This window comes from Lissotriton helveticus, chromosome 10 (genome assembly GCF_964261635.1).
Source record: "Lissotriton helveticus chromosome 10, aLisHel1.1, whole genome shotgun sequence".
Classification (NCBI taxonomy): domain Eukaryota; kingdom Metazoa; phylum Chordata; class Amphibia; order Caudata; family Salamandridae; genus Lissotriton; species Lissotriton helveticus.
Genome location: NC_136071.1, coordinates 442,346,893 through 442,923,608, shown reverse-complemented (window position 1 = coordinate 442,923,608; position 576,716 = coordinate 442,346,893). Strand labels below are relative to the sequence as shown.

General features: G+C 46.4%; 2 protein-coding genes across 5 annotated transcripts; one reads left to right on the top strand and one right to left on the bottom strand.

The window, feature by feature from the left end:
• Positions 1–224,454: 224,454 nt before the first annotated feature.
• LOC144784263 (E3 ubiquitin-protein ligase CHIP-like) lies at positions 224,455–412,800 on the bottom strand. Its single transcript, XM_078662930.1, has 7 exons — positions 412,520–412,800; positions 321,559–321,757; positions 293,909–294,074; positions 260,486–260,576; positions 229,406–229,462; positions 228,475–228,591; positions 224,455–227,043 (listed from the first exon to the last, which is right to left on the bottom strand). Exons 1-7 carry the CDS (start codon positions 412,784–412,786, stop codon positions 226,918–226,920), a joined length of 1,023 nt encoding a protein of 340 aa, XP_078519056.1. The 5' UTR covers positions 412,787–412,800; the 3' UTR covers positions 224,455–226,917.
• Positions 412,801–412,943: 143 nt separating this feature from the next.
• Positions 412,944–528,396, top strand: LOC144784264 (uncharacterized). Of its 4 annotated transcripts, none has more exons than XM_078662933.1 (6): positions 412,944–413,253; positions 478,981–479,111; positions 482,832–482,925; positions 509,901–510,060; positions 512,408–512,560; positions 527,651–528,396. In XM_078662933.1, the coding sequence occupies exons 2-6, from the start codon at positions 478,981–478,983 to the stop codon at positions 527,821–527,823; spliced, it is 711 nt and encodes a 236-aa protein (XP_078519059.1). In that variant the 5' UTR covers positions 412,944–413,253; the 3' UTR covers positions 527,824–528,396. The 4 variants fall into 4 exon arrangements, with proteins under 4 accessions (XP_078519059.1, XP_078519058.1, XP_078519057.1 ...); XM_078662932.1 differs by lacking the exon at positions 412,944–413,253 and adding an exon at positions 413,296–413,519 and having other exon boundaries at positions 527,654–528,396; XM_078662931.1 differs by lacking the exon at positions 412,944–413,253 and adding an exon at positions 413,296–413,519.
• The last annotated feature ends 48,320 nt before the right edge of the window (positions 528,397–576,716 follow it).

Below are 576,716 nucleotides of genomic sequence, written 5' to 3'. Positions count from 1 at the left end.
AGGACCTGCGGATGAGTGCGGCGCAATGGGACATAGTTAAAAGCCTGACAGACATGCTTCGTCCTTTTGAGTTCTTCACGCGTGCAGTCAGCCAGGAGGACTGTAATTTGGGAAAAGCTATCCCATTGTTGTGCATGCTGGGACACCAACTGATGGCGGTGTCTTCTGAGTTTGAAAAAGAAGATGAAGAAAAAAAAAAACATTTCATTTTGTCAGAGAAATTATTAGAGCGCCTACGTGGTGATGAACGTCTTCAAAAGATCAAGTCAGATCAGCATTACATTTGTGCTACTATTCTGGATCCACGCTACAAAAAGGCGCTGGCAGGCGAAGCATTCTTTCCTTTTGATGATGCAGATGTTCAAAAGTACAAACATTGGTTAGCCTTGTCAGCCAAGAGGTTTGAAAAAGAACGGCAGGTTATTGAAGGAGAAGCCAGTACATCAGCATCAGCAGGCCATCCCCAGTCACAAGAATCCACTTCTGCACCTGTGGCTGGGGCACAAGTGACCTCTCAGCCGTTAAAGACACCGGCAACTGGATCATCTGCACCACACACAACAAAAACAGTGGCTGTTGTAGAGGATTGGCTAAGTTTGCTTGGGTATGGTTCTCGAAAAAATGTCACAGCCACAGCAAAAAGTAAGCAAAGTGGAGGAACCGTTGATGACCTTGAGTCGATGGTGCAGGACTATATGAATGACTCAACAGTGGTCTTTCTTAATGAGGAGCCATTGCAGTATTGGCATGGCAAAAAACAATTGTGGCCACAGCTCTACAACCTGGCTATAAACTATTTGTTTTGCCCACTCGCAAGTGTGTCTTCTGAACGTGTTTTCAGTGCTGCTGGTGGCATTGTAACTCCCAAACGGAGCCGCCTCTCGCCCAAAAATGTGGAGCGGCTGACAATGATCAAGATGAATCAGCACCTCATACCACCAGATTACAAAGTACGAGAAAGCACGCCGCATGAAGACGAGGAGGACGGCAACGTAGATGAGGGGATTTTTTCTCTGTTCGGTGGCACTGACCTCATCCAGCCTGAATTCGCAGAGTATGATGACGAAATCTTGTTCTTATTCCCTGACACCGAGCCCTGAAAATGAGACAATCAATCAAGAACTTTCTTTTTCGTCCTTATTCACTTTTATTCCTGTGTGCTTTGTGTCTCTCTTTCTTTGTTTTGCACAGTTAATTAAATTCAAACTTTAATCACCTAATCCCAAAAACAGGACCATCATCAGAACTGTCTTCACTTGTTTGCTTATTGCTTTGAAGGTGCTGCAGTCTACATTCCTCAGGTTCACAAGTTCCGAAGAACATGCTCCTCTATCCTCCTCCTCCAGACTGCGATTTCCCTCCAAGCAGAGTGCTGGATTACGCCCAATGAAGAAAGACTCAGCACTTGTGGGGGTGTTGTACTTCTTTGCGGGTGAGTTGACGGATTTGGGCCCATTGCTGTGAAGCTCTAATAATGGACAAAAGTGTTTTGGACCAAATATGAGGTGGAAATTTCTTGCCGTTTTTGCTGACTTGCTTGCCTTTGAGGTGCTCTTTGGCGGGGTTCCGGGGGTTTGTGGGTAATTTTTGGTGTCTGTCGAAGCACTGCTGCGACAGTCTAATCTTGATTGCATTTGCTTTTCAGGAAATCCGTGGTGGAAAACAGGAGTTATGATGATTGATGATGATGACCTAGCTGAACAGCGCCGCATTTGGACCGAAGGCCGAGAGATATTGTAAGTATGAGATTTAGCTTTTTCGCTGTTTGGGGGTGTTGTCGGGTGGTTTTTTGCGGGTGGGTTGGCGCCGGCGGGTCTTGCCTGGGGCATTCCTGGGAAGGTCTAATACCGGATAGAAGTGTTTTGGACAAAATCCATAAGGAACAGCCTTTTTTTTGCTATTTCTTCTGACATCTTGCTCAATGTAGCGTTTTGGGGAGCTTCCTGCTGTTCGTGGGTGGGTTGCGGCCGGGGTCTCTGTCGAAGCACTGCTGCGACAGTCTAATCTTGATTGCATTTGCTTTTCAGGAAATCCGTGGTGGAAAACAGGAGTTATGATGATTGATGATGATGACCTAGCTGAACAGCGCCGCATTTGGACCGAAGGCCGAGAGATATTGTAAGTATGAGATTTAGCTTTTTCGCTGTTTGGGGGTGTTGTCGGGTGGTTTTTTGCGGGTGGGTTGGCGCCGGCGGGTCTTGCCTGGGGCATTCCTGGGAAGGTCTAATACCGGATAGAAGTGTTTTGGACAAAATCCATAAGGAACAGCCTTTTTTTTGCTATTTCTTCTGACATCTTGCTCAATGTAGCGTTTTGGGGGGCTTCCTGCTGTTCGTGGGTGGGTTGCGGCCGGGGTCTCTGTCGAAGCACTGCTGCGACAGTCTAATCTTGATTGCATTTGCTTTTCAGGAAATCCGTGGTGGAAAACAGGAGTTATGATGATTGATGATGATGACCTAGCTGAACAGCGCCGCATTTGGACAGAAGGCCGAGAGATATTGTAAGTATGAGATTTAGCTTTTTCGCTGTTTGGGGGTGTTGTCGGGTGGTTTTTTGCGGGTGGGTTGGCGGGTCTTGCCTGGGGCATTCCTGGGAAGGTCTAATACCGGATAGAAGTGTTTTGGACAAAATCCATAAGGAACAGCCTTTTTTTCAAGGTCAAATTTTGTTCTAAAACACAGTAGTACACCTACCTTGAGGGGAAAGATCCGCTATAATATTTTGGCCATACTTATTGATCCTTAAAAAGGTGACTCAGACAGAGCACGCAATTTCAAAAATATTGTACTGTCTATTAGGGAAATCAAAGTGTGACTTTTTGCACCACACAGCGTACATACCTTTTATTTATTTATCAGTGGTATTGTAATAGCACTTCCTGTTTTCCGTTCAATAATTACAGGCCGGGTTTCAGTCAACATCCGCCAGGCAGGCAGTGGACAGGGTGTCTTCTGTCAGTGGTCACCACATTGATGGACGAAGCGTCAGCTGGAATGGAGGAGTGCCGCCAATAAGAGGAATTGTTTGCTGCATGCTTATTACTTACCAAATTCAACAGGACAACTCCAACAACATACGCAATACAGATACAGTATCCATTGTTGTCTTTTATTCTATGAGTGTGACTGCATGTGCTTACCTTTAGTTTGTAACCAAAGATTGTCTGTATCTTCAATTATTGTTTGTCCATGCTCTGCTTTTTTTTTCTTCTCTCAACAAAACCTACCCAAAAAGAAACCCCCATTCCCATCCATTTTACAAACCCTAACCCTCTTCCCCCGGGCTGTGTTGTTTTGCTTGATGTCTGATTAAAATGACATCAATAATTCCACACACTTGCTGGGGAGGATAAGGTCATAGCAGCAACAGGCTGGTGAAGGAATACGAGGATATCTTCTAGACTTACTCAGCTTCAGTACTATATCTTCTAGTAGTAGTAGCCAATGTCAAATAAATTCAACGCAAGTACTAGTTATACTTGCAAGCAAATACTTTACCATTTGTTAGGCTACATTATGGCACTGTTCTAGTGTACTGTCACCTGCTATTTTCTCGATCGTACCGTAACCGTTGTAATGCTACAGTAAGGAGGACAAACAAGGTTTCGTTTTCTTTTTTTCCATAGGCATGCAACTGCCACTGTGTCACACCACTAGTACCACCGCAATGAGGAAATGTCACCCGCCCAGGATTGACAACGTTAATCCCCATTTCACCTGGAGCCAGCCCTGGGCCTAGCCCTAATTTCTAACACAAATTACAGGTAAGATAAGCGTTTGGTGGGAGGTAGTATAATGGAGTATTATTTCGGAGTAGACAAGAGATTGACGGTTGTACTACTAAAGTCCTACGACTGTTCAGGAAAACAAAGTTACTGTTACACCCCCGCCCCCCACCCACCAGACTGAAAAGCAGTAAAAAACAGGTATGGTCAGATAAAGTTGAAAAATATATTTATTTAGCCCTAACAAAATAATCTCCCTCACCCACCCTAACCCCAACGATTGTCTCTGAAACGTCCCAAAACGATCCCAACTCCCAAATCCCACCCCCCAAAAGTCTATAAAAAAAGGGCAAGGGACACTCCACTACTGGAGGGTGCTGGTGCTGGTGCATGATGCGGCATGGGCATCATACTCCTTGCGGAGGGTGGCAAGCTCGGAGCGGAGGCCCTTAACCAAGTTCTTATACCTCAGGACCTCCTGCTCCAGGTTGGACATGCGGACTCGTAGGCGGCGTTGGCGGTCCTTGCAGCTCCTGTGGGGGGCAGCTGGTATTTCGGTTGCTTGGCGGTGGCGGTCGTCTTTCTTAGCCCGGCTCGGTCCCGCTGGCTTAGTCACGGAGGAGGATGCAGTGGTCACAGTCGAGGATGTCGTTGTTGCACCCCCGCTCGACTGCGTTTCCTCCTCCTCCTCCAGGGCCACCAGCCGCCGATATTCGGCGACTGTGGCCTCCAGCCTCCGTTGCCGGGCCAATCTAGCCTGCTCCCTCCTTGTTGTTGATTTGGAAGGAGCAACTATATGAAGAAAGAAAGACATAGTCTGTAACCAATGCTCCTTATTAATAACACAAAGTGATTGAGCCGAAAGTTGGGTCACAGAGTACAAGTAGCAAATTGAAAGCACAGTACATAACTATTGAGGACAGTATCTATGTAACCTCCCACTTCTGCATCCTTGCTCTAACAGTAGTGGTAGTTTAATGAACTAATTCTACGACCACTATGGACTTCCATTACAGTCGACTATGACAGTACACCAGTCTTATTCTTCTTCTTCTCTCTTGTTTAGGGAAATGGGTACGTTATCTTATGCAAGCCGGCAGAATGACATGGACAGCACAGTGAACTTGCACCCGAGAAAAAAAGTTGCACACCATGATGAGTGAGAGAGACTTGCGTTACTGTACCGGTCCAGTACATGCAGGTGGTGAAGCTATTACTTTTCTATTACGGGTGGCACTGAGAATACTCTGTTACAAGGGCTACTGCTTAATTAATTTACCTTTCACCCTACAGTGCAAATGAGTACTAGAAAAGGAAAATGAAGAAGCTAACTAATTTGATTATCTATCACTTCACATGGGACGTATTTAATGACAGATGAGATGACTTTAGGTGCTTTGCTTAATATTGAGTGAACAGTGATATACCCACACATGAATGACGTACTACAAGTAAACTAAAGTTATTAAGAGAGGTACGGAGTGTCCACCGTAATAACCAGATATATGCTGTGAATGCAAACGCAATACAAAGTACTGCTACTATTAATGGTAGTATTGGACACATTTACAATTTCTTTTCCTTGCCTTCCCTGCACTGGAACGGACGTGCGGGTGCGGTGGTACATGCTCTTCAAGGTAACACTTACTTCACCTGGCGACCATCTACTCTCTCTAGATACACATGTGCTATCTAAGAGTCAGAGAATACCATGCTCCAGGCATCCATTCAGTCAAAGTATACGCACACATACAGTTTCTGTTTCACCCACCCAGGCTGCTGTCCTTCCACCCATCCTTGCTTCATCATTGACCCAGCCATGCACCATACCATATTCTTTCCTTCCCAGCCACCTCGGGGGCCAAGCAAACACATATCGTTCTTCTTTGCCAGCCATCATACAAGTTCGCGTCCCACTTACTTACACCCTTCTTTCGCTTTTCGTTCATCCCATCCATCACGTTCGTCTAAGAACTTATTGGGATTCTTCTCACCAAAAACTTCACAGCTAAGTCGAAGTACATTTCGAGGAGGCTACTACCTGGTTGATTTGTAATTGTAATACACCCGTGCAGAAAGCACACTATGCAGTCTTCAATCTCAATAAGTAAGGAATATATAGCTTACCTGTTTCCGCCACCACCGTTTGATCCCCCACAGGAACGTCCGCCGGCTCTTGTACCGCCTCCTCCCCAGAGGCCTCCGAGTCCTGGTCCAACACAGCCACCTCCGCGCTGGCCCCGTCACCAGATGTTACACCTACAAAGTACATTTAAGAATGTTAGAATACACCACTCACTACTATATAATATTTGGTCTAGGAGAAATGTTAAAAAAACAGAATACAATGTAATAATTTGTGACTGTCTACTCCATAGTAAAAATGTCCCATTTTCCAGGGAAGGCTGTTGTCTTGCTGCACTTTTATGCACAACTGATGAATGCTTGCTTTTGATTTTTAACACGCACCACTTTTTCTCCTAACAGACAGAAGCTTGACTCCTGAGTCCTAAGAACACGACCAGGATCAAGTTCAAACCAGGTGAGAGCTCGGCTCGACCACAAGAAATGTGTCCAATTAATCGTCAGCACTAACCACTTTTCCGTTTTCAGTTAAATAGTTTTATGACAAAGTAGATTTTAATAAATGTGTTTACTTTTAATAAAGCTTTTAAACTTAAATAGACTCTGTGGTTTTTGTTCCTCCAGACTAGAGTGGATGAGCTAAAGGTTTTGGAATTTTTGCAAGCATGAGTGCCTCTGACACTTCTTGACTGTGCTGTGACTCCGTACTACTCTCTTGTCCTGCGTACGATAATCTAGAGATCATTGGGGATCTATAATCGGTGACTTCGGGAGCTGAATGACTCTGCCACACTATCTAGTCAGTAAGGAGACAGTGCATAGAGGTATTGCTGAATATAATGGGAGTCCAATGGAATTGCCAAATGTCCAATCTTAGTTAGCTACACAGACAGACTAATAAGAATAGTCTCGTAATACCACAGGGAGTCATATTCGAGGCAGGATAAGAATTTATATCCAGTCTACAAGAAGATCAAAGACGATTTAGAAAAAATCGAATGAGGAACGCTAGGAAAAAATAGGTACTGTTTATTAAAATGTAAACTTACTGGGGCCAGCAAAGGAGCCCTCGCCTGCCCGATCCTGGCCTGCATCCTCAGCACCCTCCTCCTGTGTCCTCTTGCCCTTGGGGGGAGCTGATGTACAACATGAAAGAAAGAAAAACCAGAAAACATGGATGAGATTTTTCAACCAAATCAAACATTTCAAAAGAACAATAACAACATATTTTGGAAAAATAGGAAATAGATAGACAACTATTCCACGGGATCTATCTCATGTGGTATACTACGTTATTCGTATTGCCTGATTTGCGGAACGTTGACTTAGAAAGTTCCTATGTAACTCAATAAACAGACTACTAAAGAGGTTTGCCTAGGCCTGGCACTGCAGGCAGCAGTGCGCAACACGTGACAGACAAAGTCCATCCTGCTTGCAGATCAGTGAATACTCAAACTATCAATCCACCCGCCACCACCGCCACTATTTCTTCTTATAGCCATGTGTCTAAAGGAAGGACTGGACGTCAGTCTGTTGGGGCTGATAGAAGTCCCTTGCGGAAGTTGCGGCTCATTTTCCTCCATTGTTGCGTGCCTTTTCTGACGCAGCGGCAGCAAAAGACTCGCCATGGTGTTGGTGCGGCGTATATATTAAAAAAAAACACATATGGGCATATGGGCGATGCATCACGTTGTAAAGCCCTGCGCCATCAGGGGGCGTTCCGGCGCAAGGGAGGGCGTACCTGCGCAGGAACGAATCCTAAAAGTGGCTGAGGGAAATCTACAAGATGTCAATCAGTCACTTTTAGGACAATGATGCATGACTCAAACCCTGCGCGCTTGAAGCCGACGTACGGCTTGATGCAGCATTGGGGAGATAGGGTACCCCAGAGCATTGCTGGAGCTGCGCCATCGTTGGCACGCAACTCCAGCAATGCGCTGCCTTTACGGCACAGATGCGTAAGGCTTCTGTGACGTTTTGGGCCAATGGGTGGTGGTGGCATGGCACACAATTACTGCCGCATCCCTGCTACTTTGCAGGGATGCGCCGGTAATTGAAAATATGACCCTTACTGTCTAGCATTACGCAGTTCTTTTCTTTACACTACACTCATACATAATTTCTCAGGCCAATGAAATGCTTCTGAACACAACATACAAAACAAAGAAGCATAGTAGCAAGCAAGGCTACTGAGAAGGAGAGCAGTGCACCTGAAATGCATAGAAGATTTTGAAATATAATTTACCTCAATGTAATCGGCAGCATTATTGCTCTTGGTAAAGAACAAAGATTTGCAAATAACAGAGCAGGATAAAACAGAGTAGTAAATGTACTACTACTACTACTCACCAAGCCCGGGGACCTCTACGCCGAGCGCGTCCAGCAAGTCCCGCTCCCGGTCCATGACATCGGTCCAGCGGTGGGTGGCCTGGTTATATGTGCGCCGGACCCCAGAGATCTTGTACATGGCCCGGCACACCTTCTCCCACCGCTTGCGACGCTCCCGGATGCCATAGCCGGTCGCGATCTTGCCGCCTCCCAGGATCGTCTTGGGGAGGCGGCGCTGGACATGGAAGATCAGTGCCGCCACTTCCTCCGCGCTGAAGATCTCCCTCGGGACCACTTGCTCCCCCCTTAAACGCCCGCACGGGAGCCGGGCACGGGGTGCGGGACCCTTCCCCTTCTCAGGGTGCTTCCCGGCTCCCTTTACCATGGTCTGGGCAGAAATAGAGTTAAATGATAAACAAGAAATAGAATAGTGAAGAAGAAAAGAAAAGAGTTTAAAAAAGTAGTTTAAAAGTAACTAAAAGCTGCATAAAACACAAAAATATAGAGCTAGAAAAATAGAGGGATAGATAATAAGTAAAATTAGATCAAAAAAACTTCAAACAAGCAAAGGATGGCAGAGATTGAGAGAGGATAGAGAAAGCATGCCCAGAACCATAGCAATGAATGAGAAACAAGATGGCCGCGCCCGTTCACGACAGCGTGGGTAAGTTCGCGCGAGATTTTCCTTGCGAGTACGCGCGAAATTGTACTAGCGAGCAGCACACTTTGCGAGATTACACATAGCGGGCGGAAACGGAATTACGTCACGCCAACAAGATGGCCGCGCCCGTGTACGACCGATAGGGTAACTTGGCAAACGTATAGCTAGAAGCGCTTCGCGAACACGCGCAAGATCACGCGAACATACATGTCGCAAAAAAAACAATTTTGTATTCGCACGTATTCGCGGCTTCCGAAATCGATCTCGCACGGATTCGCGCCCCAAAAAACGCGCGAAATTGCAGAAAAAAACGATTTTAGCTAAACTGAAAGCAATGAGCAGGTGCAAAAGTTCAAACTTAACATTAGTAACATTCAAGGTAGTGTTTCCTGATGGGCCCCTCCAAAGTTTGCAACTATTCTATGACCCTGCTATGACCCAAACAGCAGGCTCATAGAATAGCTACAAGTAGACCATAAAGGTCCTGTGAAAAAAAAATTTCACTGCAACAAAAAGCAAATTACAGATAAGGAAGGAAGCAGGTGCCAGCCAGACTGGAACTTTCTAAATAACTGACACATTAATGAAACACAAATTAATTGATGGCAGTTGAAGAAGGGCAGGTGTGCTTGCTTTTTTCAACCACCATAATCTACAGTGATAAATAAACCTAATGGGTGGCAGTGAGGATGTACCAGAGGGTGGCATGGGTGTCCCAGAGGGTGGCAGTGGTGAAACAGAGGGTGCTGTGAACCTGTGATGATAAACCAGACGTTGAAACAACATAGTCGCGGCCGTTGCGAGCCGAAAAGTAAGTTCGCAATTGCGAACTTGTCCCAAAATCGGCGCGAACGCGCGCCAACACAAAAAACGGGAAAATCCGCAAATCCGCTAGAGTTCGCGGATCTTCGCGGATTGCGAATCCGTAAATCCGCAAGTTCGCGTACGCGAGATCCGCTAGATCCGCCCATGCTTACTTAGAAGTCTTTGTGCAGGCAGTGTGAGAACCAGCTAGAACTGGTTATAGGGAAGTCCTGTCAGAATCAGGGACAGAGGTGACAGTCGCCCAGCGGGGTGGTGGAGCCAGCATTGTGGTCAGGCAGGCACAGCCCTTCACTATCAGGTGCTATCTCCTCCCACTTCCCTGGCAGCAGATGCTGCCTTTCAACCACGGGCTGACTCAGACAACCTCCTGGGGGCTCTGCAGCCCCTGTCACACTCAAACCAGACAGTCAATCCACAAGCAGGCCCAGGCACTCCTGGGTCAGGCTCACCAGCCAATCACGTGCCAGCAGACTCACTACACAAATATGCCAACTTCTAAAAGTGGCATTTCTAGACTAGACACAACCATGCCGCATACACCATTACGCAGCATTCAATCTCACGAGTTCACACATATCAAACTCGACCCTGCACTCCCCACACATCAGGAACTACCATGGGCATACATATTCCCCATTCATTCCTATGGGAGGGCAGGTCACTCACCACACATACACAGAGAGCACACACACTTTACACGGTACCACAGTGAAAAAGTGCGCAGAGGCCTAAAATCACCAACCCAGGTTCCAGAAACAGGCTAGGAAAAAGCAAAAAGTCTCGGGGTGAACCTGCCAAAAGGGCCAGGTCCAACACAACCCCCTTCCAGCCAAATCGCAGGGTAGACCAATCACTCCACTGATGGGCTTCCTTGCTTTGGGCGACAAAACACGGACACGGGCCCGCACGGCAGGGACACCCTCCTGTTTTTCGCCACTCTGAACCCACATAGATTTCCCTCAACAAAAGCTCTCTGGCACAACTAGAATACCCCACTGGCACTCTCTAGTCATCCACGGCCAAGACCAGGCCCTAGGCCATCCAAATACCACAGGTCCTAACCAATCCACAGTGCGGGGGGCAGTAACCCCTGGCACACAATAGCCATTCTCCACTCTCCCTCTCAGTGTAGCTACAACTACCACTGAATCTTCAACCTAGGGAACACCCCCTCAGGCTGACCAGAGGTCATGGGCAAGCATGCCCCACCCTACCTCTCCTTCTGGGTTTCCGCCCCCTCACAGGGAAGCACCCAACAGAACACAATTCTCCTACCAGATCAGGACCTCACTCCATCACTGGTCTACCACCTGGAAACTATTTCACTCCTGAGGTACAAAGCACACAGCACAGTTCCTCTTCAAGCAGGTGGGGGGACACAGCAAAATCCCCTTTCCTCTACCTTAGTGGAAACAACAAACTGCAGGTGGGCCCCAGAACACACAGCAAGGGCAGCTCACTCAGTCTCTTCAGCTGATCCACTTTGGTAGAGATTCCTCTTGACCTGGAAGCTTCCCAATCTCCTAACCTAGGATCTAAACCCTCAGGTTGCACCAGGGTCAGAAGTAAGGACACTGTCCCTCTGCACCCCCTTCCAGAGTTCTGTACCCTCCCACCTTGGAGCGGTACCCCTGAAAGCCAAAAACCAGGTCAGGACACTGATTACAGATGCCCTTCCCTCCAGGTCAGGCTGAACCTGAACCTGGCCTCCCCCCTCCTCGGGGAACGACCTCCAGAGGCCCCAAAAATGGTCAAGCACTCTAGACGGTCAAATGCCCAGCGAACCAGGACTTCTGCACCCTCCACTTAGGAGCGGTACAGCCCAACACCAGGACCGCCGGAGTTCTGATTACAGACACTCCCCGTCCTCTAGACACAGGAAGATCCTCCTCAAATGACCTGTAAGAACAGCCTAGGCCCCTGACCTGACGCTCCCTTAAGGAACCCTCCAGGCCCTGAGATAGGGTTTCGGGCCAACGTGGGACACACCGTCCCACACTCACTCCGCCTCCACTGAGACAGGGCGTGAGCCCCTACACCCCTACCATCCTAATGGGACCTAGCTGGGCTACACATGAACCTCTTCACCTACACAGGATCATCAGATACACAAGCCACTACTTTTAGAATCACTCCCTAATGCATCTGCAAGACATCTAGCACATCGCCAGACATCCACCTTCTTGTCCAGTGCCTCTGCAGGACCTCCTGCACACCACCAGAGGTACACCTCCTGTGCAAGCTCCTTTAAAAAAAAAACTAACACCAACTCCTCCAGTTCAACACACCACTCATCCACACACTCCCCTCCAGACTGGTGAGACAGTTCCTCACTGCCCCTGACTCTCAACCTGTACCCCTCTTACTGAGCACCAGGCACCATACTCTGGGAACTGGGAATGGGACTTCACGCACTGGACACATTTAAGCTGCCACCACTGGATCCTACCATACTGGGGAATCCAGACACACACACTACACTCAGGGGATAACCACCCTCCTGAGCAAGCCATTTCTCCTCCACACTCCCTTTCTTCCATCTACCCACACAGGGACAGGAACAGGATTGGCCACTGGACCCAGCAAGGGATTCCTAATCTATGGGAACCTCCCCTCTCTACTGGCGTCCCGCCCTGTCATTTTCTCTCATCTGCCACTAAACATAAAGCGCAGGAACACCATCTGAAAATGACACTCTTGAGAAAAAACAAAATCAAAAACAATAATCCCAAACATGTGACTATCTGAAAAAATTGCAGAGTTTTGTAAGCCAGTTGTCGCTGTGGCACTGCGCAAACACACGTCCAAATCCGCACCGCTGACCAACAATGTTAGAACTGGCTATTTCTGGTAGGCTAAGGCTGACGCCAAAGCCAGGCAGAAACCACCATTCTAGTCAGTTCAAGGAAGTCACACGCCAAGATAACCCCTGCTCACCCCCTTGGTAGCTTGGCACAAGCAGTAAGGCTAAACTCGGAGGCAATGTGTAAAGCATTTGCGCCAGCACACAACAGCAACAACATACTAGGCACACCACAAAAGGGACTCAACACAAGGTTATATTAAAATAACTTTTGTATTGTAAACACACATCAGATAAAAATCACACATGTACATTGTGCCAACTGGCACGGGCAACATTCATAAGGGATTATTATTTACAAGACAGGGCCACATGGGCCACTGTCAGAATCAACACTTTTAGAAATAGAAATACTGTCAGAAATTTAGAATAAAAAGATATAAAATCACTGTAGCACAAAGTAACAGTTATAAATCACAACCAGTATCTACTGGTAACAGGTAAGTACCACCTACGCAACCCTAACCACCTTAGGAGAATGTCACGCAGGGGACCAGGACCTCACTAGGACCACCTGTACTAAAAAGAACAATCACATAAGAATAAAATACATTTAGGGGTATAAGCAAGAACACATTACCCATGATGCATGAAACACATTCAGAGGAGTAGTAAAGGAAAACCACCTAAGTATCCCACAGCGTTTAGGGGTCTAGGAAAGAACACATTACCCATGATGCATAAGTATACATTCAGAGGAGTAATAAAGGGAAACACATGATGCATAAACCTACACATTCAGCGGTGTTAAGAACAAAGCACATGATGCAATAAAATACATTCAGAGGTACCAGAACAATACAATAGTGCAAAAGTCACATGATGTCTAAAAACATTCAGAGGTGCAGGAATAACACAGGGTGCAAGAAAGCACATTCAGAGGTGCAATAACCATACAATTGCGCAAAACTTACATAAGCCACCACCTGTGGCAGTCACTAGGCCAACTGGCCTTGTTGGGGCTAAGACGCCCTGTGTCTCAATGTCAGGGGCCTAAACGGTGCAGGTGCCCACTACTTGCTGGGCACCTGGGAACATCCCAGACCTAAACGGTGCAGCTGCCCACTAATTGCTGGGCAGCTGGGAACTTCAAAACTGCGGCAAGGGCTCTCACTGGCCCTAGACAAACTGCGCCGCAGGGGTTGGAGCCACACAGGTTCTCCAAACACATACGTCCACGTTGGAGCCACATAGGCTCTAAAAACACTGGTCAAACCTTGGAGCCACACAGGCTCTAAAAACAATAGGCCCCGTGGAGCCCTCAGGCTCTGAAAACAATGGTGCCCCCTAGAGCCTCACTGGACTCTCCAAACGTTGGGGCGACCCACTGCCAACCGGGGCCGCCCTTGGTTGGAGTCCCCCCCTCTGGGGGACTCGAGATACTGCAAATGCCCCTCGAGCCTCTCAGGCTCGCAAAACAAGTGGGGCGCCTGGAGCCTTCTTGGGGCTCCAAATAATCCAAACTGGCAAAATGAAATGCCCCCTGAAGCCCTCGTGGCTTCATACTAGCAACGAGCGCGAGATCGCGCTTCTGCGGGGGGGGGGGGCGCGGACACCGACAATGTGTCCCGGCGCCCCTCCCTTCTCCTCTTCCCCACTCACTCACCGGTTCAGAGGACTCCTGTGCCGGCGGACAGCGCGGCACCTGCGGGGCTCCCTCCTTCCTTATGGGAGCTCCGCGCTGCTACCAGCGGCTGCAGCCTCTCTTCCCGGGGCTCCCTCCTCCTCACGGGACCCCCAGCAGCAGGTCATGCTTCTCCATTCACCCGGTCCCCCATCTCGGGACCGGGCCTTTGCTGGCTCACGAGCGCTGGACCAATCCCAGCGCGGGCCGACAACGAGCCCCCGACCACGTGACTCTTCCCTTGGCCGAGCCCCAATCGGTGCGCGGCTCCTCTGTTGAGCCCTCGGTGATGCACAAATCACAGCGCGGCTCGCTGAGGGGGGCTCGTCTCTCTGAGCCAATCAGGGCTCAACTCCTTCGGTTTCTTCTCTCCGCGGCAATTACACACAGCTCGGGCCGCGGCGGTGAACAAAGGGGCATAACGAGGGGTGGGCACCCTCGGTCACAAAAATAAACGTAGAAACGGGGTGAGCACCCGTTATTTAATTAAATAAATGGGGTGGCACCCATAAATAAAAATACAACGATATCGGGCACAGAGCAGGGTGGCACCTGCAATTCCCAATGCAAAATGCGGGGCGGAGAAACGCCAACCAAGCTGCCATCAAATTCAAACAATGGATCACCCACAGTGCTGACGAATTAGCACCCTTGAAAAACCATCAAACCAAACAAGACAGCAAAAAGGCCCCCTGGTTCAACGATGACCTTAAGAAATCCAAAAAGCTATGCCGCACTCTCGAGAAAACATGGAGAAAAAACCCAACCACCGATAACATGACCACTTTCAAAGCAGCCACCCGTAAACATCACCAGATGATCCGATCCACCAAGAAATCAGCATTCAAGAATCGACTCGACAACAACGCCCATAACAGCAAGGAACTATTCAACATCGTCAAAGAATTCACCAACCCCACCGCAGCCTCAAACGACATTACTCCCTCCCAAGACCTCTGCGACTCGTTATCCTCCTTCTTCTACAACAAAATCACCGACATACATAACAGCTTCGAAAACAGTTCCAACGAACTATCCTCTCCACCCCCCTCAGAACCTAAACCGCCCCCTAACAACCTCAACGTCTGGAATCCAATCACCACTGAAGACACCATCCACCTAATGAATTCCATCCACTCTGGCTCGCCAACTGACCCATGTCCCCACCACATCTTCAACAAAGCAGACTCCATCATCGCACCCCATCTCCGTGATGTCATCAACTGCTCCTTCACCTCTGCTACCTTCCCAGAAAACTGGAAACACGCCGAAGTCAACGCCCTCCTGAAGAAACCCACAGCAGACCCTTCTGAACTTAAAAACTACCGCCCCATATCCCTCCTCCCTTTCCCAGCCAAAGTCATCGAGAAAGCCGTCAATAGCCAACTCGCCGCCTTCCTCGAATCCAACAACTCCCTCGATCCCTCTCAGTCCGGCTTCCGAGCCAAACACAGCACCGAAACCGCCCTCATCGCAGCAACAGACGACATCCGAACACTACTGGACAGCGGAGAAACAGTGGCCCTCATTCTACTCGACCTCTCCGCCGCCTTCGACACTGTCTGTCACAACACCCTCATACAACGCCTCAGCAACATCGGCATAAAAGGAAAAGCCCTGGACTGGATCATCTCGTTCCTAGCCGGAAGAACTCAGAGAGTCCGACTTCCCCCATTCAAATCAGAGGCCACCGAAGTCATTTGCGGCGTACCACAAGGTTCATCACTCAGTCCCACCCTCTTCAACGTTTACATGAGTCCACTCGCCTCCATCGCGCGTCAACACAACCTTAACATCATTTCCTACGCTGACGACACCCAGCTGATCCTTTCCCTCACCAAAGACCCCAACACCGCCAAAACCAATCTTCACGAAGGCATGAAAGAAGTAGCCGTTTGGATGAAAAACAGCCGCCTTAAACTCAACTCAGACAAAACGGAAGTGCTCATTCTAGGATCATCCCCCTCTGCCTGGGATGACTCATGGTGGCCCTCGGATCTGGGCTCAGCACCCATACCCACAGACCACGCACGTAACCTTGGCTTCATCTTAGACTCCTCACTCTCGATGACCAAACAAGTCAACGCCGTCTCATCCTCCTGCTTCAACGTACTTCGCATGCTCAAAAAAATCTTCCATTGGATCCCCACCGAAACAAGAAAGACCGTCACCCACGCACTGGTTACGAGTCGACTAGACTACGGAAGCACCCTCTACGCCGGAATCACAGCCAAACTACAGAAAAAACTCCAACGCATCCAAAACGCATCAGCGAGACTCATTCTGGACATCCCTCGCCAAGATCACATTACCGGCCACCTGAAAAACCTCCACTGGCTTCCCGTCAACAAGAGAATAACTTTCCGCCTCCTCACCCACGCACACAAAGCCCTCCACAAAATAGGGCCCGAATGCCTCAATACTCGACTATCCTTCTACACACCCACCCGCCAACTTAGATCCTCCAATCAAGGCCTCGCCGCAGTCCCACGTTTCCAAAGATCCACCATGGGAAGGGAGATCCTTTTCCTACTTGGCGGCCAAGACTTGGAACTCACTCCCCACTCACCTCCGCCTTACACAAAACCACATCTCCTTCAGAAAAGAACTTAAAACCTGGCTTTTCGATAAATAATGTACCCCTCCCCAAGCGCCTTGAGACCCTCTGGGTGAGTAGTGCGCTATACAAATTCTTGAACTTGAACTTGAACTCCCACAAAGCACAAAGCGCTCCCAAGCGCTAGGAAGGACAAATCAAGCGCTCCCAAGCGCCACAACAAAGAAAAAGCACTTCCAGGTGCCCAGGGGAGCAGAAAGTCCAGCAAAGTCCTTCAGGGGTCCAGGACCTCAGCAGTCCAGGACATAAGGTGGAGCACAACAGCTCCCAGCGAAGGAAAGTCCATCTGGTGTCCAGGGGCTGGGCAGGGCCCAGGGATTCCCCTGAGCCCAAGCAGCAGCACGCCCCTGGAAGATTCAAGTTAGAAACAAGAACATTTTGGAAGGGGACACAGCCCCTTCTTATACAGAAAAAAGTCTTTGAAGTCTTTGTGCAGGCAGTGTGAGAACCAGCTAGAACTGGTTATAGGGAAGTCCTGTCAGTATCAGGGACAGAGGTGACAGTCGCCCAGCGGGGAGGTGGAGCCAGCATTGTGGTCAGGCAGGCACAGCCCTTCACTATCAGGTGCTATCTCCTCCCACTTCCCTGGCAGCAGATGCTGCCTTTCATCCACGGGCTGACTCAGACAACCTCCTGGGGGCTCTGCAGCCCCTGTCACACTCAAACCAGACAGTCAATCCACAAGCAGGCCCAGGCACTCCTGTGTCAGGCTCACCAGCCAATCACGTGCCAGCAGACTCACTACACAAATATGCCAACTTCTAAAAGTGGCATTTCTAGACTAGACACAACCATGCCGCATACACCATTACGCAGCATTCAATCTCACGAGTTCACACATATCAAACTCGACCCTGCACTCCCCATACATCAGGAACTACCATGGGCATACATATTCCCCATTCATTCCTATGGGAGGGCAGGTCACTCACCACACATACACAGAGAGCACACGCACTTTACACTGTACCACAGTGAAAAAGTGCGCAGAGGCCTAAAATCACCAACCCAGGTTCCAGAAACAGGCTAGGAAAAAGCAAAAAGTCTCAGGGTGAACCTGCCAAAAGGGCCAGGTCCAACAACGTTATTATGTCCGACTTTACGTCAAACTAGGCACCTTCAAGGTATAAATATACCTACACTTGCCCTAGCAAACACACAGTAGTTCGGAGCAGCTGGACTATCTACTTGCCCGACGCAGCTCGCTACAGCAAGTGCTGAAGGAAGCCGACCCTCCAGCTGAGGCACTGACAGAGAAGCTGTCTTTTCTCTCGCTGAGAATCCAGCTCCAGTGTTTCCAAGCTCCCCTTGCGGGGTGTTGGGAAATCAAGTCCCGAGACAGAGATACCAGACCTTCTTCATTCTAAAACCAAGGTATGGTGCTGATTAGACCCTAAGAGAACTCTTGTTTAGATTCTTGGCAAAGACAAACTAAACCTATGCTACACCTCACTTACTTCTTCCCTCGTACTAGACTTAGGTTAGGTACATTGGGGTAGTCATATTTTATAAGCACCAGTTGAGTACTTTTAGGCTTTGTTATTTATGTATGTATTTATCTATGGTCTAGGAACGATACAATGCTTTTACAGTATTGTTTTATAATACTCTTCTTACTGTACACATTATACTTTGCAACCGGTATTACGATTGTACCAGTTCATTTCTTTTGCATGAGAAAGAAGACTGTTCAATAAATCCTTTTTATTGGAAACGCCCATCTCTCTATTTCTCTGCACTTCTGATGAAACGAAGCATGCACGAATGACTGAGTAAAATATTTATCTATTGTTTCCACGACTCTGAAGATTAGTTTTATCTTGGGGAAACAAAGTTGTCACGTTTATGCGGTTGTCATAAACGAATCCCTTCTTGTGTATTCGAGAAAGTTTCTAGAGACTTCTGAGCTAGCTGGGACTCACAATTAAGTCTAATATATTCCATAGAGACCTAGTCGACCCAAGTCCTACGTCAAATCTATAGGATATATTATTCCAATACGCAGAGCCTATTGGGAATATAGGAACTACACTACAATTGTATTTGTCTTCGGCCTCACACTTAGTATGAAAGCATGCTCCCAGATCTGAGGTATTCGTTTCCACTATGTGAGCCCGTTTGGCCATGCTCTACGAGGAACTGGCTTTGTAGACCCCAGCCTGGAGTTAAATACTTTGGACACTTAATAAAGAAGGCCTCCCTTCTGGTCTGACTAACTCAGAGGAGACACACCCCCAAGGAGATAAGGTCTCCCCATACATAATTAAGGTCAAGTGTATGCCTCTTCCGATGGGTGGGCCCAGGCACAAGGTGCTGTACTCCCAGGCTTTCACAGAAACCCTGTAGGTCCTTCAAGTATTGCACTGTCTCAGCCGCCTAAATATTAAAATCAAAAGAATTAAAAAGTTGGGAGCGTGAGAGGACCACATTTGATATATAGACAGAGTAGGTTTGCACAAAAGAAAAAAAGAAACCACAGAGCCTGGAGGACAGGAGCACAGTATTCCAGAAAGAGAGCTGTCCTTCTGCTCCCTCAAGAGAAACCTAGGACCTCAGCTCTCTCAAAGTTATCTGGATGCATGATAACGAAGTCTCAACAGTCCTTTAAGATTATGGCTTCTTCCCCCGCCCTCTCTAAAGACGATGTAAGACCTCGCAGCTCATAGGGGGGATATGCCAAAATGAGTATTCGCGATACCCCGGAGTGACCTGTTAGTATGGATGTGTATGTGCAAGTTGTGACAATCAGCCTTATGTCACCGCCTTCCCAGCAGCACCAGCAGAAGAATCCTGTGAGTGGAACCCCTGTGACGTGCAAGGCCCTCCATTGTGATGTCACGAGGTCCGCGATGGCACCAGCAGCAGAATCCTGTGAAAGGAACACCTGTGACAAGCCAGGCCCTCCAATGTGATGTCACGAGGTCCACGCTAGCACCAGCTGCAGAATCCTGTGAATGGAACCCATGTGATGTGCAAGGCCCTCCAATGTGATGTCACGAGGTCTGCACTAGCACCAACTGCAGAATCCTGTGAATGGAATCCCTGTGAAGTGCAAGGCCCTCTAATGTGATGTCACAAGGTCCGCACCAGCACCAGCTGCAGAATCCTGTGAATGCAACACATGTGACAGACCATGCTCTCCAATGTGATGTCACAAGGTCCGCGCTAAGTGAAGAGGGGAGGCCTCCACTGCAGCAGAAACAAGCAGAGGCCACTGATGGGGAAGAATGTCTTGTAGGATGGGATTGTCTCGTCTTTGAGGTTCATCGCAGGATCATTTTTGTGACTGAATAGGTTTTTGCTTTTTTTAGGAAATGTAATTAAAACCGTCTCGCCTACTCACTCACCTTACACTGCATTACACAAACACCCATAAACCAGTGATGTATGATGACACATTGAAAAGTCTCTATTGTGACGTGTCCTTGGTATTAAAGGCTGGTAACCAGGCAGCCGCAGCATTGCACTCATGAGCACCAGACAGAGAGGACCACTGCTGGCAGCTGGAGCTGAGGCCTGTGAGAGGCGGAAGCAGCAGGGGGCCTATCAGGCTCCAAAAAAGAAGTGGGTGGGGATGGGTCTAAAGGGACACAGTGAGTATATAAACCAAACGAAAACAGAACTGAAAACCGAACCTGAAACCAAATTTGAAGCCAAACTGAAACAAAAAAAGAAACCAACCTTGAAACTGATTTGAAACTGGCTTGAAATTCAATTTCCCTTCCCTTTTCTCCCTTCCCTTCCTTACAATTTCCGTTCCCATTCCCTTCGCTTCTATCCCTATTCCCTTCCCTCCCCGATCTTCTCCCCTGCCCATCCCTTCTCACCTCTCCCTCCTCATCTTCCATCCCTTCTCCCATCCCAGCTCTCCCTATCCTCCACGTCGCTTCCCTCTCCCTTCTTCCCTTCACTCTTTGCTCCCTTTACTTCCCCTCTCCCTTCTTGCCCTCACCATTCCCTTACCCCACCCTTTGGTTCCCTCTCTCCCCCTTCCCTCTTTACTCATACTGTGTACCCTCACCCTCCTCGTTCCCCTCTCCGTCCACCCTCCCATCTCCCATCTCCCTCTACCTTCCCCTCTCCCTTCCCCTCCCTCAGTCTTACCCTTTACCTATTACTCTTACTCTCCCTCCCCTTAACCCTCAACCTCTCCCCATCCCTTCCCTTCCACTCTCCCTTCCCCTCTGCTTCTCCCTCACCCTTACCCTCTCCCATTCCCTGACCCTCTCCCTTCCCCTCTCCCTCACCCTCTAACCCTCCCTCTCTCTTTTCCTCATCCACTCCCTTCCCCTCTCCCTCTACCTCTCCCATTCTTCACCCACTCTCCCATCCCTTTTTCCCCTTCCGTGCTCCCTTTCCACTACCCTTCTCCCTTTCCCATTCCCATCCCCTCCCCACTCCCTCTCTTTGTGCATCCCCCTTCCCCCTCGCCCTTCCCTCGCTTCCCCTTGCCTCTCTACCCTCACTTTCTATCTTCACCCTCCATCTTCCCCTCTTCCTCCATCCTCCCCGTTCTCCTTCCACCTTCACCTCTCCCTTCCCTCCTCCCTCCCCTTGCCCTTCCCCTCACCCTCCCCTCACCCCTCCCTCTCCCTTCCCTCTCTTCAACTGCAACTTTCCCCTCACCCATGCCCTCTTCCTTCCTCTCACCTTCTCCCCTACCCTCCCCACTCCCCTCTCCTCTTACCCTCTTCCTCTCTCTCTTCATCCTTTTCTTTCACTTTCCCTCTTCCTCTCTGTCACCCTCTCCCTCTTCCTCTCCCTTACCTTCCCCTCACCCTCACTCTCAGCCTTTTCCTCTCCCTCACCCTTCCCTTCACCCAACCCCTCTCTCTTCCTCTCACCCTCTTCCTTTCCCTCCTTATCTCTCCCTTTCCCTCCTGTTCCCCTCACTCTTCCCCTCTCTTCACCTTCACCCGCACCTTCCCCATACCCACACCCTCTCCCTTCCCCTCACCCTTTTCTTTCCATCTTCCTTTCCCCTTTCCCTTCCCCTCAACCTCTCCCTTCCTCTCTCCATTTTCCTTCCTCTCTCCCTTTCACTCACCCTCTGTCGTTCCCTCCACATCTCCCTCTCCCCCTCTTCCTCTCCCTTCCCCTTTTTCTCATCCTTCCCCTCTCCCTACCCCTTCCCCTCCCTTTCACCTTTCCCACCCCACTCTCCTCTTACCCTCTCTACCTCACTCTTTTCTTCTCCTTTCCCCTCTCCCTTGACCTCTCCCTTCTCCTCTTGTCACGCTTTCCCTCTCCCTCTACCTTGCCCTTCCTCTCCCCCTCTCCCTCCCCCCTCCCTTTTCCTACCCCTCCTCCACACTCTCTCCCATTCCCTCACCCTCTCTCTTCCCCTCACCCTCTCCGTTTACCTCTCAAATTCCCCTCTCCCTCTCCCCATCCTCTCCCTTCCACTACCCCTCACCATTTCCCTCTCTCCTCCCTTTCCCTCTCCCTTGCCCTCACCCTCTCCCTTTCCCACACTCTTCCCCTCTCCACCTTTCCCTCCCTCTCCCTCCCCCTCTTCCTTCTCCTCTGCCTTTCCTCTTTCCATTCCCCTCTTAAATTCCCTCTCCTTTCCCTTCCCTCTCACTGCACCTCTCCCTCCCCATCTCCCTGTCACTCTCCATTCCCCTCCCCTGCTGCCTTTCCCCTACCCCTCTACCTTTCAATTTCCTTTTCCACTACCTTCCCATCTCCCTCCCCTTCTCCAAACCCCTCTAACTCTCCCGTCCCCTTCCCCTCACCCTCTTTATCTCTGTTGGACTTGGCCCTCTTGGCAGGGCCATCCCTGAACTTTTTGCCTTCCTCCAATATTCTCTCTGACCTGTTTTTGTTGGTTTAATGACTCTGGGCACTTTACCACTGCTGACCAGTGCTAAAGTGCATATGCTCTCCCTGTATAAAATGTATATGTGATTGATTTCCATGATTGACTTATTTAGTTTACTGTCAGTCCCCAGTAAAGTGCACCAGGAGTGCCAGGGCTTGTAAATACAAATGCTGCTGGTGGGCTTGCGGTACAAAAGGGGGTGGTGATGGACGGAGCATGTGAATCAATCAAACACTCACACCCAGTCAAAAGATCTGGGTTTAATCCATCACCGTTCTTTAGCCCCTCTGCCACCCCAGTTCAGACATGGCTATATGCAAATCAGTCTGACCCTGTGCCTCATGGGAACAGTCCAGCCCGAACTGCCAAGCCATGTCTTCCCTGGACCGGAAACAAGCTTCTGAGGACCGGTTTCTGGCATTCCAGCCGTCTTCAGCCCGGCTTGCTTGAATCCAGTGGCAAAGTGAGCAAGGGACTCACGTCTGAGCATACCCTGCCACACTTATGGCGGCCAAAAGCGGTACAAAAGGGGGTGGTGATGGACGGAGCATCTGAATCAATCAAACACTCACACCCAGTCAAAAGATCTGGGTTTAATCCATCACCGTTCTTTAGCCCACTCTGCCACCCCAGTTCAGACATGGCTATATGCAAATCAGTCTGACCCTGTGCCTCATGGGAACAGTCCAGCCCGAACTGCCAAGCCATGTCTTCCCTGGACCGGAAACAAGCTTCCGAGGACCGGTTTCTGCATCCCAGCCGTCTTCAGCCCGGCTTGCTTGAATTCAGTGGCAAAGTGAGCAAGGGACTCACATCTGAGCATACCCTGCCACACTTATGGCGGCCAAAAGCGGTACAAAAAGGGGTGGTGATGGACGGAGCATCTGAATCAATCAAACACTCACACCCAGTCAAAAGACCTGGGTTTAATCCATCACCGTTCTTTAGCCCACTCTGCCACCCCAGTTCAGACATGGCTATATGCAAATCAGTCGGACCCTGTGCCTCATGGGAACAGTCCAGCCCGAACTGCCAAGCCATGTCTTCCCTGGACCGGAAACAAGCTTCCGAGGACCGGTTTCTGGCATTCCAGCCGTCTTCAGCCCGGCTTGCTTGAATCCAGTGGCAAAGTGAGCAAGGGACTCACATTTGAGCATGCCCTGCCACACTTATGGCGGCCAAAAGCGGTACAAAAGGGGGTGGTGATGGACGGAGCATCTGAATCAATCAACCACTCACACCCAGTCAAAAGATCTGGGTTTAATCCATCACCGTTCTTTAGCCCACTCTGCCACCCCATTTCAGACATGGCTATATGCAAATCAGTCTGACCCTGTGCCTCATGGGAACAGTCCAGCCCGAACTGCCAAGCCACGTCTTCCCTGGACTGGAAAACAAGCTTCTGAGGACCGGTTTCTGCAATTCCAGCCGTCTTCAGCCGGCTTGCTTGAATCCAGTGGCAAAGTGAGCAAGGGACTCACGTCTGAGCATACCCTGCCACACTTATGGCAGCCAAAAGCGGTACAAAAGGGGGTGGTGATGGACGGAGCATCTGAATCAATCAAACACTCACACCCAGTCAAAAGATCTGGGTTTAATCCATCACCGTTCTTTAGCCCACTCTGCCACCCCAGTTCAGACATGGCTATATGCAAAGCAGTCTGACCCTGTGCCTCATGGGAACAGACCAGCCCGAACTGCCAAGCCATGTCTTCCCTGGACTGGAAACAAGCTTCCGAGGACTGGTTTCTGGCATTCCAGCCGTCTTCAGCCTGGCTTGCTTGAATCCAGTGGCAAAGTGAGCAAGGGACTCACGTCTGAGCATACCCTGACACACTTATGGTGGCCAAAAGCGGTACAAAAGGGGGTGGTGATGGACGGAGCATCTGAATCAATCAAACACTCACACCCAGTCAAAAGATCTGGGTTTAATCCATCACTGTTCTTTAGCCCACTCTGCCACCCCAGTTCAGACATGGCTATATGCAAATCAGTCTGACCCTGTGCCTCATGGGAACAGTCCAGCCCGAACTGCCAAGCCATGTCTTCCCTGGACCGGAAACAAGCTTCTGAGGACCGGTTTCTGGCATTCCAGCCGCCTTCAGCCCGGCTTGCTTGAATCCAGTGGCAAAGGGAGCAAGGGACTCACGTCTGAGCATATCCTGCCACACTTATGGCGGCCAAAAGCGGTACAAAAGGGGGTGGTGATGGACGGAGCATCTGAATCAATCAAACACTCACACCCAGTCAAAAGATCTGGGTTTAATCCATCACCGTTCTTTAGCCCACTCTGCCACCCCAGTTCAGACATGGCTATATGCAAATCAGTCGGACCCTGTGCCTCATGGGAACAGTCCAGCCCGAACTGCCAAGCCATGTCTTCCCTGGACCGGAAACAAGCTTCAGAGGACCAGTTTCTGGCATTCCAGCCGTCTTCAGCCCGGCTTGCTTGAATCCAGAGGCAAAGTGAGCAAGGGACTCACATCTGAGCATACCCTGCCACACTTATGGCGGCCAAAAGCGGTACAAAAGGGGGTGGTGATGGACGGAGCATCTGAATCAATCAAACACTCACACCCAGTCTAAAGATCTGGGTTTAATCCATCACCGTTCTTTAGCCCACTCTGCCACCCCAGTTCAGACATGGCTATATGCAAATCAGTCTGACCCTGTGCCTCATGGGAACAGTCCAGCCCGAACTGCCAAGCCATGTCTTCCCTGGACCGGAAACAAGCTTCTGAGGACCGGTTTCTGGCATTCCAGCCTTCTTCAGCCTGGCTTGCTTGAATCCAGTGGCAAAGTGAGCAAGGGACTCACGTCTGAGCATACCCTGCCACACTTATGGCGGCCAAAACCTGCAGCACTGGTTGTGCCACCCACAGAAGCGGCCTAGTAAAATGTGCCTAAGGTCTGCCATTGCAGAACCTGCGTGCAGTCTGGTACTGTCATGCTGGCTGGGCAAGTGCACACACTTGCCAGCCCCTAAACCTTCCCTTTACTACATATTAGTCACCCCTATGGTAGGCCCAAGGGCAGAGTGCATTGTAAGCATAAGGTAGGACATGCCCTGATGTGTGTGGCATGTCCTAATAGTGAATTACAGCCATTTTCGTTTTTCACTATTGTAAGGCTACCTGTTCTCATAGGCCAGAATGGGCTGCTGGTATTATTACACTCTATAATCCCAGCAGGCTCAGGGAACATGGTAGAAAGTCAAGTTTAGAATGCCTGAACTCAGAATAATAAAATACTTCTTTTAGTAAAGTTTATTTTAATATCCTGTGTTTGCAAATACTACTTTTAGAAAGTTAGTATTTGCTTGCCTAACCATTTCTGCTCTGATGTGTATCTGCCGTCTGGTTTCTGTGTGTACAGGGCTGGGGAATTCCAGTAGACAGGCTGGGGTTGACTGGTGGTAAATAGAGAGATTACACCCAGATGGGTGGGGGGAGTACCCCTTGACTCGGGCTGTGCTCTGCCACCACAATGCTGGCTCCGCCCCCTGGGGAGCGACTGATGACTGCCCTGCACCTGGTCCAGGAAGAGGGAAGACTGTCAACAGAGTGCTCCTGACTGTACTTGTCGTGACAATGCTGGCTCCACCTCCTGCGGAGCGTCTGATGTCCCTGCCCTACACACTGAAAGAAGACACCAGAGCCTGAAAAACAAAGTGCTCAGAGACTGACTGGATTAGGCAAAGGCCCCCCTGGCCTGCGAGAACAAAATAAATGTCCTATAAAAGTAGGAGCCCTGCTCCTAACAAATCAGATCCTGTTTACACCAAGAAGAAACTCTGCCTGAAGAGAAGGACCTGGGAAAGCTGCATGGAGGACTACTGTCTCTAATCCTGAGAGACTGGCCTGTGGTGGGTCCCTTGCTGCAAGAAGGAGAGAAGAGAAAAGACTGAAAGACTTTTATTTCAACTTGTGCATTTGAAACAATCTCCAAGGGCTTGCTGGTGAACTTGCCCCTGAACTGCGCCCCTGGACCAGTGGGCGCTAACCCTCCTGAAGGAAGAACTACCAGTTGTACTACTTATCCCTGCAGCCCTGATCGTCAAGGAGCGAAGTGCGCAGTGAATCTGCACCGCGCACACTGAGACCCTGTCCTCCCATGCACCGTGATCTACTGGTCCGCGCCGTAGCGCACACAGCAACGTTGGACTCTGCTTTTGTTCCCTAAAGCCCCTGATCAGTGCCCCGCTTGTACCGCCGTAAAACCCAGCTGGCCGCTCCCCCTTCAGGGTAGAAGCGTATGCCGCGGGCTAATCGACCCCCCCACAATGCATCGCCAACCCCGGAGCCCGAGCCGCCGCTCGCATCGCCCCGGGACGGCACCGTGATGTCAGAGGATCGACCGCCCGCAGTCGTTCGCTTCGCACTGACCCCAAGACCCAGGTACTGCACGTGTGCGCGGTGCGAGTCGCATTGAAGCTACGGCTCGCACCGCCCTTTGTGCCTCTTGAGCCCTGAACTGAGTGCCGTGCGAGTCTCACCCCCATCACGACTCGCTCTGCCTCTCTGCCTCAACCTTGCCCGGAGTCCGTGGAGACCGTACACCACGCTCCGGACTGCAGTGTCCACGGGGCGTGTGCATTTGGAAGCGCACCGCGATACGAGCCGCACCAGCCTGGTACGACTCGTACCCTTGGTTCGCCTGGCCTACGGAGTATGCGTCTCACGCGGGATGCATGAGCTTCAGTAGGCTCCTGTCCCGGTAATCGTACGTGGCGCCCGGAAGCGCTACGAGGCATTCAGGCTGCCACAAACAGCGCGTTCAAGTAATACACAGTGCCTGGAGAGTCAGAAGTTGTCCTAAGAAGTAATTTAACCTTTTAAAAGAGACTGAACATTGAGAGGGTGTTTTGAGGAGTATTCAAACCTTTCTCAAGAGACTGTCCAGTGTGTCATTAAGAACTGTGGCATTTTAAAAGTAACTGGAACCATTTTGAAGTCCTAAAACTGTATCTAAAGCTGCTTAAGAGGTTTTAGATAAAGAACTATATTTTTACTCACAAACAGCCTTGTGTCTCTGTGTGGTAGGTTGGTGATTGCTGGGTGGAACATTACAAATGCTTAACCACATGTGCTCCTGAGATTAGCCTTGACTGCTTTGTGGTAAATAAATAATTAATTACCGGTACTATTTTTGAATACATTAATAAAACAGATAGCTCAATAAATAAGAGGCAGGATCCGGGGAATCTGAGTCTAACAGGCTTTAATCAGGCACAAGGGAAGGGACAGGATCAGAACAGCCTGAAATAGAATGGCATAGAAGGCAGCTGCAACGTCTCATTAACAGTACAAGGTATATATAGAAAAACATCACAATTACAGTGCATACAGTAGGCGTAACTAGTGACAAGCGTAAGATAAGAACACATGAGCGTGAAAAGAAGGCGTGCACAAAGACATGTGATGTAGACGTCACAGAAGTGTCATAAATGGGTGGATACATGGAGGGGGCTACCTGGGCAGCTGGAACCTTTAACCTAGTGGTGCGCGCAAACGGGCTATGACGTGTGTCTGGGAGAACTGGGGGCTCTGACTTCTGCACTAGAAGAGGAGACTAAAGTCTGCGATGTCAGGACGACATGTACCTATAGCATATCTGGTATCTGGTGTTTGGAGTACATGTTGATAGAATCTAAAAGTTATCAGAGCAAAGGCTACTGGACACTAAGGCTGGTGCATGCATATATTCTTCGTGTATTGCGTGTTCTATGAATCTTCTATGGATATTAATTCAGTAATTCTCTTACATGGAGACAGAAAGACTAGACTATAACTGAAGCTGTTTATGCGGTTCGTTAGCTTAGGAATGTGAAGACGGAGAGCTGAACTGATAACTAGAGGCATAACATATTCTTGGCAGACAGGCAGGCAGAGCCAGGCCGGGCACCGCGCTGCGCGGCAGGAAGTAAGTGAAGGGTCAGGGATGCAGGTGGGGGCTGCATCGCTCCTCGGAGTGGGTTCAGGAGACTGGAGCTTGAATCTGGTGTCCGGGCCCTTTTGAGGCCTAGAAACGGGGACAATTCAATAAATTAACGTGCATAATGTAAAACGTGGGCAACATAGGCCTAATACTCGTTGCTTTCACGAGAACTGGAAACTGGCATACTAAAGTTGGACACAACTATAATTGCGTCTTTAATCGATCATAGGGGGATATATGCATATCGATCATGCACATATAACATAGGATGGGGAACACGTAGGCACACATGACAAGGCAAAATTCAATTTTCCTCATTCCCTCCTTGTGCCCTACGTTTCCATCAGGAAACATCAATATTCATGATACCATCTATCTGTTCATATAGCATCATTTGCTCGTCTCGAATTTTCTTGGAACGGGACTTAGGACTAGGAATACAAGATGTAGCACACAAGCCGCAAATCGCAGGGCCACATTGTAAACATAGGCAGCAACTGAATATGATCATTACTACTATACCCAGGAATGACAATACTTTCCATCCCCAGGCAGATATTATACTCCAGAGCCAACCGGACCATGTCCAGGTGCCTGGATTCTGGTGTAACTGATGGGCAATTTTATGAAGTCTGGTTATAGCTGAATAAACAGATGGTGCGTTATTAGGAATGAAAATGCAGCAACTAGATCCGATGACTCTACAAGCTCCTCCCCTATCGGCCAGTATGACGTCAAGGACGAGACGATTTTGGAGCACAACAAATCTCATAGCAGATTGCTCTTCAGTTAAGTTACCTAGAGCGGAAGTAGTCTCATTCACTACTGCTTCAAGGGTTCTGGTTAGCCTACGTATTAACTTACTATTCTGAACAGGACCTATGAAGAAAAAGAAACCTTTATTGAAATCTTGATACTGTTCTAAGGCAGTTTCAGTCTGATCGACAATTGGGGACTCAGTCTCCCTTCTATGCCTGACGTGTACTAGATGTGTGTTTCTGTGATAATCGGATGGGGCTAGGAAAACTGGTGGCAGTAGGAAGGCAATGTAACATGTTCCATCCCAATCGAGGGGCAGACGTACATATGCGGTCTGGCCACATACAAAATAAGAATGACGTGAGGCTTTGAAAGTAGATTTCCCACTGTCACTATACTCGACCACAGTAGTACAATCACTGTGTCCTACGTGTACGGAACCATTCTTTCTGACACAGAATTCACCTTTCACTGGTAGAACTGTAAGAGCAGGCAAATCTGGAGTAGTTTCGGACTGAACATTCAAAACCATGAAATTCGAGGAATAATTACCTAGATCATATACTTCATTTTCTAGATCTAACCCTGTTCTATGGGAAAGCCCTTCCTTGTCTGGGAAACATGTTCTATTCAGAAGGGACATATCATTTGAGGATGACGTTAACGTGGACCATGCTCCACACGAACCATTATGTGAAAACGGATAGGGAAAGAGTGGCAGAACTCCCTTCGGTGTCTGGAAAGGGGGGAGTCGACCACACACCCAACAATTAGTGGCATTGCTGGTCTGGTGTGAATAGTGTAACATTCGGATAAACGTATTATTGCGCATGGCAAGACGATAAGATAACTCGTGAGGAGGCAGGTCACTTAAAGTGTGCTCTACTGTAGTATTAGAAAACATATGTACATGTGAATTAATAGGAAAACATAAATGTAAAGCATAACTTATGCAGGTAACCATAAGACTCAGAAATAGCATGAAGAATAAAGTAACAATACATCGACTTCGAAGATTCTTTTGATAACGTATTCTCTTAGAGTTTTGACTAACTCTCTCACTGTGTGGGTCTATCTCATACATGTCAGGAACCTGTCTAACCGTTTCACCCGAGAGGGACTTAGACAATTAAACTGGCTGACTTACTAGACCTTAACTTTTCTTTATACTCCTGCTGCGGAGTTTTCTCTAACAGGGGAAGTTTAGAGTCAGTATCTGGGCAGTCCTTGAGAACGGGGCAGTCTTTGAAAACAGTCTTTGGTCGAAGTCCATGGAATCTTTTCACATGACTGGAGTGCAACCACCCCTTCCTGCCTTCCAGCTTCACGGCAGTCCTTGTTGTTAGCAACACAAGTTTGGGCTCCTTCCAGCGGGGCTCCAGCGGACTTGAACGATCAAAATTCCTCACGAGGACCAGGTCGCCTGGTATGACCTCGTGCGGTTTCACTTGAGTGTTGTCTGGAAAAGCAGCGGCAACCTGTGAACGACAAGAGTAGTGCAGACATCAAGGAAGCCAGGTAATCTGTCAGCATGTTACTGTCAACATCAGTTATTTTACGTGGTCTAGGTGTACCCCACATGTTTGGGGGACGACCGAAAACTACCTCGAAAGGAGACAGACCTGAACGGGAGTGTGCAACCATTCTCATATAAAAAAGGGCGACTGGCAGTGCTACCATCCAATCTACGCCTTTCTCTGCGCATACTTTAGCAATGCGGATTTTCAGAGTCTGATTATGTCTCTCTACGAGACCAGCTGCTTCAGGATGTCGTACACAGTGGAACTTCCACTGGTACCCTAACAGAAGGGATACTTGTTTCATAAGTTCAGAGGAGAATGGCTGACCGTTATCTGAATACACGACCCTCGGTAATCCATAGCGAGGGAAAAATTCACGAACCAACTGCCTAGCAGTGGTCGCGGCTGTGTAATCTGGGACTGGATAGGCTTCTGTCCATCTGGACAAAGCGCATACAACTACGAGGACATACTTGAAACCTCGACATCGATCCATCTGAATATAATCCATCTGGAGGACTTGAAAAGGGTGGTCAGGAGGATGGAATCCACCTTGTTCCACCGGGACACCTTTACCTGGATTGAACTGACAACAGATCATGCAGGTACGCACTTTCTGCTTGGCTGCTGCTCGTAAATGCTTGTTGAACCAAAGGTTCTGAATACTGTCTAGCATGGCCTTTTCTCCTAAGTGTACTGGACTATGTGCGGTGTTAATAATGACTTGAACCATAGAGTCGGGGAGAAACCATGTGGCTTTTCCCTTTGTCAACCATCCTTGATCTGTCTGGACCCCTCCTTGTTCGGACCATTTCTTGATTTCATCAGGAGTAGCATGTGACTGTATATCTAGTACGTCTTGTGTAGGGTCCTTAACTGTCATACAAGTCGTCTGAACTGGAACGTCTGTCTGTGTCGGGTTAACTGGAATGTCTGGAGTCTGGGCTGTAAGTTTGGCTGTTCGATCTGCTAGATCGTTACCCTGGGTAATGATGTCCGTGACTTTCGTATGTGCTTTGCACTTCATGATAGCGATAGCTGCCGGTAAATGTATTGCATCTAACAGAGCTTGAATGAGGGGGCCATGCTGAATCTTGGTTCCATGAGAAGTCATAAAACCTCTTTCTTGCCAGAGTACTCCGAAGTCGTGTACGACTCCGAATGCATAACGTGAATCTGTGTATATGTTTACTTTCAGGTTCTTGGCTCGTATGCAGGCTTGGGTCAGAGCGACGAGCTCTGCTGCTTGGGCAGACAGGGTGTCAATACGATGTGTTTCTATAACTTCAGTTTCAGTAGTCACTGCATACGCGGCTACTAGTTCTCCTGTACTCGTCCTCATAAATGAACCATCCACATAAAGTGTCAGGTCGGGATCAGGTAATGCAATGTCTGTCAAGTCTTGTCTTGGCTTTGTCATGGTGTTAACAACTTCCATACAGTCATGTGTGGCAGGATTTGAAGTAACTGAGGGTAACAGTGTAGCAGGATTTAAAATGTTGCAGCGTCTGATTTCTATGTGTGGCTGAAACAATGTCAGTTCATATCCTGTTAAACGTGCAATAGTCAAGTGCTGGGTCTGTGTTCGGTTTAAAAGAACTTCCACGGAGTGTGGAACTTGTACTGTCAGGGAGTGTCCTAACACTATGGAATCACTTTGTCGGATAGCTAGAGCTGTGGCTGCAACTGACTTGAGGCACGCAGGCAGCGCCTGGGCCACTGGATCTAATGTGCTAGAGAAATAAGCACAGGGCTTGTATTGTCCTGCTTGATCTTGTGTGAGAACAGATAATGCAGTACCATCACGTTCAGTGACAAAAAGTGTAAAAGGCTTACTGTAGTTTGGTGTTGCTAGAACAGGTGCTTGGCATAAAGCTTTCTTTAACTCATTGAAAACAAGTGTATGTTCCTGGGTCCAAGGGAGGACAGTCGATACGGCTGCCTCCTGTGTCGTTAACTGTATCAGTGGCTTGGCTAGAAATGCGTACTGAGGAATCCATTGTCTACAGTAAGAAGTGAGGCCGATAAAAGCTCGTACCTCCTTTTGAGTCCTGGGCTGTGGAAGATGTGCTATTAACTGGATACGGTCAGGTGTCAACTGCCTACCCCTCTTGGACAGTAAGTGTCCTAGGTAGACCACTTGCTGGACACAGAATTGCAATTTGGAAGGGGACACCTTGTGCCCCATCTCGGCCAGGAAATACAGGACTGTAAGTGACGCACGTTCGCAGTCACGTTCAGAACGGGCTGTGACCAATAGATCATCGACATACTGGAGCAGGGCAGTGTCAGTTGGCATGTGAATATTGTCTAGTTGTCTTTTAAGTGCTTGACTGTAAATACTAGGACTTTCTGTGAAACCTTGAGGAGCTCGTGTGAATTTATAGCTTCTTCCATTTAAACAGAATCCGAAAAGGAATTGGCTGTCTGGATGAATGGGGACACTAAAGAATGCGTTCTTGAGATCGATAACAGTGAAGAACATAGCTTCGGAATCAATGGCTGTCAATAGGGAAGAAATATCTGGAACCACTGGGTACTGGGGTATGATACATTTATTAAGTTCTCGAAGGTCAATCACTAATCGATCAACTGGAGGTGCATTGGGATCAGTACGTTTCAGAATCGGAATGATAGGAGAATTACATACATTGGAGTCAGTTTCTACAACTACTCCTTGAGCAATAAGCTTGTCAATAATTTTGGATAAGGCTGCTACAGCCTCAGGTGGCAATTTGTACTGTCGGATTCGTGGTAATACAACACCTTTCTTCAGAGTGACACGATAGGGTGTAATGTGCATACAACCTACATCAGTTGGACCTTGCGCCCATAAATGCTGTGGTACATTCAATAATCTTGGATCAAAATCACGTAATACATAATGACCTTTAAAATCTCTCAAAAACAATCGCACCCCTTCTGGGGAACAGCATATAACTGCTCCTAATTCTTTCAGGGTCTTAATGTCTAGTAAATTCTCTGGACATGATTTCGTAAGTAAAAAGTCTGTAGTTCGGGACAATGGACCAACTTCTAGAGTAACTGGTTTCGATATTTCATTAACAATAGGCTTTCCTGAAAATCCAAGGGAAACATTTCTAGAGCCTGAGAGCGGAGCCCCTGGAACCTCGTCATGACTGATGGTAGTCCTACTTGCCCCTGTATCAATCAGAAACTTTCTGTCTTTCCCTAATACTTGACTATGTACATAGGGACCCTCTTGATCTACAGGAATCTCGATGAGAGGCAAGCCAACCTCCCTCTCTAGGCTGTTTCATGAATACGGCTGATAATCTGGATACTCTGACTGTGCATACTGGTACATCTGCTGTGTAACGTGTTGTGTTGCAGCTATAGGCTGCGGTACTGTAACTGTCTGTTGTGCGTTCTGCGGTGACTGAGAATTCTGTGAAACCTGTTCTTGCCTAGGCGGACGTGGTCTCTCTTTCGTTTTACCAGTAGCTATGTTGTGTTTCAGAACTGCACATTCGTTTATATAATGACCTGGCTGTTTACAGTAATTGCATGTCCCTTTAACGGGAGCTGTAGGATGACTGACTTGATTCGTACCCCTCTTCTGACTGTCTTGCGGAACAGACTGCGCAACTAGTACTTTCATTTTCGTGTCTTTCATACGTCTCCTTTCGTGTTCTTGCTCTTCCCTGATTCTGTTCTGGTGGTACTGTAGCATCTGGAGCATCTGTGACGGAGTATTAGCTTGCCAGGTACTTTCGACTTTCAATACTCGATTTTTAACTTGTGGTGAAGAATTCTCAACTAGTTTGGTAACAAAAAGGTGAGGATACGATTCACTACTTGTTTTTAGACCACTATTAATAATGAAACATTTCTCAAATCTAGAATAGAAATCACTAGTGTCTTCGTCTTGTTTCTGTTTACAGGCTGAGATGGCATCCCAGTCTTCCTTTTTCGTGGCTAGTAATCTTGGCAAGACTTGTATCAGTAACTCGGGCAATGCTTTAGCTTTATCCCCAAGACCAGTACCTGGAACTCGTGTATTATCTTCAGTTTCTAATGCGGTCCAATCTATCTTTTTCTCTCCCACCTCCCATTCTTTTTCTTTGAGTTTTTCATATATGCCCGCAGGCAACAGGACCTTTAACATTTTAATGATATCAGGATACGTGTATTCTCCCATACGGAGCATGTCCTTTAATTCACGGTTGAACCCTGCTGGATCTTTATCGTGACAGGGTATTAACTTTTTCATTTCGAGAAGTTCTATTTTCGTGATAGGGGTATAAACAAATACTCGTTCTAGATCACCCCCCTCTCCCTTAACTGGATGTACTTCTCATAACGGATTCTGTCTATCTATGTAAAATGATTTCCTTACTGGGGGTGGAACAGGAACAAAATGTGGATTCAGGAACGTTCTGTATTTGTGGCGCTGTTCTAAAATGACACTAATTAAATCGGTACCTAGACCTTTCCATCTGTTTAGGAGTAACTCGTTCAGTACATCATGTAAAGGACCTGGATCAGAATGCTGATCCTCATACAGTGTAATGAGGTGCTGGATCATATACGTACCCACCAGACGTTGCTCGGCTGGGGGCAGTTTCAGAAACGTTTGGGCCACTATTTCGTCTGGAAATGTGGTAGAATCACTAGTCCATCGGACTGCTGATCGGGCTAGTTCTTGTTCATGCATTGTACTAAGCTCGCTATAACCTATTCGTGATTTCAGAATTTTATCGGTGGCCTGGAATACTTGTTCAAGAGAACACTGTTCTGGTACTGGAGGAGGAAAAACTTTCTTGTAATCTAGACGTGAATGTCGGTCGGAAAGTCTAGTTCTACCTACATACGCTATTCTGGCGGGATTCTCGCTATCTACCTCTTCACTTGAAGAGTCATTCTCTTTCTCGGTTGCTCTTTTTGCTTCCTCCTTCTGGTGTATACTTATAATTTCCTTACGTATTTTCTTGTACATACTTTCTACACTACCTTGTGACTTGTGTTTTCCCTCGGCTATATTGTCACTCCACCTAGTCAGACCTTTCATCTCGTCTTGGTCTTTATCTGGATAATCTTGCTCTCTTATTAAACAGTTAATCAAGAACTGTAAAATCATATGTTGAATCTCGACTTTCCTGTGTGCCATAGCTTCGTGAATACTTCCTGGATTCTCCCCTGTACGGACAAAACGATATATTCTGTCTAGATGATCCTTCATGTCGGGCAGGGTGACCAAAAAGTTGGCAACCCGTCTTAAACGTACTGAATATAATACCATGTGATCTTCGCCTGGAACTGGATCATATATACAGTCAGTAAGAAGTCGCTTGAGGTCTGTGTATGTAGCCACCTTTGGCGTACGCTGTAACGCTGCGTCTCGCGGCGTCAGTCGTCTTACTTGAGGCGGGGTGATAGGAGCACCTCCCCCCGCACCTCCTGAACTGGAATCGTCAGTTAATACTGTACGTGCTGGTAGAGTGACTGGCAAAACGGGCACACTTACTGTGGGCTGGTCCGGGGGTACTGGCACATTAACTTGGTCCCCGGGACCAGTGGCTGGAGGAACAGGAATTACATTATTTACAGGATGCTGAGCGTGAGCAGGCGGAATATGATTTGCATATTCTGGGACTGTGTCGTCCAAGTAGGACGAAAGAAAAATTTCAGCTGCGGTCGGTTTATGACGTAGCTTAATCGGGACCAATGGTGGCGGTAAATTACAGGGTGCTTCCGGGGTTGCTTTCGGCAAGCCCTCGTCAAGAAGAGGATACATACCTTTTATAAGGGCATTTCTCTGTCTGTCTGACTGTTCTGCTCTAACTCGTTCACCTTCTTCGATTAATTCCCTTTCTTGGGCTTTGGCTGAAGATTCCCTACTTAATTCTGCTTTCCTGAATTCTTTTTCGGTTCTTTTATGAGATTCTTTGCGCCATAACTCGATGGCATCTTTCTGAGACTGTCTAGCTTTATTTTTCCATAATGCTTCTTCTACTCGCATGATCCACTCGGCATCCCATGTACCTGTTACAGGCCATCTATATTTCTCTTCAAGATCCTTTGTGTAATCCACCCATAAATCTAGATATAATATGGCATTTAAACCATGCTTGTGATACATAAAGTGTCCAGGACTGTCCCTAGGAGGGACAGGAACTGATTCTTTGAGTAACCCTTTTCTGGTTTTGATCTGACGTAATTTCGAGAATAGAGGCATGATCGAGTCTTACTTGAACTAAACACAATACACAATAATCACAGTAATGGAATGGCAAACAAATCACTCATACCACGACATAAAAATACATTAATAACAGTTCGAACAGAATACTACCTGATACACTGAAAACATAACACTTGAATTTCTCGAGAACGGACTTACTAGAATTACTGGATGCACTGCTAAAACAGTACAGAACATACCGGTCTCATAAAAGAGACACGTCATACTGTACCCACCTAGATGGACACGTCGGACTGGATCTGTGTACCCAAACCCATCGGACCGGAGACAAACTAATGACCCCGTCTAGATACTCCCCCAGCAACGGTACTCACCGGGAAGCAGAACTTGAAGGCCTCGGACTGGACTGGACAGCTACGACGTCTGGTTACTACGCATGCGCTTCGAACTTTGGACTTCGGATTTCGGTTACAGGTGGGCCTCCGGATACCTCGGACCTTGCTCTCTCGGCTTGGGCTCTGGTCGGGACGAACCGCATTCCTCACCGCCTCGTCTGGATGCCGGACCGCAGTCTCCGTCTCCTCCGTGGGCCTGAGGGAGACTTGATGAAGCAGAAATATCTGCACGTGCACGGTAAAGTTCCGTCACGGCTGTAGAAGGGTCAGGGGGCCTGCGTTACATCGCCGGCGCGTGGGGAAGGGGCTCGTCCCTATTCGGGCGCCATTATGTGGTAAATAAATAATTAATTACCGGTACTATTTTTGAATACATTAATAAAACAGATAGCTCAATAAATAAGAGGCAGGATCCGGGGAATCTGAGTCTAACAGGCTTTAATCAGGCACAAGGGAAGGGACAGGATCAGAACAGCCTGAAATAGAATGGCATAGAAGGCAGCTGCAACGTCTCATTAACAGTACAAGGTATATATAGTAAAACATCACAATTACAGTGCATACAGTAGGCGTAACTAGTGACAAGCGTAAGATAAGAACACATGAGCGTGAAAAGAAGGCGTGCACAAAGACATGTGATGTAGACGTCACAGAAGTGTCATAAATGGGTGGATACATGGAGGGGGCTACCTGGGCAGCTGGAACCTTTAACCTAGTGGTGCGCGCAAACGGGCTATGACGTGTGTCTGGGAGAACTGGGGGCTCTGACTTCTGCACTAGAAGAGGAGACTAAAGTCTGCGATGTCAGGACGACATGTACCTATAGCATATCTGGTATCTGGTGTTTGGAGTACATGTTGATAGAATCTAAAAGTTATCAGAGCAAAGGCTACTGGACACTAAGGCTGGTGCATGCATATATTCTTCGTGTATTGCGTGTGCTATGAATCTTCTATGGATATTAATTCAGTAATTCTCTTACATGGAGACAGAAAGACTAGACTATAACTGAAGCTGTTTATGCGGTTCGTTAGCTTAGGAATGTGAAGACGGAGAGCTGAACTGATAACTAGAGGCATAACATATTCTTGGCAGACAGGCAGGCAGAGCCAGGCCGGGCACCGCACTGCGCGGCAGGAAGTAAGTGAAGGGTCAGGGATGCAGGTGGGGGCTGCATCGCTCCTCGGAGTGGGTTCAGGAGACTGGAGCTTGAATCTGGTGTCCGGGCCCTTTTGAGGCCTAGAAACGGGGACAATTCAATAAATTAACGTGCATAATGTAAAACGTGGGCAACATAGGCCTAATACTCGTTGCTTTCACGAGAACTGGAAACTGGCATACTAAAGTTGGACACAACTATAATTGCGTCTTTAATCGATCATAGGGGGATATATGCATATCGATCATGCACATATAACATAGGATGGGGAACACGTAGGCACACATGACAAGGCAAAATTCAATTTTCCTCAGCTTGCGCCACACTACCTAGAGGGTGAGCAGGGGTTATTTCTGGAGAGTAATCCTTTGCCCTGACTTAGAGGAGAGGGTCCCTGCTTGTCGCAAGTACATACCTGCACCAACCAGAGACCCCCAAATCTAACATTTCTGGCAGCGGTGAGGATCACGAATTTGCATTTGTAGTGTCTGCACAAGTGATTGTTGACCATTGCACAGTGATTACAGTCCAGTAACTTAGCCACAGACTTTTTAATTGTTGCTTTGCTGGAAGAGATCCATGTTTTTGTGAAAATACATGCCTGGTTCAGTGAGAATGGAAAAAGCAGCACCCACTTCATCTAGTGACTGTGATTGGGAGAAACTAGAAAGCTACACCAAGAAACAGCTCAGGAGCTTCTGCAAAAATATGAAAATTTCCATGACCTGACTCTCCAGAAGGGAGCAGTTCCAAAAGGTGCTGAGGGCCTGGGTCAAGGCAAGCAATGCCCCTGGAAAGGATAGTGAATTTGAGGATGCAGAACAGCAGCTGGAGGGACCCCTGACTCCAGAGTGGAGGGGTGCAACCTCCCCGTTGGGTAGCAGTGTTTCTGCCCGATGTCTGTCGCCAGAGGAGCTAGCAGACAGACAGGCCACAAAGGATCATGAAATGAAGTTGGCAGAGCTGAAATTTAATGGCCAATTGGAATTAGAGAGCAAGAAGTTGGCTCTGGAAGAAATGAAAATGCAGCTTGCGCATGACTTGAGAATGAGGAAACTTGACTTGGAGCTCGAGGGGCTTGAGGCCAGGAGGGCTTCAGCCCAGCAACAAGAAAGATGTGTAGCTCAGAGATTGAGCTGTGCTGAGTTGGAGGTGGAGTCCAGCTCAGATGGTGGCAGCAACATTCAGGTATCTAGTGCTGGGAGAGTAGTACACACACCCAGAGATGTGGCGTCTGACTTGGAGGGGGTTAACATACACCAAGAGGTTCAAGGACATGAGGTAGCTCCAGTAGTGCGCAGCGTCCCTGAAGGGAATAGGGTAGCTGGCATAGGGGTTTGTGGTCCTAGTAGTGGGAGGGACACTCTAATGACTCTAGATGAGAGGTACAGGGAGAGGGGATCCCCAAAGTTGAGGTCCTGGAATGTGGGTATGGAGACCGCCCAGAAGAGTGTGGGTTGTGGGACAGAGACAGTCGGATACTGTCTTGCCAATCTCAGGAGAGTGGTGTGGAGTTTGTGTGTGACGCACTGGATGGTGAGGTGAAGGATAGTTTGGTTGACCCTTGTAGGGGGCTGTGTGATCCAATTCTAGGAGAGCATATTTTAAGTCCCTTTTTTCAAGAGCTATGCCAACACCTGCTTAAGAGCGAGTTCTCTGACCCCAGGGAGCTCACATTGGAGGCTGACCCTTTGGTGGATTCCAGAGGGTCTGAAGCAGCATTGGGGAGTGATTCCAACAAGAGTGGCTTAGGTAACTTCCAGTCCTGTGTGATGGAAGAGGTTCTGTGTAGCCCAGCTAGGTCTCAGTGTAGTGGGAAGGGTGTAGGGGCTCGCCCCCTGCCTCAGAGGAGGAGGAGTGAGTGTGGGTTCTGTCCCAGGGTACCCGAAACCCAGTCTCTGGGCCTGGATGATTTCTTAAGGGAACATCAGGTCGGGGGCCTAGGCTGTACTTGTAGGCCATTTGAGGAGGATCTCCCAGTGGCTAGAGAACGTGGAGACTCTGTAAGCAGAGCTCCAGTAGTTCTGGTGTCTGGTAGTACCACTCTAGTTGGGAGGGTGCAGAAGTCCAGGCGGAGGGGTGAGAGGGGGAAGGAGTCCCCAGTGGGAGAACCAGTGGGTCAGAGGCCAGCCAGGGGATGCGTCCCCAGGAAATGACCATGGTGACACCACTTCTGTCCAGGGGGATCTTCGCGCACTGTCGGATAGACAGGGGACGGGAGATCTGCGCCAGGCAGACTGTCACACAACACAGGAGTTATGTGTTACCCTCGGGGGGGCATGTGTGCTCCCAAGGAAGTCCTGGTGCGCCAGGCAAGTGTTCAACTGCAGGGTTGGGTCCCTGAGTTAGGAAGCCAGGTTCAGAGGCTGTCTGACCTGGAGGGTGGGACCACTGTAATCAGTGTCCTGACCCCTTTCACTTCTAGGGGTACCACTCAAGTTGGGAGTGGGCAGTACTCTGGAAGGGGGTGCAGAGGGAGGGAGTCCTCACCTCTGACCCCGGTTCAACTAGTGGGTTTAGACCCTAGGTTTAAGGGCCAGGTGCAGGATGTCCCCCCTGACCTGGTGCCCCAGTTGCAGGATAGCACCCCTGAACTGGTGGGCGAATTGTGCGGGTCCGCTGCCACAGGTGCCCTGACAATTCTGGAAGGGGGTATCACTCCAGGTGGGAGGGTACAGAGCCCCAAGGAGGAGGACCGGGTGTGGGAGAGCCCACCCCAGTCTTTGGTCCAGCTGCCGGGTACAGGCCTGGGGCTGGTGGGTCAGTGCCAGGATGTTATACCTGACCTGACAGGAGGGAGAGTGGACAAGGGGTGCCAAGCACCTGGGGCTACTGCCCCCCGCTCTCTAACGCCACAGAGGTTTGAGAGCCCTGAGAGGTATAAGGCCTGGGTCTCATCCCTGACTACTGTCAGTGACCACTGTGACTTGATGTCTGTCTGTTGGGACACACCTGTGAGCAAGTTAACCCCTTCGATGCTGATGACGGAGCGCTTCCATCATCAGCATAGGTTGGGCTGTGCTGATGGCGGAACCGCTCCGTCATCAGCACAGCCCTCAGGGGGAGCGCTGTCGCTCCCCCCCCCCCCCCCCGGGCATTGATCTTAGTCTTTTAAGCAGGGGTGGCAGCGGAAGACTTTCCGCTGCCACCCTCGGGCCCCCCATGCTTCCTGGTGACGTCAGCGCGCTCAGCGCGCGCCAACGTCATCAGGAAGTGCTGGACGCGCTGGAAGCCATTTTTTCCAGCGCGTCCAGTGAACAGGTAAGGTTTCTGCTCTCCGGTGGGGGGGGGGTTCTCGGTGCCTTGAGGCATCGGGGGGGAGGAAACACTGTTTCCTCTCCCCTGATGTCCCAATGCAGGGCATTCCTGGTTCAGGATCGCGCACAGCGTCGTGATCCTGCACCAGGAATGCCCCCACTAGACACCAGGGAAGTTTTTTTGAAAAAAGGAAGCGACCCCTTGGGCAAGGGTCGCTTTCAGGATGATATTTTAATTCTTTAGACTTTTCTGCCCCCCCTGGGGGCAGATTGTGTGTTTTTTCGCCGAATCTGGACCAGGGGGGGCAGAAAAGCCCACTAGACACCAGGGATTATTCTTTTTTCATGAAAAGGAAGTGACCCCTTGGGCACAGGTCGTTTCCTGGGGGCAAAATTATAATTTTAGACTTTTCTGCCCCCCCTGGGGGCAGATCGCCCGTTTTTTTGGCCGAATCTGGACCCAGGGGGGTAGAAAAGCCCACTAGACACCAGGGATTGTCTTTTTTTTGCAAAGGAAGCGACCCCTTGGGCAAGGGTCGCTTCCTGGGGGCAAAATAATTGTTTTAGACTTTGGGCAGATTGGGCGTTTTTTTGCCGAATCTGGACCCAGGGGGGGGCAGAAAAGCCCACTAGACACCAGGGATTGTTTTTTTCTTGAAAAGGAAGCGACCCCTTGGGCAAGGGTTGCTTTCTGGGGGCAAAATAATTATTTTAGATTTTTCTGCCCCCCCCCCCGGGGGCAGATCGGCCCCTTTTTTTGCCAAATCTGGCCCGGGGGGGGGGGGGTAGAAAAGCCCCAAGACACCAGGGATTGTTGTTTTTTTTGCAAAGGAACGACCCCTTGGGCAAGGGTCTCTTCCTTGGGCCCATAGTTTTTATTGAATATATTCTGCCCCAGAATTTTGCCTTTCTGCCCTCAGGAGGGAGCGAAAAACCCTACTAGACACCAGGGAATTTTTTTTTTTTTAAATGGAAGCGACCCCTTGGGCAAGGGTTGCTTCCAGGGGTCCAAATTTAAAAAAAGATTTATATTCTGTCCCCTATTGGGACAGACACCCCCATTTGTGACATACCTGTGACATAGCCTGTTGTAACGTGTGTTGTTTTTGTTCTCTAAAGTGTAATGTTTTCTTTTCTCTTTAGACTGTTGCAGTGTGAGGTTCCGTTACTGGTGGTTCTGCTGTTTGTGTAGTTGCATGTGCTTGGTAAGAGACCTTTTTTGTTCAATTTTAATGTAAATGCTGTAAAAAGTGTGTAATAATACGAGTATGTTTGGTTTCTGTGTTTTGTGATTGTAGAACATGTTTTGCATTTGTGCTTGATGTGTACTTTGCTTTCTGTAGATGTAAGTTTTTTTTTCTTCTTTCTAGTGGGATATCGTTGCCTATTTGCTGCGTCTTTGCAGAGTAGGTGCTGGTGAGTGTAGCTGTCTCTTGTAAGTGAATTGTATATTTTTTCAGTATATAGATCTTTGTGATAAAGGCTTACATTTTGTTACTTACTTTGCACAGTGTTGGTTGTTGAGTTGTTTGTGGAGACTCCTTTCTTGGTAAGGTTAATGGCTAGCCGCCGGATTACTGCTCAGAAAGTTGGTGGAATGTTTTTTGACTCTTCTTCTGACCATGGTCCAGAGACTGACTCTGATTCTGAGGCAGAGGTGGGAGGTAAAGATTCAGGTAGTGAGTTTTCTCTACACATGGCTTCATCTGATGATGAAGATACTCTGAGTGCGGATGAAGCTACTTTTGGTGTGAATGAAGTGCCTGTGGTTGCGGAGGACATTGCTGTGCCGATAGTGCAGCAAGAGGCATCTAGGCTGCAGCCTGGGGCTGGTAGACTTCCAGTTGGTGTAGTGAGACAAGAGGCAGCTGGGCGGCAGCCTGAGGCTGCAAGACTTGTCGTTGAAAGTTCTGACCTCTGGGTTGCCCTAGGCATGGTGCAGCCGGCATTGCCTGAATTTACTGGTGTTCCAGGGTGTAGGGTGAACACTGAAAACTTTTTGCCAATTGATTTTTTCAAGTTGTTTATGGATGATGTGTTTTTGGCAGGGATTGTAGAGCAGACTAATTTGTATGCAGAACAGTTTTTGAGGGAGAACAGTGCCAGCCTTAAGCCCCACGCTAGAGCTACCCGGTGGACTCCCACAAATTTGGAGGAGATGAAAAAGTTTTTGGGTTTAACTTTTTGATGGGCTTGCTTAGGAAACCATCAATGGCTTCATATTGGTCTACTAGTCCCTTGATTGCAACAGCTATATTTCCGGCAGTCATGAGTCGTGATAGGTATTTGCTTCTGCTTCGGATGATGCATTTTGTTGACAATGGTTTAGCTTTGCCACAAGATCACCCTGATTGTGACCGTCTTTTCAAGATTCGGCCTGTCATTGATCATTTTGTTGATCGATTTCCTGAGATCTTTGCTCCTGGGAAAGAAATTGCAGTGGATGAGTCTTTGGTGTTGTTCAAGGGCCACTTGGTATTTAGGCAATACATTCCTAGTAAGAGGGCACGCTATGGAATTAAGCTTTATATGCTGTGTGACAGTCAGACTGGATATGTCTCTAATTTCAGGGTGTACACCGGTAAAGAATCCAGGATTAACTCCCCTGGTTGTCCGTCCACTTTTGGAGTGACTGAGAAAATTGTGTGGGAACTTGGTAGAGAATTTTTTAACAAAGGCCATCATTTATATCTAGATAACTTCTACACTGGTGTGCGGTTGTTCAGGGAATTGGCCAAAGTGGACGCTGTTGCTTGTGGCACAATCCGCTTTAACTGTAGAGGTTTCCCATAAGAACTTGTTTGTCAAAAGCTTGCTCGGGGACAGTGCAGTGCATTGCGTTGTGAGGAGCTTCTAGCTGTGAAGTTTTCAGACAGGAGAGATGTCTACATGTTGACTTCCATACATGATGAAAGCACTGAACCGGTGACTGTTTGGGGTCAGGTTGCAGAAGCACGCAAACCAGTGTGCATTTTAGACTATAATAGGCACATGGGTGGTGTTGACAGAGTAGATCAGAGGTTGGAACCGTATGCTGCTCTTCGTAAGGCTTACATTTGGTACAAGAAGTTGGCTATCCATCTTTTCCACTTGGCAACCTTTAATGCTTTTGTTGTGTTACAGCAATCTTGTCCTCAGTCAAAGATGACTTTTGTAAAGTTTCAGGAGTCTGTAATAGGCAGCCTTGTTTTAGTGGAACAGGCAAGTGTTCCTAGAGTTGGAGTGGTGGAGGATGTTGCCAGATTGAAAGATCGCCACTTTCCTGATCAAATTCCTCCTACAACCTCAAAAGACTTTCCCAGTCGGAGATGTAGAGTCTGTTGGCGAAGAGGTTTGCGGAAGGAGGTTCGAATGTACTGCCCCGACTGTCCTTCTAACCCTGGGCTGTGTGTACCTGCTTGTTTTAGAATGTACCACACGCAAAATAATTTTTGGGAGCATCCATGAGTGGTAAAGTGAACTGGCTGGTCTCTATTCTTTAAAACTTATTGTTCAGTTTCAAAGTTGGCATTTGTGTAGTGTATTTAGTTTTAGTTGTTGTGTTAGTAGATTTGTATCAATTTGCAATTTGTTTTTGTTTTTTATTTATATTGAAAAAAAACTAAAGTATGATGTTGGTTTGTGTGTAGTGTCGATTGTCTGACGGTGTGCATGGTTTGGCGCTTGGCTGGCGGTGTCTGTGGACTGGTGCTTGGCTGGCGGGGTCTGTGGACTGGTGCTTGGTTGGCGGTGTGCATGGTCTTGCGCTTGCCTGGTGGTGTGTTGGGATTGGCGCTTGGCTTGTGGTGTGCCTGGGCTGGTGCTTGGCTGGCGGTGTGTGTGGAGTGGCACTTGCCTGGTGGTGTGTGTGGACTGGTGCTCGGCTGGTGGTGTGCGTGGTCTTGTGTTTGGTTGGCGGTGTGCGTGGTCTTGTGCTTGCCTGGTGGTCTGTTTAGATTGGTGCTTGGCTGGTGGTGTGCCTGGACTGGTGCTTGGCTGGCGGTGTCTGTGGACTGGTGCTTGGCTGGCTGTGTGTGTGGACTGGTGTTTGGCTGGCGGTCTGCGTGGTCTGGTGTTTGGTTGGCGGTGTGCGTGGTCTTGCGCTTGCCTGGTGGTGTGTTTGGATTGGTGCTTGGCTGGTGGCGTGCCTGGACTGATGCTTTGCTGGCGGTGTCTGTGAACTGGTGCTTGGCTGGCTGTGTGTGTGGACTGGTGTTTGGCTGGCGGTGTGCGTGGTCTGGTGTTTGGTTGGCGGTGTGCGTGGTCTTGCGCTTGCCTGGTGGTGTGTTTGGATTGGTGCTTGTCTGGTGGTGTGCCTGGACTGGTGCTTGGCTGGCGGTGTGTGTTGAGTGGTGCTTTCCTGGCGGTGTGTGTGGACTGGTGCTTGGCTGGCAGTGTGCGTGGTCTGGTGCTTGGCTGGTGGTGTGCGTGGACTGGTGCTCGGCTGGCGGTGTGTGGGAAGTGACTTAATGCTGGTTACTACACACAGTGTGCGCCACTCCATGCAATCCATGAGTTTGTGTAGTTGCTGTGTCAGGAATGTGGACGTGTGAAAGTGATGGGCCCTTGATTGGCGTTGTCTGCTGGTGGAAGTGTAGTAATGTGATGGGACCGCGGCTGGCGATTTGAATGTTTTATATGTGTCACATGTATGAAAGGTGTATGAATGGCCTGTAAAGAGGTTGGTGCCTTGTCGCGGCTTTACAGCTCACGAGCTGTGAGTCAATGGTTCAGTTTCTCGTCCTTTCCATTATTAACGGTGTATTTCATTTTTTGTGAAATCCTTCGCTAATACAATGGTATATACTGAACCATCACTCACCCTAGTGCCAAATCCAACCAGTATGTGTGTGTGTTTGAGGATTTGATGTCTGTGTAGTTATTTTTTTTTTTAAGCAGGACGCACCTTGTCACTTTTTTGTAAATGTTGTGATGTGTTGCTTTTGTGCCTGGTGGTGTGAATGGTCTTCTGTGTGTCAGGTATGAAAGGTGTGTGAATGGCCTGTAAAGCGGTTGGTGCCTTGAAGTGGCTTTACAGCTCATGAGCTGCGAGTCATTGGTTCAGTTTTTTTGTCCATGTAATTGACAGTGCATTTCATTTTTGTGAAATCTCTTGTTAATAAAATTATATATACTGAACCATCACTCACCCTCGTGCCAAATCCAACCAGTATGTGTGTGTGTTTGAGGAATAGATGGCTGTGCAGGGATCTTGTTTTTTTTGTCTCTCTGTCAAGGTGTACATTCCGCCTACGAATAACCTACCAATTATAGATATTGTTGAAAACCCATGGGACTACATGGTGATGTCTCTCTGGTGAAATCTGACAATTAATTTTATCCACAATATCCTGCAAAACTCACAATGTCCGTCATATTTTCCTTGCAATATTGCGCCCAAATTTTCAGGCTGCACAAGTAAACAACTAATTTTGTCAAAACTAATTGGTTTAGCTAGGGGGGCACATGGGTTTTTCACTCCTTCCTCGGTTGCCATCTAGGGAAACCTAGCAGACCCACACATTTCTGGAAAGTAGACAACCGGGGGCTTTCAAGGGGGTATGGCTTGCGTGGATCCTCCAATGTTCTTTTTTCCCAGAATCCCTAGCAAACTTTAAATGTAGCTGAAATAAATTAGTTTTTTCAAACATTTTGTGTGTAAAAGTGTGGCATCACTGGGCTCACACAAATTTCCACCCACCCAGCGTTCCCCCAGGTCTCCTGATAAAAATGGTACCTCACTTGAGTGGGTGATTCAAGAACCCGCAACAGGCAAGGGCCCAAAACCTAATGAGGCAACATCAAAATTACCTATCACAAAGCAATCTGGTTTTGCAAGGGGGTTCCCATGAGTTTTTGGCCTGGGGCTCGGCGGCCATGTAGGGAAACCTACCTAAACCATACATTTCTGGAAACTAGACACCCGGGGGACTCCTGCGAGGTATGGCTTGCGTGGGTCCCTCATCATTCTCCTACCCAGAATCCACTGCAAAGCTACAATTTCGCAAAAAAAAGCTTTTTTCTCACATTTGTGAGTGGTAAAGTTGTGGAATCTGTGTGAATCCTCCAATTTCCTCCCACCCAGCGTTCCCCCAGGTCTCCCGATAAAAATGGTACCTCACCTGTGTGGGTAGGCATAGTGCCTGCAACAGGAAAAGGCCCAAATTGTACGGTGGAGACTTAAATATTACCTATAGCAAAACTACCTTATTTTGGGAGGGGGGGGCACCTGAGTTTTTGGCCCGGGGCTCGGCGGGCAACTTGGGAAACTACCAATCACAAACAGTTCTGAAAACTAGACACCCTGGGGGGGGGGTCCAGGGAGGTATGGCATGCGTGGGTCCCCCAACGTTTTCCTACCCAGAATTCACTGCAAACCTTAGAAAAAAACACTTTTCCATAAATGTTTGCGTAGGTTCTCTGTGCTGGCAAAAATGTCCTACCTCCCAGCGTTCCCCTTGTTCTCCCGAGTAAAATGATACGTCACTTGTGTGGGTGGGCCAAAGCAGAACAGGCCAAAAATGTATTTTTTAAAAATTGTAGCGTTCAGTATTTACAAGAAAGCACCGAGAATTCTACTGTTTTGGGGTCATCCTAGTCACAGGGCTTTGGCCCACCCACACATGTGAGGTATTATTTTACTCGGGAGAACAAGGGGAACGCTGGGTGGTAGGACATTTGTGCCGGCACGGAGAACCCACGCAAAAATGTATGGAAAAGTTTTTTTTAACCTAGTTTTAAGGTTTGCAGTGAATTCTGGGTAGGAAAACGTTGGGCGACCCACGCATGCCATACCTCGCTGGACTCCCCGGGTGTCTAGTTTTCAGAACTGTTTGGGTTTGGTAGTTTCCCAAGTTGGCCGCCGAGCCCCGGGCCAAAAACTCAGCCCCCCCCCCAAAAAATGAGGTAGTTTTGCTATAGGTTATTTTTAAGTATCCACTGTACGATTTGGGCCTTTTCCTGTTGCAGCCACTATGCCTACCCACGCAAGTGAGGTACCATTTTTTCGGGAGACCTGGCGGAATGCTGGGTGGGAGGAAATTTGTGTGAGCCCAGTGATGCCATGCTTTCCCACACAGAAATGTGTGAAAAAGCAGATTTTTTTCAGCTAAAATTGAGGTTTGCAAGGGATTCTGGGTAAAGGAACATTGGAGGATCCACGCAAGCCATACCTCTTTGGAAGCCTCCGGGTGTCTGCTTTGCAGAAATGTGTGGGTTTGGTAGGTTTCCCTAGATGGCCGTCTAGCACGGGGCCAAAAACCCAGGTAACCCCCCTTGCAAAAGAGGTATCATTTTACTCGGGAGAACAAGGGGAACGCTGGGTGGTAGGACATTTGTGCTGGCACGGAGAACCCACGCAAAAATGTATGGAAAAGTGTTTCTTGTAACCTAATTTTCAGGTTTGCAGTGAATTCCGGGTAGGAAAACGTTGGGCGACCCACGCATGCCATACCTCGCTGGACTCCCCCGGGTGTCTAGTTTTCAGAACTGTTTGGGTTTGGTAGTTTCCCAAGTTGGCCGCCGAGCCCCGGGCCAAAAACTCAGGTGCCCCTCCCAAAATAGGGTAGTTTTGCTATAGGTAATATTTAAGTCTCCACCGTACAATTTGGGCCTTTTCCTGTTGCAGCCACTATGCCTACCCATGCAAGTGAGGTACCATTTTTATCGGGAGACCTGGAGGAACGCTAGGTGGGAGGAAATTTGAGGATCCACGCAGATTCCAGAACTTTCCACCACAGAAATGTGAGGAAAATGTGTTTTGTTTTCATTTTTTTAGGTTTGCAAGGGATTCTGGGTAACAGAACCTGGTGAGAGGCAGTGGAGTCACCCCATCCTGAATTACCCTGGGTGTCCAGTTTTCAAAAATGTATAGGTTTGCTAGGTTTCCTAAGGTGCCTGCAGAGCTAGGGTTCAAAAACGACAGGTAGGCACTTTGCCAAAAAAGGGCCAGTTTTCACTGCGAAATTGAGGTGCGACCACGTTGCGTTTTGCGCCGTTTCCTGTCGCAGGCACTAGGCAGACCCAGGCAAGTGAGGTACCATTTTTCTCATAAGACTTTGGGGAACGCAGGGTGGGTGGAAATTTGTTGATCCACGCAGTTTTCAGAACTTTTCACCACAGAAATGTGAGGAAAATGCATTTTTCCCAATTCTTTAGGTTTGCAAGGGATTCTGGGTAACAGAACCTGGTGGAAGGCAGTGGAGTCACCCCATCCTGAATTCCCCTGGGTGTCTAGTTTTCAAAAATGTATAGGTTTGCTAGGTTTCCCTATGTGCCTGCAGAGCTAGGGTTCAAAATGTACAGGTAGGCACTTTGCCAGAAAAGGGCTATTTTTCATTGCGAAATTGAAGTGCGACCACGTTGCGTTTTGCACTGTTTCCTGTCGCAGGCACTAGGCAGACCCAGGCAAGTGAGGTACCATTTTTCTCATAAGACTTTTGGGAACGCGGGGTGGGTGGAAATTTGTTGATCCACGCAGATTCCAGAACTCTCCACCACAGAAATGCGAGGAAAATGCGTTTTCCCCCCAATATTTTAGGTTTGCAAGGGATTCTGGGTAACAGAACCTGGTGGGAGGCAGTGGAGTCACCCCATCCTGAATTCCCCTGGGTGTCTAGTTTTAAAAAATGTATAGGTTTGCTAGGTTTCCCAAGGTGCCTGCAGAGCTAGGGTTTAAAAACTGCAGGTAGGCACTTTGCCAAAAAAGGGCCAGTTTTCACTGCGAAATTCAGGTGCGACCACGTTGCATTTTGCACCGTTTCCTGTCGCAGGCACTAGGCAGACCCAAGCAAGTGAGGTACCATTTTTCTCATACGACTTTGGGGAACGCGGGGTGGGTGGAAATTTGTTGATTCACGCAGATTCCAGAACTTTATACCACAGAAATGTGAGGAAAATGCATTTATTTTCCCAATATTTTAGGTTTGCAAGGGATTCTGGGTAATAGAACCTGGTGGGAGGCAGTGGAGTCACCCCATCCTGAATTCCCCTGGGTGTCTAGTTTTCAAAAATGTATAGGTTTGCTAGGTTTCCCAAGGTGCCTGCAGAGCTAGGGTTCAAAGACTGCAGGTAGGCACTTTGCCGAAAAAGGGCCAGTTTTCACTGCGAAATTGAGGTGCGACCACGTTGCGTTTTGCGCCGTTTCCTGTCGCAGGCACTAGGCAGACCCAGGCAAGTAAGGTACCATTTTTCTCATAAGACTTTGGGAAACGCGGGGTGGGTGGAAATTTGTTGCTCCACGGAGATTCCAGAACTTTACACCACAGAAATATGAGGAAAATGCATTTTTTCCCCAAATTGTTTAGGTTTGCAAGGGATTCTGGGTAACAGAACCTGGTGGGAGGCAGTAGCGTCACCCCATCCTGAATTCCTCTGGGTGTCTAGTTTTCAAAAATGTATAGGTTTGCTAGGTTTCCCTAGGTGCCGGCAGAGCTAGGGTTAAAAAACTACAGGTAGGCACTTTGCCAAAAAGGGCCAGTTTTCACTGTGAAATTGAGGTGCAACCACGTTGCGTTTTGTGCCGTTTACTGTCGCAGGCACTAGGCAGACCTAGGCAAGTGAGGTACCATTTCTCTCACAAGACTTTGGGGAAGGCGGGGTGGGTGGAACTTTGTTGATCCACGCAGATTCCAGAACTTTCCACCACAGAAATGTGAGGAAAATGCGTTTTTTTCCAATTTGTTAGTTTTGCAAGGGATTCTGGGTAACAGAACCTGGTGGGAGGCAGTGGAGTCACCCCATCCTGAATTCCCCTGGATGTCTAGTTTTTATAAATGTATAGGTTTGCTAGGTTTCCCTAGGTGCCTGCAGAGCTGGGGTTCAAAGACTGCAGGTAGGCACTTTGCCGAAAAAGCGCCAGGTTTCACTGCGAAATTGAGGTGCGACCACGTTGCGTTTTGTGCAGTTTCCTGTCGCAGGCACTAGGCAGACCCAGGCAAGTAAGGTACCATTTTTCTCATAAGTCTTTGGGGAACGCGGGGTGGGTGGAAATTTGTTGTTCCACGCAGATTCCAGAACTTTACACCACAGAAATGTGAGGAAAATGCTTTTTTTTCCAATTTGTTAGGTTTGCAAGGGATTCTGGGTAACAGAACCTGTTGGGAGGCAGTGGAGTCACCCCATCCTGAATTCCCCTGGATGTCTAGTTTTGATAAATGTATAGGTTTGCTAGGTTTCCCTCTAGGGTTCAAAAACTACAGGTAGGCACTTTGCCAAGAAAGGGCCAGTTTTCACAGCGAAATTGAGGTGCAACCACATTGCGCTTTGCGCCGTTTCCTGTCGCAGACATTAGGCAGACCCAGGCAAGTGACGTACCATTTTTCTCATAAAACTTTGGGGAACGCGGGGTGGGTGGAAATTTGTTGATACACGCAGATTCCAGAACTTTCCACCACAGAAATGTGAGAAAAATGCGTTTGTTTTTCCAACTTTTTTGGTTTGCAAGGGATTCTGGGTAACAGAACCTGGTGGGAGGCAGTGGAGTTACCCCATCTTGCATTCTCCTAGGTGTCTAGTTTTCAAAAATGTATAGGTTTGCTAGGTTTCCCTAGGTGCCGGCAGAGCTAGGGTTCAAAAACTACAGGTAGGAACTTTGCCAAAAAAGGGCTAGTTTTCTCTGCGAAATTGAGGTGCGACCACGTTGCGTTTTGCGCTGTTTCCTGTCGCAGGCACTAGGCAGACCCAAGCAAATGAGGTACCATATTTCTCATAAGACTTTGGGGAACACGGGGAGGGTGGAAATTTTATTGATCCACACAGATTCCAGAACTTTCCACCACAGAAATGTGAGGAAAATGCGTTTTCCCCCCCCAATTCCTTAGGTTTGCAAGGGATTCTGGGTAATAGATCCTGGTGGGAGGCAGTGGAGTCACACCATACTGAATTTCCCTGGGTGTCTAGTTTTAAAAAATGTATAGGTTTGCTAGGTTTCCCTAGGTGCCGGCAGAGCGAGAATTCAAAAACTGCAGCTAGTCACTTTGCCAAAACATGGTCATTTGTCCATGCGAAATTGAGGTGTGACCACGTTGCGTTTTGCACCGTTTCCTGTCGCAGGCACTAGGCCGACCCACACAAGTGGGGTACCATTTTTCTCGGAAGACTTTGTGGAACGCAAGATGGAAGGAAATTTGTGGATCCACACAGATTCCTTAACTTTCCACCACAGAAATGTGGGGAAAATGTGTTTTTTGTACACTTTTTAGATTTGCAAGGAATTCTGGGTAACAGAACCTGGTGGGAAGCAGTCAAGTCACCCCATAATGAATTCCCCAGGGTGTCTACTTTTCAAAAATGTATAGGTTTGCTAGGTTTCCCTAGGTGCCGGCAGAGCTAGGGTGCAAAAACTACAGGTAGGCACTTTGCCAAAAAAGGGTCAATTTTTAACTGCGAAATTGAGGTATGACCACGTTGCATTTTGCCCCGTTTCCTGTCGCAGGCACAAGGCCGACCCACACAAGTGAGGTACCGTTTTTATCGGGAGACTTAGGGTAATTCAGATTTGTAAATCAACTGTTATTACCTATTGAGTTTTCATGCATTTCTCCCTTCAAAATGAAAGACATTGTGTAAAAAAATAAAAAATCATTTTGAAAAATGACCAATAATTCTCATGCTAGTATGAGTATTCCCAATTTTGAAAATGTGGAAATATATACTGTTTCTAAACTCTATAATTTGTACCCAATTCAGAAATACATAGGTGTCTTTCATAGTGATTTTTCCATGTATACATTTTCCCAGAATAATTGCTCTATACCCGGTACATAATAAAAAACCATTGCAAGTTGCTGCTCAGTTTTTGGCTCTGGGTTCGTCGGGTTCTTGGCGAAACTACAAGTCCTGTATATCCCCACAATCAGGAAGGTCTAACAGATGTAACGGTGTATTGCTTTAAAAGAGTTGTCAAAATTACAAGAAGTTACAGGTGAAAACGATGAGACAAAAGGCTGTTTTTTTTAACTAATTTTCAATTTTTCCAATATTTAATTGTTAGTTTCTATAACGAAACCTTCATGGCTTTAGACAAATGACCCCTTTCTAAATTCAGAATTGTGTCTACTTTTCTAAAATATATAGCTTTCCAGGATCCATTATTCCTTTTGAACTCATTTTTTCCATTAACTAGAAGGAGGTTGGAAGCACCAAAAATAGCAAAAATAGGCTATGTCCCAGAAAAATGCCAAAACTGTGTGAAAAATGTTGGTTCTCTGACAAAAGACTGTCATTTCCTAAAAGCTGAGAAAATGCTGATTTCAGCCCCAGAAACCCCTTTTTGATAACATACCTTATGTGGTCAAGAAGTTACAGGGGCCTAAGCGCACACTGACCCAAATCGCCAAAAAATGGCTTAGCACAGGAGGGGAAAAGGCCTAGCAGCGAAGGGGTTAAGGTTAGGTGCTACACAGGTGGTGTCCACAGGTGTAGAGAAGGGTTACCCAGGGATTGGCTTGGTGGACCCTGAGAGTATGGACAGAGGATTTGAAATAGGTTCAGATTGGCGTAGAACTGGAATGTGCCCCTGCTGTTGCGGGCCAGGTCCATGTTCTATCGCCCTAAGCAGGGAAGCCCATCACTGTAGTGAATGGTCTACCCTTCGTTTTGGCTGGAAGGGGGTTGTGTTGGACTTGGCCTTCTTGGCAGGGTCATCCCTGAACTTTTTGCCTTCCTCCAATATTCTCTCTTACCTGTTTTTGTTGGTTTAATGATGCTGGGCACTTTACCACACCTGACCAGTGCTAAAGTGCATATGCTCTCCCTGTATAAAATGTATATGTGATTGATTTCCATGATTGACTTATTTGGTTTACTGTCAGTCCCCAGTAAAGTGCACCAGGAGTACCAGGGCTTGTAAATACAAATGCTTCTTGTGGGCTAGCGGCACTGGTTGTGCCACCCACAGAAGCGGACTAGTAAAACGTGCCTAAGGTGTGTCATTGCAGAACCTGCGTGCAGTCTGGTACTGTCATGCTGGCTGGGCAAGTGCACACACTTGCCAGCCCCTAAACCTTCCCTTTACTTCAAATTAGTCACCCCTATGGTAGGCCCAAGGGCAGAGTGCATTGTAAGCATAAGGTAGGACATGCCCTGATGTGTGTGGCATGTCCTAATAGTGAATTACAGCCATTTTCGTTTTTCACTATTGTAAGGCTACCTGTTCTCATAGGCCAGAATGGGCTGCTGGAATTATTACACTCCATAATCCCAGCAGGCTCAGGGAACATGGTAGAAAGTCAAGTTTAGTATACCTGAACTCAGAATAATAAAATACTTATTTTAGTAAAGTTTATTTTAATATCCTGTGTTTGCAAATACTACTTTTAGAAAGTTAGTATTTGCTTGCCTAACCATTTCATCCCGCCTCTGCTCTGATGTGTATCTGCCGTCTGGTTTCTGTGTGTGACAGGGCTTGGGAATTCCAGGAGACAGGCTGGGGTTGACAGGTGGTGAATAGAGAGATTACACCAGGATGGGTGGGGGGAGTGCCCCTTGACTCTGAATAGGGCTGTGCTCTGCCACCACAATGCTGGCTCCGCCCCCTGGGGAGCGACTGATGACTCTGCCCTGCACCTGGTCCAGGATGAGGGAAGACTGTCAACAGAGTGCTCCTGACTGTACTTGTCGTGACAATGCTGGCTCCACCTCCTGCGGAGCGTCTGATGTCCCTGCCCTGCACACTGAAAGAAGACACCAGAGCCTGAAAAACAAAGTGCTCAGAGACTGACTGGATTAGGCAAAGGCCCCCCTGGCCTGCGAGAACAAAAGAAATGTCCTATAAAAGTAGGAGCCCTGCTCCTAACAAATCAGATCCTGTTTACGCCAAGAAGAAACTCTGCCCGAAGAGAAGGACCTGGAAAAGCTGCATGGAGGACTACTGTCTCTAATCCTGAGAGACTGGCCTGTGGTGGGTGCCTTGCTGCAAGAAGGAGAGAAGAGAAAAGACTGAAAGACTTTTATTTCAACTTGTGCATTTGAAACAATCTCCAAGGGCTTGCTGGCAAACTTGCCCCCTGAACTGCGCCCCAAGACCAGTGGGCGCTACCCCTCCTGAAGGAAGAACTACCAGCTGTACTGCTTATCCCTGCAGCCTTGATCGTCAAGGAGCGAAGTGCACAGTGAATCTGCACAGCGCACACTGAGAACCTGTCCTCCCAAGCACCGTGATCTACTGGCCCGTGCCGTAGTGCACACAGCAATGTTGGACTCTGCTTTGGTTCCCTAAAGCCCCTGATCAGTGCCCCGCTTGTACCGCCGTAAAACCCAGCTGGCCGCTCCCCCTTCAGGGTAGAAGCATACGTCGCGGGCTCATCGACCCCCCACAATGCATCGCCAACCCCGGAGACCGAGCCGCCGCTTGCATCGCCCCGGGACGGCACCGTGATGTCAGAGGATCGACTCCCCGCAGTCGTTCGCTTCGCACTGAACCCAAGACCCAGGTACTGTACGTGTGTGCGGTGCGAGTCGCATTGAAGCTACGGCTCGCACCACCTTTTGTGCCTCTTGAGCCCTGAACTGAGTGCCGTGCGAGTCTCACCCCATCACGACTCGCACTGCCTCTCTGCCTCAACCTTGCCCGGAGTCCATGGAGACCGTACACCACGCTCCGGACTGCAGTGTCCACGGGGCGTGTGCATTTGGAAGCGCACCGCGATAGGAGCCACACCAGCCTGGTACGACTCGTACCCTTGGTTCGCCTGGCCTACGGAGTACGCGTCTCACGCGGGATGCGTGAGCTTCAGTAGGCTCCTGTCCCGGTAATCGTATGTGGCGCCCGGAAGCACGAGGCGTTCAGGCTGCCACAAACAGCGCGTTCAAGTATTTCACAGTGCCTGGAGAGTCAGAAGTTGTCCTAAGAAGTAATTTAACCTTTTAAAAGAGACTGCACATTGAGAGGGTGTTTTGAGGAGTATTCAAACCTTTCTCAAGAGACTGTCCAGTGTGTCATTAAGAACTGTGGCGTTTTAAAAGTAACTGGAATGATTTCGAAGTCCTAAAAACTGTATCTAAAGCTGCTTAAGAGTTTGTATATAAAGAACTATATTTTTACTTACAAACAACCTTGTTGTTCTGTGTGGTGGGTTGGTGATTGCTGGGTGGGACATTACAAATGATTAACCACATGTGCTCCTGAGATTAGCCTTGACTGCTTGCGCCACACTACCTAGAGGGTGAGCAGGGGTTATTTCTGGAGAGTAATCCTTTGCCCTGACTTAGAGGAGAGGGTCACTGCTTGTCGCAAATACATACCTGCGCCAACCAGAGACCCCCAATTCTACCAATCTCGATTACCCTCTCTTCACTCTTCTATCCCCCTCCCTTCCTTTCTCCCTTCCCCGCTCCCTCAGCCATTCCCTCTTCCTCTCCCTCCTTCTCCCTTGCCTTTCCCTCACCCTCTCCCTTCCCCTCACTCTTTCCTTTTTCCTTCCCTCTCTCCTTCCCTCACCCTTTCCTCTTCTCTCACCCTCTCGCTCTTTCCCTCTCCCTCACCCTCTACCTCTCCCTCTCCCTCTCCCTTCCACTTCCTCTCCCTTTCCCTCACCCTCTCCCCTTCTCTCACCCTCCCTCTCTCCCTCACCCCCTCCCTTCCACTTCCCCTTCTCCACTGATTTCTCTCTCCCTTTCATCTCCCTTCCCCTCTCCAATCCCCTCTACCTCTCCCTTCCCTTCCCCTCACCCTTCCAGTCTTGCTTCCCCTCTCTTCACCCTTCTCCTATCACCCTCCCTTTACCTCTCCCTTCATTTCTCAATTCAGCACTTCCTCACCCTTTTCATCTTCCTCTCCCTCCTTCTCCCTTCCTTCCCCTCCCCCTTCCCCTCACTCTCCCTTTTTCCTCACCCTCTCCCTTTCCCTCACCCTCTCTCTTCCCTTCTCCCTCTTCTTGTCCCTTTCCCCCTCTCCCCCTCTCCCTTACTCACTCCCTCTCCTCCCTTCCCCTACCCTCTTTGCACCCGTATCCTTCCCCCACCCTTTCTCTTCTACTCACCATTTTCTTTTCCTCTCCCCCTTCCCTCTCTCCCTTCCCCTCTCCCATCCTCTCTCCCTCTCCCTTCCCCTCTCTTCAACCTTCCCCTCTCCCTCTTCCTCTCCCTTCTCCCTTTCCTCTCTCCCTTCCCCCTTTCCTCTCTCCCTTCCCTTCTCCCTCTTCCTCTTCCTCCCCCTCCCCTCCCTCTCCCTTTCCATCCTTTCCTTTCCCCTCATCCTCACCCTCTTCCTTTCCCTTTCCTTCACCCTCTCCCTTACACTCACCCTCTCTTTTACCCTTCCCCTTCCCTTCTCTCTCACCCTCTTCCTCTCCTCTCCACTTCCTCTTTCCCTCTCCACTTCCCTCACCCTTTCACTCCCTCACTGTTCATCCTTTCTCCTCTCCTTCCCCCTCTCCTTTCCACTCTCCCTGTCCCTTCCCCTCTAACTTTCCCTCGCTCTCATCCTTTCACTTTCACTCAATCTCACCCTTTCCCCACTCCCTCTACCTCTCCCACCACCCCTTTCCCTATCTGATTCCCCTCTCTCCTTCCCCTTACTGTCTCCTTCTTCCCCTCTCCCTTCCACTCCCTCGCCCTCTCCTTTCCCCTTGTCTCCTTTCTCCACTCACTCTCCCCCTCACTCCTTTTCTGCCACCCTCTCTTTCCCTAACCCTTCCCTTCTCCCTCCAACTCATCCCTTATGCTTTCCATTTCCCTCACCCTCTCACTTTCCCTCACCCTAATCCATACCCCTTGCCCTCTTCCTTTCCACTCTCCCTCCACCGCTACCTCTCCTTCCACCTCCACCTCCCCCTCCCCCTCGCCTCTTCCCTTCATCCGCTCCCTTCCCTTCACCCTCACCCTCTCCCTTTCCCTCTCCCCTCTCCCTTCCCATTTCCTCTCCCTTTCCCTCACCCTTCCATTCCACCCTTCTCTTACCCTTTCCTTCTTCCTCTCCCTTCCCTTCTCTTCCCTTCCCTTCCCCTCTCCCTCCTCCCTTCCCCTCACCCTCACTCTTTCCCTCACCTTCTCACTCTCCCTTACCTTCCCTTCTCTTTCCCCTCATCATTCCTGTCACCCTCTCTATTCCCCTCACCTTTTCTTTCCCTTCCCCTCTCCTTTTCCCCTCTTACTCCACCGTTCCCTCCCACTTCCCATCTCCTTTTCCCCTCCCTTCCCACCTCTCCCTTTCCCTCTTCCTCTCAGTTTCTTGCTCCCTTCCTTTCTCCTGCCCCCATCCCCTCTCCCTCCTTTTCCCTTCCCCTCACCCTCACTCTCTCCCTTTCCCTAACCCTCCTCCTTTCCCTCAACCTCTCAATCTTCCCCTTTCCCTTCCTGTTCCCCTCACCCTCTCCCTCTTCCTTCCACTTCGCCTCTCCCTCTCTTTTGGACTTGGCCCTTCTGGCAGGTTCACCCCTAAACTTTTTTCTTTTAATAGTGACCTGGTGATAGTGAATTTTTGGTTTCTGCGCACTTTCACTGTGTCCCAGTGGAAAGTGTGTGCGCACTCTGAGTGCGTGGGGTGAGATAGGCCTGCCCTTCCATAGGAATGCATGGGGAATGAATGTGTCCCTGGTAGTTCCTGATGCATGGGATGTGCAGGCTCGAGTCTGGTATGTGCGAACTCGTGTGATTGAATGCTGCGAAATGATGTATGCGGCGTGTATGTGTCTAGTGTGGAAGTGCCACTTCTAGAAATGGCTGTGCGTGTGCTGTAAAGGTGCTGGCGTGTGATTGGCTGGGGCTGGCTGGTGAGCCTGGCTCCAGGAGTCTGGAGGGGTCTGCCCGGTGGTGAGTGTGTAGATTAGCATGCTGATGGCTAGGGAGGAGTACACCTGGGCCTTAATAGGGCCGGGCTTTCCCCATACAATGCTGGCTCCGCCCCCTGTGGTGCGTCTAACGACCCTAGCCCTGCCAGTGAATAGAGTGAGGGGCTGAGCACATCAAGAGTGCTCATAAACCAGCTGCGACTGGTTTTTCCCCTCACCCTGAAGCCAGACAAAGGATTTTACAGTATAAGAAGGGGCTTTGTCCCCTTACAATTTGTTCTCTTCCAGGATCCTTTTGCTGAGGGGGGCTTTTGCTGCTGGGCGCCAGGAGGACTGCCACTTGGAAACTACTTCTGAACCATAAGAAGCAACGCAGAGCGTAGCGCGCTCACAGGAGCCATCACAAGCTAATTTTAAACTATCCCGTTTTTTCTATCTTAGTTGAAGTTATTTTGCTGTTTTACCTTGTTTTTAACAAACGTCCACTTACTTGCATCATAATTGTGGTTTTCACCGTGTTTGGTGCGGGTCCCTTTTCCTTTCGAGGCAGCACTGCGGCGGACATCTTGGGTTGGGGGTGTAGCACCGAGATGCTGCGCATGGTCTAGTCGTCACAAGGACGCTAGACCAGTATTTAAACGGGCCATGTTGACGCGCAGCGGTCACGCGCTGCGGGCTCGCCGGAGCATCGCCGGAGTCACGCCAGAGTCCAGCCCGTCTGCGCCCGTCCGCGCGCAGACGGGCACCGGGGCCAGGACATCTGAACAACGACTATTCTATTCGTCGGAAGAGCTGTTTCAGCTTGACAAAGGTGAGCAGCCATTAGACCCCGTAGTACTAGCGAAGCTGCATAAATATGCCATTACACGTCCTGGTATCAACAAATCGACTACTAAGTCTTCCTTGTTAAAACTAGCTAGCCTAAATACGAGGTCTCTCCATAAACATCATGTGGAGATTTTCACCTTGCTTCAGGACAATGATATTGATGTCCTGACTTTATCAGAGACCTGGATGAATGACAATTCCATGCCAGATATAATTGCGGCTCTCCCAACTAACTATGACGCGATATGGCAAAACCGTGCAGGAGGCGCACGAGGAGGGGGGGTTGCGATCTTGTACAAAAAGAATCTGTCAGTAGTAAGACTATTGTCAGAAACAGTGGATTTATCTGATCTATTAGGGGTAAAGATCACTCTGAATGACTCTTGTTTGGTAGTTCTGTCGGTTTACCGTCCACCGAACTCCACTCCGTTATTCAATGATCTATTCGCACCCATCATATCTGACCTCTGCACGAGATATAAAAGAATCGTGGTAGTTGGAGATTTTAATTTACATTGGGAAAACCCTCACAAGGACCTGGCTTCACGTCAATTGAATACTATAATGTCTTCATTGAGCCTCAAACAACTTGTGGAAGTACCCACGCATATTAAGGGTCACACCCTTGACCTTGCTTGGACTTCAGATCCAAACGTTACCCTCAGTGGGGTTCTACCATGCATATGGACTGATCACTATTTAGTGAATTGTGAGGTTCATATTAATGGACCTTTAAGGAATTGTCTCGGGGAGTCAGGAAAACCCGTAAATGGGATAAGGTTGATTTAATAACCCTGACCGAGATTCTTCCTGAAGTGGCTCGACCTTTTGTTGCCGGATGCAATCTGGACCGAGAACACACGGACCTAATGTGGAGCCTGCGTCAGGCCATCGACCAAATAGCACCTGAAAGGATTAAGCCCACTAAAGGTTCAGGGAAAGGTGCTCCTTGGTTCACTCCGCTCCTGAGAGAGCACAAACGGAAACTCAGGACCATGGAGAGATCCTGGAGGAAAACTAAATGTGATACAGCCAGGGATCAGTACAAAGCCTCCCTCCATACCTATAAAAAACTTATATTGCAGGCAAAGGCAGAATACTATGAGGCCCATCTAAATAAAGCTGGGAATGTCCAGAAAGAGACTTTTAAAATTCTATCTGAGCTGAGCAAAAAACCAGAATGCTCAGGCACCACGATAGATTGCAATACTTTTCAGGGGTATTTCCTAGAAAAGGTGGAGAATATCATCTTGGAAATAAAAAACAATATGTTAAATGGATCTATTCTATATCCTGATTTCCATAATTCCACAGATTGCACTATCACGGAGTTCCCTGAGGTTGATGCATTGAGCTTGGAGCAACTGATGGGTAGAACTAAGTCTGGCTCCCCAGCAGACCCATGCCCCCCTAGTGTATTCTGTATGGCCCACCCTATTCTGGAGGAGCGTCTTATCTCTCTCCTTAATAGATCTTTAGAAATGGGGTATCTACCAGCCGAATTTAAAGAAGCGCGAGTTAGGCCCTTGTTGAAGAAACCTGGCGCGGACCCTGCGGTCTTGAAGAACTTTAGACCGATTTCTCAGCTGCCCTTTCTCGCAAAAATTTTAGAACAGCACGTCTTGAAGTTCTTATCTCTTCATGTGGAGTCCTATTGTTTACTCCACGAGCGGCAGGCAGGGTTTTGAGCACACCACAGTACCGAGATGGTGATGCTATCGGTGCTGGACGAGTTAAGAGGCATGGCTGACACTAAGAAACCGAGCGCCCTGATTCTTTTAGATCTGTCGGCGGCCTTTCGATACTGTCAGCCATGCCCTGCTCCTGGAAAGACTAGACAACATCGGGGTCAAAGGCAAGGCTTTTGACTGGTTGAAATCTTTTCTTCTGGGAAGAACTCAGAGGATACAACTGGGGGATCTGATATCAGACGTGGGGACTCTAGAATGTGGGGTGCCTCAAGGCTCCGCATTGTCCCCACTACTGTTTAATTTATATCTTCAACCCCTGATTGCATCTTTGGCCAGTATGGGCTGTAGAGTCTTTAACTACGCTGACGATACTCAGCTTGTAATGAGTATCGATAATACTGAGGCCGCGCAGCAGCAAGCACAGAATATCCTGAGGCATACGGTCGGCTGGATGACGAGAAATTTGCTAAAGATCAATCCAGACAAGACTGAGGTTTTGGTAATTCCATCAGCCACCTCACCTTGGAGCGATCTCTACTGGCCACAGGAGTTAGGCCCAACCCCGAATCCAAAGGCAAATGTAAAGAGTTTGGGGATCAAGCTGGATTGCGACCTGTCTATGGGCAGCCAAATCTCTGCCGTTGTTGGGAGCTGTACGAACATTATCAGGCAGCTGCGTAAATTAGTACCCGTTCTCTCCCAGTCTATGTTGCGAACAGTTGTGGCAGCAACAATCATGTCAAGAATAAACTATGGGAATGTTCTTTATTTAGGTCTCCCTAAAATCCTCATGAACAGATTACAGGTCGTGATGAACGACGCGGCGCGACTGATCTTTAGACTCCCCAGAAGGACTAGAGCCTCCCCTCTGCTACGGAGCCTACATTGGCTCCCTATAAAGGAGAGGGTAGAGTTCAAGAGTCTTTGCACTGCCCATAAGGCAATTCATGGCCATGCTCCTGCATATATCAGAGACCGGCTGGAAATGTATTGTCCAAAAAGAAATCTTAGATCTTCTGATTCTCAGCTGCTGACCTGCCCTCGGTTTAAGCTGGTAACCAAGGGAGGGAGAACATTCTCTGTGTTGGCCCCCCGATTATGGAATAAGCTGCCTGAGGAATTGCGCAGAGAGGCGAATCTCCTGCGATTCAGAAAGTGTCTAAAGACATTATTGTTTGGAAGGGCTTTGATTACAATATAGGCTGGCTGCTGTATTACCTTCTTGTGGGACACATAGTTATTGTACGAATTCCATCGATTTCCGAGCGCCTAGAGACCTGTAGGTGATTGGCGCGATACAAATCCAATATAACAATAACAATAACTTGTACTGCCTCCCTGCCTGGAGGCCCAGTGAGCTGGCTCTGGGCCCAGCCTTGCCCCCCTGCCTTGCTCTGCTAGGAGGACTTTCTTTCTGGACTTGTGGGCCTAGAAGCGCCTGGAAGCGCTTTATTTATCCACTAGTGCTTGGGAGCGCTTTATTTTACTTCTAGTGCCTGGGAGCGCTTGTATCTGGTCCTGAAGCGCTTGGGAGCGCTAACTTCAGCTCTAGCGCCTGGGAGCGCGTTCTTTTTCTCAAACGAGCGCTGGGAGCGCTTTATTTGTAAAGGCCGGTGCCCACCCGGCATTGTCCACGTCCGAGGGTGCCCACCCCTCGTTTTTGCCCGGATCGCCGAGAAGTGCCCTGTGGGCTGCCGTTCTGCCTGTGGCGACCCGGAAGCCCCGAAAACCGGAAGTGGACGGGCGCCCACCCCGCGCTACGGAGTGGCAGGGAGAAGTGCATGTCGAGGAGAGGCGGCCGGGACTGAGCAGGTGAGGTCCGCGGGCTCCCGTGCCCGGTAGAGCCCCACCTACTGCCCAGTCCAGCCTGACGCCGCCAGACAAGCAGAAGGAGCGCAGCGGAGAGGAGCCCCCACCGAAGAACGCCGGTGAGTGAAAGCCGGCTGGAGGGGGTAGAGTGAGGCCACGCACCCCGCCGGTGCATCTCCCCAGAGCGGCCCCACTGAGCAACTGAAAATGCCGGCGGGGCTCCGGTGTTAAAGGAGAGCCCCGCGCTGCCTGAAGAGGGACACCGGCCGTGTTTCCCGCCCCCGCCCGACACTGGTGAGTGGAGCCGGGGGCGATTGTCCTCAAGTCCCCCAGAGAGGGGGGGCACCAGTGAAGAGGGCATTTGGCATTACGAGCCCTGAGAGGCCCTTGGGTATATTTGGTTTAGAGCCCGAGAGGCTCCAGGCGATATCATTATTTTGAGCCTACGAGAGGCTCAGGGCCCATTGATTGACCTCGAGTCCCCCGGGAGGGACTCCAACGCGGGGGCCATTTCATTCTGTTGCAGAGCGGCCCCGGGAGGCAGCGGGCCGATCCCACATTTAAGCCTACATTTTCTGGGGGCCCAGTTGGTTGTTTCAGAGCCAGAGAGGCTCCCACAAGGCGGCAATTGTTTTTGAGAGCCCACGAGGGGCTCAGTTGCCCCACAGTGTTGTTCAGAGCCACGGAGGCTCTAGGGGGCATTTCTCATTTGTCTTGAGTCCAGCGAGGCTCCCAGGGGGCAAGCTATGCTCAGAGCCTGCGAGGCTCCAACGTGTTGGCCCCATCATTATCTCTACAACTGCCCAGCACTTCGTGGGCAGCTGCTACGTTTAGGCCCCCCCTGACTTTGGGACACAGGGCATCCTAGCCCCAAAAAGGCCAGTTGGCCTAGGGACAGTCACAGGTGGTGACTTATGTGATTTCTGCGCAATTGTGTTTTCCTGCACCTCTGAATGTGTTTTTTTTTTTCACAACAAATTTTTTATTGGTTGATTAGGCAAAGCAAGGACGTGGCTCTCCACAGCCGGAGATCACCACCACACATCATGGCACATTTCAGTATTATTGCATTGCACAATCAATGAAAGAAGAAAGCACAAACCTCCCGCCCCTACCACCACCCCCTCACCCCCACCCCCCAACATCCCTTCAACCCACCCCTTATCCCTCCCTAACCCTTTGCACGTGATCACAATTAGCCATCAGCGTTCTACTGTAGTGTGCTTAACAAGGCGCACCTCCCTAGACCCGAGGGTCCTTCCTCCACCTGCATATCATTCTCTCGGTCCACCGGGGGGTCCAGAAGTAACCCCCTATACTCCGCCCACCGTTTCCAGATCTTATAATATTTACGAGGGCATCCTCTGGCCTCAAATACTGGGAGCTCCAACCCCATGAAGTAGTCCAAACCCGCCTTCCATGCACACAGAGGGGGGGCTCTCACTCCCTTGCTAGGTCTCTCTTTGCGACCACCAAACCCAGGAGCAGCAGGTGGCGCTTGTATACATTCCCCCCTATCCCTTCCAGTACATGAAGGAGCCCTAATCGGGGGGTGCGGGGTAGATCCCATCCCAGCACTTCCGACAAACATCCCCAAACACCACTCCAGAATCTGTGCAGGCCAGTACAAGACCATACGGTATGCAGCAGCGTACCCCTCTCAACTCCACAGCGCAGACATTCCGGAGACACGATCAGACCCGCCTTCCACAATCGTTCCCTGGAATAATATGCCCTGTGTATGTATTTAAATTGAATAAGCCTAAGTCTTATCGCTATGGCCGTCCCTCTCGGGGACTCTAGCGCTTCCCTCCAATCATCCTCATCCAATGGTCCAACGTCTTTCTCCCAAGCCGCCTTCAAGGGGAGCAGGGAGAAAGAACAATGCGTCACCAGCGTCTGGTAGATTTTGGACACTTTCTTATCACCAAGGTCGCCCATGAAGACCTTCGCCTCCACTGGGCTGAATTCCGGCAGCGACTCCAATCCTACAATGCTAGGCTCCAGTGCATGGCGAAGCTGCAAATATCGAAAGAATTGGGTCTTGGGCATGTGGAACTCCGTACTGAGCTCCTGGAAGGACTTGAGGGTGACTCCGGTCAGCACATGTCCCAGTGACGAGATCCCGATTGCGTCCCATCCACCAAACCCCTGTAGCGAGGCCAGCTCGGGGAATCTCCCGTTTTTCCACAACGGAGTCTCTGCAGTCAGCCTGCCCCACCAGCCCATACGACGCAGTGCCTGCCGCCAGACAACAAATACCACTTGCGCAGTACACGGCAGCTCGCGCCGCAACTTGGCTGAATATAGGATTGTGTGCAGCGAATTGTCGCCCATCAGTGCGCGCTCCAGGGCGTACGCCTGGTCTCCTCTGTTCCCATACCACCATTCGTTAAGTACTAACAGGTGGGAGGCCTGATAATAAGACAACAGATCTGACGTAGCCAGGCCACCACAGTAAGTGGACAGAAAGCACGTCCGCAAAGCCACCCTAGCTGCTCCTTCAGCCCAGAGAAAGCGGCTCAGGACAGAATTAGCCTGACAAAACCATTGGGGCACAACGATGTGAGGGTGATTCTGTAATTGATACAAGAGGCGCGGAAGCGCGACCATCTTGAAGATCGCAGATCTACCAAAGATGGTAAGGGGCATCCGAGACCAGGTTTTGATATCCGACTGGACTTTTTCCCACACCGGTACCACGTTGCGTTCCCACGCGACGTCCGCGGACTCGGTGAGGAACACTCCCAGGTATTTCAATCCTCCAGCCGCCACCTGCAGCGTCGCCGCCCATGGGTCTGTCACTACCCCTCCCCCCAATACCCACAGAGTGGACTTACGCTGGTTCAGACAAAGGCCGAGACTTCCCCGAAGATACGCATGATTTCTAACACTCGGGGGCCCGATCTGCGCAGATCCGTTAGAAAGAAAAGGACATCGTCCGCATACAGTGCAATTCTGTCAGTGAGGCCTCCCCCCCCATTCAAAGCCCCTCATTTGCGCGTCTATTCGAACCCAAGAGGCCAAAGGCTCCATTGCTAATGCAAATAAATAGGGGGAGAGCGGACAACCCTGTCGGGTCCCAGGGCCTATTGGAAACTTCTCGGAAACCGCCCCGGAGACTCTCACAGACGCAGTGATATCGGTATAGAGCAGTCTAACGTAGGAGGTAAACACTGGGCCCAAATTCAGGTGCGGTAGGAGCACAAACAGGTAAGTCCAACTGACCGAGTCAAAGGCTCTATCGATGTCTGCCAACAGTAATGCCGCGCGGTCGTCCCTGGCCCCCATAGCAGCGATCGCCGCCTGCGCCCGCCTGATATTATGCCTCGTCGCCCTGCGTGGCATAAAACCAGCCTGATCCGGGTGGACCAGGGCAGTCGCGTACGGAAGGAGTCGGTTCGCCAGGGCCTTAGCCAGCAGCTTGGCCTCAATATCAAGTAAGGAGATTGGGCGATAGGAGTCAGGCTGGTCAGGGGGCCTGCCGGGCTTTTGAAAGACCACTACTTCTGCGTGTCGCCAGTCAGCTGGCAATCTACCCTGCGCCCTCGCCGCCTCCAGCGCAGCACGATAGTGGGACCCCAGTTGGAGATGGAATGTTTTATAAAACTCACATGGGAAGCCGCTCGGTCCAGGTGCCTTCCCCGTGTTAAGCTGTCCCAGCGCTTCGCCCAGTTCCTCCGCCGTTAGGGGAAGGTCCAGTGCTTTTCTGGTTTCGTCCGATACTGCCCTCGGCGGCAAGTCCCCAATGAATCTATCAATCTCATCTGCCGAGAGACAGTCCCGCGGAGCGTATAGCTCCCTATAGTAGTGGGCGAACCTCGCTGCCAATACCGCTGGGTCCGTGATCACCATGCCATATCCGTCTGTGAGGCCCGGAAGTGTAATTGGCTGGAGGGTACGCTGACATAGCTTATGAAGCATAGAACAGGACTTATCTCCCCATTGATAGATTCTGCTCCGCGTGGCTAGCCACGCTTGTCTAGCCTCGTCCATTAACACAGAGGCATATGACTGTTGTGCCTGCAGGAGCAGCCTCACCGCCACCTCATCTCCGCCTTCCCGACACTGCCGTTCTAGATTATCTACCCGTTCTGCTGCCTCAGTGATAGCCTCCCGACGCTGACGGCGCGCCGCCACGCACCATGCTATATCCACCCCTCTTAAGGTGGGCTTCATGGCTTCCCAAACTACAACTGCATTCACCCCCTCTACCAAATTCTCCTGCCAATAATGCGCAATCGTACCTCGCAGATGTTGGATGTAGTCGGCCCGTTGAAGGTGCCATGAGGACATTCTCCAGCGGAAAGGCTGACGTGCCCTCTGTAGTCCCACCTTAACAGCCACCGGGGAGTGATCCGACAACCCTCTAGGCTGTATTTCCGCCTCACACACCCTCGTCAGAAACGCATGGGGCACAAAAACATAATCCAGTCGCGAGAACGACCCATGCACTGCCGATACGTACGTAAAGTCACGCGCCTTGGGATGCATATGGCGCCACACATCCACCCAACCCATCCCCTCCCCACCATAGCATTCAACCGGGTAGGGGCAGCTGCCGTCAACATACCTTGCAATCTCCGACGGTCCATACATGCGTCCATCATGTCATTCCAATCACCCCCCAGCACAGCCAAGGACTCCGGGAAGTCCGCCCACACCGCATACAATTTCTCGGACAGGGACCATTGCAACGGGGGAGGGGCATACACACTGCCAAAGATCACCGGTTCAGTACCTATCTTCCCTTTAATAAAAATGTATCGACCCTGCGGGTCAGACCACTGTTTCTCATGGACGTATGCCAGCCTGCGGTGCACCAATAAAGCAACACCTCTGGACCCCCTTGAGAATCCAGCATGATAGGCTTGCTGGTAGACAAACCTCTGCAGGCTAAGCACTTTCGTCCCCATCATATGAGTTTCTTGCAATAGCAGTACATCCGCAGCCTCCCTCTTCCCCCATCGCAGGATTGCCCCCTGTTTGATCTTATCGAGCATCCCCCTCACATTCCATGTTATCACTCGCATGGACTCCCTAGGGAGCCCTGACGGCGGTGTGTCAGCCATAATCTACAGGTATGGACCTCTCCGGCCCCCAGCACCCCGCCTGAGCACACATCACAATTATTGGCAAAGCATCAGAAATCACGTGCATTCCCCCCAACCGCACTCGCGCCCCTTAACAACCACAACTCCCCCCCCACACCATCCCCAACCCGCCCCTCCCAGACCCACTCCTCTGTCCTCCTGTGCCCCCCACCCCTATACCTCATAGAACTCTGAAGTATCTGTCGCGGCATGGGTAACCTCGGGCCCAAAACAGAGCGCCCAAGGCTAACCATACCAATGGATCCCAAATCTCCCTCCAACAACAGGAACCCCCCCTTCCCTAACAACTCCCACTAACGTAGGAGGCAAGTAGCCCCTATTCCGGAGCACCCCGGACCCCTCCCCCCACCCCGCAAGCAATAATCGATAAGCATATATGCCACAGCGATAGGTGCAGCAGTCAAACAACTATACAGTACAGTATAAAGGCATAGCTCCGCTCCAGTTGGAGTCCGCGGCATCCACAGCAGAACACACAGCTCCAATGTATCTCATCAGCCCTTTCCAGACTGATCGGCGGCCCCTGGCGCAACCGTGGGAGACCCACTCCTCGAAGCAGAACGTTTCCTAGAGCGGGACCTTCTGTTTCTTTTGGCCCGGGCCGGCTGATCCCTTTGATCTTGCGAAGAGTCCCTCGAGCGTCCCGGGTTCAGTCCAGGCTGAGCATGTGGCCTGACGCTCACTGTTTCGTCGGTCCATTTGAAGTCCTCCTCCGGTGTGTCAAAAAAGTGTATGCGGGATTGAAAGACCACCCGAAGGCGAGCTGGATAGAGCAGGGAGTATTGAATTTTTAGGCCTCGAAGTTTCGCCTTGGCGGCAATGAAGGAGTGCCGCTGCTGTTGCACAAGCCTGGTTTAGTCGGGGAAAATCATTATCCTCTGATTCTCAAAGAGAAGGGAGTCTTTGGCCCTGGCTTCCCGCAATATCGTGTCCCTGTCGTGAAAGTTTAGAAGTCTAGCTATCACTGGTCTGGGCCTCTCTCCCGCCGGCGGCTTCTGCGTCAGGGCCCTATGGGCGCGTTCAATCACGAAGCAACGGGATAGGACATCCGGGGGGAGCCAGCTCTCCAGCCACTGGGACAGAAATTGTTCCATGTGTTCCTTCTCGCAGCCCTCCGGAAAGCCTACAAAGCGAAGGTTATTTCTGCGCGCCTGCCCTTCCGCATCTTCCACCCGGAGAGCCAGGCCCCGTTGAATGTTTTCCATCGCTGCCATTTTCCTCCACGACCGAAATCCGGGATTCCGTCTCTGTTATCCGTGCTACTGCGTTGCGCAGGTCTTGGCGCAATAGGGTCACGTCTGCCCGACCGCCCCAATCTTGGCATCCAGCATGTCTCTAGACTGGGTTATGGCCGCCATGAGCGCCGCGTTGTCAGGGCCCGACCCCATACCTCCTGCAGCCCCGGAACCTCCACTTGGACCAGTAAATTTGTCTATGGCTCCCTGCTTGGCAGGCCCACCCCCCCCTCGGGTCATGATCCGGCACGATACGGGGCTCCTGCCTTCGTATCTGTCACGGGCCTCTCAGCGATGGGCCACGCGCCACCAATGTCCACCACACAAACAGTCCAAGCCAGTCATCCTCGCCACCACCACTATTGCCGACCACGTCAGGCCACCACGCCGGTATGATTCAGTGGGGTACTCCACACAACACAGGTGCACCGCTCCCAAATGGCTCCGCGGCCCCCAGGCAGATGGCGTGGGCCCGTACGCAGCTCCGGCCAGGAATCGACTCACCCGGTGCAAGCGGTTCCTGCCTCGAACGTCTCCTGTCAAGGCACTCACAGCGGATGACTGGAGGTCCCTCACCCCTCGGTTCGACACTCCAGGGCAGTTAATTGGGGCTCCCCGACAGCACCAGCTCCACCACCTTCCAGTCGGGTTCCTCCTTCGCCGCAGTCCGCTCGGGGCCCCTAAAGATGGCGCGCGCACCCCTCTCCACTCTCTCGCACCAGGGGGCAGGCACACCCTCTCGGGGGATCAGTCACTGGAGGGCTTCAAAACCCCAGATACTAGACCAGTTCACACCCCCCCGGGTCAGCGTGTGCAGGGTCCCTCTTCCAGTGGCCGTCTTCACCAATAGTCCCGCTGCCGCCCTGCCCCGGCCTCAGTCGCGCAGTACCTTCAGTGGAGGGGGTCGCCAAACTCGAGTCCCCGGCTTCTGGAGGCCGGTGCAGGCCACAGACCCCTCACTGCGCCCCGGTGGCACTGGCACACTCTCCACCACAGGGGGGCTCCGTTACGCCCCTTGCCGCCGCACAGCTGACTCCACTGACCCGGGATCATTGGTCTCGCCGCCACGCCAACCAGCCGTCACCAGTGGCTACCGGCCGGGGACCGCCGAAATCGAGGCCCCGGCTGTCCACGATGTATGTAGGCCCTGGGATGCCGCCGCCGCTATCTTCACCTCCACGGAACCAGGAGCCCAGATTCTCGTACCGGATGACACCTCTCGCTAGCCGCTACCTCCGCCGCTGGTGTGGGGTAAGATTTGGGTCCGGAGGCCAGGATAAACACTCGGATAAATAACGGGCTGGCGGGAGCTCTAACAAGCCACGCCGCCATCTTCGCCCTCGTAGCCACGCCCCCACCTCTGAATGTGTTTTGATGCGTCATGTGCCATGTACTTACACCGCTGAATGTATGTTATGCATTATGTGTTTTCCTTCCCTACACCTCTGAATGTTTAAAAACCCAGCAATATCAGCCTTGGACACAAACAAAATAGTCACACCACTATTTTCATTAAACAGAACATTGCTCAAAGAAAACAAATCCAACAGAGAAAGTCAAGACAGCCCACACTCCACCCCAGGGGTCCAGTTCACATCAGTGATGTAACATCGTCCTAGGCCCTTGATGTAAAGCAGAATGATAGGAACATCTCACATTGCGCCAGGGGAATAAGGGGAGAAAGGAGTAGAAACCAGTCGAAACCACCTCAGCCCACACCCTCTCTCCTGGGTCCCCTACGGGGCATCGCCAGTTCCACCGTCGGAGAATCACAGAGGTCGCCACGGAAAGCATTCCAGTGTCCCCACTTCTGGTCCTACACCCTGGGGCAGCCCCTCAGCTTGTATACGGTTTTCTCGGCTATCATGCATTGGTCCATTGCGGCCACCCATCTCACCACCAGTGGCCTGTCCGGGGAGCCCCATCCCATCGCTATGGAGCGTTTGATCAGCAGGAACCCCAGTGCCGCCCAACGCAGTTCAGAGGCAGTGAGGTCGTTCGGCCCCCAAACATTGAGGACACATTCCTTGGGTGATGTGGAAAGTGGTTTGCCCAAGGAGCTGCTCATTTTACGCAACGCAGCCGACCAGAACTGTTGTATCACGGGGCAGTCCCACAGGGTATGGTAGAAGGTCCCAGGGAGACCGCAGCCCCGCAGGCACAATGTGTCGGGTCGCCGACCGATTCTGGCCAGGGTGAGGGCGGACATGTATGCTCGGTGTAGCACTTTAAGCTGGATTAATCTAAACCTGTGGCATATGGCCGACTCCCTCAGGGACATTAGCGCCAAGCGCCACTCATCGTCCCCCAAAGGACCCAGGTCAGCTTCCCACTTGGCCCGCAGTGGCAAGAAGGAGTCAGGAAGGTTATTGCAGAGTTTACGGTAGGTCAGGGATATGGCCTTTTCAGGGAGAGGTTCCGACAACAGCCTATCCTCCAAAGGGGAGGTTGCAGGCATGGAGGTGAAGTCCGGAAAGGCGGCCTGTAGGGCATGCGTGATCTGTAGGTACCGAAAGTACTCAGTGGGAGCTAGGTCTTATTGAGCTTGTAAGTCACTAAAGGTCAGCAATTTACCCTTGCATACCAGATCTCCAACCTCAGAAATCCCTATCGCATCCCACCGGTCAAAGCCACGGGAGAAACAAAGGGAGCCCAGATGTTGCGCGGACCACAGAGGCGAGGTTTTGGTAAGTTTGTCAGCCCAGCACAACTTTGCATTGGCCCTGTGCCAGACGGCCACCGTATGTGCCATAGGCCCAGCATACCTAGCCTTCGTGGGTTTGCTATACAAGGCCCCCAGGTAGCCCTCTCGTCCCGTCTGGTCCCTGTCCAATAAAAAGGCTGGGTTTTGGGGTGAGCCATGTATCCAGTGGTTAACCACCACAAGCTGGGAGGCCCAATAGTAAAGAAGGAGATTAGGGAGGGCTATTCCCCCGTCGTACCATCCCTGGAATAGCTTATTGAGAGCAATACGAGCCGCACCACCATCCCAGAGCAGCAGACGGAGCTCACTCTCCACTGTCCTGAAGTATGAATCTGGAACGGAGAAGGGGCAGTTCTGTAGGACATAGAGGAAGCGGGGGAGCGCTAGCATTTTAAACAGTGCCGCCCATCCCAGGAGAGAAAGCGGGAGGGAGCGCCAATGAGCAACGTCGCTACCTGGCCTGCGAAGTGGGCCCAGCAAATTCCGATCATAGAATTGCTGGAAGTCAGGGGTGATGAAGATACCGAGATAAGTAAAGCCTTCAAAGGCTAACGTGATAGAAAACCCTCTGGGCAGGCGAGGCGGCAGACCATGCAACATGTACAGCACCGGTTTGGTCCAATTTATTGCATAGCCCGAGTATTTCCCAAAGTTGGTAAGAACGTGGAATAGGCTGTTGATGGAGGATTGAGTGGACGACACGTATATTAGGATGTCGTCGGCGTAGAGAGAGATCTTGTCAACAGTCTCTTCGCTCCATTGTAAGCCTCTGATTGAGGCATCTGTACGAACCCAATGAGCCACAGGCTCCAGGGTGAGGGCAAACAGCAAGGGGGAAAGGGGACAGCCCTGTCTGGTGCCCCGATGTAGAGGAAATCTCCGGGATAGAAAGTTGTTGACCCGGACTTGGCCAAAGAGGTCAGTATATAAGAGACGCACCCATCCGATAAATTTGGGTCCGAAGCCAAAGCGATGGAGGACCTCAAATAGGTAGGGCCACTCAATCGAGTCGAATGCCATCGCTGCGTCAAGGGATAATATAGCAGCGTCCTGGGACATGGTGGGCTGACGGCTCAACACGCTTTGCACCCTGCGGAGATTCAGCGCCGTGTTACGGCCCGGGAGGAAACCGGACTGGTCATCATGAATGAGGGAGGGGAGGACCAAAAGGAGTCGAGTCGGAAGTAGTTTAGCCAGGACTTTGGCCCCAGCGCTAATCAGGGAAATCGGTCGGTAGGAGCTACATGCCGTAGGGGGCTTGCCAGGTTTGAGAATGACCGCTGTAGAGGCCAGTCTTTGTTCGAGAGGGAGCACTCCAAGTTCCAGGCTCCCCGTAAACATATTCAAAAGGTGGGGAACAATGTCAGGGACCATCCCCTTCAGAAATTCGACCGGGACTCCGTCAGGACCCATAGCTTTGCCGGAGTTTACTGCAAAAAGTGCCATGGTGAGCTCATCAGCTGAGAGGTCGGCGTCCAGGGCAAGCCGGTCAGAGTCTGAGATGGTTGGGAGGCGCATCTCCTCCAACAGTTGTCTAGATTCGGCAGACGAGTAGCCACTACCAGCGGTGTATACAGTTTCAAGGTGGTCAGCGAACACCTCCGCAATGTCCTGGGGGTCCACTACCACCGAACCATCAGGCCTAGTGATGAATGACACCCATCTGGACCCTTGGTCACGACGCTCCAACCATGCAAGCATCTTGCCTGCACTGTCCCCTAATTCGTAGACCCGATGACGCGTGTGGAGCAGGTGCGCCTGTGCCTTTTCTTGGGTCAGCGCTTTGTAGACCAGTTGTTGGGCCTGAAGGCGTTCAGCTGCAGAATCCGATGGTGCTGCGTTGTAGGACGCCTCAAGGCCGATGAGAGTGGTCTCCGCCTGCGTAATGTGCTCGGCGTGTTTACGCAAATGATTTGTCCTAAGGGCTAGTGCTTCACCTTTTACAACTGCCACGTAGGCCTCCCAAAGTGTAACAGCCGAATCCACCGAGCCCAGATTTTCCGCAAAGTAGAGTTCGGTACGCTCCCGCAACGCCTCTCTAATATCAGGAACCTGCATGAGCCAGGGATTAATAACAATGGGTCCCCTCACCAACTGGCGATTGTAAGTTAGGTCCACCATGAGCGGCGAATGGTCGGAGATACCGCGAGGGAGACCTCTCGGGCAGACAAAGCAACCTATGTCAGCGATGGGGCAGAAGAAATAGTCAATTCTTGATGTACTGTGGTGTGCGTTAGAGTAGTGTGTGAAGTATGGGGTATCTGGGAAATGAGTACGCCAAATGTCTTTCAAGCCTAAAGCCTGAGCGAAGTCAGCCAAGTCAGAGCACTGAGGATGTGAGCCCCTCTTGGGCCTTCGGTCCAGGTCATCGCACATCGTGGCGTTAAAGTCCCCGCCAATTATGAGTGTGCCCGGGGGGGAGGCCCAACAGTTGAGTGCCCAGTTCTTTGAGGGAGTCTCGTACCAAGGTTGGCGGGAGGTATGCAGAGATGACATTCAAGGGGCGCCCCTCCCAGGAGGCCTCAACAATGGCAAACCGGCCCAGAGGGTCGGCCCAGCAGCATGAGTAGGTGAGTGGGAGTGATTTCCTGACCAAGATCCCAGTGCCTCGGGACCCAGGAGTAAACCCAGCATGGACCAAGAACTTGTAGCCCCCACGCTGCAGCGCCCGACAGGTGTTGCCAACCAAGTGGGTCTCCTGCAAGAGGACCATGTCAGGGGAGTGGCGCTGGAGGAACTGTAAGACTACACCTCTTTTTATTTTGTGACCTAGACCATTGACGTTCCATGTGAGGATAGTAAGGGACCTAGAGAGTAGTTGAGTCATGACTGCGAGATTGAAGGGTCGCGTATTCTGGGCGCCCCAGGAAAAGCCACCAGCGGCGGCGAGGCCAAGGGACTGCTCGAGTCACGGGGCACCTCAGGACACGCAGTATCCAGAGACCAAGGAGCAGCCAGGACAACAGGCCGGGCACCACGGGACCCTGGACGGACAGGAAGGCTAAACTAAAGACAGCTCCGCTGGAAATAAAAGGATAGGTGAGCAATAAGAAACTAACTGTAAAGACCCTGCTAAGGACAAAAATTAGCAAAATAACAGCAACAAAACATTGCCAACCCCTCCCACCCCCCTCCCCCACCCTGCTTCCCTGCCCGCGGATTCAAAACTATCCACACCCCAACTAGGCAGAGCGCCTGTCGCCCACCCACTCATAAACGGGGTACTGAGGGTCCGACAGTACCGGGGTACTGAGGGTCCGACAGTACCTCTTGCACGACCAAAAGGCATTATAAATTTACTACACATTGGAAGGTTGAACCATAAGACTTAAACAGTATTCACACTATAGGAAAGTTACTTATCAGGCAGCTGGCGCAGCTCGATCTCGGCCAAAGGAAACAGGTCCCAGAAATAGAGGTCAGCGCAAGGAAGAAAGTGGGCCGCCCCCGGCGGACCCATCGGTCAGGCGGCAGCCGCATGGAGGAGAGCTCAGTGTTCCATGACGGGGGCAGTCTACAAGGGAATGTCATTCCACTCCGTCAAGAGGGCCAGTGAAGAGGTCCTGACTCCCAGGCAGACAGTCTTCTCGCAGGGTCGCTTCCGGTGTAGATCGGTGCCTTGGAGAGCCTCCCACTCTACTCCAACCTTCCAGCCAGTCCCACACCTCCTCCGGCGAGAAAAAGAACAAAGTTTTTCCATCCTTTTCGATCCGCAGCTTCGCCGGGAAGAGCATGGAGTATTTAACGCCCTTGTCGCGCAGGGCCCTCTTGACCTCCAGAAAGCTGCGACGCCTCGCCTGCACCTTGACTGTGAAGTCCGGGAATATGGAGATGCGGGTGTTCTCCAGGAGAAGAGGCGGACCCGATCTGGCAGCCTGTAAGATAGCGTCACGGTCCCTAAAGTTAAAGACCCTCGCAATGATGGGACGTGGGGGGGCCCCGGGCTTAGGTTGGCCTCCAGGGACCCTATGCGCTCTCTCAATAGAGAAGTAATTCGAAAGCTGTTTCGGTTTGAGGTGCGTTGTGACCAGAGACTCCACAAAAAGGTCGGCCGAGGGCTCGTCCATTCGTTCCGGGACCCCCAAAATTCGGATGTTGTTCCGTCTCGCCCTCCCTTCATAGTCGTCCAGCTGGTCACTCATTAACTTCTGCTGTTTCTGAAGCTGGGCAACTTGTTGCTGAAGGGTCGAGGTGTCGTCTATTAAAGCTGCCATCTTGACCTCCACGTCTTTCACCTTCGTGTCCATTTTACGCAGGTCAGCACGCAGGAGAGTCACCTCAATGTTCACGGAGTCGATTCGAGTCTCCAAGGAGGAGCGGACTCCAGCGATGGCAGCCATCACGTCCTCAAGGGTAGTCGCCCTTGCTCCCTGCGTGGGGGAAGCGAGCTTTGGATCGCCCGGGGGAGCAGGCTCTCTGTTGTCCCCACTGGCGCCCCAGGAATTCTTATTAATCTGTCTCTGAGTTGGGGGCCGTGACCCCTTGCCGGACGCCATCTCGGCTAACTAATAGGGGCCAAACACCAGTCGGGCAGGGCGGCACCAAGGTGAAGAATGAAGGCCGGCACATCCCCACGGCGTAGGAGCGGAGCAGGACCCACGGAACCGCCCAACACAGCACACCTCGCGTGGGCCAAGGGGCGCAGGAATCCAGGTGCTGCGAGCAAGGAGACGGGCCAAGGAGTAAGCGGGGAGATAGGAAGGAATGCAGTTCCCACTCGCGTTATGGCGCTGCTGCGTGTACCTGGTCTCCTCAGTTCAGCAGTGTGAGCTCTAGGGAGGAGGGACGCACTCCAGAGCAGGTCGGAAGAGCCGAGTCCGTGGGCTACGGGGGGCAACACAGCCAGTAGCGCCCTCACCACGTCAAACCAGGGTCGGGTGGCGGATCAGGAGTGGCGTGTCCGGCAGTCGGGTGGCAAGAGTATCCCCGGGCGGCAGATCTCCAATATGGCCGCCTATGGGTGCTCAGATCCAGGTGTAGCCCCACTCAGGAGGCAAAGAGTCAGGCCGGGTAATGCAAGGACCCACCAGGTCCCCCGGGGCACGCCCCCCGTGATCGCTAAGGAGGCGCCGCCCGGAGGGCAAGGCAAAGGGGGGGCCACAGGCCCGCAGTTGAAAAGCACCTGGAGGGAGAGGGAGCCAGAGTCGGGGCCTCGCCCGGGATGTTCCTCGGCAAAACTATAAGGCCTCTCCGCTCCCCCTCGCGCGGGCCAGAGGGGCAAATGCGTGGCGCAGTCCAAACTCCGACTCCCTCGTAGGCGGAATGAGGGCGGCGTTATAGCGAGGCAGGCTCCGACTCCAATGCGGGTCCGGCTAGGCGTCTGTGAGTGGACGGAGCTCCGCAGTCAGCAGGCCTAGAATCCGGGGATTCGAGTAGGGAACTCCCCGGCACGGAGGGGGCCCTCACAGCGTCGCCCCCTGCAGGTCGCCGGCAGCTCCGGAAGTCGTTGTTTGGGGACCCACCTCGCTCCGGTCAGACAGGGAGCAGGTCCGGGTGGCGGCTCAGGGGGCAGATACCTCCCGAGACCGAGACGAGAGCAGCCGCGCCCAGTCAAGGCCGTTTCAGAAGGCCGGCCGGGAGTCCGACATGGCCGCCATCTTGTGGGCCCCGGGGGAGACTTCCACTCCGAGCGTCACCGTCACCAGGGAGCCTCGAACGGGGCCAGCACCACACCGCCTGGGGAGCAATGAGTTCCTGACGCGGTTCCCCTCAGCAGCAGAGGAAACCCCGATGTGCAAGCGGATATTTTGGGCGGATGGTCGGGCAAGGATCGGGAGTCGCACTAGCAAGCGACCATTCCCGTCGGCTGTCGGCCACGCCCCCCTCAGGAATCTATCTTGACAGCTATTTGTGTCTGTGGGCCAGATTAACCATTTTTTCCATTCAGGATTTGTTCTGTTTAGTAGTAAAATATCATTTACGTTTACATCCTCACTTGAAGTTAAATTCCTATCAGGTGAGGGCTTAGGTAGGTTTGTTTAAATCTTTTATCCTAGCCAGGCCAAGACAAGATGTCTGTTGAACAGTGTCATTTAAGAACATCATTTGTTCTGGGATGATGCAGGCTCTGAACAATGCTTCTAAACCTTGTAACTGCCAGTCTTTTGTGCCCCAAAAAGTTTTTGTCTCACTGTTGTCTTTCCAAAATGTCAAAGCCTAAGGTGGACAATTGAGCATAAAAGGCCGCAGAATAAATTTGTTTAGTATTTGTCAACATACTTTTCATGCCTATTTTATTCACTTTTTAAAGTAAACACTTTCTGGGGTTGTAACATTGAAACCTGTAAAATATGGAAATGTTCTAAGAAATGTTTTAAAACTACCTTTTGGAGGTGTTTTGACAATGTTCCCATTGATTATGAGTTAAAACATTTCTAGGGTTTGCAGATGTATGCAAGAAATGATGGCCACAATGATAAAAACAATACATTTCTTCATAATTTGATGAACCTTCTAAGTATTCATGTTTTGTAAATTTTGCTGACATTTCTAAGTCTACCATCATGTTATTAACAGTTTCAAAGTCCCAATCATCAGAAAATGTGCTGGGTGAAACAAAATCACTCAAGGAAATCTTAAATTGGTGTGGAATTTTCAGCAACTCAACAGGGCCATAAATGTCATAATCAGTTGTATCCAAGCTATTCCACCAGGTAGAGGAACTGCTGTGATTTTCACTGATGACAGGTCGAGTTGTTCACGATGAGATGATTTGTGTGGTTTCAGGAGCAAGTTGATGTTCTTACTTGCTGTGTCCATTTTACTATATTTTCCATTTATCAGCATCCCCAAAGTTAATACCAGGATTAACCAACGTAGCAGAAAAAGTATGCCAAGCACAATCCAAAGTTCAACCCATGGTGAAACTTGCTGTGTCCATTTTAATGTGTTTTCCATCTATCAGCTTTCCCAAACTTAAAACAAGAATGAGCCATAGGAGGAGATAAAATACACCTAACCCAATCCAAAATTCAACCCATGGTGAAACCAGATATGTTTTTGCAAGCTCTTTACCAAGTTCCGTTAATTTTTCCTTGAAAGTTTTATTTGCTTGTGTAGTTCCAGGTTCACTGGGATCCTCAGAAAAGTTATCAAAGTTGATAAAATAGCCAGAGGCAGTTCTGTCAATAGTTGGTATTGCATCCGGATTGTTTGAAATCGCAGGAGCTGCTTGTTCCCTTGACATGTTTGTATAGTCAGATGCTACTTCATTGTGGACGGGAGTTTCTTGACGAACTGTTATTTGGGTTTCAAGAGGCACAAGTTCCATGGCTTTGTTGCATAGTCCTTCTTTTCTTATTTTAGAATCTTCAAAGGTGATGAGTCTTTCAGTTTGAACCTCTTGGATAGTAGCAAGATTTGGTCGTCTGCTACATCTTGGGAGCCGACTGGGCCTACTACTTATTATCGGCCACATGTTGTGGTTTTACCAGGTGAATTGATAAAGACCGGTTCTCCTTTCTTCCATCAAGGGGCGGCAGTAACACTATTCTTGATCCGTGGATTGCTAGTACAGGTACTGGTTTTCTGTAGGAAGGCCCAAATTCCTTCTTTCCGCTATTTTCTCCCTGACCAGATCCCCAATCTTTGGAATCCAGACAGGTCTTGCTGGGACAGATGTTTTTTCTTCAGTGGTCGTTGGCTTTTTGCTGGTATTGCTTAGACTTCTTCTTGTTCATTTAAGTCCTGTAAAACAGCCAAACGATCTTTGATATCAAAGGGTTTTTGTTCCACCACTAAGGTGTGACGATCGAGATCTTCAACCAACATTCTAGTACCAAAAAGGATTTTATATGGAGAGATTCCACCCAGAGAATTTCTCGGCAGGTTATTAAGACTTCGTTGGACATTTATTAGATGTTTGACCCACCCATCACCCGAACCTAATACCCTAGCTGTTATAGATTGCTTTATGTCACGTTTTTTCTCTCCACAACCAAATTTCCCTCAGGATGGAATGGACTAGAAAATCGCAATGCAACGCCCAAGTTGGCCATGGCCTCCCTGTAAGCCCTAGAGCTAAAAGCAGGACCCTGGTCAGAATGTAGCGTGCCGATTGCGTATGTGCCGATAAAGACTCGCAAATCTTCTATAACAGTTCGGGCGTTAGCCGAGCGCTGAGGCCACATCCAAATGAATCTTTTCTTAATATTTGTGGGACTGCATCAGTCCATTCAGACGTCCGCATGTAGATAGCCTTATGCTGTCTAACAGGGGTGTCTGTACTGGGCTGGCTACACTGTAGTCAGGAATCTGGTGGCTTCCCTGCTTCGATCTCTATTGCAGTTGTGGCAATTTTATGCAAATGTGTGAATGTGACCATTCATCCCTGGCCACCAGTATTCTTCTCTTAATAATTCTAGTATAGATTTAGAGATCTCCTGATGTATCAGACCATTTCCCAAATGTGCTTCTCTTATCAAAGCACTTCTCCGATTCCTGTTTGGGATTACTCTCTCCCCCACTCCAGGGATTCGAGCAAAAGGAATGGACTTTGCATCAATTATGTATGAGTACTTGAGTGGAAAGCCCTTTTGTAGTGTTTTACCACTGTCTTTTACTGAAGCAGTGACTGCTTGCATTATTTTGCTGTCTATTTTAGTTTTTGAACGAGTAATTGCAGCTACGGAAGCTGTTTGCACAGCTGCCTTCGCGGCTTCATCAGTCAATGAATTCCCTTCAACGTGAACGCCATCACGCTGATGACTCAGTGTATGGATCACATGAGTCTTTTGTAGTTCTTTCTGTAAAAGAACTACTTGTTCCCAAAGCATTTTATGCTTGATTGTGCCACCTTTTGCGTCTTTAAATCCATTTTGAACCCAGTTCTGCAGATATTCATTGTAAGACTGGACGCAATAATATGAATCGCACACTATGAGTGTGGGGAATTCGCGATCGGTATTTTCAAGCGCCATCTTGAAAGCCTGAATTTCAGCTCGCTGAGCTGTACAGTCTCCGAGAGATTGAGTTTTTGTGACCATAGGTCTGAATTTACCATCGCGCCAGTGACCTTTAACAATCGCGCATGCAGCACTATAAGCTTGTTTACCCCCAATTGCGGGCTGTGCTGATCCGTCTGTATATATTATACAGCCGTAATGTTCTAGAGGCAGAATTTCAGTAGGCAGAGGACATTCTTGTTCGTATTGGAGAAATTCTTGTATCTTCAAGTAAGGGTCAAAAACGTATTCAACGTCTGTAGCAGCAAGAGAATTAACCCATTGTATCCATCTTGGATGTAGAGCTTTTGCATTTGGAATGCTTGCCTTCGTAACTGCCTCTAAGGCAGGTACAGGTGTAACGATTTTAATGCGTTTACCCTGTGCGAGGGCTCTCTCCTTTGCTACCGCAGTTTGAACCGCTGTCAGAATTTTTTCTGTTGAAGTGAATTTAATTTCAGCTTGTGTGTACAAGTGTGATTTGCAAGCTGTTGGTACCTTTTCACCTTCATTAAAGGTTAGGTATGTGAATCCGCATCTCCCTGGGATGATTCGGATTACAAGGTTGCGTACATTGTCGCGTGTTTGTAAGTGTGTTGTTGCCAACATGTCTGTTTGCACTGAACGCAAAATTTCTGTGTGTTTTTGAGTCCAATTAGTAGGTTTGAAATCAGGTTTGATTAGTTCAGAGAGGTTTAACCCTTTCTGCGTAATTCAGAATGTAAGTTCTTCCGAAGTTTAGGAAACCTAGAATTGACTGTAACTTTTTCAGCGTTTTTGGAGGTTGGAGCAGCGCACATTTTTCTAAAAAGTTTGCTGTCAGGCTTTTGCCTTCACTTGAAAGTTCGTATCCCAAGAATAGGACGTTGAGGTGGGCAATTCTTAATTTTTTAAAGTTGAATTTGTACCCTTCAGAGGCAAATCCAAGTATTATGGTGTTCACCCTGGTGAAGTGCCTGTCCAAATCATCATCTGTAAGCTAGATGTTATCGACATAAGATAATGCCTCATCCTCATACGTTTGTAGTAACTCTGTTACTCTGGCTGAAAACAGTCCAGGACTGTTCTTTAATCCCTGGGGGAGACAACAAAAGTGTTGTTGTGTCCCCATTATTGAGAAAGCGGTCAAGTACCTGCTTTCAGGTGCAATGTTTTGACAGAAGAAACCGTTTGAAATATCTAATGTAGTTTTATATTTTTTGAGAACGATGTTATTCATCAGTGCTGCACTGTGTGAATTTTGTACTGCAAAAGTTTTGCAACAAGAGTTTAAATGTCTGTAATCCAAAACTAGACGATATGTTTTGTCTGGTTTGGAGACAGGAAACAAAGGATTGTCCATGGATGAGGTGCATGTTTCAATCACCCCTTGGTATTCAAGTTGATCTAAGATCTCCCTGACTTGTTTTTTAGCTTCCTGCTTTACTGGATACTGCCTCTGAGCAGTAGGTTGAATTTTTAACTGGATTTTATGGTGAGGAGAGTCCTCATCCCATCCCAGATGATTTTTATATAATGCTGGAGCCTGGGCCACAGCCCATTTTCTGGCATAGGTGTTTTTATGAATAGGAATATGATTAGAGAAGGCTGGCATAATGATTTCATCGCCATGTGGGCACTCCCTGACAAATTCTGGTGGCCAGTCTTTTTCAGCCAGAAGGATGTCATAACCCTTAGATATTTTTTGCCAAAAGAGTGCTTTTATTTTTCTAGTTATGTCCCCCTCTATCCAGAGTGTTACTTCATATAACTTATGGGGTACACTAAGCCTGGTGTCTGCAGTTTCAACCTGAATGCATTCATTCAGATCCACTGTCTCCAAATGATCTTTCAGGATCCTGCGAGCTATGGTGACCTCTGCTGCGCTGTCCAGCATTGTCTGGGCTCACTCCCCGTTCTTAAGTTGTGTCCTCAAGATCCTCGGCATGTTTGATTTTAATACTTGCTACCTTCTTTTTGGAGAATTGAGTTTTCTTACTTTTTGGAACGTGTTGATTGTCTTTGGACTTCACGCGTTCTTTGTGTTCGGATTGTCCTCTCTTGGATTTCTGCGAGGAAGTCTGAAAGGTACGAGAGGATCGTGTATCAGTATCTTGATATCTATCCGGTTTTCTTATATTATCCCTATTTCTAAGGTTATATCTCTTTTTAGAGTGCTCCTTTTGAAGAGATCTACCTCTGGACCGAGAGCGCTTCTCTTTAGGAAGTGACTGTCTACTATTTTCCCATTTCTTTTTAGGAGTAGTTAGATTATTTTTGCTAAAAAATTTTTCAGGATTTCCTGTAAGTTCGGGCTTTACAGGTTTCCCTCCCAAACTATCTTTTCCTAGTTCTTCATAGGATTTTTCAATAATTCTGGCAAGTTCATACGGTTGCTCAGTAATATCGAGTTCTTTTAATTTTTGTCGGATTGCCACTGATGCTGCTTCACCTTTAATGTTAGCTAATAAAATAGCTGAGACCTGTTTTAAATCTTTCAGTAATTTCAAACCAAGATTCAAGGCCGGTTCTGGACCGTATTCATTTTGAATCTGTCTCAGAACATCTGGTATTACCGCCATAGACGGGACCATGTGTTTTTGTGTAGATTGAAGAAAAAACTGTACCCCAAGTGTCACAGTCCTCCACGTGTGGTGCAATCCCCATTGGTAAACAGATTGTTAGAATCCTGTGTTTCTCATGAGGTGTACTATCGGGAAATATTGCCTCTATTTGAGTATCTTTCTGGGCTAACCAGAATGGGATTTGCTCCCTTTTTGCGGGCAACTTACCAATTACTGACTGGATAGTCTGTGGTGTGATTTTGTTTGTGTTCCCCTGATGAGGGGAGTGCTGTGGAATTCTAATATCAGGTTGGACTGTTAAGGTCCGCATGACATATTGTACCAATTGTCTATGTATTTTAATTAATTGTTTTAGCTAAGCTAATAATTCTACATCTGACATTCTTTCAATGTTAGGATATGGTATATAGCTGGCTAGTACCGGCCATGTAGCTCCTGGTCTACCTAGTGGACCGAGCCTGGTAATGTGATTTTAATGTTGTATGGCGCCTTTAAACCAGAGCTGATGCTCTTGGTAAGTTAGTGGAATTTCAATGTCCTCGAAAGGAACGTATTCCGCTGGATGTTCCTCTATCTTATAGAAGTGGAACACATGTGTTGTTGGATTCTGTCTGCCGATATTCATGTGCCTCTATAACAAATATAACCCTACCTCCTCTCGGTGATAGGCCATTTTCTATAAGCTTTATAGCTATGGTTTTTCTTACGTTTTCCGGGATGATTATAGCATCCGCATCTTCTTCATGTGGTGTCTAAACCCGGTTGGTTTGTAGTTCTTGCAGCTCCACTGTCCCCAGGATTGTCATTGTCTGACATTTTGTTAAGAAGTTTTGCAGAGCAAGTTACAAGGAAATGAAGATAAGGTGCACAATATTTTGGAACACTGTATCCTTCAACATTGAAAAAACCCAAAAACTAATACATGGGATTTTCGTCCTACTCAGTTTAAGGCGGATATTTTATCCTTTAACCCACTCCAGACGTCTATTGGAGTTTTTACCGGATAAAGGGGTTTCTGTGAAAAGCACGACTGAGTTACTCTAGTATCTAGCGTTAAATTAGTGCCTTACCAAGCGTTGGGCGCCATGTAGTGTAGTTCATATTTTTCCAATAGGCTCTGCGCATTGGAATAATATATCCTATAGATTAGACGTAGGACGGAGGTCTACTAGGTCTCTATCGAATATATTAGACTTAATTGTGAGTGCCAGCTAGCTCAGAGGTCACTAGAAACTTTCTTGAATAAACAAGAAGGGATTAGTTTCTGAAAATCGCATAAACATGACAACTTTGTTTCCCCAAGATAAAACTGATCATCAGAGTCGTGGAAACAATAGATAGATATTTCACTCAGTCAATAGTGCATGCTTCGTTTCACCAGAGGTGCAGAGAAACAGATAGACGGGCGTTTTCAATAAAAAGGTTTTATTGAACAGTCTTCGTTTTCAAGCATAAGAAATGAACTGCTACAATCGTAAAACTGGTTGTAAAATATAATGCATACAGTAGAATAAAATAATACTGTAAGAGCATTGTACGGTTCCTAAACCATAGATAAATACATACATCAATAACAGAGGCTAAAAGTACTCAACTGGTGCTTCTAAAATACGCCTACTACGATATACCTAACCTATGCTTTATTACGAGGGAAGAAGTAAGTGAGGTGTAACATAAATGTAGTATTCTTTTGCCAAGAATCTGTCCAAGATTTCTCTTAGGGTCTAATCAGCTCCGTACCTTAGTTTAGAATGAAGAAGGTCAGTCTCAGGATTCGATTTCCTAGCAACCTGCAAGGGAAGCTTGGAAACACTGGAGCTGGATTTCTCGGCAGGAGAAAAGACAGCGTCTCTCTCAGTGTGTCTGCTGGAGGGTCGGCTTCCTTCGGCACTTGCTGTAGCAGGATGCGTCGGGCAAGTAGATAGTCGAACTTCTCCAAACCACCGTGTGTTTGCTAAGGCAAGTGTGGGCATATTTATACCTTGAAATTGCCGAGTTAAAGGTGGACATAATTACGTCATTAAAGACTCTCAGTTCTTGGACAAGTCAGTTCTCGAGCAAGGGAAAGTCCCTAGCTGCTGAAGCAGAGTTTTTCAAGAAATCGTTGTAGATTTTCAGAGCTAGTGGAAGTAGCCCTGCCGTATTTGGACTGCATGAGCTATGACTAAATAAGGTTATATACCTATATAAGGACATAGTGATTTATACCTATATAAGGGCATGAATCGTGACATTTACAATAGTGTCCTAAAATGGTTTACAACATTGTAGAAAACATATTTTGTTACTTCCATGCTTATAATAGGTACAGGCTATGTTAATTATAAAGTCACACAGTATAGATGCTGGTCAGCGAACGGCTGGTTCTATTTCCACAACGGTATTAAATTCATTGAGGGACAAGAATATTGGTGACTGTTAGTTGAGGGTAGTGACATAACTACTCCATTCGTCCGCTGTGTTAAGACCCTCATCAATGGAGTTAGCCTTATCTATCCAACGGCACTCGTTGCGTTCGAGTATCTGCAGGATGTCGCCTCCTCTTGGTGGTAAGGTGGCAATCTCAGTCACTTGCCACTTGATTTCATCTACAGTATAATTCTTTTCATTGAAGTGAGATACATTTAGGTCATTGATAACAGACCTATGTATGCGGCTGCGGTGTTGGCCAATCCGCGCCTTGACTGGTTGCTGTGTTTGTCCAATATAGGTGAGGCCAAATGGACATCAAATACAATATATAACATTCTTCGTGTTGCAGTTCAAAAATGATTCTAAGTTGTGTTTTAATTATTCCATGTTCGAATGTGTTTGTATTAAATGTGAAGTCACAGCAGACACAGTTTCCACACTTATGGTGCCCTTTCATTTTTGGTAGACCCCAGGCAGTGATCAGTGTGTTACTCCTGTTGGTAGGTATGTCTGTTGCTGATTTGACTAAATGATCTTTTAAATTCTTCCCTTGTTTGTAGGCAAATAGAGATGTATCAATGGTGGGGTCAATACTTTGGATTATGTTCCAATTTTTCATTATCAATTTGCGGACTTGATAGGTATGTGTGTCAAAGGTAGTGACACATACAATCTTGTTGAGGTTGGGTTTGTCTCTGCTTTTAAGAAGTTCTTCTCTGGGACAGTTCCAGGCGCGTATAAGGGACTTTTTAACAAGCCTATTAGGATACCCTCTTGTGAGAAGTTTGGCCCCAAGTACCTCAGTCTCTTGCATATAATCTGCCTTGAATGTGCAGGTTTGGCGCACCCTAAGGAATTGGCCAAAAAGGAGACCATCTTTAAAAGCACGCGGATGTTGACTCAGAGAGGAGAGGAGAGGAGAGTATTCTTTTCCGTAGGTTTTCTATGGAGTGAGGTGTATAACATGCCATTGTCATGATTGATATTAAGATCAAGAAACGCAATGGAAGATTTGTGTACTGTCGACGTAAATGTAAGATAAGTCTGGATGGAGTTTAGGTATGTGACAAAGCTGTGGAAGTCAATAACATTCCCTGTCCAAATCAGAAAGATGTCCTCAATGTACTGCTTCCAACATTTAATGTTGGAGCGGTACATGTTGTCTGTATTGAGAGCAAACGTTTGCTCGATATAGTCCATATAGATATTCGCTAGATTGGGAGCGAAAATTACTCCCATTCTAGACCCGGAGCACTGCTGGTAATAGTTGCCACCAGATAAAAAGTAGTTACTTTGTAGGGCAATGCGTAATAGTGTAATAATGAAAGCTGTGGGTACTTGAACAGGTCTGGGTCTGCTATCTAATAGTTTTTCAATTACCATTATACTGTCGTTTTGAGGCATGTTGGTTTACAGCGAGCTAATATCTAAGGTCGCTAACAAGTCTCTTTCTATATTATAAGGCATTCCCTCTACAAGGTTAATCATAAACATGGTGTCTTTGACGTATGTTTCTTGCAGTGGGACAAAATCCTTGATAAAATGGTCTATGTATTGTCCTAAGGGTTCTAGAATGGACCCACAGCCCGATAGTATAGGGCGGCCAGGGGGGCTTGTGGTGCTTTTGTGTACTTTGGGGAGGGTGTATAGCACTCGGGTCGTGGGATTCTTAGCATATAGGAATTCAAACTCTTTTTTAGAGATATACCCTTTGTCTCTGTCCTTAGTGGTAACTTGCACAATTTCATTGTGAATATCATTAAGGGGGTGTTTATTCAGTGTCCTATAATGCTTTCTCTCACTGATTTGTTTATTGATTTCCATCTCGTAGTCCTTGCGGTCTTGTACCACAATACCACCTCCTTTGTCAGCAAGTTTCAGTATTTTTCAAAGCTGTCAGCACCTGTCTTACAAATAATGTGATGTTATAGGGAATAAATGCTTTTGTTGTTTTCAGTTTGTCAATGCCCTGTAATACCAGCCTCTCAAAAGTCAATAATTCAGGTGGCATCATGCCATTTGGGGGGTAAAGAGTGGACGGTGGTCGTAATCCTGTGGGCGATTCTTGAATCATAGGTTCTTTGTCTTTGAAAAATTGTCTAAGTCTTATTTTTCTGAAGAACTGAAAAATGTCTGCTTTAAGTGTGAAAAAGTTAGTTCTCTCTGTGACAACAAAAGACAACCCCTTACTTAGGAGAGAGATGTCAGCCGAAGACATAACATGGTGAGATAGATTAAAGATGGGTATAGTATCTAGTTGGTTCATTTATTTTTTTTTTGTTTTTTTTTTTAAGACCTTTATTATTCAACATGTATGTTACACAGCATTCAGCTTACAACCCAGCTGGGCCAGCCGCGAGTAATGAGTGTTGCATCAAGCGTATCAAAGGGACACAGCCTTAAGGCCGACAACCCTGGGGTTCGGCGGCGTATATTGATCTGCTACAATACTGCACAATCATACAAGCATTCAGTACTGTAAAAGTATGGGTCTATGGGGTTTTTCTCATTTTGTATGCGAGCACATAGTCACAGAGCTATGCTAACACTCATCAACGTCTTCAGGTGAGGTAGAGCCCACTATGACACGTGTGAATCGCAAGGAAGAGTGTCGGTTGAGTTCGTCTTTCAAGCGGGCGTGGTGCAGTATTATTGAAAGATGAGGCTGCTCATCATCTCAAGTGTGTCGGTGAGTGCGTATCTATGTAGCTTATCCACCCTGATGAGAGTGTCTGATGGTAGTGTTGGCATTCAGGTGAGAACACCTTGGCCATGGCTGCTATTTCCGAAGGCCTCATGGTGTAGTGAGTGCAATAGTCAACTTTCAAGGGCTTGGTCCAAAAGGAGGTAGGACCAGTATATCAGTAAACTTCAAAACAGTAACACAGGAAATACAAGGTAAGGGTAGGTGGAATGGGGGTAGAGATAGCCATGTGTTCAAGGAGGGAAGTGCGGTGTCAATGTGTCGTTAGCGGTCCAGTGGATGGGTGGGCGGGAGATTATAGAGGGCGGCTCGCCTGTAAGTCAAGCGCACAAGGGGGGATTACCACCATAAGGGCGCGTCGGGTGTAGTAATATAGTATCGCGCGGGAGGCAGCCGGTGGCAGGACCCCCTGCAACAGTGATGTGTGCGGGGATGTAGGCGCGGGAGGGGCAAAACACCCGCCATTGCGGAGCAGCCAGATATGTAGCACGTGTCGGGCAAGACATGGTAGCCGTGCAGGCAGCGATCGGAGTAGCATGTATGCCTCGTAGTGTTCATTGCGGGGAGGGGAAGGGGGGCAGCATATATCTCTTCACGTGATCCCTTGTTCCACACATTTCTGCTGAAAGGATTGTAGGATGTCATCCCAGTGTTGTGCAATTGGAAATTTCGTAAGGCCCGCTGTCTCTTCTCGCCGCAGGACACTGCTCTCCACTCGCGCCCAGTTTGCAAGCGACAGGCTCCAGTGTCGGATGTGCGGGGGTGTGTCGGCCTTACACCGCTTGGTAAGCAGTCTCTTGGCCGTGATCAGCCCGAGATCCCAGTAACGGGCCTGGACCTTATTCAGCCGTGTGCGTTTGTATAGTCCCAGTACGCAGGCCTCCCAAGTTCTCGGCACTTGTTCTTTGGTGCAATGCTTAAGCAGCGTTGTCACCCCATCCCAGCACTGTTGAAGGGCAGGACAGAGCCAGAGCATGTGGAGGAGGTCCGCTCCTAGTAAGGAGCAGCGGCTACAGGCAGTATCCGTGACTGAAAAATATCTGTTTATCTTATCCGGGGTGAGGTATGCGCGGTGTAGTATGTAGAGCTGTATAATTTTGAAGCGAGGGTTACGTGGGATGTTAACTGGGCCAGCCAGGATCATTGCCCACTCCTTGTCCGTCCAATCCCTTCCTCTGTCCGTCGCCCATTTCTCTCTCAGTTGCACGGTGGTGGGAGGAGTATGAAGAAGAAGGGCTTGTGCTAGTCAGTGAATTATGTGCGTGCCATTACTCATGACATAAAGGTATTGTATAAAATGGTGAGTGGGCAACTCGTCAGATATGTCCCCCCAGGCAGCAGTCAGCGTATGGATGAGGGATGCGTGAAATAGGAACTGTCCAGCTGGAAGGGATGTGTCTTCCACGAGATTGGCGAAGGGGAGGAGGGCGCCATCAGAGTATAGATCCCCCAGTGATTCCACTCCCGCAGTGGTCCAGTTGTCCAGTTTTACAGCCGTTAAAGTCCCCGCCGCAGTCAGGGTGCCCAATAGCGGGAGTATCGGGGCATAAGGTACTGTCGCCCGGGTCAGACGCAAGCAGCGGAGGAAGCATCTGCGCGCCACTGCAAGCAGCAGTTGTGACGGACGGGGAGTCCGGGTCAGTGGATGAAACACATGGATCTGCAACTGGGACCAGACAGCGGTGTCCGTGGCTGTGTCTCCCAAGTTTTTACCACCTAGCCATCCTGACACCCACTGCATTTGCGCCGCCAGATAATATAACTCCATGTTGGGAACAGCTAGTCCTCCCGCTTCAGGGGGCATATAAAGTTTCGTCAGCGCAACGCGCGGCCGGCCCTTATTCCAGATCAGGTCACGCAGCAGGATCTCAAGGTCTCGAAACACCCGTGTAGGGACATAGGATGGAATATTTGCAAAGTAGTATAGTAGCCGCGGCAGGACTATCATTTTCGTCAGGGCTATGCGGCTAGGAACGTTCAGTGGCAGCGTTTTCCAGAACCCAGCCTGCGATCGGGTGGATGCGATCGCTCGCATCAGGTTCCCCTCCAATATATCCGCAGGGTCACGGTAAATGTGGATCCCAAGATATCTGAATGTCATGCGATACCACTGTAATCTCTCGCCCCCGATGCGTATCTCACTCTCGGGAACATTCGGGTCAAAGGAGTAGGCCCCTGATTTGGTCCATTCACCTTCAATCCCGACATTTCCTCAAAGGTGCAGAAAATGTCAGTCAGGGACACCGGAACATCACTTAGGTCTTTGACATATAAGAGGAGGTCGTCAGCATATAATGACACCACATGAAGTCCATCTGCCATCGGTATACCCCACTCTGCCCCTCGGGACCTGAGTATCGCAGCCAGGGGTTCCATAGCTAAGGAGAACAGCAAGGGCGATAGGGGGCAGCCTTGTCTGGTGCCCCTCTGCACACGGATAGGGTCAGAGCGCAGCGCACCAGTGCGGACGCGAACCGTGGGTCTGCGGTATAAGAGGGCAACCATAGTCTGATAGTCGTCTCCCAGCTCAAATTTGTCCATGACTGCTCGCAGGTAAGGCCATTCCACCGAGTCAAACGCCTTCTCCAGGTCCAGTACCAGGCACCCAGCGCGTGGCCACTGTCGTGTGGCGTACTCTTGTATGCGGAATAGGCAGCGGATGTTATGGGACGTGTGTCTCGTCGGTACAAACCCGTTTTGGTCATGGTGTACCAGCGCGGGAACCATAGGGGCTAGTCTGCGGGCAAGCGGGGAGGCGAGGATTTTATAGTCTGTGTTGAGGAGGGCTAAAGGGCGGTAGGATCCCATCCGTTCGCTATCCCTGTCGGGTTTGAGTAAAGATACGAGGGTAGCCTCATTAAGTGTCGGGGGCAGAGAGAAGTCGTCCATAGCCGCAGTGTACATCTTCACCAGGTGGGTAATAAGGATGTCCGAGGCGGCCTTGTAGAATTCGGCTGGCAAGCCATCCGGTCCCGGAGACTTGCCATTCGAGAGATTAAAAATGGTGTCGCGGAGCTCCTCGGAGTCCAGCGGTGCTCCGAGGTCATCCTGCTGCTCAGTCGTTAGGGTGGGCAGTTGTACGGTCGAGAGATATTCGGTTATGGCAGTCAGTGGGACACGCAGCCGGGAACGATACAGCCCTGAGTAGTGATCTGTGAACGCCTCATGTATTTGACGCTGGGTGTAGAGTAGACTACCACCTTCCGCCTGTATTGCTGAGATGGGGGACGAGCGATCCTCCCGTGCAATCAGCCAGGTTAACAGCTTGCCAGGCCTATCACCCTGTCTGTGGATGCGGGCAGAGTGTGCCGCAAAGTTGACGTTGCGCAATCGGTCCAGCAGGCGGTCATGTTCCGCCGTGGCCTCCGTCAGTCGAACGCCCGCATCCCTCCCCGCAGCGTGTTCAAGATCTAGTAGTTCGGTCTCCAGTCGCGTCAGGTCGTGTTCAAGCTGTCGCCGTATGTGTCCCTGTGTTCCCAAGCAGAGTCCCCGGGTCACTACCTTGAATGCGTCCCATTCGGTTTGGGGAGAGGACGCCGTACCAGCGTTGAGTTCAAAGTATTGAGCCGTCTGTGTGAGTAGGGAGTCACGGAAGGTCGCGTCAAGTAAGAGGTCTGGCTGGAGGCGCCAGGTGGGGATAGGTGGGTGTGGGTTTTCCCAAGCAATGACCAGCGTGTGGGGATTATGATCCGAGTGTGTGCGGCCCATATATTGCGTGTCATTGACCAACGGGAGAAGATCAGTGGTGACCATGTATCGATCTAAGCGTACATGTAGCGCATGCGCACCTGACCAGTAGGAATATGTTCGTGTTGCGGGGTTGCGTGTCCTCCATGCGTCGTGGAGATCCCATTGCAAGGCCCAATTGAGGAGGGTTTTCGTGGTGGTGTGAGTCTGGGCATTGGCCGGGGGTGCGGTAGATCTGTCTAGATTTACATCCAGGACGCAATTGTAGTCGCCTCCAAGAATCCACGGGATTCCATGCCAGGACGCCAATGTCGTGGAGAGGCCATCAAAGAAACCGCCCTGGTCGGTGTTTGGGGAATATAAAGAGGCAAGTACCACAGGGCGCCCATCAAGTCTGCCACGGGCTATCACATATCTACCCTCAGAGTCTATCTGTGTGTCTATGACCGCCCACTGTGTGCCCGGCCGGATCCACATGAGTGCCCCGCGAGCATAGGAGGAGTACTCCGTGGCGTAAAGCTGTCCGCGCCATCTGCGGTGCAGTGCGTGTACCTCTGTTCTATTTAAGTGTGTTTCCTGTAGCAATGCTACGTGAAATTTGTGACGTTTTAAGTAAGAATAAATTTGGTAACGTCTCGACGGTGTGTGCATGCCTCTCACATTCCATGTGCATATCTTGATCTCAGCCATACTCACTGTTGCGGTAAGAAACACCCGCCCCACCCACCTCCCATCCCCCAGACGAGAGCTTCCACAGGACCCCCGGCTCCCCTCTCCCACTCAGATCAGACACAGGCATCGGCACATTAAGGGAAGGTGTAGGCAATCCTCCGAGGGCAAGGGTGGGAAAAAAGCCAGAATGTCCAAACAGTGCAAAACAGTAATAGATACCAAAAGGTCGGCTTCGCAACACGTCACCGTCCAAACACACCAAAGAGGCAGAAGAACAATATTCAAGTCTAGGGGGTACGAGTGCTAGTTACAGTTTTGGCGGTCTACTTATTCAAATAAGGAAAGGGGATCGTTGGCCCTCCCCTGGGCCAGATGTCGTGTGCACCATGTGGTCAAAGTCAGTGTTCGGGAAGACAGCGCTGCCCCTCGTTATGGGGCTTGTTTGGCTAATCACGCAAAGGGAAGGAAAGCATGTCCCACTCCCCAAGTTTCCGGCATAGGAAGGTCCCTAGGCGGTAGGGGCAGCGGGTATGGAGGAGTGAAGAGGAAGAGCTGCAGTATGTTCCCACTACCGTTTCACCCTCTCAGTGTCTACATGGCTGGGTGGTACTCACTGCGTCGAATTCACTCCCTCCATCATCAGGGCGGTGGGAGACATCTCGGGCAACGGCCCGTATTCACAGCGTCTCAGCGTCCATCTGGTCCCCAGTTCCGTCCCCGCCGCCCCGGCAGGGTCTGTTAGGATTACGTGCTTGGCTTCAGTGGAGCAGGTCAGCCGTCTGTGGCGTGATATCTGGCAGATCTACGGATAACTGGGAGTCTGGTATCCCGTAGATAGCTTCATCATCGCTTGGAACCATTCGCGGGCTGGTGTCTTGAATGACGTCCGAAGTTGGTGAGGTGCTCAATTGGGAGTGCATCTTGTTGTTCCTGGATTATTTGGTCCGCTGGTGGGGAGTGGCGCGCCGCTTCCTCCGGTCGGCTGGTCTGCTGGTCTCTGTTCCTGCGACGACGGCGCGGCCCACGTGTCCGTGGTCTCGTCTCATAACTCTGTGTCTGCCTGGGTGCCGTGTCCGTACCGCTGTCGAGCCATTCGCTGACCTCTTCAGGAGTGCTAAAGAAGAAGGTCTTGTCCCGGGCCACCACTCACAGCTTTGCAGGAAAGAGCAGGGAATACTTGAGGCCTGCAGTGCGGAGTCGCCGTTTTACATCCAATAAATTGTGTCTCTTACGTTGCACCTGGATGGTGTAGTCTGGGAAGAACATCACGGTAGTATTGTCTATGCGAATTTCCCCGAGCCGTCTAGTTTCTCTCAGGATCGCGTCCCTGTCTCGGTAGTTCAGTATCTTGAAGAGTAGCGGCCTCGGGTTAGAGCCCGTGGTGTGAGGCCTCGTGGGTACGCGATGCGCCCGTTCCACTACAAAATGGGGCGATAGTGTGCCTTCGGGTAGCATGTCTCTTAGCCAGTCCTCAACGTGCTGGGCAGGATGATTGCCTTCCCATTTTTCCGGGACCCCCACTAGCCTGATGTTGTTGCGTCTCGCCCTCCCTTCCGCGTCCTCAGCGCGGTCTTCCAGGAACTCCACTCTGTTCAGAAGGTCCTGCACTTGTTTATCTGTCTGTGTGACTCTGGGTTCGAGTACCGTCACAGTTCCCTCCAGTGTTTTGGTCCGATCAGCCAGCTTCCGGTGGTCGTCTCGTAGGTGGGTGAGGTCTATGGTGACGCTGTCTATTTTGGATTCCAAGGATGTTCTGGTCAATTGGAGCGACTGCTCCATGCGTTCCATCGCGGCTAGTACGCTGTCTAACCTCGTGGTTACCTGATCAGCAGCCATCTTGTGTAGCGATTTGTCAGTTTTTCCCTTCGGCGGTGCACCTCCAGACCCAGTGCGAGTCCTCACCCCCCCCGGACATGTGCAAGGCGACCCGGCCAACATTTCAGCCTAATTAGCAGGAGGATGATGCGTTTCTGGTGTGCGATTCTGGCAATGCCAGCGGTCCGCGGTGTGCCGTCGCTTGCGTCGGTTTCCGTGCGGCTGGTCAGCCGGCCTCCCACGTATCGCCTGTGGCGGCCCGCGGAGCAGGTCGGCGTAATAGGACGTCGGGGCAGATGCCAGGTAACAGTACCAAGTGGTCTTGTACACACTGCAGGCAGCCGATCGCGTGGCAGCAAAGTGTCTTACGCCAGCGAGATCCGCAAAGTTCCCGGGGCAGGTAGGGCAGGCCGAACGTCGTTGTGTGTATGTTGGAGGGTCCAGAAACACTTGACTGCAGCCTCAATGCACCTCCACGTGTTGTAGTGAAGCTAGGTCTGTGCGGTTGTGGATGCCTGCAGCGTAATGTCGCTCAGTTTGCGCGTGGCACTTCCCTTCTCACTAGGCCCAAAGCCTTCGCACAGCGCCACACGTGTCCCCGATGGTGTCAGTCTCTTGGCAGAAGCGCAGCCGGCCAGCTGCCGCCGGGGCCCCGCAGGCCAGCCGATCGTAAGGGGCCCAGGGGGGAGTCCGTAGCACTCGGAGCCATGCAACGTCCCCAACAGCGGAGCGCTTGCCTCTCAATGGGTGGGGGGCTTCAGTGGGGTTTCAGCGCTGTCTTCACGTGGGCTTCGTTGTCTATTTCAGGCCTTCTGTAGCATCTGCCTCTCACAGTAGCACCGCATATGCGCAGGGAGGGGGCCCCGTCTGGTGGCCACGGCGGTCCGGCAAGGCCCGGAGGGCGGGGTCCGCTCACCTGGCTCTCCAGTTCCACCCGTGCTTCGCTGGCAGCACCTCAGGGGTCGCGCCGCCTCCGGACGCAGGAACAGGTAATCAAGCAGTTGCGCCCTCGACTCGGGCCGCCGCCAGTACAACGGCTGAGTCCCGCCGGCCAGGTCCCCGCACTCCTCCAGCTCAGGTCTCGTGCAGTCTCCCGGGAGCCATGGGGAGCTAGGGTCGGAGCAATGAGATAGCTCCCAGGTCTCGGTTCCGGTGTGCAGGGAGGCCGTGCAGGTCAGGTCGTGGGCCGCATGGTGAGGCCTAGATGTCAGGCCCAAGCCGTGGCCTCCCGTGGATTCCCTCGCCATCCGGGTGGGTGCGAGTCCCGCCAGAGGCCCACAGGAAAGTCCGGTGCTGACAGGTCGGGTCTTCAGTTAAAAAATCGGCTAGAATGCCGAGAATGGCTCCGTGGTGGTCCGCCTGCAATTTCAGGCGGCTGCGAAGAAAATTGACGGAGAATCGGCCCAGGGAAGGGGAGCTCGCCTCGGAGCTCTACCCGGCTGCGACCTCCGCCATTGCGCGCCTAGCCACGCCCCCACCTAGTATCTAGTTGGTTCATATTGCAATTTAGTAGGGTTGGGGTCCCCACTGGTAATGTTTTCTGCGTGTTTGTCTCTCTCTTGGGTATTGATACCAAGGTTTGGTTTTGGCCCTACCGCCCCGATCTAAAAAAGACTGGCCTGGATAACTGTCTACTCTGCTGGGGCCTGGTTGGGCGTCTGAGTCGTCCAACCCTCCGGAGGATTCTGAAAATGTTATTGGTTGATTCCTCCTGAATCTCCCCCAGGTGTTTTGCCTATTTTGATTTTGAGTACCCACAGTAGTGTAGTAATCCTCTCAGATATGGGTAGGCTCTTTCCTTCATGAAGTTTTTTACATCTTTGGAGACTTTGTCTACTTTCTTTTTTAATTTGAAAGAGTCAAAATCCTCAATAGTTTTATTCAATTTCTCTAGTAGGCTTTTTGCTTCCACTACTGCGTCACCCCCCAGGAGTCCCTTTTCTAGCTCTTCTATCTCTTTTAATTCAGCCTTAGCGTGTTCTGTCGCTGTTTCCATGCCGAACACTATCCAATGGCGGGAACAGGTGGTTGAGATATTGCTGAACTTGCCTTTAAACTTGGGGCCCTCTCTAAAGATGCCTGGAACTTTCCTAATTTGTAATCCCTGCGGTATGATGCCTGCCCTTAAATACTCAGTCAGCATCCGAGCATGAAGCTTGGTTCTGACGTGCTTCTTTTTGTTTTCTAATTTTTCAAAGAATTGTTGCCTGGGGATAGCGCTTCTATTTGATTGTGTTGTGAAAAGGGAAGGTTCACTCATAATTTTATCAATATACTCATCTGTGTAAAGTGGAGCTTCGTCGTCTGTCATTGTGATCCTCAGGGAAGAAGTTAATTGAATTGAAAGGGTACTTGTATAGCGCATGGCTACCTGGAGGCCTCCCAGCGCTGGGCATGCCTAATTAGGTGAAGATGTGGAGGCTTAGGGGAACAGACTAGTTTTTAATTGTCTTCGGAAGACTAAGTGGTTGGATTCCCTCCGGAGCTGGGATGGTAGTGTGTTCCATAGTTTGGCAGCATTAAGAGAAAAGAGACGACCCCTACTTCTGGCCCTCTTGACTCTGGGGACTGCCACAAGGTGGAGGTCGTCCGACTGGAGTTTCCTGTTAGTTTTGTATGGGTAGAATATGGACGCAAATAATGGGGGCCCTTTCCCTTGAAGGGTCTTATCAACGATACAGAGGGCTTTAAAATTTACTCTTTCCTGCACTGGCAGCCAGTGAAGGGAGTGGATGGCAGGTTTGGCTGTGGTACGATTGGGTACACCCAGCAGCAGTCTGGCTTCGCAGTTTTGGACCGTTTGCAGTTTGTTTGTGACTGCCGTCGGGGCTCCCAGGTAAAGTGCATTGCCATAGTCGATCCTTGAGAGTATTAATGATTGATGTAGGACTTTCTTAGCTTGTGGAGGAAGGAGGGGAAGCACTTTCCTAGCCATTCTGAGCCGGCCAAAACAGGTGGCAACTGTCTTTCTAGCCTGCGCCTTGAATGTCAGGTTCTGATCAAGCCAGATGCCCAAGGCTCTTTATTTCAGTTTTGGGAGCTGGGGCTGGGCCCATGCATGCTGGCCACAGGGACTCTAGTGTCAGTGGGGTGGGGCTGCCCAAGATCATGACCTCTGTCTTATCCCTGTTGAGCTTCAACTGGGAAGCGCCCATCCACTTAGAGACTTCCGTTAGGCATGAATGAAGGGCCTTAGTCTGACGTGTTGCTTTTTTGAGACCCACAACCAATTGAGTGTCATCGGCATAGGTTACCATTTGGATTCTGAATGGGGCAATGATTGCCGCCAGAGGGGCCATACATACATTAAAAAGAGTCGGGCTCAGTGATGAGCCCTGGGGGACTCCACATACCAGAGGCAGGGGTAGTGAGCTCACATCTCCTTCAAAGACCTGAAAGGACAACTCTCTAGTTAATTCTTGTGTAGCCGGGCTATTGTCTAAATGCGAGAAAATTGATATGCTCCTCAAGCAGCACACAAGGGATAAGGGGTGCTGCACTCAGTCTCAAGCCCCTACTATAACTAGACATATGGCGGATAATGTGCCAACTGGCCAGAAACCCTGTATGCTTGCTAAGGTGACCGGAGAGGAGGGTAAAGGAGGGCAGGGTCCTAATGGGGGTGGACCCGTAGGTCCCTTTCCCGGAGCAAATACTATGCGTAATCAGGCACAAGAGACCACTAGGCGGAGCCTACATCAGGGTAGATCCCTAGAGTTGCCCCCGGAGGCCGCACCTCTGGTCGCTGTCTTCACTGGGTTTCCCCCGTTGAAAGGGAGCACTAGGGAGACTACCCATGATCTTATGGACCTAGCTAGGCAGTGGTGCCCAGAGTTTAGTACTGGAGGAAACGACATAATACACTCTGTTATTATGGCAAGAAGGGTCAGCTGGGTAGTGCGCGGCCCAAAAAACATCCTGGGAGACTGTGTGGTGGTGAATTTTAATAATCGGGATAGTGCCGAGAGAGTACTATGGGATGCCTCAGATTTGGATAAGCAGGGCATCAGACCTTTACCCCTTGGGTATTTTTATCCCCCAGCTAGGCCTCATAGCTACCAACAGAGAGCCAAACGGGAACACTCTTACCCTACTACTAAGTACATGTTTTCACAAAGAAATACTTGTTAATTAATTTACATAATTCCAAGGAAGGCGCAAATCAGACGGAGCATGTTAAATCCTTGGATCAATTTTTGTCAGTTGCTATGTTAGATCAGATGTGTGCACCAGAAATTTTTCTTCTTGGAGATTTTAATATACATCCATGTCCTTGGGACTGTTACGGAGAGGATCAGGAGTAGACAATGAACGGGGGGGGCTCCTCATTTTGAGCACAGTAAACAGGGGGAAGCTCTTGAGGAAGCCCTCTCCAACATGAATTTAATAGAACCAGGTTGGGGGGAGGGACTTGAAAGGGCCCCCACTTTTATAGCCCGTGGAGCCAATTCAGTGATTGACTATATTTTTGTATCCCCGATAGTTCTGGCTAAGACCTTGGGCTATAGAGTTGTGATATCAACTTTCAGTGACCACAACCCAGTCTTATTGGAAATTGAGGCGGGGGAGTTGTTTGTCACTTCTGAAGGGAGACAGGCAATAAAGGGTCTATCTACAAAAGATCAAGGCAGACGCATTAAATGGGAATTTGTGGTGCCAGAAGGTTTCTTTGAAGATCTTGCTTTTAAAACTGAGGCCAACCTTGCTATCTGCCTGGATGGATCTGCTCCACCGACTGAAACAATAATAGCCTATGAAGCAGTCTGTAAACAGATTGCCGAGAAACTACAGGTAGAATGTAGAGCACGCACTAGGAAGACCCATAAATGGTTTGATAACTGTTGCTCTAAGGCCCATGGGGCTCTTCCTAAAGCTCTTAAGAAAACACCAAGGGATAGGGGTCTAGTCGCCTCCCTCCGTAAGGAGTATAAAGCGGCCATTAGTATCCGCAAAAGTAAAATCAAAGAGGAGGCGTGGGATACCCTTCAATCTACAGACATATTAAGGGATAGCAGGAAGTTCTGGGCTATAATAAATCAGCCGTTTTTTACTGATAATGATAATTTAGATACGGACTGCGTAATCCCCGATGTTACTTGGTTCCAACATTTCAAGGAGAACTATGATGATAAGGAGCATTGGGAATCACTGCCCCGGAACCCCATTCCCACTAGCCTTATTCATCCAGTGGTATTTACAGTACCCGATGTAGAGAGGGCAATTAGAGATACATCTAAACATAAGGCGCCAGGACCGGACGGGGTACCTGCAGATCTCTATATTATGTATCCCAATTTCTGGGCAAAAATGTTGACAAATGTTTTTAACGCCTCATCTGTAGCTGGTTTTCCACCCTCGTGGTCCACCTCGGTCCTAGTCCCTATTTTTAAAAAGGGGAAATGGGGGGACCCTGCTTGCTATAGGCCAATCTCCCTGTTATACTCTGCTGTAAAAATTATGGGTAGAGTGATTCTGCAGAAACTGGGAGATTGGCTTTCGGGCAGGGGGGTGCTCTCTAACCTCCAATATGGTTTTAGAGAACACAGAAGCACCATGGACCAATGTCTAAATCTGTACCTCCTCATAGGTAAATATTCAATAGCAAAGGATGGTCTTTTATACTTGGGTTTCATGGACTTATCATCGGCATTCGATCTGGTCAATCGATTGAAACTGAGGCAGATACTGCGGGAAATGGGGATAGAGGCCCCCTTGATTAATTTCCTTAGTAATCTTCATCAGGATCTTTCGGCCTCTGTGAGGGTCACGCAGGAAGGTCGGTGCACAGGCCAGTTCAGCTCTAGGAGGGGGGTCAGACAAGGCTGCATACTGGCCCCTCTCCTTTTTATGATTTATATTAATGCCCTTGAAGATTCCCTCACCAAGGCCACAATAGACACTCCGCGTATAGGCGGATCGGGAATCCCGGTTCTCCTATACGCGGATGACGCTGTTTTAATTGCACGTACAGGAACGGGTCTGCAGAGGCTGTTGGATCATTTTGGCAGCTTCATGCAGTCCCTTGAACTTAAAGTGGACATCAAAAAATCCCATGTTATGGTGGTGGGGGTAAAAAGGAAGTCCAGTAAGGTTAAAGGTTTTACCTGCATGGGTGCGGAAGTAACGAGGGTCCCGGTTTTTAGTTACTTGGGAGTGCTTTTCAATGAGAAAGGCAACTGGGGTCCCCAGTTGAGACAGAAGTGCAATGTTGTTACCAGATCCACTTCAGCCCTACTTAGTTTTTCTAAAAGGTTGGGAGCTAGGCCCATGGAGGCCATGCTCAAGATATATAAATCTAAGTCTTTAGCAATTGCCTCCTACGGGGCAGCCATCTGGGGATATGTTCCTGTAAGTAATTTACAACTGGTAGAAAACAGGTTTCTTAGATCCTTACTGTCGGTTCCCCAGTCATCTCCGACATTCTCCTTACATGCTGAACTAGGCCTAAGTTATATCTCAGATCATTTAAAAATGGCCCCGCTGATCTGTTGGGTGAAGACATGGCTTAATGAGGAGAGCACTCTTAATCATCGAATCCTAAAAGACTGTTTAGCCCTTGATAAGGCACATAAGATCCGATGGCTGGCATACGTTAGAGCGGCGTGTGCCAGACTGGGGCGACCTGAATTGTATACTGCCCCGGAGGCAATACAGAAAAAGGATTTAGGATGGATCAAAAAGAGTTTTTTGAACTTGTTGGAGCAAGAATGGGAGGAGCAGGAACTTAGAAAACCAGGAGTAAGAAACATCTATGTACTACAGACCTGTCTTACCATTGAACCTTATTTGAAGATAGTGACTAATCCGTTCCATCGTTTTTTGCTGGTCAGATTCAGGTTCAACCTAATACATTTTACTCTGGGTGTATTCCCACAATGGGGGAAACCGGAGGATACTGCACCATGCTCATGTGACAGGTTCTCGATACAAGACACCCTCCACCTTGTAATGTTTTGCGAGAAATTTGCAAAAGCACGTAAAAAATTCTTAAATCCAATTCTTCGTGAAGCGGGTTTTGTGCAAGTGAGGCCTGCCCTTTTGCATTTGCAAATATTAAGTAATGTGCGTGTTATTTTTAGTAAAGTAAAAGTCCACATTTGTAAAGCGCACAATCACCCGTAAGGGTCTCTAGGCGCTGGGGGCCGTCGGGAAGATTAAGCGAGCTATTGCCCAGAGTCACATGGTGCTGGGCTAACCTGCCGCTGGAGCCGGGGATCGAACCCTGATCCCCAGATTCCAGCGTCAGTCGCCCTGGCCGCAGCTTAGTGTCGCGAGTTTCCTGGTGGCTGCGGCTCGGGTAAACAATAGTAAAAAAAACGCTACCATGTAATTGTACATTAGGATTAAAAAGGGGACTGTGGCCTTTTGGATTAAGAGAAAGTTACCGATGCACTTTAAATGTAAGATACCCCGTGAGGCACCTCATATTGTAAATACTGTATATAACATAGGTAGATTACATGTTTGATCTCTGTGTCTTTTAACCACTGTTTATATATGAATTTTATTCAATCGAATGCCTTTTTATCTAATGTTTTTAATTATTTTATGTACAAGGTGTATGCACTGTTTTTCTTTCTGTGATTTTAATTAAACGAAATAAAGATTGTTTGACTGACTGACTAACTCTCTAGGAAGGAACAAAGTCATTTCAGGGCCGTGGCAGCTAATCCTATTTTTTTGAGACGGTGAATAAGGATACGATGGTTTACCGTATCAAATGGTGCGCTCAGGTGGAGAATGATGATGGCCACCGAACCTCCGGTGTCCAGGATCTTTCTACTTTCCTCTACCACGGCTAATAGAGCGGTTTCCGTTCTCTAGCGTGGGCAGAATCCGGTTTGGGAGGGGTGCAGAATGCTATGAGATTCCATTAAGTTGGAAAGAGTATGATTAACACTTTGGCGATCCCAGGAAGGAGGGAGATGGGGCGGTAGTTGCCCAAGTCCACCAGATCCAAATTGGGCTTTTTCAATAGTGTCTTTACCATGCCCTTTTCCAGTTTGGGGGTACTACTCCTGTATTGAGGGAAGTTTTAATCAAATTTGCAACAGTGGGGGCAACTACGTGTGCTACCTTTTCCAAAATGTTCATGGGTGCAAGGTCCCTAAGTGAGCCACTTTTCACCAGGGAGACCAGAGTCCGAAGGGTTTCTTGGGAGAGGGGGGGAGGACTCCAGCAGGTGACTAGGGAGAGTGGAGCATTGATCGTTATGTTTGTCCTCGACTTGGGGCAGCAGTTTCAGAATGTTGTGAATTTTAGTACTAAAAAACTCTGCCTGTTTATTGCATCATTGGCCTGACATATCAGGGGCAACAGTTGGGGCCAGGGTTTTAATAAGTTTCTTAATAATGAGGAAGGTCTGTCTTGGGGAGTTCGATGCCAGAAGGATTTTTTCCTCAAAGAAATCTGCTTGTGCCTTTTTAATTTCTGCTCTATATTTGCAGACGGCTCTTCTATAATCGCTCTTCTTACTGGGTGAGAAGTCTTGCCTCCAACTCCTCTCATGTACTTTGCAGCATTGCTTGAGAGCGTGCAATGCCGCGGAGTACCAAGGGGATTTATAAGGACCATTCTTTTTCTTGATATTTTAGGCAGGACCTTATTTAGTGAGTCCTCGATCCAGCTGCAGAAATCCTTGTTAGCTGCAACTGGAAAGGGATCCGGTGCAGGTATGGTCTTTTCCAGTTCTTGAGTCCGTTTGTCTAAATGAAGCTTAGACCAAGGCAGACTCCAAATCAGTAAAGGTTGGGCATGGGGTTGGGGATCCTGGGGCACCATGAAAGGGGAATGAGGAAGTGATCAGACCAGGGATGGGGTCATCTCCTGTGAAAACACAGGGTCCAGGCATTGTCCTTTGATGTGGGTGGCGCGCAGAACCTTTTGCGACAGCTGCAGAGTCGTACGGTCTTGTGCTAGTTCGACGGCTGTTGCTGCTTTGGATTGTCGAAGTGCAGGTTAAAATCGCCGAGGAGGGTGAAGTTGGCAGAGGTGCTGGCTAGGTTAATGGCAGTTTCTACCAATGCTTTACAAAAAGAGCCTTCTGCTCCTGGGGGACGATAGATCAGGATGCCATAGAGCAAGAGGAGAGGGGAAATTCTATTGAGAAATGCATATTCTCACAATCTGTGAGAGTGTTTCTAAGTAGGCAGCAGGTAAGGTGGTCTCCATAGAGGATCGCAATTCCCCCACCCTTGCCTGTTGCTCTGTCCAACCTCTGTATTAGGAATCTCTGAGGAAGTGTTTCCACAATGTCTGGCTCTGAGCAGGAGTTGAGCCAAGTTTCTGTGTTTAGGGATGGATCTGCAATTAAGTAGGAACAGTTTGCAGAGTCCAGTACCTGTGATGGGAGTGGCGGTCAGGGGAGAGAGTGTGAAAGGGCAGTATGAGCAGCCCTTCACCAGTATGTCACTGTGAATCTGGTGATGGCATCTAGCTGTGGGTGCCCTGTAAAGCTGGTGGAGCTGTGCGCTTGTGTAATGGATGAGGTCTGGAATGGGAGGTGCAGGGCTCCTGGCCCCTGGACCCAGTCGGGCATGGACAGGCTCAGACGGGCTTGCCTTAGGTGCGCCTTTGGCACGCCATCGGCATGCCGCTGCGCGTTTGTGACATCTAGTGTTAAATACCTTTCTTCCAGGTGGGTGGAGACTAGCCCGCAACCCTGCCCACTCCCAAGATGGCGGCCGCGCCCAACAGCTGCAGGCCCCCGGGAGTTCCCCAGACACCCTCCTGGTTGATTAGGTGAGTGCAAATGCGCTGGAAGTATTTCAAGAACTGTGCAAATACGCAATAAAAGCAATACAGATGATTTTTAAATGCGGCGGATCAGATAGTGAAACAGGTCTACTCCCGGCTTAAGCCTCAGGAGGATTAAGTGACCCTATCGTTGTAGGGTGTGAAGGAAAATCCTGGTTAATGGATATCTCCCTCACAGTGCAGCCACTGCACTAAAAGTCAAGGAAGGAAAACAGGGGAACCCTACTCACTATAGAACCAGGGTAATAGTTATATAAGGAAAAACAACGGTTCCTGTGGATTGACAAGTTACCTTTGTAATAAAGGAGGTAAAATTGATATAATTTAGAGGATACCTCAATGACAGAGGGCGAAAGAAACACTAACACAGGAGAATCCATGTAACATTTTTATACATTTTTAGACCAAAAGCAATATGAACATAATTTGTATATCAAAAAACATTAGTGCATTGTGTCCCAGTGAGAACGGGAACCCAAAGTTATGTGACGTTGTGAACATCTATATACAAGGTTTCCACAATTTTTTAAGTCGGCCATTAACAAGAATAATCTCTATGTAGACAGCAGCAATAGGCAATGACATGCGCTGCATAATGGTTCGCTTCTGTGTGTCGACGGCGTTTCAACCCTATAGTCAGTGTAGGGTCTCTTCAGGAGAAGCGATGAAGGGACATCTAATGATGAAAATACAAGTCATTAGGCCCATATACCGGCACAATTGCGAGAAATATGTGAAAAGGTCATGTAATAAGAAGGACCCTGAAGATGTAACTGGGCAGTCTCGATGAATTGTGTGCCACATGTGGAAAAATAGAAGAAAAGAAGTTACTCACATGAGAACCCGTCCGGGTACTGATATGTGAGGAGGAAGAATAATGAGGTTAGAAAACTCACTCAAAATACAGCAAGACTCAATCGGATGTGATGTTTTAAATTAAGGATCTTACCTCAATATGAGGAAAACTGCCAGTAAAATGATTGGAATGCAGCTAGATGGGCTCAGGGCGTACTTCGCTACTGCCATAGCAGGGAAAATCCCTTTGGTAAATGTTAGCCAGTGACAATGCACTGTAACCTGTGGGGATGGGTAAACACAGAAACCATTGTTTTTCCTTATACCACTCTTACTGTGGAATTTGATCTGGAGGAGGGACACAGTCCCCCTTACTCAAAATCTAATAACTATTTTAAAGTCAGATAACCACAGCAGGAATAGGTGGATAAAATATGTGGAGGCAGAACTACTTGCACTCAGTTTAAGTTGCCTTTTTAGCAATACCTCTACCTGTCAATCCCTATCCAAGCGAAAAGTAACTGAGACCTTTATTAAGAGAGCCCAATATTTAAGAAGGGAAAAAAACTTCCACACTCAGTCGGCACGACTGTATGATCTAACATCAGTATTGGTGGAGAATAATTATTATTATCTGGCAGATGTTACATTTCCACAGCACAAATATATATTGCTTAGATTTCGTTTAAATCTGTTTCCTCTGATGGTGGGATAGCCAGGGAAGAAATATAACCATTCAGAACTTTCCCTATGCCCGTGTGAGAACTTATCTACACAGGATGATCTTCATGTTTTATTTTTTGTGGCTTCTACCATCAGGAAAGGCATAATTTTATCTTACCAATTTGCAAGCGCTACAATTTTAAATATTGTCGGGTAGAACAGTTTTTTCTTAAATCTTTGCAGAATTCCATTTTTGTGCTTTGCGTTAGCATCATTTTTATGGGCATGTATTAAAAAGAGGAAGCAGGTTGGCACATAAAACTTAACAAGCACTGGCGTTGCCAATAGGTCTCGCAGTAGGAAAGTTGGAGCTATTGGTTTTGTAAATGACAAAGCCCTTTATGTTTTTTAAATGAAAACAAAAATAAAAGGCATTGTTATTTGCAATTGTAATAGCTCCAACTTTCCTACTGCGAGACCTATTGGCAACGCCAGTGCTTGTTTAAACCAAATCAGTTGTCCCTTGAAAATGTTAATTGTCAGGCATTAATGTAGAAATTGTGTTAAGCACTGAATACACTGGGGCACCTCCTTTTATCTTATTCCCTCCAGGACTTCGCATCACTGCCGCCTATGGACTTACAGTAGCATGTACACAGAACAGGTTCACTCTCCTTACCGAGAGCTTTTCTCCAGTGATTCAGTCACACCTTTCACGTGCTCAGTTGGTGCGTAGAAGAGTACAAGACTTGCACAACACAGCATTTCAAGGTGTGGATTGTGCGCTCACATATATAAGAAAACCTTGCTGTTGTGATATGTATATTTTTTTTAATGTTATGGTGTTGTTGTTCAATTATTTTGTATATAGGATGGCCGTTGTGAGGTAATTGTAAGTAGTTGACTGGCATGTCCAAATGGTAACACCGTACTAAGGAATGATTAGAATGTGGTGAGGTAGGATGGAATATAGCACGAGGGCGGCATGCGTAGGGGGCGGTTGATGGATGGATGCTGGGCTAATATTACAATAAACTTCACTTCAAGTGCACTGAAGTGGGGTGATTTACTACACTTGCTCAGAGACAACGATAGCCCAGTCACCTGGTATCTCTGTACCACACTACGTTTGAAACTCCAAACTATCCTGCGACGGCGTTATGCCTCACACCTGGCCCCGAGTTTCGTAAAACCGAATGTTACACTAGAAACGTTTGACAAAACATCCGCTCTTTAAATCTGCTTTTCAGCAGTTTCTTTTATTTCCTGCGCTCGTGTCTGAGCTCATCTCCCTGATTTAGAAGTGTAGAAAGAAATGCAGAAAGACAAAAAGCGAAGCTAACTTCTCACTGCTGCTCGGCGGATAACATGATTCAGACGCATTTTTATATGCTGAACTGTCGTTCCTTTGAAGTGCACAAAGGTTTTAGAATGAGACTGTGCTTGTGGCTTGTATGGTTTAATGCCACGTTGTAGCTGTGGGCACTTCATTCAGTGCACACACAGCCACATGTAATCGGCGGAAGTGGGTGGGTAGTTGCGAGGAAAGTCTGACTAAAGGATCAGAAGAAAGGATGTCAAATGTGCAGGAATGGAATGCGTGCAGTGGAGAGGACTCTGGCCTACGAATAGTAGGCGACAGCCACTCTCTCTGGTTCAAAATCAGAATGCCCTGATGAAAACGAAATAGCGTGTGGTACGAAACTGATAAGTGTCTCTCTAGCTTTAATGCAGCTGATTATGAAATGTCTAGCCTGCCTCCCGTTACCATTGAGGAGAGGCTGGCTGTCACTTCAAAGCAGCGAGATTTGTGGGGGGAAGCCTGCACCGAAGCTCCCATTTGTCCACATGGTATTTGTTTTCCCCTACGCTGTGTGTTGTCTGTCGGTGGCAGATTGTTGGTGTCTGTTGCATTGCATCTCCTGGTGTGACAGACGGGTCTTTCTGGTGGCGGTGGGGTAGTCTTGTGTGTGATGCGTGTATTTCTACGAAGCTCCCATTTGTCCACATGGTATTTGTTTTCTCCTATGCTGTGTGTTGTCTGTCGGTGGCAGATTGTTGGTGTCTGTTGCATTGCATCTCCTGGTGTGACAGACGGGTCTTTCTGGTGGCGGTGGGGTAGTCTTGTGTGTGATGCGTGTATTTCTAATTTTGATTGACACCGATATCGAAACGACATTTTTTTGCGCCTGATCTGCCATAGCTACAAATGTGTTTTTTGACCTAATGCAGCTGGGAAGGAAGGTAGCTGGGAGCTGGAAACACAGCGAGAGACAGGCAGAGATGTAACTGAAAGTACGGCCGGCCAGCGGCCAGCCATGAATAATTAGGGGAGGAGAAGCCGCACAGCACACGCTGGGAGAAGCCCTTTGATGTGCTGTGCGGCCGTGAAAAAAATGCAATTAGGAGGGAGGGAGGCCGGTGCGCGTGCTTGTTTGGTCACGTGATTGACGTGAACTTCAAGAAAACCGCAGCAAAAAGCCCTTGGTTTGACGAGGATTTTGAGGACATGAATTCTCGCTCCGCTTGCGCGCATTGATAGGTCGCGAGACCTAAAAATGACTCATAATTTTTGTGGTATTCTGTGTATAGATTAAATGAATTTTTATATAGATTGTATGGTAGCACATTTTTAAGATTCAGGTTTTAAGCTATTTTTGATTTTCTTAAAATGTGACTGTAAACATTTTTCTGTGTAAGATCGAATAAAGGATTTGATTGATTGATTAATTGACATGCTAATGTACCTTCAGCAGCAGCCCTACTGAGTTCAGTATGTCCAGGGGCTTCCTTTCCCCAAAAAGTGGTAATGTTGTTATTGCTGCTTGAAGATTCGACCCACAATTTGTGGGGGGGGGGGGGGGGGGGGTTCTCTGTGTGCGCTACTTTATAGCAGACTTTCCACCATGGCTAATGAAGAATGTGGATTTTCAGTTCTTTCAGAACACTTTGGCATCACTGTCCCCAACCATGCTCAGAAGGGGAAAATCTTTATATCTCCTCGCTGACAGAACACTTTTGCTTAGGCATTGCTCTGGTAGGTCGATAGGTAGGTAGATAGCTAGCCTTTCTGCTATTGAATGTAGGCAAAAGTCATGTAACTATTGTTGCAGGGATTTTGCACGTACAAGAACTATGCGCATTATTATGGGACCTCGATGTATAGGGGCTAAACCTTCCCACCACCTTAGTTCCGAACGAGACCAGGACTGACTAGCTGTAGTGTCTCACTTGCTCTCCTACACACTCACGAAGAAGCAAATGATTAGACACCCCAGAACACAACACTCCCAGATCTCTCAGGAATCACAGTAGGAAGACACACCTTTTTGCTTGCTCTCTCGTATCTGTCCACAATAAGATATGACCGAGACACGAATATATTTTAAAAAAGGTTATTTCAACAATTGTGCTCTAACATGCAGTATATGAGCCACAAAAAGCAGGAAAATGCTTAACACTAACATAGTTAACATTACAGCTAGGCCATACAACATAAAGGGAGGTGTCTTCATATAAAGACAATGGAGAAAGGATTATAATCCCTAACCTCACTCCCCTTGTTAAGAAGTATTATTATGATCTCTGGGCTTTGTCAGCAGACCCCATACCTTAGTGCCTAGAGGGTATATCTACATCATAGGAACAGCATTTCTCTTCTCCATGGAAATCTCCCTCTCCAAGTGTGTCCCAATAATAATGCATCAATGTAATATCAACGTACGAGCTTCCAGAAGTAGCTGTATTACTATGTTTTGAATTGGTGCTAGGGCCTGATCAGAACAGAATAACAAGGGGCATTGTTTATCGACCTTGCTCGCAATGTTCAGACTTAACTCCAGGAAGAGGCAGAGAAAAAACACAACAGACAGTTCTCATGTGAAAGGCATAAACAGTCTTGCAAAAATAAAACCATGTAGTAACCTGCACAAAAGCTTCATCATGGCTGCAGGGCTCATGCTAACTTAGTGATGTTGACAATGTCCCTTTCAGCCACGTGACAACCTCTCCGTGGGCAGGTATTGTAGCATATAGAAAAACAGAATGCAACAGTAAGTAGAGTCAAAAGATGCTTGTAAAAAGGCCAAATCATAAAAATTTAAAAACCTAGTTTAAAAGATTTTTTGGGGGAAATCTGGAAAATTCACAGGATTAAGTGAACCGTGGAATGCACGCTGTTCCAAAAGGTCATCCCTGTTGCTCATAGCAAAGAGGGACGCCATCCAGTTGAGCAGTTTGAATGAAGATACATGCTCTTCAAAATCCAATGCCTCTAGGAGCATATCCAAGCAATTTGCATGATGTTCGATGAAACTCCGTTGTAAGAGGTGCTGTGCAGTCTCATGGGTAGTCCAGCCTGCAAACACTCCAAGTGCTGCCGCACACATCAAATGACCGTCCGCAGAACAGGCCTGGTCATGACCCAGCAATGGAACCACCAAAAGATCATAATCCAGGTCGGCACATGATGTATTGGTGAAGCAGACATCCAAGGCCCAACAGAAAGGGTACCATTAGAAATAGAATACAGGTTGCACGCAAGTGAAGTAGGCGAAGTGAAAGGTAACTCACTCCAAGCATCGCCAGTGGCAAGCATCAAGACATGTGTTGCATTTGGTCAAGGTACAGTTGCAATTGGCTGGGTCTGTGTAATACCACATGATGGGCAGCCATTGCATAACAGGAGCATAAGTACCGGTACGCTGCACGCCAGCAATAGGATCAATGGAAACATTCCGAAGGTGCTGGAAAAAAATTGAATGAATAAAGGCCGGTATTACTCCAAACATCATCTGAAAAGAGGAGACCAGGCCTGATCCCACAAGTTAAAAAAATGTGCAAGGCCTTCAGTATCAGATGCATTAAATATTTGGTGTATTAATTCTCCAAAATGGAGTGGAATATTTGTGTTAGATAGCGAGTGTTTCTCACTTATTGTTCTCGCCACCTGCAATTCGAAGGTCTCTCGTGCTGATGTGAGAGCCACTTCTTGTTGAAACAATAGCACTTTAAGCCTGCTTAGATTATTGAAATCGGTTTTCAAAGTTGGAATGGAAGGCCAAAGCTATCTATCTACAATCCCATGTGGGGTGGAAAAAGGACAGTGCTACAACAAGTAACACGTTGTGAAACTGTTACTATATATTAGATGTAAGCCACAGCATTCATGGTTATTCAAAATAAGAGAACTCCCAATAGGGAGCAAAAATAGTGCAGGAATAATCAAGGGGACAGGCGTACCTTTTAAAAAACAAGCCAGATTAGGTGCCGACAGGTTACATGCCCCTTGCAATTTCACTCGTTTGCAGACTAGGGAATGTCCTACTGTGGAATTGCAATCCTCCCCTGTTAGGAAAACTTCCATATCTGCTCGCTGACATCTGTAGGTGAAAGGTAATGACCACGATTCATGAATAACTGTACTTCCCAGGGGCTCAAAGCATCCCATAAGAAAGTGTTTCATGGAAGATGTAAACTGAAATAATGAAAAGGGCAGTGAAATAACACAATGTATTAACCACACAGCTGAATCTGTCTCTGCTATAGATATCAATTTTTGTTTATCAGTCAAATTAAATGGTAAAAACAGCTCAGAAGGATTCAAATAATTCCATAGAACTTTCATGTTTTTGAGCATTTGTAATGTCCAGGCAAATTGCATTACAGAGCGCAATTGATTTTGACCATGATACAACACAGATGCATAATTCTGTACAATATCAATAACAGAGGTACAAATATTATCCAAGGTGTATATAGGGTAAGATAATGTATTAGTGCTATTATCGACCACTCCAAGAACTTTTTCCAAATTAGCTTGGTCAATTTGGCGCAGGTGCACTGCAGCTACCATCAGCGACAGTTTCCACAATTCATTATATGCTTCAGAAATAAATCGTTTTGATCTAGGTGATTTTGGACCTAAAACAAAGTCAGCCAAATTGATGTCACTCGACAAAAGGGACAGGTTTTGTTTCACTGATGACAGTGTGCAGTGTCCCAACCATTGCTGATACAATTTCCCCAAAGAATACGTGGTGACTGAATGAGAATGTGGGAAATGTGGATCAGGTCTGCTTTGCGTGAAACCTGTTCCATCATGAAAATGCAGTTGGCACGCATTAGAACTTATTGGCCACTAGAGGGGGTCAATATCAAAAGAATTTATGCTACCATTTTTAAACAGGACAATCAATACATCAATTGTATGATTGGTGTGCATATGCAAGGCCAATGAGGCAAAATCACTATAGGAGTACCCTTCAATCCAAGAATTAAGACAGGTGCACGATAAGAGGGACCAAATCCATTTTTGCTTTCCAGCTTTTATCGTACCAGGTCACCAACTTTAGGAAGCCAGCCAGTAACAGGAATTAGCACCACTGCTTCAATGGGCGAGGGCAAATGATCTTTAGCTAGTGTGTTACTGGTCTTTTGTAGTTCCTGTGGCATAGTAGAATGATTATCTAGATTGAATGTTGCAGCAGCTGCCATAACATCTATACCATAAAGGTCGGGCACAGACATTTTAGTGCCAAAGCGCATTTCGTATGGGGTCCTCCCACCCAGAGATCCTCTTGGAAGATTATTAAGTACATGCTGAGCCCCATACAAATGTATGAGTTAGCCAACCCTTGCCAGTGCCTAAAACTCTAGCTGTCAAAGATTGCTTTAAGTCACAGTTCATTCCCTCCACTATTGAATTGGCCTCAGACCTGTACGCAGACAAAAACTGCATCAGCACCCACAGAGACCTCATTGGATCCTTGTAAGCCTTAGAGGCAAACACCGGACCTTGGTCAGAATGGAAGGTGCTGCAGGTAAAAGTCCTGACAAAGACACGCAAATCTCTAATGACCTTTCAAGCATCAGCACTGCGTTGCGGGCAAACCCAAAGGAATCGAGTGCACGAACCCACTGCAATTAGAATATTTTTATATGCAGTGTTAGATGTCAAAGGACCGCAGTAATCAAGATAAATATAACCAAAATGTTTCATTAGAAATGTATAGTTGTATATATGGTGGACGTGCAACCTTAGAGGGTTTAATCTGTTGACAAATGTCACAAGAAAATACATAATTATGTGTTTGCTTATATACGCCTCACCACCAATAACGTTCCTGTAAAATGGAAGCAGTTGCAGAAACCCTGGCACTGCAGAAGCCATGCCTTCTTGTACGGCTGTAATCAAAAGAAGTCTGAGGTCCTCATTGGGAATCAGCCGATCCCCAACAGAGTGTATCGTAGCAAATGGGACTTGCTCAGGTGACAAATGATAAGAATACTTCAAAGGGAAACCTTGCGGGAACTCCATCCTACCCTTCATACCAGCTATTGCTGTAAGAATATAATTATTGATTTTAGTCATAGATCTAGTCACTGCTGCTACTGCACATGTGGCTATTGCAGATTTAGCTGCTTCGTCAGCCAAAGAATTACATGTGTACATTACATGTGTTCCCACACGCTGATGGCGAAGAGTATGGATAACATTTATGATTGGCAAACGTTCCTTAAGTTCCGCCACATGGACCCAAAGCGTTTTATGCTTTATTGAGCTACCTTCAGAGTCTTGATAATCATTCAGAGACAAAAAAATACATTGTCATTGAAAGCCTGTACACAGTAGAAGGAATCACACACAACAAGAGTGTTTATATCAGGATCAGCGAATTCTAGAGCTAAAATCAAAGCACGCAGCTCCGCCAATTGACCTGTACAGTCCCCAAGTGCTTGTGTTTGGACTATGGAATACTTAAATTCACCATTTACAATTGAGCCAGCCACTATAGCACAAGCCGCCGAATAAGTATGCCTTGACCCAACGACTTGCTGAGCAGAAGCGTTGGCATAGATGACACATTTGTAACACTCTAGAGGAAGCAAAGACAAAGGAAGAGGATGAATATGTTCATATTGTAAAAGCTCCTGAGTCATACAGGAATCAAGGAAATTGCCCATTGTATACAACGTGGATGTAAAGCTTTAGAATTCAGAACACTTGCCTTTGTCACTGCTTCTAAAGCAGTTACAGACGAGAGCATAAGAATGTGTTTTCCGTGCACCAGAGACATTCTTACAGAATCGTCATCTGTACTGCTGTCAAAATGTTTTCAACTGTGAAAAAGCGCTTTCCCGCCGATGTGTACAAATGCAATTTATAAGCTATTGGTACTGTGTCACCTTCATTGAACGTCAAGTAAGTGAAACCTACAGTCCCTGGCACAATTCTTATGACCAGGTTTGTAGAATTGCCACGTGTTAACAAGAAGTTGGTCGCAAGCAGATTAGACTGCAAAGACTGAAAGATTGTGGTATGTTCTGAAAGCCAGTTCGAAGACGAAAAAGAGGGTTGTGTGAAAGTATAATGCGGTTTGATACGCTGGGCATAGTCAGGAATCATAATTCAGTCCTCCCGAAGTTTAAAAATCCCAGCAAGGATTGCCGTTTTTTCAATGAAGATGGAGGTTGCAATTGTGCACATTTCTCCAGAAAGTAGGGGGCCAACCCCCTACCTTCATTCTTGAGCTCGTATCCCAAGAAGAGTACCGCTAAATTGGCGATGTGACTTTGAAAATTTAATTTGTACCCCAAGTCAGCAAAAGACAGAAGGATGCAATCCACAAGCACAAGATGCGGTATTAATTTGTCATCTGCCAAATAAATGTCATTGACATATGAGACAGCATCATGGTTGTGTAAAAGAGACCCGACACGCGCAGGAAAAGCCCCAGTTCTGTTTTTACAGCCTCATAGGCAAATGAGTAAATGGCTTCTGATTGCCAACTGTGTTAAATGCGGTCAAGTCACAGCTATCGGGAGCTAAATTGTGGCTATAAAATCCATTGGAAATATCCAGTGTTGTTTTGTACCTTTTGTGAACTATGTTATTCACTAACGCAGAGCTGTGTGTGTTTGTACTGCAAATGTACGAATGTGACTGTTTAAATGTCTGTAATCCAAAATGATTCGATATGAGCCATCTGGTTTTGATATCGGAAAAAGAGGATTATTCATGAATGAGACACTGGGTTCAATGACACCCTGATATTCCAACTGGGACAAAATTTCACTTACAGAAGCTTTGTCTCTCGCTTGATTGGATATTGTGCTTGTGGCTGCGGCATAGATCTTATAGGAATTTTATGTGCTGGTGAATCTCTATCCCAGCCCACCTGATTACGATACACAGCCTGTGCTAAGGCTAATGCCCATTCTGATGTGTAATCTTGTTTAGCTTCTTTAGAGACGTAACAGGAAAAACTTGGGAGTATCACGTCCTCCCCTCGGGAAGACGCCAAAATGAATGGAGGAGGCCAATCTACCTCTGCAAACAAAATGTCATAAGAAGACGCAAGGTTGTCCCAAAAGACTGCCTGAATTGTCCGTTTTATATCCATTTCAATTTGGAGAACCATCTCATAAAGCCTATCAGGGGTGCAACTCGTGTATCTGCTGTTTTCACTGTAATGAAAGTATCAGTTGGTCTCGCCTCCAGACAAGGATAGAGTGCCTACCTCACGGTGGTAACTTCCACCGTGCTGTCGAAGAGTGTCATCGGCCATCTCCAATCGAGGAGAAGGGTTCTCACAGTCTGAGGCATACTTCACTGTAAAAGCAGCAACATTCTTTTTCTGAAACAGGACACAAAAGGGAGGTTATCCCTCTGGTTTGGCTTTTACGTCAAACTGGCATGGTGGATAACGTCTGCGATCCTGTCGCTCTCCCCCACCGAACTGTAGATCTGATAATTCCTGAAAGGAAAGAGGAGAGCCCAGATCAGGAACCTGAAACCTCTCTAGTGTCTTAATTTTTGAGCGGTCACGCAAATCATATCTACGCTTAGAAGCATCAGGTGTTGGTGAACCTGCAGGCTAACCTTGCTTCTGCTGTTGCTGCCACTGATTTCTATTCCAAGCCTTTTTTGGAAAGACCAGATGCCCCTCCTTTTCAGGTGGGGGCTTAATCTGTGTCTGAGTAAAAGGTCTAATACCAAGTATATTGTGCCCCAAGGACTTATATATGTTCACAATAATCTTTGGCAACTCACGTTGTTTATCTATATCAGCTACTGCCTCCAGGTTCTGACTAACCTGTAAACTTATTACTTCCCCCTTGACGTTAGCAAGAGTTGTGTCGGAGACAATAGGGAACATGCCAACTAATCTCATCCCTACTCTAGGGCAGCCTCTGCCTATGTTAATCTTGAACCTTTTTAAGGACCGTTCAAAGTCATGGAGGGGGTGCCAAAACATAGCAAATAAACCACTATAAACACCTTCCCCCAAGTGGTGCAATCAGCCAGATTGGGAATCAGGCCTTTAGGTAAGCTCATCGTAAACATCCTGCGTTTATCCACAGGAGAAGTGTGCGTAAAAATAGCTTGTTGCACCAATTATTCGGCCAACCAAAAAGGAAAATCAGCCCTATTCTGAGGACGCTTCCAAATCACTGAATTAATCATGATTGGACTTATAACCACACCACTACTATGCCCTGGTGGCTGAGTGGCACCAGCCGAAGCCATCGGTACATTACAAGATAGATACTGAGTGACACTTCTGTGTATGTGAATTAAAAACATATGTAATATGCGCAGCTCTGCGTGTGAAACACCAAGATAATTTGGATGTCGTGTAAATCCCGCCAAAATGGGCCATGTGGCCCCATCAACTCATAAGGGGCCGAGACGGACCACTGAAACAGGGTGAGGAAGGGCACCATATGATGTGCTCCAAATCTGACAACGAAACTTCAAGTAGACAAAATGGATGGTAAACCTGTGAAATCGCACCACTCTCATATTCATGAAACAAGTGATAATTTCCCTCAACAGCTAGAAACTTAGCCCAAGAGTAAAAAACTTGAAAGCGGACAGCTGCATCTTCCTCTATCACAAATATAAAATCTGCTCCCTCAACCGGAACTCCATGTTGAGTCAAATGCACAGTAACTGCAGCATGGTTAGGTGCAGCAATGTTAATCGCCATAATAGAATTTTAAGCAAGGAAAACGGTAGAGCAATACTGGGTCTAATATATTAAGCTTTTAAAATTCAAGCTTGAAAAACCTATACAAGCTCTAATATAGGAGGTACACCCCACGCACCATGCACATCTCCGAAACTGGTGAGGGGCAGTGTGGACAAGCACAAGCGCTAACCAAGGTTTTCATGAATAAGTACCAGACCAAACATTGATGGCGCCATGTTGCAGGGATTCTGCACATACACAGAACTATGCACAAGATTAAGGGTTCTTGGTGTATAGGGGCTAAGCCTTTCCACCACCTTAGTTCCCACGAGCCCTGGACTGACTAACTATAGTGTCACACTAACTCTCCAACACACTCACGAAGAAGCAAATGATTTGACAATCCAAAACACAGCACTCCCGGATCTCTCAGGAATCGAGGTAAAAAGGCACACCTTTTCACTCACACTCTCATACCTGTCCAGAATAAGATATGACCGAGACACGAATATAGTTTAAAACTTTTATTTTATCTATTATACTCTAACATGCAGTTTAATAGCTACAACTAGCAGGAACATGCTTAACACTAATATAGTTAGCATTGCAGCTAGGCCATACAACATAAAGGGAGATGTCATCAAATAAAGACAATGGAGAAAGGACTATAATACCTAACCTCCCTCCCCTTCGTAGGAAGAAGTATTATTTCATAATAGAAGATGAGTAAATGCACATAACCCATAAAAACAGGTAAGCAAATTTAACAGTTAAACATAAACGCTAATAATGTTCAATAGTCCTGATTATCTCGGAAAAAGTATCTGAACTCAATACGATAGGCACCCCAGGGAAAATGGTCTATGATGTTAAGTGGATGCAAGTAGCCACTGTGGGAACAAACAGCAATTAACCAATAGCCTCCATAGAATGCAAAAGCACTAATTTATCTATAAGAACTATCTGGGCTCAATAGGTAGACACCCCTGGGAAGATGGACTATTATGATACAAATGGAAGCCATGTCGAAATGGCTCTGATTGTCAGAAAAAGGGGGCACTATATTTGAATGGCCATGAATAGCGCGTACTGTTTCACGTTAGCTCCATATAAAAAAAATTGTAAATATTGAATATTATAAGTAGTCAACAAATATGCATTGGGTTTCATTAATTGCAAGTTCATTGATGATCTTTTCTTTAGCTTCTGTCTTGCCATTGTAAGACAAAATATTTTGTTCAAAACCCCCGTAACAAGCACTTTCAGTGTTTTACTTGTGGAGTACAGTTGCTCCAAAAAGGTAAACAAAGTGGCGTTCAGTTCAGTAAAAAGAACAGAATGCCGTGATTGGAGCCCAATTATATAGTATCTATTGACACTCACACCTGTCCGTTGTACAGATCAAAAAAGGACAACTGAGGTGGAGCCAAACGCCATGTTGGAGTAGCTATAACTGCCTAGAGTCATGAGCTTAGGAATTTAATAGATACAGCTAACCCGTGTGGAAACAAGTTAACGGTAGTAAAAATCAACCCTTAGCACCCATGATGCACAGTAGCACTAAAATCCGAAATGCATGTATAAGACCAATAAGGTGGTCACACCTATCAAAACCAACTGTATGGATAAAAAAGGACTCCATATCAGAATGACCCTAAATAAAAAAATTAGCGCCATATTTAAATAGCCACAGTCATGTTCCTTGATGTTAAATTAATACATCAAAAGAAATTCACATGCAATGTTAATTTATAGTTTACAGGTATACACTGGTTCCCATTCAGTGCTTTGCATTAATGGTCCTTTAGAAGGCACCTATCTTTGGTGTAAGTGATCTTGCTAGCAAAGGAGAGGATATTGCAATCAATACAGGTGCCATATTTGAATTATCTCACATTTTCTCAAACCACATATAGTCTGAATGATGAACATAATGTATTGATCTCTCAATGGAAACTACTGTACAAAAATTGTATCCAGATTTTTGGGGGGTGATTAACAGCATTAAGGTTGTCATATTTATAGACAATTGTGAGACAAGATCTGCAAATGAATTAACATAATAAAGGCCAAGTACCATTCTGAATGTATTATAATTTGAAGAAGTGCAAAAAACCTTTGCTCCTAGCGTTATAATTGAGGATAAAAGTCATGGTTAATATTGGGCCAAATGCAGTAGCAAAGAGTGGATTACCTAAGTTCAAACCAGGTACCAGATCAAATACAATACAATGTCCACCAATATAGGAGTGGAGGTTGTCTTCTGGAATCACAGAAAGTGATGGAGTTCATTGTTGATGTTTAAACCAAATTCCACGTTGCGGAGGTGACCGATCCATATGGTCTCTGCTTGTCTAAGGCTAGTAGACCCATGATCACACCTGTCACAGCCTTTCACCTTTTCTACTTCATGGAAATTAATTTTAGTGTCATCTGGATGGGTTGTGTGTATATGAGTGGCCACAGGATATCTGTAATCTTTGTTCTTAATTGCTCTAACATGTTTTTGTATGCAGAGTTTGAAACTATGTGCACTACTACTACTGATGTCTATTTTCTTGCACTCACACCTAATCAAATTTACTGTACAAGTGGGATTACAGTTAATAAAGGAATTGATACTAAATTCTTTTGAGTTGTTACACTGGAAGTGCATCTGCTTGTTGTTGCCTAAACTGCACACAAATCAGTTGCTGCATGTTAAAAAAATCCATGGGGTCTTTCTGGTATCCATGTTCTGGTTGCGACATTTGCCTCCTTAACATAAGTAGGGCATAACAGATTCTTTAAAATTTTGCCTCTTCAATATGTTACTTTAGGGTTGACTGATACAATGCCAGTTGGCATTGTATTAAATTTTAAAAAATGCAATATTTTTTCTCAGGATACTGTAGATGTGGCCACTATATGTCTTGTATTCCGTTATAAATGCTACTTCTGTTTGATGCATGGTATTGCATTTTCTATTGGTAGGGGTTACAAGTGTTTGTTTACTGTCCAGTTTGGCTTTCTTTTTCTCAGCATTGTTTAGACAAGTGGCCTTGTATCCCCTCTCACTAAAATCATTCCTTATTTTTTTTAATGTTTTTTCTATAGTTGTGGTCTTGACTGCAGTTGCGTCTGACCCTTACTATTTCGCCAAATGGTATGACCTCAGTTGTGGGTTTCAGTTGGCAACTAGCAGCATGGAGTACACTGTTACATGATGTTTGCTTCCTACAGATGTCACTCTGTTGTATATTGGCATTAATATAAAGTCTAAGATCTAGGAACTATACATCATGTTTCGAGTGATTAACAGTCAATTTGACAATAAATTTGTTGTTGGTAAGATACATAGGAAATTTCTTCAGCTCATCAGTACTGCCATTCCAAATCATAAGTATATAGTCGATATGTCGACCATAAAAAATTATATTCTCGACCCAATCCTTTGCGCCAGAGCCCCAGGCATGTTCCATCTCAAACACACCCATAAAGAGGTTGGATGGAGCAAACCTGGAGCCCATGGCAGTCCCCTGCCTCTGCAGATACCAATCATTGTTGTGCAAAAAGACATTTTGTGTGAGGATCATCTCGGACATCTCAAGAAGCTTATGTGTATGCTCTAGGTGTTTAGCATTACATTTGTACAGAAAGTGTGTTTGAGCTCGGAGACCACACCTTTTCTGGATGCAAGTGTAAAGAATCTCTATGTCCATAGTGACAAAAGTAAGATTGTCACTATCCAAGTTAAAATCTTCCAACTTGCATAGTAGATCTCTACTGTCCTAAGGATATGAGGGAAGATTCTGGACGAACAGTTGTAAGAATGTATCTACATACTCAGCAATGCGTCCAGTTGTTCCTCCATTTTCAAATATTATCGGTCTCCCTGGTGGAAAAGGGCCCACCCCTTGTGTATTTTTGGTAGTAAATAAATACACAGATATCTAGAATGCCGAGCCAAAAGATATCTGTATTCTAAATCTGTAATCAGACATGACTCATGCCAGTCTGTCAATTTGGCATTGATGTTTTTTCCAATCATGGCTATTGGGTTAGTTCTTAGTCTCTCATAACATGTTGTGTCACCGAGTTGGTAATTTATTTTCATCAAGTAATCATTGAAGTCCATTAGCGCGATGTTACCACTTTGTCCGCTTCACCGGCTACCATCCTGGGATCATCCCTCATAGCCTGTAGAAAATTTCTGTCCCTCTTAGTCATCTTGGATTGATGTCTAAAGTCTTTATTTGCATGTGTATCTTCTAGGTGATATACCTCATATCTGCTGTAGAGTAATATATGTCCAAACATGACACTGATTCATTTTTATGCCTAGTACCATTGTTTGCTTTATTCAACTGAACAATTAAAACCACTTATAATTATAATGCGTCCCGTAAAAGTCTTTGACCGCAGTAGCGCGTCATTATTCATGCACAGGTTAGAGTGCACTTATAGACTCCTTTTTACGCCAGGGTTCGCAATCTGATATATTAAAATGTCATTATTCTGATGTGGCGCAACATCATGGTAAAACCTCTATCTCTGTTCTTTACAGAGATAACCCAAACACTATCTTCCTTTGTTCTAAACCACAATATGAAGAATATGCAAGATGAACGCTTGCATATTGAGGTGTGTTAGTGTACTCTCATTTGATGAGTAAATGAATCAGCTGCTGTGCATTTATGAACAATTCAAAGTACAAGTAGTCTCACCATTAATTGACCTTATTTGTTATATGTATAATTACTTAGCACTTTTTGTGACCTGGAATAGGTCAATCAGCTTTTGCACAACTATAAACAATACAGGAGTCTCTCCACAAATTGACTTGATTTCTTACATTTATGATTACCTCTCTTTTTGTATGGCCTAGAGTCTCCCTAGTGACCGATGTGAATTATCTTGGGTGTTATTGTTTCTCTCCCGGTTTAAAAATGAACAAATGTGTACAATTTGTGTAGGTTATTATTAGATAAACTCAAACAGATTCTCCGGTGAACAAATGGCAGACTAAGTGATTAAATGAAGTCTAGGTATATGACTGACATATTATGTAGAATCGGGTTTAATGTTTAGTGTAAATGGACTTTTAATGCTTGTAAATATATTGAAAATAAGTTTGTGTTTTTTATATATTTTGTAGCCCTGAAGAAGTCCCAGGTGGACTAAATGTGTTGGCTACTGATCGTATGCTGTGATTTTAAGAAAAGATGAAGAATAAAGATTTTTGTGGAAGAAGGAACAACTTTCACTTTTGTTCACTGAGATGACCATGTCTTACCATTCCTAAATGTGTATTATGGACTGAAAATGTTTGGTGTGTATATATATATAATTGATCTTTGAGATGAGTGCCTAACCACTCTTGTGGATAAATTGTAGAGCTGCAGCCCAATGATAAAAGTGTATGTCCGGCATTGCCCATTCCCCCCCCCCCCCTCTTGTGCCATACATCTCAATGCTCTCCTGGTCTTCCTGTGGGCCCAATTAACATCTTAAACATATTTTGCAGCCCCTTGAACCATTGTTTTTTTTATATTCCAGGGGTATAGCCCAAAAAGATAAAGAACTTTGGGCAGGAACATCACCTTGATTATGTTGCACCGGCCAACAATAGAGAGATGGGGATTATGCATAGTATCATAGTCTGTCTTTCCTTTCTGGATAACTGGAGCTGTATTTATCTCCACCATTTGCCTCATCTTTGAGGTTTTATTTATTCCTAGATAAGTGGATACCTCTGTCACTCGAGAATCCTCCAGGTACACTACTCTATTTATGACTATCCGTGCTTTCTCCTGATCAATTAAATACCTTGATCTCCTTCCAAATGCCATGATTTCCTCCTCTATTACCACAAGTACTGATTGGGGATTAGATGTTACCAGGATATTAGTTTTCCGCCATTGAAACCTCATTGATATAATACTCCTATTGACGTCAATCTTCCGAATCAAGGGTTCAATATATTATGCCAAAAGGGGCGGGTGCACGGGCTTCCCTGCTGCGTCCCTCATGTGATCCGTATTGGACTTGTGTATACCCATTCAATCTTAATCTGACTACCAGTGTCCTATATAATTCCTGTATTGCATTGATAAAGCCTTTTTCAATGCCAAACCACTTGAGTACACCCCAGGAGACCCTATAAAACGCCTTCTCAGCATCAAATTAGATAAGAGCCATATGGTCCCCTGAGACTTCCACCGCATCAAACAGTGTTATCACCCTGCGGATGTGATCAGTGCTGCCTCTGCCAAGTATAAACCTGTGCTGCCGGGGGTGGGTCACCTTGCCAATGAGATTTAATTGTTACGCTAGTACCTTAAAGAATATTTTTGCGTCGCTATTCATAAGGGTAAGGGGTGTAAAGGAACCAGCTTTCCTGGGGGGCTTACCCTTTTAAAAAATATATATATAATTGAGGCACAAGCCCATGACTCTGGAACGGAAACCCCTATCTGCACCTGGCAGAGTATTTTTAGCAGGTCTGATCCTAGAGTGGTAAGAGGTTTTATAAAACTCAAGGAGGATCCTATCAGGTCCCTGAGTGCTCTCTAAACTTCTTCCTTTGTTAATCGGGTTTCCAAAAATGATGTATCTTCAAATGTTAATTGTTGTAGTTAGGTACCAGTAAGATACTGTCTAATTAAATTCTCTTCTGTTCTTCATGAGTTTCCCATAATATTTGCGGAATTCATCTAGTATAGTGAAGAGCCCATTACTAAGTTTCCCTCTTCACCTTGAATCTCCAATATCTCTCCCATCTCACTATTTTGTCTTGAGCGTACTGCCACCATATGTCCCATGTTTTCATTAAACTCATGGCAGCCGTGTCCCCATGTAAAGAATTTCTCTTCTGCCTTTGCTGTTTTAGCTTTTGTAAGGGCGACTTTGAGCAGTATATTCTCTAGGGGTATCCCTGAGGCTATAGCGCTAACAAGTTCCTCTTCAGTGTTAACCAATGCCTTGTACAATATTCTTAAATGTTAGATTTCATTCTTTTGGCGTTGAATGCTATAGCTAAGCACTTCCCCCCCTTACCCTTGCCTTGAATGCATCCCAGACCGCCGCTACTTGCACTATGTCTGTTGTTTTCCATAAATTCCTTAATCCATTGTATAATGTATCTTTGGTCCTTCAATAACCCTCTTTTAAATGTCCAGGTTAACTCTATTCTTTCTACCCATGTAGGGGTGACTACGAAAACTAAGGGATTATGATCCAACATGACTCGAGGGTATTTTTTTATGCTACACATTGGGACCAATTGGTGCAAAACAAAAAATAATCTAACGTGCTAATGATTTATGAGGGGTGGAGAAATAGGTGCTTCCAGGGTCTGAGGGCATCAGATATGGCCATACATTTACTAACCCGTTATCTAGAGTTAAAAGTGTAACAGCCTTGTAAACCTTGCTCTTTTGGCCTCTATACTTGCCAGTACTATCCCCCCAGAGCCCACCCAAACTGCTGATATCCAGGTCCCCACAGAGAATGACTTAAGGTGGCAACAGATGTAGCTCGGCATTAAGAAAATCCAAAACATTAGGGTCATCCCTGGTAGACCCGGATACTGAACATATAGTACAGGCATGTTCGTGATAACATTTTTCTACCACCCACCGTCCCAACGTATCCAACAGTACTATCATACTATTCCTCATTGTATAGCGCCACACTACTTACCATGCAGTACCTAATGGGTAATGGGGTCAACTGACTAAATGGCTAACACATGGAATTCGAGCTGAGAGAGCAATCTCACTACAGCCGCTTCGGGACAAATGGGAGGAGGACATAGGTCAGACATTTACGGCCAAAGAATGGGACACTATATTGGGGTTCACCAAGAAGGTCTCCCGCAATCCCTAGTTTAAATGTATCCAGTTGATGTTGCTACACAGGGCATATTTAACGCCACACAGGCTGAGCGCTATGTTTCAAGGGACGAATGGTGACTGACCGCGCTGCCACGCGCCGACACGGGATTGGTGCACATGATATGGGCTTGCCCTAGACTGGGACATTACTGGGCGGCAGCGTGCAAGATATTGACAGCAGTGGCCCCGGTACGCCAGCACGACACCTTGGAAAACTGTATATTGGGTTTGGGACCCCATGTAAAGAAGGGCAAACCTGCCCCATGTTTTGCGAACCTAGCGCTCCTTTTGGCCAAGAGAGCCATAACCACACATTGGAAAGCCACTAGAGCCCAGTCCTTACTAGAATGGCACAACGAAAGATTGAAATGGGGTAGAGCGGAAGGGGTGGAATTGAAAAGGGAGGAATTTAGGGGCCTAAGAAAAACATCGATTTCGCTAGGCTGGTATGCAATGCTGGAAGAATACGTTGCGATAGATATTTTGTCCTACTAAGCTACGTTGGGGTCGTAGCAGGGGGGTCTGAGCTGTGAATATGGGACGTTTGTGCTCCTCATGTTGTATGTGTGCTGTGACAGGTGAATTTGCAAGACTGTACAGCTCCATTCAAACGGACTTTGAAGCCGAAATGCACACACATGCGGTGATGGATGAAGTGCAACTACCATTGTTGCCTGATAAAGGCCGTGCATGCAGGGAGGGAGGGGAAGTGGGGCGGTTGTTGTAGTTTTTTGTTAAGATGTCTTTAATTATATTATATCCTGTAGGCTTACACAATCAGCCATTTGCTCTGCCAAAATTCTGGTACTTATCAGGAAACTGAGAAGGACCTGTATCGACATGCCATTTAAAGAGCTTATTTAAGGGTGTTGGATTCTTGCATGTTGCCATTTGAAGACACGTTTGGATGTTTACCATTGTTAAAGAGTATTATCCTGTGTTGATGGTGACTAGGTCATGTTATATCACATTACTATATGTCCTTATACATTGCAGTACGATGCCTGACTCATTGTTTTGTAAAATCAATAAAAACAAATAAAATAAAAAAAAGTGGTGTAAGTGCTTTTATTTGAGGGAAATATCTGGGCTTCATCTCCCATCTGAGGACTATGGAAGTGCTGTTCGTCTCTCACATGTCCCTTCAAAGAGACCGATGACACACTCACTCAGCAAACATTTACACATTGACACTTTCATCGTGCTATTTACCTTCTAAAAATGTCCCCCTGCCGCACAAATACAGGCAAGCCATTCTTCATTACTCATTCACTCTGTAGGCCCTGCAAGACCAACATGAACAAGAGGTATTTCAGCTAGCAGAAGAAAAGCCATGGTGTGCTATTATGTTCATACTGCTGCCCACTAGTGACGCCACATGGCAAATGCAGCATTATAATTGGACTATGCTCCCCCAAAACCTCTTTTACACCTTGCTGACCCCACCCAGTCTTCCTCAGCTCCTAATACACCCCTCCACCTCACTCAACACCTGTTACCCTGTCACACTCTTTCCACTCCTTGCTCTGGCCATACCCACCAACTCCCAACCACTCTGAAATCCACTATTTGGCAGGCATCACTCCACTCTTATGCAACACACACGCTTTACTTACCAATTGGCCAACCTGTAACTTACTTCTGATGTGCCACCATCAATCACCTGCTGCCAAACCTGGGATTTGAACCCTGGTCGTTTGAGTGGAAGTCAGGAACTTACCCACTGGACCACACTGGTTTCCATAGCCTATCAAATCATCCCTTTTTCATGGTCACCCTTTACATGTGCAATAGAAGCCACAGGCAACGACTCCCGGGCCTGTATGTTGCTTATAGTTACTACTGCAATGTCCTTAATCAGCAAGGAGCTATAGCTCAACGGTAATGCTTGTGACTCTGGTGGTGAAGGCCCTCACAGGACAGGGGTTTGAATCCTGCCAATGCTGTCATAGTATCCTAATGTGCTACATTTCTTCCAAACAGTGCTTTTTTTTCCATTTGCTAACTTTCTTTTTTTCACATGGAAAAACTGAATGAATAAATGGCAAACCTTTTCAGCATGTGTGCCCCAAAATTACAAATCTTTTCCCTCATGAACTACCAACTCCCCTTCTTCTCAAGTAGGTGCGTTAGGGGCAAAGTCTTATCTTCCTTTATCAATGTATAATTCTTTTTCCTTTAAAATCGGTATATTGTAGACCCAAATGCGGCCTCCAAGGTTATAACTGAGCACAATAATGCAAGAAAAGTGCTGCACTGATAGTAAAATAGGTTGTACGGTGATAATTTTTCATCTTGGTGTGAGCTGATCTCTCAAATCTGGGGTTAGGTGCCTGTGAGGTTGGTTAGGAATAAAGGTCAATTATGAGCTCTGGATAATAAAATGATGGGCAAAGTTTGAGGCAAGTGAAAGTCTCTTTATTAGGTGCAATAAGAAGCTAGAAAGGTTGTTTTCTTCAAAAGGCAAAAAAGGGCAGAAACAGGCATTTACTTATGCAGGTCTGCATCATGCATGCTACAGCAGCAGGTGAAGGCATGGCGCATCACATCCCTGCGCTGGGACTTTAAACACCCCCTTCCTTCCTTTGAAGAACGCCCACAAACGCCCAGTTTCTGTATAGAGGATGTCTGCAGGCAATTTAGGACCCTGCTAAATGAGGGTGACACTACCATGTGCGGACTTCGAGTGGCAAACCATTTGCCTAAGATAAATAGGTTGCTTTTGAATTTGGCTGACGAACCATGTGTCGGGGGCGGTATCACGGCGCAAAGCCGGCAACCGTCTCAAAAGAAAGTAAGCCTGGAAGGACATTATTTGCATAGGACAGCCCTCTTTCCAGTCCAATTATTATGCTTCGGTTGCCATGTGGCGTCACTAGAGGGCAGCAGTGTGAAGATAATAGCACACCAAGGCTTTTCTTCTGCTATCTAACATACCTCTTGTTCGTGTTGGTCTTGCAGAGCCTACAGAGTGAAGAACTGCAATGACTGAGTGAGTGAGTAATGAAGAATGGCGTGCCTGTATTTGTGCTGCAGGGGGAAATTTTGAGAAGGTAGACAGCATAATGAAAGTGTCAATGTTTGCTGAGTAATTGAGTGAGTGTGTCATCTGTCTCTTTGAAGGGACATGTGGGAGAGGAACAGCGCTCCATGGTCCTCAGATGGGAGAGGAAGCAAAGATGAATATTTCCCTTATATAAAAACACTTACACCACTTTAAAGCCGACAAGTTTGATATGAGGCTTTGCAGGTGTAAGGATTTGCAATGCTTGGTGCATAAATATGCATGGCTAGTGAGGTTTTTCCCAGAATGTCAGTAGCACACCTTCTGGAGTATCCTGAGGCCCGAAATGTCAGCCACTCCTTTGGGGGAATGAGGCCAATAAAAGCTTTAGGAAGCTTGCTCCAGCCAACTGCAGGATAGAAAGATACTGGGCAAGGTTACAGAGGGAGCCAGGCTGCACAACATTTGGTCACCGTTGGACAGAAATCTTTAGCAGGAACTTTTGACCACCCTCTCACTGTGGGACCAGGATTCCTATACCTCTGTGTCTTACACCTTTTTTGACCTCTGGTTAGCACCATCTCATTACCACTCAAATGTTCCCTCATGGTACCCCAGCTTTGGTAGTGCACCAACCACGTTTCATTCCTTTGAGTGACAACAAACACCCTTCCTATGTGCCCTCCATTTACATACCGTCAGTAACCCAGCTGCTTCTCTCACTGTTCAGTCTCAAATATCCTGTTGGATGCACATTGCTCGGGTATACAGGCATTTACCGTTCTGTACAGTTACTCGAAATCTCACTCAGACTATACTTCTTTAAATCATAAATATATATTTTGCCTTACAGTTAGGCCTGGCCTTGCCTCTGTGGATCATACCAAACATAAGGAGGACAAATTAATTGAAGAACATGCCAAACTTTCTACAGATATTGCCAGTCTATGGACTGCTGCCTATTTGAATCCAATCTTTATTCTCTATGGCCCATACAACCAATTGCCACAGGTATCCTTTCCCTGTCCCATTCATCTGCTCCATTGCCACTCTTCAGTTAGCAAATGTTAGTGCTCTCAGATTTCATAGCAGGAATCTCTATACCATCTATGTCGATCGAAATTTCCCAAGGGTACCTATAACATTCCACACAGGGGAGGGGAGGCAGTAAACTCTTGGGAAGCCCACTCCCCTGCAAAAAATACCAAAACATGCTCCTTGTTGTACCTTCCAATACCATAACCGCCGTAGGATACTATGGTGCCCCCCCTGTGGCTAGTAATAGAAACTGTCATAAACCCCCTCATCCCCTAGCCCCCTTGTTTGCCCTATTCTGTTGGGGTACACCCCATAATGGAGGATTAAAAACGGTGGTTAGCCCCAGAAACAATTACCCAGAAGTCATTTCCTCTGTGCCCTACACACTTAATAATGCACCCCAAGCCCCTTGTAATACTGCCCCCTCCCAAAATCAAGAAAAAAATGTGGGTTCCCCACCATAAAGCCCATCCTATGTAATTGAGCCATCTGTGAGTAACCACTGAAAGTGTTCTCACGGTTAGCCCTCCTCTTGATGAGTGCCCCAGGATCCTACTCCATCTAGGAATGCCTTTTTAGTCACTGGGACCCCACCCATCTATCTATGCTCCCCCTAACACCTCTTTTACTCCTTGCTGACCCACCCAATCTGCCTCAGCTCCTACTACACCCCTTCCTCGCTCTACCCTACACCTCACTCAACACCTGTTACCCTGTCACACTCTATCCACCCCTTGCTCTGGCCGCACCCACCAACTCCCAACCACTCTGAAATCGACTATTTGGCAGGCATCACTCCACTCTTATGGAACACACACTCGTGCATATATACACACACACTGCCATTGCAGGCTATGTGTTTTGGTGCAGAACAAAGTGAAGAGCTCACATGGCACATATCCCCGTGTGCCATAGCTACAGCCCACTGCCCTCGCATAGGTCAGTCATGCCTCTAGCTGGGTTCAGTATACCAGTGGTGAGGGTACAGCTGCATAAGCCCTGGACCCCTACCGCATCTAAGCCAATTCTTAAACAATGTAAGTGCAGTAATGCCATTAAGAGTATATGGTGCTGGGAGTTTGAACTCCACAGTACCATAATGGCTTTACTGAAAACTGGGAAGTTTCTTATCACACTTCTCAGCACCTTAAACACACACTGATGCCAGTGTGGGATTTAATGAAAAATGGACTCAGAGACCATCTTAGAGATGCCCCCTGAAAAATGGCCATAATCTATTGTCCTGGCTGAGTGGCTACTCGCCAGCTGCCACCACCAGACATGTTTCTGGACCATTTGGTTTAGAGCCTGCTGCTCTCGGGGTCTGAAACAATGCACATCCTGGGACGAGGTGCCAAGCCACCTTTCCCATGATGGGCAGGGTCCACGAAGGGGAAGCTCCAAGGGCTTGCCGCCTTTGTGAGCTACCCCAGCCCTTTGCTGCTTCCAGCAACTGGCTCCCACCAGTGCCGACCCCCACTTTGGGTGAGAGAATCGGCAGGAAAACCAAGTGAGGAAGGGAGGTGTGCCTACCTTTTCAAACTCCACCCATCAGGTGGGAGAGGCGAGGTGAAGCAAAACTCTCAGTCCCCTCCATCTTGCAGATGGGGACCCAGCCAACCAGAGAGAGGCATATGCCCCCCTCCCACTGGAGGGTGGTATAATAGGGAGTGTACCCACCCCAAGCGAGGGACCCATTGATCTCAACCGTTACCTACCTCTTTACGCCACAAAATCTAGTATTTACGGGCAACCCTGAAACTTGACTCCTCAGACAAGAACTGACCAGAAGAAAAGAAGGACCAAAGAAGCAGTGCTGAAACTAATAAGAGGAGGATGCCCACTGACATGGCCCCAGCCCTAGCGGCCTGTCCCCACCTCGAACCTGCTCCAGCCAATTCCTGTCCAGCAGCCTCAAGAACCTGAAGGACCTGCCCTGCCTTTCAAACCCAAGACTTTCTCTCCTGTGAGCACCGGATTTGCTCACCAACAGACTCTGGTCCCAGCCAAAAAAGTGAGTATGCACCACTATGCTCCCAAAACCCATGGCCTGAGTGGCCCAACACCACGAGGAGATCTCCCTTGCGATCCTGACCTGAGATCTGGTGATCTCTGACCTGCCTCGACTCTCCAAAGGACCACTGCAGTCTCTTTCTGGAGCACCCTCACAATCGTGACTAGAGTTGGTAAGAGAACCCGACGCCTGAAGACATCCCTGCACAGCCTTGGATGGCCCAAATGACGATGTCCCAGCATCCTGACTTACCGCTCCAACTGGTGGTCACCTCCAGAAGCTCTTCGTACCTGAACCTGCAGTTGTTGTTGCAACTGGAGAATCCCCATTTAAAACAACAGGGCACCCAACACCAAAACAGCACCCTGTACCCAGCTGCCCCCACGCCGCTGAGGGGGTACTTTGGGTGCTAACTCGTATCCCCCTTTGCCCTGAGTGTAACACTAGGAGCCTTGCTCTAACAACCTTGTAGCCTGCTCGTGAGCAGCCACCAACAGGAGGACCCCAACCTCAAATGGATAACAACGGGCCTCTGCACCCTGCACCCAACCGCCCTTGTGCGCTGAGGGAGTTTCGAGAGTGCATCCTTGACCCTGGGGGAACCCTGGTTCTAACCTCAGAATACCAACTCCCACAAACAAGTACTTGTCTGCTGCAAACAGTTAACTTAATTTTTCTCTATAGGAATACATTGACTGTTTTTCCTTGAAAATTGTATTGTGTTGAGTTGGTTTGTATGAAATACAAAAAAACTGCAAATGTACAAAAACTGACTTAGTTACCTTTTCTCTTCGAAATGTCTCAGTGTGATATCTAAGCATATCAGACGGAGTATAAAAAGTAACTTAAAAAGTAATCTAAAAAGTAACATACACAGTAATCTGTACAGTAACTGAAAAGTAATGTTGAAATATTGATTTCCCTGTAATTCAGCCAGCTGCATTTGAACCTGCATTCAACTGTTAAACATTGCATAAGATTTAGCAAAGTATTATTTCACTTACCTGTACCAGGCTTTACTTGGTTCTAGAAGTAAAATAACATAATATTTTTGATACAAATAAATTGGTCTGAGTTCAGTCAGAGTGTGAGACATCATTTTCTGCCTGAGTGTGTACAAAGAATGCTTAACACTACCCTCTGATAAAGCCTTACTGCTTGCCCACACTACCACGAATAGAGACTAAGCTGCCATCTACTTTTAATTCGGCCTACCTTTGGGGTTCCACTGGACTCTGTGCACACTATACCTCATTTTGGTATAGTATATACAGAGCCAACATTAGTGGATCAGCAGTGGTATATATAACTTTGCATTTGTTGGACTGACTTGTCCAACAGCTGATCACACAACAGAACAGAGTTTTAAATTCAACACAATTTTTGAAATTACTAAAAGTCTTGTTAGGGCTTTGGTTAGGTCCTTTATAATTTTTGAAAAATAAAAGCTTTCTTTAGTTAGGGGTAAGAGGGGTTAAACGTTTTCTTTTACAATATCTTTTAACAAGAATGCAGCCGTTAGTGAAGATATCAACAATGACATAGAGAACCAGGTTTAGGAGCTCGACTTCACACCTTATCTCCACTTAGAATTTAGGGAGTTAAGTTCTATATGTAAACTTGAAAATATTACCATGGGGTCCCATCCCTCCAAACAAAAGCTCAGAAGAGGGGGGGAGGGTATGAGGTTAACTACCAACCCCCCCCTGCCCCCCCCCCCCACTTCATAGGGAGAGAAGGGCCCCAGTGGCCCTGACTCCAAGAATAAACCTCTCAGACTACACAGGTGGATCAAGGGCTTCTGAGGACATTGAGGACAGCCTCATTGAGGAGACCAACCTATTAGTACGGTTGACAAAGAGATTGGATCTGGAGAACAGACTCCTGGCTCTAGAAAACAAGAGAGCAGAGATGGGCTTAGCTCTCATAAATGGTGGCATCAACTTAATTAATAGGGATAAAGAGCAATCTTATGATCCTAAAATCCCCAAAGGGATTGTCCCTAAATTTGAGGAGGCTGATGACATTGCAAAATGTTTCACCGCTTTTGAGAGAGTTTGTGAAATGAGAAAACTGAGGCAGTCACATTGAGGGGCACTCCTTTGGGAACTGTTCACTGGTAACTGTCAGGACAAACTCCTTACCCTTACAATGGCAGATGCTGGGTCTTATGTCCTCATGAAAAATATTCTGATTGAGGGCTTTGAACTCACAACTGAGGAATATTGAATTAGATTCAGGGTGGCTGACAAAACCCAAAATCAGTCCTGGATTGACTTTGTGGACTACTCAGTTAAGACACTAGATGGATGGTTAACTGGAAATAATGTGCATGATTTCATTTGACTTTACAATTTGTGTATGAAGGAATATATTTTAAGTAATTTCACTAATTAAAAGTTACATCAGCATTTGTTAGACCTACATCTTATTTCTCCCCAAATATTTGGAAAGAAGGCGGACCACTGGGTCAAAACTAGGGTAACAAAAACAGCCACTTGTTGTGACCAAAAGAAAGGGGTTACAAAACCTCCCCAGGGGAAAGAGGGTGAGAACCCTAAAGATAAAAATCCTGAGTCTTCAAAAGGGCCCCACAAATCTACTTGGGGGGGCTCCTTCCTAGTCCAGTAATAGATACAAAGGGAAGAACTTTGATCCCCTAAAGGCCTGGTGTTTCAACTGTAGGAAGTGGGGACACTTAACTGGAGATGCTACTTGTCCTAGCAAGAAGTCCTCCTCCAGCTACTTCTGGTGTAGTCAGTCTCCAGATGGGATCAACAGTGTGCCCAGAGAAAATCAAGGTTCACGCTGAAGCCGTTCTGGTCACTGAGGGTGAAGTTGAGTTTTTCCACTGTAGCTGTCTGGTTTCCCAACGTAAAGAAGTATTTGCAATACCCCTGGATCAACAGGACTAATTCAATTTCAATGTCAAAATACTTAATTCGGTTTTACAAGTGTGAAAACCACAAAAGCAACAATACCACAGTTAATATAAAACACAGTTAAAACATGTACTATAGCCATGATCACAGTCCTTATAAAATTCATTCCATTAAAAGATAAAAAAGTATAAAATGTAAAAAATCACCCATAGGATACATGAAAAGAAACTACAGATACGGTGGCAATAGTTTGTAGAACTGTTAGTTCTCCCTACAGTTTCTGGATTTTAGGGCTGATTTCAAGAAACCGATCATAAATAAAGTGCTTTCGGGCTTTAACATTTGTAAATAGCAAAGGGCTGGGCGGACCTGGGTAAAGTTCAGTTTTTTTAAAAGGGGCTTTAAAAAGAACCTCCGGGGGGGCGTGGCCAAGATGGCGGCGTGAGCGGACGTGTCCTCCCGAGCTCCCGCCGCCGGCCTTTTTCAGCATGGGCTTTCGCTATCCGGAGCCCTTTATTAGCCACCTCAACAGATCGGCCGGCACCCCCAGTGGCCCCTGGCATGGGTGGGGGCCGGCAGCGAGCTGCGGGGGCCTTTCTGCTGCGACGGCCATGCGGCCTACTGTGTGGCCTACAATTGCGGAACAGCGAGGGGGAGTTAAGCCGGAGCCGGAGTTAGGCCCGGGAACAGCCGGGTCCGGAGGCGGCGGCCTGGGGAAGCTCTACGCAAGGCCCGGTGAGGCCACGGTTGGTCAGGCCCGCGCGTGCATGTAGCGCGAGGCGCCGGGTGTGGCACTAACTGGTATCTACTGCGGACCCACTGACCGCCGGGAAGCCTGATCGGCGTGAGCCCCCGCCAACGGAGGTGAGGAGGCAAGTGCGGCAGCGGACTGGGCGCGGCCTTCCCCGGCCCCCACGGGGGGTCAGCGTGGAGAGTGGAGCGAGGGCCAGCCGACACCCAAATCGCAGCAGAGAGTGGAGGGAGACGCCTTGGACGCCAAACAGCAGACCGGAGGTGTGGGGCGGCGTGTCAGCCTAAGAGGGCAGACTTTGGCGGCGCAGCCCACAGCGTGGGAGGCGTATGATGGCCACGGCTGGCTGGGGGAGAAAACACTGCGAGCCACCTGACACTGTGGGCGGCGAACTGTGGTGTGACTGGTGACCATAGGAGGCCAGCGCGGAGACTAACTGCGACCCTGCGTCCCGACGCTTGGAGCCCGAGGGTTCCTTACGGTGAGCGGCCGCAGCCAGGGACAGAGTTGAGCAGACAGTGGGCGCAGGGGACAACTTACGGAAGCCTACTACCAGGGGGCCGGACATCCACTTCCAGGCTCAGAGGCAGAGGGGCACAGCGGCCGGGCTGTAGGCCCCAATAGTGTGGAGCCTGCTTCAGGGGCCTGAACGCACCCCAGGGGGACAGTTACGTGGGTATAGTTGGGGGCATTTATCCGCAGCGGCGAGCAACTTGGGGGCCTGGTCTGGTGAGGGCAATACACGGAGGAGCGACGGATATTTTGAAACGCCCAGTACTGCAGGGAGGTCCCATACGTCCGGTGCTTGCGGGACAGGCCGGACACCGAGGTTGCCCACCCAGCACGGAGCACGGCCGGCAGAGACGCGCCCCCCACCATAGCACACTAAGGCCCAACTAACTGCCAAGCTCCCCGCGTGGCCAGGATTGCACTCTCGAAGTAGGCCCGCCGGGAAACCCGGGCCCAGGGGCACCCCAGAGCTGAGAGGATTTCTCCGGGACGGTGCTCCCAGGTCTGCGACGCGGACGTCATGTCGGGGGCGAGGGTCCGCAAAGATAAAACAGTGAAAGAGATGTTTGCTAAAGCCCAACCGTCCCCGCCATCTAAAGACAAGTCGACGGCTGAGGCACGCCCAGCTGAGACCACGACAGTTGGTACGGAACCCATCACAAAAGCCTTCCTGGAATCTCTTTTTACAGCCCTGAGAGAGGACATCCACACTCTCAAGGAGGAGTTTTCGGAAGAGATCCGGGAAGTGCGTAGAGACATGGATGGCATTGGGGAACGGGTAATGGAGCTCGAAACCAAACAGGAGGGTCGAGACGCCGAGATTGAGGCAATGCAGCAAGAGATAATAAGAATTCATGATGAACAGGTGGACTTGCAAACCCACCTCGAGGACCTAGAAAACCACTCTCGGCAGCACAATATACGAATCCAAGGGGTGGTGTTGTCGAAGGACACCAAGGACCTGTTTAAATTCTCTAGAGAACTTTTCAACCATGTCCTGGAACGGCTCTTGGAGGCAGAACTGAGGCTAGACAGGGCACATAGGGTGGGACCCCAGCGAGCCGTGACGCCCCCCCCATCGGACATCTTAGTCTGTATACAGGACTTCCGAACAAAAGAGGAAATTCTCCAGAAAGCGCAACAACTGCACCCTATCTCTTTCACAAATCAATCGCCGACCCTTTTTCAGGACCTGTCAGCACTTACGTTGCAGAAACGCCGAATCTTCAAGCCCGTCACAAGTTATCTCCAGCAGCATAACATTCCCTACAGCTGGGCCCATCTCTTCCGTATTGTGTTTAAATTGGAAAACAAGCTCTACCAGCTCTTCTCCCTGAAGGAAGCATGTCACCTGTTGGGTATTGACCCACCGATGGAGGAGGAAGAATCGACAACCCGCCCTGGGGGTCCAGGGGGCCCGACATCCCAATGGCGTCAACAAGGCAGAAGACGTCACGTCAAGAAACCCCCCAAAATCGAGATCGAGGACGGCCAGCGGGCAGCAGTGGAAGCTGTGGCGTCGGACTTCGCCTCTTCACATCCAAGTTGAATACTCCGCCCGCATCCCTTGAGACGGAGAGTTGCTAGTTGCTCCTACACGGTCAGCGGCGGGAGGGGGAGAGGGATTGATTAACTTGCATTTCCCCATGCTATATTACTGCCAATCACCTATGAAGATGATGGACTATGGCTTGGTTAGCTTTATTTTTCTTTTTGTTGTTGGGGGGTTTCAGGTTGGGGGGTTGGGGGTCAGGGGAGGGAGGGGATGGGGGTGGTTCCACGTCTTCCTGATACGATGGGGGACCTAGGCCGCACTTAGATCTCTAGCAACATCTGGCACCCCGAGGTTCTTGTTCACACTTTGTTTCTGCGGGGCTCCTGCCCCGAGACTTTCCCTCACGATGGTCACTGCATGGAGTCAGCATTTTTCTGTCCTGATTTAACACTGAGTATGCCGACCTCCACAATTAGGATTGTGACCCTAAATGTACGGGGTCTTAATAACCCAGTAAAGCGCAGAGCGGTCCTGTCATGCCTAGAAAATACACAGGCGGATATTTGCCTCTTACAAGAAATGCACCTATTAGCGAGAGACTGCCAGCGGCTGCGCTCCCCGAAATTTCCCTCTCAATTTTTTTTCTCTGACCCCACTAAGGGTCTATCGTTTTGCTACGAATGGCATGACTTTTACCATTGGTGTCATATATGCACCCAACGAAGGCCAAGAAAGATTTCTACACGAAGCCCTAACGAAGGCCACAGACACCACAGAGAGGCACATCATTCTGGGGGGGACCTGAACCTGGTCTTTGATAATCATAGAGATAGGTCGAGTCAACGCTCGCACCAAAGGGGCGCTATTTCTAGGGATGGAATCACCCGCATTAGGGAGTTGGGCCTATGGGATCTCTGGCGCGACCTTCACCCACAAGAGCGGGAGTATTCATATTACTCCAACGCATTCAAGACTTATACGAGATTAGACCAGTTTTTAGCGTCCACACCGGTCCGCGCACTCACAGCTGGGGTTGAGATAGGGACAGCCTCTCTGTCGGATCATTCGCCGGTCATTGCTACCATCACCCTTGCACCTAGAACTCTACCCTCTAGAGTGTGGTGCCTTCGAGACACACTCCTTCATCGGGCAGATGTGGTTAAGCGTATACAGGCTTCCATTACTGAGTACCTCTTCTATAAGGCTAATCCGACACCACCCTGGCAACACAGTGGGCAGCGTTAAAAGCAGTGGTGAGGGGGGAGTTTATTGCCGTTGCGGTGGCAGACAATGTCGAGCGCAAACGTAAGAGGGATGAACTGACGCAACAAACTAGGGAACTAGAGAGGATACACCAGAGGACGGGAGCTCCGAGGGTATGGAAACAGCTGAAAGCTGCGCGCGGTCAGTTAGCAGCGCTGGATCAGGACAGGGTAGAGTTCGCTGCGCTGCACCTGAGACACTCCTATTATATGGGTGGAGATAGATGTGGACACCTGTTGGCTCATCGGTTGAGAGAGACGCGCCAAAAACAGAGGGTCCTAGAAATCCGTAGAGCAGACGGTTTGTGCGTTACCAAGGATGTGGCGATAGCTGGAGCATTTCGTGACTTCGACGCCACACTTTACACTGGCACCCCACTAAATAGCACGGACGGGACTGCCTTTTTAGATTCAGTCACTCTGCGGACTCTCACCCAAGCGCAGGCCGATCACCTGGATCGGGACATACACCCGGAAGAGGTCATCTCGGCCATCTCACGTCTAAAACCGGCTAAGGCACCAGGACCGGATGGCTTTACTGCTATATACTATAAGACGTTTTGTGCAACTTTGGCACCCTTGCTCACTAAGCTGTTCAACTCGTTCGCTGTCCCCGGGGTAATCCCGAGCGATCTCTTAGAGGCGTCAATCACAGTCATTCCCAAACCGGGGAAAGGTAAAACGGAGTTCGGAGCTTACCGGCCGATATCTCTCCTCAATATAGATCTAAAACTATACACTAGCATTCTCGTGGCTCGCCTTGGCCACCTCAGCCCCCTCATGCCAGGGCTTATAGATCCAGATCAGGCGGGATTTTTTCCCGAACGCCAGACATCGGATAATACTAAGCGGGTTCTCCACCTCATCGAGAAGACCACACGAATCCCGGGTGAATATATGATGCTCACTATCGACGCTGAGAAAGCGTTCGACCGGGTTCACTGGCGATACCTAGCGCAAGTATTGGAGCGCTTGGGGATGGGTGAGAAGTTCCGTACCTATATTCTTAATTGTTATAAGTATCCTACAGTGGTAGTGCGAGTGAACGGACATACATCAGCGTGGTTTCCCATTGAGAGAGGCACGAGGCAGGGGTGCCCCCTGTCGCCCCTCCTCTTTGCCCTTTATATGGAGCCGCTGGCGGCGAGACTGCGGGAAAATCCAGCCGTTACGGGCGTAAAGTTCGGCGGTTATGTGCACACAATCTGCCTCTACGCGGACGATGTCCTGATCACCCTCACCAACCAGGAGACGGCGCTGCCAGCCTGTATGGAAGACTTGGCTGCATTTCCCCGCGCGGCAGGTTTTAAGGTGAACACATAAGTCGGTCGCCATTGACCTCTCATTGTCAAAATCTACACGGTAGGGCCTGCAGGCCCGGCTCCCTCTACACTGGGCCAAGACTATGACGCCATACTTGGGGATCCTACTGGCTACTTCACTCCCGGAGGTGGTCAACACTAATTATTCCCTTTTGAGTCAAAAGATTCGACGAGAACTCGGTAGGTGAAAACATTACCATATATCATGGCTTGGTAAAATCGCGGCGGTCAAAATGACCATTCTGCCCCAAATATTATATCTCTTCCGGGCCATTCCTCTCCGGCCCCCGGTAAGATGGATACCCCAGACGCAGGCTGAACTCGCGCAATTCATCTGGAACGGACAGAAACCTCGAATGTAACGGGAGTTGTCGATGCTTGCCCCCGAGGTAGATGGACTGGGAATCCCAAATCTCCATCTGTATTTTCAAGCTGGTAGAGTGGAGCCGGTGGGAATCGGAGAAACATTGGATCTTTCAAGACCAAGCGGTAACGGCGCAACCCCTACAGAGCGTCCCATTCCTCCGTAAAGTGCATAGACCCCCTAATCTATGCGCCTCGTATATTACACGGGTCCCCTTGGTGGTGTGGGACGCTACTAACATCAAGCATGAACTTACGTCCTTTCCCTCCCCACTTACACCACTACAGGATAACCCGGACTTTACCCCTGGCACAGATCCGGTGGCCTTTGCAAGATGGGGACAGGCTGGATGTCGCGTCCTATATCAGTTCTACAGTGCAGAAGAAGCCCTTCCTTTTACCCAGATGAAGCAGGCTTATGGTCTCTCAGAGGCAGACAGATTTCAATACCTACAAGTAAGGCACTGGGCGCTTCAGCCTAGCGTCTGTACCCATGCCAATAGACTCCTACTTCCTTACGAAAGATGGCTAATCACCCGCACATCCAACAAGAAGCTCATCTCTGATTTGTATAAGATGCTACAGGGGCGCCTAACACATACCTACAATCCTAGCAAGACAAGGTGGGAGAGGGAGATCGGTAGAGTCCTCAGCCAGAGTGGGATAGCATCTACTACAGGGCTCGACACTCCGCATACCATATGGGGCTCGCCGACACGCTCACGAAGATAGCCACATACTGGTACTACACTCCGGAGCGGCTGCATACGATGGATAAAACACAAGAGGCACTGTGTTGGAGAGGCTGTGGCAAGATAGGTACTTTAGTACATGTATTGTGGGAATGTGAGCACGTGCAGGCATACTGGACACTGGTCTTAGATGAAGTGGATAAGCACTTTGAGATAGAGCTCCCGCGCTTCCCAGCGTATGTGTTGCTTGGCCTCCCCAACCGCTTGATGTACCCGCTACGCTCCCGTAGAGGTAGGCAGATAGCAATAGCGTAAGGATCTGCGACACAAAACATTCTCACGCATTGGCGTACCTCCAATGTCCCCACATTCACTGGATGGTTGCATCGTCTATGGCACGTCCTCGGTATGGAAAAATTGTCACTCACTCTGGCCGGGGAGGAAAATAAATACAATGAATTGTGGCAACCCTTCCTGTCACTTCTGGCCACAGAACTTAGGGAAATAACGTGCCCCAGATACTTGAGACTACTGCGTCTCACTGACCCACAGGAGACAATCTGAAGAGGAAAGAGAATTGCAGAAGAAAACGGAAATATTTGACAGGAGACGTGGAACCGGAGGGAGGGGCGGGAGGCCGGTTGGGGGGAGGGAGGGTTTATGGGGGTTGTTTCCTTGGTTGCATATGTAATTGGTGGCGGCACTATTTGAAGATGTACCAATAGTTGAGCTATGCCCCTTAGACTCGTAGACTGTGAACGACTATTCTGGAGCACTAACTATTAGTGTTGCTATGTATATGTGCTGTGCCTTAAACCTTCAATAAAGATATTTAAACATAAAAAGAACCTCCGGGGTACATCATAGAGGGAACAAACAAATAAAAAGTGCACCAGGTCCTGTGGAGACACATTGTCGCAGCCGCTGGGAGATAACACTTGACCTCTATGAGATCCCCTCGAAACAGCTAATAGTAGATGAAAATAATCCAGCCGAAACCTTGTTAACAGAAACCGCTTGTGGCTTGATATGGACCATGAGAAGTATGGCTCCAGTAATGGCGTGGTTTTGAGCATCACGAATGCTGGGTTTTGCCAATTCCACCCCATCTCGATTAAGTAGTATAAAAGATTTTTTTACAATCTCCACGTCTGCGGTGACACTCGAGTCGGGATTCAAAAAGAGGTCCGGGCGCCCCAGCTCAATAAAGCAACCTTTTAGGTATTTTAACCATGGGATGTCAAGCATATGGTCCAAGGACAAGACTTCTTTTAGTAACTGATGGTTGAGGACCAGATCTTTATTTAGCCAGCACTTCAGCCAGAATAATAGGGGCCGTAGTGCTATGGTATCGCCAATGAAGGGTAAACCAGTTTCCTCATGAACTATTAAGTTAGCTTCTGGGGGTACCCAAAGGAACCTCTGTTTTAAAAAGTTGTTCTCAACCACCCCAATGCCCTCGGCTGCTACATACCACCATAGTTCGCTGCCAAAGCTACCTAATGCAACACTTTTCGCCTGATAGATCTTCAACAGTGCAGCAACTGGACGCTTGCACATTTTCGTCGCAAAGTTGAAGATGGCAGTATTTGCCCGAATTATCTCCCCTCTTTTCCTTTGCACCAACGGTCCCCATTTTAACTGGTCATCAAATAGGACTCCCAAGTAAGAAAATGTTGTAGCCAGGGGAACCTTCTCTGCATTCACCACAAACTAGTACTATTTCTTGGGACGCGACCCCACCTGCATGATATAGGATTTGGTATTATTAATGGCTAGGTCGCGAGCAGCCATGAAACTACGAAAAGCGTTCAATAGAGACTGCAGTCCTCTTGCAGTTCTGGCCAAGAGGACGGCATCGTCTGCGTATAGCAGAGCAGGCAAACCCCTGCGCCCAACATATGGGAAGTCAACTCCAGTTTTAACCAGGTACTCATCCAACTGATTGATATATTAATTAAAAAGGAAAGGGTCCAAAATACAGCCCTGCCTTACTTCCCTGTCAACATTAAAATCCCTGGATACCCTAAGGTCCTGCGAGAATCTAACGTTGGCCTTTGTGTCCCTATGCAGATCCCTCAGGAAGTTGACCAAGGTGGCCTCCACCCCCATGGCGCCCATGGACGCCCACAATTTCCCCTGGTTGACACAATGAAACGCAGAGGAAAGATCCATGAACGCCATGTAGATGGTGCCCCGCTGGGCTACGATGTACTTCCCGAGGACCATGTACAGATTAAGGCATTGTGCTAAAGTAGAGTGACCTGGGCGAAACCCGTATTGAATATCGGAAATAACCCTGTTCTCTTCAGCCCAGGATGTCAATCTATTCAGCACTACTCCTCCCACAACCTTGACCACGGAGTCAATAAGGGAGATCGGTCTATAACAGGTAGTGCTATTGCGGTCTCCCTTCTTGAATACCGGCACAATTGTGGAGGTACCCCATGACCTTGGACAGCCAGACTCTGCTGCTGCATTAAGCACAGCCGTAAGGACCGGTACCCATAGTGACATTTTTGATTTAAAAAGATCCGGGGGCATACCATCTGGGCCCGGTGCTTTATTGCTCGTCAGTCCTGAGATTCCTTTCTCAACCTCTCTCAGAGTAAAGTGGGGTAGAATTGCACCTTGCCCTCCACGATATAATTCTAGCTGGGTGGTGTTGCTCTTAAATATGTAGCTAAAATGTGACACCCAATCGTCTTCAGTAATATTGGTACTAACTTCATGCTCCCCTTCCCTATCGAACAATGGTCTGTTTATTATGCCCCAAAATCTCTCGCTGTTGCTCAATATATTAGGGTCTAGGAGTTCTTTCCAAGTCATCTCCTTTAATAAGGATTTTCGTTTTGCCAAAGCCTTTTTATAAGTTAGAGGTAGAGACCGAATCTGTGAATGATCTCTTGGGTTGGATTTCAATGCAGCCTTTAACTCTCTAGCAGCTTTTGAACATGTATAGTCAAACCATTTAGGGTCCCTAAGCAGTGGGCCAGTTATAGGGACAGTTAATAAAGTCCCCACTTTAGAGACAATCCCCTCAAAAGCTTTGAGGATATCCAAAGGGAGGGAAGCGGGGGACACACAGGATATTAATTCAGGGGCACATGATTTGTGAATACTATCGTAAAGTGAATCAGAGTTCACCTTTGACTACTTAAGTCGACGCCTTCTGTCCATGAGTTTCATCACGCCGGAGGTTATCGACTTATCCTGTAAGTTCAGTAGATTACCGCCCAGATGGACACAAACAGGATTATGATTGCTATAAATACTTTCCAGAATTTTAAAGCCCGATATGATGTTTTGTAGACTATTCGAGATCAAAATGTGGTAAAGGACCCCCCAGTATGGCCCTTAAATGTGGGAACGGGCTGTTTACTACAAACATCCACCACAGACATGGTGGAAACCAAATCATATTCGTTAAGTAGATAATTCAGCGCATCGCCCCGAAGAGTGTTCAAAGTGAAGGCCCCCCATCCTATCAGATCCCATGTCTCCCATAGCAGTTTTTGTTGGATTACCACGCGGATGCACATTAAAATTCCCTGTTAGCATAATACAGTGGGAGGTACTTCCACAGTGCTGTTTTACAAAATCTCCCAACTGAACAATCTTGCATACCCCTGTGGTATTCACTGAGTTATAGAAGTTAATCAAACACAGCTTTACGTTCCCTCTCTTTAGAGTGACTGTTTGAATATCAATGTTAGTAGAGGGTATTGATTTGATTACACATTTCAAAGCTAGGGCAGTATATATAACCAAACCTCCTTTAGCTTTGCCACTCGATGATGGTGTAGACGGGACAAAAAAGGCTTTATATCCCTCTAAGAATAAGTTGCAATCCGCCATCCAGGTCTCTTGTAGGCAGATCACGGGAAATCGCCTTATAAACTCTACCCACTACGGATCTTGAAACTTCCCTGCCAACCCGGCAGTATTCCAGGAGATGACATTATGGGCCACTTGCCTTGTGGGATCCACAGAGGGGGGCCACTTTTAGACCCTCTGTAGAATCAGCAGGGCACCCCCTGACCAGGGTCTGTCCAGGAATGCCCACTCTTATATGCTGAAAATGGGGAGATGGCAAGGGCTCGTTAGAATCTAGGGGCACTTTCAGTCAATCGCAGTCCTCTAACGTTGAGAGAGCTGCGAATATGTTTGGCACTTGCGGGATAGGTAGAGGATGGCAATCCCCCAGGGTACTATGTTTTGCCACGTGGGGAATCAGATGACTGGATCTAGTATCTGCTTCAAGTCTGTGTGTCTGCCAGCTAGTGTTTGAGATAAAGTTATTACTATTTAATAGCTCAGGTTGGTAAAAAAAAGCCCAAGGGGAGGATCTGGATTCCAGAGCCCTTATTAAACAAGCCTCTCTGGTTTCTCTGAATATCCTCTCGATGATCATGCCGTCAATGAAGTTCACAATTATACAGTCACTCCCTCCTGACTTTCTTGAGTTACCCACCCATCTCACTCGGCGAGCCATTATGATATTGTGACCTAGTACTGGGCCTGCTGAAGTGTTGCTAGAAAGCCAGTGAATCACCTTATTCTTAAGCTGATAAAAAACTTCAGTGGAGCCGTGGGGAAGAGGTGGCACATTCCCAAGAATGAGTAGAAGATGTGGTCACATGATCACAAAGGATGCGCTCATTTAACATGAAACCTGTCTGGTTTCTCCTTGCATTGAATGGTTTTTCAATCTTATTTACATGAAAAAGGCTTTGTCAAAGCAATAGGTTCTTGAAAATCGTTTTTATTAATTAGAAAAGTTGTTTTTTGATGATGAAAATCAGTTCCATTGGGTTATTCATTAAATTCATGAAAACTCCACAATATTCCAACATGCCCAATGCATTTCGGGTTATACAGGGAACCCTTCGTCGGGGGCCTATTGCAAAAGGAAACATACAAGACCTTAGCATTCAACAAAGAAACCTTAGCATTCAAAGAAAAATGGTTCGTGGATTACATCAATACATATACTGCATTGTGCTCAATGGTAAACGTAAATCGATACCCTTCTGTTACATTATACTACAACGAATATGCGAATACCCACAAAAAGTTCTAATGTGATATGAAAATAGGTTGTAGAACAGCTAAAGGGACCAGGAGTCTGAGTATGAAATTAATGGGCAGGGAAAGGAAACTTACTGTTGGTCACAAGCGTGAGATGTAAAGCCGGCGTTCCGAACGCGGAAGCCAAGGAATAATTTGTCGGCCTATCCGGTGAATTCTTATTGAACTGTGACGTGGTCACGTGTTAGCTGATAAAAGGGTGATTAATATAAAAAATATGGATGTGCACGATATGGGGCGTATTCATAGACTAAACATCGCATATCGAGTAATGGTATGAAAACGAAGCTTTACAGTGTATTATTTACCAAAGACGTGATGAAACGGAGTTCCGATCACGTGGTGCAGTTAAACATGTTCGGATTGGTTAATAGTTCCGATCACGTGGTGGAACTGAACAAAGGGGTTACTCGGTTCAACAGTGACCTAAGTCATCGTAAAATAGTTAGTACAAAGAATTATGGATGGTATAACGCAAACAGAGGAACGTGTTTCTAGTGTAAACGAAATATTAACGTGATGAAGTGAATGAGTTATGCCGTTCTAATACGTGGTAAGGGATAGAAATAGAAAAGGTATATCTGGATTACCATAATCATATTGAAAGTGCAGAGTGTGTATGCTGAAGAAAGACTCTAAACATGATCTACAAAAACCATTGAAAAAAGCAGTATTATGTGGTATAACAGCTTAGATGTTTGACGAACAACAAAAAAATCCACATCAGAGAAATTTAAGGACTATTTACATATAAAAATAACTACACAATTCAATCGAGGGTCGAGTCAGCCACATTAAACATAATGTTGTGCACTATGAATAGCAGTCTATAAGAAACATGACATTTCAATTCTGTCATTAATCCCAGTCGGTTGCATGGTATTGAGGTTCTTGATCCAAAAAAATTCAGCTTGCAAACGTTGTTTGGTTGGATCCATATCGCAGCTTTGTGAGAGTATCTCAAGTATAGTAAATTTTAATTGAGCAATTTGATGGTTACAGTCCAGCCAGTGATTGGCTATTGCTGATTTTGTGTTTTTAGTGCGAATGTTGCTTTTGTGTTCCGATATTCTTATCTTGATTTTTCGCTCTGTTTGCCCAACATATATTTTGCCACATGGGCATTTGATGGCGTAGATAACATTTTTTGAATCACAGGTACCTGTATATTGTAAGTTGATTTTGTGCCTGCAATTTTGGCATTTGACCATTCCTTTGTGTTGTAGGTTATTCAAAATTGGATCCAACCAAACAACGTTTGCAAGCTGAATTATTTTGGATCAAGAACCTCAATACCATGCAACCGACTGGGATTAATGACAGAATTGAAATGTCATGTTTCTTATAGACTGCTATTCATAGTGCACAACATTATGTTTAATGTGGCTGACTCGACCCTCGATTGAATTGTGTAGTTATTTTTATATGTAAATAGTCCTTAAATTTCTCTGATGTGGATTTTTTTGTTGTTCGTCAAACATCTAAGCTGTTATACCACATAATACTGCTTTTTTCAATGGTTTTTGTAGATCATGTTTAGTGTCTTTCTTCGGCATACACACTCTGCACTTTCAGGTATGATTATGGTAATCCAGATATACCTTTTCTATTTCTATCCCCTACCACATGTTAGAACGGCATAACTCATTCACTTCATCACGTTAATATTTCGTTTACACTAGAAACACGTTCCTCTGTTTGCGTTATACCATCCATAATTCTTTGTACTAACTATTTTACGATGACTTAGGTCACTGGTGAACCGAGTAACCCCTTTGTTCAGTTCCACCACGTGATCGGAACTATTAATCAATCCGAACATGTTTAACTGCACCACGTGATCGGAACTCCGTTTCATCACATCTTTGGTAAATAATACACTGTAAAGCTTCGTTTTCACACCATTACCCGATATGCGATGTTTAGTCTATGAATACGCCCCATATCGTGCACATCCATATTTTTTATATTAATCACCCTTTTATCAGCTAACACGTGACCACGTTGACCATACCCAACTCATAGTCCCGCTAGAGGAGAATTCTACAACAGCCGAACAAAATTTAAAAAACTGCCTCAAAAACGTCTTTCTGTGGATGGAAACAAATCACCTCAAGTGCAACACTAGTAAGACAGAAATCCTCCCCATGGGGAAAAATGTCAACTTCTGTCCTCATCTCTGGTGGCCAGAGGATTCCACAGCCCCTCCCCAGACCGTTACAACAGCAAGAAACCTTGGAGTCACTTTCGATACTGACCTATCCTTTGACCATCATGTAAGGAAGGTGGCAGGAAGTTGCTTCGGAATCATTAAATCTCTCAAAAAATTTTTTGACTTCCTACCAACGGATGCCAGAAAGGCCGTAGCCGTGGCGTTAATCCTCTCGCGCCTGGATTACTGCAACGGTCTAATGGCAGGTGTGAAAAAAGTCACACTCAAAAAACTGCAGAGCGTCCAACATTCTGCCGCCAGACTGGTGCTCAAACTCCCTAGGAGGTCTTCAGCATCCACTGCTCTGAGTACCCTTCATTGGCTGCCTTTGCACAAAAGGATTCTTTTCAAAATCCTAATCGTTGCATTCCGGGCATTTAACCGCATTGGCCCCAAATATCTAATTAGACGCTACCCCCACTACAATCCTCAGAGGACTCTGAGATCCTCCAACAACAACCTACTAAAACCAGCCAACTTCAACCTAAAAACCAAAGGGGGTAAAACCCTCACCCACCTATCTTCTAGAGCCTGGAATTCCATGCCTCAGCACCTGAGGTCCCTGACCAAGGAAATCCATTTTAGGAAACAATTAAAAACCTGGATTTTCAGTCTATCAGACGAGTACGTGCTGGACGCCATCTGAGCCCACCTACCTTCAACCTCATATATACTTTCCAGTTAGCGCCAGGATGCTCCCTCCGGAGCGACAGTCGCGCTCTACAAATACCAATACCAATACCACGTCACAGTTCAATAAGAATTCACCGGATAGGCCGACAAATTATTCCTTGGCTTCCGCGTTCGGAACGCCGGCTTTACATCTCATGCTTGTGACCAACAGTAAGTTTCCTTTCCCTGCCCGTTAATTTCGTACTCAGACTCCAGGTCCCTTTAGCTGTTCTACAACCTATTTTCATATCACATTAGAACTTTTTGTGGGTATTCGCATATTCGTTGTAGTATAATGTAACAGAAGGGTATCGATTTACGTTTACCATTGAGCACAATGCAGTATATGTATTGATGTAATCCACGAACCATTTTTCTTTGAATGCTAAGGTTTCTTTGTTGAATGCTAAGGTCTTGTATGTTTCCTTTTGCAATAGGCCCCCGACGAAGGGTTCCCTGTATAACCCGAAATGCATTGGGCATGTTGGAATATTGAAGAGTTTTCATGAATTTAATGAATAACCCAATGGAACTGATTTTCATCATCAAAAACAACTTTTCTAATGAATAAAAACGATTTTCAAGAACCTATTGCTTTGACAAAGCCGTTTTCATGTAAATAAGATTGAAAAACCATTCAATGCAAGGAGAAACCAGACAGGTTTCATGTTAAATGAGCGCATCCTTGGTGATCATGTGACCACATCTTCTACTCATATTACCAAGGCATTGACAGACACAGTGCTACAAGGACTGCGCCAACCCGAGAAACTTTAAACCTGAACATTTAAAACTAAGGAGTGCACGGAGATACAATCTAATTACATTCCCAAGAATGACCACCGATGGTGTAGATTGGGGATGTAAGTCTATAACTGTAGAGTTCGAGGTGGTAGTAATAGATTCTCCCTGACACCTATCGCTATTGTTCCCCAAACCCTGGGGTGTATGGTTATATTGTGTCATTGGGAGTAGCCTGTTCGATATCATACCCTCGGTGGTACCCCCCACCTACTTCTCTGATGGTCTGTTGCCTGGGCAGCTTCCGTGGGGCACGCTAGTGCTAGGTGGAATATCGCGATTAGGTCCACCTGTTGGTTGTGCAGGGCCTGCTGGGGGGGCAGGGTTAGTTGGCATGCTACTTATAGTGGCAGGAGAACAGGATGAAGCCTGATTCTTAGATAGGGCAGCAAGGCTATGCTCTATGTCAGACAACTTAGACATAATGGGTGCCAGTCTTTCCAACACAGAGCTCAACATTGATTTAAAAGTTTCCAACATAAATTTATCAACGCCAGGGGACCACCCCCTAGTACTGAAGTTGATATTAGTGGTTTGTTAGATTTAGTTTTTTTTGCTTGACACACAATGGCTTTACACTTTCTCTTGAGGCTGCCAGCGGGGCGACCAACCACCCTTGAAAGTGAAGGTGGACTGGGGCCTTGGTGGGCCTCTAATGAGGCAATGATGTTCTTCCCACCAGGCCCCCCTCCCCCATGGTGGCAAGATTTACAGGACCTTTTCTATTTACAATTGTTATCACAGGGGACAAGGGCTTAGGCAGTACCTCACCCGTGTCTTCTGATATATTAGGGAGCAAGTCCGTAGCCAATATTTCACAGTCTATTCCCATGCAATGTCGGGTACCCTCTAGTTCGTCCATCGAATCATTATGGCTGTTGTTAGGGCCTTCCCGGGTATGGTAAAGAGAACCTACTGGTGATCTAGAAAGGCGCCTATTCACCAATTCGATCTCCTTATCAATGACTGAGGCTGCCCTCGATACTAATGCTTCCATAGTTGTCACTGTAGATTTTGTGGCAACTATAGGCCCTACAGGTGCGCCTGTAACTTCCTTCTAAACATGATTACTGCCCTATAGGATAATGAGATAGCCTCACTAAGAGACAACTAACAACCTAAGTGTGACAACCAATTGTTTTAAACAGTAAAAATAACAATCAGCATGTAGAATTAAAATTCAATACACAGATAATTAACCAACCATATAGGAACTCTTGGCAGAAAGGTAAATAACGTGGCCCAGCCCGGCCTCTTTCAGCCCCTGACAGGCATGGACGGGCCGCCCATGGCCTGGGCTTCGCCCGCGCTGCGGGAGTCCCAGGAGGATTTTAAGCACCTGCCGGCGCTTGCATATGACACCGTTAGCAGGCGCCAATGGTGGATGCTGGGTAGTGTTGTTCTTGCGGGTCACAGCACCCGTGGCAGCCCAGCAGTCCAGTGGCGAAGAAATGGCGGTCCTCCCGACTTGAGATCAGGTCAGTCACCCAACGCAGGGGCTCAGCAGTGTTAGTCTGACCCACTATCCAGGTATAGTTCCTCAAACGTCCCGCTCTGCGGGAGTCCCAGGAGGATTTTAAGCGCCTACCGGCGCTTGCAAATGATGTCGTTAGCAGCCGCCAATGGTGGATGCTGGGTAGTGTAGTTCTTGCGGGTCACAGCAACCGTGGCAGCCCAGCAGTGAAGAAATGGTGGTCCTCCTGACTTGAGATCAGGTCAGTCACCCAACGCAGGGGCTCAGCAGCATTAATCTGACCAGCTACCCAGGTATAGTTCCACAAACGTCAACAGGACTAGAATAGAGGCCCTGAGGGATACCCTGCCAGTGTCACTATGGTGAGAGATACACTGGTTTCCCCAGAGCAATACCTGTTTGGGAAAACTTACTCAGTCACCAACACTGACAGTGTTACTACTAACCATGCCATGGCTATGGTGACATTAGAAGGGGTGTTACTGGCCTGAAACAGGTTGTGGTCTCGCCAAAGCTCTCAGCTGCCTGTTTGCTTGACAATGACCTGGAGAACTCAGCATGGGCTGAGGTAGAACTGAAAACCTATGCAGCCATGCTGGACATCCCTGAAATTGTGTGTGTCAAGACTAGAGCACAGAGCTGAAAGCAGGGTGAAAAAGAAGTGTTGGAGCCTGAAAGAATTGTCCAACCTTTCAAGAGGAAAGGTAAGAAGACTTGGAAACCAGCTTCTGAACAGCAAAATAATCAGGATCCCTCTCTTCAGGGTGAGGACTTGGAAGCCCCAGAGGGAACTGAGCCCATGGAAATTGACCCTTACCAGGTAGAGCTCTTAGGCCCAGGGCAACCCACTAGGGAAGAGCTGTGCCTTGGACAGCAGATCTGTCCCACTCTTGAAAGCCTGAGGCAGCGTGCTGCTGCACAGGAAAAGGGAGAGGTCAGTGGCACCCACATAGTCTATTGAGAGGAGGGACTACTGTACACTGAGGCCAATGACCCTAACTATGGAGCCACTAGGAGAGTGGTAGTGTCTCTGAAGTAGAGGGAGTTCTTACTCACCTTAGTTCATGATATGCCCCTAGCTGGACATCTGGGCCAAACAAAAACCTGGGAAAGGCTAGTAAGCCACTTTTACTGACCCCAGATGTCTCAAAAGGTAAAGGAGTTTGTCAGCTCCTGTGTAACCTGTCAAGCTAGTGGCAAAACAGGTGGGCACCCAAAGGCCCTCTTAATTCCACTACCAGTGGTTGGGTATCCCTTTGAAAGGGTAGGTGGGACATGGTGGGTCCATTTGAACCCCCTACAACACCGGGAAGAAAATCCCTACTTGTGGTTGTAGATCATGCCACCAGGTATCCTGAGGCAATTCCCCTTAGGACTACTACAGCTCCTGCAGTAGCCAAGGCCCTCATTAGTGTCTTCACCAGGGTAGAGTTTCCTAAGGAGGTGGTGTCAGACAGAGGGTCAAACTTAATGTCTGCTTACTTAAAAGACATGTGGAAAGAGTGTGGAATGCAGTACAAGTTTACCACACCCTATCACCCACAAACGAATGTTCTTGTTGAGAGGTTCAACAAGACATTGAAAGGCATGATTATGGGGCTCCCTGAAAAGCTCAAAAGGAGAAGGGATGCCTTCTTACCATGCTTGCATTTTGCCTCGAGAGGTGGCGCAGAATGGAGTAGGGGTTCCCCCTTTGAAATTCTGTTTGGCCATCCTGTTAGGGGACCACTCTGTCTTGTAAAGAAGGATGGGAGAAGCCACGCCAAGAACCTAAATGAGATATGGTGGACTATGTACTAGGCCTAAGGTCCAGAATGGCAGAGTACCTTGAAAAAGCTTCCAAACATCTAGAGGCCAGCCAGGAGCTCCAGAAGCACCGGTAAGACCAAAAACCTGCACTGGTGGAGTTACAACCAGGGCAAAAGGTGTGGGTTTTGGAGCTTGTGGCACCAAGAGCTCGCATGGATAAATGGAGTGGCCCTTACCCCTTTTTAGAGAAGAAAAGTGAGGTCACCTACTTGGTAGACCTGGGCACAAGCAGGACATCCAAAAGGGTGATCCATGTGAACCGCCTTAAGCTTTTCCAATACAGGGCTGACATTACCATGATGATGATGGTGACTGATGAGGATCAGGAGACAGAGAGTGAACCTCTCCCTTACCTCTTCTCTTACTGCCCCAAAGATGGGTCAGTGGATGGAGTTGTCTAGTCAGATACCCTCTCTGCACAACAGCAGGCTGACTGCAAGCAAGTTTTGCAGCAGTATGCTAAGCTCTTTTCCTTAACCTCTGGTCAGACAAACTAGTGTACCCATGATGTGGACACTGGGGACAGTGTACCCGTCAAAAAATAAAATCTATTGAGTTAAGGAGACCATCAGAGCTGAAGTCGGCAAGATGCTGGAACTAGGGGTTATTGAACCCTCTGCGAGCCCCTGGGCCAGCCCAGTGGTTCTAATCTACAAATCTCATCCACAGGGAGGAAAGAGATAAAATAGATTCTGTGTGGACTATAGAGGGCTCACCTCTTACCAAGACAGATGCTCACCCTAGTCTTAGAGCTGATGAATTGATAGATATGTTAGGTGCAGCCAAATGTCGAAATACATTTGATTTAACTGAAGGGTACGGGCAGATTGACATGGCACTGGGATCAAAAGAAAAGACAGCAGTCTCCACACCTGATGGGCATTTTTAGTTTACAGTTATGCCATTTGGTTCAAAGAATGCCCATGCCATCTTCCAAAGGTTGGTGAATCAAGTCCTTGCTGGATTGGAAGCGTTTAGTGCAGCATATCTAGATGATATTGTTGTCTTTAGCTCCACCTGATTCACCTGGGGAAGGTTTTAAAAGCCCTGCAAACTGCGGGCCTTCCTATAAAGGCATCTAAATGCCAGATAGGGCAGGGACCAGTGGTATATTTGGGCCACCTTGTTGGTGAAGCCTAAGTGCAACCCTTACAACCCAAGATACAGGCCATCCTGGACTGGGTAGCTCCAACAATCCAGACACAAGTCAGGGCATTCCTTGGCTTGACTGGGTACTAAAGGAGGTCTGTGAAGGGATATGGGTCCATTGTGACTCCCCTCACAGAACTCACTTCCAAGAAGATGCCCAAAAAGGTAACCTAGACAGTTAGCTTTCAAAGGATTTTGACAACCAGAAAGAAGCTGTCAGGCTGTCAGTAGCACAAGAATATTGTAAACGTCACAAACCTTTTTCTCGTAGCCAGCAGGGACGATGATAGATGCTAATCCCCCCAATTCCCGTTAACGCAACCCCCAGCAGAGGAAGAAAACCCTGCTGTGTGAGATTGTGCCCAGGGGAAAAGGGAAGTGGATAAAATAATAAACTCGTTGCAAGTGTTCTGGTCTTTCCAGGGTCTGGTCTAGGAGACTGCACGGCACCCATAGGAATGAGAACCTGCAGGACAAGGAGACAATATAACAAACATGAGAAGCTCACTCTCAAACAGGGGTATCTTGATAACCATCTCTCTATACCCACTCACCAGCAGTCCTGCAGCAAAAGTACAAAAATGTAGCACGTCACTCAATGAACAACAGGTGAAAACACACTACTGATAGGAATCCAAAAAAAGAATACCCTTGGAAATATAAAAGTCTCAAATCATATGCAGTAAAGAGAACAAAAGGATCTGTTGAATTCACAGTTACTCCAATTGTTAAAAAATACCCCTTACTCAGCGTCATTAATACACAATGTCCAAGTTGAAGATAATAAAAGATGTAAGTCTCTTGTTGAAGAAAAAATAAAGGTTGACTAGGTATCAAGTAATTATTTTAGGCAGTTCGAGGATCAGCTACAGACCAAGCCTCAGTATATTGTGAACGGAAAGCATAATTCAAATAGAAAGCCTAGTTGAAAACTCCGTAGAAGTATCTTTCAGAAATGCGGAAAAATAGAAACATAAAGGGTGTGGGCTGACACACGAATTTATCTGAACTGAAAGCCATGGTTTCTTAAGATGCAAAAAAGAAAGCGCGCCGGCGTTTCTTTCACATCTGCCAGGAATAGCGAGTTCAATTAGTGCTCTGTTAACGAATCGCGGTAACCATAAAGATCTCCAGAGCGCCCTGAGGTACCGCTGCTCTGATGGTCAGAAAACACAAACACGTTCAAACGAAGGAGGCGAGCCCGCGCTCCTTCTGAATACCTAAAACCACGTAGGCAGGTTCCTGGGGGATTTGGGAAACTGGAATTAAGCGCGGGTCACTGGAAACAGGATCAAAACGCTGCAATTCTTCTTGCTGAAATCCGGCGGGGAAACACCATCTGCCATTCCACGTCAACAAAGTGATTTTCAAGCACCTTCCCCCTGCGAGGGAGGTGCTTATATGTGGCCCGCCCTGTGCCTTAGTTTGCCTCGGCCCACTGCCTGCTGGGAGCTGTAGTTGCAAGGGCCTTCACGAGCTCTAAGCCTGGGAGCTGCTTTAGGAATGTTACTGTGACTAGCCTGTTTGGTGTTACTTGGGCAGGAAATCGCTACAGAAGCATTGTGATCAGCACCAATTCTCAAGGCTCCAGACTATACCAAGCAGTTTATTGTGCAGACTGATGCCTCTGAGCTAGGGATAGGAGCATTCCTATCCCAGACCAATGATGAAGGCCAAGACCAACCTGTTGATTTTATAAGCAGGAGGTTACTCCCCAGGGATCAGTGTTGGGAGTGCCATTGAGAGAGAGAGGCCGTTGCTGTGGTTTGGTCCCTGAAGAAGCTGAGACCATACTGGTTTGGTACTCACTTCCTAGTTCAAACTGACCACAGACCTCTCAAATGGCTAATGCAAATGAAAGGTGAAAATCCTAAACTTTTGATGTGGTCCATCTCCCTATGAGGAATGGTCTTTATAGTGGAACACAGACCTCGGACTGCCCATGCCAATGCAAATTGACTTTCCAGGTTCTTCCACTTAGACAATGAAGACTCTCTAGGGAAAGGTTAGTCCCATCCTCTTTCGTTTGGGGGGGGGGGTTGTGCAAGTAAGTGCCCTCTTTTTGCATTTTTGCATGGTTGCCCCCACTTTTTGCCATACTGCGGATGTACTTTTACTGTGTGCCCTGGGTCCTTGCAAAACAGGTACCCTGGGCCAATGTTCTTTCCCTAAAACTGCATTAAGACAAAACTCAATTGCCACTCTTTGACTACTGGTTAGTCCCTTGTAAATGGTACCAGAGGTACCAAGGGCTCTGTGGCCAGGGAAGGCCTCCAGGGGCTGCAGCACTTATTGTGCCACTCTTAAAGGCCACACACAGACACCCCCCCCCCCACCCATTGCAGGCTGCGTGTTATGGTAAAGAACAAAGAGAAGAGTTGACATGGCACACATCCCTGTGGACCATGCCTACAACCCAATGCCCTGGCATATGTCAGCCACCGCTCTAGCTGGGTGCACAATACCTGTGGTGAGGGTACAGGTACATGAGCCCTGAACCCCTACAGTGTCTAAGTCAATTCTTAGACATTAAGTACAGTAATGCCATTAAGAGTATATGGCGCTGGGAGTTTCTCATTACGAACTCCAAAGTACCATCATGGCTTTACTGAAAACTGGGAAGTTTGGTAGAAAACTTCTCAGCACATTGAACCCACACTGATGCTAGTGTGGGATTTAATGAAAAATGCACTCAGAGGGCATCTTAGAGATGCCCCCTGAAAAATGACCTAACTCTAGTGTCCTGGCTGAGTGGCTGCTTGCTAGCTGCCAACACCAGACATGTTTCTGGACCCCTGGGTCGAGAGCCTGCTGATCTCGGAGGTCTGAAACAATTCACATCCTGGGACAATGTGCCAAACCTCATCCTCCAGGAATGGCAGGGTCCACAAAGGGGAAGCTTCAAAGGCTAGCCGCCTTTGTAAGCTACTGCAGCCCTTTGCTGCTTCCAGCAACTAGCTCCCACTGGTGCTGGCCCCCACTGTGGGTGAGAGAATTGGCATGAAAATCAAGTGAGAAAGGGAGGTGTGCCCACCTTTGCCAACACCACGGCTCAGGTGGGGGAGATGAGGTGAAGCACAACTTTCCGTTCCCGCCATCTTGCAGTTGGGTGGACCCAGCCAACCAGAGAGAGGCATATACACTCCTCCCACTGGAGGGTGGTATAATAGGGGGTGTACCCACCCCAAGGAAGCGACTCATTGGTCCCAAACTTTACCTACCTGTAACACCACAAAACCTAGTATTTATGCGCAACCCTGAACCTTGCATCCTCAGAAAAGAACCGACCAGAAGAAAAGAACAAGGATCAAAGAAGCCCTGCTCACACTAAGAAGAGGAGGAGGCCCACTGACTTGACCATAAACTTCTCGATGGGGAAAACTTTTTAAATTTGTTGTATAAAATGTACTTGTATGCTTTTATGATTTCTGCAGATAAATCGAATAAAGCTAAATTTGATTTGATTTGATTTGAACAGCCCTGCTGGCCTGTCCCCACCTCGAACATGCTCCAGCGAAATCCCAGTGTGCCCTGCAGCCAGCAGCCTCAAGAACCCGAAGGACCTGTTCCAAACCCAAGTCTTTGTCTCCCATGAGCACCGGATTTGCTCAATAACAGCCTCTGGCCCCAGACAAAATTGTGAGTCTGCACCAGGCGGCTAAGGCACGAGTTTGAATGGCCCAACACCACGAGGAGGTCTCCCCAGCTATCCTGACCTGAGATCTGGTGATCTCGGACATGCCTCGACTCTCCAAACGACAGCTGCAGTCTCTTTCTGGATGACCCTTTGACCGTGACCAGAGCTGGTAAGAAACCCTGCACCCGACGTTCCATGGCCTTGGTTGGCCCAACGGATGGTGTCTCCACATCCCCAGGCTTTCCAACATGCCTTTCCAACTGGTGGTCACCCCAAGAAGATCTTCATCCCCGAGTCTGCAGTCGCTGTTGCAACAACAGAATCCACAATGAAAACAACAGGGCACCTGACGTCAAAGCAGAACCCTGCACTCAGCCACCCCTGTGGGTGTACTTTGGGTGCTAACTCGGACCCCCCTTTGCCCTGAGCCTAACACCAGGAGCTTTGCTCCCACAACCTTGTGCCTGCTTGTGAGCAGCCACCAACCAGAAGCCCCCTATTCCCCGTTGGATAACATTGGGCCTCAGCAATCTGCACCCGGCTGCCCTAGTGCCGCTTGAGTGTTTCAAGAGTGCAACCTTAACCCGGCGGGAAGTCTGGTTCTAACCCAGAATACCAACTTCTACACACAAGTACTTACCTGCAAACCGTTAACCTCATTTTTCTCCATGGGAATACATGGACTGTTTTTCCTTGAAAATTGTTGTTAAGTGTGGAGTTGGCCTGTATGAAACACTGAAAAACTGCAAATGTACAAACATGATTTACTTACCTTTTCGCTAGGAAATGTCCCAGTGTGATATCTAGGCATATCACACCAAGTAGAAAAAGTAGCTGAAAAAATAATCTAAAAAAGTGACGTACAAAGTAATCTGTAAAGTAACTGAAAAGTAATTTCGAAATATTGACTTACCTGTAATTCAACCAACTGCATTTTAACCTGCATTCACCTGTAAAACATTGCATAAGATTTTGCAAAGTATTATTCCACTTACCTGTACCAGGCTTGGCTTGGTTCTAGAAGGATAAGGATGTTACTGACCCGGGAGACAGGCCGTGGGACCGAAATGTATGGGGAATTGTTGGGGGGTAACGGAGTATTGCAGAAATATGTATTGTGAAAAGTGGGTAGATAATGTGGAATTGATGCTCATGAGTTTGTTCTTATGGATGGTGGGTGGGGGAGGGCGGAGGGGGGAGAGTGCCTGGGTGCGAGGTTAACTACCTGTGACTTGCCAGTTGTGCTTATGTTGGTTGAAAATACAAATACAAATATTTTTTTTAAAGGATGTTACTGACCCAGTAAGCATTCTGTTCTTGGCATGTAGAGCTGTAGATTCACAAGCTTTATATACTGCCATCTAGTGTTGGGTCTGGATTTTTGCTTGTTGTTTTTCTTCAAAGAAGTCTTTCCTAGTCACGAGGTAAGATGACTCCTCCTTTCGGTGAAAGTGCGCATGGTCATCGAGTCCATTGTTAGATTGTTTTCCCACAAGAGGGTGAGAATAAATAAATAAATCTGTATTTGTATAGCGTGAACTACTCACCCTTACAGGTCTCAAGGCGCTGGGGGCTGTCGTGGAAATTAAGTGAGTTATTGCCCAGAGTCACATGGTGCTGAGCTGAGCTGCCACCGGAGTCGAGATCGAACCCTGAACCCTGTGCTCCGAAGTCAGCTGCCCTGGCCGCTGCACCACACTTATGGAGTAAGTAAGTGTAGTATAGAGATACCCATGCGCATAAATGTATAATGAGGAGCTACAACAACTATAGGTAATTATAGGCGGGTGGGTGCATGTTAATCTACAGCTCTATATACCAAGAACAGATGCTTACTGGGTAAGTAAAATTATCCATTTGAGGCATGTGTGCTGTAGATACACATGCTTTGCGTAGACTTGAAAGCCGTATACTTCCATAGCGGTGGCTAACCTGTAGATGTGCCAGTTGTTGAAATAGTGTTTTAAGTACTGCTTGGCCTACATTAGCTTGTTGTCGGGCTAACACATCTACACAATAGTGTTTGGTAAATGTGTACGGTGTAGACCATGTAGCTGCCTTACACATGTCAGCTAGAGGAATGTTGCCAAAAAAGGCCACAGAAGCCCCTATTTTGTGAGTGGAATGCCCTCTAGAGCGTTTGGATAAAGTTTTTTTTTTAGCTTTAGCGTAGCATGTTTGAATGCATTTAACAATCTATCTTGCAATACCAGATTTATAGATGGGATTGCCTTTGTGAGGCACAACAAAGGGCAACAAACAATTGTTTTTTGAAAATCTTTTGTTCTATCTATGTAGTACAATAAAGCTCTTTTAACGTCAAACATGTGAAGAGTGTGTTTTGCTAAGGAATCATGCTGAGGAAAAAAACTGGTAACTCAACTGATGGGTTTATATGAAACACAGAAATCACTTTAGAGAGGAATTTAGAGTTGATGCATAGAACTGCCCTGTCTTTGTGCAGCTGAAAGAATGGTTGTTCTAAGGTTAATGCCTGTAGCTCACCATCTCTCCTCAGTGATGTGATCGCAATGAGGAAAGCAACCTTCCATGAGAGGAAGTGCAAGGGCACTTGTGCAATAGTTTAAAAAGTAGACCCATGAGTCTTGTGAGAACAATGTTGAGATTCCAAACTGGGGCAGGAGGAATCCTTGGTGGTATTACTCTCTTCAACCCCTCCATGAAAGCTTTGATTACTGGAGCTCTGAATAGTGATAGGTGTTGCCTGTTCTGCAAATACACAGCTACTGCTGGAAGGTGCAAACTAATAGATGTATAAGCTAGTGCAGATTGCTGGAAATGTAACAAGAAAGAGATAATGTTCTGTATAGAAGAATCTAAAGGATTGATTGTGTGGTTCTTGCAGTATACAATAAATCTTTTCCACTTTGCTGCATAGCTAGCTCTGGTGGTAGGCCTTCTTGCTTCTTTTAGAATATTCATACAGTATGGTGGTAAATTTAAATAACCAAACTAGGACTTCAGGAGCCAGATCGCTAGGTTCAGTTCTTTGGGATTTGGATGTCTGATTTCCCCATGGTTCCGTGTGAGAAGACTGGAGGTGAGGTGTAGATTTTGATGTGGATTAGTGACAGCTCCAACAGGGTGGTGTACCATGGCTGACGGGCCCATGTGGGAGCTACTAGAATTCGTGTGAGGGATGTTTGCCTGAGCTTCCGAACCAGACACGGAATGAGCGGAAGAGGTGGAAAAGCGTAGGTAAATATCCCTGACCAGTTCATCCATAGGGCATTGCCCTTTGAGAGTGGGTGTGGGAACCTGGAGCCGGAGCTTGGCCATTTTGCGTTTTCTGCTGTGGTGAACAACTCTTTTTGTGGTAATCCCCATTGTTGAATGTAGGGAAGGAGAACTTGGGGATGAAGTTCCCACTCGTGAATTTGCTGTCTCTTTCTTCTGAGAAAGTCAGTAATTTTATAATTTTATTTGATTGTTTACTCTTGTGAGGTGTTCCGCCAGAAGATAAATCCTGTGATGGATTGCCCAATTCTGATGGCTTGAGCAAGTCTTGACAGTTGGAGAGTGTGTGTCCCCCCACCCCTGCTTTTGCACATAATACATTGCGGCCATGTTGTCTGTTCGGACTAGGACAGTTTTGCCTATGAGGAGAGTTTGAAAAGCTCTGAGTGCTAGAAAAACTGCTAGAAGTTCTAGAATGTTGATGTGGAGGCTTTTGTGTATGTTGCTCCACAGGCCTTGTATTGTGTAATCTTGGAGATGAGCACCCCAAACTGTCAGAGATGCGTCTGCTGTGAGCACGATCTGTGGAATAGAGTCGATGAAAGGCCATCCTGTTGATATGTTTTGTTGGTTCCACCACTGCAGAGAGCGATGGGTACGGCCGTCTACCAACACTAGAACGGTTAATTGATCCAACAACTAATTCCACTGATGTGCTAAGCACTCTTGCAGTGGATGCATATGAAGTCTTGCATGGGGTACAATTCCGATGCAAGGTGCCATCATTCCCAGCAGTTGCATGAACACTGTGCATGGTAAGGCTTGGTTGGCCTGAAATTGTTAATTCTGGCTACATTGGGAGGGGCAAGAGCTTTGACTGTGTCTAGAGTGGCTCCTAGGTAAGACTGCATCTGTGACAGATGAAGGTGAGATTTTTGTGCATTGACCACGAAGCCTAGTTGATGCAGTAGGTCTATTGTGATCTGTGTGTGTTGTAGACAGTTTGGTAAGTGCTCGCTTTGATGAGCCAGTCCTCTAGATAGGGGAAGATGAGAATATGTTGATGAGCCGCGATTACTGCCAGACATTTGGTAAATACTCTGGGCGCTGTAGTCACTCCAAAGGGAAGCACTTTGAATTGGCAATGCTTGCCTATCACCACAAATCTATGGTATTTGTGATGAGACGGATGAATTGAAACATGAAAATATGCGTCTTAAGTCTAGAGTAGACATAAAATCTGCCTTCTGTAAAAGTGGAAGTACCTGTTGAAGGGTCACCATGTGAAAATGTTCAGGCAGTTTATAATGGTTTAACTCTCTAAGATCCAGAATAGATTTTAGGGAACCATCCTTTTTGGTAATGAAAAAATACAGAGAGTAGACCCCTGAGCCCTGGTAGTGTTGGAACCGGCTCTATAGTTCCTTTCAGTAATAGAGATTGCACTTCATGTTCGAGCTCTTGTAGGTGTTCCGGCGACAATTTGTGAAGTCAAGGTGGAATGTTTGGAGGATTGCTGGTAAGTTCCAGGCAATAACCATGTTGGATAATTATAATCACCCATTTGTCTGTTGTTATATATTGCCAAATTAAGAGAAATTGTTGAAGTCTTCCAACAAGTGTGGTATAGTTGGGAGGAAGGCGTGGGCAAGTCACTGCTTATATGGGGAAGTGGAGTTTACGGGTGTGTTGCCCTTAACACCCTACCTTTAAAGTTGTTCCTTCTATATACTCCTCGAAAAAAGCCTGGTTGTTACTTTTGTAGGTGGAGGTGGAGGTATTCTAGTCTGAGGATGTGGTTTTGTACCTCCCTCGGTAAAAGTAACAATGAAAGAAGCGTCTGTTTGACGGAGACTGCAGTGCTCCCTTGGACTTGGCCATTTCAGTGTCCTATTTCATTTTTTCCAATGCCTGATCTACTTCGAGACTAAAAAGATTGGAAAGAAGAGGTGTGTAGAATGGATTGTTGGACCTCTGGTTTAAACCCAGAGATTCTTAACCAAGCATGTCTCCTAAGCAAAAGGCTAGTTTTGACCTCTCTAGCCGCAATTTCAGCAGCACCTAAAGCACATCTTATGGAGGAATTTGAAATTAGCTTACCCTCATTTACTAAATCCTGTGCTTTGGCAGCATGCTCGTCTGGGAGATATTGAAGCAATTGCTCCATTTCATCCCATTGTGCCCTGTCATACCGGGCTAGAAGGCCTTGTGCATTTGCAATGTGCCTTTGATTTGCAGCTTGAACAGCTATTAGCTTGCTAGAAGCATCTATTAACTTAGACTCCTTATCTGGTGGAGGAGCATCTCTTGATGTTTGGGAATTAGCCCGCTTACGAGCATTAGACACTATCAGTGAGTCTAGTGGCAGCTAGCCATTAAACTATTGGGTCTTTTGGGAGGCTTTATACTTTTTGTCAACCTTAGGAGTCAAGATACGTGCTCGTACTGGGTCTTTAAAAATGTCATCAGCGTGTCTCATCATGCCCTTAGCATAGGAAGTGTTTGTGACAACCTATGTGTGGATGCTAAGGTCTCAAACTAAAAAATCTTCTTCTAATGATTCTTTGTGTAATGCCACCCCATGATATCGTGCAACCCTGGCAATGATTTCCTGGTGGGATACATTGTCGTCTGGAGGGGATGGCTTGGCTGGGTAAAGGTCTGGGTCATTATCTGCTTCTGATCTATTGTATAATCTGTCCACGGACCTACTGGTAAATGTGCCCACCCCCCCCCCCCAATCGTGAAATTGTGAAGAATCCAGAGGTGTAATTTACAAAGGATTTGAAGGTGGAGAAGGAGGTGGTAGAGGGTATGAGGAAGGTGGATGAAAAGGACTGGTAGCCACATATTTCTTCTTTAAAGGAATCGTGTAAAGAGTTCTCTCATCGGAAAGTTTATTTTTTTTGAGGCAGCTCAGTATGAATATGACCAGTGTCAGGGTTAATATACAGTCTCTTTTGCTTAGAATCCGTTTTCGATGGAAGAATGTCTAAATGTGGATCTGAACAAGATTCTTTGGATTTCTGCGCCGGTACTTCCGGTGCCGGTGTGTGCTGGCCTTTGGTACAGAGGGTTTCGGCTTCTGGATGATTTCGGCTAAGAGACTGATTTCTGTTTGGAATCAGAGGGATTCGGTTCCGATGAAGGCTTCTGCCAGCTCGGCACAGAGTTGGAAGGCTTGATTGGCTGTTTCGGAGCCGAGGATGGGCGTCGGAAACGTTGTCTCGGTGCCAACCTTGGCCAGAAGGCAGAGGTGGTACTGGAGCCTTATGCTTTTTGGGGGCAATTTGAGGGGATAAAGGATCTTCTGTACTCACGTCACCTTGTCCCTGCGGTAGCTCTTTGGCGTTGAGGTCTATCTCGAGCCCTGAGTCAGAGTCCGGTGTGGACGAGGCTTCCTAGTCCTCCTCCGCTGCTGATGCCGCCACGTCTTCTTGACCAGAATCTTCACGGAAAATGTCCGGTGTGTGTTCATGCTTTGACGCTGCATTTCTTGAGGTCGAGCACGACGATTGTAAAACGTTTTCTCCGATTGAAACAACCTGCAAGCGTCGCAGTCTTCTTCCTTGTGCTCCGGTGAGAACAACAAGTTACACACCTTGTGCTAATCAGTGTGCAGATACTTCACGTGTCACTGAGGGCAGAATTTAAATGGTGTCCGATCCTTCAACGCTGATCTGATGAGGAAAGGCCCGAAGGCCATCTACAAAGCTTTTTGATCGAAAACATGAATTCAGTTGACCGATACGATAGGCGGAGAAGAAACAGGTACGAAACCGTCGAGGGTAGAGAGGATTGCGCATAGAGGAGAACCCGAAGAACTGTTTCGAACCGGAGCGCAGCAATACACTGCCGATTCCGATGGCAAAAAAAAACAATTTAACTATGGAGTAGATAACCATGCACACTATCACCGAAAGGAGTAGTCACCTTACCTCGTGACTAGGAAAGACTTCCTTGAAGAAAAACAACTTGCAAACATCCGGACCCAACACTAGATGGCAGCAGTATGCAAAGCATGTGTATCTACAGCACACATACCTCAAACATAAAATAACGTAATATTTGTGATACAAACAAATTTGTCGGAGCTCAGTCTTTGATGCCCGAGTGTGTACAACAAATGCTTAACACTACTCTCTGATAAAGTCTTACTGCTAGCCCACACTACCACTAATAGAGAGTAAGGAGCTATCTACTTTTACCTCTGCCTACATTTGGGATTCCACTGGACTCTGTACATACTATACCTCAATTTGGTATTGTATATACAGAGCCAGTTTCCTGCACTGCTTTACACATTTCAGCAATTGAAATGTTCCCTACAAATGCCATAGAAGCTCCAATGTTTCTAGTGGAGAGGGCTTTAGGGATAACCATGTTGTCTTTTAGCTTAAGCATAACATGTTGGAATATATTTAACTATCCATCTTTATACAGTAATTTTATGTAATTGGCCAAACTTTATATAGATTATATTTAATGATGTTTTAAATCTGTTTTAATTTAATGTTCAAACACATGGCCCTATAAAGATAAGCTACGGCGCGATCCTCTTTTCTTTCTTCTACATTTTCGGGACACGCTTGTTTCCCCTTACAATTTATGAAAGACAGGCGTGAACATAGGAGGGATCTGCGGTCTACAATATACGTCAATTAGACTGCGGCCGAAACATGCGCCCCAACCCAGCCTTCTCGCGCATTTAAACCAATAATATCCCGTAACAGGTCTATATGCCAACCCAACAATACCCACAACCTTATATGAATTCAATTCATTTGCGGACCCGGGAGTAAATTCAGAAAGCGGGCTTTAAAACTCATTGACGGGCAGGGGCAGTCAGAGATGAAGTTTAGACGCCGTACTTCTGCGAGATCCTTGTTATTGGGTATCCGAAGAAGTCCGCCCCGACAGAGATGGCCCAACCCACGCTAACCCTAACTTCCAATGCTGGAAGCACCGGAAAAGCCATTTATTTATTTAATGCGATGTTATTTAGCGCAAACTTTACCCAAAGGTGTCAGAGCGCTTTACATAAGAACCAGTTGCAAAACATAAGGACTTAGGATTACATGCGTTACATAAAAGATACAAACAGAAAAAATTGCAAATGTACTAGATGTAAAGTCACACATGGAAGAGATACAAACAGAAAGAAAAAATGCAAATGTACAAAGAGTAAAGTCACTCAAGGAAGAGATACAAATGGATATACTCTAAGAGTCACATAGGAATGGTAGAGAGTAAAGGTCTACTGCATATACTAGTGATTAGAGTTATCTCTATATACATAAGGAAGGGATACGAATGGATATGCTGTAAGAGTCACATAGGAATGGTAGAGAGTAAAAAGGTCTACTGCATATACTAGTGATTAGAGTTATCGCTATATACATATATACACATAGTAGATTTTCTCAGGTCAAGACCCCAAACCCCCCCCCCCCCCCCCAAAAAAAAAAATCAGAGTTCCATTAAGTGGGGTTGGAGGGGGGACACAGTTACAGCACCAAGGGAGGGGTGGGAGGGATACAAGGGTATGGAGAAAAGGCATATCAGAAAAGGGAAGAAACATTCGAGGATCGTCAAGGGCGAAACGAGGGAAAAGTGTTAAAGGACGAGGGAATGGACACGATGGCGGGTCAGGGTCCAGAGAAAAGCGGCAGAGAGCAGCAGCAAAATGGCGGCCAGGACAAAAGAAAAAGTAAAGAACTCTAGGAGAGTCTGTGGCGTAGTTTCTTTCATTCAAATGTGACTGCAGAGCTGGTGCCTGCATCTGGTGTTTTCATAGCGCCACTGCTGCTTTGTTTTGCAGAGGGGTGTGTGTGCCCCGAGGGCCACTCCTGCTGGCCCAGAATTGCGGGGGCTGCTTCAGACGTGGGGCAGCTGGGGAGCGCAGCCAGGGCTCACCTTTCTCGGCGGCGGCTGCATGGTGATCCTGCAGGTCCGGGAGAACCATAAATCCCTGGTGTGGCGAGGAGCCTCCGGCGCTGTTCTGGCCTCTCGGGGTTGCGTGGAGCCCGGGCTCCGCTTCAGAGCGGGCCGGGGGAGCCGCTGTTGTTGGGTGGTGGGTTGGACGCCAGGCTGATGGGCTTCTCGCTCCCCACATTCGTGCCTCCTAGGGGCTGGGCGGGCGCCTCGGACACATCGATCCCCATCCCCGCGCTGCTCCACCTAGGCTCCTGGGGAGATCCCCGGCAGCATGGCAGAGCCCGCCTCTCGCTTCCTGCAGCGGGAAGAGCATTGTTCCTCCCTCATCACTTGAGAGTCGGGGGCCACAGCCGGTGATGAGAATGGAGTGGCCCCATCACTTGTACACATTCAGTTGTATTTTTAGGCAACTTAAACGCGTGATGAGCCCATAATATATGGTAAACGCAGAACTACAATGCACCGGAATCATGAGGACTAAAACATCTCATACCGTCGAAGGAGGTACACGCAATAGGAATGGTCATTGGCTGCAACAGCCTCTACCAAAAAACAAAAACAAATCGGAGTTCCATTAAGTGGGGTCGGAGGGGGGATGCAGTCACAGCACCAAGGGAGGATGGGAGGGATACAAGGGTATGGAGAAAAGGCAAAATCAGAAAAGGGAATAAACATTTGAGGATCGTCAAGGGGGAAACGAGGGAAAAGGGTTAAACATGGTTCAATCGCAGCAGAGCCGGCCCCACTCCAGCATACAAAGCAACATAGGCCAGCGAGACAAGTGATGAAGCTGTCACGCATGCCGTGGCCCTTCAGCATTGAGGTACACGGCAGGCGGATCGTCCATTGGGGCGTAGGCCCACTAAGCCTGGACGCACCGTGACAAGAGCATAATTGCTGCCTGCAATTATAATTCACAAATAATAAAGCGCCGCAGCGCAGCGCTTCAATTCCGGGACACACCCGAGCGCGCAGGGGATGGGGCTGGCTGTCTGCAGCAGGCCAGCAGCAGAGTACAGTACTGTCTGCGCATGAGGATTTTTGGGCTGCATCTAGCCTGAGCATGCGCGTTAGTGGCTACAGTGTGAAGTTCACATTAGAGAGGGACCAAAGGGGCCGGGGGTGCTGCTTTAGCCGGGCCCCGGGGTTTGAAAGCGCCAGGGCGAGCAGTCAGTGTGCCCCCCTAGCCAATCCTGGCGCTGCATGCAGCTCCAGGATTGGCTGGTCCACCGCGCAGAAGGGCAGGCAATCCATTATTGGATGCCGCGCGTGGGTGGTGGCACACTGCCTCAGCCCTGCATATCATGGCCAATCACTGTGTGACTTCAGCAGGTGAAGCCATGCAGTGATTGGCCATTTGGGACGCGCGCCGTGACGTTTTTCAGTAGTTTAGTTTTTTACTGTACTTGTGATTTCTAGTGTGTAGGGGCTCTAGTCGTCGCCACGTGTGCGCAGGCAGCAGCAGACGTCCGTTGGCAATGGCATCCGACACAGCACTTCACTCGAGTCGTTTGTCTACGCTGTCACCACCTGGGGTAAGAGGCCTTTTCTGGAAAACAAAAGCGTCGCTAAATTTGTAAGGCCTGATAAGCCATTCGAAATATGTGTGGAGGCAGGGGAGGAAAACATCAGAAAAGGGAGGGGGCGTTTTAATTTTAGAAACACTGGTGTCATATTTTCGCCCATTGTGTGCATGGGGAAGTGTGGCACCCTATCTCCAGAAAACAAAGGGGTTTATTTACTACCATTTACCTGGGCTCCTGTGTGTGCAGAACAATCGTGCACTGCGCTCGTGGTGTGTAAATGAGTTATCTTTGTGTTGTGTCACATAAGTGTCCTGTCCAAAAAGCCTCACCACAGCGCGCTTCCGGCTCCAGCGTTAGGCGGAGATGTTTTCTAAATGTATTAACATGCTTAAAGTAAACCAAGTATGTAAGACGGAGGGATAAGTTACAGAGGGCGACAGCTTTGCATTCTGGTCTGTACGGTGGTCTTCCTTCCTGACCATGAGAGACGTCCCGTGGATCACGAGCGAGGCGAACAGAGCCCTTAAACAAGCATTGGCCAAGAGGCACTTCTCACCTCTGGCTCCACTAAGAGATGAAGGGGGCGGGAGATCTAAAGATTGGAAACCGGTGCGTCAGAGATCGCCTCCAAAGTGTTGGCTCCTTGTGGGAAAGGGGCAGGTAGTTTCGGGAGGCCGAACTTGGGCGCCTGGTGGTTTGGTGAGGCGAGAAGAGTCTGGTTGCACCCAAGGGAGTTTGGCGCCTCCACCCTGATCCGCGAACCAGATCCACCATCTGTCCGCCTCATTGATTTTTTATTAAAATCTCTAAGCGCTTGGAGGCTGTGGAAGCCCATGTTGGCACATTATATTTTGTAGAACATCTGGCAGACAAGCCTCGCGCCTTCCTGCCTGGGCCAAGCCCAGCTTTCTGCAGCCTGCATATGACAAAACTCCAACGAAGGGGTGGCCTCCAGAACCGTTAAAAAAAGCCTGAAGGGAGATGGCAGAGGTTGGACCTGACTGAGACCGGACGTCCATATAGTGTCATTGGTACAAACACAGACAGCAGTTGGTGCACTTGTTTGTGGACTTAGTTATTATGTATTCACACGTGTGTTTTGTGGCGAGGTGCTGCCATTTCTGTCAGGATACAGAGTCTCACGCACATTTTTAATGTGGGGCACGGACGTTACTGACTCAGGCCTTGACATTCATTCGGGGTCAGGGTGACTGAGTGAATGTATTTCCCCCCCCCCCCCCCGAACTTCCCTTATGACTGTCGAGTTTGCTTGCTGCGCTCACTCCCCCACAGGACACTTTGTACTTTTACGCCTCACCACTTTCAAATGTCACCAGCCGGGCCTGATCGCTTACCGGTATCACCAATGATGATGTACTTGAACAGGCATGCGTAAGACATGGTGCCGCCACTAATGCTGGGCCCTGCCTCCTCCCGATCCTTTCGCAGAACCGGGGAACCTCGTACCACCTCAGGGAGTGTCTACCACAAGTTAATTCTCAGATAGGTACGCACTATATTGCCTTCGCTGAAACGCTCCCCCTCTAGCGGAAAAGACCTACTGCTCCAAAGCAGCTCCTACCACGGCTCGCAAATCAGATCCTTTGCTGCCTTACAGCAACCACCACTGCCCACTTTACCAAGGGAACCCTGGAAAAGGAAGGACAACTGCCATTCACTCGATTACAATGCAAGGAAATCTTTTAAACATCACCGGCGCCAACCCTCTCCGCACCGACCCACCGTGCAGGACTATGCCTGCACCACCCAGTTCTCTTTATCTTGGAAAGAACAAAATTCCTTCACCTGGCTGAATAAATGTGTGTTATAAACAATCGCGGGCCACCGCATTGCAATGTTGTAACCATTCACGAGCTGCATCCAACCTTTCTAGACGCGGACTGGTGCGGCGTCCTAACTCCCCTGCCTGGCCTTCCCCCATGCATTGCTCTGGGCCCACAACTGTGCCTCGCCCAACCTAACTGCAGGTATTCCTATTGAAGTCGTATAGAAATGAATGGTAGCATTGAAAACAAACCGAAAATTACGAGTTTTTTTAACAGCAGCAACAATTGTGAAATGCAAGACAGTCAGCATCCCCCATGGCAGGAAAGCCTCTGGTTTGTTACCGTAGCGGCCAACCTTCCACGGTTCCCATGAGGTATGCCGCGCACCCGTCAGGTTCTGATGGCGCCGTGGGAAACCTCATTGCACTTGCGTTCCATCCTTAAGCATTCAAGGAATCAGGCTATTTCCAAATGGCGCCAAAACCTTTCGTCCTGGGTGGTGCCCCCTGTATTGCCTGGGGGCCCTACCCCCACACAGCCCAGCTTTGCCGGACCACCCAACTGGTCATCACCCGCACGCCCTGATATCTTTCTCTGAGACAGTCCTTCTCCTGGACGACCTCATCCCCCCCAACCCAGTCCCCTCCCTCCTTTACCCTGGAATCAGACCCTTTGCTATCTCTACCTCAGCTACGTAAACTGCTGCCCCTGGCGCGCTTTTGCCACCTTCTAACCCTAGACAGCGTGTATGTGTTTGCTACTTTGATTTACCAGCCCAGCCCAGAAGGCTTGTACCCTCCACTGAGACCCTGCCCACTGTTACCTGCTTCTTCCACCCCTACGTGCTCCCAACCCCCCCCCGCGCCCCGCCAGCATTCCTATACCGCCATTGAACCTCCTGCCGTCTGGGACACAATCCCCTTACAGGCGCCCCCCTGCTCCCGAGCCATGCGACCCTCCCTCACTCATCCAAATTGGAGCCACAAACCCCTCCGCCCCGTGAAACCGTACACCCTCTGCTCGGCTAACCCAGGTCACTTCATCCATGTCACCTCTAAAGGCGACAATCTGCTCGGCACCACCTGCACCCATCACCCTCAGCCATCCCTGCATCCTCCCTTGCAACACCCCCTTCACCCCTCCTAGACAGTGCCTGCATGTGTCCCGAGAGCCCGCAGACACTGTACCCAACCCAAGCCTCTGAAGGATAAAGCACATCTTCCTTGGGAAAGCATCACACTTCAGAACCCTCCTTGACTCAGCCAAAAATAGACCCAAAAAACTATTCGATCTCATCAAGAATATTCACTGCTCTCCCCCAACCGCCAAGTTGGAGGATTCTACAAAGAAAGCTGCTGATTTCGCTGTATTCTTTGACAAAAAAGTGAAATCACTTGTGGATCAGGTCGATCATACTACCCCTCCAGAGGAGCGCAAATCACTAGCCATTTGGCAGAACTTTGACCCCATTTCTGAAGATGTCCTCCTCAAGTGCATCCTCGAAACAAAGCCCTCCAACCATTCTCTTGACCCCATCCCTAGTGCCATTGCCATTGACTTCTCTACCCATTCTCTTCCCTATTGGACTACCCTGGTCAACCTCTCCCTCTGTCAAGGCTCCCTTCCTGTTCCCTTCAAAACTGGGCAGGTCACCCCTCTGCTTAAAAAACCCACTGCGGATGCGAATGACCTCAACAACTTCCACCCCATCACTAACCTACCCTTTCTTGCGAAGATCACAGAAAGATGTGTTGCGAAACAACTCTCTCGTCATATCAAGGACAATGATCTTCTTGACAATTTTCAGTCCGGCTTCATCCAAAACTGCAGCACTGAAACAGCCCTGCTGCAAGTGATTGATGAGGCGCTGCGGATACTCGATTCGGGGGCGGGGTCTTGTCTTCTAATTCTCCTTGACCTTTCTGCAGCCTTTGACACTGTCAATCACAGCACCCTCCTCAACAGAGAATGGGCATGGAGGGCACTGTGCTCAAATGGTTTGCTTCCTTCCTCTCTGATAGATCCCAAATGATCAAAATAGCGGACAGTCTTTCATCTCCTTTGGCGGTGGGTCAAGGTGTTCCTCAAGGCTCTATACTTGCACCCACATTGTTCAATCTCTATTTGGAACCACTGGGAAATCTCCTAAGTAAATCTGGGGTACACTATCATCTCTACGCAGACGACACTCAAATCTACCTCAAGGTTGCCTCCTCTCATGATCTCTCCGTCCTAAGCTCTACTTTGGACTCCATTCAAAACTGGATGTCTACACATCAACTGATTCTAAATCCCTCCAAAACTGAATTCCTCCTCCTCTCCTTCTCCTCCGCTGGTTCAATCATGGATGGACCAGATGAATCTACTGAACAATAAACCCATCATTGTCGACAGCGCAAAATCCCTTGGTGTCATCCTCGACACAAAACTCAATCTACTCTCCCACATTAATTCAATTGCAAAGTCTGCTCGATACCAACTGCACCTTCTTTGGGGGATTCGTCGCTTCTTCCCGGAGCATGACCGTAAAACTCTGGTCCAATCGCTGGTCCTCTCCAGGCTGGACTATTGCAATTCTCTTCTTACTGGCCTCCCCAAATCCCACCTGTCCCCCCTCAAGTCTGTTCTCCATTCAGCAGCTCGTTTTATTTATGGGGCCAAAAGAAGCGAGCACATCTCACCCAGGTTATCCACCCTCCGCTGGCTTCCCATCGAGGCAAGATCTATCTACAAAACTGCCTGCATTACCCACAAAGCCTTGCACTCCTCCTCCTCTCTACCTGGCGAATAAACTGAAACTCTCGGGAGGCTCTAGACCATCATGAAATGCGGAAAATCCACTGCTTGAACCGCCCACTTTCAAGAAGGAAAGATCGATGGCCCAATCCTTTTCAGGCAGCGCAGTGAGAACCTGGAACTCACTTCCGCCCCAGCTCCTGACCACCACCTCCTGCCAGGCCTTCAAAACTGACCTCAAAGTTCTCCTCCTTCAAAGACACTTCCAAACTTAATTCACGCCCTCTCTTTTACCTGAAGGAAGACCTTCCATTATAGAAAGTTCTTCTTTCCATGACTATGGAAGTGCCTTCCCAGTGTCTTCTTGTGGTGTGAGAGTCTGCCATTTATTGCAGTATTATCCTTCGGCCTATGTTTGGCACTCGTTTATAACATGCACACGTCACTTTTCTCTTGTATCACACCGTTTGCTACCTCTTACATTTTGTTTACTTTCAATTCTTGCACAAGTGCCACCATTGCCTACGTAATGTTTGTTTTTGTGTTTGAGTGTCCTCCATTTATTGACGCTTTTGTAACCTGCACACGTCACTTTTTTTCTCCTGTAATGCACCGTTTGCTACCTCTTGTATTTTGTTGGCTCACGATTGGCACTTTTGCCTCATGTAATGTAACGTTTGCTTTTGTAATTTGCTCACTTGTAATGTTCCCATGTATCAGTTCTGTTCCTATTGTGAAGCGCTCTGACATCTTCGGGTAAAGTCCGCGCTATATAAAAATGCATAAATAAATAAATAAATTGGCATGATGACTAACCCCCGGCCGCAATGCCCCCCCCCTGGCTACGGCATCGCCTCCTCATCTGTCCTGCCTGCGTCCCAACCCCCAATCCGTCTCCTCCATCCGGACCACGAACCTCTAGTGGCCAAAACAGCAGAAATGCAGCTCTCCCAGCGCTACCCCTAACTCAGCAATGAAAACTCCTCGCTGTAGGCATTCTTTCATTTACTTGAAGTGCCAGCTAAGAAGTATGGATTACATGAAATGGAGAGTCATGGTTGATCAATTAAATACACATTTGTCAATTTTACTCACTTAAAAAAAGCTCACCTTTGGAATGAGGTTTGAGGTATTTAATTCTTAAGAAAACATTTTATCGTCAGTAAGGGATACAATCTTCCCCATTCAAAACCTTAGATGCAGCTTTGCACAGAGGTTTTTAATTCTAGTATTTAGCTTGGGACAGCATGTGGCGGGACGGGTGCTTGAAAGCATGGACTGGAGGCGCTGGACACGGGCATTTCCCCCCTCTCCCCCTCCCCGTGAGTGCATTTCTTCCGGGGTTGATGGAGGGCTCTGTAGCGGGCGCGGGCTTGCGCCGCGCAGGAGGGAGAGGCAACAGACGTGTTTTAGTTAAAGAGGGTTTTAATGTCTCCAACAAGAAATCGGTACAAGTCTTCCTATGGGGGACAGGTCTTCTTGGGGAGCGGCTCCGGGTGCTTTTCCGGCTTCGGGGTGTGGCAGTCTCTGTCCGACGATAGCCGTCCGGGCTTCGGCGGGGTCGGCAATCCAAGGGGTCCGTCTTTGCTCTCTGCCCTCGGCACTCCGGACCCAATAAGGAGAAACAAGAAAAAGAAAGCAGCACGTGAGTTCAGCGTCCTTGGCAGAACCACTTCGGGAAAGGGAGTGAGGAGGTGCACCAACCAGTGAAGCAGCCTACAGGTAGTTGAGACGTGACGGGGTGTGATCGAGTGATAAGGGGAGGGGGGGGGGGTTAAGACTAAAGTATATCAGCTACACATTCAGGGGGTCGCCCCTCCTTCCAACCCAGCCCCGGAGTTTGTTACGCACCTGGGCTAGCCACACACCTCCCCCAGGTGAGTGGCTGGGCGGCTCGAGGTGACGTGGCCCTCCCGGCGTCTCCTCTTCCCTCGGTCTCTCGCCTTCGGGCTTTGGCTCCTCCGGTCCTCGCTGTTTCGTCCTTCCTCCGCTCTCTCCTTTCCGCTCTCCTTCACCCTCGGTGTACAAGCACCCCGGATCCACCATCGCTTCCGTATTTGAAGGGAACGCCTCTTCCGGGTCTCCCGCCCACTCCGACTCCGGGACTGAGTTAAAGGGCCAGTCATCCTCACTCTCCATGCGTGGGATCATCCCTCCTTCGTACTCCAGATAGTCCGACCGCTGTGGGAGACAAGATGAGGAGGGGGGAGTGACAGATAGGTCGCATTGTGTCCCATTGTCCGTCACAGTGTCCTCCATGGTAACGGGCCGAGGCGGCCGGGCCGCCCCGTTACATTCCTCCCCGTTACATTCCTCCCCCCTGGACGCTCACGTTCGGGGAGCGGATGCCTCGAGAGGAAGTCGGCCCCTACGTTCTCAGAGCCCCTCCTATGCTTCACTGAAAAGGTATACGGCTGCAGGGAGAGGAACCACCGCATCACCCGAGCATTGTTGGATTTGTTCCGTGCCATCCATAACAAGGAGGCGTGGTCCGTGTACAGGGTAAACGGGTGCCCCTCCAGGTAGTAGGCCAGCTTCTCAACGGCCCACTTGACGGCCAAGCATTCCTTCTCTATTGTGGCATATTTCAATTCTCGGGGGAACAACTTACGGCTTACATACAAGATAGGGTGATCGTGTCCGTCGGTTCCCGTCTGGGACAGAACAGCCCGATGCCATAGTCAGAGGCGTCAGTATGCAGCGTGAAAGGCTGGGTAAAATTAGGAGAGGTAAGAACCGGGGCAGATGTGATGGCGCGCTTGAGGTTTTGAAAGGCCCTATACATGTCTCCTGTGGGATCAATGGGCGTACTAGACTTCCCCGGGTGTCGCAATGCGTCCGAGAGGGGGGCGGCGCTGTTAGCAAATTGTGGGATGAAGCGCCGGTAATACCCCACCAGCCCCAGGAACGCTCTCATCTCTTTGTGGTTCACAGGGAATGGTGTGTCGGCTATAGCCCTTATCTTCTCTATCTGTGGCTCTATGAGCCCATGGCCCAGGACGTATCCAAGATATTTAACCTTCTGAAAGGCGACCGTAGACTTTTTGGCGTTTACCTTTAAGCCGGCCTTTTCCAGGGCTTTAAATACCTTGTGTAGATAGTTAAAGTGAGCGGGCATGATGGACTATGGACGACGATGTCGTCCAAGTACGCGGAAGCAAAAGGCGACACCTCCTTCAACACAGTGTTCATAAGGCGTTGAAAGGTGGCAGGGGCACCGTGGAGGCCAAAAGGGAGGACCGTGAACTGGAAGTGTCCCTCGCTTGTGCTGAACGCTGTTTTTCTCCTATCGGCCTCCCGTAGTGGCACCTGCCAGTAGCCCTTGGTGAGGTCCAGGGTGGTGATGTATTGGGCATCCCCTAATCTCTCTATCAATTCATCCACGCGCGGGATGGGATACGCGTCGAAGGTAGATATTTCATTCAGGGTCCTTAAGTCCATACAGAACCGTCGGGACCCGTCAGGTTTAGGGATCATGACTATGGGGCTGGACCAATTGCTTTGGGAAGGGCGGATGACTCCAAGTCCCAACATGTCTTCCACTTCCTTTTTGATGGCCAGTCGTCGGGAGGCCGGTACTCGGTAAGGTTTGATCTTGACTGTTTTACCGGGGATAGTATCGATACAATGCTCCGCTAAGGTGGTTCTCCCGGGGCTGTTGGAAAAAAGGGCTTCGTGATGTTGGAGAACTTTCTGTAAGTCCTTTTGTTGTTGGAGGGACAACTCATCGTTGACCACTAGGAGCTCTCGGGTGGAGGGGTCTGGTACCACCGCGGCCAACTGTACTCCGGTGGGGGGTGGACCCAGCCATTTCTTCAGCAGGTTAATGTGGTACACCTGCGTTTTGTTGGGTCCTAACCCGAGCCGGTAACTGGTTTTTCCTATAGTTTCGATGAGGTACACCTGCGTTTTGTTGGGTCCTAACCTGAGCCGGTAACTGGTTTTTCCTATAGTTTCGATGACTTTATGTGGACCCACCCATTCGGCTCGAAACTTCTGAGTTGAAGACGGAAGAAGTATCAGCGCCCAGTCGTCTATCATTAGCTGTCTCCAATTCTTGCCTCTATCGTAGGATGTTTTCTGTCTCCGCTGGCTTTCGGCGAGGTGGACAAAAGCCAGATCCCGTAGCTTGCCCAGTCGAGATTTCAAGCTCTGGTCATATTCAAGGGTGTGCGCGGTTTCCTCCGGTATTTCGTTTTCCCACGCGTCTTTGGTCATTTCGATCAGAGACCGTGGCTGCCTGCCGTAGAGAAGTTCAAACGCCGACACTCCCATGCTGCTTTGTCATTGTCCTCTGATAACATAGAGAGCGAGTGGCAGGATGTGATCCCACTCAGACCCACTGACCTCTAACATTTTCCGTAGGGTCGTTTTGAGGGTGCGGTTATACCACTCGACGAGCAGGTGGCTGTGGGCAAAGAATAAGACCTGGTTGCGAAAGGACACAGGCACCAGGAGCTGGTTTTCTTCCTCAGGGCTGCCTTGTCTATACAGGAGGTCGCGGATGATTATGAACCGCGGATATCGGTCGGGGTTCTGTCCTTGTCCCTGGTGGGCTTGCTCCCAGGCGTTTAACAGGGTGGGGTCGTTGGATTGGGCAAAGCGGAAGCTTCTGTAATACCCACGGGTCAGGCGAAAGCATGGCAGGGCAGGTGTCTCGGGATAGGGCCTTCTCGGGTGTGTCTCTCCCTGTCTGCTCTATGCTTTTCTTGAACATGGACAGAAAGTGCGGGTTATCCGTTCCTATGATAAGGTCTTCTGGCAACGTAGACAACACCCCCACCCTTACCGTCTGGGTTTCTCCTGTCCTGAGTCCTAAGGGGATGTTCGCTAAAGGGTAGGGCCGTACGTCGCCATGCACACATCGGATGTTGACCATCTGCTTGGGCACGTACTGGGACAGGGTAACGTGTTTAGCCTGCACCACTGACTGTCTGCACCCCGAGTCCAACAAGGCAGGTAACAAGGCCCCGTTCACCCTGACACTCTGTAGGAGCCCCCCCATCTCGGCTGAGAAGCGGACGGATCTCGGGAGGTATCCCACCTCCATAGGCTCTTCGGGTGTTCTTCGTTTGGGACAGTGTCGTGCGATGTGCCCCCAGTTGCCGCAATCGAAACATTGTGGTCCTGCTCCTCCGGGGCTCGGCCGAGGGGGTTCCAAAGGACGTTGTGGCTTCTTCTCAGGTTTGGGTGCCGGTTTGTTTGGTTTTTCGGGCTCCCAGCCGGGGTATCTGGGCTGAGCCCGGGCAAAGGTGGCGGCCATGTCAATGGCCTGGGCGGTCGTCAAATTGTGGTGCTGACGCAGCCACCTTTGGGTGGCATAGGGAAGGGCTTCCAGGTATTGTTCGAGATATATGCGGTCCATTATTTCTTCCTTTGTGCTACTCGAGGGGGTTAGCCATTTATCCGCAGCCATTCGCAAGCGGACGAACAAAGTCTTGGGATTTTCTCCGGGGGCGCCTCTCTCTTTACGGAACCTCAGCCGATAGGCCTCGGCATCGAGTCCGAGGTGATCCAGTATTATTCGCTTCACTTCTGCATACGGGGTATCTCCGGTGGGGTTGGCTACCTGATAGGCCGCTTGGGCCTCTCCCACCAGTAGAGGGGCTAGGAAGAACGGCCATTTACCCAAGGGCCACCCACAGGCTCTAGCTGCCCTCTCGAAGTTGAGCAGGAAGGAATCCGGGTCCTCTCCTGGTTGATACTTCTGTAGTGCTATGGCGGCGGATCCATGGGGTATGATCCTGTCCACGCTGCCATCCCTTGAGGGAGGGTCCACCCAGGGCTGCGGTATTCTGCTAGCCAGCGCTTCCTTTAACAGGTTCTGGTTGGCTTGGGCTGAGCTGAGCTGCAGTTCGGCTATCCACTCGAGCCTCTCCTGCCCCTTGGCCAGTTGCTCTATCACGGTTTCCATCTTCCAACTGCAGACGGTGCCTATGCCCGCATTCTCCACCACTGTAGCGGGCGCGGGCTTGCGCGGCGCAGGAGGGAGAGGCAACAGACGTGTTTTAGTTAAAGGGGGTTTTAATGTCTCCAACAAGAAATCGGTACAAGTCTTCCTATGGGGGACAGGTCTTCTTGGGGAACGGCTCCGGGTGCTTTTCCGGCTTCGGGGTGTGGCAGTCTCTGTCCGACGATAGCCGTCCGGGCTTCGGCGGGGTCGGCAATCCAAGGGGTCCGTCTTTGCTCTCTGCCCTCGGCACTCCGGACCCAATAAGGATAAACAAGAAAAAGAAAGCAGCACGTGAGTTCAGCGTCCTTGGCAGAACCACTTCGGGAAAGGGAGTGAGGAGGTGCACCAACCTGTGAAGCAGCCTACAGGTAGTTGAGACGTGACGGGGTGTGATCGAGTGATAAGGGGGGGGTTTTAAGACTAAAGGATATCAGCTACACATTCAGGGGGTCGCCCCTCCTTCCAACCCAGCCCCGGAGTTTGTTACGCACCTGGGCTAGCCACACACCTCCCCCAGGTGAGTGGCTGGGCGGCTCGTGGTGACGTGGCCCTCCCGGCGTCTCCTCTTCCCTCGGTCTCTCGCCTTCGGGCTCTGGCTCCTCCGGTCCTCGCTGTTTCATCCTTCCTCCGCTCTCTCCTTTCCGCTCTCCTTCACTCTCGGTGTACAAGCACCCCGGATCCACCATCGCTTCCGTATTTGAAGGGAACGCCTCTTCCGGGTCTCCCGCCCACTCCGACTCCGGGACTGAGTTAAAGGGCCAGTCATCCTCACTCTCCATGCGTGGGATCATCCCTCCTTCGTACTCCAGATAGTCCGACCCCTGTGGGAGACAAGATGAGGAGGGGGAAGTGACAGATAGGTCGCATTGTGTCCCATTGTCCGTCACAGTGTCCTCCATGGTAACGGGCCGAGGCGGCCGGCCCGCCCCGTTACAGGCTCCCAGAGTGTTTTTTTTTTTTCTGAAGTGCGCACGAGTGTTTCTTGGCACAGTAGAACATATGTTTCTTACACCACCATCACTAATTGCTGGTGTGTGCCTACATTGGCTAAATAGTACAATCATGCCATGATTTATCTCTCCCAAACCACCATTAGAGTGCCTGAAAGAGTCCAGTTTGAAAACAAACCTGGTACTGTTTCATCACTTCCAAATCCCCTGTGCAGTTGCAGGAATTTACCGAAGCATCTCTGCTGTGAAAGGTCATTCAGGGGTCCTTAAAGCAGTGGTTAACTACGTGTCCGGTGCCCAAATGTTTACACTACACAATGTTGGGGATTACAAATAGCAAAGTTCGCTGGTCTTGATTTTGCCTCATGGTTCTTCCATCCACAACTCCCTTTCCCTTTGGTCTTTTTCCTCCGTTTTTTGACTTAGTCATTGAGTTTCCAAATTTCTCTTCCTCCCCTTTTTGTGTTTTCTTTGCTCTTGCTCGAAGATGGAGAAGATGGATGAGCAATAACAAGTGCCGGTCCAGAAAAAAAAACATTGAAAATGCAATAGGTCTCGGCTTTGATCAAGTTAAAGCCATTTGCTTTGCTAATGGTATTGTTTAGCAAAGCAAATGGCTTCAACTTAATAAAAGAAGAGACCTATTGCATATTTAATGCTTGTTCTTCTCAGTTGCTCAAACATTTCAATAAAATATATCTATATATATATATTTTTTATATTTCTTTTTATTATCAAATAAACAAACAGACCAGGCAATAAAAGTCAGTACAGATGGATAAGCGCTCAGCGAGGAAGGAAGTGCATTACAATTTGATACAAATCATCAGTGCAGGAGGGAGAGGGAGCAGGGGGGGAATTCAGAGTCATAAAACATTAAAGCTGAAACATCATTAGGAATGTCGGGTCAGGGGGAAGACGGAACATCCGGGGCATCCGCAAGGGGAGGTGCACATATATCACCCCGGTAGGAATTCCATCTGCCCCAGATTTTGCCCCACTTTTTAGGTCTGCCACGCGCCACATACACTGTCTTCTCTCTAAACATGCACCAGTCCATATTCTCCTTCCATGCTAGGACCGTGGTCTCTGGGAGCCCCACAACTGTGCGATATCTCTCTTGGCAACCATATTCACGAGGGTCCCCAATGAGTCTGCGCCACATCATAATCAGTCGGTTCCCAAACATTCAGCAAGCAACGCCTTGCTTCAGGCAACAGCGCGATACCCGTGACCTCCTCCATCACAGCATGCACTCGACTCCAGAACCGCACCACTTCCGGACATTCCCAAATTATGTGGAGGAAAGTACCGGTTAAACCGCATCCACGCTTCCACAACCCATCCACAGAATATCCCACACGAATCAGGCGAGGGCCAGTCACATAAATCCGGTGCAGGATCTTAAGCTGTACGAGTCGGAGACGAGCCGGAATCGCAACCTCCTTCGGTGAGGATATCGCCGACTGCCAGTCCTCGTCATCCAACTCCAGACCATCACTAGTCCAAACCTCTCTAAGTTGGGCCAACAAATCAACTCGATCGTTAATCAATTTCTTATATATTAAGGAAATAGTGCTGTCGGGAACGTATCCATCAAGCACCCGATCTTCAAGTGGGGATGATTCTGGGATAACAATACCTGCAGGAAAAACCGAACTCAGCGCGTGACGAATCTGCGCATAACGGAAGAATTCCTTATCACTCAACTCATATTCTACTTTCAACTCCTCAAAGGTCTTAACCCTATCTTTGGCCCAAATATCACTCACCCTGCAGATACCAATCATATCCCACTTCTCGAAACCTTTAGTCTTCCACAATCTGCCCAATCTTTCAGATGCATAGAGCGGAGTCGCTCGAGTCAGTCGATCCCTCCATCCCATTGCCGCATTAGCACATTGCCACACCCGCACCGCTATCTTAGTGGGTCCCGAAAGTTTCTTCCCAGCAGATTTGGTATAAAGCGCCCTGTTGTAATCGCCACCCGGCAGCAGCCACTTATCCATTTCAAACGCAGGATCGTACATTCCGTGATTAATCGCTCCCAGCTGGGAAGCCCAATAGTATCGCCTTATATCCGAAAGTGCAATACCACCATCATACCAGGGAATCGTCAGCTTGGCGAGGGCGATACGCGAACGCCCCATATCAATTGTCTCTGCAAACTCTCCACTTCCCGAAAATAGCTCGCCAGGATGACATCAAGTGTGTTCTGCAGCGCGTATAAAAACCGCGGCAAAGACATCATTTTGAAAAGAGCTGCACGCCCGAGGGGGGACAATGGCAGTCTGCACCAGGCCACAACATCGGATTTTAATCGTTGGAGCGGGGGAAGTAAATTATGATCATAACGGACCACGCGGTCCAAGACGATAAAGACCCCCAGATATTTAAATCCCGTCTGAACCACTTGTATGGGACAACCGCGCGGCAAAGAAGGAGAGTCACCCGAGAGTACATAGATACAGGACTTGGACCAGTTAATCACAAGACCGGAGTTTCTCCCGAACGAGTTCAGCACATCAAACAATACAATCAGCGACTTTCGAGGCGACGTAAGATACAACAAGATATCGTCTGCATATAGTGATATTCGGTCCTCAAAATCCGGGGTCCACCGAATACCCCTCATCGATGGCTCCCACCACAGCCAAGCAGCCAGGGGTTCTAAAGCGAGGACAAAAAGAAGCGGGGACAGCGGACACCCCTGCCGCGTGCCCCTTCCAAGAAGAAAAGACTTAGAAACCCGACCATTCACCACAATCTGAGCCAATGGTTCCTCGCACAAAAGTTTCACCCAGCCGATAAACCCAGGACCAAAACCGAATTTTGCAAGAGCGGCCCAGATATACGGCCATTCCAACGTGTCAAAGGCCATCGTAGCATCTAAGGAAGCCAAGATGGCCGGTTCACGCAGAGACGCTGCTCTCGCAAGAACGCCATGCACGCGCCGCAAGTTCAATGCTGTATTACGATGTGGAATGAAACCGGACTGATCCGGAAGGATCAGGTCGCTAATCACCTTTATCAAACGGTTTGCCAGCAACTTTGCGAGGATCTTGGGCTCCGCATTCAGAAGCGAAATAGGCCTATAAGATGCGCAGCAATCCCGCGGCTTCCCCTCCTTATGGATCACCACAATGGTCGCAAGTCGCTGATCACGAGGGAGGGAGCCGATGTCTTGCGACTCCAGGAACATAGAACGAAGATACGGCGCCATTTTGTCAGGACGCAGCTTGTAAAGCTCTATGGGGAGACCATTAGGGCCCATAGCTTTTCCCGAGCGTACGGAGCGAATAGCAGTTGCCACCTCGTCAACGGAAAGTGGTGCGTCCATCAGTTCCCTGTCTAAGTCCGACAGGCAAGGCAATGCAATGTCTCGTAACAGCAGATGTGAGTCTTCCTCTGGTCTGTCGGATACTGGGGAATACACTTTTTGAAAATATTCCGCAAAACACTCCACAATCTCGGCAGGATCAGTCACTCTCACTCCATCCACTCTCTCAACCACAGGGACCACGCGACTCGTCCTCTCCTTTCTATCCAACCAAGCAATCAATTTCCCCACCTTATCTCCCACATCATATAAACGTCCCTGCTGCTCTCTACTCATAACTTTAGCGGCATCCGTTACCAACGCCCTATAGTCAAGTTGTTTGAGACTGAGGAGATGAATCTTGTCGTGAGCGATACCCAATTCCAAATCCCTTTCCAACTTAGCTATTTCGGTCTCAAGGCGGACTACCGCCTCGTTTTTGCTTGGCGCCAGCTATCAACGACAGCACCCGGCCACGGATAACCGTCTTGAAAGCCTACCACAGTGAAACAGAAGAGTACACAGATCCCACATTCTCAGCAAAATAATGGTCCAGAGACCTGATCAACTCCGCCCGGGTCTGGGGGTCACGGAGATACCAAGGATTGATCGGGGCCACTCGACCCTCGGTCCCCATCTTCATATCCATCATAAGCCACAGTGGGGAGTGATCTGAGATACCCCTAGCCAAATGTCTGACTTCCCTGACTGAAGAGGCCTGCGCTGCCGGCATCAGGACATAATCAAGTCTAGAGAGACTGCCGTGGGCACCAGAGTGGAAGGTGTATTGCGACTGTCCCGGATGTAGCAGCCTCCAACAATCTACCAGTCCCAGCGTTTCCAAGAAGCCACCCAACCAAGGCTGTGATCTCGTGAGATCCCGGGGGGGGTAACGGTCCTCTCTACCGGAAACAACAGAATTAAAATCTCCACCCATCACCAGGATGCCTTCCGGGAGCCCCAGAATAACTCTCCCCAAATCAGCGAAGGTCGTAGTCTGCAGGCCAGGAGGAACATAAACTGAAAGCAGAGAGACAGTCTTCCCCTCCCATCTACCAGTGAGAGCAGCGTAGCGCCCCCCCAGTCGTCAAGGATTATATCGTCGACCTCCAGGGGGAGGGAACCCCTGACCAGGATACCCACCCCCCTAGAACCAGTAGTGAATCCAGAATGTGCCAGGAGACGATAACCTCGCCTATTCATGGCGTGGCATGTATTTCCGATCAGATGTGTCTCTTGCAGTAATACTACATCAGGGGAGAGGCGTCTCAGTAGCTGCAGCACTACACCACGTTTTATCCTATCCCCCAACCCGTTAACATTCCAGCACAATAACTTCAGCCCCCTACCCCCCATCCCAGGAAATAAATGCAGAATCCACCCCACAGCGAGCATAATACCCAGGTCCAAAAGTTAAACAATGCGTTGCCTTGAAACAAAGTGAAACACACACAAACCCCCCCACCCCCCAACAAGTACCCAAAACACCCCCCCCACCCTGCACCCCAGCATTAGACTCAAAAGCCACCCCAACTTGTAGTGTGCCTGTCGCCCTAACATTAAAGTAGTCTACAAAAAGAAACCTGGAGGAGGAAAGAGTCTCACCCCCCGCCACCTCTGGGTATCCCACCAAAAATATTGCAAGTGTAAAAGTAATCGAACCACAGCTGCCAGTTGTGTACAATGTCCAGAAATCCAAAATCACTGCTCACTCCTGTTCCAACGGGCCGCCTTCGGAATGTTCAGGGAGATCCCGCTGCATGGGCAACGTATCGAGCGAGTCACTCACATTCTCAGGGTGGTCAAAGAAAAACGTCTGATCTTCGTATTCTACACGCAGCCGAGATGGAAAGAGCATCGCATATTTCATACCCATGTCTCTCAATTGTCGCTTCACCCCCTGAAACCCCATCCTTTGTTTCTGAATGAACTGGGTGAAATCTGGGTAGAAGCTCACCGTAGTGTTTTCGAACTTCGTAGGGCCGCCCACTCGCGATGCTTGCAGGATAGCGTCTCTATCTCTTAAGTTAAAAATTCTGGCGATGATGGGACGCGGAGGGGTGCCCAGCTTTGGCTTCCCGCCAGGCACTCTGTGTGCGCATTGCACCGCAAAGAAGTTGCTCAAGCCTTTGGGGGCAAGATGATTCAGGATGAGGTCCACGACAAGGAGATCCACGGCTGGGTCTTCCGGTTTTTCAGGGACCCCAATAATACGTACGTTATTGCGTCTGGCCCGACTTTCAAAAATCCTCTAGCCGGCGAGAAAAGAGATCATTGGAGGATTGTAGATTGCGAACCTCCGTCTGTAAATCGGACACATCAGTCGTAAGGCTGGAGGTCTTCAAATCTAAGGATTTGACTTTTTCGTTGGTCTTTGATAAATCCGCCCTGATCAAGTTGACATCGATTGCCACAGTGTCAAGCTTTAGGGCCAGAGCTTCATATTGTTGGCCGATAGAGGTCTTCATACTAGCAATGGCGCCCATGACATCATGCAGGATCAAGTCGTTCAAGTCGTCCAACGCGTTGAGTCGTCTCCCGCATCTCCCAGGAACCTACTCGTACCACCGGGGGACCCCTTAGGATGAGTGTAACAATCCATGATATTCGATTGAATAGTGCCCCCCCCCCGGTGAACGGTCTTGGTCTTCCGTTTCTCGTTTTCGGGTTTGCCCGCCATATTGGGTGTTGCGCCCCTGAGGGGCCTTCGAGACCTGGTAAAAACGGCTCCTCTCGATTCACCCACCGGGATCCCCAAAAACAAGTTACAGCACGATGTCACACAACCAGAGACACTCGATGGCAATCAAACAGTGGAGTTGCGGGGTCAGATAGCATCCCGGGTTGCCAGAGCGGTCTCGAGGCAGGAGAAGGCAGAGGAGCCAAAAACGAAACCGAAAGTTAACTCCGGGGTTGTGAGCAGGGTCCCGTAGGCCGTTGTTGTTGTTCAATTACTACCTGGGCACCACATTGACTCGAGCCCCGGGCAGTGCCATGGAGCAGGCCACAAAAGTTCGAAGTGCCGTAGTTACGGTTCCCGGAGTCCAAATCTGAAAGCAGCTATTTTATCAGCTGGGTTGTGTCTTCAATAACCCGTCGTCATAATCAGGATAATGTTCAGGATAGATGCGGGAAGTGGCGAAGGTCTCGGGAGCCCTGTGCTCACGCGGCCATCTCGGTTGCGCGCAAAGCTCCTCCCTCAATCAATAAAATATTTTGAATTAAAAAAGAAAATCACCATAATTACATGGAGATGAAGAGCATTCAAAAGACAAACCCACAGAGAGCAGGGTTAGGAATAGTACAAGTAGCAATAGGAAGTAATCTCAACCAGAGAGAAATAAAAATCCCCATGGGTGGAGACTTTCCAACAAGGGGCTATTTACAAGGTTATGACAAATTAATTGGAAAGAGCAAAACAGTTATGTAGGGAACAGATTAGAATAAATTGTGCGTGCATATGATCAATGAAACCATTATGCTATGTTTTTACTAGCACACCAGAGGGCGGGATGGAGAAGCACTAAAAACAATGTGTGGAAAAACAATGATTGATTATAAACCTGAAGAAAACAGGTTACTTACCTGTAACTTTGGTTATCCAGTATTGGAACCTTGCATAGATTCACATGCGTGAATCATTCCCCGCCGTCGAGAAGGGAGTCCCCGGTGTGTGTGTGTATATATATATATATATATATATATATATATATATATATAATAGCAATGCAAAGCCATTACAAACTAGAAACCAGCCTAGCCCATTCCACTTTTGTAACATATCCACCTCATTTTGTAAAAGAGACGAAATAAAATCAACAACCAATCAGATTAGCCTCACCCTCTAGAACCCTCCTGCGAGAACCTCAGACCTTCAGATTTTCGTAGCCACAGTATAACCATAAAGATGACGAAGGTCGAGCTTGCCCAGGGGAGGAGGGTGGGTCGCATGTGAATCTATGAAAGTTTCCAATACTGGAGAACTAAAGTTACAGGTAACTTGTTTTCTTACTCCAGTATTGGAACTGTCATACATTCACATGCTTGAATCAGAGTAGCTAGCAGTCATGAGCACAATTTTTGATTTTGATATCTTAAACAATTATTAACAATGCCCAAACCAGATTTGGGAAATAAAATCATCATCAACATTATATGCAAGTAACATATTTAAGTATGCATACCAAATAGTCAAAAGCAATAAACAGTATCAAAGAATGTGCAAGGAACTAATGAAGAAAAAGGAAGGAGGGATGAAAGGGAAAGCTCACTGCTTACTGAAACAGGTTCCTCAGGACTCCTTGGCCCACTGCAGCGTCGCTGCGTGTCGAAGAATCCAAGCAGTAATGTCTGGTGAAGGTATGGATACTTTTCCAGGTCGCTGCCCTGCAGATGTCTCGGATAGGTACCCCAGCAAAGAGGGCTATAGAAGAAGAGATTGCCCTCGTGGAGTGAGCATGGACTTTCCCTAGAGGGGCTTTCCAGCTAACTGATGACAAATTGAATAGAGCTGGAAATCCAACGTGCAAACTTTTCAAGGAGCGCTGTAAGCCACAAAGAACTGAGGTGACTTCCTGAAATCTTTAGTTCTTTGATGATAGAATTTCAGGCAACGCTGAATGTAAGTGAGTGAATTGATCTCTCAGCCGGAGTCTTAAGTTAAGGGGAAACAAGTCTTCAGGACCACAGGTTCATTTAAGTGAAAATCCGAAGGTACCTTCAGGATGAACTTAGGGTTGGTACGAAGTACTACGGTCTCATTTTTTTAAAATGAAGAAAATGCTCCTGGATAGTGAGTGCCTCCAATTTGCTAACCCTTCTCGATGATATAAAAGCAAGAAGGGCCAACTTCCACAACAGGAATTTTAGGTCCGCTTTATGTATCGTCTCAAAGGAATGTTTCATGAGCTGAGGAAATACCATATTAAGATGCCACGGCGGTGGAGGAGGCTTCACCGGCGGGTGTCAGAGCCCCACAAGTCTTACCTCTGCTTGTGAGGCGATTACGCAGAGACGACAGGAGCCACCGCCCCTGTACCCAGCTGATCCGCACAGAATGTAAAACACGGTAAGGATGAGATGGGAACAGGGAAGGGAGCCAGAAAAGAACAAAGGGCCTGGGCTGTGTGGAGTTCGGGTAGGGTCTTGACGCCAACTGGCAGACAGCTGCAAGACAAAGGAGACTAAATTAGGGAAAGACTTCACAACCCCCCTTTCATTACAGACTTCTAGGCACACACAGAAAGCCCGTTCACTCACAAACTCACCAACGTAATGCAGTCTGCCGTACCCAAGGATGGTTTGATGCTCCAAAGGAAAGAAAAACAACAAATAGCGCTCCTGCGCGTAATGTGCAAACAAAAGGTACTGCGCTCCTGCGCATTGAACAACCCCTAAGCAATGTGCTCCTGCACGTGTCCAAAACCCAAGGATAGCGCTTCCTGCGCGTTCGTACATCCCTGGCCAAAGGCAACCAACATGTGGTATTCCAACTGGCAAAGTAAATCAGTTAAAGTGCTCCTGCGCTGTGAACAGGCTTGAGGAAACAAAGGAAAAGAAAGTCAAGTGCGCTGTAGCGCGGGAAACCATAAGGAAATTGCCGCTCCCTCAGTGCGGCAGATGAGGATCACAACGACAGCGCTCCTGCGCGGCGTAGAGTCTAAGGCAAGGGCACTCTCAGCCAGGGGATGCGGAGATAACCTGCAGCGCTCCGGCGCAGCAGAAACGCAGCGAAACAAGGAACCAAGTCTTAGCGCTCCTGCGCTCTGATGCTGTAATGATACAGCAGGCGGGGACTGGCGTTCAGGAACTCGCCAGAATCCAAAGCGCAGATCCGGCGGGAGAACGCGGTATTAAGCGTTTTTTCCCCCGGAAGCGCTTGCCTGGTTTGTGTAGCGAAAGACTGGACCGGGACTCAACTTCCGCCGGAAGCGAGTATCCCGGTCTAGCGTATGTGCCCAGCAGGCTCCAATGAACAGTAAAACGCCGCAACACGACAGTGGGAAGGCCCGAAAAAGTCCTTTAATGAATTGCTTAACAGTTCTTGCTGACCAGAGGGAAGGTCCTGCAGATTTCTTTCTGAAGCGAGAGATGGCCGCGAAATTAACTTTAATAGATGAGTGAGCGAGGCCAGCCTTAGCCAAGGAAAGGATGTAAGGTAGGATTTCATGTGCACCAGAGACAAAACCTCTTCCAGTTCATCCTGTAGATTTTGTTAGTACTTTGCGCACGAGCCTGAGAAAGGATTTCTCAACATTCCGTGGAGAGCTTTAAGTTGAGAACTTCTCTGTGCTCAGGAGTCACGCTGATAATTGCAGGGATCGGGGATCCGGAAGCAGTACTTGGCTCTGGGACATAGTAAGGACGGAATAGAATTCAAGGGAACCAGTTGCTCCAAGGATAGGAGAAGAAGCTCCGTGTACCAGTACTGGCAAGGTCAGGATGGTGCCATTAGGATCAACTTGCAGGTTTCTGTTCTCAGCTTCCCGAGAAGCCTCTGGTTCAGAGGAATGGAGGGAAAAGCATAAACAAAGGCGCCTGAATATGCCATCGAAAACGCATTCCCCAAGGATCCCAAATGGTGCTGCCAGCTTGTAAAGAACCGGCATTTCTTGTTGTCCGGTGTAGCGAAGAGATCCATGGACAGTTTTCCCCATAGATGGAAAATTTCCTTCAGTGTCTTCTGGTCCAACTCCCACTCGTGGCTGACTGACTTCAGTCTGCTTAGTGTCCCCCCCCAACTCGTTGAGATTCCCTGGGAGATGCTCCGCCTTCAGCGAGACCCCCTGTAAGATCGTCCATTTCCAGATAGCTTGAGCTTCCGCCGACAGCAGATGGAACCTTGTGCCGCCTTGCTTGTTGATATCATGCATGGCCGTAGCATTGTCTGTCCTAACTAGAACCGACAAAACCTTTATCCTTGGGAGAAACGTTTGTAAGGCCTGGCGAATCGCTCTGAGTTCCAGCAGATTGATGTGCTAAAGATGATGATGGTGCAGCCATCAACCACTTATTTGGAGGTCCTGCAAAACTGCTCCCCAGCCCTCCAGAGATGCATCTGTTGTAATTATCTGAGGAGCTGGGCTCACCATGAAGGAGACCCCCTGGGAAATGTTCTCCTTGTGAATCAACCATGAAGCGGTGTCTTTCATGGGCACAGTGATCTTGATCATGTCCTTGAACGATCCTTCCACTTGATGCCACTGTAAGTCCAGCTGCTCCTGAAGAAGACGCATACGTAGCCTGCAGTGAGGGATTAGAGGAATGCAGGATGAAATGGATCCCTGAAGTGACTTGTAGAGGCAAACTGAAAGTGACCTTTTTAGAAGTAGATGGGACATCGACATCAGTTTGGTTTGTTTACGGACGTGTCCAGTATGGTTCCCTGAAATTTTGAGTTTTTGGACAGGCACAAATTTGACTTTTCTCTGTTGAGGGTAAGGAACAGTGTTGTTCAAACGTCCACTGACTTTTCAGTTCCCGACTTGGTAGGAGCCTTTAACAGGCAGTTGTCCAGGTAGGTGAAAATCTGGTGCTGCTGTTTTCTTAGGAACGCCGCTATCGGAGCTAGCATCTTCGTAAAGACCCTTGGTGCCGACCTGAGGCAGAAGGGGAGAATCTTGAATTGAAAGTGGCTCTTGCTACTGTGAAGCGAAGGAACTTCTTGCGCGATGTATGGATGGGAACATGAAAATATGCGTCCTCCAGGTTCAAAGAGCCCATGAAATCTCCTGAATTTAAAAGTCGAAGTATGTCCTGCAAGGAGATTATTCTGAACGACTTTTTGATGAGACCGGTATTGAGCTCCCTCAGATCTAGAATAGGGCGTAATTTTGACAGTTTTTCGAACTAGAAAGAACCAGGAGTAAAAACCCTCTTATATTTGGGAGAAAGGGAGCGTTCCATCACCCCTTTCTTCAGCATGTGTCCGACTTCTAGGCGCAGGAGAGGAAGATGTTTTGTTGAGCTGGAGCTGATTTGGTTGGGGCAGGATGAACAAACTCCAACGTGTGGTCGAATTGGACTATAATGAGAACCCAACGATCGATGTTATTCGATGCCAATTTTTGAAGTATAGGGATATCCTGCCCCAGACAGGTGTTTGATGAGGGGGAGCAACAGTAGTCAGAGCCAGCAGGCCGCTATTGACGCCTAGAGGAATCCTTCCCCTGACATCCTGCTCTTCCTCTGGGTGCCGATTTTGAATATGTTGTGGACTGACCATGTCGCTGGTTGTATTTGGACGGTAAGACTTAGGTAGGTGTATAAGAGAAGTACAGATATTGCTGGTAGCCTCCTCTGTATGAAGGAAAACCTCTACCCCATGCTCCCTGAAATGGGACCTTGCAGTATTGAAGCGTCCCTAAAGACCTCGCTGTGTCCGTGTCTTTCTTGATGTCTTGGAGTGCATCATCTATGTGCTTACCAAAGAGCGCCTTCTCCCTCAAATGGAAGGTCCAAAATGTTGTTCTGAAACGCAGGTCTAAACGAGGTTGCTCAAAGCCATCCCTGGCGATGAAGGACCGCTGCTCCAGCCAGGGAACGTAACACAGTTGTTGCAATATCCAATATCCATTGCGCAATCAATCACCTCAGAGGAGGCCCTCTCTCCTTCCTGGAGGACCTTTTTCGCTTCCACCTTGCCGTCTTCATGCAGTTGGTCTAAGTAGGGAGAGAGGTCACACCACATCTGGCGGCCGTAGCACCCCAAAATGGCTAAAGCGTTAGCCGCTTTGACGAGTAGGCTTGACATAGATGAACATCTTGTACCAGCATTGTCCAAGCTTCTGCCTTCTTTATCAGGAGACGTTGGTAAGAGGAGCTGCTGGATTTTTTTACTTCCTCTGCGCAGCCTGTGAAATAATAGAGTCCGGTTTTGGCTGACTCACAAGGCAAGCCAGGGTATCCTACGGGGCTTTATATTTTTTTTCTCCAAACAAGGAAGCACCAGGACCACCGTGGCCGAGGTCTTCATGACTTTCAGCCCCTCTTCCCATACATGACTGACCATGGGAATTGTTCTTACCAACTTCTTAAAGGGCTCCTTAAAGTTGTATAAGAAGCACTCGGATTGCACAGAAGGCATAGGCAGATCGAACATTTTGGCTGCCCTTTCTAGCAGATTGTGGAAACCACCCATGTCCCCAGGTGGAGAATTCACTGGAACCGGTGAAGGGGAAGCCGGAGTAGGAATAATATAATCATCCGATTCCCTATGTGGGTCCGGGAGATCCGTGTCTCTGTGGTCGTCATCAGAGGTATCATCCTGGATAAGGGGAACAGCCAGTGGTGGATCCACTATCAATTGCAGTGGCGTTGGTGGCAGCAGAGTAGTGAAAGGCCCTGCAGATGGACCAGCGGGAACTGATGCATGTTCCTGAGCAGAAGATGGTGTCGGAAGTCTCCTTTTATAGTCGGAAAGCATGAATTGCAAGTCTGAAATCAAGGAGGAAGGTATGCAGACCATGTCCTCCTGATAACCTCTATGATAGTCCTGGGGAGGATCATATTCTTGTTCTTCACCATATCCGTCTTCAGAATCCAGATCTTGGCACTTAACGTGCAATTCTGAAGAGCTATGTGCGTACCCAAAAGGACTTTCTTCCTCTGAATCTTCCTCCTCTAGGAGGTGAGTAGGTAACAGAGGTGTCACTTTGCTAGGAGAAGTGAGCTCAGGAGTTATGCGACACTTCCTGATAATCTTCCCAGGAATGTTTTTCTCTAGTCGACTCTGTCGTTGACAATGTAGATGTTGCCATCGTCGGTGACGTCACTGATACCATCGTCATTACCATCAACACTGTTGCCGTTGTTGTAGTCGCCGTAGTCACCATGGCCGTCGTCATTCACGTCGACATCTTCGCCGTCACTGTTAACCCCCTATCCGTCGTCATCGATGGCTGCTGCACGGTGGTCGATGAATGCAAGGAATAGGAGCCGGAGCAGACTGAGGAGACTGTACCTTCTCACTGCACGTCGACGATGATAGTTTCTTCATCGACAGCTTTGCCGATGGTGGGACGTTTTTTGCACGTTTTCCCTAAGAAGGAACAGAGGAGGACTTTTTGAAGGCTTTACTTCCCCCAGGAGGAGAAGACTGAGGTACAGAGCTCGATTTCCTCACTGTAGTCTCTCCTGCAGCCAGTCCTTCCCTCGCCTTTACACCTCGGTGAGATTTCCTTGGACATGGCCTGTCAGACCCATGAGATTTATTTTTATAGGCCTTCCCAGAACAGTCTTCTGAAGAGGGGTGAGTGGGTGGGGGGGTGTCAGATCTACCCCTTTTCATTGATCTCCTTGAAGATGAATCTGATGAGGCCTCATTACTATTGTCACTGGAGACGGTCTCTCTCCTGGACTTTAGCTTCTGGAGCCAGGTCAGGAGGCATCCCTCGCGTTCTCTCAAGGTTTCGGTGGAAAAGGTAAGGCATACCGTGCAATCTTTGGCCTTATGTTCTGGATACAGACAATAGATGCAGTCCTTGTGAGGGTCATCCACGTCAAGACTCTTTTCAGAGCAAATGGCACAAGCCCTAAAAAGGCCTTTCTTCTCTTTATCAGTCATGTTGAATTCGAAGTTGAAGAAGTTGTGGAAGAAAACAGTTGAAAAACTCTCAAGAGTAATGTAACAAGTAAAAAACTGAGCAGAGCTCAGGGAAGACTCCCTAGCACAACCTGCGGTAGAAAATCTGAAGGTCTGAAGTTCTCTAAGGAAGGTTCCAGAGGGTGAGGCTAATCTGATTGGTTGTTGATTTATTGGGTCTCTTTTACAAAAAGAGGTGGATATGTTACAAAACTGGAATAGGCCTAGGCTGAATCACTGGAAATTAAGAGGGCGTTGTTGCACATGTTACTTACCTTCGGTAACGATATATCTGTAAGAAACATTAGTAGTGATAGATTCCTTACCTTAGAACTACCCCCAGGTGTCAGACTGGATCCGGAAAGTTTTTCGTCAGCAGAACCCCTGTGCATCGGTAGGCCCCGCGTGCGTCGTTGGCACCGAGATGATGACGTCGCCGGAGCTACTTCGACGTGCTCTGATGTCAGTTCTGTACACGGCTTTCCCCGCCAGGAACGCAGAGCCATGCAAGAAACTGACCACTGGTGCCATGAAACAAGGGCCCGGAAAGGGATAACCTTAACCCCAGAAATCGGTTCGCAGAACAGGAAGGATGGGTGGGGCGGTAAGGAATCTATCACTACTGATGTTTCTTACAGATATATCGTTACCGAAGGTAAGTAACTTGAGCATCTGAAAGAAACACTTAGTGATAGATTCCTTACCTTAGAATAGATACCCCAGCAATACCAACCCCGGTGGTGGGTCTGCGAACCAAGATCACACCAGAAAGTCCTGGAGAACAGAACGGCGAAAGAAGCAGTCTCTCCGGACTTGGCTGTCCAGGCAGTAGTGCTTGGTAAAAGTGTCCAGCGAGGCCCACGTAGCTACCTGACAGATGTAATGCAAGGGAACTCCCCGCCCCAGAGCAGTAGTGGCTGTCATCGCCCTGGTAGAGTAGGCGCGCAACCGCCCCGGAGGCTCCTTTATAGCCAAGGAGTAACAAGCCTTTTTGTACATAAAGACCCACCGAAAGATGGTCCACTTGTGCACAGCCTGACCTTTCTTGGCACTCACGTAGCCAACAAAGAGCTTGTCATCCACCCGGAACTGATGTGTGCGGTCCAGATAGAGAGCGCACATTTTGGGTCCAGACGTGGAGCCTCTCTTCCTCTTTTGAGGGATGCGGAGGCGGAAAGAAAGTGGGTAAAGTGATGGTATGCCTGATGCGAAAGGCAGTGACAACCTTTGGCAGGAAAGAAGGACGAGTCCTTAGAACAACTTTGTACGGATGGACAGAGAGAAAAGGAGGCATAGAAGAGAGAGCCTGCAGATCACTGACGCTTCTGGCAGAGGTGATGGCAACCAGGAAAGCAGTCTTTAGAATGAAGAGACTAAGAGGGCAATTGTGAAGTGGCTCAAAGGGAGCACACATCAGAAAAGTAAGAACTAGATTCAAGTCCCACTGAGGCATCACGAAAGGAACAGGAGGAAACATGAGCGTGATGCCATTCAAGAATCTATTTACCAGAGGGGACATGAATAGGGAAGGCTGGTCTGGAAGCCTTAAAAAGGCGAAAATGGCAGAGAGATAGCCCTTGATAGTGCCCAGAGCATAGAGCCCTGCTGGGCCAAAGAGAGAAGAAAAAGAAGAACCTCTGAAAGAGGGGCAGAAAGGGGATCCACAGCCTTTGCTGTGCACTATGCCACAAACGTTTTCCACCTGCAGACGTATACCGTCTTAGTGGAGGGACGCCTGGCTGACAAGATAACATTACAGACATCGGGAGGCAGGTCGAAAGACGTCAACTGCCGCCGCTCAATCTCCACGCGAGGAGGTGGAGACTGGACAGGTTTGGGTGGAAGACCGTCCCCTGAAGCTGCGTCAGAAGATCCTCCTGAAGAGGCAGACGGGTCGGGGGATCGATGCTTATACTGAGTAGCTAGGGATACCATACTCTTAGAGCCCAGTCCGGAGCCACAAGGATGACTTGGGCCCGTCACGCCTGATCTTCTTCAGCACTCTGGGCAGAAGTGGTATAGGCGGAAAGGCGTACAACAGACTGCAACTCCATTTGTGACGAAAAGCATCACGAGCGAGTGCCCCCTTGGAAATTCCAACATGCAGAAGTGATGACATTGCGCGTTCTCTTCGGTGGCGAATAGATCTAACCAAGACTCTCCGCATTGCTGAAAGAGACTTTGCGCTATGTCCGAGTTCAGACGCCATTTGTGATCCATCATTCACCGGTGGCTGAGTTAATCCGACCTGGCGTTCAGAGAACCTGCCAGGTGTTGAACCATCAGGGAGATGCCCTGATGTTTCAGCCAAGCCCAGAGGCGCAGAGCCTCTTGGCGAAGGGTCCACAACCCCACCCCGCCCTGTTTGTTGCAGTACCACATGGCGGTGGTGTTGTCGGTGAACACCTGCACTACTCTCCCCATAACAGAAGGAAGGAATGCCTTCAGTGTAAGTCGGATCGCCCGAAGCTCTATAAGGTTGATGTGGCCACCCCATCCCAGAAGGGACGCGTCTGTCACAACAGTGTGTTCCGGTTGGGGAAGAGAGAGGGATCTGCCATTGATCCAATCGCGATTCGTGAGCCACCACTGCCATTGCCGTGCCCTCCGAGATCTGGACGTGATCGGACAGGTTGCCCTGGTGCTGTGCCCACTGGAACTTTAAGTCCCACTGCAGAGCCCACATATGCCATCTGGCATGATCCACCAACAGGATGCAGGAGGCCATCAGACCCAGTAGTCGATAGGTCATCCTGAACGAAACCCGGGACAGAGGCCGAAAGATCGGAATCGTAGCCTGAATGTCCCGGACTCGCTGCTTGGGAGGATAAACCCAAAACTGCGCCGAGTCCAGAACCGCTCTGATGAAAAGGAGCTTCTGTGAGGGAATCAGGTGTGACTTCGGCACGCTGATGGAGAACCCCAGCAAATGCAGGAGCTCGGCCGTAGTCTGGAGGTGGGAGACAACTGCCTTGGGCGAGCCCGCCTTCAACAGCCAGTGGTCGAGATAGCGGAAGGCTGAAACCCCTGATCTGCGCAGATGAGCTGCGACCACTGACATCACTTTCGTGAACACCCGAGGGGCGCTGGTAAGGCCAAAGGGGAGCACGGTGAACTGTAAGTGCTCGTGGCTTACCGTGAATCGCAGGTATCACATGTGGGCAGGCAGGACGGGAATATGGAAATAGGCATCCTGCAAGTCCAACGCCACCATTCAGTCTTGCGGATCTAGGGCAGGCCGGAGCAAGTGTGAGCATCTTGAACTTCTCCTTTCAGAGGAAGTGATTGACGTTCCGAAGGTCTAAGACAGGAAGCAGACCCTTTTCCTTCTTTGGAACCAGAAAGTAATGGGAATACCAACCATGAACTACTTCCGGCATCGGAACACACTCGATGGCCCCCTTGGCCAAGAGGGCCGCAACTTCCTGCTGGAGAAGCGGCAAGTGATCCCTGACATGCGGTGCTACTGAGGTGGCATGGCTGGAGGAGTTGTCTCGAAGGGGAAGGAGTAGCCATTTCGGACAATTTGCAGCACCCACTTGTCCGAAGTGATGTTGCGCCCGTGGTGGAGAGGATGGCGTATTCGTCCACCCACTGGCGTCTGATGGGCCTGAATGGTCGGACTAGGAAGGCTTGGAAGTGGATGCTGCGGGTGAAGGTGAACTGACCCGCCCGCTGGCCCTCTGAACCGCCTCGGCGGTTCCCATGTCCACGCTGAGGTTGTTGCTGCTGTGGTCTGTGGCTCTGTGAACACTGTGGGACGCCCCTTCCGTGGCCACGAAAAAAACCGAAAAGCAGAAGGCGGAGGAGGCCGAACGGCCGACAGGCCCAAGGACTGGGCCGTAGCCCGGGAGTCCTTGAAGCGCTCCAATGCACTATCTGCCTTATGGCCAAAAAGGCGAATGCCATCAAAGGGCATGTCCATCAGAGTGTTCTTGACATCCCCAGAGAAGCCAGTTGTCCTCAACCAGGCATGGTGCCGAAGCGCCACAGTCGTGGAAATCGACCTGCCCAGTGAGTCGGCGTTGTCCAGCCCACACCGTATGGTGAACTTTGCTGCGTCTCTCTCGGCCGTAATCGCAAGGGAAGGAAGTACCTGGGCCTCCTCCGGGCAGTTAGGCAGCACCTGCGCAACAGTGTCCCACAGAGAGTGGGTATAATGGCCCAAGAGGCATGCGGTGTTCCGCAGCCCTAAACTGGCAGATGAAAACTGTTTCTTACCAAACTGATCCAGCTTCTTAGATTCCCTATCCGGAGGTGCGTTAGGGAACACGCTCTGGGATGTAGAGGCTTGGACAACCAAGCTCTCCGGGGTGGGGTGTTAGGTAAGGAAGAGGGGGTCGCCTGGAGCCGGGAAATGGCGTCGGGCCACGTTCCTATCCACTGTGTTGGGCCTGGACCAGGTGTCCATAAGAACGTCAGATAGTTAAAGGGCAGCAAAGGCTCTGAAGAGGTAGCCGCCGGTTGGAGCACCTCTGTCAGGAGGTTAGTCCTGATGGCCACCGTAGGGAGTTTGAGGTGGAGAGCCTCGGCCGCCCTACGACACACCACTGCGTAACTGGCTCCCTCCTCCATAGCCACGGTGGGAGGAGACAGCATGCCAATGTCAGGTGAGGTGTCAAGACCACTGGCCTCCCCCAAATCCTCTGCCCGGTCCTGATCATAAGCACAGTCCTGTGCCAGAGAGTCCTCGGACCCCTCCCAGTCCTCCCCTTCCTCCGAAGTTTGTGGAACAGGCTCAAAATAAGGAGGAGGGACATAGGGAACAAAAGGGCCCATCGGCGTCAGTATCGGCGTTGGGCGATGTTGATCCAGCACAGTGTCTAGGTCGGGGCTGAACCTGGGGACCATGTTGTCCCGAGGAGCGGGCAAAGTCATGAGCGGTGCCAAGGAGATCAGCACCGGTGGAGGTGTCACTAGGTCACCCAGCGTCGATCGGGATCCGTTCCCGGATCCTTGGGGGCCCTGCAGTGCCAGAGCCACAAGAGATGGCAAGGCAAGACCCCCAGTCGGGCCAGCGGGGCCAGACTGCCCAAAGAGTTGGGCCTTGGCAGCAAGAAACTCTTGCACCTGAGCAGGCGTCGCCCGCGCACCCAGGAAGGGGGGTAGACTGGGGGAGACGTCGCAGGCTCCGCCAGAGCCACGGGGGTGGCACCGCCCACACCCTCAGCTGCGACGGGGAAGGGGAAGTCTAAGAGCGACGATGCTTCTTCGACTTCTTCCTGGAATGCTTCGACTTACCTGTCCCAGAGTGCGAAGACTTAGATCCAGAAGAATGATGGGGACGACTCTGCGACCGGTTCCTCGACCTCCTAAGGGACCAGGACCTCGAGCGGCGCGGAGCAGACTTCAAGCTACTTTCGGGACCGCTCCCACAAAGTCTTCGGGGCCATGGCCCGGCAGTCGGGGCACGACTTGGGGTCATGATCAAGCCCCAGGCCGTAGAGACACACACGATGTGGGTCAGTCACCGACATCATGAGGGGACAGTCTCCACAGTTCTTGAACCCGGGCATCCCTACGACACCAGGAGTCGATCAACTCGAAGAGATGAGGTAAAAGGCCTAAATAAAAACAGTCAAAAAGTACTTGCTCTTCCTGGATCTGCGCTTGCTGGTGCGGAAAAAAAACTGACGTCAGCGTGCATGGGCGCGTCTAAGTAGCTCCGGAGACGTCATCCCGGCGCCACGACGTACACGGAGCCACACGACGATGCCTACCGACGCGCAGGGGTACTGCTGACGAAAAAAATTCCTGATCCAGTCTGACGCCTGGGGTAATTCTAAGGTAAGGAATCTATCACTAAGTGGTTCTTTGGTGCCACTCGCCGCAGAGGTTTTGCCAGCGTTACTGAGCCCTGACCTGCCTTTACAACAGGAGTTGTCTTCATTTCAAAACCCATCGTGATCCAGAGGAGGGAGACGCGAGGCCGCAAAGGAGGTGAGAGGCGCGGCCCCGGGACTGCGAGGTACAGCGTCATCAACACCAGCTGTTTCCTCTTCCCGTGGGCGCCGCGCCCCCTCCCAGTGCCACGCCCCCAACAAGGTGTACTTAACCTCTTGCGGCCCCCGCTTCGCGGGTGCCACTCGCCGCAGAGGTTTTGCCAGCGTTACTGAGCCCTGACCTGCCTTTACAACAGGAGTTGTCTTCATTTCAAAACCCATCGTGATCCAGAGGAGGGAGACGCGAGGCCGCAGAGGAGGTGAGAGGCGCGGCCCCGGGACTGCGAGGTACAGCGTCATCAACACCAGCTGTTTCCTCTTCCCGTGGGCGCCGCGCCCCCTCCCAGTGCCACGCCCCCAACAAGGTGTACTTAACCTCTTGCGGCCCCCGCTTCGCGGGTGCCACTCGCCGCAGAGGTTTTGCCAGCGTTACTGAGCCCTGACCTGCCTTTACAACAGGAGTTGTCTTCATTTCAAAACCCATCGTGATCCAGAGGAGGGAGACGCGAGGCCGCAGAGGAGGTGAGAGGCGCGGCCCCGGGACTGCGAGGTACAGCGTCATCAACACTAGCTGTTTCCTCTTCCCGTGGGCGCCGCGCCCCCTCCCAGTGCCACGCCCCCAACAAGGTGTACTTAACCTCTTGCGGCCCCCGCTTCGCGGGAGCCACTCGCCGCAGAGGTTTTGCCAGCGTTACTGAGCCCTGACCTGCCTTCACAACAGGAGTTGTCTTCATTTCAAAACCCATCGTGATCCAGAGGAGGGAGACACGAGGCCGCAGAGGAGGTGAGAGGCGCGGCCCCGGGACTGCGAGGTACAGCGTCATCAACACCAGCTGTTTCCTCTTCCCGTGGGCGCCGCGCCCCCTCCCAGTGCCACGCCCCCTTTTACCTCTTAGTGATTTAAGCAAGATCTGTAACGCGCATCGCGGGACGCGCGCGGGTCGAAGCCCGGGGCAAAGACCGGGCCAAGGGCGGGCCCGTTTTTGCCCGTTAGTGCCCGATAGAGACCGGACCGGGCCACCTCCCCTTCATTATAGACCTCCCAGCCAGACAAACACCATGCGACCAAAAACTAGGAGCACCACAAAGACCAAATCCAAAAATGCTCAGGAGGTAGCCCAAATAACGGGCCCTATTGACCTTTTTATCTCACGGACCCACGAGGCAATAAATCAGAGTATTGCCTTGATGGAAAAGAGAGTCTCACTAGACCTTATGAACGCGAATGCAAAGCGTTCCTCTCTAGGCGCCATAGCAAACGCTACTTCTCCCATCCATCTTAACTCACAAAACTGTTCCCTCCCTGTGACTCTGACAGCACCAGACACAAATACAGTACCATCGATAGTAAACCTCTCCGTAACTCAGACTGAGTCTGACCTTTCATTAATGTCTGACGACCTGGAAGCCACCCCCGACTTGGCGATTTGTCAAACCCAGGAGGACGCCCAGACACACCTTAACCCCCTCCAACAAGGCGAAAGGGAAGGAGCAATTACAAAACGAAACCTAACCGCCAAAAAAGCAGTAACCATGGCTCCGTGTCCAGATCATGCGATTATCCATTCAAATTCCACACAGCCGCAAAGTATAATACTCCCTTCTGCGACCAATCTACCTCACATGGCAATATCAAATGAATTCTCTGATAACCAATGCCGAACATGTAAAGTCACTTCCCAAGTTCTTACCACATTAAAAGATTTGTTATTTCAACATTTGAAGCCCATTCAACTTAGTATCAGGAACCTAGAAGCTCAGCTAACTATCATTTCTGCTACCCTTCTCGATACCAACACTCGTATAGATATAAAGGGTCAGCGGAATTCTTCGCAACCACCCAAAAAACAACTCCAAATACAACCACAGAAAGTAGTTCAACATTCAAATTCAACCATCCCGGTCCACATAAGTCACAAACAAAACACCACACAGCACAAGCCACCGCTCACAACGCCCCAATTACAGCAGAACAAAATCCCGACTGCACCTAATCAACAAACGGAAAACCCGGTCCCAGTTATTGTGGATACTCCAGGTTCAGCGATAAATATAGACACCAGTAGAGCCCCCCCGGGGAAAAAGCCTGCATCCCTCCCATTTAAATCAGCGGCCACCCAGCTGTCTCCCAAAAACATCACTAAAAAACCACTAACAGTTAGACGCCCTGCTCACTTGCCCCCAGAAGCCACTCCCTACACGATAGTCCTTACAGGTGTACCAGAATTAACCGATGATACACCCGAAACTGCATGGTCACTTAACAAGCATTTACAATGCAATGGTTTCGCCTTTGGAAAAGTTAGAGTTATTGGCATTGTATATGCCAAAATTTGTATTTATGTTTTTGTTTCGAAAACAGATAAGTAAATGGCATTGTCATTTACATTGCCATTACCTTTTTTGCAGTCACTTGGCACTCTCTAGCACTCCCTAGTACTCTTTATGCACTCTGCATTTCAAATGCACTCCCTGTGCACTCTGCACTCCCTATGCAGCACTCTGTATGCACTCTGTACTCTATATGCACCCTGCACGCTCCACTTCCTATGCACTCCCTATGCACTGTGCACTTTTTATGCAGCACTCTGTATGCACTGTGCACTTTGTATGCACTCCACACTTCCTATGCACTCTGCACTCCCTATGCACTCTGCACTTATCATGCACTCCCTATGCACTCCCTATGCACTCTGCACTCCCTATGCAGCACTTTGCATAGAGAGTGCAGAGTGCCTAAAGAGTGCAGAGTGCACTCCCTATGCACTCTGCACTGTCTATGCACTCTGCACTCCCTATGCACTCCCTATGCACTCTGCACTCCCTATGCACTCTGCACTCCCTATGCACTCTGTATGCATTCTGCATTACCTATGCACTGTGCACTGTCTATGCACTGTGCACTCTGCACTTCTTATGCACTCTGCACTTCTTATGCACTCTGCACTTCCTATGCACTCTGCACTCCCTATGTACTCTCTCTGCACTTTGCACTGTCTATGCACTCCCTATGCACTCTGCATTACCTATGCACTCTCTATGCACTTTGCACTCCTTATGCACTCTGCACTCTCTCTGCACTCTTTATACATTCTGCACTTTTTATGCACTCTCTCTCTGCACTCTCTATGCACTCTGCACTCCTTATGCACTCTGCACTGTGTATGCACTCCCTATGCACTCTGCATTCCCTATGCACTCTGCACTTTGTATACATTCCCTATGCACTTTGTATGCACTCTTTATGCACTCTCTCTGGACTCTGCATTCCCTATGTACTCTGCACTGCCTATGCACTTTGCACCCTCTATGCACTCTGCACGCACTCTGCACGCACTCTGCACTCTATGCACTCTGCACTCCCCCTGCTCTATGCACTCCCTACTCTGCACTCCCTTTGTTAAAGTTTGAGCTTTTGATAAATGGTGTTTTGTATCTTCATTGAATTATGTGTAAAACGTTGATGTGTTTTACTTTACACAGAAATCTGGAGTGCATTTATAATGCAATTATTTGCAGAGAGAGGGAAGGGATGAAAGAGGCCAGGAGTAAGAAAGCTCAAAAGGAAGCGAGTGCAGGATAGAGAGGGAGGGCAGGAGGGAAGGAATAGACGCAGGAGAGAGGGAGGGCATAAAGGAGTGTGAGGGCATGAGGGAAGGTAGGAAAGTGTGAGAAAGGCAGAAAGGAGAGGGCGGCAGGTAAGAGAGGGAGGGCGGAAAGGAGAAGGAGGGCTAGAGGAGGAGAGAGAGGGAGAGTGGGCAGGAGAGGGTAAAGAAAGCACACGGGCAACAGAGGGTGGGCAGAAGAGGGTAGGGAGAGCACGTGGACAACGGAGGGTGGGCAGGAGATGGAGGGGAGAGCACATGGACAACGAAGGGTGGGCAGGAGAGGATAAAGAAAGCACACTGGCAACAGGGTGGGCAGAAGAGGGCAGGGAGAGCACAAGGACAACGGAGGGTGGGCAGGGGAGGGTAAAGAAAGCACACTGGCAACAGAGGGTAAGGAGAGCACATGGACAACGGAGGGTGGGCAGGAGATGGAGGGGAGAGCACATGGACAACGAAGGGTGGGCAGGAGAGGGTAAAGAAAGCACACTGGCAACAGGGTGGGCAGAAGAGGGCAGGGAGAGCACAAGGACAACGGAGGGTGGGCAGGGGAGGGTAAAGAAAGCACACTGGCAACAGAGGGTGGGCAGGAGAGGGTAAGGAGAGCACATCGACAACGAAGGGTGGGCAGGAGAGGGTGAGGAGAGCACATGGAAAATGAAGAGTGGGCAGGAGAGGGTAAAGAAAGCACACTGGCAACAGGGTGGGCAGAAGAGGGCAGGGAGAGCACAAGGACAACGGGGGGTGGGCAGGGGAGGGTAAAGAAAGCACACTGGCAACAGAGGGTTGGCATGAGAGGGTAGGGAGAGCACATGGACAACGGAGGGTGGGCAGGAGAGGGTAAAGAAAGCACACGGGCAACAGAGGGTTGGCATGAGAGGGCGGGGAGAGCACACGGAAAATGGAGGGTGGGCAGGAGAGGGTAGGGAGAGCACAGGTCAACAGAGGGTGGGCAGGAGAGGGTATGGAGAGCACATGGACAATGGAGGGTGGGCAGGAGAGGGTAAAGAAAGCACACGGGCAATAGAGGGTGGTCAGGAGAGAGTGGGGAGAGCACACGGACATCGGAGGGTGGGCAGGAGAGGGTAAAAAAAGCACACGTCAACAGAGGGTGGGCAGGAGAGGGTGGGGAGAGCACACGGACATCGGAGGGTGGGCAGGAGAGGGTAAAGAAAGCACACGGGCAATAGAGGGTGGGCAGAGCACACGTCAACAAAGGGTAGGCAGGAGAGGGTATGGAGAGCACATGGACAATGGAGGGTGGGCAGGAGAGGGTAGGGAGAGCACACTGACAACGAAGGATGGGTAGGAGATGCTGGGTCAAGCAAAATGACAAAGGATGAAAGGCAGGAACAGAATGAGTGAGAAACACAGAGGGGGAGAAGTACACAAGGGAGCCAGCTGGAGGAAACACGCACTCTCATAAAGTGGTGCTTAAATTAAAAGAAAAAAGTACCACCTGAAATAGTGAGCCGTGGATGGACAGCAGTGCGTCCATAACGCTAAAGAAGAAAAAAAAAAAAGAAATAAAGTAGAGGGAGGAAAACCTACCGAAGCTAAGAATTCCAAGCAAGCAAAGGAGAGTGACAATGAACCGAAGTAGAAATGGGCGGGCGCTAAGTCCACTGTAAAGTACCAAAACGTCTGGCAACAGACAGAGGTGAGACATAATAAAAATAAAATGATGTACACAGTGGGCTTTGGATCCAGTCAGAGGAGTATTGGTCACTCACCTCCTGGTACAGGACAGCGAGGGGGGGGGAGGGCGGGAACGGGGCACAGGACAGCGAGGGGGGGAGGGCGGGAACGGGGCACAGGACAGCGAGGGGGGGGCGGGAACAGCACACGGTGTTCAATTATTCTCCTGGCGATGTGATTACTGCCAAAAGAGTCCACTTCAACATAAGAAATTCAAGGCATAGTGCATTTAATCAAAAGTTTGCTAATCCTCCTAATAGCACCATGCCCTGCTCCCAATTAGATAAAAGCCATACAGAAGAAACCATTTAAACCTTTGCGTTTTCAGTGGCAATGTAAACCGAGTGCATTCCAGATGATTTCTTGTTAACTGCAGTCAAATAGTAAGCCTAAACTTGCTCTAAATAGTATGGCAACCACGTGCTTGGGCGATACAAGTCTGAATGCAACCCCCTGGGCACCAAAAACAAACAAGCAACGGAGAGTGAAAGGGGAGGGGGGGCGGAACGGACAGCGGGAGGGGGCGGGAACGGGGCACAGGACAGCGAGGGGGGGGGGAGGGCCACGTCAACCGTGCTGAAGGCCAACGTTCACAACCAGAAAAACACACCCTAGTAAAACCATAGGTTGAAAACCAGTCCGGTCTCAGAGTCCATTTCCGTTTAATGAGGTATGAAAGGAACCCGGTCCTCTCCAGATGTTTTCCGGCAGTACATCAATAACAACCTGGCCAGGGGAGGATGTAAAGCAACACACAAAAAACCCATGACAAGGGAAGCACAAACCACGTCACAGGAACATTTGACCCGGCTTTGGTGACGAAAGAAACGATTATTTTCTAAACTGGTTACAAAGCGGACACGCTCACACCTTCCTGTGCCTAAAACACATATTTAAGGAGGCTAGCAGCCCTTTTAGCAAGTTTAAATCACTTTGCAACAGTGATGGGCAGAATTGTGGGAGACAGCACAGAAAACATCACAACCTCAGTGCCCACAATTATACATAATCCTACAAGTAACTGGTGCTGACCGTCAAGAAATGTGGTGAGACGACTCGAGCTGGCATAGGGAGTCCAACTTGTGAGGAGTTCTGCTCTGGACACCGTCTGCGGCCGCTCGGAGAACACAGGCGTCCGGGGGCCCTGGCTGGCGAAACCGAAACTGTAGCCGCGGGCGGTGGTGAGCGCTGCTGCCGTGACGCAAGTCACGCAAGGTGGAGGAAAGTAGCGGTTCGGGCCGGTGGGCTCCCCCTATGGTGCCGAAGAAACGCATGCAATTCAGGGCAGATGCTGGTCCCGGCTGAGGAGGCTGCGGCTCGGTGTGTGGGCGCAGAGAGACTCGCATGGAGCCGGTGGGAATCAAGTTTTTGAACTGCCGGTTGCGTGGGGCATCGGACGCGGCAGGAGTGAGAGCGGTCAGGGTGTCGGGAGCGGCAGGGGTGAGGAGACTTCTGGCGCGTACACCCGTGAACAGCAGGGCTGAGCGGCGCTTACCGGAGTGCGGCACAAGCAGTGCTGGGGGGGCCGCTCTCTTATCCCGGGACCGCCTATGGGCATTGAGATGCGCTGCAGGGCTGAGCGGCGCTTACCGGAGTGCGGCACAAGCAGTGCTGGGGGGGCCGCTCTCTTATCCCGGGACCGCCTATGGGCATTGAGATGCGCTGCCGTTTTTGAATCTCCTCGAGAAGAGGCGTGATTGCGGCGGTATTCAGAGGAGCGTCTTTCCGGGTCCGATTTCGTTTGTCAATATACACTTTACAGACAGAGAAAGACAGGCTCACGGAGAGCGGGAGGGGGACAGCGGGAGGAGGGACACAGAGTAAGGCAGGACAGCAGCAAGCACGGCCCGGCCGGACCAAATTCGGGGGCGTTCCCGGCTTTTGGCTGACGTATCATGACGTCGGCAAAAGCCAAAGATTCTCGGGAACGCCCCCGAATCTGGTCCGGCATTGACGGACAGGCCCCTCGTCCAATGGCTATGCTCCATTTATGGAGCCAGCCAATGAATGACGAGGGCCGACCCAAACCCACACTACAGTTCTCATTAGATTTCTCCTGCGCAAAAGCTGCTTGCGCAGCTTTTTGCAGTCGAAACCTAAAAACAAGGTAATGCAGTGGTTAAGCATTAACAGACCTCTTGAATCCCATCTATCTGGAGGGATTACCACAGCCCGCAGGGTAGCCTGGATAGGCAAAACAACAAAATCAATCCGCGGAGACTGCATTATAGTGACATGCAGAGACCCCTCCGCAGTGGACTATATTTGTGCTTGGCCCTTGCTCGAAAAAAAAAGGAGAGATCGATGCGTGTCATCTTTCCTTTTTCTACCCCCCAGTAAAACATCATCGTAATACCGCACCCTGGTCATGGCACCAGTTCCCTAAAGAACAATGGAACCAGGAGCCCTGGAACCAAGACCCATGGAACCAGTTGGAATACACATATGATCATACAGGTAGGAATGGCCCGAGAGAAAGGCCAAGAGAACGGCCGAGGCACTATTGGCAAGAAAGACCCTACCAAACCTGTGGAAAAGTAAATTTTGCCATGTTCTGTGTCCCTACGCCTCATCCATCATATGTTATGTGTGCATGACCAATATGCATATGTTATCCCCCATGCCTGATTAATGACGCAATTCCAGTTGTGTCCACCACTAGTATGTTAGTTTCCAGTCCTCGTGAATACTACGAATATTAGGCCTATGTAAAGTAATGTTGCCACGTTTCTCAGTGTGCACGTTATTCCATTATAAAGTCCCCGTTTCCAGGCCTCAAAAAGGGCCCGGATCCTGGATTCAGCTCCTGTCTCCTGAAAGCCTCGCTGAGGAGCGATACAGCCCCCACCTGTATCCTCGACCCTTCACTTACTTCTTGCCTCGCAGTGCCCGGTGCAGCTTGGCTCTGCCTCTGAGTCTGCCAAAAGTATGTTATAGTTCCAGTTATCAGTTCAGTCCTCCTCTTCTGCATTCCTAAGCTACTGAACTGCATCAATAGTTTCCGTCATTGTCTAGCCTACTCGGCTCCACGTTAGAGAAATACTGTATTAATGGTCATTTAATATTCTTCATCACGCACTTCATGTAGAATAATGCATGGTCCAGTCTTAGAATCAAGTTAGCTTTTCCCCTCATGACTTCTAGTTTATATCAACATGTTCCCTAAACATCAGATACCAGATAGGGTTTAGGTACATGTCGCTCCGACCCTTCAGACTCTAGTCTCTGCTCCTAGCACAGAGTTCATAGCCCCCAGCTTCTCCTAGTACCACGTCATTGCCAGTTTTCGCGCACCATTAGGTTAGAGGTCCCGGCTCCTTAGGTAGCCCCCTCCAAAGTTTCCGCCCATTCATGACATATTCTGTTACGTTTGCATCACATGTCTATGTATACTCCCAGTTACACCTCTTTTTACTGTTATCTCTCGCGACTGCTACGCGTCACGCCTTCTGCTCCACCCACTGCTACGTCTACTGCAATGTAATGCTATGTGTTTGCGCTATGTATATAAGTCAATGTTTTGTTATTGAATGTTAGCGCGCTCATCCCAGACCCAGCCCCGGCAGCTGCCGGGCCTTATTGTCCTATTCCCATGCAGGTTGTCCTGATCCTGTCCTTATGCTGTAATAAACCTGCAGAAACTCCTACTACCTCGAATCTTGACTCTTATTTTATTGAGCTATCTGTTATACTATAAGTCTAGTCAAAAATAGGGTATTATTTATTTATTTACCACATAATGGCGCCCGAATAGGGACTTGCCCTTTCCCCACGCGTCGGTGAAGCCACGCCGACCCCCTGACCCTCTGCAGTCGTGACGGAACCATACCGTGCACTGGCAGATATTTCTGCTCCAAGTATCCCTCAGGCCCACGGAGGAGACGGAGGAGGCGGTCCAGCATCCAAACGAGACGGTGGAGGAACGCGGCGAGTCCCGACCAGAGCCCAAGCCGAGAGTCCAAGGTCCGAGGTATCCGGAGGCCCACCCGTAACCGAAGTCCGAAGTCCGTCGTAGTCCAGTCCCGTCCGAGGCCTTCCGTTCCGTGCTGCCCGGTGAGTACCATTGCTGGGGTAGTATCTAGACAGGACCAATCTAAATTGACTCCTGGTCCGTGGGTTGGTGGTACCCAAGCCCACAAACGAAGTGTTCACCTAGGTGGATACGGGTCTTGATGCGTTCCTTTATGGGACCGGTATGTTCCGTACTGTTACAGCAGTGCATCCAGTAACTCTAGTCTGTTCCGTTCTCGAGAATTCTGTTCTGTTTCTGTTTTCAGTATTTTCAGGTAGTATTCTGTTCGAACTGTTATGTTATGATATTGTTTAATGTATTTCCAATGTCGTGGTATGCCTGAATTGTTTTCCCAATTGTTATTGTTTTTCGTGTATTGTATTGTGTTCCGATTCAAGTTTAGAATGCCGCTCTTTTCCAAGTTACGTCAGTTAAAAACTAGAAAGGGTCTGTTAGAGGAAGCAGTTCCTGTCCCGCCTAGGGACAGTCCAGGTCATTTTATGTATCAGAAACATGGCATAAGCGCCATAATGTATCTAGATTTATGGGTAGAGTATACCAAACAGTTAGAAGAAAAGTATAGATGGCCCGTATCGGGTACATGGGATGCCGAATGTATCATGCGAGTAGAAGAAGCATTATGGAAAAAGAAAGCCAGACAGTCACAGAAAGATGCCATCGAGTTATGGCGCAAGGAAGCTCATAAAAGAACGGAAAAGGAAGTCAGAAAGTCAGAGTTAAGTAGAGAATCCCAAGAACGAGCCCAAGAAAGAGAATTAATCGAGATAGGTGAACAAGTCAAAGCCGAACAGTCAGACAGACAGAGGCATGCCCTTATTAAGGGTATGTATCCTCTTCTTGCCGAAGGAGTGCCAAAAGCGACCCCAGAGGCATCCAGTAATTTCCCGCCACCATTAATTCCGACCAAGCTACGTCACAAACCGACCGCCGCTGATATTTTTATTTCGTCCTATCTGGACGACACAGTCCCCGAATATGCAAATCCTGTCCGCGCTCCGCCAGTCCCTGTAAACCAGGTAATTCATGCTCCTCCAGACACCGGAGTACCTGTTACGGTACCCCCGGTCCAGCCTACAGTTCCATTTCCCACTCTGCCAGGACGTAGAGCCTCAGTCGACGATTCTAGTCTAGGGGCCGCAGGGGGAGGTCTTCCTCAAACCCCGCCGCCACACAAGCGTTTATCAGCACTCGAATTACATGCTCAAGCATCACAGCGTACTCCTAAAAGTAATAAGTCTGTCACAGAAATCAGACAAGCCCTTAACGAATGTGTCTATGACGCAGTCCCAGGCGAGTATAATATGGTTTTATATTCCGTACGTGTAAGGAGGGTGACCGAGTATCTAGTCACCTTACCGAATATGAAAGAAGATCTAGACAGAATATATCGTTTCATCCGTACAGGGGATGATCCAGAAAGTATTGGCGAAATTATGTCTCAAAGGAAAGCCGAGATTCAGCTCATGATATTAAAGTTCCTGATCAATTGTTTAATAAGAGAACAAGATTACCCGTCTAAAGATCCCGCCGAAATGAGAATCCTGACAAGGTGGAGTGATAATATAGCCGAGGGTAAGCACAAGACCGTCAGTGCCATGGAGAGTATGTACAAGAAAATTCGTAAAGAAATAATAAGGTTACACGAACAGCGTAAAGCAGCACAAGTAAGCGAGAAAGAAAGTATCTCTGATCCTGAAGAGGAAGAGAACGAGAATCCCGCCAGAATAGCGTATGTAGGAAAATCCAGATTTCCAGATCGCCATTTACGTCTAGAACCCAAGTCTATTTTTCAACATCTAGCACCAGAACAAGGTTCCCTAGAACAAGTATTTCAAGCTACCGATCACATTCTGAAATCACGAGTCGGTTACAGTGAACTAAGTACTATGCATGAACAAGAACTAGCCCGATCAGCAGTCCGATGGATTACTGATTCTACCACTTTTCCAGACGAAATAGTGGCACAAATGTTTCTGAAATTGCCCCCAGCCGAGCAACGACTGGTGGGTATGTATATGATCCAGCACCTCATTACTCTGTATGAGGGTCAACATTCTGATCCAGGCCCGTTGCACGATATCCTGAACGAGTTACTCCAGTATAGATGGAGAGGTCTAGGTACCGATTTAATAAGTGTCATTCTAGAACAGCGTCACAAGTATAGAACGTTCCTGAACCCGCATTTTGTTCATGTCTCACCCCCAGAAAGTAAATCATTCTATATAGACAGACAGAATCCGTTACGAGAAGTCCACCCAGTCCAAGGGGCGGGTGGCGTAATGCAACGAGTGTTTGTATACACTCCAATATCAAAGATGGAACTTCTTGAAATGAAGAAATTAATTCCCTGTCATGACAAAGATCCAGCAGGGTTCCATAGAGAATTAAAAGACATGCTCCGTATGGGAGAATACACTTACCCAGATATCATTAAAATGTTAAAGGTCCTGTTACCCGCAGGGGTGTATGAAAAGTTAAAGGAAAAAGAATGGGAGGTGGGAGAGAAAAAGATCGATTGGGCAGCTCTAGAAGCTGAAGACAAGGCACGAGTACCAGGTACCGGTCTTGGAGATAAATGTAAAGATTTACCAGAATTATTGATTCAAGTTTTACCCAGATTATTGACAACTAGGAAAGAAGACTGGGATGCAATCTCAGCCTGTAAACAGAAACAAGACGAGGATATTAGTGATTTTTATTCTAGATTTGAAAAATGTTTCAGTATCAACAGTGGTCTCAAGACAAGTAGTGAGTCATACCCTCATCTTTTCGTCACCAAATTAGTCGAGAATTCAAGTCCACAAATTAAAAACCGAGTTTTGAAAGTCGAAAGCACCTGGCAAGCTAATACTCCGTCCCAGATGCTCCAGATGCTCCAGTACCACCAGAATAGAATCAGGGAAGAGCAAGAACACGAGAGAAAACGTATGAAAGACACGAAAATGAAAGTGCTAGTTGCACAGTCTGTTCCTCAAGACAGTCAGAAGAGGGGTCCAAATCAAGCCAATCGTCCTGCAGCTCCCGTTAAAGGGAACTGCAATTATTGTAAACAGCCAGGTCATTTTATAAACGAGTGTGCAGTTCTGAAACACAACATAGCTACCGGTAAGACTAAAGAAAGACCACGTCCGCCTAGACAAGAACAAGTTTCACAGATTCCTCAGCCACAGAATGCACCACAGACAGTTACAGTACCGCAGCCCATTGCTGCAACACAGCATGTTACATCACAGATGTACCAGTATGCACAGTCCGAGTATCCAGAGTATCAGTCATATTCATGAAACAGCCTAGAGAGGGAGGTAGGCTTGCCTCTCATCGAGATACCTGTAGACCAAGAAGGTCCCTATGTTCACAGTCAAGTATTAGGGAAAGACAGAAAGTTTTTGATCGATACAGGGGCAAGTAGGACCACAATAAGTCACGCCGAAGTTCCAGGGGCTCCGCTCTCAGGCTCAAGAAATGTTTCCCTTGGATTTTCAGGAAAGCCAATAGTTAATGAAATATCTAAGCCAGTTACTCTAGAAGTAGGTCCATTGTCCCGTACTACTGATCTGTTACTTACTAAGTCATGTCCAGAAAATCTATTAGGTATTAAGACACTGAAAGAGTTAGGTGCAGTTATTTGCTGTTCCCCAGAGGGAATACGTCTGTTCCTACGTGACTTTAAGGGTCACTATGTGTTACGAGATTTTGATTCAAGATTGTCTAATGTTCCACAGCATTTATGGGCGCAAGGTCCAACTGATGTAGGTTACATGCAAATCACACCCCATCGTGTGACTCTCAAACCAGGTGTAGTGTTACCACGAATCAGGCAGTACAGATTGCCACCTGAGGCTGTAGCAGCCTTATCCAAAATTATTGACGAGCTCATGGCTCAAGGAGTAGTTGTAGAAACTGACTCCAATGTATGTAATTCTCCGATCATTCCAGTCATGAAACGTACTGATCCGAATGCACCCCCAGCATATCGATTAGTGATTGATTTACGAGAGCTTAATAAATGTATTATTCCTCAGTACCCAGTTGTCCCAGATATTTCTTCCCTGTTAACAGCCATTGATTCCGAAGCCATGTTCTTCACTGTCATAGACCTTAAGAATGCATTTTTCAGTGTTCCAATTCATCCAGACAGCCAGTTTCTTTTCGGATTCTGTTTAAATGGAAGGAGCTATATGTTCACACGCGCTCCTCAAGGTTTCACAGAAAGTCCTAGTATTTACAGTCAAGCACTCAAGAGACAACTAGACAACATTCACATGCCAACTGACACTGCCCTGCTCCAGTATGTCGATGATCTACTGATCACAGCCCGTTCTGAACGTGCTTGCGAGCGAGCGTCGCTTACAGTTCTGTATTTTCTAGCCGAGATGGGGCACAAGGTGTCACCTTCGAAGCTTCAATTCTGTGTCCAGCAAGTGGTATACTTAGGACACTTGCTGTCCAAGAGGGGTAGGCAGTTGACACCAGACCGTATCCAGTTAATAGCGAGTCTTCCCCAGCCCAGAACTCAGAAGGAGGTACGTGCCTTTATCGGCCTTACTTCTTATTGTAGACAATGGATTCCCCAGTATGCATTTCTAGCCAAGCCACTGATACAGTTAACGACACAGGAGGCAGCCGTATCGACTGTCCTCCCTTGGACATCTGACCATACACTTAGTTTTAACGAGTTAAAGAAAGCCCTATGTCAAGCTCCAGTTCTAGCTACACCGAACTACAGTAAGCCTTTTACACTTTTCGTTACTGAACGGGAAGGTACAGCATTATCTGTTCTCACACAAGATCAAGCAGGACAATACAAGCCCTGTGCTTATTTTTCGAGCACATTAGATCCAGTCGCCCAGGCGTTGCCTGCGTGCCTCAAGTCAGTTGCAGCCACAGCACTAGCTATCAGACAAAGTGATTCCATAGTTTTAGGACACTCCCTGACAGTACAAGTTCCACATTCAGTAGAAGTTCTTTTAAACCGAACACAAACTCAGCACTTGACAATTGCACGTTTAACAGGTTATGAATTGACACTGTTCCAGCCACACATAGAAATCAGACGCTGCAACGATCTGAATCCCGCTACACTGTTACCATCAGTTAATTCAAATCCAGACCCACATGACTGTGTGGAAGTAGTTAACATTACGACAAAGCCAAGACAAGACCTGACAGATATTCCGTTATCAGATCCCGACCTGACACTTTATGTAGATGGTTCATGTATGAGAACTAGTACAGGAGAACTAGTGGCCGCGTATGCAGTGACTACTGACACTGAAGTTATCAAGACACACCGTATTGACACCCTGTCCGCTCAAGCAGCAGAGCTAGTCGCTCTGACACAAGCCTGTATACATGCCAAGAACCTGAAAGTTAATGTTTACACAGATTCACGTTACGCATTCGGAGTTGTACACGACTTCGGAGTGCTCTGGCAGGAGAGAGGTTTCATGACTTCTCATGGAACCAAGATTCAGCATGGTCTCCTTATTCAAGCCCTGTTAGATGCCATACATTTACCGACATCTATTGCTATCATGAAATGCAAAGCACATACGAAAGTCACTGACATTATTTCCCAAGGTAATGATCTAGCAGACCGCACAGCCAAGCTTACAGCACAGACTCCAGACATTCCAGTTAATCTGACACATACTCCAGATCCGATTACATGCATGACAGTTAAGGACCCTACACAAGATGTCATAGATATACAGTTACATGCTACCCCCGATGAAATCAAGAAATGGTCTGAACAAGGAGGGGTCCAGACAGATCAAGGATGGTTAACGAAGGGTAGAGCCACATGGTTTCTCCCCGATTCTATGGTTCAAGTCATTATCAATACCGCACATAGTCCAGCACATTTAGGAGAAAAAGCCATGTTAGACAGTATCCAGAACATTTGGTTCAACAAGCATTTACGAGCTGCAGCCAAGCAGAAAGTCCGTACCTGTATGATATGTTGTCAGTTTAATCCAGGTAAAAGTGTCCCGGTGGAACAAGGTGGTTTCCAGCCCCCTGACCACCCTTTTGAGGTCCTCCAGATGGATTATATTCAGATGGAGCGATGTCGAGGTTTCAAGTATGTCCTTGTAGTAGTATGCGCTTTGTCCAGGTGGACAGAAGCATATCCAGTCCCAGATTACACAGCCGCGACCACTGCCAAGCAGTTGGTTCGTGAATTTTTCCCTAGATACGGACTCCCTAGAGTCGTATATTCTGATAACGGTCAGCCATTCTCCTCAGAGTTAATGAAGCATGTTTCCCTGTTGTTAGGGTACCAGTGGAAGTTTCATTGTGTACGCCATCCAGAAGCAGCTGGACTAGTCGAAAGGCATAATCAGACTCTGAAAATCCGCATTGCAAAAGTCTGTAAGGACAAAGGTGTGGACTGGTTAATAGCTCTGCCAGTTGCTTTGTTTTATATGCGCATGGTCGCACATTCCAGATCAGGTCTGTCCCCGTACGAGGTCGTATTCGGCCGCCCCCCTAACATGTGGGGTACTCCTAGACCCCGAAGTATTACCGATGTTTCATGTAATATGCTGACAGATTACCTAGCTTCCTTGATGTCTGCCCTCAACTCATGTCGTTCACAGGTTGCCGCCGCATTTCCAGACAATACCGAGGTGGCACCGCACGAGATCGTTCCAGGCTCCCTTGTGATGATCAGAAATTTTGACAGATCAAGTCCGCTGGAACCACGTTGGAAGGAGCCACGTCAGGTCCTCTTGACCACCCGAACTGCCGTCAAGTTGGAAGGCAGGAAGGGGTGGGTCCACCTTTCTCATGTAAAACTTTTCAAAGGATTGAAACCAGCGTCTAAAAACATTTTCCAGGATTCGAAAGACTGCCAAAATATTGCTCTTAAGGACTGTCCCGCACAAGACATTATTACAACCCCTCCCTTGTTAGAGAAAACTCCGCAGCAGGAGTATAAGCTCAAATTAAGGTCTAGTAAAATAAGTCAGTCAGTTTGATTGTATAAGTCCTCCCCTAGGTGAAACGGTTAAATTGTTTCTGACATGTATAAAATAGACCCCCATAGTGAGAGAGTCAGTCGAAGTTCACTTAAATGTATCGTTTTTCTGAGTTTCATATTATTTCTCAGCATAATGATTTCCTGCACCAGCTACGCACTTTTCCTGTGTTTTCCAGTTCCTCATGCAAATATGTCTGCTAATGCTACAGTAGAGCACACGTTTAGTGATCTGCCTCCTCACGAATATTCATACCGCCTCGCTATGCGCAACAACACATTTATCCGTATGTTACATTATTCACACCAGACCAGCAATGCTACTAATTGTTGGGTGTGTGGTCGACTCCCCCCTTTTCAGACACCGAAGGGAGTTCTGCCACTCTTTCCTTATCCATTCTCACACAATGGTTCGTGTGGAGCATGGTCCACGTTAACGTCATCCTCAACAGATATGTCTTTTCTTAACAGTACATGTTTTCCAGACAAGCAAAGTCTCCCCCACAGAACAGGTTTAGATCTAGAAAATGAAGTATATAATTTAGGTAATTATTCGTCGAATTTCATGGTCCTGAATGTTCAGTCTGATACTACTCCAGACTTACCTGCTATTTCAGTACTACCAGTCAAAGGCGAATTATGTGTCCGTAATTATGGTTCTGTACATGTAGGTCATAGTGAATGTACTACTGTTATCAAGTATAGTGACAGTGGGAAATCTGTTTTCAAAGCTTCACGTCATTCTTATTTTATTTGTGGTCAAACTGCATATGTCCGTCTGCCCCTCGATTGGGAGGGAACCTGTTACATTGCCTTCCTACTGCCACCTGTTTTCCTAGCCCCACCTGACTATCATAGGAATTCCTTCCTAGTACATACCAGACACAAGAGAAATCTCCCGATTGTCGATTATACTGAAACTGCTGCAGAGCAATTCATCGATATTGATAAAGGTGTGTTCCCTTATTTAGGCACAGTTGTAAACAGTAAGCTAATCCGTAGGTTAACAAGAACCCTTGAAGCAGTAGTAGATGAGACTGCCTCCGCTCTAGGTAACTTAACCGAAGAGCAATCCTTTATGAGAATTGTTGTGCTCCAGAATCGTCTCGTCCTTGACGTCATACTGGCCGATAGGGGCGGGGCCTGTAGAGTCCTCGGATCCAGTTGTTGCATTTTCATTCCAAATAACGCGCCGTCTGTTTATTCAGCTATAACCAGACTCCATAAGATTGCCCATCTGTTACACCAAGATCCAGGCACCTGGACATGGTCCGGTTGGTTCTGGAATGTAATTTCCGCATGGGGATGGAAAGTCCTGTCCTTTCTAGGTATTGCAGTAGCGATCATATTTAGCTGCTGCCTCTGTATACAATGTGGCCCTGCGATTTGCAGCATGTGTGCTACCTCTTGTATTCCTAGTCCCAAGCCCCGTTCTAAATCCCGTTCCAAGACAATTCGAGACGAGCAAATGGTACTGTATGAAATGATAGATGGTATCATGAATATTGATGTTTCCTGATGGAAATGTAGTGACAAGGAGGGAATGTGGAAAAGTAAATTTTGCCATGTTCTGTGTCCCTACGCCTCATCCATCATATGTTATGTGTGCATGACCAATATGCATATGTTATCCCCCATGTCTGATTAATGACGCAATTCCAGTTGTGTCCACCACTAGTATGTTAGTTTCCAGTCCTCGTGAATACTACGAATATTAGGCCTATGTAAAGTAATGTTGCCACGTTTCTCAGTGTGCACGTTATTCCATTATAAAGTCCCCGTTTCCAGGCCTCAAAAAGGGCCCGGATCCTGGATTCAGCTCCTGTCTCCTGAAAGCCTCGCTGAGGAGCGATACAGCCCCCACCTGTATCCTCGACCCTTCACTTACTTCTTGCCTCGCAGTGCCCGGTGCAGCTTGGCTCTGCCTCTGAGTCTGCCAAAAGTATGTTATAGTTCCAGTTATCAGTTCAGTCCTCCTCTTCTGCATTCCTAAGCTACTGAACTGCATCAATAGTTTCCGTCATTGTCTAGCCTACTCGGCTCCACGTTAGAGAAATACTGTATTAATGGTCATTTAATATTCTTCATCACGCACTTCATGTAGAATAATGCATGGTCCAGTCTTAGAATCAAGTTAGCTTTTCCCCTCATGACTTCTAGTTTATATCAACATGTTCCCTAAACATCAGATACCAGATAGGGTTTAGGTACATGTCGCTCCGACCCTTCAGACTCTAGTCTCTGCTCCTAGCACAGAGTTCATAGCCCCCAGCTTCTCCTAGTACCACGTCATTGCCAGTTTTCGCGCACCATTAGGTTAGAGGTCCCGGCTCCTTAGGTAGCCCCCTCCAAAGTTTCCGCCCATTCATGACATATTCTGTTACGTTTGCATCACATGTCTATGTATACTCCCAGTTACACCTCTTTTTACTGTTATCTCTCGCGACTGCTACGCGTCACGCCTTCTGCTCCACCCACTGCTACGTCTACTGCAATGTAATGCTATGTGTTTGCGCTATGTATATAAGTCAATGTTTTGTTATTGAATGTTAGCGCGCTCATCCCAGACCCAGCCCCGGCAGCTGCCGGGCCTTATTGTCCTATTCCCATGCAGGTTGTCCTGATCCTGTCCTTATGCTGTAATAAACCTGCAGAAACTCCTACTACCTCGAATCTTGACTCTTATTTTATTGAGCTATCTGTTATACTATAAGTCTAGTCAAAAATAGGGTATTATTTATTTATTTACCACAAACCTATGAAGGATGGCAGGGCCTCTCTACGCAAAACCGTTTCGACTGTCTAGAGATGGTCGACTGACCACTCAGGGACGAACTAGGATATCCAAAATCAGTTACTACACCGCACCTAGCTAACCTCACGCAGCATTCAGCACCCCCAGAGTCCCCTCCTGATAAACATGGAAATTCATCCCAAGAACCTTTCAATACTCATCTTAGCATTCCCAAAAAAGTTATCTCCATGATCCATCTAACGTGTTTTTCAATATTTCAAAAAAAGCTACCCCTATTATTCCCTCACCAGAAGATGACATGATTTCAGGAATGTGCCACCAGCTAGTTGTAGCCCCTAAAGTTCCAGTTGAACCCCTCTGGGTTAAACCACAACAACTATTAGTAGTAGAGGCTGCTAATAACCCGACAAACCTTCCTCACATGGCACCTCCAAACTTGAGTTTTTCCATTGCATACTGGAATACCGCAGGCCTAACCACAAAAATCACATCTCCTATGTGGCTCGACACAGCAAAGCGACATCAAATTCTGTGCCTGCAAGAAACTTGGTGCACAACCCCACTGCATCTAGCGGGTTACAAAACTTTTTTCACCCAAGCGGTACCTGGAAATATGGGCAGACCAAAGGGGGGCCTCACGACCTATATAGCCAACACCCTCCCTCTTAGAGCGAAACTATTAAAGGAGTCACCCATCTTCCAAATCATACTAATTACGCAGTCAACAGCACTTAAAGGAAACCATCACATACTCATAAACTATTACAATAACTCAGGCACTCTGGAATGCTGCTCATATCTAGACGAAATAGCCATATTCCTAACTTCATTTCAAAAAGACAATAACAAATTCCCAATTTATTTCATTTGGGGTGGCGATTTCAATCTCACACTGTGCCCAAAGCATAAAAGCGGGAACTGTGGGCTTCAAAATGAACTTGGAAACCCCATCCCTCACTTCGCGCATACGCCATGTGGCAACAAGTTAAACGAAATCCTCTTTACATTAGACCTTGACTTTGTCAACGAACTAGTCAATCCGCAGCAGAATTATTTACCCACTTTTCATGGGCGAGGTTGCTCTACAACCATTGACTACATCATAGGTTCAAACTCTTACAAAGGGCAACTAACTAACTATGAAATTGGGTCAAACCCAATAAGTGATCATTATTCACTCAGTGTGGTAATCCACTTGGAACAACCGGGTGTATTCCCCGCTAAACTTAGTTCCCTCGACCAACACTCGATATCCATGAACAAACTAAATGGGTACTCCATAAAATGGGCAAAGATTGATCCGGAAGAGATGTCACAGAGGATCCTTGGAAAAACGCACCACTGGCTAGCCAAATGCATGACCTTGGAGACACCACCAGAAACAATTGTCACCTCCTTCCTAAGCATTCAGGAAGTAATAAAGGATGAGTTATTTGTCAACTTAAGAAACAAATCCAGACTCCCAACCACGAGATGGTTTGACACCGCCTGCCGGAAGGCACTCACATCCCTCAAAGAAGCTCTATGCAAGCAACCGAGAGACCCCCAAAATATCTCGCAACTGAGGAAAATTTATAACTCTACCCGGAAAAACCGAAAAAAACAGATCAAGCAAGAACTTTGGCTGCGTCTACATGACAGTGCTCAAAGGAAAGATAGCACTGCATTTTGGCAGACCGTAAGATCACCCTTCTTGGCCAATAGCAGTGACCCTGACCATCTTGATGTGGCAATAACCGAGGAGGATTGGGTCTCCCATTTCACAAAAATTTTTGGAACACCTATAGACGCCGCACCAATTAACCAGACACAAGATCTTGAACCGGTGAAGAATAACATCTACCCGATTAACCTACGTTTTACCCTTAATGAAACTATAAAGGCAATCAAGGCCTCAAAAACTGGCAAAGCCCCTGGCCCCGACGGGGTCCCAATGGACCTGTTCTTGCATGATGTCGATTATTGGTCAAAAATAATCACACGGGTCATGTCAGCAGTAGTGTCATCTGGTCTCTTTCATTCATGGTCAACCTCAATACTACTACCCATTTTTAAAAAAGGTGACCGCAACAACCCTGCATGCTATAGACCGATCTCCCTTCTGGACTCCATGGGAAAGATTGCAGGTCGATTACTCCTGGACCGATTACAATCTTGGGCCAGGGAGAACAACATCATAACCGACCTGCAGTACGGTTTCCAGAAGGGGCTTGGGACTGTGGAACAGGCACTCAACCTCGTCCTCCTGGTAGGAAAATATGCTCGCGCTAAAGGAGGCAACATCTTCCTTGTATATGTAGACCTAAGCGCGGCTTTTGACTGTGTCCAACATGCAAAGCTTTGGCAAATACTAGCCGCCCTGGGAGTGGATCCCCCGATATTAACCTTCCTAAGGGAACTTTACAGCAACGCAGAAGCTCGAGTACGATTTGGCACCAGAGGTGAATTGTCACGACCCTTCCAAATAACGAAAGGAGTCAGGCAGGGCTGTGTACTGGCTCCCTTCCTGTTCAACCTCTACACAAACGGGCTTGAACAGGCGATGCTGGAAGGGAGCCAGGACCTGCCCCAGATAAATCACCGCCCGATTCCTACCCTCCTGTATGCCGATGACTCTGTAATTTTAGCACGGACCCTAAACCAACTTCAACGGCAGCTCAATAAATACGTAATATTTATGGACTCACTTGGCCTCAAAGTTAACATTAAAAAAACGTTTACAATGAATATTGGCCCCAGAACAAAAGCTCCAAATCCATATCGATCGATAACAACAGCCTTGAAAGAACCCCGGTGTATCCATATCTGGGCATCTTGGTGGATGACGCAATGAACTGGCATAAGGCAGTGGAAGACAGAAACCTCCATTTCCGTCGTGCAACATCTGCACTAACTTCTTTCTCAAGGAAACTAGGTAAACCAGCCCCACCCGAGCTGTTAGCCATATACTACGCAAAATGTCACAGTGTGGCTACCTACGGAGCTGGAATCTGGGGATATGGATGTATCGATCAGCTCCAGGTTACCGAAAACGCTTTTATCAAATACATCCTAGCCCTTCCCCAAAGTTCCCCGATATTAGCCTCGCATCGGGAGCTCGGTATGGAATACATCACCGACACCATCCGATGCCAGCCCATTTTATTGTGGCATCGTATATGGTATAATACCGAAAGCCATCTAACCCGCTCCCTTATTACTGACTGTCTCGGTTTAACAAACTGGCGGAAAATCCCGTGGCTTAATTACATACATAATTTCTTTAAAGATCTGGACTGTGAGCACTATTTTCACGAACCACCCTCAGTCGAAGACATTTCAAAGAAACAACTAAAGCAAATGTGTATGGGCCATCTGAGAGAACTCCGAAATCAGACTGAGATTATTAAAACGCAAAACGGAAAAATCTGTTCGGTTCAGTCAGGAAAAACTATCCAGCCCTACTTGACATATTTCTTATCGAATCATGAAAAGTTTTTACTTACTAGACTACGCTTTGATCTTTTTTACCGATTGGTTTCATTCCCAGAAATGAAGAACTGGTCCCGCAACCTGACGAGATGCCCCTGTGATGGAGTCGCATTACAATCAACGATTCATGTCGTCCTTTTTTGCAAATACTATAAACTAGCAAGGAAAACATGGATTACTCCTATTCTCCGATCCAGTGGACACAGACATTCTTACCCAGCACTCTATTATTTACAATCCCCGAAATCCCCTTATGAAGCCAAACTCATAGCAACTTTTCTCAAAGCAGTAATATCAACACGTCGTAATCTTTCTAACTAAAGCAATGTTTTTCTAACCTGTAAAAACTTTCCTACTGTTTTTAAAAAAAAGTTTTACTATACAGCGATTTAACCATTCTGTGCTCTTATTGTTTTTTCCCTTTGTATCAAATGTACTTTTTATGGTTTGCAATTTGACAAATCGAATAAAAGTTGATGAAACTGAAACTGAAGTGGTTCTTTCTGATTACTGTTCCTACTTGAACATGAAATACCTCGACAAAACAAGAGGCATTTGGCAAAACAGGAACAGTTTGCTTAATTAAACAGAGCGGCCGGGAGAACAGTTACAGGTGCAAGGTCAGAGGACTGTCTCCATTTACAATCAGTCTGCGGCCTTTTTTTTATACAGTTTATCTTAAGTAATAAAGAATTTCCGGTGATCCATGTATGGTAATGAATGTAAGTTGCTGCCTTCAGAGCCATAAAGTGTCTAATGGAAAGTACAGGTGGGTCTCGACCATGCATGGACACTATGTGGCCAGTGGGTAAATTGCCCAGATGTCTGGCATGGGGAGCGCATGATCACTGCATGTGCTGTGTCCTATTTGGCTATATGTTCCTAACTCATGTAGCATCTGACTTTAGGGTGTTTAGGAAGTGCGCATACCACTCCAGCCATGTGCGCTTTATTGGGGCCAATATCGCTGGACCATTGTAGTCTGCACCTATCTGTGGGATCGATCAAAGGTTTCCTGTTAGTGTGTTTTTCTACCGGCTACGTGCGACCCCACCTATGACCTATCAATCAGTGACCTTGGGCCTAGGTCTCAGTCTGCCTGACTACGTATTTGCGAGTCAGGGTTGATACGGAGTTCACAAAGGGTGAATTTGTTAATAAAGACTCATTTTTAGTCTCATAAAATAAGGTTTCCTTTTTCATAGTATCAACTTTTTCCATATCAACATTGTGATGAATATAATTTTAAGAGACTACATATCTTTAAGTCTGTGGTAGATTTTTGACTTACATAAGTGTTCACAACTCAATCACTATGGTGAAAAGACAGTGTTAATGAACTACATACTAACTGTGACCAAGAACCTTTGTGGTTGAAATGCGTTGGCAGTTTGTTGTGCATGGTGTGTTAAATCGATTGTAAGCTATGGTCTGGGTCCAAATATAAACCTTAAATGCCCTTAAATTTGCCAGTTCTGGCAATGCAAACCTAAAATACAGTGAGATTTGCCAGTTAGGGACTGCTTTGCAAACCATAACTAATTTAAAGATAAAATATTCAAGCAAATAAATGATACTGTGTCGAAATTGATGTAATATTGTTTATGATAATATGATATGCATTATGACCAGTGATTACATCTGCCTCAATATGACATTTTGGGGGTGGTGAGGTGGTCTGAGTTATACTTTGCGTAGGGGGACCATAAAGAGCAACATTCTGGGGTTTATAGGGTGTGATTTGGTACCACAGGATCACCAAGTCTATTTTCATTTTTTGCTTATTCAACTATTCCTAACCTAGCCTGACTGCATAGTTATTTTATTAGTGTATCGACATGTTAGCTATACAACCAGTCCTCCCTTCACACTTCTCAAATACGCCTATTGCGATGCAGGTGGCAACAGAGGGCTGTTGAAACTGTGTATGATGCGATCTCAAGCAAATCTCTTATCACACCAAATTAAAGGTTCTCTCAGAGATTAAAAAAACACAATGCCAGAACCTATGTAGAATTTTTGGGGAAATGGTGCCTTATTTTAAACATTCCCCACAACCCACAGCCATGAAAGTAACATTATTTGAAGTCAGTGAAGCAAGACACTACATTTACTTTTTTAAGTGCAAGTAGACTGTGGTGCACTTGATTTATTTTACAAACTGAAAACTGCGTAAGACAGACGTACATATGAAAAACAACAAATATATATTTAACCGAATAAACACAGGTACAGAGCTTGCTGTTGCCCACACAGCTCCAGCATTATAATTTTAAAACATACGGTTAAGAAGATATAGCGTACATCGACGAATTAGAAGGGAATTATTATACGATGTGTTTTAGAGCTCTCGTGGTTTAATGCATGCGAACTGACAGATCCAATTCTCGGGTAACAAAAGCAGACAAATTAGTCTATATCACACAAAAAGAGGTCAATAAAAGATTTAAAAACCTGGACTGGGGAAATTATATCGATTTCCTTTGTTGACATCAACGCAGTAATCATGATTAGTAGGAAATGAGTGAGGTAACATTTACTTTCCGTTTAACTCAAATGGTAGTTAGTGGTTCGACATCTTTGTTCTAGAAAGGACTTGGACCATCTCCCAAAAGTAGAACAACTTGAACAGTATTCATTTGATTATTGAATGCAATTTTAGAAACCAGCTCTAGCCAGGCAATTAAAATGGTGTGTGAGAACAAACAGATACTAGACAGAATCACGTTTGTAAGCGGTTCCATACACTTTCAATTATGAATTTCAAGAGGTGCTGTACAGGGTCCTACGTGAAAAGCTCTCACTGATGATACCAACGGCTCCCGAACTGGGTCTACATTTATTGGCACAGTATCAGTAATATGTATTTCACGAGATACTTTATTATAGGCCCGAGCATCTGCCACAAAGATGCCAAGGCAGTCTCGTTACGGGGAGAACACTCGTACTTTTGATGGATTCCCAAGTTAATTTGATAAGATGATGTCCATAAGGTATCGAGACGCTTCTTCCGACAGTTGCATATCAAGCCACCGGATGGTGAAACACAAGCATGTGGATTCATGTAACAACTATCAGTACATCTGTACTACAAGCACACAGGTGCCTGGAATCTGCTCCTTTCCTTACTCAGGAAGCGAATAGTAACGGAAACGGCAGGTTCTCATCAACATGTTCCAAGTTGATTCAAACAGCTTTAATTGGCAACCTAAATATTAAGACAACAATGTTGTGTCAAGGTACAAATCGTGCTCGCTGAGTCACCGTTCATTATATTTACGGACATGATGTCCTCGAAAACATGCGCACACACGTTTGCAGTTAATGAAGTCATTTCTTATTTGTGCAGCAAGCAATGCTGCAATATAGGATACTGGCAGGAGAGCTAAAATGAGCAAACAGTATCTAACCAAGGAACATGCTTGACAGTATTGTACCCTCAAGGCTCTTGCCACTCACTCCCCGGGCAGCAGACGGGAGTTAAGCACCCGTGAGTACAAAGCTGAAGTAGCCTCTCGAGGAGCCATATTTCACCAGTATAGCGTCTACACGTGCAGGGGGCGCACGACAGAAAGGAGAGTAGCTGTGAACATCCAAGAAACGTTTTGAAACAAAATCACATAACGCAAATGAAGGGATGTGATAGTACTGAAAACTACAACTGCAGTTATTTTGTCAAGGGAAGGAAGTAGTCTGGAAGAGTGCGCTTTGTGGGATTTGTTGCAAAAGGTATCCACATGCACAGAGAACCTGGAAACCCAACCGGCATCTCATTACATTGCAATGCTTGATGTAGGCCTTATTCATGACTGTTTCCCCGGTCTGAGCGAGCCCTGCACATGGCTCATTGATATGGATTAAGTGGCAATCGTACAAAAGGGCTAGCCTAACAAGTGGCGATTCACATGATGGCCTTCACTCTTGGAAGCAGTATTAGGTTTTAAAATATTCCTCTCAGCAACCGCTTTGCAATGGAAGGGGATGAGCCCATCACTGGTTTCACAATTAATATTTGGCCGCCGCCAGTTTAAAAAAGAAACATCCAGCACTCACCATGAGGTTTTTACAGAAGAACATTCAATTGGGTGCCCCGCGAACGGCCAAGTGTGGTGTAAGGACATGACAGTGAGGCCAAGCACACTTGTAGATTCAGAAGACAGAGTGGCAGAAGTACTTCTATGTAGTGATGCGTCCAGACAGGACATAGTTGTGGAGTAGGGAAAAAAAATCTCTAGCAACAGAAAATGGGTAACTCCTCCAAAATGCTATCCCTTTGAATGCAAATGTAATCATATTCCAGCCTTGAACAGCTTCCTGTGTCTGACGTGCTCTCTGCACATTCGGTTTCTTTCAATGTCACGTTCTTCAGCTGCAGCAGACGCAATCTTTAGAAACCTAGACAGAGGACTAGGGAAGCTCATGGCCAGCACAAGCAGGAGCCGGAGATGAACATGTAAGGCATGGTACAGGACGGGGGCTCACTGAGAATGTCTCTGGTACAGAGAGCCCTAGCCTGCCACAATTGGTGCAGCTGTGCTAAAGTGCTATGCGAGACAGAGGGACTCAAGGCTGTCAGTAATCCTCCACCCAGCCGTTCTCTGATATGAAGGCATCTATTACTTCTTTCATGGCCAGATTGGGGATCAGCTGGTCCTGAGTCAAAGGGCTCCGCGTCACAGGATCAAAGTGGCCAACTCGCTGCAAGATTAGAAAAAAAAATGGTGAGGGGGACAAACACAAAAACCATCAACCAATCACATAAGAAAAGCTAGATAAGAATACACCCTTAAAGAAAACACTGCCACATTAAGCTTCTATATATGTGCTACATTTTACTCTAGCCAAACTCTGCAAATTAGCATATACCCCTAGCTGGTGAACCATTTTTACTTTTCTTTACTTGCCAATACCGTAGCTTGTACTCTTAGGATGTCTACATGTGGAATACGTCAACTGTGGGTCTGTAAACTGGAATTGTGCCAAGACTAACAAAGGGAGAATCCCTGGCCTACCATATCAATCCATAGCTAATTTCTTATTTGCACATCTCATCCTTGGCCTATTAATAAACATTGAGCACTTAGCCCTCCCCACCAATTTCTCTGGATGAGCCAAACAATGATGAAGATCAGGAAATGCACAAACAGGTGTTCCTACCCAATGAATACATTTCTCCCAGCCTTAAATCCATCTCTCTTGATTACCAACTCGTGGGAAAACATTTCATATTATGGAAGGAAGGGACTGCAAGGGCAGAATCTAAGTACAAACCACAGTGACATTTTCGAGCAGAAATGACAGCGTATGGCCTCTAAACTGAAAAATGAGTGTCTTGAAAGTGTGATAATAGAATTGTGTTTTTTTCCTTTCTTTGATTCTGAAGTGCAATGAGCTCACACATCAGTACATATATTCTTGTGATATTGAATAGTGTAAAATTCCAGAAGGATATATATTGTGAAAATAAATTATAAACAGAACTGGTCTGATTTATGCTCCTCAAAAATATTTTTGGAATTTTCTATCTTGAATTGATGGGAGAAGCTAACTGAGTTATATTTTTAATGTTGTTTCCTCTGGGTTGCTTCTCCTTTATTTTATATGGGGACCTCTTTTGTCCAGCACTGATCTTTGGGACAGCCTTCTAGCTCCCTTCAGTAGTCTAAGACTACTTTCCTTTCAGGCTACACTGTCCTTTCGCAGCCAATCTGTTGACTAGAGGAAGGCTTCAGGCCCCCATGTCGCCCTGGGATAGTGCTCGGTCCTCACTTGGAAGACCATGACAGTCTGCAGAAAACTGCAGTTAAATGTATTTACTCCATTTTCAAGGCTTCCTTTGCTTATCCGAACCTAAAAGCATTCCTCTCCTGTGCTAGAGTTATCGCTCTCTGCACTTCTCCGGCTGATCTCTTGTGGCATCTTCTGCCTTCCTACTGCTACTCAAGCAGTTACCAGGCCCAGACCAACATCTTATAAGGATGCATGCATGCGCTTTTTACCCAATCAGTCCCGTCACAGTTCTACCTTTTCCTGCACACCCAATACAATTCATGCCCATTTACATAAGTCCCAGAAGGACTGCTTTCTAGAATCTTCAAGGATCAATTATGAGATTTTCCAACTACTTACCTGTAGATGCTCTTCAATATCCTTTCGGTCATAGGTGATACCACTTGGAGTGATGCAGGGCTCCCTCATCAGCTCAAAGCTTATCTTGCCACATAGGTAATCTGGAATATCACGCCTCTGAAACCAATAGCGCCTGTGTTAGTAATATCTTAACCTCTCTCCTGAAGCAGAATATTCCACCTTATATTAAGCATGGTCTACATTCTACTAACGTCCCTCTGCAAATCCCCCAACCCATCAGGAACAAATAATCTACACACAAGAAGGCAGTGCCGGGATTCTATACCCCTCTCACCATCTCAATCATCTCAAAATACTCGGAGCAGCTATGAAAACGCAGCTCGTACAGCAAGTAATTCTCTTCGCTCTCTCCACTGGAAGCAGCGGTCCAATACACACTCCATGATATCTGACCCTCAAAATCCCCTCCGTCCCACCTCCCATGCTACTTTTGACTTTTTTACGTCTGGCCTAGAAATAGCCAGCTTCATGTTTTCCAAATTCATCATTAAAAAAATATACTCATTTATAAATGCATACAGGAGCTTCCGCTCAGGTTCTCAATTCACTGAGGTATACCACTGGCATTCACATTTTATCTCCACATGGGTCAGTCTAGTTAAGTCATTGGCGCTTTTCAATGTGAATGAAGACATTTTACTTATTCACCTACCCTGAAATGTAGTCCATCATTTAAACACCAATGCTGGCGGGCCACACTCTGTAGTAATTTTTAAATTTTTTTTTAACAGTGGGTCATTTTATAAAAATCTTTTTGGCAAACATAAGCACTACAGCTTCAGACTGCTACAGTTTTTAAATACGATTGCATTTGTCTGCAAAAAATACAAAAAATTAAAAAACTTTGCAGGCTTGCACAGGCTAGAGCTATAGGATTTTGTCATGTTTATTTTACATGTTAGTGTCTTACCTTTCGCTTCTCATCCACCTGCGAGAACAGCTCATCCATTTCCGCAAGGTGTTTGTCCTATAGGTCAAAATAAGAAACAAGTGTTAATATCTCAGCATTTGTTTTATTACTGCTAACACTGTACTGCAATTGTCATACAGGACTTTTAGAAGAACAAAATTAAAGTAGTCATACATGTCACGATTACAAAAAATTAGGTCCACGTAGCAATATCAAAGCTGGACTCCATAATAGCCAGTTTGTCTGCCTTTTCTAAAAAGCAAAGGAAATTGGGGTGTTGAGAAAGGAATGTTCTGTGTCTCTCTAGACAGCATACATCATTTATTTATTTTTTAAGCGCTGCGAGGCCTCCGGGTAGTCTATGCGCTCTATAAATGTAATTTTTCATTTCATTTCATTTTTAGAATCAGAGCAGATGACCATTATGCATTTACGTTGGGGGTCCACTCTTATAAGAGTTGCGATCAAAAGCTGAATTCTGGTCTGTAGAGGCAGTCTTCCTTTACAGAGTAGGACTACTGTCAGCTTACCGGGCATTAGTGGTGGCAGCGATGGATTGCCGTAGCAGCATAATTCTTTTTTTTTTTTTTTACCAGTGCTTGCACAGGGAGGGTTGATAACTTAGTATCTGCGCCTGGGCATCTCGACTCATTCCATTTGTGCATGAATGTCACATTCAATGTGTGTACAGTGTATAAAGATAGAAGGGCAAGGCCCCCCCTGATGTCTAAGCTTACCCTCCGAACCTGTCCTGCTTCTTTGTTTCCCCAGAGGTGTCCCCCTCCCCCCCCGCCCCCTCACAACAACGTAAGAGGTAGCAGAAGGACTCTCCACCCAGTGTGCCTTTGTCTTGGGTTTTTGTTTTTTGAACAGGAGATTCCCAAAGCTTCTCACTAAAGGACAACATCTGTGGTTGGACCAGTCTTGGAGGAATACACAAAAGGTCAGGAGCTGCATGCAACTAGTCCCAGAGCGGAGCTGGAGTACCCCACAACCTCTGCCTGAAAATAGAGTACATGTATGGGGATGAGATCCCAAGTCAGTGTTCTAGTGTTCGGGGACAGTTAGAACTCTGGGTATTAAAATCAGTCAGGACCTTTCCATGCGTCCCCAGGTTAGCTCTGTTGTGTCATCCTGCTTTCTTTCCCTTAGGATAATCCGTAAAATGTCTCGTTTTTTTTCTACTGATGCCCTTAAAATAATTGTTTTGGCTATGATTCTTTCACGGTTGGACTATGGGAATTGCCTGTATGTGGGCATCCCTGCTTATGAACTTCGGCGCCTCCAGATTATACAAAATGAGGCTGCCCGCCTTATTCATCGGCTTCCCAGGTCCAACCATGCCACTCCCCTACTCAAATCCCTTCACTGGCTTCCCATCCTACAGAGAACTCTCTTCAAGATGGGATGTCTAGTTTTTAGGGCTCGGGTCTGTACTGCCCCCCTTTTCATCAATTCCTTGATTGCTCATTATCACCCTTGTCGCAACCTTCGTTCCTCCACTCAGGCCCTCCTCACCGTCCCCCGTTTCCGCAAATCCAGAACTGGTGGCACTAGTTTTTCCATTCTCGCCCCCCCCGTTTCTGGAACAGTCTCCCACTTACCCTTAGATCCATACCTGATTATTTGCTTTTTCGTAAAGCGCTAAAAACCCATCTGTTTACCCAAGCCTTTACAAATCTGTAAACTCCTGGCTGCCCCCACCTTCTGACACTATCAACCCTAGCGCCAGGAAACCGCTTGGTCACAGTGCGCTTTACAAATACTTTCATCATCAACATCAACATCTAAGAATTCACACTGCCCGGTACCCATGGCAACACCCCACAGGATACAGGAAGAGATTTGTGTGATCCAGAGCTGGTGACTGACAGCATCATAACCAGGTTAGGACACATAACTTGGAATCCAATGACTATACCGGAAGTTCTAAAGAGAGAAGTCTGCCATTATCTACTGAAATAGAAGTACTGGAGTTACCTATGTGGAAGGAAGTTTCCTGAAAGAGACTCCAGCCCAGCTAACTGAAAGCAGAGGAGCTGATCACTGTGAAGCCTAAGGGGAGATAAACACGGAGAGATACAAGGTGAAATCTTGGCCTTACAGTTCTGCGGGGTTGCCAGAGCTGCCTGAAGCTGCTGAACCTTTTTCCTTCTATGTTCTGCATTTCCTGATAGCTGGAGAGGACTGCTTGTGTGGATGCTAGCCTGTGGAACTTGCTGTGTGACTAGTTCCACAAAACTCCTCCGAAGTGCAATAAGCTATTGAAATTGAAACCATGGCTGAACAGTTTCCTTGATTCTGTGCATGCAGCAGGGCAAAGTGAGCCTTCAATGTATTATTAATTTAAAAGGGTTCTGGTGAGGTTTACAAACTATAATGCAGAGTGGTTTACTAATGTCACCTGAACCCAGAGAATGCAATGCAGGACCATAGTGCATGTAACTCTTTATGTATTTTATTTATATTACATGATTTATTAACTGCTTTTAGTACACCGAGCACATCCTTTTAGTATTCATGGTTTGACTGAGACTGCAGATGTATATGTCACCGTATTCTTAGGGACGGTAATGTGCGAATATTTAAAATTTGTTTATGCAACAATGCGTATTCCTGTAAATAAAATGTTAAATGCAAAGCGCATTGTAAGGGAATTAAAAACATTCATTTTAAAAAGTGCTTTTCTTTAATAGCATGTGGACTATATAGAGTAGGTTTAACAAGACGTATAAAGAAAGAAAAAGTACAATATGGGAGAGTGTAACTTTTTTGATGACTGGGTCCTGCATTTAAAATGTTCTTCACAAATTGCAGAGGATTTGCTTGAAGACGCATGTTAAGGATGGACCTCCAATGGCAAGCTTGTCACGTGCACTGTCTAATGATCACCAGTGATAAAAAGAAAACAATGCTGGTCAACTTTTAATTTATTTGTGCAGGCTAAATATCCTGCAAATGAATTCAAGACTGTGAATAGTCGGACTGATTTTCTGTGAAATACAAGCGTTACAACCACTGGTAAACATTCGATAAGAAGGCTTACAGTGTGTGTTGTGTGTGTGTGTGTGTGTGGTAGTCTAAATACAGAAAGACGAAATCTGAGACTAGCGGAACGATTGTGAAGATCCTCTCCCTCCTGCGAACATCTCAATCATCTGAGATCATTGAGAAATAGCTATAACAAATGCATTAGATCGTCTAAAGCTAGTTACTTCAGAAACCAACTAGTGCAAGCCAAAAACCGACCGGAAAAACAGTTTGAACTCATACAGCTTCAATCAAATAGTCAACCTAACCTTCCTTCAGCGGGATTCTGTCCTAAGCATAACTGCGAGGAATTTGCTGCCTACTTTCGTGAAAAGACAACAAAGATTGACTCTGATTTGCGGTCTGCTTTGGGGCACCTACTGATCTCACTATCTTTCACCATCCCTCCTCGATTTGGTGTGCCCCCGCCGCTCCAGTTCTCACCCCACACCACAACGCTTCTTGGATCCTATTCTTTGGATGAAAGCACTATTCTCAAACCTCTTGCTGCACTGAAATTCTTCAACCACTTTAGTGACAATTGCCATTGAACTTCTTCAGTGAGATCAGATCATCCATACTCCCACTTTGTACTAAGATAGTCAATGCCTCACTATTTCAAGCCTCTATGCCGGTTTGCCTAAAGCACCAGATCTTTTGACTGGGTGTGAGTGTTTGATTGATTCAGACGCTCCGTCCATCACCACCCCCTTTTGTACCGCTTTTGGCCGCCATAAGTGTGGCAGGGTATGGTCAGACGTGAGTCCCTTGCTCACTTTGCCACTGGATTCAAGCAAGCCGGGCTGAAGACGGCTGGAATGCCAGAAACCGGTCCTCGGAAGCTTGTTTCCGGTCCAGGGAAGGCATGGCTTGGCAGTTCGGGCTGGACTGTTCCTATGAGGCACAGGTTCAGACTGATTTGCATATAGCCATGTCTGAACTGGGGTGGCAGAGTGGGCTAAAGAACGGTGATGGATTAAACCCAGATCTTTTGACTGGGTGTGAGTGTTTGATTGATTCAGACGCTCCGTCCATCACCACCCCCTTTTGTACCGCTTTTGGCCGCCATAAGTGTGGCAGGGTATGCTCAGACGTGAGTCCCTTGCTCACTTTGCCACTGGATTCAAGCAAGCCGGGCTGAAGACGGCTGGAATGCCAGAAACCAGTCCTCGGAAGCTTTTTCCGGTCCAGGGAAGGCATGGCTTGGCAGTTCGGGCTGGACTGTTCCTATGAGGCACAGGTTCAGACTGATTTGCATATAGCCATGTCTGAACTGGGGTGGCAGAGTGGGCTAAAGAACGGTGATGGATTAAACCCAGATCTTTTGACTGGGTGCGAGTGTTTGATTGATTCAGACGCTCCGTCCATCACCACCCCCTTTTGTACACGCATCGGAAGGTCTCCCCAAATCCCCCCAAAAAACAACTGCACATCACACTGACCTACACAATTTCTGTCAAATTTCCAACATTCCCACTCTGTCAAAGCTCCTCGAGAAATGTGCCCATGTCCAGCTATGTAACCACATAGAACAATTCCAATCCGGCTTCTGTCAGGGTCATAGCACTGACTCTGCTCTCACTCACATTGCAGTTGATGGTCTAAGAATGATTGATCAGAATGAATCCTGCTTTTTGACCCTCCTCGATTTATCGTCAGCTTTTGATATGGTTAAACATTACAGCCTAATAGACGTATTGGAACACAGGATGGGGCTTTCTGGGCCCGTTCTAAACTGGTCCTCCTCATTACTACATGACAGAACCCAAAGATTCAATGTGAACCAGGGGCTGTCTAATCCCTCAACGCTCACTCTGGGGGTACCACAGGGGTCCACACTTTCACCTATTCTCTTCAACTTGTAAATGGAGCCTTTAACAGAAATTCTGAAACTATCCAGCAACCACTATCACATGTATGCAGATGACACCCAACTGTACCTGAAAGTCTCCCCTGAGGACATTAGGTCCCTCAACTCAGCTTTACAGAAAACCCAAATTTGTTTGACCCTTAATCACCTGAAATTACACGCTCTTAAAACAGAATTCCTCTTAATCGCCCCATCCAAACAGTCATCAGCCATCGAAGAACGGATGAATCAACTAACAGCTCATAACTGCATGCCAAACATCATTGAATCCACAAGGTCATTGGGAATAATGCTAGATAAGAGTTTGAACATGCAGAAGCGCATCAGTGCTCTCCCCAAAGGAGCGAATTTCCAATTGAGCAAATATTGTGCTGATAGCTGAAGTTAGGGTTTGAAAATAAAGCCACCCTCTAAAGGCTCAGTATGTAGTAGAACCTCGTTGAAGGTGGCAGGTCAGCCCATCAAGTCATGGTAGTTGGTGGTGGCACCTGGGGAAGACTGTTTAGCAGGATACAGACCTGGGTCTGTATATGCAGGTCGCTCCGCATCCTAGGAGTCCTACGGGTCATCCTGTGGTACCATGGAGTAATGTTCTGCATCTCTATCGCAGAAACTGAGCAGTTGTCAAGAAAGAAGGTGCCCTCACCAGTAGCCGATGGGTGGGCTTGTACGTCCTGTTGAGGGTCTTTGGAACAAAAGAGATCTGGTGTGTCTTCGGCAGAACATCTCGAGGCATAATGCTCTAATGTCACCCAGAGTCTTCTTCGATCTAAAAGACTGCAGCCTAACAGGTCGCTTCCTCCTGTTCGGGAGAGGCACAAGTTACACATCTGAGGAAGATCAGTGCATGGGAACTTGGCATAGCAACAAGGATAGAAGCGGAAAGGCGTTAGTTCCATCACTGGGTGGACATGGCATGAAAGGAACGTCGAAGATAAAGACCACCCCGAAGGGGGAAGGTCCACACAAGCCACAGCCGACTCGAGCCTCCCAGAAGTCAGCCTCGATGTACAGACTAGGGAGACAGAGAACTGCTGTGATTGAAAACAATACAGATGGTAGCATTTGGAAAGAGTAAACAATCACTGTCTCGAACCAGAGGAGTCCTAACTAGACGGAGGAAGAAAACAATCTAACAATAGAGTTGATGATCATCCACATTAACAGGAAGAGGAGGACTCACTATACTTCGTGACTTGAACAACTTGCACACATCCAAGCCCAACACTAGATGGTGGGATTATGCGAAGCATGTGTATCTACAGCCACACATGCCTCAAACACAATTTTACCATATTCTGGTCACAAAACTTTCTGCTTTTTCATTTTCTCATGAGGAAGATAAGTCATTGTGCCATACTTTGCAGGATAAATTATGATGGGTAAAACAAACAAAAAAACACACCTTTTCCACTGTGTAGTAATAGTATTACTAGTAGCACTGGGTTCAAAGCGTCTCTCTTGGCTAGGAATACAAGGGGAATGCAGGCCACCCTGTTTCCTCAGTCCAGATACCAATAGCAGGCATCTACACAGGAATTTTCTAAGTGGTCAGAGTAGTCTCTCTGCTACAGTTTTTCCCCCTAGTTCTGTTCAGTCTTATGCTCAGTTTAGCAAATTTGCAGTCACACATTATCATCCCACACAAACACGACTGCCATACTGTTTATTCTGCATCCCCTCCAAGCTTGCTCAGCATTCTACTTAATAATGTTGTCTCTGGAACAGACTTCCAAGTTTGTTTCTACTAGGATTACTATTTCTGTGATGTATTATGTCTTCTATTTGGTCAGTGTCTTTACTAACATGAGCGCTAGGGTTTCCCAAATTAGTAATGCTTAGAAACAACAATTAAACACTCTCCTAGTTTTGCCTCATGTCAAACCTCAGGGGGTCCCAGATTGTTTCATCAGGGCCTGCTTTTCCATGACAAAGCTGTTCCTGTCTCCAATTTACAACTGGAAATCATCCTGACCATTGCCAGCAAAGCAACAAAAAATATTATGAATATCCTAGCACAGTTGAATGGAAATTAATGACATGACGCAGTCTGCTTAAGTCTGGCAGCAGCTGAAGCTCTTCTATCTTTAGTCATTTATATATTTCCCCCTTTATGATGGCAACTGTTATGCTCCTACAGCCAGGACCCATCCAACCCTTTTCATTGTTTCACCTTACCTGAATTTTTTATTGGCTCTTGGTTGATTCTGATTCTCCTGTTACACTAATCTAAGCCTGGTCTAACTTACTGGCTGTCCTTTACTTTGATTTAAAGTTACTCTCTTGATAATGCTTGAGTAATATTCATTACATGAAACTGCTGCAATGGTCCTGCCTGTCCTTCATACACGGAACAGTAGCTTATCATTTTAGGAATATTATATTGCTTTAATATAAAGTCTTTTTTAACCCTGTGCAAACCAAGGCATAATGGCTTGTATAGATGTGATTAATATTTTCTTGTTTTAAAGTCAATATTTGTAATAATATTATGATAAAAATTATGTATTAAATGCAATATAAATGCTATGGTTTTAAATACTATGCATAAATATATTTACTTGCTTTTAATTCAACTTTTTAAATAAAAATGATTTTTTTATACTCCTGTAAAGTCACAAAACAGCATACATGAAAATTATACATTCAAAACATTAGGGCATGTCCTTCAATACAAGATAATGCACCTAATATTCTAAAGAGAACTGTTTTTATATTCTCTGTACATATTGTAATTAAAAGAAACATTGAATACATTGTGCAGACATTTTTAATTTCATTAGAGAGAACTCTTCATCTCATTTAAAGGTGCTCTGGGATTCTGCACCTGGAGATGTGTATCTTCATTAAAATGTTACACCCTAAATAAGAGAACTGAGGTCACAGGTAAGGGGAACCTTTTGCTTCTATCATCTCATGACCACCTAAGTGATAATCACAAGCCAATCTGATCAGCAGCTACATAAACAAGCATTTGCAATGCAATAGGTCTCGCATTTGCAAAAGTTTGAGCTATTGGCATTGTAAATGACAAACCTTTTATTTAATTGTTGGTTTTGAAGACAGAAATAAATGGCTTTGTCATTTACAATGCAAATAGCTTACACTCTCGCAATGCAATAGGTCTCGTATTTACGCAAGTTTGAGCTATTGACATTGCAAATAGCAATTACTTGTATTTTTGGTTTGGTTTTTAAAACATAAATAAAAGGCATTGTTATTTACAATGCCAATAGCTTAAACTCGTTTAACTGCGAGACCTATTGCATTGCAAATGCTACTTTTATAGGAAACCGAACGTTTTTTGAGGAATCAGTATTGTTTTCTGTCGAGAACATACCGCTCTTCTATAGGGATATGGGGCATAGTTTCATCCCTTTATAGGGAGTGGAAAATCCCGCTTTCCATTTGTAGATTAGGCACCACTTTGAGGATGGAAGCAGAAGTTGCATTTTGATGCCAATGTTGGGGGTCGGCCCTTTTCTATAGGTATGGGTGTGCGTTAAGGATTTCCTCAAATGAGAGCTGCTTTCAATGCATAGTCTCATTTTACTTTGAATGGGGGGGCTAGATAGACATAGCTGTGTATTTTAGGCAGACTGATACATTGATGCAAAGGGAAGTTTAATTACACCAACTGCTCACTTTGAAAGCCTGCCTCCACCATATATTTCTAAAATGAGAATTATTACTAGTATAATATCTGAGCATTATTTTTAATGCAAATGTAAAGATTATACACGATGAAGTGGGGATGTGCAGCACTACTATATTGACACGTGGTACTGGCCACGAAATAAATACCCAATACCCATTGACAAACCTTTTTATTTTGTGCTGCGGTGAGAAGGGGGAAGGGTTATTGTTTCCTGCAGACAGATCCATCGAAACATACTTCCAGTTTCAATCGATACCCAGTATACAATACAAGTCACCCAAACAAGGGATGGAGAGGCACAGACGCCCAAGCTGCTTCACTGATAACGGTGAGATTTTATTTCAATAGTCTTTTTCGTACTGGCAGATTTGAGCAGTTTCACGGTTAAAAAAATAAAATTATGAATCCAAGGAGAGTGACGTTTTTGCAAAAATACACAAATAAAAGCACCATGGTCGTCCGCCTACCACACAGGACTGAACGAAAATAAAAACAGAAAAACAGCACAGCGTGACACTTAAAAACAAACCACGTGTTACACATGGCTACCTGTGTTTATGTTACAGGTCTTAATAGTCTGCGTGATTGTGTAATTTTACTCTAGCAAGCAGTGTTTTGTTGTCAGTGCCTATTACCTAACCATTTTGTTACATTAAATATTCCGTGGTATACTACTTTGTCTTGTAACATGAATTAGGTACCTGTACGTTTACCAATATTTACCATCAAAAGAAAAGGTATGGCCCAAGCACTATATTGCCAGATGATTAGAGGTCACGTTATTAACCACATGGAAGTAGATTGCAACCACTTCTCAAGACTCGATATCATGTGCACGTATTCTCTAGTGAGAGACTGACAAAATAATCTTCTACCCACCCACCCTACATAATCATGTGACTCCATCACATACTTCCACTCAACACAAGCACAACAAATCAGAGCTTCGCATCTGGGGGTGACCATAGTTGCCAAGAGGTCCAAGACACACCAAACTTCCTCATTATAGCAGCCCTTGATTTTTAAACCGCCTCCACTTTTCACGCTGCGAAAAGTGAAACTACAAGTCCCAAAATGCAACATTTTCTACAGTACAAAAAACGGTTACCTTCAGATGCCACGCATGAACCGTGGCACAGATATTGTCCACTTTGAAAGCACCGCAATCAGTTTTAAATGATAATAACGTGCTCCCCCCTGTCCATCTAAATCCATTTTCTCCTCCCACAAGCATGCCCCTCACCCTGATTTGCAGCCTCCTCTTGTGCCTCCTGCCGTAGTCGTACTTCTCCTTTATCTCCTCGAGTCACCTGGTCAGGCGCTCTCGCTCGGTCGGGTCTCGGTACTTGGTGAAGAGCAGCAGGTAGACCCGCCAGTTTGCTGAGTCGAAGCCTCAGCCGGAGGTGCGGTTCTCCTGGGCTTGGTGCGAGTGCGTCATGAATCGCTGTGGTGGGAAGAGCAGCCGACAGTCCAAGCACTGCACACAGGTGGCCCCGGGGGCCCGGTACAGCTTGGGCATCAGCAGCCCGCGTGCCCGAAACACTCGTGGTACACGCGGAAGCTGCGCTCTGTCACTTCCAACTCGAGGCCCGGTGCCCCGCCGGCAGTGCCATTCGTTCAGTTTTTCTTGGGGCACCTTTCCGATTCTTCATTTAGAACTCTTTTCCACACACACCGCACCCTTCTTTGGTAACAACTCTTCTGTTTTGTTTATTCCTATTCTGCCAGCTTTTCTCCTGTGCCAGCCGTCAAGGACAATTCAGTAAAAGTTGCTCTTTCCCTTGAATCCGGACAATTCAGTAAAAGCTGCTCTTTCCCTTGAATCCTCTGACCGATGGCTGAAACCTGCGGTCTTGTACTCATTTCCTGTTCAAACAAGCATGCAAGTGGTGCACGCGCGACACACACACCTAGACATCTGTTTTGCATTATCGGCCACGATAATGCAAAACAGATGTCAGCAGAGCGGGTAACAGACACCAATAGGCCGTGGGTGGGGCAAATGCGGGACATGCGGCCGCATTTGCCCAATTGCGTGCTGTCTTTGTTTGAAAGACACAAGCAACGCCCAATAGCCTGCAAGGATAACAAAACCACACACACAAGCGTGTGGTTAGCTTTCCAAAGCTCTTTTACTGTTCACATAAAGTCTTGTGCTGCGCACTGCAACGCTAGGCGCGAGACCTAAAAAGCACTATGTAAAAAAAGCATTTACTCGATCCTTTGGGGAAGCAGAGTGAGGTACGTTTTGCAGAGTTTAATCAGTGAATTCAAGTATATGGATGAGCAGCGGAAGGTTCTTACTGTGATGCAATGCTGTGCTTGCATAAAAGGCTCCCCATCTTCCTTCAGCTTTGGGATTCACCTTCTTGAGGACCTTTTTAGGAATATTTTTAATACACCTGAAAGGGGGAGCATGCATGCAGCAATCTGTCGCAAAAGTCATTTAAAACTCCTAAGTCACAGTAGAAAACCTATGCAGATGTCACACAGAACTTAGTAAAGTTCTGTGCATAGCATGTGTTGCTGTAGATGCACATACTCTGCATACTCCTGCAATCTAGTGTTTGGTTCAGAAATTTGCAAGTTATTTTTCTTCAATGAAAGACTTGAGTCATGCGATGCATTGTGACTCCACCCTTAGAAGGCAATGCACATGGACACCAACTCCATATTAGTTTTGTTTTCTTTCCACAGTCCGATTCGGACGTGTACCGACTGGGGTACTGAACTCAACATATTCTTCAAGTTTTTTCTGGCCCACACAGTAAATCTTTGATGTCCACACTTGGAAAAACCTTTGTCACCTGAGTTTCTTCTCTTAAAGATACTATCCAGAGACCAACACCATTGATCGAATGCAGAAAGTCGCATGCTGCTTCGCATTGGAAAATGTCTGCACCGGCGAACGCAGACCACCACAGGGTAATAGAAAGAACGCCCAACCTGTGTCCGGTGCCACGTGAAGTACCCATGGTCAGATCACAATGAGATTTGTAACCGCTGTATCTCCCCCAACCGGAATACCACCTTGTGTGAAGCTTGCCTTGCCTTCCGGTCCTAGAAAACTCTTTAGTACTGAAGGAAAAAGTGCTAAGTGCATTGAAAAGTGCCTCAGCAGTCTACTGCAGACACACTTGACAACTTCAGCAAATCCCTTCAGCGCAGAGGAATGTGAGGGTGCCTGCCGTCCATTCAGGCATTGTGCCCAATCACCTATCAACTGGCCTAAAGGCCATCCTTATCAGCAGCTCTGACTCGAAGAAGTAAAAGGGGGCTTCCTTGATCTCCTAAACCAGTAGCCCTTGAATGAAGAGCTCTGCCAGGGGTGTAAGGACAATCAGTTCCAGCAACCACTCCAAACCTCGCAAGAGACCTCACACAGAGGCATAGAACCTTTGCCGAGGGAGTCTGTGGTTGAGCCCCATGCACAAGGGCACCACAGCCTCCAGGGCCTCCACAGCCTTCGGCTCCAGTAGGACCAAACAAAGGCCTCTGACCCAGAAAAGAACCTGCCCAAGAGCATCAATCCCTCTTGGCTGTCAAGCTCAAATACTACAGACACACTTCATTTACACTCAAAGACAAAGGCCCTTTCAATGTCATTGTAGCCGAAGCTATTGACAAAGTCAAGTTTATACTCAACAACCGGCTCCAAAGATCAAAAGTTCAATGTTAGGAAGAAGTGCCTCTATACCCATTTCCTTAATAAAAAGATTTTGGCAAAGCCTGGAGTTGACTATGTTACCATATCCCACCACAAATCTTTCCGGGTTCAACCCTTCCTGCGGCCTGTACTCGATGCAGACACAGGAAAGCTTACCACCAGCCAGTGGAGACTTTCCACAGTTCTTGCCTCTTTTTTGAACTCGCAGTCAGAACTTTCAACCACCTCCTAGAGATAATAGAGCACAGCATCACCAGAGTACCTCATGCCGAGCTCCACATGCAACTGTTGGAGGAATGCCTCTCAGGTGACTGGCCACAAGAGGAGGGTCACTGAGAAGATCTAGTGTTGGTAAAGAACCAAACCCACTGCTCTCTGCAATGGTGGAACAGCAACAACCTGTTGCAGAGCAAGCCTCTCTCAGACCCCCATTATGCAAGTCCTCATTACCATGAATGTTTCTTTCACCAGCAAGGAGACAGCTCTCGACCATATGACAATACAGGGGGTGCAGAGCTACTAGACAGCGCATACACCTTACGTCGAAATATCTTTTGGGCGTGGACAATGACTTGCCAGGACACACCAGCAAGTCCATGAGTGGGACCACCACCCGCAACTTTAGAAGTTCCAGCAGTGGGGCACCCAGAGATAAACATGTTTGCCACTACTGAAAACGCAAATAACCCAAACTTCACCTTGGGGTACCCAGACCAACAGTCCCTGAGCCATGCACAGCAATGCATGCTATGAACAGATGCTTATAGGGTAAGTAAACCTTTCCTTTCTATATGTGATCAATCAAGAGAGGAAACCATGTCAAATTCAACCACTGCCGACATTAACAGAGAGCAAGGATTTAACTGTCATGGGGAATGAGCCACTCTTACCCAGCAAAGACTAGTTCTAGTAGTGTCTGTTGTTTAAGTACTTGAAAGACTTCACCCATTATTTGCTATATTTTAGGAGTTTGATATTATGGGCATTTTTAAACATTATTTTCATTCAATCAAAATATTGCGATCTGTTCAGTCAAACTGTAAGACTTCCGATTGGAAAGCCTCTTTGTAATAGCAGTATGAGAATCCTCTTTTGGTAAACTGTCAACATAAACAAAGATCAGTATCCCACGGTACGTTGTGGGCAAAAACATGTAATAAAGTTAAGGGAGCAGTTCACCATCTCACAGCATGAGATGTTATGACAGCAGATCCTTTGGGGGCAGCCCTGACTAGAGTACACTAAGTTCTTAAATACCTACACCACTTCAAGTTCATGCACCTTAGTCTAGATGCCCAGGGCTGCCCCATAGTCTAGCTATGTCCTGCCTTTCCATTATTATTCCAATAGAACTGTTTATGGGATATCCGAGTGGAGCATCCCCATTGAAAATGCCCAGGGACGTTTTAGCAGGGAAGGTCAGCGTGGGCTCAAACTGTACAGTCACTGACACCTCTCTTTTACAGTTAGACAGTTATGCTCAGTGAGCGTGTGGCACATGCAGAGTAATAGGACTGTGTGATGTCTGAGCACTGGTACCAGTAGAATCCATTTTGAAATGTCCTTCGTTTAGCATGGCACCAAATGAAGTGTGAATACAGCCTCCCAGACAGAGGAAGTGTACTGACTACACTCGTAGCTGTAGGGTGGAGACCCAGCCACTGAACAGAGGGAAGATGGAGACAGGGCTCCCCGTAGACTTTGTTAGCGAAGAGCTGCAAATTAGTTTCTAAGAAGGGCAGCCGTTTAGTAGGTGGTCGGATTGAGAGGTGAGACAATAGTTTCAGTTGATCATGATCATGGCGTTTCTTGGCAGGACTATTCTTTTGTTTGTCCTTGAATATTGCTCAGGAAGATAGAGGGCAGCTAGTTACAGATAGCTAGAACTTCCTTGTGGTCTTATTCTGTATATTTCTGATTGAAGCCAGCATCACTTCTGCCTGCTGGGAGTGCATTCATCTTGTACAAAGACTGTGTCTTGTACGGAGGCAGACACAGCAGAAAATGACAAAAGTGAACCAACCCAAACCTGTATCGACAGCTTGGACAGTAGATCCATATCCCTCCTTTGGAAAACTTATATAAAAGTGGGATCCAAACCATTCCACTTTGATCTAGTTCCTTCATGACCGAAGGCAGGGACTGTTCTGCAGAGTACTCAAAGGACTTCTGTAAAACTAAGGCTGATGTATGCATGGCAGCCATTCTCAGATGTGCGTGGACATCACCTGAAGTATGTACTTACTGCTGGAGAAGCGGAGGGTTTTCCTCATTTCCTGTCTGCTGGGAGCAGGAAGGAGTGTGCCTGACCCTGCAGGAGGAGAGGCTGTCCAGGAGAAGAAGACTGCCTCATTCCCAGTAGGGAGAATAGCCAGAGAAATATGAGTGACTACGAGACAGTTAAGTTACTAAATGTGAGCTTGTAGGATTAAGGAACTGAATAATATTAATAGAATACATTGTTCTCTGGCAACAAGGCCTCCCGGCCTCCTACTGGAGCTAGTCATCTCGTTTCAGCCCTAAATAACGGCCTCTTCTAAATCCTTCACAATAAGGCGTTGATGTTTGTAGGATAATGTGGACAATCTTGCATGCATATCATTGTTCGCTCATTCTTCTGATATATATCTATCTCCATACTAATATTATAAAGAGAGCCCAAACCTTTGAGGCAGGTAATCTCAGTAACCACAGCACCAATCACAACACCCAATACAGCGTTGGAAAGGGCAGTTGCAGCAGGACATAGGCTATGCAGACGGCCACCATATACATTTTTTTTTTAAATTGTTTTTATTAACTTTTCAAGAAACAGTGGTGTTCATCACAATCATACAGTGCACGACATACAAATGTACCGTAGGACACCATATACATTTAAAAGGTAAAAGAACCGCGCCAGCAAAGTAGACTCTTGTGGGCGTGTCTGCGTTGTGCTGTGGGCGTGGGCTGGGGCGTGACTATCGCTGGGGGCGTGTGGTACGGCCATCACATCATGGGCTGTGGGCGTGTGCTGGGGGTGTGACAAACGCTGGGGGCGTGTGTCCGCCCTTCATGCCATGTGAGTCGTACATACAAGCGCCAATTACGTTGCTGCGCAGCATCAAGGGGCACGCTGGGGGCGTGACACGCCCGGGGCGTGAGAAACGCTGGGGGGGTGTGTCCGGCCTTCATGCCATGTGAACGCAATTGCGCCGCATCAAGGGGCACGCTGGGGCGTGTGAGAAACGCTGGGGGCGTGTGCTACGTTCCGCCCTTCATGCCATGTGGGTCGTACATTAATCAGAAGATCGTCTGCTGTGGCCGTGTGCTGGGGGCATGACAAACGCGTTCAGCTGGAGGCCTGGTAAGTAACATTACTGCAGCCTCTCCTGCGCGCTGTTACTGAACTCTCTCATTCAACAAAATTAGACGCGCCTGCTACCATCAACCAGGGCTCAAGCCGGGCTCAGGCGGCGGATCAGTACACTAATTACATGTGCCTGATAACATCAACCAGGGCTGCAGCTGGGCCTCAAGCGGGGGAACACGCGCCTGCTAACATCAAACAGGTCTGCATCTGGGCCTCAAGCGGGGGAACACGCAAATGAGCGTGTCTGCGGGGACAATTACGGCAGCCTCTCCTACTCGCTGCCACTGAACTCTCTCATTAAACGGATTTACCCGTGGCTGATAACTCTCTCATTCAACGACATTACACGCGCCTGATAACATCAACCAGGGCTGTAGCCGGGCTCAGGCGGCGGATCACTACACCAATTACACGCGCCTGCTAACATCAACCAGGGCTGCAGCTGGCCCTTCTCCGTCCCTATTCTAATGAAACAAAAAATGTTGTCTAGGGGGAGGAGCTTGGCGGGCATCCGAGCTGGCCGCGTGAGCACAGCGCTCTCCGGACCCCCGCCACTCCCGGCATGATATCCTGAACATATCCTGACTTTTCACGAGGATTTGTGTAGAGGACGCTGGGCTGATCGTCCTGGAACTTTCGGAATTTGATTCTGACCCGGGGTGCCGGAGTTACGGTGATTCGAACTTTTGGGATCCGCCCTTGAGGTACGCCCGGGACTGGGTGAGGCTCTGTGGCCGTCTTGGAGTTGAACAACAGCGGCAGGGGGATTGGACTTGTGGGTCCCCCTCTTAAGTTTCGGTTTCGATTCTGCCTCAGACTGAGACATCTGGCAGGGGAGTCTGGCCTGGGCTGGGTCCGGGGCACGAGACGGCTGTCGGGCCTTTGGCTGGCTTATTCTCCTATCTGATTGGCTCTATCCTGGTGGTACCCTTTTGGCGGCTCTTTGATCCCGAAGCCTTATTTTCCTGTGCCCATTCCATCGAGCCTGGTGAATCTCTTTGTGACGCAGTTTCCAACATGGCGGGCAGAGGGGACCGAGAGACACGGAAGACCAAGACACCCCTGCGCGGGGGCCCGGTCCAGTCTAACGTTATGGACCGTTACACCCACTCAAAGGGGTCCCCCGGAGCCGCCCTGCCAGGTCCAAGTGCTGCTGACCACATCGTGGACGCGTCAACGGAGCCGTCCTTGCAGGACATCATGGGCGCCATTTCTGGCATGAGGGAGACGATAGGCCAACAATATGAGGCCTTGGCCCACAAAATCGACACCGTGGCCATTGATGTGAACTTGATTCGAGCCGACCTATCGAAAACCAATGAGAAGGTGAAATCATTGGATCTCAAGTCATCCAGCCTCACGGCGGACGTCTCGGAGACACAGACGGAGATTGGTAATCTCCGTAGGGTGAACGATTTCATGACCCGGCGCCTGGAGGACTTTGAGAACAGGGCATTCCTGGGTCTGGCAGCCGTGTGGAGCGCGGTGGAGGACGGAAAAAACTACATTGCCCAGCAGCCCTAGCGGCGCTAATCGCGCCAAACGCGCGCCAGGAGGCGCTCAAATACAGAGTCACCCCGGTCGAGGGGGCGACTCTTTGCTGAAGGAAATTGGCGCTGTGTGGACCCCTGGCTGTCTTTGAACTGACCTGCTGCCGCTGACTTTGGTGCCTTCGCCCTCCCGCCTCCCGCCGCCGACCCCTGCTCCATTCCTGGGTCTGGCAGCCGTGTGGAGCGCGGTGGAGGACGGAAAAAACTACATTGCCCAGCAGCCCTAGCGGCGCTAATCGCGCCAAACGCGCGCCAGGAGGCGCTCAAATACAGAGTCACCCCCGTCTCGCGGGACGCGAGCGGGACGCCGGGCTAAGCCCGGGCAAAGGGCGGGCCCTCTGTGGCCCTCAGTGGCCGAGGTAGGCTGGGCTGGGCCCGGTTATTTTCGGTCATTTATTAGTGATATTGTTTTGCATCCAGCTAACATTGATACGTTTGTTAGTCGGAGGAAGAACGATCTACTGGTTTTTACCAGTCGCCTCCTCTCACTCTACTATCGGCCAGTCATTCCTGCTCATCCAGGACTATAATTATTATTTATTATTTTATGTGCAATATAGTATCTCGGTTGCATCTTTTTTAGTCATAACTCTTCTGGCCTTAAGTTCCTTTTTGTACATTAAACTACTGTTGAATCCCCCTACAGAAGATGTCAAAAAGACTACGTTCAGGAAGGGAAGTAGGAGGTACTCCTGGTGTTGAAAAGGATATAACCCGTATAAGGAATAAATCTGTAAATAATCCCCCGCTGAAGGGTCAATGTCAGCTGTTTGAGCTTTGGGACATGTCTTCTTCTAAGAAATCTAACATTGCTGTAAAAAAATCATTTGGAGCTATGGGTCAAGAGCCTCACATACAAGCCATCATAGATCCTTTGTCTCCCCCCGTGCAGCCTATATCTCCACAACCCGCGGCAGCGGTGTCGCCTTCCCGTGTTTCTCCTAAAGGGAAGGAAGTCAATAACTCTGACCCGCTGGTAGCCGATAGGAAATGCTTGAATCAACCATCTTTGCCCCAAGCGGCGGTGACGGATAGGTTGGGGGGTGATCAGTCATCTTTATCTATTGATCTCGAACTTTGTGGCCGATATGTTGATACAGCTAAAGTAGTGACTCTAGACCCTACCAAGCCTTCAGGGGGCGCTACCCCATCTGGGCTAATGTTGTATAGTAGCACCCCATCTTTAAACGGACAGGATATGTCCGACCTGTTAGATGTCTCTGGGAGTCCGGGTCTTATCCTCTCTGGGATATGCCGTCCTGTGGAAGCGTGTGAAAAGCCAATCTCAGAATCCATGATTGCCTTGGAACAATTGCTAGCTTCCATTTTAGCACTTTTGGGGAAATTCGTAGGCAACTCGGACTGTATCTTAGAGTCAGTTACTCAAATATTAAAGGCACTGCTACAAAAGTCGTCTGACACAAGGAGTGTTCCCCCCCCTGCGATGGAACCCAGTTTGTTTAAGGGGAAAATAAATGAGCGACCAGCGGATTCTGCCATGAAGGCTGCAACAACAGGGCTGAAATCTCATATCACAACTATCCCCTTATCTGCAGTGCCCAACTGTATCAAGAACTCAGTTCTAGAGATCGAGGAGGACAACAAATCCACTCCCGGCCCAAAAGTGGTGCAAGAGTTATTCCCTATCTTTATGTCTGAAAATAAACAAGAACCTTTGGATCATAAACATGAGGTAAAGGTAAAAAATGGTAAACTCAGAAACAAGAAAGGGAATAAAAGGAAAACAATTCAAAAATACATGAAAAAAAGGCAGCGCCGGATAATCTTTCAAAATTCTCTGGCTGCTCTGGAGAATGAAGAAAATGACTTGGATCCAAATTCCATATTTCCTAAGGCTGAAATTGATTTGAATTCGATTATTTCCACACCTCTAGAGGGCACAAATGAGTTACGCCCGCTAATGCCCTCGGAAGCTGTGCCACAAATGGGGGGTCCTTCTCCAGGATTCCAACCACCGACTTCCACTGGAGTTTCTATTCAATATCCAATTAGGGTTCTTAACCCTTTGGCACCCCCGTTTCTGGCAGCCTTGGTGACTGGTAACCGCCCCCTTTCGGACCGTCGTTTATCATCTCTAAAAACTCCAGTGGACACTCTTGTGCTAGAATTCTTACCATTATTTGATGTTGATTTACCTTTAAATAGAGCCTGGCTTCTCAAGTGCTTTAGCGAGATTGAAAGTCTTCGCCATATCCAAACTAGGGACATTGAGTTAGTGTCCCTGTTGGGTGAAGTTAGGGTCTCAAGCATAAGGGTGAAATTTTATTCTCAAATTATTGTAAATCTGATATTGCAGCAAGCGGAGAATTTCCAACGTATAGGCATTGATATTCTCCCGTTGTATAACCTTTGTAATACAAACCCTTCTTCTGGGGAGGTATGTAGTAGGGATGAGCAAAATGGGACTTCCTTTCCCCTTACAGACCTGAAGATTTGGGTCTCTAAGGGAAAACGTTCGGTCTCGCAAGTGAGGCCTCTCCCGCTGATTCAGAATCCGTCCCTAGAGGATAATAATCAGTGGAATTGGCTCCACAGCGCCTTAGTTACTAAAACTAAGGATAATCCCAGATTGTTTCATCATCTTTAACACCTCATTAAAAATTATCTCTTGGAACGTGGCAGGGATTCACAGTAGTCCGGAGAAATTTGCGCTCCTATCCTCATTAGGAGCGAATGTGATTTGTTTACAGGAAACATGGTGTATTGGTATGTTGGTTGGCTCCAAGGATTTTTATGTCCTGGAAGTGCCTGCTGCCCCTTCTAAGAAAGGCCATGCTAGGGGGGGGATCGCTTGCTTATTATCTAACAAATTGCAATGGAGATTCTCCCATTATATTGATCCTAGTAAACTTTTCCAGGCGATAACCATTGAAAACCTGTTTAACAACGGCATCAAATCTCCTATCGTAATTATAAATGTGTACATCCCTCCAGAAGAGCGTTTTAATGTGATATTGAAGCAGTTATTTGGTTATATTGATAAAATCAAAAATGTTTCATCGCCTCCTGAAATTATGCTTGTGGGAGATTTGAATTGTAAAATCTCTAACGCCAGCTTAAAACTATTTAGGAATACATTTAAAGAAGAGGCGCATTTGGTTCCTCAAATACTCTTTCCTGATAAGCTAGTGACAAACAAAAGAGGGAAGATCTTGTTAAAAGAATTAGCGGCCGTAGATGGCCTTATATTAAATGGGAGATTTCCCTCCGACGTGCCCGCTAAATTTACCCACAAATCCCCTTTTGGGTCTTCCATCTTGGACTATGCTATTGCTGACTATGGTTTGTTTCCTTTTATCCAGGATCTTAAGATCATATCTACTTCTATGAGTGACCACAGCATAATGTTTATAACTATTTCTTTAAATCCCATGTCCACTGCACACTGGTCTCTTAATGGCAGTGATGTTGCCTTCCATACTTCTTCGGGAAGGTGTGTCTGGAATCCTTCCACCATTAATGGGTTACAGGAGTTTTTATCCGATACTCTAGTGGTGTTAAATGAGTGGCGTGGGAATGAAATAGAATATTTTGAGGAATTTATGCGAAACATTATCTCCTTTGCTAAAAAAACTCCCCGATCTAGTAAAAGGGTTGTGGTCCCTAGTACTTTGCGCATCCTGAACAAGGAAATAAATAAGCTAGTCCGCCAACAATATGTAGATAGAGTCACGGAACGTGGAAATGAAATTTCCAGGCTAAAGAGAAAGAGATCGAGACTTAAGTTAAAAATTAAAAAGGCAAGTCAGGACGAGGTCTGGATTAATTTGAGGGAATCTGTTACTCAGGGTAGGATCAGAGATTTTTGGGCAATAATCGGTAAGGGATGTGGCTCTAGACTAAGTCCCTCCCCTATACCTATAGCAGAAGAGGTATGGATCTCTTATATTCGTGACCTGTATGCGGGGAACGGGATCCCAGGTGATGATATCGTCCTAGATGCCACCCTTGAAGGACTCATTCGCTACCCCACAGAAGGAGAAATTGAGATGGCAATAAAAAAGATGCGCGTCTCTGGGGCAATGGGCCCTGACGAACTCCCCATGACGGTCCTGAAGCAGGATCCTGCAAGGTGGAGTAAAATTTTGTATCCCCTGTTTAGAGCCTGTTTTTTGTCTAATATGGTACCCGCCTCCTGGAGGGGAAGTATCCTGGTCCCTATTTTTAAGAAGGGAACAAGGGATAGCCCTAGCAATTATCGGCTGATTGCTCTCCTCGACTCTATCGGAAAGGTTTTTGCGAAATGTCTTTTACAATCCCTTTCCGATTGGGTAGAGGAGCATAATATTCTGCCTCTTGAACAGACGGGCTTCCGTAGGGATCACGGTACGTTGGACAATCTCACCGCTCTGCATGTGGTGACAGATAAATATGTCCAGGTGAGAGGAGGGGTCGTGTATGCGGCCTTTATTGACTTCTCCACAGCGTTCGACAAAGTTGATCGTGGAACGCTGTGGAGAAAATTGGCCGCGCTTGGTCTCCCACCCTATCTGTTGGAGTTGGTGCGGGCTCTGCATACTGAGACCTGGTGCAGGGTCCTGATGGGGGGCGAGAGGGGAATTTCTTCTGTAATTCCATCTATGAATGGCCTTAAGCAAGGTTGCTTATTGGCGCCCCTCTTGTTCTCCTTGTACACGGCAGATTTACCTGCCGTTGTGTCCGCCAGTGAGGGCATCGCTCCGGTGGTGGGGGGGACCTCCATATCTTGTCTGATGTATGCCGACGATGTCCTCATTTTTGATCTGACCCCTAAAGGACTTGCAAATCGGTTACATGCTCTTCATGCTTTTGCTGTAGCCCATTGCATGAAAATCAACATTGCCAAAAGTAAGGTGATGTGTATAGCTGGTAAAAAGAAGTGCCGCTCTGTAGATTATGATTGGCACATCGGGGGCAATAAACTGGAGGTTGTGAAGTCCTATACCTTCCTGGGAAAAATCATCATGGCTAATTTAAGTGAGAGGCTCCATATTGAGCATTGCACGCGCAAAGCTCTAGCCCATGGCAAAGGTCTAAAGTCTCTATACCTGGCAACGGGGAAGCGACACTTCCGGAGTCTATTGGAGGTGTATAGATCAAAAATCCCCGCAACAATTTTGTATGGTATTGAACTTATAGAAGTGAAAAACTGGGCCTTTTGCCATAAGATTGAGGGGAAACTTCTTAGAGCTCTCTCTTCTCTTAACACTGCATGCTCTCTGGCCGCTTGTAGACTTGATTTTGGCATTAGGAGTAGTTGGGTACAGGGATTATGTGCCCTGGTGAGATGGGTGGCCTGCCTTGCTAGAGCAAAAGAAGGGACAATAAGAGCTCTTATCCGTAGTGAACTACTGGGTAATTTTAATGAGTTTTCCCAACTTGTATGTAACTTTAGAAAAGCTGTAGCCCTACTAAAATTAGATGAAAACGTTTTGTTTTCGTACTCTCCCCCACAGTTAAAACTTGCTTTAAAAGTCGCCTCTTGGGACTTAAGTTTTCATTCAGACAAAAAGTTTATCTGTGGTAAAAGGAAGGTGGATTTTCTCCTTGATTCATATGTGATGAAGCAACCTCAAACCTACGCTACATGGAACCTACCGCATGGTATTCGTAGATTTTGGTTTCTTTTACGGTATGATTTAATCCCTTTAAATCTACTGCTATCCAAGTGGTATGGTTCCTCTGCCTTGTGCAATTTATGTAAATTGAATATTCAGGACTGCACGCATGTCTTATTGATTTGTCCTGTGCTTCGTAAATTGCGCGCTAGATGGTTAAAAGTTATTTGTCTCCGCCTTGGCATTGTCACCCTAAATGGTTTTTTGCATGCACTTTACTGCCCTCCTAATGAAATGTTCTGCTTCCATATTTTTAACTTTTTTAAAGGTTTTTTAGCTATTTATTAATATGTCCTGGATGATGTTTTGACTTTCCGATTTTTTGTAGTAGTGATTTGTATGTTAGCTTGGTATCTAACCTTTGTTGATGTAAGTGGTATATTTTCCTCGTTTATATGTAAATGCATGTGTTTTGTTTTACTTACCTTATTTTTGTATATTTTATGTGGCCCTCTTTTGAGAGCCAAAAACATAATAAATAAATTGAAATTGAAAATTGAATTGAATTGAACAGGGCACGTCGCTGTAATGTGCGCGTGGTTGGAGTTCCGGAGAATCCAGAACCTCACTCTGTTGATCTCCTGGTTGAGGACCTGATCCAAAACTATCTCTCTCCGTCTGGACTGAGTAAATTTTTCGCAGTAGAGCGTGCCCATAGAGTTCCGGGGGGCCAGGGTAAGCCAGGTGCCCCGCCGAGGCCTATTGTTGCGAAACTCTTCCATTATAGGGATCGGGACGCTATCCTGCAAGCATCACGTGTGAAGGGCCCGGTGGCCTTTGAGAACGCCACAGTGAACTTTTATCCGGACTTTTCTCAACAGGTCCAGAAACAGCGTATGGGCTTCCGTGGTGTCAAGAAGCGTCTTCGGGACATGGAGTTACGCTACGCTATGCTGTTTCCGACCAGGCTGCGAGTGGAGTACAATGACCGAACCTTTTTCTTTGATCGGCCAGATTCTGTGAACGACTGGCTGGACTCTCTGCCTGGCCGACCTCCTGCGACTGAGTCCGACGCCCACCCGGGTGGTGCTGAGGGTGGTGTGGAGAGCTGAACAATTCGTCTACGCCTGGGCCCTTGTATAGAGTAAACTCTTCCGGGATTCTATGCCTCTACTGTTTGTGTGTTTTCCTCGTCATCTGTCTTGATCGGGGTGGCGGGTGGGCCAGAGCCTTTCCTCCTCCGGGGTCTTTTTGTAGAATGGGGGTTCTTGGGCGACAGGCACACTGCATGTTGGGGTGGCTTTTAGCATTTTGCAGGGGTGCAGGGTGGGGGGTGTTTTCTTGATTGTTGGGGGGTGGGTGGTTGGGAAGTTCGATGTTTGTGTGTTATGTTCTCAAGGCGACTTTATTTTGCTACTGATGGTTTTTATGTCATGCTCATGGAGGAGGGGTCTCGGCGTTGCTGTGTGGGATGGGGGGTAGCGGGTTGAGGTTTGTTTCGTGGAATGTTAATGGTCTGGGGGATCGTATTAAGCGGAGTGTGGTGTTGAAATGTTTACGACGTTTATCTCCAGATATTGTTTTTCTGCAGGAGACTCATTTGGTGGGCAATACTTGTCGTGCGATGAATAGGTGGGGCTAGCCTTGCCGCACATTCGGGGTTTACCACGGGTTCCAGGGGGGTGGGTATCCTTGTTCGGGCTTCCCTCCCCCTAACTATTGATGATGTGATCCTTGATGATCGGGGGCGATATGCTGTCCTCGTGGGTCGTTATGAGGGTCGTACCCTCTCCTTATTTGCTGTTTATGTGCCCCCCGGCCTGCAGACTTCTACCTTTTCCGATTTGGGCAGTGTTTTGTTGGACCTCCCTAATAGTACTCTCTTCATTGCAGGTGACTTTAATTCTGTGTTCTCCGGTCTACACGATCGCCACCCCCCTAGGGACACTCCTTCGGCACAACAGTGGCTGGGTGGGGACACGTTTGGCTTGGTGGATTGCTGGAGGCTTATGCATCCTACTCAGCTTCAATACACCTTCCACTCTGGGGCCCATGGGAGTTTGTCTAGACTGGATTATTTCCTGATGCCTGCGGCTCAATCGCCGGCGGTGCGTGAGATTAGACACCTCCCCCGAGGCATTTCCGATCATTCTCCGCTCTGGCTTTGTTTTGAGATGGGGGTGGAAGCGGCAGGCCGGGTTGCTCCTATCAACCCATGGTACCTTACCTCCCCCGAGACCCGCAACCTTTTGACTAAGTCTTTAGACGCCTATTTTTTGGACAACGAGGGATCTGTTTCCTCTGCGATATCCCTGTGGGAGGCCTTTAAGACAGTGATTCGTGGACAGGCCCTTTCCCTTATTGTTGAATCCAAGAGGGCGAGAGATCGGGAGGTGGTGGACCTCGAGAGGGAGATTGCTGAAAGGGAGGCTGCCTTAGAGTCGGAAGTCACATCTGATAAACTCCATGCCCTGGGTCTGAAACAATTTGCTTATAAGTCTTTGGTCACGGATGCGGCCAAGCAGATGTTCCGGGAGCAACAGGGTCGTCTGTATGATGTGGGGGACAAGGCGGGCAAATTATTGGCGTGGTTGGATAAGAAGGAGAGGGCGAATCGTGTGGTGCCCGTGATTCAATCATCGAATGGTGTGAGAGTGACGGACCCGATTGGAATAGTTGCATGTTTTGCGGAGTATTTTCGTGTGGTTTATACCCCTGTGTCTGGACGGGATGTTGCTGACTCTCGCCTTCTGTTGCGCGATATAGCTTTGCCCAGTGTCTCCGATTTAGACTGTAAATCGTTGGAGTCCCCTTTTACTACTGACGAGATAGCTACTGCCATTCGCTCACTCCGTTCGGGCAAAGCCTTGGGCCCGAACGGGTTGCCAATTGAACTGTACAAGCTACGTCCTGATAAGGTGGCGCCCTATCTTCGCGACATGTTTTTGGAGTCCCGGGAACGGGGTATTCTCCCGTATGATCAGCGTCTGGCTACGATAGTCGTAATTCCCAAGGACGGTAAACCGCGGGACCTTTGTTCATCTTATAGGCCCATTTCCTTGTTAAACGTTGAGCCCAAGGTCCTGGCTAAGCTCCTGGCGAACCGCCTCTTGACGGTTATTAGTGACTTGGTTCATCCGGATCAATCCGGATTTATCCCACATCGCAACACGGCTCTTAACCTACGTCGTCTCCACGGTGCTGTTGCGAGGGCGGGGCTTCTGACGGAACCAGCCATTTTGGCCTCGTTGGACGCCTCGATGGCTTTTGACACAGTGGAGTGGCCCTATCTTTGGGCTGCTCTTGAAAAATTTGGTTTTGGTCCTGAGTTTATCGGTTGGGTGAAGTTGTTATACGCTGAACCCTTAAGCGCAGGTAGTGGTGAACGGTAGAGTTTCTGTCCCCTTCTGCCTTGGTAGGGGGACCCGTCAGGGTTGCCCCTTGTCTCCGTTGCTTTTTGCGCTCGCCCTGGAACCGTTAGCTGCGTGGCTTCGGTGGGAGCCTTCACTCAAGGGGATCCGTTGGTCACCGGACTTTGAGGACCGCGTCTCACTTTACGCGGATGACATTCTTTTATATCTTACTTCCCCGCGTAAATCTCTAAATGTTTTATTTGATGTTCTTACCTCGTTTGGAGCTAACTCGGGCCTAGTTATTAATTGGGCTAAGTCCTGCGTGTATGTTCTTTCGGGTGTTTTGCCCCCATTGCCGGACAGATTTCCTATCCAAGTGGTCCAGTCTGGTTTCCAGTATTTGGGGATCTTTATTACGCTGGACTCCTCACTCCGATTCGAGCGCAATCTCCTCCCCCCGCTTCTTAGACTGCGACTGGATGTGGCCCGTTGGCGTAAGCTGCCCCTGTCTCCTCTGGGCAGGGCAGCCCTTTTTAAAATTATGTCCTTGCCGCGGTTCCTCTACGCACTTCAGAATTCTTATGACGACGTTCCCGCTACCTATTTCCGAGAGATCGAGAGTCTTCAAAGACAATTGATCTGGGACGGGCGTCCACGTATTGCCCTGGCAAAACTCACCATCCCTTGGTATGACGGGGGCATGGCGCTCCCCGACATCAAGAGATATTACTGGGCTGCCCAGCTGTCTGCCATCAACCACGCGATGTATTCACCGGGTCGGGATCCGGCCTTTGAGATGGATAGACTCCAGCTGCCGGGAGGGGACTTTAATAGAGCGCTTTATTCTAGATCGGCCGGGCGCCATCTTGTGGGCCCGTCCAGGATCGCAGTCACTGTGTGGCGCGCCGCGCATGTGAGTTTGGGCTGGGAGAATCGATTGACACTGGCGACGCCGCTTTATGCCTCTGACCGTTTGGGGTGTCTTTGGTCTACTAAGGGATTCGACCGCTGGGATATGATTGGGATATGTAAGGTGGGTGATGTCTGTGCGAAAGGTGGCGTGAAGTCATTCCAGACCCTTAAGGCAGAATACGACTTGAGTGATAGAGAGTTTTTTCGGTATCTGCAGGTCCGGCATGCCCTGGCCTCAGTTCTAACTCCTGGTGTGACCCTGCCCGAGTCTTCCCCCCTTGAAGATCGTATACTAGATGGACACCTGCCTGATAGTACTATCTCCCTTATTTATAAAAAAATGATTCATAGTCGCGCCGACCTGTTGGTCCGCCTTAGGGAGCTGTGGGTCGGTGACGGATTGGAATTAGATGACGAGGATTGGCAGTCAGCACTCTCTTCTCCTAAGGAGGTAGCCATTCCCGCCCGTCTTCGTTTGGTGCAACTTAAGATCCTCCACCGCGTGTATGTACCTGGTCCGCGCCTGGTTGTAATGGGTTTTTCCCCGGATGGCTTATGTAAGCGTGGCTGTGGGATGAGTGCTACCTTTATGCATATACTTTGGGAATGCCCGTTGGTAGCGGCCTACTGGATTGATGTGCTTGATGTGATGACTGTTGTGACTGGTGTTGCCCTGCGGCCTGAGGCCCGACGATGCCTGTTGAACGTGTGGGAACCCACCGATTATTCTGTGGCCCAGACCAGATGGGCAACCTTGGGGTACATGGTCGCGAAGCGGGACATAGCGCAACTTTGGGGCGCATCCAGACCTCCGGACGTTTCGGTGTGGGAGGATAACATGGACTGGTCCATGTTTCGAGAGAAGACTGTCTATGTGGCATGGGGCAGACCCAGGGCGTGGACAAACATTTGGGGTCAGTGGAATGCATATCGTGGAGACATTTGTACCCCTCCCTTGGTTGACACATCCGATGTAACCCTGTCTCCCTAGGCTGACGTTCCCGAAATCTTTCATTTTTTTTTTAAGAATTTCCTGTCCTCCCTGCTGCCCCCCCCCGGCCTTGCCGAGTCTCATTGATTTACCTTTATCTTCCTGATTAGTGGACTTCCCCTCTGTCATCTGGGCTGACGTAATCGTAATCGCTACATTCGCCTTGTTTTGGTTTGTTATTTTAATGTTTAAGACAAAACTGTTGTGTCCTGTCATATGCTTTGTGCAATATTTAATCTGTGATTTGGGCCTGGCCACGAAATTAATGTTTACTGCATGGTACGTGTTTTGCGAATTAGCGGCCAGCCCGTGTGGTTGTAGGCCCATCTCTGTACTTTTTATTTGATTGCTCAATAAAAGTTTTTAACCCAAAAAAAAAAAAAAAAAAAAAATTTTGTCTACCGCGAGATTTTAAAATAAATTGCCCTAGCCAAATACACACATTCTATTTCATACCCGGACAACGTTGGGACGGGTTGCTAGTATATATATGTATCCAACAAAGAGAAGTGCCCCGATGAAAAAGCCACACACAGAGAGCTTGACTCCTTGTTTATTACGGGCGGCAAAACAGAGCTGGTCCCTCCTTCAGTGTTCTTGATCACTGACTGCTGCAAAGATCGTGGCTGTCTTGAGGAGCTGAAATTTATGACAAAGTGCCGCCCTAGTGGGCGTGTGCCGCAATGCCTCATGGTCTTTGTATTTCCTCAATGTGTTCCCCTGTGGGTGCTGCCGTGAAGATGCACAAATTAAAACAAATCCCCACTGGGCTGACTGCAAAGCTGGGAAAACACAGTCTATGTTGCCCTTGTAGCCCCGCAATTCAAGACTCTGTCGCTTCGGCGTTATGGAAATCCAGCGCCGCGGGACCGCTTTTAGAGCAGTAGGGCTTTTTCGCGGCTGGGCAAGCCGCTACATATCCAACGAAGAGAAGTGCCCCGATGAAAAAGCCACACACAGAGCTTGACTCCTTGTTTATTACGGGCGGCAAAACAGAACTGGTCCCTCTTTCAGTGTTCTTAACTGCCAAACGCGTTTCAGGCACCACCGTGCCCTTGATCACTGGCTGCTGCGAGGATCTATATACATCAGCTCCCAAGTTGCCCAAAGCAAGAACAGCACTCAAACACCAGCAAGAGGCTGTAAGCCTTTTTTACAGGTACGCACAGTGTCCCGTCTGCCAATTCCTATCAACAGCGATTCCGTCATGTTAGGCCTGACGAGTTTCAAAGATTAATACCTCCTTCCTCAGAGGCTGTAGATGGAAAGGTTTGCGCGCTTGTTGCCGGTCTCCATTCCACCTTAGTTATGCTCGCTTCCACGCCCCTTGATGCGGCAGGGAATTAGTGCAGCCATCTGTTGCAAAAGTGGTTTCCGGGATTACATTCCCCATAATGCCCCACAGACTTCAACAAGCAGCCCAATCAAAATATATCTATATATAAACAAACAAACAAAGGAAACTCCACACAACCTCCAGCAAGCAGTGTAGCAACGCCGGCGAAGAAGGAGACAGACCGCCAGGCACGATGTTTTATTTCACCCAACAGTGAGCAGCTACGGATAGATAGATAGATAGAGATATTTTTCCCCCCTATATATTCCCCCCTAGGCGATCTAGCATTTCGTGATCCAGAAGTTCCCAAACGTTTAGCTGCCACATGACCACCCGGGCGAATGAATACCAATAATTATGAGGAACAGGAAGTGGTCAAGAGTTCTCACTAGTCATGACGTTTTTGTGTAATACTAGGAATGTACTACATTGTTATGAAAAGTAATTAATCTAGAATAGGGGAAATGAGCCTTGAATAAATGGGGGCATTTTGTTTAGTGCCACGCGTCTCGCCATACATCGGTCTGTCCCAATGTCATGGCAAATTTGGCTAGACCAGTGGTACAGATCAGCACTATGTATCTACCATGTTTTACATTCATAACCTCATTAAAGTCACCATCCATAATAATAGTGGAGTCCTCCGTTTCTGTCAAAGGGTACCTTATTTCTCTCAACATTTCTGTCTGATTTTTAGGGAAGGCACGCGGGGAAGGCATGCAAGCACAGCCAAATTATCACAACCTTGTTAACCCAGGACTTTGACAATATGATAAGGGGCCATCAAAATATTTTTCATAATTAAAGGAATAATGAATAGATAGACATCGGCACCCCCATCGCCCACCCATTAAACCCATTCGGAGCGCTCCCTAAAAATTGGGTGTTATTGGGGCACCATCTAGTAAATCGTGGAGCCTATTTCATATTGCTCTAGGGTATGAATGTCTGTGATTCAACAAGAGAGGAATACACAGCACTGTGACCAATTTCATACCTTCCGGCTCCCAGACATCACCCACCTTGGATATTCCAATCAGATTCCACCTTTGGAAGCCATAATACATACCTTTTTATTAAAAATATAAAACCAGATTTTTTAGTTGGGGTGTTTACTGTTCCTTTTAAAAGTGTTCAGTAATCCAGCACACATGGAAATCATACTTTGTAGCAAGATCTCCAACCTATTAAAGAGATTACCTTGAGCATGGACAGTTGCTTCCAACTGTCTTACCTCCACTGCAGACACAAAAAATCCTTAGGATGGGCAATAGAAAACCAGAGTTCAATGGTCACTAAAAAGACAATCTGACCCTTTTAACAGCACAGAGAGAATTTTTGTGTAAACAAGATGAGGAGAAAAAAACAATTTGTAAACGCAAACAATTCAGGACAGAATAGTTTGTGTTGTTCCACTACTGGGAGGGGGATGTGCAATCGAATTATCACTGATAGGGAGCAATATTGCAGTTTATGTGCATTCAGTGGAATCTATGTGTGATAATTTCTACTACGCAGAGCCTTAGACACTGCCTCTCAAAGGGAAACAGACAATGTTAACCACCTGCGTGATGGCCAGTAATCAAAGCCTTATGAATCAGTTGGGAATAACAGCACCTCACAGAGTGTATGGTGCACTTCAGGTTGTATGAACGTATACAGTACATTCATATGTGGTTCACAATAGGGTTCAGATATGTCAAAATTAAAACATCACCAGGTGGCACTTATGTGGAACGCACTGGCTGGAAACCCTCTTCTTTCCCAGCAACACAAGCTGCAGAGAAAATCAGGATGCCTCACATGTTTGCCTTCGATGCTGGCGAGTTCAAGACGGCTTCTGGTATCTTCTATCTTCTCCTCATTCTGTTTTCTCTTACACTGCTCGATCTCTCTATGAGAGAATCAGAAAGGAAAAGTTACTCACTGAATTAATTCCAGAAGCCTGCCTCTATGGAACTGAGAACAAGTTTGCTACTACACTCCCTCATCCCTCCCCTGCTTGAGACGGAGCATGTGCTAGAGACCTGAGCAGCCCAGGTCCACCTCATCCACTCCACACACACCTACTCTGCCTCCCCTCATCTACAAGGTATGCGTGTGCATATGGAGATAAAGAACATGCTCGACAGGGTGCATGAAGGAAAAGGACATGAAAAGCTAAGAAACACAACGGTTACAAGAGCAGGCACTGAATTAGAATCAACACCACAATCATTTTGTGAGCAGAATGAGGAAACCTCTGAAAGGCCTACAAAGCTCCTCTTATTTACTTACTATAGTGCACCTACAATCATCTTTGTCTAAGCTGGGGTTTCTGCAGACCTCAATCAAAGTACCCACGAGCCTAGTTTCATCTAGGTTACGCCTTATTTCTAGATGGCGTAGCATTCGCTCTTTCACTCATTATCAGAGGACTGTCAAAATAGTACTAGTTCTTCACTATAGTCCTATTGTCCAATATCCAGGCTAACTGACAATCGCCATTCTCACTGTTTATACTGTTTAAATGAATTTGGTCTGCTTCATTAGTTTTGTGTTAACGCTCGAGAGCAATTCATAGTTGGCGCCTGCATCACTGAGCACTGTGTAAATTCTCTCAGGCGTTTTTTTGGGTGGGGGGGGGGGGGGGTGTCTGTCTACTAATAACATTTTGGGGCATTGATTTTAGACAGCACTTGCACTTTCATAAAAGGAGCGCTGCACCGCGAGTCAGTTCAGACTCCCTTCAAGTTTGGCTGCTATTTTAGGGAAAATTAGCAGTCCAATTGTGGGCGGGGGATACCCCTACCCATTTATAGGAAATCTGGTGCACGGTCACGCGCAGCAGGCGTGCTTAAGGCAAGTCTGTCAGCACCCGTACCCAGAGCCAGCCATGCCGCCCGATCTCCTCCCAGGTCAGGGTAGGTGTTTAGTCTTCTCCTAGTCAGAGGTCCATTCTCTACATTCTGGCTCACACTGCCTAGGTCTGTGCTCTACTCCGATTTCTTCCCTCTTCCTGGTCTGGACATATTGTTCCTGTGTCCTGCCATGTACACACAGCCGGAGAATCCCAGCAAGTTGCCTCCCGGATCTATCATGAAATCTGTTATTGCTTTAGAGTTCCGGGCAGTGCTACCTAATGTTCACTCCCTCCATAAAAATGCCCATCTTTATGATTTACTTGGGGAGGAACAGCTATACATCCTCTTTCTCACTGAAACCTGGATGTTGTATAGTTCAGCACCAGATATCGCATTAGCGTCTCCCAGAAGGTACTCGACACATCATTGTGATAAAGCAGACAAAAGAGGTGGGGGTGTAGCTATAATTTTTAAACAATGCTTTAAGTGTACTTCCTTCGAACTAACAGAACTCCAGGGAGCAGAATCACTTGGCTTCTGCCTCACACATCAGTAAAAAAAATTTTTGGCAGAAGTTCTAGTGTATCGCCCACAAGCCTATGCCTGGGAATTTTTGTCACCTTTGGACGCCTGTTTAACTAGATACCACCTTAAATACTCTAACTTCTGTGTTTTGGCAGATTTGTACCTCCATCTTGGCAATGCTGCTGGCCAACATGTGCGCCTTCTCCTTGACAGCTTGGAACCTGATGCAGTTTGTTGGTCAACCCAGCCATTCCGCAGGTCACATTCTGGACGCAATCTTTGCTATTTGTATGGTTAACGTGTCTGATGTCATAAGGAACGATTGGTCAGATCATGCAAAGGTATATTTCACTTGCAATTTGGAGCAGGGTCCTTCAGGTAAAAGGACTACTCCTTTTCTACCATTTCAAAACTGGGCAAAAAAAACAACTTCAGAGATTAATTGAATTCTCCTGAGCAGTACACCGTCTCCGAGTAGAGACGTTGAGGCTGACTCTCAGATGTGACTAATGGCTGATGGTATCGCTTCCATAAAAGAGAGGTCTGGCCTTTCTATACACAGGTGCCCGTCTGCTCCTTATTTGACGAGTAGGCCAGGCAATTGAGTCAGTATAAAAAACTAGAAAGGTGAGTTTGCAGAAAGCATTACCTGCCCTCTGACAAGGAAGGATAAGTTACATATCTGTAATCCTAGTTCTCTTCCAGGGGTACACTCCTCAAAGCCATAAGCACTGAATAACCCCCACCCATGTGCGGGACCCCGGAGCATATACAAAAATACATATATGTGTATTATATATACACATATATATATATATATATATATATATATACACACACACACACACACACACACAGACATGCAGCCTATATGTCCAATACACTGAACAGCGAAAATTACATGAATTTTTGCTGTAAGAAAATAATATCACATGTAAATAAAGTAACATAGAATATACACTGCAGTCGTATTCAACAGAAACCCTTTATTTTCATAAAGAAAAACAGGTAATTGCAGGCAATTTGTTCTTAGGCTGCATAGATTAAGAATTATCCCTGTATAACAAAAATTTAGCGCCTTGCCTGTAAGGCTCCAGAGAACCTGGATACCATGCCTTTAAGGCCTCCAGGAGCCCCCTGCTCCCATCATGCTCCACAGGTGACAGTTAGGTCAATTCTTTTTGTACGGCGTACTAACATGTATGAACCAGGATATCAGATGCAAATAACACATCATACTGCTGATGCTCATCCGGGGAGGCGGGAGGGTTGCTTATAATTTTGATGACTATACCCCTGGAAGAGAACTAGGATTACAGGTAAGAAAATTTCTTCCAGGGGATACTCATCAATAGTCGTAAGCACTGAATAGATAGCAAGCCCATACCCACTTGCGGATGAGCAGACAGTTACAATAATTTTAAAAACGTAGCATCTAACACGTAATTATCCAAACAGATTTTTGAGTGAGGCTTGTCCGAATTGGGCATCCACCTGTGTATCAGAGTCCAAACAGTAATGGCGTGTGAAAGAATGCACTGAGCGCCATGTGGCTGCTTTCCAAATCTCTGCCATAGGAATGTTTCTAAGGAGAGCTGTGGTAGAAGCCTTTCCCCTGGTAGAATGGGCTTTAGGCTTGCCAGGAAGGACTCTATTGGCCAATTGATATGACAAGGATATACAAGACACCATCCACCTAGAGATAAGACCTCTTCGAAGCGGCAGAACCAGTATTTATGACCCATAGTTTATAAACAGACGGTCCGTTTTGCTCAAGCTTTTTCGTTTTGTTTCGAAGAAAAATGTCAAAACCCTCTTAAGATCCAACGAGTGGAGGGACCTTTCCGGAGAGTTTCAAGGATTCGGAAAGAAAGTGTGGAGAGTGATTGTCTGGTTAATATGAAAATCCGAGACTACCTTCGGTAGAAAACTAGGATGCGTTCTTAGAACCACTCTGTTTGCATGAAAAACAATGTAGGGCTCTTTGCAGCATAATGCTTGGATTTCACTTACTCTGTGAGCCGGGGTGATAGCCACTAAAAAAGCAGCTTTCCATGTCAAATGTTGCAAAGAAGCTCTATGAATAGGCTCGAAAGGCGCACTCATCAGTTTCGTTAATACAATGTTGAGCTCTCAAGGTGGTGATGGAGCTCTAACTGGAGGGTAAACCTTGTTTAATCCCTTGAGAAAGTACTTGACCACAGGGATTTTGAAGAAAGAAATTTGATTAGGTGATTTTCTATACGTTGTAATAGCTGCAAGATGCACCTTAATAGATGAAAACTTCAAACCAGATTTGGCCAAATACAGTAAATATGGTAAAAGCACCTGTTCCTGACCCTGGACGGGATAATGTCCATTGTTTGTATACCATAAGTAAAACCTCTTCCACTTAAAAGAATAGGATTGTTTTGTGGAAGGCCTCTCAGCCTCTTTTAGAATATTCATATATTCTGGGGGTAAGTCTAAATGTCCGTATTGAAAGACTTCAGGAGCCATGCCGTCAACCGTAGGGTTGATAGATTGGGGTGGAATACTTTCCCTTCGTTCTTGGATAGTAGATCAGGCCGTCATGGTAACCTCCTGTGTGGGACTTCTGATAGCTGAAGGAGATCCGGATACCACCACTGACACTTCAATGAGCCATTTAGTCTTCAAAAAAATAGTAACAAAATCGACTAAGATCATATCTGATATCGAGGACAAGAAATCGGTATCCAAGAGAGCTCATGGCTGGATCGTGCTCAACAACTATGAAGACTTAAAACCTCAGCCCTATCTCGAGGCTGGAACCAAGCTGGTGACCAAAGACATTTTTTTAAGGCTACAGCTGGGGGTCGGCCCGATCAACCCGTTTTTGCCACCGTGGGAAAGAAGAGGGGCTGATCACTCTTGCCGTCTGTGCGCGAATGACACTGAGACTTTGATTCATATTATATGAATATGCAAGAAGTTAGATGAAATACAGAGAAGTCTGTTAAAACCACTATTTAAGATGCATGGAGTAAGGTCCTGTAGGCAGGCAGTGATGCTGTCTTTTACTCCCTCCCTAGTGCAGCTAAACTATCGCCTAACAAAATTCTTTGATCTGATAGCACTGAGACTGAAAAACTCTAGCTCTTCTCCGTAGAGATACACTAAAGACTACAGTAGATATTGAACTGGACCACTCTGTCGGTTTGAAAATATGCAGCTTATTAATAACTTGAAAGAGGCCTGCAAACCGGAGTCAGCATTGCTATTATAATTGGACTAATTTTACGTCTCTATATTCCAAAACAACTTTTTTTATCCGGTATCTATTTTGTAACTGTTTTATCTAATACTATTCTTTTTGATAACAGCCTACAATGTTTTGAATGCAACGGTTTTAATTAATCATGCATAATAAATGACTTACCTACTGACACAGCCATTCCGGAGCTATCAAAATCATTCTCGAATTGGTTCTGTAAAACTTGTTGATCACTGTGGGAATCAATGGAATTGGTGGAAAGGCGTACAGTAATGACTGATACCAGTTTATCAAAAGGGCATTGCCCAGAGATCCCGGTTGGGGAAACCTGGATGTGAAGACTGGGTATTTTGCGTTTACCGCGTCTAACAGGTCGATGTCTGGCGTTCCCCATTCTTGAAAGATGCTTTGAATGACTTCGTCGTTGAGAGACCAGTCGTGTGCTTCAACTCATTCTCTGCTCAGGGCATACGCTTGGACATTGAGAGTCCCTGAAAGATGCATTGCTAGAATGTTCAAGTCTCTTGCAAGAAGCCACTTCCAGATGATTTGTGACTCTAGAGAAAGAGACCTTGATCGAGTACCTCCCTGTTTGTTTAAGAAATGCATTGTGGTCGTGTTGTCCGTTTGAATCAGAAGGTACTGAGATTGAAGTGACGGGTATAATGATTTGAGAGCTAGGTGCACTGCTCTCAACTCCAAGAGATTGATATGATAGGTTTGTTCCGTCTCCGACCATAGGCCTTGAACTTGAAGACCCCCATGTGAGCACCCCAACCCTGGATTGAGGCATCTGTGACTATTGCTTGTGCAGGAGGTCCAGGAGAAAAAGAACTCCTTTCATGAGGTTGGATCTCGTCATCCACCATTTGATGGAATCCTTGGCCGATTGAGAGAGAAGCACCCGATTGTCCCAGTGCCCTGACACTTGCATCCATTGATCTCCTTGAGCAGATGCCATGTGAATATCCATGGGCTGCCAAGTCCAATGCATCTGCCGCTGCACTTATAACCTGGTTGGCTACCAGTCCGCCTTCTTGTAATAATTTCTTGGAAGTCTTGTTGATCTTCCTTCAGGAGTTTGCTTGAAAATCTCGCCAAGGAATCCCAGAAGGACCTATCGAACCAACCCAGCAAGGTGGAAGCACTAGCCACCTTCATCATTGAGGCCGAAGTATTGCACATTTGTATCCCCAGTGAGTCCATAGTCTTACTGTCCTTCTCTGGCGGTGCAGTAGAAGAAGATGTTGTAGAATGTGCCTTCCTGGCTGCGGCTACAATCACTGAGTCTGGAGGTGGTATTACACAAAGAAAAAACGGATCCTTGTTAGGGGCCTTCAATTTCTTGGAAATCCTGGTGGGAACTGAACCCACAGTGGCCGGGGTAAGGAAGGTCTGCATTGCAGGTTTCAACAGACCTGGAACCAAAGGAAGCAGAGGCTTTGCAGAATACTTGTGATGCAAAGTTTCAAAGATCACGGATATAGCAACTGGCGGAGTATACATAGTGATATTGAGCTTGTTGGCACCCAGGTCCAAGATTGTCTATCGGAGACACCCTAGATGGGAGTGTAGTGGACAGAGTGGGTGAATAATCTCTAATTGAAGATCTCGTTGACGAAGTTGTTGTTGGAGATCTACATCTTCTTTTAGGTGTAGGAGAGCAGGGAGAACTTGAACGCCCTCTTGACCTTGAACCCCTTCTCACAGGTGATCGAGACCTTCTTGGGGACCTGTGTGAAAAGGATCCGTCAGAGGTTCTGGATGGTGATAGAGATTTGGAGAATCCTGCTCCAAGAACTGTAGGTGGCACTTACCAGTGCCGAATACTGTCCCGCCATTGTGGCGATAAGTTAGTAGGAGACTTCTTTATTGGAGCCGGCGATTTCTCAGGTGTGACTTGAATAATGTGAAGTCCAGGAGAAGATGAAACTTCTCTCGACGTCAACCAATGAGTCCTCAACGTCGATCTTGGTTTTTCTGGTACGTCCTTAGAAGTGGTCACAATCCTCTCCCTCGACGGCGACCGTTGTCTCGACGTCGATCCAGGTAACGCCACCACCTGTAGTGTAGTTTCTATATTCCCAATAGGCTCTGCGCCTTGGAATAATATATCCTATAGATATGATGTAGGACTCCAGTCAGTAGGTCTCTATCGAATATACTAAACTTAATTGTGAGTGCCAGCTAGCTCAGAGGTCACTAGAAACTTTCTCGAAATCACAAGAAGGGATTAGTTTCTGACAACCGCATAAACATGACAACTTTGTTTCCCTAGGACTGGAAAATATCTTCAGAGTCGTAGAAACAATAGATAACTATTTTTACTCAGTCAATCGTGCATGCTTCGTTTCTACAGAGTTTGTAGAGAAATAGTGAGACGGGCGTTTTCAATAAAAGGGTTTATTGAACAGTATTATTTCTCAAGCAAGAGATATGAACTTCTACAATTGTTAGACAGAATGCAAAGTATATGAAATAATAAGGTAACAGCATGGTATGGTTTCTAAGCCATTAAAATACATACATTAATAACACAGGCTAAAATACTCAACTGGTGCTTCTAAAATACGCCTACCCCAATGTACCTAACCTAGGTCTAGTACGAGGGAAGAAGTAAGAGTTGTTTAGCATAGGTTTTAGTTCTTGCCAAGAATCTACCAAAGGTTTCTCTAGGTTCTAATCAGCTCCATACCTTAGAATGAAGGAGGTCTGGTATCTCTGTCTCGGGACTCGATTTCCCAACACCCCGCAAGGGGAGTCAGAAACACTGGAACGGGATTTCTCAGCAGAGGACGTCAGCTTCCTGATCAGTGCGTCAACTGGAGAGTCAGCTTCCTTCGGCACTTGCTGTAGCGAGCTGCCTCGGGCAAGTAGGTTGTCGATCTGCTCCAAACCACCGTGCTTTGCCATAGCAAGTGAAGGTATATTTATACCTTGAAGGTGTTTAGGAATGCCATGTTTGACGTAAAGTCGGGCATATGAACGTCATGAATGAACCCCTAAGGAATAGATGTTTATTGAAAACTAACAGTTCTCGGAGAAATCAATATTCAAGCAAGGGGAAGTCCCTGACGGCTTAAGCTGGTTTTCCAAGAAATCGTTGTGACATTTGGTGAACGGATGGAAGTAGCCATGCCTGTATTTGGGTTGCTTGGGTTATGCCTAAATAAGGGCTTGATTTCTATGCCTATATAAGGGCAACGTGAATTGTACATATATAAGGGCATGAATCGGGAAAATTAAACGGAACCTAAAACGCCACACAACACACCGACGTTGAACGCTGTGGAGACACACTGGAAGAGTCATGTGTCTGTTAGGATGTTCGACGTCGGTCTCTTCGACGGCAAACGTGACCATCTTCTTGACGTCGAACATCGATGGGTGTATGGTCCCTTCGACATAGTTTTCCTCGTAGTCGATCGTGCCCTCAACGTCGACTGTCTACAGGTTGGAGGGGGGTTTCTAGTCATCGAACTTCGACGCTGACCTTCGAGAAGGAGGCGGGGATCTCAACGTCGATCGGTGTCTTGTCGTCGACAGATGTTTCGACTTCGACCTGTCTTCGTTCACATGCTTCGAGCCCGAAGCATGCCTCGATATCAACTTACTTTCAGTTCTTGTCTCCTCGACAGCTATCTGTCCCTCGACGTACTAGAGTGACTCACCCGCTTTTCTGACGCCGATTTTGACACCGACGGCAAGCACTCTGGAATCTGCTTTCTTCTGGAAGCAGGTGAATATCTGTTCTTCTTATGCTTTCCATGAGGGGAGGGCCTCTTGGAATGAGACTCAAGGCCACTTATGGTTCTTCCTCTCTCCATCGACATTTCTCTGTCACGCAGAGTTCTTTTAGAAAATTGTTGGCAGTAGTAACACTTCTGTGGATTGTGTGAGGATGGTAAACACACAATATACACAGAGTGAGGGTCGGACTTCGCCATCTTCTTCCCACAGGAAGGACATTTGTTAAACAAAGCTGGCACTTCTGACATAAAAAGATAGTAAAAATGTCAGAAAAGTTAAAACTAACTAAGAAAAATGTCAAATGAAGTTGTAGAAAATCAATTTCGGACTGAAAAATGCAAAAAAAGACCAAGCTCAAGCTCCAGGATCCTCACAGAAGGAGCCTGAAAAAAGAACTGAACTAACTGTCACCTGTGGTGCATGATGGGAGCAGGGGGCTCCTGGAGGTCTTAAAGGCACTGTATCCAGGTTCCCTGGAGCCTTAAAAGCAAGGTGCCAAATTTGTGTTATATGGGGATAATTATTCATCTATGCAGCCGAAGAACAAATTGCCGGCAATTACCTGTTTTTCTTTATGAAAATAAAGGATTGCTGTTGAACACTACTGCAGTGTATGTTACTTTATTTACATTTGATATTTTTTTCTTACAGCAGAAATCCATGTAATTTCAGTCTATTGGACATATTATAGGCTGCATATCTATGTGTGTATACATGTATTTTTTTTGTAAGTACTATGTACTTGGGGTTCTAAACCTACATATATATGTATTTTTGTATATGCTCCGGGGTCCCGCACTTGGGCGGGGATTATTCAGTGCTTATGATTATTGACGAGTGTCCCCCTGGAAGAGAACTCTATAAAATAGAGTTGAATATCTACCATCAAGGAATTAAGAGGGCTAAAACGGATTAAGTTGCCAACCAAATTGAGGAATCTGATGACAAACCAAGAAAGATTTTTAAGATTGTGAAAAAGTTCTTTCATCTGAATGCTTTATTACAGCTTCTTGAGGCCTTCCCTAAATTATGTACACAGTTCTCTGACTTTTTCAATAATAAAATGTACACCACTCTGGATGCTCTTAACCTTTCTGGACCAGACAGTCCCTTGGACACAAGCTGATCAAGGGATCAGCTGCCCTCTACCTCATTATTCATGTCTTTCTTTTAGCTGATTTTTCTCCTATCTAATTGGACGAATCGGGGAGAGCCCTAAAACTTTGTAATCAGGCTTAACTGATGAACCATGCCCCCCTGATATTCTGACTGTAAACTACGCTGCCTCCAACTCAACTCTCAACATTTATATAAAAAATTCCATTCTCTAGGCTACAATCCCAAGGTGTTGGAGGCAAGCTATATTAATCCCCCTCTTGAAAAAGCAATCAGATAGTAAATATATTTGGATTAATTATAGGCTCATCTCCTTGCTGCCTGCGTAAAGATTTTGGAGAAACTAATTAATGACCAACTATCCAGGTATTTACAATCTCACCAGCTGTTTCATTCTTCCCAATTGGGCTTTAGCCATGGTCACAGTACAGAATCTACTCTGGTGGAAGTCTCGATCATCATCAAGCTGGCAGCTGACCAAGGGAAACGTTGTGGTACTGCTTTTGGATTTATCACCATATTTTTCAGCAACGATTGGAAAAGATAAGAGATAGGAGGAGCCGCTTTATCCTGGTACTGGTCCTTTCGACCTGACAGAATCCAGGCAGTCTTGATGCCAGCCTGTGCATCGGACCCTAAGCCTTTTAAGTTTGGTGTTCTTCAGGGCTCCACCCTGAATCCAAAGCTGTTTAATGTCTACATGACTTCTCTAGCAGATTTTGTGAAATCTTTTGGCGTGAAGGTGGTGTCCTACGCTGATGATACACAGATTCTTCCTATTTGGGACAGCAATATCCCAAATGCCCCGAGTAGATTTGAGGCTTGCCTGACTGCAGTATTTCAGTGGATGTGTTGAAGCAATTTGTAGTGTAATGCGAGCATAACTGAAATACTAGTATTTGGCACTCCCTCTCTCACTTGGGATGGAGAATACTGGCCCAGTTCTGTTCCGTCCCCACCAACCCCTGCCACTGTCACTCGTAACTTGGGATAATATTTGACACTAGATAGTCCTTTGGCCCCAAGGTGGACAGTGTAGAGGGTGTTTGCTTCGGTCTATTGAGATCTTTAAAGATGCTGTTGTTCCTGCTAACTATTAAGTGCCAGAAGTTGGTAATGCACGCCCTTATCACTACTCGGGTGAACTATGCTAATTCTCTGCATTGGGGCCTATCAACTTAGAAGACTCCAACTGGTGCAGAATGCCGCAGGACGTCTCCCATTAAATCTATAGAGAAGTCACCATATCCAACATCATCACAGAGAGCTGTATTGACTGCCAGTGGGGGAGAGAGAGCTTGGTTCAAGGGCCTCATGCCGGCCCACAGAGCCTTTCATCAGACCGGGGCACGGTATCTGGCTAACAGGCTTACACCCTACCTTCCTGCAAGAACCTTGCGGTCATTGGATGGCATGTTGGTGGTTTTTCCTAAAACCAAAAACAAAAAATGAGGCGGCTCATCCTTCCCGTTTCCTGCCACCTCTGCAGAATTTGCTCTCCTTTCATATACAGGCTATGAAGGGCGAGGGCTCTTTCAAATTCAGCCTCAAAACTTGGTTGCTTGGCCTGGCATGTCAGTCATCTCTTTGATCTGATGGTCAATTAGCTTTAGTGCCAGGACACTGAGTAGCCGTGTGCTCTATAAAAACCTCAATGTTGTTGTGACTCGTGTATTTGTCCATTACATGGCTGATACGATGGTGCGTCCACATGACATTGTGAAGTAACAGGTTATAAAACATTTTTAGCATAGCAAAATAGGTGAGCCTGAAAATGTGTGGAAGGGTCAGGCCCATATGAACTTAACAGCTCTCTTGACCATGTTTCTCTCAGTCTGTCCATGAAGAAGAAATCAAAAACACTTAAAAGCTAGAAACAGATTCCAGGAGCACACAACCTAGTGGGTTAGGTTAATAGCTCTGCATTTCTAGAGCATGTCATCTTAGTTTAAGGCTAGTCCCTTAGGAAGAGATCGCCCTTAAACCTTAATACATCTGTCGCCCAAGAATCTATAGGCACCATGGCAAATAACAAGGAGCGCACCTGGTCCTTCCTCAACCAATACTTATCTCTATGGTTGAGGGATCTACAGAAAATCGATTATCAATAGAAGGAGCAGAAGGTTCTGTCTGCAGACACTGTGTGGTGTGGTTGGAGGGGGAGTGACAGAGCTCAACCAACTACTCCTTTCAAACCTCTATCAGGCATGATATACCCAGACCCCACAAGAATTGCTGCCTTGGTTTTTTTTAACTGTCTGGTTCTAATCCCTCTCACTGCTCTACATGATTTATTTTTTGTTGCCAGACACCACAAAGTACATTAGATCAAAACTGATGGGTTTCATAAGAGGAAAGACGTCGTAAGTACCAGTAGCGGAGTCCTTATGAGGAGTAACTTATACTTTGTTTGCATCAAATGCATCTTTTTTCATTTTAAAGCACCCCGTTGATACACAAGTTAAGGAAAGAAAGTGCCCATAACATGTGGGCAGCTATTTCATTATATTGCTTTTGCTTCACTATCTTGTGGTTAATCCTCAATGAACTTGAAAACCTAGGTTTTTAGAGGTTCTGCCAGTAGATTACAATGCTCTGTTAGCAAAAGGGTACAAATTGTTTCCTACTAACAAAGGATAAGTATTACATCCTCAGACTGTAAGGAGTCTAATGGTATGCAGCTGAGATTTTAATGAAAGACACAAGCTTTTTATCCATAACTCAAAGAATCTACCTTTTTCTAGAGGAACTTACCTATCCATTCACTGTAAAATCAGTCCACTCCAAAGTAACTGGTGTTCTTAATGCTTCACTTCATTGTATGTGGTCAACTTTAAAACGTATGTGCGTCACATTCACCTCTACTGCCACAGGAGCTCATCAAACAAATGCCTAGCAACAAGCAACTCTTGATTGTAGCACTGAGCCGTCACTCAAAGCCACATTACAAGTTCATCTGTTGCGCCTGCCTGCCCTCCTGCATTGGGATTTGCCTGTAAAGGTGTGAGACTCCACTGCCCACTTAGGAAATATGTAGTGCCCCTCTCGCTCTGGAATATACATTCTAGAGACTAAGTGGGACGAGTCAACACACTTCCTTTGTGGAGACTACAAATGGAGGTTGTACCCTGCTCCGAATGGGCTTGGGGTTTGATCAAGGTATATCATAATGGCCCTGGCTTCTTGACAGTGCAATGCCTGATCACAATCCCTCAGGAACAGTAAATTGTATTAACGTGGATAGCTGGAGAAGTTCTATTGCACCAGTAGAGTGAGGCATTTGTGCATGAACAGAAATCTAGGCCGCTGATCAGATCATTCCTCTTCCTCAAAACTCGCCCTTAAAGACTGAGAACAAGCTTAGGACCCCAAAGGAAGCCCTGCTGCTGCAATGTGTCACAGAAAAAGAGGAAGCTGCACTGTCTGATTTGGAGAGTAGCCAACATTTAAAAAAATGTCAAAATAAAGGTCAGTGGGCTGAAGCCTCAATGGAGATGTAGTCATCTGCTACGCAAGAGGGCAAAGGACCATTAATGAGATAAACAAGGTTGAAATGTGGGGGTGAGTGTGCAATGCTCTGATCCACCTTGTACAACCAGTCTTCATGGAGCCCATTCTTCATTTTACCAACCAACAGGAAGCTAGGGATTTTTTTCTACCATTCAGCCTAGTTCTTCAAATGGTGTTCTATTGGTTAAGTCTGTTTTTCAGATGAACACAGCATGCAGGTCACCTCTGTCAGCAGGGCTATCAATCCAAGAAGAGGGGGAAAAACAGGTGGGATTTTGCTCGCAAATCCACTGAACTTAAGTTTGCCCTGGGAATTGCACACTGACAAGTGGCATGCGTCTCAGAGAGCATGGTTACCAACAATCTGCTGGATTCTTACAGTGGCCCTAGGAGGGACAAAAGCGTTTTAGGACCAGACATTGGCTCAACTCACTTTCCCACTTACACTTTTGTCTGCAACCCATGGAAACCCTATTCCTACATAGGCTAGATGAAGGAATCCCTAAACCGCTTGAGAGGGTGAGTGAGTATACACAAGTTCCAGTAAGGAGGAGAAAATTAGGGGAAATAGAGGTAACAATAAACAGTGATGGATATATGGCCTCAGCCGGAGTGCTACACTCAACTGCAGAAGGCCATAGTTCAATCCTTCAGTTACACAGAGCAAATTTGCATGTTCATTCAGTGACACAGCTTGTGCTGGTGCCTCATTGTATTGCACTTTGCAGTAGTGTGGATAGACGACCAGGTAGCTGTCCTGTTAACTTTTACTAAAGAAATACTTCCAAAGAAGTATTCATCTGCCTAGTGGAATGTCCTCTTTATCTTGCACATTATCTTTCCCGCTTAAGAGTAACACAACTAAACTGCTGGTTGTATCAGTCTTGCAATTGTTTCTTTGTTGACAGATGTACCCAATACAATGGATGCACTACAGTGAAGGACCTCATGGATCTGAGACTTCCGTATCCATATACAACATTAATGCCCTTCTAACATACGCAATGCCTAGGGTTCTTTCTGAAGCCGCAGTAGGATTCTGATAGAAGTCTGGCAACTGATTTGTCTCTGAAGCAAATGAAAATGTGTAATCACCTTTGGTGTAAAATCTGGATGTGTTCTCATCCTCACCTTATCACAATGTAACATTTAAATATGGCTGTTTAAATATTAGTGTCTGAATTTCAGTAACCCCGTACAAAATGTTAATAGCTACTAAAAAGAACTGTTCACACATTTTCTGTTGCTTTAAGCTATGGTTTAACAGGTGGGAAGATTAACCCACATAAAACTGTTACAGTTTCAAATTGGATGATATGTATGATATTGTGAATAATTCACTCGCATAGAAAAGAGGGATTTCCTTGGGGATCCTTCTCATGCACATACGGCTGCCAGGTTGACTGGTAGTGGTGTAATTAAAGTGAGTATCAAGGAGATGAAATTTTAAAATAATAATACCTTCATGAACCTCTCTTACAATCTACCCACTTCCTGGAGAGTATGTGTTCGTGTCAAACGTCTAGGGCTTCAGGAGCTACACTAAGGTTCAGTGACTTTGGGGGTATGAGTATTTGGAAGCAGAGTCCTGGCATTTTGCAATTAGCACTGTGACATGTAAGTCTAAGACCCATGATTCTCAAACATCAAAACATCTTCTATGAACAACAGATGTAGCTCCCATTCCCGGGACATCTGTCTGCTTGCTTAGTGTGTATGCAAAGGCATTCATCTCTTGCGGTAGGTGGACCCTTTGTAGAATCACCCACTACAAAATCTTCAGTGCCAACTTCAAGAGAGCATATGATATTAACTCACTGCTTCTTTAGAGAATGTATAGTTTCTTACCTGTCGGTGTAGTTTTGTGGCTTGAAGACCTTTCTGGATTCACTATGCTGTGCATTATTCCGCCATAGACCTTTCTGGATTCACTATGCTGTGCATTATTCCGCCATCTAGTGGTTGGGTCCGGAATTGTAGTATTGCTTCTCTTTTTAGGTCGAGGACCTAAAGGCTGCGCTTGCGCAGTCTCCAGTCAGAGATTTATTGATTTGGAGTATGGGGTCTTGAACCCGACTCTCCTCCTCTCTCCTCCATTGGCTGGCTTCCTAAACGGAGGACAGCCATTGGAGGAGACAGACGTCACTCCAATAAAGCCCCGTCTCTTTCGGATTCGGGGGTGTGTTTTTGGCGTTCTTTCCACCTGTGACGTCATCCGTCACTCAGAACGCCAAAACACGCTGCCGAATCCGAAATTGTTCGGAGCTTTGCGGCCGCCATTTTTTATTTTTTTTTGCATCGGCGGTCAACGCTGGCACGAGTGGATCCTGCTGCCACTCCAGAGTCTCTGCGTTTGCCGGTGAGGATCGTCTTGTCTGTGCCGTTTTTCCTCTGCCACCCTGTTTGTGCATCCAGATCTTCCTCCCGCTCTTGCCCCCCCTTCCCTCCGCCCGTTGTAATGAACATCAAATAACGTTATTTATTGACCAGCATAAAGTGATTGTGGGTAGAAGTAGAACAGCGCTCAGTGAAGTGTGAAAATCACACAAACAGTGGTGGAGGAACAGATTTGTAAACATTTCTACTCCCTTCCCCCGGACTCAGGGGCGGCGCCAGCTCTTGTACTAACATTTGCGAACGGAGCCAGGCTTCCTGTGCGCGCTGAGGGTCCGCCGCTGCCACCCTCCCTCCAGTACCGAGGGACATGTGTCCGCTGCCCGCCCTTCCCCTCCCGCCCTCTGACCCCCGCAGAGACGCACAGGCATGTAGCGGCAGCAGACCCGAGCAGGAACTGCCTGTTGCGCCTACAGGATGGAAGGGGGAGGAGCCGCCACCCCGACTTTCAAAGCCAGCGCTCGGCGAGGGGAACCACCCCCGGGAAATGGTGGTGCCGGAAGGGCTGCCCGACTCGGAGCCCGGCAGAAGCACACCATGAGCCTGGGAGCCGCCGGGAAACTTTGTGCCGGAGATGGGCCAGACTTCTATCTCCACTCTGTCCCAGCCGCAGGAGCGCCAAGAAGGAAGCCGTGAGTGCAGGCCGACTGGGCACTTGTGTATTTATCTGTGCCCCTAGTGTAGAGCAGGTAATCTGGGAGAAGCCGGTTTCTATACAAGTGGTTTACAGTCACTAATAGACTGGGAGGAAGACGCTTTTGTATTGGTGATCTGCCAGGAGCTTTTTGTGTGAATTTTGAATTGACAGCCTCCGAGGGGGATTCTGAGTGCGCATTTTACTTTTTTTCCTGCCACTGGTGGGGTTGGTGTTTACAGGCTGTGACGGGCATCGTCTGCCTCTGCTGAAAGTTTTGGGGAGTAGGATTCTCGGAGTGTGCAATGTAACCCGGAAACTCCTTGCAAACTTCGATTTGGGACTGCACACAAAAAGTGTATCGTGGATTTTACTCAGTGAAACGTAAGCAGCGCCTTTCCGCTCTACGTGGCTTTTAGTGGGTCTTCCTTGCTGTTTTTCACGTATCGTGCTCATAGGATTTTTACATAATTGCATAAACGGTCTTGGTTCGACCTTCTCACTTTTCTTTAATTTTATGTTGCCCAACGCTTTTTCATTTTCAGAAACTGAAGGAAAGGTGAGTCGCGGGGTGCACAATTTTAGTATATTTTTTGCACCGTTAGAAAATATCCTATGCGTTTCCTGGCTTACCCTTCCTACCAATAAGATTGCTGCGGCACAGTTTGGGATAGATGTTGCCTCTTTCACCCCAGAGCTAAATTATGGAATATTGTGAGATAATGCAGCCTAACTGTAAATCTCAGGCACGTAAAGATGTAATTTAGAAAATGGTCATCTGATGGGACCTACTAGAAGGGAGTGGCTTTGTACTCTTTGAGAGCAGAGACCTGTTTTGACAGCGTCACTGCACACTGCCGGTACTGGGCTTGGCTCCCTTGAGAGAAGAGGTGGGCGCTGCAAACCACTTAAAAAGAGCTTTTGACAGATCACTGAAGTGCTTTCAAAGAAGAAAGTGCATTCAACACAAACGAAAGGATGTAAACAGTGGTCGCATGCGACTAATGAGCATCAATTATTTATTGGAGTGCTGGAAAGCTGCTTTTTTTTTCCTGTTTAATTGTTTCACTAAGATACAACAGCCAGGGGACCCAATTTCCAGTCTTGAGTTCTTATTTGTGAAACCAATGCATCCTGGTAGTTGCAGTATTAGTTCCCTTGAGCTAACCCAAATGTGCTTATAATAAAAATTACAAGGTAATAGATACCCCCACGAGCATAGCCGTTTAGTGCCATTGCGTTAAGATCTACTACACCAAAATTGGTATAGGGTTCATACACACATAATTCAGGGTGAAGTATTGTATTAACTAGTAAGGCAGAGGATTTTTTTGTATTCCTATGTTTGACTCCTTGATAAACTGACTGTTGATACCTTAAGCCGAGACAACAGTTTTCAGTGTGCATTGACCAATGCCACCCAATATGCACCTTAATACAACTTGCATGTATTATCCATTTTTAGTTAGGTAATGACCATTCAGACCAGAACACAAACATTGTTTTTTTTATTACAAGCCTACTACAAAATGACAACTAATCTACCATTAAAATCTTATCCTAAATCATCAGGGTATTTTGCAATTTGACCTCACGTACAAAAGAGGTTCAGAGAGACTTCTAACGTAATTCTACTGAGGACAATCTGTAGCGGGTATGACATTACTACAGAGCAGCATTTCGGCCGTTCGCGCAAATTTAGTCACACTGATCAATGCTATAGATTACTTTTGCTATTCTGAAAGTTTTTCCGGTATTTTTGTAGTTCTGAGAGTTGCTTCTGCAATAAACAGATGGCTGTGCAATCAATCACACAGGTAAAGACAACTTCTTATTTTGTGAATTTTGGATTCCACTGTGATTGTAATTCTAATAGCTTGATTGCCAGGCTACATAGGCTATCACCTCATTCTGCAGTATTATCTCTCACTTACTGCTGTTAATTGATTTTTGGTTATTCTTACTTTCAAAAATCTTCCTAGGATCGTCATAAGTGCCAGCAGGTTAATCTAACAAGACTTCATGTCGTTTTTACTTAATATGTAAAATATTTATATGAAGATTCAAGAATATCAGCAACTGGCATTAAGTTTTTACTCATTTGTTGATTCATGCTGCTGTAGGTTCTCTACACTAGTTATTCGCTTACCTTATCGTGAAGGGTCTCACCTAACAATTGGCGGGTTAATAACAAATTCAGAGCAAAGCAGCTGACATCACACGTTTAATTTACAATATATACAGAGGAGGAGTTCCAAGTCAGACTTTCACTGATGCAGACAAAATAGAGAAGGGCGTGCACTGCTTTAAAATTATGGTATTCCTTCTCACCAATAAACACAGAATTCTGTAGAAGATGGGAAAATCTTTGCTGGACATTATTGGAAATCTGGTGTGGTGCATAGACCCTTGAAATATATTTCATATTTAACAGAAATGACACAATAAGTACAGGAGCCTCTGTAGAGAGTAATCTTGAGTTAGTAACTGCAAGTTAAAGCAAAATCTTGAAACCTGGGCCCATCATTAGGTGGACCATTGCTGCTGAAGCCTCAGTTATCTCAGTGTAAAGCCATTGGTCATAGTTTAATTGGCAGTTGAACATTTTTTATATTCATTCTTTTTTCTCAAGTTAAAATGTTTATTGTGCCTCTTTCCAACTATGAATTAAAAAAAAGAATACATGAAATTCTAGCCCAAATCAAAGATGTCCTGGGATACCCCATCCCTACCTCAATGGCCTCTACCCTGTTGGGACTCCATGATCCTAGCCTCGAACATCAGACTAGGGCGGACAAGAGGATAATGTGGCTATGCATTGGGGCGGCCAAAGTAACCCTAGCCGCGGCATGGAAGAAGGAGGCGCCGGCCGCCTCCCTCTGGCACTCACGGCTTTGGAAATTGCTGAGTGTAGAGAGGATGGCGGATATTTTCCTAGACGATTTTAAGAATTTTGAATTCCGCTGGGGCCCACTGGTTGCTTTCCTTTCCAAAGGCCTGCAATCTGCAGTTTGCCCTACTAGCGTTAGAGCTCTCCATCTGTTCCAGCTCTGATTCCCTGCTGCCACTAATCTAGGCCCTGTATGTTGTGTACTGCTACCACCACTGGGGAGGGGGGGGGGGAGGGGGGTAGGGAGTGGAAGGGGGGGTCTTTTTGTTGGTCTACTGTTGTTCCAATTCGACGTCCTGCACAATCTTCATTTACGTTACTGCATCCCATGGGGTTTGTTTGCAGAAAGTTCTGTCAGCATTAATGGAGCATGCCTTGAGTCACAATGCCCGTGGGGTTTGGCGGCCGGACCGCACAGATTTGACTTTGCACTATTCAAGCTTCTAGCTCCCTCCGGGTTCCTAGACAAGCTGGATGGGTCCTTGGTTGCCACAGTTAACTACCACAGGGGACCTCCCCTCATTTGCTTGTTGTTAGGTCGCGTGCTCCTCCCCCAGTAACTAATGCTCTACCTGCTATGCTCTCATGCTACCCCCTGCGTGGGGAAATGTGTAGGGACCGTCACTTGTCGTTTTTGCTATATTATCAAATGCCAATAAACAAATCTTTGACAAAAAAAAGAATACATGAAGTGCTAGCTAAGAGCAGCTGTCAATCAAAGGTGACACTATAATTCACAGTGGCATATCATTTATTCGTGCAGACAATATCCTGCCTGTAGTGTCAGTTAGTTCTGCTTATGGGTCAATTGAGGTCAAATGTATCCCTATCGACAGGCCACCCACTTGCCGCCCATCTTTTTTTATTGGCTTTCAGCATAATGATAGCCAATGATAGCCATTTCCTCCTGAGGCACAGCCGGGAGTTGTGTTGCATTGTAAAGCCTTAAGAACTTTTAAAACTTGAAAAATTGTGTATTTTATTTTCACTCATCCCTTTCCTTGTCACACAAGTGGTGTGTGCAGGCACTTGTCCTTTTAGGAAAACGAGCACTGTAAAGGGCGATATCGCCTAAAGTGCATTCCGCCATTCGCTTCGCCTTCAGCAGGACACGCCCACTCCGAGGCCACGCCCCCTTTTCGAACTGCATTTAAGGAGTGCTGATTGCTAGCGCACAGACAGATAGCCATTTCCTCCTGAGGCACAGCCGGGAGTTGTTTTGCATTGTAAAGCCTTAACAACTTTTAAAACTTGAAAAATTGTGTATTTTATTTTCACTCACCCCTTTCCTTGTCACACAAGTGGTGTGTGCAGGCACTTGTCCTTTTAGGAAAACGAGCACTGTAAAGGGCGATATCGCCTAAAGTGCATTCCGCCATTCTACTCGCCTTCAGCAGGACACGCCCACTCCGAGGCCACGCCCTCTTTTCGAACTGCATTACTCGAAAGACACTCCTGAGGCAAAGTAGCCGGGAGCACTTTGAATTTTAAATTTGTGTTGATACTGTGTTTTTACTCTGTTCCTCACTTTAAAGCCTATTTTGCACAAACTTCTTGGTTTCTTCCTGGTCGGCGCAGGGAAGCAGATTGCTTGCTTTCCCCGCCCTGACCCGAGTCTCGCCGCCATTCCCTGCGTGAGGGACACGCCCTCATCGGGTGGCCACGCCCCCCCTCCCAGGTACCTATAACTGCGCGCTGACGGCAAGCGCCGCTCCCACATTACTCGAAAGACACTCCTGAGGCAAAGTAGCCGGGAGCACTTTGAATTTTAAATTTGTGTTGATACTGTGTTTTTACTCTGTTCCTCACTTTAAAGCCTATTTTGCACAAACTTCTTGGTTTCTTCCTGGTCGGCGTAGGGAAGCAGATTGCTTGCTTTCCCCGCCCTGACCCGAGTCTCGCCGCCATTCCCTGCGTGAGGGACACGCCCTCATCGGGTGGCCACGCCCCCCCCTCCCAGGTACCTATAACTGCGCGCTGACGGCAAGCGCCGCTCCCACATTACTCGAAAGACACTCCTGAGGCAAAGTAGCCGGGAGCACTTTGAATTTTAAATTTGTGTTGATACTGTGTTTTTACTCTGTTCCTCACTTTAAAGCCTATTTTGCACAAACTTCTTGGTTTCTTCCTGGTCGGCGCAGGGAAGCAGATTGCTTGCTTTCCCCGCCCTGACCCGAGTTTCGCCGCCATTCCCTGCGTGAGGGACACGCCCTCATCGGGTGGCCACGCCCCCCCCTCCCAGGTACCTATAACTGCGCGCTGACGGCAAGCGCCGCTCCCACATTACTCGAAAGACACTCCTGAGGCAAAGTAGCCGGGAGCACTTTGAATTTTAAATTTGTGTTGATACTGTGTTTTTACTCTGTTCCTCACTTTAAAGCCTATTTTGCACAAACTTTTTGTTTTCTTCCTGGTCGGCGCAGGGAAGCAGATTGCTTGCTTTCCCCGCCCTGACCCGAGTCTCGCCGCCATTCCCTGCGTGAGGGACACGCCCTCATCGGGTGGCCACGCCCCCCCCTCCCACTCCTCACCTTCCTATAAAACATGAGCACCAGCCGGAAGCGCAGCGGACGGGCGCAGCGGGCGCGCCGTCAGCGCGCCGAAGGCGCGCCAAAGGCAAGCCCGTCTGGGCCCGTCCGGGCCCAGACGGCCGTAGGCCTAGCCACTATGCCCGATCTGCTAAAGCGCATCTCATACCCCAGAGACTCACTGCTTGCCTTGAACCCGGGAAAACATCCCCAGTGCAAATACATCCACATGGAGGACACCCCCTATGTAGGATGTAGCATCTGCAATAAATCTGAGGAAGCGGAACGCCACCAAGGACTACGGCTTGGCCTTCTGAATTGCAGATCCTTAGTAAAGCATGCCCACGAAATTAACATCCTCGTCCAAGATTCGCTGCTAGATCTTTTGTTTCTTACGGAAACCTGGCTGACCCCGCACAGTGACTTTGATGTTGCCACTGCCATCCCCCCCGGTTTCCAAATATGCTTTCTAAATAGGCCAATCGGTAGAGGCGGTGGCCTAGCTATAATCTACAAAGATCACCTCAAATGTAGAATCGAGACCGGAACTGCTAAAAACTGCGAGAACTGCCACTTCTCAATTCAGATCACGCCATCCACTTCCCTTTCGGGACTGCTTGTGTATCATCCTCCAGGCCCTCTAGGCGAATTCACTAGTACACTGATGGACCACATCCTACTGAAGACTATCTCGGTCTCTAACTTTCTCCTCTTAGGGGATTTTAATATGCACTTTCTGGATCCTATGGACAATACCGCAGCAAACTTGCTCGCGGATCTTACCACAGCTGACCTCCTTCTGCAAAACCCCAAAGCAACCCATGAGAAAGGTCAACTCCTAGACCCTATCTTTTCCAACATTGGGAACCTGTGTGCCCAGGACCCCACCCCCCTGCCTTGGACAGACCATATGCTGATTCCTATGCACTGGTCACTCGACACGACACCAGCGCCCAAACAAAAAACAAGGGTACAAGCCAGACGTTGGCACAAGTTAGCACCAGAAGAATGGGAGGCCAAACTTCGCGATACCATCACCCCCTTGTCCATGGACCCAAACAGCGCAGATAGAGAATTCATGAATTGGCTACTCCGACCCCTAGATAGCTCCATTCCGCTGACCAGTACGCTAAAACACGTGAAAAGAACCGGCCACTCCCCTTGGTACACACCTGCCCTTACAGCCCTTAAAAAACAATGTAAAAAGACAGAACGCTCGTGGAGGAAAAACAAGTCAACAGAAGAGAAAAGCGCCTACTACCGCTCCATGAAAGCCTACAAACTAGCTTTGCATGACACCAAAAGGACTTATTATGAGGAAAAGATAAAAACTTCCGCCTGCTCATCCAAGGAGACTTTCTCCATTCTCAAAGAACTCCTCCACGTCCCGGAACCCCCACAGAAACCCATGGACCCCAATGAAGCCGAGGAAAAATGCGTCAAGCTGGCCACCTTCTTTGACGACAAAATAAAAAAAATTCTCATTTCCCTCCCACCTCCCAACTCTGACTCCTTGGTGAGAGCCAAAGAGCAGACACCCCCCGACGACAAACCCTCCCTGGAGGCACTTGGCCCAGTCTCAGAAGAAGAAGTGAGAGTCATACTTACCTCAACTAAGAGCGGTGCCCCTAGCGACCCAGTTCCCATACGTTTCGCTAAAAACATCACGCATACTATAGTGCCCCAATTGACAGCCCTGATCAATATCTCACTGGAACAGGGAGAGGTTCCATCTAACTGGAAGGAAGCTGTCGTCAAAGCGCTGCTCAAAAAACCGTCGCTTGACCCCACAGACCTCTCCAACTACAGACCTATCTCACTTCTACCTTGGATAGGTAAAGTCGCCGAAAAGTTGGTAAATAAAAAGCTGTCACACTACCTCGAGTCAAACCATCTTCTCAACGACTCGCAGACAGGCTTTAGACCAGGTCAGGGCACGGACACCGCCCTCCTCGTGGCAGTAGAAAGAACCAGGGAAATCATCGATACAGGAGGATCAGTGGCAGTGGTCCTCCTAGACCTCAGTGCGGCCTTTGACACGGTCAGTCACCAGGTCCTAATCCACCGTCTTGGGACTGTTGGGGTTAAAGGCAGAGCTCAGAGGTGGCTTGCGTCCTTTCTCTCCCGCCGCTCCTACCAAGTTTGGGAAGGCGAAAGCCGCTCCCCCTCCATCCCCCTCCAGTGTGGCGTGCCTCAGGGCTCCTCCCTGAGCCCCACGTTGTTTAACGTTTACATGGCCCCACTGGAGGGACTCGTCTCACCCTTTGGAGTCACTATCGTCAGCTACGCCGACGATACACAACTGGTGGTGACACTCTCCCACCCCAAGCTTGAGCCCTCCAATCTCCACGACTGCCTTACCAACGTATATCAGTGGATGAGTGACTCTGCTTTGAAGCTAAATGGCTCCAAAACAGAGATTCTGCTCCTTGGACAAAAAACCGCGAACCTCCCCTCTCACATCTGGCCCGCCTGCATGGGCGAACCCCCCACTCCCAAGAAGGAGGTCAAAAGTCTTGGAGTGTGGCTGGAGACTGACCTCACCTTCAGGACCCAGGCTAGAAAGACGGCCGGCACCTGCTACGGTTTACTTAAATCTTGCAGGAAGGTAATTCCACTTCTACCTTTTCAGTCGCGTCTCATGCTGATCCAGGGCTTAATTCTATCGAGGCTGGATTACAGCAATGCTATCTACCTGGGCGCCCCAGAATCCACCCTTCAAACTCTTCAGAAGGTTCAAAATGCCGCCGCCCGACTCCTCACAAACACCCCGGCCAGATCATCTGCCAAGCCTGCGCTCAGGAAGCTGCACTGGCTCCCGATTAGGGAAAGGGTCATTTTTAAGGCCCTCTGCCTTGCTCACAAGACTCTTCATAACACTGGCCCTCCTATACTAAACAACTGGATCACCCCCTATAGACCCACCAGAGCGCTCCGCTCGGAGCACGGAAACCTTATCACGATCCCTAAAGTGAAAAAGGGTCCGCACAGGTGGCCGCCGCTTCTCAGTTAACACTGGAAAGAAGTGGAATGCACTCCCCCTGAGCCTTAGGACAGAACCTAACCTCCTTCGGTTCAGAAAAGCACTCAAAACTCTTCTCTTCCCCTAAAACTGTCACTTTCCCGGACTACACCCCCTCGTGAGTAATATGGTTTCAGCGCTGGGATACCCACTGGGTGACTACGCGCTCTACAAATCCCCTAAATAAATAAATAAATAAATAAATACTGCCTTATAATTGGTGTTTGTCTTCTTAGTCCCGCCCACTGATGCCTATGTCGTCATTTTATTCCTTCCGAAGCTAATAGCCTCATTACTGGAACACTGTTTGCTGCCCTGTAGTCCGCCTCCCACCCCCTCTTGCATGCTCTGTTATGTTACTTGCAAGTTCTATACATTGGATGTAGAGGCTGCTGTTGCTTACCATCGGTTGATTTAATTTTCAGTCTCATGTACTTGCTTCTTATTGGTCAACTTCCATAGGCTTTCTTCCTCTTCATGTGTTTGTCCAGATCCTGGAGCATTGATACATTTATTTTATCCTTCCACTGTTCATTTTTGTTAGATACTACTTTTTCCTTTGTGTTTAAGCCCTCTACCAAGGTGCGCCTTTTTTTCGCTGTGCTTGCTTCCCTGCCCCCTGGCTGTGCTTGCTCCCCTGGCTGTGCTTGCTCCCCTGGCTGTGCTTGCTCCCCCGCCCCCTGGCTGTGCTTGCTCCCCTGCCTGTGCTTGCTCCCCTGCCCCCTGGCTGTGCTTGCTCTCCTGTGTGTGTGTGTGTGGCTCTGGGTGGGTGTGTGTGGCTCTGGGTGTGTGTGTGGGGCTCTGGGTGTGTGTGTGGGGCTCTGGGTGTGTGTGTGGGGCTCTGGGTGTGTGTGTGGGGCTCTGGGTGTGTGTGTGTGGGGCTCTGGGTGTGTGTGTGGGGCTCTGGGTGTGTGTGTGGGGCTCTGGGTGTGTGTGTGTGGGGCTCTGGGTGTGTGTGGGGCTCTGGGTGTGTGGGTGGGGCTCTGGGTGTGTGTGTGGGGCTCTGGGTGTGTGTGTGGGGCTCTGGGTGTGTGTGTGGGGCTCTGGGTGTGTGTGTGGGGCTCTGGGTGTGTGTGTGGGGCTCTGGGTGTGTGTGTGGGGCTCTGGGGGTGTGTGTGGGGCTCTGGGGGTGTGTGTGGGGCTCTGGGTGTGTGGGGGGGGCTCTGGGTGTGTGTGGGGGGGCTCTGGGTGTGTGTGTGGGGCTCTGGGTGTGTGTGGGGCTCTGGGTGTGTGTGTGGGGCTCTGGGTGTGTGTGTGGGGCTCTGGGTGTGTGTGTGGGGCTCTGGGTGTGTGTGTGGGGCTCTGGGTGTGTGTGTGGGGCTCTGGGTGTGGCTCTGCGTGGCTCTGTGTGGGTGTGGCTCTGTGTGTGTGTGTGTGTGTGTGGCTCTGTGTGGGTGGCTCTGTGTGGGTGTAAATGCAATCGGTCATGCATTTGCGAGCGATTAAGCTATTGGCATTGTAAATGACAATGCAATTTATTTAACGATTGAGCTATTGGCAATGTAAATGACTATGCCATTTATTTATGATTTAAAAAAGTCATGAGCAATGCCAATAGCTCTACCTTTAATAATGCCGAGACCATTGCATTGTAAATGCTTGTTTTTCTGTGACCAGATGGGAGTCGACATAACACCATTTGGTGTCCTTCTGTGATGTCGACGTGCTTCCTCCGGAAGCCCCCACCTTTGGTCGCCATCTTCTGATTTTTTCTGATTTTGTTTTGGTTCCGTTTGCTTATTCCTCCTGTGTCATCTTCTTGGTGGAGGTGGGTGGTTTCGCTAGTGAATCCAGAAAAGTCTTCAAGCTGCAAAACTACACTGACAGGTAAGAAACTATACGTTTTGCAGTGTGAATCTTTTCTGCATTCACTATGGTGTGCATAGACTTAGTAGCGGTTTGCTAGTCCAGTGGTGGCTGGGTGGAAGATGAACGTTGGTATGTGAATATATGTTGCAAGACCTTCTGTCCCACTTGGGCTTCTTTGTCCATCTCAATGTGTTACTGCTTGGCAAATGTCCTGAATTGGTGTGTTAGCTAGGAAAGCCACTGTTGCTCCTTTTTTCCTTGTTGAGTGAGCGTGCTGTGCTACTTGCAAGGTTTGACCTGACTGTTTGTGGCACAACTGTATGGCTTGTACAATCCATTTTGCAATGGTATTCTTTGTAACTAGTCGTCCCAGAAAGCTGTCTGCAAATGAAACAAAGAATTGCTTTGTTTTTCTGCATTCCCTTGTTCTTTCAATTACCGCCCTTCTGGCGTCTAGGGTGTGCAATGCTCTTTCTGCTTGTGTCTTTGGGTTTTGGAAAAAGCGTGGTATTTGAATCTTTTGGTTAATATGGAATTTAGAAACCACCTTTGGCATAAAGTGTGGATCTGTTCTCATGACGATTCTGTCATTATGTATTTGGAAGTAGGGCTCTTGTAGAGTTAGAGCCTGCAATTCACTTACTCAACGTAGTGATGTTATTGCCACTAAAAACGCTGTCTTTAGCGTGAGCATGTGTAAAGTTGCCTTGTGTATAGGTTCGAATGGCGCCTTCATCATTTGAGCGAGTACCACGTTGAGGTTCCATGTGGGTGCTGGCATCATCTTAGGCGGTGCTATCCTCTTTGCTCCTTCAAGGAATCTCTTGACCACTTGTGATATGAAGAAACTTTTCCCTGTTTGTCCTCTTGTGTAAGCTACGATTGCTGCCAAATGTACCCTTATAGATGCGTAGCTTAGTTTCTCCTGTAGCAAATATGTCAAATATTTTAGTAATGTTGACTACCTTGTGATCTTCCTTGAACGTTTTTCCCTAGGGTACCAAAGTGAAAAGCATTTCCATTTTGCTGTGTAACACTTTCTTGTTGTAGGTCTTCTTGCCTCTTTGAGTACTGCCATTGTGCTCTCTGGTAGTTTGAGGTGAGAAAATTCTACGCCCTCAGGAGCCATGCCGCCAGGCTTAGGCTTTCTGGTTCTGGGTGTAGCACCTTTCTGTTTTGCAGAGTTAGAAGGTCCTTCCTGTTGGGGAGCTTGTACGTTGTGCCTTGCGACATTTCCATTATCAGTGAGAACCAGGTTTGCCTGGCCCACTGTGATGCTATGAGGATTAGTGTCAAGCGGCTGGTCCTGTACTTGTTGAGTACCCGGTGTAGCAGTGGTATCGGGGGAGACGCGTAAGCAAATATCCCCGACCAGTCTATCCATAGCGCATTCACTAGGGACTGTGCACATGATTGTCTGGATGTGAAGTGTTGGCATTTTGGGGAGTTGCAAATAGGTCTATTTGATGAGTCCCCCATTTCTTGAAGATTTTTAGAATTTCTGATTGATTCATCTCCCATTCGTGGGATGCTGGTGTTTGTCTGCTCAGTCTGTCTGCCTATACATTGTCCTTCCCCGGAAGATGGATTGCTAATAGGTCTATGTTCCTTAGGATAGCCCATCTCCATAGCTCCTGGGCTAGGGTTGACTGTGTTACTGATTGTGTTCCTTCTTGTTTGTTGATGTAAAACATTGTGGTTGTATTGTCTGTTTGAATTGGCACCCTTTTTCCGTAAAGCTCCTTCTGAAAGGCCTTTAAGGCTAGGAACACAGTTTTTAACTCTAGGAAGTTGATGTGCTTTATCGCATCCTCCTGTGTCCATAGACACCTCACCTTGAGGTTGTTCATGTGGGCTCCCCACCCCAGTTGGGAAGCGTCTGTTGTAATGGTCACTGTCGGAGTTGGTTGTGTCAAAGGTCTCCCCTGTGTTATGTTCTTCCGGTTCCACCATGTCATCTCCTGAATAACTATGACAACCACTGGAACCTCCCAACTCTCTGTTGCCTGTGACCATTGTTGCTAAATCCATTCCTGGATGTGCAGTCAAATGTTTGGGACTAGATAAATGCATAAAGCCATCAACCCTAGTAGTTTACCCACTGTCAGAGCTTGCCCCTTGCGGTAAAGCGGTGTATCCTTCAGAATTGCTACTGTCCTTTTTGAGCTTGGAATACCTTTCCTACTCTTGTGTTGATTTCTGCCTCTAAGAAAATCTTCACTTGCTATGGTGTTATTTATGATTTCTCCCCATGTATTGAGAAACCTAGTTCGAACAAGGTCCTTATGACCCTTTCTATGTGCTGATTGCAAAGGTTCTATGTGCTTGCCCTTACTAACCAGTCTAGGTATGGGTAAACATGTATTCCCGGCCTTCTTAGGTGGGCTGCTACTGCTGCTAGACATTTTGTGAACACTCTTGGTGCTGACTTGAGTCCAAACTGTAGCACCGTGAATTTGTTGTGCACCTTGTTGATTACGAATCCGAGTAGGTTTAAGTGTCTGTTGTTCGGGAATGTGCAAGTAAGCGTCCTTTAGGTCTATAGTTGCAGTGTAGTCTCCTACCTGTATCGGATGTATCACCTCTTGTAAGGATGTCATTTTGAATTTGAGTTTTTACAAATTTGTTTGGGAACCACAAGTCTAGTATAGGTCTTCATGTTCTGTCTACCTTTTGAATGAGGAAGTATGTTGAGTACACCCCTTTGTTCCTTTCTTTATAAGGCACCCTCTCTATGGCACCCTTGTGTAGAAGTTCCTGTGCCTCTTTGAACAAATGAGACAGTTTTCTCTTTGAATGAACTTTGTTCTTTGTTTTTTTTGCATGGTGTTTGTTATGCCAGTTCTATGCAGTATCCGTATTGAATTACGTTTAATATCCACTTGTCGGATGTAATCTTCTCCCACTCGTGGAAGAAATTTCCTATTCTGCCTCCTACCGGTGTTGCATGTTGGAGGTTATCCTTGTTGTTTGTGTCTTGATGTTTTTTTAATGTTTATTGGCTGTTGTGATGTTTTTAGAGTGTGAGCCCAAGTTGTAGTGCAGTCACTTAGAGGTGGGCTGCTGTCCCCCTCTCTGTTGGCCTCTTCCTCGAGCGCGCCCTTGAAAGGATTGCCTCCCCTGTTGGTACTGCCAACCTTGCTGTTGTTGACCCTGTTGCAGACCCTGGTTGCCTCCTTGGTAACCTTGTTGAAAGGTCTGGTGTGAGGTTACTGGCTGGTGGTTACCCCTGCCTGTTGGTTTCCGCGATGGTGTACCCCTACGCATACTTCTGACTTGTAGAGCCCCCATGGATCTGGCTGTTTAGTTTTCTTTCTTCAGCGGAGTAAGCTTGTCGTCCACAGCTGTTCCGAACAGTTGTACCCCATTGAATGGAGTGTTCAAGATGTTACTTTGAACCTCTGGCTTGAACCCTGAGATTCGTAGCCAGGCATGTCTTCTTTCCGTAACTTTGATCATCATTTGCCTGCTTGCTGTCTCCGCAGCATTTAGGGCTGATTTTAAACATTTATTGGCTATGTTTTTCCCCTCTTCCAAGTGGCTTGCCCTTCTCTGGAACTATTCTGGCAGATTTCTGAGCAGTTCGCCTACCTCCTCCCAGTGCTAGTACGAATGCATATTGATCAAGGCATTAGAGTTGGCTATGCGCCAATGAATCGCGGCACTTCGATCCATTCTCTCTCCTTGTCTGGTGGTGGGCCCACATTAGTGGGTACATTAGCCCTCTTTCTGGCTGTGGAAGCTGTTATTGAGTCAGTAGGAACTGAACCCCTGATGTACATTAGGTGCTTGTATTTTTTCTCTCCCTTTGGTGTCACTGCCTTGCATGTGGCAGGTTCTTTGAAAGCTTATTTTCCCTGGTCCAGCACACTTGGAAGCATGGGCAGGAATTGGCTTCTTGTTTGTCTGGGCAGCAAGGTTTCTAGAAGAAAGCATGACTGTGGCTTCTCCTCCTCTAGCTGTACTCCATAGGTGTCAGCAGCCTTCTTTATTACCTGATTCTTCGAGGGTGAGGGCTTAGAAGGCTATGTGTCTACCTTTTCTTCTGGCGAGTCAGCGTTGAGATCTTGCCACTGGGTGTCTTGTGTCTCCGAGGTCGCCAAACCACGATAGGTTTGGTCCTCATCCTCTCCCTTGGCTTCGAAGTAGTATTCTTCTTCCTCCTCTTCGTCAGCCGGTTCTGGGGTTGTAGGAACCTGTAGTTCCTCGAGGTCTCTTTTCGGGAGTGTTGAGATTTTCTGCTGGACCTTGAATTGCTTCATTGTGTCTTCAAAATCTTTCTTGCGCTGCAAGATGCTTGCTATTTCGGCTTTCAGTCTTCTCCTTTTCTTCTCGAGCTCAGACGCTTGTGCTTCGGCGTCGAGATCTTCTGGCTTTCTCTTGGCGCTTGACGACATTGAAGTCGAAGGTTGCTTCACCCTCTCTTTCTTCGACGTCGAGGAATCTTACTTGTGACTGCTCTTTGGCGACTTAGTCTTATCAAGGATTTTCGACGTCTGGGAGTCCTTGTCAAAGGAACAGACGGACTGTTTGTCCTTGGACGAGCTCATGGTCATGGAAATGTTTGTCGCTGGTGCTGTTTTTGAGGACTTAAAGTCACTCCTTCAGGGTTTGGTCGACTGTCTCGGGGTCGCTGGTCTCTTACCTCCTTCGGAGCTCTTTTTTTTACGTCGATGGGCTGGACATGCGAGTCCTCGTCGTCCTCGGGCCTTTCAGCGACGTTGTCCTCTTTCTCGATAGACAGGCCCGGGTCTCGAAGAGATGGTGGTGGTATTTGACCCTGCATGTTGTAATTCGCCCTCCTTTGCCTTTCCCTCACCCTCAAGGTCTTCGGGGTGAACGCCGAGCACGCGTTGCGGTCTATGGGGCGGTGGTCGAGCAGCAGGCAAAGGTTACAAACCGGGTGCTGGTCCTTCTGCCCGTACTTGTGGTGGCAGCTGTCGCAGATCTTGAATGGTATCTTGTCCAATACTGCGCCCAGGGAGCCCCCTTTGTGCGCATTCTCTGTTGGACGTCAACGTTTTGGTGTTTTATCCTCTTCTCTGCATCCCGGTTTGCTGGTTCGGAGGCTGGTGTGTTAAAAGTGGTTTTCCTCTTCATCTAGTCAATTTTCGTGGATTCTTCTCTCCAAAGTTCTGGAGCTCCTCCCAACTCGATCCAGAACCAACAGCAGAAAAAAAGAATTTGAAGATGGCGCCCAAAGGTGGGAGCTTCCGGAGGAGGCACGTCGATGTCACAGAAGGACACCAAATGGTGGTATGTCGTCGCCCACCAGGACACAAAAAAAAAAAAAAAAAAGAAGAAATACGACAATTCCGGACCCAACCACTAGATGGCAGAATAATGTACAGCCTAGCGAATACAGAAAAGAAAAACATTCCACTGGAGTGGTCGGTTAGAACCCTGAACACAGACAAAATCCTTCAAGGCTATATGTATGTTTTTTAACTACACACACTGATGAGCTGTTGAGCCCATATCTCAGTGAGTATTTAAGCATACTGTAAGCCCATGAGAGAGCCATCTGCTGCAATTGTCACTTGGTAACATTCTGTAAAAGATCTACTTCTTGCCACATTCTGATTATTCTACCTTGGTCAAGATTTTACAATATCAGAAGTGAAAATAACTACATCTTCCCAGTCCCCCTATGACTGAGCAAATTCATTTGAGAACTTTTCCTGACTTGGTCCCATGTGTAGGCAAACATTAGGCATGAGAAATAAAAGATTCCTAGCAACTTCTTCACAGTTCTCAAGTCAAACCGGTGTGTTATTATAAGCCATTAATCTCTGCAAAGTAGAAATTGCTAAAACTTTCAGTGTCCATCTCATCTCCGAGAAACTTCCTCAAGATAGTAATGGTGAACATGAGTTATACACTGAAGGCTTTGACTATGTGTACACGGACAGAATTTGTTTGGGTAGTAAATGTCCTTACAGCTTCTTCCTTATGTTGACCACCAGGCTATAGGAAAGGAGGTCAACACCTGCCATATAGCTGGCATTGTACTAGATATCTTATTTTTTTTGCAGAGTTTTATTTAGTTCTCCTCAGCATCAGCCCTCTGCGAAATCGGAATCCTGGTATTGTGGTACGGTCTGTCATTTCTTTGAGTTAAGGGCCAGGTGGTCTCAGACAGTCGTGCAATTGAGGAAGAAGCTCCACTGGGCTTTTTAATGGGATGAAAACAAAACAGCAGAGTCTCAGGGAATGCATAACTTCTGGATTATCTTCCCCTCTTTTGACATTTGGGTACGAAATAGGTAGGAAGGAGGTATGAAATACAATAAACACTAAGTCAATAGGTCTCCTACAGATCTACGACATTTGCTGATGGTGTGCAGCATAGGCAAAAAAAAGTTATTGAGGCATCTTTATTTGGGTGTACTTTCGTCCATATTTGCTGTAGATGACGAGGCAACGTTTTGTCAATGCCCATTCAGACTCTGAAAGAGCACGAAAAACACCTCAGCATCACTTTCCTCATTTCATAATTTCTCACTGATTTATACAACTGTACTTAGGGGTAATTTTCAAACCCAATTTAAAGTTGTGCACACTGTCTGTTGCTCTTTCATCATCGCACTCACGGTCCCCAGGAATTTCAAATACAAAGAAAAAAGAGGCTAGAACAAAAGTAATCAAGGTAAGGGGCGAGAGACAGGAGAAAAGTTATCACATCCATCCATGGTTCCAAGACATCAGCAGGGATTGCAGACCAGTTGTACAGAAACCAGGTGTGGATCTCTTAGAGAAAGCTTTTTCCTCACCAGTGTCTGATTATTGCTGTCTGGTGTCAGAAGTGCGAGTCCTTCACATCAATTGAATTATATTGCTATGGGAGTGCAGCAGTGGAGGTTTCTTCTCAGCACTGGTCTGAAAACACTATAAGGCACTATCAGTGTGAGCTACCTGCCAGCTACTGTTTAACAAAAGTTAATATGCAATACTGCCAGTCCATCTGTACCTTTCTTTTTCAGCCAAGATGAGCTTGGTGAGATAGGCATGCAGTTCATTCTCCTGGTTGATTCGTTTCTCCTCGATATTGCTCCATCTTTTCTTCTTTGCAATTCTTAGAGCACTAGGGATATCGTCACCAAAGTTCAGTCGCTGTTCTCTTGCAAGGTTGTACGCTAAAGAAAAATTAAAGCATTTTCAAAAAACGCACAAAGAGGGAGATGTATGACTCAATAAAGGCTGTTTTCATCAACATCATTTTGGGACGAAAGCTTGCATTCATACTAGCTCAGAGTCTGAGCAGTTTATGGATATTAAAGAACCCCTAAAGTAAAATCAAGAGGGGCATGGAAACAGATGTTTTTGGGATTTTTCTAAAGGAAAAGTATATGATAAATACTACAACCAGAAAATGGTGATTTCACATCCAACTCAACTACATTAAAACACACTGAACGAATAGGAAAGGACTGTGCAAAGCTTTTTATGGTTTCGATGGTACAATGCAAGAAATGTGTTCCTAGTAATATGTTTAATCCTCCACAGGGTGGAGCAGGTAAGAGAGGAATAGATAAGCAAGCGGAAAGGGGCAAACACCACACACTTTTCAGTTTTGTGCACAACTATAGGTTTGGAAGAGTTGTTATTTCTGTTAGGTACACTCGCACAATGACTTATGTGGGATCTAAGTTTTCATTCCCAGTGAACCATTTGTACACTTACTTAGTGGTATTGTATGGAGCTGGCCTCTGGGGTTATTCTAATATAAAGGCACTTCAAACTGTTGAAAATAATTTTTTAAGGAACATTTTATCACTTCCAGAGAGTACAGCGACCTCTATATGTCATGACGAGTTGGGGTTGCCTTATATTACTGACATAATTAGAGTACAACCCATCTTATTATGGCACAGAGTCTGGACTGTGAACGAATGTGTTTTAAACCGTGCCATATTACAGGAGGTCTTAAAACTGGGGAGAGTAAACGGAGTCGAATGGCTAAACTACATCAAAATGTTTCTCAATGAAATAGACCGTTCGCAATATGATGATGATCCGCCCTCTATGGCACATATCCCCAGAAAAGCATTGAAAAAACTCTGTATGGACTGCCTCAGAGATAAAAGACAGCTTGAAGAATTGAATAAAAATTCTGTCACTTCCCATCATCTAATTTTAATAAGTGACAAATTACAGCCATACCTAAGTTTACACATGCCAAATTATGACAGACTACTTTTAACACGTTTTAGAGTTAACATTGTTTTTAGATTATTTACCTTCCCTGAAATGAACTCGTGGTCCAAGGAATTGCCTGTATGCCCCTGTGATGAAATATCTAAACAATCTAATATGCATGTTTTATTCTTCTGTAAATTCTATACATTGCCTCGCAGAAAATTGATCGTTCCTATTTTAAAGGAAATGAATTTGCACAGATGTCGCCCAGCGTATTTAGAATTGCAAAAAATGGACAATGTTTTTACTGTTGCCTCGCTATCAGAGTATTTTAAACAGGTTTTTAAACTTAGGAAGTCAATTTGTTTAAACAAACTGTAACAGTGTAAATACTATGTATTATATTAACATCCTCCTTCAGTTGTTGTATCACTAAGAACTGTAAATGAAACATGACTATCTGCTGCTTTTATGGTTATACTTATTTTAACCGAATAAAGTACTTTTTGACTTTGACTTTAGTGGTAAGCCAACATCTGAAGTGTCTGTAAGTTACTAGCACGGTACCTTAGAACAAGGCAAACTCAGAACTTTTAGAAAGTCAATTTCAGGGCACTGAAAGATGAGTTCCATACTCCACAAGATTAATTTTAGTTCACTTTTTTCGTTTGCTTGAGTGTTGCTCGGTTTTTCCAGTGATTTTTGAGGTTTGTCCAGGCAGATTTTTGAGGTTATAAAAATAGTTTAAGGGGATGTGGCCAACCATCAGGGTCACATTGACATGACCCACTGAGATTCCGCTGTATTCCCAGCTGAATTCTTGGGAGACTGGCACAGTTAGCCAGCCAACGAGCAGTGCGGACATCGGAAGCGCTGCTAGGCCCGCCTTTTCTTTATGGCAGGAGCCAGGAGACCCGAGTGGAGCAGGGGCAGCTGTGAGCCAGGTGGAGACAGACTTTTTTTTTTTTTTACTTATTTTTTGCACAAGAGAATAGAATTGACATAGGCATACAAAGATGATAATATCGAAAACCAAGACGAGTCGATAATGGCCATTTGGTCACAATGTACAAATGTAACAAAAAGGGATAGTTACAGTCAATGTATGCCATTCAGATTGTAACAAATTAAACCACACAGCAAAAGTGAAGAAGAGAAGAGAAAAAAAAGAAATAGTAGGAGGAAGTATATAATTTCTCAGCATGCAGAAGAAGGTGGTTGGTGATGCCAATGGATATGCAATAAACGTGTAGAACGAATAACTCACGCTCATGCAAGAGGTTTCATAACTTGTAGGGGAGACAAAAGTCTAGGAGTTGTGAACTGGAAAAGAGGGGGAGGGGCAGAGGGGATAAAGATACCTATGGAGGTTTTCTGTAAAAAGCAAGATGAGTAGAGGACCTGGCTTGAATTGAAGGCCACGGTGTAAGCGCCTCATGTGGAGGTGGCGGACAAGGGGGTCCAGTGCAACCATGAAAATTAACTGGGACAGTAGGCATCCCTGATGCATGCCTTGTGTTATAGAGAAAGGAGCTGTGAGTGAGCCACTGACTTCGAGTCATGCAGTGGGTTGTGTATATAGAAGGTCGATCAGGGAGAAGAAACCAGGAAGGTATGCCCAGTTCCGAATAAGGAGTGAAGTTAGGGCCTTTCTAAGACTGCAATTGCACCAGGTGTATCTGGAGAGATTGTATGGAGTACTGAGAACAAACACTGCCCTCAGATTCAGTGATGTGGAGCGGTTGGGGACAAATCTAGACTGCGCAAGTGATATGATTTGGTCCATCAGTAATGAAAGATGTTTGGAGAGAACTTATGCCAAATATGTTATTGTCTATATTAAGAAGTGATAACGGCCTGGAAAAACCACAGTGTAGGGGACTTTGCCAGGTTAGGAAGGAGGGTTATAACGGCCTTGCGCATGGAGTGATTCTTCATAAACCACAAGCAAGGATATGTTTAACAAGTTTATAGAACTCCATAGTGTAGCCATCGAGACCAGGTGATTTACAGCCATCAATGGAGACTATGGCTTGTGTTATTTCCTCACAGGTTATTTGTTCACTGATGTTGAGGATTAGAGCATCAGACTTTGGCCACCTCCTCCCGTCATGTTGCCTGGGCCGCAGTATCACCAGTAAGGCGGGAGGTGTAAAGTTGAATGTAGTAGTTAATCAGGGTATCCAGGATGCCTTAATTGGTGGCAATCCACTGGCCCCCATCCACATCCAGCTCAGTTATGTAGGAGTTGCCCCGGGGGGTTGAAGCAGGCAGGCCAGTGTGCGCTCCGGGCACTTCCCTCCCCATATTTACGTGCTCGAGCAGGTTTGCCTTAAGAAATTACTTCCCTGTCTGCAAGGTCCCCGTATTTGTTTACGAGGGCTGATCTGGATTGAGTGTCTGGTGGTGTGGTACCAACTGATGTCTCGAGATATAGATCAGTTAGAGCTGCTTCAAGTTGTGTGCGGTTTCGATGTATGTCTCTAGGGACCCCAGAATGTTTGCGATACATATGACCCTTATAAAGGCCTTGAACACCTCCCAGTGGGTGGAATGAGAGGTTACTGAACCCTCATTAAGCTGCAAATATTCCAAAATTGCTGTGCGTAAGTCAAATCGGAATAGCTTGTCCTGTAATGTCAATGTTGGGAAGTGCCATTGACGTTCCCGGTCGCTTCCTTGGGAATATTAAAAACAACCAAAACATAGGAACGGTCGGATAGTGTGCAAGTAAGATGATGGGTGGATAGCAACCATGGACAAAGGGTAGCGGAGTAGGAAGAAGTTGATGCGGGACCATATGTTGTGTGGGCAGAGTAGTGAGTGAATCCTTGGTCAGAAGTAGGTTTTTGGTGCCAGGTATCACACAACAGGTGTGTATCACGGAGGTCATGTAGTGATTTAGGTTTAGCGGTCAGTGAGAGTGCTGTGGTGGGGTCTCCATGAGGAAACCGAAGTCTCCATCAAATATAAGATCGCCAATGTCTATCCTATCTATTTGGGCAGAGGGGGACAGGAACAATTCTGGTGCGTCTGTTGGGAACATAAATGTTGGCCAGCCGGACTGGGTGACCCGTCAGAACACCAACAACTAGGATGCAGGAGCCACCGTCATCTGTGACATTGAAAATGTGCTGGAACAAGACATTCTTGTGAATAAGAGTACAGACCCCTCTAGAGTAGGAGCTATAGTGGCAAAGAAGAGGTGTGTGCCCAAATTAGATGCCTCTGAGGACATCCTCCCAGGGGGAAGGTGCATTTCCTCGACGAAAGCTATGTGGGCACCGATCATTAAGCCCAACTAATATTCCAAGACAGGATCGTAAGAGGTAAGCAGTTAGACTTTAGAGGTGATACAAGGGCCATGAGTCATAGTATGTAGCTAGCTGATATGAAGAATCAGCAACCATTATGTGCGGAGTAGAAATGAGGAAAACAATAAGCATAAGAGTGTATTTACCCAAGAACTCCCCCAACCCCCACCAGGCACAAAGAGGCCCAGTATCATCCCTTAACTTCAACCTTATATATCAAAAACAATACAATGAAAATGTGTGTGTGTACCATTGGGGGGTGGGGCGTCACAGTATGGCAGACACCCAACTACTGTAGGACCAGATGGAGGAGTGGTAACTGTGATAGAAGGATCAACAATGCAACAGCCTAATAGGGGAAGGAAAGTTTCAAAAGAAGTCCCAAGCAGGGGTCTGCACCCTGTCCCAGAGAGCATTAGGTGATGGAAGAGGAGACATGGCAATCAACCCGTCGGGAAAAGATAGGCGCTGGCATGAATGTCAGGCAGGGATCTGGCTGGTGGTGTACCACGCAAAGAGGAGCAGACACTAGAATATTGCTGGCAAAAGGACTGTGCATCGGCTGGGGTGTCAAATACAAGGTTTGCCATGGCCTTGCACCCTTAGGCGTGCTGGGTACAGCATACAGTAACTAAGTCCTAGTTTGTGATGCATGGATTTTACACCAGTGAACTTACGGAGTGCTTCCTGGACCAGGGTGGTGAAGTCGGGGAACAGAGAGCTGGTGGAGCCCTGCCACTGCAGGACGTCCTGGCGAGATGCAGGGCAGTGTCACAGACTTTGAAGTTTAGTAGGCGAGCAATGATAGGGTTTGGCAGGCAGCCTAGATTGGGGTATGGGCCAATGAACAGTGTGCTCTTTACATTACGTACGTGTGGGTGAAGGGCTCTTTGCCAAACTGATCAGTCAACAGTCGTTCAATAAACAAATCCAGGTGGCCAGTATTGGTAGACTTAGGTACCCCCAGTATGCGTAGGTTACTGCATCTACACCTAGCCTACAAGTCTTCATTTTTATTGCTGCGGTCTTCAGGAATTTTTCCACTTCCTTCAGTCTTTTCGTGGTATGGGTAGCGCCGTCTTCCAAATCTGACACATTCCCCTCAGCAGAATCAAGCCTGTTCTCATGGTAGTCAAGGCGTCCACCAAAGCTGTCCAACCTCTTGGACAAGGTGTCAAACCGGCCATCTATGGACCTAGAGGCCCCCCAAGCTCTGCTATTATTGTGTCAGTGCTGATCATTTGTTCTGTGCAGTGGTTTAGCCCCTGCCTTCCGCCATCAATGGAGGTAGTGTGGTGTCTGGGGTGCTTTCTTGTTGAAGTTGAGACGTCGCGGTTTAGGGTCACCTCGGACCATAGCCTACAATAGGAGGGCTGGAGGAGGAAGACAATCTCCGGAGGCTGTTTAAAGGTTTTGCTGTGATGGGCACAGTATTTACCCTATGTATCTTGCTCGGTATTTGGAGCTGGTGGGGACACTAGGTATCAGTAACTTAACAGATATTGAAGCAGTCCACGCAGTGGAGGGAAGAAGGGGGAAAGGACACAGGAGTGCCTGGGGTTCCCCAATGAACAGACCAGGGAGCACCCAAGGAGCCATATATGGTGTTGGTTACGATAGGCGTGGTCCCACCAGCAAACATGCAGGTCGCAAAGTGGGGAACCAGAGCCACCCAATGTCTCTACGGGTGCAAAACACTGCATGGTGTGACGTGAGATCCAGCAGCAGGCCCGAGGCAGGGGGTAGGTTGGTAATACAGGACCATTACAGGGCCGAAAGCCAGATCCGTCATAAAGGCCGACCCAGTGACGCTGGCAGTTGGGGGAAGGCACAATAATGTCAATTATAAGTGGCAAGGTGAGGGGTGGTATGCTGAGATGAAAATGAAGCAGTAAGGTTAATTTGCTGTATATACCGTAGAGGCACCCCTATGCTAGGAGCAGAGGGCAATAGAGCTGAACAGTCATGAGCAGGGCACCCAGAGAGCAACACGTATGGCCAATTCAGGCGTGCCGATAGGTAGGGACAATACAAGCTTTAGCAGACAAAGGGTCAAGAGGTCGAAAGTGTTGTTGCTGGTCCTCCGATCCAAACACCACAGGCAGTCCCTATGCAGAGAGGGAGGAGGGGTTGCAGTGCGGGAGATGTAACGGAGGCAGACCGGACCGACCTGGTCCATCAGCCGGCTCACCAGACCCCTGTCACCGCAGGGGAGACTCATGGATGAGGCAACTCGATGCAGCAGTGTCTTCGTAGCCTTTTGCGATATGAGCTCCGGCACTTCAGTCCAGGCCTGTCAACACGCCTCGGGCCCCAGCCGCTCTGCCGGAGTGTAGAAAGGCGTCCCTTCTCTGACGAGGTCGCCAGCCGAGACGTGGCGGTGCAGGGTGGCCCCAGGTCTGCGGGCCGATGGAGTTCCATACCTCTGCAGGATTGAAGGCAGTGGAGGATCTGATGAAGTGGCCTCAGAAGGTCCTACTCCCACCAGAGAGAGGAGACCCGCCGCAGAAGATGGATGCTTAGGGTAGGCCGGAGACCAATGGCATGGCCACTGTAGTGCTGCACAAGGCCATGTGCAAGTGCCTAGGAGTGTGCCCCTCTGTGAAATATTCCTCTCCTCCCGGTCATCTTGTCTCCAGTTGAGAGCAAAGCAGTCTACCCCCCCACCCCCCCGCCCCCCCCTCATCCCCCCTCCCATGGCAGCGACCCACTGGGTGTTGGGTGGTATACAATAGTGTCACGTAGCCCAGTAATTAGAAGGATTGGGACAGCATCCTACTGAGCTTCAACTCCATGCGGCCATTACAGTCAACGGCTTGGCCATGCCCTGCCGAGACGGATTCTTAAAGACGGAGATCTGCCATCAGGGACTTCTTTATCAACGGTCCTTCATGACATGAATTCCATTTAACTGTGAGGGGACGACCTTCCCATTCTCATACAGCTAACCGGGGCACCATTATAATCTCAGTCTCTGGGGGGACCTTACCTGGAGCACGCTTACATCCTCTGTACCTCCGAAAAAGGCATAAACCAGCAAGGTGTCAGGTTATTTTACTCGCACTGAAGCCAAGAGGCTCACATTTCAACACCACCTCTCATGGTCTCACATAGCCCAAGAACCCAGAAATTGAAAGTTCACAAGACGCAGATTTTCTCAGTCAATGTGGACATGCCTCCCCGGTAGCCCCCAACAACCCAGAATCCCATCCCCACATGCTACCGCTGCCATCAAGCGGCACAATGGTGCACTTGGATGGGCTCACCAGGATTGCTTGATATTTGGAGAATAAGGCACGCAGGTGAGGCTAGCTATGCCCACATGTCGGCAGCACATAAAACCCACTCACACAGATTCAGGTATACTTGTTGCGGTGGACACTCTGCAGGTACTGGATACTGACATTTTCCCCTGTGACATATCTAACCAATCCATATTCATTCTGTGATATGGCAATTCCCCTTCAGGACCCCTCCCTATATGGCGCCTACATCCTGCCGACCCCCAATGCGCAAACTTCCTGGTCTAGGAAAATACTTCTTGCTTTGATGCCAACTGAGGCTTTGTGGCCTCCCCCACCACACTCTTGGAGTGGGGTAAGGCCACAATAAGGGAAATTGCAAAACCCTATATCAGATGAAGCAAAAGTATCAAACGACAGGCGATCACTGAGCTGGAAGCCCACATCCTTTGGCTGCAAGATGGGCTTTGCCGGTGGGCTCCGATGAGTCTGACCGCAAACTGACTCATGCCAGAGTTTCCCTACAACACTTGACCCTGGAGGAAATCTGTCAATGCTAGAAAAGACAACGACAAAAAATGTATAGGAACATGGCGATGATAATGAGAAACTAATCTACTGGTTGCCCACCAGAGACTTACTATCCCGGCTAATCCCCACACTGCGAGAATCCCAAGACAACCTGATTCACATTGCCACAAAGATGACACAATTTTGCATCCTCCCACCGTGCTATATATACCCACCACCCAATCCGCCGGCTAAATATTATGCCCCACTGGTGGCGGAAAGTCCTCTCATTCACTATCCCCAATGTTGAGAATGGCGCTCAAGGATGCCCCTACCATCAAAGTGGAGTAGGCAATATCAGCCCTTCTGAATATTACTGGAGCTAATAAGACCTGCCGGCCCCACATCTCCTGGCGGTATACAAAGAAGCACAGGGACCTTACCAGTAGAGATTGATTCATCAACCAATGTGATAATTCTGAAATCTTTCAACGCTTAGACTTATGCCAGTTGTGGTCATGGTCGGTCACCCTAACCAGTGTGGCTTTATGTCAGGTCGCTGTAACCCACACTGCATCAGATGAGCACAAATGCCCATGGGATGTGAACTCAGACGCATGTGCCCGGTTACGGTTAGATTTTGAGAAGGCATTAGATTCCATAGGCTGGACCTTCCTGGAAGGAGTGCTTGACCGCATGGGCTTCAGACCATGCTTCCGCGCTTACGCATGTCGCTTTTACGAACACCCGACAGCACGAGTGCAGGTGAATAGTGATCTGTCTGAACCTTTCATGATATGTCGGGGAACCTGCCAGGGATGCCTTCTCTTTCCACTCCTCTTCAGCCTCACTATTGAACCCCTAGCTAGACGGATACAATGTGATGCTCAGATCATGGGCTGGAAAAAGGGAGGGTGGCTAAGTAAAAGTTAAAATGATCAGCCATACCGCTGAGAACTCTCGATGCTGGGAATGGATTGAATGATGGGATTGCGCTATGGGGACCCAATTCCCCAAACCCTTCCATACATGATGCATCTAATGTTCTTAACTTGGAGAGCAGCATTGGTTCTATGAGGTGGCACAGTAGATTGACACAGGAGACTCCCGGTGGCAGCGACGCTTCCTCAGCCATACTTCAAACCTAGAGGCGTTCGCCAAATGGGACAGTTTTGGGATTTCAACCCTTGGAGGCGTGCAGGGGAGGGATGGTTTAAAGTCCAGTTACAAACTACAAACACAGTTTTTAACTCTCCAACACCCAATTTAAAAAATACCTCAAACTCTGACATGCAATTACAGAATACAACACAGTCTTTCTTATTTGTTCTACCTGCAGTCTCGCCTGAACTTTTTGCTCCCCTCTGCACTACGGCCGGGCTTGGCTCCGCCATTCTTCCTCTGGAACCGACTGGCCGGGCTTGGCTCCGCTGGCCGGACCACAACCCCCAGCAGCCTTTGGGGTCAGTGACGACGCCTGCAACGAGCGCGCCAGGAGGCGCTTAAAGCACGGACAGGGGCTGAGTCCCCTGTCTTTCTTATTTGTTCTACCTGCAGTCTCGCCTGAACTTTTTGCTCCCCTCTGCACTACGGCCGGGCTTGGCTCCGCCATTCTTCCTCTGGAACCGACCGGCCGGGCTTGGCTCCGCTGGCCGGACCACAACCCCCAGCAGCCTTTGGGGTCAGCGACGACGCCTGTAACGAGCGCGCCAGGAGGCGCTTAAAGCACGGACAGAGCCTTCGTCCCGCGAGGACGCGCGTGGGACGCGCCGGGCTAAGCCCGGGCAAAGGGTGGGCCCTCTGTGGCCCTTGGTGACTGAGGTAGGCTGGGCCAAGTTATTGTCATTTTACAATCGAACATTTACAGCTACATGTTTTGTAGTTGCACCTTATATCATATAAACTGACGGTTTCTGACATTATCGCCGGCAGGATTACTTCTCCAGACACACCTTCATTGTTTCAGAACTCTTATGGACCAATCATAATTGTACATTTTATGTTTCTTGAGGTTTCTAAGTCTTAACTGCTCATTTCGGCTTTTGTTGAGGAGGACGGCAAAGAAACTCCGATCTGGAAGATTATTGGAGGGAAGGTCTTGTGTAAAGACAAGATCTAACCCCCTGAGAAATAAGTCTACAAATAATTTTCTATTGAAGGGACAAAGTCAGCTTTTGAAATTGTGGTAAAAACCCATTGATAAGGTTTTGCCTGCCGATGGAACTGTAGATTCTGATATTGCTCTATCTGTGGAGCCTGCAGGGGTGGAAGATAAAATAGATTCCTCTGTGGTTGTGATGGACTCTGAAATAAATAGTGACAGTAGGCATTCTGTACCAAACCATGAGGGAGAGAAATATAATAATATGACATCAGCTCTTAAAGCTACTGTGCCTAATACTCCGATTGGAGGTCTGCGTCCTGTGGTGGGTACTAAGGGGGATTCTTCTATGTCAAGTATTGACCTAGAGCTTTGTGGGCGCTATTTGGATGGTGGTATCTTGAAAATACCAGAGGATACTAAGTCCCCAGTAGGAGCTACTCCCTCTGGTCTATTGTTGTACAGTAGTACTCCCTCCATAAATTCTCAAGATATGCCCTCCATACTTAATGACTCCAGGAGCCATATGCTTAATTTGTCAGGCATTTGTCCTCTTGCCCCTTCTGGGTATTATAAAGATGAAAAACCTATTTCTGAATCCTTGATTGCACTGGAACACTTATTGGCTTCTATACTGTCATTATTGAGCAAATTTGTCGGAAGCTCTGATTGCATTCTGGACTCAGTTACAAAAATATTGCATGCTATGTTGCTAAAAATCCCGGCAAAGGTTTCTGATCCTGCTTTTAAGGCGGATTCACATGGGGCAAAGGAGGGTGGTAAAGCTTCTGCGGGAAATGCTGGCACAAATATTCCAGAGGTAGTTCAAGAAAATGAGCCTACTGGAATACCTATTTCTTCCGCATTTAATTGTGTAAAGGTTTCTGACCTCGAAATAGAGGATGAAAGTATGACTGCTCCAAACGCGAAATCTGGAACCGAGCTATTTCCAATTTTCGCGCCGGAAAAAAAAGGGTTTCAGGACGAAGATAAAGTAAAAGAAAATGGAAAGAAAAAAAGTGATAGTCCTAAAAAGAACAAAGGGAAAAAAAGGAAACCCGTGCGTAAATACAGGAAGAAAAGACAGAGGCAAATAATCTTTCATAATCCTATTGCTTTAGCTGGTAACGATGACATGGTTATTGAGACCATAACTGGGTCCCTGAGTCCGGATGTTGTTACTCTTGCCTCTGCCTTTGGAGAAGAGGTCCCTTCTAATGGATCTCCCGTTTCTATAGGAGCCCATTCCCCTGACGAGGGAGGAAGGTTGATTTTTCCTCCAACAACAGAGATAATAGGACCTATTCCGGTGGTATCAGGGTCTCTTAACCCTCGAGCTTCTCCTTTCTTGTTACCAGAAGATTTTGTTGTACGTTCCCGAGATTCGATGACAAAGGAATCAAAAATTTATGTTGATACCTTAATTGTGGACTTTTTACCATTGTTTGATTCTGACCTGCATTTAAATAGGTCATGGTTGCTCAATTGTTTCAAAGATTTTGAGACCTTAAAACTTATTCAATCGAGCGATATTGATTTGGTTACCCTGTTAGGTGGTGACAATGTGTCTAGTATAAGGGTGAAATTCTATTCTAAAATTATTGTAAACCTTATACTGCAACAGGTCGAGAACTTTCACTGTAGAGGAATCGATGTTTTACCTATATTCTCTTCAGGAAAGACTACTTTACCACAAAATGGGTTCGTTCAACAGGGCAATGGGCAAGAGGGGACCCTTCCTTCTTTCAAGGACCTAAAGATTTGGGTTTCTAAAGGTAAACGTTTGGTTTCCCAGGTTTTGCCTCCTTTGTTAAATCAGAATGTGCACCCTGTAGAGGACAATCAACGGTGGAATTGGCTCCCCGGTGCCTTGTCTAATAAAATCACAGACAACCCCAAACTGTTTTAACATCTTTAACAATAAATTGAAAATGATATCTTGGAATGCAGCAGGGATACATAATAGCCCAGAGAAACTAGAGTTGTTGTTTTCTCTGGAGGCTAGTGTGATTTGCATCCAAGAAACATGGTGTGTAAATAATCTATGTGCAGGGAAAGACTACTTTGTGCTTGAGGCTGCTGCCTCCCCTTCAAAGAAAGGGCATGCAAAAGGGGGAATTGCTTGCTTTTTGTCTAATAGTTTGCAGTGGAAATTTTCCCATTATGTAGATTCAAGTAACCTTTTTCAAGCAATCACAATAGATAATTTTGATAGTATTGGTAATAAGCACTCTGTCGTAATTATTAATGCTTACATCCCCCCCGAAGAATGTTTTAATATTTTATTGAAGCAAGTGTTTCTTTATATTAAACAGATTAAAGAGGTTTATCCACCCCCTGAAATTATATTAGTTGGGGATCTGAATTGTAAAGTATCTAATTCAAGTATAGACTTATTTAGAAATAGACCTAAAGAAGAGGCCTACCTTATTCCACAATTACTCTTCCCAGATAAAATAAAAACTAACAAAAGAGGGAAGATATTGTTGGAAGAACTATTTGCGGTGGAGGGGCTTATCCTAAATGGTAGGCTCCCCTCTGACTTCCCTGCTAAATTCACCCATAGGTCTTCTCATAGTGAGTCAATTCTGGATTATGCGATTTCTAATTATGGTTTTTTCTCGCTAGTCCAGGATCTGATGGTATTCCCAACAGCATTGAGTGACCACAATGTAATTAGTATAATCATCTCCTTACACCCGCCTCCCACTGACACCTGGTCATTTAATAATAAAGAAGTTAATTTCCATAAAATCTCGGGTAGATGTTTTTGGAATCCAAGTGCCAAGAAGGGTGTGCAGTTTATTCTTCATAAAACCATACTTGAACTAAGTGATTGGCTGGGTTTTGAAATTATTTGCTTTGAAAAATTTATGAGGGAGATTACCTCGGTTGCAAAAAAATCTAGTCTACCAAAGAAAAAGTTTTACTATCCTAGTGCAATGCTCCGCCTAAATAAGGAAATAAATAAATTAGTGCGGGAGCAATTTTTATGTAGATCTAGTGAATTAGCAAATAAAATATCTCTACTGAAAAGAAGGAGAAGTAGACTAAGAATAAAACTTAAAAAAGAAAAAGAGGACTCACTGTGGATAAGTCTAAGGGAAGCGGTTGTGCATGGTAAGGCTAGAGAATTTTGGTCTATAATTGGTAAGGGATGTGGAGCAAGAGCTAGCCCCCTTCCTATCCCCATTTCTGAAGAGGTATGGACCTCTTTTATCTCAAAGCTATATGATGGGAATGGCACAATGTCAGAGGATAGTAGGTTTGAGCGAGAAGTTGAGCTCCCTATTGATTTCCCCTCGGAGAAAACGATTGAAATGGCTATTAAAAACATGCGCTCCTCGGGAGCTATGGGACCTGATGAGTTACCCATATCTGTTCTGAAGCAGGATCCGACTCTATGGAGCAAGATACTTTTTTCATTGTTTAGATCTTGCTTCATCTCTAAAGTGGTGCCTGCTTCATGGAGGGGAAGCATACTGGTCCCACTATTTAAGAAGGGAGAGAGGGATAAACCTATGAATTATCGTTTGATAGCCCTTCTTGATTCAATCAGAAAAGTCTTTGCAAAGTGTCTTTTAATATTAATTAATGATTGGGTTGAAATACATAACATCTTACCATTGGAGCAGACTGGCTTCCGCAAAGGGCACGGCACACTAGATAACCTCCCCGCCCTACAGGTGATCTCGGACAAATAAATACATGTTGGAGGGGGGGGGGGGGGGGGGGTGTTTGCTGCTTTTATTGATTTCTCCACGGCGTTCGACAAAGTGGATCGTTTTACGCTGTGGAGAAAATTAGCAGCATTGGGTATGCCGTCTCATTTATTGGATCTTGTACGGTCTTTACATACGGATACCTGGTGTCGTGTGCTGCAAGGCGGAGAGAGGGGTCTCTCACAACCAATTCCATCCGTAAATGGACTTAAACAGGGTTGCCTTTTGGCCCCACTATTGTTCTCCCTGTACATTGCTGACCTCCCAGCCTCTCTGTCTGCTTGTGCGGGCATTGCCCCGGTTGTGGGGGGCTCTACTATCTCCTGTTTGATGTATGCAGACGATATCCTCATACTTGATTTAACACCCAAGGGTTTGGCTAATCGTCTGCAGGCTTTACATCTATTCGCTGAGTCCCATTTCATGAGGATAAATGCGTCAAAAAGTAAAATTATGTGCATCTCAGGAAAGAAGAAATCTAGGTCAGAAAACTTCAGATGGTCCATTGGTGGTCAGAAATTAGAGGTAGTTAAGTCTTACACTTTTTTAGGTAAAATAATTTCGGCCAATATGAGCGAGAAGCCCCATATAGATTATAACTCTCGTAAAGCCCTTGCTCATGGCAGAGGTCTGTGTTCCCTTTACCTTGCTACAGGGAAAACACATTTTGCTTGTTTATTGGAGGTGTTTAAGGCAAAAATTCCTGCAACGCTATTATATGGAATAGAACTTGTAGAGTTGAAGCATTGGGGCTTCTGTCACACAGTTGAAGGAAAAGTATTGAGATCTCTATCTACTCTTAACACAGCCTGTTCGCTGGCCGCATGTAGGCTTGAATTCGGTCTTAGGAGTAGCTGGGTTCAGGGATTATGTGCTTTAGTTAGATGGGTGGCCAGTTTGGCCAGAGGAGAACCGGGATCATTGAGAGCTCTCCTTAAAGGAGAATTGTTGGGCAACTTTAAAGAGTTTTCTCAAATAGTTAGGAATTTTAGAAAAGCTGTGACTCTCTTAGAGTTGGATGAAAGTACTCTTTTTTCAAATTCCCCGACTCAGCTAAAATCCGTGCTGAAACAGGCTTCATGGAAACTCTGTTTTAAATTAGATAAGAATGCCCTTCAAGAAAAGAGGGGATGTGATCTCCTTCTTAATACCTTTTCCATAAAGCTTGCTCAACCGTATGTGACATGGAATATTCCACATGGAGTTCGAAGACTATGGTTTCTTTTAAGACATGATTTATTACCTTTAAATCTCCTTTTATCAAAATGGTATGGATCGTCTTTGTTATGTGACCTATGCAATATGGCCGTACAGGATCGAAATCATGTATTATTCTTATGCCCTGCACTGTGCTCTTTGCGATTGAAATGGTTAAAGTCGATTTGTCTTCAACTGGGTATCCTTAATGTGAATAGCTTTTTGCAGGCTTTGTATTTCCCCCCCAAAGAAATGTTTTGCTTCCAAATTTTTTACTTTTTTAAAGGTTTTTTAGCTATTTATTAATGAAATATGGAGGTGTTTGCTGCTGATTATCTTGCCTGTTGTTAATTGTTGTAAACTGTCTATGGATTTTTTATGTTTTCAAATATATTTTCATTTAAGTATTTGTATTATGTATTTTATGTGGCCCTCTTTTGAGAGCCAAAACATAATAAAATAACATTGAAATTGAATACAACACAGAATTGGTGGACCTGCCAGAGTACAAACCCCTGGAGGCCAAACTCCTCATGGGATCTCTGAAAGGAAAGGGGTTTTCGGAATATACCAAACCTTGATACTCAATGCTATTGACTGGTGTATGGCCTGCATGACCCCAGCAAACTGGCGTCTCCAACTGCCCCCACATGATTCAACTCCACTACCTCCACATACCTTACACCTCAGCAACTATGGGTAGCGGGTCAGATACGGACCTCTGCCTTCCCACGCTACCACCAATTTGCTGCAGATTTCTAAAATGATATGGTTATGTACCCATATAGCTCATTGCTGGATACTGAGACACCATTCTCCTAGCTTTGCATGCACACGAAGAGTCAGACAATGAACCGGAACCCACAGACACATTTGGTAACCTGGACCAATGTGTAACGGATCGATTAGAGCGTTCCCTCCCTCTCACCTCACTTCACCTCACCTCTCATTCCAATGCTGATGAAGCACTCCCAACATTTGCTGGCACTCTGGTAAATTTCCTCTTCCCCCCACCCCTCCCCCCTCTGATCATACGTCACTCACAAGCACCACACATACTTTGATTAAGGAACTTGGGTCGACGTATGGATGTCTGTAGCAACTGGAAGCTGAGATGCACTAAGTTATTGGTTGCTTCTTTCCCTTTTTCCCCTTCTTTATTTATTATGGGTATTGTTAACAGAAAGTAACAAACTGTATTGTGTTTCTTTTTTCTCTTGTACATTGTTTGCACTGGAGATTCCTTGGTTGAACAGGTCTTATGGAAAACTGCTTGTTACCCAACCTTTACGTGTTTACCCACTACCCTATGCTTATGCTGTGGTTCACTTCAGAGTCCAACCCATATATAACATTCAAAATAGAATTGTATATACTAAGAGATACTCACAAGATGCACTGATGTTTGAGTTCACCACACTAAGTCTCTCATGGTGTAATACGACGTTGGATACTTATGTGTTTCTTGTATTGCTCATTTAAGAAAAACTGGTTGTTAACGGTAATGAGATGTTGACCGTGAAAATTATTTACAATAAACAGATTCCAATATTAATAAAACAGTTCATTACTGGAACACGGTTGGCAATACTTTATCACAAGTACTGAATGCCAAATCACACTGATGCCAAAAAGCGCTCTATTAGGACTCCTAGATGGCTTGGGTTACACATGAGGAGACAAAAAAGTGGTGGGCAAGGCTATCCTGGTGGCAAAGAGAGATATGGCCAGAGTATGAAATCGCCCCCCTCCACCTACACTGACTATGTGGCGTAAGGGGGTGGACCAGTGTGCCCAAAGAGAAGTCTACAAAAATGGTGGGGATACAATGGTCTAGACTTGAAAATGCTGACTTTCTTGATATCTAGCACTGATGGCTCTAATTGGATTACTGCATGGTGCTTGGGGTGGCAGGCGCCTTTTCCATTTATGTTTTTTCAGCTTACTGGCCTTACCTGTACAGAAACCAAATAAAATTGTTTTTTTTTTTGTTTTTTTTTACCAGTTTGGGAACCACTGATCTAGACTATGTTGAAGTGTCCTGCTGTTCTTGGGAATGAGGAAGTAAACTTAATATTCCAAGTCTCCACCTGGGTGTCTGTTAAAGAAGCAAACTCTTCTAGGTGTAAAGGATGATGCTATTACTTTATTAAGTCTTAGGTGGAAGAAGTAAAGGTAACTATTCAATTTAGAGAAAGGACACTTCCACTACAGTCAAAAGTACCCATCTCAATTAATTCCATCCACTTGTGTGGACACCTCTGCAGTTTTCTTCTAGTAAGAGTAATGGCTGGGGGAAGGGCTAGGAGAATCATGGTCTGTTTTACCATACAGTGCCCCACGCCCATTCTGCTCTCATCTGAAGCATGAGTCTACAGAGGCAGTAGGCCTCAAACCCTACTGTAACCTCAGATGTATCTACCCTATGAAGGCCAATAACCTCAGGTCACTGTCTTTCTGATGAACAAGTCGTTGAGCCCCTGTCCTCTACATGTACATCTTTCTGAACATCAAGAAGATGTAGCAATAACAGGATGCATCTGTCATCTGGAAGAACAAAATGGGCTAAGAGTGTGAGTGGGGGCCAACTGGGTCTTTCCACAGCTTTGGAAACTAAAATAGCAACATGGCTTAAAATAAACAATAGCTTTATAAGGAGATTCCACCTTAATGCTTCCCAGAGGTGACGCAAAGCGTTTTTGATAAAAAGTACAAACTTTAGTTATGTTCTGCGGTCAAGCACCTGCCAAAATTAGAGCTTATGGTCAATAGTTCCTCATTAAAACTGTATAAAAGAACTGCTTACTCTCCAATTCGTCGACCACCTCTCAAAGTGTACTATGTTCATGACAGAGGTGCTCCTGGTTAACCGTTTTAGTTAGATTTTTGATTGAGGTTCTAATGCTTCAGTGTACTTTGATAAACATTTTCTCTCTCTCTCTCTCTTTTTCTTTGGATTACTGTGATTTTAAACTTACTAAAATGCATGTTTTTGTTCCTGATCTGTGATATGTCTTGGACACTAGTTAATTGCTAGATTCCATGGTGTTAGTTTTGATTAATGATATTTATTGTCTTACTTGTTTGAATCAATAGTGCCACTCTTGACTCGGTTCCTGCATTTCGCACGTGTGTCTTATTTTAGATAGCATATTTCTGTGCTAAATTATGTGGTCAAAAACCACACTCTAACAGGGGCAAAGGAGGGGAGGAGCAAACTGAGTCCCTTTTTTTCGCGGTAGGGCACAATTAATCAAGGACCTCAGGCAGTGTCCGGCAAATTCCCAATAGTATGTTTATTAAGCTACATGAATTGTTGATACTCAAACTGTAGGTATGCCTGAAGGGCCTGATAGAGTTTTGTGTCAGGTCAGTAGCCTCCATATCTAGCCCTTCTACAGATGTAGCACCTGTAATTATAGCCCCAGTTCTATATATCTTTTTTGAATTTCATTGATTTTGGTCTGAATAAATACTTGCCATCAAAAGGCATACGTATTAGGTGTTTTTGCAGCTCTGGTCTAAAGCCAGAAATCCTAAGCCTTACATGGCTTCATAGCAATGAACACAATATTTGTCAATAGGCTTTATCTGCAGCACAGAATGTGCAGTATAATCCTGCACTTGAATGTATTTTTACTCTACACCTTCCAGTGATGTGGGCCAAGGGGAAGGTTGACAAATTTCCTCGAACTGCATACCATCACAGCAGCTCAACAGTGCCTGTGAGTTCGCACTGCCCAAGTCAATGGCAGGCATCACTGCTTCTCTTTTCCCCGTTTCATTACTACTCCTTATATCTTTTGCTAGGGGGATTTCCATGCCCTGCATGCTCTTATGAACATATTAAACTTTTATGAGAGGTAATGAGGGCAATATGTAAACCTCCTTTGTTCTACTCTTCATGTCACAGTTCTGATACTAACAGGATTTTAACTTCTTCCATACGGATTGCAGAGTACTTAAAAAAAATATATATATATATTTTTTTTTTGTAAGTCAGCAGTTATTGGTTGACTTTGTGCTTGACCGTTTTAATCAAGAAAGCATCAGCCTCTTCTTCTTTGTGCATGGTCATCACTGGATGGAAGGTTGCCCTCCATCATGGGATTCATCTGGTACTTATTACAGGTATTAGCCTGATTTCATTCTACATCTTCCTGCTCTGACTCAAAAGGATCAACTGGTGACTGCGACCGGACCATCGTTGGCTGTGGTAAAGGAACTGCACTTTCCTTTCCTGCACTCACTTTTTTAGGGATTGATGTGTTCAATTTTTTAGGGATTGATCTGTTCATAGATATTCTATCACCTCTTTAAAAGTCAGCTTTTATCTTTCTCACCTATGTCAATACATATACTCAACTGTCTTCCTGGAGATTGGGCAATAAAACGCCCCGTTATCTGGTTGAATAAATCCAATTTTGGCATGAAGTAGATTTTCCTCATCTATGCGGTGTACCATAGAACTTGACATTTCTTTTTTTCAGCGTCCAATTCCCTTTCTGAGTCCATTTGTCAGGAGGATGTTAAAGTTTCAAGATCGACACAGAATATAGTTTCTCATGCCTCTTTTCAGATTCAAAAGTATTCAAACCCTGATCGGTGCTTCAAAGCCAATGGCTCTTTTGTAGACTATCGACCTTTTCAGTGTCTAACTCCCTTTTTAGGTCAGTCCTAATTTTGAGGTAGACTCTTGTCTTGGAGACAAGACTCCTTTCCAAGATGATTTCTTGAGGTAGGTCTCCACACTGTCTTAGAGTAACACTTTCAACCCAATGATGCATTATATGGAGTTCTGGCTCCCTAAATGCACGGTCCTGTTCTGGTCCGTGAAAACGTCTGTTGGTGTTCTAAAAACCAACATTTTCCTGCATAGGACTCTTCGGCTTCGGAAGGTAATTGACTCAAATCATCACAGCCTAAATCTATAATTCTGGACCGTTCCATTGTTACACTCTTTACCGCTCCTGTATTCTTCCATGAATGTTCCTTAAGGTCTTTCTGTTGAGCCCCATATTGCATTAAACAATGGCACACCCACCATTTCCGGAAGATGGTAAAAATTTGGAATTGCAGAGGAAGTTTTTTTCTTTATTACTCTTAGCGTGCGGGCCGAGGGGAGTGGTATGGTTCCCCCATGGCACCAATTGCAGTGCATGAGGAGGGGCAGATTAGCCCCCTGTCTTCCATTTGTCTAAATCAAAACAGAAGGTATATATATAAAATGGACTAGTAAACGGATTGGAGGATCTGGTTGTGTTACATTCTGACGGAAGAATTATGGATGAACTTTCAATTGGAATGACGGTTGAATCATTTACAAATAATTGGTTGTTTGATAACTGCTTACTTAATTGAATTCTCTACTACTGTGCTCCGAAGAAGTTCATCTGTATATCGACAAAACGCGTTGGCGGCTGTTTTCCGATATATATATATATATATATATTAACAAACAAATTGTCCTGTCGCAGCGGGAGCTCTTTCCAGTTGGTGCCCGCAATGAGACCAGGACAGTGTCTCAAGTAGTTGAAATACAACAAAGAAATCGTGGCACACTTCTTGATGATTCACGCTGTTATTTTATTCACAAACGTGAGATAACAACTCCTACGCGTTTCGAACCGTAGTTCCTGATCACGGTAGTTTAAGTGATTGGTCCCTCTACTATTTCCACATTTATACCACTACATGCCCTAAACACTATCTGGGGCATGCTGGGACTTGTAGTTTTAAAGAATCAACAGTTTTTGCATTTTTATGCATTACACAGATTGGGTTAACAAATTAACGAGGATTCTTTTTGGTTACACCACTAAAAAAGCGTCCCTTAATTTAAAAGGGGTTTTTCCGCTTTTGTGACGCACCTGAACTCAAGTGCGTGTAAAATCAGGACTCGTTATACATAAATCTTGATTTGTGTGTGTAACTTAGGACATTGTGTCACTTTTCAATTCAGGGCTGAGTGCCCTACGTCCCCGCTAAGAGTTAAGACCTTCTCTGCTATGTGTTAGTAACAACGTTTGCTGTTCTTTGTCCTATTTTACTAGCTCAGGTAAGTTTTGGGAAACAATCTGTCTCTTTTCCTGTCATTAGGAATTCATATTCTTCAGTGAAACAACTATACATGTTTGCAAGATTGTCAAATTATAAATGTACATAAAGTTCTTCATCGGCGTTTAGGCCAGCCGGCTGTTTGGTTCTGAATCTGATAATTAGTTTAGACTCCAAGCGTCTCAATTTTTGAATGCGGTTGCCCCCTCTTTCATGTTGTTGAATACTTGCAAGTCCAAAGTACTTTAAGTCAAGCCACGTTTTTGTTTCATGGTTTGCCATATGTTTGGCAATGGCATATGAGTTGTCACCATTCTGAATTGCACGAATGTGTTGAAGTATTCTCGTTTTGAGGGAACATGTGGTGCTTCCAATATAAGATTTTCCACAAAAGCATTGCAGCATATAGACTACAAACGTTGATTCGCAGGTTATGCTTGTTCTGATTATGAAGTTCTTTCCTTCAGGATCCTTCAAATTTCTGATATTACGTCCAATCTTGCATGCCTTACAGATTTGGCATTTGCTGAATCCTCGTTTCCTTATGTCCAGCCAAGATTCAGATTTCTTGATTTCAAAGTGACTTTGGGTTAGTTGATCTCCCAAATTGGGTGCCCTTTTATATGAGATCAGAGGACGCTCACCCATTGACATTCCAATGTCTGGATCTTTACGCAAGATATGCCAATATTTCATCAATATTTTTTGAATTCGGTAGCTTTCTTTGCTAAAGGTTATTACCATTCTTGGCTGTTCATCCTTTTTCTTTGATGTTTGTGACGATTTATCTGTAGTTACATCCGTTGAGAGAGTTTTCTTGATGAGTGTGTCTTCTCTTGTTTTCAGTCTTGCTTTTGTTTCGCATACTTTGAGGTCAGTTGTTTTATATCCTCTTTGTTTGAAGCGTTCTTTAGTCTCAGTGAACTTTTTCTCCATTTCCATATCTTCCGAGCAGTTTCTTCTCATCCTCAGGAGCTCTCCATAAGGGATGCTCTTCTTCAGCTTTGATGGATGAAAGCTTAGGCCGTGGAGCAGACTGTTTGTTGCTGTTTCCTTTCTATGGACAGTAGTTTGGATTTTGTCATTTACGATATATACCTTTGTGTCCAGGAATACTATCTCCTTGGCGCTGATATTGTATGTGAATTTCAATCCCATTTGATTGTTATTGAGGATCTCAAAGAACGTTTGAAATTCTGCTTCAGTACCCTTCCATAGGATAAAGAGATCGTCAATGAATCTTAGCCAAATAGCTACCTTGGCCATGTGGTGGTCGTTTTCCTCTCTCCAAGCCACGCTCCTCTCCCACCATCCCATGGTGAGATTGGCGTAGCTCGGAGAGAAGGAAACTCCCATTGCTGTTCCACAACTTTGCTTATAAATGGTTTTGTTGAAGAGAAACACGTTATTATGCAGAACCATGGAAATCATTTCCATGATCATTTTTGAGTGTTCTCTTCGATTGATGGATTGCTGATCGAGGAAATATCTCATTGCCTTTAGTCCGATGTCATGGTTTATGGACGTATATAATGATATGACGTCAATTGTCACTAGCAAATACCCTGTTTGCCATTCAGTTTCCATTAGTATCCGTAAAAAGTCACCCGTATCTTTTATGTAAGAACTAAGGGTGGGTACAATTGGGGCTATGAAGTAATCCACGTAACTTGAAACAGTATCATAGAGACTGCCACAACTGGAAATTATCGGGCGGCCTGGAGGTTTATTTAGGGTCTTGTGTACTTTTGGTAGGAAGTAGATGGTCGGGGTGATCGGATTCTCCACCATTAGAAATTTTTTCTCTACTTCCGTGATTAGACCTTGTTGGTGCCACATGGTTAGTTTCATCTCTAGTTCGTGTTTCATATTACTAATTGGATTGCTTTTAAGTACTCTATAGTTGCTGGTGTTACTCAATTGTCGCATCGCTTCCTCCACATAGTGATCTTTGTCCATTACAACAATGTTTCCGCCTTTGTCCACGGGTTTGATTTCTATTTGGATATTGCTCTTGAGGCTTTGTTAGGCTCTACGTTCGCCCTTTGTAAGGTTTTCTTTTTTGTTCTTGTTGTAATTCTTTGGCATTCGTTCAATTTCATTCATCACTAGTTCATAAAAGGTGTCTATTTTGTTTCCCGGGTACAAGATGGGACAGAATCTTGATTTGGATTTAAATTCTGTGTGTTGGCGCTCATCCGATTTTATGCCCATTTCATCCAATAATTGGGTGTCTGATACTTGAGCATCATCTATCTCATTGGCTAGTTCGTAGGCCACTCGGATGCTTGGCATGTTGGATATTTGATATACATCCTGTGAGCTAGATGATTCCATTTGATCTTGGCTCTTCCTTGTATTTATGGATTTTTTTGCGAAGAATTTCTTTAGTTTTAATTTCCTCGTGTATTTATAGAGATCAATTCTCGTCTCCGTTAGATCTTGATGTGTTTCGGGACAAAATGAGAGTCCTTTATTAAGCAACTGCGTCTCTGTCACTGTTAGGTTGTATCTTGACAGATTGATAACTAGATTTGGCGTTATTCTTTTTACATTTATTGTTTCTTTGTCTCTGTTCGGGCCCTCAGATTGTATCTGCTTCCTTGTCCGCTTGCTGCGTCTTGTTTTGCGCCTTGGTTTCCTTGTGCTGAGTATCCCCTTCCTCTCGCCCTGCTTTTGTTCTGTCCTCTGCCTCTGGGATTGTTCCGCGGTGCTAATTGTTCCTGATATAGCAGCTGCATTTCGTCTAAAAAAGAAAAATTGTGTAATCCTGGACGTCTTTGTTCGCCCTCACTGAGATCGGATTCGGAGCCACTTGTTTGCTCCCCTGGTTTTATATTGCCTGTTCCCCATTGTTGTTTGTAAATATCGTATTTCTTAGCGAAAGTTAGGATGGTGCCATATTTGTAGTCATCTTGGTCTCTACAAAATTTCCGTTGCTTGCGGTTCTGTACCTCTTCCTCATGTCTGTCTAAATTTTTTTCCATTTCGCTTCTGAGTTTTTTATGGGTACCTGCCTCTTCATTCATGGCTGTAATTTGCGTTTCTATTTCAGCAATTTTCTCATGAAGTTCTTGCACCTCTATTTTTGCGTATTTAATAATGATTAGCATCATATTGTTGGAGCATCCCATGTTGTTCCTGCCCCACTCTTCCAGCATTTCAGGCTTTGTATCAGGGTGATTCGGCAGCGTGAAGATACGGAGTCCTCTAGGTACCATTTTGCGCTCTACATATTTCTCTAACGTTATTATTTCCCATTCTCTTGAGATTTCCTTTCGCATTAGTTTTTCTAGTTGTGTGAATAATATTTTACTGGTAGTGGCAAATGGTTGTGATGTGATTGCTGTATTGTCTCTGTTCTCCGATGTTGAGCCGTCTTGAAAAATGCTCTCTGCCTTTGTTAATCTTTTAGCTCTTCTTTCTTCCATTGTGTCACTTTTGATTGATGTTTCCCGTAGCTACCGGTCACACAGTTTTGTTTTTCGGATATGGTGAGGGACGTTTCACCGCTACTAATGGTTCTTCTTTTAAGAGAGGGGAGAGTTTGTCGCATGCCCCTAATCACGTTTGTTCTCACAGCTATCAAGAAAAGTCTACGTACGAGTGTAGTATTTAAATTATTTGACTTGCACTTGCAATGTTTTGAGAGTTCGTACGAGTTCTAACTGCGGCTTAAACACACAAACTGTCATCCAGCAAAAGCGTGTCTCTTACCTGGGAGACTCCCGAATTCGCACAGGGTCCTCCGACTCAGCGCGTCGGCGCTCAACCAGGTGTTTACACAAATCCTTTTTGCTGTTGGATGGCTGGTCTCCGTATTCGTCCTTGGATTCCAGGCAATGCTGTAATGCTTGTTCGTGAACCGTCGGATATGCTGAGTTCACGGTGTGTGAAACGCCGGGCTCCCCGCTGTCAGTAGATACTAACAAACAAATTGTCCTGTCGCAGCGGGAGCTCTTTCCAGTTGGTGCCCGCAATGAGACCAGGACAGTGTCTCAAGTAGTTGAAATACAACAAAGAAATCGCGGCACACTTCTTGATGATTCACGCTGTTATTTTATTCACAAACGTGAGATAACAACTCCTACGCGTTTCGAACCGTAGTTCCTGATCACGGTAGTTTAAGTGATTGGTCCCTCTACTATTTCCACATTTATACCACTACATGCCCTAAACACTATCTGGGGCATGCTGGGACTTGTAGTTTTAAAGAATCAACAGTTTTTGCATTTTTATGCATTACACAGATTGGGTTAACAAATTAACGAGGATTCTTTTTGGTTACACCACTAAAAAAGCGTCCCTTAATTTAAAAGGGGTTTTTCCGCTTTTGTGACGCACCTGAACTCAAGTGCGTGTAAAATCAGGACTCGTTATACATAAATCTTGATTTGTGTGTGTAACTTAGGACATTGTGTCACTTAAACTACCGTGATCAGGAACTACGGTTCGAAACGCGTAGGAGTTGTTATCTCACGTTTGTGAATAAAATAACAGCGTGAATCATCAAGAAGTGTGCCGCGATTTCTTTGTTGTATTTCATATATATATATATATATATATATATATATATATATATATATATATATATATATATATATATATATATATATATATGAAGCACTTTCATGGAAAAAGAATAAATGGAAGATTCATAGTGCTTATTGAATGTTGTGAAATATCTCTTGAATCTCGTAATTGTTGTAAAATTGGTGCCCCTCTGCAAATTTGTTTTTTACAGATTTTCCCTAAGGTTAGGGTGGCACATTGGCAGCGGGTGTCTACAGGGAGTGCACACAATCAAATATTCAATTGCATGATCTTCAGATTTTAATTTGTTGCGATCTTTTGGAAAACATTAAGCTACAGATATGATGTTCAGCACAAGCAAACGGGGCATCACACTTTGAAGAACATTTACAAGGCGTACTATCAATGACCCCCGCCTTAAAAAAACAAAAACAAAAAAAACACAGGGCATTATCGTACAGCTGCTACAACTATGCGATGTCTCTGGGAGAAAAAAGCTCTACTATTGCTCCAGTACAGTTGTCTGATTCTCTTTACTGTGTGTTGGCTTGTGGTGGGCAGTTTATTCATGAAGCCCCAATAAACACTTCTGACCCAGATGGTGAAAAAATACTCTAAGGTGGGCTTAGTGACTTTGTGAATTTGGAGTTCCAGTGGTTGTGATCACAAGCAATTTGATGTATGTCTGAAAATGAAGTCTGAGTAGTAATATTCCAACCCTTACACTAGACTGCAAGAGAGGAGGGGGTGGGCAGTGTTATTTCTTTAAAGAGAGACAAAATATTTTAAACTGAAGTCATGATTCATAAAGTAAGCAATGGTGCCTCTTGAGGGTCTGTACCATCAGATTTCCTAGAATGGCTATTAAACAGAATGACTTAACAGGGGATGGGGGTCTTACTAATATGTCACTACTTAAATCTCCCTACGACGAAATCTCAGACGCCTGTGTAAAGTCTACTTCTGGTATGAGAAGTTAAAAGTTCAATATTTAACGCAGTGGTAATTTGCAAACATGAGGATTCAATGTGTTTTATTGTGTATTTTTAACTGGGCAAAGATACACAGACCCGGATAGTGTGCAACTGCGTAGGTTAAGAAAAACATTTGTAAAGTAGGTTTGGAAATAATGTAAAGGCAATTTCAGGAGCATGCCTGCCTACTGCATTCCGAATCCAGGTTATTCCTGATTAATGATGGGCTGGTTGAATGAGCTTTATTGGAGAGTGGGAGCTAAGAAGAAATGGAGAAAGCTTGAGGTCAAATTTATTTCAATTTGTAAACACCTTCCCAAAACTGGTAGAGAGCTTTTTACTTAGAAGGGGCTTAAGTCCCACAACTAACACATACACCGCCATTCCTAATGAAACAGGGTGAAGCACTTTATAATAGGCACCCATCTCTACTGACGATTGTGCCACAGACTGCCCTATAGTGATTTTTCCTTGGGAAATGAAGTCCCATATAAGATACCCATTCTACGGATTTTGGTAGAAAAAGAGTGGCCACCAATGCCATGAGAAGAAGTGACAAAGCCAACCGACTGTCTTCTAGATGTTAATAATGGCATAAGTCACTATAAAAGCATGGTGAACATAGCAAATCTACAAGCTAAAGGTCTTGCAGATATCTGACAAACCTAATTCATGAGTAGCATGTACCTTAACAGTGTATACCCATATTGGCAACCTTGGTACAAATCTCAAGTGACTAGTTCAACACAATCTCAGTAGTCACCATTGACCAGAGAAGAGAATAATACCGTAAACAGAAATGCCTATTCCACAATATGTATTTTGGATTACCTCTCTGAAGGTTAGCTATGGCTTCATCATAGTTCTCGAGCTCGAGCTGGCACTGCCCCAGGAAAAAGTGTGCTTTAACAGACTGGCTATCCAGCTCCAGGGCATGCTTGCAGTCTGCCAATGCCTTATCGTGCTGCTGCATCTTCAGGTGGCAGAGGGCCCGGTTGGTGTAGTACACAGCCACAGATGGGTTTCGGTTCTGCAAGACAAAGATACAGTCAGTCAGTCAAAAATACTATATTCGGTTCATATCAAAAACCATAAAAGTATACTACATAATTCATCAGAGTCAAGACATAAATTTAAAAGAAATATGAGACATTGATTTATAATCCAATCACAACAATTTCATATGTGTATAAAAACGTACATTTATAAATATTGATAAAAAAGGTAAAACCAGCAGAAAGAACAATTTAAAAGAAATGAAGCGCTTACTCCTAGATCCTAAGTATACCGTAATGTACACTGTATCCAGTTAATTTTCCTCCTCAGTCTCAGTGCTATTGTCAAAAAATTAGCTATATTAAAAATCTCCTATGTACTTGACAACAGCTGTAAATTTAAAAGGGCGGGTCTAACTTGTCTAAAGCCTTTGTCTTTAATGAGGGGAATGATGAATTTTTTTGCGGATAGGGCATAAATACTTACAAAAAAAGATAAAATGCATAGTGTCTTTAATAGAGAATCCATCACAAGAACAAATCTCCAATTCCGACTCCTTATTACATCCTGGGCGTTCTGTAAGGAGAAGGTGGAATTTGTTCAGCCTAAACTTAGTCAATAAAAATCGATGGTTCATGTTATTGACGATTCTCAAATAAGGTTCTATACCTCTGGTGGTTGTTAACAATTGATGAGCCCTTACAGTTGGTTTACGTAATTCATTTTCCTCTCTTTCCAGATATGCCAATTGTTTGTATGTCTCTTTGGCCCATTTTATATCCCCCTTCAGCAGCTTGTTTGGGGAGTTAAACAATTCCGGTCCACCCAATTTAGTTGCCAGTTTTTTTATATAGTTCAACCAGGGGATAGAGTGGCCATACTCCAGTGCTAAACAATCCCTCACAATCTCGTGATTCAGATCTAATTCAGGGTTCAGCCAAATAGAAATCCACTTCAATAGCAGGGCCAAGGCTATGCGATCTTCCAAATATTCAACCCCACACTCTTGGTGAACAATGTATCCAGGTGTAGACTGGGGGACGCATAACATAGATTTCAAGAACTTGTCCTCAGCCACCTGCAAGGCCTTTACATGTTTTAACCCCCACAGGTCAGCTCCATACATAGCTATTGAAGTGCATTTGGCGTCATAAGTTTTCAACACCGCCTCTATAGGCTCCACACCCAGTTTACGTGCAAAGTCCAGGACAGACAAAATAGACCTAGCAAAGGCATTACGTTTGGCAACCAACTGGGGCAACCAGGTAGAATTATCATCAAAGATTACCCCCAGGTAGGGAAATCTTGTAACACTAGATAAAACATTCCCTTCACAGTTCATAGTCTTGATTCTTTTAGGTTTACTGCCCACGATCATTACATGTGATTTAGGAAAATTTACACTAAGATCCAGCGCCTTCATAAAATTAGCAAAATAATTTAAAAGACATTGCAACCCCACTGCTGTGCGTGCTATTAAGGCGGCATCATCGGCATAAAGTAGTGCCGGAATAGAAAATTTGCCAGCCTTTGGTATATCTTTACACGCCTCAGTTAAAACAGCACCTAGGTCGTTAATGTAAAGGGTAAAAAGTAAGGGGGCCAAAATACAGCCCTGCCTAACTCCATTGATGATCCCAATCTTACCCGTACTGTTACCCAAACGGTCATACCTAACTGCAGCCGTAAGATCCCTATGTAAATCAGCAAGGAAATACACTATGTTTTCATCAACACCTAACTTGAGAAGCAATTCCCAAAGTTTGGACCAATTCACTCGGTCGAAAGCTGAGGAAAGGTCCATAAATGCTAGGTGCAAAGTACCCCTTTTAGCAATGGTGTATTTCCCTATTAACAGTTGAAGGTTGAGGCACTGATCTATAGTGCCTCGGCCTTTCCTGAAGCCATATTGTAGGCATGAGAAGGTATCTGTGTCCTCCAGCCAAGAGGTTACTTTACCAAGGACCACTCGCCCTAGCACCTTCACTGCAGCATCAATGAGGGAGATAGGGCGATAACAACTAGGATCCCCCCTATTTCCCTTCTTAAAAATGGGTACGATGACAGATTTGGACCAAGTGTCCGGAATACCTGCCAAACAGACCCTTTTAAAAACATTAGTTAAAACTCTAGACCAAGTCTTGACATCGGATTTAAAGAGGTCGGCAGGAACGCCGTTGGGACCCGTGGCCTTGTTGCTAGTCATCTTCCCGATTGCGTCTGCCACCTCTGACTCTGTAACCGTTAAAGTATAGGGATCTAAGATAGGGGAAGGTATAATCCCCACCCCAAGATGTTCCCCTTCAAAGACTGACTTAAAATGAGAACACCACGCCTGTTCCTGAATACCACAATCTAATCGGTCATTACATTGGTCGTGGAGAAAGGGTTTAATAACGACAGCCCAGAATTTAGCACGATTCCTGAGCACGTCTACAGAGGTTTGTTCATCCCAGGCCGTCTCCCTGATCTCCGGTCTTCTGGTGTCCAGAGCTTTCTTATAATTTTTCCTTAATAAGGCCACAGTAGCCCTATTCACAGGTTTACAGTTCAATGCAGCTTTTAGTTTTTGATTAGCTGACTAGCAGTTACGATCGAACCACCCCAGCTCAGCGAGATCCTTAACTTTCCCCGTATGTCTAAGGTCTACAGAGACCTGGGTACAGATTATTGAATAAGCCTCTAAGACCTCCTCGTTCCCAACTTAAATCCTACTTTAGTTATTAAATTAGTTTGGAAATCTCCAGGTATAATTCTGCTCCATCTAAGTCTACGTGCCTGATCAGTCGGACAAATGTCTGATTTGTCCGTTCTATTTTCCACTATCGTAGGCTTTATAATCAGGTCCGAAACACTGAGGACCACTGGATTATGGTCACTAAAATGTGTCCACACAGGCAAATATCCATTTATCCTATCCCCCAGTGTCGAGCTGATAAAAATATAATCAATTACAGAATTACAGCCATTTCCCTTAAAAGTAGTTATCTCCTTATCCAACATTATTGGGAGCATCAAACCATTGTCTGCCAGGATTGTCTCGAGGAGACCGCCCTGTGCAGAGTGTTCAAAATTAGTGTCCCCTTGTTCTACAGGTCCTAGTAGGTCTACAGACAGACACTCATCCGGACACCCATGAATGTTAAAGTCTCCCATGATTATGAAGAAACAATGAGTTTTATTGACCTCCTTGTATTCTGCCAAAAACAAATTTAATGTGGCCAAGTGATCGGTCGCGGTGACTCTGTCAAATGAATTATAAAAACTGACGATTAAAATAGTTCCCACCGGCGGGCGTGGCCTGGAGCCTAAGATGGTGGACGGATAGTTCTTGAGCTCCGTCCGTAGCCCACGATACTTGCTGGATATCCTGAAACCCCCATCTGCAACCCACCTGATTCTTGTGACGGAGGCACCCGGGGGGGGTTCTGCTTGCAGCGGAGCGGTGTTTGCCCACTCTGCCCGCCTCACAAACTTGCTGCAACATCGGCCCTGGATGAGGCCTATTGGACTCAGAGAAGCCCCGGGCTCGAGTGGTTGGCTTGCCCGGCCTGCCCATAGAGATTGGCGCGGTCCGGTCGGGACCCGGCGCCGAGTGCGGTGACGGACACCAGCCGAGGTCACGGGGCACGACAAGGCGCTCTGTTCCAACGAAGATCCTGCTGCCTCCCTATCTCCTGCTGAGCGCTGTCCGGCCTCCCTTCTGTGGGGACGGCGGACCAAGTGAGAGCTCCCCCTGCCCGGATTGCCGGATTGCCGCCCGCCTGCGGGATCACCGGATCACAGGTGCGCCTGTTCCCTGCGGCGCTGGCTGAGACTGCGGGGTGACCGACTCCGGTCGCCGGGCTTCGGAGCTGTGGACCCGGCCCCTCTGGGCCTCCTCAGGCACTGCGGTCCTGAAGTATACTTTGGCCGGCGCCATCTTGTTTCCGCGGCCGGGACGGACAGTGTCCCCGGGCCTGTGCGGTACCGGCTCCGCGCCGGACCCATGGGGCAGGCATTGGCTGCAGTACTCGCTTGTGAGGGGGTGTCCTATGAGTGCGGCGACCCTTCGGCCCCCGCCTACGCTGCGGAGCACTACGCGGCGTCCTGCTGGGTGCCCTGAATATTGAGCGGAGGCTCTCCTCTCTGGCTGACCGGCTGAACCCTCGCGGCGGGCTAGACGCCCGTTGCCTGCGGCGCCGACCGGGACTGTGTGGCGGACAGCGACGGACATCGGACACTAGCGCCGCTGGCTCCGGACCCCCCCTGCAGGCCTCATTGGCAGTTTGTTTTGGGCGCCATTTTGATACTGGGGCCCGGACGGGAGGAGCTTCTCTGGCCCACACACTGGTCGATTGCTTGAACTGCGTCTGGGATTCCACTGGGTGCGGCACCCCTGCGGAGGACGGTGTGCCCAGCTGGGTGCAGGGAACGGTAGACTACGGGACCTGACTGACGGAGCGACTAGCCTAGTGCTGAGGCGGGAGAGAGGGACGCCGCTCTGCAGACCTACCACCGCACGCTGGCCCAGACTTCTGTAGTGCACCTGCGTACAGCCGATTCACTGGACACTGGCAGAAGGCCACCTTACCTCCTTCATCTGTACTGCGAGAACCTACAGTCGACTTTGCACTCGGGGCCTCCCTGGATGAGCCACCTGTTCTGCAACTGACGTCAAGGACAGAGATTCTACGCGCTATCTGCCGGCTCTGGGCCTGTGCTGCTCCCACCCTTGCACAACACCGCTCCCTGGCCCTGCGACGACCACAGTCCGGCGCCCGGAGTAGTCACGGGAGAAGACAGCGGCGAACGGCTGTGCCCTTTCCGACGCCACCCTGCTGACAAGAGCCATGGGCAAGCCAAGGGGCAGGACTCATGGACAAGGCGCTGCGACGGACCAGCAGTCCACGGGCTCCGAGGACCCACTGGCTTCCTCCAACGCGGACATCATCCCGCCGACTGGGAAAGGATCCCAGGATGCTAAATTGGACCTTATCCTTAATGAGATACGAGCGACCCGTGAGGCCCTGGAATCGCGTATTGACAACATGGCGACGGGCCTGTCACTACTTAGGGCGGACCATAACAAATTGGCGGAACGGGTGACGGAGCAGAAACTGGCGCTGAATGACCTGGTGCCACAACAGACGGAGCATTCCACGAGGCTGGAGGGAGTGGAAAAACAGCTTAAACATCTCTGGGATAAAGTGGATGAGGCAGAAGGACGTGCGCGCCGAAACAACGTCCGCATACTGGGCATACCGGAGAGAAGCGAGGGGAGGAACCCCACCCAATTCGTGGAGGACTGGCTACGGAAACTAGTGGGCCAAGAAGATCTCACTGCGCTGTACAGCGTGGAGAGGGCGCATCGGATGCCTCCCCGGCCCCCCAAACCAGGGGCGCCCCCTCGTCCTCTGATCGCGCGCCTCCTTCATTTCAGAGACCGGGACACTGTGTTGCGTGCAGCCAGGGAGAAGGCACCGATACGATTTGAGGATAAGAACATTTCAGTCTATCCTGATTTCACGCCCACTGTACAGCGCGCCAGGTCCACCTTCATGGGTGTCAAACGCAAGTTAAGGGACAGAAATATGAAGTATGCGCTGCTGTTCCCTGCTCGGCTCAAAATCATGCACGACAACAAATCCCACTTCTTCGAGTCACCGGAAGAGGCGGAGGAATGGATGGAGGTCACTCTGACACCGCCGACCTCACAGGACCCACTCGGGGAGCACCGGGAGGACGACCTCAACGAGCGCGGAGACACTTCGGACAGAAGACACAACACTTCGGGCCCTGGTCTCCACTCTTCCAATGGACCCCCTGTGAGGACGCATCCTCCTGATGCTCGAATGGACGACCACCCATCGGCATCTCACCGGCAGCAGCTCACTGAGGAGGCCCTAGCAGCACATGACGCCAGCGCACGTAGCGACAGGCGCTCCGCCACCACTGGCACCCATACAGAGGTATCCGGCTCAATGGATAGCTTGCCGCTGTTCCCGAAAGTTACAGCCCAAATGGCGGAGGAGTTCTGATCTGCTGAAAATATGATACCCTCCGGGTGGTAATGTATACTTGAATACCCCCCCCCCTCCCCCTCTTTTCGCAATTGGTGGGTTGCGTGGGGACCTCGCTTTGTTGAGGACTACCGAGCCTATGCAGACCGTTTAATGACAGTCGACGGAGGCCTGTCACCCCCCGGTCTGCACATGGACTCCAATGACTTGTGCCCACGTTGGGCACCACAGTTTGGATCCCGGGCACGTTGGCTTGGGGACCTTTTTGTTAAGGGGTTATTTGTTTCCACGACACACTCACCTCATCTTAGCGCAAAACTGACATGGGGCCCTGGGAGTCTCACAAAGTCGCACCACATGATTGGATATGGGGCCGCTTAACAATTACCAGATGTGCACCTGGAACGTGCGTGGCATGGGAGCAGTCCAGAAACGCCATAGAATTTTGGCCCAGCTCAACCGCAGGGGAACCCAGATTGTATGCCTGCAAGAAACGCATTTGAACGCCTCTGAAGCAGTTAAGCTGCGCAAAAAATGGAGGGGACAGTTATTTGCTACCTCTTATTCTGCATTTTCAAGGGGGGCGGCGATCTGGTTCCGTGGCTCTGTCCCCTTTCAGATGTTAGAGCATAGAATTGATAAAGAGGGCCGATATGTATTTGTGCGGGGGATGTTGGACGGGGATGCTGTTGTATTTGGCTGTGTTTACTCGCCGAACTCTAATCAATCGGAGTTCTTGTTAACAGTGAATGAGGTGCTGTCAGGATGGGCTGATCATCGATGGTTTATTGGGGGTGATTTTAATGCTGTGCTTGATGTTACGATGGATAGGTCACATCCCCCTTTACAGGCGACTGAGAGTAGGAAACAGGCAGATGCTCTTGTTCGTTGGGCTGAGGGCTGGGACCTGAATGATGTATGGCGCAGTACACACTCACAGGAAAGGGAATATACCTTTTTCTCCCCACCACACCAGCTTCATACTAGAATTGACCACATTTTCTGTTCCCGCTCCGTAGCGGATACAATTGTTAAGGCCCAACACATGGGGAAAACCCTGTCCGATCATAGCTCTGTGGAACTCACATGGCAATGGGGCAGGCGTCTGGCCCCCATCCCTACTTGGAGACTATCCCCAGATCTTCTTGAAGACTCAGTGTTCAGGGCCTCCCTGGCCGACGCTATAGAAACATATTTCTCCACAAACATGGACACTGCCAGCACCCGTCAGGTGGAGTGGGATGCATTTAAGGTCTGTCTTAGGGGGGCGGCCATGGCCACTGGAATGGGCAGGAAGAGGGAGATAATTAATCAATTAAAGGAGGTAGAGGGCTCCCTGGCATCCCTAGAAAGTGAGGCTGCAGGCACGAATGCGCCCTTCACACCACTACAGGAGGCACACATTCGACACGCAGAGCTATTGGAAGACCTAAGGCTCCTAGACTATAGGGAATATACGAACAGGCAGCATACACAGGCAGATAGAGCTGGCCCCCTACTTGCCCGCCTATTAAAGGACTCACAAGTGAGCCACCCCGTTCTGAGAATCTTGGACCAAGCGGGAAATCCAGTCGCCACCCAGGTTGGGATCAACACTGCGTTCAGGGAATACTATACAGCGCTGTACAGTCCCCCACAGCCCCTTCCGGAGGTCGCATTTGAGGCCTTTACGGAGGACTTAGCCCTGCCTCGACTTACAGAGGGGCAGATCACGGACCTTAAGCGTACCATCACCATAGCTGAAATCAAACAGGCAATACGCGCCCTTCCTAAGGGTAAGACCCCTGGGACAGACGGCCTACCGGCCGACTTTTATGCAACGTACATAGAACTACTGGCCCCACGATTACACGCTATCTACTTGGAAGCACTGCGAACGACCACCCTACCGCAGTCGACTATGCAGGCGTTGATCACGTCCCTTTTAAAGCCTAACAAAGATGGACTTCAGATGGGTGACTATAGACCCCTGTCCCTTCTCAATACTGACTCTAAGATATTGAGCAAGGTGCTAGCATCAAGGCTCGTGCAATATGTACCTCAACTAGTCCACTCGGATCAATGTGGTTTTGTCCCGGGCCGCAGTACAGCCATGAACCTAAGGCGACTAGCCCAGCTCATGCTCGGTGATCGGGAGGACACGGGCTCTGAAGGCTGCATCTCACTAGACTTGAAACAAGCATTTGACTCCCTCAGGTGGGATTACATGTTTGACACATTGTCGAAATTTGGGATACCCCCCGAATTCCTCGATTGGGTCAGATTGCTGTATACAGCCCCCAATGCTAGAGTGCGCACCTCAGGTAATATTTCGGTCCCTATCGCTATTGCACGGGGCACCAGACAGGGCTGCCCACTTTCCCCCCTACTATTTGTCCTTGCCCTTGAGCCGATGCTCTGTAGACTCCGCCAAATGGCCCCCCGGTTTGGCATTATGCGACATGGGACGGCGCATATGGTGTCCGCTTATGCGGATGATATTATTTTATATTTCCGAGACTTGAGGAGCGATTTGAGCCCTGTTGCCCGGGTGTTTGAGGTCTTTAGGTCGATCTCAGGCCTGACCATAAGCGAGTCCAAATCATATGGCTTCACATTTGCAGCCGCTGGTCTGACTACTCCATTGCCCTTCGCCCCCCACGAGTTCCGGATGGCTGAAACCACCTTCAGATATCTGGGGATGCAGATTTACAGGGAAGCAGATCAGATGATAGACGGTAATCTTGGGAGGGCCATTAGAGCACTGAAATCGCAGATACAATTTTGGCTCACACTGCCACTCTCTATACCTGGCAGAGTGGCGATATCCAAGATGGTGATGCTCCCCCGCCTTCTTTACCACTTCACTAACTTGCCACACCTGATCCCGGCAGCTACCTTTAAGGCCCTGGACTCTCTACTTACCGAACTGGTATGGGGACACGGCCGCAGGCGTGTGGGCCTGTCCAAGCTGCAGCTCCCCTCTGAAGCCGGTGGCATGGGTTTGCCTGATTTTCGGGCCTACAACTATGCATGTCAATTGCAATGGCTGGCCTTCTGGGTGGCGGGCCGCAATCTTCATGAGATTAACATGTCGGACAGGGATCATGATTTGGGGAGATTACACACGTTACTTTTGCCTAACTCAATTGTACCTAGGGACGTCCCACCTCTCCTCAAACTGGCGATAACGTACTGGCGGAAGGCGTTAAAGTACACATCCCCTGAGTCGTCCTATGCCCCCACGATCCCGCTCCTGGGTATCCCGTTGGCTACCGGGACTCTATCGACGGCCTCGCTGGAGCAATGGCATGACGCCGGAGTGTCACACGTGGGTGACCTGTTCGCGGATGCACACCTACAGTCCTTTGCAGACTTTAGAGCTGCCCATGGAGTCCCTGGGGGCACCTTCCTGCTACACTCTAGCCTTCGCCACTATATCACACATAAGTGGTCCCCTAGGGGACTGGAGCCAGCTACGAATCCTCTCATCACCATGCACTACCTTATGGGCACGGGCGCCCACCTTACTAAGTGGCTCACTGTTAGTATTACGAAGGGGAGGGCTTTCGATCTGTCGCCACTCCGAGCAAAATGGGAGGTAGATATTGGTAGGCCCCTGAGGGATAAGGAATGGGAACGTATTCTTCAGTTCCCCAAAAGAGTGGCTAGAAACCCCAAGTTCAAGTTTATTCAGTCGATGCTTCTACACAGAGCCTACCTGACCCCACGCCGCATACACATGATGTTTCCTGATGCGAACAGTAATTGCCCCTGGTGTGACACCGAGGACGCAACACTAATACACATGCTTTGGCAATGCCCCAAACTAGGATACTACTGGACCACGGTCCATGATTCGCTCCAGGAAGTGGGTGCTTTGACCCGATCCCCAACATTGGAAGGCACGTTACTGGGGTTGGGGCCCTCACAGCGCACTAGAACCGTGGCGACACGCTTCGCGGATCTGGCCTTGTTGCTTGCGAAACGTGCCATCACTATGAGGTGGAAGTCGGCTGGGCCTCCTGACCCGGAGTTGTGGAGAACAGAGGTGGTGAGATGGGGTAAGGCGGAGGGAGTTGCACTGCAGAGGGAGGAATACAGGGGACTGAGGAAAAAACCAATTTCTCTGGACTGGTATACCATACTAGGTATGTTTGAAACAGTGGGAGACGGGGATGACCGGGATACTAATGCCTCTTCGATTGCACAATAACTGTGTCCTTGGTCGGACTGACATGCACTGTCACTAACCATGGTGCGCGATGGAGAGATGGGGGGGGATCCCCCCGTTTTATATTTTATATTTTATGTATTGGTCTGGTTCCATCCATGTGGACATTTGAATAGAGCCATATGCTGTGGTTCTCTGAGTGCCCCGGTCTACTGATTAACCAATTATATATTGTTATGTGAGTGTCGGATGGATCTGTTGGGGGAGGGGGGAGGGATGGTTTTGGACGGGAGTTTGCATTAAATATGACGGTTAATGTAACCAACAAATTGAAAATTAAGGAAACTATGCCATTACATGTTCTAAGCAACCTTATATGTGTATTACTCTGTATCCCTTCGGGATTGGAAGTATTTGTGAATGCTTTACCTGCTATGCTAATAAACAGATTTTCAAAAAAAAAAAAAAATAGTTCCCACCCCACTCAAACAAATTTGTACTGCTTAACTATTTCGTGAGCCGGTATCTAGTTGGGTGTGAGTGCCAGGGATAGTAGCCGAAATTTGGGTGACCAAGCCACCCTTCGCCCTCCCCATATTAGATTGGACCGCCGGGATGGAGTAACACGAATAACCATCCAGACTCAAAATGTTACCCGTATCCCATGTTTCCTGTAATCCTATGATATCGCCCATACTGATGAACTCTCTCCATGCTGGGTTATCTATTTTATTTTTAAGACCAGCCCCGTTCCAGGTTACCTGCTTTATCAAAGTATCCCGGGGACCTTTAACTCTTACCCCTGTCGCTGCATTTGGTGTGCTAACTGCAGCAACAGGGGTAATAATAGTGTTTTGGCTCCCTAGTCACTCATTTTCACCCAAACTTGAAAGATTATCAAATCTGTTGAAAACGGGAATGGAGAAATCATAGGGTGATCTCCCTTTGAATAAACCGCTATTTATTTGTCTAATCTGATGTGGTGGATAGAAAAAGCCCAATGGGAGTATGTTTACATACTCATTTTGGATTCTGGGTGACCCTGCCTGTCTCAATATGTCATCAACCAGCCTGGGGGATCTAAAGCTAATGACGACACAGTCGCCCTCTAAGCTTTTTTTTAGTCTTGCCCACCCATGGGACCCTCCTGACCATCTTAATGTTATTTTCCAGGTGTTCACCCAGATCTGTTTTATTTGACAAATAAAACAGGGTTTTATTTCTTAGTGAGGTCCAGTGTTCATTTTGACCTCCCTTAATTTTCGGGACATTTGCAAGGATTATCGTATAGGGGCAAGCCTCGGCTGGTAAATTTTTTTTTTTTTTCAGAACAGATTTTATTAGTGTTATGGCAGTTGACAGAATACAAAAGAAACACTGCTTCCAAGATTGCAGAAAGACAGTGAGCATAGAAGAGCAACAGTGTTCAAGAAATTCAGTCAACATTATCCAACACCCCCCTCCCCGCATCCCCACCCGGTTCCCACCCCCCTCCCTGCACGGTGTTCATACTGTCCAGAAACAGGAGCCAAAGCAGCATGGTAGCGACAGGTGGTCAGTTCACATGGGGGTAGTACAGACGTGATCCATATCAGAGGCTTGTGGCGCCGGGGGGTCCAGCAATAGGCCCCTATAATCAGCCCATTTCTTCCAAATCCTATAATGTTTCTTGGGGCAGCCTCTGGCCTCAAAGATCGGGCGTTCCAATCCCATGCTAAAGTTCATGCCCCGCTTCCACACCCCCACTAACGGAGCCTTGGGGGCTTTCCAGGCTTGGGCTATATCCCGTTTGGCTATTGTAAGACCCAGAAGGAGCAAGTGCCGTTTATACAGATTACCCCCCACTTGTTCCATAACGTGGAGCAGGCCCAGCTGCGGCGTGCGAGGGAGCTCCCATGCCAACACTTCCTCCAAGCATTCCCACACACCGGTCCAAAACCTCTGCAGCCGTGCACATCCCCATACTGTATGTAAGAAGGAGCCTACCTCACTGCCACACCTCAAACAATCCGGGGAGGCTATCAGCCCCGCCTTCCACAACCGTTCCCTCGTGAAGTATGCCCTGTGCAGGTATTTAAATTGAATAAAGCGCAGGCGCACCGCTATCGCTGCTCCCCTAGGGGCCTCCAGGGCTTCTCTCCAGTCCTCCTCCTCCAAGTCTCCCAGATCGCTCTCCCAGACCGCCCGCAACTTATCAAGAGAGGGGGAACAATGCGTAACTAATGTTTGATATATGGTTGAGATTTTTTTCGATTCCAATTCCCCCATAAAGACTTTTGCTTCTAGGGGACTAAACTCCGGCAAGGACGACAAGTCCGCTAGTGTGGGGGTCAGGGCGTGGCGGAGCTGTAGGTACCTGAAGAATTGGGACCGGTGCATATCGAATTCATCCTGCAACATCTGGAACGATTTGAGGACTGTGCCCTTCAGGACGTGACCCAGCGCCGAAATGCCTATGGCATCCCAGCCCTCAAAGCCCCGGAGCGCAGCCAGGCCGGGCAGCCTCCCATTATGCCATAAAGGAGTCTCGCCCGTGAGCGTGTTCCACCATCCCATGCGGCGGAGCGCATCGCGCCACACTTTGAAGATTACTTGTGTGGCCCTCGGAAGTCTCTTCCGGATAGTCGCCGAGTATAAAATAGTATGGAGCGTGTGTGGGTCCATCATATACCTCTCTAGGGCATAGGTCGGGTCATTGCGATCCCCGTACCACCATTCGTTAAGAACAAGTAGGTGTGATGCCTGATAGTAGGACTGAACATCAGATGTGGCCAGCCCCCCACAGTAGGTCGACAGGAAGCAGGTGCGGAGCGCCACTCTTATCGCTCCACCGGCCCATAGGAACCGACCTAGAGCCGAGTTCACCTGACGAAACCACTGCTGCGGAACTGGGTACGGGTAGTTCTGCAATTGGTACAAAATTCGGGGTAGGGCCACCATCTTAAAAATGGCCGAACGGCCATAGACATTTAGAGGCATCCTGGACCACATCAGCATATCTGAGCGGATCCTGTCCCAAACAGGCACTACATTACGGGACCATGACACTCCCTGCACATCAGTTAGAAGGACACCAAGATATTTAAGGCCTCCCGCCGCCTCCTGAAGGACCGAGGCCCAGGGACCCAAAGTCCCCCTGTCGCCCAGGACCCACAATTTCGACTTCTGCGGATTGAGTCGGAGGCCCGACACTTCACCGAAAACGCGCATTATTTCAAGGACCCTCGGCCCCGATTTATTGAGGTCCGTAAGGAAGAATAGGACGTCGTCCGCATATAGCGCAATCCTGTCAGACGGGCCCCCCACCCACTCCACACCACGCAACTGGGCATCCATCCTCACCCAGGCCGCAAGCGGTTCCATTGCCAGGGCGAACAGGTAGGGTGAGAGAGGGCATCCCTGTCGGGTGCCACGACCGATGAGGAATGTGTCAGAGGTGGCTCCCGCTATTCTGACCGTTGCCGTCAGGTCCGTATATAACAGATGAATGTACGACAGGAAACGTGGGCCCAAATTGAGCCGGAGGAGGAGGGCTCGGAGGTATGACCAACTCAGGGAGTCGAAGGCCCGGTCCATGTCCGCCAGCAGGAGGGCCGCGGGGATGCCCGCCGCACGTGCCGCCTCCACCACCAGGTGAGCGCGACGTATGTTGTGTCTTGTAGCCCTGTGAGGCATGAAGCCTGCCTGGTCGGCATGGATCAGGTCCGTGATGTAGGGGAGAAGACGGTTCACCAACGCCTTAGCCAATATTTTCGCTTCAAAGTTCAGCAAAGAGATCGGACGATAAGAGTCCGGGCTGTCTTGGGGCCTTCCCGGTTTGCAGAAGACCACAATCTCGGCGTGTCGCCAGTCCGCTGGCAATCTGCCAAGCTCCCGAGCCGCCTCCAGTGCCTTCCTATAGCGCATCCCCAATTGGAGATGAAACAACTTCATAAATTCGCAGGGGAACCCATTGGGCCCAGGGGCCTTGCCCGTGTTCAGGCCACCCAGAGCTTCCCCAAGCTCCTCTGCCGACAGTGGGAGATCTAGGCGGGCCCGTGCCTCATCCGAGAGCGCCCGGGGTGGAAGGTCTGCGAGAAATCTGTCAATCTCCTCCGCTGGGAGAGATTCCCGGGGGGCATACTGAGTCTCGTAATATTGGGCAAACATCTGGGCCAGGACCTCAGGGGCCGAAATAGGGCCGCCCGCAGCATCTCGGAGACCCGGCAGGGGCTAGGCTTGATAAGTGCTTTGACATAGCCTATATAGCATTGTGCTAGACTTGTCCCCCCATTGATAGATTCTGCTCTGCGTAGCGAGCCAAGCCTGTCGGGCTTCATCTAACAATAGCGAGGTGTATGACCGCTGGAGGTGCAGGAGCTGGTCCACGGCTACTCCATCCTCCCCCGTGAGACATCTGGTCTCCTGGTTCCGCACCCGGTCAGCCGCCTCCTCCACTTCTTGCCTGCGGGCCCTACGATTCGCGGCGCACCACGCAATGTCCACGCCCCGAAGGACGGGCTTGAGGGCCTCCCACAGGGTCATGGCATCTATGCTCGGGTCCTCATTCTCTGACCAGTAGTGCGAGATAGCCTCCCTCATGTGCGATTGATAGTCGTGGCGCTGCAAGTGCCACACAGAGAGGCGCCAGCGAAACGGTTGTCGCCGCACACCGAGGCTCAACATCAGGGCGACCGGGGAGTGATCCGACAGGCCCCTCGGAAGTATGGAGGTGGAGTCAATTCTGCCCAACCAGGGTTGCGGGACGAATAGGTAGTCCAGGCGCGAAAAGGATTTGTGGACCGCAGAGACAAATGTATATTCACGATCACATGCATGCTGGTGGCGCCAAGTGTCAATCCATCCCATCCCCTGCGCCATCCTACTCAGCCTCGTAGAGGCATCCGACAATTGACCGCCCCCAGGCCTACAGCGGTCAAGTCTCCCATCCATCACATCGTTCCAATCACCACCCACTACTGTCAACACATGCGGGAGAGTCGTCCATACCTCGAACAGCCGTTCAATCAGGGCATCTTGGAGTGGGGGTGGAGCATACACACTCCCGAAAACCACCGGCTCACTCCCCAGACTCCCCTTAACAAAGACATACCGACCATGCACGTCCAGCCATTGTGTTTCATGTGTGTAGGAGACCCTACGGTGTATGAGAATTGCAACTCCTCTGGACCCTCGTGCAAACCCAGCATGGAACACCTGATCATACCCGTATCTGCGTAGACTCAGAACCTTGGTGCCCAAGAGGTGTGTCTCCTGAAGGAGCAACACATCCGCTCTTTCAGTCTTCCCCAGACGTAGAACTGCACTTCGTTTAATTTTGTCGAGCATCCCTCGCACATTCCAGCTCAAAATTCGCATTGAGGCCAGCGGGGGGCTCGTCCCCAGTACTTCAGCCGCCATCAATCATCCAGATTCCGAAATCGTCGGGCCACTGAGGCCACACACACATGCTCAGTCGTCTCCAGGTTCCCATGTACACCGTGCTAAGGCCCTTCCCAACTTCCCTCCCCACCATCCCCGGAACCCCCAAACCCCTGCCCCTCCCCCTGCAAACCTTCCCCAGACACCAACCACACCAACAACCTCCCCTCCAACCCCCCACCCCATACCTCAGCAACATTGAAGTACCTGTCGCGATGCAGGCAATCTTAGCCCTCCAACGGGAGGCCCAAGACCCACTGCACCAATGGATCCCACCCAACTACCCACAAAGTGCCCAACTACTTCCCACTCAACACCTGGGAATGAACTCCGGGAGTAGGCTCGCTCTCGCACGAGCGTCTCCCGACCAACCGTCCATCCATGAACAGGGAGTCATGAAGTCAATCAGTACGTGGCATGTCGAAGAGGAGCGGCTTGCTCCCGCCACCAAGGCGTCTCACCAACCCTGTAGTTCCACGGTGCGCACCAGTACAAGCGTGGGGGTCTCAGGATTTCGAAGGAGAAGAAGCCGTTTCCTCCGGAGTGTCCGCCGTGGCATCACTCGGAGGCGGGCGCTTCTGAGAGCGCGACCTCCAGTTACTCTTACTGCGTGATCGTCTGGGCGTTCTCGGGGGTCTTTCGGTGGTTGACGAGTCCGAGCCCCTCCGAGGGGGGGTGTTCACCTTGACTCGCACCGTCTCGTCCGTCCACTCAAACACTTCTTCCGGGGAGTTGAAAAACTGAGTGCGAGATTGGAAGACCACGCGCAGGCGAGCCGGAAATAGTAGAGCGTAAGGAATCTTGAGTTCCCGCAGCCGTGCTTTTGCCGCAGTGAATGACTGTCTCTGCTGCTGAACTAGTTTAGTGTAATCCGGGAACACAAGGATCTTATGATTTTCAAACATCAGTGGGTCCTGGGCGTGGGCCTGCCGTAAGATAACATCTCTGTCATGATAGTTGAGCAGTTTGGCTATCACCGAGCGAGGGCGAGCCCCAGTGGGCGGTTTGGGAAGCAGTGCCCGGTGTGCCCTCTCCACCACAAAGCAGCGCGACAGGGAGTCCGGGGGGAGCCACCCCTCCAGCCACCGGGTCAGGAAGGCCTCCATATTTCCTTTCTCGCAGTCCTCCGGGAAGCCTATAAAGCGTAGGTTATTCCTTCTGGCCCTCCCTTCCACGTCCTCCACCCGCAGCGCCAGTCCCTTCTGTATCCCTTCCATGGCAGCAACTCTCTTTTTGAGATTCACCACGTCGTCTTCAACTTCAGTGATTCGAGTTTCTGTTTCGGTGATTCGTGCCACTGCGTTGCGCAGGTCCTGTCTGAGCAAGGTCACATCGGCCCCAACTGCTCCGATTTTCGCGTCGAGCATGTCCCTTGATTGTGTGATCGCCGCCATCAACGCCGCGTTGTCCGGCCCAGAGCCCTGGGGACCTCCGGACGCCCCAGCACCTCCACTGGGTCCCGCGAACTTGTCCATCGGTCCCTGTTTGGGAGCATTCCCACTATTGCCCCCTCTCGTCATGTCGCCGGCGGAGTGGTGACCCCAGGTGAGGGGGGCTGATGGACTAGGGGCACCCCCGGCTGAATGAGTGGTCGCAGGCAGCAAGTGTCCCCGAGGCCGCCCAAGTATATTGTGGCCCCGTCGGCGATCGAGCGTGGTGCACTCTTTGATGAATCAACTGCTGGTCACCAACCTGGTAGTGGTCGGAGAGGCGCTGCACCACGGTGCACGCGGTCGATGGGGGGTCGCCCACCCCTCGGATTGGTCCGTCTGGGGCGCCCCAGAGTCCGCACCACGCTCTCAGGTGCCAAAAGTGGGCCTGCCGGCTGGGTTGGCGGCCTGCAATAGTCCGGGAGGGGGGGGTCTCCTCAGCCCTCGCCGCGGTCCGAGGCAACCGCCGAGCGCGCCCTAGGTGTTTGGCGCCAGTGCCCGGCAGGGGCACGCTTCAATGAGGATGGAAACAGGCAGGAGAGTTGGCAGAGCGTTCGCCCTCCCGCCTTGGCAGCAGGACTGTGCCCCGCGGCTCGAGACCGCCGCCGAAGGGGGCAGACACGTCCCCTCCCCTGCAGCACCACGGCTCCTTACCCCCACCTCGAGCTCCGTGTGCGCTCCGACTGCTCTCTTCCCCAGCCGCCGCGTCCGCCCTTGCTCCGGATGGCTGCCCAATCCTCTCCGCCGCTCCGCAGCGTTGCGCAGTGTGTCGTGGGCGAGGCGGCACTTCCGGCCGGCGCCACCCGGCTCCCAGCTACTTCCGGTCGGACCGCACTGCAGCGGAGGTCCCGGCTGTGGTGTGTGATGCAGGCCTCGTCGCCAGGCGGGCTCCCAGCCGCCGTAAATCACTGATCTCGGGCCGCCGGGACTCCGAAATCGCTGTCGGGGTATCCCCGCGGGAGCCGCTCTCCGCCACACAAATTAGGGTGCAGATCGGTCAGGGCGACGCAGGATACCAGAAGGATAAGGTGACGGCGGGACGGAGCTCACTCAAGCTGCGTCCGCCATGATCGCCGTCTTGGCCACGCCCCCCTCGGCTGGTAAATTTAATGGTAACTCCCTCTTTTTAGGGGGCTGTGTTTGTGGGCTTATTCTCCCTGCTGGCCCCCGAGGTCCCTGTTTCTCACCCATGGTGGCTCCAGTAACTTTTGGAACCAGGACGGGAATACTTGGTGCTAAACTCTGAGGTATCACTAATGGACCCAATTTCTCTGTAAGACTAGCAACACACACAGGAGGTGCAACCGGATTTATACTACTGTCCTTAGTAGAAGCAGTTTCGCCCCCTGCTACGTCCATATACTTATTCAGGAGTCCACCTAATCTATTTACCTCCGCAGACATCCAGTCAAGTTTTGCCACTAAAGGTTTGATGATGCCCTTAATCTTTAGGTCAATGAGGCTAGCTAGCTGGTTGAGCTGTTCGTCATCCAATTTTACAGTGCTAGCTCCCGCTACTACATCATCTACTTTATCTAGGTTTTTGGTAGGTGTAACAGCTTTTTTTCTAATAGAACGGGTGCCCATACGTTTCGACTGTGTTTTTCGGCATGCTCTAACCATTCTAGATACAGGGGTCGGGGGGTGCTCTACCATGGTATCTATCGATACGTCCAGCTCAACATGTTCAGGCATTTCCCTATCATAGGCTTCGGAGTTAATGGGGTTACTACAGTCACCCTGACCCAGTACAACCGGGGGGGGGGGGGGGGGGGTGTGCACATAATAGATGGTAAAGGGTCGCAGCTTAGGCCTAAAGACTGTCGTCTTTCACTGTTAATATTGTTAACCACCTTAACTAAGTAGTTATCCATGGTGCCAGAAGCAGGTGAGGCACTATGTTTCGACATACTACAAACTGCAATGAGGGAGAACAGATGCAAATCAGGTATACTACACAATGTGTACAACACACACCCCTATCACCTTAGATGTGCTCTTGTTAAAGCTTATCACAACCGTAATGCAAGAAACTGGTATATTTAGGATCTCACTGTCTCTTTGAGGTGTAGATTAGGGGAAGGCCTCAGGATCCCTGCACCAAAGTCCGTGGCCCTGCCCTGCCTCGTTCTGCCCCGGACGGCCACCGCCAGCGCGCGTCCCGCGAGGGACCTCTGCCTTTTCAGCGCATCCGTGCGCGAGTACCGGTGGGCGTGTCACCACCAAGGATGCTGGGGGCTGTAGTCTCACTTACAGCTGCCGCGTGGTGGAGCAAGCGGCGGCCGGAGACCAACTGCAGCGGCAGACCAGCGTGTGCCCCGGTGAGTTTTTGCTAATGCCCCTGTCGCCTTCAGAGACCCCCAATGATACAAACTATTAATGAATGGGTTTCACATTAAACCGGAAGCCCCGTTACATCCAGATGCAATTCCCATGAAGCCCCTTTCCTTATTCCATCTATATTTCAGATTGCCACACATCAAGGTGAAAATGTTGCAGAAAGCACTTCCAGGAATGTTAGCTAATGTCAGAACTGCATTTTGGATAAAGTTCAAGGCAGAGGCTAAATATCCTGTGTGAATTGTGCCAGATTAATTAGCATTTCCATGTCTCAGCTTTCAGCACACAAAAGCAAACATATTTCCTAAAGCTCAAGTCACAAAGGAGGCAGAAATAAGTTTTAAAAATCTGTTAGAACGTTCTGTAATGTTCTGGTGTTCAAGAGCTTGCATGCAGCCTTTTGACTTGCACAGCCTTCAGTCGTAGTTCATATGTAAGAATTACTAACTTTCTAAGCAACCAATAAACAAATCATCTTTTAACTAGGAATGAGATTACTGAACACAAAAATAATTACTGACCACAGCATGCCAATCCAGAGGTTTATAAAATCTATCCTGCCACTACCCCTGCACAGTAGCTGTTTTCTGCTGCTATACCGTACCTTTATGGCCAACCCAAATGTTGCTTTATTTTATTTGGTGGTTTCTGTAATGCTTTGCCCTGATTAGTCTCTTTGATGGGGCACCTGCTGTCACAACAAACTATACAAATAGAAGTGATTAACTCCTGGAAGACTGGGCAAAAGCTGATGTATCACTAGTAAAAGCTTATACTAAACTAACGAAGGATGGTCCAACGTCACAAAACCACTTATGTTACTAAGTCATCACCCTCACTTCTAACGTCTCTGGAAAAAGCAGGGTCTTTCTCCATCAGGCTTACGTGAAATCACAGGGAAGACTGATCACAATATTGCTTTCCCACTGAGGTCAAGTCAAACTTACCGACTCTTGAACCTACCAGCTAACTGAGTACCATCCTGGTGCAGTTGTTGGGAAATACAGTGGATAAAAGTTTGGAGAGAGCTATTGAATTAAATGGGACAGAAGATAGCAAGACTATAAATTAAAAGTTAATGACAGAGAAAGACTTCTTGAGAATACTGGGTAGGATTTGAGAGGGAAATCTTTCGCACTATCCTGTGCAAACATAACAAATACACAAAAAATACAGTGCAAACACTCATTCGTTTCATACTCTATGCCTGGTCAACCGATACCACTGTGAATGCTCTAAATGTATTACAAATAATAATATTCCGGTTTTGGAGCATAAAAACTGAAACACGTCCATAGCCTCCCCAACCTACTCATACTCCAAACCAAATCAATCTACCAAGGAACCATAAAAACAACATACACTAAAATTAACAGCCCTCATACATAAAAAAGCTCTGTCCAAACATTCTCTACAAGGCTTTCCTGAATTCACCCTCTCAATTCACATCACGCCCAGACAACCTTTGATGAACTATAACTCAGTGCTACTACAGTAACTTCAGAATTACATCCACATCAACATGTACTTAACAGCTTCGCTGTGGGGCTAATTCCCCCGCGGCGATGGGGGGAGCTCGCACAGCACCACGGTGCTCATGACTAGCTCGGCTCGTCACGCTGCCGCTGTCAGCTCGTCATGACCACGCCCGTTTTTAAGAACGTTTAGCACAGCGGGGAAATTAGCCCCGCGTGTGAGCGCTGCGCGTGTCATGACGAGCTCAGCTCGTCATGAGCACACGGCCACCAAGTGAATGTTGGGGGATGAGGGCATGGTTGAACTATTGAAAATCACCTGGGCCACCTGTGTCTTCTGTGGTCTGGTAGTGTAGAGTAGGGGGTGAGTCTTCTTGGGAGTTGTGAAAATGCAGACGAGGGGAACATGCAAGAGAACTAAGGGTGCACAGCATTTGTTCAATGAGAAGCAGCTAGATGGATGGTACAAGTGATCAGTTATGTGTTTGGTATGTTAACTGTAGGGGGCTTAACAGGACAAAGACACCAAAGCAACCTGGGTGCAGGACCAATAACTGCAGTATGCAATCTACATCAGTACGAGAAGTTGACTAATATCCCTGTCACTCCCTATCTTACTAAAAGAGGAGCAAAGAGTGGTATTTGTGACGGACCAAAGTCAGCCCTCTGCACCTGACAATGTGTGGGGGAAAATAAGGAGTAAGGATTAGGGCACTTGAGACATCAGCAGTACGCCCTGTGCAGATGTTCCTTGTGTTATTTACATACTTTTATAAAGGCACTAATTAATGCTTCTGTGCTGGTAGAAGAAATGATAAATCTTTACTAGAAAAACATTGAAATCCTGAAGATTATAGAAAAGAAAATGCATATTGTAAATGTATTTATAAAGGGCTTACTATCCCCAACGAGGCGTTGAAGCGCTTTTCTGCAAGAAGAACGTTACTCCGGAGTCCTAAGGATTAAAGGGAAATGCGAGCTGAAATTCACTGATCACTGCCGATAATTACTTTGTGTAGATGTTGAGAAGCATGGGTGGGATGATTGAGCCTTCAGGGTCCCCCTCTTTTGTCAAGTATTTGTCCTGTTTAGAAAGTAGGATGTGATCCAGTCGAGAGCAGTCCTCTCTATGCCGGCTTCATAGTGTATTTGGAGTAGGGTGTTATGGTCAACTGTAGATGTCATGAGGCAACTGAAAGGGCCAAAAGAAAAAGTGCAGCAACCCCTTTCCAGTCTGCTGAGTTTTTAAGACAATGAGGGCAGATTCTGTACCTCTTCCTGGATGAAATACTGTTTGGAAATCGGATATTATGGAGTTATCTTCAATGAATTGTGACATCTGTCCAAATACTGCTCTTTAATCGGTTTCTCCAAGAAAAGGTCAATTTTCTAATCAGTCTGGAGTTGTTTGGGTCATGCGGGTCCAGGTTTGTTTTCTTTAATAATGGGAGTATGTATGCCATTTTCAAGTCTTCTGGAAAGATTCCAGTAGTTAAAGAATTATTGAGGATTTTTCTTTCTAGTGTGGCAGCAGAGGTAGTTAAAATACTGTTCTTGAAGATTTGCGGTGGCCTGCTTGCTTTAAACAGATACATAAATTCACTTTGTGATAGTTGATTGAAGGAATGCAGAGGCTGGATTAGCCTACCCTTGGAAGGGATTGTTGGAAATGGGTTGTTTGTGGTTGTTCTTAGTTTTAATTAGGAGTTCAACATATCTGCTTTGGTTGTGTGATGAATTGCTAGTTTGTTAGTAAATTGTTGAGGCATAGGAGGAGTTTCTTCTGTGCATTTAGGTATAAGAAATTCAGTGAGAATTTTATAAAATTCTTTATTAGCATACCATCTGAACAGGACCTTTTTAATAGCTTTTTTGATTGTTTGCTTGTACATTCTGGTAATTTCGTGTAGGTGAAGTTTGTCTTAGATTACCATTTGTTTTGAGCCAGATGAATTGCAGCTTTGAAATGTGTCTTTTTTAGTCCAGCATTCCCCAGAGGTGCTTGCTTTAAGTTTGTCATTTTTTGCTGTTCTAAGTGATATTAGGATATCGAGCGCTTCTTGGAGCCACTCTTTTGATTGGAATTTATTGTGGCTAGATCGGTGTTGGAAGTTAGTTTGTTTCTAAATGCTGAAAACTGAGTTTGCTCCACGGTCGATAATTAAATAGATGCATGTAAGGTGGACTTGGGTATGTTGCTTTTTTGTAGTGCTTTGTTTTGGAAAGCTACCAGATGGGGGTCTGACCATGCGACTGGAGTAAACCTATGAAAAGTAACTAGTTATGGATTCGCGAAAAAGACATCTAGGATGTGTTCAGCGATATGTGTTTGTGGACAATCTGATGTACGCTCATTGTGCCTAGGCCAGTGATAATAGTACTTGGATATGGCATATTAGGTTTGTCAAACCATATGTTTAGATCACGAAGGATGCAAGGTGTCCTAACATTTGAAACTGTGTCTAGAACCGTGACTGGGAATGTTGCATAGGTGCTTGGTGGTCTGTAAAGAAGCTGAAAGTTATAGGAGGAAGTTGGTGTAGTGTTAGCATCTGCTCTCGAGGGCCTCACAACCTTTGTTGAGATTTATTGTTTCCTTAAATATAACAGCTGGTTCACCTCCTCTTTTGTCTATGCAATTTTGCGTGATCGTTTGATACCCTGAAGGAACAGCTTCATGCAAACCATGATTCAATTATGAAGAGTAAGTCCGGTCATGTGTTAGTTAGTAGGTCGTAGATGTGGTGCTTGTTTTGAGAGAGTGATTGAGCATTTATTAGTAGGCAGTCTAGAGATTGTGCTTTAGTGGTGATGTGACTGTTAAAAAAGCGAGTAGTACTCTTTGAGCTTGTAGCAGGTACATTATTAGTACTGATATGCCATGAGGATGTTTGTTTAGAGCGTAATCCTTGTCCAGCAGGCTTATTAGTTACTTTGTTAAGTAAGCATGTGTAGGGGGTGGAGATGGTGGTTGAGTGGGTTGGTGAGCTGTGTTTTTGTATAGTAGCCTTGTTGTGTAATAGACATGGAGATGCAAAGTTGTGAAGGGTGGCATTTTTATTTTGTTGCATCTGCATAGGTAGACGTTGTAGGGTTAGGGGTGGTGGTGGCAGAGCATGTGGGTCATGTTTTAACATCCTAAATTGTGTAATAGATGAGAGGTGGTGAATGACCGTTGTGGTGTGTGTTGGTGAAGATATAAGATTTGGGAACAAAATGGGTAAAGATCCGAATTATTTGTGTAGTCATTTGGGTGGCAGTGGTTGTTTCTATTTTGCAATTGAATACAAAATATTTTTTTATTTTTGTTGTTGTCATTTTGTATGTGTACAAACAATGTGACAGTCATGGGCATCCAGTTACACAATTAGGGTCTGCGCTCTCTTCCTCCCAATATGTGGGCCCCTGTCTTGTTGAGAACCAGCAATATGGTGCTCCGATAACAGGGCTTGCCCGCTTCACACACAATCCAAGGAGAGAAAAGTAGGAAAGCTACCTGTTTGCATGTCCCTGACTGCCAAGACAGGCCCAACTCTTTTCAGTCCATCGGCTCCCGGTGCAGCAATGCATCCCCACATTCCAATAGGATCTGGGAGGCTTTATTCCACCGGTACACTGCTTGCAGCAGTGACCTCAAGGTCCAGAATACCCCCTGTGCCAGCCCCCACCACGTGCATGGGAGGCTAGCCCTGTGAGCTTCTCCACCCGTCACCCGGGATCTCATTTACTTTCTGCAGATATATTGGTATGCAGCACCTCTCGCCGTAGAAAAAAAGACTGTTCCTCTTCTGTCAGATTTTGAGTGATCTCTCAGTTGTTGGAAGAGCGCACGTCTTTATGTAAAATGGTCCTCCGAGGCCTGCATCTTTCAACACGCAGCATTTCATACATGAAATCAATCAATCAGTTAGAGTACTTGTAAAGCTCGCTACGTACCCATGAGGATATCAAGGCGCTGAGGGGAGGGGGTGCAGCTACTGCTCGAAGAGCCAGGTCTTGAGGATTCTTCGGAAGGAGAGTAGGTCTTGGGTCTGCCGTAGGTGGGTAGGGAAGGTGTTCCAGGTCTTGGCGGCGAGGTAGGAGAAGGATTTGCCACCGGAGGTTGTTCGTTGGATGCAGGGAACAGCGGCGTGGGCGAGGCTGGCGGAGCGGAGCTGGCGGGTGGGGGTGTAGAAGCTGAGTCTGCTGTTCAGGTAGGCTGGTCCGGCGTTGTGGAGTGCTTTGTGTGCGTGGGTGAGGAGCTTGAAGGTGATCCTCTTGTCGACGGGGAGCCAGTGTAGGTCTCTCAGGTGGGGGGTGATGTGGCTGCGGCGGGGGACGTTGACGATCAGTCCGGCGGAGGCGTTTTGGATGCGTTGTAGTTGTCGTAGGTGTTTGGCTGGGATTCCTGCGTAGAGTGTGTTGCCGTAGTCCAGTCTGCTGCTGACAAGGTCCTGTGTCACGTTCTTCTTGTTTCGGTCGGAATCCACTTGTAGATCCTGCAGAGCATGCGGAGGGTGTTGTAGCAGGAGGAGGAGACGGCATTGACATGTTTAGACATGGAGAGGGTGGAGTGGAGAATGAATCCTAGGTTGCGTGCATGGTCGGTGGGTGTCGGTGCTGTTCCCAGTGTGGTCTGCCACCAGGAGTCGTCCCAGGCTGAGGGGGTGGGTCAGAGGATGAGTACCTCCATGTTGTCCGAGTTCAGCTTGAGACGGCTGTGAAAAGAGCGTTCCCGAGCCGGCAGAGCGAGGAGTTTTCGGTGGTACATGTAGAAAGGCAGAGGAGGGTTTAGCAGACATGAGGCGAATAGAAGATGCGCTTGTTAAACATGTAAGGATCTCACATATTTGCAGTCTTAAAGTAAAGTTTTTAAACATAGCTTGCTGCTACAGTCCTGCGACTTCAAGGCACTACTGCAAATGAGTTGTGTTGCATTTGCATGCATATAGCGTTTCACACAGAAGATGAGACATCGATGTGCATTTACGGAATGGGAGCACATGTTATACCTTGGAGAAGTACTTGGTTCGAGGAGAGCAAAATTGAAATGTGGCCTGTTTTGGAAGCGTTTTGGTGTCACGTGTTTTGACTAGAATCACTTGCCTGGGGTAGCAGCGCCTACGCTTATAGTGGAGGGGAGATCAGTGAAGAATTTAACATATGCGATTCACTTTCACTTACAGCTGTATCTGGTTGAAATGGTGTGGGTTGTGAGCATGGCCTATGCTCGACAGTTGTGGTGTCGCGCATGATGCGCAGGTCTTGCTATTTGCCAAGTGAAAGGTGTTCACTTTGTCAAATTAAGGGGAGAAATGACGGCTCACTTCATATTCACTGTCCTTATATCTTTAAATTAGTATAATGGGCCCATTTGGTAAACACAATTCTATATTTCATCCAGATCTATTTTTTCAAGAATAAATCGGTGGCTCCTGTCTGGCAGAGGGCAACACATAGAACCGAAATCAAAGGTATGCGATTTGCCTCTCTGTCAGCTAGCAGAAATATAAGAATAGGTAATGCTAAGTGATGCATAACAGTGGTGTAGGGAAATAATTGTGCCCCTAAATAAAAATTGTTTTTCCATAGATACGTGTGGATTATGTTCCAATATACATTGAAGAATAGGTATAGAGACAATTGAATGTACGAGACCAGATTGAAATAAAGAGCGCCAATTGACAAAGGTACACCCTCTATACTAATTTAAAGATATAAGGACAGTGAATATGAAGTGAGCCGTCATTTCTTATTTGTAAATAAGACCCTTTCCCATTCCAGCGCACTGCTACTACACAGTGTGACAACAAAACGGTTCTGTGGCACTCAAGAGTAAGACCCGTGCCCCAGAGGTACACAGAAGGTTGCAACAATCAGTAGGTTGTGTAGAGGTAAGAACCGCTACCCCCCCTCCCCTTAATTTGATCTCCACATGAACTGAAAAGATGAAATAGGATAACAACAACCAGACTTACTAATGTAAGCTAAAAACGCTTGAATCAAATGTATGTAATCAAGACTTGGCGACAATGTATACAAAAAAGAGAAGCATGTAAAGTTACTGCAAGATGCAGCACACAATTGTTGAAATCGTAATGTTATAACAATCTCCTGTATTTGATAGTAATTATGTGTCTCTTTGTAGAGAATACAGTCCTTAAGAAGGTGGTCATCAGAGACACCAAAACGCGTCGACACTTAATATTTGTTCTCTGGAGCAATTTTTAACCTTTTTTAATATATTCATAAAATGTCTTGCTGATAAAATTGTGCTATATTGTGATGCTGCTACATTGTTTTTATATTGTTTTTTACATTTTATGCTGTGCGGCATTGGCCGAATAAAGTATACATTTATTACAGAAAGTCTTTTGTTGGACAATTTTAATATGTTCATATTTGTCTAAATCTTGTTGTTACCCTGTTTACATAAGAGTAAGTCATCTTTCGGTGGGATCAATATTTTAATAGCACTGACTGTTGCAGGTTAGGCCTCAAATGTAGGAGTAAAGTGGAAACTGTTGTTGTGAATAACTCAGGCAGAAACAGGATTTATCCTGACCTTTAGGGACACTCATTTGTTTTACAAATTGAAACAGTATCCATTGACGAGAACTTGTTACGGACAGACCTGCGGAAAGTGGCCGACAAGGTTTCTGACGTGGAGGGGAATATCGTCCAGTTGCAAGGAGAGGTGGCGTCCCTCTCGCAACTCACTGCCACGACAGGGGCGCTGGAGCGGAGGATGCGGAAGGGAGAGCACGCCGCAGTAACATCAGGTTTCTTGGTATTCCGGAACGGGCGGAGGCAGGCAACCCAGAACGCTTCCTGGAGCAGTGGATTCGTACTACGCTGTGCCCTGCGGGTCTGTCGGAAGTCTTTGTGATTGAACGGGCCCATAGAGCTTTGGTTCCGCCGCCCAGACCCGGAGCTCCACCACGGGACCCTCATTGCGAAGATCCTCAACTATCGAGACAGGGACTGTATCCTTAGAGCGGCGAGGGAGACTGCAGATTTAACGTTTGAAAATGCAAGGGTCTCCATCTTTCCGGATTACACCCAACAGGTCCAAGAACAGCGGAAGTCCTTCCCGACAGTTAAACAGAAGCTCCGGGAGTTAAACCGACAGTATATGCTGCTCTACCCGGCTAAGCTTAAGGTTATTTTCCAGGGGAAGGCGCACTTCTTCGAAGCCCCGGAGGAAGTCTGGGAGTGGCTTGAGATCAGGGGGGATGCCCTTCCTCCAGGAGAGCGGGGAGGAAACCGAAGCACATGGGGGACAAGACCACGGAGAAGACGCACTAGCAGGCGAGGACGCCGATCAAACACGGCTGAGCGGGAGGCGGGACGGCGAGTCATGGTGGGATAGGATGGTGCCCTCCGCCTGGATCGGACGGGGTCTGACCTCCTGCAGACGACATCAAAGACTCCCTCGCCGGGAGAAGTACTGGTTCCAGATACACTGCAGCCTACCATAGATATTATTTCACCTACCAGTGCTACGATTCCAGAGACAGCAGGGGCTCAGGGGCGGACATCGGAGGCCCTATCATGAGGAGCGGTGTGATCCTGTATGGTTTGTTGGATTTCAGGCCTGGTGGCCGGCTGCGCTGGGGCCGCTCCCAAAAGGGAGACTACACTCACTGTATTGCTTGAAGGGATGTTGATTCTCGTTAAAGAGCGAAGGGCTGGACGAATTGTGGGATCCTTAACTGTAATGGCCCGAGCCCTGTATTATTGATGTGATAACAGGCCTTGCCGGGAGCTGGGTGGGGAGTTTCCCTTTATCTGTTGGGAGGTTTAGCCCTGTTGGGCGAATGGGGTGGCTGTGCACGTCCTGGCACCAGCATGGGAACGGCATATCAGCAAGTTGTGTTGTTGCAAGTATATTGCTCGGGGGTGGGGGGGGGGGAAGAGTCTGGAAGGGTTTGTTGAAGGGGAATGTTTTAGGCATCGCATGTATTACACTTCGGGAACAGGATTGGAGAGACACCGGGGGTAGCGTTCTGTGGGGTGGCGGGCTACATCATCAGACATGGGGTATAAGTTTATGAGCTGGAATGTGATAGGGCTAGGCACATGTACTAAAAGGTATAGAGTCCTTTCTTTTCTTCGAAGGCACGGGGTCTCAATTGCATGCCTCCAAGAGACCCATCTAACAGATGAGGGAGCACAGAAATTGGGAAAGAAGTGGCGGGGTCAGGTATTCCACTCCTCCTTTTCTACGTATGCTAGAGGGGTATTGGTTCGGGTGGCGCCTGGGGTCCCGTTCGCAGTCCAATATGTAGAAGCAGACATAGATGGCAGATACCTGCTTCTCAGGGCAAAATTAGATGGTAGGAACAATATCATATTGAATACGTATGCACTTAACGTGGATGACCCGGTGTTCTTTCGGGCCCTCCAGGACGTCCTGATTCATGATCTGGGGGCCCCAGTCCTTTGGGTGGGGGATTTTAATTGTGTTCTTGACCCGGTACTAGATAGGTCCCCGCCCCAGGAGAGTACAAAGCCCCGTATGACTGCGCAGTTTAGAGAGGTTATGGAGAATATAGGTGCAGTGATATTTGGCGTCAGACCAATCAGACGCAGAAAGTTTATAACTGTTTTTCCCCCACTCATAACTCATACAGTCGCCTTGATAGGGTCTTAGTTGCGAATGCAGAGCTTAATATGTCCATAGAGGTTACCCACCAGGCTCGCTTTTTATCCGACCACTCCCCGGTAGCATGCATGGTATGGTGGGGAACCCCGGTTTCCCGCCCTCGGAGACTCCCGGTGGATATCCTCCATGACCAGGTAGAAGGGCCCATGTAGAAACGGCTCTCGGGGACTATGTGGACCTTAATTGGGAGGAGGGGGACCGCTCACTGGCCACCAGATGGGAGGCCCTAAAAGCGGTGGTGAGGTGAGCCTGCATGGGACTCACTTATGGAGTCCGGAAGCAGCTTCTACAGGATCTCCAGACAGCTTAGGATACTCTTTTAAATGTCCAGGCCGCGGTGTCTCCTGAAGACCTACAGAGGGAGGAGGAGCAGTCTGCCCGAGTTCGGGTGCATGATATTCTTGACCGGCTCGACAAGTATACACTGGGCCAATATAGGCAGCGCCTCCATAGGGAGGGAGACAAGTCGGGCAGCTTTTGGCGTGGATCCTTCAGAAAGAGCAGACCCCGGAACATATGGTAGATTTGCGAGACTCAAAGGGGGACATAGTTCATTCGGAACGTGCAAACCTTGAAGTGCTCAGATCCCACCTCCAATAAGTATACACTGCAGACCCAGACATATCCGAAGCTTCGTATCTCCCTTATCTTCAGGGACTGACCCTGCCGTCCCTCTCTGAGGCGGACTGGGAGGAACTAGATTTGGCACTAACGTTGGGTGAGGTGCGGGCAGCTCTGGCTCCCCTTCCGCGCGCAAAGTCGCCAGGGAGTGATGGGTTCCCTCCGGAATTTTATAAAGAGTTCGGCTGAACACTGTCTTGTCTCCTCTTGCAGGTATTTGTCGAAGGCATTTGAGAGCGGGTCTTACCAACAGAGCATGACAAGGGGGGAAATTTGATTGATCCTTAAACCAGGGGGGGACAAACTCGACCCTTCTTCGTATCGCCCGATCACTATGATCAATACAGATGTGAAAGTTTTCACCAAGCTATTGGCCACCCGTCTGGCACCGCATAAGGCGCACTTGGTCCATCCAGACCAATGCGGCTTTATTCCTGGGCTTAACACCGCCATGAACCTACGGCGCTTGAATCACATCACACACGAGGTCCAGGGGACGGAAGAACAAACTGTACTGGTATCCGTTGACCTCGCCATGCGTTTGATACGGTTGATTGGGGATATTTGCAAGAGGTCCTCCGAGCGATGGGTTTGGGCCCCAATTTTTGCCGCTGGATCCGTATCCTATACAAATCCCCTTGGGCTAGGGTACGACTTGGAACGGCACGTTCGGAGGAGTGGCAATTGGGACGGGGTACACAACAGGGGTGTCCCCTCTCGCCACTACTCTTTGCCCTGGCTATAGAGCCTCTTGCGGTTCGGGTCTGCTCTGAGATGTCGCAGTGGGGCATACGGGTGGGAGATACTTGTAATATTATTTCACTATATGCAGATGATGCCTTGTTTTATCTGAGAGCCCCAAGAGAGGCGCTCCCCCTATTGCTATATCAACTAGATCGGTTTGGCGCAGCGTCAGGACTGAGACTTAATAGACACAAGTCCCTGATCTTCCCGTTGTCGGGTCTTGAGTTGGCGCCCCAGGAGGACTTGCCGGAGCTCGGGCTGCGATGGGAGAGCTTTCGTTATTTGGGTATTCAAGTGGCCTCAGCGGAAGCACAATTACTGGCCCGCAATATTGATCGTGTGTCAAAGTCCCTGCAGCAATCAGTGTCCTTCTGGAACACCCTGCCGCTATCTCTCATGGGTCGGCTGGCCGTCGCCAAGATGGTAATGCTGCCTAGGACACTTTACGTCCTCCAGAATACGCTGTGTCCTATTCCCCCTCGGGTCTTTCGGGCGCTGAACATGCTACTTACGTCCCTACTCTGGGCGAGCCGGCGCAGTAGAGTAGCTCTTCATACGGTGGTGCGCTCCTATGAGGAGGGAGGCCTAGAGGCCCCGCGCTTTGATTTATATTATTACGCTGCGCAGCTGCAACCGGCTGCCAGATGGTTCGCGGATGCAGATGTTTGGGAAACGCAACTATTGGCGGGTAGAGTAACGGTACAGGAGTTACGGGTGGCTTTGATGCGGGGTAGGGGAGCGAGCGAGACTTTGCCCTACGTCGTGAGGCACACGGCGAGCGTTTGGCACCGATTCATAGAGAGAGTCCTGCGAACAGCGCCCTTCCACAGGGACCTGCCGATCTGGATCCTGGCACCCATGGTGACAATGGAACAACATATGTCCTTCCGTGCCTGGCGCGAGGGGGGCTGAGAATCCCTAGCCGACCTATACCCCACCGAAACCTTTCTAACTTATGAACAAGCGGAAGAGGCCTTCGACCTTGGGAGAGGCCAGTATCTACACTATCAGGGTCTGCGCGATGTAGTGCGGTCAATTTGGGCTCCGTATCGGGAGGCGCCCCCAATGACTCACACCTTGAATATTCTTCTGTCCTGTGGCAGAGGACGCAGGCTTATTTCCCCACCATATGCAGCTATGCGACGGGACTCGGCCTGGTGGGCAACCTCTATGGACATATTAAGCTCGGCATTCGCAACTAAGACCCTAAAGAGGCGACTGTATGAGTTATGAGTGGGGGGAAAACAGTTATAAACTTTCTGCGTCGGATTGGTCTGACGCCAAATATCCACCGCACCTATATTCTCCATAACCTCTCTAAGCTGCGCAGTCATACGGGGCTTTGTACCCTCCCGAGGCGAGGACCTATCTAGGACCGGGTCAAGAACACAATTAAAATCCCCCACCCAAAGGACTGGGGCCCCCAGATCATGAATCAGGACGTCCTGGAGGGCCCGAAAGAACACCGGGTCATCCACGTTAAGTGCATACGTATTCAATATGATAATGTTCCTACCATCTAATTTTGCCCTGAGAAGCAGGTATCTGCCATGTATGTCTGCTTCTACATATTGGACTGCGAACAGGACCCCAGGCGCCACCCAAACTAATACCCCTCTAGCATACGTAGAAAAGGAGGAGTGGAATACCTGACCCCGCCACTTCTTTGGGCGGCCTGGGAAGCGGATTTGGGTACGCCACTGGACCAGGGGCAGCGTAAGCACATAGGGGCTCTAACACAGATGGTCTCTTGTAACGCACGTTTTAAATTAATACATTTTAACTTCCTACACCGCACCTACCTTACTACGACCTTACTGAAGCGTTATTCCGCAGACAGGGGATAGTTGTCCCAGATGCAGCGCAGACGGGGCGGGTTTCCTGCACTTGGCTCGGGACTGCCCGTTAATCAAGTGCTTTTGGGCGAGCATTGTGGATCACATATATGCCACTACGGGCCTTCACATCACACTGACACCTTTGCACTGCCTGCTGGCGTTGGTCCCAAGACCAAAGAAACTAAAGCTGTTCTGTAGATTATTGCATTTGATGTTGGTGCTGGCTAGGCGCAGGGGGGCTATCACTTGGATGGGATAGAGGGCCCCAGAGATACCCACATGGCTCAGAGACGTGAGAGAATGGTCCCTAGCCGAAGAAACACATATGCAGCACAGCAGGAGAGATGTGAAATTACAAGAGGACCTACTTGCCTGGCGAGCCATGTGTATTACAGGATTGGGAGTAAGGGGGCAAACTTCCCAAAGCGATTCAGAAGGGACGAGTGGTGAGTTATTTTCGCTGCAGGAATCAGGGGCGGACGAGGAGGCTAGGGAAGTCTCCTGAGCTATAGCTGGTATGATGCATAGTGCAGGGCCTGGTCATTTACTCACAATGATACCTTTACGCATGTTATTCTGCTATGCCTCATGGGTTTACGTGTATCTCGGTGAAGCCTATATCCAAACAAAAGTGCCTTAATGAGACAGTCGATGTGTACACGTGTGGTTCTGAGGCCAATTTGGGGGGTCTTTGTAACTGTATTGATAAATCTGAAAAATAAAGTTTAAAAAACAAAAAAAACAATGGGCCTGCTGGGAGGTAATGGTATCACACAACTTTACAGGTCTCTCCTCTTTAATACCCCTAACCCACACACAAGCTGTGATCCAAGCTGTGATCCGATTGGTAAAAGACATACGGACAACGACGACTGGCAGGAGGCAGCCTCTAGTATGCCCACTATTGCATCTAACCTCAGATTAGTGCAATTAAACTATTTCCACCAAATACACCCTAGCGTTGCATACATGTGGCGATCCAGGAGGGGGCCCTTAATCACACTATTTGGTTATAAAGTCAGGAATTGCCTGACATTACTAAACAGACATGTGAACATATGATTGCTACTACAAAGCAGTACAAATGATTTGCTGATAAGAAGAGACAAAAAAGAACTTCAATATAAAGAGGATAACGTGGTATAGTTGTCAAGCAAGATCAAAAATAATTCAAACTGAAATTTGTGAGGCTTTTTAATAATAATAATAATAATCCACATTTGTATAGCGCACAATCACCCGTTAGGGTCTCTAGGCGCTGGGGGCCGTCGGGAAGATTAAGCAAGCTATTGCCCAGAGTCGCATGGTGCTGGGCTAACCTGCCGCCGGAGCCGGGGATCGAACCCTGATCCCCAGATTCCAGCGTCAGTCGCCCTGGCCGCGGCGCCACACCTCTCCCACTAATATCCTCAAACGAATCACTGCGGTTAATTTTTGGTTGCAACTGCAGACATTTATGATAATACAGCTAGTGTTCCACACATCTCTCCTCAAACCTGCTGCAGATAAAGCGTGTCCCCATCTACCCTGTTTTTGTCAGTGAGTCCCCAGAGTATCAAGTGAAGGCAAATAAGGACATGCGCAATGGTCAAATCTGGCATCAGGTGTCCTGGTCTGTGTGGTCCAGAGAACGACTCTTGGGAGCTGGACCATTCGATTAGAGCTTCTCATTTAATTCAGTGGATCTCTACTGCCCACAGTCCTCTTTATGTGATCTTTAGGAGGCAGTCAGTGGTGGAAATACTGGGAGAATTGCAACCATCACCGATGCTGTGAATGCAACTTTACTATAAGATGGCTGCTGCGGTATACCCACAGTTAATGGAGCACGCTCCTGGGCGTGGTGAAGTATGAGCCTGCTTGCTGACACAAGAAAGTCAGGAACGGTACAAGCGTCTACTATTAGGACCTTGCAGAGTGAGCATGCTTCTGGAAGTCCTTGTCACTGGCATGTCTCATGTCACTGTGCCTGGACCGCATTCTATCAGCTGTTCTGCAGTGAGGGAAAAATTGCAGTTTGCAGCGCTTTCAAAGAGCACGAGCCGCCTGTATTACTTCAGACTGTGTTCTTTCTGTAGCACGTTGCGTGCAGAGAAGGCATTGCGGACTCTCCCATTATTTCCCTCTAGTGCACTGCACACTCGGCGCACTGTGTATTGTTGTGAGAGCTTTAACTGAGTTGCATAGTATTTAGTGGTGCCACTTTCAATAATCAAATGCTCATTTGAGGGGTGATTGAGAGTGGCATATTTATGAGACCACTATGTGGAATTTTTTGAGTTTGGGTTGAATTTGTTATTGCCCAAAGTCCTGTGTATGAGGAGCACTAATTCTAGTTTGTGCAAACAATGCACAATGTATACAATGTATGCATTCACTGAAATAAGCATTCAACCAAGATTATGATTATGTATCAGAGTATATTTCCCCCTGATATTTGATGCGTTGATAAAGGTGTTAAGTTGTGAGGAGGTGACAATTCTAAGAAATTACAAGATTTGTGAAATGAATTTTAAGTGAAAATACGCCATAGTATTTTCATTGAATCATGGATGATGAAAACAGATCTACATGAGCTTGGGCGATTCAAAGCATTGGTTGTTTGGTTGGTTGCTTTTGTTTTGCAGGTCTCCTTCCCTGGTGCACCTTCCCCAATTTGTCTTTCCCCCGTCTAGCCACTCTGATCCTGTTCTTATATAATCAGAGCCGGTGCTGCTGGAAGGTGGGCCTCAGGGGAGTAATGTTCGCACGGATCTCAGGCTGTGACATGCCTGGTTATCTTCACTTACTGGCAGAGGGCACATGCCACCAAAACACGCCCCTTACATATACCTACCGCCTTGGATACTAAGATGATTCGGTTGGGGTCATGGAATGTTTGGGGAGTTCAGGATACATATGATTTTGGCTACCTGGTGGCCATTTGAGAAATCGCTAGATATTGGAGGTCACCTGAAACCCCATTTGCTGCCTGTTTGGATTCAAGAGATGGACTACTGCTTCAAAGTGGAGAAAGAACTATGCAAGTGAAGAGGTTATCCCATCAAAAATCAGAAAAAATGGGGCCTGTGGTTTTCCAGGTCTCTTTACTGCTGTACTTTAAATCTTCAAGATGTACTCATGTAAACTAAACCCTCAGAAACAGAGTCCATCTGCTTTCCAACCCAGTCTGCACTAGGATTCTATCACCGCGCTTTAATCCTAGCCAGTTATCATTTATTACACCAGCTGTAATTGATAGGTTTAACAGACACATGCATATATAAAATATGGTCATCCAGACCCAAATCCAACAGAGGCTTATGAGAAATATGAAACGCTACATCCCTGAGAACAATTTCAAGACAAAAGTACAGGCCCTGGTATGGTCAAGATTACATTACAGAAAATATCACCTCACCCAGGATACTTATATTACATCTTGTTCACCTAGAAGCTGCTTCAGCCTGTCTCATCTCAGGAAGCCATTGTTTTACCACATAATATTCTTCCTTGTTGCAATGGCTGCTGCTGACAGGGCCTTAATGAAGGCCCCTGGGGTAAGTGGGTGGGGCAGACCTCCAGGGTACCTAAACTCTTCAAGGGCCCGTCTTCAGCCCAAAGTCAATTAATATCTGTGAGATATGGGGGACTCCAGGGTTCCTCGTCACACTTTGCAGGGGGCCCCTTAATTTTGCGCTGTGCCACAGACTGCTGATTAAAAAACAGTGCATTTATACAAAAAGCTTAAACAAGACTCTCCCCATTATCTGGCGTATGAATTGAATATATGGGTGTCCCTTCCAGCATGCAGAACTCAGACACTTTTTAGATACCCTGACAAAATCTTCCCAGGGTTGATCTCGAGAACCTGTCTCACCCTACCCCTTGACCTACAATAACTACTTCCTGAAAATCCTCCTGCATAAGAACCGCTTCACCCATACACAATGTTACATATTGTTCCTCCATGCAGTCTTGTATATTAGGAGCCTGTAGAAAACTTGTAAATTTACAGTGCCACTAGTACTAGCGTTTATTCCTGGGTTCTTTGCACAAGTACATTTATTGATTGATTCATTAACTGTTACCTGGTAAAGTGGTCAAATACATATAAGCATAACAGCTCATTATTATGAACTGGAGGACATCCTAGATAAAACAACTTGTGACAAAACAAGATATGTCTCTCCAGCTTTCAAGGGTTATTAAATGTCTCACAAAGATGATGTGGGGCAAAGAGAAGTAGAAAGTGACAGGCCATCATCTGTGTAACTAGGGGTTTTACTTATGAAGCTAAAGTTATACAAACGGATTCTTTGTGTGAAACTATGTTTAACTAGGATGTGGGTTGATTCTTACAAACATCTCCTGTAGTGATATCATAAAGGGGACAGATTGTTTTTTTAGGAAAAACAGTTTCTCTTAGAAAAAGATGTGTTTTGATTTAGAATAATCCAAAGACTGAATGCCATTTTAGCAGGAGGAAAAAGTATCCAGAGTTCAGTGCTAACAGTATCTATCAGTAGCAAGATAAGCAATTCAACTAAAGTCTACAGTATAAAAAGACGATCAATTCAACTAACATCTACAGTGTCTATTAAATGTTACCAATGTGGTTTACCTCCGGTACAACGTGCTACGTAGGCAGATGACAAGTGCAACTTTATAAGTATAACTTTACTGGACAATTGATACCCAAGCATCTTGTGTAGCACAAGACTTGTTTCATCATAACAGCCAGCCAAGGTATCTGTTACATGTCACTAACGTAGTGACTAATGAAATTTACAGTCTTTCCAAATGTCAGATTGTAAAGGCTCTCTAAAAGAACATGCACTAGGATTTGAAAATAATCTAGGAGATGAAGGTTTTTGACAAATTGCATTGCACTGTAATATTTTTACAGCTTGTACTACCCCTACGTAGGGTGAAAATGTGAGACCAATTTGGTAATTGAAATGGGAGTTAAGAGAATTCATTTCTGTGGTAGGACTACGCACAAGTCTGGGACAGAGATTAAACTTTGCATACTTTCATAATTACGTGGTATGGAAATCTAAGCAGTTGAAAACAAACCCTGCCACTCTTACCTATCCAGTACCATGAAAAGGGTAATAATACAAGTAAAGAATGTTAGGTTATGTTATGTTATGGGGATTTGTATCGCGCACAGCTGCTCCAGCGAAGGAGCGTCCTGGCGCTTGACAGGGTGACCAACACAACACAACTAGGAAGGTAGCAAAACTAAAAAGCCAACAAGCTTAAGGAAATAAAAAGGTCTTATTGGCCCTACGGAATGAAAGGAGATCATCCAGCACACGTATCTTTAAAGGTAGAGAGTGCCACAGGGCCGCAGCCCGAACTCGGAATGAGCGGCCTCCAGCTCGGCTGAGCTTAAACCGAGGGACCACTGCTAGATCATGGCCTAAGGATCTTAAAGGACGGGCAGGGACATACGGAGACAAAAGATTCAAAAGAATCGGGGCAGAAGAGCCTTTAAGAATTTTGTAGGACAAGCAGAGCCCTTTAAATTGAATCCTCTGCTTGACTGGTAGGGAACGCAAAGTGTTGGCAGCGGAACAGAACCTAGGCAGACCCACCACTGCTCTGGCTGCCGCGTTCTGAACACGTTGTAAACGTGCAATTTCGGCCTGATTCACCCCTACCAGGAGAGAACTGGCGTAGTCAAGTCTGGAGACCACGGTCGCCTGCAACACAAGCTGCCTGGTCGAGGCATCAAAGAATTTCAAGGCTGGTCTTAAGCCTCGCAAAATTCCAAAACAGCATGCAGCAGTTCTTTTAGTATGGGAAACAAAACTAAGGGCAGAATCTAACCACACCCCGAGATTTTTTATCTCCATTACCGGGATGGTCCCAAGTTCCGGAGGCCACCAAATGTCGCCCCATAGTTCCACCTGCTTGCCGATGATCATTATCTCAGTTTTTTTTGCGTTCAGCTGGAGACAGTTGGAATTCATCCAGCTGGCAAGCGCCCTCAGTCCATTCTGGAACCTAGGGGCATCCAAGTCAGAGTCCCCGCTGAGCGTGACCGCCAGCTGAGTGTCGTCAGCATATGAGACCATAGTCATGCCCACTGCTTGACGACATCAGCCAGCGGCCTCACGTAAAGATTGAACAACGTGGGGCTCAGCGAGGAACCCTGGGGGACCCCATGGCCCAGGGGATGGGATTTGGACTGATGGGGCGGAATAGCCACGCAAAAGGATCGATCGGCGAGAAAAGAGCGGAACCACTGGAGGGCAGTCCCTATGATGCCAGCTTCTTCCAGGCGCTGGAGAAGAATCTTGTGAGAGACGGTGTCAAAGGCGGCGCTAAGAACTAATAAAACAAGCGCCGCCGTTTGACCCGAATCTAACACCATGCGCAGGTGTTCCACCATGGAAAGAAGGGCTGTCTCCGTGCTGTGGTCAGCACGGAAACCATTCTGCATAGGGTCCAGAATATTTGCCCGCAAAAGATGGTCGGAAAGGGCCCTGTTCACATGTGCCTCTGCTACTTTCGCCGGCCACGGGAGAAGCGATATCGGGCGGTGGTTCTCAGGTTCAAGAGGATCTAAACCAGGCTTCTTCAAGATGGGCGTCACCGCCGCATGCTTCCACTTGGCGGGAACCACGCCAGTAGCAAGCGAAAGATTGATCAGAGAGCACACCGGAAAAAAGTCAAAGGAAGATGGGTCCCTGAACAGAGCCGGTCTCAACGGAACCGAATCAAAGGGTGCTCCTAGTTTTAAAAAAAAAATTCTACCCTTAGAACAGGGAGAAATTATCCAAAGGGCAGGAAAAATGTTTTCCATTAAAAATCAGTGTAAAGACCATTGAAAGTCAGCACCTTCCGATATCAGTGGTCGTAGACTTTGGGAAACATGGTAACAACCCCAGCTTGTAGAAAGTCGCAGACAAGTAATATGAGAGCCTTCACTGTAAAGTGGGTAGCCTACTCTTTAATGCACAGATACCAGTCCAAATATGAAGCACAATATCTAGGGCAACTCATTTTGATTCAGAAAATCTACAAATAGAATTAAAAAAGCTGTGGGCAAAATGCTTGAATTACTTGCAGCCACTGGTAATTAGTCAGACCACATTCCAATCAATCATTATTTGCCCACTATGCCCCTCCAGAAAGTGACTAGATGTATGCAAATAAGACTGAACTACTGAGCCTAAAACGGCTAGATGCCTTCTAGAAGGTAACACTGGCAACCCCAGACCACTTAAGGCTTTGCTTAGCCTCTTCAATGGGGTGCAGCTTGAACACACTGGATCTATCATGTCTACTTAGCTCTGGCAATTTTCATTCCTCTTAGCTTTCCATACCACTCAATGTACGTCCAATTTCCTAATTGTACAACATCAAGATTTTTCCTTTACCCAGCATTCTCCGTTCTTTTGGACCCCAAGATGTGTGTTTACCTTCCAAAGATTGCCTTGCACAAATTATTATTCTCCATTTAATATCTTTCTGCATAAGAAGAGAATAGTCCAAGTCTCGCTCTACTGACAAACATACCTGCACAAAGCATCTGGACCATAATGCTCACGTACGTTAGGGGTCGATAGATCTGTAGAAGCAGGAGGAGGAGCACAATAATTTCAGGGAAAGTCTGAATATGCGAATAGGTTAGGCTGCTAAGATGTCTCCATTTGAAAATAAGACAGTTTAAAACTCCCTTAGCCATTTTGGGATGGTGAAGATATTGGTGTGCTAGACACCAAAGTCCACATTGATATTTGAAAGTGAACTGGGGCTATGTGTAGAAGAATCTAAATGTGTATAGTATCACTGTAGCCTGCCTCTGCCAGGTTACCTTGACGTCAGTGGATATCACCCTCGCCAAGCCTTAGATGTGCTGAGTCCTGGCACACTAGATGAAAAAGCTTTCAAAGTAGGTTTCCCAGAAGAACTGTGTACACTTTGATTACTTGTGAAGGCCATCCACTTCTTTTCATCACCACAGGTAGGAAACAGCTTATTCCCTAGGTGGCAGCTTTGTCATGCGCTCAATACCAAAAGTGCATGTGTAGTATGGTACATATTTGAGCTCTGCCTTGCCTCATTCCGCAGAAGAGCCAGGTGAAAAAGTAACATGTTACATACCGGTTATCACTGAGCAGGAGCTAGTAATCTAAAAATAATGCGGCGCCATAGCTGTAACCACAGCTTCTAAATGGTAATTAGAATTACTACTGTACTGTTCACTCATGAAAAACAAGCATTTACAATGCAATAGGTCTCGGGTTAATTAAGTTTGAGCTATTGGCATTGCTAAATATTGCAACACCAACTGCAACAAAAGTCTATAAATTGTAGGCCAAAAAAAATGAGTATTTATTTTTGTAGCAATGGTGGCATGCTGCGCTTTAGATGAATATGTTTAAAAGTAAAGTGCGCCATACTGAGATTGCTACAATAGTTAATTGTTGATGCGTTAACAATTGATGTGTGCACTGATGGCTGGTAGTGTGTGTGCCTGTAGAAATTCTACACTGATGGCTGGTGGTGTGTGTGCCTGGTGGAAGTGTGCACTGCTGGCTGGTGGTGTGTGTGCCTGGCGGAAGCGTGCACTGACGGCTGGTGGTGTGTGTGCTTGGTGAAAGCGTGCACTGACGGCTGTTGGTGTGTGTCTGATGAAAGTGTGCACTGACATCTGGTGGTGTGTGTGTGCCTGGTGACAGCATGCACTGATGTCTGGTGGTGTGTGCCTGGTGGAAGCGTGCACTGACGGCTGGTGGTGTTTGGGCCTGGTAAAAGCGTGCACTGACGGCTGGTGGTGTTTGTGCCCGGTGTAAGCGTGCACTGACGGCTGGTGGTGTTTGTGCCCGGTGAAAGCGTGCACTGACGGCTGGTGGTGTTTGTGCCCGGTGAAAGCGTGCACTGACGGCTGGTGGTGTTTGTGCCCGGTGAAAGCGTGCACTGACGGCTGGTGGTGTTTGTGCCCGGTGAAAGCGTGCACTGACAACTGAGTGTGTCTGTGCCTGGTGAAAATGCGCACTGACGGTGTGGTTGTGTGTGGTTGTGTGTGTGGTTGTATGTGTGGTTTTATGTGTGTGTGTGGTTGTATGTGTGGTTTTATGTGTGTGTGCGGTTGTTTGTGTGCGGTTGTTTGTGTGCGGTTGTTTGTGTGCGGTTGGTGTGCGGTTGGTGTGCGGTGGTATGTGTGTGTGGTATGTGTGTGATTGTGGCTGGGTGTGGTTGTGGCTGTGTGTGTGGTTGTGTGTGTGGTTGTGTGTGTGGTTGCACGTGTGTGTGTGTGTGTGTGTGTGTGCGCCTCGAGCTGGGAATCCTTTTAAATAAAAGGAGAGGCGCGTGCACTAGTGCAGTGTGCGCCTCTGGGTATGCACACAGACACATACTGTCTCGTGCTCTCACACACCCATACACACACCATACGAACACACTCTCACATCACATACACACAAACACACACACAGACTGTGCTGGGGCAGGGCACAGGACATGCCGCTCTCGCCTTGAGACTCCTAAGGCGCAGTAGATAGCGATGAGTCGGGCTCCTACAATGTATAGCAACAGCTCCGTTTGGAATGGGAAGGAAGTTTGGAAATGTTTTTCTTCCTGAGTTTAAGTAGAGGAGCAGGAACAGAAGATAGCTATCTTATCTTTTAGGACTAATAAAACACGTGAACATGTGTCATTAAAGAGCCTGTGAAAATCATAAATTGCAGATAAATGGAGCCTGGAAAAGCGAATTGTCTGGTTTCATTAACGGTCCTAGGAAGGTAGAATAGATGTTTTTGAGTTCAGGAATACAAGCAGGCAAATATGTTGTAAAACAATATTAGCGTAGCATTTTATTAAATAGCATGGCTAATTTTAAATGAACTGGTAATTGTATATTTAAGGTGTTTTAATAATATTGCGGAGTAATGTAGATACTAGTATGGATGCTGCTGGCTTGCTTTTATGGCTTCTTAATGGAAACGTATTATTTGAGAAAGAAATTAGATAGAAGTTAGTAAAGAAAAGAAAAAAGATAGCGCAACTGGAAAATGTCTGGCAAGAGTGTATTTGCACAGAGGTGCTAGGCACACATTTTAATCCAAACGAAGAGGTTTTTGCCCTACGGATCAAAGGACCAATGAAATCCTGCTCTGGCCGTGAATGTTTGCAAGTGCTAAAAATCAAGCGCCTGGGAGAGCTAAACAGGGGCCCGTATTTGAATAAGAAAAGTAGCGCAGTTGGCTTGTGTAAGACAGAGACGGTGTGAGGGGGTTCCCTTGTATCTGAAGTAGGTGCGAGTGTTCTGCTGAGGATCAAAGGGTGTGTGAGGGGTCAGGGAGTGAAAGGAAAGGTCAGAGGGCATCTTTAAACTTGTGTTTAAAGTGTCGATGGCGCCGTTGATAAGAAGACATTTCTGGTGTGATAGGGCGGTGTTAAAAGTGCCTGCATGTGGCGAAAAGGAGAGAACACTTTGCTTTAGGGCGCTAATGTCGTCCTAACAAAAGGACATTGAGAGACTCGCCCAAAGGACCAGAAGCACATGTTGGGAGGCATGTGGTGGCTGTTACCTGTGAAGTATTTGTGATATGTAAAACAGTGCGTGAGTTACCACCTTTGGCGACGCACCGAATATCAGAATGGGGGCAGAGAGGGGGTGCAGAAGGGACATTTGAAGAGGGTGTAAGTGGGGTGTAGGAACGCGCGGTTGTCACGAAGACCAGAGCGGTTCTACCAGGGGGCCCGAGGCTCGGACCTGCAGCCTTTGGAGCAGGGGAGTGAACTCAGAATCCTGGCGTGGCCGATTTCAAAATATTCCTTGTAAAAAAAACTTTGCACTTGTCAAAGAATATTTCCACTCATCCGTCACTGGCTGCGTGGCAGAAGTGGTGTCTATTGCCAACCTTTTTGTTTCACACGTTTAGCCCCCTGTGCAGAAGGCCCATCGCCAGGGGCTAGCACAGGACGCCATCGCCTATCGAGGGAAGATTTATCTTTCCTCTCCAACGCCCTCCTCCCCCTCCACCGGCATGTCTGGAGCTCAGGAGAAGCTCTCTTCGCTGCCATGTTGGACACGTGCCAGGATTCTAGGAGACCCCTCTAACAAAATCAGTGCCGCCATTAAACCTGCATCATGAGTCCCGTAAAATTACGACGTTCTCAAAACTATGCAGCCATGGGCGAATTTGGTGCCCTTTTCACACAGCTTGCCTGCAAAAGCCCAATTCAGAATTAATGAATCAATCAATCAACGTCAAGCGCGTAGAGCTCAGCAGCAAAGACTGTACTATGCCAAGCCACCTTTCAGGGGAAGGATGGGTGGCACCTTAGAACGACAAATTTTGAGTTGTCCACTTGTTAACAGACTTCGATAGAGCGGTGCTAGGGTTTGGAGCCACAGGCAGCTTTAAAATGTATAATCGCCCAGGACCATGAAAAATGGGTTTGCACAACCGACCCACAGGCGGGGGCCCTCAACCTGCGAAGCAGCGGACTATTCATGGCATGCGCATCATTGTGGTTTTGTGGCGTGGGTGGAGGAACCGAGGGGAGACGGAGCATTTGATTTTGCCCTATCAGTGGTCAACCTTTTCGAAAGGTTGCCTTTGTTAAGAGACTGGGGGAAGGTGACGGGGGCGTGTTAGGACGATTATATGTTGGATGGGGGACACTGCCAAGATTGTCCAAAGTGGGAGAGATCATGGCTGGAGAGACTGCAGGGTCACTTTGGCTGAACTGCAGATACTCACACGGTCCACCAATTCCATCAATGTCGCTTCAATATCTGCTGAGGGCAACAAAAGAGCATGTAGAGAATCATGGGCTGTCCGGGGCACGGGTTCACTGGAGAGATTTTCGTCTGCCCCATCCTCAGGTTCACATACAAGAGCAAAGAAAATACACAAAAAACAAACAAACTGAAGCCCCCGAAGCACGCTTACCGCTGGTGCTGCTCTGGGGGCTGAGGATCTTCATGGCGGCGGGGAAAGTGAAAGCGCGGTGGGAGCGAAGACGCCGTCGCCGTGAGCGTGCACATCTCACGCACGCGACCAAATCCTTGCGTGGCCAGCTCTTGTCGCTCCCTCTCCCATTCAAGATGCTGGGCGCGTGCCCAGCTCTTATCTCGTTTGTCGGCAGAAACGATTGCTATAGTTCTCTGCCGAGAACGCGCTTCGCGCGTCTCCAGGCCGAGACCTAAAAAAAAATGTGACACCTATAGCGTTTGTAATGCAATATGTGTTGTATTTATGTGACTTAGATATATTGATATTACAAATAGCAATGGCTTTTAATTTTTTTAAAATAATTAATACTTAAATAAAAGTTATTGTAATTTATAATGGCAATAGCTTAAACTTTAGTGAAGTTTATGTTCAGGGTATTTTAATGTGACGAAAATCCAAGAACAGAAGTGAAATAACATCTTTTTGTAACATACGTAATAAAGCTTGAAACATTGAGAGAACATATTTGAATCAGTTGTTGTTGAATGGTTGCACAGATTGATGCTGTGGTGGCGCTGAGTTATGTTGTGGTGGCGACGAGTGATGCTGTGGCGTTCAGTGATGCTGTGGTAACGCATAGTGATGTTGTGTTGCCCCTGAGTGATGCTGTGGTCGTGCTGAGTGATGCTGTGGTCGTGCTGAGTGATGCTGTGGTGATGTGATAAATAGAATGAGTGCGATAGATAGATAGAGTGAGGGCGATAGACAGATAGAGTAAGGGCCATAGAGTGCGGGCGATAGACAGATAGAGTGAGGGCGATAGAGTGAGGGCGATAGATAGATAGATAGAGGGAGTGAGGGCGACAGATAGAGTGAGGGCGATAGATAGATAGAGTGAGGGCGGTAGATAGATAGATAGAGTGAGGGCGGTAGATAGATAGATAGAGTGAGGGCGGTAGATAGATAGAGTGAGGGCGGTAGATAGATAGAGTGAGGGCGGTAGATAGAGTGAGGGCGGTAGTTAGATAGATAGATAGATAGATATAGATACGACTGAGGGAGACAGATAGATAGATAGAGTGAGGGCAATAGATAGATAGAGTGAGGGCGATAGAGTGAGGGCGACAGATAGAGTGAGGCCGATAGATAGATAGATAGAGTGAGGGAGATAGATAGAGTGAGGGAGATAGATAAGATTGAGGGAGATAGATAAGATTGAGGGCAATAGATAGAGTGAGGGCAATAGATAGAGTAAAGGCAATAGATGTAGTGAGGGCGATAGATAGATGTAGTGAGGGCGATAGATAGATGTAGTGAGGGCGATAGATAGATGTAGTGAGGGCGATAGATGGATAGATAGATAGAGGGCGATAGATAAAGGGCGATAGATAAAGGGCGATAGATAAGAGTGAGGGCGATAGATAGATAGATAAGAGTGAGGGAGATAGATAGATAGATAGAGTGAGGGCAATAGATAGATAGAGTGAGGGTGATAGATAGAGTGAGGGCGATAGACAGATAGAGTGAGGGCCATAGAGTGCGGGCGATAGACAGATAGAGTGAGGGCGATAGACAGATAGAGTGAGGGCCATAGAGTGAGGGCAATAGATAGATAGAGTGAGGGCGATAGATAGAGTGAGGGCGATAGATAGAGTGAGGGCGATAGATAGAGTGAGGGCGATAGATAGAGTGAGGGCGATAGATAGAGTGAGGGCAATAGTTAGATAGATAAAGGGCGATAGATAGAGTGAGGGCGACAGATAGATAGATAGATAGATAAGAGTGAGGGAGATAGATAGAGTGAGGGCAATAGATAGATAGAGTGAGGGCAATAGATAGAGTGAGGGCGATAGATAGATAGATAGAGTGAGGGCGATAGATAGAGTGAGGGCTACAGATAGAGTGAGGCCGATAGATAGATAGATAGATAGATAGATAGATAGATAGGAGTGAGGGAGATAGATAAGAGTGAGGGCAATAGATAGAGTGAGGGCAATAGATAGAGTGAGGGCAATAGATAGAGTGAGGGCAATAGATAGAGTGAGGGCAATAGATAGAGTGAGGGCAATAGATAGAGTGAAGGCAATAGATAGAGAGAGGGCGATAGATAGATATAGTGAGGGCGATACATAGATAGATAGATAGATAGATGTAGTGAGGGCGACAGAGAGATAGATAGATAGATAGATAGATAGAGGGTGATAAAGGGCGATAGAGTGAGGGTGATAGATAGATAGAGTGAGGGCGATAGATAGAGTGAGGGCGATAGATAGATAGATAGATAAGAGTGAGGGAGATAGATAGATAGAGTGAGGGCGATAGTTAGATAGATAGATAGATAGATAGATAGATAGATAGATAAGAGTGAGGGAGATAGATAGAGTGAGGGCAATAGATAGATAGAGTGAGGGCAATAGATAGATAGAGTGAGGGCGATAGATAGATAGAGTGAGGGCTACAGATAGAGTGAGGCCGATAGATAGATAGAGATAGATAGGAGTGAGGGAGATAGATAAGAGTGAGGGCAATAGATAGAGTGAGGGCAATAGATAGAGTGAGGGCAATAGATAGAGAGAGGGCGATAGATATAGTGAGGGCGATACATAGATAGATAGATGTAGTGAGGGCGACAGAGAGATAGATAGATAGATAGATAGAGGGCGATAGATAAAGGGCGATAGATAGATAGAGTGAGGGTGATAGATAAAGGGCGATAGATAGAGTGAGGGTGATAGATAGATAGATAGAGTGAGGGTGATAGATAGATAGAGTGAGGGCGATAGATAGAGTGAGGCTAAGGCGATGGCTTAGGTGAGACCTAAAAAAGGACTCCGGGGCGCAGTGTGTGCTGAATGCACACGGATGCGATTTTATTCTTTTAGCCTCTTCATTCTTCACAATGGGGAGCTCCTAAATTATAAACAAATCAAGAGAGCTAGAAGTGGGAGAGGCATTGTGTGTATGTGGGAGTGTGTGGGTGAAAGTAATCGGCAAATGTCATGTGATGTCGCTTCTGCTACCCCTTTAATGTTGGTGAATTGACGCCCATGAAATCTACAAGTCCATAAATAAGACACACATGCGGCCGTGTGTTCAGGTGAGTATCAATCAGTGACGACTTAGAAACAAAATGTAACTTTTACCGAAACCTTGTTACTTCATGCACTCCGCGACATGGGGAGAGCACACCTCTGGCATTCATGCATGACACCTGAGTACTTCCATAGGACACCTTCTAACATACTCCATACACCCAAACACACATGCAAGGTCTGGCATCCAATCCATCAGGCAAGACCATGCACCGCGTCACACGGCCACACTAACGTGACGTTTAGACACACAGGCACGTGTTTCTCAATGCGACAACAAAAAAAGTGTGCAGACACGCGATTGCCATCTATAGGTTTCTTCCAGTGTTATGTATTCAATTCATACTGGACCAGCGGCTGGGGGGCAAATCGAAGTTTATATCTCAAAATCCAGGCGATCAATGCGTCTGTTCAGAGGGCCCGAATAGGAAAGCGTGTGCTGGCGCAGCCTGGAAATACAGAGGCGCGCCCGCAGTGAATGAAGCGCTGTACGAGCCCGGCTGAAATGCACCAAAGAGTGTTTAGAAAATACACAAAATACACAAAACCATGCACACCGGCACAAACAGCACACCGATAATAAAACAACACGTTCACAGTTCCACAAATGAACACGTACGGGGGAAACAAAACAGTTAAGCCAGTGCACGTCCGAATGTCCCATCGAAGACAATCAACCACTGGTGTAGCCGAATACAAACAATATATGTTTGCATGAATTAACCCGGGCAAATGCAGAGGGAAACACAGTAACACTTGCACGAAAGAATGCACACACACGAACAAAGAACTGACTATTGAATATTGATCAACATAAACCAGACTAAGGCATAAATTACCACCTACACGAGGACCATGTGATAAAAAGCACAGACGCACCGCACGCAAACGTATAGGACCAAACAGGTAAATAAACTACAAAAAGATATTCTCATAAATAAGATGCATATAATAAACAATAACCAACATTCGGATGCATTAGCACACACCGACAAACACAACTAATCAACAGACAGAACATCTGCAAACATCAGCGGACACACGTACACATTAAACGTCACCAGAAGAGTGTTGTACAAACCCATCCTGACAGTGGTGCTGCAACGACTTTTAGAGCGGGGTACAAGCATAGAAGAGTGACCGTGTTTCTTATAAAACACAAAACTGCTGCCAGAGCATACACATTTAAAGGCCCCCCTTTATTGTTTGTTCGTCATCTAAACTCTTTCCGCCCCACTGGTCCCAGCGCCTCTGTCCAGTCATATGATGACCGACGCGCATACACATACATTCTCTCCTGAGTGTACATTCTACTATTAATAAAAATACAAATATGAAAAATACTCATATTGTGCACACATATATTCCTGGAAAGTAAAGAAAACCGGAACAACTCACATCATGCAGTACAGGAAGTTCCAAAAAGCAGGTCTAACATTCTTTCACAAGTGGGGTATTCAGACATCAACACTTCACATGGACAGAATATGAGACACCTGGACACAGAGGCATGCATAAGTACAAACACAGTAATCTAAGTTACAAATTTATATCAGTGAGATAGTCGCAAAACATTAATTCAACCCACTGCATTGCTATTAAAAATTCAAAATGGGTCTGCCTTTTAATGTCATAGAACTATCCACCGTGGAACTATTTTAGAGCATTCTTGCCAAAATCTGAAAACAAGCAGGGCCGGGGAGGTTTTAAGACATTTCATACTAGCCCTCATTCGCAGTTGGAAGTGTTTCGAGGTGAGAATTAAAACAGATTAAACAAAACACGGTCTGTAGATACAAACTGACAGACGTAGTGCAATGAGGCGACAACCTCTAGGTAGCCTCTGTACTCACCCAACAGTGTGCCAGCTCCTGACCCCAATAACCAGCCACTGGCAGCCGCCATGTTGGAACGACGTGACTGACAGTTTTGGGCATGCCGGGAGCTGAAGTCCCGACACCGGGCTTATTCACGAAAACCTGGTTTTTTTTGTACTCCATATTTTTTTAGCCATAGAAAATGGACTAACTTTTGTTCGCTAGTGAAATAGATTTCGTTATTCAAGCAGCTATGTAAGGAAAAGTCAGGAATCTTCACGAGTATCTGCTTTAATATGGAACGGAATACCCTTACCCAATTTGAAAGATATTTCTTACATGAAAGGAAAAATGCAAGCATTAGATGAGTTATTTATTTTTACTTTTGCCCGTACCGTAAATTAAAATATCTACCGTCGTGTCATGTAAGGTACATTTCGCTAAATAAAACGCCCTTTGAATGTTCCAAAACAGTAGCGAATTAGGCTATGTATACAGTTGCTTCTGTTCGATCCTCTTTCTCCTTCACATAGAGTGTAATCACGCAACTAAAACAGTCAAGTAGGATTAATGCCACAATAAAGTGTATCGATACCCAAAACTACATTCCCGGATTTCTCTAGTTTCGTTGTCCATGCAAGCTTCCCCAGCTCACGGGGAGGGCGGGACGGCAGAATGTATCCGAGTCGTGATTGGTCCACTGCTGTTTACACCTCGCTTCCATTGGCGGCAGCTGCCTGACGCCCCTCTGGGTAGGCTGCACCGTAAGAGCCAGCCGTGGGAGGGGAAGAGACCCGTGTGTGTCAGGCTGGGCACTTGTACCTATGGAGGACCTGTGGAGGGGGCTGTGGCAGGGCGCAGGTCGGAGACTTTCATGGTGACGAGGAGATCATCGAGGTGTTGGAGCTGAATGAAGACGACCCGGACCCGGGTACTGAGGGGGCACAGTGGGGTCAGGGGTACAAGATGTGCTGTCTGGACTTAGGGGCTCCTTCTAGGGGGCGGGGGTCTCTATATGTGTGCGTGCATGTGTGTATGCGCAGGGGGGGTTCCTGTATGTGTGTGTGAGTGAGTGTGTGTATGCGCGGCGGGGGGGTCTGTATGTGGGTGTGTGTGTGTGTGTGTGTGCGTGCGTGTCTGCTTCCAAGGAGCCATGGGAGACAGGAAGCGTGCGTGACCTGATCCGTTTACGCGCGCGCACATCACTTGTCACTTGACTCCTTGAAAGCAGAAATGATTGCAATAGAGTCTCGGAGCGACGATCGGTTCGCAGTCCGAGACCTAAAAAAGTCGCACTATATGCGGACAATTTGATGCTCTTCACTAGGGACTCACCCGCCATTCTGCCTAGTCTGGAGAAAATCCTGATGAGTTTTGGGGAGGGATTTTTGGGTACTTAATAAATGCACAAAAAACAGAAGTTATGTCGTGGAATACGCAATCAAGTAAGGTAACAGTTAAACAGCAAATCAGATATCAAGGCATACAAATTAAACAAAACATCACTAAATTAGCCCAAGTAAATCTCGACTTGAAAAGGAAAGAGGTGGCCACATTAAGATCTTGGAGCCGTCTTCCATTGTCTATCCTGGGCCGCTCTAATCTGATCAAAATGTCAATTTGGCCGAAGTTCACATTTATCTTCGATACGATCCCCTTATCCTTTGATCACTCATCCTTGAAAGATTTGCAAGGGTTCATAACTAGTTTTCTCTGGTCCAACAAGGGAGTGAGGATTGCATGGAGGAAGTTGCAATGTGCAAAGTTAGAGGGGGTATAGCTAGCCCTGACTTTTGTTTCTATTGTTATGCCGATCAATTAAAGAATATATGGTCCCTCTTGGTTAACTCCACTTGCTTTCCTCCCCTGTTCCTAGCGATGTTCAAAAATACTCCTCAGGGCGGCGATAGCTGTTTAAGTTTGGGCACCCAGAATATTTTTTAAAAATCAAACTTACAGTCCTAAGATCTGCTTGTGATGTTTGGTACTATGCAAGGAAAATTCTTAAGATTCCATACTATAGCCCGGGTGCTCCTATTTTGAACTCTCCAGGCACTCCTGTGTGCCTTAAAGATAGTTTATCGATTCTTTTCTTGGAAGAAGGTATTCTAAAATGGGGTAAACTGCTACTAGATAATAAACTTCTTCCATGGGACAGGGAGGTGGGATTCCTATAGCCCGACGCCCAGGACATATTGTTTGGGGTCAAGGTCAACGGGCAACAAGTTTTCATGTATACTTTGTCCTTGGGACAAGTAGGCCCAACCCCCTGTAGCACAAACCCTTTAGCTGTCAGTTTGCAGTACCACATTATGGATCCGGGAAGGGCACTGTCTGCAGTTAAGTAATCTTTTTTTCCATATGTTAATTCTGTTCAAACTTGTATTCATGGTTCATTAATTGAAAGCCTTCATTATTAGGGTGAGCGCTCCAAGTAAATGCTGGAAGTTCTGACTGCGCTACGGACAGTGGTTTCAGTATAAAAACGTATACACACATTTTCAATGTTTAGCAATATAAGGCTATGTATAATACTCCCAGAATACTCCCAGAATGCTCTCAGATTTGATACAAATATTTGCAGAAGCTTGAAAGTAAGATTGATGATTTTTTGCTTTAAATATAAAATGTTCATACAAAAATGAAAAGCAGGAAAAAAACATTTTGCTAAACCACTGTAAAATTGTAGGTACTTTTTCTTTGCATCATCATTTAGTAACATGTTGATGCGTGCTAGTATTTTCCAAAAATATTCATAACCGAAAATCAGTGTAACCAGTTTCAATAAGATTATGGGAAACAAAAATTAAACAAGCATTGGTAAAGCCAGTAGGTCTCAAATTGGTGGTCAGCTTTTTAGTTTTGTCAATGTGTCTTTTTTTTGGCATGGTTTTTGTAAAACCTTACTGGTGTAGGAGCTGCCGCACTTTCACCATTATAACAAACATTGGTAAAAGCAAAAGTTGTTTTTTGGTCTAAAAAAACACACACTTCCACAATTACTGGCACTGAACAAAATTACTTGGTGTGCCGATATGCTCCTTCCATCAATTGCGTGTCTTTTGCTTTCTCGACCTAGGTGCGCCAGGTATGCCCAGACGTGGGTCCTGGGCTCACTGTGCCACTAGAGTCAAGCTATCCTGGCTGATGAGCGGTGAAACCCCGAAACCGGTCCTAGGATGCTCGTTTCCGGTCCAGGGAGGACTTGGCTTGGAAGTTCGGGCTGGACTGTTCCCATGATGCTCAGGGTCAAAACGGATTTGCAGATGGACAGGTCTAAACTGGGGTGGCATGATGAGCAAAAGAAGGATAGATTTAACCCAGATCTCTTGACTGAGGATGAACGTTTTCGATTTTTTTTTGCATTCCTTCCATCAATTGTGTGTCTTTTGCTTTCTCACCCTAAGTGAGCCAGGTATGCCCAGACGTGGGTCCTGGGCTCACTGTGCCACTAGAATCAAGCTATCCTGGATGAGGAGGGATGAACCCCCAAAACCAGTCCTAGGATGCTCGTTTCCGGTCCAGGGAGGAGCTGGCTTGGCAGGTTGGGCTGAACTGTTCCCATGAGGCACAGGGTCGAAACTGATATGCATATGACCAGGTCTAAACTGGGGTGGCATAGTGAGCAAAAGAATGATGATTTAACCCAGATCTCTTGACTGGGGGTGACAGTTGATTTTTTCTGCATTCTGTCTATCAATTGTGTGCCTTGTGAAAAAGCAGAATGCTGTCACTCAGTGAAGCTAGACTATACAGAGAGAGAGACAGAATTTTAATATACTCAAAAGGTCACGGTCAACGCCAGGCCAAATTAAGTCCCCAACTATTAAAGTCTCAAAAGTGCACCCATTGTATGTGTCCTTGCATTAAGTGCAGCTATATAGCTTTCGTGAATTTTCAAGCATTTACAGAAGTAGGACAAGATTGGGTTGCTTCGGTAAAACAAATTCATAGATTGGATCTTGCTGGTTACTCAAGAAAAAGAATCAGAATGTGGAGGGTCTGGGATGGGTGGGTTATTAATCTTGATAATACAATATACTGAAAAATCATAACACTCATAAGTCCAATGATTATGAAATATGTAAGATTAGAGGAAGGGGCACGATCTTGGGAAGGTCATTCCTCTCCACTAAATACCTTCCCTAGGTTCTTTGCAGCTGGTTGTGACGGGTCCCTGGAGGTGCCCAAGTAATCAAACGGTATCGTTACCCTCCTCCAATGAAGCAAGAAGGAAATTCTGGTCTGTTTAAAGATTATCCACTTATTTATAAATGAGGACACACTCTTTTTTTTTTTACAAAAAAAAAAAAGTTTTGGGGTTTGCTCTTGCTGCACAGTCAAAAAGGGGCCATTAACTATTTTGACTGATACGTGAGACCAAGATTTGTTTTCAAGACAGAACTGGCAGAATACAAACTCATCCCTAGGCAGCAGAAACAGAGTTGAGGCAAAAGAGCCAGGAAAAGACATCCATCTCATAACCTTGCAACAGCCTTTTTAATTGTCCAGGTCAACCCAACAGACACAGCTCAATTACCTTCACACCCTTCAACTCCCCCATCCATTCGACCACTTACTGTCTATATGCACCCATTTCCTCCTTTACCTACTCCATAACTCCTCGCCTGTAGGCGGTAAGGGGGACGGTGGCAGCTTCTTCCCGACTCCGCTTGGCGCCATACTCAGAGCATAGTTGCTCTTTCATTGTTTTAATATTGAAATCTGCTCCGTGAGCTTTGGAAAATTTTATCTTGAAAGTTGTGTAATTTTTAAAATGGGACAGAAACTGTAAGTGCTTAAAACTGAATTGCTAGTGGCACACTGTTGAAAAATACCGCATACTTACACGCATTGAGGGACCAGCTCCTATGGTAGCTCGACCTGTGCCTGCATGCCCGGTCCGACCCTCCAGCCAATCACGGGTGCGGAAGGCGGGGCAGAGCCAGGAACATTCAGGGAGGCGAGCGGTTAGCGCTCTAGCTCTCCCCTACTCGAGGGCTATAAAGCAACTTGTCGGCCACAACGCGCAGTGTTGACGCGCAGTGTGGCGCCTACTCCTGCGCCTAAGACGAGCCGAAGACTAGCCCGTCTGCGCCCGTCCGCGACAGGACGGGACCAGGGGCTAGGGGCTATGGCGGACTGTATCGATCATCAGGAGCTACCCTCCTGTAGCAAACTCACATATACCAGCCAAACACTACTGGACATTGGTAGGTACGCTCCGATACTGTGCACCCACAGGGTAGGAAACAACCTGGAGGGACCTTTCTCTTGTTGGGGATGTCACAAGCAATTTTCCATCAGCGCTGAAACCGGACCAAGTCTGTCAAGGTCCCGGTTGTTGGCCCCTATTATACATCATGCAGGGCTGACTGATACCCCTCCTAAGGGCCCAACCTTAAACTGTAAGAGCTTACTGTGCAATATCCGCTCCTTAGTTACACATGCAACCCAGGTATGGGATCTCATAACATCTGAGAGACCACATCTCTGTTTTCTCACTGAGACATGGCTGAAGCCACATACTGTCCCGGCCATAACACTGGGGGTACCGTTAGGGTACAAAATGGTGAGGTTGGACCGCCCAATTAAAACAGGAGGGGGGATAGCCATTGTGTTTAAACAGGAGATGGATGTTATCATTACTGAGACAGTGTGTACTCCCCAGATGGAGCTCATGATCTTTACAATTAACCCTAGCTCAAGGGAAACTAGGAAGGGAGCTTTAGTCTACCGCCCTCCAGGCCCGAGTGGGAATTTTTCTATTCAACTTGTTGAGGCTCTGGCACCCCATGTGCAGGAGAATTCAGACTTCATCCTGGTAGGGGATTTTAATGTCCACAGTGAAATTGCTACTTGTGCGGAGGCTCAGATGTTATTAACCGACCTGGGCACACTGGGGCTTAAAAAGATAAATCAGGGGCCCACACACTCAGCAGGTCACACATTGGACTTAGTATTGTCCAATTCAACTGCCATAAAATGTTTGCCTCCTACCCAAGTGGAATGGACCGACCATTCCATCATTGAATTCTACACCCGTACTAATTATAAACCAAAGGCCTCTCAGAGGGTCATGGCAGACTTCAGGAGGCCCTGGAATAAATTAACACCAGAGGGTTTCAGGGGGAAATACACTGAACCCAATTGGGATGAATGTGGGGACAATGTTACCACTGCACTGTGTAAACTTCATGAAGCAGTGACAGTGGCTATAAACCATGTTGTACCTTTCAGAACATTTAAACCCCGACCTGCTCCCAAACAAGAAGTTTGGTTTACTGATGACCTCAGACAGCTAAAGCTAACTGCGAGAAAGTTAGAAAAACTATGGAGGGTTACACGCAAGGCTGAGGATAAGGAGAACCGTAGGATTTCTCTAAAAAGTTATCATAAAGCCATTCGGGTGGCCCGGAAACATCATATAGTAGCCCAATTATCAGCAGCTGGTAAAAATGCGAAAGTTTTATATCAAGTCTTACAAACTTTCATTAAGCCCGCTGCCTGTGAGACTGTGGAGATAGAATCCCAGGAACTTTGTGACAATATCTCCCAGTTCTTCATTAGAAAGATCGAGGGCATATATGATAAGATACTAGCCTCCAAGGACAATAGTAATAACATGGTCACTGTTGACTGTATGGCTCAGTCACCCATTGGAGTAGTAAAGAACTGTGTCAGTAAGCTTGTAGAATTTCCTCCCATAACAATGGAGGAGACAATTGCCTTAACAACGCAAATAAAGAGCGGGTGCCCCTCAGATATCATCCCGGCACGCATTATGCCATTATTGACTAATGACCTGGGTGCTGGTATTCGGCACGTAGTTAATCTGTCCCTGAGTACAGGGGAAGTTCCCCCGGATTGGAAGCGTGCTCTGGTGAGACCATTGAGAAAAAACAACACCATCCATTGGACCGAATTGACAAACTTGAGACCTATCTCACTCCTCCCTTTATTAGGGAAGCTTACTGAGAAGTTTGTCAATCGGCACCTGTCAAATTATATCGAAAGTGCTGGGGGGCTAGACCCCTCCCAGTCTGGGTTTAGGCCTAGGCACAGCACTGAGACCGCCTTGCTGTCCGTCGCTGACGATCTTCATATGCTACAGGATAGAGGTTTTTCCGTTATCCTGGTGCTTTTAGATCTGTCAGCGGCATTTGACACGGTGTCACATGACATCATGACCTCCAGATTAATTGACATCGGGCTGGGTGGCAAGGCGCTGGCCTGGCTAAGGAGCTTTCTCACAAAGCGTACCCAAAGGGTCATCCTGGGTCCATATCGGTCGGAGGAGGTGGAGATCTCAAAGGGGGTGCCTCAGGGCTCTTGTTTGAGCCCCACGTTATTTAACATCTACGTGGCCCCCCTGGCTAACATCATGAGATCCCACGGTTTCATCCCGGTATCGTATGCGGACGATACTCAACTCCTCTTTCCATTTAAAACAATGACACCTGAAGTACGTAACTCCTTTGCCCGGGGGATGAAAGAGGTGGCCCACTGGATGGCATCAAACTTCCTGCAGTGCAACGTCTCCAAGACGGAGGTGATGCTCTTTGGGGAAGCTAAACGCCTGTGGACTCCTGACTGGTGGCCTCAAGATCTGGGCCCAGTCCCTGAGCCCAAATTGGTTGTGAAAGATCTGGGAGTAAAACTGGATCAGGAGCTTGCCCTGAAACAACATGCAAATCAAGTGGTCGGCTCCTGTTTCCATATTATTGGGCTTCTTCGGAAGGTGTTCCCCTTGCTCCCTGATACCACCAGAAGAAACTTGGTATAGTCACTCGTGCTGAGTAGACTAGATTATTGCAATGGATTATTGCTAGCCGCTAACGAGGGGATTATTGCAAGACTACAGGTTGTGCAAAACACTGCCGCACGCCTTGTTCTTAATGTCCCTGCTCGTACTCCATCGAAACCCCTGTTAACTAAACTTCACTGGCTTTCAGTGAAACAGAGGGTGATGTTTAAAACATGCTGTATCATCCACAAGTGCCTCACAGGGAAAGGCCCCGATTACTTGACAAAAAAATGTAATCTATATGTTCCCTCCAGATCTCTTAGATCAGGAGATCAAGAATTGTTATGTGTCCCTAGGTTTAAAAAGACAAGACAAGGGGGAAGGGCCTTGTCAGTAGCTGGTCCGCAGTTGTGGAATGGTCTCCCTTTGGAAATCAGACTATGTAGTGAACATCTTCCCTTTAGAAAAATTTTTAAAACTTTTCTTTTCACTACTAGTCTATCTATCTAGGAAGGAAGGATATATGACTGGGTCCTCTTTGCTCTTAGATGTTGCCAGAGGCGCGGAGATACTCCTACGGGAGTCGATTCCTAGCGCGATATAAGCATGCAAATAAATAAAATAAATAAATAAATAGGCTGACCATTCCCTCTAAACCTGCACCTCCCCCCAAATTTCGTGTACTGCTACCCCCTTCAGCACCCAACATCCTCTCAGGTGCAATCTGTTCTACCGTGTCATGAGGGTTGTTTCTCATTGATACTAGGCACAAGCTTAAATTTCCAATTAAAAGATAGTAGACTTCATTGGTTTTTTTTTTTGGAAGATCTCAGACTAGGTTAAAAAGTTGGGTGGGGGGGGGGGGACAACAGTTCAAGGGAGGCTTAGTCAGAGGTCCAGTGGTGTGTGTATTATCCAGGAGCATGCCCTCTTCTTTTTTGTGACCCTTAAGTCAGCAGTTTCTGCATACTTACAAACCCCATCAACTTAGGCACAGGACTAAAATCTATTCTGCAGCCCTACTGCCTACCAATCTAAGTGGTCATTCTACTACCTTTTGTGAGGCAATGGAAGACCTTGGCAATCGAATTGTACAAAGCTAATAACTAAGACAAGGGGCTAAAACAAATTACCACACGGCTAGCACTACGTTATGCGCTGGAGTGTTTGGTTGTAATATGTTGTCTTCCAGTGTGGTCTATGTGGGAAGTATTTTGGTGTTGTGTATGAGTAAATAGAACAGTGCTCATATCCTACATAGGGTCAAAGAGCGCCATAGTATAGTGGTGGTGGGAATGTGAGTGAAAGATAAAGCATATGCAGTTCACAATCATCAGTTGATGGGAATTAGCGTGACAAGTGGATATCTTTTTACACTGGATGTAGGATCCCTTAGCAAATGATAGAAGCATGGTTACATGAATAACTAGGTGCATCACCCTGGCCTGATTAAGGGTTGTAATGATAATATTCTACAGGTCCAGCATGGTTGGATGAAAAACAAAGCTCTGTTTGCACTGGTTACAGGCAGCTAGGACAATGTCTTATCAGACCGTACTGGTGTACTGCACATTTAGTCTATAACACTCGCTATAGTCGGCCATGACTGTGCACTATTTCGGTCATGTCTGCACATATCTTTTAAGGAGCCTCATACGCTCAATTGTTCTGGTGCCCATGTGTCAGTTAGTTCTGCACACTTAGTTTGAAAACAAAAACTAATGCTTCACAGTATCCTTTAACTTCAGGTGACTGTGTATGTTTCTTATTGTGGCCGGCAAGAAATTCCAAAGTTTTACTGCCTGAACTGAGAACAATTTCCCACAAATTCTCTTGTTCTTACGGGGGGCAAGGTGGGTAGTTAGTTTTGAACTGAGTACTCTGACGTGGGGCGATCTATGGAAGTTAGCTTGGAGGAACAACTAACCTTTCCCTTGGATAGAACTAAGCAGGATGCAGAGTGCCCTGAATACAAATCATACAGTTATATATACCCAGCAGAGTACAGGTGTGATTCAATTCCAGTTTATTTATCACATGTGTTAGATAATTAAAACTATACATACAGCTATAATAATTTACTAGAACAATTTTAGGGGTTTCAAATTTTTCACCAAGGGGGATGCAATAAAATTCTACAGGCGAAGTAAAAACAGCAAACAAACATTATACCAATATTTTAAAAGAAGATTTCTCAGAGTTAGAAAAATTCCTCAACTACATAGTATAAAGAATCTTGGCATACTAGAGTTATGGCAACTGACACCAGTGATCATACATTTAAGAAACTTGTGAATAAATGCATGCAACAGAAAAGCAGGTTGGATGATAAAACTACATAACCTGCTAGTACATTGGAGGTCATTGTTGCATAAGGAGTTCTTAGCTTTAGGTGCTAGGTCCTGCAGGAAGCTGGCCGTACAGGCCCAAAACCCCAAAAATTCTATGCTGAATACGCAACTGGTGCAGTTTTTAGCAATTTTTTTTACTAACTATTTAAACAAACAATTTGTTATATGAATGCCGCCAATGGATTAGAAAGGGTTTACTAGGGACAGAACAAGAGAATTATTGATCAATATCCCAGAGCCACCTAAGAATTAATTAAAGGGTTAGACGATCATGAGGAATAGCCCATTTCTGCTCACCGTTCAATGCTCTGATTGCACATCAAAAGATTTGTTTACACAGATGGAAAGAATGCTATCTTTGCACAACCGCATTAATATTTACACCCAAGACCCAAGCCTATCAGGCAGATAGGGTTGTGTTAACACGTTTGGCTTTTTGCACAGTTATGCCAAATGCTGTCACCAAGCACTTTGACAATGCTATTTTACACAATTGCATTACATGTGTTATGCTGTACAATTGCTCCAAGCTTGTTGCACTAGGCACCCTTGACAAATCATACTGCGCATAAACATGCATTTGCATTGTGCTGGTTTTATGTTTATGGTGTTTATTAAACAAAAAACTAAATTTTGATTGATTGTTTTATCAAATCTATATTGACAGTCCATTTAATTGAACAAATTCATGGAGTGTGTGTAAAAGATACTGGAGCCTAATTCTGGACATTAAAAGTGCATTGTCAGCATACAGAAACCCTGTAATAGGCTTGGTGCTAAGCTTGGTAGAGTGTACATTGACCATCCCTAGTTCCTTTATTAGGTCTGCAATAAAGATATTAAAAAGTGCTGAGGCCAAACACAGCCCTATTTTGAGCCAGTTGTGGTGTGTATTTTACGAGTAAGGGTACTGCCATTTCCGATAATTTCAAAACATTCCACATATAAAGCCCGAATACATTTTTAAAGATTGGGCGCAATACCTCAATAATTAATTTCTGCGGTGTACTTGTGGGTTGCGTACAAGGATAAAGGTGAATCCTTTGAAATTTGTGAATTAGGAAAAGGGGCACGTTAGTTACAGGCCACTTGCATAGTTTACCTGTCACATCAAAGGATGATAATGACATCCAGTTTCTGTTGCTATTCTCGTGTGGTAAGATGGGTTGCAGTGTTTCCATTGTGTGAAAGGACTTCTTGCGACTCCATTCATATGTGGAAACAGGGATAAATTTGATGACGTTATTATGTTCACCTTTGCAATAGCAAACACATGGTGGTTTGGAGCAGTTCAACTATCTACTTGCCAGACGCATCCTGCTAGAGCAAGTGCCGAAGGAAGCCGACCCTCCAGCAGACGCACTGAGAGAGACGCTGTCTTTTCTCCTGCCGAGAAATCCAGCTCCAGGGTTTCCAAGCTACCCTTGCGGGTTGTTGGGAAATCGAGTCCTGAGCCTGACCTTCATTCCAAATCAAGGTACAGAGCGGATTAGACCCTAAGAGAAATCTTGGACAGATTCTTGGCAAAGAATAGTACATTTATGCTACACCTCACTTACTTCTTCCCTCGTACTAAGTTTAGGTTAGGTACATTGGGGTAGGCGTATTTTAGAAGCACCAGTTGAGTACTTTTAGCCTCTGTTATTTATATATGTATTTATCTATGGTTTAGGAACCATACAGTGCTCTTACAGTATTATTTTATTCTACTCTTTCTACTGTATGCATTATATTTTGCAACCAGTTTTACGATTGTAGTAGTTCATTTCTTATGCTTGAGAAAGAAGACTGTTCAATAAATCCTTTCATTGAAAACGCCCGTCTATCTATTTCTCGGCACCTCTGGTGAAACGAAGCATGCACGAGTGACTGAGTGAAATACCTATCTATTGTTTCCACGACTCTGAAGATCAGTTTTATCTTGGGGAAACAAAGTTGTCATGTTTATGCGGTTGTCAGACACTAAATCCCTTCTTGTGAATTCAAGAAAGTTTCTAGTGACCTCTGAGCTAGCTGGCACTCACAATTAAGTCTAATACATTCGATAGAGACCTAGTAGACATAAGTGCTACGTCACATCTATAGGACATATTATTCCAATGTGCAGAGCCTATTGGGAATATAGGAACTACACTACATGGCGCCCAGCGTTTGGTAAGGCACTAATTTAACGCTAGATACTAGAGTAACTCAGTCGTGCTTTTCGCTGAGACCCCTTTATCCCGTAAAATATTCCAATAGACGTCTGGAGTGGGTTAAAGGATAAAAAATCTGCCATAACTGAGTAGGACGAAAAATCCTATGTATTAGTTTTTGGTTAAATCAACGTTGAAGGATACAGTGTTCCAAAATATTGTGCACCTTATCTTTGTTTCCTTGAAACTTGCTCTGCAACTTTCATTAAACAATGTCGCTTAATGGCGACAACAACGCAACAGGTGGAGCGGCAGGAAATGCAAACCAACCGGGCTTTGACATTACAGGGTTTAATAAAGACAACGATGATGCTATAATCATCCCGGAAAACTTAAGGAAAGCCATAGCTATAAAGCTTAAAGAAAATGGCCTATCAGCAAGAGGTGGTAGAGTCATATTTGTCATAGAGGCACACGAATATGGGCAGACAGAGGTATTCTATTCATGGATTATCTTTCCGCAAGCAAATCCAACAACACGTGTTCCACTAGTACAAGACAGAGGAACCTCCAGCGGAATACGTTCCTTTCGAGAACGTTGAAATCCCACTAACATACCAAGAGCATCAGCTCTAGTTTAAAGGCGCCCTACAACATCAAAATCACATTACCAGGCTCGGTCCATTAGGTAAACCAGGAGCAACATGGCCGGTACAAGCCAGCTATACACCACATCCTGCCATTGAACAAATGACAGGTCTAGAACTATTAGCTCAGCTAAAACAATTAATAAAAATACAGAGACAATTGGTACAATATGTCATGCGGACTCTAACAGTCCAACCTGCTATAAGAATTCCACAGCAAACCCCTCATCAGGTGAACACAAACAAAATTACACCACAGACTATACAATCAGTCATTGGTAAATTGCCTGCAAAAAGGGAACACATTCCATTCTGGTTAGCTCAAAAAATTACTCAAATAGAGGCAGTATTCCCCGATAGTACACCTCATGAGAAACACAGGATTCTAACAATTTGTTTACCAATAGGGATAGCACCACACGTGGAGGACGGTGACACTTGGGGTACAGTCTTTGCTTCAATCTACACAAAAACACATGGTGTTCCGTCAATGGCGGTAATACCGGACGTCCTGAAACAGATTCAAAATTATTATGGACCAGAACCTGCCTTGAATCTTGGTATGAAATTACTAAAAGATTACAAACATATCTCGGCTATATTATTAGCTAACATTAAAGGTAAAGCAGCATCCGTGGCAATCCACCAAAAACTAAAAGAACTTGATGTAACTGAGCAACCATATGAACTTGCCAGAATAATAGAAAAATCCTATGAAGAACTAGGTAGAGATAGTTTGGGAGGGAAACCAGTAAAGCCCGAACTAACAGAAAATCCTGAAAAGGTTATTAAAAACAATCTCACCACTCCTAAAAAGAAATGGGAAAATAGTAGACAGTCACTTCCTAAAGAGAAGCGTTCTCAGTCCAGAGGTAGATCTCCTCAAAAGGAGCAATCTGAAAAGAGGTATAACCTCAGAAACAGGGATCATTTGAGAAAACCTGATAGATATCAAGATACTGATAAACGTTCCTCCCATACCTTTCAGACTTCCTCGCAGAAATCGGAAAGAAGAGGACGATTAGAACACAAAGAAGAACGCGTTAAGTCTAAAGACGATCAACACGTTCTAAAAAAATAAGAAAACTCAATTTACCAAAAAGAAGGTAGCAAGTATTAAAATCAGACATGCCGAGGATCTTGAGGACAACTCAAGAACGGGGAGTGGGCCCAGACAATGCTGGACAGTGCAGCAGAGGTCACCATAGCTCGCAGGATCCTGAAGGATCATCTGGAGACAGTGGATCTGAATGAATGCATTCAAGTTGAAACTGCAGATACCAGGGTTAGTGCACCACACAAGTTATATGAAGTCACACTCCCAATAGAGGGAGGCATAACTAGGAAAATAAAAGCACTCTTTTGGGCAAAACTATCAAAGGGTTATGACATCCTTCTGGCTGAAAAGGACTGGTCACTTGAATTTGTGAGGGAGTGCCCACATGGCGAAGAGATCATGATGCCAGCATTCGCAAATCATATTCCTATTCATAAAAAATACACCTATGCCAGATAATGGGCTGTGGCCCAGGCTCCAGCATTATATAAAAATCATGTGGGGATGGGATGAGGATTCTCCTCACCATAAGATCCAGTTAAAAAAATCAACCAACTGCTCAGAAGCAGTATCCGGTTAAACAAGAATCTAAAAAACAAGGTCAGGGAGAACTTAGATCAACTTGAATACCAAGGGGTGATTGAAACATGCACCTCGTCCATGAACAATCCTTTGTTTCCTGTCTCCAAACCAGACAATACATATCGTCTAGTCTTGGATTACAGACATTTAAACTCATGCTGCAAAACATTTGCAGTACAAAATGCACACAGTGCAGCACTGATGAAAAAATATAAAACGACATTAGACATTTCAAACATTGCACCTGAAAGCAGGTATTTGACCGCTTTCTCGATAATGGGGACACAACACTCCTCCAGATGACCTCCAGCTCATTTTTAATCTTTCCTCCTCATCAGCCGGTATCCACAGTTTCCAATCAGTCATGCTGTTTATCCGGGATTGGATGAATTATAACCAGCTCAAACTCAACCCGGAGATCTGTGCCTAAATCCATCGTTTTTTTGCACTCCACAGCACCCCAGGTCAGACATGGCCATATGCAAATCAGCCTTGACCCTGTGCCTCATGGGAACAGTCCAGCCCGAACTGTCCATCAATAAGCTATCCAGGCTGATGAAGGCTGATAGCCAGAAACCGGTCCTTGGATGCTTGATTCCGGTCTGGGAAAGACATGGCTTGGTAGTTCGGATTGGACTGTTCCCATGAGGCACAGGGTCAGAGCTGGTTTGCATATAGCCAGTGTCTAACCCAGGGTGGTGTGGAGTGCAAAAAAATGATGGATTTAGGCCCAGATCCTTGTACTGGGGTGAATGTATGACAGTGTTCTACATTCTGTCCATCAACTGTGTTTTTTGCAATTTTCACCCCGAGTGGGCTGGGTATGCTCAGACGTGAGTCCCAGGCTCTCCACACCACTGGAGTCAAGCTATCCAGGCTGATGAAGGCTGCTAGCCAGAAACCGGTCCTTGGAAGCTGGGAAAGACATGGCTTGGTAGTTCGGACTGGACTGTTCCCATGAGGCACAGGGTCAAAGCTGATTTGCATATAGCCAGTGTCTAACCCAGGGTGGTGTGGAGTGCAAAAAAATGATGGATTTAGGCCCAGATCCTTGTACTGGGGTGAATGTATGACATTGTTCTACATTCTGTCCATCAACTGTGTTTTTTGCAATTTTCACCCCGAGTGGGCTGGGTATGCTCAGACGTGAGTCCCAGGCTCTCCACACCACTGGAGTCAAGCTATCCAGGCTGATGAAGGCTGATAGCCAGAAACCGGTCCTTGGATGCTTGATTCCGGTCTGGGAAAGACATGGCTTGGTAGTTCGGACTGGACTGTTCCCATGAGGCACAGGGTCAGAGCTGATTTGCATATAGCCAGTGTCTAACCCAGGGTGGTGTGGAGTGCAAAAAAATGATGGATTAAGGCCCAGATCCTTGTACTGGGGTGAATGTATGACATTGTTCTACATTCTGTCCATCAACTGTGTTTTTTACCCCTTTACTTAAAGCACTACACTGGCTGCCTATTAAAGAGCGGGCTCTTTTTAAGATGGGCTGTATGACCTTTCAAGCCCGTGCAGGGACGGCCCCCGCCTTTATCTCCTCTGCAATCCAGGCCTATCACCCTACCAGAGAGCTGCGCTCCTCTTCCAAATGCCTTCTCTCAGTTCCTTGCTTTAAGAAACACAGAATGGGAGGCTTGAAATTTTCCGTCCTGGCCCCTTCATTCTGGAACACACTCCCGCTCGCCATGAGATCGGCTACCTCCTACATGGAGTTTCGTAGAGCCCTTAAAACCTTCCTTTTCCGGCAAGCCTTTTTGTCCTAGGCACCCGCCTTCCTGCCCTTTGTATTAGCATTCTCCAGCGCCAAGAAACCGCATGGCATACGTGCGCTTTATAAATTCTTTTAAATTCAAATTCAACAGTTCGTCAAGACACTCCCATCTACAATGATGTAGCATCCGACTATACAAACACATTTCAAGGGAACAAGCAGCTCCAGCGATTTCAAATAATCCGGATGCAATACCAACTATTGACAGAACTGCCTCTGGCTATTTCATCAACTTTGATACGTTTTCTGAGGATCCAAGTGAGCCAGAAACAACACCAGCAAATACAACTTTCAAGGAACAATTAACAGAACTTTGTCCCCAGCTTGCAAATATATATCTAGTTTCACCATGGGTTGAATTTTAGATTGTGTTAGGTGTACTTTTTCTCCTGCTATGGCTCATTCTTGTTTTAAGTTTGGGAAAGCTGATAGATGGAAAATATAGTAAAATGAACACAGCAAGTAAGAACAACAACTTGCTCCTGAAACCACACAAATCTTCTCATTGTGAACAACGAGACCTGTCATCAGTGAACATCAGAGCCATTCCTCTATCTGGTGGTATGGCTTGGAATAGAACTGATTATGACATTTATGGCCCTGTTGAGCTGCTGAAGATTCAACACCAATTTAAGGTTTCCTTGAGTGATTTTGTTTCACCTAGTACATTTTCTGATGATTGGGACTTTTAGACTGTTAATAACATGATGGCAGACTTAGAAATGTCAGCAAAATTTGCAAAACATGAATACTTTGAAGGTTCATCAATTTATGAAGAAAAGTATTGTTTTAATCATTTTGGTCATCATTATTTGCACAAATCTGCAAACCCTAGAAATGTTTCAACTTATAATCAATGGGAACATTGTCCGACACCTCCAAAAGGTAGCTCTAAAATATTCTATGGAAAATTTCCATACTTTACAGGTTTTAATGTCACAAATCCAGAAAGCTTTTACTTTAAAAATGTTAATAAGAAAGGCATGAAAAGTATGTTGACGAATACTAAACAGATTTATTCTGCGGCCTTTTATGCTCAATTGTCCACATTAGGCTTTGACTTTTGGAAAGACAACATTGAGGCAAAAACTGTTTGGGGCACAAAAGACTGGCAGGTACAAGGTTTAGAAGCATTGGTCAGAGCCTGCATCATCCCAGAACAAATACTGTTCTTAAATGAGACTGTACAACAGACGTCTTGTCTTGGCCTGGCTAAGATAAAAGATTTAAACAAACCATCCATACCTAAGCCCACACCTGATAGTAATAGAACTACAGATGAGGAGGTAGACATAAATTACATTTTACAATGAAACAGAACTAATACAATGGTTAATCTGGGCCACAGAAATGAAGAACTGTCAAGATAGATTCCTGAACAAGTCACAAGGGTTTTTTTATGTAGGGAGTGGACATAGGCCCTAGCTGACTTCTTAAAAATGATTGATACCCCTCGGATATTTGCTGAGTGGTTTGTGCTGACATGAGTGCCCACCCAACTTTGAGGCTTTAGCAGAGAGGTCATTTCATCTTCCATTAGATGTGTTTCCTGGAGGACAATGACCTGCGCAGAAGAATCCCTTAGATATTGTTAGATAGTGTAAGATCTTATCTCGCCTTGGCCTAGTGCGCAGGCCATTGACATTTCAGGAAAGGATCTGAAAAGAAGTCATGGTGGCTCCCCCTTCTCTACCCTGACAAAGTTCGAAGGAAGCGTTCGACTTCCTCTGCACCAAGTCTACGACCACTGCCCTATGTCTGAAGCTAAATATGCCAGACTTATCCAACCTGGCGAAAATGAGGATTTTTTTGTGTTTTCTCCCCCCCCCCCCTCCTCCACCCCTCCCAACCCCCTCTGCCCCCCCCCCCCTTGGAGAACCCAACCCCCAATCATCCGGACAGATGTAGTACAGATATTGCATCCTGGGATTCCCCCCCGCACCCCCACCACAAAAACAAAAGTAAATCACCCTGGAGTGCTCATACTTAAGCCTATATAACCTCAATAACCTCCATAACCCCGAAAATATAGGCCTGCCATACTGTGAGGAAAAGGGAAAGGAACAAGAAGGACGGAAGATACAGGGAAGCCCAGACAACGGCTATCTTGATCTTTTTGATCCCCTTTCTGCCTTTGTTCTTTCCCTGCTTTAAAACCTGGTCCCTCCCCAGACATGCTTCTACATAAAAAGAAGATGATGCCTTTGTGGATAGCAGCAGCCAAATATTTATAGGATTAAAATAGTGATAAGTCCGAAAGGAGGAAAGGCATAACTGGGAGCTAACCTTACAAAAGCTTGAATGTTCTAGCCTGACTGCAAATTTACAAGTAGATCTTCAGCCTCCTGTACTGATCTAACATTGTACATTTTGTTATTAAACATAACTCTCAAGGAGGCGGGGCATTTAAGTTGCGCCACTGCTCCCAAGTTTTTTAATTCATCAAGCTTCTTTCCCAATTCCCACTGTCTATCCAACGTGGTCCTAGCCAAGTCAGACCTGATCTGAAAAGGAAAGTCCTTACCTCTTTGTGATTTAAGTTTAAGAGAAAGGTTTAAAATCTTATCCTTCTCTGAATAGGTGTGGAAATTAATAAGGATTTTCCTTGGCTTAGAGTATTTCGGGTTACATCTGAAGGGGTCCCTGTGAATTCTCTGGATGTCCCTGTCCAATTCCTCAGCAGTGATATCAAGATCCAGCGCCTCTTTTAAGAGATTAATCATGAAGGGTTTAAGATCGCTCCCCTCACTCCCTTCTGGGACATTCAGTACCCGTAAGTTATTTCTGCGTGAATTGTCTCCAACCTATCCCTTAGGGCTCCCGCTTCTTTTTTCAGAGCTGCAAAATCTGCTTTTATAACAGCTACTTATTCCGTTAATGCCCCACGTCAGATTCTAATGTTTCTGTCCTTGAATTTAAAAGGTCGACTTTTTTGTCCAGAGAGTCACAAAAGCTTGTGATTTCCCCTTGGTTTGCAGCAGAAACCTCAAAGCCCTTTTATATCTACTGCGAGTGAAGCCATGAGAAGTTCTAAGGAGGTAATCGAATGTGCCTCTAGAGCCTGGGCCAGAGCCCCTGGGCTTGGACATGCAGCCCTTCCATCTAGGCAAGCCCCTGCCGGGACCAAACCCTGGCCCTTGAATGGTTCCTGAAGGTTTTCTAAAGAGTCCGCCTGGGATGACTGGCCCACGTCTCCTCTCTCATCTTTCCCTGCCTCTGCCTCCATCCCACCGTCTCTCACTGCTCGCCCGGGGCTTCCTGTGTCTTCCATGACACAGTCCTCACCAGGAGTGTGGCTCCCTAGCATTACTTTCTCGAAGGTAATGGGTACAGGGCTGCTCACTTCAAGTACTGAATTGAGTTTAGCCTCTCTCCCCGTTCTTCCAGATTCCTCCTGTCTCCCAAGACACAATACCTCTGGCAAAACCTTAAAATACGACCTAAGAGAGGGAGTGATCCTAGGCTTAGAATCTACAAAAAGACCCCTAGCCTTAGTTGATTTTGTGCTTTTTTTTTTAGCCTGCCCTGATAAAAAGGTAGAGGAGATCTTTTTTTCAACCTTTGCTTCCTTTCAGGAGATCACCTTTTCCTTACACCTGGAGCTACTGTTGCCCCCTTTAGCACTGGTATCCAAATCTTCACCGTTGCCACTCCTCGGGAAGTTACCCGGGGTTTCAGTGCTAGTGCCCCCACTCCCCCTCGAACATTTCAGCTGTATCTGTAGCTGTAACTGATCTGGGATTTTCTTGACAGACTTAGCCTTTACGGGCCCCCCTCCTCCCCTACTCTTCTTATTTTTCCCGTGGATTTTGCAATTACTCAGGGGAGAGGCGAAGACAGAGGCCGAGTCCACAACAGAAATGGCGGTGTCCACCTCAGCCTGAGCCTCGGCTGGAACACCTCCTACCTGAATCCCGGGCTCCCCCTCAACCTGCAAACCTCCACGGCCCGATGATGAAGAGCCAGCATTGCTTCGTGTCTGGTTATCCTCGCTGCTCCCCTCCGACTGGTTGCTTTCCTCAATTAGCTCCAGGTTAATTACCACTCCTCTAGAGCTGCCTCTGAGGAGCCCCCGGGCTGCAACTCTCCGGCTCCTCCTCAGCTCCAGCGCCGCGGCCCCCCAGTGCGTCAAGGCAAGTGAGGTGAAGGGAACCAAAGTGGCTGGAACTGAGCTGGGTAAGCCGCGTTCGCCTTCTCCAACGCACATACATAAAAAAAGAGAAACAAAAAGGAAAAGGCGAGGTGGATGCCGGACCGGAGCACCCATGAAGTCCAGCCGTGCTCCAGCAGTCTCCGCTCCCCTAAGTGCAGCTCACTCCTTAGCCCACTGTAAACCGAGAGCAGCCGAAGTCAACAGACCCGGGACCCAGAGCCCCGCCGGGAGCGCACGCCCTCCGCTTTCGCTGCCTGCAGCGGTCTCAGACGGTCATAAGCGAAAAGCCCAAAAAGAAGCCCTGGAATGTCCGGGGGGGACAAAAACACTTGCTGTTCTTCCCTGCTCCCTCACGAGCCTGCGAAACCCTCAACACTCCATTGCACCGTCAGAAAATGCGCAGAAGAGCCGGGTGGAAATTCTCAGGTGCAGCGGCAGCCTAGCGTGCTGCCGCCATGTTCTCCTCCCTGTCAAGACTCCAATGGTAGATGGGTGATCGTAAAAGTCTCAATAATGGATACCTTGCTCACGTTAATTGGATACCTAGGCCCTAACCAGGGTGACCGCACCAGCTTAAAGGCCATTTTTCTCCATTTACTGGACTTTCCAGAGCCAATGGTCCTGGCAGATGATTTTAACATCGTGTTGAACCCAGCCTTGGATAAATCTCCAAGTAGCAGGGCGGAGGTTCCGTCCAAATCCCGAGAATATCTATTGGGGGCGATGAGACAGTTTACACTGTCAGACATTTGGAGAGATAGGTCAGGGCAGCAGCAAGGGGTGTTGTATCGTAATTTTAAATACAGACACCAGTCACGTATTGACTTTGTGTTGGTTAGTTACTCACTAAGGGGTATGGTTAGGAGCGTAGTATACTTGGCACCTCACCTCTCGGATCACTCTGGGGTAATTTTGACTCTGAAATGCCAAGCACCCTATCCAATTAGGACCTGGTCCTTTAACCGTACCACACTTTTGGAGGAGGAAGAAGATCTCTTTCTCTCACGAGAAGTGGCGTGGTTCTTAGAGGTGAATGTTGGTACAGCTTTAATCACCTCTGTTTGGGACTCTTTGAAAGCTTTCCTACGGGGTTATATTACTAGCAGATCTTGCTACAGGAATAAAAATACAGGGTAAAGATCACAGATATTGAAGGTAGCCTAAAGGATGCAGGGCTAGATCTCTCTGTATCAGTGCCTCCTGAAACTTTGCAAGGGAAGCAAGACAGGATCAAAGAATTAAAAGCCAAACTTGAAAACATTCTGAGCACCAGGCTTCTCCGAAGGTGCGAAGACAGTAAGAGCTCACATTTTGAATATGGCTAAGGAGCAGGTAAGCTCCTTGCTTGGAAGAGCAGATCGGATCGAGCAAGGAGCTATATTGAGGAAATTAGAGATGAAGGGGTACCTTCAGTACAGATGAGGAAATTCGAGACGTTTTTCAGGCTTTCTTCCAGAATATATATTTGGAGGAAGGTAACGTGGACACCAAGCGGGCTCAGGGGTGGATTGAGGTGGCTTGATTGTATTTCGCTTCCCTCTCTTAGCCCTGAGCAACAACGATATTTGGACAGGAATTTTTCCTGTATGGAAGTAAGGGAGGCTATTAGTAATACTAAGAGTGGCAAGGCCGCCGGGCCAGATGGCTTACCTTCCGAAATTTATATGGTAATAGGGGATCAGGCTATACCTTTTATGACCAAACTCTTCAATTAGATCTTGCAAGAAGGCCTGATCCCCCCCAAACTCATGGAACAAGGCCACTATAGTCCTACTCCTGAAACCTGGGAAAGCGTCATTCAGTTGCGGGTCCTACAGACCCATATCTTTATTGAATGCCGACTACAAAATCTTCACCACAATAATGGCAGCACGCCTGAGTACAGTGGGGACATCTTGCACTCTGACCAGAAGGGCTTTGTGAGGGATCGCCAGTTATCACACCTAACTTATGATCTCATCGGGGCAATAGACCTGGCGTCCACCTTTTCTATCCCTCTAGCAGCCATGACTTTGGACGCCACCAAGGCCTTTGACAGGGTGAATTGGTCATACCTGTCGGAGGCCTTGAAAAAGTTCAATCTTGGCGAGAAGTTTTGCCGCACATTACGATCTATATATAGTAGCCCCTCAGCCAGACTGCTGGTAAATGGTGGTGTCACGGCACCATTTAACATATGTAGAGGCACGAGACAGGGATGCCCTCTCTCCCCTCTCCTTTTCGACCTATAAATTGAGCCATTTGCTCAAAGGCTAAGGGAATGTGTCAACATTCAGCCCTTTAGGTATGGAGAGTGGGAGAGAAAGGTAGCCCTGTATGCCGATGACATCTTGATTTTTACTGCCGACCTCGACAATGCCTTTCCAGCTGTCATTAGCCAAGCACAAGATTTTGGTTTAGTGTCAGGGTACGAAATTATTGCGGCTAAAACCAAGGTTATGGTTTGGAATCAGGTGGCAAATCAACATCAACTCCAGATAAGCCCCAGTATGAGATACTTAGGGGTTAATATAGTACAAGACATCGCCAGGATTGCGGAGGTTAATTTGACGGTAGTGGCGAGGGAGGGTGTGAGGCTTATGAAGACTTGGGCTTCGCTTTCTCTCTCAATTATCGGCAGAGTTAATCTAGTTAAAATTTCGATTCTCCCAAAAATAACCTCTCTTTTTAACTGTATTCCATACCATTTTGAAAAATCACAACTGGAGAAAATCCAGAGGGAGGTTAATTATTTTGTTTGGGGCTATAAATACTCAAGGTTAGCCTGGAAAAAGTTAAGACGTCGTAGAGAGAAGGGTGGTCTTGCCCTACCTGGATTTCCAGCTCTATACTTGGGCCTTCCAATTCTCTCACGCCTGCATGCTTTTAAAAATGCCAGTCAACAACGGAGTAGGAGGGATGTTCTTAGCAATGCTTCAGGGGGCGCAGTTACCGGTGGAGGGCTTTTTGTTTAAATTTGGAGATGCTAAGTTCTTCAAAAAGGTTAGACTTAAGGTTTTGCATGGCCTATGTAAAACTTGGGTAGATATAAGGAGGTCGGCCAGCCTCGGATATTTCTCCAGTATAGCTCCCTTATAGGACTCCCCCGGGGGTCCAGAATGTTTGAGAGACAGCTTAGCCGCCCTTTAAAGGAATCAGGATTGGAAGTATGGGGGGGACCTGATTCCAGATGGTATTTTGTTAACTTGGGAACAACTTAGCGAGAGGGTGGGGAAGGTCTATCTAGATTCAAATATCTCCAGCTGGTTAGTTGGGTTCAGGCCCAGTTACATACACCTACGGGTAGCCTATTGGGGAAAGGTAACGATCTAGAATACAATCTCGTTACCAAACCTAGAGGGAAAAAATAAGTTTCTTTATGGTATCAGGCAGCATTGGAGGCAGTGGATGGAGAGTTCAAACTAGCTCAAGATCTATGGGGGAGTGTCTTACCTGGTCGAGACTGTGATACCCTGTGGCTAACATAGTGTAAACTCCTGTATGATATAGTAAAATCGGCATGGTTGAAAAGGAACCACCTCTACACCATCCACAGGGCCTATTTTTCCCCGCTGAAACGTTACAAAATTAACAAGGAGATGTCTGTATACTGTAGGAAATGCGGCCTGGCTTCGGCTCCAGATACTCACATGTTTAAAGAGAGTCCAATTCTTGGCCCCTTTTGGGATAGTGGGGGCACATTTTTGTGGGACCTAATTGGAACCCCTGTCGTCATCGATCTAGCCTTGGTTTGCTTTGGACTCCAGGATAATGTTAGAGGCCACGCAAGATCGCTCCTCTTTTACGCTGTGCTCCTGGCTAGGAGACAAATATGCATGAAATGGACAGATACCACTCTTCCTTTTTTAGGTCTCGCCTATTAATCCCGCAAGGGATAACAGACGAGAGTATAGAGGGCAAACCAAGGTCTGAAACCATTGCGGATTTCGGACAGTTTGTGTGGTGCACTCGTGCGGAAAGCACGTCCACATCAAAGCCATCAGCCTCCCTCCCACAGGCATCTGTCACTTCCCCAGCGTGCGTAGTGCGCGCTCGGCCTCACTTCTCCTCCCCCCTAATTACATCCCCACTTCTCCTCCGCCCTAATTACATCCCGCAGTCTAAGAGGTTTCCCTGGCTGCTTTCCTAGTCTACGAGAGATTCTCGGTGGGCCTTGGAGGGGCAGTTTGCAATGTGCATGCATAAATATGGACACGTGGGTATTTTTGCATCAACTTTATTTGGGTGCGTTAAAATTCGTCTTGAGTGCAGGTTATAATCTGTTGTACAGTACCATATGATCAGATTCACATTAAAACAAGGTTTGCACTCCGTGTTTGTGCATTTTTATGAAAGCTGAAAAGTGCAAGATGTATGCATACTTTGTTTGTGGTTAGTCCAGAGGCTCAACAATGCTAACCTCCCATCATGCCCTGAACAAAACTGTGTCTCCCCTGAAGTGAAACATGACCCTGCCTCCTTTATGCTGTAATAGCTGGTTTCACTGTCTCGGCCTTTTCATACATCTGTTTGGGCGTTACTTGGCTTGCGTGGAATTACGTTCAGATTGTTTCCTTTAGGATGTGTCATAAGCTTAATTTAATTAGTTTTCCCTCTTGCAAGCGTGTAGTAGTGTCTGCTTGAAGACATAACGGTTTAGGAGTACTAGACTTGTTTAATTGCTGTTCAGAAACTATGGAATGGAATGGAATGGATGGAATGGAAAGAGAATTTATAGAGCACGATGGCTACCCAGAGGCGTCCCAGCGCTGCAGAGGATATAGGAGAGCAGGATACGCTAGATTGAGTGATTCTGGAAGAAGGATTAAACAGATGTTTTATTAAAAAGCCAGGTTTTAAGAAGCTTTCGGAAGGTGAATAGATTGGGCTCGGATCTGATTGAGGGGGGAAGAGAGTTCCAGATTTTGGCTAAGTTGTAGGAGAGCGATCGACCTCCACATCTGGCTCTTCTAATTCGTGGCACTACAGTAAGGTGGGAAGTTGCAGATCTAAGGGGGCGATTAGGTAGATAGGCATTTACCAGGGTGCAGTTAATGGAGGGGCTTGTTCCCCAATAGGAACGGTGGGCAATACACCTGCTCTTAAATTCGATCCTGGCTTTCACCGGGAGCCAGTGGAGGTCGTTCAGTCGGGCTTTGACTGAAACTTGGCGAGGGATATCGAGAAGAGTTCTCGCCGCGCAGTTTTGAATGATTTGAAGTCTGTTGAGTGTGGACTGTGGGGCCCCAAGATATAGGGCGTTTCCGCAGTCAAGACGGGATAGGATAAGTCCCTGGACCATAATCCGTCTTGAGTGAAACGGTAAAAGGGGGAGGATTTTGAGGAGTAGTCTTAGAAGCCCAAAACATGTGGCAGCAAGCTTGGTTGCTTGATAGTTAAATGTAAGAGTTCGGTCCAGCCAGATGCTGAGACTCTTGATTTGTTCTTTGGGTTGCGGGGGGCTACCTAAGCAGAGGGGCCAGATGGAATCAATGGATTTGCTGATGTTATTTCCCAGGAGCATAACCTCTGTTTTCTCCCCGTTTAATTTCAAACAGGAGCCCGACATCCAGGTGGCAACTGCCTCCAAGCATTTATGTAAGCTGTGGTAGGAGTTGAGAGGAGGATCTAGCGCTACCACCAGCTGTGTGTCGTCCGCGTAGGTGACTATTTTCACCCCAAAGGGGCGGACGACATCAGCCAGGGGGCTGAGGTAGACATTAAAAAGAGTGGGGCTCAGAGAGGAGCCCTGAGGCACTCCGCATTGGAGGGGTTTACTAGAGGAGATGAGTCCTTCTCAAACACTTGGAAGGATCTGTCTGTGAGAAAGGATCTCAGCCAGGTGAGTGCAGTTCCTGAGATTCCTATCCTGCCGAGGCGGTGGAGTAGGATGTTATGATTTACAGTGTCGAAGGCGGCACTAAGGTCGAGTAGGACGATGGCCGCGGACCCGCCACCGTCCAAGATCCTTCTTGCCTCCTCCGTCACTGCTATCAAGGCCGTCTCGGTTCCATGACGGGGCCTAAAACCCGTCTGGGTGGAGTCAAGTATGTTGTTAGATTCCAGGAAGTGTGTCAGGACAGAGTTGACATGCCTCTCAAGAAGTTTGCTAAGCCAGGGTAAAAGGGAGATGGGTCAGTAATTGGAAGGATTGTTTTGGTCGAGGCTGGGTTTCTTTAATAGTGCCTTGACCATTGCTTTTTTCCATAGAGGCGGGACGATGCCGGTCTGGAGGGAAGAGTTGAGCAGATCCTGAATGGTGGGTGAGATCTGACTGGTGATCGGGGTGAGAGCCCGCGGGGGTGCCGGATCAGTGGGGGATCCGGATTTAACCTGTTGCATGATACTTTCTAGATTGGTGAGATCTAGCAGCGGGATACTATTAAGAGAGTTAGGTGGGACTATCGTAGAGCCTATGTTTGCAGTACCACTAGGTGAAGTGGTGATGTGAGGAAAAGAGGAGTTAATGACTTCTATTTTATGATAGAAGAACTCCGCTAACTCCTCGCAGTGGGCCTGGGTATTGTTGTGTTTTTTTGGGGCCTCGGGAAGTTGCAGAAGGGATTTAGCTATCCGGTAGATCTCCTTGGGTTTTGAAGCTGCCTTGTCGATCTTTTCTTCATAATATTTGGCCTGAGCTAGTTTGATGTTAGATTTATAGCTTTTGATAGCTGTTCTATAGGCTATTTTGTCTGCTGGTAGATAGTCGAGACGCCATTTCCTCTCGGTTCGTTTACAGGCGCGTTTGGCCTCCCGGAGATCAGTCGTATACCATGGAGCTGTCGGGTTACCCCGCTTAGGGTGAGTACGTTTTAGTGGAAGTACCAGATCTAAGGAGCTGGTAATCCATTTATTGTAGTTCTCATTGCCCTGGATGGGATTAGGAGTATTGAAGGGTTTGGTGAGCTGTAGGTTGTCCCGCCATTCTGGCTGGGGAATTTTGGACCAGTTGCATGACTGTTGAGCAGTCGGGAGTTTGGGAGGGGGGTGGTCGGGGAGGGTCCAAGTGAATGGAATGAGGAAGTGATCAGTCCAGGGGAGGGGGGGGGGGGGAAGGGTTTCTAGCATGGAGGTTAGGACAGTTACTGAATATGGGGTCCAGAAGATGACCCTTTAAGTGAGTGGGCCCAGGAACAAGTTGCTGTAGTTCGAGGGCGCCTAAGCTGGAGAATAATTCTCTAGCGTTTGGGTCGTTCGGGACGTCCAAATGGATGTTGAAATCGCCCAGAATTGTAAAATTAGCGGAGCTAAGTGCAAGATTTGCAGCTATAGGGGCAAGATTAGAAAGAAACTGTCCTTGCGTTCCTGGCGGGCGGTATATTAGCATACCGGAAAAGGTATGTATGGGACTGAGTTTTATAGTGAAGGGAAGACATTCACTATCTGGAAGATGAATGGGGGTGCTGGCGACTTCGTATCCAGTTCTATAGATCACCGCTAACCCACCGCCAATTCCTGTTTTGCGGTCAAGGCGGAGTATTTGGTATCCAGGAGGAAGGGTTTGTACCAAATCAGGTTCCGAGTGTTCTTGCAACCACGTCTCTGTGATAAAGAGGATATCTGAGTTTGTTTCCTCTATCAGTAGAGAGATTTCCATGGAGTGCTTGGGGAGTGATCTGCAATTAAGCAGGATCATGGAGTATTGTGTGGTTTTAGTTTTAGGGTGAAGTAAGAAATGAAATCCGCATTGGTTACAGGCGGGGTGTTTTGTGGATAGATCCCATGCATGTAGGCAGGGGGGGCCTGCTTCCTGTTTTAGTTGGCGGAGGGAGTGGGAACTCTAGGTGATAACCTGGCGTAATGGTCGAGCAGGGGGGGTGGCCCCATGCCCCGATCGGCCGCGGACGGGCGCAGACAGGCTTGCCTTAGGCGCGCCCGCTGCGCTCGTCCGCTGCGCGACCGGAAGATGCACATTTTTTATACGGGAGAGAAGGTGGGGGCGGGGGGGGCATGGCCTCTCAAAGGGGCATGGCCTGTGTGCTCGGCTCGGTAATGGTGGCAATAGGGTTGTAGATTGTCCCGCAGCAGCGCTATATTCCGCTGCGCGGGTTTAGCAGAAGTGAGATGGAGCCCTGAGCAGAGTGCAAGAAATAAGGACAGGTAGGTTTTAAAATACAGAAAATATTGTGACACTCAAAGTTTACAAAGTTTTAAAAGCGTTCATGCAGTCCTTCTCCCGGCTTCCGCCTCAGGAGAGTTAAACTATCCCTCTCCTAGCCCTTTTATTTATCCAGCTTAAGAATTTCTTGTATCCGACGTCAGTGAGTTCTTGCTAATTGGCCTTAGCGTTAAATGCAGATGGGTTGAGTTTGCTGAGGCTGTCAAGAGCACCCCGGGGCACGCTAACAACCAGGCTGTCCTGACAGCTCTGCCTGACTGGAGGCCAGCAGGAGCCTGTCGCAATGCTTCTCCGGTGGCAAGTATGCAGCGGCCTTCCCAATAATGGAACTCCCTTGCTCACCGACCCGTAGCTTTGTTGAAACACAATTCAAAAGGTTCTCATCGAGCATGTGCAAAAAAAAACTCCCTGCGCCTTTCAATGTCCACGCGAGAGAGGTACTTTGGGTGTATTTTGACAGCAGCTATCTCATTCGGACCAAGACGTTCTTGGTTTCCTTCACTCAACCCATGTGAGGAAGTTAGGCTCGCTGTTTTTTTCGAAATGAGTTTATTTGTCGTGTCTAGTTTTCATAGGTTCTGTCATAGGTTGCAGCGAAGTGGGAGTGGGTGCTACTGCTCTATCGTGTCTACACACTCTACTCCCGGTGTTGAAATGTAGACTCCTACAGCGATACACTTTAGACTGTACCTCACAATTTTTGTATGTTTTCTTTGAGACCTATTATACCACGGTTGCCTTTGGGTACAATACCCCCGTCTCCTCCCCCATACTCTGTACATTTAGGTATATTGTGCAAAGTGGTTACGTTCTTGCTAGAAGCAGCGCGTTGTGAAAGGTGATTGCACAAGCGGTACATTTGTCAGCTGGATTTCTGAAGTATTGCTCCGAACCGGGTTGGCTTTTTAGTGTAATATAAAGGTATATTGTCTGAGGGCAGTGAGAAATGGCCTTTGCATCCAAGTGCAGCCACAGAAATGAGCAGCGCTCAACGAAAGGCTGTGTTAATTGCCGGGGCAGCTAAATGTCCGTACGTGGTACAAACACGCTCTCCTAATGTGCCGTGAACGCGTCTGCCCCCCTTACCCAAAGCACGGTATCTCCTTGCGCCGATCGCACACACGTTCCTTTGTACATTTATCGGCAGCTTTTCTTAATGGAGCGCAAGCATTTTAAGTTCGACAGCTCCCCCTACAGAATGATTGCCACCATTGGCCACCATGCACGCCGATGTTTAGCAGCAGATCTTTTTTTGCAGCACTTTGGTAGAGAAGCCTCAACCCCTTTTCCAGGTCATGGGCTTTTTAATACAGTAATGAGGGTGGTTTTTAAACGTATTACCTGCTTTAAAATAAAAATTAAAGAGAACACTGAACCTTAATCCTAGTTTGAAGAAATGGACGCTCGTGGCCATTTGCACATGTCTATTGATAAGCAAGTTTGATTACTGCCTATGGCATACCTTTTTTTTAAAAAGAGGGCTCGATCTACTAACTATGCGCAACTTGCTAGGACTAGTTTATTAAAAACCAAGTCGAAACACCCGGGTTTCTATTCTTAGTTGTGGAGTCTTTCTAATAAGTTGTATGATTAAACTCACTCTTTCCCACTTCCACTACCCCACTCTCCTTCTCTGCTGCAAAACCAGGCATATTGACGAATTGCACGTGCAGTACAGCATATTCTGCATTATTTTATGCATCTGTCGGACGACTGCTTTAATTTGTAGCTGATTTCTTCAGAAGACTTGTTACCTCATTCTTTGCCCACCTTCATATACACTTTGCTGGTTTTGTCAGTGCGTTTTCCTATCTCTCTTCTAAAGGCTACATCGGTACTTGACATTTTCCCCCAGATTTGTTCGGCCGTGACCTGCAGCACATTGTTTGCACAATAGTCTGTAAGACGGTGCCTACTATACTCACTTGAATCACAGGTTGGGGCTCGGTAGAAGTTTGACCTTTAAGTTGACACTGGAGACTATAACCTGGCTAACTTACAAATTGTCATGTAACTTAATTTTCGATTTATAACTGAATCTGACCCAGTTTAATACATGTGCGGTAAACCCTGTTACAAGCCATATCAGAATTGTGATTTTTGCTTAAAGCATCACATCCTCTGTTTACCCTATGTAAACTTCAGCAGGTTAATCCTGACAAAATGTAGCTGGTAGAGGAGTAGAAGCGGATGGACAGTAAATTGTAGGACTGGAGGGTTTAGGTGCTTAGAGCACTAAACTTTAACTATGCTGAATTTTTTCAGGCAAGCTTCATAATTGGTGCTTTTAAATGAACTCCATAGATACCGATTCAGTGTCTGATTTATTTTTGGGTACGATAAATAATGCACACTCCGTTGGGCTTGATGTAATCTGGGTCTTGGACTTACAATGCTTGGTCCATCTCATGATTGAGTGTTGCTTTAGTTTGCCTGTTGTCACCAGTTGCCTAACAATGTAAGAGTAGCAAGCATTAATACAAAATATACCCTGGTTGTGAAGATCTGATTTCTCCTCTTGTGGTGTTAATGTATCCTTTGTATAGCACGTCTCTATTTAACTCGATGTTTTGCTTTTATTTACTGTCTTGAACCAGTGATTGCAAGGACTTGCTCTTATTGACCCCAAGTAGTTTTATCAGTGTCTGTCAGTAATAAATGGCTGCTGTCGTGCAGATTCACCATCAACCTATTGTGGGTTAAGCCGTTCATTTGTCTGCTAACATTTAGCGTTTCTATAGCATGTACAAACGACACAAATGCATTCTGAAGCGGTATTTCTAAACAAGTTATTTATTAGACAAGAAAATATATACATTTACCCACACGCAACAACACACAACCACACACACAACCACAACCACACACACCACACACAACAACCACAACCACACACAACCACAACAAGCATTGGCATACCCAATAGGTTTCGCCTTTGGGACCTTATAAGTGTTTAGCCATGCAACAGTTGATCTGGTTGCACAAAGGATAATATGCTGCATTAATAAATACTTAGAAGGTCCCAAAAGCGAGAACTATTGGCTATGCCAATGATTGGTGTGGTTCTGTGTGTGGTTGTGTATATAGTTCGTGCTATATAAAAAATTTTTTTTAAAAAAACAATTGCAATGCAATAGGTCTCACATTACTGAATCTTTGAGCTGCTAGGGTTGTATTATTATTAGCAATGCCAACAGCTCAAACTTTTATAGAGCGAGACCTATTGCATTGCAAATTCTTGTTAGACTGGCAAGCATTGGTATTGTCAACTTCTAAAATGGATTTATTGAGAATCTGCAGCAAAAAGAAAAGAACTTTCTGGAATATATTGAAATCAATATGGGACCCGGAATAGAGGAAGTGTCGTCCCCCCCCCCCCCCGGTCCTATGATTATGCTGCCTGAATACTCTATGGCCGGGTTGGGAATCTCCCCATTATATATGGAGAATTCCAAAAAATAAAGGGCCACCTAGATTTGGAAGCTTGTGATATAGAGTCATCTCAGGGCAGCTCTGGTGTACATATCAGTATGTTTTAGTGCCAGTAGGTGGGCGTTTTCTAGCCTAAGCCGCCTAAGCCTCTCAGCTCGCCGAGTGTGGGCACGCACTGTCTGAGAGTATGACCAAAGCGATAAATGATGACAAAAAAAATAATAAAAAATAAAAGACACAAGGGTTTACAGTAACTAGGCCAGATCCAAGATATGTCCAGAGACAACATCCAGGGATAAAAACAGCTTACAGTGTAGAAAAACTGTGCCTTGAATGGCTACAAAAATCCACACTCCCAGATATAAAACAACACTTAACTTTACTTAAAGATGGCGTTGACTTGCGAGAATTCTTACTTGGACCTCGTAAACCATGTCATAAACGTTTCATATACACCGGTATTTACGCTGCTTACAATGAAGCTTGGAAAGTCCCGCAAATGGAAACAGCTGAACGAATACGAGAAATTGATCGTATTGATTTAGAGAAAGCACTATCTGTAGTTGACAAGGGTTAACAACTCTGGCGTCCAGAATTTATTCTTTGGACAGCATTGTATCATCTGCCATAAACATAATGGAACAGGACTTGCTAATGTTACAATATGGCCAGTCTCAATTACGTTCTATAATGCTGCTAGGCTGGACGTTACAAAACCTTCGTTCTGGCTATGTGCCTTGGCGTCTAATCAACACCACGTCATTGTTTTCTGTATTTAACCTTACAGATAAACAAATCTCTTTGGCACAGAGGGGAGCAGACTACACGGAGCTGAGCATAGAAAACTGGAGAGATTACCATTGACCATCAGTTGAATGGATAATACATGGCACCATCACGATACCAGTGACGATTTTCCAGTTTCAATATTGCTTAAAACACATACCAGCAGGCCTGTATGAAAGGTTGGGTAAGGAATACATAAAGTCGACCTGGGATGTATCAAACACACAAATGTTGGAGTGGGGAAAAGGAGGTATTTCTTAGTGGTAGAAACTGTAAAACCACATTAAGCGGTACACTTGTGTGTCCAGGCATTAATTTACATGGAGCCTGCGAGGGTTCTTCAAACAACTTATCATGCCACCTGCAGGGTTCCCCGGCAGCGATGATAGATCCAATTTTTAGGCAGCTTCCCAATGGTAGCTACATAATGTTGAATGATCACAGCTGTTGTGGAATGATCCCAGGGACAGCCTATCTTGTTAGTGTGTCAGCCGGGTTCACTTGTTGTAAGCAAGTATTGTTTCCAAAAACTAAGACAGACGGGGAGTCACCACTATGGCCTTCACTGAACATCTCTTCTATACGAATTGATACTTTAAGCAGAATGAAAGCCATTATTTTACAAAAAACGGCGACACTGACCTCGTCCAGAGAGACGTATGATCTGCAAGACAGCAAGGTCCTCTGCAGAGATAAATGCATTATTATTAGGGCTCCCGGTTTTCCGTTTTTACGGATTTATACACATAAATACAGACGGAAAACTATTTTTTCATTGTCTGTATTTATATTTAGAATTTATTATATTTAGAAACAGAAAAATACGGGTAAAACTGCATGGATAAGGTCACCTTCTGGCATGTGCTAATCAGCAGTGAGGAAACTGCAAACACAACAATGATGGACAGAATGTGGATCAATGTCACACATTCACCCCAGTCCAAAGATCTGGGCCCAAATCCATCGTTTTTCCACTCCACACCACCCTGGGTTAGACAATGGCGATATGCAAATCAGCGCTGACCCTGTGCCCCATGGGAACAGTCCAGTCCGAACTACAAAAGCCATGTCCTTCCCAGAACGGAAACAAGCATCCGAGGACCGGCCCGGTTTCGAGGTAACACCTCTCATCAGCCCGGCTAGCTTGATTCCAGTGGTGTGGAGTGCCTGGGACTCACGTCTGAGCAGCAGTGAGGAAGCACACCTTGGACGCACGTTAAGCTCCTCTGCTGCAATCTACTGGCGCCAAGTGAGGTAAGGCAGACGGCCCATTGTCATTCTAAATGTGATAATCATCTGCAGTCAGAATGACAATGGGCTGTCCGCAGCCTGTGCGAGGGTGGGGAGGGGCGTTTGCATCCCGTGGAGTTCCAAAAAGAAGTGTGAAGTGCGAACTGGCCCGAATAAAATGTTAACTCCTGGGGCTCATCACAGCTGTAACGTGACAACAATGTATTCATTCTCTCGGGGTTCTCATCCCCCCGCGCACACACACACACACACACACTCAGACACACTGCTCTGCACCGATTGCTCAGGAGAGGGAGAGATCGCCCCGTCCTCTAGGTCGGAAGTTGCCCTCTGCCTACGGGCTGTTTCACCCTGGGTCAACCTTACTGGGGGGGTGGGGCAGGCGCCCCCCATTAAGGGTGCTGTTGTGTACACGTTAGATCTTACTTGGGAGGGGGGGTGTTGTGTGTACGTTAAAGCCTAGTGGGGGGTGCCCCCCTGTTAAGGATGGTATTATGTACACAGCAGTACTTACTGGGAGGGGGGGGGGTTTATTTATTTATTCAAAGTTTTATATAGCGCGAACAGGATCCTTACAGATATCAGAGCGCTTCACAAAGACAGGGTAGGGGCAGTAGGAGTCAACAGAGATAATGGGAACAGTATAAAAGTCAATAACATGGTAATAACATGGATAATAAAAAACATACATAAAACCAATCCGTATACAATCAGGTAAGGAAGTAATATAGGACAGCACAAGTCATTGATCCCACTACAGAGGTGTTCAGGTGGATCAGTAAACCAACGTGTATCATATCTTGGTCGGTAGTAAGAGAGTAGCGTAGTAGTGCCCCCAACAAGTAGAGTGTAGTGCCAAGGGATAGGGTGAGCAGTGATACAAAGCAATGCAGAGTCTCTGAACCAACATCTATAACGATCAGGAGATCTTGGCCAGAAGGATGGTTTTCACCTCTTTCTTGAAGAGTGCCGTGGAGGAGATCAGCCTGGTTTCAGGAGGGAGCGCATTCCAGATCCTGGGTGCCATTCCTGAGAAGGAGCGCTTGTAGGTTTTCGCTTTCCGGAATCTACGAGGTTTCAGGAGTAGATTTTTTGTACTCCTATTGGATCTCGAACCTCCTGATATAGACAGCTTTTGAGCGAGGTAATTGGGTGCCTTGTGGTGCACGGCCGCGTGTGTCATAACTGCAATTTTTAGATGTATTCTGGCTTCAAAAGGCAGCCATTTTAGAGACTTTAAGTCTGGGGATATGTGCGAATGCTTTCTAGAGCCAGTAATGAGTCTCGTTAGTACCACTTCCTCTATCCAATGTGTCCTTAAGCTCCTGCCGGAGAGGGGCTCCCATTAACTCCCAGGGGCATCATTTTTACATGTTTTGTGAAATGCTTGGTGCCGTGCAACTGGCAGTTTCGGGGCGGCATGAACCCATGCATTCGTTTCTGACCCCTCGAAGTGCGCAGTCAAACTGGTCACACATTTAAAAATGCGCATAATTAAAATTAGGGGAAATATTTTTTGTGCTCATGAAAAACAACGCAAAAATGTAAGTGGAAAATTAAAAACAAAATACAGTTGGCACAGAAAGACGGGTTGAAACAGGCTGACAAAGGTGCCGCGATTTCTGCACACAGAATTGGGATTTGGCTAACAGACTTTTGTGCGGTACGATCACAACTCAAAGCTACTCTGGGGAAAGGTCCGCGTTGGGGCCCCACGTTTGGCCCTCAGAGTCGAAGTGTGTAACGTTGGCGTTTGAAGGGTCTGACGGTGCTAAGGGGGTAACTTTGGGGGCGATTTAGTCAAATTGGGTGCCTTTCTGAATTTAAGTTTGTCTCCAGTATTATTGCCGCCCGCTGTGAAAGCAGTGATTTGTGGGAGCAGAGCTCACATGACACTTTAATTAATGGGAGGATCTGCCCCCCCCCCCCTTCCCCCAAACACACAGATAACGGGGCGAAACACCCTACACTGCCAAAAGGGACGGGGTAGAAATAAATGTAAAACAAGCATTTGCAATGCAATAGGTCTCACATTTACGAGAGTTTAAGCTATTGGCATTGTAAATGACCATGCCTATTTTTTTTGTTTTTAAAACATTAATAAAAGGCATCATTAATTACAATGCCAATAGCTTAAACTCGCGTTAATGCGAGACCTAATACATTGCAAATGCTTGTTCTTGTGCGGCGCACCAATCTGCTCCTTTACGACATTTTGCAATAGAGGCAGCTCTCGACTTGACAACCTATGTTACATCATGTTCTCTACTTAATGTGCAGAATGACAAACATATAATGAGAAAGCCATGTCTTGCTCCGTGGTTTATACGTATATTGCACATCCTGCGACTGAGCAGCCCCCGTCCAGTGGTATAAGATGCAGCAGCACTTTTGATCTGGCCAGCAAACATTGGGTCCAACAAGTGGGCTCAATGAATGGCAAACACAGAGCCTCACAAAGCACCGCTTTTATCTTCCATCCATCTCTTGGTATATAGACGTTCAAAGACTCAAGCACGAATGGCTCCTCATCAGCTTCCCATTACTTTCAGGTCCATGGGAAATGTGTACACATTTGCCCAAGAGCACACTTCACCTGTTGAACTAAGGTCCCGACCTGGCTTCCCCTCAGTCCTGCAGTACTTGCAGCACCTCGTCTGTGAAGGTGTTGTCACCCAGAACACATTTTTGGGGGCCTGGACTTACTTTAATCCAGAGCAAGAGAGGGACAAACAATGTATTTCTTGTATATTATAGAAGTAGTGCAGTACTAAGTTTACTCAATGCCTTCAACTTCAAGTGTAGAAAGGCATTTTATTTTCGCTGTGTTTTCAATTTAAATAAATGTGGAAAAATACTAGTTGTAGCGTCGTCTTTTGCGTGTGGCAAAAATAAATGTGGATAAATACAGAAAAAATACCCTTAAAAATAAATACAGATAAATACAGACGGAAATGGCAAAAAAATAAATACCATAAAACCGGGAGCCCTAATTATTATCAACAAACTGCCCCATACATTTTGCAGAAATGTTAGATCGTATCTTAAACATGTCTGATACCAGCGGTATTGTACATGTTTTTAAGACGATTTTTTCGGAACTGTTAGCACCCTTTGAAGCAGTCCTAAGTATTTTTCCTAACTTCCTGCACTCTGTGTTCGGCGGCCTGCCTCTCATCTTGGGACTCGTAGCAGGGATCCTATTTTTATTCCTCCTGCCCCGTTATGGCAAGTCCAGCCACCAGCGATACACAAATTACCATGGAGAATGCTCTCCTGGCCATGCAGTATCGTGAAAGAATAACACAGACCCTTGGCTTGGCTAGTTTAGGAGATCTGAATACCACATGGTTCCTATCATTCAGACCGATTTGGCAAGATTGCATCTTATATGTTCTACAATGCCTACTTTGTGGAGAGGAATGCGTGTTAGATATCTGTCGAACACTTCCATCAGCAATACCAACGGATGTTGACGCTTTACTGAGTCCGGTGACTGCTCATGTATTGTGTTGCTCCCAACGGCTACCAATCCTGATGACGGCATTCATTGAGATCTCACCGGCAATTCCAACTGAAGGTGTGACACGCGGACCAACAGGCACACAGGTACCATCTACTACGAACATGGCTGACGGCGATGCTGGACATCTGTGTACAATTGATCTTCTTAATGAAGTGGTTCAACTCTCATCTACTGTGGTAGACGATTTCTTTGCCAGCCTTGACGACTTAATGTTTTCTCCTGACACAGAGAATAACTTTTGAAGTTAGCACATGGAGTACTTTTGAAATCTGAAGTTCGACCTTCACTTTTTTCAACACAGAAAACTTCTGAACTCTTTTTTTCTCATTCTACGATTTGACTTTTTCCAAAACACAATGAACTTTGGCACAAAGCAATCTGCTTAAAGTAGAACTATTCTTAGAGAACAAGAATTCTTTGAATACTTCCTAGGAACAATATTGACCTAATACGCATACCAAAACCGAAACAGTTTGTATATTCTGCTATGGGATGGTCTCGACTTTTTCTTCGGTAACTAAGAGCCATTTCATAAATATAATTTTTGTGATTCATTCGGTTAGCATTGCTAATATCACATCATATGCTTACAATGAAATCATTGCTTTCAAATGCGTTCAGTACAAATGCTCATTTTTCGTGTACAACCATTTTCAAATACATTTTATGTAGTTTTGGGTGGGATTGTAAACACATGCTCTAGTTTATATGTTTTAGTGCTTGATCTTAGATGAACATGATAACGTGAAGTGGGTGTTGTGTACCATTTTAGGACCCTATTGTAATTTTCCCGATTCGTGCCCTTATATAGGTATAAATCACCATATCCTTATATAGGCATAGAAATCATAACCATATTTAGACAGCTCATGCAGTCCAAATACAGCAGGGCTACTTCCACTAGTTCTGAAAATGTACAACGATTTCTTGGAAAACTCGGCTTCAGCAGGTAGGGACTTCATCTTGCTTGAAAACTGACTTGTCCAAGAACTCATGGAGTTTTCAAAGAACTGAGACTCATTGATGACGTTATTATGTCCACCTTTACGTCAAACTCGGTACCTTCAAGGTATAAATATGCCCACACTTGCCATAGCAAACACATGGTGATTTGGAGCAGTTCAACTATCTACTTGCCTGACGCATCCTGCTACAGCAAGTGCCGAAGGAAGCCGACCCTCCAGCAGACACACTGAGAGAGACGCTGTCTTTTCTCCAGCCGAGAAATCCAGCTCCAGTGTTTCCAAGGTACCCTTGCGGGTTGTTGGGAAATCGAGTCCTGAGCCTGACCTTCTTCATTCCAAATCAAGGTACGGAGCGGATTAGACCCTAAGAGAAATCTTGGACGGTGTCAAAATCCAAGCACTACTGCAAGAGTTATATTGCTGTTCACAATTATTTTTCAATGCCTATTTCAGATCAGCCCAAGTGGATACCAAGGTGAACCTATGCCTCTGCCTGGGAGTAAGACAGATTCCCAGTCAGGGAGTATACTAACTACTCTCTTCAACAAAGGTAGAGATCTAGCAGCAGGCAACTTTCCTCCCCAAGAATGGGGAATTAGAGGGTAGCTTGTATTGGCAGAGTCAGAAAAGGTAGATGGGAATCCTACACCTGCATTAATAAAAATATTTTTGCATCACCTTTAACTATCTCTACGGTCTTTCTTTGCGTATCAGTATGTTTGGTTAAGAGGACATTTTCAAAACACATTGAGTTCGCTCAATGGTTTCATAACTAATAACCCTTAAGCTCTTAGAAGATGATCAGTCTGTGATGGATGCTATACAAAGGGCTACTACAACAGTCTGTGTACATAGGGGGCCGTTTGATGCCGATGAAGAATCTTGGGGCGCACCCGCTGCATACTTAAAGAGACCCCAGTACAATGCATTTTCTGTTTTCTAGACTAGACAAGTCTCCTACCTATTCTGGCCTCCTGCTCTCTGGGTTATAATTGTTTCCTCTGTAATATAACCTTGTGCTCTAAGAAGCTGACCCCACTGACACATACATACATAGTATTTTGCTGGATTGTTCAATAACTATATACATAAGATTCAGCGATTTAGCGACCTGCCTGGGGGAGTCTTCATTGTTTGATGTTAATTGAGGAGTTGCAATCCGAGGAATCTCTTATCTATTTCTGTGCTTCAACCAGCACGGCAGAGAGAAGAACTGAGGGCCATATTAGGGCCAGACTGGACATTTGCCTCTTTGCAGTTAAAGTGATCCTGGCGATCGTAGGTGGATAAATATCCTTGAACTATCATGTTTAAATGCACTATGATGTATAATGAGACTCACATGTACTTATGACAACATAAGTGAGATGTACTCTTATGGTTTTCTTTGTTTTTAAAAGCAATAAAAATCTGTGTGTATATACATATATATATATATACACATACAAACTTGTGCTCTAGTTGGCTCCGTAATACCTTACTGCTCTTCAGGTTGTGGTGAGGACTCTCCACTGTATACTTTACTCTTCCGACTATATTAAAATTCTCTTAGATGTGTAGTCATTGCCTTAGCAGGTTGCACATGTCTCTGGCGACTTAAAAATAAAAGTGATTAAAAAAAATACGTTCTAGTTTAGCAAAGCGGTGTCTCATGAAAACTATTTCATGAATTTGGAATGCCAGTGCAGCCAATACCGTTCACTTAAGATGCATATACTACTGCTCTTTTGACAACACAAAGGCAATTTCAGCGCGGGGACACGCCATCTGAGCGTAACCAGGCGCTTTACAAAATTCCCTTATTATTATTATAATTATTGAACTGCGTGTGTGAAAGCTAGAGACTGAACCCGTTAAAAAGGTGTAATTTACAGAATGAACAGGTTCTTAAAGCTGCGTGGAGGTCTGAAATGATGGCCTTGCAGCTGCTGATGGGACTAACTGAAAACACTACAGTGCATAGCTAATGTATCCTGGAACAGAGTTGCGTTAGCAGGGATATAACTAACCAGACTGTACAAGATTCACTACTTTATGTCATGGGCTTTATATATCATTAACTCTGAATCAAGTCCCTAAGTATGTGACTGCTCACAATAAGAGAGGCAATATACTACTGATCGAGGTATGCAGGACACCTGAAAAAGACTATACCGCCAACTAGGCAAGAACAACATGGACTCGTGGTGATTAAGGTACTTAGGCGTTACCGAAAACGAACTACTTGAGTTGTCGGTTGAAATTGGTGAACACTGCAAAATCGTTGCGTGGCACTAACATGGTGGATCTTCTACTACAAAATACGGTGCACGTTAATACTTACCCATACGATCCTGAGCAACAACTATATAATCACACTCAAAGAACTATTTTTCTGCATTTGCTGTTAATTCAGATGTTCAGGATGTCGGCTACAGAATAAAAAATTTACGTATATGGGTACAACCTTAAAAGGTGGACTGGTAGAAAAAGTGAGATACAAGATTGGACAGTAAATGCATGTTCTTTCTATACTACTTTCCTGTTAGTGTGCTGTGTGTTCATTTGGACTGTGGGCATGAAGATGGGCAATTCTTGTGAAACACAGTGGGAACTGGCTGGAATGTGGGTAAACTAAGCTTGAATGCCAGCTGTTGCCAGATTAATTTAACAAAGCATGAGCCAGTGCGCGATGACACCACCATGCTAATTAGTGTCTTCAATCCTGCCGTTGTGGTCGCGCAATCCTTGGCAACCATGACTCCTCCAATAGACTTAGAGGACTCCCCGCAGTACCACTCTACATCAGGGAACAACTTCACTCACAATTGCTCTGCCATAACAGGCAGCCGCCTCTTGGTACTTGCGGGTGGTGAAGAGCCGGTTGCCTTGTTCTTTCAACTCCTGCGCGCTCGGGCTTTTTTCGGGCCCGACCCCGACCTCCTTCTCCTCTTTTCCCTTCATCCTGGGACCGCAGCAGCACAAACCGGAACCTTCCCCTAGTCCACTTCCGGCTACGTCAACGGATTTCGTCATATTATAATAATCCCATTTCACTGGGGCTGCAATGCGCATAGACGGATTGACAGCCATAACGTAGTCAGGCTTATTTTTTTGCTCTTTCAGACATCAGCACTATGACTGGTACTCCTCGTCATACAAGTTAAAACACGCGTTTTTTTTCCATTCATGTTTCTTCCAATTTTCTAGTCCCCTGAGATGCGTCCCGCCGCTATACAGAACCGGAATGGAAGAAAGACGTTCTAGAAAACTGTCGCTTCGTGGCGGCCATATTGCAATCACAATGATTTTATTTCGAACGATTACGGTTAAATGATTACTGAAGGAGTTGGGGTATATTAAGAACATAAACTATTTTGAGATTATCACCTGGATCGTTAAACCCCAATTTAAAACCTGGGGGTAGTTGGGGCTGCCCCTTTTGTATATGTAATACACCGTAAACCTGACTGCAAGAAAGCAATCAACAGGCTAACAACAACTGCTCTAATTATAAACACTAGACCGCGCAAGTTTGATGACAGCGGTCTCCAGTGTAGGTAAGCCAATTATTATCCCATGTGCCCATGTGTTTCTTTGGTGGCTTCCCTAGGAGGAGCAATTGCCTCTTCTGCGAGAGGCATAGATTCCCGCGCGCAGTATTTGGTTTGTAGCGCCAGCCTCTCAGCTTGTCGTTCTCACTCCCTTGAAACTACCTCCACCTTGACGCTGGTGTTCTACACCCAACGCTCCTTTTTGTAGGCAACAACACTGGAACGCGTTGGTTGGTCACCAACGTCACAAGGCCATGTCAGAGGTTACTGTGGTGAGTGGTGTTCCCACAGACATGAGGTTCTCTGGAAATATGATATACTTTACTTAAATGTGCTTGTTATAACAAGAAATATGAGCTTAACTTTCCGAACCGGCTAATAATACGTTGTACTTTGCCATATTCCGGTACTTGCCTTTCTTTTATTTTGTTATGTCTCAATTTTTTATTGTTTTTCAAAAAGTTATACATGTAACATATACAGAAAGTTTTCAGAAAATATTTCAGCGATCTCTCCGGTACTTGCTGTTCGTCGACAACCTGCCTTTTGTTTCAGATTCGTTTTTTTCGTGAGTAGTTGAAACTTAATTTCAAAAAGCAATATCGACGTCACATTTAAAAATGCTTTTAAGAGTTTGGCAGTTTAATCTCCTCTGAGCTGTGTGTCCTGATATAGACTAGAACCACCACTTGTTTCTTTATAGTATTTGTAAACAAAAATGTTCAGTTCTATTAAGGAAACGGAGGCAAAGATTATGCTTTATCATCTTTGCTTTATTTGTAAACAGCAGCCATGTAAACAAACCCATGAATCAAAGAGATGTATTAGTATAATCACAAATCCCAGAAATCCAATAACTGCATATGTCATAATATAATGTCCTGTAACCAATCAGCACTCCTATCATATTTAAACTGCCGGATGAACGTTATTAACTCTGCCCGTTTCTGCTGCTAGGAAAAAATTCTTGGGTATATAGCGTTATCGGCCAGTCTTCCTTCTGGTCTGAAACTGAAAAAAGGCCTAATCTGTATTATAACCTGGTTGGGGTTCAAACTTTACATACCTTGGAGATGCCGAACACAAGCAACATCAGCATAGACAGGACAATAGTTATTTTAATTCACAATTCCGTGTGGGATAGTATCCATCCATCCATTCATACTTTATTTCGGCCTCTAGGGCCATAAAAGTGGAAACAATAAAACAGTTAATATACAGTTATGGTTAAAAAGGGGAGAGATTGCCAACCATCTTCATATACAATAATCATCTCACGAGTACAAGAAACAAAGTGCGCAGTGCATGAGTACAGCAGGGATGTAAAGAAATGCATACACAGCAGGGATGTAAAGAAATGCATACTACCAGGAGCGCAACACCCATTGGGCTCACGGGGCTTCAGCCCCCCCCCCCCCCCCCCCCCGTCGTGTCCGTCAGCCCGGGCAGAGACAGCTTTGCGGGCTGGGGAGCATCTTATTGCAGCCGCACCCGAGTACTTAACAGGTCTTTAAAAGACCATTTACTTGCAAATGAGGCTTTTGTTGTGTGTTGACCCCTTCTTACAGCCACTCTGTCTAAGGTGGAAGAATTAGCCCCCCCCCCCCGAAATATTTCCCCCCCACCCCCCGAAATTTGGCTCTAGTTGCCCGCCTGCATACTATTAACATATGCCGGTTAAAAAACAAGTAGAAACAACCATCCTCGGATAAAAACTCTAAAATTTATACAAGAATAAAATTGTGGGATGACGATGCAAAGCCCAGGACATGGGTAAAAAGTTGCTCAACCTACGCGAGTACATACCTTCAATCATCCCCATGCAATCTACTTTAGGTAAGCCCAGCGCATGTGCCACATGCAGTTTAGAAAACGTGATACAGCTAAGACAATTGGTGGGTGAGTGTCATACTTTAAAACCCTGTAAGCCTCAACGCAGCGCCCAAAGCCTAGATTCTTACATAGTTGGATTAACCAACACTTGCGCGGCAGCCAATAGGCAGGACAGAGGAGCAGGACGTGTAATTCAGACTCCTCCTTATATTTACATGCAGGACATTCACCCGTTTGATCTCTTACCCATTTGCTAGTATGTACTGCTAGTGGAAGGGTCGCCGATCTCAGTTGCACATACAATTTTCTAGGCAATGGGGGTTGAATGAAGTCTAAAAAAGTTTCCTTGCTGTATACATCTTTTACTAGTAAAAATTCTGCTGTTAGACTACCTGATGAGGCACTTTCTCAGATGGCCATTAGCTTAGCTATTCTATACGAATTGACTAGGTCCCACCTAGAGATCTTGGCACATGCTATCTCGGGTGTTTTCCAGAGGTCCGGCTTGCCCAGCTCAAAGGCAAGATCCCTTATATGACACGGCCAGGGGATTTTCTTTGAGGTACAAATGGATAAGAGCTCGGCCCTGTAAACAGACCGCTCTGGGGTCACCCACATCCTCCGCCAGAAAGTTAAAGGTCTCAGGGCTATTTCTTCATCTAGGGGCCTCATTCCCAAGTCCATGTGAAGGGGTCTAAGGGGGGGTGCTGCGGGGTAGGCCTAAGAGCTGCTGCATAAAGTTATTCTCCACCTTTATCAAATTAGTGGTGAGGCAGTACCCCCATAGCTCCACCCCGTATAGTGTGGCACCACTCGCTTGGGCTTTATACATTTCCACCACAGGGGCGGCTGGTTTAAAAACTGAGGTTCTATACAATTTCATTTTGGCGACCGCTGACTGTGTTAACCTGAGCCTTACTTTATCCAACTGTGGAACCCATTCAAAGTTCTCTGACTGGGTAGCTCCCAAATAATCAAATATCTGGACTCTTTCCAAGGGGGTGCCGTGCAAAGAAGGGTTCGGTCGGGTCGTGTGAGGAGGGTTGAAGACCATATATTTCGTTTTTGCTAAATTGATCCCCAGCCCTCGTAGCTTGCAGAAATTTGCGAAACCATCTAAAATGCGCTGGATGCCCATAGGCGATTTTGAAAGTAGCAGGGTATTGTCTGCAAACATCAGCGCAGGGACCTTCCCAGAGGCTAACTTGGGGGCATCGTTGTCCTCGAGTTTTTTAAAGATGGTCGATAAGACAATTAATAAAAAGGCAAAATAAAGTAGGGGTTAAAACACATCCCTGCCGTACCCCCTTTTGGACAGGAAAGCAGGAAGTAAGTTCCCCCTGCTTTCCACAGCATACTTGTGCGAAATTCTCCAAGTGGAGCCTCTCTGACATTTAGAAGGTATGTAGGGATCCCAAGGTCGCTCAACACCTTCCAAAGTTTTTCCCTGGGTACGAGGTCAAAGGCCGACTTCAGATCAACAAATATTAAATAAAGGCTGCCACCCTCTATAGTCAACGTTTTCCAGTAGAGTAGTTGTAGTCTAAAAATCTGGTCTATGATTGACATATTTGATCTGAAGCCGGCCTGGTAAGGAATTAGTATTTGCTCTTCTTCCAGCCAGCCCTGAAGGCGGTCCAGAAGCACCCCGCCAAAGAGTTTTTGGGCAATATCAATTAAACGGATCGGCCGATAGTTGGAGGGTGCGAGGGGACCACCTTTTTAGGTCTCGACCTGCCAATGCACATGCGCATTGCTGGCGAGACATATAGAGGGCCACCAGCATATCCTACCAAGAGGATTTGGATTGCGGATTCTCCCCAATGCATGAGAGGCATTCAAGCGCAAAGCTTCGCCAGCGCGCGCTCGGCCTCACTTCTCACTCACACCCCATATGCTCGTTCACTCCCACCCTTCCGACTTCAAAGCAACGCCGCTCCCCAGCCCCCTGCCACGCAATGCCGAGAGCTTGTCCTTCTAACGTTCCCTCCCACCCTTCCGACTTCAAAGCAATGCCGCTCCCCTGCTCCCCCGCCCCCGCCACTTACTCTTTTTTTCTTAATCCCCGCTTTCCGCCCATTCCCCCCTCACAGCAATGCCGAGATTTCAAAGGAACGCCGCTCCCCTGCTCCCCCGCCCCCCAGCCACTTACTCTAATGTTTTTTTTAGAATTCATGCTTTCCGCTCTCTACCCCCCCTGGCCACGCAATGCCGAGAGCTTGTTTTGTTAAGCAGTGCGGCACACCGCCAATGCTTGTTCATGTCGTCAGCTTTAACCGTTGTCACTTTCTTTACCGGGTTTCACTGGTTTCCACATGGTGTTTTAGCAAAGATCTCAGTTGTGCATCACAGGCGTTCTATAGATTAATAGTTTTGCCCTTCGTGTGGCGTTTTAGCTTAGAGCTTAGCTGCACATCATAGGCGTTTAAAGGACTTATAATGTTTCGCTACTACGCGTTGCACTGGACGTTAATTGCACTTTCGGAATTCTACATTTTTACTCTTTATTTTTTTAGTAGTACTAATTCATCGGCTTGAAGTCTTTCATTTTGATTGTTATGTTAAGTCACGCCCACACGGAGTCCCCTTTCAAGTTACGTGACTAGCCAGATTTGCACAACCACTCATTGTCTTTATTGCAACAGTAGTATTATTCAATGAGCATGGACGTGACTGTTTCTATTCTTTCTTTTGTGGTGCTCCACTTATGATTCCATCGGTAGACCCTGGTTTTATTTATTTTCTTTACCCAGGTCTTAGATTTGGCAAAATCATGCCCCTGACAATATGCGTGCTGCCAATTGCATCTTGTTACTATCCTGGTAGTACATGTGCAGTCTGTTGCTCGCCAATGCAGTTACAGCCAATTGCACCCTATTGCCTTTCTGATTTGCCGTTGATTGCACCATGCTGCCAGCATGAGAACATACGTGCAGGCAATTGCAACACGCTGCTGGCATGACCACATATGTGCAGGCAATTGCCCCCCCCCCCCGGTGCCATCTTGATGCTCCACGTGCAGTTGGTTCTACTATGTGCCATCCTGACAATGCACATGCAGCCAGTTTCACTCCGAGCCATACTGACAATACAAGTGCAGTTGGTTCCACCATGGAACATCCTGACAATGCACGTGCAGTTGATTCCATCCTGACAATGTTCGTGCAGTCAGTTGCACTCTGGTGCAATACTAACAATGCACGTGCAGTCAGTTTCACTCTGTGCCATACTGACAATGCACGTGCAGTTGTTTCCACCCTGTGCCATCCTGACAATCCACGTGCCATTAGTTCCATCCCAGTGCTATACTAACAATGCACATGCAGTTGGTTTCTTCCATCCTGTGCCATCCTGACAATCCATGTGCCATCGGCTCCATCCCAGTGCTATACTAACCATGCACGTGCAGTTGGTTTCTTCCACCCTGTGCCATCCTGACAATCCACGTGCCATCGGAATCCATCCCAGTGCTATACTAAGAATGCACGTGCAGTTGGTTTCTTCCACCCTGTGCCATCCTGACAATCGAGGTGCAGCCGGTTCAATCCCGAGGCTGCTATTATGACAATGCACTTGCAGTAAGTTGCACACAATGCCATATTGACAATGCATGCACACTCAGTTGCACTCTGTGCCATACTGACAATGCACATGCAGTTGGTTCCACACAGTGCCATTCCGTCAATGCACACGCAGTCAGTCAGTTTCACTCTGTGTCATACTGACAATGCACGTGCAGTTGGTTCCACCCCGTGCCATTCCGACAACGTGCGCGCAGTCTGACAGTGCACCACATCCAAACAATACGTGTGCCATCACTTGCACGTCATCATCGGTCCGTAGGTGCTGGTTTTGTGCAGATGCGGGTCCAGTGAATCGCCTGGAGTGAGGAACGTCTGCCTCGGATTTGCACATTGCCTCACTGTATTTGTATTTGTATTTTGTATTTGTATGTGGATTTATATAGCGCGATTGCTGCCCGGGGGCGTCCAAGCGCTGAGAACCAACAGAGGGGACTAGTGAGGCAGGAAAACTGGTAGAGCATTACTGTGGGGAATTAAAGAGGAATGTTTTGAGCTGTTTCCGGAATGAGGAGAGGTTAGGGTTTGCTCTCAGATGGAGGGGTAGGGTGTTCCATGTCTTGGATGCATTATGGGTGAAGGTCCTGCCGCCAGATCTGGCTTTTTTTATTCTGGGTGTTGTGGCCATGAATGTCTGGTTAGATCGAAGGTTTCTGCTAGGTTGGTAGTGGGAGACTAGGTTGCGTGTGATTAGGGGGCCAGTGTTCCAGAAGGCCTGGTGAGCAATACACATGGCTTTAAAGTGGATTCTTTGGCGGACTGGCAGCCAGTGTAGTTTGATCAGACCATCTCTGACAGATTGTCGGCGGGGGAGTTGCAGTAGTGTACGTGCTGCACAGTTCTGCACAATTTGAAGTCTCCGCAGTGTATAGTCTGGGGCAGCAAGGTAGAGGACGTTGTTGAAATCCAGGCGGGACTGGATCCGACCCTGGATGGCTACCTGTTTGGCTTCCATGGGTAGAAGATGGAGGACTTTCTTTAGAGCCCTCAGAAGGCCGAAACAGATAGCCGAGAGTTTGGTGGCTTGAAAGCCAAAGGAGAGGGATCTGTCCAGCCACACCCCGAGGCTCTTGATGTTGTCCTTGGGTGCCGGGGGGGTACCCAGACAGGGTGGCCAGAGGGCGTTCAATGTGTTAGGGTCAGCGGGGCCCAGAAGCATCAGCTCTGTCTTGTCCCCGTTCATTTTGAGTAGTGAGGCGGACATCCAGCTCTTTACCTCTTCCAGACATTTTCTGAGCCCTCCTCCTTTTGGCATGTTGGCCTCCTGCGCCAGTGAGACCACCAGCTGAGTGTCGTCCGCGTAGGATATGATTTTAACTCCAAAAGGACGGACAACCTCAGCCAGTGGCCTCATATAAATGTTAAAAAGCGCAGGGCTTAATGAAGAGCCTTGTGGTACTCCGCATTTCAATGGCCTGCTAGTGGATGTTGACTCGCCATCAAATACCCGAAAGGATCTGTCCTTCAGGAAGGACTTGAACCATAGCCATGCCTTATGTTTGATACCGATATTAGTCATACGGTCAAGCAAGGTGTCGTGGCTGACCGTGTCAAAGGCCGCACTTAGGTCAAGGAGGATCACTGCCACTGATCCTCCTTGGTCCAGGATGTTTCTGGATTCCTCGGTGACCATGAGGAGAGCGGTTTCGGTTCCATGCTTGGGTCTGAAGCCTGTCTGGGTAGAATCCAACAGGTGGTGATTTTCAAGGTAGGCGACTAGTTGGCAATTGATGTATCTCTCTAGGACTTTGCTCAGCCAAGGCAATAGGGAGATTGGCCGGTAGTTACTGAGGTCTGAAGGGTCCAGGCTAGGTTTCTTTAGCAGGGCTCGGACCATGGCACGTTTCCATTCCGGTGGGACCGTGCCAGCGGTGATGGAGGAGTTCAAGAGATCCTTTATGATGGGCAGAGTGACCTGGGATGCTGATATGACAATGTCTGGCGGGGCTGGGTCGACAGGGGAGCCTGATTTAACTTTCCGCGCCACCGATTCCTGAGACGCGAGATTGAGGAGGGGAAAGTGGTCCAGTGTAGGAGGGGGCTGAGATAGGGGGGGTGTCAGGGTGGAATTGGTCTGAGCTGGGGGGGTGGTAGGTGGGGGGGGAGGATTGATAGATTTTATTGATTTTTTGGAGGAAGAAACTTGCCATCTTGTTGCAGTGTTCTATAGATTTGGTCTCAGGCAGGCTAGGTGGCAACTTTGTAAGATTGTTCACAATTTGGAAAATGTCTCTTGGTTTTGATTTAGCTAAGATAATTTTATTGGTAAGGTGTGCTGCTTGGGCGGTTTTGATTTCTTCTTTATATTCTTTGATTAAGTTTCGATATTGCGTTTTATTTCCTGGTGAGAAATCCATACGCCATTTCCTTTCGGCTTGCCTACATAGGCGTTTCTTTGCCCTAAGGGCTTCTGAGTACCAGGGGGCGGATTTGTGGGGACGTTTAATTGTGGTTTTTCTTTTGGGAAGGGAGTGGTCGAGTGATTGAGTGATCCATTCTTCGTATGTCTGGTTTGCTAGGCAGGGGTCATCATTGTGGAGAGGTGGATTGCTAGCCAGTTTGGAGATCCATTTTTCGATTGGGAGGCGAGACCAGGGTCTGGCTATTCTTTCTGTGGGTCTGATGGTCAGAGGTCTAGGAGTGGTCCAGGAGAGGGGGACTAATAGATGATCAGTCCACGGGAGGGGCACTGGAAGACTGGTTTCCAGCTCTACGCAGTTGCTAAATATTGGATCTAGCAAATGACCCTTAACGTGGGTGGGAGAGCTGACAAATTGGTTTAGTTGCAGCGCTGCTAGGTCGTCTGTAAGTGTAGTTGCAGTATGGTCTGCTGCAGAGTCAAAGTGAAAGTTAAAATCGCCTAGCTGCGTGAAGTTAGAGGAGGTGCTAACTCGTTCCGCTACAATCGATGCAAGGTGGTTGTGAAATTGCTTGGGGGGGCCTGGGGGACGGTAAATTAAAGTACCTGAAAAGCAGTTGTTAGGGGAGAGTTCGAGGCTGAAGGCTAAGCTCTCGCAGTCCGGGATAGTTTCTGAGATGACTCTACAGAGGAACTGCTCTTTGTAAATGATTGCTACGCCTCCTCCTCTACCCGTAGGCCGGTCCTGACGAGTGATTTGGAAGCCAGATGGGAGGGCTGTTACCAGGTCCGGGTCTGAATCCGAGGTAAGCCACGTTTCCGTTAGGAAGACAATGTCAGGCATACGTTCTTCCATCAGGAGGGCAAATTCCTCCCTATGTTTCGGTAGAGATCTACAATTTAGCATGAACATGCGGTACTCGTGGGACTGGTCTAAGGACGTCTTAGGTTTGAGGGTCGATTTGCAGCTAGGGCAGATCTGTGGGAGTTTTTCTACGTGTAGCAGATGCTGGCTGCACTTCCTTTGATGAGACCTTAGGTCGAGAAGAGTAGCGGCACTGTAGTGTCTGGGTTTTGCGGCTTGGGGTGTAGGGGGGATGCGCGGACGAGCGCAGACGAGCTTGCCTTAAGCGCGCCTTTGGCGCGCAATCGTCGCGCCCGCTGCGCTTCCTCCACATACACATGTTTTATTGTAGGAGGTGAGGTGAGGGGGCGTGGCCTCGAGGGGGGGCGTGGCCTGTGTGCACGCCGGTGATAGCGGCGGCTGAGGGGCTTTGCGGGAGGGCCGCAGCTGCGATAGGGTCCGCAGCGCGGTGTACCAGCGTGGCAGCTCAGTCCCTTTCTGGGCGATAGAGAGGCAGGTAATTTAAAAAACACAACAACAATTTTCGTGACTCTCAAGTGCAAAATAGATGAAAAGTATGTATTTTTAAAATCTCAGCAGTAAAAGCTCCCGGCTTCCGCCTCAGAAGTGCTAGTTCTAACAGAGCGCTCGCATTCAGCGCCAGTTATATCGACGAGGGGGCGTGGCCTCAAGGGGGGGGTGTGGCCTGTGTGCACGCCGGTGATGGCGGCGGCTGAGGGGCTTTGCGGGAGGGCCGCGGCTGCGATAGGGTCCGCAGCGCGGTGTACCAGCGTGGCAGCTCAGTCCCTTTCTGGGCGATAGAGAGGCAGGTAATTTAAAAAACACAACAACAATTTTCGTGACTCTCAAGTGCAAAATGGATGAAAAGTATGTATTTTTAAAATCTCAGCAGTAAAAGCTCCCGGCTTCCGCCTCAGGAGTGCACAAATATGTCTGCATTACTTTCCGTCCGCTTCCTGGGGAGAGTCTCGCACATTAGGAGTACATTGTCGGAAATGGATATTTCTTATAAATTCATCTCTTCACCTGGGGATAACTAGTCTGTTGTCAAATTCGAAGGCTTCCTGACAGGCTGATGCCTTCCAAAGGCTGGTAGAGTTGGAAAATAGCAAGCCAGTCTTATTTTTATGCTTTCTACATTGCCCCTGTATTCTACGAAAGACCCAATAATCAGTTTGTGTAGAAGAATTTGAATGGTTGACTGGGCTGAATGGCTCAGTGAGTTGAACGACTGCTGAAAACAAACGCATTGATTTGAAAATCATGAGTTCGAATACCGGCAAGACTCGCCCATCTCTCTTTCTTTTCAAGCTCTACTTAAAAAAAAATTGGATTAGGCACTTCAAGAGAGTACATGCGTTTCCAAGTTGTGTCCCTGGTGTACTTCTCTCCCCCTGCTGCTCTCTGTCGCCCATGTGCCTCTCCCAGCAACTTACATGTTGCCTTCGCCCTGGTGTATATCCCCCTCTTTTTTTTATCTCCTGCAAGCTTCTCCCCCCACCGCTCCAAGTTGCACTCTTGCCCATTACTCCAGCCCCAAACCCTCACCCTTCTTTTCTCTCGCCTCTTGCTTCTACTTCCCACCCAACCTCCAGGTGCTTCCATCCTCCCCACACATTTGCCCCACCCATATCCTCTGTATTTCTTTTTCCCTCCCTTGCACACAATGTTGCCCCCCACACCGACGTACTCTGCATCGCTCCCCCTACTCATGCCGCTCCCCCGCTCCCTGCATCAGACTTCAAAGGAATGCGCTCCCGCCCCGCCCCCGCAATGCCGAGAGCTTGTTTACTATCCTTTTACAAGCTGTCTTTTCTCCTACTGCTGCTTACATTCAGGAAATTGTTAACAATGTGGGATTGCATGCTTTTTTTTTCTTTCTTTCTCTCTCCCGCGCACCCATGCCTCTTACCACCCACTCTCTCCATGTAGCTCTCACCCCACCTAGCTAGTCTGTTTATTCCTCTACCCATTCCCACCCTGCTTGGCTTTTTTTTAATTTAAATAAACCAACCCTTGCTGCACTGCCCTTCCCATTTTTTTTTAATTCACACTTTTTAAAAACTTCTTTGGAGTGCTCTTCGGTTTCATTTTGCTACTGTGATACTTTTTTCTGTATGTGCCCTTTCACATACCTTTTATCTATATTTTTTAATTACCACTCCAAGCGCATACACCATCTTGGTAACCCATTCACACCTATAGGTTACCATTCTGGGACCACCATAGTAAGTGAGCTGACTGCCCACTCACTCCGGTGTGCTTCGCTGCACCACGGAACAGCACTCTCCAGTTCCCCCCCATGCTCGGGACCAAGTTGTAGTTTCAGGCTAGTTCCGCCTTGCCTGTATTCTTAACTTCCACCGCTTTTATTAGTTCCAGAATGGCCTCAATGGGTATGAGCCAGCATGCCCTTGCTTAAGAAGTTTGGACACCAGGCCTCTCACCCTCACTCACCCTCTCACCCACCCTTTCACCCTCACACACCCTTTCACCCTCACACACACTTTCACCCTCACACACACTTTCACCCTCACACACACTTTCACCCTCACACACCCTCTCACCCTCACACACCCTCTCACCCTCACATACTCACCCACCCTCATGCCCCCTCACCCACCCTCACTCACCCTCACTCACCCTCACACACCCTCACACACCCACTCACCCTCACTCACCCTCACCCTCATACCCCCTCACCCTCACCCCCCCTCACACCCCCCCACCCTCTCACCCACCCTCACCCACCCTCTCACACACCCTTTCACCCTCTCACCCACACTCACCCACCCTCACACACCCTCACACCCTCACACAACCTTACACACCCCCTCACCCTCTCACACCGCCACACACCCTCAGACCCCACCCCCACTCACCCTCACACCCCCACACACCCTCAGACCCCACACCCCCTCACCCTCACACACCCCCTCACCCTCACACACCCCTCACCCTCACACACCCCCTCACTCTCACACCCCCTCACTCTCACACCCCCTCACTCTCACACCCCCTCACTCTCACACTCTCACCGTCACACCACCTCACAGACCCCCTCACACACCCTCACACTCCCTCACCCTCACTCACCCTCTCACCCTCACTCACCCTCTCACCCTCACTCACCCTCTCACCCTCACTCACCCTCTCACCCTCAAACACCCTCTCACCCTCAAACACCCTCTCACCCTCAAACACCCTCTCACCCTCTCACCCTCAAACACCCTCTCACCCTCACACACACTCTCACCCTCACACACACTCTCACCCTCACACACACTCTCACCCTCACCCCCTCACCTCACGCCTCACACTGCTGCACGCCACACACTGCTGCACGCCTCACACTGCTGCACGCCTCACGCTGCTGCACGCCTCACGCTGTTGCACGCCTCACACTGCCGCACGCCTCACACTGCCGCACGCCTCACACTGCCGCACGCCTCACACTGCCGCACGCCTCACACTGCCGCACACCTCACACTGCCGCACGCCTCACACTGCCGCACGCCTCACATTGCCGCACGCCTCACATTGCCGCACGCCTCACACTGCCGCACGCCCCACACTGCTGCACGCCTCACACTGTTGCACGCCTCACACTGTTGCATTAATCACACTGCTGCACGCCTCACACTGCTGCACGCCACACACTGCTGCACGCCACACACTGCTGCACGCCACACACTGCTGCACGCCACACACTGCTGCACGCCACACACTGCTGCACGCCACACAACACCAACACATCACTCATGGACACCACCACATCATTATAGGACACCATCGCATCACTCTGGGACACCACCACATCACTCTGGGACACCACCGCATCACTCTGCGACACCACCGCATCACTCTGCGACACCACCGCATCAGTCTGGGACACCACCGCATCAGTCTGGGACACCACCGCATCAGTCTGGGACACCACCGCATCAGTCTGGGACACCACCGCACCACTCTGGGGCACCACCGCACCACTCTGGGGCACCACCGCACCACTCTGGGGCACCACCGCATCACTCTGGGGCACCACCGCATCACTCTGGGGCACCACCGCATCACTCTGGGGCACCATCGCATCACTCTGGGGCACCACCGCATCACTCTGGGGCACCACCGCATCACTCTGGGGCACCACCGCATCACTCTGGGGCACCACCACATCACTCTGGGGCACCACCACATCACTCTAATACACCACCACATCACTCTAATACACCACCACAACACTCTAATACACCACCACAACACTCATCCTAACCACATCATCAGTCAGCACCACAACAGCATCACTCAGCACCACAACAGCACTGTCCTTGCTTGCTACCAACAAGCATTGCCATAGCCCATAGGACTCGCATTAGGAAAGTGTAAGCTATTGGCTTTGTAAATAACAATGCTATTAATTTATATATTTTCAAAGCCAACACATATTAAAAGAAAATGGTCATTTACAGTACCAATAGCTCACACTTTCCTAAAGTGAGACCTATTGCATTGCAAATGCATGTTTGAATATGGGTACAATCTCAGCCCCGCACCAAGTATTGGGGGGGATTCATGCCCTTCAGTACCGCGCCAAATAAGGCACACAGGTATGGAACCCATATTGTGGGTTATTCACGAAAAAGATCCCCCGGTAGTTTGTCCATACCTGGGGCTTTGTTCCGGTGGAGCATGTTAATAGCGTTTCTCACTTCGATCATGGTGATCTCTGTGTCCCCCCCCCCTCCAAGTTGAACTCCAGTGCTGTGCTACTGCTCGCTAGGGTGGCAGGACCAGTATCCCTGAGCAAATACAATGACTCAAAACGAGTCTCCCAGGCTTCGGGGGCTATGTTTGGCTTGATTGCCGGTCACAAGTGTGGTTACTGTGGTTTCTCGACTCCTCTACTGCTAGACAGCCCAGCAAGGGGCAAGACTTGCCAACTTCCCAACCACTTCTGGAAAGTCTGCAGGAACGGCCACCGCGTATCAGCCACACACACCATGGGGGGGGGGCATCAAGGTGTCAGCTCCTTTTTTTAGACCAAAGAAGCAACAAAATCAATGTGGAATGTATGATCACCTCACACAAAAATGTCTCTTCCCCGACTGGAGACGGAATTCTAAGCTACATCTTCTCGAGTGACTACATTTGGGTTGATTCAGCAAATAGACCAGAGACTAGACATCAGGGGTGCCAATACCCCAGTATTCCTTATCGAATTTAGAAGTTGTCTTGGGGTAGCAACATATCGCAGGTGATTTATCGCCAAACTTGCTACCCTGATCGGCTGATGCACAACCTTACAAAATCATCACTGCTGTTGATCTAGAGACAGGTGGAAAAGACAGCATTCCAGGTCATGAAAAAGCTGTGGAACAAGACGCAGTAATGTCCTACTATGACCCTGCTAAGAGTATGAACTTATTGTGGGCGCAAGTCCTATTGAGAATGACACTGTGCTTATTCAAGGAATGCAGGCCTCAAAAAATTAGAAAAATGTCACCAGATTTGCAGTCTAGTGACTTGAATAATCTACTCTACTGAACTGTAATGCTCTTGACCTATAAACTGGTCTTAAATTGTATGACACTGTGCAAATATTTTATTTCACTGAAACTCCTTTTTTTCATTACCACAAATGAGAGAACCTTCAATTATGTGAGTTCAGCATGTCTGATGTGCAAAATACTCTTGTTTGCTTAGCAGAATAAACATTTGCTCCATGTATAATAGGAATCTAGCCACTTATAGGCTACACATGACCCCCTGACTTGTCTCTTAGTTCACTAACAGTATTGTCATCAGGGCGGTGGCAGCAATTTTTTCTAGTTTATTTTTTGAAAGTCTCACTTTTAATAACTACAATGAAAAAGAATGATGTGATAGCACCCTGTCATTTAAAGACAGTATATTTTCCCTTGAAATGACCACAACATTTTCACCGACCTGCAGTTGTACTGATTAAACCATATAGTAGAAAAACTATAATGTTTGAAAATTAGGTTTCTGTAAATATTTATCATTTCCACATCACTAAGTAAAGTGTTCTGATTTGTTTTGATCCTATTACAATGTTGCTTCCATCACAATAGATTACAAAACAGGTGCTTTCCTAGCTGCTGATGTATTTTTTATATACTGGCAGCACTTTGTAAGGAGACATTAGCTGACATTTGACCTCAAATGTGACAAGATTAAAATATATATGTGTGTGTGTGTGTGTATATATATATATATATATATATATATCAGATTTAATGTGATCTTTATTGGTCATTCACTTTCCGAATTAACAGAACTCCTCTTCTTTGCTAGACCGAACTCGCTCTCCAGAATGGGCCAGTAGGCCCTAAAAATAGCTCGCCCTTATAAAATCTGACTTTCTAAAGCGAGTGAACAAGGAGAATGTTAGAGGCCTGGAATGTATTTCGAGAGGTGGCCACTGATCGCTTTCCCTAGCAGGGCCCTCACAGATAAAAGAAAAAAGTTTGCCCACATAGAAAAAGAGGCACTTACAATTAAATGTGGTACACACATTTTAATTTAAATTATAGATAACATCAATCAGAATGATTTAAATCTTAAATTCACTGCTACACTTAGCCAAAGTACAGTCACATTTTTAGACACTGAGCTGTATATTGACAATAATCGACTGGAATCCAGAATTTTCCGCAAATCTACTGCGGTAAACAGCAGTTTACATGCGGCTAGTGCACATCCTATGCACCTCATATCAATCATCCCCTATGGGGAGATGCTTAGGATGAGACGTGTGTGCAGCAATCCTACAGACCTAGAAAAAGCCCAATTGGAAAGTAGAGAGCGTTTCCTTGAAAGAGGCTATTCAATTCAAACTATTGAAAAAGCCAAGGTCAAATCCATGAAAATTACAAGGGAGGAACTCCTAGTTAGTAGGATCAGCAAGCCAGATGAGAGTAAATTAGAGTCAGGGGAGGCTACAAACTTTAGAATTATCACTGGCTTTAGTAGACAACATCGTGAAATTTACAGGATTGTCAACAAACACTGGCCCATAGTTAAAAGTGACCCCATTATAGGTGCTGGTTTACCTAAAAGGGTGTCTTTAACTTACAGCAGGGCACCCTCCCTCAGAGATCAAATAGTAGATACCAATCCTGAACCCATCATGAAGAGTACATGGTGGCAAAACAACAAGGGGTTCTTCAAATGCAAGACTTGCAAAGCTTGCAAACATGGAACCAATACCAAAACATATACTGATGGCTTTAGTGAAGTACAACATCCAATAACACAGGTATTAACCTGCAAAACTGAATACGCCATTTATGTTTTGCAATGTCCCTGTCCACTGAAATACGTTGGTAGCACGAAACTTCCTGTGCACCAACGTATTCTCCAACATTTGAGAGCTATCACAAATGTGGATAATACTTATCCTGTGGCCAGACACTTTCGGGACCACCACCAGAGTATTAACACTTCACTCAAATACTTTGTGATAGACACTATAAATGCTAGTAGACGAGGTGGTGACAGGGAGGCAAGGCTAAGAAAATTGGAAACCCGCTACATCCTCTTACTTGACACTAAGGCACCAGGTGGATTGAATGTCACAGAAGACATGTACACTTGTCTCCCATGAGCCAGTCAGTAATGATACAACACTTAATTATGAATTTGGATTACACCGAATGGGAACAGAACCCGATCGTGAGACTGTACCCGGCTGGGATACACTACGATTGGGAATGCTAATAAGATTATTATATGAATAGGTCGAATTTGTGCTATAGCTGCTGCTATCTGATTTGAAAACTTATGCACATTACAAGGGCACATTACATCTGTTTAAACTAGGAGGGTCCTTAATCCCAAGTAGTTGATACTCAGATTGTATGATGCAAATTTAAGTACACTTTATTTTATTCATTCAAACACTACATGGTCTGCCAATTAGGGGTCATTGTAATTGCACAGTATACATTTCCAGTAATTATATGACTAAGGGCTAATTTAATCTGAGATGATTGATGATGTATATACAAAATGGACATTAACAAGATTAGTCTTATTTATAAGAAAATTAGATATTCGGTGATTAACTGTTTGACACTTCATTTTGCTATTTTGCACATAGGCGTTATTTTCACAAACAATATTGTAGGAATAATAATTCCTGAAAGTTTGAAATTTGCACTAATGCGTATTTTGCACATGTAAATTAGGCACTAGCACTTTAGTTCTATTAATATGAAGTATGAATAGGTAAACTATTATTATTCATATTCATTTACTATGTCATGCTGTATGAACCGAAAACATATATATGTATATACAGAATTTACAAGTATTTTACCGTGATTTGTATAATTGTTAATTGGCCCAAACACCGATATGTGTGTTTTAGTTGCTTTTAAAAAGAGAATGCAATTTTGATTGATTTTTACTGGAAGAAAGAAAGACGTTATTTTTATGATATAAAGACCCTAGTATGTTTACCATGTCTATACTTAGCCCTCACATGTGACCAGGCAAGAACCAATTACTGGCACTTTAAAAGAACTTGTCATAATTGTGATCACTGTCATGTGAACAAGGCTCCTTTGAGCTGAAACGTCATGCGGCTAACTTGCACTAAATAAAGAAGTTTAGCACTTTAATTGGTCCTTGTCTGCGTGATCCCTGGCTTGGAGAATTCCTGGGCGTGTTGAGAAAAACGCTGTTACTTGGAGATATATATATATATATATATATATATATATATATAATATTACCTACTGGCGGTCGCCAGTAGGTATATATAGTTAGGATTTTTTCCCTATGGGATTTTTGAAAATTCTATGTCTAATAACTTTGGCGTTTGTGGACGGAATTGGCTGAAATTTTCTGGAAAATGGAACATTTTGTTTCTGAGGAGCCCCTGAAAATTTGGGGGGGGTTCGTCCAGGGGGGGCCGAGAAAAAAGGGGGGTCCCAAAACGTGTTTTTAACATTGAGTTTTCCATAGGGCGGTTAGCCTCACTTTTAGCCCGAACGGCTGAATGGATTTGCACGAAACTTGGCAAAATTGTAGGGACTGGTAGCCCGATGTGCCTTTTGTAGGTCTCAATATATGTGCTGCAGTGGATTTTGAGAAAATAACGTTCAAAAAAAGATATATATCTGTAAGCGCGGACCAGGCAGCGCCCCGGTACGCGTACTTGACGCGTAACGGAACTTCGCGTAGCGAAGTTGATTGGCTCTCCGGTGTCTGTCAACATTCTAAACAGTCCGGAGCGGCCGCCATCTTGTCTCTCGGTAGGATCGAGAGACAAGAGGAGGCAAAAGCGAAGGGGCAAATGACCATAAGGGGGCATAGTAGATCCTCCCTGACCCCCTAGGTTTGATGTGGAGGCTTTAAAGGGGCCCCGCTAAGCAAAAAAAAAAAAATTTTTTTTTTGGTTTTTTTCGTGGTTAGCGCCCGGTACGCGAACCGGGAAGCGTTCTGGGGAGCGTATCACAATGAAAAATGAATGATAGACTTTTCAAATGCTGTATGTTAATTGATTGTTGGTTTTGTTGATTATTTTTTTTTTTTTTAAGCTTTTTTTATTGTGTTTCATAATTTATTAAACTTTCTAACATTTCATTGTCAGAAATTTCATAATCATGGAATATAGATTGTAGTCTCTGAGGTTGTAAAATGTCCTCATTTGCAAGGAGGTTATCTACTGCTTGTACACATTGCAGTAGTTCTTGGTCCCAAGTTTCATCCATAAATTCAATCTCATTTGGATCAATGATTTCTGTGTTGGACTCTGGAAGGACAATTTCAAATGAAATGTTTTGTTCACTTTCCATTTTTCCTGAAATTTGCATAAAAAAAATATATATTAGTAGAGGTAGGGCACTGTTGGGATTAATTTTAGATAGGCAGTTTTTAACAGAGAATTTATCTTTGGGCAGTGTATAGTATCAGAGTGGAAGTAGGAATATAAAAAAGTGTATCTAAATTTATAAGTACTACAGAGGGATAGTATATAACTAACAGAAAAAGTTTGCCATATTAACTTAAAGTGCACAATATACTTCAGTTTTAAAAATAACAACTTACCTTTAAAAAGAAGTTGAAGTTATTAATGAAAATCCTATTGAAATGTACACCAGGAAGTAGTAGTCAAAATGGCTGTGTTTCCTTCTCTTCCTTTATATATATTCGGGTACATAACCAATCAAATGTGAGGTAAAAAAAGTAGAAAATGAAAGTAACATTTTAATTGGTTGTCAATTCCAACACTTCAGATGTGTTTTGTGAAGTAATTTACCTCACGGTATTTAGAGAGGTCTACAGGCTAAATGGCTAAATGGAATTCCAATCAAATTTGTGAAAATGGTAGGGATTGGTATGTAGTATGAGCTAATCTATATTTGGTGAAATTGTCTCAAGTGGCTTTTGTGTGAACTACTTTCCCACCTTTTTTGATGGTGCGCTTCCCAGGAAGCGACCCGGTACGCGAACCGGTGAGCGCCCTGGTACGCGAACCTTAAGCGTAACGGGAGTCCACCATTTTGTGTTTCGGTCGAATTATGATACAAGATGGAGGGCAAATAATGTTCAGAATAGGTAGAAGGGGGCACGGTAGACTTATCTTGACCCCCTAGGTTTTGTGAGGGTGGCTGATGAGGCCCATATGTGCGAAAAAATAACATTTTTTTTAAAAATTTCGCGAGGTTAGCTCCCGGTACGCGTACCGGGTAGCGCCCCAGGGAGTGTACTTTGTTGAAAATTAGTGAAAAAAGTTAGAGTAAAATAATAATTGTGAGTGATTAGATGTAGGGTAGCTCTGAGAAGAGCTTTTGGGTTTATGGTACATTTAGGTACTTATAAGTAGGTACCAATGCACATTCTTAAATTCAGAGTGAAAATTCTGTTGCCCTCATCTGAGAAGTGAACTCCATCTCCTCTGTAGATATCTTGCATGTAGTAACGCAAGTTATTGTTGTACAGGGAGCCCATTCCATGGTCTCTCATGTAAGCTGAAACAGATTTGTTTACATGCTTCCTCGACTTCTCAATTTGTGGACAAAATTGGTTTGACCACCTCCATTTCTGTCTTTGGCATATATTTGAATATACCAAGGCAGTCTGAGGAAAAAGTGCCATTAATTGCTCAAAGGTGTCCTTTAAAAGCATTTCCAGACCTACACCAGTCAAAGTGCCCAAGTCATTACCTCCACAGTGCACAATTAACAGGTCAGGTTTTGGCAAATGCATAAAGGTTTTCACCAATGGTATCAATTGGTGACATTTTAATCCTCTGTGGCCAAACCACTTAATTTCCACATCTTGTAAATTGAGGTTAGGTAAATTCCTGCTTTCAACGTACCTTTGAGCCCAGTGAATATAACTATGACCAACAATCCAGACAGAAAACATGGTGAGAGAAGGTTCTCTTGCAGTCAGATGAAGTGTGGCAATGAAATGGTAGTTGAAAAAATGTGAGTTTGAAATGAAAAAAACTGTGGAGTTTCTGTGTTCATGAAGTAGTAACAGTGATTGGTGGATTTTGATTGATGAAAACAGAAAGTTAGGGTGTACAGATGTGTTGTTTGAAAGATGTATTTTGAGTGGTCAATAAAAAATCATTAAATGAAAGAAAGCACTGGATATGCAGGTGCACTGAGAGTTCAGAGTTCAATTGCAACATTGTTGTGTGAATTTGCAAACACCAGAGTTTCTCCAAGAGCTGGTTGCTATGGAAAATAGGCAGAAAGGGCAGAGGGGGAAGGGTTTTCATTTGAAAAAAAGTGAGGGAAGAGTTTTGATTGGGTGACATGAGAAATATGTGTGAAGAATTACACCATTTCTGTGCTTTTGATAGCTGCAGACTCTGGAGTGCATACCTTTTGCTCTGCTGAAGACAAATTGGTGTGTTTCTGAGACTGTTTTCAAACTCAAAGTATTTGCTAAGGTGAGAAAATATTTCTTTACTTTAGATAGAGAATAGTGTGCTTTAAGGAGAAAATTATGATTTATGTGGCGCAAATTGCTTGTAAATATGCTCTCACATGTGCATGGAAAATTTTGATTTTGAATGTTAGTGTTATATAGCCATGTTAAAAGTGACGCAACCATGCTGGAAAGCCAATCAAAAAATGATTTCATGTGTTTTAATGACATTTTAAGTCATTTTCTGATGTGCAGTGTTTAGAAATTATGATTTGAAAATCGTTTTTGTGGAAAAGGAATTGTTTTTAAATTCATGACAAGGATATAATGGTGTATGGTTCTTTATAAGGCAATTGACTGTTCCTGATGTTATTTTTCTCATTTTAGTGTAAGACCTTTCTCTGTGGCGCAAATTGCTTGTAAATATGCTCTTACATGTGCATGAAAAGTTTAATTATCAATGTTTGTGTTACATAGCCATGATAAAAGTGAACCAACCATGCAGGAAAGCCAATCAAAAAACGCTTTCATGTGTTTTAATGACATTTTAAGTCATTTTCCCATGTGCAGTGTTTAGAAATTATGATTTTAAAATCGTTTTTGGGGAAAAGGAATTGTTTATAAAATCATGACAAGGACATAATGGTGTATGGTTCTTTATAAGGCAATTGACTGTTCCTGATGTTATTTTTCTCATTTTAGTGTAAGACCTTTCTCTGTGGCGCAAATTGCTTGTAAATATGCTCTTACATGTGCATGAAAATTTTAATTATAAATGTTTGTGTTACATAGCCATGATAAAAGAGAACCAACCATGCAGGAAAGCCAATCAAAAAACGCTTTCATGTGTTTCAATGACATTTTAAGTCATTTTCTCATGTGCAGTTTTTTGAAAATATGATTTGAAAATCGTTTTTGGGAAAAAGGAATTGTTTTTAAATTCATGAGAAGGACATAATGGTGTATGGTTCTTTATAAGGCAATTGACTGTCCCTGATGTTATTTTTCCCATTTTAATGTCAGACCTTTCTTTGTGGCGCAAATTGCTTGTAAATATGCTCCCACCTGTACATGGAAAATTTTGATTTTGAATGTTTATGTTACATAGCCATGTTAAAAGTGACCCTACCATGCAGGAAAGCCAATCAAAAAACGCTTTTATGTGTCTTAAGGACAATTTAAGTAATTTTCCCATGTGTAGTGTTTTGAAGTTATGATTTGAAAATCGTTTTTGAGGTAAAGGAATGTTGTTAAAATTTATGTTCGCCATATGCCCCCAAATTTCTTTTTCAGGGTTGCAGCAGGGTGTTCTTGAGACACCCCTGCACCTTTGGAATAAATTCCTAATTTGTGATGAGCAAATTGTTAATCGCAAATTGCACCTTCATTTATATGAGCCTCCTAGCCCATGGAAATGAATGGGTAATTTGCAATTAGCAATTTTCTCAAACAAATTTGGAATGGTAAAGAATCGCTATTTATTCCTTAAAATTCGCTTTTTTGGAAATGCAAAATAGTTATATGATACATATGGCGGTTGATGTCTAACAAGATAAGAAGCTTATGGATACATTTATGATGACTGGTGCAATGAAGTAGAAATCACTTACTTCATTGGTAGGCCTTTACAATAAATTATCTCCTCTGTATTCTTCATCAAGCATAACTTTAATCTGCAATCCTGAGTAGGCCTCACCTTAAACAAACCTCTGGATAGGCCACATCTTATTGTCATCCTGATTTAATCATTTATAATGCTAGGGACAGATTTATGATATGTGTATACCTCTTTTGTGCCACTTAGAAAACATTGTCCATGGGGAAATGACTTAAAATGTCATTAAGACACATGAATGTTTTTTTTTAAAACGTTTGCAATTTTTTTGGGTCACTTTCAACATGGCTATGTGTCTGAAACAGTCAAAATCTAAATTTGCAATGCACAGGTGGGAGTATATTTACAAGGAATGTGCTTCATGGGGAAAGGTCTTATAATGTAATATGGGAAAAATGACATTAGAGATACTGAAATGCCTTATAGAGAAGCATACACCATTATGTCCTTGTCATAAATTTGCAAACCATTACTTTTCCCCAAAAACGATTTTCAAATTATATTTTGAAAACACTGCACATGTGGAAATTACTTAAAATGTCAATAATTCAAAATTTGTGATTCCTTAAATGCAATGTATCAAAAAAAAATATGTAAAAAATGATATTAAGGATTTGGAAACTACCACCAACTTCTAGTTTGTGGTAATTTGCGAATTCTTTTCAAAAAGCATTTTTAAAAAAAAAAAAAAAAAGGTCCCATATGACGCCCATACATGCCATTAGGGCATGTAGGTGTGCCATGTGCTCCCAAATTTCTTTTTCAGGGGTGCAGCAGGGTGTTCTTGAGATACCCCTGCACGCTTGAAAAAAATCCTATTTTGTGATGAGCTAATTGCTAATCACAACTTGCAACATTAATTCCTATGAGCCTCCTAGCCTATGGAAATGAATGGGTAATTTGCAATTAGCAATTTGCTCATTGCAAATTAGGAATAGTAAAGAATCGCTATTTATTCCTTAAAATTTGCTATTTATAATATGTAAAATATTTTGATGATACATATGGCAGTTCATCTGTAACAAGATAAGAAGCTTAGGGATAGATTTATGATGAGTGGCGCATCACCAGGGATGTGACAGTCATCCTGCGCCACTGTTCCGCCACCCATGTTGTGCTGCATTTACAATGCGGCGCAGCATGGGGCAAAAACGGCACAGATGCGTGACGCATCTGTGCCGTAAAGGTGGCGCATTGCTGGAGTTGTATCGTAAGTGCGATGCAGCTCCAGCAAGGCTCAGGGGTGCCCCATCTCCACAATGTTGCGTCAAGACCTATGCCAGCTTCAAGCAGGCGCAGGGTTTTGAAGCAGCTTTCTCCTATCTGATTGTAAATGCGGCACACCATGGGTGGTAAAGCAGTGGTGCACATTAACTGGTGCATGCCTGGGGATGTGCCATTTAATATAAATCTGCACTTTAACATTTGAGTATGTGCAGGGGACACAGAGTCGTTGAGGCTTATCCAAGGTTAAGAACAGATGAGTCCTGTTCAGTGAAAAATTAGACATAGGCTTCACCTGCTCAGCATCGCTGGACATGGCTAAATAATAGCTGCAAAATGTTACTCTTGTTAAATAATTTTACTATTATAATCTGTGAGATTTGTCTCTTACTCTGCAACATCTCATTGTTGTTATCTTTATTTAAAGATAAAGACAACCTCAACATGAGCGACAATCTGCAATCAGTTGATTTTGACCTCATCATTGAACTTGTAATTGAAACATCAGTGGATGTTGATCCATTGGATGATTTAAATCCTGAGGATGAAGAAGAGCGTGATGAGGATGCAGATTTGTCCGAATTATATGATATAGGATGGGAAGCTGACCTGCTTGAGCCTTTGGTATTATAAACATTTATTTTTAAAATTTATAATCAATAAAAAGTAAAAAGGTAAACCGTTTAATTTAAAAATAAAGACACCTTTAAAAACAGGTTATGTGTAGTGTCTTCAATAAAATATTAAAATATGCTCATAAAATTAGATCAGATTCACATATAAAATAGCATAGGTAACATAAATATAAATGTCATTTCTTTTCTGGTATTTCTGTATTGTAAAAATGGCAATGACTAAAAAATCTTCAAATTAAAATGACAAGTAGTGTGTTATGTTTTTGATCACTATTACTGATTTACTGTTTGATAATAATGTTTAATAACATTTTTTATTATATTTTTCCTCAGATTCAACTGCAGATCATTTCAAGATTACAATATGCCTACAAAAATAAGAGAGATGAAGGCTGCAAAACGTCAAAGACAGCAGGAGAAAAAAAAAATGCAGCAGTCCTCTAACAAAAAGATTTCTCAAGCCATGAAGAAAGCACCGGGTAAGAGCTCTAAATATTTCATAAGAAATATTTCTAATAAAAAAAATATTAGTACAGAAAATGTTTCAATCCATAACATGACAAGTAAATCAAATGGAAAGAAAAGGACAAATGAAAATGTTACTGCTAGAGCAAGAGATAAATCTGTGCATGATAGTAGAAGGAAACAACAGTTTACGGAGATTCGTAAACGAATGTTCCGTAACAGGATAATTGGCAATTTGTTAAAAAATATTAAGAAAGGTCAACAGAAATTAGTTTTTTATAGGAGAAAAAAAAAAGTTGAGAAAGTTATTGATCAGGCTTTTGAAATTAAACGTAAGTTATTTATTTTGATAATCAATAGAATTAGGAAGCTAAACAAGGCAATTTTTGATTTCAAAAGAAATAGTAGATGGAAGAGAATAGTTAATCGTAGTAATTTTTGTGAAGTTTTTTCTGGAGAATGGATACATAGTTCAAGCTGTGAGGCATTTTTTAATGAAGAGAGTTATTTCCAGGATAATGATTTGGTGCATGCAGTTGACATCAGTGGTCGTGCTTATGAAGTGAAAGATGGTTGTCCAGTTGAAAAAGAAAAACTTGTGACAACAGAGGCAGAAGAGTTGTTAGGTAATGAGGTTTTAGGAAGACGTGCTAAGGGTCCTGTGTACACCTGGAAGTGTAGTAGTATTTGCAGTGTGCGACAGGATTCCATCAATTTGCTTTGTGATTTTGTACGGACATTTAACAAGAAAAGTTTGAAGCAGAAAATAAGGTTGTTGCAAGAATTAGATCCTTGCAGAGTGAGAGAAGTGACAGGTTTGCATGGTCATTCACTGGCTTGTCTTTCCAGGAGAGTATGCCAGAGTGTTTTTCATCATTTCAGGATGCTAGCAGTGCATCATAACAAAGTGAGGAAGTTAGTTAGACTGTTGTATTATGCTAAGAGTCCAGCAATTATGCTGAAACAATTATGCGCTGCTCTTTTGCATGGTTCTGAAATAGATGTGAAGAATATATGTGAAGAAATTGAGTTTTGTTACTTTGGAAGTAAAGAGGAGAATGTTGAAATTGAGCAAGAAGTAGAGGGTCATTTGGAAGATAGTGTACAGGTTTCCAGTACAGATAATTTCCAGAGGGAAATTGCGACGTTTGACATGAAATCAAGTGAGAGGCCTAATTTCACTTGTGTGTGTTGTAGACGCACTTATTATAAGAATCAGACTAAGTTAGTGGATTTATATGCAAAAAGTGAAAGGGAAAATAATAGTGAATGGAAGGATTTTGCAACATACTTGATGGTAGAAAATTGTTTTGATTTGGGATTGGATCAACGTGTGTGTACTTATTGTTGTAACAAATTAAAACAAAACCAGATGCCTGCTAGAGCAGTTCATAATAATCTGGAATTGGTTGAGATTCCTTCTGAATTGAAGGACTTAAATACTTATGAATCTATTTTGATTCAAAGTATCCATCCCTTTCAGGCTATTGTAAGAATGGAGCCAAAGACAGGGAAATTGCCTCCATCAGATTTACAGAGAGGATTAAAGGGAAGAGTTGTTTATTTGCCTCTAGATTTCAAGAAAAACATTAACACAATTGGAGTAGAAAAAGTGGAAGAGGAACCTCTGGTTATCTTAGTTAATGGGGTTCCGACAAAGAATAAGAAAATATGGCAAGATTTAGTAGATGTTAGGAAAGTTAAAAAGGCAACATTGTATTTGAAAAAAAATAATAAATACTATAAGAATGTATATGTTGCAGAAGAGGAAGTAAGTGAGGAAGAGGATAGCGATTTGTGTGCTGGTCAAATTGAGAAAGTAGAACCCTCTACTAGTGAGGAAATATATGAACATTATAGTGTTCATCCTTTGCATTCAAAGGAAGTCATGGGGAATGCTATTGAGTTGTTTCAAATGAAACAAGCCAAAGGGAGTCCCATTAGTGTTTGGGAGGAAAGTTTGGAAGCTCGGTGTTTCCCACAGCTTTTTCCAACAGGTCAGGGAGGAAGATATGATGAGCGACCTCATCAAATTCCTGCTTCTGAATACCGGACTTTGCGATTGTATGCAGGAGATGCTAGGTTTCGACAATGCATTCCTTATTTGTTTCATCTCCTGTTTGAAAGCGATCTGTCTGGACTGTCATATGCAGTGAACCACATCTTGAAAAGTGGTATACACATGCAAAACATCTCGGCAAGTGATTTTATGGATAAAGTGAATGTCCAAGATAGTATTTTGGATTCTCACCTGATTAATCTCATGGCGTGTCAGCGTGGTACTAATGAGTACTGGTACCGTCGTCATGGTGATTTAAAATGTATGCTGAGGAACTTAGGTACTCCCACATGGTTCCTCACTCTGAGCTGTGCCGAGTATGGCTGGGAAGACTTACTTGAATTTCTACGAGAGGCAAATGCTAACGTAGAAAACATCGAATTCAAGACACCCGGAGAACTGTGCTCTTTGGATCCAGTCAATGTATGTAGGTACTTCAATCATAGATTTGAAGCTATGATGTCTTTCATCATGAATAAGAAGAATCCACCTCTTGGAGAGGTGTTGGATTTCTTCTGGAGAAAGGAGTACCAAGCAAGAGGTGCTCCTCATATACATATGTTGCTGTGGATCAAGGATGCACCTAAATTTGGAACGGATCCAGAAGACTCAGTGATGAGTTTCATCCAACAGTATTCTACGTGTGCTGTTCCAAACGCAAAGGAGAAGAAAAGCCTAAGAGAAAAAGTTCTGCGTTTCCAAAGCCATCGATGTGGAAAGTACTGCCGTCGTAAATTCCGAAAGAAAGACAAGTTCTACACCAAATGTCGTTTCGGCTTTCCACGACCGGTGATTTCTAAAGGAAGAGTAAACAGTTTGATGTCTTCGCTGCGACATAATGTGATGAAGAAATCACCTAAAAACACTTACAATTTGAAGAGGAACGAAGAGTCCAAGTACATCAACGACTACAACCCGGTGATTTTGTCCATGTGGAATGCTAACATGGATATACAGTTTGTGGCTGATAACTGTATGGCTGTGGCTCGGTATGTGACGTCTTACATCACCAAAAAAGAGAAGACAGAATTGAAGGATATGTGGGAGGACATTTCCCATGAAAAGAGCCTCAGCAAGAAGTTGTACAGTTTCAGTCTGAAGATGTTGTCGCATCGAGAAATCGGAGCGTACGAATGTTCTGACCGGTTGTCTTCAGCAAGTCTCTATGCCAAGTCCAGGAGTATCGTTTGGGCGAGTCTTGGTCTTGCTGCAACGCGTAATCGAGTTCTCAAACCTGTGCGGGAAATTGAGTATTTGGCGGAAAAGGAGCCAAACAGTACCGACATTTTGAAGACAAACATGTTGGATACATATTATCCAAATCGAAGCAGTCACCTAGAGAATGTTTGTCTGTATGAGGTTCTGCAAAATTACATGTTCAAGAGGAACATCAAAGAAGATACTGAGAAAGGAGTGTATGCTGTAATAGGAAGTGAGGGATGTCTGGTCAAGCAAAGAAAATGCCACTTGATAAACCATCGAAAATTGAGTGGCGAATCTCCTGAAAAAAAGGAGTTTTTCTATTTAGCACTTTTGCAACTTTTCAAGCCTTGGCGTGCAGAAGAGGAACTGCTTGGAGATTTCCTCTGTTATGAAGACTCTTTCAATGCCGCCAAGGAGACCATAGAATGTCCTGCTTTTCCCAAATATGTAGAAATGTTGAATGCGGAAATTGAGCAGGAAGCAACGATTGCAGCCGAGATTGCCAGAGACAGTTCTCAGGACAGTCAGAGTTCTGCTTCATTGAGTCAGGATCCACTAGGAGGACCTCTTATTGAAAATGAAGCTGCCACTGCTATGAATGAGGTGGAAAGAGCCATGGCACATGCTCAAGAGGATGCGGTTAACTTAGAAGAGTTGGAAAGGCAACTCAACGTTGAGCAGAGGAAAATATATGACGAAGTTACCATGCAAATTGATCATGGATTAAGTCATGATAAGAAAGAGTGCTCATGTACGTCGTTGAAGCCTGTCCGACTGTACGTGAGTGGAGAAGCGGGAACTGGAAAAAGTTTCCTCATTAAAGCAATTTCATGCTATTTGCAGGAAAGGACAGAGTCATCGCTGTCTTGTGTTGTCACTGCTCCAACTGGACTGGCAGCACATAATATTAAAGGGATTACTTTACATCGTTTACTGATGCTGCCAGTGGAGCATGACAACAAATTAGAATATCACAAGCTATCTGGAGATGCTTGTTTTGAAGTTTCAAGAATCTTGAGGAAAATGAAACTTCTTATCATTGACGAAGTAAGCATGGTTTCCAATGTCATGCTTGCCTTTGTGCATTTGAGGATGCAAGAAGTTCTCAAAACAGAGTATGATGTGTTATTTGGTGGCAAACACATCATTGTTTTCGGAGATCTTCTGCAGCTGACACCAGTGAAAGGGCAACCTGTGTTCAAAATGCTCACGCATGAAGATACCAGGAAGTGCCTAGGCAGCATTGGCAACGTCAATATATGGTTAAACTTCAATTATGCTGAACTGCATGAAAATATGCGTCAGGCAAAGGATGAAGTTTACAAGACTATTCTACAAGATGTTAGAATTGGAAAAGTGACCGAGCATGGGAAAGAAGCTTTACATGCACGATTACTGTCAAATTTATATCCAGAACAAGATGTTGTGCCTGAGAATATTTTTCAGAAAATTACTGATAAGAAATCTGGAATATGTTTGATGCCAACTCTTGCAGAATGTGCCAAATTTAACAACAAAATGTTGCATTTAGAAAAGCAAGAGATTGTGAAAGTGGAAGCTATTGATAGAGTAGAGCATATGGGATCAACAATTATTTTGTCTGAGAATCTGAAAACAAAATTGGATTCATTAGAGAAGAGTATATCTAAAACTGCAGGTTTTGAAAAGACTCTGAATGTGTGCTTGAACTGCCGTATAATTTTAAGAAGGAATTTACATGTTGAAAGAGGTCTGGTAAATGGATCAATGGGTAATGTTGTTGATTTTGTGAAATACAGAAATAGAGATGGAATTGAATTTTTAAAAATTAAATTTGATGGCATTGAGGAAGTACAGCTAATTGCTCGTTGTTCTGCTAGATTTTTGCTTGTAAAAGACTTATATGTTCGCCGTAAGCAGTTCCCTGTTTGCTTGGCATATGCGGTGACAATTCATAAATCGCAAGGTTTAAGTGTAGACACTGCATTGGTGAATATTGGCAGTTCTGTGTTCAAGGAGGGTATGGCATATGTGGCATTGTCACGAGTTAGAACTTTATCGGGATTGTACTTGATTGAGTGTGATGTCAGAAACATTTGTGCAGATCTAGATTGTGTTAAGGAATACAATAGGTTAAGAAGAGAGTATGCGCCACATTTGCCTCAGTTTCCTTTGTTTGAGAAACGTCTGGTAGGCCGGAAACGAAGAAATGAGAACAATACTGGGGAGGTTGTAGCAAAAAGACAAAAAGTGAATGAACCTAAAATTACAAGCAGAAACAAAGAGGATTCTGTTGAAGATGTTGTTGGTTTTCAGTTTGAAAACAGTTCTGGTGTCAACTGCTATGCTAATGTAGTAATTAATGTTTTGTTTTCTCTAAAAAATGTAAAAGAAGAGATTGTGGTCAATTCTGATCAAAGATTTTGCAGTTTGTTAAATTCTGTGTTAGAGAAATGTACCACTGATAGAAGAAACATAGAAAGTGTGTCTGAAATTAGAAATCTGTTAGATAGATGTTCAGGCCAAACACAATTCTCTCAAAATATTCAGCAAGATTGTCAGGAGTTTTTAATGTATATGCTTGATGTATTACATGCTGAAGGTGTAGATGTAGATCAGCTGTTTGGGCTTTCTTATCAATGGCAGCATGACTGCGAGAACTGTATGGTATCAAGTACTACTAGTGTAGACTCAGAAAGATTTATATATTTAACTTTGCCAGACAGTAAATCAGTCTCCTTTAATAAGCTAGTAAAAGCTGCTAATCACAACATGGAGTGTAGCCAATGTAAATCTGAAATGATGTCCACTTTATTTATACGAACATATGGCCAGTACGTCATTTTAATGTTCCAACGATGTAGGCCTGATGGAACAAAATTGACAACTTTAATAAAAAAATTTGTAGCTTCGCAGTTGTCAATATCAGGAAGGACTTTTGTAACTACAGCAATTATATATCATGACGGCCCTTCAATATCATCAGGACATTACACAGCTTATTTAAAGTCTAGAAATGGCTGGTCATTCTGCAATGATTCTGTTTTAATTTTCAAAAAAAAATTGCCGTATGACCTTAAAAACTCTTACCTGGTGTTTTTAAAACCAAAATTTTAGGAAAATAATCTCGGGATATGATCTGTGGAATTTCAAGAAGTTCTAATGGCTCCTACACAATTTGGCCTTGAGGATAAGTGTAGTTCAGAGACATAACTTCTAATCATAGGATTGGACATCATGGAGATGTATGTGCACTTTAAATGAGTTCAGAAAAACTGTTTCTTTTCATAAGCTAATTGAAGCAGCCAATCAAAACATGGAGTAGAGGGAATGTAAGTCTGCAATGCTGTCTACTGTTTTACATTGCTTTGTGATTAAAAGTGATGTAGAGAATTAAATAATTGTAGTACTCATAGAGGTAGTGTAAGTCTGCTTCATATTAAGCAGTATCAGTGTCATAGGAAATGTAGAACATGACTGAGCAAGAAGGGGAAGATATTACTATTCCAGGATTGTGAAAATGATCTTCAACATTTTAATTCTGAAAGTTGCGGAAATGCCAAATGATGGGATTGGCTTACAAGAAATCCAAGAGTTATAAATATCTCTGACTAGATTTGGCCTTGTGGAAAATAGTGGTAGAGAGCAAGAAGTCATTTATTGCATGTAACGTGTTTTTAAAAACGATGGAGGTTTTCTTTCAGAAAGTGGCGGGCTGAAAGTAATAACAGCACAAAAGAGTGTAAGCTGTTCATAGGACATCCTTGGACGTCATGGAAAGTAAGTTAACTTTAAGGAGTTCTGAATTTTAATTTCTGATGTTGTATGGGTTTTTTAAACACAATCATTTTGATTGTGTTTTTTTTTCCCCGCTGTTACATGATGAATACCTTCAAGTCACTGTTTTTAGTGAATTTTGATACATTCTGAGAACAGCAAAAATAAACCATTTAACATGTATAATTAATTCTGTACTGTTTGCATTTATGATGTATATGTAGAACTGTGTAGGAGGCATGGAGAAGGTGAGTTTTCTGTAAGTGTTAAATTTATTGTATGCAGTGCTGCACTTCTACGTATTCTTTCATATGCTGGACTACATCTGCACAATGAGATACCTAAGCAAAGGAAACACAAGTGATGTGATTGTGAAATGAGCAAAATAAATTGCACATATTTCAATTACATCACCTGTGTTTCCTATCATTACGAATCACATTGTGCAGATCAAGTTTAGGTCTGTCCAGGGAAACATAGGAGGTTTCTACTTTGTTGAAGAGTGCAGTGGACATGACTCACTTCATTAGTAGACTTTCACAGATATTATCTCCTCTGTACACTTCAACAAGTGTAAATCTCATCTTGAACTCTGAGTAGGCCTCACCTCAAACAAATCTCTGGATAGGAGACATGTTATTGGCATACTGAAGCGACACTTTTCTGAAACAAGAGCAATGCAAAAGATGCACCATGTTTTAAGATAGGCCTCACTTCATCTGCATCAAGATACTGTTAGTTTAAAATGTATATCTTTAGGATTGTGTAGAGGACCTGGAGAAGCAGAAGCTTCTGTCAGTGTCAAAGTTGTTGAAAAACTATTTGTCCTTCAATATTTTCCCTTGTCTTTTGTAATTTTTAAATACATATTTTAATTTTTTTCAAATGTTGGTTCTCTCTTTCACAGATTGAAAGTATAGAAATAAAATGTGATTAATTTAACGGCAATTACAAGGTAAATAGTTGTACTCTTTTCGTTACATTTCTATCACATTCACCTACTATTAGATCCACTGCTTCACTTCTTTAATCCTCAGTTTCCTGTCTTTGCTACTTTCCTCATTCCTTTCTCTATTACCTATTTACTCAACTCCTTCCACTCTTTTTCTCAGTCCCTCTGTTCTCATAGTTCCTCAGTCTTGTTCACTCACTCCATCTCTATTACTCTTAGTGTCTGTGAATTACTTTCCCAACTTTTTTTTTTTTGGACCGCTTCCCGGGAAGTTGCCCGGTTCGCAAACCAGCAGCGTTATGGCAGTCCACCATTTTGTGTTTCGGTCGAATCAAGATACAAGATGGAGGGCAAATAATGTTCAGAATGGGTAGAAGGGGGCATGGTAGATGTATCTTGACCCCCTTGGTTTTCGGAGGGTGGCTGAGGAGGACCATAGTTCTTCACTCTTGTTCACTCTCTCTGTTTCTATTAATGTCACTGTTTATGACTGATCAAAAAAATGTTTTTTTAAAAAGAACAGTAACTATAAGGGAAGGAAATAGACAGTTATGTTAAAAGAAAGACAGCTATAGGGAGTAAACTAAGGATACTGTTACCCACAATCCACTGCTGTTGATGTTACTGACCATGTCATGAATGATGTAATATGTGACATCATCAGCAGTGGATTGTAGGTAACAGTATCCTTAGTTTACTCCCTAGAGCTGTCTTTCTTTTAACATAACTGTCTGTTTGCTTACCTTATACTTACTGTTCTTTTTTTAAAAAAATATTTTTTTTGGTTAGCTTCCGGTACGCGTACCGGGTAGCGCTCCGGGAGCGAACTAAGAGAAATAGAGGTTGGCAGAGTTCCAAATATTCTACCAATTTTTTTATAATGGGGAGTTAGTTCTGAAAAGAACTTTTTTTTTATGTTTTTGTTGTTTTATATTTTTTTTAGTATTTTTTGAACATTTTTTTACTTTTTTTGTATTTTCTGAACGTTTTTAAATTTTTTTTGTTTTTTTTTTGGGGGGGGGAAACAAAAACGATCCATTATAAAGGGCTCAACAGGAGCAAAAAAAAAAAAAAAGAATTTATTTTTTGGTGCGTCTCGTACAAACATTAATATGATTTTGAATTGCTCGCAAAATCAAAGTGATGCTACTTTCTCTGTAGCAGATGAAAGTGCCACATTCCACGCACACTTGCTTTACGTGCCCAAACAACATTTGGATGTTTGCGATCATCTCCCTCGCCTCTGGTCCCGACACCTCTGGAACCACCGATCTTCTTGCCATTGGGAGGGGATTTTGTTGTTCGTCACGTAGCTGGGCAGCACTATAATTATTTGGGTGCCACCTACTCATATGCCGATGCATAGTATGATTGCCATAACTGTATTTTTTATCAGTGCCCCTAGACAATCTATCACCGCATATGCGGCAAAACACGTAACGTGCATTGACTTTCTTTTGCCCCTCAGGAATTCTGTAGAATTGCCAGATATAATTCTCCTTTCTATTGTACCTCCTGGGCTCCTCTGGCAGAAACTCATGCTGTTCCTCCTCTTCCTCCTCTTCCTGTTCTTCCTCTTCTTGCAAAATTACTTCTGCAGGTGGTCCTCTCTTTCTTGGATTTGGTGGAGGTGGTGGGCTAGCACCAGCTGAAGCTACTAATGAAGCCATCACAAAGTATCAATAAAGGGTCTTTCTCTCACCAAGATGAAAGTCAGAGTGATGAAAGAAGGAGGGGTTTTCATCATTTGGGAAAAACAAAAGTTCTAAACCAATGAAAAGTGTCCATTTTAGATCACATGACCTTGTATTACATCATTAGGAAACCAAAAGTGAAATGAACCAATGAAAAGTGTTATTACCGAGTCACATGACCTGCTATGTTTACGTTACGCGGTCGGCGCCGCGCCGCGGATCGCTTCCGGTTCGCGTACCGCTACGCTTCCGGGTACGCGAACGTAGCACGTAATATGACGTATTACGCGAGAACGCGAAACGTCATGCTGACGCGAAGCGTCGCGATGTTGTTTTGTAACGCGAGAGGTGCGCAAAAGGAACGTTTACCAGTTCGCGTACCGGGTCGCGCCTCCGGATTGAGCTAACGGGAAGCTAACCGGTACGCGTACTGGGAGCGAAACAAAAAAAAATAAAAAAAAAATTGTATAAAAAACATGTAAAAAATATTTTTCTTTTTAAAGAATAATACATTGTAAAGGTTTTGATATTAGCTATTAAAAAACCAATGAAATTCACTGAAAAAACCATAGGTTATACACCATATATAGTTAGGAATTAGCATTTAAAAAACCTTATTTTACTCACACAAAACCAATGAAATTCCATATATAGTTAGTTGTACTAACTATATATCACGCACCCGCAATCCACTGCTGATGATGTCACATATTACATCATTCATGACATGGTCAGTGACATCACTGATGACATCACTGATGACATCTCAAATGACATCACTGATGACATCACTGATGACATCTCAAATGACATCACTGATGACATCACTGATGAAATCATTCATGTGATAATACGATGAACCTCTTCAGACTGTAATATAACCTTAGATACACTCAGTGTAAACACAGACTCACAGATTGTCACTCATCCATGAAGTTACACACACACCTAGACAGTCATGCAAACAATCAATCACACCTCCGTTTCCTTAACTATACAGTTAAACACACCTTACTTATTCAAACATATACTAAAACATATTTACTCACTTATACAATCCTGGATACAAGTTCACAATGATCCATACAGCCACTCACACATTCACTGGCTCTTATGCACAGTTATTTATATATGTCAACTCTCACATGTACTGTATTTTACATATGTACTTAATTTGACATGTAGCACTGAGATATCTATTCACTCACCAATACAGTCATGCACACAGTCAACCGCCCATACAGCTGTTTCCAACATGCACTTTTGAATCCATACATCTATGCACAGAGTCATACACTTCCCAGCCACCCACACACACACTCAGTCTCCCATACAAATGCTTGTGCAACCAATCAATAACCTATATAGTTACTCATATAGCTACTGATCAACACATGCAGCAGTTTACAGAACAACAGACATAATGATGCACAAATTAAGACAGTTTAGTCACTAACCCATGCACTCAGTGAGACACATTTAATCACTCACTCATACATTCAGTCATGCACCTACTAAATCCTTCGTCCAGACACTTATACATCGACTCATTCATAAATATGTAAGACATATTTTAACTTTACAGAAAAATACAGTCACTGGATGTTGTCATCAGTGATGTCATCAGTGATGTCATTTGAGATGTCATCAGTGATGTCATCAGTGATGTCATTTGAGATGTCATCAGTGATGTCATCAGTGATGTCACTGACCATCTCATGAATGATGTAATATGTGACATCATCAGCAGTGGATTGCGGGTGCGTGATATATAGTTAGTACAACTAACTATATATGGAATTTCATTGGTTTTGTGTGAGTAAAATAAGGTTTTTTAAATGCTAATTCCTAACTATATATGGTGTATAACCTATGGTTTTTTCAGTGAATATATATATATATATATATATATATATATATATATATATATATATATATATATATATATATATATATATATATAATCAGATTTAATGTGATCTTTATTGGTCATTCACTTTCCGAATTAACAGAACTCCTGTTCTTTGCTAGACCGAACTCGCTCTCCAGAATGGGCCAGTAGGCCCTAAAAACAGCTCGCCCTTATAAAATCTGACTTTCTAAAGCGAGTGAACAAGGAGAATGTTAGAGGCCTGGAATGTATTTCGAGAGGTGGCCACTGATCGCTTTCCCTAGCAGGGCCCTCACAGATAAAAGAAAAAAGTATGCCCACATAGAAAAAGAGGCACTTACAATTAAATGTGGTTACACACATTTTAATTTTTACCTGTATAGACAGATGTTTAGAGGTACCATGGACTCACAAACCCCTCATCTCTCTAGTCACAGGCACTGCACCGTACCCCCTTTTTGGGTAGCTGGCGCGCTTATAATTTTAATAAATAATAATAATATAAAAGGAGGGTTATTGCATACTGGTGGACAGCCGCCTTGACGGCTCTTGTATACTGCTTCTAAACACCAAAGGCCGATCAGTTGGCCTTTTGGTCTGCGCTCTTGGGGACCTTAGTGTTTTGGACCCAAACAACAAGGGTACTAGGCGGGGTCTATAACTGTGAGCTAGACCCACAACTAGACCGCTGCCACCCACTGCTTCCCTGCTCTGTCCCACTTAGCACAAACGATTCGCTGGCTGGGTGTGCCCGTGGGCGCTCTTAGACGCCTGGAGAACCTTGCACCCACACGCCTACTTTTACTCATTCCATTCTGCACTGCACGGTCTGTATGTTCATCTCAATAGGTTTTGTGTTCTGCCTCAGTCCTAGATACATGGCATACCTCGGGCGCATAGTCTAAGACCACGACGCGCATATTGTTGATGTGAGATGGACGCCCGGTCACCCAGGGCCCATGTATCCTCATCTACTGTAGCACCTGGAAGACACAGCGTTCTGCGAGTCTCAGAAATCACGTATCAGGTAGAGTATTTTACAGCGGAGTAGGCCACTGCACCCACCAGGGAACTGGAATGGGACGCTTTTAATGTAGTCACCTGGGGGGCTTGCCTGCACGAATCAGCAGGAATTCGTAGCCTGCTGGAGGTGGAGCTCTAGGATGCTAAAAAACATATTCCAATTCTAAAGAGAGCTCCTGCTCTCCGCGACTGCCGATGTGATCCAGCAGAAGAAACCAGCCACACGCTCCCGCCTGCTCCTCCGACCCGACCTGCAGAGGAGAAAAATAAAGAAGCCCGACGTCCTGTCCTCCGCGCCGACGCGAACCACAAACACCTGAAAAACACAAGAGAAAAAGATAACAGCCTCCTAGAAGGCTGGGGGGCTAAGGGCAGGCCTGAGGAGCGCAGGAACAAGAGAACGCTTCCCGCGCTCCCTGGCCTTTTTGAACCCTCACCAGTCAGATCAGTTCCAACTGGCCTGATTTCAGCTCCCCCCCCCCCCCCCCCTTTGATCCGGAAGCGATCCTATCGCTTCCGGGTCAACTGGGAGCTCTACACCAATCGATGGTGAGGTGCGCTTACTGCGTCATGATGACGCGGCGGGGCGTGCCCCACTATGGGTTGCCGACAAGGGGAGGGGGGGCCGGTGCCCTGCCATACTTGCAGGGGGGCCGATGCAGCCCCGCCTTTCTCAGAGAGCTGTTACCCTTCACTCCTCTAGAGGCCCTGGGCTGACCAAGGACAATAACTATATTGGTGCTTTACTGGATCAGCTGTGCTGCTTCAACATTAATGCCTACATGGCAAAAACACACTGAAAGGGCGAGAGATCGGGCTGCCTTCTTGTGTGGTTGGCGGGGCAAGATCCTCATTCAGGTCCGGTCCTGATAATAGTCTCCCCCACAGGCACCACCTTGTACGATCAGCAGGATATTCTAAATGCATTTCACACATACTACTCTTCTATACACAAGGTGTCCCATCCCCCGAACGTAGATGCCATCTCCACTTTTCTGGCAGGGGTACACTCCCCCTCGCATCCCACTGTCATCAGAGCAAACATGGATACTTTCAGAACAGTCCCTGAAATCAGAGGCCATCGGGACCTGACTAGAAACAAAACCCCAGGCCTGGACGGATTACCACTTCAATATTACAGCACCTTCATCACAGACCTTGCACCTCGATTGGAGGATGTCCCGTCATATACTCCGGAATTCCCCCTGCTGGCCTCCTGTAATTCCCAGGTTTCTATTCAGCCTCTGAAGAACTGGCACGAGGAAACCCTGACCACAGGCCACAGCCTCTTTGCTGCAGGCCACTTTCTTACCTTTGACCAACTTATCTCCGACCATACTCTCCCCCGGGGGCAATTTCTTACCTACTGGCAGCTGTCATAGATGCTGCATCCTTTGGACCACAAGCGAAGAAGAGCACCAAATACACCCTATTATACAGTCTCTCCCACACATGGGGGCAGGGCGCCACTTGATAACTTGGATTTACAGGCCCATACGGGAACATCCTGGGAGCCCGCTTGTCGTCTTGAGGAGCAGATGGGAGTACGATATTGTCCGGGTACTGCATGACTGAATGGAGCCAGGCTCTGAAATTTCCCTAAAGAGGGTCCAGAAAAGCACTCTTCAAAAACATTCAGCTCTCCATCCTGCACCAGGCCTATCTGACACCTGAGAAACTTAACCGTTTTATCCCACCAGTAGGCTACTGCCCGGCACTAGGTGACCTACAGCATATGGTGTGGTCCTGCCCTCTCCTCCTAATGATGTGTTTATAGAGATACCAAGCTCACTGATCTGGAATCATTGGAAGCCTGTGCCCTTGACATCTTCAAGTGCAGAAAACTACGCAAGGTGTGGGTGCATTACACTGGCCCCTCCTACAAGCCAAGAGAACCCAGACCTTGCAGTGGAGGACTGCACAGACCCCTCCGCTTACTGCTTGACACTGAGTGCTGCAGAAAAAGGGGGAAAGCTCAAGGTGAGGCACTGGGATATGAAAAAGTTTGGCGTCTTCACAAACGGCTGCTTGGGACACCCTCCTTGATCACTTCCAGCTCACCTGCATTGACGATTTTACCCCCCCCCCCCCCCCCCACGAACCGGTCAGAGTCTTCAGTTGTGTGCACACGCATCTCCCTTTCCACCTCGACTTCTAATTCTCCCACCCTCCCTACGGGAGGCTCAGGGTTGATACTCACCAACCACTGTAAGGCTGTCTTCCCCTGATCAATGGCACACTTGGAGTCCCCCTTATTCCCAATCTGATCAACCGGTCAGGCCGGAGTCTGTTCATGCCAAGCCCGTTCCCCAGCCCAGCTCATATCCCTGTCCACACATTAGAGGACGCCCTGCCCTAGCTCTGCCTCAGAACTCTTGGTAGTCACAACCTAACCCACCTGCAGGCAGGGTCAGGTGGGATCACAGTTCTGCCCGGGCACTCCCAAAAAAAGAGGCCCACATGCCTGGATCACGCCTGTTCACGAAACAGCATTTGGCTAGTGTGAGAAGTTGGCCTGATGTATGATGTCTCCAGTTCTGGGGGCACCTTATATCAGTCCAAACAATCCCTTATGGTGGTGGTTGTAAGTCAACCTTGTAGACAAGCTATCCTAGGGGTAGCATGGACTAAGCAGCATTAAAGGCTTAACTTCAGAGGGCGAGTGAAGCGAGCTGTTTTACCATATACAATCCTGTAATATCAAATGAAAGGACACCACACAAGTTATATATTATCAAAATATATGTATTTATTCTTAGAATAATCCCCACTACTCTTTGTGAGCAATGAAGCACAAGCATTTAAATAAAAGCACAGTTAAACATAGACAAGTTGCACGTTTTGGATGAGGCCGGTGGCCACTCAAACCATATATCAATAAAGTGGTATAACAATCACTAATCGATCTGGGGTAAGGCCTAGGGCCTTGGGAATCGCTTGGACTACGATGCACTAACAGCAGTTAGGGCGGGAGTAGCCCGCGGGATTCGGGTGCAGTGCAGAAAGCACAGGCATGCACCAATGCAAAGTCAATGGTGCGTAAAAGTTATCTAGTTACAATTTTAAGAGTCTTCCGACTGGACTAGAAGGACAAAACATTAGACTTCGACACTAGAGGTGTAAAACACTACAGGAGCACAGGCGTTCAAGAGTTACCTCACCCACAGGAAGCGGGTGCACAGGTGCAAAGGTGTGTCGGGTTTCGTCACGAAGATCTAGGGTGCCTGGAGATGAAGATGCTGCAGGCGTCCAGAAGAGAAGTGTCCGGTGCGATCCAAGGGTGGATCGAAGTTGTAGAGTACCTGAAAGCAGAGGGGACAGAGTCTGGGTCACTAGCCAGTGACCAGGAAGGAACCAGGCAATGTCGGGCGCAATCAGGTCGATGTCGTGTAGCTTCTCTCCGCTGCCACGTGGTCTCTGGGGCACCGAGGATGTCCTGGAGTGGATCACGAGCTGTCCCACGAAGACTCTCGCTGTCGGCGGTGTCGGCTTCAAGATCGGAGTCAACAGGCCTTGGCAAATGCAACCCACGCAGGAATCGAAGATGGCTTAACACTCGGACCAGCAAGGTCTGAGCAGGTGCTCCTTTTCAGGGGAGCGAGTGCCAGTCTGGAGCAACCAGACTAGCTGTGTAAATTCAAGGTTTCGTCGGTACTGGGGCCACTAGCCAACAGGCAAGCGACCGGACCAACGCGTCAAGCAGGAAAATGCAAAAGGGCCCCACGCAGCACTCGTCGAGTGTGGAGGGGTGAGCTTCGGTGCACAAGCTGCTCGGGGCTGGAGCTTCTCACACTCCAATGCACAGCTTCGAGGGGGCCTCAGATGCTGCACGGTCAGCGCTTCGTTGTTTCTCCAAGATGGCCGCTCCCACGCTTCAGGTCGCCTCCACGGGTCTCAGCTCTGCAGGGACTGTGGATCGGGCTGTTAGAAGGCAGGCACGCTGGGTCTTGTCGATCTCTGTCGCTCGAGTTCCGGCGGGAACTGCAACAAATCAAACGTCGAGGTGCTGGATGGTGCCTGTTCGCACAGGGTGGTCACTCCTTGACCACAAGGGAGATTCTTCGGTATTGCACGAGGAGTGGGATGTCGAAGGGTCCAGAGTTTCGTTTCATAAGTTTCAGTCAGGATAATCTGATGTGCATTGGCACAGCTCCTACTTTTAAGTCAAATCAAGGGGCTGGATTACCTGCTAGGTCCCTCCTATGGGTGGGACCTGGGAAGGGGGTGCTTACACCCCTTTCCCTTTGTCCAGTTTCGCGCCAGGACTGGGGCAGGATGGCCCCAGAACCAGTTTGACTGGAATCTGCCCAGGGACACCTGGTGCGCCCCAGGCAGTGTCTCGTTTCATTCAACCCTCCCTGCTACAATCCACTATCTCTTGTCTGGGGTGGTGTGACACCTCCCTGTGACAGGAAACCCTTTGTCCAGGCGTCCTCTGCCGAGTTTCGGTCAGCAGCAGGAGGCCAGCATGTGTCTGTGGCAGCAGCATCCATTTTGTGATGCTGGGGCTCTGGTTAGGATTAACCGCATTTTCAGTAAGTAACATGCCTGCACCCTCTAGAAGGGTGGGATGCTATCCCCATTACCGGGACTGGCAAGGGGATAGTATTCCAATGTGTATGACACCAAACACGACATGTTTTGATAAAGCCAAACCAGAGTTGCAATAACCGTAAGGATTATAATGCACTTAAGAGTATATGGTATGGCAGTATCACTGGAACAACATTAAGGATAAAACCATGCACTCTGCCTCCAGGACTGTAAAGGCCTGCCATAGGAGTGACTGATAGGTATAGATGTGTCCAGATATAGGTTTAGACATAGGTATACTACATCTAAGCAAGGGGTGAGTACACCACCTTGCCCCAGCTGTGGAAACAGCCAGTTGTGTCGATTTAAGTACCAGCCAGGGGTGGCAAAAGATATGCTGCAGCCCCTGGTAGGCCTTGGATGCACCTATGCCCTTGGCACCTAGGGTGCACTGGATAGGGGCTGACAAGGTGTCCAGTACCAAATTGGTTATGTACCTATAGTACATGTCTGTGAATTTAGAGAGAGAACAGCAGGCTGGGGGTCTGATTAGCAGGGCCACAGCCACATTAAGTCGAAAACCAGTGAAGCAAAAAGCAAAAATTGGGGTGACCATAGGATAGCAGACCCTACTCTCCTACAGCTAGTCTCATCAAGCTCATTTTTAGAGAAATTTTTATAAATTTTGTATTTTAAAGTTCCAGCCAGAAACATGGATGAAAACTAGAAGCACTATTTTTGGCGGGGCAGGTGAAGTGAAATAAAGTGGCCCAAAGGCCACAACTCCTGATAAGGCTATGTTGCCACCTGGCTGCTTTTATTAACCAGCATTACCAGTTTTTTAATGCCCTTGCCAGTACGAAAATGAAGAAAAACGCCTTAAGCTGGTATTTTCTCCCCAGATCGATATGTACTTTAAAGTTGACCCAAACATTACATTATCTAAATGTTCCGCTCTGGGAAAGGTGCTTCAGAGCGAGGTTAATGAAAACATACACCCCACCCCCACCACCAAGGCATGGAAGACGCTAGACGAGGTGCCAACAACAGGCCCTCTGGAATGCCTTTCACTTACTCAACCCAGCCCAGTCAACTGTAGCCTCAGGATGGCCTGGCAGGGGAGGGGTGAAGAAAAGCACAGAGCTGCTGCTGCTCCAGGGGAGCCAAGGGGATAATGGCCCACAGCAGGGGAGTGGGACATTGCTTCTAGGTGTCTGCACCGGCCCCAGGGGAGGCCAAGATAAAGTCTGCAGCAGACAAGAACAAAATTAGTTTAGCGACGCCGCTGAAAGCAACCCCCTCACTGCCCCCTTGCTCATGATGTTCCCCCCTTACAGTGGGCTGGGGGGGAAGACAATAAGGCTCTGTGGGTCGGTTGAAAAAATCCGTCCCACTGGTGACCCTTGGGCATTGGCCAATACCCGACTGCCCTCCTTCCCAAACCGGTGCTGCCTGCAGGTCTGAATCTCTACTTCCCTTCTCTGGTTATGGGATGACTCATTGTTTGCCAAACAGGCTACTAAGTCGACAGCAATGCAATGCCTCTTCACCAGTCACGCACCACTGAGATGTCTTGACAGTTGGCTCCCATACCCCCTGTTCAGCACACATGTTACTGCTTGTTCTCTGAGATGTGATTGTATATGTCTTTGAATGCCAAAACGGCCTTGCAACACTGTCTTGTTATTGAATGAAAAACTCGAATAAAAACAGTTTGTAAAAAAAAGAAAAGGGACGTTAACGCGCCTTTTAGTGCTAAAAGCTGTGCATGGTGTGACCTGCGCCGATTAAAATGATTTACCAAGTACTTCATACTTTATTCTTGCTCTAATTTCACCTGGTCTAAGTAAAATCTGGTCTTATTGATAATTTTATTTTCTTGGTAATTAATGTGTACGCCAGTGGCTTACCGGAAGGGAGGCGATCTGAGACTGTTGACCACCTAGACAGTTTTTTTTAGAGAATCGGAGGGCAGGGTGTAATTTGATAATTATGGGAGATTTTATTTGCACCTTTGAATCGTTGGATTCTAAGGATGGTAAGTTAAGTGCAGATGAGGACATGGAGTGTGGTTTTCTGAGCTTAAATTTGTGCCCAGTTAAAAAATGGACAGAAGCAGCCCTCCAACTCAAAGGTCTGTGTCTGGAAAGGGGCGTGCGAGCCATAAATGGGAGGACTGACTTGGACAGGAAGGGTGATTACACTTTTAATAACGGCGGGAGGAGTAGCCACATTGACTATATTCTCCTAAATGTTGAATTATGGAACTCTTTAATTGGCATGAGGGTCCAGGAACGCCTGGAAAGCGACCATGATACATTGATTCTCTTAATAAAGGCTTTGACATCACATGACCCCGTATAAAGCAGGTAGGCGAATCCCCTCCCGCATTTATTCTATCCAACAATACGAGGAGAGCAGGATGGTCCAGGCTTATTGATAATGAAGGGGATCTTGCGGCAGTGAAGGATTTGGTTGTCCAATCAATCTCCTGCCTTCAAAGTTATCCTACACAGGCGGACATTGACTTAATCTCCCCGCAGGTTCATTGTGACTTCTCTAATCTTAAAACCTTTTTCATCAAGACCAGTAAAAAGAAAGCAGAGGTGGGGGCAATAAAGGCCGCCTGGTATAATAAAAGTGCAGAGAGGCGTATCGCTTGTTGTCCAGGGCCATCAGATCTAAAGACATGGGAGAAGTGAAGTCTGTATAATTTATAAGGCAACCCAATTTAAAGCTAAAAAGGAGTGGGATGAGGATCGTTGGAACAATCTTCTCCAAGCTAGCAAAGAGAAGAGTATGACTAACTTCTGGCAGCTGGTGAAAAGGGGGAGCGACGGGACACCTTTTAAACCAATTAACTAAGTCCCTCCAGATCAGTGGGCCGAGTATTTTATGGCCCAGTTCTCTAACACTAACACTAACCCGGACGAATTTAAAATATCTAGTCCAATCCCAACTTTGATATTTAGTAATTCTGAGGTTGAGACCGTCCTTTCCCTTGTTCCGAGAGGCAGGGCCCTGGGGCCCGACTGTGTGCCTGCGGACTTATTCGTTCATGATAAGGACAATTGGGTGGTTTATATTACCTATTTAGCCAACTCCATTGCCAGTGGTGCATGCATCCCTGACACATGGACTGGTGCGGTCATCTTACCGGTTTACAAAAAGGGGGACCGAGCATTGCCAGGCAACTACTGGCCTATCAGCCTGATGGACTCCATACAGAAAATTGTTGCCAGATTAGTTTTAAGTCGGATCCAATTATGGATAGAGGATGCCAAGGTTTTATCTCCCTTTCAGGCAGGGTTCCGGCCCTGTACAAGTACAATTGACCAGGTACTGAGGTTTGCGATGATCTATTGGAGGGTTGTCCTCGTAAGTGGGGGCACGCTATATGCGGCATTTATTGATTTAAAGTAAGCATTTTACCTTGTTCCACGTAATTAAATGTGGAGAGCCTTCTTAGAAGTGGGGACGCCCAGGCTACAGGTGGCTCTGTCCCGTTTTGAGGAGTTCTGCCGCGATCATGAGCTGGTGGTTAACGTGGACAAGACGAAATTTATGGTTCTCCACAAATCAAAAGCGGTAAGGGGCAAAGTTTACATGAATGACGTTCCTGGGGATAACTTTAAACAGGAAGCTGCACTGGAAGCTGCAAATTGACATGCTCGCCTTGAAGCATGCACAGCTTGCTGGGGCCCTCCTTAAAGAACACAGGTTGTCACACACCAAACCTATAGCCCCAGTACTCCCAATATATAACACCAAGTGGTAAGCGCTGTTTTATACTGCGCAGAACTATGGGGCCACGAGGACATAACTCACCTGTCTATTCCCCAAAATAAATTTGTGAGGGCCCTAACAGGACTACCGCAATCTACCCCATTGGTGCCCTTATTTCTGGACTTGGGTTGTCATCACATTGAGGACCTAGCTAGATTTAGGCCTATAGCCCTCTGGAGAAGGTTGTGGGCTACCCCTGAGCTTGAACTTTACGCTAGAGCCCTTCTTGATTTTAGGGGGGTTGGGTCATTAACGAAGATCAGATGGCTTCAGTACATTAAAGATACCCTGACAGCAATGGGGATGGGTATCTTGTGGGATTATCCAGATTCGACTCCTTTTCCTTCTAAAAAGGAGCTTAAGACCGCCTACATGGATTTTATGAAGATGAACGCTTCTCTTCTATAACTGGCCTTCCCTAACCAGAGACTTCCTAGCCATAAAGCACGAACTGTGCTTGATCCCTATTGGGACCTTATTTTAAAACCATTGGATAGGAAGCTCTATCACCAGTTTAGGGTAGACCCTGCCTATAAGAGCCTTCTCCAGTGGATGGCATAGGTCTATGACAGACCTATGCCCGTTGTGTCTGGTAAACCCAGAATCTATTCCCCATATGCTATTTGTTTACCCGGCCTACAGCCTACCGAGGAGGAAATGGCTTAAACCTATTTGTCTTATCCTTGGCCATTGAAGCCTTGAGCATTTTACAGACCAGCCCCCAGGATGCCATTGTTATTGCCATCGCCAAATTCCGGAGGTGGGGGGGGGTGGGGGGGGGTGGAGGATTCGGGCCAACAAACACAGGGTTCACTGATCTGGTTTGTCTAAAGTGACTTTAGATGTGGGGTAGCATGAATCGTCTACGCTTTCTTCCATTTGTATAAAGTGTTAGATGCCGTGTGTCTTTCCATTTCCAATTTTAATGATCTCCCGCACAATAATAACTGTTTTATCAAGAGTCTGGATTGCGGTTTAATGCTCATTTTAAGAAACTGTTTTTAATTATGTATATCAATGTATTTTTAATGATCTCACTTTCTATTGTATGTAAATGTCTTTTGTGGTTTTATAATCGAAATAAAGACTCTATGATGATGATGATGATGAATTTTATTTTCGCAAATCATTATATTAGATTTTGAAGAGTTAACTGAGATCATATTTTTGTTACAATGAATGGCAAGTTCATCCAGGGATTGTTGCATACCGACTGCTGTGAGGGCACTAGGGCACTTTTTATATCTGCTGAATATAGGTTGAGCAGCAGGGGTACCAAGATACACCTCCCCTGATTTGTCAGGATCTTTTTTACATTACTCTATTGGGGGTAACTTTAACTTTAACTTTAACCCAGGTCTTTACCTAAAGGCTCCTAATTGCTCTTAGGAGGGCTGGGATACCCTCATTTTCAAGCTTGCCCCAAACCCTTCCTTTATCCACTCTGTCGAAAGGAGTGGTGTAATCGATAAATCCTGCATAGAGTGGAGGGGCATTTTTCTTTGAGGCTTCAATCACGGGGGAAATAATAGCCACATTATCATCAGTGCCATTCCCACCACTGAACCCTGATTGCTTGATGGGAATTAATGCTCTCAATGTGGCCCATTCTTCTAGTTCCGAATTCAGAACTTTGACAAAACACTTGCCTTCCACATCAAGAAGTGCAATCAATCTAAAGTTGACTGCTGATTTATTGAGCCTTTTTTATATATTGAAGTTAATATTGATCCTCTCCAGCTATTTGGGACGTCATTTGTCAATATTGCAATGTGTACACAGCGAAGGATTGTCAAGCCTTCCTTCATCTTTTTTGGCGTAGAGGCTTGTTACATACTCGGCCCATTTTTGCTGCAGAGATATTGGATGTCAAGACCATTGCATTTTTATTGGACCATTTCTGCACTAGCTGCCAGAACTTACTTGAATTCTAACGTTTTGTGGTTTCATAAAGTTCTGTCCACTGTTTTTCCTCAGTTTGTCTGCAAATTTCCCAGATCTTAGATTGGTATGCCTTTCTTGCATTCCGGATGTCATTGATTAGTGAGCAATATTTCTGCTATTGGGACCCCTTCCCAGAAGGCGATTAAAGTTTTGCTTGAGCAATTGAGGTTCAGATGAATATTAGAAAAAATGCCCCAGGTCAGTCGAATGGACACAGTTTTCTTGAAAATTGGTTTAATAACAGTGTGATAAGATTTGACCATTGCGACCGGGTTGATGGCTAGTTATTTATCCATCCTGGAAGGATTATCATGAGAACACCCTCCTGATCACCAATTGTTTTTATTATTTCGCTTAATCTGGGTGTGATCGTATAGAGGGTGCGGTTCAAAATTGTATAATAACTAATCAGACTAGGGTGCTCTTGAAACTTGCTCACCTGTTTGTAATATTGATTAGAATCCCAAATATAATCAAGTATTGACAGACTTGTTTGTGTGATATACATGCAGAAGGATGGTTTGTCTAAGGCATTTCTGCCATTCAAAGTTCTGAAGCCATACTGATTAAGAGTGGTGGCAAACATTTGCACTGCATTGTCCTTCTTATCGTTCCCAAAGAATGTCTTGATATCTACCATGCAATGTCTTCCTCTTGCTGCCATATTAAGGCTCTTCCGTTACTAACGGGTGCATGTTAAAGTCCCCCGCTATCATCCATGTGGCGTCTTGATACTGTTGTTTTAATGCTTTTATAACTCTCAAGACTAGTACAGTTGTTTTTCTTTTCTTTGGTTGCTTTGAATTTATATTGACACTTCCGACAACGATTGTTGTTCCTTCCTTATGATGATTTTTATTTATGGCTTTTAATTTTACAAATGCATGGGCACCAAGACCACTTGCCAGCTCAGTTCTTTCTACCACCAATGTTTTATGCGTTAGAATTGATAAACCACCAGATGGATAGCCTCTTGTTGTTGATGGTTCTGTTGGGGAATAAAATTCTGCATGTTAACTGTGGCTTCAAATGGTCGGACGTGGAGATTAGCGCGTGACCTACCCTCTTTGCCCGAGAGGCAGAGCAGGGTAGGTCACGCACTAATCTCTGCGTAATTAACACACGGTTCTCTGCTGTAATCTAAGGCGCACCTATTAATACACCAGCAGGGTTGGAAATTGAGATCCAAGTTGGGAGTCTATATATTGGTGCAAAGGACCTTAAGCATCCCTAGAAATCATTATAAATAACCTTTTTAAATCAAGTCACACATCCCACTCTTGTGTAGGGTAGGGATATTTTCCTCAGTTGGGCCTGAAGAAACGCTACGTATCCTTTCTGAACCATGCAGGCGTGAAACATGTTGACCTTTTGATCCCACCCTTTGAGATTGTCACGGTTTGTAACACGCTTTGACAATCTACACCCATCTGTTTTTAGGTCTCACCTAGGCAGCTCGCGTGCATTGCTCTAGGAGATGACCTTTTAGAATTGGTCCAACCTGTTCAAGCACTCGTGCTTGTGCTGGCAGCCACCTTGCGGGAGCGACAGTAGGCGCATTCAGGGACCATTTTTTTTTTCCTAATACCCCTTAGCAACTCGATCAGCGACGTGTTCGGGGCCATCTGTTTTCGTTTTTCCTAATGTGCTTCAGCTTTCGTGTTCATGCTTGAAAGCGCTCACTCACACACGATTATGCAGACACAAGCACACACACACATGCTTCTAATCACTCAGGCACATACAAGTACAGGCGCACAGAAGTTCACACACATGCTTTTAAGCCCTAATGCACACACAAGTACATGCACACACATGTACATGCACACCCATGCTTACTCAGTCAATCACACACATAAGCAATGGGCAGAATCTGAAGCAGTCCCTATGTGTTCTACATTTTACTGTTTGCTGTGAGCCTCTGTGCTAACCCTAAGGTGAGCTGCAGATACATGCAAGTTTCTAATAAACTCACAAGTACATATAAACACAATCCCGCAAATACATGCTTCAAAGCGTTCACACACACAAGATTATGCACACGCAAGCACACACACATACTTCTAAACACTCATGCACACACAAGTACCTGCACACACAAGCATGCACACAGATGCTACTGTGCACTCACGCACACACAAGTACATATATAGACACAAGGGTGCACCAACATGTGTCTAAGCACTCAAGCACCCACAAGTACAGGTGCATATACACACATGCTTCTAAGTACTCATGGACACACAAGCATGCACACATCCTTCTACATACTCATGCACAGACAAGTACACATTGACACATCCGTGCATGCACGTTTGTGCTTTTTTGAGCAGCGGCACGCGCAGGGGCCATCTGTTTTTTTTCGGTAACAGATGGCAAACACGCCATACCTCCCCCAGACAGAAAAAAAGAGGTACGGCAGAGAACTTTATTAACCTTCCCTTTGACAAACGTGACAAATGGCACGTCATGCAGAGTGCACCCACCTTTAGAGTGTATATCTTGGAAAATAACATCAAGGCAGTATTTAACGTTTGTGTAATTACTCCCTTTTTGGCGACGGGGTTCTAGGTGCGTGTTTGTTTTACCCGCAAACCATATTAGCAGATGTGTACAGTACTACATACTTTTATAGGCATAGCACAGGTATTTATTTACCTATCATGACACTGCATGAGATGTCACTGTTGTTTCAAATCACTGTCCAATATCGGCATGCTCCAGACACCAGAATAGCGTGTTTCATTTGTGGGTTGGGTTTTTTGCTTCTCAGACTTCTTCTTGACAAGCCCTGCCGTTGTGAATTCCTTTCCCACTTTGTTTTTTTTTGTTTTTCGTGTATTTACACGACGTGGCATGATATTGGCTTCAGGCTACTGTTAGACTCAGGATTCCCGGTCTACCCTCGCCATCATTAGCACTAGGGTTAGGGTAATTGCTTTGATTACATTCTTCGTTAACTTCTGATAACGTAAGCTATGTGTATTTCTGTATGTAACGGAGTTAAAATCGAATTCAGGATTCCAACGTATGGATATTCATACTTTAAATTTCAAACTTCTTCCTTATGGTGCGCTCCTCCTCCTCACATAAATTATACTGGTCATTATATTCAAACCTGCCCTGCTGACATCTTCTTTGAGTTACACCTTTCTGTAACAACCAGAACTTTCTGTAAGTACTCAATGAGCAATGATAGTCCCCACTGCCAGATATTTGCTTCTGTGGCCCTCGTTACCAATTGTGCCATTTCACATGGAGCGATAACTCCTGGCGAAACTACACATCACACAGTTTCAACTCTCCCCAGAGTGGCCTCTTCAAACATTCATAAATCCCCTCACTCTCTCTGCGCTTCCTCCACTCTTGCCTTACATCATCTGACAGGATTACAATCTTCGTTCTCATCCTGGCACCTGACTGACTCTCACTCTCACTGATTGACTGACGGACTGACTCTCATTCTCACTGACTGACTGACTGACTCTCACTGACTGACTGACTCACTCTCTCTCACTGACTGACTCTCACTGACTGACTGACTTACTCTCTCACTGACTGACTGACTTACTCTCTCACTGACTGACTGACTTACTCTCTCTCACTGACTGACTGACTTACTCTCTCTCACTGACTGACTGACTGACTCACTCACACTGACTGACTGACTCTCACTTTGACTGACTGACTCTCACTTACTGACTGGCTGACTCACTCACTCACTCTCTCTCACTGACTGACTCTCACTCTCTCTCTCTCACTGACTGACTCTCTCACGGACTGACTCTCTCACTCTCACTGGGTTACTGACTGACTCTCTCACTGACTGACTGACTCTCATTCTCACTGACTGACTCACTCTCATTGACTCTCACTGACTCTCTCGATCTCTCTCACTGACTGACTCTCTCACTTTCACCGATTGACTCACTTGATTGACTCACTCTCACTGACTCTCTCACTGACTGACTGACTCACTCTCACTGACTGACTGACTCTCTCTCACTGACTCTCTCACTCTGACTGACTGACTCTCACTGTTTCTCACTGCCTGACTGACTCACTCTCACTGACTGACTCTCTCACTGACTGACTGACTCACTCACTCACTGACTGACTCTCTCACTGATTGACACTCACTCACTCTCTCTCACTGGCTGACTGACTCTCTCACTCACTGACTCTCTCACTCACTCTCTCACTGGCTGACTGACCCTCTCACTGACTGACTCACTCTCACTGGCTGACTGGCTGATTCCCTCACTCCCACTGACTGACTGACTATCTCACTCTCTCTCGATCTCTCTCACTGACTGACTCTCTCACTCTCACTGACTCCCTCACTCCCACTGACTGACTGACTCTCACTGACTGACTCTCTCACTCTCTGTCGATCTCTCTCTCTCTCTCTCTCTCACTTGACTGACTCTCACTTTCACTGATTGACTCACTCTCACTGACTACTGACTCTCACTCTCTCTCACTAACTGACTCTCTCACTGACTAACTGACTCACTCACTCACTCACACTGACTGACTGACTCTCTCACTCTGACTGACTGACTCTCTTACTCTGACTGGCTGGCACTTTCACTCTGACTGGCTGACTCTCTCAGCCCATGGGACATTGCAGCACCGGCCCCACAAGGAGCTAAGCCTGATTTTTTTTGTCCTCATATATCTTTAAATATGCTTTGAATTCAAGGATGGAAGTTTTCCGCCTATCACAGGTAGCGGGGTATTTTGGGGGGCTTCCGGTCACTCCTTACGGAGAGGTGGAATGTCCTGAGACTCCGGAAGAACTTCCCTTCGGCTTTGTTGTGAGAGGGCCAACCCCAGTCTTGATTCTTGAAAGGTGCTTGCGCTACTAGTATCCCCGATCCTTGGAGTCTATTTACAGCATATTTTGTAATCATTGGACCAGACAACACTAAATAATCTAAACCTGTGCCCCCACCACAAACCAAAAAAACGTGTATAGGATCACCGTGTATCTATATTTCAGACTTTTATCATACCTTAACTAGTGTAAAAAACCCCGACCAGGAAATTTCAAACTAAGTCCCAAAACTCCTCTCCACCCAATTATCCCAGATTTCCCAAATAATAGTTTTCTTTCGCTTTGTACCAGCTTGGTCCAATTTTGCTACTTTTTGGATGGAATGTATCCATTCATCTTCAGTCGGAGGACATGCTAAAATCCACTTAATGCACAATTCTCTTCGTACCAGAAGTATAAGAGTGAAAAACAATGCTCTGTTTTTTTTGTTAAAGAAAACCGAGTTAGATACCTAGGAGCTAAGCATGATGATAAAGTGTAGGAAAGTAGGATCTGCTTCTATGGTTATCCCCACTTTTTGCCTGATGCTAAGCTGTATTTGACTAGTTTGATTGGGATCCTGCTAATCAGGACCCCAGTCTATCTGCTTTCTCTCTAAATTGTGATGTTCAGTACTTAGATACACCCCAGATTGGATACTGGAGTGCCTTTATAAGTACCTAGTATATGGTACCCATGTACCCAGGGCATAGGTACCCCAGAGGTCTCCCCTGGACTGCAGCATGCATTATGCCAACCAAGAGAGAGGCCATTCAAAATGGAACTACAGGCCTGCCATTGCAGACTGTGTAAGTTGGTGCTGGCACTACTTACTCAAGATATAGGTTTCCTATATCTAGGGTGTTAGAAAAGGGATTTCTGGTTGGCTAGGGCATGCACCTAAGCCAGACAGAAACCACCACTCTAGTCGGGGCAAGGGAGTTACACACTGAAGATAACCCATGCTCACCCCCTTGGTAGCTTGGCAAAGCAGTCCGGCTTATCCCCGAGGCAACTTGTAAAGCGTTTACGCAACACACTCAAGCAGCAGCGACACACTAGGCACACCACAAAAGAAACTCCACACAAAGTTATATAAAACATAGCCTTTGTATTATGCATAAAAACACATTAGAACATAATCACATGTATACACTGTGCCACCAGGCACTTGTCGTGTATTTGCATAAATCACCAGACCAAGTGGGCCACTGTCATAATCAGTACAGTGTGAACAGTAACTACTGGCAGGATTGCACACAGCCCACCACCTTTAGGCATAAAGTATCACCAGCAGTGCATCATTTCCATAACACATCATGCCCCTCTTAGGCATAAACATAACTACACAATCTGCCACAATATCCCTGAGAGCCCACTGGTCCTCAACACATGTAGAGCACCAAAGTACCGGCCCCTCTGTTCCCACTCGGCAGTCCCAGTGCCTCTACGCTCACCACTTGCACTGCGTGGTAATCCGGAGTGGTTCCTTCCCACTTAGGGATTACTGACACTACTCCTCTTCCTCAGTGAGGAGTGGGGGCCTCCATTGAGGTTTACTCAGAGATGCCTAAAACACTACAATGATTCAGAAAAGGGGGTGGTGATAAACAGAGTGTCTGAATTAAGCAGACCACTCTTACCCAGTCCAAAGATCAGGGCTTGATCCATCACCGTTATTTAGCTCACTGCCCCATCCCAGCTCAGAACCTGGCTACATGCAAATTAGTCTGTCCCTGGCCCAGTGCATCATGGGAACAGGGCAGACCAAACTACCAAGCCAATTCTTCACCAGAAAGGAGACAAGCTTCCGGGGACCGGTTTCTGCCATTTCAGGCGTCGTCGGCTCGGCTTGCTTGAATCCTGATGGAGCAGTGAGCAAGGGACTCATGTCTGAGTATACCCTTCCACGCTTATGGTGGACAAAATGATTCAGAAAAGGGGGTGGTGATAAACAGAGTGTCTGAATTAAGCAGACCACTCTTACCCAGTCCAAAGATCAGGGCTTGATCCATCACCGTTATTTAGCTCACTGCCCCATCCCAGCTCAGAACCTGGCTACTTGCAAATTAGTCTGTCCCTGGCCCAGTGCATCATGGGAACAGGGCAGACCAAACTACCAAGCCAATTCTTCACCAGAAAGGAGACAAGCTTCCGGGGACCGGTTTCTGCCATTTCAGGCGTCGTCGGCCCGGCTTGCTTGAATCCTGATGGAGCAGTGAGCAAGGGACTCATGTCTGAGTATACCCTTCCACGCTTATGGTGGACAAAATGATTCAGAAAAGGGGGTGGTGATAAACAGAGTGTCTGAATTAAGCAGACCACTCTTACCCAGTCCAAAGATCAGGGCTTGATCCATCACCGTTATTTAGCTCACTGCCCCATCCCAGCTCAGAACCTGGCTACATGCAAATTAGTCTGTCCCTGGCCCAGTGCATCATGGGAACAGGGCAGACCAAACTACCAAGCCAATTCTTCACCAGAAAGGAGACAAGCTTCCGGGGACCGGTTTCTGCCATTTCAGGCGTCGTCGGCCCGGCTTGCTTGAATCCTGATGGAGCAGTGAGCAAGGGACTCATGTCTGAGTATACCCTTCCACGCTTATGGTGGACAAAATGATTCAGAAAAGGGGGTGGTGATAAACAGAGTGTCTGAATTAAGCAGACCACTCTTACCCAGTCCAAAGATCAGGGCTTGATCCATCACCGTTATTTAGCTCACTGCCCCATCCCAGCTCAGAACCTGGCTACATGCAAATTAGTCTGTCCCTGGCCCAGTGCATCATGGGAACAGGGCAGACCAAACTACCAAGCCAATTCTTCACCAGAAAGGAGACAAGCTTCAGGTTTGCCCTGTTCCCATCATGCACTGGGACAGGAACAGACTAATTTGCATATAGCCAAGTTCTGAGCTGGGATGGTGCAGTGAGCTAAAAAACGGTGATGGATCAAGCCCTGATCTTTGGACTGGGTAAGAGTGGTCTGCTTAATTCAGGCACTCTGTTCATCACCACCCCCTTTTCTGAATCATTTTGTCCACCACAAGCGTGGAAGGGTATACTCAGATGTGAGTCCCTTGCTCATTGCACCATCAGGATTCAAGCAAGCCGGGCCGACGACGCCTGAAATGGCAGAAACCGGTCCCCGGAAGCTTGTTTCCTTCCCAGTACAAGAATTGGCTTGGTAGTTTGGTTTGCCCTGTTCCCATCATGCACTGGGACAGGAACAGACTAATTTGCATATAGCCAAGTTCTGAGCTGGGATGGTGCAGTGAGCTAAAAAACGGTGATGATCAAGCCCTGATCTTTGGACTGGGTAAGAGTGGTCTGCTTAATTCAGGCACTCTGTTCATCACCACCCCCCTTTCTGAATTAAAACACTACAATGTCACTGGACACCAGGTAAGCCCGCAGCTGCCCGCAACCATGCGTGCAACTGCGATATGGTCAGAAACGCGTCTGATTCAGATGGGGGAACGGAGACCTCTGTGGCGGTTCCACTCCGTCCCCCAACAATCCTTCACAATGCCCCTGGTATATGAGAGCAAAGGAGGGAGGCAACTGCACGGCGGGAGCCCTCCTCTCCCTAAAGGCTGGTCTCCGCGACTCCTCACTTGCCTGAGGCTCCACTTCTTCTTATGGCCATTCCAGCTACTTCCTCGTGGGGAAACCAAGGCCTGACAGGGTCCGCTGTGGCTGTCTTCCCAGCGGCGCACTCTGTGCTGCATGGCCTCCCTTGTGATCTCAGGGAGGGGGGGTGGGAGACACTGCTTCCTCCTGTTGGGCGTGTGTCAGCTTCCTCCTTCGCGGGGGAGCCCTGCCCACAGTCTGGCTTTCTTTGCATGAATTCGGGTTTGCGGCGCGGCTGCGCTCGCCGATTTTTAAATTAGAGCCAACTCCTCGGGCTCTGCGCGTAAATGATAAAGCGCCCACACTGCGATTCTACAATGCGGACACTCCAGGGTCCCCACGCCTCAGGTATGCAGATGAACAACTGTTTGGGGCTCCAACTGTAAGCCCCCAGAAGCGCTCACCAAACGCTACTGCAACACAAGCCCATGCCAGGGGCCTAAGCACATGGGAACCTTTTCAGCGCTCCAAGCCTAGGTCCAGGGCAATCAAGATAGAGCGCTCAGCCCGGCGCTAGGTCCCCAAAGTCCCACACGGCAGAGCTGTGCTCAGGCAGGCCAGCACGCAGGGCCTCCCGGCAGAGGGCAGCCCCTCCAACCCCCTCAGGCAGCAGCTGGGTCCCACAGCGCTTTTTCCTGGCGGAGTGCTCCTTCAAGTTCTAGTTAGTTCAGAGGCCAGTGAGTTCAACAGACATGGAGTCACAGCCCCAGTGTTTATAGTACTAAGTGTCTTTGTTCTTCCCCCTGGCACAGGGTTCAGTGCCCAGTCCAAACCAGCTCTTGGGGGCACTTCACATATCTTTTCAAGTGCACAACCACCTCTATTGTTAGTGTAAGCCATGGCGGGGCCATCATTGTGGAAGGCAGTCACAGCCCTATTCAAGTTCAGGTGCTACTCCTCCCACCATTCCCAATGCAGATCAGGCCTATTCAGCCTAGCACTGACTCACCCAGACCCTCTGGAGCACTGCACCTCCTCAGCCCATGCCACTGCTGATCCTGAGCTCCTCCGGACTCCAAAGGCTCTGCAACACAGGTTGTGGTTTTCCACAAATCCTGAGGCCTGCCCTGTCCTCTTACCAAGTTTGAGGCCAGTATCCCTCGTGGGGGTTACAATAACTGAACCCCTTTGCACTGCATCAATGTGCATTTGCTAAGGCTTGTTGACTTCATTCTAAGAAGATCTTTGGGCTCCAAGTAACATCAACCTCGAACACCTCCAGTGACCGGAATCTTCAGCCACACCGCATCGTGTGCATTGTGCGCTGCATCTTTTGGTGAGCTGCTTGAGGTCCTCTTGCAACTCCAGTGCATCCGGCCTGTGGGTCTTCTTGAGGGTCATCGTTGTTTCTTTTGGGCTCCTCTGATTGCTCTGAGCTTGCCCTGACTTCCTCTGCTCTTTATGAGTCCCTTGGACCTTGCTGGACTCGGCGGTGCTCCTTCTTCGATTCCTGTGTTGGTTGCATTTGCCAAGGCTTGTTGGTGCTCCCACCAGACACCGACCCTTCAGCACTCGACATTTTTTGTGGGACAGCTCGTGCATGGCTCCTGGTCCTCCTCAGCGTTGCCTGGTCCTCACAGCTGCAGAGTCAAGGTCATCATCTTCCATCCTGCAACACCCGACATTGGGCATTCGTCTTCCAAGACTCCTGGTCACTCCTGAGTGACGTAGACTCTGTCCCCTCTGCTTGCAAGTACCTCTCATCTAGAATCCACCTTTGCATTCCACTGTACACTTTCTCCTTTTGTAACAGCTGTACTTTCCTGAAGTCCTCCATTGGGTTCAAATGTGGTTTCCTACACCACTTCATACATATGCACCCGGCTTCCCTGATGTAGGTAACTTGGGTACAAGGATATCCACGGCTGGGTTGGCTCTTCAACCTTCTGTCTTCCATGGGGTTTCTTCAGGGTCCACTGGAAAGGGTCCTTAATCTTTAAAAATCTAACTGCAACTTACACATAGAGTTGTAAGGAGCACGCGGTAGTGTTCCCACACGCTCTCTGTGGGGTCCCTATCTACTCACCTTGGGTGGTTCCTTGGGTCCCCAGCACTTCGACGTCCTCTCGACCCTGTCTTGACCCAAGTTGTGTTTTTCATACCACTTTCTTAGTATATTGTTTGATATTCCCCCCCCCCCCCCCCCCGGCCCATTGTGTATTTCGTGCTATTTACTGTGTTTCTTTGCTAAAGTATTGTGCGCATTGTGTTTATCTCGGTGTAGGAGATATTTGAACGTACTAGAGAGTATTCTCTAAGAAATACACATTTTTATAAATACTTGGTGTGGTTCTTTTCACTTGATCTATACTATAAGATTGCATTCCTGTAAAACAAGCTGCTTTACACTGCTTCTTGACTAAGCCTGAATGCTGCTCTTCACAGCTACCACTTAAAGAGCTTTCTAAGGTTGTTTAAGACCTCGTAAATCACCATAAGGGTGGTCTGGATTGGTGCAAGGTGCCCACTTGCACAAGTGGACATCAAATATCAGGCCAGCTTCTCAGATGAAGCATGACACCCTTTTGGGTGTGTGAGAGCTATATCTTCTAATAAGGAAGATTCCCCACTTAATATACTTTCCAACCTCACGTTACCTCTCTTCTCCTTAGGAACAGCCACCCTCTGCTTGTGTGTATATTCCAAGATGGAAGCGTGGGAGCTGGACCTTTAACTGCTCCCGGTCCCTCCTCTTTTAATTGATCATACTAGTTAAGCTACATGTACCATGCTCGGGAACGTTTGTTTCAGCCTCATTTTGATGCATGTTTTGAATATGCAGAGAATTGTCTATTTGTTCCATTAAACCAACACTAAATGGGCACTCTACTTGACTTGACAGAGGCACCTCCATATATCACCAACATTGTCTCCTTGGCTGGATTTTGAAAGGTATGGTTTTACATTCTAAAACCAGTTCTGACATTATTCCTGGAAGGGCAGATATATTCACTAACAGCTGGGAGCAATAACATGAGTCAGATACTTTTTCAGTAAACTGTGCGTTAATGATCAGTGTGTTTAACTTGTCCAAGCGGGTATCAATATTTCCTACACAAGTTGCTAGTAATTGTAAAATTACTTTTCGCATCTCTGATTTGTCCGCATGCATTAACGCAGCTTGATCAGTAGTTGTTAGAGATTTTTCCATCGCCTCCCACCAACTTAGTCCGTTTCTAACAAAGTTTTTACCATTGTTATTCTGTGCACTTAAATTGTGCTGTTTTGTTTTCTGTACTTTCTATAGTTTTTCGTGATGAATACATTTTAGGTGTCTAAAGTCCGCAATCGTTTTCTTCTATAATCCTTTTGTGGTACCTACTTTTAGTTTCTGTGGGCAAATGTATTGGGTCATGTTTTGGCGGGTTCGAAGGATCTAGTGCTCCGAGAATCTCCTCAGCCCCAATGTATTGTTCCTCTAATTTTACTGGTAAGACATTAATAACTATACATTTACTTGGAGAATTGCTTGCACCCCTTTATTCTTTGAGTTTAGTTTAGGGGAGTGTAATCATTGACAATTATTGACCATTCCTTTATTTACTGAAATTACCTTTTGGGTGCCCTTCGACCAGGATTATCTAATTTCTTAGAGGCTCTGTCCCAGCCAGCTCGGCTATCTATATTATTAACGTTTTGTGCTGGTAGTGGATAATACCACCCTGAGCATATAAGATACTTTACAGATGTCAAATGCCAGGTGGCTCGAGGGCTAAATTCGTCAATTACCTGCGGCTCCTGAGAACTCCCTCTGAAGAACTTACATTTTATGTATGGAAAGCTGCTGATTCAAAAGTGCATATTAGGCGCAAACTCAAGTGGGACAGCTGGGTTTAAGAAAAGCTTACAGCTCCAGTTTTAATAGTCATTTTGCTGTGCCACGTTTTGTGTGATTGTTATTCACTGGGACTGGCTCAGAGCGTGATTAGACTGAAATTCCTGTGATTGTTTTAGCACACCCAGCATAACACCATGACCTTCATCTTCAAGTTTTTGACACTGACTGGGTGCAAGGTAATTAGACCGAGGCATGGCTTGTGTTCCTCTGTTTGGTCAGATATTCCAAGATGTGTTTCACACCAGTGCATTGTTGCATTTCAACAATTTACACATTCTCCAGCAGCTCGGCTGGATAGGGTAGTGAGAAAGTAGCCCCAGTAGGAGCATATGATACACTACAGACTTAATGCTTTCATTAATTAATTTAAAGGGCTGATGTGCAGGATCGGGGTTATGTAAGTCCCAAAAGACAGAGGACCTTGAACAAACAAATACATTTGAAAATGTTGAATCATAATTAAGAATAATTCCAATAGGCAAAAAGGGAGTTAGATTTCAATTCCGCATCAATGATGGCTAAAATTATATTAAGTCGAGAGAGGTCAAAATATAATAGAATAAGCGATAAACAAATATAGTTCTGTAATTAATTAACTTAAATCTACTCTGTTCCTAAGTCAAAGGAGAGTAATTAGCAAGACCACCAACATGTAGTCTGCCTCCAATAAAAGTGATAAATCAACAGACAATGTAAAATTTCCTAACTATCGTAACAGAAAGTTTACATTTTATTAAGGACGCGGAGGCAAGGATTAGGCTGTAACTTTCTCCATATATTACTCCAGCAGCGTCGTCAACAAACACAATTACAATAAACTACATTTCCCTCGATGCACAGGGAAAGTAGAAACTAAAAAAAATCCAACAACAATGTTCAATCCAGACGCAGGGTGTCGCATAACTTTCCCCGAGGACGCTCTATCCTCTTCTTTCTTCCTGCGACCATATCCAGCAAGATTTCAGATTATTCTTGTTCACTGGTGTCTGTACCTAGGTCAGAAAAAATGGCATAGATGTCAAATCTGTACCAGGGAATCAACACATTCGATTTCAGATGACTGTAACGTTGACACTTGAATGAGGCTCAAAATAACCATCCTACGCAATGAGCATAAAAGAGGTTGTAAACATTTTACTCAGCCCGCACGCCCTCCCCTCCACCGACTACATCCTCCTCGGGGACCTCCACTTCCACCTGGAGAACAACAAGGACCCCAACACCACCGCCCTGCTGGAAAACCTCGCCAACCTCGGACTCAAGCAACTGGTCAACACCCCCACCCACTACGCCGGCCACACGCTTGATCCTGTCTTCTCTTCCAGCAAGTACATCACCTTCAGCCACGCCACCGGACTCCACTGGACCGACCACAGCTGCGTCCACTTCAGCTTCAAAAGATCCACGACCTACCACCACCCGCAACAGGTACCTAACAGGAATTGGAGCAAGATCACCGTAGACCAGCTCACCACCTCCCTCAGCCAGAGCCCACCCGCCAACACAACGGACCCCAACGAAGCAGCCCGCAACTTCACACAGTGGCTGACCGCCTGCGCCGACGACCTCGCGCCACTAAAGAACCCTCCCAGCAGACCCAGAAGCAAGAAGGCATCCTGGTTCACCGACTACCTCAAGGACTCCAAGAAGACCTGCCACACCCTCGAGAAAGCCTGGCTCCTCGACCGGACCACCGACAACATGACTGCCCTCAAACACGCTACCCGCAAGCACCACCAGCTCATCCGCACCACCAAGAAGAAATCCCTGAAGGAACGACTGGACAACAACGCCCACGACAGCAAAGAGCTCTTCACTATCGTCAAGGAGTTCTCCAACCCCAGCACCGGCACCAACGAGATCACTCCGTCTCAAGACCTCTGCGACTCCCTCGCCTCGTTCTTCCACCGCAAGATCGCCGACATCCACAACAGCTTTGGCGCCCCACCCATGCACCCAACCGTCGAACCAACGCCCCCCACCGCCACCCTTCGCACCTGGACCACGGTGACCACCGAAGACACAGCCCGCACGATGAACACCATCCACTCCAGATCACCGACCGACCCCTACCCACACCACGTCTTCAACAAGGCCGACTCCACCATCGCACCCCAACTCCGGAACATCATCAACGCCTCCTTCAACACCGCCACCTTCCCGGAGAGGTGGAAGCACGCCGAGATCAGCGCCCTCCTGAAGAAACCTACAGCGGACCCCACTGATCTCAAAAACTTCCGCCCCATCTCGCTCCTCCCTTTTCCTGCTAAAGTCATCGAGAAGATCGTCAACAGACAGCTGACCGCCTTCCTCGAGACGAACGGATCCCTCGACCCCTCGCAGTCCGGCTTCAGAGCCAACCACAGCACCGAGACCGCCCTCATCGCAGCCACCGACGACATCCGGACCCTGCTCGACAAGGGGGAAACAGTGGCCCTCATCCTCCTGGACATCTCCGCTGCGTTCGACACGGTCTGCCACCGCACCCTAGTCCAGCGCCTCAGCAACATCGGTATCCAAGAGAAGGCACTGGAGTGGATCATCTCGTTCCTCGCCAGAAGAACACAAAGAGTCCGCCTCCCCCCGTTTCGCTCCGAGGCCACCGAAGTCATCTGCGGCGTCCCGCAAGGATCTTCACTCAGCCCCACCCTCTTTAACATCTACATGAAACCTCTTGCAGCCATCGCACGCCAGCACAACCTCAACATCATCTCTTACGCCGACGACACCCAGCTGATCCTCTCCCTCACCAGAGACCCCGACACCTCCAGAACCTGCCTACACGAAGGGATGAAAGACGTCGCCGAGTGGATGAAGGACAGCCGCCTGAAACTGAACTCGGACAAGACGGAAGTCCTCATCCTGGGATCTTCGCCCTCCGCCTGGGACGACTCCTGGTGGCCCCCAGCCCTGGGCACTGCACTCAAGCCAACCGACCACGCACGCAACCTGGGCTTCATCCTGGACCCCTCCCTCTCGATGACCAGACAAGTCAACACCGTCTCCTCATCGTGCTTCAACACCCTGCGTATGCTTCGCAAGATCTTCCGCTGGATCCCGACCGAGACCAGGAAGACTGTCACCCAGGCACTCGTCACCAGCCGACTGGACTACGGAAACGCCCTCTACGCCGGAACCACAGCCAAGCTACAGAAAAGACTCCAGCGCATCCAGAACGCCTCCGCCCGACTCATCCTGGATGTCCCCCGACGCAGCCACATCTCCAGCCACCTGAGGAACCTGCACTGGCTCCCCGTCGACAAGAGGATCACGTTCCGGGTCCTCACCCACGCACACAAGTCTCTCCACGACCTGGGCCCCAAGTACCTCAACGACCGCCTGACCTTCTACACGCCCACCCGCCAGCTACGGTCCACCAGCCTCGCCCTCGCAGCCGGACCACGCATCCGAAGAGCCACCGCCGGAGGAAGATCCTTCTCTTACCTGGCTGCCAAGACTTGGAACTCCCTCCCCATCCACCTTCGGCTGACCCAGGACCATCTCGCCTTCAGGAAACAACTCAAGACCTGGCTGTTCGAGCAGTAGCATACCCCTCCCCCCAAGCGCCTTGAGACCCTCCCGGGTGAGTAGTGCGCTATACAAATGGCATGATTGATTGATTGATTACTCACCACTTGTACTGCGATGTTCTGGGAGGGATTTTAAACTGAACGGGTGGGCTAATCCTTGCCTCCGCGTCCTTAATAGAATTGAAACTTTCCGTTATGATAGAACATTTTTCATTCTATGGCAGGACCGGAGGCTTCGGATTAGGCTAGTTTAAAGCTTGTCCACCACCAAAGATGCCAATGACACAACTGGCTTAAAGTAAAACCTTTTAAAGGTGGAGTCAGAGGACCAGTCTGCGGTGTTCAGGATATCCTCCAGCCATGCCCCCAGGGAAAAAGCCTTTGATGCCATAGCGCCTCGAACCGAATGAGCCCCAAAAAGAGACGTGTCTATCCCTGCCTCCTGCACCGCCCAATGGACCCATCCCAGCTATAAACAATTGTCCGACGCCCTGTGGGCATATGTCCACTGTCTCCACCTCGTAGGCCTTGAGAGCTCTGCCCACACATAGTTTAGGGACATCAGGAAAAGCCGGATAGGACACTGACTTCCAATTACACTTGGTCCTTATAGAGATATTAAAGGTAACTCCCTCTGGAGTGAAAACTCGGCCTGGTGGTCTAACGCTTTTACATCTGAGACTCTGCGGCAGGATATCAAACAAAGAAGGGTTGCTAGTTTTGCCGACATTTGTTTCCTGGACAGGTACTTGTTGGCTGGTCATGATCGGAATAAGTTTAGAACTTTATTAACATCCCAGAGAGTTGAATACCGAGGTTATGGGGCACAGGGAGTCTGATAACCTCAGAAGCTTAAATATGAGCGGGTGCTCACCAATAGGGTGTGCGTCTACTGGGATATGACCCGCTATCGCTGACCGAAAGGTATTGACTGACCTATAAGCCAGGCCCTCCTTTGCCAAAGAAGCTAGGAAATTAAGGACATGGCCAACATCTGTCCCCAACGGATTCACCTGTTGTCGAAGACACCAACTCCCCCATCTAGACCAGGCAGAGGAGTATCGCTTGTTAGTGCTCTCTGCTCAGGACTTCAAGAGTAGCGAGGCAGCGTCTGCTGAAAGGCCCAGCACCTTCCAACGTTGCCTGTAACCCTCCAGGCCATCAGATGAAGACTGCCTGAAAGCAGGAGGTGATGGGGTTTCCTCTGAGCGTCTTTGAGGAGATCATGAAACTGGGGTAGACAGATTGGAAAATCCCAGGAAAGTTCCATCCGAACTGGAAACCAGGCTTGCGACCTCCATATTGGGGTGATCACCACCAAATCCGCCTGCTGCCTCCTCACCTGGGTTGACATCCTCATAATCATTGCGAACGGGGGAAAGGCATAAACCTGCTCCGCATTCCAATCTTGAAGGAATGCATCCACTACTAACGCCTCTGGGTCCGGGCGCCAACTGTAGTACCTTTCCAGTTGGGCTTCCAGCCGAGAGGCAAAGAGGTCTGCCAAGAAAGGGCCCCAGTGGGGCTGGTGTTCTTGAAATACTTTGGGATGGAGTTTCCACAAACTGGTGTCCTTCCAATTGCAGGATCACCAGTCCGCAACCTGAGTGGAGGTTCCCGGTTCCCGTTGCGCTCTCCCCAGGCCCCCCTTGCCTACATAACATTTGGTCTTGTGCTGGAGTATCTGTCATCTCTTGCGGTATTCTTTAACCCTCTTCTCCTCCTTTATCTCAGCGCCCGTCTTTCTCGTTGATCTCCTTGTACTTTCTCACATGCCATCCCCTGTCTCACGTTTCTCACCGGTTCTGTCCCTTTTCACATGCTTTGCCCTGCTACTCCATAACCTGGTTTTCGACCCTGCTATGCCGAGTCTTGTGGTTCAGTGGACGAATGCAACCACTGTAGCGGCCTGTGTTCACCTCATGGTCACAGGTTCAAATATTGGTGGGTCCACTCAGCCTTTCATCCCTCTGAGGACTCCCTCTCCAATCCCTCTCTCTCTCCTCACTCACCTCTCTCCCCTCTCCTCACTCACCCCTCTCCTCACTCTCTCCAGGCCTGACTCTCTCTTCCCCTCTCACCAAGGTATTTAGGAAAGTTTACAATATTGCCATTATACATTATAAATAACTTTTTTATTTCAATATTAATTAACAAAAAAAAGACATTTCTATTAGTAAGATATATACATCTAAGTCACGTAAATACAAAACGTGGCATTACAAATGCTATAAGTGTCACATATGCTGAAGTTAAAAGTATTGGCATTGTAAATCACAAAACATAAATATAAAATTTCATTTACAAAACCAATAGCTCCAACTTTCCTACTGTGAGACCTATTGGCAACGCCAGTGCTTGTTGTATTTGGTCCGTGTTATCAACAATGAAGTCTTTGGAGAGTGTCATCTTTTTTTGCATTCAGTGCTATGATATTTCCTACCGGCTTCCTCATAGGTGTTAAGAAGGACATATGAGCACATATCCCCGTCTCTCTCATGTCTCCCATTGTAGAAGTTACTGAGCAGCAAGAGGGTGGTTATTTTGTCAATTTTCATCCCACATTAACTTGTCCTTTTGTCCCCAGATGTTGCCATTGCGTGGTGGCCTCTATGCCTGCGAAGATGCCAACCTTTGGACAAAAGTCTTTGATATTTATCAGGATGTTATCAAAGTGAAAGCACAGAAGCAGAAGAAGCTCCTTGCTCTGGATCAATGGTAGGTGCCGAACCAATCACTGCGCTTCCTAATTTGATGTGCCCAGAAGATCTAGGAATGGAGATGTCCTTAAGACATGGCCACTGCTAGAGCTGTGGTACTCTTGACTTCCTCCAGTAGTGCCTTCTCAGTGGTAAAGATTGCGACAGTGTGTGCTTCCAGGAGTGCCCTGGGGGTGCTGTAGGGTAAAAGCATTGAGTGTTTCCTCCAGACATTTTTAGGTCGAGCCTAGAGCAGCGCATGCGCTGCTTGCTCGACTTTCAGTAAGGGGCTGCAGAAATCGCTACCAGAGGCTTTTTGCTGTCCTCAAGCTTGCTGTTCACAAGCGCATGCACGCGCGCTTTCTGAACGCTCCTCCGCCTCTTCCCCCGCCGTGTCTCGCCTTAATTGTAAACATATGTGCTTTCCCTTTTGCCGCGGCGGGCACCCGGACCACTTTCGAATCCGGGCTTGTCTTGTTTCATATACCTATCATCAGTGAAAAAGCTTTACAGCTGCCTTTTCTCAGTCATGCTGCATTCGCTTGTTACTAAGTCATGGAACGACTTTGCCACCTAGTGTCACAGTCGCCTAGAGCAGATAGTGGAGGAATTTTTGACTAAGTGTTTTGCGTTCCACTTATATTTCTAACTTTCCATATGTAACCTTTACGATGGTGATTAGAACATACATTTTGACTGCATCCAACTTTCAAAAATCATTTCCGATTCCTTTTTTTTCTGCAACCAGTGGAATCTGCCCACACATTTCTCAGAGACAATAATTTAAGGTAAGCCTCTAGTATTTGTAGCAGCCTTATTGCCACATTTGCTTTTCTTGGGCTTTTTCGGGTTGGGGGTGAGAAGGATGGCATTTTTTTTAACTTGTTACATACCTTTTAGTCAATGCAGCCCTTTTCACATCATATTGAATGAGAGTTACCCAATTTATACATTTTGGACATCTTTTCAAACTCCCATTTTGGTATTGTCTTTTCTTTCTCCGCTTTGTTTTTCAGTGGCTTCAGATGCTTTTAGTATTGTTTGTGGTCCCGATGATGATCTCCTGAGTTATACATTGGGGTCGAAACACTAACATCTGATAAGAGGCATTGTTAGGACAACTGAACCTCAAGTGTGGATCAAAGTCTTGGGGCAGAATAGGCGTTTCACCATTTATTCTCTACATTTTATAGTCCCACTCACAACACCAAAAAAAAAAAAAAAGATACGGATACCCCCCCAAAAAAAATTACAACAAAAAAACGCAGTCTAGTCACTCTTTTTGTGAATGCAGCAACTTTTTCATAGCAGTGTTATTTATGCACCTTTCGTACAATATCTGACTATAATCCAAACGAAAGAATTGCATCACTGGAATATGTTTGTGTCCTTCTTATATGTAATATGTTCACTCTCGGTGGCACAGGTCAATGTGCAACCTTGTGCTCCTGTTCTAAATGGCACTCCTTTTCTCTGAGGCTGAAAGAGAGCATTTGGCAGGGAGGCGTGGCTTGGGCACATATTTAAGCTGCACTCGAGAGCCACCTGTGTGTTTCCGGAAGCTCATTATCCAAGACTTTTTACTTTTCTCTATTTCTATCTCATCAAGTGTCCCCAGAGTACAATGTACTGCAGGCAGCACTAGCTAATAGAATGGATACAGAAAACAAAGTCCATTTAACTTTCACTTGGCACTTCCCGAAAACCAAGTGGCAGTTGTGTTGGAATGGAGTCTTCCTCAATCTAGTTTTATTTGATGCTGGTAGCAAGCCAACCAGAGATTGCTGTGGGAACGCTCCTAATCTGCCAGGTAAAGGTGTAGACCCTCCTGTGTCTCTAACAAGCATTGGCATAGCCAATAGGTCTCGCCTTTGGGACCTTATAAGTGTTTAGCCATGCAACACTTGATGTTTTTGCACCAAGGATATTGTGCTGGATAACTAAACACTTATGAGGTCCCAAAGGCGAGACCTATTGGCTATGCCTATGCTTGTTTACCTCTTCTAGCAGTACAGTGTCAACACTGAAGACCTCCCAACACTATGAAATACCCCGTATGCTTTGTCACTACTGTTCAGCAAAGGCACAATAAACTATACCCCCCACCCCGTATCTGTCAGTGCGAGAACCCTCCAGAAATGTAAATTTCCCCCAAGCCCTGCCTCTTATGAAACCCTTCTTCCCTCCAGATGGATTTATTCATTACCTTAATCATTGCGTTAGCTATGCATGACACATGAGCGTACATAATGCACGGTATTGCGTCTTATTAGCTACCTATGCTAATAACTTTTAGGTATAAGACTGCAGAGCCTAACTGTTTGTTGTGTGCATATTGTCATGTCAACATGATGCAACTAGTGCAGTGCTTTCTTGCTGAAAAGTGCCTTCCCAAATGGCACATAACCATAACAGTAGGATGGATTACAAATGTGGAATTCACTAACGGTTTCAGTGCAGAGTTTTTATGCTGAAGGGTTACAAAGCCATCCTGCTGAGCAGCAGGTGGCTAAGCACCCGAACGCAGTAACTCGTCACTATGCACCGACACACAGCGATGTTTGGCAGTGCCATCGTTGGCTGGCAGCCATCACATTCACACCCAAAATTATGTAAGTCTGTCTACCCTACGAGAGAGAGAGAGATAGTTCTCTTGACTGGGGGGCATGTTCATCACAAGGCAGTACATAATTTGCACCAAAAAAAAAAAGGTTGGGTCCCTCGTAAAGAGGTCACTGCAGCTTGCACCACTTATTGCCGCTGCCGCTGCCAATGACAGTACTGACACAACTACTGCCATCACACACCTACAGGTGTAACAACTGAGACAATTCCAGGCCCCCAAAGCTATAAGAACGGCATTGGCGGCAGTTGTCAGTCCTTTTGAATGCCTAATGGATCAACAAACAACTGTTGTTGTGCTAATCTCTAAATTCGATAAGCAGCGTCACCATGTGGCAGACTGTCTTAAGTGCCAGTGGTGGCAATTAATTTTCAGTGCCAAACCCCGGAACCCACCCACCGGCTCAAATTAAGCACTGCCGCAAGGACATTTCCCGCTGCCCATGTACGTCTGGTTGTACCAAGTTACACGTGGAAGGTGCTACCTAGCTCCGCCGATCTCAGAATAAATGTAGGCTAGCACTTTCAATCATTTTTTATGTTTATACTTTTAATCCTAATTTTGTTTGCATTTCCTAATATTTTCTTTATAATCACAATAATTGATGTCTATATTTTCTACCGTAAGTTAGAGTGTAGTACACGTCCACAAATATAGCTGTCCCCTCTGTGCATACTGGTTTAGCGGTCCGAAACTGGGTAGTCTCTTACTCCCTGTGAATCATCTGGAAGTTCTGTTATCCTCCCACCTCCCCCCTTCCAAATGGGTATAGCTCAGAGGGCGGGGTGTAAAACATTTGCCCATTTTTCCTTTCTCCACAGAGGGATGGCTAGATTCAGAACTGGGGTCTATTGAACTCTAACCTTCCTCCGAAGAAGGTAGGGGAGGGAACTCTTACAGTGCTTTATGGCTCAACTTTGGGAGCGTTTTCCAACAGTGCTATAGATTTCCAGCCATGCCTACTTGCTGCAGCGCCATGTAATCATTCTGCCTACTGTCATTCATTTTCCCCTCGTTACATTAGCAAGGAGGGTAAGGTGTGTGTTTGGAAGGTGTGGATAGGAGTGAGGTAGTATCTTCTCGTAGCCATGGTAACTGTCTGGTTTCCCTTGGTAGGTATCAGAAAGAGCTGCCCGCCTCTGTGCTCTCAAGGACGGACAAACACCTGACGCATGATGAGCTGGTGAAACTAATGGAGTGGAAATTGACTGTGAGTATTTTAGGTTCTCCAGAGCAGCTCCCTGTTTTAATAAAAAATCATTTTAATTTCTGTTATTTTCGTGTTTTGTTTTCTGGACTGTAGTAGATGCAACCTGCATTGATTTACCACATAGAGTGCCCATTGCACAGACCCTTCCCTTCCTTTTCTGCTCGAATGACTGTCATATTTGTAAGTAAATCTGGAGATTGAATAGGACGGTCTGGTACTGAAATGAGTAGACAAATGGCCCGCCTCAGACCCACACTAATCCGGAATTTTTGATGCAGCCATTGAAAAAACGAACAATAGAAAAACTCAACTGGAATGTAACGTAGGTAGAAAATCTCTCCAAGGACCGAAGTTTTAGTTGAACATGGATATATGGCACATGCAATGTATCCCTATGGCAAAGTAGTGACAAGGATTCTGAAAAAAAATTACTGCCTGGAAGGATAGTAAAATATGACACACACTCCACCTTGGTCACATGAATTCAACATTGGGATGTGGTGTTTCAAAATATGGTACATTGATGAACCTTGTACATCCTAACGCCAGCTGGAAAGAAGACTAAAAATGTGTGATGGTGGCAAATTGCCTTATCTCTCTGTGCCTTATATTGTAAATGTGTGTAATTTCTTTTAATCGCTGCATCCTGGTTGGCCTATCCATTAACTTCACTTCCTTCTCATGCCTCAGATTCATATCTTGACTTTATTTTTTCGTCACTTTCTTCCTACATGTTGGTTTCTTTTCTATTTGCCCCTCTTACTGACCATTCTTTTTTTGTTTTTCATGTTTCTGTTCCTTCTCTCCTTTAATGTGTTTCATTTCTTAGTTAAGGCTTCCACTGATATGTGCACTCTACACTTGCTTATCCCCCCTTTAGAGATTCTTTAAACTCTGTTGATTCTTATTAAACCAGCTCTGTTTTCTTCTGAGCCTTACAGCCTGCGTTGGTTCTGTTTTATCGTGTACCTCCATTTACTTCTTATCAGCCACGCCTGCTTTGGTTTCACACTGTTCTTATCCATTCTGAAAGGCTTTAGAAGTAGTATTGTACCCTTTCTGAACTTGGATGTCTTCTCTTCATTCTTCCTTTGACTCCACTACAAAAGCAATGTTGCCAAGACCTCATTATTGAGTTCTCCTGTCAGTATTGTTGTCTTTTTTTTTTTTTTCGAAATTCTGCATTTGATCAGCTCCTTCTCTGGTCTCATCACCTGCTTCTCCTTGCTCCCTTTGTGCTGCAGAGTTTGCAGTGATTTCCAGCTTGATAATTAATACACTTCGGACTATGTTTTCAGTGTTTTTTCTATTGCCCTACTTTTCCTTGTCCCTCTCAACCTTTGCTCCTGTTTCAGAGGTTATCTCCACAGCTTTGGCGATTGTCTCACTGACAGTCAAAGTCTGGATACAGCGTCGGTGTTGATCTCCTTTCATTCTCCTTTTAGGTGTCAAGTATTTCTTTACTTTGTAGTTAGTATTAAACCCTAAGGTGTCCTTCCTGCCGTTTGTCATAGAAGAATACTACTTTCTGTAAGAAAGGCTATCTCACCGATTTTGCTGTGGGTCATTTACAGTTCTTTACAGTTTGGTTCTGTTCTAATCAATTTAAGCAAGCAATCCTCCATCCCTTATTAAAAACCATCTCTTGCACCGATTGATCTAGCCAACCTTCGACTGATCTCCATCCTTACTTTTCTCCTGAAATTATTCATCAGAGTAGTAACTGCTCACTTTCAGAAATGTGTGTTGGCTACTTATCTTCTCTATGGTTCACAAGCCGAGTTTCACCCTTGTTTGGGTACCAAAGTGGCAGTTTAGTTTGGCTTTCCATGATTTTCTAGTTGATGATTGCGATTAACAGAGGGAGGATTCTATTAGTCTTTTGCCTTCAACTGAACAGCTTAACGTATATGTAAATCCCTGCTCCCCTGCAAAAACCGTGGCACTGGACCAGGCACCTCAGCCTTTAGCCACCACCCTTTTGGCTAATAGACATATACCAAATAGTGAGATAGAGGAACGGTGCACGTGAGTTCCAATTTCACTGCTGGGCCTATCAGCCCTCTGGACCGTGCATCAATCAAGCTAGGTTTAGCCGATGCAAAAATGAAGATTCTGTCTTGGAATGTGGCGGGATTGAAGAGTAAATTGCCCATTCCCGAATGGGGCAACTTTATGGCATTACATGATATTTGCATGATACAGGGAACATGGGCGTTACAAGAAAGTACGGCACCGGGTTTTGCTACTTTTGATATTTTGGCAACAACGGGAGGCAGGGGAAGGCCCTCGGGAGGGCTGTCAATCTGGGTGAGCACCCACTTGGGAGCTCAGGCTACACAAATCCCAACTAATTCACCAGACGTTCAGTGCATACTACTTACCCCGCAAAATAGGCAAAACATAGCATTAATAAATGTATATTCAAGGCCAGTTAGGCGGGGTCTGGAGTCCGAGGCAATTGAAACTTTATTAAACTTTATCCAGTCGTTAGATTCCTCCACCGTCCTAATTCTGGGTGGAAACTTCAATTGCCATTTTGAGCCTCTTGTAGACTCGAATTTGGGGGACCAGGATGAAGTTGACCAGCTTTGGCACATTCCGGACCCGTTGATTTCCCAGGTTAAGGCATGGACCCCTCTCGTCCTACAATTACAGTCATTTGCGTTAATTACATCATTGAGACCATGTAATGGGAGGGTGGAGCCCGACAGGCCGGGGAGAGAGACGTTTAATAGATTGAATCAAACCTCAGTGATTGATTATATATTCATCGAAGCTAGGCACTGGGATAGGTTGCTCGAATTCAGGGTCTTTGAAAGGCATGATAGCGACCACAATGCCTTAGTCTTGTCCCTTAAACCGGGGAGCTTCGGGTTGACAAATCCACCGCCCTCCCAAAAAAGTGCTTCGCAACCCTTAATAATAGCTAATTGTAGGCGTAGGGTAAAATGGCCAGACCTCCAAGACTCCCCTACCAAACTTGCTGAATTATATGAGATCACCATTCCATTTATTGTAGAAATGGGGAATCTTGGTTCCAGGGGAAGGGCCACTGATATACATAATCAGTTGGTTGCCATTTTAAGGGATGCCCTTTGTCCTGTGAAAAGGGTAAATCTCCCCCGGACTAAGACGCATCCATGGTTTAATGCCTCCTGCCGAAAGTAAAAAAAATCCTTGCTGTCAGTAATAAAAACTAAGAATACTAGATGGATAGACTCCAGCTGCCGGGAGGGGATTTTAATAGAGCGCTTTATTCCAGATCGGCCGGGCGCCATCTTACGGGCCCGTCCAGGATCGCAGTCAGTGTGTGGCGCACCGCGAATGTGAGTCTGGGATGGGAGAATCGACTGACAATGGCTACTCCGCTTTATGCTTCCGAACGTTTGGGATGTCTCTGGTCTACTAAGGGCTTTGACCGCTGGGATATGATTGGAATATGTAAAGTGGGTGATGTCTGTGTAGAAGGTGAAGTGAAGTCCTTCGAGGCCCTTCAGGCCGAATATGACTTGAGTGATAGAGAATTCTTTCGATATCTGCAGGTCCGACATGCTCTGGCCTCTGTTCTGACTCCTGGTGTGACCCTGCCCGAGTCCTCCCCCTCGAGGATCGCATACTGGATGGCCACCTTCCCGATAGCACTATCTCCCTGATTTACAAGAAACTGATTAATAATCGCGCTGACTTACTGGTCCGACTTAGGGAGGTTTGGGTCGGTGACGGGCTGGACTTGGATGACGAAGATTGGCAATCGGCACTCTCTTCTCCGAAAGAGGTCGCCATCCCCGCCCGTCTCCGCTTGGTTCAGCTTAAGATCCTCCACCGGGTGTATGTAACTGGTCCGCGTCTGGTAGTGATGGGTCTTTCCCCGGATGGTTTATGCAAACGTGGTTGTGGGATGAGTGCTACATTTCTGCATATTATTTGGGAGTGCCCTGCGGTGGCGGCCTACTGGACTGATGTGCTTGCGGTGATGACTGCTGTGACTGGAATTGCCCTGCGGCCTGAGGCCCGACGGTGTCTGTTGAACGTGTGGGAACCCACCGACTATTCTGTGGCCCAAACTAGATGGGCGACCTTGGGATACATGGTCGCAAAGCGAGACATTGCGCAACTCTGGGGCGCCTCTAAACCTCCCGATGCTTCGGTGTGGGAGGATAACATGGATTGGTCCATGTTCCGCGAGAAGACCGTCTATGTAGCTAGGGGCAGGCCCAGGGCGTGGACGAAGATTTGGGGTCAGTGGAACGACTATCGTGGGAATATTTGTACTCCTCCCTTTGTTGACGCACCCGATGTTACCCTGTCTCCCTAGGCTGATGTTCCCGAAATCTCTCGTGCTGTTATGTGATTTTCCTATCCTCCCCGCGGTCCCCCCCCCCACCTTGCCAAGTCACATTGATTGTGCTTTTGTGTTCCTGATTGTTAGCTTCCCCTCCGCCTTCTGGGCTGACCTTGATTAGTATGCATTCGCCTTTTTGTAGTTTGTTGTTTTTATATGTATAAAAGGGGAAATTGTTGTGTCCTATCCGATAATTTGAGTGACAGTTGGAGTTTGACTTATGTCTGACCACGGGAGAGATCGTATGCTTCTTACGTTGTGCTTTGCTGTTAGCGGCCAGCCCGTGTGGTTGTAGGCCCATCTTTGTAACTCTTCTCTGATTGCTCAATAAAAGTTTTTAACCCAAAAAAAAAAAACTAAGGATACTAGAGCTATTAGGGTCCAACGCTCTCTGTACAAAAAGGCTATTAATGACGCTAAGAAGGAATGGGAGGCCAAGATATGGGAGGAGCTTGGATCTGCATTAAGGTTTAGGGATTCCAAATTATTTTGGTCCATTGTTGCAACTGGCTTGAGTGGGCTTTCCCCTGTGCCTGCCCCCAACATTGCTTCTGCAATATGGGAAAAGCACTTTGGTGCACTCTATCGTGTTCCTGAGATTGACATCTTAACCCATGAAACCACTTGACTCCAACAAATCCCTAGTGTCCCAGGGGTGGTAGATTGTGAAAAGACGACCGCAGTTCCTATTAAAGGTCCCCAAACTAAGCACCGATATGTGGGGACCCTGGCTAATTCCTGTTGGCGGGACCAATTGATAGTAGGAAGAGAGTCCTGTCTTCCCCAGGTTGAAATTATCTCACTGAGAGAGGTTGAGGTAGCAATAGGAAAATTGCTCCCTAATAAGGCCCCCGGTTTCGATAAATTGCCTGGGGTTTTGTTTCGTACACAACCTAAAATCTGGGCCTAAAATGTGGCCGTTTTTTTTAATGAGATCCTGCGGGGAGCTGATTTGCCCCCAACTTGGTTGGGAGCGGAGATTGTGCCAATTTTTAAAAAGGGCTGTCCACTTACACCATCAAATTATAGACCCATTAGCTTAATAGATACATCACAAAAGCTAATGGGGAGGATCGTTCTTGATAGGATCCTTGGGTGGATAGATGAGAACGAGATTCTAACCACACTCCAGGCAGGCTTTAGGTCTGGCACCTCTACCTTAGATCAAATATTTCGCCTGCAGGTCCTGTACTGGAAAAAAGCAAGTGTGGAGGGTGGCAGCCTCTACCTTGTCTTTGTGGACCTGCGGGCAGCATTTGATTTAGTCCCCTGTGCGAAACTGTGGAAGGTGTTGGCTGACCTGGGTCTCCCGCCCTATTTATTGGCCATTCTATCTAGGCTCCATATAAATAACTATGCACAGGTCAGGTGCGGAAGGTATGGTGACCTTATGGATCAGTTCTCTGACCAGAAAGGAGTGCGCCAAGGGTGCGTCCTGGCGCCCACGCTATTCAGTCTCTACATTAATGGACTTGTGGATCATCTGAATGGTGTGGCGGACAATGATGCCCCAAAATTGGCCACAGGGAGAGTGCCCGCTCTGATGTTTGCAGACGACACCTTGTTGTTGTCTAAAACATCATCGGGCATCCAAAGAACGCTTGACGGATTTGTAGCATTTTACGCGACGAGGGGATTGGAAATCAACCTGGAAAAAACGCGAAGTTTATGATTTTCAACCCCCCCGAAGCAGACACGCCCAAACCCGGTCTTAAACGGGATTTCCCTCGAGAGGGCTAAGACCTTTGTATACCTGGATGTTACCCTGACAGAGAGTTTTGAGTGGAATACGCAGATTGCCAAGTCGGCACTCAAATTATCACAGTTAGCGGGGGGTATAAGTAAAGTTTTTAGGGGGTCAGTCTTTAAGCCGGTGTCTCCGACCTTGGAAATATACTGTCATCAGGCTAGAACTGCGGCAATATATGGTGCTGAACTTAGGGGACATAAATGTAAATGTAAATGTAGTACACTTGTAAAGCGCACAGCTGCCCCAGCAACGGGGCGTCCCGGCGCTGTATAACTCTGGGGAACCCGTCCTGGCTTTCCCTGTGGGATGGTCCCTTGCTGGGAGTCCCCAAGGTGGAGCCAGGCATCCCCGGAATTGGTGGGGCCGTTGTGGAGATTAGGCAAGCTAATGCCCAGAGTTGCCGAGTGGAACCCCTGATTAGAGTAAGCACCGAAGCGAGAATTATCGAGTCCGCTGACCAAGGTCCACAACCCTGCCGCGTCGGGAATTGAACCCTGGTCCCGGGCTGACTTCTGCTCTCAGGCCTGCTGCCTCTAACCAGTGAGCCACACTACTCCACAAACAGATACTGAACCTCAAAAGGGTGGAACAAAGCTTCATGAGGAATCTAGTTGGATTACCAGTAAGTACACCATTGATTCCTCTTAGATTAGACCTTGGGATGGAGCCAATAGAGGAGATCACAAGTGCAAGACCAATTATGTACTGGAAGAGGTTCTGGTCAGTCCCAGAACTGGCCGCCTACAGAGCAGAATTAACTGAGGTCTGGACCTCCCTTAAATGTAAAAAGATCCCATGGCTGCAGCACATTAGGGCTGTTATTATCCGGATAGGTCTCCCGAAACTTTGGGAAACACCTGAGATTCATTGCCCTGGGATATCAAAAAGGGAACTCCATACTCAGATACATAGGCAGAACTCTCTAATATTACAGAGCTCTGCAATTATGGGCAGGCTAACGACAGAGTTCCTCTTAGTCAAATTGGAATCTATATTTGAGGAATTCATGGATGTAATTGAACCTCCGCTTGCTAGAAAGCTGTATCTCCAGTTAAGGCATGGCACTTTACCTATTAGGTCATTTACATGTAAATGGTTAAAGTCTAACAATGAAGCTTGTCCTCCATGTGATTATAAAAATGAAAATGTAGCACATGTACTGTTTTTTTGCCCTGCTTATTCAGCAATTAGAAACTGTTGGCTGATCCCAATTTGCAGGAACCTCAAACTTCTGTATTTCACTCAGGCTTGTCGGATCCTCACCTATGATACTCATCCCCCTATTGTGTTTGCCGTATCCCGTTACTTAATTAGTATGTGGCGCAGAAGACAAACTTTTTTAACCTAAATGTGGCAACTATGATATTTCCTATTCTCTTGTTCTTGATAACTCATAGTTTAATTCTTTTTTTAACGATCTGATGATAATTTATTGTTTTAATATTTCGTGCTTGTATGTATTTTATGTGCACTTTTATGGTCTTTGACCGAAATTAAGTTATCAAATGAATGAATGATTTTCTAGTGGATGTGAGGGTCTTGAGATCATTATATCTTTCTTCTGCATTTGAAATTGTGTGCTCTGAACACTTGTCCAATATACTGGTATATTTTTCAGCAGAAGGTTTTTCATACATATCCTCATATTCAAGTGGATATATGAAATAAACTTTCTAGGTATAAAGGGACAATTCAGTGAGCGTTGGTCTCTGAATTATTTTGGGGACAGTTATCAAAACATAGTGTATGGCATAGAATGTTAGATCATATTAAAAAAAAAACTATTTAAAAACATGTAAATATCCAAATCATGACTTAACGTTGCCTAAGTATTGTAGAATTCTGTCCTCATCAGGACTGCGGGATCACCCTACATCAATCTTGGACCCTTCCTCCAATGTTGCTAAGATCAAAAGTCAAATGGCCTCACTGCCTGTGATAAAAATCTACAGCCAGTACTTATTATTGTCGCAGGCAGCGGTGGCAACCAGTCTCGACACATCAGAACGTATCTCCTAGATATTACATCATTTTATATAAGGGTTAAACAATCCCATTAACAGAAGGGAATGTAAGAATAGTAGGAAAGGGCAATATCAATATTACCCAAAATGTATTTCATATTATCCATAGTTAAATTATTTTCTAAATCTACAAATGGTTCTGTTCGCACCCAAAATAAGTTGCAAAAACCCCACCAACTTCTCCCCGTTTAAAAAGACCTAAACACACAACAATATCACAAATGTAAAAGGTTCAAAATAGGGCCACAGAGGTGAAAATAGGAGGGAGGAGCTAGAGCGCATCAAAGATTGTATGCAGAAAAGGTGCACCAATGTTCCTAGATTTGCCAGCACCACTATCAAATATTTTGGTTATTGCCCCACACGGTTCCCATACGTCAACGTTTCGGTTTTACTCTTCTAACTTTACAAGAACATCTGCAGGACCAGGTGTGGGTTATATGTTTAAGGGTACTGTAAACAAAAAAATACGATATAACATTAATATTCTTTGTCTCTTGATATCTAAGTATCCTTCAATTTGCTTTAGTATACTAAGCGTTAGCAAATATTGATCCTTTCAATCGACTAACCTTCTCAAAATATGTTTAATAACAATCTTGTACAAATTCAAATCGATTTAATCAAATCAAAACATTTTTGAAGAATGCTTCAGTCTTACTATTGAGAAATATTTAATTAATCATAAAAATACATTTATACCCTCACCTAACATACATCTTAAGGTTGCCTCCACTTATCATTTCTTTACATCAAAGAGCAAATAGTCAAATCGTATTTTTGTTATATCGCTATGAGGGTGTATATAAGGAACCAACAAGAATTACATTTACATTTATTTTCCAAAATACTATGTTTGAGGCATGTGTGCTGTAGATACACATGCTTTGCATACTCCTGCTATCTAGTGTTGTGTCCGGATGTTTGCAAGTTGTTTTTCTTCGAAGAAGTCTTTCACAAGGTAAGGTGACTCCTTTCGGTGATAGTGCACATGAGTTAGATTGTTTATTTCCACCATTGGGTTCGGCCGTGTATTGCGGCGCTCTGGTTCGAAACCATTCTTCGCAATTCCCTCAACGCTCGAGCCTCTCTACCCTCTACGGTATTGCTTCTGTACGCTTTCCCATTTCTCTACGTATTGTTTCGACAGCGCATTCGACTTTCCGATCAAAAAGATTTGTGGATGGCCTTTGGGCCGAACCGCGCTGAGTCAGCTCTCCGTTGACGGATTGGACTCCATTTAAATTCTGTCCTTGGTGCCATGTGAAGTGTCCACGTACCAACTCACACGAAGTGTGCAACTTGTGCTTGTCTCCCGAGCACAACGAAGAAACCTGCGACGCTGGCAGATCATTCCAATGAAAGAAAACTCTTTGCGATCGTCGGGCTCGACGTCAAGAGATGCAGTGTCATAGCATCGAAGATACACCGAACATCTTCGACCAAGATTCCCAACAAGAAGACATCGATGCATCAGCGGCAGAGGAGGAGGAAGCCTTCTCCAAACAAGACACTGAATCGGAGTTCGAAATAGACCTCGAAGTCGAAGAACTGCAGCAGGGACAAGGTGACGTGAGTACAGAAGACCCCTTGCCACCACAAAGTCCGGCCCCACCTCTGCCTCCTGGCCAAAATCGGCACAGAGACCACGTTTCTGACAACCCGCCTCCAGGCCCGTCTCGGAAACAGCCAATTAAGCCATCAGGCTCGGTACGGAGTCATCAAAAGTCCTCTTCGGAACCGAAACCCTCCAGTTCCAAACCCAAGTCTGGCTCGGAGCCGAAATCCTTCGTGTCGAAAACCAAACACCCTTCAGAACCGAAACTTTTCACGCCGAAAGGGCAGCTTCCTCCGTCACCAAGACGCCAGCACCGAAAACTTTGGCGCCAAATCAGAAAGAGACCCCTTTGGATCCGAAAGTGGACATTACCTCCTCGTTAGTCTTCCTCGCCACATGACTTACATAGTGAGCTTCAGCTCCACACCAGAACCCTCCAAAGCAAAAAGTTAGCCTCCCATGCCTCCCATCCCTTCCCAAGATGGCTGACCCATTACCACCTGACCTCTATAAGAGGCGGGCCGGCCCAACCCATCAGCCTGTTTTTTTAGTTCTGCGCATCATTCTCTCCAGATGCATCTTCAGGTAAGTGTGTTCCTGCTGTAGCAGGAGCGTGGGTCCTTGGTTGGCGGTCCTGCTCTAGCGGACTCTGGGACTTTTGGACCTCCCCCCTTCCTTCCCCCGGTCTCTTTTGGGCCCGGTTAGTCTCTGCTTTAGCGGGCCAAGGAGTCAATAGGGGGGGGCGTGCGGGGTTTGGGCTCTGCTAGTTTGGCGCCTTTCCGCCCCTCGCCTCGCGCTTTCATGAGCTGATGTCCGCTTCGGGACTCTATGGCTCCTGCTTCCTTTGGGGAGCCGCGTCCTCTCAGGTTAAATGCCCGGTTGTCCCTGGGGCTCAGGGGGCGTGGACGGGCATTTTTCCGGCAGTTTTCTGCCGTTTTCGGCCCCGTGGGGGCCGCGGTTGTGCTCGCTTCGGTGGCACATTTTCTGTAATTGGAACGTTGCACTTCCTCCTACGGCTCTGTTTTGGCGCCCTCCCCAGGCTAGGGTCCCGCTCCCGCGGGCTTACCTTTGGCCGTCCTCGGCGAGTGCCGCTCTGCCGGATACCGCCCGGCGGGTGCTGGCGTTGCCCCGGGGTCTGCTCCCGCCTTCTTTCTCTTGCATACCGGCGAGTTTTGGTGGCGGCGGGCGCGGCCTGTTGCCTCTTTTTCCCGGCTCCTTCCTTTGGGCTCCTCGCATCCTTCTAGGGGGGCGGGGCCGGGCTCCTCCGGCTTCTCTTGGTCTTTCGGGAGCTGCATGGTCACGTGGGCGTCTTGGGCTGCGTGGTACGGGTTCGTTCCGTTTCCGTTGAACCTCGGTCCTTGTACATTGGTCTGGCCCGGGTCCTGGGTTCTTCCCCGCCTCGGCGGGTCCTGGGCTTTCTTTTTCCACGGTCCTGGTATTTTTGTGTCCCTGCGCCCTAGGGTTCGGCCGGTGCGTGCCGGCCCGTGCCCCTCCCCTTTAGGCGTGCACTTCGGCCTGCTGTCGCCTGCTGGTTGCGGTTTTAGGCGTTTTTTTGCTAGTGGGGAGGTGTGGCTCGTTGGTTAGGGCGGCGGACCCTGGTGCAGGGGTCTTGTCCGGGGTTCGATTCCCCGCCTGGGCGGGTCTTGGGCTGAAATTCCCACGGAACTTGTCATTTGCTCTCCGCTTCTTGCGGGGTTGTGTCTCTACGGGACTCTTGTCTCGCGGTCCGGCTGTGTGGACGTCTTCCTATGGCCTGCTTCGTGCCACGTTGTGTATGGCCTTGTGTTTTTATTTTTTATTTTTACTCTGGTTATCGCCTCCTGCTTGTGCTTCGCTTTGTGGGTGCTCTGTCTTGGAGGGTCCTCTGCTTCCTCGTTTGGTTGCGTTGGTTCCCTGGTTTGGCGCTGTGTCCTGGCGGTTGTGGTGGCTACTCTTCCTCATGTTGGTTGTTTGCCGCTCCTGCTTTCTCGCTGTTCATGGCGCGGCATTGGGCCTTTCCGGTGTTTGTTCACTCCTCTCATTCTGCCTGCTATGGCTCCTTTGGGGGTGCTTCTCGCATTCTGTTGGGGCTGTGTGCTGGTGGCTCAGTGGTTTGCTGCTTCCACTGTGGGGACCTGTGTTTCGGCCTCGTGGTCACGGGCTCTGCGCCTGGCGGGTTCTCTCTGCCTTTCTTCCTTCTGGGGTTGGTGTTGTGTGTCCCTTTGAATTTGGTTGCACTATTCGTCTGTTTTTCAGAGCTTTGCTGTTGCTCTGGCCTGGGTTCGGGTCCCGCTTGTGCTGTGCCCATGTCCCCCGGCGTTTGTTTTTCGGACGGTGTTTTCACCTGCTCCTTTGCCGGGCTCCCCTTACGCCCTCTTCCTCGTGTGTGGTTCGCTTCTTCGGCTGGTACTCTTGGGGCGTGTTCGCAATCCAGGGCCCCATGGGGGCTCTGGGGTTGCCAGTTTACCTGTGGTTGGCACGCGTATTTGTTGTGCGTTCTGTGTCTCCTCAGTGCTCGCTTCGGCGGCGCATTTCCTGGTATTGGTTATATACTGTGGGGATTTGCTTGGTCCCTGCGCTGGGATGGCGCGCGTTTCGTGTGGCGTTCCGTGTTTGGCATCTCCCATTGGGTGGCTCTCTCTGCCTTTTCGCTGGGTTCCTTGGTTTGGCTTGGGTCCCTGGTGCTTTGGCTTGGTGGTGTGTCTTGTGCCTTGAGTGGTGCTCGCCTTTCTGGGGCCGGGGTTCGGCCCCTTCCGTGCGGTGCATTATGGTTTTCTTGTTTTTCGGTGCCCATGGCGTTGGGTTGCGGGGCCTCTGCTTCGTGCTTTGCTGTGTTGCCTTCCGGGCTTTGGACCTGTGGTCCTTTTTGTCCTGTGGACTCCTGTCCCCGCTGTTTCTGTGTGGGATCTGTCCCGGTTGGTTCCTTGTTGTCCTTCCTCCTGAGTTTTCCAGGGGCTGTGGGCTACGGCTTGTCTGTGGTGGGCTTCCTGCTTTTGGGGTCTGTCCGTCCGTCTCTGGGCTGCGTCAGTATTTTCTTGCTGGCTGTTTTCTGCTCCTGGAGGGCTCTCCTTGTCTTGTCGGGATCCGCGGCTTTGCCGCTCCCTCCTTTTCCTGCTCCCTGTCTTGTCGGGCGGCTCTTGCACCCTTTTCCTGTCCTGTCGGAACTCCGTGCTTCTCCTTGCCCCCTGGGGGTCGGGTGTTTGTTGCGATCCTTCTCTTCCAGGCTTTCGGTGCCCTTGGGGCTTTGGCCCTTTGGTGGCTCTGCTTCCTTTGTGTGGTGCCTGCCTGGTCGGTCCGGGGTTTTGACGCCTGCCTCTTTGTAGCTGGGTCGCTTTGCTGATGCTTTCTCTCCGGGTCCTGTTCGTGGTTTGGGTCTTGTGGCCTGACGGTGTTTTCTCACCCCTGTCTGTCCTTGCGGATCCTCCCCTTCCTGTTGGTCTCGGTACCTCTGGCCTTTTCCTTGGTTTTTTTTCCCCCGCTCTTCCCGCTCTGTCTCCTGGGAGTGCTGGGTTCCTCCTGCCCGTGTGTTGGTGGTGCCTTCCTCTGGCCGTGCTTGGGTTCCCGGTCTGTGCTGGGTCGGTGGATTTCCCTGTGGTCGTTTTTCCCGTCTGGCTTCTATTTTGCCGTTCCTTGGCTTCTCTGGGGTTTTCCCCTGCCTTGCTGGGGCTGGTTGGTCCCTGTGGTGAGTTGTCCCCTGCCTCGTGCTCCGGGGTGTGTGCGGGGTTCGCCCCTTTTTTTGTCTTTGGCGCTTTGGGTTTCCTTCCCTTGCCTGGGTCGTTTTTGGCTGCGGCTTTTTTCTGGCCCTGGGTGCTCGTGTTCTCCTCGCCTCTCCTCCGGTGGTTTGTGGGTCGGGCCTCTTTTTGTGCCTGGTTCGGGAGTCTCCTGGGTCCGTCTGGCCCTGTCTATGGGCTCCCGGCTTTGCGCTTCCTGGGGTCCCTTTGCCTGCTGGCTGTTTTTTGTTTCCGGCGGTGCTGTGGGATTCCCTGGCGGGGCCCTGCGCTTCCATTCTTTCCCCTGGTTTTGGGGTCCCGGGTCCTGTTGGCTCTGGTGGCTCCCTGGGTGTTTTCTTTTTTCATGGCTCGGGCTCGTCTTTGCCCTGCCCTTCTGTTCTTCACACCTTTGGTGTGTTGCTGCCGCCCTCCTTTGGCTGGCGGTTCTTCTTTGTCTCGCTGGGCTGGGCCTGGTTGTGGGCTGGCTGTCTGTTTGCTCGCCTGGGTGCTTTCTTCGACGGCTCGCTGCCCTTCTTGTGTTTCTTCCTGGGCCGGTTGCTTGGTCCCTGTGCGGGGTGTTCCCGTACCTGGCCGATTGGCTTCTTTTTGCCTCTTCTTCTCCCTTCTGGCCGTGGGCGGGCCTGTGGGTTTTCGTTTTTTTCTCCTTTGAGATATATGTGCCTGGTTGGTTCTCCTCCGGGTCCCTTCGGTGTCGTTTCCGGCTCCTTTCCTGGGTTCGTTTTCCCTGGTGCCTGCCTGGGTTCTCTCCTTGGAGTCGCGGTCCCTTCCGGGGGTCCTTTGTTTGTCGGGGGTTTGTCCCCCTTCTGTTTCTTTTCGGCTCCCTTTTCCATTCTTCCGGCTCTTGCCTGTCTGTTGGATGGCTCTGGTGCCGCTTCCCTATTTTTCTGGTTCGGCTCTCTCGCGGGCTATGGTCACCCTTGCGGTGTTGCTGTGTTGGGCGGCCTGGTTGTCTCTTTCCACTGGTGATTTTTTGTTGTTGTTTGGTCGCTGTGGTGGGGATGTCCTCTGTTCGTTCCGTTCTTGTCTTTGGATTTTTGCTCCCCTCTCGCTTTGTGCTGCCTGTGGGGCTGCCCTGGTGTGTTGTTTGGGCCTACTCTTTTCTGTGCTGGCCCTGGTTGCTGTTGCCTTTTTGGCTCCATGCGGTGCGGTCCCGTGCCTTTTCTCTACCTTCCTGCGGTTGGGGCGGTTTTCCTGGCGACTCTTGGTTTCTCTGGGGTCCGGTTTGTTTTTTTCGGCCTTCCCGGTGTCTTCGGTCCCGGGTTGGTTCTCCTACTCGTGGTTGCCTCTCTCTTGGGTGGTCCTTCCACTCGCACTGGTCTGTTGGGTTTGGCCTCTTTTGTGGTCGTCCCCTGGTCTGTTGGTTTCTTGTGAGTTTCCATGAAGCCGCTTGGCTTTGGTATGTGCTCACTATGTAAGTCATGTGGCGAGGAAGACTAACGAGGAGGTAATGGCCCGGTTACTTACCGGTAATCTTCATTACTCCGAGTATAGTCTTTCTCGCCACATGAGTTCCCATCCCTCCCTCCCTGTCTGGCTCTCGGCTTCATGTTTGTGCTTGGTGGTTTCAGGCTGATGGGTTGGGCCGGCCCGCCTCTTATAGAGGTCAGGTGGTAATGGGTTGGCCATCTTGGGAAGGGATGGGAGGCATGGGAGGCTAACTTTTTGCTTTGGAGGGTTCTGGTGTGGAGCTGAAGCTCACTATGTAAGTCATGTGGCGAGGAAGACTATACTCGGAGTAATGAAGATTACCGGTAAGTAACCGGGGCATTATTTCATTAACACCAGATCCTAAGCAAAAGAAGCAGTATATTAACCCCGAGACCGGCCATATTCACACAGTCGCCTCAAAAACGCAAGCTTCAGGATGAGGACACTTCTTACAAAATCCCTTTAAAGAAAAAATCTCTGGCTACAAGTCATTTTCATCTACCATCTCCAACACCACCACCACCACCTCCTCCTTCTCTACCTGAGAATCCCTTGCAAATTACACTTCAGGATTCCCCACAATCTGACCATGGGGATGATGATGACGATGCTGATGATGGGGGGGATACATCTCCTAATGGATCTATGGACAGATTATACAATTGATCCCCTGGGTGATAATGATTCTGACCTTTACCCGGCCAAAGCATCTCCTCCAGACGACGATGAATCCCATCAAGAACTCATTGCCAGGGCTGCACAATATCATGGGGTGGCACTGAACAAAGAATCACTGGAGGAAGATTTTTTGTTTGAAACTTTAGCATCCACACACAGGTCATTACAAAGACTTCCCATGCTTAAAGGCATGATGCGTCACGCTGATGAGATTTTTAAAGACCCAGTCAGAGCATGCATCTTAACTCCTAGAGTAGACAAAAAATATAAGCCTTCCCTACAGACCCTATATTTGTCAAACAACAGTTACCATTAGGTTCCCTAGTAGTGTCTAATGCTCGTAAGCGGGCGAATTCTCAGATATCACTAGATGCTCCTCCACCAGATAAAAAGTCCAAGTTAATTGACGCTTCTGGCAAGCGCTTAGCTGCTCAAGCTGCAAATCAATGGCTCATTGTGAATATGCAGGCTCTTTTAGCCAGATACGTCCGGGCTCACTGGGATGAGTTGGAGCAATTGATTTAATATCTCCCAGATGAGCATAAAGTTAAGGCACAGGATTTAGTAAATGAAGGGAAACGCATTTCTAAATCCTCTATACGATGTACTCTAGATGGTGCAGACACAGCAGCTAGAGAGATTAATACCAGCATCCTGCTCAGGAGACACGCTTGGTTAAGGATTTCAGGGTTAAAGCCAGAGGTCCAACAATCAATCCTTAACACACCTTTTGATAAAGAACATCTGTTTGGTCCTAACGTAGATCAAGCATTCGAGAAAATGAAAAAGGACACTGAGGTGGCCGAATCTATGGGAGCGCTCCAGGCTCCATCCAACAAAGGCTGCTTTCTTCGCTCCTTTTACAGAGGAGGATCCAAAACACTGTCCCCAGATCAAAATACCTCAACTTACAAAGGTAACAACTAGTCCTCTCCCTCCAGAGGATTTTTTCGAGGAGGTTGTAGAGGCCACAACTTCAAGGGTAGTAGTAAGGGCAACACACCCCGAAACTCCCCTTTCCCCATCAAACAGTGACGCTTTCCCCTGATTACACCGCACCTGTAGGGGGGAAGACTTCAAAAATGTCTCCCCATTTAGCAGTCTATACCAACAGACAAATAGGTGATTGGAATTATCCAACATGGTTCTTGCCTGGAGCTTACCAGCAATACCCCAAACATTCCACCTCGGTCTCGCAAGTTAATTACTTAATATGTGTCTTTCTGAAAAATAAATATTTTTATATATGTATATCTAAAGGTCGATGGAAGAATAAATGGGTAAATAAGTGTCTAAATGGATATTTTTGTAAAAATGATTGGTTAACTGACTTATTAAGTGTATCTTAGTGAATACATGTATTAGCAAATAATGTTTAAATTTTTAAATATATGTATCTGTGTCTCACTTTGTGTACAAGTGGCTGCATGGGTTGGTGAGTAGCTACATGAGTGTGTATATGGGTTATAAGTTGTTTTTTGAGTATCAGTATGAGTGTTTGTATGGTTCGGTGGGGGATATTACTTAGCGCAGATGCATGAATGAGTGACTCACTGTTTGTATGTGTTTTGAAGACAGCATGTGTGCAAGACTGTATGGGTGGATGATTGTATGTACGGGTGGGTGAGTGAGTGAATGATTGTCTCAATAGTATATTCATGTGTAACTACATATGTTTTAAACTAGTATATGTGAGTATTGATGTATATAATTGAGTATATGTGAAAGTGAGAATTTGTAAGAGTACCTGTATAAATAAGTATGTGTTTTTATAATTGATTTTTTAAGAGAGTAAATATGTGTATGTTTCTGTAGAAGTAAGTGTAGTGGTGTGTATACAGCAGTATAATCAAGTAAATGGATTTTTGATGTGTGAATATGTGTGTGAGTAACTATATGGATGAGTATTAGTGTGTAACAGGATGTATAGGTGTGTGAGTACATATGATGAGTGAGTACATGTATAAGTGACTATACAGGACTGTTTTTGAATGAGTGGATGTGTATGTAGATGTTGGAATTACCTAATAGGTTGTTGTAATTGGTATTGGTATCTCCATTTTGTTTGAAAATTGTAGTTTCCATTTTTGAATGTGTGTATCAAAGATAATATTAGGGTGAGAGGAGGTCTCCTACTCTTTCAGAAGGATGATGTCATCAGTGATGTCATTTGAGATGTCATCAGTGATGTCACTGACCATGTCATGAGTGATGTAATATGTGACATCATCAGCAGTGGATTGCGGGCGCGCGAGTTATAGTGAGTACAACTAACTATAACGGGGGAATTTCAATGGTTTTGTATGAGTGAAATGTCCAGCTAACTATAACTGGTGTGAAACCTATCGTTTTTTCAGTGAATTTGTAAGGTTTTTTCAATGCTAATTCCTAACTATAACGTGTGTTAAACCTATGTTTTTTTCAGTGAATTTGCAAGGTTTTTTAAATGCTAATTCCTAACTTTAACGTGTGTGAAACCTATTGTTTTTTCAATGAATTTCAAAGGTTTTTTTAATGCTAATTCCTAACTATATAAGGCCAGAAACCTATGTTTTTTTAGTGAATTTCAATGTTTTTTTAAATGCTAATTCCTAACTAAATCAGGCCTGAAACCTATGGTTTATTTAATTAAATTTCGAAGGTTTTTTAAATGACAATTTTTAAATGTATTAATTGTTATTTTTTTATACTGATTTACATTTTTGCAGGCAGGTGTTCAGAGGGCACGCCCCCTTTTTACAACACTCTGCAGCGCAACCCCTGGCGCGTTTGCAGAGGAGGAACTAATTCCCCTTGCATACTGGGGGTGCCTGGGGGGCAACTAGCCCACCAGGAGCCTCCAGTATAAGCCAGTGGGCTGCATTGCAGAGAGGTGTAATGAGGCCACACTTTTTTTTACACCTCTCTGCAACGCAACCCCCGGGCGTGTTTGCAGAGGGGGAACTAATTCCCCTTGCATACTTGGGGTCCCTGGGGGGCAACTAACCCAACAGGAGCCTCCAGTATGGGCCAGGGGGCTGCTTTGCTTGGCCCCGGAGGGCAGCGGTCCCCGGGGCAGTGTGGGGGGGATTGGGCACCCCCCACACTTCTTTATCACTATGCCCCCGCGATTTGGTCCCCCTTGGGGGTCATTTTTAAATGAACATACCGGGTTTTAAAAAAAAACATTTTTGGCCTTGGGGGTCCTTGTGGAACCCCCTGAGCAGGCCTAGGGGGTCAGGGTGCTTCTACCCTGTCCCCTTTTTGAGTTCTACACGTTTGTTTTTCTGCTTTCCTGTGCCTCAGTCTACCGAGGCACAAGATGGCTGCCAACAATTTCTGTTTTGGAGTGTTAATAGACAGTGGCAGCCAATCAGCATGCAGCTCGTACTCGGGAAGGTACAGAGTACAGTAAGCTTACAGTGCACGCACGATGCAATGCCCATAGTTATATATTTTTTTCAAATTCGATTTTCTCAAAAACTACTGGAGGGATTTACACCATTTAAACAAAAGGGCGATCTGCGAATCAGACTCTACCATTTTGCCAAACTTCTTGTAATTCCGTTCAGCCGTTCGGGCTGTAGCCGTGTCAAATCGTCCTATGGAAAATTGCATGGGGAAAACACGTTTTGGGACCCCCCTTTTTTCAAGGCCCCCGCTTGACAAATCCCCCCGAGACTTTCAGGGAAGGAGCGGAGCGTAACGGGCCAAAATTTTGGGAAATTAAATTACACGCAAATTCCCCAATCTACGCCAAAGTTATTCCAAATAGAATGTTGTGGATTTCCTATGGAAACTAGGTCCTAACTATAATTATAGACTCAATTTAAGATTGAAAACCCCAAGCATCTCATCCACAGCATCCCCTTCGGCGAGATCCTTAGACTAAGAGGGATTTGCAGTTGTGAGAGAGATCTTGTTACAGCACAAGAATCAGCAAGCTGAAATTTCAGGAAAGAGGGTACAAAACACACTGCATTGACACAGCCATTCAAAAGAGTAGGTCCGAATCCAGGGAAACCGTTCTCAGAAAAAACATTGAGGGAAACTGTGAACCAACAAAAGACAAAAGCAAACACACAATAGAAGGTGTCAACTTTAGATTCATCTTAAAAGTTAACAAACATGAAAAACGAGTCAGAAAGCTTATAACCAAAAACTGGCCCCTAGTTCTAAGTGACCCCACGATTGCTCATCTGCTCCCAAGAAAACCAGAGATTACCTACAGCAGGGCAATGCTGCGGGACGGAGCTGTGGAGGAGGCTGCGCTTCTCGGCGGCTGCTGCAATCTACTGGGGGCCGGTGCTGCGGGGCCTAGCGGGCCGCACCAGGTAAAAGGCCCTGCTCCCTCGTGCGACACCCCGATTGGACCGGGACAAATCACCGCTGTGCCTGCTGCCGCTCCCCCGGAGCCCGGGTGACCGGAGGACGGTGCCGGGGTGCCGTTGGGGGCTCCCCTTCCTGCCGCCATCAGCCACAACAACTCCGACTGGCGATCCGGGGATACGGGACGACTGAGGGCCTCCCGGATATTACCCCGTTTGGCTGCCCCTGGGTGGGGCAGTGGGGGCGGTGGGGACAGAGCGCAGATAAACGCCTGTAGCGCTAAGGGCGCGCGCGCTGCGGAATTGAGACCCACGTCCTCCATTTTGGCGAACTCTGTGGACTCTTGTGTGACTCTTAAAAACCTGGTAAGGGGCTGCATCATCCTTGAGCCTGCTGGGCTGTGCTCCACCGTGTCTGCAGCGTCACACACTTGAACCGTCCTGATAGCACGGCGCCGGTAGAGGGTAGCCTCCGGGCCCCTGTTCCTCCTCCACCTCCTGCATGCCGGCAGCCATTTCGTGGCGCCCAACGAAACGACCACTGCACGCCTGGCCCTGTTGCTGATTTCGTAGCCTTCCTGAGGCGCTTCAACCCACGCCCGCCTCTGGGGACCCTGTTCGCCGGCCTGGGCCTGCCGAGGGGAGGTGAGAGGTACTGCTGCCTACATTGCCTCTGCTGCCTGTGGCTACTTTAACTGAAGGTCCTTCCACGCGTTTCGCCACTCCATATCCTCCGATCCTGTGGGTGGTGAGTCCGCTCGCTCGTCTGGGCTGCTCACGCTTGGACCATCAGTGACTCTGGAGCCAGTCCCTCAAGCTACCTGCGCCTAATAGCACTGTTAACCCAGACGACACGCTCGCCTTTACCTCGCCCAGAGCACACTAGCGCTGGATTTGCGCAGCCGAGTGGGGGAACGTGGGCTGACCGTTAGGAACCCTGACCTACAACGTCCTTGCTCGGCCCGGGCTGTCAGGATGGGGAAGACTGAACCTAGGCAGTCGAAGCTGCCTTTCGAGGGCCGCAGGACACCGGGTGCCAGCTCCAAGACTCCGGTCGAAGCAGACCCCCCAGAGACACAGGACGACGGCTGGAAAACCCTACTGGTCACCATGCAAAAAAGCCTGACCTCAATAGACTCAAAAATGTATTACATGAATCTCAGGCTGGACAATGTGGTGGCCAAGTTAGATGGGCACGAGGAACGCCTCAAAGAAGCTGAACATAGAATTTCAGGCCTAGAGGATGGCACAACCACAACTCGACAGCAAGTGACGCAGATGGACAAACTCTTGAAGGTAATTGCGGACAAAAATGAGGAGTTGGAAGCACGCTCCAGGCGGAACAACGTGCGCCTGCTTGGCCTAGCAGAATCCACAAACACTGGCCGCCTGGAAGATTACCTGGAACGTCTGCTAAGCGACATTTTTGGCCGCGACTCTTTTTCGGCGCACCTAGTTATTGAACGTGCACATCGGTCACTGGCGCCCAAACCTCCTCCAGGAGCGACACCCCGTCCGATTATCATGAAATTTCTCAACTACCGAGACAGGGACACTTTGCTACGCCTGGCACGAGAGAAGGGGGAAGTTCGCTTTGAGAACACCACGCTATCCTTCTACCCAGATTTCACGCAGGCGGTGCAAGAGGCTCGACGCAAATTCCTGGCAGTGAAGAAGCAGCTCCAATCCCGCAGTATCCAATATGCAATGCTTTACCCTGCACGTCTGCGGATCCACCATCGAGGCCGTCAGCACATCTTCCAAACGCCTCATCAAGCTGAAGAATACTTGAAACATGACAGGAGGTCCGTATCGCGAGAAGCTGCTGCCAGGCACCGGTCCCGCTCTCTTTCACCCATGTCGGAACCCTCTTGAGGTGCCACTTTCAAGATGAACTCATCCAGCGGTGTGATTCCTCCTCCCGGCACCATGGCGACATCCTGCTGATTGGTGATGTATTACACTATTGTAGACCAATGAATTTCTATTGTCCCCGGACTGCTCCTCTCCACCCCGTTGTTTCCGCCCCTGAGACCCAGGTGGTGGTGGATGGGTGAAATAGGGAGATGGAGTATTATGGGCAGGAGCCCCTAGCGGCCCTCCTTCTAAGGGCATTCCCCGTTGAGACTTAATGACTTTCCTTTGTTGGGACTGTTACTGCTGGGAGCAGCTTCTCAGTGGATGGTTTATGGGGGGAGGGATGTTTTTTTCCTGGCGAGTTGGGGTAGCCAGTGTGGGAGAGGAGGGAGGGGGGGCATATTTGTCCTAAGTCCGGTGTACCACTATATCATCAATTGCACATGCTATGTATTGCTAATACTGCAGTTGTTCCACTTGTGTACACTTACTCGTTACCTGCACCGCCGTTCTCTACCATACCCCTTTCCCAGCCACCATGACCCGCACTGATCAAGCACAGAGTATTAGGTTAATATCCTGGAATATAAGAGGCCTGAACGACCCTAGAAAGCGTAGACAGATACTAGGATACTATGATAGACAGGGCGTAAATGTTGCCCTTTTGCAGGAAACGCACCTCTCCCCCCGCCAAGCCCCTACTTTCGCGACTAGATGGGCCTCTAGTCGCACCTTCTCACAGTATTCTAACTACGCTAGGGGGGTCACGATTTTGATTAAAAAGGGAGTGGCCTTTATACCCGCAGGCTGCGACACTGATAATGAGGGCAGATTCTGTCTAGTATGGGGTCGTCTACGCTCGCACAATGTATTGTTAGCCAACTTCTATGGCCCCAATGTAGACCAGCCATCCACCCTGATGGTGTTATGGAGCAAGATACACACATTAGGCATCACACACGTTATTCTGGGCGGGGATTTTAACACTGCTATGCAGCCCTCTGCCGATCTTTCCCGCCTGCTCCCCGCACATTACACTAACATGCAGCGCGCCCTGTACGAGGTTGCGGCGGATAACAACCTAATAGATGCGTGGCGACACCTCCACCATACCTTACGAGAAGGCACACATTACTCTTCCCTACACTCTACCTGGGCAAGACTCGACTATGTGTTTATCTCTGCTGGGTTAGCTCCCTGGCTGGCCCGAGCGGTGCATCTCGCTTGCACCTTCTCGGACCACTCTCCAGTCCTTGTAGAGCTCCAAATACCCCTGAATGTTTCCCCCTATCTGTCGTGGCGTCTCAATCCTGCTCACCTTCGAGATGCGGCCTTTAAGGCCGAACTCGAACAAGATATTTGTGACTTTTTCGAACGCAACATCTCCTCTGTAGATAGTATGACCACTGTCTGGGAAGCCTTTAAGGTTACCGTCAGGGGATGGTGCATCGCGAAGGGTGGCGGAGTGCTAAAATCTCTGCGCACTGAACTGCATAAACTAGAAATCGAGATTAAGGAGCTAGAAAGAACTCGCAACCCAGTTGACCCCGACACTCTCCTACGTTTGCGTAGCAAAATTTCTGAATACACACAAGTGGCAGACAAGGAGGGAAAGTTTTTAGGGCGCCCACACATGGCACGTATATACGGAGAGGGAGACAGACCGGGGAGGGCTCTGGCGAATGCTGTTAAACCCCCCAGATTTATGACTTACGTCACAGAAATACAGGATGACAGTGGGGACATACACAGGAACCTCCCTGATGTCCTCCGCGCTTTCCGAAACCACTACCATACACTGTACACATCACACAGAGGGGAACCTATTGACCTCCCCACATACTTTGAAGACGTCGCGCTGGCGTGGCTAGGTGAGGGACAACAGAAGTTTTTACATGCTCCATTGGAACTCGAGGAGATAACGGACGCCATTATGAGTATGCGCTCTGGCAAAGCCCCAGGCTCCGATGGCCTCCCTATCAATTTTTATAAACTCTATGCCCCCATATTGGCCCCCATCCTGAAACAGGTATACTACGCCGCCCTGGAGGAGGGCAGCCTGCCCTGCACCATGAGGAAGGCGCTTATTACTTCTCTACTTAAACCCGGTAAGTCCCCTTCACACTGCGATTCCTACCGACCCCTCTCCCTCATAAACAATGACACTAAAATACTAGCCAAGGTGTTAGCCACGAGACTCAATCTCCTCATGGAACGCCTAGTTCTTCCTGACCAAGCTGGGTTTGTGCCCAATCGGGCTACTTCCCATAATCTCCGCACACTTCACGCCGTGATCCAAGATCTCAACCCCAAATGTAATGCCGTTGCGGTCTTTCTTGATGCCACCAAGGCATTTGATTCCCTTGAATGGGACTACTTGCTTGGTACACTACAATATATGGGGTTTCCGTTCAGTTTCCTAGACTGGGTGAAACTACTCTATCATCAGCCCACTGCTACTGTACTCCTCAATGGGTCCAGAGCCGCTCCGTTTCATGTCCAGCGAGGGACCCGACAGGGCTGCCCACTATCCCCCATCCTCTTTGCCTTGGCAATTGAGCCCCTGGCTGCAATACTTAGGCAAAAACACAACCACCGCTCCCTTATTTATAGCTCCCGGCCTCTCCTGGTGTCACTCTATGCCGATGATATTACCTTGTACATTGAAAAACCCTGCGTGAATCTAAACCCGATACTTCGCGAAATTACTAAATTTGGAGATGTTACTGGAATCCAGATTAATTGGTCTAAATCTGCTATCTTCCCACTCACAGATACTACGCAAATTTTCCAACTCGACTACCCATTGCTGTGGGAGCAGGAGGAGGTGAAATATCTGGGGGTTCATATACTCAGGGACAAGGAAGCAATGAAGCGTGCCAACTATGGCACCACAATGGACAAGATTACAGACAACTTCTCGAAATGGCTACACCTTCCTCTCTCCATGGCGGGCCGCATTTCGCTGATTAAAATGAACATATTACCCAAGCTGCTATACCTATTTGTTAACATCCCATACAACCCTGGCGCCGTCTTTTTCCGCACGCTCAATTCCCAGCTTTCGCGTCTCATATGGGGAGGGAAACAAGCTAGACTCAGCCTCGACACTCTTATGCTCCCTTTCCATCTGGGTGGATTTGAAGTACCCAATTTTGAGAGGTATTACGATTGCGCGCAGGCTCATTTCGCGGTTTACTGGTATCCCCCTCCACCATATATGGCTCACCTGGCCGTAGAGGAAGGCTATATGAGCCCTGTTGTCCCCACTGGATATATTCATACCCATGTCAGTCAGAGGAGCCGTGACCCTTCCACTGTGGACTGCACTGTACAGGCATGGGACCGTCTTCTCACGGTACTGGGTAACCCATTTGCCTACTCGCCCAACCTAACCTTGCTTAATGACCCTAGGCTACAAGTCACATGTGAAGTAATATGTCAAGTAATGCTCCGTAAATTTAAAATAAGCTGCTGGGGAGACCTTTATGTACAGGGCACATTCCGCACGGCGGAACAGTTTTTCGGGGAAGTGGCACCTTCTACTACCTTCTACTATGGATACCTTTCTATTTACCAGACTGAGGCAAAATGTACGAGCCTTAACTCCCTCTTTCCCCGCTGAACCTGATACACTTGCTCCACTACATGCATTGGTACAACCTGAAGCCCCCCGACATGTCATATCCATGCTTTACAAACACACGCTGAATGCGCCCAGTGTCGCCCCTGCTAGAGCTAGATTGGAATGGGATGGAGACTTGGACTCACCCCTCACTGACGAACAGTGGGAAACCAGCTGCACTCAAACACAGGCAATTACTGGCAACAGCAGACTGCGGCTACTCCATTATAAATTTCTTCACAGGCTCTATCACACACCTGCCAAATTACACAAGTTTCGCTTAAGAGACACTGACTGCTGTCTTCGATGCGGCGCCGCTGGAGCCGATTTCATGCATTTAGCGTGGTTTTGCCCCCAAATTGCTAGGTACTGGGATCAGGTATTTGAGGGACTCACTATCATGCTCGGTGTGACAATCACCCCCTGTCCACTCATGGCACTGTTGGGACTAACGCAATCTGTAGTCACCGTACACAAAAAAATTCTAGCCATGAGTCTACTGCTTGCTAAGCGCTTAATTGCATGCCGCTGGGGCAGAGGCCGCGCCCCCAAGTTTAAATGTTGGATTCACTCCCTGTCCACATGGCAAGAGAGGTTACACGACTATGCTGAGCTCCTACCCCTCACCTCACAGCTGAAAGACATATGGGCACCACTCACGGCATATCTTCTTAGGTTGAGTGCAGAGGAAGAAGAAAGTCAGGCTGGGGAGGCTCTACCCACTGCAACGCTACTCACTACAACATCTGCTAGCCACGAAGCAAACTGTATGATTTCACATACATCTGAAGTTTCTGTTTGATCTCAATTTCAATTAGATTACTCAAAAAAGGTAGCTTTTCTAATTTCCTGGGACCTGTTGTTGGGCTCTATTCAACAGTTCGATGACAATACAATGCTTGAGTGGATTTTGCAGATTCCCGTGAGAATGTACATGTTCCAGGCCAACACACTCCACTTTTTTAGGCAGTTAACAAGCAAAACATGACTACAGTTGGGATCATAGATTGTTTGGTCTGGTGAGAGACCTTCATTAAGTATCTTGTTTTAATAGATCTGTAGGAATAATGTGTAAGCTGGGATGCAGATTAGTGTAAAAGAGAGTAACAAAGGGCTAAACGAATGGCTTTTGGTATGCTAAAGACAATGGGTAACATTTTTGCTTTGTTCGTGCTCAAAATTTTGTTCTTGCCCTGTTCAGATGCACACATTCTTTTTAGTTCCTATGAGTCAGTAGTTTCTAGCAAGCAGTAGGAGGCAAGTAGGGGGGAGTAGGATGTTTATTAATGTTAAGGAATTAATGATTCAGACACATGGGTGCGTTTGGGGATATGCCAGGATGGAATGCTGGGTGTGTGCATGCCACGTTGTGGGGCTGGCTGATAAAACAGAAGTCGTTCACCACATTAAATCAATACATCTTTCTGGTAAACAACAAATCATTTCTCGGATTTATTAAATTTGAAAGGAAATGCCGTGCTAGAGGAACATTCCCATGTCGGAGGCTGCTCAGTATAGCTAGGGCATCCTCCCAACCTCAGTATGTATACGACCACCTTTCAGTGGCTGGGATGTGCGTAGTTTGTTTTGAGAAAGGCCGAACCCAGACCTGCTAGTGAGTAACTACTTCTATCGTGGAGCTAGCTCTTTGTTGGATGTACACACTGTGCCTGGTCTGCTCTCGTTCCTACAGCGGGGGAAGTTTCGTCCACGCCTGCAACAAATGGTGACCTCTAACCCCAGTGAAACCGTGGAGGCATGCACCAGGAGGGCCTTTCAGCTTCTTCCCGATGTGGGAGCGGCCATCACCGAGCTCAGCCAGCTGAAGGCCATCGGGCCGGCAACAGCATCAGGTAATCAATCGTCCATTAGGAGAAAAGGCGTAAAGCCACAATGAGCCAAGCACGAATGAGTCGAAGGTTCTGTAAGGGAGCAGTGAGGAATCACTAGGGTGCATTAAATATAGAGTGCTACATGTAAGAGTAGAAGAGGGAGAGAAACAAGAGCCGGAGAACAAGAGAGTATTTTGGGGCAATTTATAACTTTGCACGGGGCTTAGAAGTCGGGTACAAAGGAGTGCATTGTTGAACTTTGGTATAAATAAAGACTCTTCCTATATAAGGCCAGGTCAGTGCAGCACCTAGAAGTACTCTGCCTGTTTTGGAGACACAATTTGTGAGCTGCCTAAATCATACAAACGGTATACTTCCTAAATAAGGAAAAATAGGTGTGCCGCCCTCAATGAGTACTAATTGATTACTTAAGTCTGGGGCAAGTGCGAATACATATATAAATGTTCTATGAAACAACAGTTAAAAACTAAGTTATGGGTCTGGCTTAAACGTGCAAAACTACTGACATTCTCCTGTTCTGGTATGCAGCACACACAGATTATGTCAGAACTAACATTTCTCATCATGTTCAACTCCTGCTTGCCTACCTTTTTTGTGCCATTGGCAGTGCTTAATTTGTGAAACAAAGTGTGCCGGTGCCCTAAGCTCTGCTAAGAAGCCGGTGGCCAGTGCAACTAAACGTCAGCGTGCCGAATACCACGGCTGGTAGTGTTTATTCTACTATCAATTTTTACCACTACCACTACTTTATCTCGCTCTTGTAGGTTCCTACTGTCTCCCTTTGTGATGGTTTGCCGTCTTTCGCTTCCCCCGTCTTTCCCCTTTGTTTGTTTTCTTTCTCCTGCACCTGATAACCATACAATGCAGTGGGAAAAGTTCACCCCCCCCCCCCCCCCTCCCTCAAAGAACCCCAACAGCAACCACCGGCTCAAATTAAGAGCACTAGCCATTGGCAAATTGGTGTTTTATGATTGGCTGACGACATTAGTTATGGTGTGTGTTGCCTAAAATTGCTGGCAAATTCAGTCCTTTTTACGTTTGCATCAGCACCATAACTCTGAATTAAAAACTTTTTAATATAATACTCTTTCGGCCTGATGTACAAAGCCATTTGGTGGGCGCAAAGCCTGAGGTTTTCAAAATCACAGAGTTTGTGACCGCATATCGCTTTTTGTTATGTACTAAATCCATTTTCCAATTCAGTAACTCGTTAGAAACCCACAATGAATTGCTATTTGGTAGGGCTTGTTTAGTGCGTCCCTCCCAAACAGTAATTTGTTAGTATATGTATCAATGTTATTCTGCCAACACCTCAACAGAGGTGTTAATCCATTTGCAATGGGAAGGAGTCCCCTACATCAGGAATATTGATTCAGACATTTTGGAAATTTCGTGACCCGGCCTACTTATACATGATTTGCTTCACACAATTCATTTCCATTTTCAAAACGTGGGTGCACAATTTGCAACTAAGTTTTGCAAATGGATTTTTCATACATCAGGCCCAATATTCTCAAACCCCATGCAGTGGCGGCAGGCATGGCTTAGAAGTACGTGTTCAACTTTTTGAATACACTTCACCCGCCCTATGGGCTATTTAAGGCCTACCCTAGGGGTGACTAATATGTATTAAAAAGGAAGGTCTAGGTATGGCAAAAATGTATTTTGCCATGTCGAAATGGCATGTTAAAACTGCACACAAAGGCTGCAATGGCAGGCCTGAGACATGTTTGACTGGCTACTGAACTGGGTGGCACAATTAGTGCTGCAGGCCCACTAATAGCATTTGATTTACAGGCCCTTGGTAAAGGCATTACCACTTTTCTAAGGACTTATAAGTAAATTAAATGTGCCTGGTGGGAGTAAACTAATTTTATCAGTGGTAAACTGCACAGAGTCCTGAGGCCAACAGAAACCAGATCAGCAAAAATGGAGGAGTAAGGTAAAACGTTTGGGGAAGACAACTATAAGGCTGACACGGCTAGCAATAAATAACTTTAATTATAAACAAATTCAACACAGTAATCTAACAGTTTGAAATAAATAACCTTGAACAAATGTTTTTAGTCAATTTTCATGACACTTCCCTGTGGTGAGTGATTCTGAATAAAAGAATATATTCTTGCCAGTAATGTGCAGGGTGAGCATCCTCTGAGCATCATGAGTATCTAATGGGCATTTTGAACATCCAGATGGCAGATTCTGCTACCAACATGTATAGTAAGCACTAGATGAACATGGTGAGCACCTTGTGGACTTAGATATCCGTGGGAAGAATGACCATCTGTAAGACTGAAATTTATTCTGTAGATTTCTCCCTCTTAAGATAGTGTGCTTTACTTTGCAGCGGTGCTGGCTGCAGGCTCTCCAGAAACGACAGCATTCATGGCAGATGAGGCACTTCAGTCCATTCCTGGACTGACTCCGATTCAGTATACCCTAAAACACTACCTGCTATACCTGGACAAGATTAACAGCTGTTGTCGTAAACTGAACAAAGGTAAGTGGCAAAACATGAGCATGGTCCAGTGGTGTATTTCCTGAAGGAGGCATAGCTGAACAGTGTGCAGGTAGAATCGTTGTTCAACACAGTCAGTTACAGTTATCTCCAGATGGATATTTCTGGCCATACCTGTGCAGCACAGATTTGACATTCATACCTGCTATGCCTAAAATCTCACCTGATGGAGCTATGCTCCGCATCCTCCGGGCACCCCTAAAGACTCTGAAAGAGGCTCCTTAGGGGGATTTCAATAGCTTGGAGAGTTGAACAAAGACAGACATGAGGATGAAAGAATAAGTCTAGAAACGGGACGGTCTTTTTTATCTTACTGTAGGGATATTTATTGTATTGTATTGTAATTGCATTTTTATAGTGCTCACTACCCCTGACGAGGTATTGAATTGCCTTTTTGGCGAGTAGCACGCTACTCCGGAACCCATAAAGGATTAGTGGTGAATTAGTATAGGGAAATATGAAAGTAATATATCCTCATATTTTATGTTTTTGGCTAACTATGGAAGTGCGGAATGGTTGCAACCCTTATACGGAGTGTTGTCACTGCTTCTCAGTGACAGAAAGTGCATCTGCAATGTATGTGGACTGAAACTGAGGTGATTGACAGTGTTGCAAAAACACAGAGATCCACCCTAAGATAGTATTCAGAATAATGTACTCAAAAGTCACGTGTCTTCTACTATGGTTGGAAGCACACAGTGTTTATTTAAATTCCCCTCACACACCAAAAGGGCCCTTAGTGTCATGCTTCATCATGGGGGTTTTCCCTCCCGCTGCGGGACGGGGCGTGCTACGACCTACCACTACTTGGGGGCACAGATTTTCAGAACAATGAGGAGTATAGGAGAAGTGAGTGGAAGGGTCAGGGGTGAGTGAGAGAAGTGAGTTAAGAAATACCTGGCTCCTATGAGCTATAAACTTTAATATTCCTTAGAGCTGGTACTGTTAAAAGAGTGGGTCGGAGGTATACTGCTTTAATGAGCGACCCCTCCTGTAGCTCACAGGCTTCTCCATCAGGACAAAGAGATCCCTTCTGTTCTCACTGTTCTATCGAAACAATGTCGATTTGAGTAGGACTACGTGAGTGAATATAAAAAAGGTGATATATGTACAGGTATTGTAACTACTTTAAAATGCAAATAACCATGCACAAGATACAATACCCACTAGTTATTCTGTATGTTAGTTTTGTTTGTGGAGACAATGCCCCATGAGCCTTGGAACGGGTTGGGAATGGTGCCTATAGTCACACTTACATCAAGGACACTGCCTCGCTTCGGTATCGCCTCCCCGTGGCTCCGTTGAACACCGCGGGGAGGCGATACCCATCGGTGCTCCCACGTAGTCGTAGGTCGTAGCACGCCCCGTCCCGCAGCGGGAAGATCCCCATGATGAAGCATGACACCAAGGGCCTTTTTGGTGTGTGAGGGGTATTTAAATAAACACCGTGTGCTTCCAACCATAGTAGGAGACAAATGTGACCTGTGAGTACATTATTCTGAATACTATCTAAGGGTAGATTTCTGTGTGTTTGCAGCATTTCTAGAGGAGGACGTATCCACCTCCAGTGCTCCTTTTGTACACTACCTCTTCACTCCCTCTTTTGTTTTTGTGGTGATTGGCAGTGCCCCAGGTGTTTGATTGGGAATGCGCTCTTTCTGAAGTGTCGGGGTAGAGAGAGAGAGACAGGGTTGTCCAGCTCTGCTGGAATTTAGCCATGTGTCCACAAAGGGTTCTTGTGTGGCAGTGAGCATAATTCCTTCTGGTAGGACTTTTGCCTTGGAAGGGAGTAGCAAAGCAAATGGGCAGTGTTGAAAATGGCACTTCTTATGGGATTTCCCTTAAACGTTTTTCTGGTTTCTTTTTTTTTCCCTCCTGTTTTTTGCTGACTCTCTTTTCATGGCCTTAGGACTCTGGGCGCTTTCCCACTGTAATGCAGTGTGAAAGTGTGCGCCCTTCCTGCACATGCTAGGAAGTGGGGTGTACCTGATTGCTTTAGTTGCTGTACCTATGAGGGCCCTGTGAAAAGGTACACCACATAACCAAGGCAGGTACTGATTGTGCCACCCTCCAGAATAGCCTGTCAAACATGTATCAGGCCTGCCAGTGCATGCCTGTGGGTATGCAGAAATTCCAGTTAACACCTCTCTTTACCACTGTTAAGGTCCCCATCCTAACCCTTTCGAGTCCCCCAGGTGTCATAGGCACTTTCTTTAAAAACCAGGACAGAGTTTTCTAATCAATAGCACCCAATACTCATCTCATCATCGAAGGAAACTTTAACCTGGACATCCACATTTCAACTACAGCTCAGCCTATGCTCATTACTTCGCTGATGACTCCCTACTTAAAACTGTCACTGTAACCATGCATAATCTGGGGAAGCCATTATACTAAATAATGTTTCCTAACACTTTGTCACACCCTCTACCTCATATTGATCCTTCTCCCTATAAGCATGCCATTGTTGACCTATCAATCGATGTGCCACACTCCCCCTTCATTTCTACCCCACTTGTCTAAATTAAATTAGCCCACCACCTCTCCCTGCTTTTCTAGACTAAATTCCTAGACCAAATTACACAGATCCACTCCCCTACAACAGAATATATCATTCACAAAATTCAAACCGGTCCTCCCACAAGCTTTTGACTATCACTATTGTATGTACACATTCTCTCCAAAAGCATCGTGATCCTAACCACTAACTGCACTGCACATTTGTTGCTCCAAAACACTTATTTGCACAGTTTATAACTGGCACAAAAGCCTTCTGAAAACCTGTGTACATACAAACAAGTCTTAGACACGATATTTACTGCACTTAAGAATGTTAAATATGTCTGCTTCCTAAACCTTCATCACCTCTTTATCCAGGCTTACAACTACTGGCACAATTAAAAAGTGCTACCCTTTTCTACAACAACAATTTCTGCTTCTTCTCTCCCCACATCAAACTTTGCCACCAAATTGTCTTGAAAATGTCAGACAAACCCTGGCATCCCTATTAATCTCTCCTCTACCCTTCGTTTATTGCCCTGCTATTCCGCCTACTACCCTCTTCTGCTCTTGCCAAATTTTCCCTCTACACCCCCTTGGAGCTTATGCTAATAAACAAATCTTCTAAACTTTCTGTGTGCTTCTTTCAGTCCTCAAACCATAAGCATCTTGCTCTGACAGTCTGTCCTGTGCAACAACGCCCTCCTATCTGGTAACTTTCCCACATGATTTAAAACTACAGTGGTGCTACCCTTAATTAAAAAACATACAGGTGTTGCCTACGTCTCTGCTCCCGTCCTTCACTAAAATACTTGAACATATTGTCTTCAACCACCTGACCGGGTTCCACTTCCAACAATCTGCTCAGTAGCATCCAGTTTGCTGAAACAACCCTCACCTACACAGCTAACTTCATAGCCTGTGCCTGCCACAGCCACCTACCACTTAACCATTCTTCTATAAAGATTTGCTACATTTGACACCATTAAACATCCTACCTCACTTCACACCCTGTGGGCCTTTGGCATTACATGCCCTGTGGTGAGCTGCCTTTCCTTCTTCTTCTGTCTTATTGTGGACATCATGAGTCTTTCCTGCCACCTTCTTGGGCCCATTCACTGGAATCCTCACCCACTGACCATGAGGGCAAGCCTAGGAGTGCTGGATTTCAGAAGAAAACTAAACTTCCTGTGGCTTTGTATTGGAGCAGCTAAGATTACTTTAGCAACCGCCTGGGAAAGGAGAGAAGTGCCGGCCATCTCCCTCTGGCACTCCGGCCTATGGAAATTACTCAGCCTGGAACGCATGTCCGACATTTTCAGAGATAACTATAAGAACTTTGAGTTCAAGTGGGGTCCCCTGGTCTCCTTTCTCACTCAAGGCCTCCCATCAGCCGTCTGCCCTTCCACCATTAGGGCCCTTCTTCTTTTTCAATTTTGAGTAGACTTTAAAATCGTAGGTTAATACAACTGCCTGCATGTTGCCGCAACTACGGTAGGGGACGGGGGTGGGAACAAGGGATGGGTTTTTTTTTTTTTTTTTTTTTTTTAGTTTTCATTAAGTTCACTCTTGAGGGGGGAGGGTTATGTTATGACAGTATATCCACTGTGGCTTAGAAAAATGAATCTGGCAGAAAGAAGATGAATCGCATCTAGAGCTACTGTTAGCACTCTTTACTTAACATTCTGAACTTCAAGCCCCGTTAGTATCAGAAGCTGTACCTTTCCAGTTAAGCCACTCTCTGTAACAGGGGTTGACTCTAAGCTGGATAATATATCATGTCAATCATCTGTTGTTATGCCACAGAATGCTTCTCCCCTGCAAGGGAAGTACTGCGGGTATTGTTTCAGATTACTTGTTAAAAAATCAATAAAACTATCTTTGACAAAAAAAACAACTAAACTTTCATCCCTTGAAACTTTGAAGCCATAATGGTTAACCTTTGTCAAGGAGGGGCCTTACAGTGAATGACCTATTCTTATTTTAATGTATACCACATGCTAAGAGGCAGCTGCCGTCTAAGCTGATATTTTGTAGATTCCTTTTTTAAGTACAGTATTAAGTAGTCTGTTTGCCATTGATGTTTTCCGTTTTGTCAATAGCTGTTAGAATTGGGGGTCTCTGGTTGGCACAGATCTGGACTTGTGACAAGCAGGGACCCTCTCTAAGTCAGGGCAAGGGAATTATCCCATAAGAATAACCCCTGCTCACCCTTTAGGTTGCGTGGCGCGAGCAGTCAAGGCTAATCTCAGGAGCGCTGTCAGTTAAGCATTTGTAATCACACACAATAATTCCACTGAATCCCCCACAAATGGACACCAGGCGGTATTTCTATAACAAATACGTAGACTTTATGTAAAATTAGATATATGCAGGCAAGTTATCACAAGACCTTCTCTAACGTGTTTCAAATGAGGCCACAAGATGTAAGGAAAATGGCAAGCGTTCTTTCGGATTCAAAAATGGCTTTTGTTGCTTCCAAGTTATTCAGTTTCACTTCACGATAGTTCTACACCCTCACGGGTGTGTTTGCGGGACACCGGGGGCAAGGTTCGTGACAGCTATGTGCTTCGTTCAGGGCAGGACAGACAAGTCCTGCTGTCACCTGCGCGCCTCGCGGTACGCGGCGTACTGGGCGGGCAGGCAGGCACGGAATAGAACAGGTGAAGACGCACAGCGGAGAACGGGGAAATCAGAACGTTGCGGGCCCCGAGCCCGAGTTGAGCAGGTCGTGAAGGATCGTACCTGTGAAGTGCGCGGCGTCCACTCGTCGATCAGGCGAGTCGTGGGATGGCTGGGCGCTTCGTGGTACAGCGTACCTTGGGGTCCTTTGATGGCGGTTGGTCTCCAGCAGGCGGGGCGCGGCACGGGAGCTCCGGTACGGATTATACGGGGGCGAGTCCTCTTTGCGGTGCGGCGCAGCCTCTTCCAGAGGGCACAGCGGTGCGGACGGGTGCGAGGCAACGAACGGGCTGCCGTCCAGGTTTTTGGAGTGCGCTCGATTGACCAGGATTCCGGCGGGAGGGGCGAGGGAGCACTCCAAGCACTCCAGTGACGAGCGAGGTGACCGAGGAGCTGGCGGCCTGACCTGAGGGGCAGAGAGCGGATCTGGCGGAGCGAGGCTCTCAACGGGTTGAAGGGCGGGCCGCTCCCGAGTGTCACGGCTCTAGGAGGGGGCGAAGAGGTGCAGTCTCAACTCCGGCGGGAGGAAACACACGGCTCAGTTTGCAGACGAGCCAAGGCACAAAGAACCCACTGGTCCTGGGGTTCACTTCAGGGGGCAAGCTCAGACGAGCCCTTGGAGATAGTTTAGAGCACAGCAAAGCAAAGTCATTTTGGTCTTCTCCTTTCTCAGCAAGGCAAACTGCAGGCCAGTCCTTCAGCTTCTTCTTGGTCCTTCTAGTTGGGCAGATGTTTGTTGCGGTAAAACTGGATCTGATTTCTTAGGAGCAGGGCTCCTACCTTTATAGTCAGTTTATTTTGTCTTTTCAGGACAGGGGGGACTTTGCATAGTCCTTTTCAGCACTGGAGCACTTTGTTGTGTAGACTCTGTCTTTTCCTTTCAGTGTGTGGGGCAGGGACAGCAGACGCTCCGCAGGAGGTGGAGCCGGCATTGAGATGACCAGTACAGCCAGGAGCCCCTTGTTGACAGTCTTCCCTCTTCCTGGGCTAGGTGTCGGACAGAGTCATCAGTCGCTCCCCAGGGGGCGGAGCCAGCATTGTGGTGGCAGAGCACAGCCCTATTCAGAGTCAAGGGGCACTCCCACCACCCACTCTGGTGTAATCCCTCCATTCACCACCTGTCATCCCCAGCCCTGTCACTCACACAACCCAGACAGCAGATACACATCCTGGCAGAGGCGGGCTGAAATGGTTAGGCAAGCAAATGCTAACTTTCTAAAAGTAGCATTTGCAAACACAGGATATTAAAATAAACTTTACTAAAAGAAGTATTTTATTATTCTGAGTTCAGGCATACTAAACTTGACTTTCTACCATGCTCCCCGAGTCTGCTGGGAATATAGAGTGTAATAATTCCAGCAGCCCATTCTGGCCTATGGAGAGTAGGTAGCCTTACAATAGTGAAAAACGAAAATTGCTTTAACCCCTTCCGCGCTCATGACGAGCTCAGCTCGTCATGAGTTACGCGCTCGTACGCTCATGACGAGCTGAGCTCGTCATGTAACGCGGCTTTTGAAAAAACGCAGCGCGCAGCGGGAAAACCGCTAGCGCGCATGCGGTTAATTCACTATTAGGACATGCCACACACACCAGGGCATGTCCTGCCTTATGCTTACAATGCACCCTGCCCTTAGGCCTACCATAGGGGTGACTCACATGAAGTAAATGGAAGGTTTAGAGGCTGGAAAGTGTGTGCACTTGCCCAGCCAGCCTGACAGTACCAAACTGCACGCAGGTTCTGCAATGGCAGACTCTAGACACATTTTCAAAGGCTGCTTCTGTGGGTGGCGCAACCAGCGCTGCAGGCCCACTATCAGTGTTGGCATTTACAAGCCCTGGCACTCCTGGTGCACTTTACTGGGGACTGACAGCAAATCCAATGCGCCAATCATGGAAATCAATTATAGGTACAGTTTACATTTGGAGCACTTGCACTGCGGCACGGATTGGCCGTGGCGCAGAGCCCCGAGCAGCGAACATCATCAAAACATCTGAGGCACATCAGCAAAAAGTGGAAGGGAGACTCACGCCAAGGTGCCAGGTCTAACACGTGTCCCCTCCAGCTGAAATGTGGGGAGAACTACCCTACCCCAGGGAGTTCCTCATCACGAAGGCCGTAAAACCTGGACAGACCGTCAGCATTGGCGTGATCTGTGCCAGGGCGATGTTCCACCGTGAAGTCCATACCCTGTAGGGAAATGGACCACCTACACAGTTTTGAGTTCTCACCCCTCATTTGCATCAACCATCTGAGGGGCCTGTGGTCTGTCTGAACCCGGAAGTGAGACCCAAACAAGTAGGGTTTTATCTTCTTCAATGCCCAGACCACAGCAAAAGCTTCTCGCTCAATTGCACTCCACCTCTGTCCCCGGGGAAGTAAACTCCTACTGATGAAGGCTATAGGTTGGTCCCAGCCCTCCTCAGTCATCTGTGAGAGAACAGCCCCTACACCATGCTCTGAAGCGTCTGTTTGCACTAGAAATTCCTTGGAGAAATCAGGGGCCAGGAGCACGGGTGCCGTCCACATGGCAGTCTTCAGAGTGTCAAAAGCTTTCTGACAGGTGTCAGTCCAGATCACTTTCTTGGGCTGCTTCTTAGAAGTCAGCTCTGTCAAGGGCGCAGCAATGCTGCCATACCCCTTGACGAACCTCCTGTAGTATCCTGTGAGACCCAAGAAGGCTCTCACAGCAGTTTGGGTTTTGGGGGGTTCCCAAGCCAGGATGGTCTCAATCTTGGGTTGCAGAGGTGCCACCTTGCCACTCCCCAGTTGGTCCCAAGTACACCACTGAACCCTGCCCGATCTGACACTTGCTTGCCTTGATCGTGAGGCCTGCCTTGCGCAGTGCCATCAACACTTCCCAGAGGTGTCGCAGGTGTTCTTCCCAAGTGCTGCTGAACACTGCGATGTCATCCAGGTAGGCGGCGCTAAACTCAGCCAGTCCCGCCAACACCTGGTTGACCAATCTCTGGAAGGTGGCAGGGGCATTCTTCATCCAAAATGGCATAACCCGGAACTGGAAATGCCCATCTGGTGTGGAGAATGCTGAACTCTCTTTGGCCCCATCAGTCAGGGCGATCTGCCAGTACCAAGACGTTAAATCAAAGGTACCGGGCAGCCCCTAACCAATCAATGAGCTCATGAGCTCGGGGGATGGGGTGCGCTTCAGTCTTGGTGACTGAATTGAGTCCTCTGTAGTCCACACAGAACCGGAGTTCAGGTGTGGCTCCCGGCGCTGCAGCCTTTGGGACCAAGACCACTGGGCTGGCCCAAGGACTGCTGGATGACTCAACCACTCCAAGAGCAAGCATCTTTGCGACCTCCTCTTTGATGCAGGCTCTGACCCTGTCAGTTACTCTGTAAGTCTTGTGCTTTACAGGCAAGCTGTCTCCTGTGTCCACATCATGGACACACAAATCTGTGACACCAGGAACCAGGGAGAACAGATCAGGAAACTGCCCCAGCAACTGGCGGCAGTCATTCTGTTGTTCAGGAGTCAGGGTGGGTGAGAGGTTAACTCCATCCACTGACCCATCTTTCTCAGAGGCTACCAAGAGGTCAGGAAGAGGCTCAGTCTCCTCCTCCATCCCATCATCAGTTGCCAAGAGCATGCCCACTGCGGACCTCTCTAAGTGGGGCTTAAGGCGGTTAACATGTAGGACCCTCAAAGGGTTCCTGGGAGCCAGCATGTCCACCAAGTAGGTGACAGGACTCTTGCGCTCCACAACCTGAAATGGACCTGTCCACTTATACTGAAGTGCACAAGGCTCCACTGGGGCCAAGACCCACACCTTTCGTCCAGGTTGAAGCTCTACCAGAGTGGCATTCTGGTCATACCACCGCTTCATCTCTTCCTGGCTGGCTTCCAGATTTGCCTCAGCAAGTTGCCTGAATCGCCTGGTCTGGTTTCTGAAGGCCAGCATGTAACTGTATACATTCTGGGGAGGTTTCCTGGGAGATTGCTCCCAGCCTTCCTTAACCAAACTCAGAGGTCCTCTCACTGGGTAACCATACAGAAGTTCAAAGGGGCTGAACCCTAGAGACTTCTGTGGCACCTCACGGTATGCAAAGAGAAGGCATGGCAAGAAAACGTCCCACTTACGCCTCGTAGGTTCTTCCAGACCCATGATCATGCCCTTCAGAGTTCGGTTGAATCTCTCAACCAACCCATTTCCTTGGGGGTGGTAAGGTGTGGTGAATTTGTAGGTTACACCACACTCTTGCCAAAGGGATTTCATATACTTGATATGAAATTGATGCCCCTGTCAGACACCACCTCTAGAGGGAATCCTACTCGGGAGAAAATTCCCATCAGTGCCCGTCCCACCACGGGGACCGTCACTGTCCTCAGAGGGATGGCTTCAGGGTACCGGGTGGCATGATCCACCAGGACCAGGATAAACCTGTTTCCCATGGCTGTCCTGGGGTCCAGAGGCCCAAAAATGTCAATTCCCACTCGCTGGAATGGTGTACTGACCACAGGGAAGGGTTGGAGGGGAGCCTTCTGCTTCCTGCCACTCTTCCCACTTGCCTGGCAAGTCTGACAAGTTCTGCAATGAACATCTGAGCTCTTGCGCATTTGGGGCCAATAAAAGTGGGTGACAAGCCTTTCAAAGGTCTTGTCCTGCCCCAAATGTCCTGCTAAGGGAACGTCGTGAGCCAGCCCCAGTAGGAAGGTTCTGAACTTCTGGGGTACCACCAGCGCACGGGCTGACCCAGGTTCAGCAACTTTAGGCTCTGAATACAGGAGGTAATTCTCCCAGTAAATGAAGTGAGTACCGGACTGACTACCATTGGCCTGGTCTGCAGCCTGCTGCCGCACTCCCACGAGAGAGGGGCATTCTCTCTGCTCCTTGCTGAATTCCTCCCTGGAGGGGCCTCCTTCTTGCTGCCAATGGGTCAGCTCAGGCAGGTCCCCCAGTTCGGCTATCTGTTCCCCGGTAGGCTCGAGGGCATCCCCCTCAAGGTCTGATTCCTCCTGGGCCGTGGGAACTTCAGGGGCCGGTCTCCCGCGCCCCCTGCGCCCTCCCTCTAAGGCCAGTTCCTGGGCCTCTCCCTCAGGGTCCAATACCTCTTCAACACCCCTTCTGGCTGCCATTGACCGGGTGGTCACACATGCCCAGTCGGGTAGACTCACCATCTGCAGGTGAGCCGTCTTCTCCACCCTTTCCCAAGGGGAGTTCTCCAGATCATTCCCTAGCAAACAGTCTACAGGCATGGACGTTCTCACAACAACCTGCAGAGTACCAGAGATCCCCCCCCCACTCAAAGGGAACTTGAGCCATCGTACATTGACTCTGAGTTGTCAGCATTGACAACCCTACAGTAGGCATGGGGTACAACCTGCTCTTGAGACACCAGATGCTGCCTCACTGCAGTCACACTGGCTTCTGTGTCTCTAAGAGCCTCTACTTTCTTTCCATTGACGGTCACTACTTGCCCATATTTCTTAGTGTTAGAGGGTATGTAGTTTTCTGGGACCATCACTGTCTCCTAAAGAGACTAGGGTCATCTGAACAGGATTCCCACTCTCCTGGACTGCTATTTCCTCCCCAAAATGAACACTTGCTATTTGCCTGAGGGGAGCACCAGTGGGTGCGGGTTTTCCAAATAGGCGACACTTAGGATCAGTGGCAATGTGACCCTGGTCACCACACCTGTAACAGGTGATGGGCCCTCTTTGAACAGGTTTACCTGTCGGGGCCCCGGTCTGCTTCGGGGGTGGGGGAGGCTGAGAACCTTTCTGCTGATTCCCTTGGGGATTACTTTGGGGGCCTTTCTGGAACCCTTTCGGTTTACCCCTGTCCCCCCACTCTTCTGCTGGGGACCCTGCCCACCCTTGGCTGAGTCTCCCACCGGACCCTTGTGGACCCTGGTGCTGAGCCAGCGGTCCGCCTCCTAAGCAAGCTTCCTCGGGTTGGACAGCTTGCTATCAATCAGGTGCTGGCGTAGCTCAGGAAAACAATTACTGGAGAAGTGCTCCCATGCCATTAAATCAAGAAGCCCTTGAAAATCATCCAATTTGCTATCCTTCACCCAACCATCCAGTGCTCTGCAGAAAAAGGTAACATACTCTACATACGTACCCCCAGGAATCTTAGTACAACCCCTGAACCTCTGTCTATACATTTCAGGAGTTAACCCAAACCTGGTCATTAAGGCTTCTTTCATGTGGGGATAAGAATTGGTAACTTCAGAGGTAAAATCTAGCAAGGTGTCCCGCTCCTCATGGGGGAAACCTCCCCCACAACCCCGCTCCCCAATCTCTGTCAGGGACCCGGTGGGAGGACATGGCTACTTCATAGGCCCTAAACCACTGCCCTATGTCATCCCCCTTAAAGTATTGCTTTGGTACATCCTTAGGTACGTACACCCTTGACTCTACCTGCACCGGCGTTGTGCTGCCACCAGGAGGAGATGTATCCAAACTTTTTGCTTTCCGCTCCAACTCCTTTACTCGCATGTCATGATCCATTTGGAGCCTTTTCTCCTCCATTGCCAATCTTTGTTTCTCCATTTCCATTTGCCCATTTCATTTTGCCATCTCCACTTCATGTGCCCTGTTTGCTGCCCTGTCTGCCAGCTCCTCTGGCGACAGGCCTCTGCAAAAATCCACACTGCCTTCTGGGGGCTATACTACCACGGCATTCTGTGGCTCCCTTGACTCCTTCCAGGCTTTCAGGGCCTTGATGTAGTGGGCTTTCTTTTTGCATCCTGTTTGGGCAACTCTGAACTTCTGACAGTAGCCTCTCAACTGCTCTACTGTGTAGCCCTCCAGTCCCCGGTGTTCCCAATCTACTTCATCAATCCCAGAGATTATGGAGGGGGCCCTTCCAGCAGAGAGTGAGCCAGGCATGGCTTCAAAAATGGGAGATCTCGCAACAAAATAAAAAAAAATAGAAATCTGTGGCTGCGTTATAGGTCTCCTCTCACTATGTGGTGATCAATAATTTACTGTATATAAATTACAAATGCAAATTTGAAATCCCTTCAGCTGACTACCAATGTTAGAATTGGAGGTCTCTGGTTGGCACAGGTCTGGACTTGTGACAAGCAGGGACCCTCTCCTCTAAGTCAGGGCAAGGGAATTACCCCTTAAGAATAACCCCTGCTCACCCTTTAGGTTACGTGACGCGAGCAGTTAAGGCTAATCTCAGGAGCGCTGTCAGTTAAGCATTTGTAATCACACACAATAAATCCACTGAATCCCCCACAAATGGACACGAGGCGGTATTTCTATAAAAAATGCGTAGACTTTATGTAAAATTAGATATATGCAGGCAAGTTATCACAAGACCTTCTATAACGTGTTTCAAATGAGGCCACAAGATGTAAGGAAAATGGCAAGCGTTCTTTAGGATTCAAAAATGGCTTATGTTGCTTCCAAGTTATTCAATTTCACTTCACGATAGTTCTACACCCTCACGGGTGTGTTTGCGGGACACCGGGGGCAAGGTTCATGACAGCTGTGTGCTTCGTTCGGGGCAGAACAGACAAGTCCTGCTGTCACCTGCGCGCCTCGCGGTACGCGGCGTACTGGGCGGGCAGGCAGGCACGGAATAGAACAGGTGAAGACGCACAGCGGAGAACGGGGAAATCAGAACGTTGCGAGCCCGAGTTGAGCAGGTGTGAAGGATCGTACCTGTGAAGTGCGCGGCGTCCACTAGTCGATCAGGCGAGTCGTGGGATGGCTGGGCGCTTCGTGGTACAGCGTACCTTGGGGTCTTTTGATGGCGGTTGGTCTCCAGAAGGCGGGGCGCAGCACGGGAGCTCCGGTACAGATTGTACGGGGGCGAGTCCCCTTTGCGGTGCGGCGCGGCCTCTTCCAGAGGTCAGAGGGCACAGCGGGGCGGCCGGGTGCGAGGCAACACACGGGCGGCCATCCAGGCTTTCGGAGTGCGCTCAATTGACCAGGATTCCGGCGGGAGGGGCGAGGGAGCACTCCAAGCACTCCAGTGACAAGCGAGGTGACAGAGGAGCAGGCGGCCTGACCCGAGGGGCAGAGAGCGGCTCTGGTGGAGCGAGGCTCTCAACGGGTAGAAGGACGGGCCGCTCCAGAGTGTCACGGCTCTAGGAGGGGGCAAAGGGGTGCAGTCTCAACTCCAGCGGGTGGAAACACACGGCTCAGTTTGCAAACGAGCCAAGGCACAAAGATCCCACTGGTCCTGGGGATCACTTCAGGGGGCAAGCTCAGACAAGCCCTTGGAGATAGTTTAGAGCACTGCAAAGCAAAGTCCTTTTGGTCTTCTCCTCTCCTTCCTCAGCAAGGCAAACTGCAGGCCAGTCCTTCAGCTTCTTCTTGGTCCTTCTAGTTGGGCAGAGGTTTGTTGTGGTAAAACTGGATCTGATTTCTTAGGAGCAGGGCTCCTACCTTTATAGTCAGTTTATTTTGTCTTTTCAGGACAGGGGGGACTTTGCATGGTCCTTTTCAGCACTGGAGCACTTTGTTGTGTAGACTCTGTCTTTTCCTTTCAGTGTGTGGGGCAGGGACAGCAGACGCTCCGCAGGAGGTGGACCCGGCATTGAGATGACAAGTACAGCCAGGAGCACCTTGTTGACAGTCTTCCCTCTTCCTGGGCTAGGTGTCGGGCAGAGTCATCAGTCGCTCCCCAGGGGGCGGAGCCAGCATTGTGGTGGCAGAGCGCAGCCCTATTCAGAGTCAAGGGGCACTCCCACCACCCACTCTGGTGTAATCCCTCCATTCACCACCTGTCATCCCCAGCCCTGTCACTCACACAACCCAGACAGCAGATACACATCCTGGCAGAGGCAGGCTGAAATGGTTAGGCAAGCAAATGCTAACTTTCTAAAAGTAGCATTTGCAAACACAGGATATTAAAATAAACTTTACTAAAAGTATTTTATTATTCTGAGTTCAGGCATACTAAACTTGACTTTCTACCATGCTCCCTGAGTCTGCTGTGATTATGGAGTGTATTAATTCCACAGCCCATTCTGGCCTATGGAGAGTAGATAGCCTTACAATAGTGACAAACGAAAATGTCTGTAATTCACTATTAGGACATGCCACACACACCCCTACCTTATACTTACAATGCACCCTGCCCTTAGGCCTACCATAGGGGTGACTCACATGAAGTAAAGGGAAGGTTTAGAGGCTGGCAAGTGTGTGCACTTCCCCAGCCAGCATGACAGTACCAGACTGCACGCAGGTTCTGCAATGGCAGACCCTAGACACATTTTCAAAGGCTGCTTCTGTGGGTGGCGCAACCAGCGCTGCAGGCCCACTAGCAGTGTTGGCATTTACAAGCCCTGGCACTCCTGGTGCACTTTGCTGGGGACTGACAGCAAATCCAAAGAGCCAATCATGGAAATCGATTATAGGTACAGTTTACATTGGGAGCACTTGCACTGCGGCACGGATTGGCCGTGGCGCAGTGCCCCGAGCAGCGAACATCATCAAAATATCTGAGGCACATCAGCAAAAAATGGAAGGGAGACTCACGCCAAGGTGCCAGGTCTAACAATAGCTTATGTAATATTTTCCAGAAACAACCTCATTGGTCTTGTGTAACTTCACTCAATCCATCCATTGTCCTGTGTATTTTGCGTAATGTACATAATTTATGCTAGAAATACTCCTCACTGCTCCAAATAAATAAACGGAATGGCAGTACAGATTTTGTCCCAGTGTCTGCTCATTGAGGCTTAGATGGTTCAGCACTCTCCAGGGTCTGATCGGTGTGCCAGTGGCGGCATGACATCTTGAAAAATTGCCACCCTAGCATTCAATAAAATATGATAGGAAAACATGCATTGCAAAGAATAAGGGAGGATCATAAATAACATGGAATGTCAGAAAAAGTAGTATGATTCGTAGCTGTGGCTACATTTTATGTTTACTAAATTTTTTTGTTTTTGATCTTGCTCAGCAGGCGCAGGAGTGAAGTGGACCCCACACCGTGTGGAATTATGCCTCTGGGCTTGGGCGGTGGCTGAGAAGGTGTGTCCTGATGTTCTGGAGACCCTGGGGTCAAAGGCTGTTGAAGGTGGCAATCACAATAGCACAGAGAAGCGCCCAGCAAAGAAAATAAGAACCAAGTGAAGAACACCTCTTTATCAGTGGTCAGAAGCAGAATTGACTGTCTGAGTGGATGAAAACCACTCTGAAGCATCTTGTGCCTTCCTGTGTCCTTCAGCATTTTAGCAGACTCTACTGACGCATACTCTGAGTTTTTTTCGTGGAGGATTCCCCTCTTCCTATGTTATACCCTAAACCCTTATACCTGCAACTCTATTATCTGGTACTTACTTCATTCCACTGTTAAACCTAAATATTGGGAGAATAATGTGCCTCGCTTACTTCTTCTTTTGTATATCATATTCACACTACTGGGTATATTGTACTGGCCAAAGTTAAATAATAGAATTTAAGAACCTCCTGCACCATAAGGCTAGGATTGTGTTATTCTTTATCCGACTTCTAGTTTGCCCCTTTTCTAGTTTTAAGATGCTATGATCCTCTTTTACCTTGCAGGCAATGGATGCTTTCTAAGAGATTTAAAACCTAAGATTCAGAGCGGACTGCCAAAAATAGGCAAGGAATAAATTGTTCCTTTGCAACTTCCTTTAGTACTGTTTTTGTGACACTTTTCTTAATAAAACAAGTTGAACACCTCTTCCTCTTCAGTGGTTAGTAATGTGGGAAGCTAATCAGCGCATATCTAGCTGTTTGTATTGTGGAAGTTGACTTTTTTTAAAGTCACTGTATTTGATCCCGATCGTTGATTGGTTTATGTGCTGAAATGAGTTTTTTATCAGGCCTTGGTATGCTATTCCTTTGTGTGTTTTGACTTTATCGTTTTCTTATTGGACGTTTCTGCCCTTTTTCCTTTTCACTGTTATTTTTTTTTTTTGCATTTGATTAAGCACAACCTTGGCACCAAAATAGGTAACAGAGTGCTGTATGTAAAGTAATTCCTTGATTTGTCATTGACGGTTTACTCTTATATTGTTGGATTGTGCCACCACTAATCTGAGCTCAAACTTGTGAACAGATTGCTGTGGTGTCTGCTTACTACACCAAGGCCTCGCTTTGCGCAGCATTTGGGATGACATGCATTCCCTCCACTGTTGTGTGTACTGTATTGCTCGATTAGACATCAGACCATCACATTAAATAATCGGAGGCTCTGCCAAAATTCACAGTCAACAAAACTATTATCCCTGCATGCTGTGAACCTGCCCTCTGGCTCAATCAATGCCACTTTCAATTAAAACACCAGTCCTTGACCCAATCACAGTGTTGCTGAGCTCCTGATGTTCCAAATATATTCACATCTCCTAATTAAAATACAGCAGCATCCGCAGACTTCCACCTAACATCCTTCCTCAGACTTCCACCTAACATCCTTCCTCAGACTTCCACCTAACATCCTTCCTCAGACTTTCACCTAACATCCTTCCTCAGACTTTCACCTAACATCCTTCCTCAGACTTCCACCTAACATCCTTTCTCAGACTTCCACCTAACATCCTTCCTCAGAACCTCCTTCCTCAGACTTCCACCTAACATCCTTCCTCAGACTCCCACCTAACATCCTTCCTCAGACCTCCGCCTAACATCCTTCCTCAGACTTCCACCTAACATCCTTCCTCAGAACCTCCTTCCTCAGACTTCCACCTAACATCCTTCCTCAGACTCCCACCTAACATCCTTCCTCAGACCTCCACCTAACATCCTTCCTCAGACTACCTCCTAACATCCTTCCTCAGACTTCCACCTAACATTTAAGTGATTCTGAAGCTGAGATTAGGCTGTCACATAGTTAAAAAATAACATCAAATTAGAGACCACATTTCCCTCGAGACTACTGAAGTTTCCCTGACTTTTGTAAATATCTGTGGCCATATTGATGATATTGAGTATAAGTTCTGTGTGGGCCAGAGCATTGTTTCTTGTTTATTGAGGTACTTTGTTGGTGCTGCCAGGACCCTACCATCAGACATTTGTTAGGTGGTGTGTGAAAGGAAGCTTGAAAGGAGGCTCAGAGAAGTATTCCAAGTGATTAAATTGTATTTGGAAAGTGACCTTAAGTGAATTAAAAGTACTTTTAGAGAAAACCCTTTATGGATTATAAACCTTGAATTTTATTGTCCTTTTTGGATTCTAAAGCTACTTGAGGATCAGACAGGATCCGCAGCTTGTTCAGAGACAGTTGATATTTCATGAAGTATGTATATTTATATCTAAGAAAGTGGTGTATGTTTAGAAGAGTGATTCATACGTGTAAATATGATTTAAACAATTCTGATGAATGTTTGCTCATGTTACAGTTTTGAGAAACAACCTGAATGCACATGACAAGCCTAACCAAAGGTAAATCAAGAACTGTCGTGCAGTTCCTATAAACCTATATAGGATCTGTGGGATTTGTGTCCAGACTGATTCCAGAACCCCCCACTGGGTATGTTCGTCTGTATACCAGCTAGCTCACAGTGCCACAAGAAAGCTCTCATACCAAGGAGAGAATAGTTCTTGGCAACTATCGAACATGACAACTCTGTCCCATCAGGGATCGTGGAAACAGTACAGTACTTTTCGCTCAGTCACTCGTGCTCACTTTGTCTCAAAGCTACAAAGAATTAACGGTAGGGACGATTTCAATAAGCATTTATTAAATCTGTGTCATTCTAGTGTAAAATAGGTGTGCTGAAACAACCATAAAACAGAAACCGTTATAATGATTATAAGCACCAACAGAGTAAAAGGATTGTAGATTTCTACAATAGTGCTAAAACGATAAATACAGGCAGGTATAAAAATACATGACAGTAATGCATATTCCAACAATGTGACCCTAACTAGATGTACCTTAGTGTACCTAGCATGTAGTGTAGAGCCAAGAATCCCTCTAGGATAAAATCAACCCCGTTACCTGAAGTGAGAGACTGTGGGACCCCGTCTTGGTCTCGAGATGGACACCCCACGAAGGATGTCAGATCTCTGTCAGTTGGAATGTCTGCAGGCTGGAATCTCACTGTCTCACACCAGTGTGTCAGCATGGAGGTCCTTTTTCTCCTCTCCTGCCTCAGCAAAGATATGGTGTTTATATAACCAAAGTGGTACCCTGAGGGGATCTACCTTGCTGTGTCATGTCTGACTTAGGATGACAGAAGGAATTACCTTTATACATAGTTATTATACAGGAGATGGTAGTCCTGCTGAGTTTCCAAGAATGGTCATGCATAATGAATGAGGCTATTTTTCAGGGAAAACCCACATCCTGTGAGCAGGTCCATAACTAGGTAAAAGGTCCGTCCCAAGAACCGTTATGTAGTGTAATGGAAGGGGAAATATAGGTGAAAGGTTTGGTTGCTACCTGAGCCTATATTTGTGTACCATAACACCCACTCCTCATCCGACTGGACTACGTACTAACATTTGTAATGCACTTTTAGGCATTGTACGCAAACAACTAATTAGCCATAAAATAGTGTGTAAAAAATTTTTTAAAAAAATTTCAATGCTAAAATTATATTTAAAGCAGTGGACATCTTACTAAAATATGCTCATATAAATAGTTTGAACACCTAGGAGTGTCTGAAAACCAAGCCGTTCAGTAAAAAGAACAGTGTTAGTTGCTTAGAATTCCAAATTTGGTTGTTTTGAAGAAGGCAACATTTTTCCCAGCACACGATGAGACAAATGTTTGTGTCAAGGCTGGGAAACGCAACATCACTGTTGCTTTCCATTGCAAATTACTGTGCCTGCAACACCTCACAGATCAGGTCAATCGAGCATAGATTATCTTCTGTATTGCCCTCAGCTGATGCTGGGGAAGCCTGTATGCCATCCAAGGCCTGAGTGTTTGTAGAGGAGCCGGTATCCGTTCCAACAGGATCTGAAGCATCCTGTGGTGGATCTGAGAATGCAGACATCAACATGGGAATACGCTGAGGACACAGCAGTACATGGGCCGTTATTGGGTCCAGTAAAGCCTCCACAATCAGTGGCGCAACCGATGGAAGTGTTAGACAGAGATCCAACACTCATTCTTGTCCACAGAACAGGCATCAGTGGAAAGACAAAACACAGTAAATCTAGACTGGTCGAAACGATAGGAACCAAGAATCACTTTGTTCTCAAAGGTGAAGTATGCCCAGATGGAGTACCATGCGATCACGGTTTCGGCGCTCTAGGAGCGTTTTTCCCATCTCTTTAGTTACTGCGACGTCCATTGCGTAGCAGAAAAATTGCAATCAAGATTCCTGCTATTAGTAACGGGATTAGCGGAAGTCCTCCAAAAATACTTCAGAATATGGAGTTGTGAGGAGGTCACTCCCATAGACACCCTACCCTTCCTTCCTATCAGCATCAGAGTAAGGATGACGCCCGAGGACAGAGAGAGATAGGGTTAACCTCTCCCACTGCCTCTTCCGTTCAGGGAGGACTCCCGCCAGAGGAAGCGATTAGCCAATGGGAAGACAGGGAGGAGGGGCCCGTGCCGTATGTAAGGAACCCTGAAAAGCAACAGCGGCGTCTTGGACCGGAGGAGCAGAGAGAACAGCCCAGGAGCAAGGAGAAGAGCGGCAAGGAGAATAGCGACAAGGAGGTAGACTCTGTATCCACCAGCGGACATCCCCAGAGAACAAGTCCAGAGGCTGCCCATGGTGTGACCCTTGAACCAGACGACGAAACAGAGAGCTGGTCCGAAGAGTGGTGGACGCCCTGGAGAATACCCTACGAGCCGCTGCAACTCTGGAGAGTTGCTGCTGACGCGGTATGTGGTACGTGAAGGGGGTGGGCATAGAGGGAGGGCAGTGAGCGGTACAACCCTGCACTAAGCGCTAAGCGAAAGCGTTCCACTGATGTTTGGTAATCACGCTGATTGTGCCTCCGTCATTACGCTATTGTTTTCCGTGTTATCCCTGAGCACCTCTGATACCATCCTTGTTCCCTCACATACTGTCTTGGCAACCGGAAAGCTTTCAGTCGAAGACACAGTAGCAAAATGCTGTTTCCTTAGCGCACTGCTCCACGGCTATCCCATTTTCCACCCCTCTGTGGTCACTCCATGAACGATCCAGGAAAGCCAGAAAGACTTATATTTCGTTCCCTCCTTTTTCACACTAAGGGTGTGTGTCTACAAAATCTGGTGAAGGGTTCTCATTCAATAGGATAGTAGAAATAAAAAAAGGACTTACTGCTTTTTTTTCTCCCTCTCTTTTCCGAGCCTGCCGGGGTGCCTTCCCACACCAAGAACCCCTGGACAAGCAGGAAGAAGCTCACCACTACCTTAGGAAGAAGAAGATTCGGCCATGATACTCATCACCTTGTCTTATTGAATAACTTCTTATGCACCTTGTAATAAACCACTTCAAAATTGATCCACAAATTTGGCCTCCTCGTTTCTCCTTCCGCCCATCCCTCTTATAGGAGTGTATGAAGTTTGGAATCACTCCGAAGACTGAAAGGTGCTTAACAGTCCAGAACCTATGGTCTTAAATAGGTTGACTATGCCGGTCGTATCAGACATGTTAAAGATACGTCGTACCATTTCTGTGAAATGGAAAGGGCAGTTTGTTTGTACAAGTGCCTGTATCTCAGCTGAGGACCTTGCGACCTGGAGATCAAAAGTCTCTCGGGCGGAGGTTAAGGACACTGTTTTCTGTAAAAGCGTGGCTTTCATTCAGCTCAGAGTATCAAACCGTATAAAGGAAACATTCAGCAAAGGCCATAACGGTGCCTCCCTGACTGTGTGGGTCGGTGGAAACAATACTTGCATACAACAAGTAACCCTGAAGTTAACAGTGACAAGATTTGCGATGCCCGGAAGCATCCCACAGCAATCTTGATCATTCAGCATCGAGTAACTCCCATTTGAAAGCAAAGTGAACACCAGATTAGTCATGACAGCAGGGGCACCTTTCAAATAGGATAAGCTTACAACTGAACAGTTCCAGTTCCCGTGAAGCATGATATCCTGGCATATGAGAGATCCACTTAGAGTTCTTGCTGTTTGTACCGCTTAGAATCACTCCTGTGTCCCCACTCCTGCATCGAAATCTGTATGGCAATTCCCAAGATTCCTTGATGAATACCCTACCCATTGCTTCATATGTGCCTGCCTGTTGTTCTTCTAGGCAATACTGAAACTGGAAAGTTGTGACGGGTAGTGTAGGTGTGGCCATGGATTAACCATTCTGTGGATGGTGACTGCCACAGTGAATGGTAATTAGTCCAGTTTTTCAATACACAGTATTGTATATTTTGCTCCCTTTGTGCCATTGATAGCTGCCTCTTAGTTAGATTGTATGCAAAGAATAGGGATGTACTGTTGATTAATGGCCAAGGCACATAACTGGAACGTAATGATTGTAGCTTCCAGCTTAATAACATAATAGAACGTAGCTGAGACTGTCTGTGCTGTAGTATGGACAAATCCTGTTCTAGTATATTTATAGCAGAAGATACAATGTTGCCCAGTAAATAAATCCTGGATGTTAATGTAGTCATACCATTATCAACTACAGCTAATGTTTTTTCTAGGTTAATTCTATTAATTTCTCTGAGTCTCCCCGCGACTTCTTGAGAGATTTTCTGAATTTCATTATAAACAGTGTATAAGGGGTGGCTTTCAAGGGCCCAATAAAAAGTCCCTTAGATCCATGTCTTCTGATAGTAAGGATGCGCTTTGTTTCACCTGGGTCAGTGTCAAGGTTTTAGCCAATCGAGGCATAACTTTCCTACACTTTAGGTTGTCACCGCCCCCGGATATTCTCTTTGTACATAGCGTTGGTCTGGCCTATGCATACTAGACCCTTTGGTGGTACCTCTGAATCTTTTTTTGCATCTATTTGTGTCTGAAGGTCAAACTAACCATCCCTTCCAACTGGTGTCTGATGAATTATAATGTATGATGCCATCTATTGTATCCCCGCCATGTGTTGTAAGGTTTTGCCACCCCTCAAAGTGTGATGGTGATGGAATCCGAGGTGTGTTCAAATACAGTGTCCTTCAGAAATATTATCTGCTGTGGAATGAGGCATGTTCAAAATAGTGCTTCTGTTCCCTGAACTTGCCATTCCTTTGAGCCCCAGACTGATTTTATGTCTGTAGTGTCCTTCCATTAGTTCAAACGCTGTTCAGACATTTGGGAAATAAAGGATGCAGAGTAAATCTGTTTGGTGTTAGTTATCATATTTTTCTGTGCAGTTGCAGGTGCAACCTTATAGTAATATGAGGTTGGGTCAGAAGTGTTAAACCCTGAAAAAAAGGAAAATGTCTGGGCAAACGTTCTCAAACTACTTTTTGGTGGTGTTGGGCAATGTTCCAATTGGTGGTATGTACAAATATTTTATGTGATACTGGATTTATGTAAAAAGTGATACTGGATTTATGTAAAAAGTGATGACCATAATGTTGGTAAATACATTGTGTCATAATCAGTTGTGTCCTCTAACAATACTTGAAAATGCAGCAGATTGTTCTAATTCGGACAACATATTATTTACAGTTTCAAAATCCCAATCTTCGGAAAATGTACTGGAGGTAATATAATATAAAGACATTTCAAATACATGAGGTATTTTCAAATGTTCAGCGGGACCAAATACATCATATGAAACTTTGTCCCAAACTATACCATCAGGAGTTGGAACAGCTGTAATGTTCACGAAGGGCAGGTCTCTTTGTTCACGATGAGATGACATATGAGGTTTCAGGACCAAGCTCACATTTGAGACTGTAGAGCATTCTGGGAGATAGCTTCCATTCATGAGTAAGCAAAAGACAGTCACTAGGCCAATCCAGAATACAAAAAACAGGATTCCAGTTATTATCCAGAGTTGTAGCCATGGTGAGACCAGGTAAGTCTTTTTCAGAAAAATGTAGAATTCATTAAGTTGTTGTTTACGGGAAACTTGAGCTGGTGTTGTTTCAGGTTCACTGGGATCCAGAGAGAAGGTATCAAAATCGATGAAGTAGCCACATGCACTTCGCTCTATTTTTGGTAGTTCAGCAGGTCAAGTTGAACTGACAGATATCTCTTCTAGAGGCATATTTATGTAGATATCGGTGGTAGGCCGAATTGATATTTGTCTTTAATTTGTATTTTTAAGTTCTGTATCAACAGGAACGAGTTCCATTTCATTGTTTGAAAGTTCATTACTTGGTATTGGTGACTCTTCAAATGTTATGAGTCTTTCTGTCTGAACCTCCTGTATAGTAGCAAGAGGAGATCGTCGGCTACCCAGGAGCCCATGAGGCCTACTATTCAGTATCAGACACATAGTGTGGTTTGATAAGATCGATGGAGACCAATCTCTTTTCTTTTTTGCCAGCAAGAGACGGAAGAAGTACTGTTCTTTTTCCTCTATTAGCCAAGACAGGTACAGGCTTTCTGTATGATGGCCCAAGTTCTTCTTTGTCCACAATCTTGTCTCTGACTAGATCCCCGACATTGCGATCCAGGTAGGTCTTGCCGTGACTGATTTGACATCCCCAGTGGCGGTGCGTTTTACTTGCACATTGCTTTGTTGTGCCCAGAATTCATTGAAATCCTGTAAAACAGCCAAACGTTTATAGATGTCAAAAGGTTTTTCATCTGCCACTGTGATTTCATAGTCGAGATCAGGTACCCACATTTTGTCCCAAATAGGACTTTGTAAGGAGTGATACCTCCTAGGGAACTTCTTAGCATATTGTTGAGAGCCCTCTGGACCCCATATAAGTGATTGACGCAACTACCACCCAAAGCGAATACCCTTGCTGTTAAAGATTGCTTTAAGTCCCAGTTTTTCCTCTCCACAACCGAATTTCCCTCTGGATGGTAGGGAGAAGAGTATCGCAGTGCAATACCCAAACTTCCCATGGTTTCCTTGTAAGCCCTAGAGCTAAACGCGGGGTCACGGTCAGAATGTAATGTGCCTACTGTGTATGTCCTTATAAAGACTCGCAAATCTTTTACAACAGTTCGAGTGTCAGCCGAGCGCTGAGGCCAAACTCACAGGAATCTAGAGCATCAATCCAGTGCCACCAAGATATACTTGTAAGCCCCAACTGATTGTGGGGGGCCACAGTAGTCCAAATAGACACAGGTGAATGATCTGTCTGATATTAGTAATGGTGTATGCGCTGGACGGGCCATGGCGGTACCTTTCATCTGCTGACAGATGTCGCACTTTAAGACAAAATCCTTCGTCTGTTTAGTTACTCCTGGCCACCAATAGCGTTATTTCAGTAAAGAACCTATTGCTGTAATCCCTGTGTGTGTAGGGCCTAGACCTTCGTGTGCAGTGAGTATTAAGCCTAATCTGCGATCCATGTTTGGTATTACTCTATACCCCACTCCTGGAATTTGAGCATACTTAATATTTTTTGCATCTACCTTGTAGGAGTACTTGAGTGGAAAGCCTTTCGGTAAGGCTGTGCTGTTTTGCGTGAAGCAATGACAGCTACCATTATCTGCCCGTCTATTTACGTTTTGGAACGAGTGATTGCAGCTACAGCAGTAGTTCGTACTGCCCCCTTTGCGGCTACATGAGCCAATGAATTCCCTTCAACGTGAACGTCATCATGTTGATGACTCAGTGTGTGTATCACGTGAGCTCTTGGTAGTTCGTTTTTCAACACAGCTACCTTTTCCCATAGCATTTTATGCTTAATTGTGCCACCTTTTGAGTCTTTAAACCTATGTTGACCCCAGTAGTAAATATATTCATTGTATGACTGGACACAGTAAATAGTATCGCACATAATTGGTGTGGGAAATTCTCAATCCGTATTTATTAGTGCCAGTAACAGGGCTTTTAATTCTGCCAGCTGTGTTGTGCAGTCTTGTAGAGACGGTGTCTTCGTACTGCTAGGATGGAACTTGCCTTCCGCCATACGACCTTTCACAATCGCACATGCAGTGCTGTATTGTTGTTTACTTCCTACGGCCGGCTGAACAGATCCGTCAGTGTGAATGGTATATTCATACTGATCTTGAGGCATTATTTAATTCGGGAGAGGATATTCTTGTTCGTATTGCAGGAATGCTTGCATTTTAAGTGTAGAGTCAAATGTGTAACCTACGTCTGTCGCAGTGAGAGAATTAGCCCATTGTATCCATCTTGTATGTAAAGCTTTTAGCATTTGGAACGTTTGCCTTTGTGACAGCCTCGAAGGCTGGAACCGGAGTCACAATTATTCGTTTCCACTGAGCCAGTGCTCTTTCTCTCACTACAGCAGTCTGAACTGTTGTCAGAAGCAAAACAAATTTCTGCGTTTGTGTACAGTGGTGATTTATATGCTACAGGTACTGTTTCGCCTTCATTGAAGGTCAGGTAAGTATACCCAGATTGACCAGCTATAACATATATCACCAAATTTGTGGTATTTACTCGTGTGTGTAGGTGTTTTGAAGCTTTCATGTCAGCTTGTACGGAATGAAGGATATCTGTGTGTTCCTGTGTCCAATGTCTTGCTGAAAAATCAGGTCTTATTAGGTCATAGAAAGGTTTTACTTTTTCTGCGTAATCTAAAATGTAAGTTCTTCCAAAATCCAAGAATCCCAATATGGATTGTACGATTTTTAACGATTTGGGAGTATGGAGCAGCGTACGCTTTTCTAAAAAGTTAGTTGGCAGACTTTTCCCTTCACTTGAAAGCTCATATCCCAAAAATAGGACATTGAAGTGGGCTATTTTCGATGTCTTTAAATTAAATTTGTAGCCCTCAGAGGCGAACCCCATAATGATGTTGCTCACCCTGGTCAAGTGATCCTTCAAATCTTCATCCGTCAGATCAATATCATCTACATAGGACGATGCCTCTTCATCCAAATTCTGAAGTAACTCTGTTACCCAAGCGAAGAACAACCCAGGGCTATTCTTATACCCTTAGGACAATGAGAAGCGAGCGCTGAGATTGCTGTCAAATATCTGCTTTTGGGCGCTATATTTTGGCAGAAAAATCAATTTGAGGTATCTAGTGTTGTTTTGTATTTTTTCCGCACAATGTTATTCATTAATGCGGCACTATGTGCATGCTGAACTGCAAATATTTTAGTGCATGTGTTCAAATGTCTGTGGTCTAAAACTAGACGGTATGAATTATCGGGTTTCATTACCGGAAACAAAGGCTTATTCATTGAAGAGGTGCAAGTTTCAATTACACCCTGGTATTCAAGTTGATATAAGATATCCCTGACCTCTTTTTTCTCGCTTCTTGTTATATTGGGTACTGTCTCTGTGGAGTTGGAGTAGCTTTTACTGGGATAACATGTTGAGGTGACTCAGCATCCCACCCAACATGTTTGTGATATAATGCTGGAGCAAGTGCTATTGCCCACTCCTGTGCCTATGTATGTTTTAAGGATATTAGAACAAGGTCAGAAAAGGCTGGTAAAATTACTGGTTTTCCCTTTGGGCAATCCATAACAATTTCAGGCGGCCAGTCTTTTTTCAGCAAAAAAGATGTCATATCTATGAGTCATGACCTTTAATTTTTCTGGGTTTGTCCCCCTCCATTTGAAGTGTTATTTCATGTAACGTATGAGGGACATTTACCCTCGTATCGGGTGTCTCCACTGTGTCATGTTCATTCAACTCCTCTGTCACCAAAAATTCCATCAGGTTCTGCCGAGCTATTGTTACTTCTGCAGTGCTGTCTAGCATCGTCAGAGCCCATTCCCAGTTCAAAATTCTGTGCATGTCTAGCTTTAAGACCTGCTACTTTCTTCTTTTTTAAATTGAGGTTTTGATTTTGGTTTCTCTTCTTTTTTTGGAAGTATAGTCTGAAGTGAGTTGCATGTTTCTGGACTTTATACGCTCTCGTTGTCTGAGTTCTGACCGTCCTTCCCTCTCAGATTTTTTTGATGGACCGTGACTGGAACGAGAGAAACGTGTATCATTATCCTGATACCTGTTAGGTTTTTTAATGTCATCACAGTTCCTACGGTTGTACCTCTTGTTGAGGAGACCCACCCCTGGATTGTGATCTATTCTCTCTATTCTTTTTTTAAAATTGTTATCCCATTTCTTCTTGGAAGAATCAGATGCTTGCATGGTGTTCTCTTTTTCAAGACCATCCATCAGTTGAGGTTTTGTTGCTCTAGCTCCAAAACTATCTCTACCTAATTCGGCATAGGTGTCTTCAATAATTTTAGGTAATTCGCGTTCCTGTTCTAAAGGAGTGAAATTCCTCAGGCATTGGTATATTGCCGCTACTGCTGCCAACCTTTATGTTAGGTAATATAATAGCCGATACCTGGGCAAAATTTCCAAACAATTTCAACCCTAAGCTTAGAGCAGGTTCGACTCCATACTAATTCTGTATTTGTCTTAATACAGCTGGTATTACTGCTAATGAAGGGATACCATGAGTTCTGGTGTATATATGGCAGCGAATACTGTACCCCAAGAGGTACAATCCTCTATCTGGGGAACTATCCCCATTGGCAAGCAGATTGTTAGCATTTTGTGCTTTTTTTGACGGCTTGTGTGTGGAAATACTGCCTTTAACTGTGTTATTTTTTTAGCTATCCAGAATGGCATTTGCTCACGTTTTACCCATAACTGCATGTAACGTTTGTGGTGTTCTTTAGTTGTAGATCCCGGAATTTGTCCTGTAGGTGTAGCCCTTGCTGGCTGAAGTGTGAGTGTTGTCATCACGAACTGTGTCAGGTTTCTATAAAGTTTTATTATTTCTTTATGAAGTGGACGCAAGTCTGCTACTGGCATTGTGTCAATGTCTGGATGTGGTGTGTAAGCCACTTGGACTGGCCAAGTTGCTCCATCTCCATCTCTTCCGAACAGACCAAGGCTCAATTTTTCTTTTGTGTGTGGGAGGGCACCTTTAAACCAGTTAATGTGCTTCTGGTAGTTGAGCGGACTGACAGTATTCATCTGGTGTTTCATCTTTAGTATGAGAATGAAATGTATGTGTTTGGATTTGTGTGCCTCAATCACGAATTTGACTCCCACCGCTAGCTGTGACTCCATAGTCTGTTAGTTTTAAAGTAAGGGCAGTTCTCACGATTTCTGAAAAGTTTATTTCACCTTCTTGTTCTTCCTCCCTTGCTGCAGTCGCACGTTGTGTTGGCGCAGCTGTGTCTATATCTGCATTATTGGAAAAAAGAGCAAGTTTCAAAGAAACTGTGATAGGGTTTTATGCACAACAGGGAACGATTTGTCCTTCAAGCTTGATAAACCTACAGCCACACCTACACCCTTCCCACTCAAGATGTCTCTGGAAAATGTGAGATGGGGTCTCTGAGAATAGCATGACTGAACTACTCAGATTTGACTGGTAAATATGTACCAAACCAACGTTGCCGGCGCAATGTTGTGTAGTTCCTATAAACCTATATAGGATCTGCACGTTTAGACAACATAGTCTCTGGGAATGGTGTCCAGACTGATTCCAGACACCCCCACCAGGTATGTTTGCCTGTATACCAGATAGCTCACAGTGCCACTAGAAACCCCTCTTACAAAGGAGTGAATAGTTCTTGGCAACTATCGAACATGACAACTCTGTCCTATCAGGGATCGTGGAAACAGTACAGTACTTTTCGCTTAGTACCCCATGCTCACTTTTTCTCAAAGAGTTACACAGAATAAACGTTGGGGACGTTTTCAGTAAGCATTTATTGAACCAGCATCATTCTAGTGTAAAATAGGTGTGCTGAAACAACCATAAGACAGAAACAGATATAAATGATTATAAGCACCAACCAAGTAAAAAGATGGTAGATTTCTACCATAGTGCTAAAACAATTAATATAGGCAGGTATAAAAATACACGACATGACCGTTTTTGATATCTAGTTTGAATCTATACTGCCTACTGCACTGCTTTTTAACCCTACCGGTGCGAGCAAGTGAATAAAGAGTTTTTGCCCCCACTAGGTAGTTTTAATCTCACCATTTCAATTCACTTATCTATCTTTTTGCGCTGCGTCCTCACTACACCAGAAACTCACATATGGGATTTTAGCATCCTTAACAGTATATTATCATATCAAAAACATCCCAGAGCTCCTGCCTCACAGTGAGGGAGTTGTAGCCCCCACTGGGGCAAGGTGTTCCCACTGGGAGGAGAAGCCTATATGATGAAGCACGCCACCTATTGTGGGTGAGGGCATTCATCCTAAAAGGGATTGCTCCCCTGTGGGCTTTTTCTGTGAGACACTAATCCAGGGGTCTCCAACCAGTAGCTCGGGAGCTACTGGTAGCTCACCAGCACCCTCATAGTAGCTTTCAGAGGTGAAGCCAAACCAAGTCAGTCTCTGAGATTCTGTGTATATTAAAGAAGGCAGCACTGCTCATTTCACTACCCTTAATAGTTACAGACAGACAAACCAATGGCAGGGCCTGTTGATAACACTCAAACACACTGTGGTGGCCTATCAATCAATAAATCGGGGATTTATAGAGCGCACTACTTACCTGTGAGGGTCTCAAGGCGCTGGGGGAGTGTGTGGGGGGGGGATTTGGGCAGCTCAGGTCATTCGAAAAGCCAGGTATTGAGGCTCTTCCTGAATGCTTTCAGTGTGGGACTTCATCTGATGCAGAGGGGGAGTTCGTTCCAGGTCTTGGCCATGATGTAGGAGAAGGGTGTGTCTCCTGTTCTAGTTCTGTGGATGCAGGGGATTTCAGCCAAGATCTGGTAAGCGGAGAAGATTATTTTGTTGAGGTATTGGGGTCCAGTGTTGTGGAGGGCTTTATAGGTGTGTGTGAGCAGCTTGAAGGTCACTCTTTTTTCGACGGGCAGCCAGTAGAGTGCTCGTGTATGCTGGGTAATGTGGTCTTGTCGTGGGATGCTGAGGATGAGTCTGAACAGTCTGAAGTTTGTGGAGTAGAGATTTGTTGATTCCGGCATAGAGGGCGTTCCCGTAGTCCAGCCTGCTGGTGATGAGTGCATGGGTGACGGTCTTCCTGGATTCGGGGGTGAGTCCATTTGAAGATCTTGCTGAGTATGGGGACGGTGTGGATGCATGTGAAAGCTGTAGAGTTGGCCTATGGGTCTGCCACATGAACCATCTTTATCCACTTTAAATCTGCCTAAGAAGGAGATTGGCCATGTTATCCGCCCTGCTCGATCAGTCGCACTGTGTGCGACATCAAAGAATAGTAGCAGCAGTAACCAGGGCTGACCCACCAAAGGGTGTGACTGCAAGAACTAGTGTAAAAATGTGTTAGTTGAGAGCATGATCAACCAAAGAGCTGAGGAGAAGAGAGTATGCGTCCAGGGCACAGAAAATTAAAAGCATCACATTCATTTTGTGTGGGTATGTGACATAGTGTCCTTCCCAAATAAACAGTGTTGATTCCTTAAAGCTACTCCTAGCGTCAAGGACTGCCTATGTATGTATGCTGGTCTCCATCGTAAGAGTATTATCTCTGACTCAATTGTGCCCATTCATGGTTTAAATGTGCCTTAACTAAACTGGTAGCACCTCTATGAGCCCATAGGTGTGTCTCCCATGGTACCAGTGTCACTATTTGCTGTACTCATTAACAGCTCAGTTCGTGAGAAAAAACGAGTTTACAACATAAAGTTCTTTGTTTTCAAATGAATTGTATTTGTATATTCCATCCAATATTCATGACGTGTAACAACTCATATTAGTTCCAATGCATTTCGGTGTTTATATCCACCTTCGTCAGGGAACGTCTGTTAATTGAACAAAAATATATACAATGTAACGGTTCATCTTATCTACATATTAATTCATATGCTTTACTCAACATTCATATCTGTTGTTTTAATTTTAAATCCTATTAACTCCTTTTAAATGCGCTTTAAATAATGCGGGAGAAGCTCAGGTGATTCGTGTTTATAAAGCGGCGCGCCCCTTTAAAACAAACGGTCATGAGATTGAATATGTACCGCTTCCTTTCATACAGTTGCTTAAAGTCGCGTTTATGCTAGTTGCTTGAGGGTGCTTAGCCTCTCTACAAGATTACGCTGCGTTACGCTCGGTTTAACCAACTACGTGTGCCTGCTCACCTTACTTGCTGTTAACGCTTAGTCCCGTCACTCCGTGTGAGTTCCAAACGCGGTATGCGCTTTCAGTCTTTTAAGAAAAACTCCCTCTGACGCTGCGCGGTGTGTGCACATGCGCAGAGTGTAACTTGCACTTTTTTTTAAAAACTGATAGGTTTAACATAACGAAACTTTAACAATCCTACTTGTTTAACATCATAGACATTTACAACATCGCGTGTAAAGAGAAATTAATCGCGACCTCACTTTCTGAACATTTGCTCGTATGTAGTTAACAGTTTTCTCAGCTACAATGTCCAATTTGATCCTATATAGTGGTATTAATAAAATGTTATTCATAAGTAACATAAAAATTCCGTACGATCATTTAACCCATGAGGTTTAAGGCTGTTCAAATGATAAATCCAATGGTTCTCGCGTTTAAGTAAGTTTTTCTTGTTTAGTGTACCTTCTTTCCTGGGAATAACCTCCAGAACACAAGCTCTCAGTTGATTCAAATTGTGGCGTTTTTCTGTGAAATGTACGGCGACTGTGGATTTAGTGGAGTGAGTCCTAATGTTACTTTTGTGTTCTGTTAATCTCACTTTTAACTTCCTTTCCGTATGTCCTACATAGACATATCCACAAGGACATTTCAACAAATATACCACATTGGTGGTATCACATGTGGCATTTACTTTCAAGGGTATTTTGTGTCCTTTCATGGGGTGACTGATATTTATCCCCTTCATGATGTTGTGACAATTTGCGCAATTTAGGCATGGAACAGTTCCTCTAAATGTCTGATGTGGGGTGGTTCGCTTAGGTTTCTTCAGTAGTTCCCCTATATTTTTTCCTCTTGAATGTGCAAATAAAGGTTCTTGGTCGAAGATCCCATTGAAATCCGGTTCCATTTTCACAATCTGCCAATTCTTTTGTATAATTTTTTTGAACCTGGTACTAACATTAGAAAACTTACTTACGCACGTTATTCTCTGTGTTTTGCAGATGGTTTTATAGGTGAGCAGCTCCTGTCTCGTTTTACTCTGTGCTCTTGCCTGAGACTTCTTTATCATTTCATCCGGGTAACCTCTTGCGGTAAACCTACTCGCCATCGTTTGTAGTTGTTCTTGGCATACGTGATCCTCAGAAACCACTCTCTTAACCCTGAGAAATTGCGTGTATGGAAGATGTGCCTTCAATGATGGAGGGTGATGACTGGTGTATTGTAACAAGTTGTTCTTATCAGTTGGTTTACGATATAGGTTCGTGGAAAGAATTCCATGATTTAGGGTGATTTCCACATCCAGGTATTGAATGATATTATCATTGATGTTCCACGTGAATTTGATTCTCTCATTTTTCTCATCCAAATTTTGCAACTGTTGTTCTAATGACTCCTTAGACCCTTTCCATATGATAAACATATCATCGATGAATCTCATATATGTTAGTAGGTGGGAGGCCCACTCCTGGTTATTGTAAATGTGTTCCTCTTCGAAGGCTCCCATGAATAAATTTGCATACGCAGGTGCTGCGCAATTTCCCATGGCTGTTCCATTGAGTTGCATGTACCAACGTTTGTCATGGGTAAAGTAGCTGTTCATGAGCGTGAATTCCATCAATTGCATCAAGAAGACTTGTAATTCTTGAGGATAAGTGCTGTGTAATAATGCTTTCTCAATGGCTTCTAAGCCTTCTCTGTGTGGTATCGCTGTATACAACGTCTTTACATCTATGGTAGCCATGATGCAGTCCGTTTCCATTTTCACAGTTTGTAACTTAACCAAGAAGTCTGTTGTGTCCTTGATGTACGACAAGTTTTTAATCACCAGTGGTTGCAAATATTTGTCGATGAATTTTCCGACCGGTTCATGGATGCTCATCTTGGTGGATACTATTGGCCTGCATGGAGGTTTTTTTGGATCTTTATGTACTTTAGGTACTAGGTACATAGTTGGGCTCTTTGGGTTCTCTTGTGTCAGGTATCTTTTGGTTTTTTCGTTTATGGTACCGTTGTCCGTTGCTTGTTTCAATATTATTTGCAATGTTTTACAAATTTCCATAGTGGGGTCTTGGTCAATCTCCATGTATGTGTTTAAATCACTTAGATGGGTCTTCATGGCTTCATCATAAAACTCCTTGTTCATAATTACTAATGCCCCTCCCTTGTCGGCTTTTTGGCAAATGATTTGTGGGTTATTCGCTATACTTTCAATTGCTCCAAATTCTTTTTTTGTCATATTCGGATTTTTGACCCTTTTGTTGGTGTTTATTTGGCTTATCTCTTGTTTACATAGTTTTTCAAATAGGTCTATGGTTTTATGTGATATTGGAGGCATGTAACTGCTGGTAGTTTTTAGTCCTTTCAATTCATCTTCTTTAGGAAGTGGTTGGTCAGTGATGACGTTCTCAAAAAAGTGTCTTAGTCTCATTTTGCGTGTCAACTTAAACAAACTCACTTCTAATTCAAGTTGGTTGGTATGAGTGCTTGGTACAAATGATAATCCGCGTTGTAACGTGTTAATCTGAAATTCATTTAAGTTCTGATCTGAAATATTCAAGACTAAGTTCTCTGTTGTTATCAATGGTGTTTTTTTCTGTCTTTCCTGGTCGTCGCTGTTCTCGTTTGTGGTTGGTTTGTTTCTTTTGGTTTTGTTGCGTCCCCTCCTGGGTCTTCTATTGGTGTTTGGCCTGCGTCTAAAAAAGGCTCTGAGGTGGATGGTTTATCCGAAGGTTCTGTTCTAGTGGGTTGTCTTCTTTTGTCGGTTCGTTCACTGTCCGTGGATGATGTGTCTGTTTGGGATGTGTATTGTTTGGTTTGACGTCTTCTGGCGTATACTTCCGCCCATGTGTAAACCTCTTGTAATTTGTAATCAAGGGTATCCCTACGGTATTTCCTAAGTTTGCGTTCGTTGACTTCCTGTGTGTGCTGGGCTAATTGAGACTTGATATCATCTAGGATTTTCTGTAACTCTTCACCGGTTACTCCTTTTTTCAATTCCTCAGTTACCGTTTCTATTTCTGTTTTCAATTCTTCCAATATCTTAGCCAGTTCCTCTATAATGAGTAATATTAAATCCAGACTACATTTGTTCAATATAGCGAACCACCGTTCTGTGAATGGTTTTGAATTTTTACAAAGTGACGGTTTCAGGGCTATTCTGAGGCCTCTAGGGATTCGTTGTGCCTTATGGTACTTAATCATAGTATTTGCGTGAAGTCGCTGGTTAATTTCTCTGCGTGTAAGATACAATAGTTGTCTAATTTGTTGTTCCTTATTTCTCGTTATTTTTGGTTCTGATGTTTCTGTTTGTATCAAAGAGTATATTTTTTCGCTTGCCTCCGCCGGAAAGGCGAAGGTATCTGCCCTTTGGTCAGTAGAATGTGTAATTTCATCATATTGCATTGTCTTGAATCTGGTGTGGCGTGCTACTTCCCTTGTTGGGGGGAATTGCTTCAAGCTTCGTGGAAAAGGGTGGTGCACCGCCTGTTGTTTCTAAATCTTTTACTGTGCTGACATGGGAATCACTCCCCTCCTGGAGTGTAAAGTAGATAACTAAACTGGTAGCACCTCTATGAGCCCATAGGTGTGTCTCCCATGGCACCAGTGTCACTATTTGCTGTACTCATTAACAGCTCAGTTCGTGAGAAAAAACGAGTTTACAACATAAAGTTCTTTGTTTTCAAATGAATTGTATTTGTATATTCCATCCAATATTCATGACGTGTAACAACTCATATTAGTTCCAATGCATTTCGGTGTTTATATCCACCTTCGTCAGGGAACGTCTGTTAATTGAACAAAAATATATACAATGTAACGGTTCATCTTATCTACATATTAATTCATATGCTTTACTCAACATTCATATCTGTTGTTTTAATTTTAAATCCTATTAACTCCTTTTAAATGCGCTTTAAATAATGCGGGAGAAGCTCAGGTGATTCGTGTTTATAAAGCGGCGCGCCCCTTTAAAACAAACGGTCATGAGATTGAATATGTACCGCTTCCTTTCATACAGTTGCTTAAAGTCGCGTTTATGCTAGTTGCTTGAGGGTGCTTAGCCTCTCTACAAGATTACGCTGCGTTACGCTCGGTTTAACCAACTACGTGTGCCTGCTCACCTTACTTGCTGTTAACGCTTAGTCCCGTCACTCCGTGTGAGTTCCAAACGCGGTATGCGCTTTCAGTCTTTTAAGAAAAACTCCCTCTGACGCTGCGCGGTGTGTGCACATGCGCAGAGTGTAACTTGCACTTTTTTTTAAAAACTGATAGGTTTAACATAACGAAACTTTAACAATCCTACTTGTTTAACATCATAGACATTTACAACATCGCGTGTAAAGAGAAATTAATCGCGACCTCACTTTCTGAACATTTGCTCGTATGTAGTTAACAGTTTTCTCAGCTACAATGTCCAATTTGATCCTATATAGTGGTATTAATAAAATGTTATTCATAAGTAACATAAAAATTCCGTACGATCATTTAACCCATGAGGTTTAAGGCTGTTCAAATGATAAATCCAATGGTTCTCGCGTTTAAGTAAGTTTTTCTTGTTTAGTGTACCTTCTTTCCTGGGAATAACCTCCAGAACACAAGCTCTCAGTTGATTCAAATTGTGGCGTTTTTCTGTGAAATGTACGGCGACTGTGGATTTAGTGGAGTGAGTCCTAATGTTACTTTTGTGTTCTGTTAATCTCACTTTTAACTTCCTTTCCGTATGTCCTACATAGACATATCCACAAGGACATTTCAACAAATATACCACATTGGTGGTATCACATGTGGCATTTACTTTCAAGGGTATTTTGTGTCCTTTCATGGGGTGACTGATATTTATCCCCTTCATGATGTTGTGACAATTTGCGCAATTTAGGCATGGAACAGTTCCTCTAAATGTCTGATGTGGGGTGGTTCGCTTAGGTTTCTTCAGTAGTTCCCCTATATTTTTTCCTCTTGAATGTGCAAATAAAGGTTCTTGGTCGAAGATCCCATTGAAATCCGGTTCCATTTTCACAATCTGCCAATTCTTGTGTATAATTTTTTTGAACCTGGTACTAACATTAGAAAACGTACTTACGCACGTTATTCTCTGTGTTTTGCAGATGGTTTTATAGGTGAGCAGCTCCTGTCTCGTTTTACTCTTTGCTCTTGCCTGAGACTTCTTTATCATTTCATCCGGGTAACCTCTTGCGGTAAACCTACTCGCCATCGTTTGTAGTTGTTCTTGGCATACTTGATCCTCAGAAACCACTCTCTTAACCCTGAGAAATTGCGTGTATGGAAGATGTGCCTTCAATGATGGAGGGTGATGACTGGTGTATTGTAACAAGTTGTTCTTATCAGTTGGTTTACGATATAGGTTCGTGGAAAGAATTCCATGATTTAGGGTGATTTCCACATCCAGGTATTGAATGATATTATCATTTATGTTCCACGTGAATTTGATTCTCTCATTTTTCTCATCCAAATTTTGCAACTGTTGTTCTAATGACTCCTTAGACCCTTTCCATATGATAAACATATCATCGATGAATCTCATATATGTTAGTAGGTGGGAGGCCCACTCCTGGTTATTGTAAATGTGTTCCTCTTCGAAGGCTCCCATGAATAAATTTGCATACGCAGGTGCTGCGCAATTTCCCATGGCTGTTCCATTGAGTTGCATGTACCAACGTTTGTCATGGGTAAAGTAGCTGTTCATGAGCGTGAATTCCATCAATTGCATCAAGAAGACTTGTAATTCTTGAGGATAAGTGCTGTGTAATAATGCTTTCTCAATGGCTTCTAAGCCTTCTCTGTGTGGTATCGCTGTATACAACGTCTTTACATCTATGGTAGCCATGATGCAGTCCGTTTCCATTTTCACAGTTTGTAACTTAACCAAGAAGTCTGTTGTGTCCTTGATGTACGACAAGTTTTTAATCACCAGTGGTTGCAAATATTTGTCGATGAATTTTCCGACCGGTTCATGGATGCTCATCTTGGTGGATACTATTGGCCTGCATGGAGGTTTTTTTGGATCTTTATGTACTTTAGGTACTAGGTACATAGTTGGGCTCTTTGGGTTCTCTTGTGTCAGGTATCTTTTGGTTTTTTCGTTTATGGTACCGTTGTCCGTTGCTTGTTTCAATATTATTTGCAATGTTTTACAAATTTCCATAGTGGGGTCTTGGTCAATCTCCATGTATGTGTTTAAATCACTTAGATGGGTCTTCATGGCTTCATCATACAACTCCTTGTTCATAATTACTAATGCCCCTCCCTTGTCGGCTTTTTGGCAAATGATTTGTGGGTTATTCGCTATACTTTCAATTGCTCCAAATTCTTTTTTTGTCATATTCGGATTTTTGACCCTTTTGTTGGTGTTTATTTGGCTTATCTCTTGTTTACATAGTTTTTCAAATAGGTCTATGGTTTTATGTGATATTGGAGGCATGTAACTGCTGGTAGTTTTTAGTCCTTTCAATTCATCTTCTTTAGGAAGTGGTTGGTCAGTGATGACGTTCTCAAAAAAGTGTCTTAGTCTCATTTTGCGTGTCAACTTAAACAAACTCACTTCTAATTCAAGTTGGTTGGTATGAGTGCTTGGTACAAATGATAATCCGCGTTGTAACGTGTTAATCTGAAATTCATTTAAGTTCTGATCTGAAATATTCAAGACTAAGTTCTCTGTTGTTATCAATGGTGTTTTTTTCTGTCTTTCCTGGTCGTCGCTGTTCTCGTTTGTGGTTGGTTTGTTTCTTTTGTTTTTGTTGCGTCCCCTCCTGGGTCTTCTATTGGTGTTTGGCCTGCGTCTAAAAAAGGCTCTGAGGTGGATGGTTTATCCGAAGGTTCTGTTCTAGTGGGTTGTCTTCTTTTGTCGGTTCGTTCACTGTCCGTGGATGATGTGTCTGTTTGGGATGTGTATTGTTTGGTTTGACGTCTTCTGGCGTATACTTCCGCCCATGTGTAAACCTCTTGTAATTTGTAATCAAGGGTATCCCTACGGTATTTCCTAAGTTTGCGTTCGTTGACTTCCTGTGTGTGCTGGGCTAATTGAGACTTGATATCATCTAGGATTTTCTTTACTTTACACTCCAGGAGGGGAGCCAATCCTTTCAAATCATTTGCATAAAACCATATTCATATTGAGTCTGTTCATAAAAAACAAAGCATCTCATATTGATCATTAAGCCCCCCCGGTGTGAGGGTGCCTAATTTCTTAATCCAAAAGGTTTCTCTACGAGACAAAGCCACGTTGTGATCTGTTCCTGAGTGTTTTTCTACCACTTCTAGTACTGTGTATCTCAACTGTGGTATAGTGTGTGATGCACTGATCCAATGTGTCGCTAGACTAGAGGTAGTGGATTTGTTGCGTATTGTGCTTTTATGCTCTATAATTCGAGTCTTAATTTTTCTCGATGTCCGTCCCACGTACGTGAGTCCACATGGACATTGTATAGCATAAATGACTCCTACAGAGTTGCAATCAGCACTGAACTTCAAAGCAATGTCTTTACCAGTTTGTGGATGTGAAAAGGTTTTACTCACTATTGTGTTGTTGCACTGTCCACAATTGTAACACTTTCTCATCCCTTTGAAAGTGACCATCTGGTTTCTTTGAGGTTTTTTGAGTATCTCCCTTATGTTCTTAGCACGGGTGTGTGCTATTATAGGAAAATTTTTGAATATATGGATAAAGTCGGGTTCATTAGCAATCATTTCCCACCGCTTCTTCAATATTTGTCTGATCCTATGTGATTGAGTGGAGTGTTTCATAACGAAAACTATGCGTTCGTTAGGTGACTTTTCAGTTTTTTTCAACAAACTCTCATGATCGATTTGTCGTACTCGTAGATCTGCGTCTTCTAGTACCTTTTGAGGGTAGCCTCTATCAGTGTACCTCTTTAGTTGCTCTTTGATTGAACTTTCACATTCCCCTGCATCCGATGAAATTCTTTTGATGCGCATCAATTGGGATGTAGGCAAATGGTTCTTCAAGTTTCTTGGATGTGCACTGGTGTAGTGCAACGCATTATTAACGTCCGTGGCTTTTCGGTAGACAGTGGTTGAAATACCTTGTGATGTTTTTTGTATTTCTATATCCAAGAAATGTATCCTTGAATCTTGAATATCATAGGTGAATTTGATTCGTGGGTTGCGTTCATTAAGTTCTTGAATTCTTTCAACAAGTTCCTGTTTGGTGCCCCGCCAGAGGACCAAAATGTCATCAATATACCTTAAAAAAAGTATCAAATTGTTCATCCATCTGTGGTCTGTAAGTATATACTGTTGTTCAAAATATGCCATGAACGTGTTAGCATACGATGGCGCTCCTGAAAACCCCATAGAGGTACCTGTTTTCTGCAGAAAGAAATCCGATTTCCAATTGAAATAACTATGAAATAGTGAAAAGTGTAACAATTCAAGTAAAAACACACACAATTGTTGATCTATCTCTGATTGTAACAGTCTCCATTCTATGGCTTCCAGACCTTCCATGTGAGCAATAGACGTATAAAGTGCCACCACGTCTATGGTGCACAGTATTATCCTGTCGTCAATAAGATCGTTTACTTCTGATAATTTGATTAAGCAATCTGTGGTGTCTTTCAAATAAGTTCCCCATGATTGTACTAAGGGCTGTAAATAGAAATCCACATAACGTCCAACTGGTTCATGTATAGATCCGCATCCAGCTACGATAGGTCGAAAAGGTGGGTCCTCTAAGCTCTTATGAATTTTAGGGAGCATGTATATATGTGGCACTTGCGGTTCAGTGGTTTTCAAGTATCTGGCCGTGTTGGTATTAATCGTACCAGCATTTTCTGCTTTGGTGATGATCTCATCTAGAAATACACTGAATTCCTGAGTAGGGTCCTTTTCAAGTTGAATATATGTGGATGTGTCATGCACATGCTCCTCTACCTTTCGATCATAAAAGGTAGTGTCCATAATTACAAGCGCTCCTCCCTTGTCCGCTGGTTGAAAAGTGATGGACGTGTCCTGTCTCAAATTATTCAAAATGCGTTTTTCTCTTTTCGAAAGATTAGAGTGCTTGGGTGTTTCATACTTGATGGATTCTAAATCCTTTTTTACAAGAGTTTCAAAATTGTCCAAAATTTTGTGCGAGATGGGGGACATGAATTTGCTTTTAGGCTTGAATATTTCCCTGGGTCGCTGTGACCCGTTTGGTGTTGTGGTGGAAAAGAACCATTTGAGTCTCAATTTTCGTAAGAATTTGAAGAGCGCTATTTCCGTTTCCAAACCATTTGATACATAGGTGGGAACAAATGAGGTCCCTTTATTTAAAATGTTCAGTTGTTCTATCGACAGTTTTTGGCTCGAAATGTTCACCACTAAGTTACCTTTTTCGTGACTACTCTCTGTGGTCTTCCTCCTTCTGGAACTTTTTTTGCTACTTTGTCCCCTCCTGATCCGTTTGGTCTTACTTCTGTTGGTAAATCGGGTGGGTGAGTTGCTGATTGTCCTTCCGCTAAAAAAGAAGGTTTCACGCCTCTGGATGATCCAGATGCTATTGGTTCTTGAGATTCTGTGCTCACAACAGGAGCCGGTGCCCTTTGTAAAGACAAGTCTTCGTCCTGTACTATGCTTTCCTCTGATGATGTTTGTTTGGGAATCGGTCTACTTGTAAATCTTCTTTGTGCGTAGGCTTCCGCCCACGTGTAGACTTCGTCTAATTTATAATCGATCGTATCCCTACGAAACTTTCGTATTTTACGATCATGCACTTCTTTCGCATGGGTATCCAATCTGCGATTGATATCCTCTAAAATTTTTGTCCAATCCTCTGATGGTATGGTTCTGATAAGTTCCTGTTGCAAATTGTAAATGTCTTCCTTTAACTCATTCAAAATCTGCGACAACTCTTCTATTATCAAGAGAATCAGATCAAGTGAACACTTATTGAGGATTACCTGCCATTTGATCATGAACGCCTTGTTAAATTTGAACAGCATAGGTTTGAGTGCAATTCGAAGACCTCTCGGTATCCTCTTAACCTTGTGGTATTCAATGAGTGTTGTCGCGTGCAGCCGTTGATTGATTTCTTTACGCATAACATATTCTAGTTGCTTCAACATCTGTGCTGTAGTTCCTTTAGAAGTGCTGAACGTGCGAACCTGTTCTATTAATGAATAGATTGATGCTGCCTCTTCTGTACCATATGCTTTAATTATTAGAATTTAACAAGGCGTTCATGATCAAATGGCAGGTAATCCTCAATAAGTGTTCACTTGATCTGATTCTCTTGATAATAGAAGAGTTGTCGCAGATTTTGAATGAGTTAAAGGAAGACATTTACAATTTGCAACAGGAACTTATCAGAACCATACCATCAGAGGATTGGACAAAAATTTTAGAGGATATCAATCGCAGATTGGATACCCATGCGAAAGAAGTGCATGATCGTAAAATACGAAAGTTTCGTAGGGATACGATCGATTATAAATTAGACGAAGTCTACACGTGGGCGGAAGCCTACGCACAAAGAAGATTTACAAGTAGACCGATTCCCAAACAAACATCATCAGAGGAAAGCATAGTACAGGACGAAGACTTGTCTTTACAAAGGGCACCGGCTCCTGTTGTGAGCACAGAATCTCAAGAACCAATAGCATCTGGATCATCCAGAGGCGTGAAACCTTCTTTTTTAGCGGAAGGACAATCAGCAACTCACCCACCCGATTTACCAACAGAAGTAAGACCAAACGGATCAGGAGGGGACAAAGTAGCAAAAAAAGTTCCAGAAGGAGGAAGACCACAGAGAGTAGTCACGAAAAAGGTAACTTAGTGGTGAACATTTCGAGCCAAAAACTGTCGATAGAACAACTGAACATTTTAAATAAAGGGACCTCATTTGTTCCCACCTATGTATCAAATGGTTTGGAAATGGAAATAGCGCTCTTCAAATTCTTACGAAAATTGAGACTCAAATGGTTCTTTTCCACCACAACACCAAACGGGTCACAGCGACCCAGGGAAATATTCAAGCCTAAAAGCAAATTCATGTCCCCCATCTCGCACAAAATTTTGGACAATTTTGAAACTCTTGTAAAAAAGGATTTAGAATCCATCAAGTATGAAACACCCAAGCACTCTAATCTTTCGAAAAGAGAAAAACGCATTTTGAATAATTTGAGACAGGACACGTCCATCACTTTTCAACCAGCGGACAAGGGAGGAGCGCTTGTAATTATGGACACTACCTTTTATGATCGAAAGGTAGAGGAGCATGTGCATGACACATCCACATATATTCAACTTGAAAAGGACCCTACTCAGGAATTCAGTGTATTTCTAGATGAGATCATCACCAAAGCAGAAAATGCTGGTACGATTAATACCAACACGGCCAGATACTTGAAAACCACTGAACCGCAAGTGCCACATATATACATGCTCCCTAAAATTCATAAGAGCTTAGAGGACCCACCTTTTCGACCTATCGTAGCTGGATGCGGATCTATACATGAACCAGTTGGACGTTATGTGGATTTCTATTTACAGCCCTTAGTACAATCATGGGGAACTTATTTGAAAGACACCACAGATTGCTTAATCAAATTATCAGAAGTAAACGATCTTATTGACGACAGGATAATACTGTGCACCATAGACGTGGTGGCACTTTATACGTCTATTGCTCACATGGAAGGTCTGGAAGCCATAGAATGGAGACTGTTACAATCAGAGATAGATCAACAATTGTGTGTGTTTTTACTTGAATTGTTACACTTTTCACTATTTCATAGTTATTTCAATTGGAAATCGGATTTCTTTCTGCAGAAAACAGGTACCTCTATGGGGTTTTCAGGAGCGCCATCGTATGCTAACACGTTCATGGCATATTTTGAACAACAGTATATACTTACAGACCACAGATGGATGAACAATTTGATACTTTTTTTAAGGTATATTGATGACATTTTGGTCCTCTGGCGGGGCACCAAACAGGAACTTGTTGAAAGAATTCAAGAACTTAATGAACGCAACCCACGAATCAAATTCACCTATGATATTCAAGATTCAAGGATACATTTCTTGGATATAGAAATACAAAAAACATCACAAGGTATTTCAACCACTGTCTACCGAAAAGCCATGGACGTTAATAATGCGTTGCACTACACCAGTGCACATCCAAGAAACTTGAAGAACCATTTGCCTACATCCCAATTGATGCGCATCAAAAGAATTTCATCGGATGCAGGGGAATGTGAAAGTTCAATCAAAGAGCAACTAAAGAGGTACACTGATAGAGGCTACCCTCAAAAGGTACTAGAAGACGCAGATCTACGAGTACGACAAATCGATCGTGAGAGTTTGTTGAAAAAAACTGAAAAGTCACCTAACGAACGCATAGTTTTCGTTATGAAACACTCCACTCAATCACATAGGATCAGACAAATATTGAAGAAGCGGTGGGAAATGATTGCTAATGAACCCGACTTTATCCATATATTCAAAAATTTTCCTATAATAGCACACACCCGTGCTAAGAACATAAGGGAGATACTCAAAAAACCTCAAAGAAACCAGATGGTCACTTTCAAAGGGATGAGAAAGTGTTACAATTGTGGACAGTGCAACAACACAATAGTGAGTAAAACCTTTTCACATCCACAAACTGGTAAAGACATTGCTTTGAAGTTCAGTGCTGATTGCAACTCTGTAGGAGTCATTTATGCTATACAATGTCCATGTGGACTCACGTACGTGGGACGGACATCGAGAAAAATTAAGACTCGAATTATAGAGCATAAAAGCACAATACGCAACAAATCCACTACCTCTAGTCTAGCGACACATTGGATCAGTGCATCACACACTATACCACAGTTGAGATACACAGTACTAGAAGTGGTAGAAAAACACTCAGGAACAGATCACAACGTGGCTTTGTCTCGTAGAGAAACCTTTTGGATTAAGAAATTAGGCACCCTCACACCGGGGGGGCTTAATGATCAATATGAGATGCTTTGTTTTTTATGAACAGACTCAATATTAATATGGTTTTATGCAAATGATTTGAAAGGATTGGCATCGTTATCATGCCATCATGAGGCCTTATTATATGATCAGATCCATACATGTTTTGTATATAATGTAAATATGTTTTGCAATGTTTATACTGTTCTTGTGGTAATACATGCCTGACTATACTGTCATTTTGTGACAAATTATAAAAGAGACTGCATACAATTAGTTGATTCAACATGTACTGTTATAATATGATTCAGTAGTTTCGCGGACACTGTTAAATATAGCTTTTATCGCCTATTTCATTGACAACTGTTTAACTCATTGTTTATACGTAGTCATTGGGACCGTATTAGTGTTATTTGCACAGCTAGGTTAAGAGCACGATAACAATTCCGATTGTGTTCACTCCAGTTGCATATTGTATTGTTTATTATTTTCTTCTATGTTCCTCTTTCCAAGACATCATGAGTGCACACCTTTTAATTAATTTTTTTTGGTCAGGAGCAACACAACGATTTCTACAGGGCACACTTTAGTTCCATATTTTCTTGTTCAGTATTTTCCACTATGCTTATTTGATAATATGATGAGCGCACACCTTTTATCAATATCATTATTTTTTCACCATGGGATTTAGAAATATTGGCACCTTTTTACACCACTTACGGCTTTGGTTAAGCGTTGAGTCCTCTTTAGCAAATGCTGCATCTGAATATCACTGGGTTTAATTAAAGACATACATCATAGGCAACCATGTCCTTTAACACTTCTCCGTTAGCGTTTGAGTCTTTAAACAGCATCTAGCCCTTTAAGATCACATGCACAGAGAATCGGACATTAGTCAAAGGACAGGGCGTAAGACTATATAATGGAGGTTGCGTTGGACCGGATGTTGTTTCCGGAAGCAGTTACGAGGTCGAGGGTCAGAGCACGCCGCGATATCGAAGGTAGGAACCGTTTAAGCGCTTTTCGCTTCTTGTGATTTTTCATCACACGGGTAAAACGAAGGCGGGTTACTTATGTACTTGCCCCTTTACATTACAGGGAGTTTCTGGCCACCGTGTTTCTGATGCACCGCAGATCGCGGGAATCATGGAATTTTCATTCACAACACTCGTTTTTTGGTAAGCCAGCAGATAAATATTGTGTTTTGGAGACGTTTCTTTCCTCATGTCATTGGTTGATTGACATATGTATACACGTAATTTTCAGAACCGGATACTTTCGTTGAATCCTTGAGACCGTCCACTATTGTTTCTGCTTGGTGGGTAAGCCGGTATTTCTTAATTAGGTGTACACGAGTCGCACTTGGTTTGTAGTTTCTCCATCACTTGGTGTTTGGTGAATGGCAAATTCATATGTGGTAGTAGGTTCTTTTTAACAAGTCGGTACCTCAGCACAGTCACGGTTAACCTTTTAAAGGAGCTTCCATTCACATTTCCACCTTGCCTTGTTAGTTCCACAGTACCCTCACTACTCTGTTTCTTTATTTCATCTCTTCATTATTAATCACATTTGATACAGTGCAGTTGTGACTTTCACATTAAAATACTTACATTCCCATTATGGCGATTACTATTTTCACAGTGTCTGAAACACAACTTTGAAGTGCTCACAAATAGAACATTCATTGAATATCAAGGATCAATACCGATTGGAAAGGACCAACCCCTGAAGAAGGGTCCTGTAGGACCCGAAATGCATTGGGATATGTTTTGATGTTTATCATTTATTTAAGTATTTTTGAAAAGACGCAAGGAATGACATATACATATGTGATTTAACAATGTATTAAGCCAAAGCGTATTTTATGAAATCACAATCTCCAGATTTGTTTAAACTTCATGAATATGTTGTATTATGTACAGTAAAAAACGAATATTTTGAACCAGAACCTTTGCACGGTACATTATGTTTAAATTGGGACAAGTGATATACAAATTTGTTTATACATTTGTGAAACCTTGAATGGACTTAGGTTGAGCTCCCAGTCAGACCTGGTTACACCAGGTCCTTACAGAGCCTTCGAAGAGGAACACATTTACAATAACCAGGAGTGGGCCTCCCACCTACTAACATATATGAGATTCATCGATGATATGTTTATCATATGGAAAGGGTCTAAGGAGTCATTAGAACAACAGTTGCAAAATTTGGATGAGAAAAATGAGAGAATCAAATTCACGTGGAACATCAATGATAATATCATTCAATACCTGGATGTGGAAATCACCCTAAATCATGGAATTCTTTCCACGAACCTATATCGTAAACCAACTGATAAGAACAACTTGTTACAATACACCAGTCATCACCCTCCATCATTGAAGGCACATCTTCCATACACGCAATTTCTCAGGGTTAAGAGAGTGGTTTCTGAGGATCACGTATGCCAAGAACAACTACAAACGATGGCGAGTAGGTTTACCGCAAGAGGTTACCCGGATGAAATGATAAAGAAGTCTCAGGCAAGAGCACAGAGTAAAACGAGACAGGAGCTGCTCACCTATAAAACCATCTGCAAAACACAGAGAATAACGTGCGTAAGTAAGTTTTCTAATGTTAGTACCAGGTTCAAAAAAATTATACACAAGAATTGGCAGATTGTGAAAATGGAACCGGATTTCAATGGGATCTTCGACCAAGAACCTTTATTTGCACATTCAAGAGGAAAAAATATAGGGGAACTACTGAAGAAACCTAAGCGAACCACCCCACATCAGACATTTAGAGGAACTGTTCCATGCCTAAATTGCGCAAATTGTCACAACATCATGAAGGGGATAAATATCAGTCACCCCATGAAAGGACACAAAATACCCTTGAAAGTAAATGCCACATGTGATACCACCAATGTGGTATATTTGTTGAAATGTCCTTGTGGATATGTCTATGTAGGACATACGGAAAGGAAGTTAAAAGTGAGATTAACAGAACACAAAAGTAACATTAGGACTCACTCCACTAAATCCACAGTCGCCGTACATTTCACAGAAAAACGCCACAATTTGAATCAACTGAGAGCTTGTGTTCTGGAGGTTATTCCCAGGAAAGAAGGTACACTAAACAAGAAAAACTTACTTAAACGCGAGAACCATTGGATTTATCATTTGAACAGCCTTAAACCTCATGGGTTAAATGATCGTACGGAATTTTTATGTTACTTATGAATAACATTTTATTAATACCACTATATAGGATCAAATTGGACATTGTAGCTGAGAAAACTGTTAACTACATACGAGCAAATGTTCAGAAAGTGAGGTCGCGATTAATTTCTCTTTACACGCGATGTTGTAAATGTCTATGATGTTAAACAAGTAGGATTGTTAAAGTTTTGTTATGTTAAACCTATCAGTTTTTAAAAAAAAGTGCAAGTTACACTCTGCGCATGTGCACACACCGCGCAGCGTCAGAGGGAGTTTTTCTTAAAAGACTGAAAGCGCATACCGCGTTTGGAACTCACACGGAGTGACGGGACTAAGCGTTAACAGCAAGTAAGGTGAGCAGGCACACGTAGTTGGTTAAACCGAGCGTAACGCAGCGTAATCTTGTAGAGAGGCTAAGCACCCTCAAGCAACTAGCATAAACGCGACTTTAAGCAACTGTATGAAAGGAAGCGGTACATATTCAATCTCATGACCGTTTGTTTTAAAGGGGCGCGCCGCTTTATAAACACGAATCACCTGAGCTTCTCCCGCATTATTTAAAGCGCATTTAAAAGGAGTTAATAGGATTTAAAATTAAAACAACAGATATGAATGTTGAGTAAAGCATATGAATTAATATGTAGATAAGATGAACCGTTACATTGTATATATTTTTGTTCAATTAACAGACGTTCCCTGACGAAGGTGGATATAAACACCGAAATGCATTGGAACTAATATGAGTTGTTACACGTCATGAATATTGGATGGAATATACAAATACAATTCATTTGAAAACAAAGAACTTTATGTTGTAAACTCGTTTTTTCTCACGAACTGAGCTGTTAATGAGTACAGCAAATAGTGACACTGGTGCCATGGGAGACACACCTATGGGCTCATAGAGGTGCTACCAGTTTAGTTATCTACTTTACACTCCAGGAGGGGAGTGATTCCCATGTCAGCACAGTAAAAGATTTAGAAACAACAGGCGGTGCACCACCCTTTTCCACGAAGCTTAAATGTGCCTTAGCCATAATATTTTCGTCCTTGACTATTTTGGGCATACAAATCTAGTAATTACATACTTGCCGCTCGTGAGACTGACGCTGCTGTCTGCCTGATCTGCACTGCTGTGCTTTGTTCGTTTTGCCCTTGGAGCCTGTGAAGCAGTTTACCTGCTAACTCGTCGCTGGATTTTACTAAAGACACCTTGTGGCCGCAGAGGAGAGAGAGGCGCCGGCCCCGGGACTGCGAGGACCAGCATACAACACCTCCCAGCTGGTCCTCTTCCCGCGTGAGCCGCGCCCCCTCCCAGTGCCACGCCCCAACAATTAGATACACCAACACTACTTAAACAAGTCTAGTTACGCGCATCGCGGGACGCGCGCGGGTCGAAGCTCGGGCAAAGGGCGGGCCGTCTGTGGCCGTCCGTGGACGACTGAGGACGGGACGGGCCACCCCATACTCGCGTCAGACCCCAGGGAACGCCAAGCGATTAACATCAAATTTCTAGTGAGGGTCGTGGCAAGTCTCCTAGGAATTCTTTTGAACCTGTCCTAGCGGAGCTATAGTAGTCCTCCCTTTTATCAGCAAACATCCATGTAACTTCAATGGCCTTGAAGAAACTACGATCGCGCACAATATATATGAAACGGTTGGGAACGGAGGAAGCTGTTAGGAAATTCTCTGCGAAAGCATTGAAGCACAACAAAATATCTAGTACTTCTGCAATCACAAAATACTTTTCTGCTCTATCCCCGAATAAGCAAATACTCTCTACCAACTCTGAAGCAGGAAACAACACTGACCTCATGGAAAACAAGGAGGAAAAACTTCCTTCGTCTCCGAACCAACAACGCGCACACAACTCAAGTGCCTCAGACTTCGAGGGTAACCAAATAGAAAAGTTGCTAACTGAGGACAAATATAAAATGGATCATGAGATATCTCACTCTACACCCTTAAAGTTGATAAAATCTTCAGGGAGTCAAACCTGCCTTGAAGCTTCTTTGTGTAATAACATAAAGTCACTAAATAATAACTCCGAAATTCCATTAACTCAAGATATCTTAAATATCAGTTCAGTAGGAAAATCAATTCATCAACACTCAGCACATGAGTCTTTTCTAGATCCTTTTTTCCCAAACCAAAATTCAGCAATACCTGTAACACCTACGTCAAAAGCCCTTTTCATCTTGCAGGAAATACTGGAATCAGTTCTGACCCATCTAGGTCATATTCTAGTAAACTCAGACAACACCCTTGATGTTCAAATTGGAATACTCAAATTTCTGGTTGAGGAAAAAAGTAAAAACGACTCATCAAATGCAATAAAAAAACAACAAGAGCACGACAAAACGTTAAACCTTGATGGTCAATTGGTTAATTGTACTATAAAAACACAGTCCCCTGACAAACTTGATAAAAGCACACAAACATTTAAAGTAGAAAAACTGGATACAAAAACAAAAGAATCAAAAAGGAATAACACATTATCTACAACTTACTCACTTAAGAAACTTTTCAAAGAAGAACCAAAAAACAACACTATGCAGTATCCTATCTTCTTGAAATCCACGCATAAATCTGTCTCGCACGAACTCGAGCAGGTTGGTGAAACCCATGTAATAACCACTCAAAAAGTTCTTGAAAATGATCCCAAGGATGAATCCCCAGACATAGATGGAGTCATAAGCACAAAAGGGAACAAAAGGAAAAGAAAGTTATTAAGAAGAATTCACAAAAAAAAGGTGCGCAAACTCAGATTTCAAAAACAAACAACTCCGATAATAACTGCCGAGGAAAAAAAAGTTATCATAAACTCTAATGCTACAAAAACTGAGGTATCCTCTTCTATCCAAACTACACTGAATGCGAAATTTTTAAACCCAAAGGCAGATGTATATTTTCCGGTCACACCACTCTGTAAAACTGGGCTGATAACTAAAGGAATAATAGAAAAAGACGCCAGTAAATCTATACTTGGGGAAGGAATAACATCAAAATATCTCATAATCGAAGAACTCTTTCCCACTGACAACGTGCCGCTGAACCGTGGGAGAATAGTCAACCTTCTTCAACAAATACCTTCCCTACATTTGCTCACAAGTAATGAGATAGATTTAGTAACTTTTCCGAAAAAAGAAAATAACAAATTAGCGTTGGTACTATTCTGGTCACCAGTACTCCCAGGGATAATTCTAAGTGAGAAAGAAACACTACACAAAAACGGTTATGACGTAATTGCAAGATCTGAACCCAGGAATATTAAACATAACAAAGGATTTAACAGACTTTTTAACCCTCCTACACTAAGTAAACGACAGTATAAATCCTTTAATAACTGGGAAGATTCGGCACACGCTCTGGGCAATACCACTTTAAGAATTCAAGTAAACGAAGGAGAAAGGATAGTATGGAGTAAAGATTCAGAAGGAAGTACTGTCGAAAAATCACCAAAATCTTGGGATTGGTTATCAGAGACACTTAACAGTAACAAAATAATTAACCAACAGCAATATTCTGTTTAGTAATGGCTTGAGCATCACATCATGGAATATGGCGGGGAAAACTACCAACAAAATGACCGATGCCATAAAAAACCATCCTGATATCCTGGCCCTTCAGGAAACTTGGGCAACCACAACCTTCTGTCAGAAAGGTTATTATGTTTACGACATTCCCGCTAAGAAATCGAATTGTGGCCACGCAAGGGGCGGATTGGCAATCCTCCTAAGTGAAAAATACCTATGGTACCAACAAAACATTGACACAAAGTGTGAAAACCTGCAGTGTATCAAGGTGTCATTGAGCTCATTATCCACAGGTCCTCGAAAAGCAATATTGCTTTTTAATATTTATGCTCCACCAGGGAATAATTACGATGTCCTTTTTGACGAGATAATGGACACAATTAGTTATATCCTTGATGATCGTACCCAAATGCCATTTCTAATAATGGGCGACTTGAATGGAAAAATTTCAAATAGCGAAATCAGAAAATGGGCCAATTCAGCTAAAGAAGAATCATTGTCAATACCATTTCCAAAATTCCCTAAGGGTAATAAATCTGATAAAAGAGGTAGGTCGCTCTTATCTTTATTACCAAGTATAAACGGGATAATACTTAATGGTAACACTGAAGGCGATATACCAGCATCACAGACCAGACGGGGAAACGGAACACCTTCTATTCTCGATTACCTAATTTGTGGATTGGATCAAAAGGATTCAGTCACGCATCTGAATATCTACTTTACCGAGGAAAGTGACCATGCACTGTTACATCTAACTACTCTATGGATGGCACATACCTCCTTTACTAAACAGGCACCATTCCAGAAAAGCACAACTGAAATTAACATTAGCCAGAGGCGGATCTTTTGGAACTCCTCTACTCTGGACAATATTACAACTCTGGTTACTCATACTCAACTATTATCTACTGTTCACTCAGATGATCCTATCACAAATTTTGAATATATAATCAACAACCTTAAAAACACACTTCTGAATAAAACTCAACAAACCAAATACGGGAAAAGTATAACAACTAATAAAAATAAAAATCGGAACTTTCCGGCTGCAAAAAAACTCAATAGATTTATCCGAGTACAACATCTGAATCCTTCACTAACAACACAGGCAGAAATCAATAGACTTAAAAACCAAATACAAAGAGAAAAAAACAAGCAGAAAAAAATACTGCATGATCGTAACTGGGTAGGTATTCAAACTGCCGCTAGAGATCATAACCAACGAAAATACTGGTCTTTAATAGCTAATATGACTGGATCTAAAAAGAAACTCGAAGCTATTCCAGTCTCACCAAAGGACTGGGAAATATATCTACACGATTTATATAAACCCAACCCACCTAACCTTTCAGGACAGGACTCTGATTCCATTTCAGAATGGAACAATACTAAAATCATTAAGACCACGTCAAACTCTATTGCAACTCACATCAGAAAAGCGAGAAGCACGGCTGCTTCTGGACCCGACCAAATTCCAATCAAGGCCCTCCAAATTGACCCCAAGGAATGGAGCCTGCTGTTTTCTCCCCTTTTTAATTAGATTTTCGAAACCGGAGAAATACCGAAATCCTGGCTGGGTAGTATAATTATTCCAATATATAAAAAAGGGAACAAAAATACAGCCAGTAATTATCGGCAAATAGCTCTGATGGATGCGTCTGGGAAAAATTTTGCCGCAGAAGTATTAGATCGTTTAAAATCTTGGGCATTCTCGCAGGGTCTCATACCAATGTTCCAAGCAGGATTTAGACCCAACCATTCTGTTATAGACAACATAGCAACTCTTCAGTCTATATTAGACAAATATACAGTAGGTAGATCACAACCAATATACGCAGCCTTCATCGATTACTCAACAGCTTTTGACCGGGTGGACAGACCAACTCTGTGGAACAAATTGAGGAGGCTGGGTATCCCCGAACAACTGCTAAGGGTTGTTGTCAATCTCCATAACAAAACATGGTGCCAAGTCCAGATGGGGAGAGAAAAAGGTTTGACCACCACAATCAGTACGTTCAATGGCCTTAAACAAGGATGCCTCTTAGCTCCGATTTTATTTTCCCTGTATCTTAGTGACCTTCCATTTTATTTGCAACAAGGCTCCAGCTTGCCCCCAAAGATCGCTACACAAAGCATACATGCTTTACTATACGCTGATGACATAGTCATGTTGGATTTAACACCCTTTGGATTACAAAGCCTTCTTGACAGCTTACACAAATATTCGAAAGACAACTTTTTAATTCCCAATCTAAATAAAACAAAAGTGGTCGCATTTACCGCTAAGAAAAAGAAAGTAAAGTACCGTTGGAAGTTGGGTGAAGAATACATAGAAGAGGTCGAGGAATATACATACTTAGGTAGGATCTTTTCAAAGAATCTGAAAAACCTCAAACAAATCAATCATCTAAAAATCAAATCTGACCTACACGCCGGGGCTCTATTGAGACTGTATTCCACTACAGGGAATAGACATTTTTCCACATTACTAAAGGTGTACAGAGCAAAGATACCTCCGGTTTTATCGTACGCCACTGAACATATTGCCATCAAACAGTGGTCCTATATGGATCTAAAAGAAGGAAAAATGTTAAAGAAAATTTTGAAAGTCTCAACAGCAACACCGGTGCAAGCGCTAAGACTTGAATTTTCGATCACTAGCGCATATGCAACAGCGGTAGCTAATATAATTAGGTGGGCCTATAACATCCTTCATGCCAAAGAAGGTACACTACGATTCTTACTAAAGATTGAGTCTTTCGATGAAAATGCTTCATATTCAATATTCCGAAGTAACATGACAGCGGCATTCCATTTAGCCAATATTACCTCTGATCTTCTGTTGTCTTGGACACCATCACAACTCAAACTTTTCTTAAAATGTTTTACCCCCAAACTGAGTTTTGACCTGGATTTTTCCCACTGCAGTAAATTACCACTGTACAAAACTTTCACTGAATTATTGGAATACAAGCAAGAACATCCATATTTAGGGTATTCCCTCACACATGGCGCCAGGAGAACAATTGCAATGATGCGCCTGGGTATTTTGCCAGTGTTAAGTTTCACCTGCAGATGGTTCCCGGGTAGATCCCCGTCATGTCCCCTCTGTTACGGGGGAAACCAGACCATAGAGCATCTTTTATTCATATGCCCTTCTGCAAATGTAGTAACTGCAAGGTCAAGATATCTAGACCCCATATATCGCAATTGTAAAATAGTTACTGCAAAAGATTTTGTAACCGCAGGCAAACACCCCCCTAATGAATTTGTCTGTTACAATTTGTATAAATTTTTAAAACCCTTCTTATCATTATATTGAATTGTATTGAAAAAATTTTGTTTTACAAACTGTGGTCCTCAGTTGAGTACCAAATCAATAAAAACTTTTTTTTTTTTTTTTGACATACTTGCTGACATATTAAGAGCATGACTGTCACGTTTAGGCCTAGGTGAAGTAAGAGGATATGCAGTCCAGCACGAATGAATGTGACAAAAATGTACAGGGAACTACATCTTCCAGAACACCTAAAGGAGATTTCTGACTTCTCTCTTCACTAGCCTTTTTTTATTTCTATTTCCGATATATGCACCTCCTTCACTAAGCGTGGTGCTTGTCACCTGTGATTCCTGGGAGAAGTCAGCCTTGTGTAGAGTCGGCGCCTCTGTGGTATTTTAACACAACGATTCCTGTGTATTCCGGACAGCGTTCTGTCGCCTCCTTTTTGATTACTGCACGCGTTCGTGCTGGAGCGCGAACGCGACCTTTCAACTTCCCGCTGACAGCCACCGACAAAGACCAGGATCCCGCAACGTGCCATGCTTTGATCTCTGGAAGAGATCATTACCGGAAGTTCTCTCGAACCGCCAGTCCTCGCGTTCACGCTGAAGCGCGACAGAGAATTCGTCCTTTCTGTGGCCTCCTGGCAGGATCTGATTAATCTTGCTGTAAATCATAGGCGCTGGAGGGCTCGTAAGAAGACTAGATCTGTCAAATAATTCCCTTGCTATTCCCATGCGCATGAAGAGATAGCAGCATACCCCTTTGGATTGCCTTTTTTTTGTATTTTATATGGTTGAGCCGTTGAGAGGCTCGGATTAGTTTCTTCAAAACGGGGATGCTACCAGTTTGTTTTCAACATTTTGCTGATTGAACCAAGACGTCTATTTTCTCCTTGAAGGATATACTGGTGATACAAGACACCCTAAGCAGATAAGTACATTTCTTCTGTGACTTATTTCAGAAGGTTATTTCTGCTGAGTTTTGCTGTGCCCTGGATTATTAGAGGCAAAGAACATTTTTCATTTATTTTCTTTACTTTTACCTTTTGTGCCTTTTTTAGTTCTTAGGATGATTATGGTAGACACTACGTAAGTTTAGACACACAGTGTATATATATATATATATATATATATATATATATATCCTACCCTACCCTACCCTACCCTACCCTACTGGCGGTCGCCAGTAGGTAGTTATAGTTAGGACCTAGCTACCATAGGAAATCCGGAACATTCTATTGGGAATAACTCTGGCGCCGGTTGAGGAATTAGTGTGTAATTTTCCAAAATTATGGCCCGCTCCGCTCCGCTCCTTCCCTGAAAGTTTCGGGGGGATTCGTGAAGTGGGGGCTGAGAAAAAATGGGGGTGTCCCAAAACGTGTTTTCCCCATGTTAATTTCCATAGGACGTTCTGACAAGTCTACAGCCCGAACCGCTGAACGGAATTACGCGAAACTTTGCCAAATCGTAGGGACTGGTACGCAGATGTGCCTTTGCTATATTTGGTGAAAATTGCTCCAGTGGATTTTTTAAAAATTAACTTCAAAAACACATATATATCTATAGGCGCGCTCCGAGCGCTCACCGGTACGCGTACCGGGGAGCGCACCCGGCGCACTACGGGAGTGCGTGAGCGGAAAGCTGATTGGCTGTATGATGTCTGTCAACATTCTTAACAGTCCGGAGAGTCCGCCATCTTGTGTCTCGGTAGAATCGAGACACAAGAAGTTAAAAAAAAGGGGGAAATGATTAAAAGGGAGCAGGGTAGACACCCCCTGACCCCCTTGGTTTTCTGAGGGGGGCCTAGAAGGACCCTGAAGGGCAAAAAAACTTTTTTTTTTTTTTAATTTCGCGGGGTAAGCGCTGTTTGCGTTCCCATGTACGCTCACCGGTACGCGCACCCAGAGCGTACCACTGGGAAAAATATTGAAAGAAAATATTGTTAAATAAGAATTTGGAGTGCTTAGAGCTAGGGTAGCTCTAAAAAGAGCTGTTGTGTTATGTGGGGGATTATATACCTACAAGTAGGTACCGAGTCTAAAATTCACTTCAATACAATCACTTCGCTACTACCTCATAAATTAGATATAAAAATGAATAATATGTCAACTAATTTTGAATTTGTAAATATTAATTTATTGTTCAGAATTTTCATAATTTAATAGAACTTGTAGCATGTCCTCATCTGGAATTTCCTCTTCAATCATATGATCAGGAATGTCCTCATTATAAGTGTGCCATGATGATTCTATTGTATCCAAACATTCGATTAATTCTTCGTCAAGAAATTCATCCCAAAAATTTTCCGTGTCATCTTGAATTTCAATAAATATCGTTGAAATTTCAAATGAAATTTCCTTGGTCTCCTCATGTTGATTCATTTTAATCTCAAATTTCTTGCTGTAAATTGCAGAAAAAAGTAATCACTTTCAAATATCGTTTTTAGTAATACATAACCTAAAAGTAGCTTATTCAAGTATTTAGTTCTTTAAAATTAATTGGGCAGTGTATAGTATCAGGCAGGAACTAGAAATATAAAGCAATGCATGTGATGAAGCCTATCTTAATCCATAATTATAACAGAAGGACTGTAAATAACTAACAGAAAACATTTTCCAAATTATCTTAAAGTGTACAACATAGTTCCCTTTAGATATTAACAACTCACTTTTTTGAAAGTAGAAGAGTAAGTACTGTGTAATTGAAAGTCCAGAAATTGAGCAGCCAAAATTCCTCTCAAAAGTACCTCAGAAAGGAGTATCACAAAATGGCCGTGTTTTCCTCTCAGTTAAGATATATACATAACCAATCAAACTTCATCACACACAAATTCAAAACTGAAGTAATATTTTGATTGGTTCTAAATTTCAATACTTTCAAATGTGTTTTCCCCATGCAATTTTCCATAGGACATTTAGACAAGGGTACAGCCCGAACGGATGAATGGAATTACACCAAAGTTGGGAAAATGATAGGTACTGGTATGTAGTAGGGCCTTTTCTAAATTTCTTTGAAATTGCTCCAGTGGCTTTTATGAAAAGCAACTTCAAAAAAACATATATATCAATAGGCTCGCTCCGAGCGCTCACCGGTACGCGTACCGGGAGCGCACCCGGTGCGCTATGGGAGTGCGCGAGCGGAAAGCTGATTGGCTGTATGATGTCTGTCAACATTCTTAACAGTCCGGAGAGTCCGCCATCTTGTGTCTCGGGAAAATCGAGACACCTGAGGTGAAAAAAAAAGGGGGAAATGATTAAAAGGGGGCAGGATAGACACCCCCTGACCCCCTAGGTTTTTTGTGGGAGGCTTAGAAGGACCCTGAAGGGCCAAAAACCTATTTAAAAAAAAAATCGCAGGGTAAGCGCTGGGTGCGTTACCGGGTACGCTCTCCGGTACGCGCACCCTGAGCGCACCACGGGGAAAAACAGTGTAAAAAAATAGAGTAAAAAAATAATGTAGAGTGTTTAGAGGTAAGTTAGCTCTGAAAAGAGCTGTTGTGTTATGTGGGTGTTTTTTGTACCTACAAGTAGGTACCAATGCAGAGTCTGAAATTCAAGAGGAAGACTCTATTCCCCTCATCTGTAAAATGGACACCATCTCTCCTATAGATGCCTTGCATGTTGTAACTCAAGTTGATGTGGTAAATGGAACCCATACCATAGTTTCTGAGGAAAGCAGAAACAGATTTATTTACATGTTTACTTGCTTTCTCAATCTGTGGACAAAATTGGTTGGACCAGTTCCATTTTTGCCTTTGGCATACATTAGAAAATACCAAGGCAGTTTTTGGAAAAAGTGACATCAATTGCCCAAAGATGTCCTTTAAAAGCATTTCCAGAACTACCCCAGTCAAAGTGCCCAAGTCATTGCCACCACAGTGCACAATTATAAGGTCAGGGTGTGGAAGATGCATAAAGGATTTTATCAATGGTATTAATTGGTGACTTCTTAATCCTCTCTGTCCAATCCACACAATGTCCACATTTGGTAAATCAAAGTTGTAAATCCCTCTGTTGCTTGCAAATTTTTCACTCCAGAAGACCTAGCTATGACCCACAAACCAGACTTTTGGCATCTTGAAGGTAGATGTGCTTCTATTCAGATGAGTTGTGGAAATGAAATGGCAGTTTGAAAGTAGGAATTATTTAAAAAAAGTGGTTGAGATTCAGTGCACTTGAAACCCCAGAAATGATTGGTGCTTTCTTAAAAATATTCACTGAAAATTAGGGTGCATTCTTTTTTTTTAAAGAAGTCATTTCAATGGTTGAGAAAAAGTCATTTAAAGAAAGATTGCATTTGATTAGCTAGTACATTGAGAGGTCAAACACCCTTGCTGTATTCTTTTGCAACATAGTATGATGAACTTCTGAACTGTGTGCTGGGTTAGGAGGGAGTTACCATGGTAACAAGGTGAATGAGCACTGGGGGGATGGGTGAATGTTATGTGAGTTTCAAAGTCTTCAAATGTACAACCAATTAAAATGTGCAGTTTGGTTTTGAATTTGTGTAGGAACAATTTTGATTGGTTATGTACAAGAATATGGGTCTGAAATGAGTAAGATTATGTGCCATTATTCTCAGGCTCCAGTGAAAGAAGCATTATTCAGAGATTCTGCTTAAGAAAATCTGTTGAGTGTGACTGACACTGTTTTACATCTTTCAAAGCATTTTTAAAGGTGAGTAATGATTTTTTTAATAAAGATAGAGTGCTGTATGCACTATGGGGTAGATTAAGAAGCATATTGTGCTTCTTTATTCTTGCATTTTGTGTCATTTTTTTTGTAATGTTGTTTAAAAATAAAATGGTGCATATTGGCAATGTATTTTGAAAATGAGTTAGGTTTCTGCTTTGTTTCTGTAGTGGTCATTTAAATGAGCTGTGCTTTGTGTCAAAAACGATTTAGTATGCAAAATCTTTTCTGGAAAAAGTCTGCTTTTTAAATTTTGGAGAAGCATTACACTGACTTTCTGTTTGAAAGAAGAGAAAACATTTTCACATTTTTCAATAATGTCACCTGTGCCTCAATTAGCTTAAATAGTATTCTTTGCTTGTGTCTCACTTTACTTTGTGCCTGTGTGTAATCTGATATATGATTTATTTATTGAAGATACACTGCTAATAAAAATATGGTAGTATATGTTATTTGAAGACATGGTAGATTACATGTAACGTTCTGGTTATGTGCCTAAGATTACACTGATGGATGAATCAAGCTTCAGTCACAGTGTGATCTTGGGCACATGACCAGGATGTTACATATAATGAGTAATTAATGTTATGTCTTGCTTATATATAGGTGAACTGTTTTTGGCCTGTAGAGACTGTGAAATTGTATGAGTTAAAACACACATACTGCTTGTAGAGAAGACATGGTAGATTATATGTAACATCCTGGTCATCTGCCTAAGATCACACTGTGAGTCAAGCTTGATTTTAAATGGATGTGGGTGAATAATGTGATTAGTTGATGTCTTTAAAAATATGGAAGTACATGTTTTTTAAAGATATGGTAGATTACATTTTACATCCTGGTCATGTGCCTAAGATCACACTGATGGGTGAATCAAGCTTCCCTCACAGTGTGATCTTAGGCACATGCCCAGGATGTTACATGTAATGAGTAATTAATGTTATGTCTTGCTTATATATAGGTGGCCTGTGTTTGGCCTGTAGAGACAGTGAAATAATATGAGCAGAAACACATATACTGCTTGCAGAGACAGACATGGTAGATTACATGTAACATGCTGGTTATGTGCCTAAGATCACACTGTGAGTCAAGCTTGATTTTAAAAGGATCTGGGTGAATAATGTAATTAGTTGATGTCTTTAAAAATATGGAAGTACATGTTTTTTAAAGATATGGTAGATTACATTTGACATCCTGGTCATGTGCCTAAGATTACACTGATGGGTGAATCAAGCTTCATTCACGGTGTGATCTTAGGCACATGCCCAGGATGTTACATGTAATGAGTAGTTAATGTTATATCTTGCTTATATATAGGTGGCCTGTAGAGACAGGGAAATAATATGAACAGAGACACATATACTACTTGCAGAGACAGACATGGTAGATTACATGTAACATGCTGGTTATGTGCCTAAGATCACACTGTGAGTCAAGCTTGATTTTAAATGGATGTGGATGAATAATGTGATTAGTTGATGTCTTTAAAAATATGGAAGTATATGTTTTTTAAAGATATGGTAGATTACATGTAACATGCTGGTCATGTGCCTAAGATCACACTGATGGGTGAATCAAGCTTCCCTCACAGTGTGATCTTAGGCACATGCCCAGGATGTTACATGTAATGAGTAATTAATGTTATGTCTTGCTTATATATAGGTGGCCTGTGTTTGGCCTGTAGAGACAGGGAAATAATATGAGCAGAAACACATATACTGCTTGCAGAGACAGACATGGTAGATTACATGTAACATGCTGGTTATGTGCCTAAGATCACACTGTGAGTCAAGCTTGATTTTAAAAGGATCTGGGTGAATAATGTAATTAGTTGATGTCTTTAAAAATATGGAAGTACATGTTTTTTAAAGATATGGTAGATTACATTTGACATCCTGGTCATGTGCCTAAGATTACACTGATGGGTGAATCAAGCTTCATTCACGGTGTGATCTTAGGCACATGCCCAGGATGTTACATGTAATGAGTAGTTAATGTTATATCTTGCTTATATATAGGTGGCCTGTAGAGACAGGGAAATAATATGAACAGAGACACATATACTACTTGCAGAGACAGACATGGTAGATTACATGTAACATGCTGGTTATGTGCCTAAGATCACACTGTGAGTCAAGCTTGATTTTAAATGGATGTGGATGAATAATGTGATTAGTTGATGTCTTTAAAAATATGGAAGTATATGTTTTTTAAAGATATGGTAGATTACATGTAACATGCTGGTCATGTGCCTAAGATCACACTGATGGGTGAATCAAGCTTCCCTCACAGTGTGATCTTAGGCACATGCCCAGGATGTTACATGTAATGAGTAATTAATGTTATGTCTTGCTTATATATAGGTGGCCTGTGTTTGGCCTGTAGAGACAGGGAAATAATATGAGCAGAAACACATATACTGCTTGCAGAGACAGACATGGTAGATTACATGTCACATGCTGGTTATGTGCCTAAGATCACACTGTGAGTCAAGCTTGATTTTAAAAGGATCTGGGTGAATAATGTAATTAGTTGATGTCTTTAAAAATATGGAAGTACATGTTTTTTAAAGATATGGTAGATTACATTTGACATCCTGGTCATGTGCCTAAGATTACACTGATGGGTGAATCAAGCTTCATTCACGGTGTGATCTTAGGCACATGCCCAGGATGTTACATGTAATGAGTAGTTAATGTTATGTCTTGCTTATATATAGGTGGCCTGTGTTTGGCCTGTAGAGACAGGGAAATAACATGACCAGAGACACATATACTGCTGGCAGAGACAGACATGGTAGATTACATGTAACATGCTGGTCATGTGCCTAAGATCACACTGTGAGTCAAGCTTGATTTTAAATGGATGTGGGTGAATAATGTGATTAGTTGATGTCTTTAAAAATATGGAAGTACATGTTTTTAAAGATATGGTAGATTACATGTAACATGCTGGTCATGTGCCTAAGATCACACTGATGGGTGAATCAAGCTTCCCTCACAGTGTGATCTTAGGCACATGCCCAGGATGTTACATGTAATGAGTAATTAATGTTATGTCTTGCTTATATATAGGTGGCCTGTGTTTGGCCTGTAGAGACAGGGAAATAATATGAACAGAGACACATATACTGCTTGCAGAGACAGACATGGTAGATTACATGTAACATGCTGGTTATGTGCCTAAGATCACACTGTGGGTCAAGCTTAATTTTAAAAGGATCTGGGTGAATAATGTAATTAGTTGATGTCTTTAAAAATATGGAAGTACATGTTTTTTAAAGATATGGTAGATTACATTTGACATCCTGGTCATGTGCCTAAGATTACACTGATGGGTGAATCAAGCTTCATTCACGGTGTGATCTTAGGCACATGCCCAGGATGTTACATGTAATGAGTAGTTAATGTTATGTCTTGCTTATATATAGGTGGCCTGTGTTTGGCCTGTAGAGACAGGGAAATAATATGAGCAGAGACACATATACTGCTTGCAGAGACAGACATGGTAGATTACATGTAACATGCTGGTCATGTGCCTAAGATCACACTGTGAGTCAAGCTTGATTTTAAATGGATGTGGGTGAATAATGTGCTTAGTTGTTGTCTTTAAAAATATGGAAGTACATGTTTTTTAAAGATATGGTAGATTACATTTTACATGCTGGTCATGAGCCTAAGATCACACTGATGGGTGAACCAAGCGTCATTCACAGTGTGATCTTAGGCACATGCCCAGGATGTTTCATGTAATGAGTAATTAATGTTATGTCTTGCTTATATATAGGTGGCCTGTGTTTGGCCTGTAGAGACAGGGAAATAACATGACCAGAGACACATATACTGCTTGCAGAGACAGACATGGTAGATTACATGTAACATGCTGGTCATGTGCCTAAGATCACACTGATGGGTGACTCAAGCTTGACTCACAGTGTGATCTTAGGCACATGCCCAGGATGTTACATGTAAAGAGTAATTAATGTTATGTCTTGCTTATATATAGGTGGCCTGTGTTTGGCCTGTAGAGGCAGGGAAATAACATGACCAGAGACACATATACTGCTTGCAGAGACAGACATGGTAGATTACATGTAACATGCTGGTTATGTGCCTAAGATCACACTGTGAGTCAAGCTTGATTTTAATTGGGTGTGGGTGAATAATGTGATTAGTTGATGTCTTTAAAAATATGGAAGTACATGTTTTTTAAAGATATGGTAGATTACATGTAACATGCTGGCCATGTGCCTAAGATCACACTGATGGGTGAATCAAGCTTCACTCACAGTGTGATCTTAGGCACATGCCCAGGATGTTACATGTAATGAGTAATTAATGTTATGTCTTGCTAATTTATAGGTGGCCTGTGTTTGGCCTGTAGAGACAGGGAAATAACATGACCAGAGACACATATACTGGTTGCAGAGACAGGAATGGTAGATTACATGTAACATGCTGGTCATGTGCCTAAGATAACACTGTGAGTCAAGCTTGATTTTAAATGGATGTGGGTGAATAATGTGCTTAGTTGTTGTCTTTAAAAATATGGCAGTACATGTTTTTTAAAGATATGGTAGATTACATTTGACATCCTGGTCATGTGCGTAAGATCACACTGGGTGAATCAAGCTTCATTCACAGTGTGATCTTAGGCACATGCCCAGGATTTTACATGTAATAAGTAATTAATGTTATGTCTTGCTTATATATAGGTGGCCTGTGTTTGGCCTGTAGAGACAGGGAAATAATATGACCAGAAACACATATACTGCTTGCAGAGACAGACATGGTAGATTACATGTAACAAGCTGGTCATGTGCCTAAGATCACACTGTGAGTCAAGCTTGATTTTAAAAGGATCTGGGTGAAAAATGTGATTAGTTGATATCTTTAAAAATATGGAAGTACATGTTTTTTAAAGATATGGTAGATTACATTTGACATCCTGGCCATGTGCCTAAGATCACACTGGGTGAATGAAGCTTCATGCACAGTGTGATCTTAGGCACATGCCCAGGATGTTACATGTAATGAGTAGGTAATGTTATGTCTTGCTTATATATAGGTGGCCTGTGTTTGGCCTGTAGAGACAGGGAAATAACATGTAAAGACACATAAGGGGTGCTAGGGTCAATAGTAGCCTCAAATGTCTGACGTGTACTGTAAAATTAAAAATATGGAAATATAAACTATGAACAGTGAGAGAGGAAAGCAGAAGTAAACCCATCAGCCCACCCATTGGCGGAACTTCGTCATCTGGGTTTTAAGAAGCACCAGCTTGGTATCCACTAGGTGTCTCACTTTGAGAATGTGAGTACAACAACTAGTGTCAATTATGCCAGTGGTAGGAATCTGGGTAATGG

Coding starts and splice junctions, on each gene's coding strand:
- LOC144784264 (XM_078662931.1), top strand. Junction 482,926..509,900: donor TAATGGAGTGGAAATTGACT/GTGAGTATTTTA, acceptor TCGTTCCTACAG/CGGGGGAAGTTTCGTCCACG. Junction 510,061..512,407: donor CGGGCCGGCAACAGCATCAG/GTAATCAATCGT, acceptor TTTACTTTGCAG/CGGTGCTGGCTGCAGGCTCT.
- LOC144784263 (XM_078662930.1), bottom strand. CDS start 412,786: ATGGCTGTCAATCCGTCTATGCGCATTGCAGCCCCAGTGAAATGGGAT. Junction 260,577..293,908: donor ATCTTGGCTGAAAAAGAAAG/GTACAGATGGAC, acceptor ATTCTCTCATAG/AGAGATCGAGCAGTGTAAGA. Junction 229,463..260,485: donor CCAGCATCGAAGGCAAACAT/GTGAGGCATCCT, acceptor TTTGACCTATAG/GACAAACACCTTGCGGAAAT.